Here is a 560780-nt window from a genome sequence, read left to right on the forward strand (position 1 = left end):
TCCTGGAACAGTTCACTAAGACCCCCGGAAAGAGGCAGCCATTAAAATTAAGCTGAGTGAGATGGAAAGTGGGGCTGTAAAAACTGCACCACAGCCACCTGGAAACAGAAAATGTGAGGTTTGTGAGTCCTGGCAGCCTTCATGGGAAGGATCTCTGTACTTTCAGTAAAAAGAAGGGACATGAGCTGGATTCTTTTGATTGAAGTTTTCAATTTAAACCTTAAAGTGAGAGGAGTTTAGAAAAGTATGGCAAGGGTCAACATCTGTCTCCTAATTCTAGAAAGATAAGCTTCAAAACCCTTTGTATTCAATAAAAACAGTGAATGGTAATGGAGTTGGAAAGGAATTTTCAAAACCAATAATGTTAAAATATAATTTTTTGAAAATGTAAAATCATGACTCTTGGGAAAATATAAAATGAGTATAGGTCAAAGATTTTATTTAACTCATTAATTAATAAGGGAACCAGTAAGATCTTCAAACTTATCTTAAGCTTATTTAAGAATCTGAGTATATGCCAGCAATGTAATAAATTGATGGTTTAAATACAAAACTGGTTAATGTCCAAATGGTTCTACAAACCCTTTAGTTATATGATCTACCAGGGAGTAATTATTTGCATCTCTACTGGGCAAAAATTTTCATGGTAACCTTTGCTCCTGAAGAGTTGTAAAATAGATAATCAATAGTAAGTCACAGCCAGCATTGCCCTAAAAGAGCACCCAAAATCAGAGACCTATTTCCAATCACTGGAAAATTTTTCTGGCAGTTTCTGATGAGAATGGAAATTTACATCTAACATGCAGGAAACCAGCAAAGGTAACAAAGTCAGATTTAGACATAAAAATTACATTGATATATCAGTATGAAAACGGGTTAAGCATATGAATTGACAAGCCAAAAAAGAAGAAATAAAAATGACAAATAGACATATGAAAAATGTTTACTCTCACAAGGAGCCTAAGAAATGCTATAAAGCATTTTAAAGCAATAAGGTTTCAAATTCCTATAACCAGTTAATAAAAACAGGCTTAGGGGTGCCTGAATGGCTCAGTTGATTGAGCGTCTGCCTTTGGCTGAGGTCATGATCCCAGGGTCTTGGGATGGAACACCACATCAGGCTCCCTGCTCTGCCTCCCTCTCTCTCTGTCCCTCATGAATAAATAAATAAAATATTTTTTTAAAAAAAGGCTTAGATGGTGATATTTAGTGTTAGCAAGACCGGAGGGAAATAAACACTTTCATAATCAGCATACAGGAGTATAAACTGAGAGTGACACTCCGGTTCATGCTCCAGTCCATAGCGTTCTTGTCTGTTGTGCACTGTACTACACACCCCTATTCAAGAGTAGGAAATATGGCAAAGCTAGAACCCAAGGAAACTCATCTCTGCCCTAGAACCTGCAGCCTGTACTAGGACTACCTTTGTAGTACTCTCGAGTTCTAGTAAGGACAGTGGGCCCCAGAGCACCCATAGTCAGTTTCCAAAAAGAAAAATCCCCCAGCTTTACCACTCTGGGGGAGCCACTGTTGAAAATGATCACAGAGGGGGTAAGATTTACCATGCCATGGAATCAGGAGGCTGGTACTGTTGCTTTGATGCCTTTTATTTTTTGTTCTGTGCTCTTTTGCTTTATTACAACCCCTATCTCCAATTCTGTTCCCCTTCTCTCCTCTTCTCCTCATCCTACTCCTCTCCCATCTCTCTCTCTTTCTGTCTCTCTCTCATATTCACACATGCACACATACACACACATGATAGTCACATTTTCTATCTCTTTACTAGCCAAAAAATAGATCTGGTAAACTCATTCACATGACGTTTCCTGGTCTTTTGTTACTACTTGCAAGGGTGTTTGCATTTCAAAAGAAAATATCTATTTAACCCACATTTCGGCAATGTATAACCCAAATATCTGCTGATAGAATTCCAAACTTTCTTTGAATGGGGAATTAAAAAAAAAATCAGACTGACAGATGAAATAAGTGCTTTGAAGTGGTCAAGTACATGGTATATTTTCAGAAAATATGAGGTGTAGTTGAGGAATGCCAAAAAACTTAATTAATCAAACTTAAATTTTTGTCCTTGGAGTGCCTCATTCCTTAGTTCTGGCAGATAATAATGTTTCCTGATCAAATTGTGGAAAAAAAGTTGTTACCTTTAGCAAAAACCATCCAGTAGGCATAGTACTACTAAAGATACACAGTTAGGTAAAATATGGGTCTTTGAACTTAGAATGCTATGAAATCTTGAAGCGTGGTGAATTTAAAATAATGAGAAGAACATAACAAAGATAACATTTATTAAGTGCTTACTATGCTCTGCATACTGTTCTAAATAATTTATACATATCATCTTATTCCTAGCGTGGACCAAAGAGAAACAACACTGTAAAGTATATGGTATTATTATTCCCATTTACAGAAGAGAAAACTAAAACAAAGTAGCTTAATTTAAGTAACTTGTCCAAGGTCATCACACAGTTGATAAATGAGAACACATTCTATATTAATAGAAATATATCTATAAATTTGTCTATCTATCCTTAGTCCAACAGGTGGAGGGAGGTGTCCCAGACTGGGTGGTGCAAGGAAATCTACAGATTCCCTACACTAATGGTAATAGATAGACTTGTAATTCAAATAGAAGCATTTCTTCTTCAGTTTGTCTTCTCACTCAGATGCTTGGGACAAATATGTTGCCATCACTGTGTTTACTTTTTTTTACTGTTGTCTCTTGGCAACAACTGCAGCTTGGGAGTGAGTACTTCTGGCTAGAGTGACAGTGCCCAAGGTTACCCTTTGCAAGAGCACTCCCAGCAGTTCCTCTGAGCCACCTCTGTACCTGCAGAGCTCCAGTGTAGTTGAAGAGTACAAGTACCACCTGTCTTGCCAGAGGCAGCATCTGAAAAGTGTGATCTAGTGATTGACAAACCTCCCATGAGTATCCCAGCAGAGTCTCCAGCAGTAAACCATGGCCCTCTGACAATTCAGATGACTGTCAGATTGACTGGGAGTGGAGAGAGACACATATTGTTTACTCTTTCAGACTAAAAAAAAAAAAAAAAAAAGAGGTAATTCTGATTCACTGGCAGATAGGGTTTGGAAAGAGAGGACCAGTTATGATGGTCAATGCTTTCTGGTATTCTGTAGTTTAAATGCCTACAATTAGGAATCTCTTTAAATAACACACATGCACACTCAAATACACACACAACCTAGTCACATGGGTTTCCACTGACTCCAAAATCCAGAACCCTTGGAGAATAATTTTCACAAGCTTTGAGCTTTGAATCTTCCTTCTCTCCCAGGATTTAAAAAAAAAAAAAAAAAAAGGTTTTCCAGAGGCAGTTTGCTACAGTTGCTTCAAGAGAATATAGCTGGCTTAGCCTATGAATGTTTTAATTCTTAAATGTTCTGACAATGAAAGGACAAGTAAAAGGAAGAGATAGAGATTTTACAAATATGTTTTTGTGACAATCAAGATAAAAGAAATTGCATTGCTCTCATAGTATTTAAACAAGTGCAAGTTTCATTTTGTGATATTTTTCTTTTGTTTATTTTACCCACCAAACACCAGAGGAGGTGAGAGATAATTAGGATTCCAGAGATTCTTATAGAACAGGAAAAAATATTCCAATATGGAAACTGGAGTGGACTACAGAGATTTTAAGTTCTTTATAAATAATCAAGGAGGAAAAGGAGGATCATCCATCCTGAATGATTTAGACATTCACTTGACTCCATTTTTTTTTCTCCACATGTATTCCAAGGCTTTTCTTCTGTGATTCCAAGTCCCCTATTGCCTGTCTGTTTCTTTCCATGTAGCAAAGCTTTATACCATCCAGGCTTTGTTCTCATTTTCACATCAAAACTGTTACTCAACAAAGCTGAATTATCTCACACTTCACATTGATTAAAGTACTCCTGCCTTTATTTACAATGCATAATTACTTCCCTGAAGTTTCTTTTTTCTGCATTTTCTGTGAAATTGCCAGGAGAAGAAAAAAATCAGCATTGGCTTTCTCTAAGCTTATTATCATATAAATTCACTTCAATTTTAAAAAGTGACCGTAACTCATTTATTTTTCATTTTTTACATTTACACCCACCTTGAAAGAAAAGATCTAGTGTTAACGCAATAAAACTTTAAGGTACTCTAAATAGTCAAGAAATGCAGCTGATGATGGTGGTGAAATTTCTTAAATAGCTTATCAAAATCAGCAAAATCCAAGACAATATCTCTTATCTAACTAACATTAGCATTTAATATCACTTCCCCAAATCAAAATTTTTACATTAAATGCCCTGTTTTCTGGAATTAGAGCACAAAGTATTTCAATTAATTACATGTACTGGCTAAAAGAAATTACCTTATCTACCATATGGGCCACTGATTTTTCAGGAAATTGCTAAGTAACAAAATACTCTTAACACCAAAATTGTACTGAAAAGTCTAATTTTTATTCTTTGTTATGACAAAAGTAATTCAGGAACTTGTAATATCTCAAAGTTATTATTATGAATTTTAGTTACCATCTCTGCTGGCTAGTAGCTGGAGCACCATCTTGTTGGTCAGAAGAGAGTTCTAGACCTGTCTTGGCCAACTAGCAATATGACCATACATCACTCCCTTCTGGCTCTTCACTTCCTGAGATGATTAGAATAGATGATTCCACAGGTCCACTTTAGCTCTAACAGTCTATGCCTATATTATGACATACTGGGTAGTGGTTGTTTAATCTATTTTCAACTAATGGTATGCCATTTTATCTAAGCTTTACTTTAATCCCAAAGATTGTAACACATATAATCTTTTTAAAAAAGGGATCATTAGCAATGATTTAAAAAACACTTAGGTACTTGGAGACCAAAAGGCTTTGCAAATTGCTCTAAATCAATCAATCCACTCTATTTAATTTTGGAGAATGTGATGTCCAGAGATTAAGTGACTTGCCCAGACTTCTTATCAGTTGGAGATGATATAAAAAATTTCTATTGCGTCAAACCCATCAAATTCTCTACCCCCCCAAATATAGCAAGGACAATTAAATATAGAGCCAAGATCAAGAATTGAAACTCTCTAGTGACCAGAAAGGATGATAGAATTCTTTTATTTTCTTAAATCTGAGATATGCTAATTAGCTCAGAGGGAAATATGCAGGGAAACACCCACAGTGGAAGAGAGTCCAGGAGTCTGGTTCAGGGAGGGGTGAAAAGTAAGGACGTTTAGAATCCACTTGGAAGTGTAAGTAGAAAATATATGAGAACTGGAAACCCAGTCTTGAACAGTATGTGGCTATGAGGTTCACAGACTCATAGGGCTAGTTACCCACAACTGAGAAATTACCTTGATAACTGAAGTGAGTCCAAGGAAATCACAGAACCCTCATGGAATAATATAGAGGAGTACTCCCATATCCTCATACACACAGAACTACAACAGAAAGCATTTTGTGTTGAAGATGATGTTAAAGTATAATTACATTTCTCATGATTGATGAACTAGCATTCAGGAGAGATGGAAGACACTACAAGAAGAAAAATCTGCACACTCAGGGCTAGAGATAATGCGACAATCTGAATAAAACTATAAGTGTGTCTAAAATGTTTCCAGATATAAAAGAATGAATGTAACATAAAGTAGAAAGAGGACATTTAAAAAAGAAAAAAAGAGGGATGCCTGGGTGACTCTGGTTGAACATCTGCCTTTGGCTCAGGGCATTGTCCCAGAGTCCTGGGAATGAATACACACCAGGCTCCCCTTAAGGAGCCTACTTCTCCCTCTACCTATGTCTCTGCCTGTCTCTATGTGTCTTTCATGAATAAATAAATAAAATCTTTAAAAAGAAACAAAAAATAAAAGAGAAAAGGTAGATTTGAGAAATACGTAGAATTCTAGAAACAGGAAATATAGCCACTGATATGAAAAGCCAAGTATATGACTTAAAAAAAAAATGACTAGATACAGCTGAAGATAGAATTAGAGAATTAGAAATCAAATCTAATAAAATCATACAGAAAATCATCAAGGAAAGATTGACAGGATGGGAGATAAAAAAGAGAAGTAAGAGGGGCAGCCCGGGTGGCTCAGCAGTTTAGCGCCTGCCTTCAGCCCAAGGCCTGATCCTGGAGACCCAGGATGGAGTCCCACGTTGGGCTCCCTGCATGGAGCCTGCTTCTCCCTCTGCCTGTGTCTCTGCCTCTCTCTCTCTCTCTATCTCTCTCTCTCTTTCTCTGTCTCTCATGAATAAATAAAATCTTAAAAGAGAGAGAGAAGTAAGAGACAAAAAAAGAAAGAATTGAACTTTTATTTTGTTTATTTGAGTTACAAAATGAAAGAAGAAAGAGAATAAAGAGAGAACTTTGGAAAGGATCATGTATATGATTTTCCAGAATTGAAGAAAGGTGTGATTCTGTAGATTGAAGAATCACACTGAGTTTCGAGCAGGATAAAAGTAAATCCAAACCTAGACAGGTTGTATTAACCATATAGGTCATTAAAACCCTTAAAAACTATCAGAGGGAAACAACATGTTACATATAAAGGAATGCTCATCAACAACAGTAGATTTAAATTAAAGTGGAATAAATATCTTTAAAGAGGTAAGGGAGATTAATTCTACTGAGAATTCTATCAGCAACAAAAACATCCTTAAAGACTTCTTTGACTACTCCAGATCCCCGCTAAAAGAATTACAGAAGGATGTACTTTAGCAAAATGAAAAATTAATTAGCAATATTCACACCTCAGATAAATTTAATTGGCTTTATAGTGCCACTGCACAAAGCTTGCAAAATGAAAATTTAATGTGGAAGGAGAGAAAAATTAGAAAGACTAGATCTGCAAGTAAGCAAAGAAACTAGTAAACATGCTGTTAAATCTAAGTATTTGCTGTTGTTGTTGTTTTAAAGTAAAGGTAATGACCAGTAGGTATTGGGTTTAGATCAATTTGGAAATAAAATTCTAGGCAATATTAACATGGAAGAGTTAAGCTATCCTAAAGTCCTTCGATTGTTTAGGAACACATGAAGATATTGGTTAACTTTAATTTAATTATGCATGTTAAAAATGTAAAGCATGAATGTACCAAAATATATGTATCCATTCTACTGTTGCTAGACATTTAGGCTGTGTCTAGTTGGGAGCTGTTATGCATAATGTTTTTGTGAACATTCTTGCACATCTCTGTAGGTGCACATATGATGCTATATGGTGGTGGAAATAATATACAGCAACTCACAGCATAGATTATTCTCACAAGAAAGAATATATACATACTCTATGATACCATCTTTTTAAGAAGTACTAAAATTTAGAAAACGAGTTTATTGTATTGTTGAAAGTCACAATAGTGGGTACCTTTGAGGAGGAAGGGTTAGTGACTGGGAAGGGTACCAGGCAGCTTCTGGGGTACTAGTAATATTCTAGTCCTTGATCTGAATGATCAATGGTATAGCATGTCATTTGGCTGTATTTGTTTTATTATAATTCCAATAGCTGTATAATTATGTCATGTGCATTTTTCCATATGCATGTTAGAGGAACTAAACTAAATAAAATAAGAAATAGTTTATTTCCTAATGTAAAGTTATCACCAGAATGATATAAATTGTATAACTTCAAAACGCATTAGAGGAAGAAGAGTAATTTTTAAAATGTGATTGAACAACACAGGGCAGAGAAGAATAATAAAAAGAATAAAAATAAAATAATAGGACAGCAATAGTTCAAGTAAATCAAGAGTCATAAGAAATGTAAGTGGATTGCACAGCACTAAAAGACAATAGTTATGAAAATGATTTTAAGAAATTAGCTAAATGCTATTTATAAGAGATATAGTTAAGAGGCACAGAATAGATTAAAATAAAGGATGCTGTGAGATGTATATTTGTGTTCTGTTGCTGCTATATAAATTGCCACAAACTTAGTGGCTTAAAGGAAAACAAATGTATTATCTCACAGTTCTATGAGAAGTCCAGCATGGGTTTTATGGAGCTAAAATCAAAGTGTGGAACGTCTGGGTAGCTCAGCGGTTGAGCGCCTGCCTTTGGCTCAGGGCATGATCCTGCATGGAGCCTGCTTCTCCCTCTGCCTATGTCTCTCCCTCTCTCTGTGAATAAATAAATAAAACCTTAAAATAATAATAATAATAATAATAATAATAGTAATAATAATAATAAATAAAATCAAGGTGTGAGCAGGGCTGCATTCCTTTCTGGAGGCCCCTTGCCTTTTCTGGCTTCTAGAGGCTGCCCACATTTCTTGGACCATGACCCTTTATCTCAGTCTTCAAAGATAGCCATACGGGTTGAGTCCGTCTCATATCACATCATTCTGACCTTCTTGCTGTCATTATATCTCTTTCTCTGATTCTCTCCACCTCCCTCGTCTACTCTGCAGCATCGCTGTAATTACATTACCCCGGATAATCTCCTTTTCTAAGGTCATCTACTTAGCAACCCCAGTTCCATCTGCTATTTTAATTTCCTTTTGCCTAATATAACTTCTTCACGGTTCCAGGGATTAGGATGTGGACATTTCTGGGAGATCATTATTCTGCCTACCACAGATAGAGTTGGCAAGTCATCACCAAAGAAAGCTGATGTAGTGATAGTAACATCTTGCAGAATAGTATTTAAGTAAAAATACATTAGTAGGGAGAAGGGAGAAAGTACATACTGATGAAATCTACAAAAAATATGCAATGAGATTGGTCCAATGAGAATTAAAGCCAGAACTTGGACCCAAGTTTTGTGTCTGCTGGCCTAAGATTCCTACTAAAAATCTCTAAGGAATACAGACCAATAGAATCTTCTACTTGCAGCTCACTGTATGAATGCTGGTAAATTTCTTGCCCTAAATGAAAATAATAATTACAACCTAGACCACAGGGCCATTGTAAGAAATACCTCAGGATTGAGGCACATTGCAGCTATCATATAAATGTTAAATAAAAATAATATTTCCTGTATCCTTACTAGGGCTGGGCAAATCCAGATGTATATTGTACTTTTCACATATTTCAAAATATTTTCAAATGTTTTGGTTTGGGTTCAATAAAAACCTCAAGTACATTTTGCCAAGTGCTTTTTCCATTAATTATTCAATCCATTTGTATTTCAAGGGAAATTCAGTCCACATGTTTCTAATTCATTTAGCACTAACTCATCAAAATATTGTTTCTCTCAGTGCTATTTTCTATCCAAAAGGCTTTTCAAGCCTTCTCCTTTTTTTATTTCTTAGAAACAAAAAGATATAATTTGCCAAGGGCAAACTCTCGTCAAGTACGAAAATGTTTACTAAACACTGCAGCTAGAGCTCTTTGAGTTTGAAAGTCTTCTGTCAATGTAGCCTGGTCCATGTTACCTCTCTCAGCTACTCTGTGGCTTCCTTGACTTCCTTTTCACTTTGGCCAGGTTCTTTCCTCCCATTGACCCGCTGCAGATTTCAGGTTTACCATCACCAAAGTCCACAGGCCTGCAGACACTTCCATCCTCTTGCTGAATCCTCTCCCCCTTAATAAATATCTTCTAAGGCTAGAGCCAGTAAAATAATGGATTTGTACCACCTTCCAAAATACCCTCATGGGATCTGTGGCCAGCCTTAAAAATAGATACATTTTAAAAATCTGATCATTTTAAGTGGGTAGTTTGTATGCATGTGATATCTTACCTGTGATTAATGTTGTCTTAACTCAAGAGTGCCTAAAGGGTAAGGAACTTGATAGTATGTTCATTGTGAGTGCTCCAAAAACAGCAAGGGCTGTGCTTAAGAGTGAGTTCCCACATCACTTATGGAGCCTTACTGCCAAAAAGGTTTAACCCGAAGCTAATCATAAGGCAATTGTGGAATATTCTTCAAGACAGTTTCTCTGGACTCTTCAAAAATGTCAAATAAGGGGCGTCTTGGTGCTCAGTTAAGTGTTTACCTTCCGCTCAGGTCATGATCTCAGGGTCGTGGGATCAAGCCCCACATTGGGCTCCTTGCTCACTGGGGAGTCTGCTTCTCCCTCTGCCTGCCACTCCCCCTGCTTGTGCTCTCTCTTTCTCTCTCATGCTCTCTCTCAAATAAATAAATAAAATCATTTTTTAAAATGTCAAATAAAAGCTATCAGGGAACTTTCCTAGATTAAAGGAACTTAAAGATATATGAAGACTAAATGAGATATGCTAATTGGATTCTAGAGTTTAGGAAAATATCTATAATGCCTCTCTGAGACAATAGAGAAATTTGAATATGTTACATTTCTTGGGTATGATAATGATTTGATTATATAGAAGTGTTCATATTCATATATATGTATATATGGAGAGTAAATATAGCAAAATGTTAACACTTGAGACTTTTGCATAAACTCACCCACCTATACATACACCCACACCTACAACTACAAATACACACCAACCTACACATAACCCACACTCACCCACACACAGGAAATATGTAGAAGACTCCTCTCTGCAAATTTGTACAAATCCATCCCAAACCAGCAGTCAGTTTGTCCTTTCATTTTTAGTATAAGCCTTTAGATCTTTGAAGTTGACTATTTCACTGCAATGCCAAGTACAATATGCATAGATGTTAGTTATCAATAATAATATTGTAAATGAGTATTGTTGCTGTATGTACAAATAGGCATTGTAAGAAGGAAATCTCAGTGGCTAATGAACTGATAGGCTTTCAAAAGTCTAAGGACCATCTGAAAATGTGTGTATGTACATTTTTTCTTGGTTAAATGTCTGTAATTTTCATCAGAGGCATGAAGGAAACGTTGAGGTTTTTTTTTTTTTTAATTGCTTTAAGAAGTTTCTAATTGAGTATGTCCCTTATTAAGAGAAACCTCAGACAAACTTCTAATTTGTCATTGCTAATAATGCTGTGGCACTTTATTGCAAGAAATTCACAGTAGCTAGAAGAAGTCCTTCAGTAAAATTGAAGTCTTTTCACCAGCTACACATATTAGTTGTCAACATGTGTAGAGACTGCTGCTTGAGAAGCTCAACACATTGGTAAGATATTTAAATAATCACTTCACAAGCCAGAGAAAGGAAAGAAAGATAGTGGAAAGCTAGTTGCCAAGCATTGGCTGGGCTGGTATATTTTAAAGATTGCAGCATGCAGCCCCCCAGAGTATGAAAGGAGAACTGACTGTGTCTTCTAATTAGAACAGAATTAACCTCAGCAGTGTGACTTGTGTTCTGGAAGGGAATTTGGAACATCACTGGTTTATGGGACACAATTGTACACCAGGTGGTCCTAGTTAGGTGAGAGATTTTATGTAAAAATAATCCTTCTTTGGCTTTATTCAGCACAATAAAACCACTAAGACATTTTCCCATATGAAGTATTTCTACAGGCACATTCAAAATGTTAATCCCTATTTTTATATGCATTTTTCATGACTCCTAAGAAGTTTACCAGGTTGAGAAATTTGCAAAAACTGGTCCCTTGACAAAGTCATAGGATGCTTTTTACCACAACAGGTTTGTTTTGTTTTCATGTGAGCCCAAAGTACTTTCATAACATCCCTCACTATGGACGTCACAAATAGGATCAAATATCATTATCCTAACCTTACCGATGAAGGCAAGGGTCTCACAGTGACTTTTAAAGGCTATCAAATTCTGAGTATTGCACCTTCATTTTGGGGTGATCCAGAATTTTATCCATGCTGAACATGCTGTGTAATATAAAGTTCTATATGAAACCAGCAACGGGCACTTTGATTCTACAAATTCAAAATAATACAGCACATATTATACATAGAGATGTATACATGAATACACCTATAGTACAATACTTGATATTTGGAGCAACCATCTGAGACCCTGAGCATTTCTAAAGTGTCTGTAGAGTTTTCACTGAAAGATAAAAGTCCATGTTCAAGAGAATTTTACTCTTACACAGCCTGGTGTAGTGGAAAGATTTCAGACCTCGATTTGAATTCTAAAGTCATCGTTATTATTTACGTGACCTTGAGAAAATTTATTCAGCCTCTTAGAGCTTTGTTTCCTCCTCTCGTTTTTATGAGGACCAGAACGTCTTTTGAGTGTTCTCATTTGATCAGATTACTTGATTAATACTTAAAAAAATGCTTCAAAGTAGAGTTCACCTACATATCCTGGTCATTTAAAGTATAAATACATACACTCTTCTCTATTTCCAGTGCCAATCATTCCATATGAGTAGATGTGGGTATTTTAGGCATAGCGGAAAGAATGAAACTACAGCTTTTGTCCGTGTCTTATACCACATTAGTAAAAGTGTCAGGAAATAGTACCTATGATTAATGCTGCTGAAATAGGCAGGAAATTATTCAGGTGGATTCAATCAACCCAGCCAAACATATAGGTAGCTTATTAAAATTTAGACAAAAGTCTACAGGCACTTAATACATAATGATGACTCTAGACTTAAATTAAGAGCACTCCCCACCCCCATGGAGCCCAGCACCTACAGCTGACTCCCTAGAAGCAGCCATGCTTCTTATAGCTAGAGTTCTTGACCTGCTTTTCAGCATTTTCCTCTCTGAAGTCAGACACATGACCTTTCTAAGACCCTAACCCAGAGCCCTCTCAGAAACACTGTGCCCTTGAGTTTGCCCTTGAGACTGTCTCTTGCCAAAGCAACAGGCAATGTGAAATTGACATGCTGTTTATTCTCAACTACACCCTCAGACCTGTGGGCTCTGCCACATGGACTGGGATTTTGAAGGAAAGGAGGCACGATATGGATTTAATGCAGCTGGAAGATGACAGTTTTCTAGACAAAGGACCCTGCACCTGGCTCATTGGAGCCGAACTACACCTTGGGTATTTACAGCAGTAGTTCAGATGAGACAAGGTGACATGCTTTCCAAAGTTCACATGTCTTGGTTACTATCACTGCAGCAGGAAACATGGCCTTGTCCCTTCTCACTTTTTAGGATTGCTTCACCTAGGTTAGTTTGGGCAGACAGGGCTCCTGTGCTGGCCAAGTCCAGCCTGAAATTCCCTTTATTACCACAAAGGGGTTCACCACTTCTAAAATCAGCTCAGAAACAGAGCTTAACGTGACAGTAAAAGCTCTGTCTCAAATCCTAGTTCTACTATTTATCAGACATTGGACCTGAATAATAATAAAAATGACTTGTTTATCTAAAGCGCCTCCCATTCAAAGACTATCAGGTATATTTGTGGTATGTAAGTATTTCGAGAACTCCAGATGAACAATTTCAACTAAAAAATTAAACACAAGAATAATAGTAACAATATTAATCAGCACATCTGTTGTAGATTCTGTATAACTGTAAGGGACAGACACAATCTGGTGGCATGGGAAACACAATAGAATTCTAGTTTCAGTTCTTGGATTCAACAGCCAGGTGTTCTCGGGCAAGTTATTAGAATGCCCGAGGTCTCCATTTTTCTCATCTGCAAACTGAGGGAATTAAGACTACATCACCATTTCCCGAAGTGTGTTCCTTGAGGCATTCTATATAGGTCACTTCCTTACCTCCACAAAAATGAATGATCTGATGAAATCCATTCGAAAGCAGTCTCTGCTGCACAAGTTTATCTTGTGAACACATAAAAGGAGTATTTATTGTTTGGTTTTTCAAAACTTCTTTTCCCACAAAATTATTTTCTGAACTAAAGAAGGAAGAAAGTATTCAACCAGCATCATACCTATATGTGCCGAAGGGTGAGGCTTTTTTAAACTGGGTTTATTGTATGGTCACCAGATGTACTGAAAGCCGAAAATGGGCAGTTTTAGCCGACAGCATTAGTTATTTTCTCCTCAGTTAATAACAAGTTCTATTCTCCAAGCTGCCATTTGGCTTCAGAGGTCTTCCTGAGTCATTCACCAATTGTCTCAGTTAAAAATAGGACCGTGTCATGTGGGAGAGATCACCACCAACAGCAAGCATGACCTCATTTAACATCATATGCTTGCCCCAGAAGCTTCTTTCTCCTAGATGTCTTTGAAAAGCCCACCAAGATCTAGATATCAATCTGGGTAGTGCAGATCTGAGTCATTTTGAAGGAAAGCCTGGAAAGAGGCTTTTCAAAAGAAAACAACAACAAATTTCTCCTGACATAAGGCCTGTAGAAGATAGTGGGGAGGAGAAATAGGATTGTCAGGGGAATTTTTGTTGTTGTTCTATTTGTTTCCTATTTGTCTCCTTTTGTTTTTAAAGGAGTTTGTATAACCAAAACAAAATGCCATTATTTCATAAAATAGTGTGGTGGTCTTTGAGGGGTGGAGGAAGGGGGGTTACACTCTGCTGGCATATCTAGATTTTTTTTTCTAAAGATTTTATCCATCTATCCATGAGAGACACAGAGAGAGAGAGAGAGAGAGAGAGAGAGAGAGAGAGGCAGAGACACAGGCAGAGGGAGAGGCAGGCTCCTCAGAGGGAGCCAGATGCAGGACTCTATCCCAGGACCCTGGACCATGCCCTGAGTCCAAGGCAGATGCACAACTGCTGAGACACCTGGGCATCCCTGGCATATCTAGATTCTTGCCTTAATTTTACTATTGGCTCATTGGTGACTGTGATCCAATCGCCTACTTTAGTGTGTTTGTGAATAGGCACATATTTTCATTTTAAAAGTAGAAGAGTACCACAAGCTCAACCTGTAAATTTTAGGAAAAAGAGGAAAGAACCATTCATAATACCACCATCTGAACCCTAGAATTATTTTTACATACATCTCTCCAGTCTGTTATAAATATGTTTATTATTTATATAGTTGTAATTCTAATGTATAACTTTTTTCATTTAATTTATTTCACTTACACTATATTATAAGTGTTTTCCCATAAGGTTACCAAACCTCACATTATTTTTTAATGGCTACCTAAAATTTCACCAATTAATTTACTCACCCATTCCTTTTTTGTAGGACTTGGCAGTTGGCTCAAATTTACAAATGACTCTATGATAAACACCTTAGGACAGTTGTTTTTTTTATATAGAAATATTTTAAATAATTTACCAAATACATTCGTGGGCATGAAATCAGTGAGTCAGATGAAATGAACTATTTAGAGACCTCACTATAAAATATTAAATTTCTCTCCGAATTGGTTAGGTCATTCCATCTCACCACAATGTGAAGAACCTTACTCATTTCTTAACACTTAGGAAATATTTCTACCAACTCAAAAGGATCTTTGTTTTCATTTGCATTTCTTTGATTACTAATAAAATCAAGTCCTGACCCTCTAGCTGAAAACAATGCAGTTCTCTGATAATGCTTGCTTTCCCTTTAACAATATTTTAATAATTGGCAAGTTGGTAGACCCGATGCTCTGACCCTCAGGTCAAAGGCAGGCTTCAAGTTACAGGGCGATCAATCAAGGAAAGCTCTGCACTAGGCTTCCAACCCTACCCCCTGCCAGCCCAGAAGCAGAAATTGTTCTTTTCAGGGATTGCCCTAGCTTCATAGCTAGGCATTCCACAGCCATTCTTTTCCTGTGTGCACTTGTTATAACACTTTAGTTCTTTGAGCTGAATATTCATGAGGCACCTATTTGGGGCCAGAAAATGTGACTCGTAGACTCAAAAAATAAATAAGATACAGGCTCAGCAAGTTTAAATCTAGCACAGTGGTTCTCCAGCCTGACTGATCATAGACTCATCTGCAGAACTTTCAAAAAAGAAGTTTCCTGGGTTTACTTCAGACCTACCAAATCAGAAGCTTTAGGCTTCTGTATTTCTCACAAGCCACTTGAGGTAAGCCAGGCTCAGGAACCAGTGGCCTAGAGTTTGCTTCTTGGTGTTCTCTCAGGAAGACAAAGGAATAATGCAGGAACATAAACAGGGAGTTGTTTATGGACATAGAAGTGAAGGCAGTAAGGGGGAAATTGGCTTAACCCTTAGAGAACTATTGATCTTATCAGAATAAAGAACAAATTGCCACAAAGCCTGCTAACGGTTACCTTCGAAAAAGGCTCTTTCAAACCAAAGGTGATACATCTTATTCTACCGTAGAAGGAGCATACCTTCTGCCTGGATTATTGAAATTACTGTCTTTAATTTCTTCCCTTCCTCTACAATCCAGTCTCCAATCATTAGATTGCTCCCTGAAAAGCAGCGGGTTTCCCCACTGCCAACCAAATGCCACTGTGGAGGTTCTTAGCTCTCCCTATACTAACCACCTTTCCATCTTACAATGACAAAATCAGTTGTGTGAAGTTTTCCTTTTCAAACCCTACATCCCAGCCCGCACACTCTCGGTTCATTCCACACCATTGATAAAGCCATCCTTGCCACCAAGAATTCCTTCTCCCCACATCTAGTCCAGCTCTGCTCACACTTCTCTCCAAAGCCAAATGCCTCTATACCATCTCCCTCTGATTTTACCTACCACTGTTAGCTATCATGTATTAAGTATTCTCTTGTAATGTGCACTCTGTCAAATGCTTTACACATGTGGTTTCACAAACAACCATGAGTTGGGTGTGCCCATTCTTCAGATAATGCAAGTAAAGCTCAGAGAGCTTAAATACAGCATGTGAGCTTACCTAGCTAATAAGGACAGAGCAAACAAAATGAAGTTGTGAATTGTGATCTCACTGATGAAATTTTGCTATGAAATGCACTCATTATGATATGTCTTGTTTATTACACTGATGCAGATATTGTGGATATATTTGCCCTTACAGTATAACATAGCCAAAAGGCAAAGTCTGACACCAGAGTCAGCTTGCGAGTGGTTGTTAGTCTTATCCCTCAACACCAGCACTGTAAAACTTCCTACAGAATTAGTGCTCAAAATGTCATGCATTCAAAGCACCTTAATAATTTTTTAAAAGAGACTTTGGTTATGAGACCACATACATCATGATTAGTAAATAGGAAAATGACTATATAAACCACATGTGACTATTATGTACTATAAAAACTGGAATGAAGTTTAACAAAGTAAATTGCTATTCTCTTTTCCAAATTAAGGAACCATATCTCCTCTTCTGCAGATTCACTGTGCCTCTGAAAGTGCAAGATGATAGAGTCCCAGGGCATTTGAGGGTTGTCTCATTCTCAAAGTGGGCCCTTACCCATTATTCTCCCAAGTATGATGCTTTGAAATGCTTTTAAATTTTGTGTAGTCTGTTTCTGAACCTTAAACCCTAATATACTTTTGTACAAAAATGATTAAGAAGGTCTGTAAAGAGAAAACACAAACAGCTCTCTAAGGCAATGAAAATGACATCAGTACAAGGGTTTCTTTCAAAGAGAATACTGTTGGGGACAACAATGGGTTAATCCCGAGTCCTTCTCCTCCCACCTCTTTTCTCAGCCTCCTAGATACCATACAGCTGTTGAAAAGTATCTGTCAACAAAACTATTACTGTCTTTCCTGGGATCAACACTATGTTCTGGACCCTCAAGGTCAGCAGAGCCTCTTTCACAGCAAGCAGAGGCAACAAGCAGAAAGCCCGCGAGACCAGTGAAACCCCAAGGGACGGTGACAGGTGGAGAGCCTTCCCCAATTGCTGCAAAGTCTAGAGAGAAAGATAAATCCAAGGGTAGAGACTGTCCAACAAAATAAAGACATATTTCCTCACCTAAAATCTCTTTTCTGGAACAGCCTAAGTCCTTCATCTCGCTTTCTCCTTTCTTGCCTCACCTCATGCTTCCATTCATAGGTAGGAAAAATAGTTACTATGAGGAGTGAATGGCTAGATATAATATAATACTAATATTAGCTAGTGGTTAAAAAAACAGTTACTGTATGTCTGACATATAAGGCCTCTCTGTAAATCACTTTTATGAACAAAACAAAAAACAAGGGATCCCTGGGTGGCTCAGCGGTTTAGTGCCTGCCTTTGGCCCAGGGCGCGATCCTGGTGTCCCGGGATTGAGTCCCGCGTCGGGCTCCCTGCATGGAGCCTCCTTCTCTCTCCTTCTGTCTCTCTCTCTCTCTCTCTCATGAATAAATAAATCTTAAAAACAAACAAACAAACAAACAAACAACCTGTGAGCTAGATACTATCATCTTACCATTGAGGAAATCAGAAGAGGTTAAGTAACTCACTCAAAGTCATTGAACTAACAGTGGGATCAGAATTTGAACCAAATTCTTTTTTTTTTTAAGATTTATTTATTCATTAGAGACACAGAGAGAGAGACAGAGACACAGACAGAGGAAGAAGCAGGCTTCCCACAGGGAGCCCAATGTGGGACTCGATCCCAGGACCTTGGGATCACAACCTGAGCTTAAAGGTAGATGCTCAAACACTCATCCACACAGGTGACCCCCTCGAACCAAATTCTAATTCCTAAGTCCATGCATTTAATCAGTCTGCCTTCTGCCTTTCGTTAATTCTATTCCACTGTAGAAAGAGTGTCCTAGAGAGGCTCTGACATAGGCAACCCCAATATCCTTGGGTTTCTTACCTGGAAGATTTCTGTTACCAGTAAGTTGTGGTCAAGAGAGGGCTTTCAAAGTCATAGCATGACTGCTGGTGAGATATAAATTATACAGTCTTTCTGCAAGGCAGTCTCTCAATATTCATCAAAATCCTAGAAAATGTGGCACCTTGACTTCACAATTTATCTGAATAAGATATTCACAGAAATTTAGGTAGATATATCACCAATGCTGTTTAATAATGTCAAAAATTAGGGGAAAAGCCCCTTCTGTGAAAAGCCAGGAAATACATTTGAATCCTATGAATTTACTAATAACAAAGTTATGGAAAAAATAGATTTACATGGAAATTCATCATATAATGAGATTAAAATCATTTTAATGTTATGAATATTACACTGTTAACTGAAATTTAAGAACTGGAAAAAATAGTTTTAAAATATCATATAAATATTCTATTTAAATGTACATATATATATATGATATACTAAGCTAACAACAAAAATCGGGAGTGGTAGAGAAGTTATAACTATAGAATCATAAAATCTCATGGTTGGGAGGGTTTGTGAACTAAAACAAGTGCCAGCCCCAACATCCCTGAAAGATAATACCCAGCATCTATCTGATCTAGGGCTTCTACTATCAGAGGTTTCATTAACACCTCCTCTACCCAGTTTCTTTTTTCTTTTTAGATTTTATTTATTTATTCATGAGACACACACACAGAGAGAGAGAGAGAGAGAAAGAGAGAGAGAGAGAGAGAGAGAGAGAGAGAGAGACATAGAGGGAGAAATGGCTCCATACAGGGAGCCCGATATGGGACTTGATCCCCGGGCTCCAGGATCACGCTCTGAGCAAAAGACAGATGCTCAGCAGCTGAGCCACCCAGGCATCCCATCCTCTGCCCAATTTCAATGATTTTTTGTACAGCATAGGTAGTTTACAAAATTTTCTGTCTACACAGTACAGAATTATGGCAACTTGCTTTAGTAGAAAAGAGGTGGGAGGATAAATTTGCTTTAGAAAAGATTCATTGCTAAGAAGCCATTTTTTTCTATAACTTTCTCTTGAGGGGAAAAATGTTACATAAATCCAACTAAGTAAAGCTTATAAACTTATAATTTGAACTGCTTTTAATCACCAGCACTAACAGCTCCAACATCTATAACCAGCATTGGAATCTGTAACGAGTGTTGATAACTGCCTCCTAAAGTCTTTGTTTATATTAGTGCTACTTCTGGAAAATTCTACCAGTGGAAAGTAGGCTATCCAGGAGAAAAGGAAGGCAAAAATGAGAGACTTACTATAGTGTGTGGAAAACCAAGAGCTGAACTAGCTCCTCAGGGTATGTTTGAATGTTCATGAATTTTTTAACTTGAGATCTTGTCTTCCAGTCTATGCACCACTGAGTTCTATAGCAGAATGCTAGCCAACATCAAGAGGTTTTTCTGAAACTGGACTCATCCATGCGATGAGATAGTTATTTAATTTGGAATAGTAAATCTGCCATAGTGTGTGTGTGTGTGTGTGTGTGTGTGTGTGTGTGTGTGTGTAAAGGCCTAAAGGATGGAATGATACATCTGGGAGAAAAGAAATTGATGTGAGTGTTCAGAAAGAGTTGAAAGAGTTTATGTAAAAGATCAATAACTTGGAGTAACAGCTGAATATCCAGAAGTTCAATCTTGCTGCAGAGAGAAGCTAGCCAGCCAAAGATCAGATCATGAATATTATTTTAGGCCAAGCTCAATGTTTGGGTTTTATGCTCAAGCAAGGAGAATTACTTGGCCAAACCATATAGTATAGTGGTAAAGAGCCTTGATTTTTTTTTTTTTAAGAGCCTTGATTTTAAAATCAGTTCCTGGATTTGAAATCTATCTCTGTCATTACTATCAGCTTGAGCCATGTGAAATTACCAATATTCAACTGCTTTTGACCTTCACAAATGGCAATTTCATATGGTTCAGCCTAAAACAGAATAGAAGAATTGGTTCTCAGCTCTGAAGTATTCCAGTGAAGCCTGCTGAGGTCCCATTCATTACACCAGGGAGCAAGAGATCCCATCAGGAGTCTAGCCAAGAACTGGGCGGGTTTGCTGACTCCCATCAGAAGATGACACCTGCCTTAGCTGGCTGCAAAGGATGGGCCATGCCCAGGGAAGGCACTGATCTTCAGCTTCTACTCGGTGTCCTCAAGCCCACCTCCCCTGTAGGGCCTGGTATGCTTCTCCTTTCCCTGGTTTGGGTTGGAAAATGTGTAACTCCCAGGGCGTGCTGCTTATGTCATCATCCCTCAGCTATCTGACCCTGCTGGAGGAATTCCTGGCAAACAAGGCCCAGTGTACACACAGCCCTCTCTTTTTCTTTCTCTTGCTCATTCGCTCCCTTTCTTTGGCTCAAGAATCTGCCTCCTCTGGTAAGGCAGGGATGAGTTTCTGAATTGTGTTTATTTGTTGGCGCTTTGGTGTGAAAGCACTCCCCGTCAACTGCATATTAATCTTGTCAGCTGTCTGTATCTGTTTTCCTCTACCTCCCTCCCCTGGCCTAATTTATGGCTTTCCTTCCCTTGTTTCCCATTGTCACAGTGACTGGGAGGGCTCTGTTGTCAGGACTCAAGCCTCAGACTGGAGTGAGACCTGTCCTTCTAAGACAAGCTGGAAAGTGATGTAAAATACTGCAATTTGTGTGGCAAGGATAAATTTAGACCAGGCCTTCCCTCATTTCTTGATGTCCTAGCACATGCTACTTGCTATGCTTGGAGCTATTGGAGAATAGAAGAACTAGGGAACTGGTCCCTGTCTTCTGGTGGCAAAGGCACATGGGATGGCAGGCAGACAATGTGCCCAGCATGTGTACTTTAGTTGCTGAGCCACAGATAGTATTAGCACAGACTCTAACTCAGACAAAAAGGGTTTAAATCCCATTTAGGACACTTTCCAATTTTGTGACTATTTGTCCATTTGAAATGAACATATTCATTATCCTCTACACCTCATTTTTCCTCATCTCCAAAATCAGTGAAATAATATCTACTCCACAGAGTAGTTAAGTGAATTAGGTAGGTAGTAGAATGTACCTTTGCGCTTGTTATAGTGTGTGGCAAGTACTAAGCATTCAATTTAGGTGTACATCTTTATGTATTATTATTAAAAAGGAGAAGGTAGAGAAAGAGGAAGGAAAAGAAATTTATGAAATGGTGAACTTGCACATTAGGAAAAAGTTCTTAATAACATTGTTTTTGAAGCTCTGCCAATTAACCTTGAGCCTTATGCTAATATTGGATTTCTTCTATAATTAGACCCATAGCAACAGACTGTGTGTTTGAAATCTTGATAAAACCCAAAGTTGGGCCTCCTCATCCTGACACTGCCCTAGGAATTAGACTAAGTAGGCTCAAACATTTAGCGTGTCCAAATCCTCAGGTGCTGTCTTTGAAGACTGTTTATCCTGAACTGGAATTTCTTGATAATGTTAAGTAGCTAAAATGAGTTGTCATGAGCTAAATCTGATTCCATGCCTGAATCTCTGCTGCTCCTATCATCAAGGTCAAGCCAGGACTATTTTTCTAGTCCTCTCCCATGACAGAGGTCATAGTCACAGCCCTGAATTAGATTCAGCCTAATGGTGCTCTGAGTGCTTTGGTTTTACTGCAGGAAAAAAAAAAAAAGTAGCTTAATGTGTTACCAAATAAAACCTCACCATGCAATCTCTCAGTGGGCCCTAAGCCCCTTCCAGAAAACTGGTGTTCCGTTCCCCCAAGTAGCAATTCCAGCAGAGATTTATGATTCTTCTGTGGAATTTCTCTTTATCTCAGTGTTTATGTGAAATTCTTAAAGGCCATAGGAATTCTGGTATTCCTTGAACTCTGTTACTTCTTAATTTAAAAAGTTGAAAACAAACCCAGTAGACCCTTTGCCGCACTCATGTATGAATTGGACAGATGGAATAAGATAGGCAGCTGAGCTTTGCATAGCATGCCTCCCTCTCAGGCCTTTTATGTGCCATGTCCCTCTTGCTTTTCATACTCTCCACTCCCACCTGACTAATGGCACCTCATCTCTCAAGTTTCAGCTTTAATGTGTTTTGGTCAGGGAAGCCTTCACTGACCAAATCCACACCCTTGAGCACCCCTGCTTTCCCGCATCAGAGCGCTAACCACACTGTGTCTTAGTCCCTTGTGTGTTTCCTTCCCTCTAGGGATAGCAGACACCATGCTTGTCATTTCATTATTTACTGCTGCTCCCTAGAATGGTGCCTGGCTTTCAATGTATATTTATTGGAGAAAAGAAGAGAGAGGAAGAAGGATGCAGTCTTGCTGGATACACAGTGATCTGGCCTAGATAAAAACAAAGTCAATGACTTCTTCAGCTCTGGACCTGGTCAGCTGACACCAAGGACTGGCCTATATGTCAGAGACATGCCTTCTGAGCATGGCCTCCAATGGATATGAAGTGAGGAATTTTTGAAGTTTGTCTGTTGGTTGTATCTGTAGCATTAATCTTAGGTTGCTCCTAACTTAGGAGCATACATAGGAGCTTTTTCTGTCATCCTGAGACTAGAAGTATCATTTTAAATTCTAGCTAAAATTTAAGCCTCAAAAAATTATCATTATTTTTTCAATTCAATTTCCACTTGTGGCTAAGACTTACTTTTGACGAAGACAAGAACCAAGTGATATAATTTTTGGACATTGTTGGAGAGAAACACTTGAGAAATAAGTCAGTGCCAGGAAATAGGTGCAATTAAGAAACACTCAAGGTGCACCAAGGGGGCTTATTGGTTGAGTGTCTGCCTTTGGCTCAGGTCATGGTCCTAGAGTCCTGGGATCGAGCCCCACATTGGGCTCCCTGCTCAGTGGAGAGCCTGTTTCTGCCTCTCTTTATCTCTCTGCCTGCTACTCTGCCACTTGTGACCTCTTTCTCTCTCTCTCTCTGTCAAATAAATAAAATCTTTAAAAAAAAAAACCACACACACACAAACTCTCTCACATGCACACTCATATGCACATACACACAAACAGAGTGGCAAATGAGAAGCTGAAAGGTATCACAGGCAAGACAGAGTGAGACATCTAGTTTCAACCTTACTAATTTTATGCCTCTGGGCCAGTTATTTGATCACACCACATCTCAATTCCATCATCTATAAAATTGGGATAATAAGGCCTATCTGATAGGATTGTTGAGAAGATTAAAAATAATATCTGTAAAGCACCTCACACGTAGTAGGCACTCAATAAAAGACAAGACGGTGATGATATATCTGATACTCAAGGGAGAAGCAGAGAGAACACCACGTTCCCTGGCAAACCAAACCCCTTGCAGCCTAGAGGGAAATCCTGGGCTGTATGAGAGGTCAATGAGAACTCCGGATTCCTGGGACAGTATCATGCAAACACCATGGAGACATCTGATTACTTGACTTAGCATTGATTTATAGACCTTGCAGGCTGTCCAGAACCTGAGGGCAATCTCTAGTCCAGGCATACCTGGCTGGTGTGTTGGTGAAGTTTCTGTGCACAGCGACATTTCAGAAAGCAAATCCTCTCTGAATGCTCCTTATTAAGTAGTAATTCAAACATTCCCAGTTCCAACCAAACACTTAGTTCTGCTCTATTTTTTTTTTAACCTGTGTGTTTAAAACTGGTGGCCTCTCTCATCACGCTTAGCCACGGATACAGCAATAGACCCTCAACTCCAGAGATTGCTGGTCCATCCAAGTCCTTGAGCCATGAAGACAGTCTCTGCCTATTTCTTCCTGTCAGCTGAATTCTCTAGATTCTGTACATAGTTGCACCCTGTTTCTGAGATGTCCCCTCCCAATTTCTGATGCCCTCCAAAAGGGATGTGACAAGTTCAGTTGCTTTTCATCTATCCTGCTTACCTGTCTGTATAAAGATTCACAAAGCTAAAATCAAAGTGCATGTAAAAATTTTTAGTCCTAAATTTTTAATTTAATGTAGGAAGCATCTGGTATCTTTAACATTCTTTTGTGTTTTTTTGTTTTTAATTTTTATGGCAGTATAATATTTTATCCCATGAAGGATCAAAATCTATTCCGTGTTTCTCACTGCTGAATATATAGATTGCCCTCCTTTACCCTCCTCTAATATATTTAACAAAATAATAACTTTAAGCTGGAAAAGGCAAAAGAGGAAAGCACATGAGGACCTCTGTGCTTGAGGAGCCTGTCTTTGGCTTTCACTTGCTCCCAGCTTTCACAGACAATTCCCTGAAACAATGTGTTCCCTGGATGTCCATTCAGAGAAAACAAATATAAGGATTGGAAAGAAAAGACTGTCGTCATGCAGCATTTCTTTCCGCTTGGAGAGTCTGATGAGAAAAGCTAAGGAAGCATCTCTCATTTCAATTTCTAAGCGAAAGCACTAAGACTGTTCACCAATGACAGCAATACTCACCTCAAATTCTAATCAGGTCAGGCTCCTTATACACGTTGCACATGCCATTCCGATCCCTACCTCTCTGTACCTTAGCTTATGCTACTCTTCTCTGTCTGGAATACCTTTCCCTCTACTCTCTACCTATCCATTCTTTAGGTTCCAACCTGCTTTCTATCCAACTCCTTCAATGTGTTTCTACCATTAGACCTCACCGAAATCTTGATTCTTTGAACTCTTATTAAAAGCAAAAAAATATAAATTTTGTATTCAGTTGCCTTGTGCAATCTTCATATAGAATTGTCTTGACTCTCTAGCTAGGTCAAAGCACCTTAAGAAGCTTACCTTAACTCTTTTATAACCTCACAGCTACTGTGGTATGATTTAAGTGGGAATTTGAGGACCAAGTATAAGGTGGGTCTGACGATGTGTGAGACCAAGGATCTGTTAATCCAGGGATGTACAAATGGGAGACCACTTCACAGAAAGTAAGGGGACCAGAGGAAGAGGAGAGATAGGAGCTCTGCAAGCCTCTGCAAGCAGGGGAGACATCAGGGGGTCAGTAAGTGAGCAGACAGGTACTGTTAAAGAGATTTGATAGGAGGTAGCAGGAAACTAAGGAAAATACACCAAGTATTTCCATAGCCATGGCCAATAAGCTCCTATCAGGATGTCAGACCCTAGTCACCTCGAAAATAAGGGCAGCATATGGCGAGGCTATGACTAAATTGAGAAACTTGTAAGAAGTGCCCTGGCTTAATTAAGGGCAGTCATTCAACAGAAGCTTTTACACTAGAGGTTAAGAATCCCTTTTCCTTATTTAATGCTGGAAGAGAAAACTGTTAAACCAAGTTCTAGTACCCTCTTCATTCCCAATCGGAATTTATTCCAAGTGGGGAGCATGGTTTCATCTATCAATAAATCTAAGCAGGAAAACTTATATTTAGAGAATTTTCATGGAAGAGAAGTAGGCAAGCCCATTATTGCTACTCATGAGTTAAGTGTTCAATAAATAATCGCTTCCTGATTAACAAAAAAAATTTTTTTTGGTGTTTTTTGTTCTTTTTTTCTTTTGTAATTTTTATTTTTTTTTTTGTAGTTGTTGTTTACATTATGATAAGGACTATTTCCCTATAGCCTTGAAATCATAACAGGGACAGTTAAGGAGGCAAGACTATAATAGTGGAAAGAATGATAAAAGAAAAATTCTTAGGTAGACCTAAAATCAATGCTCCAATTATCTTCCTGCTGGGACCCTAGATAATCACAGTAAATAAGGAGTTGCATAGACAGGAATATGGCAGACTGGATTTTGAGGTCTCCCAAGATATTCTCACCTTCTGAATAAGGGCCCTAAAATAACGTTGGTGTTAACTTGCTAGATCTGAGACAGTAATGTCAAACTCTTGTCCCCCAGCCCAGTGTTTCTAAGCTGACCATTGATCTCCACAGAGAACAAGAGAACTTTGAAATAAACACAGAGGCGTAAGTACCAAGCAGGAGAGGATTTCTCAAGGAAGACAACCGATTTGGTAAAAACTCAGATAAAGTCTCAAATGTCCTAAGTTTACCTCCCTGTTATAAGAACCGAGGGTCATTTGATGAAGTGAAGAGATCCAAACAATTAAAATAATTAAATAAATAAGCGAAGCAAGCTTGAGTCAGCTGGTGTGATTTGCTGCCACTGGGGAAGTCCAAGTCAAACACTGTACTAGAGTTTGAAAACAACGAGGTCATTTAAAGACCATTCCTTGCATTCCTCTCAGGTCAGAAGAGGATAAAGATCAGAGTATTCGGGGCTGAAGTTTCAGAACATGATGTGATTACGATGGTGTTCACCCAGTCTTGTACAGCTTCTCAGCTGGCTTTGGGCATTATGAAATTCCCTGTCCCAGGCATGTGGAACTTTTGCCACATGGGAGATTGGTGGGGACATCCCCACAGCTTGACCTATTACTCTGTGTTCTCATAAAATCAAGATGAAGTTCAATAGGCCCCTTCCCATCAGCAGAAGGAAAGCCCCAACCTGCAAGGTACTGAGTGGGGCAAAACACAAAGTATGATGTTGGTTTAGAACAGCCTCCTAGCAAACTCCTTCAACAAATTAGGAGTGTTTCTGGACTCAATCTCTCTCTCTGTCAGGAGCAGTAAAGGGAGACAATATAAAAAAAAAAAAATTAAGCCTGCTAATCCTACCCAGAACTACCCAAGACTACTTTGGTCTGGGGACACACATGCTCAGCCCTCAGAGATGCATATGGGTGCATTTTGTTAATCCCCATCACTGCACGTCAGGGATAAGTGATCTATGACTAAAAATAGTGTGAGGACAGCTACCAGCTATGTGGGGCCCAACTGAGGACACAGTGGAAAACTTGACAGCAGCACAGTAGAACCTTCCTGGCCCAAGGCCACTGGCTCAAGGGCAAGAGCCCTGGGTTCATCTGCTGAGGCAGCTTGATTGACAGGCTTACCTCCTAAGAGTGAGTTTCAATGGCTATAATCTAACATTATTGAGCACCCTCTGAGCATAAGGCAAAGTGTTAGGAACAGAGGATACAATGATATAAGACATGGTTCTTCTCTGGAAAAAGCTTATACCTATATGCTGTTTAAGAGGAATATGGGGACACCTGGGTGGCTCAGTGATTGAACATCTGCCTTTGGCTCAGGGCATGATCCCGGGGTCCTGGGATTGAGCCCTGCATTGGACTTACCACAGGGAAACTGCTTCTCCCTTTGCCCATGTTTCTGCCTCTCTTTCTGTGTCTCTCATGAATAAATAAAATCTTAAAGAAGAAGAAGAATATGTAAAGTAAAACAAAACCATATCAGCTTCATTTCACTTCACTTCACTTCACTGACTTCAGTCTGAAACTGTCTCTAGCACCCATGCTAACAGAGAAAGAAACTGAACTGCAAGAGCAGGGCTTCAAACCCTGGTAGGATTCTCTGGGTAGAAGTAAAAAGGAGAGAGGCAGAAAGAGGCCTATGGTCACATTTACTAATTTATTCAAATGCTCAAATAGTATTGAGCATCATTAGTAATGCTTTCTGTATCCTAAGGAAATGCCTTCCACTAAACACTAACTTGAATCTCGGGATTTTTTTCCTTATGTAATTATCACATGCCTATGAAAAGCCAGATACTGTGCAACGAATCTTTTTAAAGATTATTGTGAAAATTTGTTTTAGTGATCTTGCCCAAAGTTTGTTTGACACAGGAATAATTCTGAGGGAAATTGCTAGGTGTTCCTAAGAAAGCCACATGCTATATGCAATTGAGTGGCAGTTGCCAACCATAACACCAGATCTTATTGTGATGCTCCTTATCTGTTTTAGACATGACTTGACATGACCAAGGCATTCATTTCATTTCTTAGCATGTACAGTGTGGGGTTCTCAAATAAGACATTCAAGAGAACTTTCACTTCATTTCTTGGCTTCAGGCCACAGGCCTCATACAGTGCAATAATGGCTTACTTAAACAAGTTCAAACTCAATTAAATGAAAAATGGCACATTTCAGTCAAAATCAAACATCAGGGGTGAACTAGGTATAATAAAGAGTGTGCCTCCATTTTGTGATGTTTGGCTGCTGACAGCTATTAAGTCTCACTCCTAACTTCTCCTCCTGTATCTCACATCTGGGCAAGTAGATCACAAAGCATAGGCGGTTCCTTCTTTGGCATCAGTGGGAGGTACAAGCTAGGTAAGACCATGCCTGAATGAAGGAAATTTCATCTGGGTCCCATCCCACAACCATCTATTGTACCTGTGAGAGCTTACCTATAAAAGCACTTATAACAACTCCTGCCACATGGTAAGTGCTATGAGATCCTAGTCATTACTACTATTGTGATTGCTATCATTGTTGTTGATGGTATTGTCACTAGGACTAAAATAACACTTCCACATATAGAACTGTGGCTTTCACTTCAACCCTGTGACATTCCTGGAAAGGAGTCAGAGTGATTTACCTTCTCAACTTCCAGTTTTCCCTAAAGATGAATCCCTTATATTTGATATGTCTGGTTAGTCATTCTTGTGGACAACAAACTCCTAAGCCTCTTGTAAAACAAGGGCCTAACTCCATGTCAACCCTTTCATGAGGCTATCCTAATCTGCTCATGCAGAGTTCATCACAAGCACTTCTTCCAGTGTGGGCCTATGGCCCTACACCATCAGAGCATTTGCCACACTCTACTGGAGTCTTTGTGTACTTGTCTGTTGTCCCCACAAACCTGTGAGAGTCTTGTGGGCAAGAATTATGCTGACTGATCTCTGTATGTCTTTCCTTTTTTTCACTGTGGAATAAAGAAAAGAAAACAAATAGAAAATTTTTTTATGCATGTTGAAATTGAAAGCTTCAAGACATATGAGATGTATATATGTACCCACACTGATAAGACTATATCCTGATATCTATATCCATATTATCTATACCTGTCTATCATCTATCTATCCTGATGAGAATACTCATTGGGCAGTTGTTAAACCGGCTGGAGTTTTGGGAAGGTCAGGGCTACAGATATATACATTTAAGTGTAATTTGTACATGCTGATATTTGAAATAATAAGATTGGATAAAATAATTGAAGGTGAAATTTTAGAGAAGGGCAAGGAAGAAACCTGAGGACTCTGGACTTTCTAATTCTTGCCTTTCATCTCCATAGATAGAGCCAATTGCTCCTTCCTCTTATTTCAGATAGATTCAGTCCTTCTCTAAGCTCTGGGACTAATTTTGACCTTAGGGAAATTTAAGGAGCTCTGGATCCTCTCTTAACTTTCATTCATCGCTGCAGTTAATCCAAGATATAAACCAAGACTGGGAAGTGGGTCTCTGCCTTGTTCTTCAGGGCCTCATCCTATATGATAATCATCCCACAATCTCAGTTCTAATCTGTCTTGGCCATGAGGTACACATCAGTCACAATAAGTGTGCAGAATTGAGATAAGTAAGAGTAACTAAATGAGACCAGAGTTAGACTGGTGATCCAAAACAAAAGTAAAATCTGAATATGATGCCAAACCTTAATATATGAATCAAAACAAAGTCTTGGGTATGGAGAACAATGGTTAATGTCAGTTCCTGACCTATCACAGAAAGAGCAAAGCACAAATGTAAGAGTACATGGGAGCTCCCAAAGTCAAGAGTCAGCAGAATTTACCAATAGTAGTAAAAACCTGAGGAACCAGGCACTCTTATACCCTACTAGAGGAAGCATATCAACCATCTTGGAGGGTAATTGGGCAATATATTTCAAAAGCACTAAAGATGTATATGCTACTTGATCCTGTTATTCCAGATCCAACCATTTAATCCAAGGAAATAAAGGATCTCTAGCATGGAGATTGAATTTATATGAATGATGACAGAAGATAAGGTGAAGAAAATCCAGCCTCCTCATTAATAAACTTCCAGAATTACATGCACATATAAATTATGACTCTGACACTGAAGTTTTGTTAAAATCTTGGTAAAAAATTATTGGAGTTCTGTAGAAGAAATGTCATCAATCCGTGTGGAGAAATAATCCTTATGTATGGATAAGTGTAGTTGGTTGACCATTATTCCGTCTTTTCTTTCATGTGTCTATTTGATATGGAGGCATAGAAAACTTTGGGGTAAGTATTGACAGCGTTGATAGAAGCAGAAGTCCATAAGGTACAGTTGCTCTTGAATGCCTGGCAAACTAATAGATTGACATTTTAAAAACATCAAACCAAGCCCTGGTTGATCTATGCAATTTGAGCATCAGGTGGGTGAGATAACCAGACCTTAAACTGTGTGTTAGATCTTACCAGTAAATTTGGATCAGCCATCCAACCATTTATTGTTCTATGATTGCCCATAACAGAGGGTTTGTAAAATGTTGCTGTTTAGTAAGCTGGGGTCAATTAAATCATGGTGCAACATAAGCGTAGCGATAGGTTACATTTCCAGTTAAGTAACATCAATGATATGTACTAAAAATTCAGTTCACATGCTGTACTTCTAAAATTTTAAAAAGCACAAAAGAGTCAGGATGATCAGTTTGATGGGCATATTGCCTGACAAAAAGGGAATTTTATAGCTCTGAATAATGTCAAATTATATTTGCCTGTCATCAAAGGTGGTCCCAGAGAAAGGCATACCAGAATGTGTCAGCACCCCATGCATGAAGACTGCCAGCTACCCAGAATAAAGAGAGAGGATGAAAATTTCTCTAAGAATAGTGCTTTACACCTTTTTTGGTATTTCCATCTGGAAAATCTCAAAACATTTGGCTAATTTAATTATATATCTGTAATTATGCTTTGCACTATGTTCCATAGAGAGAAGGAAATGGACATTTATTGAGCACTTACCTCATGCCAAACATTGTAGTAGCTGTTTGACAAGTGTAACAGGATGCTAAAATAGAACTTGATGCTGAGGTATCAAGAAACATCCAATTCCAGTTTATGTCATTGTTCAAAAATTCTCACAGGACTCACTGACTCACCTACATCAAAGATATAAAAGGTTGATGCGTATATATTTGAAGAGATTTTCTTTGGAGAGAGCAGTACTGTGTGTCTCCCACCCTGCCCCTACAAGGGAGAAAGGAATAAGAGTACCAGCTCCTACACGTTAATCCACGGGCAGGGGGTGGTGAGCGGGGGTGCTGGATTTTGAGGAGACCAATATGAGATCTTAATATAAATCCTGTGAACTTTGGAGGACATAATGGTTTGGTGTTTGAGCCACAGCTGAGGAATGTAAATGGACAGAGGCTGAGTGAAACAGAGTAGAGGGCTGGCATAACTTTGGGCATTTCCTGTGGACCAGATGGTTGGGAAGAACCTCCTGGGGGGAAAGAGGTTGTGGGCAACTGAGAAGCTGAAGGTGGACCTCCAATGTATGCTAAAAAATTATGAAAGAAGTTGAATATCAATGCCCGGGACATGAGCTTTAAGTGAGCTATGGGGTAAATGGCTTCTTCAAATGGTTTCATTTGGATAAAGAGAAAAAGAGATAACATTGTAACTGTGGGAGTGATGGTTCTGTTCATGCTCTCGATTGCAGTGATGTTCTCAGGGATATATACCAAAAAATTTAAAAATAAACATTTTAAATATGTGCATCTTATTATGTTAGTTATACCTCAATAAAGCTGATAATGGGGGGAAAAGAATATATTTAAAGGTACATTCAACATCAGTTCCTCTATCACCTTCTTTCCCTACCCTATAATCTCTCCTTCAGATAGCCTTTTCTCTAGGATTGACAGTCCAATATGATCTGTGTTAAGCTCTCTTCTCAACCTTAATATACCCTGGCTCCCTCCAGCTACAGCATCAGTGACACGGCCAGAAACAAATTGAACATTGCTCAGCATGCTGCTCTAAATGCAAAATTTTAAAAAAAATAATCAAATATCTTTACAAAACTTTTCAAGAGCTATTATGAATTACTATATACATTATAAATTGCTTTTTTTTAAGATAAGCAAACCTAGTTAATTAGCAATTCTATGGATTAGCTATTTGGAAAATTGGTTTTCAGACCAATTTGGTAAATTGACATAGAGCTCCCTGCCTGCCATTAATGTCATTCTTTTATCAAGGGAAACTCATTACTAAGAAAGAGTATTGTTTTTATATAATGTACACTAAGAATCTGTGTGTCTCTTCTAGAAGATAGACTATGAATTTACAAAAGGAGAAGGGAGTATATTATTTTATTTGCAACATTCTCACTTAGATATTATGCTTTCTTGATTTTTAAAGTTTCTGTCTTTAAAGTTGTGTCTAGAGAGCCAAACAAAGTACAGGACCTCACGGTTCAATGCAACGATATTAGAGTTTTGGCCAGAGCTAAATGTAAAGACATTGAAATGTCTAAGGAATTATGACCAAAACTGATTGAAAAGATGTAAAGAATGCTGAATTCAAGTACACTTTAAAGAAGTAAACTAGTTGGAAACGGTCTGGGTGGGGTTTTTGGAATTCTATTTATCAAAATCAGGTAATAAATTTTTGAATATGATTACAAAAGAATTACAGAGAAGAATAAATTGAATCGAAGGATACACGATATGAAATCTGTCCCATCTAAGGATATGGACTTGGAGTCTCTGTTGACTTGAGGGCCATAAAGAAGGACCAACAGCCTATCAGATTCTGTGGTAGTATTATCTTGCATGAAGTAGTATAGAGATCCTATGTCCTAGTCTCATTTCTGCCTAAAATGTAACTATCTCTTGATCTCCCATATTTTCATCCAGTCACTTCCAGTCTCCCAAGATGGTAAAACAGTGTCCTGTAGTTTGTTCTTGATCATGTGTGGTAGCATAGAATCATAGATATGTATAGCCTCAGGTCCTATGTTCTTGTCTTGGATCTTTCCCAGATATGAAGCCTCAGCTTGTGTAAGACAGAAAAACTGTTCTTCATCATAGTGAAAGAATTTTCTAATTGCTGGGAATGATTACAGTTTAATGTAGTAATGGTGAAGCAAGTCAACGCATACTAGAATATTTTAAATTACGTTTAGAGATAGTATGATATATGTTTGTTATTTAATATGTCGCTAATGTTCAGGAAAATCTGACATGTTAGTCAAACAAAAATTGAATTACATGATAAAGTAGTAGAACTTTTAATAATAACTGTCCACACTGCTATAGACTGTTTGCAAAAGCAAACACAGGTCTTGTTTAACTTTTGACAGGATGGTAGATTAAAGATGAACTAAGCTATGCTATTGCTTTATCCTTCTGCCAAGAAATTTCTGGGTAACAACAGCTAACAACATAGTGAATCTAATTGAAGAAATAGTTATAGATTGGGAAAATATCACACAATTACCATTGACAATGGAATAATTCACTGAAGCAATTTGGCAATTACAGCATAAGATGTTTTATTCTTACCCTTCAGCAAGGTATTCAGAAAGAAATTACAACACAGTGTAGCATAACAGAATCACAGACTGACCCAAAAAGATAGTGGGCCACTGTTACCAGCCATTTGATTTGATAAGTACCTTGTGATACAAAAAAATATTGAAATAAAATGAAATCCCAGCTAGCGTAAGTTAAAAGTTTCTTCCAAGATCAACAACAACAACAACAAAAACCTGAGTTTGTAATTCGGAATCACAACAGTTGCTTAAACAAAGTAGTTTTCTGGATCCTATTGCAAGGTAGTCAACTGAAGTGCCTTGAAGGTTCAATATTTCATGAATTATGTGGTATAAAGACTTCTATCACTCAACTATCACTATGATTTTGACACTTGTGTGCATGCAAAGAAAGCAGATACAGATGAAAAGCCAGAGGCAATTTAGTTATGTTGAAATTCAATTACACATCTCCACTCCTATATTAATAGATCAAAAGAAAAAAATCCCAAGCAATTGGGAAAATAGTGATTGCAAAAGTATTAGAAATAAAATTATAAATGAGAAGAACAAATTAAGTCTACTGAAAATATTCAGAACATATCTTAAAGCAGTACATAAAATTTCAACTGGAGATTGCTTCAAAAGGCCATCTTAAAAACTTGTGAACAGCAAAGGAAACCATCAACAAAATAAAATACCCCACTTAATGGAAGAAGATATTTACAAATCATATAAGCAATAAAGGATTAATATCCAAAGTATATAAAGAATTCATACAACTCAACAGCAAATCATCATCATCATCATCATCATCCTATTAAAAATTGGGTAGAGGACCTGAACTGACATTTTTCCAAAGAGGACATGTGGATGTCTAACAGCCACATGAAAAGATATTCAACATCATCAGGAAAATGCAAATCAAAACCACAATGCGATATTACCTCACCCCAGTCAGAATAGCTAGTATCAATGAGACAAGAAATAATAAGTGTTGGAAAGACTATGGAGGAAAGGAAACCCTTACACACTGTTATTGAGAATGTAAATTGGTAAGGCACTATGGAAAACAGTATGGAGGGTTCTCAAAATATTAAAAATAGAAATACCAACTTATCTATTAATTCCATTTCTGGGTATTTATCCAAAGAAAACAAAAACATTAATTCAAAAAGATATATGCCTCTCCATATTTATTACAGTATTTTTTACAATAGCCAAGATATGGAAGCAACCTACATGTCCATTGATATGAATGGATAAAGAAGATGTGAGAGATATATATATATATAATGAAATATTACTTAGCCATAAAGAAAAATGAAATGTTTCCATTTGTGACAACATGGATGGTCCTAGAGGGTATCATACTAAGTGAAATAAATCAGACAGAGAAAGACAAATACCACTTATTTGTGATTTCACTTATATGTGAAATCTAAAAAACAAAATGTACACAATAAACAAAACACAAACAAAAAAATATAAATAGACTCAAATACAGAGAATAAACTGCTGGTTGTTATAGAGGAGGAGGGCAGGTGGATGGGCAAGATAGGTGAAAGGGATTAAGAGGCACAAACTTCCAGTTATAAAATCCATAAGTCACTGTATGAAAAGTATACCATGGGGGAATATAGCCAATAATATTGTAATAATGTATGGTGACATATGGTAACTATACTCATGGTGAGCATTGCATAGTGTACAGAACTGTTGATAAACAATGCTGTACACCTGATACTAATATAATAGTGTATGTCAACTATAATGTAAAAAAAAATACAGTATCATAATCATCGGCCAAATCTCCAAATTCAGGAGATAATTAAAAAAGTAAATTTTCATCTTAGTAACACTAAGATAGAAAATCTTTCTAACATGAGTTTGCCAAAAAAAAATTTTGTTTTTCCATTGACCAGAATTAATAGCAGGTACATATATAGTGTCACAAATGAGGCTAATCTAAGAGCTAACATATCCAAGAATGGATTGTTCTTATAATGTCAGACTTTTAAATTTAACTACCAACATTTTTTCTTACCATTTAGAATGTTTATTTATACTTATTAAAATCAGTTTTAGAGAAATTTATATATGATTTTATAACAATCACACCTATGTATACAAAAAAGGAAAATATAAGCAAAATAAATTGTCACTCGTGACTTTGGGTCCAATTCTTTTAAATCACATTTTTGTCCACATTTTTCCAGTGTCATTTCCTGTGCCATCAAAAGTATATATAATGCAGCATTTCTTAAAAGAATGTTTAATGATGCTCTTCAGTTTAGTCAGCGGGAAGTTTCTGACAATTTGGTGTTTGATGCCTTAGTGACAGCCCTGATCCATCCATCATCTTGTTGCTTTGAATTTTCTGTCATCTACTCCAAGGATTTGGAGACCTCTCCGGCTGCCATTCCACTACTTAGAAAGTGAGAGGCAATCCTTTTGCACCTATATTTCTAACAAATATAATGCTCCCTTCATCTTCTTGTGGGTATGAACCAACAATGTTATAAATAATAAGTTCTAAAAATTTTTGAATTTTTTCAATTTATCCTTATCCTAAAAGTCAGTTTTATAATGTCAACGCTGACTTAAGCCTTGATTTTAGCCAGATATTCATTTTAACCCCTGACCAATTGGCAAAATTTGGGGACAGCTCTACCTTTTATGCCTCTTGTTTTCCATCTCAGCATTCATTTTTCCCACTCTCTTCTCATTATTCCTAAAAAACATATCCTTAGGTTGAGGACTTTCTCCTCTCCCATGATTCTCATAAGACTCAGAAGAGGCAATTCCTACCCCTAGCTTCGAGGATATACCTGATAGGTCTGAGAGAAATCTCATCCTCTCATCCTCTTTGACAGTAATGGATTCAGAAATTAACATATTACCTAATTCTAGCCAATAAGATGTGAGGGAGGATTTACTGAAGGTTTGTCATCATACATTATTACAATATTATTGGCTATATTCCATGTGATTTTTTTTCCTTCTGTTTTAAAAGAAAGCCAATGGAAGTCTTTCTCTCTGCTACTAGATGCAAAAAGGAAAGTAGACCCAACTGCTACCAGCCACCATCCCATTGGCATGAAAGAAACTTGACTTAAGATGAAATGAAAGTGGTTGATAAATAAATAGTTCAGCAGAAGAGAATGCCTGAAATTCCGAATGACACCATTCAGCCATTGGGTGAACCAACTCAGAAATCTGCCCTATCATTGCTCTTTCATTCATGTGAGCTAACGTACTTCCTTAAACAATACACATATTAAGATATTTGTGGCTAAACATATTCTGCTTGATATAAACCCATTATTTTTGGTTGGTCAGAATAAAATTTTGAACTGAGTCCCATAAGTCATTCTTATATATTAAAACATTTGAAATTATCAGCAAGACAAATCAAAAATGTATCTAATGCTTTCTCTGGTTTTAGCAAAATGGGATCTAGCAGACATCTGGTTTGCTGGAATCTGCCATCAGTGTTTAATCTTGGTTTCACTAATTAGATGACCTGATTCATAGAGCAAATTAGTCACTCAGTCAGGGTGATAGGCTTGGCCTAAACATGCTTTGAGTTTGAAAAGTTTACTTTATCTTTACCTTGGTGAAACCATTGTTTGCACTATGGTGCAAGTTATTGTGGCTCTGATTCCAGTGATGTCTTTGTGTAGCTTAAATAGTTGTATGAGGTGATGCTGACTTATCTACTTTCAGATCCAAAAACATTATGTCTTTTCTTATAATACATGCAAAATCAGCTTTTTCTTTCTGATTAAATTTGAAGCAAACATATTCTTATGATTGAAAGAATTTGGAGTTCTTTTGTTTCTTTTCCTATGTTTCCTCCCCCCCTCTAGTTTATTTCATAAAGCAAATAGTTACTGATTTTCTGCTGTGTCAAACATTCAGCGGGTGAAGGAAATTCAATATGAATATGACCCATAACCAGCCTTCAAAACTGGTGTCTAGAGGAAAGTCAGACATGCAATGTGGAAGTATAGTGAAGGGGTATAAGCCACATGCTGCAGAGGAGAGAGCAAGTAATTCCCCCTGATTTCATGTGATACCTGAGAGTCCATAAGTCCCTTCATTCCTGCTTTAAGATTTTTTTAAAGATTTTATTTATTCATGAGAGACACAGGGAAAGAAAGAGAGAGAGAGACAGAGACAGAGACACAGGTGAAGACAGCACTAAACCACTGAGCCACCCGGGCTACCCAAGATTTTTTTTTTTTCTGACTGAGGTTTTACTTAAATACTGTCCATCTTCCCACATATCCATTAAACTGAGCTTGATGTCTTTTAAACAGTATCAAAAATAGGGGTACCTGAGTGGCTCAGTCGGTTTAGTGTCCGACTCTTGATCTCAGGACCCTGAGATCTAGGCTGCATTGGACTCTGAGCTGGGCAGGAAACCTGCTTAAGATTCTCTCTCTCCCTTTCCCTTGCCCTACCCCCTCAGCGCTCTCTCTCTCTCTCTCTCTCTCTGTCTCTCTTAGAAAAAAAGAAAAAAAGACTCCAGCAAAAATGACATGAACACTTAAGGATTGTAGTTGCATCCTGAAAAAGAACTGCCTTGCTCCCTTTGGCCTTCTTCCAGAAGGTGGGGGTTGTAGGGGTTTGTAAGACAATAGAAAGTGGTCTGAGAAATGTGAAACTATGAACCCTTTGTATTTCCTGGACCAGTCTCATAGAAATGTCCCTCTCTGCTTTATGGACATGCCCATGTTCTGTCCCTTTTTTCTTACTGAAGATGAAAACTATGAGAAGCCAGTCCATCCTCTCTCTTAACACAGGTAAAACCAGTGTCTGATTTTCTTCTCTGTTTTCAGAGATTCAGCCACTGAAATAACAAAGATACAGCATCCCACTTTCTGCTCTATATAAAAGTGCATGAAGGTAAGTTACTTTTCCTGGTAAAATCTTATTCTGATACTCTTAATGGCATGATGACTCTTATTTTAAAAAGAACCGTATATCTTGTCCCAGTAAATGGCCTGGCCTCCAGAGTCCTTTGAGCTTTAACATTAACTCATTTTTACTAGCTTTTTTAAAAAGAGCTCTGTGGGGATCCCTGGGTAGCGCAGTGGTTTGGCGCCTGCCTTTGGCCCAGGGCGCGATCCTGGAGACCCGGGATCGAATCCCACGTCGGGCGCCCGGTGCATGGAGCCTGCTTCTCCCTCTGCCTATGTTTCTGCCTCTCTCTCTCTCTCTCTCTCTCTCTCTCTGTGTGTGACTATCATAAATAAATAAAAATTAAAAAAAATAAAAATAAAAAAATAAAAAGAGCTCTGTGCTTTGGGATGTTGCTTCACTTTCTATGACATGTACCTGTCCTTAACTGCACTAACATTTTTCTAGCTGCCTTACCCAGGAATGACCAATCTCTCCAATACATGAGCTTTGCTAGCCAGTAGTGTTGGTGCCTATCTCACACAACGGGGTCCTTTCCCTACTCTGAAAAGGTGTGATGGTCTGGTGGTCAGGCATAAGCAAGCATATACTAAGCAAGAAGAAGTGACCATGGGTTGCAAATTGCTCTAGTGGGTATAGAAGACCAGATGAGGCGATCTGGATGCTGGAGAAGGTATCATCGTTTCGGATCTCCCAAGACAAAGATGACCCTCTGAACTGATAAATCATGAATTCCCTAACTACATAGAGGAAGATAGAAGAAAAAAAAAAGAACACAACTAACATTAATGAATTTTGTACTATGTGACAAGCACAGTGTTAGCTATTTTCAGGCATTTATTCATCTCCAAGAGCTCCAATGGCACTAAAATTCCTCCTAGCTAGTGACTGGCAGAGCTGGGAATTAACCCAGAACCATATAAACTTACCTATAAATTGGCCTTCTTAAAGCACTCCTCTCTGTTTATCCTTTCCTTGAACCTCAGGCAGCCATGTTTATCCAGACCCTGCAAGTGTAAAATTGATGACATAATCATGTGATGGTGTCTATGGGACTATTACAGGAGGATTAGGCTATTATCAACAAATCGAGGACTAGTATTGTTTTATCAGCATGAGAGTGTTTTCAATTAATTTGTAATTAAATAAAGGAAGCAATTTACTGGGTCTTGGAGAAGTCAGAGCTGGGGAAGGCTTATCTCATCAGTCTCAGCTGTGCATTCCTCCTGCACCGCCTCATTGTTTAGATCACAGCAGTGATACATGATCTGACCTATAGGAGTAATTCAATAAAACATCAATATTTTCCTTCCTCTTTAACCCATGGTGCTGCGGCGACTGGAGAAATCTGCCTGGAATGGACTCCACCGTCAGCCCATTAAGAACTGTACCTTTGTCCTTACTATTCTCTCAGCTATTCCTGCCAAACAGCTTGACCATGTTAGAAATGACTAAACTAGTTTTCTCTAGATGGGAGACAAGGGGACTTCATGGGTTCAAAAGTATTTTAAATGTCTTCACATCTACATTTTCTGGGTACTATGTTTGACCTCTTTACAACCATGGTCTGATATAATCCCCTCCCAATCATCTTACAAAGTGGCTACTGGTATCTCCATTTTATTAGATGAGTACATTTAGGTTAGTATGTGGCTGAGCCAGGAACAGTACCTAGTTCTACAGCATTTGCAGTGTCTAGAGCTTTTCTGTCAACACTGCTTAGCCCTGACTTATGCAAACTGGCTGGTCTTCCCACATTGCCAGAGGATATTGCACTCATTTCTTTATAAGTTTTCTTTTATTCATGATATCTTTGTTAAGGTTTTTATTTAAATTCCAGTTAGTTAACTTACAGTGTAATATTAGTTTCAGATGTGCAATATAGTGATTTAACAATTCCGTACAATACTCTGTGCTCATCTCAAGTGCCCTCCTTAATCCTCATCACCTATTTCACTCATTCCCCCCACCCCTCTCCCCTCTTATAACCCATCAGTTTGTTCACTATAGTTAAAAGTCATATGGTATTTATCTTTTTCTGACTGACTGACTTTGCTTAGCATCATACTCTCTAACCCCATCTATGTTGTGGCAAATTGGAAGATTTCATTCTTTTTATGGCTGAGTAATATTCCATTGTATATATACATATACATATACAACCACATCTTCCTTATCCATTCATTGGTTCACAGACACTTGGGCTATTTCCATAATTTGACTATTAGATACAGATATAGATAATGCTGCTATAAACATAAAGGTGTATATTTTCTTTTGAATTAACATTTTTTATTATTTGGATGAATACCTAGTAGTGCAATTGCTGGATTGTAGGGCAGTTCTATTTTTAGCTTCTTGAAGAAACTCCCTACTATTTTCCAGAGTGGCTGCACCAGCTTAAATTCCCACCAATAGTGCAAAACAGTTTCCCTTTCTCCACATTCTTGCCAACACTTGTTTCTTGTGTTGATTTTAGCCATTCTGACAGCTGTGAGATGATAACTCATTGTAGTTTTGATTTGCATTTCCCTATAGTAAGTGATGTTGAGAATCTTTTCATGTGCCAGTTGGCTATCTGTATGTCTTCTTTGGAAAAGTGTCTATTCATGTCTTCTGCCCATTTTTTAATTGGATTATTCATTTTGGGGGTGAGTTTTAGAAGTCCTTTATATATTTTGGATACTAACCCTTTATCAGATATGTCATTTGCAAATATCTCCTCCCATCCCAAAGGTTGCCTTTTAGTTTTGCTCATTATTTCCTTTGCTATGCAAAAGCTTTTTATTTTGATGTAGTCCCAATAGTTTATTTTTCCTCATTGCCCTTGCTTCAGGAGATACATCTAGAAAGATAAAAAGAAATAAAAGCTTTTTATTTTGATGTAGTCCCAATAGTTTATTTTTCCTCATTGCCCTTGCTTCAGGAGATACATCTAGAAAGATACATCTAGAAAGATACATCAGCTACAGCTGATGTCAAAGAAGTTATTGCCTGTGTTCTCTTCTAAAATTTTTATGGTTTCAGGATTCACGTTTAGGTCTTTGGTTTTGAATTTATTTTTGTGTATGGTATAAAAAAGTGGTTTTCATTCTTCTGCATGTTACTGTCTAGTTTTCCCAACACCATTTGTTGAAGAGTCTGTCTTTTTCCAATTGGATATTTTTTCTTGCAGATGAAATGATTCTGTATATAGAAAACCCAGAAGACTACCAAAAAAAAAAAAAACTGCTAGAACTGATAAACAAATTCAGTAAAGTCGCAGGATATAAAATCAACATACAGGAATCTATTACATCTCTATACACCAATAATGAAGCAGTAGAAAGAGAAATTAGGGCAACAATCCATTTACAACTGCATCAAAAACAATAAGATTCCTAGGAATAAACCTAATGAAAGAGGTGAAAGAACTGTACTCTGAAAACCATAAAACACTGATGAAAGTAATTGAAGATGACACTAAGAAATGGAAAGACATTCCGTGCTCATGGATTGGAAGAGCAAATATTGATTAAATGTCTATATTACCCAAAGCTATCTACATTTAATGCAATTTCTATCAAAATACCACCAGCATTTCCACAGGGCTAGAACAAACAATCCTAAAATTTGTATCAAACCACAAAAGACCTGAATAACTAAAGCAACCTTGAAAAAGAAAAGTGAAGCTGGAGACATCACAATTTCAGATTTCAAGTCATATTACAAAGCTGTAGTAAATAAAAGCATGGTACTGGCACAAAAATAGACACATAGATCAATCAAATGGAATAGAAAACCCGGAAATAAACCCACAACTATAAGGTCAACTAATAATCTTCAACAAAGCAGGAAAGAATATCCAATGGGAAAAAGACTGCCTCTTTATGGTATCTTAATCATCATCCAAGTATCTGTAGGACTTGGCATAGAGATTTCAGGAAACATATGCTAAATGACAGTAATAATTGTAACAACAGCAACTAGAAAAACAAACACAAACCTGACGGCTTACCCAGTTCCAGGGACCCTTCTCAATGCTTAACTCATTAAAGGCTCATAAAAATGCCATGAGATAGATGCCTATTATTACACTTAAGTTATATGTGAAGAAACATAGTGAATTAATTATTATTTATCATTAAATATTTATCTTTTTATTATTAATTAATTGTTCTTTATCTTTTAAATTCTCATTAATAGTTAAGATTTTTTTTTTATATTGACACTTACAGTTCTGGTACTGCTTTTGATATATGAGTTTTTCCCTACACCAGCTGATTCTCCAATACTGGCAGGATATCCTACAATTCAACTCAATTCTGACACTATGTGCCTGGAGGTAGCGTCAAATTCCACAGGTTAAGGGGTCAGTTCTACAAGACTGCACCCCCAGACTTATCATCTGTGCTTCTGACCTACCAGTTATAAAGTGAAATTTCCAAGAACCCCTCCTTATGTTTGATTACCAGAGCAACTTACAGAACTCAAAGATACATTTTACTCACAAGATTACTGGTTTATTATAAAAGGGATATAACTCAGGAAATGGAAAAGATACATAGAACAAAGTGTAAGGGAAGGGCCGTGGACTTCTGCGCTTTCTCTGGGCATCACTCTCCCAGCAGCTACATATTCACCAATCCAGAAGCTGTCCAAACCCTATCCTTTGCAGTTTTTAGGGATGCTTCATTACAGAAGCATGATTAATGAAATTTATTGGCTCTTGGTGATAGAACTCCATCTCTAGCTCCTCTCCAGTACCCAGAGGGTGGAGGTCCGGGGAGTAGGTGGTGGCAGGGGCGGGGTGTTGGCTCCTGGGGCAACCAGCCCCAATACTTAAGTACTTTCCAAAGGCCGTTTCATTAATGTAACAAAAGACACCTTTATTGCTCTCTTCACAGGAAATTCCAAAAGTTTTAGGAGCTCAATGCCTAGAGAAGGGACAAAGATCAAATATGTATTGCTTATTATAAATCACAATATTACAGCACCCTTGCTTGATCTAATGTCTGGTAGACACATTTACTATGCAAGAAACGCTAAAGATGAGAGACTCTTAACTATAGGAAACAAACTGAGGGTTACTGGAGAGGAGGTGGGTGGGGAGGATGGGGTAATTGGGTGATGGGCATTAAGGAAGCACGTGATGTGATGAGCACTGGATATTATATGAAACTGATGAATTATTGAGCTCCACATTTGAAACTAATGATGTACTATATATTTGCTAATTGAATTTCAAGAAAAAGAAAAAAAGAAAAGAAACACTAAGAGAAAAGTGTGGAAATCCTACACATACAACCAGGGTGAGGTGACTACATTACTCATTACTCTGTTGGCTGACTGCCCTTTGCTTGGGTCTTGTTTAGTTGCATGTGCAGATTTTAATGTCTATATTGATCTCACTCAGCTCTCTTCCAGAGTGCTACATAATTTCACTTGTAAAACAATGAGAAGTTGTCATCTTTGGGTACAGCCTTAGAATAACAATGACTTTCAAGGTAGATGCTGGTGCTTCTTAAGCAGATCTGTGTTTTCTGGTTTCCATGGGTTGCCATCCCCCATGGTAGAGAGGAAATGTTTAAAAACTGTTTTTGCCAAGTTCTATTTCATCATCAATTTTCTTGAGAAACAAATTCAGTTGTAATATTTCACTACACTGGCACTTCCATTTTTTACCTTAACTGATGAGTTTACTACAAAATAAGAAAGTAATGCCAAACAATAAAATAGTTATAGACTTCTGACATACTGTAAATAACAAAACCACTATAACAAAAGAATTCAGACTGTTCTCTCTATTCTATGACAAGACTGTCAGGCCTGTATTTCTTGTGCACATTTCAGGTTCACCACTCAGTCATTTCCCATGTTTCTATTGACCTCACTCAATACGACTTTCTGTCACTTTCTAGTAGTCTTGATATCTGTTAAGTCATGGCAAAGGGCACCACGTTGTATTAACAAACACCTTGCATGCTGTCCTAGGAATAGGGAATGTTAGTTACATTGTACCAAGGAGGCTCAGGGAAAGAGAGTAGGGCATCACTAGTGTCTTTTAGGTTTTATATATATTAAAGTGAGAACTCTGTTTTTTAACTATGTTTCTCACGTACTACTAAATGAGACTAGCCGTGGAAAAATCTAGGAATAAGAAGCAGATGTCTACCAAACTCATACTAGCTTACTTTAATAAAATAACTATCTGTCATTGAAAACAAAAAATCTGGGATCCCTGGGTGGCGCAGCGGTTTGGCGCCTGCCTTTGGCCCAGGGCGCGATCCTGGAGACCTGGGATCGAATCCCACATCGGGCATCCCGGTGCATGGAGCCTGCTTCTCCCTCTGCCTATGTCTCTGCCTCTCTCTCTCTCTCTCTCGCTATCATAAATAAATGAAAATTGAAAAAAAAAATTAAAAAAAAAAAAAAGAAAACAAAAAATCTGAAATAAATACTAACCCAGACAGGATGCCGGAACAACAGGTGTCAACTGGGACTGTTCTGTGCAAACCAGGTGTATAGTCAGATTCCCTTTCAAATCTCTTTCAATCCCAGGACACTTCAATATGATGCTAAATGAGTCAGACAACTGCTAACCTCACTGTAATTTCAAGACCTGATTTCTACAGCAGTTGAGTCCTGAAATGACGAGTCTTCTTCCTCATTTATTGTTAACTTTCATTTGTTCTTTCAATATTTATTAAGCACCTGATAAATAAGAGATTACTGAGCTAATTCCTTGCCTTCAAGGAACTCACAGCACAGTAGGAGAATCAGAGAAGAAAGCCAACAATTAGAGTGCCACTCATTGTTCTGCTCTGTCACCATTTATTAGTAGGTTATTCTCTCTCTCTCTCTCTCTCTCTACACAAACACACACACACACACACACACACACTGGCAGAGTCTTTGTCTGCCTCTTTAATTCTGATGTATGCAGGACCCAGCCTAGTCCCCGGTGTCCATTTAGAATTGAATGAAGTGCTGCATTAGCGGTAAACCTGGGTGACTTGGTATCACAGATGATAGGCATAAATGAGATAGGAGATAGAAGATGGCTACTCAAGTAAGAAACAAATGAACTGAACTCAAAGAGCAAGGAGGGGGATCCCTGGGTAGCACAGCAGTTTAGCGCCTGCCTTTGGCCCAGGGCGTGATCCTGGAGATCCGGGATCAAATCCTATGTCGGGCTCCCGGTGCATGGAGCCTGCTTCTCCCTCTGCCTATGTCTCTGCTTCTCTCTCTCTCTCTCTCACTGTGTGCCTATCATAAAAAAAAAAAAAAAAAAAGAGCAAGGAGGATTCAGCAAGTTGGGAAGGGCAGTAAAGCACCTTCCACACAGGGAGAATGATGTGTGAATGCACAGACAAAAGAAACAGCAGATGCTTGGGGAAGTTATTCTGAATGATGTGGCAACAAGGGGGATGCCTGGCAGGAAATGAGGCTATAGGTGGGGCTGGCTAAAGTTTGGGAATCTGGATTGACCTAAGTCATGAGGAAATCACAGTTACTGTGGAATACCACTCAGATTTAAATTGCTTTTCTGATGATCCGAAGCTCCAGTTACACCCAAGACTCCCTGGTCCTGAAGAACACTGATGTAATTAAGAGAGGAATCCAGAATCAACTTGGCTATTAACTTTTGGGGAAAAAAAGGATCACCCCCTTCTCAAGTTCAATGGTAGCAGACCTATTATTACAGGAGTCCAAAGGCTCATTCATCTCAGCACTGCTGTTACATTTGGGTCAGCAATACGGAAGGGCCTGTTTTCAAGCACTCAGCTTCTATCTATAAAAAAGTGAATAATTGAAGTGATTAACTACTTAAATCAAAAAGTAACAAAAATGGGTCTGAACTCTACATTTCCTTTTACAACATATTCCCTACAAATTGCCTTGACTTTCCAGTTTACTTTGGGATTATCTGTCCCTCCCAAGGAAGAAAGTTCGGCAGGCTGGGAACATCACCAGCTTCATTGGTGATTACAAGCAGTGGGAATTTCTTACAACTTTGTATGAATGAGTATATCAGTGTGGAAGAGATGGGGAGGAGGTAACATAAAGCAGGGACTGAGAACGCCTGTCTTTTTGACAGTAGATTTTGTCCACGCTACTTCTGAAATATTTAGCATTTTTTCCTGATGTTATCTCTTGCTGAGAATATTATGGCAGTTCCCTTGTTAGAATTTCCATCTCTGGTATCTAACCATAGTGAGGGAGTCAATTCCCATAAATTACAATCTCACTATTAATACCACATCTCCCTCATCAGCCTCATCTCCCACTACCTCTGACCCTCTCTCAACTTTCCCCCAGCCAGACTGACCTAATTATTGTTCTCCAAACATACCCTGCACTTAATCACTTCCATATCTTTACTCTTACAGTTCTCTCTGCCTGCAGCGCCCACTTCAGGACATAGTTCAAAGCCCAGTCTTTGAAAGTGTCTCTAATCTTTTAGCTAAGAGGAACTCTTCCCTCTTCTTAACTCCCATTGCAGTTTACCTATGCTTCCTTTTGGTGCTTAACACTTTTCACCTTATGTTAGAGCTATTTTTATACCAGGCTTATTTTGTTGACCTTTCCTTGAAGTCTGTGCCTCACCCATGTTTGTATTCCTTAGACTTCTATCACAATGCCTGACTCATGGTGGGAAGCCAGTGAATGAATGAATGAACCCACAGTGTGTGGGGACCTTCCTCTGACAAAGAGGTGTATAAAGCTGATGGCATTTCTGAGCAGAGACAGTTGAACTACAGTGCCTTTCTCTCTCCCCAGCTGCTGGCTTATGAGGTACTAAAGTCCCCAGCTGCAGACAGCTGTACCAGTTGGGACCAGCTGAGCCTCTAGCTGCATCCACAGAATGAAAACACGCCTACAGGGGAAGACTTGTTTTACTGATGACTAAGTTTGTCTAAGTAGTTGTGTCCCTGGGAAGTCTATCCACATTTCTCAGGCCTCTTTCAGGGTGGGCTTCTGGGCATTAGTACCACTTGTTAGCTACAGTCTGTGTAAGTGCTTTGGTCTTATTTCTTTGTTCCCTCAAAGGGAAGTCCTGCATTTCTAGCCACTTGGATTTTTTGGATTCTCTGCAGATAGTGGCTGGTGTTGTGATGAGCATAGTAGCAACACCTGTTATAGCAAGGACTATTATTTACTTAACCTCTGCCCTCTGTAGGAAGATTACAAAAAGACACATAGCACACATTTTTAAGGTGAAAAAAAAGTAATATAAAGGATGAATAGACATAGAACAATTAAAATGATTAATGATTAATATAGAAAATGATTGATATGGAACATAAAGGCCATAAGACCCTGTATATGTATTACAAGTATACGGCAAATCGGACTCTAAGCTTCCTAGAAACCAGAAAAAAAAAAAAGATAATCACAGTGTCTGTAAGATAAAAACAAACTCCTCTCTTCCTATGCCCTTAGAAATGTTATTCTGTGCATTCCATGGAGAAGCGTCCATGATGCAGTGATACAGGCAACAATGTCATTAAGAACATTGAAACAGGGACACCTGGGTGGCTCAGCGTTTAAGCACCTGCCTTTGGCCAGGGTGTGATACTGGAGTCCCGGGATCGAGTCCCACGTCAGGCTCCCTACATGGAGCCTGCTTTTCCCTCTGCCTGTGTCTCTGCCTCTCTGTGTGTCTCTCATGAATAAATAAAATCTTCAAAAAGAAAAGAAAGGAACATTGAAACACAGTAGCAGAGTCTGGGCCTGACATAAATCTGATGATAGCCAGAATATCCTCATGAAAAAGAGCTGCAAAAGAGACCAGTGGTTTTCTCCTGCTCTTTACAATTTCAATCCAACAAACATCGTTAGAGCTGCTGCTCAGTATCATCCAGGAGCCAGACAACAGCAGAATACACTGAAACCTAGCAAGGCTGTGGTCACTGTCCAACTGATACCAAAAGAGGAGGGAAGCTCAGTCAAAAACTTTATAAATATCATCGAAACCAGAAAGTCAGTGAAATCCAAATGTAAAACTTGAACAGGTGAGGGGCTAGGTCTTAATAATAGTTGATCCTTAAGCTCTTACAGTCAGGGCAGCCATCACTTTGGTTAGTGCTGAGTCCTTTAAAGTTACCCTGGGAACCCAAAACTACCACCTCAACAAAGTACTCTGGCTTTTTCTCCAGACAGAGGTATATTCTTGTCACATAGAGAAAAAGGGGTACCATGTTGGTGTAGTGGAAATAAACTGGCGATGGCTGTTACCCTTTGAGCCATATGTAGTAGTCTCCAAATGGTAGAATCCGGAATAAATTAGGGAAGGCTCTTATTAAAAGAAAATTATTTTATGAATTACCTTCCCACAGAGAAATGACAGTTCTCTTTAATGATTATGAAAGTGGAGACCACCATGTGGGGGGAAAATATCATTATTTGAGTATTTAATATGCGCTAACACCTATATAAAGGGTATATTGCATAATCTAAGAAATGTATAATTCTAGACAGTAAGACTAGAACCATAAGTGGCAAGAAGTAGGTCTGGGAAAGTATAAGGAGTATTTAAAAAAATAATTCAAGCTGCAAAAGGGCTGCTTTAGAAAGAGGGGATATCTGAGCAGAGGCTAGTCAACCATTTGCCAGGAAATTATGTATCAGTAAAAAATAAACCTGGATATAATTTTAAGGGATTCTTTTCAGTGATTCTATGCAAAGTGGGATGCTACTACCCAGTTATCAAAAGGAAATTTGTTTCCATTTGTATTTCCTATTCTTTATTTGGAATGGGCTTGTGCTAATCCAGTCATTCTCCCTTACTCTGACTTTTGAAGCCTGATGGACCCTAAGGCATGAAAACAAAAGCTGGAGTCCAAAGGACAGGACAAAAACAACTGGTCCATGTATAAATAGAATCCATATCTATCAAAGGTAGACAGGCAAAGGCAGTCTCTATGTATAGCAATAAAATCATTATTCTTCAACAAACATTTAGTGAGCTCTTATGTTGCGCATAAGCTGAGAAGAGGAGGGTAATGGTAAACAAAAGAATGGGAGGGTATAAGTGCTATAAACCTCACAGTCCAGCAGAGGTAATGAGTAAACTCAGCCAGAGCCATCGGGGTCATTCAGTTGTGTAGAGTGAGGCTTTGATTTGACACAGGCTTCCTTCCCATGGCTTTCTCAGAAACTCACCTGATGCTCTACACCCAAGTATCTCATTCTTGTTGGCAAAGCCCACCCCCATGTTTGAGGAGAAAGAGGGAACAGAAAACATGGCAGCCTTGGCGTGGCGTTTGTGGTGGGACAGAGTGAAGGAGAATGAGTGGTAAGAAATGAGGTTAGAGAGATGGCTGGGGTCAGACTTCAGGGGCGTTGGAGATAATTATTAAGACTTTCACTATAAGTGAAGTGAAAGCCACTGGAGAGTTTTGAGCAGAGGAGAAATACTAGATTTTATTACCAAAGGATGCCTCTGTGGCATCTGAGGCTACTGTTTTCAGTAGTCATTATAGGAAGATAAAAGAAGGAGCAGGGAGGGTGGTTGAGTGATTTGTGATAACTTAGGTAAGACTCAGAGAGATTTTAGGGTGGCCATGGCCAAAAAAGTGAGAAGGAAGAGCACACAAGATTAGAGCATGGAAATGATCATAACAAGGCTTCAAGAAAATTGATCTGGCAGTAGGGATGAGAGAAGGGAGTGTATTGATAGTAGGAAGAAAATGGAAGTCCTGGGACAGTATTCTTGAAGGTGAGCCATAAACTGCCTGCATTTGAATTATTAGCAGAGCCTGTTAAAATACAGATTCCTGAGCCTCTGACCAAATCTATAGAATTAGAATCTTGCAGGAGCCATTGTGAGGGCCTCACTAGGTTATTCTGAACCCCAAAGTTTTAGGAACCACAAAGGACTGAAGTTCTTAAAAATTGAAAATCAACAATGTCCATAGATGTAAATTTCAATTTCAAAGAGAATAGACAGATGAATAGCAAAGATTTTTTTCCTCTCTGAAATAACATTTAACAGTAGTGTGCTAGAAGCTACAGTTTTTTGTACACACAAAATGTGCTAGACACAGTCCTAAATAATTTATTCGTGTATCATGGAAAAAATATTTTTGACTAGGAAATGTTTTGCTAGTGACAAACCCACCCACTGCCAGCCCCCTATCTGAGACAAGGGAACCCTGGAAGAATTCTTAACTTGATGAGTGGAGCCATGCATATGGAGTTGCTCATCAGAAGCTGAGCAGTTGTGACAAGGACAAGCCTCTATGTAAGAAAAGGATGGAGAGGGGCACCTGGGTGGCTCAGTTGGTTAAGTATCTGACTCTTGGTTTTGGCTCAGATCATGATCTCCAGGTCATGAGACGGAGCCTGCAAGGAACCCCGAATTGAGCCCACATCTGGCTGTGCATTCAACATGGAGTCTGCTTGAGATCCTCTCTCTCTCCCTCTCTTTCTGTCCCTCCTCTCTCAAATAAATAAATAAATAAAAATCTTAAAAAAAAAAAAAAAAAGATGGAGAGAAACCCGAGGAGGGCAGGGCATGTGGTGCCCAGAGGAAAGGAAGATGAAAGGGCTGGTCTTGAGCAGGAGATCTGGAGAGACATGAAAGATAAAGTGGCAAAGGCCCATAAAGAGACTCTTGGGGATGGGCAGAGATGGTGAAATAGGATTTTACAAAGTTTTTTCAAGTAATCTGTGATGTTTACCCTCTTCCAACCACCTCTCCTTTTAAGTCTTTACCTCTACAACCTATCAGATCTGTTATCTGATAGGGATGCAGTGATGTGCTGGATCATGCAGTGAGGGGGGCACAGAGACTGGTCACTTCTGGTTTGCACTGCCATCAACTCATTCAAGCTAACAACAACTTCATGGGCCTTGCCAACTTTGCCACCCAAGGCCATCCTGCTTGCCTCCACTCTCTCTTCTGTGTGAACCCCTGTGGCTTTTATAGAATCTGTGTGGTAATTTTATTTATTGCCTCGGCATTTTCTAGGCAGAAAATCTGGAATTAGAGTGACCTTTCGCCCACAGCAGCTGCTGATTTATCACAGAATCTGTTAGAGTCTTGTCCAGATGTTCCTGACATGAAGTTATTTAATTTGAAATTGGCTCAGCTGGAAAATTAGGTTAAGGGTTTTTATAGTCACAATACAAGGCAGAAACTTTACCCTTCCTTTATAAACCCAAGGTGCTAGTGGTACAAACCACATTTCAAAGAGGTTAAAATTCTGGACCAGGCAATGTTACGTTGTGTCTGGAGAAAGACAAAAGGTGGGAGAAAAATTCAGTTGTTCTTACCAGGGAACTTACCTCTGGGGCCTCAAGAATGGCTGCCAAAAGCTATAAAGAGACTACAGATGTGTGGGAGTCTCAGCAGAGCCCAGGTCAGAAAAGGGGGCAATCTCCTGGCACAAAGAGGGAGCATGTTCTTTTGCTCCTCACCTCTGCCCTAAACACCAAAATCGCTGCTGTTGATTAACTGCCTGCTAGGTCAAACTTTCCATCATTAGGTGGTCCAGGGAACCTGTCAGAGTCCCTGACCTATTTAGAGCTGTGTAAAAGTTTCAAAGCCCTCACCTTGTCCTGGAGCCCTGCCAGGAGAAGGTGGGTGGCAGTTGCTGCTGCTGTGAGAAGCAGTTTGCTGTGTTAGAAGAAAGCATTACTCCAGTTTCTATTCATTGTCAGAAAATCAGGCCTCTGAGGTGAGGATGACTCAGAGGTGAAGCAGAACCCAGGGTAGAAGCCATCTTGACCTGGCCTACCTTGATGGCATACAGCTAGACCCCAGGCAGAATCAGAGGCTAGGGGAGGGAAGCCCTAAGGAAGCACAGCCTTCCTTGAATCTAGTGCTTTAGGAGAAACCAACAACCTGGAACACTTTTGTGGAAGAATCTCAGACCTTATGATGGGAAGGAAGAAGTGGCTAGAGAAGAGAAGTCTTGGCTGAAATTTCAGGACAAGTGGGTGATGAGGGGTAAAGGATGTGACAAATTATTTCAAATACCAGAAGTCAGCCTGACTTGTCCTGTGGGGCCAGGCGGAAGTCAGGGTTCAGCCAATGGAAACCACAGAGATGTAGATTCTTAGGTAAATTTTAAAAAGAATAAGGTTATTCCCTGTCTCCAGGACTGCTTGGATAACCGCTCAACAAATATGCCAAATGGGAATCAGGATGAGGATTTTCCTTAAAAGAACTTCCAAGTCTCTCAAATCTGTAATCCTAGACTCAGGTCTACTCTTAAAATATTTTCTATCTTTTATGTGAAACTGCCTACCAAACTCTAGTTATTTGATAAATTAAGATAATGAAACTATTTTCACTGGAATATTGAGAGAATGTAAAAGGCACCATGTGTTCAGTGTTCAGTACTTCAAATCTTTCAGAATGACAATTAGTGTCTAACTGCAGAATATGTGTTTTTCATTTAATCATATTAAGGGATGAGTTAGGCAAATTATGCAAACTGAATGAATTGGATAGTGTGGATATTTTGAAATATTGACTACAATTCCGCAGCCAAGGAAGATTCAAGTTCCTGATTCTTTTTCCCTTGAATTTTTTGCATCTGGATTCATTTATGCTGGGAATGATACCCACTTCCTAACCCACAATTCTTCATAGTAACAAACCCATCACATCCACCCAAGACAAATGACTGCGCCCCAACCTTGGTCAGACTAGTGAGTTAGAGATTCTTTTCACACAGGGGTTGAATCCACCAGAAACAACCATTCTTTATAGAGTGCATATAGTTGAGCTGTGTCTTTATTAATTGAAGCAGTAGGATGAAAATGTTGACTGTAGGGGGAATCATTCATTATCCAGAAGTATCATCCATACTTGCCAAACATCTGGATTTGGTGGAGAAACATCTGAGTGGTTCAACTGAATTTTTCTTTTTCATTTGGATGTTTTGGTGTCATATAGGCCCAGCCTCAGTCAAGACTTGGAGGAAGAACTTGGCAGAAAACAAAAACAAAAACAAAAACAAAAACAAAAAAACAGACTGACTTAATGCTAACATAACAGTCTAAAAAAAAAATGAAGATTTTTTTTGTTTATCATTGTGATGATGCGAGAAGACACTTGGAAAAAATTTCTTCTAAATAAATCAGTGAATAATGACCAGGCAACAGAAAATAATAACTAAGCTTTTAGACCTCTTACACAACTCAGGCAAATGATTGGTAAATTAGGAAGCCATGAAAATGGTACAATGTAAGATGAGCTATGAATCATTTTGGCAGATATACTTGGAAATGCCGAATGCACCAAGATTAACAGAAAACTAAGCTATGGTGTGGAGCCTGAAAAAGTATATGGAAGAAAACATTTATCTTTTTGAAGGTTAATGAAGACTGGAGAAAAATCCCAGGAATCCAGCTAATAATAAATACCATAAGACCGAATGGGGAAAGAAGGAAAGGGATTTCAAACAGTATTCTTCATTAGAACATGGCTCTTTAGCTATTGGGGGTAGGTAAGCTCTATCTCATTGCAGGCTTCTTAGGGCTCATGAGAAGGAAAAGGGAATAGGATGTGTATAGTGAATATATCTCAGGGCAAATGAGACTTTAAAGTCTTGACAGTTAAATTGTCACGACAGTTGTACAGCTCTGCTCAGAGCAAGGAAATCTATATTAACCCTTTCTTCATTTCTCCCCTTTCCTGGTCTTTTCTACACAGCCTCCAGGTTAATGAGGTTCTTATGTGCCCTCTCCAGTCCTGGTCTGGAAGACGGAACCTTAAGTCTTGGTTTCTTCCATACCCCATCCTTAACTTCTCTGGACCTGTTTCTTCTTCTGTAAAATGGGAGTATTCGGTAATATTAACTTCATGACAGCATCCAACTGCGGGATCTTAAAATCCATAAGAACTAAATAATTATTAGATAAATCAGCAGCATTTGGAATGTTTAAATGCATTCACAAAGTGATGTTCCTTGTTCCTTACTAAGCACTAGGATCTGAGTGCCATCCTTAAGACTAGGCACAGGGCTGTGAGGTAATAGGCAAAGAGACATGGGGAGAAGTGCTAGACACAGCGATCTTTAAAAAAGATTAATGGAGCATGCAAATAGTACCAGGCTAGAAGAAGCAGACTCCAGTGTGGTCAAACAGGGAACACATGAACGATATTAAAAGAATATAGAAGTATGGGTGGAAAAGAATGAAACGGGATTCAACTTGGAAAAATGCAAAGTGATGCATTTGGGAGCAAGTAACCAAAAACATATGGGCTTACAATGTTTTGTGGCAACAGAATTAACTGGAGACATAATCATCATGCCAGTGAATTGAAGATGGATGATCTCTGCACCCCTAAGGGAGTCCACACTTGGAATTCTGAGTTCAAATCTCTCCCTTGGAAAGTAAGAGATGAGAAAGAAAAATGAAGAGGTCAGGAAAGTGCAAAACCAATAATTAGGTAGTTAAAGGTGGTTGATTTGAGGTGAAGTTTTTACAATTTCACAGAATGGGCCAGCTAGTATCAGGCTATCCCAGTTTATCTGTCATGGGATCTGAGACTATTAGAGAAGGCAGTCTTAGAAACCTATCCTTAGAAACCATCCCTCCTCCATTTTGCAAATGAAAAGACTCAAATAGTTCAAAAAAGGGAATAGTTAATTAAAGTGTTGTCTCAATCGATAGAAGTAAATGTGAAACCTCAGGGTCTTTTGGTTATTAAGCCCTTAACTGGGTAATCTAAATTTGGCATCGCTTTTGTGTCTTCTTGTCTTTGAGCAAAATAATTCATTCTGTCTTTGTTCTGGCACCTTTCCCTCAGGTCCCTCTCCCTGGTCTGACTTTCTCTACTGAATACCTACTCCCCATTTATTTTTTTTTAATTTTTATTTATTTATGATAGTCATATCACAGAGAGAGAGAGAGAGAGAGAGAGGCAGAGACATAGGCAGAGGGAGAAGCAGGCTCCATGCACCGGGAGCCCGACGTGGGATTCGATCCCAGGTCTCCAGGATCGCGCCCTGGGCCAAAGGCAGGCGCTAAACTGCTGCGCCACCCAGGGATCCCCCTACTCCCCATTTATATAAGTTTCCACGTGTATAAGTACCCCTTCTTAATCCTACAGGGCAGATCTGAAAGGAAACCACCTCATCCTACAGAAACCTCTCTACTTCAGTCAGAATTATTAGTTTTCCCTCCTGCCTGTTCTCTTGGAAATTTGATTTTTAAACTTTCTCTAGGAGAGTGATCACAATGCATTGCAAGCCTGTGCGCTCAGTTCATGCTTTCATTGCACTATCCCTGAACAAGGTCTCCAACATCTCGTGTCTCCATTGTTTATCATAGGCCTGACATAAACAAATATCTTTTCCGTGAATGTGAAGCGAATGAAATGTTCTGTGTTTTCATCGTACTTCCTACACTTTTGTTCCAAGGCAGAGAGACTGAGGGAAGTAATGTCCTTACACTGTCAGTGTTGGTGTTTAAGAACAGCACCACTGGCTCCCCTCACACACTTTCCCCTGTATCAGCAGAAGTCCTTTCCAGAAATCAAATCTTAGCAACCCACCCAAAATGTAACTATTCTCTGGCCAGCACAACCAATTGGCCAATTTTATCATTTGGCTCTTACTCAGGTACGTTTTGCATAACACTATGTTTAGCAATATATTTCTTCACTAAAGGAAGATTCTGTGGTGAGAGAAATGAGAAATATTTGGTCAAACAAAAGTAACTTGCATTTTTTTACTGTACTGTGTATCATGCATCTCAAAGTTGGGGATCAACAAATTTGATTGCAGAATGCTTTTCTCATGTGGCATCTTTAGAAAGGCATCTTTCATGGAAAATACTTTGAGATACATTGAGCTTCCTAGCAGGTGATCATGCCACATTTTCTTGTAGTAATATGAGTAGCCAGGGCTCACTGTGTGTCACTGTGTGTCACTGTTACAACACTTTATATGTATTAACTCATTTAATTCTCACAACTCTGTAAAATATAATTATTACCCCCACTTTACAGATGAGAAAATTGAGGTATAGAGAGGTTAAGAAATTTGCCCATCATCATACAGCTTATAGATGGCAAAAGCAGATTTCAGCCCCAGACCTTCCAATTCCAGTGTGTCCCACTCATCAAGCTAAAACCCCATTCCCTATAATTGTCGTCCCATGTGGACCTCTGAGTGCTACAAAAAGAGTCTTACTTCTTACAGAATACGAAGCCTTTATTTGAAAACAACTAACATTCTTTCTGAGCACTCTCTTCTCTGAATCTTCCAATTCTTCAACTGCATTTCAATGCACTTCAAATGACAAGGTTTAAAGTTCTTTTACCTTCTTGGTGGTTGGCCTCTGAACCACCTTGGTGTTTCTATGTTCTCATTAAGTTAGGTTTTAGAAGTAATCCAGCCAGCCTGATGTGGTTCAACCAACACTGAAAACAGAAAACTATCACCTCTCTAGAGATACATTGGATTTGGGGAGCTTTATTTGGGATCCCCATACTGTGCCACTGGCCCATGTTTAGCTATATAATAACTAAATCACTACAAAGCATGGGTTTAAGGAATATTTCATGAGACCCTTTTATAAGTGACAGAAACAATAAGCAAAGACTGCCCTCAACTAAAAATGTCCCCACTTAGGCAAATCTGCAGGTGTCACATAAGACATGTCCTACCTGCCATCTCCACAGTTGTGGCCCTTCCTCAACCAGGTGGCGGCTGTTGCCAGCCTTCTTAGGAGGTAATCATGAGGAGGTACCAGGGACAGCCAGGAAGTATGATTTAGTAAGAGAAACTTCTTTTAATGATGTTCCCATTGACTTAGTATTAGCAGCAGTGTGGGAGAGAAGATGAGAGAAAGGAAGAAGTGATTTTGAATTATGAATTAGATTAAACAGATACGTGTGTGCAGCCAAATAGACACTTGAAAACAAAACTCTCACATTCCATTAGAACCACTTAGTGCAGAAGAGCATACCACAAGTACTCTATCACCTGGATACAGTGGTCAGGCCTTCTCTTTAATGGGAATTTCCTCACTTGACAGATGGGGAATGAGTATCTGTTAGCTAACATTTTTCCTCTAATTACTAATTATACCAGAGAAAGGGGCTTTATGGCCAGAGTCCTGGAAATGTGAAATGTGATCAGTAGAGATTTGCAGTAAAGATGGAAGATTGATGTGTGACGTCAGACAGCTGGCTAGGAGGCCCATGGGCCGGGAGGCCAGCAGCTGCTCACAGCGGATTTGAGAGGGTGGGCGGAGGATCCAGGAAAGGGAAGGGTCAGAAAAGGATCTGGGAGAGAAGAGATAAGGAGAATCATGTTAACAATTTCATTTCCCCCTCCTCCTCTTTCTGTCATTTCAGATGAGAACATATTAACCCTCTGAATTTGAGGCTATAGCCAACAGGTGGCAAGGCCCATCCCTGCACAGAAGGCAGCTGCTGGAAGTGAGAAAGAGTGCCAGGAAGAAGAAGCTTCAGGTGCGAATCTGCACAGAGCAATTAACCTTTACCCTGAAATACACCCCACTCCACTCCCACCACGCACAAAGGAGACCACGACCCTGAGGGTCACACACTTAAAACATTCCCTAGAGCAGTGGTGCTAGATGGATCTTCCAGGAGCCAGCTGCTGTGGAATCTGATGACCTCCTGGTTAAGAATAGAGATTCCTGGACTCCACCCCAGGCCTCTAGAATCTGAAGCTAGGGTAGTTCTGCTCCTTAGTCTCTCTCTTTCAATCAAAATCCTGTTGAATTCTCCTCTGCACATAAATTGTTATCTGAAAATATAACATCAATTTATTTATTTCCTGTCTTCCCTACACTACTGTACATTCCAAAGGAATAGGGACTACCTACTCAGAACAGTACCTAGACACAAAATGTGCTTAATAAATATCTGTTGGGTGAATAGGTGGATTGAAGAGAGATAGGGAAGAAAAAAGGAGGCTCAGAATGCTTGTCCTGGTGAATAACTTAGCCACGCTGAGCCCAGTTCCTATGTTCTAGGATCCTCAGGCGGCATGAGTTGGGTGGCAGACAAGAAAGAAGGAGGTTGTTGGGTTAAAAACAACAATGGAAGACTAAGGATCTTATATAAACATTAAGACCTGGATGCACTCACACAAGAAGTCTCATGTAGGGAAACATGTCACCACAGCCAAACGTGTGGATTCCACCAGCACTTTGGCAAAGAGCATGGATCACCTTTTTGCACCCCCTATCTTAGGAAGGTCTTTAATGAATATCCGTCATTATTCTTAAATTGTCCCTAAAACATCAATATGAGGCCAGCATTGAGAAACCCAGAAATTAAGACCCTAACAATCATGACAACATGCTGTAGGTCACAAAACAAAAAGGGGGAGAAAAAGGCTGACACCTGGCCATCCTGCCTTATAAGCCAACTGTTTCTCCCAACCCAGCTGCTTTGTATATTTACTCCGATGCTTATTCTTTAAGCTATGGTGGTCTTTGCAACTGACAAGAAGGAGGATTATATCATTTTGAATAATGCATATTGCATTTAATCTACCTATGACTCTTTTTTCTACTTTTAGACAATAAAGTTGTTAATAGGGATGCGACTATCTATGAAGATTACTGTAGTACTCACAAATGCAGCCTAGTAAATGTAACGCCTATCTTATTACATAATACTTTCTTAGAAATACATACATTAAAATCACTTTTTAAAACCCTCACTCCTGGGGATCCCTGGGTGGCTCAGCGGTTTGGCTCCTGCCTTTGGCCCGGTGCGCGATCCTGGAGTCCCAGGATTGAGTCCTGCATCGGGCTCCCGGCATGGAGCCTGCTTCTCCCTCTGCCTGTGTCTCCCTCTCTCTCTCTCTATCATGAATAAATAAATAAAATCTTTAAAAAAATAAAATAATAAAATAAAATCCCCACTCCCTGGGGCACCTGGGTGGCTCAATGGTTGAACATCTGCCTTTGGCTCAAGGAGTGATCCTGGGGTCCTGAGACTGAGTCCTGCATCAGGTTCCTTGCACGGAGTCTGCCTGTCCTTCTGCCTATGTCTCTGCCTCTCTCTGTGTGTCTCTTATGAATAAATAAATAAAATCTTTAAAAAAGTTAAATAAAATCCTCACTCCCATATGATAAACGTAAGTCTCCTGGTTTGAGAGTGAGAATCTTACACACATTTGAAGTCAGAGGATCACAGGCTATTAGATCTAGCTGTGAAGAATCATAGAATCTAAATTCTGCCCTCAGAATAACTTTGAACACCAAGGGAGGGCCTAGCCGGCATTAGCTGATATTTGTCCTTTTTACTATTGACTAATTAGACATGAAATACCTATAACTCTGAGGCTTTGTGCTGCCTTAGAAATGTCTGCATGTTCTTTTGCCCTCGATCCTCAGGGTAGGCCTGCCTACCTCTGTATACAGAGGTAATGAATGTGTTGGTGTCTATAAGGTCATGAATACTAGAATTCTAGGAGAATCTTATAAGACTGTTTAGAGCTAACTGAGCAGCTGAGCTCATGTCTCTTAGACAGCTGTGTAAGAAAGGCCTCCCACTGAAATAGTGGGACAAGGAGGACCTGACCCTTGCTCCATGGAAGGGGATGCTCACTCCTTGGGCACTGCTCTGGTCTCTCCCACAGCAGCTCTGAGAGCCATCATTGCCACAAGCTGTGCAGTCCCAGCATCACTGTGAGCCAGGATGGGATAAAGAGGGCAGCTGTGAGCGGGTCTTCTCCTCTCATTTGCCAAGGGAAAAAAGATTAACAAGCATTCCCTGGCATGGAGTGGAGAAGCCATCAGAAGTTCTAAGACTAATGTGGCATCATTTTTCTGGTAGGGCTCTAGTGCTTTGGCATTCATGGAGGAGTTGGACTACCAAGTCCACCATGTTTTATATATCTGTTTTCAATATATTTCTGAGAGGTAGGTAAAATGAGAGATTATACCTTTTTAGGGATTGAACAACTAGGTTTTTTTTTTTCTCCTTCTCCACCCAGAGAATTCTTTCTTCCCCCAAATTCAGCTCATTGCTAACTACCTCTAGGACACTTTGTCAAACTTCCTTCATAGTCAACCGGAAGCAGTGAGTATCCTTCCTGTATGTTCCCACAGCACGCTGCACACTCATCTGTAACACTCCTATCTGGTGGGGTTCTAATCATTAGCTTTTAAAGTCTATTTCCTCAGTAGACTGTGCTATTTTCAGAACAGGGGGGCAGGGCAGCCTAGGTGCTCAGCGGTTTAGTGCTGCCTTCAGCCCAGGGCCTGACCCTGGAGACCTGGGATCAAGTCCCACGTCAGGCTTCCTGCATGGAGCCTGCTTCTCCCTCTGCCTGTGTCTCTGTCTCTCTCTGTCTCTCTCTCTCTCTCTCGAATAAATAAATAAAATCTTTAAAAAAAAAAAGAACAGGGGGGCAAGTTTTCTTTATCTCTGTCGATGGTTCCCCTCCCCATCCACCTACCCTCTACCCATTCTAAATCTGATTTCAAAGACTGGCTCATCAAAGATACCAGAAGAACACAAAAGAAAAAATGAAAGGAGGAAACTTAAGTTGCTTACCCGAAGTCACACAATTCAGCATCAGAGTTCTGACATTTAGTGCACCACTCAATTCTAAACTAGGCCGTCATCATGCTTATTTGATTGTCCACAAAGAGTGACATATTTTTAAAAATGATTTTACTACTAAAGAAAGGAAGAACATATAGCCCAGGCCAGATAATTCTTAAGTATGATTAGACGATGGCTTATGGACTCCATCTATGCTTTAAATCAGGATTATTTTCAGGTCTAATGGAAATTACATGGTGGCTTTGGCTTCACAGGGAAGGAACTTCAAGCTAATCAGCCTTGAGAATGCCACCATCTGAGATGCCAAGGCAAAAACAAAGGAATGCAATCGATTAAGTCTCCCTTCAAGAATGTTCCAAGTCTGTAAGGCTGCTGAGATGAGATGGGACTGGAATCCTACCCACAGGCTTAATTGCTCTGCAAGAAGCCACAGCTGTTGTTGCAGGAAAGAGCAGGGTAAAATTCTGTTTTCTTACTTTCAACTTTCTGTTGACCTTGTTTGAGATTGTTTCTGATCTGCCTGGTGTCCATGCCTAGCTCAAGAGATTCTTTATTTAGTGTCCTGTGTCTTGTCTTTGCTTTTCATTATATCCCTAGCACTTAATGTAGTGACTGGTACTTGCTCAGTAAATATCTTTTTGATAAATTAATTAAGCCTCCAAAAGAAGAGCTTTAATAAAAAAAAAAAAAAAAGAAGAGCTTTAATAGGAAATGGTCATTCTCTGGGACACAAGAGAGATGCCCCTTCACTCTTCCAGCCAACATTTCCCTTCGCCCTTTTGCCAGAATACATGAACATGAGGGAAGAAGTAGTGTGAAAAACATTTTTTATCCAGCCTATGACTATGTCTACTCAAATTCTTCCATGCATTTTCCCTGACCAAATCAACTTTTGGGGGAGCCTGTTTTGTTGTGGGTTTTTTGCTTCTATAAGGACAACCAATTCCTGAATAATTAATGACTTGTCACGCATTTACAACCTCTTCTGGCCTTTGAAATAGCTAGAATGACCTATGGACTACCAGAAGAAAAGCATGATTAGACTTTGCCAGAAGTTGGGCCCATGGGGTAAGACCTAGAGAGTTATTGGCTTAAGTGGTGTTAAGCAGTGCCAGTGATTGGAAAATAAAAGGAAATAGAATCCCCTCAGAGAATCAAGAATAGCTAGGCCTTATCCTAAAATAAATAGGTCAAAGAAACATGGGTGGCAACAGCTTAATCCTCAAACCTGTTCTCCCCCTTTTATTTCACTTGTTTCCAAACATTTGTCTCTGCCTTCTTTCTGTAGCCTCAGACTCAAACATGTTTTAAGACTTTATGCAAAGTAGGTTTGTCACTTTCCTTTATCTTTCAAGGAGAAAGGGTGTTTTCATCAATATTAGCTATGAAAAAGCCCAAGGAGTTCTTCCCATGACTATCATCAGTCCTTCTTGTTACTGTCTACCAAATAAAATCCCTTCCAATCCCTTCCCCACTTATTTTTCAAAGTCAAAGCCTTAGGGTTACGTGTGTGTTTTTTTTTTTTTTTTTTTTTTTGACACTTTACTTACTACAGCCAAGGGGTTGCTTTATTCTGGGAATATTTTAGGTTCTTTCCATGTTCTGTGTATTATTTTCCCTTCATTTGTGAACCTTGGATCATTTGAAAGGTACAGTGTCTCAGACTCATTTACACTTAACTCTTAAGTCACTCAATAAGTACAAGTTGATGTCCACCAAGCCATTTTATATATCTTATTAAGAGTGATTGGCCCCAGGCACCTGCGTGGCTCAGTCAGTTAAGTGTCTTCCTTAGGCCTAGGTTATGATCGTATAGTCTTGGGATTGAGTCCTGCCTGCTTCTTCCTCTCCCTCTGCCTGCTGCTCCCCTTGCTTATGCTCTCTCTATATCAAATAAACTTTAAAAATTAAAAAAAAAAGTGATTGGCCCTATTGCCAAGGATATGCATACCTGAATACCAGAAGGTCTGATATTCAAAACACAAAATATCTGAAGGGGTTCCAAACTCTGCAAAATTTCTCCCCTGCTCTACTTACTCTTCCCCTCCCCAACACTTGCAGCAATAACTTAAAATTATGAGGCTGTTTATTTTTGCCACCTACCCCCAAGTTACAATATGGGTGTGATATTTGATCTTTAAAACCACCATTCTGAATCTAGAGCAAAGCCACCACTGTCCATGAGTATCTGCCAGGTGTTCTGAAAAATGCATCTGCTCCTTGCCTAGGGCCAGTTCTTTCACAGTGAGGAGAAAAGTGTTGGTTCCACAAAACAGCCCAGGGAAGTGAAGTTAAAATTGATTGAAGGAAATTACTTCTAAAGCCTTGCTTCTCCACTCCTTTGAAGATAGGAGTAAATTTGCTTTCCTGCATCCAGGTGGTCCTCAGATGTCTTAAGTCAAAAACATAGTAAGAATAAGATTTTCACAACTCTACCCTGACCAGTCTGCAGGGTCTCCATCTCCACGCCACGTGTGTGTGCCACCATCTACCCAGTGGCAATTACAGGACCAAGCAGCAGTGTTGAAGCTCCGTTCCTTTCCCCTGGTTGGAAATAGGCCAAGACTGTGAATGTTAATCACCCAATTCCTGTAAAAGGTACCACGGGGCCTTTAATAAGCACAAATGGCTGGAGTCTCAGTTTTACACTTCATCTGTGAGACTTTGTCAGAGGGAGGTGGCAGTCCTAAATGAATATTTATGCAACGCCTCAAACTAGAAGCAGAAAGAACCTGCAGTTGTTGATCTCAGAGACTAGAAACCTGGTGAAAGACAGGCTTTGAGGAATGGTTTTCCACTGATTCGAGCAGAGCTGGAAAGGCAGTGTGAGGCCAAGGCAGAGTTTTGTTTTGTTTTAACAATGGAATACAGTCAAGTCTAAAAATCAAACATTTCAGGGAGCAACATTTTTTTAAGCTTTTATTTATTCATTGGACAGAGAGGGAGAGCACACAAGTAGGGGGGAGGGGCAGAGGAAGAAGCAAACTCCCTGCTGAGCAGGGAGCTGCATGTGGAGGCTCCCCCCCTCAGGACCCTGAGATCATGACCTGAGCCAAAGACAGAAGCTTAACCAACTGAGCCACTCAGGTGTCCCAAAATATTTGTCTTTACATATCTTCTGTGCCCAATTCTGTACTCTATGTTTTCATGCATGCTGCTGCCACCACAGGATTTGTAGTTTCCATCTGGGCTGCTGGTCTCAGGGATATAGTCTTTCTTTTCCTTCCTCTTCCTGCCTACCCCGAAAACAGTGATGGCAGCACATGTTTAGGTCTTCTATCTTCTTAAATTACTTTATTATGAATGGGAAAATTGAAGAAGCACAAACTCTACAGGTAAACAGACTGAGGATGAGCTCGAATTGTGTCTTGCTTGGTAGTGTTATCTCTAACAAGTAGCTTCAGCTTCCTGAACTCAAATATTGGCATCTATAAAGTGTATCTGAGCCATACATTACATAATTATTAGCGGGATTAATTGGTAAAAAGTTAATGATGGGCTTTATAAAATTATGAAGTTGTATATATTTAGATGTAAGCCATTTATTATTATTATATTATTATAGCTATTTATGATTACTATTTGTTATGTGGAGACTTCTAAGAGAGTGTATTTTTAAGAAATATATTTCTTTTTTTTCCAAGTTTCTGGTGTTATTATGTTCAAGAAAGAGTTAGAGATTATTATAGTTCCTAAATGCTCAGAGGAACCAGATCAAACCATCTATTTGATCCAATAGAGCATTTAGAGGAAGAGATAGAAAATATTTTTGTATTGTTGGTGAAATGATGGAGAATACATTATTTATGCATTATAATAAAAATGCTAAAAGCTTATTATTCACAAGGAAAAGATGACTCCAAATTCTAAATTTTTAAAGTGGCAGAAACCCTATAACAATAGAAGACATGCAACCCTAAGTCTTTTTCATTTTAAATACAACTTTATTAAAGTATAACTGATACACAAAAAACTGTACTAATTTTGTTTTGGTCTTGATTACATTCACCTGTGCCACTTCCTCTTATTACTACTGCCAATTTCTACTTCTTTTTCCACCTTCTTTTAATTGAAGATCTAATAAAAGCAATCATCTGCCTATAAAATATTCCCTATAATCACAGATTCATAGTAAAATAAATTCATAAAGAACTAGAAAGTAGCATAGAAAATTTTGAGCAGCAGGATAAGGCCTAAAAGAAATTACCTGATATATTCCCTTTTCACCATAGACTAAATAAAAGTCTAAATATTTTCAATTGTTTCCTGAATGTCATTAGGCTTAGGCTGATTTCTTTAAGAACATAAGCCTTTAGATTTAAATTCCTTGTCACTGAAGATGGTCTTAAGTAGGAGTTTTCCTCATAAAGAAGGAGCTGTGTCCCCTTTATATTTCAAAATAATATTTTACCAAAGTTGGGAACTATATCAAAGGCTATTTTTCTAAGCAAAAAAATTCTCGACCATCATTAAGGGAAATGAAATTGTGGGAAAATTTTTTGTTTTTTTAAATAAAATCATCTGAAACATACCAAAATTCTTTATGCACATATCCATATTTTTCTTGTCATCCATTCAACAAATACAAATATAAAAAGAGGATGATGAGCTCTGTGAAAACAGAGCAGAGTTGGGGTGGGGGAGGGGAAGGGTGGAGAGGAAAGAAGAGAATTGGAGACACAGAGTACTGGGAAGATCTCTTCTAAGGAGACAACTGAGGAACAAAGACCTCAAAGACATGAGAGAAAGAGCAATGAAGATAATCCCTGAAAGAGCATGAGAGAGAGAGGAAGTGGCACCTGCAAAGGACCTGTGGCAGGAGGGCATGTTGTTGGAATAGAGGAAGTCTGAGCAAAAGGTACAGAGTAGGCAAGAGGAGCATGGAGACAGGGAGGTCAGAGAGGTGTCAGGAGACCAGATCACACCACCCCTTTGTGTTGTGCTAAAAATTTGGGATTTTCTCTGAGTGAAATGGGATACTAGTTAAGGATTTGTGGACATTGAGAGAGACATGAACTGACAAGTTTGAAAAGTATCACTATAGCTGTAGAATTGATTATTTGGGGCAAGGATGGAAGAAGCAAGCTGCTAGAAGGCTATTGCACTAGTCCGGGGACAGGGGTTGATGGCTTGGACCAGAAGGGATGCCATGCAGGTGCCAGGGTATAATTGGATTCTAGTTCTATTGAAGGAAGAGCCATCAGGTATTGCTTTGAAATGGACATGAGATTTGATTGAGAGAGAAGAGATAACCTTGACTCCAAAGTTTACCCTGAGAAACTGGAATAATACTTGTGAAATGAGGAAGAATATAGAAGGAGCAACTTTGGAGGGCAGTTCAAAAGTCAAGGCCTGGATTTTGAGCAAGTCAAGCCCAAAATCTTTATTGACGTGCAAATATAGAAGTTTATAATTCAGGGGAGAATTAGAATTACATCTACAAATTTGGGAATCATCAGCATAGAGATGGCTTTTGAGGCCAAGGCACTATAATGAGATTACCTAAGAGTGAATGTAGTTAGAGAAGTCTAAGGACCAAGCCCTGGAAACTCCACCATTAAAAGAGGTAGCAAAAATTAGGAGAAACAAGCAAAAAAACAAAAACAAAACAAAACAGAAAAGGAGCGACTAGAGAGAAACCAGAGTAATCAAACCAAAAAGAGGAAGCCCACAAGCCAAGAGAAGTCTTTCAAAAGAAACCATATCAGATCTACTGATTAAGATGAGCATTGAGAAAAGCCCACTTTTGTGCGGTCACTGCTGAATTTAGAAAAGGTTGTTTTGATGGAGTGGTAGAGCTGAAAGCCCAACTAGAGTTAATTCAGAAGATGCTGAGAAGAGAATTGATGGAGACAGTGAATAAAGACCATTGTTTTAAGGAAGAGTTTTCCTGCAAAGGGATCAGAGCTGGAAGGCAGTGTGAGGTTAAGGCAGAGTTTTGTGTTGTTTTAACAATGGAATACAATAGGCATATAGCTTGTTTGTATGCTGATGTCAATAGTTCAGTTGAAAGGAAAATTTAATGATATAGGAGAAATATGAAAGATTTGAGGAAAGAATCTCTGTTAGTTTGCTAGGGCTGCCATAACAAAGTGCCCAGATGAGGTGGCTAAAACAACAGAAATTTATTGTGTGTCCTGGAGGATAGAAGTCAGCCTCCAGTCAGGCAAATCAAGGTGTCAGCAGTGCTGTTCCTGCTGGGAGCCTCTCTTCTTGGCTTGTAGATGGCTATCTTCTGCTGCCTTCATGTGATCTTCCCTGTGTGCCTATTTGTGTCCTAATCCTCTCTTCTTATAATCCTCTATCTTGCTGCAGACACCAGTCATACTGGATTAGAGCCCATCCATAGTACATCATTTAATCTTAATCGCATCTTTAAAGACCTTATTTCCAAATACAATCACATTCTGAGGTACTCGGGGTTAGGACTTCAACATATGGATTTTGGAAGGGCAGAGTTCATCCCATAAGAGATGCCCTGGGATAGAAGAGAGAGGATAGGCACAAGTGCATAGGTAGATGGTTTGGGCACATCCATAATAATAGGTCAGAAGGAGGAAAATATGGAAATAGATGCACATAGTTTCCTAGGTTTAGTGTCTTCTTTGTGAAATAAGAAGCCAGTAATAGCCATGAGGGAAGCTTGAGGAGATACTGGAGGTTTCAGTAGAATGGAGAAGAGGTGGCACAGTCATGGGGGAGGGGAGTAGAGTGAATGGTAAAGGGTAATGGACTATATAGACTTGCTGGGCAGCACTGGGGCTCACCTACAGCCGGTGCCCATGCCTTAAATGTGACATCAGCCCATAAGGTCACATGCTTTTTTTCCCAGGTATATCCAGCTTTTGGAGAATGTCATGTTTAATTTTAATTAGAGTCATGATTTTGCTAGGTGAGTATGGTGGAGGGAGAAAGGAACCAGTGAATTGAGTGTGTGTAGAAAGCAGGGATTTTTAACGATGAACCACAGAATCCAAGGCAGTAGGAAAAGCAGAGATAAGAAAAGATGACTGACAGTGAAAATGGAGTATAATAGATTGTAGCTTCTGGTGGAGTTGGGAACTGTTGGAGACAGGAGACTAGCTGGAATGAGTTAAATGTATGGAAAGTGCTAGTCACCAGGAGGAATATTTGAAGTGAGACCTGCAGGAGCTGCAGTTACTGGTATTGACCAAGCTGGGGTAGAACTATAAGAATGAGTGGTTTAGTAAAAGTAGGAAGAGTCAAAGAACAGATTGTTCAAAGCACTAGTTGCCCCAAAGGATTTGAAAATGCTGTGAATTGTTACAGAAGTAATTTTAAAGAGTGTTGCTACTAAAATGATGTTATGAAATATCATTGATGCATGAACTTTCAGCTTAGAAATGGACATAACAGTGGTGCCTGGGTAGCTCAGTTAGTTAAGTGGCCAACTCTCCATCTCATCTCAGGTCATGATACTAGGGTCCTGAGCCCATTTGGGGCTCCTTGCTTAGCAGGGAGTCTGCTTGAAGATTCTCTCTCTCCCTCACCCTAGGTCCCTCCCCCCACTCACCTTCTCTCTCTCTTTCTCTCTCTCTCTCTCAAATAAATAAAGTAAACCTTTTAAAAAAATGAAAGAAATGGGCATAATATTTGAGAAAGTAAGCCTCACTTTGCTCAACCTGGGAATCACTTCTAAATCCCTTGGCTGGGGATCCCTGGGTGGTGCAGCGGTTTAGCGCCTGTCTTTGGCCCAGGGCGCGATCCTGGAGACCCGGAGATCAGGCTCCCGGTGCATGGAACCTGCTTCTCCCTCTGCCTGTGTCTCTGCCTCTCTCTCTCTCTGTGTGTGACTATCATAAATAAATAAAAATTTAAAAAAAAAAGAATAAATCCCTTGGCTGGGGAGACTTTCAAGTCTAGGGGGATCAGCTTCCATCTGAGAAGGGGCAGTCATGAGGTGTACATGTTAAGTATCTTATAATTTATTAAGATGAATTTAAGCTGATCTTCTTCAGCATCTTCCAAGAGAGGTCTCCACTAAGAACTGACCTGCCTATAGACTTCTTGCTATATGCAATAATGAACATCTTTTTTTTCTTTTAAGGTAACATCAACCACGTGTTTCCTGCAGTTGAATTCCTTGAGTGGAACCACCGCAGCAATGTGTGTGTGTGCATGTATGTGTTTGAGTGTATCCATGTGATACATATGACTAGGACTCAAGCAGCCCTGACGGTACTGGGAACTCATAAATGAGAACATACCTTAAGAAGCACTTCTCAGGAAAATAGTGGTAAATGATGAAAATTTAACCTTTGCCTCACTTTAAATTATCAGCACAGCACAGTGTTACTTCCATACAGAGCTGGTTTGGTAGTGATTACCTACCTTTTTGATATTCCACTTGATGTTTTTCTCCTACAACTGGAAACTGAGGAAAACTTCAATTTTCCTCCAACACTAGAACAGGCCTCTTTTAGTGGAGATCCATCCTGCCAGCCTTCCAGGCATCCTACACTTCTCCCTCCAAAAGGGGAGGGATTCGGTGATTTAGATGCTTATTTTGTGTTCTTGGATTTTCTGCTAAAATATAAATTCATTGAAAGCAAAAGAGACTCAGTGTTGTTGAAACTCCCATAGAGAACATTTAACAAATATTTCTGCCATTTAATTCACTTTAAAATGTGGTCTATCAATAGAGAATCATTTCTGATCTTGTCTTCCTAAAGAAAGTGCCAATCTATAGAGCTAAAAATGGACCAAACCTCTGGCCCCTATAGATTCTAGAATCTGCTATTGAAAAACAATAGCTATTAAGCATGAATAAACAAATGAATGCATATGCTTTTTATGCCCTCAAACCCTGGGAAACAGAGTCCTATGACATGATGACTCACTGGTGGTTACTTTGTAGACACAGCTCCTTCCTGCATGTCCCTAAAACTCACTAAAAATTTCTAATAGTGTCAGAGCTGAGACTCACAACTATGAGCCTTGATTATTTAGCCACTGATAAAGCCACCAATAAAGATGGCTCATTTCTGCCCTATACCACGCGTATCCTGAAAGGTGCCATTCAGGTGTCTTTATCAGTAGCTCTTTGTTGGGTGCTGCTGTCTGCCTCAGCAAGGGACAGAAATCCTACCCTCTTCCTCCCAACAATCCCACCCTGTCCCTCATAACAGCTGGTATGGGGCTGCCCCCTGGAGGTCTAAGAAAGCCTATTTCCTTAAAGGCAGGCCAGAGGATCTAACAAGAGGAAGTGCAGATACTGAATCTGAAACAGGTCATCTGACTACCTAATCTAGTCCAGACCCCTCACAAATGAAGATAGGCCTCGACATTGCAATGGAATCAACTTGCACAGATGCAATCATTTTCAGAGACTCTGCCCAGCAATGCCAGGCAGTGGGATCCATAGGAAATTCCTCACCCAGGAACCTAATGCAGTTTGAGATTGGGAAAAAGTGGTTTTATGTTTATCTATCAATATTCAGGTGGTTCAGGCAGATTGAGTCTTAATGGCACTTATTGCACATCTACTACAGACAAGACAATGAGCTTGTTATTGTCCATTAGTCATTCACTTTCTGACCACAATTTCTAACCTATTAATCCCAATATACCTAAATTCTGGAATAAATGATCTGAAGTAGCTTCTCAACTTTCTGGTGCTATGATAATGATTGTGTTTAAAAGTGGTAATCCTCTGACCTCTCTTTAAGCAGGCAAATGCCGGTGTCACCAAGCAACAGTCTATGCTTTTTGTGTCTCTACATAACCAATTTCAATCCATTAGCATTGGTTTCCCTAGACTCTACAAGCTGGAGTCAAACCACGTGTGATCCTCACTGGGCTGGGCACTTGCTGAATATTTAGGAATGAGCGTGTGAGGCTGAGAGAGTAAATGTTGATGCGCATGGACCACCGTGAATTATCTCACTACATTTGAAACTCTGTGCAATTTGGGGGAATTGCATTACAGCCTCCTTCTCTTGATATAGTGAGAAGTCAACTAAATGTATATAAAGAGGTTATTATGATACATTATTAATTAGGGGAAAACATCACAAAGCCATCTGATAATAGTTGAGAAAATAAAATTACATGTCTAAGCCCAGAAAAGCTGGCATGTTGGAATATTAGTGATATTCTCCGGCTGGTAGGATAATGATTGATTTTTATTTTCTCTGAGAAAATCAATTAAGAAAAACAAAAGAAAAAGAAAGTACAACACTTATTGTAATCCTAGGGGGCAGAATCCAGTCTTTCTCAATTGGTGGTTTGAAATCAAAACAAGCATAAAAGTGAGGGAAAAAAAGAGATGCTGGCCTGTAACTGGTGCAACATGAGATTCTTGCTCCCCTACAGAGGAAAAAACATGATTAAGGATTTGTTATCATTTCTAAGTAACAAGAAGTCTCTTGAAGCAGTTTTGAAATAGCTAAAATTCTGTTTTTTAGAATGTAAGTTGCTGGACTCTATTTCATATTGACTAAGCTGAAAGTTGTCCAACCTTCTTTGAATAAAAGATTTAAGGATGAGGGCCATCCTGTTTTCAGAGGGAGATTTCCCTGCTCAGTGGAACTAAGCGGTATTTTTAAAATATCTGGCTGGATCTTAAAAGTCCTTCGTGACAGGTGATAATTGATTACATATTGAATTTTGCCAGAAACTCTAATGTCATTGGCATATAGAGACACAGCATTACCACAGCATGTATGTGCAGAGGACTGGAACACAAATAGAGGGCTTCATAAATTAAATTTAATGTTTCGTGGCTCTTCTTTAAACAAAGTAGGTGTGGAAATTATTTTAAGTTAAAATTTATTTCTGTGCAAAATAAAAACCAGTCTCTGGGTGTCGATGTGGGGCAAGAAAGCAGAAATTTAAGATTATGTATAGAGCTAATTGAACGTTAAAAGAAAGGAAAGATATTTTTAAATCATAAGGAAAAAGTCAAATACTGAAATTTCAAATATTTTCAAATGTGGGCTATGTACAAAATAAGGACAATAATGACAACAATTACACACACACACACACACACACTCACACACCACTGAATGGGAAAGTTGTCAGGGGGTGGCTTTTCATTGGATAAGTGACTTTGTGTATGTCACTTTAAATATCATCTAGTTGTTTCAATTTTATTGAAAGGTCCAGTTCCTTCAATTACTGCTAATATACTTGAAGAGAGAAGTAATTGAAGATAGATGAGGAAACTCAATGATTACGAGGGAAGTCTCATATTTAAGACATTTGCAATTTGTTTACAAGTTTTCAATTTAGGGGCACGTGGGTGGCTCAGTTGGTTAAGGGGCTGCATTCAGCTCGGGTCATGATCTCAGGGTCCTTGGGATGGAGGCCTGCATTGGGCACCCTGCTCAGCAGAGGAGTCTACTTCTCCCTCTCCCTTTCTCCCTCCCCATCGTCTGTGCTCTCTCTCTCGCTCTCTCTCCCCCTCTCAAACAAATAAATAAAATCTTTAAAACTTTTCAATATAGGGTCCTACCCTCTAGAGCAGAAATGATAAACCAGCTGACCATGGATCAGATCAGGCCCAGGCTAGCTTTATTTGGCTTACACAATACATTTTGTTTTACTTTGCATTTGTCTTGCGATGGGCATTGTAGCTGTTTCTACTTTCAGGACTTTTTAAATGCCCTTGAAAGGTCATACACTATATCAACTTATCCACAGGCCAGCTATTGTCATATCCCAGTGAATCCATACACTTATACGGTAACTGTTTGGTTTCTATGTGCATTTTTGTTTTGTTTTATTTTGTTTTAATTTTAATCTGTACCGCAGAGCAGTTTATTCCTTAAACTGCCAGTCTCCATTCATTGGAGGCTGTTCAATGTTTTCAATGGGTCTGGGATCACCATTCTTTCTCACCAGATACAATAAAGGAGAAATTGGGAGCCCAGCACAACTGTAAAGGTAAGCCTATTTTATAAACTTTCCCTTTGTGTACCTACATATATGTGCATGCATATGGGCATGCACGGGTGCATATGCAAACACAGACTCTATGAACAAGTTAAAAATGCATTTCTTAATATAATGATAGTCCCGAAAATCTGGAAAATACTGCTTTAGAGAGTATCTCAGAAGGATTCAGATCTTCCATAAGATTATATTCAAATTACACATGTCATAAACATATCTTTTATTCTGTATATTTGTTCTACAAAGGCAGGTTATAGTCACTTCACAAATACATATTTCCTATCATTGTTTGCACTAAGAATTTTTCAAATTCCTCTGCCTTCAAGGAGCTTAGGGTACATTCTCAAAATGTTTGAAGACCCACAAAACCCTTTCGGTCTCTTCTCTTCCCCAGTCTCAGCTCTCCCCACTTCCTGCTCACCTTCCCCATCAATTCCTTCTTGATCACCTAGACAAAAGGAAAGAATTCCTTCCTGCCTAGGTGACCCATTTAGCAGTTAGTGTATAGTACTGTGTGACATTTCCTCTATTGCTTTAGTAAATGGCACTGTAATGTTGATGAGCACAAAACAATCCTGAGTATTCACAGTTTTTCCCTCTCTTGTCTTCCAAGCAGGATCCCCTGCTGAATTGACCCTTGAGCCTTTATGGTTCAAGCCCAGTCCCAAGCCGAGATGCAGAATTTAAGAAGCAGAGAGAACACTGTAGGTCATGCTATGTAAGAAAGAGTATTGTTATAGCCTGAGATTACAAGCAAAGATCCAGAAAGTGGGAAAAAGAGAATGAGAAAGGGGCCGTTTTTATAGAGAGAAATTTCAGGAAGCTTTCTGAACTTAAAAAATTTTTTATTTTGCTGCTGGTTCAAGAGACATTCAGTAAAAGTTTTTTTTTTTCAGCCTTTACAGAGTCATATTTATGACACTTAGGGACACTACATAGTGCCTTTAGGCACCCAGATTTACTTGGATTACAACTATATTTTTCATACATCCTAGGACTGCGCTTAGCCTTCTCAGTCAGATTGTGACATTTTAAAAAGGTGTTTGGGATGATTTTTTGCTAACTTCATGATCCTCAGCTTTCAGGATTCACACTGAAGGGCTGTTTTTTGTTTTATTTGTTTGTTTGTTTGCTTATGTAATGAGAGAGAAAGAAAATGATCACAGAGGGAGTGGAGGTAGAGAAGCTGAGGGGGTAGGGAGAGGGACAAGGAGACTCTGCAAGTGCAGACTCAATCTTAGGACTCTGAGATCTTGACGGTAGCCCAGTCAGATGCTTCAACCATCCAGGCATCCCTGTTTTTTGTTTTTCCACTAGTTTTCAACCTACCCAAAGTTCAGGATTTGGACCTTGGAAATCTTCAGAAGAAAGACATCACACCTACATACTTGTCACATAACTTGCCTGTGAGGATCTCAGAAAGAATCTATAAGTCATCAATACGATATTAGAGAAATTACTTGTAGCAGTGGGCACTCTACCCTTTTTTGTCTTGTGCTAATGTCAAAGGAAACTAATATATTTGGATTTATTACCAATAAATCTAAAGCCCTGTTATTTTTCTGCCCAATTCTTGACCTCAAACTTAAAGGTCTGTAACTATAACTTACATAACATCAGACAGAATCATTCTGGGAATAAGGCCATTTCACTGCTCCCTGCATTAAAAATGTCATATCACGTGATCATTCTAACTCTGCAGTCCCATAAGCACATTCTTGTGAGTATACATTAGTGTCAGTTTATTACCACATCTAACCTATCAGCTCAGGAACAGTATTCTGTCCACTGTGTGCAGTGCTGTGTGGGAAAATCACAGAGAGATGTTCTTAACTCCACATTTAAGGAAACCATTCTCCAATAAACAGAGCCAAACACTTCATATTTCTGTCTTAAATCCTTCCTCTACTGATTCTTCTTATCAATATGAGCATTAATGATATACACTATCATTTAAATAATATCTCTTACTTCCAGGGTATCCTTTTATATACCTGACACCCCTGGACAATTAATTTTCATTTCTATAAGTTGTTTATATTATGCAGCACTAGGCAGTCACCAAGATAATAATACACATTTCTGGGGATCTCTGGATGGCTCAGCAGTTTAGCGCCTGCCTTCGGACCAGGGTGTGATCCTGGAGTCCTGGGATCAAGCCTCATCAGGTTCCCTGCATGGAGCTTGTTTCTCCCTCTGCCTGTGTCTCTGCTTCTTTCTCTCTCTCATGAATAAATAAATAAAATCTTTAAAAAAAAATAATGCACATTTCTTTGATGTACCTCAATCTGCACATCTGCTTCAGCTCCTCTACCAGATGTTCATATTTATTGATGTTCCTTGCTTAAGTTTTCAAGATACTTCTGCTCTGGGGAAAGACATATTAATACAATAAACTATATTACATAGAATGTCAAAATAGTATGGTCAACAGAATTAAACATAACTATCTCAGTTAACCAAAAGTGATAGGATTCTAGAGTTTTCTTGAATGCACACTTATAATGAACTCTAAAATCCTTTCTTAGTTCATGTTTTAGATCTTAGTATTATTGAAGATAGTACTTCTTTTTTTTGGCACAATGCAAAGTCTTTTTTAAATTGTTTCTTTTCTGCTAATTGTCTAATATAACCAACTCAATCATATCTATCATCATTTAGTAGCTATAACTATATCTGAATCACCTCTAAAATTAATAATTATTATTTTCATAGCAAATAATTCCAATAGTTTATAGGTATCGAGCACTTACTATGTAATAGGCATATGTTGTCTACTTTACAAACATCTCATTGATTCCTCTCAACAACCCCATGAGACAATTGCCATTAAACTCCCATCTTACAGATGAGAAAACTGAAGCTCCATGAGATTGTATTTTTGGTTTGACAGACCAAGAAATCAGGCCTAGAACTGCCTAGCTCTCTCCTAACTTCTGTGTTATCACATCAAATACAATAATTTTATCTACAAATCAGATATATGTCAACAGACACAATCAGAAAATAAACACCTTGGCACACCTCCATGTGGAAACTTGCTTTGGGTTAATTTGTAGAATTTCAGGTAGTGGGAGGCCAGTTGATGGAGATCTGGAGAAGAGCATGGACTGGTTCCCCAGGGCCCATTTCTCAAACTTAAGACATACACCTTTGGGAAAGCAGTGCATCTCCTGTAGCATTAATTTTTCCTCAATGATAAGTAGTTTAAAACAATAAATTTTATTAAAACAATGGATATATTGTGGAACAAATCAAGAAAAAGTTGCTTGAATTTTTATTTATTTTTTTAATAAATTTATTTTTCATTGGTGTTCAATTTGCCAACATATAGAATAACACCCAGTGCTCATCCCGTCAAGCGCCCACCTCAGTGCCTGTCACCAGTCACCCCTACCCCCCGCCCACCTCCTCTTCCACCACCCCTAATTTGTTTACCAGAGTTAGGAGTCTTTCATGTTCTGTCTCCCTTTCTGATATTTCCCACTCATTTTTTCTCCTTTCCCCTTTATTCCCTTTCACTATTTTTTATATTCCCCAAATGAACGAGACCATATAATGTTTGTCATTCTCCGATTGACTTATTTCACTCAGCATAATACCCTCCAGTTCCATCCACATCGAAGCAAATGGCGGGTATTTGTCGTTTCTAATGGCTGAGTAATATTCCATTGTATACATAGACCACAGCTTCTTTATCCATTCATCTTTCGATGGACACTGGGGCTCCTTCCACAGTTTGGCTATTGTGGACATTGCTGCTATAAATATCAGGGTGCAGGTGTCCCGGTGTTTCATTGAAGTTGCTTGAATTTTTAAATTAAAGGTGAGATTTCAAGAAGCTTCCTCTTTCTGGGAGAATTGTTCCAGGTCTCTTGGAAGTCAGGTATTTCCTTTCTCTGCATTCAGGGTGTGTAGGCCTACAGCCATAGGAGCAGGGACGTCCTTGAAAAGTCTGAAGCAGGTTCTGGGGTGCATTTCATTCTAGTGACAGTTTGGAAGGTAGATATGAGGGAAGCAAGACCAGAAGCAGAGGAAAAGTTAGAAAGCCTGAATATAAGGGCAAAACACAAGTAGAGGATAAAAAGCAACACCCTCGGCCTTCCCTCTCTCTCTCTCTCTCTCTCTCTCTCTCTCTCTCTCTCTCCCCCTCTCCCTCTCCCTCTCCCTCTCCGTCTCATACACACACACACATAGCCTGCAAAATGAAGACATAAAAGATTTAAAGGGCACATGTCCAAATATCCATTCACTACCCAACCCTCCAACCCCTCTCCTTCTCTTCACACTAAACCTTGGCCACATCTGTGTGTGCTTGGCCTGGTTTGCTCATTTAACCTGCCTCACACAGCAGAGCCCCTCCAGCAATGACCCTCACTAAACATTTTCACACTCTGGGCAGTTTGCCATGGTCATTTGGTCACAGCCAATTATGTTTCTGGACAAGGCCTGAAGAGGTCTGAGTTGTCTACATAATGGTGCTCTCTATAATCCAATAGGGACACATGTTAGGAGAAAGAGGGTTTCGTGGAGGGAAGGAATGTTTTATTTTTTTCTTTCTTTTATTTTTTTATCCTTTTCAGCTGATGATTGTGACTTCAGGATGTAGCGACTTCCATTGGTGAGAGAGATTTATTACTCACTTCCTGGAGAAAGCAATTTTCTCTCAAGTGTGAACATTTAGATGGGGGCATCCAAAAAAGTCACTATTTTTTTTACTTTTGTAACTTAGAGGGAAAGAGAAATTTAAATCTGCCCAATTTTCCCCTCTCCTCAGGAATGAGCACTGATACGCTCTCCAAAACCACAAGGCAGAGAGGGCCCCTTTGCTCCTTCTTTGCAGTGAGTCCAGAGTCACCAGCTGCACCAAAAAGACTCTGTAACCACAGACTAACACAAGTTCTTCAGTGACTTTGGAAATCCATTGCAGCAAAGGCACAGTGACACAACTGCTCACTATCCCAGCCTCCATCACATCCCAGTGATGACTCCAGAGATGTGTTTTTTTTCTTATAATGGTTTTACTGAAGAGTGGAGGGGGGCTCTCAGTGTCTCCTTGGCCTTCTTTTCTCACTGTACCTTTCCTGCCTGTCAATTTCATCCATTCTCATTGCCCTCCTTATCATTTCCTGGAAGATGCCTGACCAACCCATCCATAGCCACACCCATGTTTTCTCTGCAGAGCACTAACTGATACAGCAGCCACCTAGTAGACCTCTCCCCTCAGAGCTCATCACCTCCTTTCTTGACCCCATTCAATCTAGAGTGTTCCCTATTTCAGTAACCAACACCATTGTCCACTCACCTTCTCAAACCAGAATCCCTGAGCATCTGATTTCTCTCTCTCTTAACACCCAATTTATTCAAGGAGTCATCAGTTCTAGGTTGTTCTGACTCTTCAACACTTCTAGAGTCTGTTTGGTTCACTTCTCTCCATCCCCACTTCTACCACCACCCAACTGATCTGTTGGCCACCAGCCTCTTTCTTTATCTAACTCTCTATCCTCATTGCCACATGGCTGCCTGGGGGAATATTCTAAAAAGCATGTCTAGTCATACATACCACTACCTTTTCAAGAAAAAAATCATCCCTAATGGACACCTGTCAGCCTAAGGAGGAAGTTTAAATACCTTAGTATATGTTACAAGACATTCATGAGCTGGCCCTATTAACTTTTCGATTTTCACATATGTGACCTAACTCTGCCACCAAATCTAGACATACTAAGGCACTTGCAGGTTCCTAAAGTGCTGTCTCTTACCCTTAAGCCTTTGCACCTGCTGATATCTTTCCTAAAACAGTTTTTATTGTCTTTCTTATGGCTAACTTCAAGGATACACTCAGATTACACACTCAGAGTCCGGGACTAGGGTGAGTGCCTGCACACAAGCCAGCACACCCCTGCTTTAACTTTGCCTCTCTTGTGCCATCCTCATTTCAGCCTCACATATACTTAATAACTCTTTCTTCTTGATCTCTGTTGTCTTTCTTCCTCAAAAATGAATTAGGTGCCTATTCCATGTCCTCCATTTGCACCCACTATTCCCCCTCTACTGTAGCATTTATTCTGGTATATTGTAGTGGACTTTTATTTGTTTATCTTTCCTACTAAACAGTAAATTCTTTGAGGGCAGGGACCTTATATTTACTATCCTTGATATAGCGTTTGACATGTAGTAGGCAGTTATTAATGTGTATTGCATAAATGGATATTTGGTGACATATCTGTAGAATTAAAGAAAATTTGACTTGGAAGGGACTCTATAAGTCATCAGGCCAAAACCCTCATTTTACAAATGAAGAAAGTGAGGTCAAGAAAGTCAGGGCAAGACCATTTCTCAGAATGACATAAGCTGGAAAAGCATCCTAGAATCTTACTTTTAGCAGATATCAATTGCCAGTGCAAGGAAACATAAGCAATTCACCAATGATATTTAATATTCAAGCCAAATAATGTAGTATGTCAACCAAAATGACTTTATAACTCCCTATAAAATAAATCAAGTTTTTATGAGATATTTTTCTTAAGTCAGTATATAAGGGCCTCTCCCATCCCATACCACCCACATTTCACAGTTGAAACAACTGAGAAAATGCCAGAAAGGACACATAGAAATGCAACTAGAAAGAAAAGTGTTTACTAATTTGTGATACTATGTAGTTAAGCAAGACTTTTCCTTCAACTTGTGGAGGAGGGGATGGATGACATTTCTAGTCTCTTGGAAAGTTCTCCTCTGTGAAGTTCTTAGAGCTTGTGACTATTTTAAGAAGTGGGGATTGTCATGAGCATGTGGTCAAGGAGAGGAGTTTCTTAGATATGGTGCTTATTTTTGTATATGGAAATACAGGTAATATATTAAAGAATTAAATCCTTCATATTTGGTGCCTTCAGGCAATTATACTAAATATCATTTAATATAATGGTAGGTCACTAGGTTTTTAAATTTAATATCAAACTCCCAGCAAATCAACTTTGAATCTGTTTGCTTCATATTCATGAAGGATAGTGGTGAGAAAGGGGAACGAAATACATGAAACATATTCTTTAAAAAATAAAATAATGGGGGCAGGGAGAAAAGAATGATCTATCTAGCAGAGTGTCTTTCTACCAAATTTTCTCCTCACAGAAAATATGAAAGAATTCAGGGCTGTTAGGGGTTCTTATTTACTAAAGGCCCTCCTTTCCCACTTCCTACTCCCAACCTTGAATCTCTCTGCAAAGACTCGAAAACAGTGGCACAGTGGTAAATGTTTAGCAGCCAGTTTGCCAAGATGGGGGGTGGAAATGACATGATTTGTAACCTTTGCCAATTTCTGCAGTGTGAATATTCCCACCAGAACCAATCACAAGTTACCAAGGCAATGTCACTGAATGCAAAGTGGGCAGAAAGTACACACAATCAGCTCTTCAAAGCAGCTATGAGCCCACTCCAGCAAACCGCTGCTTGAAAGCCTGGGGATGGATCAGCGTAGCTCCTGCCAGAGCAAGTCTTCAGGCTTCCTTGCTTCGAACCCAAATTCCTCAGTATTAGTCATGATTAGGTAGTTTATGCCACATAACAAATTAGCCGTGAAATCTCAGTGGCTTAAAACAGCAAAAGTTTATGCTTCATTCATGCTATATGCCCAGCACAGGTCCATTGTGAGATAGTACTTTGCTTATCAAAATTACTCAGATCTTAGACCGATGGGGGCTTCACCATCTGGAAAGTGCTGGTGGCAGTGAAGGAGAGCCTGGAGATTTGCACATGGGCTTTTCACCATCTCAGCTCACATTTCATTAGTCAGAACTAGTCTCATGGCCCCACCTAAATGCAAGGGATTTGGCAAGTGTGAGGGAGCAGATGGAATGTTTGGTGAGCACCACTGTCTCATCATAGCTGTGATGATTTCAGCAGGCAACCTTGTTTCTGGATGACTCAGGACACTTCACATTCAGTGGATCCTCAGCTTAAGAGGAAATGAAGGACCTGACTGAATGCCTTGGAAAGATCAGAAGGTTAGCAAGAATCCTCAAATGATGATTTTCTTTTTTTTTTTTTAACTGCTAATAAATATTAATGTACCAAACCAGTTGTTCTTTGGCTGGAAAAGAGACTTACAGCTCAGCAAGAGTCCAGGCAGGCTTTGCTCTGGTCCTCTTCCACACTTGAGAGATGTAGCACATTATTATGAATTTGCATGTCTAAACAACAAAGTAGCAATTTGATATTTTTCTGCCTGCATCTAGAGCCCAGAGCCCATTTCTAGGAGCATTGAGCATTTCTAGTAGGAGGCCGCTCCTCAGAGTCCCAGTCTCCTTGACACAGGGAATGTCTAAGACTGGGAGGGATAGGGCTCCCAGAGACTCAGTCCTTAAACCACAGCATTTCACTTCAATTCAACAGGGGTGTATTTTGTACCCAGTGACGACCAGGTGTGGAGGCTTCAGCTAGGGCTCCTAGAGAAGAGAGGGCATTGGATTCATCAAATTCTCCCTCTGCTTCTTGTAACCCGTAGCCCATTAGACATGACATCAGTATAACCACCTCTCTTCTGAAAGCAAACAGCTATGAGCCTAGGGGCCAGGAAAATGCACTTGAGATAGGTACCAGAACAACGTGGTTGCAGTCCTAACTCAAACCCTAACTAGTTACTGGCACTTGGACAGTCTCTTAATCTCTAGTGTCTCTGTTTCCTCATCCCCAAATTGGAGGAGTTGAGCTAGACCTATTGCTTTCACACTCTCTCTGTGAAGCCCTTCAGGTATGGCTTGGCAAGAGCAAAGAGAGGCTAGTGGGTCAGGCCCCAGGGCCCCATCCTAACTGCCATGCAGCGCAGATTTTTATTTATTTATTTTTTTAAGATTGTATTTATTTATTCATGAGAGACACAGAGACAGAGGTAGAGACACAGGCAGAGGGAGAAGCAGGCTCCATGTAGGAAGCCCAATGTGGGACTCGATCCTGAAACTCAGGGATCAGGCCCTGAGCCAAAGGCAGAAGCTCAACGGCTGAGCCATCCAGGCGTCCCTGATTTCTTTTTCTTTTTCTTTTTTTAGAGCAGATATTTGTTTTTATTTTTCAAAGGGCTGTCATTGCTTCATAAGAGTTTCTTAGAGGATGTTTCCGATGCTATTTTTTAAGTTTAAAAGCCACTGGACTAATGAGAGTGCAGGAGAGCCCTGGAGGGAATAGCGTGGCTCTCACTGTGTCCCAGGAAGTGGGGGGGCCTGGGGCTCGGGGGCTCTGTGCTGGGTGCTTCCCCTCCTCGCTGGCAGCTCCGCACCGTGCCCCGGGCCAGGCTGCTGGGGGCCCCGGGCCTGCCCACCTGCTGCAACACGCTCGCACCAAGAAGTCAGCGCAGGATGCTACGCGGAGTCAGGGGCCCTAGGACGTCCCCAAGCAAAGGTGAAAGACCTCAGCCTGCACAGAGAGCTGCGGTTGGGAATATGTCCACAGAATGTTAAATCACACCAGAGCTTTCACCCATCTTCCTCTCGGAGGTCACAACATGCCTCCCCTCTAATGAATTCTTTACATTGGCAGCTCTGGTGTTTTTCCCCCTTTCTCCGCCGCTTCCTCACTTCCGCCTCCCTCGCTCCCAGCGCCTTTGGCTGCGCGGGTCTCCGTGTGGGAACATGTGGAAATACTTTTCCTTGATTTAGGCCTGGAATTTGCTCTACACCTGCGTCAGCCTTCGGTCAGGGCTCAGCAGGCGTTTCGGCGAGGTCGTGCTGCAGAAGGGCGCGGTGCACACACTCGCTCTGGCTCCCTTGCAGGCAGCTGGCACCTCGCCTTCTCCTTGGCATCCCCCCCCCCCCCAGGGTGGTCTTCTTCACAGAGCAGAGGGTTAACTGCCAAAAGCCTGCAGCCTCAAGAGCAGAAGAATAGAGAGAGACTCTGTGTTTGGCAAGCGCTATCCTGACTTAATCTTGCAAAGTTGACGTTGTTTGCTCCGAGGAGTCAAGGACGTGCTCAAGGTCACAGAGCCAGAAAGTGAAAGAATCAAGACTTTAAAGACAAGACCTTATTTCAGGTTCAGCATTCTCCCCAATTACCAAGCCATAGTTCTCTGTTTTTGGAGATATCCACCACATCATAACTATAAACCCAGGTACTGTACTAAGTGTCCTACAGACGTTGTCTCCCAGCAAGGTGGGTGCCAGTTTAGTCAGCTTACAGATGTTATGGAAATGGAGCTCGTAAAGGATTATGTTGCCCAAGATCACTTAGCCAAATTCAGAAGTGATCTGCTGCTTTCTGCCCCAAATCTGTCAGTTACTTTACATAACTTGCGAGGATAAAAAGCTCCTCTGAGCTTTCTGTGCTGTCAGAATAAAAGCAGAATAAAAGCAAATCCTCATCTTAACACACCAGGCCCATCACAATCTGGTTTTGGCCCACCTTTCTTTCTGCTTCCCCACTGAAAGCCATCTTTCCTATCATTTGGAGCTCTTTTTGGCTCCTCAAACTACGGTCTCTACCCTGTGTGCATCATAGGTACTGTCCCCTCTTTGGTTTTCATCTACCTTTAACTTCCTGCTGGTGGCCCCTTTTCTGGGAAGCACTCCACTTCCACATGCCCACTGCCAACCACTTTGTCACCAAACGTTGCGATTCATAGTCCTCTTGCTCTTGCAACATCTTACGACTGTCTAAACTGAAGTACGGACCACACCATGGTGTCACTATCACATTATCTATCGCCTCCACCAGACCCTACCCTCCTTGAAGATACAGAACTCCTTCTATACAACTTTTATTCCCAAAGCTTGCAAAATACCTAAAACAAAATAGAGTTTTAAAAAAAGTTGTTGTAGGAATGAAAACTGGAAAGGAAAGGAGAAGAGGTAAGGAGACGGGAGGAGGGGAGAGAGGGTAACAAGGGGAGATGTTAAGGACTTAGTTCAGATCTTTCTGATTCAAAATAGACAAGACTTCTACCATCCTATACTCAACCCAAGATGCTCCCTATTCTAACAGAGATGCTCATTATCCCTTCTCTTTTTTGCTCAGGCACAAGATCCTAATTCTCTGCTCTGGGTCTCAAGGCAGTCCATCTGTCTCTGCATCAGAGTTCTCCATAAGACATTCTCTCTGTATACTTGTCTGTTTGAATCTTTACAAGTCATGGAGTTCATCTAACAAAAAAAAAAAAAATTGGAGTCTGGTATTACCAAAGGACAATAGCTTACAATGCCCTCTCCGAATAAATGTTTAGGGTTAAACAGGATTTTGAATTAGAACTTTTTGCACTTCAGATTAATTTACTTGCAGGGTATATTTGTACAAAGTCTGTACAATCCTCCTTGTAAAAAAGCAAAACTAGTGTCCTTTTTTTAATAATCTGCCCATTTAAATCATTTTCACTACATATTTTCACACAATTAAATTACAAAATTAAATTAAATTACAAAAGTGTTACATAGTATATATTTATTGTAGGGATTTTATAGGTATAAATATACAAAATGAAGAAAATAAAAGTAACGCATAATCATACCATGCACAATCACTTTTGTTTTGCTATGTATCCTTCCCTTTTATCTATGCATATATAATAATGTTTAAGAATAGCTTAAATATCAGGAAGCCAGGCAGCCTGGGTGGCTCAGGGGTTTAGCACCACCTTCAGCCCAGGGTGTGATCCTGGAGGCCCCGAGATCGAGTCCCACGTCAGGCTCCCTGCATTGGAACCCGCTTCTCCCTCCACCTGTGCCTCTGCCTCTCTCTCTCTCTGTCTCTCTCATGAATAAATAAATAAAATCATGCCTGGGTGGCTCAACAATTGAGCGTCTGCCTTCGGCTTAAGGCATGATCTGGGGGTCGGGGTATCAAGTCCCACATCAGGGTCCCTGGGAGGAACCTGCCTCTCCCTGTGTCTATCTCTCTGCCTCTCTCATGAACAAACAAATAAATAAAATCTTTAAAAAATTAGCTAATCTCTACTCCATAAATGCTGTGAGTTGATGTTGTATGCACTTTGCGAATTGACTGTAACCCTCAGAATAGTCTCATGTTATTGACACAATTACTATCTCCATTTAACATGTGAGTAACCTGAGGTACTGAGGGACGTGGAAACTTGCCCAGGGCCACACACATATTAAGTGGTAGAGCTGACATTTGAACCAAAGCAGCCTAACTTCAGAGAATGTGTTTTTAGCCTCTAAGACATACTGGTTCTCACACACATGTAAACTTGAGATCAGACTGTACAAAACCAACCATGTTAGTAACTTGCTTTTTTATAGTTAAAGTACCTTTAGGAGTTTTCATGTCATCTAATACTCTTCTGAAACATCATTTTGTTTTTTTTTTTTTGAAACAACATTTTGATCAGCACATAATATTTCATCATATTTATGTAATCAATGAAATTGTTGAAATTGATTTCCTGTTGCTAGAAATGTAGATTATCTTCCAGTCTACTATGAAAACACTGTGATGAACAATGTCATAACTACTCTTTTGTCTACAACTTAGAATTGAAATCACTGGGCCGAAAGATAAGACATTTAAACATACCCGCCATCCATACCCTCCAGTGTGGTTCCATGTAAAGGGAACATATCTCAAGTAGTTGATCGTTAGAAATGCTGAGTAGAACAGCCTGCCCTCTGAGCTTGCCTGCCAAGTTCTTCCCTATTCTTGGAGCTGGTCATAAACAAATGGAGAAAAAAATATCCTAAGCCAGGCATGTGCTGTTGTCAAAGATTGTCCAGATACTTCTCCTTGGCCCAGTGCCATTACCTGCCTCTTGGGCACATGCCTCCCTCAGCCTTTCTCCTCTGTCAACGCCACATCAGAATGAGTTATCATTTGCAGTTCAGCAGTTGGTCTCATCAACATGGGGGCCCTTCCCATTTGGTATTCCTACCACAGGAATGACAGCAGGGAAGAGGAGATGCAGAAAGTTCCTGGAGGAGATGTGTGAGGCAGATCCCTAACAGCTAACCTGCCCCAGTAACCGACGTAGCATCTCTATGGAGGATTCTGGAGAGGGATAAGCAAAGCCTCTCCTTAGAAAGTGGTGAACCCCACTTAGGATGAGGAGACCATGTAAAATGCCTCAAATGAGAAAAAAAAAAGGGTAAACAGTGAAGTATGTGTTAAGTGTTTTTTAAGATAGTGAGAGTAGCTGAAAAACCCTTCATAAGCTAATTAAAATGAAGAAGAAAATTTAGAAAATAACACATCTAGAAAGACCTTTAAAAGAGCGCCATAAATATAGATGGGATGGCCAGTGTCTTGTGAGTTTTCTGTTGTTGTAAATTTCAGAGCCTCCCGGTCTGGACACCACACATGAAATGATGAGTAATTCTCTGACACATTCATTCAAGTAAGTTTTATTGAGCCCCTAAAACTTTCTGATATTTACCAAGCACCTTATAGTTTATAAAACTCTGTTTGTATACATGATCACACCTTATCTTCCTTTGAACCCTATGGGGCAATTATTATTAGTACTTAATTATTATTTGTGAGTTACGTGAAGCTAACAAACTTAAACAGCTTACCCAATATTGTAGTGTGATGATTAATTTTATGTCAACATGATTAGGTCATGGGGTGCCCAGATATTTGGTTAAACATTATTTCTGGAAGTGTCTGTGAGAGTGTTTGCAAAAAAAGGTTAGCATTTGAATTGGTACATTGAGTAAGGCAGATTGTATCCTATTGGTTCTGTTTCTCTGGAGAACCCTAACTAATACACATAGCTGTAGGCAGAATTTGAACATGGGCCTCTTGCCTCTGGCACCTACTAAGTGCAAGAACCAGCCAGTAAGGCAGATATGAAATACCAGAGCCCTTAGAGAGAATACATGAAAGTTTAGTGGGGAGGAAACTGCCTTTTCTGTGCTTGGGACCAAGGCCTTCAGCAAACAATAACCAGACTGCAAGCCGAGAATTCTACTAGGTGCCCAAAACTAACCTGGATGTGGTGGAAATAAAAAGAGAGATAAACTACATCTGAGGAACCTTTCCCTAAGCATGTACCCTATTAAGACATATAAAACAATTATGAAAAAAATGAAGTTGTTAGTGTTGGCAAGAATAGTGAATGAAGCTTTCCTAAAGGAGGCAAGGCTTGATCTGAGAAAAATTTACAGAGGAGAAGGGATAATTTAGTGGCTAATCGTTATGAGCAAAGACACGGAAATAATGGTAGCCGTGATGTTGTGGGGGGGAGGAGAAGGAAGGTGGGAAGAGCTATTCAAAGACAAATTTAAATGGAAAATAATGTATGTGTTAAAAAGAAGAGGGCAGGTAGAATGGACCAGATTATAGAGGAAGACTTAGAAAGCAAACAAAATCCATCCTTTTAACAAAGACTAAAAAAAAAGCCTTCTAGGTGCCAAGCTCGAATAATGCATGCTATCTTCTCTTCAAAAGTAAATAACTCCCGGTCCTGGGAACTTGGATTCTATACCATAAGTGATAGTGAGTTATGGAAGGTTTTTGACTAGGGGATGACAAAAGGAAAATTTATCTCCACATTGCTATAATCTCTTAACCAGCAGACAGAGAAGAAGCAAAGAGGCAACAAAAATGTTACAGACCCATCCATTATTAGGATAGTCTGTAGGGCAAGTTAAAAGTGGTATTTTCAAAAAGAATCTGTTTGAATCTGAAAGAGTTCTAGTGTGAGTGACAGGAACTAGCTTTCATGAAAAGAAGCCAATATATACAGAGATAAAAGGGGATAAGGGTGCATAGATAAAAGGGTAAGGGACAGAAAAAGCTAAAAAGGCAGGAAGGACCCCAGCACAAGAGGAAGGCATTGTTTTGTAGAATCTGGACAAGGTAAGACCCCAAGAATGGGGAAATAAGATAGAAACCCAAACATGAAGAGAATAGCACAGAGGCAGACCTCAGACCCAGAAACAAGACAAGAGCTTGATGATTAAAATCAGAATGCAAAATCATGCTAGTTCCAGAAGCATGACTGTCTTCCCTTGATCGGGGTTAAGGCTTGGTGTATGAATGGAGATTAGGCTGACCTACTGGAAAGAAAACCTAACATAATTCAAGACACAGCAGTCAAACTCTGTGCATCTCTGAATTTTTTTTTAATAAAAAAAAGACTTATTTATTTTAGGGAAAGAGTGTGCGCACACAAGTGGAGGTGTGGGTAGAGGGTGAGAATCCCAAGAAGACTCCCCACTGAGCAGGAAGCCAGACACAAGGCTGATCTCTCAACCCATGAGTTCATGACCTGAGCTGAAATCATGAGTCAGTCGCTTTGCCAACTGAGCCACCCAGGTACTCTAATCTCTGATATTTTCTGAAGGGAGCCTCTACAATCTAATTTTATACTGGCTATAACTTTTTATCCTACCTGTCTTTATTTTAATACTCTTAATTACAATTATCCTGGTCCCATCATTGTACTCTTCTCAACCCACCCCAACTGACCAACATATCACGTGCGTGCACACGTACATGCACACACACATACTTTTGTTGTGGTTGAGCCTTTGTACTAATTCTCTTATCTATAATGTTCTCTTTCTTCATCCAAGTCCTTTCTAGCTCTTCTCTGAAATTTCCATGGTTTGGTAGCAGCCCCTAACACTGAATCAGAGCACAGCTCCATCCAGTCCTCTCATTGATTAGCTTCTTTATTGTCATGGCATGGCGAACATTTTATAGGCCTGACTGTCACTCATTTTGGTTACCTTCACTTAGACTTTGTTTCTAAGGGAAATTCATTCAGATTTTCAACTTTGGGAGACTTGAAAAATATCCATCCTTTCCCTTTTCCTGGGCTAATGAATGGAGAGAATTCAATTTCCTAACATTGAGACAACATCAGCAGCAGAAAAATAAGATAAAGACTCCACTTGGAAAGAGAGCTCAGGAGAGGAGGTTTCTAATATGGCAGACAAACCAGAGGCCTTAGTGGTCAGAATAAAATAAAAGAGAAAAAAACTGGGTATTTTATATATGTGAGGTGGTGTTTGTTTATCAGAGACTGTCAGCACAAACAGGTTACAAGGTACTGGTGAAACCTATTTATAAGGCCAATAATAATCATAATAAAAATTAAATCCATAATGGCTATCATTTACTGATTTTATATGTGACAAACACTACGATAATGTTGGTTTTATGGAGGCTTTTTAAACTCTGCTGCTAATGCCATGGAGTACATGATATTTTTCACGGTATTTGTGAGAATAATTACAGAACCAAAAATCAGTAATTTTGTCTAATTTTTGGTTATGGTATCTCTCCACAAACTTACAAAAAAAGTCATTCTCATTGTAACTAACAACCATGATCAGAATTATTTTAATTAGGATTATGGTGACAAAATGCAATACTTGGGAAAGGGATGATGAACTCTTGATTCCAAAGATTAATTTTAAAACAGACTCTTTTATACCAGCATGTCCGACTTGGAAATGCAACTTAGTAAGACAAATCAAATATTTTTTTGTTTAAGGAAGCTTAACAGGAAGTTGAACATAAAAGTCTTCCATGATTCCATACTGTCACTGGATATAAATATGTGTGTGTGTGTGTGTGTGTGTGTGTGGTGAGCGGGGGCGGGGGTTGCAATTATAAAGGGGTTCTGGATCAGCCAAAATCGATTTTCCTTATTGAACCAGAGAATATTCAAACAATTTCCCCAGACATTTCTCCATCTGGTTGCCACAGCTAGCCTTTCTTTTGTGCAAACCTAAACCCCTGTACCTTCCTCCTCTTGTTCCTCATGTTCTTTCCTATTCTGCTCTCTCCCACTTCAAAATGCTCAAGAAATGCAATTCACAGAGTTGTTATACTGCCAGCAGCCCACTCCATCTGTTTCCATCCGCCAAACTCCTCCTTAATATTTCTTAGTGCATTGTTCATTTCCCAAGGGCAACATAGGGCTCCATACACCAGGAAAAAGGAGTAAATCCAGGGTGTGGTTTCATTCAAATCTGCATTTTATATCTATGCTGTTCCCCCAGTAGGTGATTCTGTACAGTTTGTTGCCTATTAACGTGTGACCTTTGACTACAGGATTTCCTATGCACTACATATGTGCTCAGTATCCTTCTCATGTAGTAGATAATGTCTTTGATTGCAACGACACTTATTCCATGCTTGGAAGACTTACTCAGTCTCACTCTCAGAAGATCTTTCTGTTGCATTTTTGGCTTACACTAGTTTTCAAAGTCTTATAGGAGGATTGAATAAGAGACATTACCTTTGAGTCTTGCTGAGAATATTCCTATGATCATAATTTTTTAGGGATTTTACCACCTCACATTCAAATGACCAAGCAGACATGAAAAAAAAAATCATATAGATGTACTAGGAATGAAATTAAACAGAAAAAAAAGAAGGAAATGTTAAACAGCAAGTTAGACAGTTTCAAATGAAAACAACAGAAAAAAATGAAAGACGGTATATATGTGAAGACATTACTGCTGAGAAAATATCCAGAATTTATTAAAGATATTAACTGGCAGATTCAGGAAGCAGAAGGAATCCAACTGGATAAATAAAAAGCAATTCAAAATTAGGTATATCATAGTGGAACTATAGAAAACCAAAGATGAGAGGATCCTGATAAAACCAGAGACAGCATAATGGCTATAAATAAAGAAACAACAAATAAACTTATTGCTGAATTTTCAGCAACCATGGAAGCCAGAAAATTGGAAAATAATTTCTCCAACATTCTGAAAGAAAGCAATTATCAGCTTAGAATTGTATGCCAAATAAAATTATCTTTTAACAATTTAGTAGCATGAACACTTTTTCATACACATGAAATCTAAAGTACTTTATCACCAAAAGATTTTCATTAAAATAAATTAGAAGGGTTGAACTGCACAAAGAAGGGAATAATTGTATAATTATACAAGATGAAAGAAGAAATGACAGGTAAAGAATAATCCAAATTGTAGGCAAATCTAAGCATCTAAGCAAACATTGTCTTTTTGGGGAGAGGACAAAACGGAATGAATTGCTGGCCAACAGTATTGTGTAAATGACAGTGGAAGGAGTTGGTGGAATTTAAAGCAATCCAAAGTTCTTGTCTTTTTTGGGAGGAGACTGATAATTTTATGTGTGTTAACATTTCGAAGGTAATTAAAAGACTGTACATGGAGTGTTAAACTTGTAACTAGTACAGGGTATAAATGAATTACTAAACAAAAACCTTCAACAGTTGTCTGCCTCTGGCTCAGGTCATGATCCTGAGGTCCCAGAATCCAACCCTGTATCAGGATCCTTGCTCAGGGAGGAGTCTGCTTCTCCTTCTGACCACCCCCTCTCTCTTGCTCTCTCTCTTTCACTCTTGCTTTCAAATAAATTAATAAAATATTAAAAATCTTAATAAAAAAAGCCTCAGAGAATTAAAAAAAATAAAATGACAAGAAAGGAGACAAAATCAAGCTAGAAAAGCAGAACAAAGAGAAAGTACAAAATAACATAGTAAAAATAAATTCAGATCAATTGACAGTCATAATAATCAGTAAATAAAAAATAGTAGACTTTAAGGCAAAAATTATTCTTTAGAAGCAACAGAATCACTACACTATGATAGAAAGTTGCATATTACTACTAAGACATAATTCTGAACTTGTATGAATCAAATGACATAGCTCCAACAGATATAGAATAAATTTTGGTAAAACTTCAAGGCTGAGTATAAAAATCTACTTTTAAGAAGAGATTTTAAGGGATCCCTGGGTGGCGCAGCGGTTTGGTGCCTGCCTTTGGCCCAGGGCGCGATCCTGGAGACCCGGGATCGAATCCCACGTCGGGCTCCCGGTGCATGGAGCCTGCTTCTCCCTCTGCCTGTGTCTCTGCCTCTCTCTCTCTCTGTAACTATCATAAATAAATAAAAATTAAAAAAAAAAAATAAAAATATAAAAAAAGAAGAGATTTTAACACCTTCTAAATAATTGATAGATTAACCAGGCAATAAATCAGTAGGAATACCAAAAAAAAAAAAAAAAAAAAGAATAATATGAACTCAATCTTAAATCTTTACATAGGCCACTACTTTCATCAATAATATAAATATTCATTCATTTTAAGTACACATAAACATTTACAAAAATTGGGGCACCTGGGTGGTTCAGTGGTTGAGTGTCTGCCTTTGGCTCAGGTCATGATCCCGGGGTCCTGGGATCAAGTCCCACATTGGGCTCCCTGCAGGGAGACTGCTTCTCCCTCTGCCTATATCTCTGCCTCTCTCTCTGTGACTCTCATGAATAAATAAATAAAATCTTTAAAAATATTTACAAAAATTGGGCACAGATGTGTTCATAAAATGTGTGTCAATAAATTTCAAAGAATAAACATCATTCAGAAGAAATTAATCATAATTCAATAAAGTTTAAATGAATATAAAAGGGATAACTGGAGAAAAAATCCACACGTTTGGTAACATAGTATTACATGTCTAATAACCTGTAGGTCAAAAAAGAAATTACAATGAAAATTAGAAAATATAAAGCAATACCAATAACACAATAGTACTTACCAAAACCTGTGCTATAAAGCTAAACTAGTACTTACAGGAGAATATGAGGTCTTAAATGATTATATTAGCAAAGAAAAAAGGCTAAAATTAATGTACTAAGCATCCAACTTTATAAATTTTAAAATAACAGAATATAATGTAGTAAGTAGAAGGAAATACCAAAGAATAAAAAAACTAAAATAAGAAACAAACATATAATAGAGAGAAATAAAAGCCCAAACTTGTTTTTATTTTTTATTTATTTGTTGTTTGTTTGTTTGTTTTAGAGAGAGAGAAAGAGCAAGCGGAGGGAGGGAGAGGGAGAGAGAATTCCAAGCAGGCTTCATGCTCATCGTGGATCCCCTCATGGGGCTCAATCTCACATCCCTGAGATCATAACCTGAGCTAAATTCAAGAGTCAGACACTTAACTGACTGAGTCACCCAAGCATGCCCAATATTGTTTTTACAAAAGACTAATAAAATTAGCAAATTTCTGGAAAGATTACTCAATAAAAAAGAAAAAAAAGGCACACATGCACAAACTTCAGAATGAAGGGATATAGTTATATACCTTCAATTATAAAAATAATAGGAGAATGCTGTAACAACTTCATACCATTAACTTTAAAACAAAAATGCAAATTGTTTTAGAAAAGTATAACTACTTAAAACGAACTCAAGAATAACTAGGAAATCTAAATAATGTTAAAACCATTAAGGAACATCAATTTGATTAATATCAAATCAGATGTCAAATATTTTTTACAAACAAACAAACAAACAAACAAAAACAGAAAACCTCATTAGGCCCATATAGTTTTGTAGGTGATCTCTTCCAAACAATCTAGGGAATGATAATTCTAATCTTATTCAAACTCTATCAGCAAACAGAAAAAGAAGAAATACTTTCCAATCCATTTGATAGACTAATGTAATTTTGGTATTAAAACAAAACTAGGACAGTATAAAAAAGAAAATTACAAAAAAAAAAAAAAGAAAATTACAAGTGAATTTTTTTTTGTAGACAGAGATCAGTTTAATTCCACTCAAACAATGAGAAGGATCGAGTTGATGGCCTCCAATTCTTGATAGCAGGAGTCAGATGAATAGACCATATTAGGCCACTACTTTCATGATGGGACCTCCTCTATGATGCATCCCATAAAATTCATACATGTCTATAGCAATCATAAGATGCCACTCTGGACAAAACACCTTAGTAATAACCTGATCATCCTTTCTTTAAAATAGTAAAATGGATTTTTATTATTTATTTATTTTATTTTTAATTTTTTTATTTAAATTCAATTTAGTTAATATATAGTGTATTAGCTTCAGGGGTAGAATGTAATGATTCTTCAGTTGCATGTTACATTCAGTGCTCATTACATCAAGCACCCTTCTTAACTCCCATCATCCAGTTACCCCATCCTCTCCCAACCCACCTCCCCTCCAGCAACCCTCAGTTTGTTTCCTATAGTTAAGAGTCTTTTATGGTTTGCTTCCCTCACTATTTTCATCTTATTTTATTTTTCCTTCTCTTCCACTATTTTGTCTATTTTGTTTCTCAAATTCCACATATGAATGAAATCATATATTTTTCTGAGTCTTATTTCGCTTAGCATAATACCCTCTAGTTCCATCCACATCATTGCAAATGGCAAAATTTCATTCTTCTTGATGGCTGAGTAATATTCCATTGTATATATATACTGCAATCTCCTTTATCCATTCATCAGTTGATGGACATCTAGGCTCTTTCCATAGTTTGGCTATTACAGACATCTGTGCTATAAACACTGGGGTCCATGTGCCCCTTTGAATCAGTATTTTTGTAACCTTTGGGCAAATACCTAGTAGCACAATTGCTGGGTGGTAGGTCAGTTCTATTTTTAACTTCTTGAGGAAACCCCATACTGTTTTCCAGAGTGGCTGCACCAGTTTGCATTCCCCCAGAAGTGTAAGAGGCTTCCCCTTTCTCTGCATCCTCACCAACATTTGTTGTTTCCTAAGCTGTTAATTTTAGCCATTCTGACAGGTGTGAGATCTCATTGTGATTTTGATTTGTATTTCCCTGATGCTGAGTGATATTGCACATTTTTTCATACGTTTGTTAGCCATTTATATGTCTAAATGTCTGTTCATGTCTTCTGCCCATTTCTTGACTGGATTTTTTGTTTTTTGTGTTTTGAGTTTAATTTGTTCTTTATATTTTGGATACTAGCCTTTTATTTAATACATCATTTGCAAATATCTTCTCCCAATCTGTAGAATACAAACTCTCCCTCTTCGCAGATGACATGATACTGTACATAGAAAACCCAAAAGACTCCACCCCAAGATTGCTAGAACTCATACAGCAATTTGGCAGTGTGGCAAGATACAAAATCAATGCCCAAAAACAAAAACAAAAACAAAAATCAATGCCCAGAAATAAGTGGCATTTCTATACACTAACAATGAGACTGAAGAAAGAGAAATTAAGGAGTTAATCCCATTTACAATTGCACCCAAAAGCAGAAGATACCTAGGAATCAACCTAACCAAAGAGGTAAAGGATCTATACCCTAAAAACTACAGAACACTTCTGAAAGAACTTGAGGAAGACACAAAGAGATGGAAAAATATTCCATGCTCATGGATTGGCAGAATTAATATTGTGAAAATACTTTTTAGTTTTGTTAATTGTTTCCTTTGCTGTGCAAAAACTTTTTACCCTGATGAAGTCCCAATAGTTCATTTTTGCTTTTGTCTCCCTTGCCTCTAGAGACATCTGGTAAATATCATTCTTTAAGGAACTCTGTAGTCAAAATTAGATGTGAAAGAGGTTAAGAATATGCCACACAAGCAGGAAGTTGTAATACGCTTATCAAGTGTTCCAGTCACTTTTATGCTGGAATGTGTTTTAATGAGAGATTTAAAAAAAAATCCACCAGAGGACAAGGAGTTGAAGGAAGATAAATGAGGGTAGAGAAGGAAATGGATAGTCAATAGAGATAGTGCAGTTCTTAAAGTGGAGAAATAGAGTATCATGGGAAAAAAAAAGATGTCAAAATAGACTATTGTGAGTGTGAGTAGTATCAATCTTCAGTAGTACCAAAACACTAAAGTAAAAATTTAAGTTATTAACTGAATTTTAAGCCACATGAGAGTAGGGAGAGCATTTACCATGTTCTGAGCATAGGTCCTGGCATATAATAGACTCTCAACAAGCATTATTGCATGAATGAATGAGTGAATGAATGCATAGCTATTAAAATATTAGCAGTGTAGAAGTACCCATGTGGTACTAGATTAGAATGACAAACGTTAGTATGAATTTATGTTTACCCAAGTGGATATATAATTATGTGTGTATACGTGTATATTCATGGATTATTTTTCTTTTTTTAATTTTTATTTTTATTTACGATAGTCACACAGAAAGAAAGAGAGGCAGAGACATAGGCAGAGGGAGAAGCAGGCTCCATGCACCGGGAGCCCGACGTGGGATTCCATCCCAGGTCTCCAGGATCGCGCCCTGGGCCAAAGGCAGGCGCTAAACCGCTGCGCCACCCAAGGATCCCCATGGATTATTTCTTAATTCTGCCTAGTGAAAGCACCAAGAAACAAACAACACTCTGGTAGCTACAAGCATTTCCAGCACTTAGATCTGGGTTTTTAATTTCATTCTCCAATAAAAAGAAACAGTGTTCTTTCGAGAAATGGCCGATTCTAGGCCTGGGGCAGAGAATATACAATATGACCCTGGAACATCTGGTAGTGCCAGAGAGTAAAGAAAGCGGGGGGAGGGGGGGGGGAGTGGGCGGGCAAGGGAAGAATATGTCAAGGGGACCCAGGAGTCAACTGAAATAACTCTCTATAGTCAAAACTAGAACAATTAAGCTAAGCACCACCCAATAAATAAAGTAGTATTGGATTATAACTTGAAGGATAAATTAAACATCTGTGAATCCTTACTGATAGAAATAAATGATTGAATAAGTTAATGAGAGAGAGTAAAAGACTTCTGATACAGAAGAATTCCAAATACTTGTGTAGACACTGTTTCCCTCAAGGAGATGGAGCATATCTCTCCATATCTCAAGTGTGGGCTGCACATAGTAGCTTCCTTTCAAAGAATATAGCATCAAAAATGGGTGGTTGAGGGCAGTACTTCATAGTGGAGAACCCCACCAAACACTACCTTAGCCAGGTGTTCAAGGTTAACATGTTCAATAAATCATGTTGATAGCATGTACCCTTGGTATCATGTGATATTATTGTCATAACTGGCACTTAATGTCTATTCTTTCTCCCTAATCCTATAACCCCAGTCTAAGCATGAGAAAAGCATCAGAGAGACCAAAATTGAGGGACGTTCTGAAAATATCTTACTACTTCAAACTGTCCAAGTCTTAAAAAAAAAAAAAAAAAAAAAAAGGAAAGTTTGAGAAATTCATAGTTTAGAGGAACCTAAGGAGATAAAATATCTAAATGAAATACAATATCCTGGATGGAATCTTAGAACAGAAAAGGGACATTAGGTAAAAACTATTAGTCAATAATAGCCTATCAATATTGGTTCATTTGTTGTAACATGCTAATTTAAGATGTTAAAAATAGGGGAAACTGGGTAGAGTAAATTAGGATTCTGGGCATTATCTCTGAAACTTTTCTGTAAATCTAAAACTGCTCTAAACTAAAAACTTTATTCAGGGATCCCTGGGTGGCGCAGCGGTTTGGCGCCTGCCTTTGGCCCAGGGCGCGATCCCGGAGATCCGGGATCGAATCCCACGTCAGGCTCCTGGTGCATGGAGCCTGCTTCTCCCTCTGCCTGTGTCTCTGCCTCTCTCTCTCTCACTGTGTGCCTATCATGAATAAATAAAAATTAAAAAAAAACACTTTATTCAAAATATATCAGCTAACATTTATTGAGGACATAGTATATGGCAACTCGTTTAAGCAGTTATACCTACTAAGTACTTTAATCTTCATGACAACCCTATAATGCAAACATAATTATCCCATTTCATAAAGAAACTGAAGCAAAGAGGGGTTAAGTAATTTGTCCAAGGCTGTCACATAGCCAGCAAGGGCTGGAGCAGGGAATGGGGCCTAGGAGAAAGAATTTTCCCTTCTTAGTATAAGATGACCTCAAGAAGTGCCTCTTAGCACCATGATTTGATTCTCTGATTTTTAATAGGTCTGTTGTGTTGAGGATAGAGTATCTCGCAAGTTAAAAAGCTACTATTGAGGCATTTTTGGGAACTATGGTAACAAATTAATAGGGTTTCAAACTCCTACTAGAGTGAAAGGGGAGGGAGGGAGATTATGGGTATAAATGTGAGTAACTTAAGCTTTATAAAAACAATTTCAATAAAATGAGGAATTTACTTAGTGGGATAAATTGGCAATGGTTATTACCCAAAAGTATAGTAGGGAAAATGGCCACACTCTAAAGGATTAAGACAGCTGGCTTAGGTAGAGTGCATACCATTACATGAAAATAATCATAAAAGTTTTTAAATGTGGATGATTGTCAAATTATATAACTTGGTTGTGAACAAAATTAGAAGCCTAAAGATCATAGTCAGCCAAAGGGGGAAAAAAAATAGCCGTCTTTATAAAGAAGGCACTGCTATGCATAAGAGAAAAAGTGAAGTACAACAATCAAAGCATAACAAAGAATGAGGTTTTGTTTTGTTTAATATAGTAGAGAGCTGAAATCTAAGAAAGAGTCAATGAAGCCATTATTTTGGTAGGCAAACCTAGAAACGGTTGGCTCCTGTAAAGGAAATGGTGGAAGACCTGAATAGATTCATTCAGAAATAGGGTGAAGCAGAGAAAGCAGCCTCTAACATGACCTTCAGAAGCAGTATTTGTTCTGATTGACTTGTGCATTGGCTGAAATTATTTTATGTTTGAATGAGTCTTTTCTTATAATCTTCCTTTTCTTCCTAATGCTGGACTCCCAAGTGTTTTCTTTTTCCTCATATTCTTTCCATATTTCCATTTATGTCAGCCATAAGGCAGAGCCTTCATTGGGTATTTTCTGAGTTATGTGTATTCAGAAAGAGACAGAAATGGAGGGTAGGAACTTTTCCTTAATATTAGCAAGTCCCTCCTCCTTTTTCAGGTTGACATCTTCACAAAACAGAAAGTAGATTTTAATGAGAAGGTTCTCTTCCCATTACATTGCTACCAGAAAGACTCTACATTTCAACGAAATCTCCTCTTAAATTTCTTAAAAACATAGAAGATACCAGCATTGTGAATATCTCTGTATACTCCAAGTAGAAGCCAATGCTTATCAACATCTGGGGGGAAAAGATGTTAAATAAGATACATATAATAAAAGCTGTGTGTTTAATAAATGTGATTTTTCAAAGAATTCACCACATGTTAAACTGTAGGAAACTTAATTTTTTTTTAAATTCACTCTTGAGGCGCCTAGGTGGCTCAGTCAGTTAAGCCATCGACTCTTGATTTCAGCTCAGGTCATGATCCCATAGGTCATGAGACAGAGTCCCATGTCAGGCTCCATACTCAGTGGGCAGTTTGCTTGAGATTTTCTTTCTCCCTCTCCCCCTGCCCTTTCCCCTTCCTTCTCCCCCTCCCCACTCATAAACTCTCTAAAATAAAGAAATCTTTTTTAAAAATTAAAAAATTCGTTCTTAAAGGTCAGTGTAGTCAGTAAGTGTTCTCCAGAGAAACCTAAGCAACAGAATATATAGATATAGATACAGCTATGGACACAGATGGACATATAATATCTTTTCTTTCCAAAAAAATTGTTTCATGGCCTGGCATATGATTTAATGTAGGTTCACATCAACCATAGGTTTGAACCTTGTACACAGTAAAAAGAAAGTTATTATTTAACATAGCACACATTTATAAGTGACAGACATTTGATAAAACATTAAGAAATCAAACATTTAGCTAAGCATTCAGAGAAATGACTTACCATGAGTTATGGATTTTGAAATAGTCCCCAAAGGATTTACAGCAAATCCCTTCACTGAAGACATTTAAAATTAGATTCAAAGAAAAACTTGAGTGAGAGCATACTGGAGTGAAAACTCCCACACTAACAAATATAAAACAGATGAATTTTAGCTTTTTCTATTTCTAATATTCACAACTGTCATTTTTGTGATTCATTAAAAAATAGATTTGGTATTCTAAACTCTTGGCCACAAATAACATAAAATAAAATAAAAATTAAGGCCGCATCACTTAATTACGATTCCCGAGACCTATAGGTTTACAAGACATTCAAGGGCAAAACTGTAAACTTTGTTTATTATACTTTTATCATTCACAGAAACAGAGGGTTCTTAGGGAAGTTCTTCTTTAGAAAATGATCTACTCCTGAGCTCCCCACAATTCACTGGGGATTCTGACCTGCAAGCACTACAGCTGATTTTAATTGCCACGATGATGCATAGAGAGAGATGTGATATCTGGAGTAACTGGCTTCTAAACAATGAGGGGCTTTAAAGATTAAAGTCAACACTTTAAATTGCACTCACAACTGAATAGGAAGCTAATGCTGACCATTGAATGCAGGTGTAATATTCTCCATATGTTTTAAAACTTTATAACTGAAAGAGATCAAGCCCCCTGCATCACAGCAATAAAAACTCAAGGACAGTACATTACAACATTGTATTTTGAAGGTCAGAAGTGCAAAGATCATGATGGTAAAATAAGACAAACCTATTGTGAGAAGTGTTCTTAGATGTAGAATGCCAATCTGAGAAATCAGTGCATACTGTGAGGCCTCCTTAGCCAAAGGCAAGCAGACTTTTGTAGCTAAATGTACCTTGAATACCTAAAATGTTGGCCTAGAAGTGAATTGGTCCATAGCTCCCGTGGTTACCTGACAACTAAGAACACTGGGTGCATGAAATGCTGACTAGAGCCTTTCAGATATGAGAAATAATGCCTAGACTTCATGCCTAGATAAGAGTTCACTGAACACTATTAGAATTGAAGCAAAGAACTTTTAAAAGTAACATTCTGTAATCATAGTATCCTTAAGAAGCAGCGCATCCCTAAAAGTAGACAGTCTTTGGTGAATGAAACAGTATTAAATGCAAAAAATTAAATCAGACAAGCCAGGAGTAACCCTACCATGTGAAAGAAAATCCTCCAAATAGTCCAGTTTTGTTTTAGCCACTGACATATGGGAAAATTTATGTAGTAAAGTATATGCTTATAAAGTTTCAACTTATATATAGTTGGGGAAACAATTTATTATACCAAAGAAGCATAAATGTGTGACAGATGGCAATGCTTTTTTTTTTTTTTTTTTTAATTCTTGGCAGGGTCCCTTTTTTAGCTGAAAGGCTTTCACTTCTTAAAACTATGAACATTGTCATTCACACCTATTTTCTGAAATTAAACAGACCAATTCTATGATGAAACCTCCTATAAATTTGGTTACTGTATAATGTCTTCCCCTTTTGTATCATAAATTATCTAGAGTGCCACTTTCTGTAGCATAGTGAAACAGGCCAAAAGTAGGCAAAAGGCAAGAAGCTTTCATTTCACATTCTCAAAATCTGTTTTTTAAAAAAATCTTCTACATAAAAAAATCTACAAAATCTTGTTAGGACTTTTAACAAAGGAAACTATAAAAAAGGTGATAGCGAAGTACATTATTCCATCCTGAAATCTTTATATTTGACATTTAAAATATTCAATTCCTCCAAATCATTTGCTAGATCATAATTTATGTTCACAGATGTCTTAGTGAAGAGTCATGGTTCGTTTTCTGAAAAATGAGCAAAAATGTCCATAGGCATATGTGACATAAGCAGACTAATTTATTGTATTACTTTCATATGCAAACATCTTCTTTAAAGTAAGAAATTTATGAACTTGATAAAGAAGTGAAAGAATGTACTGTGGGAGCAGGTGGAGAGCAAGGTAAAGAGTGGATACCTCTAGCTGCAGTCTCTGGAAGGGCAAGGATTCGATTTTTTAGCCTCCCACAGTGGCCAGCACTGCATCCTGCCCACTTGAAAGTCACAAGTTTGTTTTCCTAGGCCAGTGGGGGAAGGCTGGCTACTGTTAGGTTTATCTAAAGCTGACTCTCAAATGCAAATTATCAAAAATGTTAGAGTAGTTAAGGTAACTCCAGCTGCTATTGCAAATGCCAACATGTCAGCAGCTTAAGAAAATAAAAGTCTATTTCTTATTCACTTAGTGGTCCCAAGCAATGCATCTGGTGGAGAAAGAGTGGAGTTCAGGGCTAAGGGAGACTCTAGAACCTCTGTGCCACAGCAAACATTCAGAAATGCAAGGCTTTCAGTGTCACCCCAATATCCAAGCCAATTGGGGAAAGAGCATGAATAATGCTTGGGGGATATTTTTAAGGGCGAGGCTTGGATGTGCTGATACATCATTCTGTTCATGTCCCATGGCTAGAACGCAGTAACATGTTCCCATCTAAGGATAAGAAAGGCTGAAAAATGTTGTCTGACTCTCACAGTAGGAGGAAAGAGAATGAAATGTTTGATGAACAGCTAATCAGCTTTTGCCACAATATATGTCACAAAAACTTTATTGCTGCAAAAATTGGGGTTAGACAGCCCTCACTTATAAGACAAAGCTAGTGACACTTTCTCTGCAATTTTAAAGAACACTTAATTTTACTTTTTTTCTCCTTATTCCATCTTTCCTCTTCATTTCACTTTCTTATCTGCAACCTATTTTATTAATCATCCACTAGTGATTTGGCCAAACTGATTATCCATATTGATTTATATTGAAATATGCATATGCATTCAAGAAGAAAGAAAATTATTAACATAGTATGCCATACATAAGCATCTAGTTAACTTTTTTATGAAATCTAACTGGAAGGTCAACAAACTTTTTACTGCTTTTCTAATAAAAATGCAAGACCTTTTTCCCAGATGGTTTAAACCTATGGGAAGAATTATAATCAAAATGTAGAATGATGTAATCAATGATTACTTACATTTTTTTGTCTGTAAGCCATTCATCTTTATATTCAAGCTGCAATCCAAAGACAGTTTTCATCTTATAAAGAAAATTTAAATGACTGACAAAATTTTGGAGAGATTTCTATGATAATGTACCAGTGTCAGCCTAGGTGGTTGCTCTGGAGACCCTCAGGAAAATCTCTTTCTGGCATGTTTCCTCTGGGCTCACTATGCATCAGACAAGAGAAGGCTTCCAGATATGATTTCTGAGTAGGCTGCATGAATGTAGTCCCTCCCAGAAGATAAATATACATATTGCAGCAAGAAGGGAAAAGTTGATATTTTTTGGAAATTTCCTGTGAAAAGACTGTTTCTAGAAATTGTGTGTCCTCTTTAATATCTGTATTAAAGAACTGGGCCGGGCGGAAAAAGTTGCCCTTTGTTGGTTCAAATTATGAATTGGAGTTGAGAAGCAGCAGCATCTTTAAACCTGCCTCTCGCCCCCAGTGAAGTAAGGTAGTAGTGGCTGGATATCACTAGGGCCCTCACATACATTTTATTCCTCAAAGAAAGCAATAAAACCATTGAAACACCTTCCCCTGTAGAAGGTCAGCTGGCAGGTTGTGCTGAATGAAATCAAGCTGCAGGTCATATGGGTCACCTTAGCCATCCCTGGCCCATTGGGATCATTGATGCATCTCACCTCCCAGCAAGTGCAGGGTTCAAGGGAATAGTTAAACATTGCATTTTACAGGTACTAAAAGCAAAGCGTCCTTGGTTGAGTTCTACCCCTGTCTGTCCTTAAATTAGTATTACTATAGTAAAAAAATTAATAAAATTAAGTATAGCACCTCAAAGAGGGGGATCTCTCATTTTGGCAGTCCTAAAACAGTTGCTGAGGAGGTTAATTAAGCACAGTGGATTGGGTACCTGGGCAATCCTGGATTCTAACCCTGGTACTGTCAAGCACACACTGTGGAACTTGAAAAAAGGTGGTTGTAAGAATTAATTGATATAACTATGCGCAGGATATAGCCAGTGATCATGAAACAGGAGCTCTTGTTATTACCATTACTATTATTACTATGATTACTATTTAGGGGACTTTGACCACCTTTAGGTAGTGGTGTGTGTGAAGGGTGGGGAGAAAAAGAAAGACTACTCACCAGTGGAGGACAGTTTGAGGGAACTGGTGCTGATTAGGCAGAGAAGAGACCTAGAAAGACCATAATCTCAACTACAGTTCTCTGAAGGACCTCTTGGAGAAGTGATCAGACTGACCTGTTTAGGAAGTCCCTGGGAAGAGGACCCAAGACCAAAGCAAAGGATGGAGGTCCGGGAGATAAAGTTGGCTTCACATAAAGAAGATTAGAATGGATGAGAAAGTGGCATGGGATGTCTCTGGAGGGAGTCAGCTCACCATTCTAAGTTGCCCAGGATGGGGAAAAAAGAAAAAAATGTGTAGAAATCATGGACGGGATTTCAGGGATTTTGAGTTTTCAGACAATGCGTCGGACCAAATGGGCTCCAAGAAGCAGCAGAGGAGCAAAGCGAGTAAAAGGAAGTAGGCAGACGAGCTCCAGGCCAGCCTGGGCCTGACCTCCCGTACTTGCACGGTTGTTCTGCTGGAAAATCGTAAAATTTAATCAAGGGGTCTGGAAGTCCCGCCTGGGAGTAGCCGCGCGCTGAGAAGCTCGGTTGCTGTGGCGACGGATACGGTTGGCCAGCGGATTCAGAGCAGATTTGGGGGAGGGGAGCCGAAGTCCTTCAGGACCTGGGCGTGGCTCCGGTTACTATGGTAGCGGGGACGCTTAGTCCGGGCCTGAGCCCAGTTTAGACGCCAATGCTCTTCCCGTCCTTTGCATGGCACCCAAGAAAGAGAAAGGCGGGACTTCGAGCAACAGTTCTAAGATATGGGAACCTTCGCTCATCGGTGCACACTTCAATCAGGTGAGCCTGAGCCCTGTAGGTCCTCTCGGACCCTGTCACGGCCAAAGCCCCGCCAGACCCTCCAGGCAACGCCGCCTCCCCTTCCGAGAACCTCTTGCTTCTGCTCTCCCAGGCCTGGTCGCTCCTCCCACTAGAGGGCCCAGGGTCTCATCTGCTGAGAGTGGGCGTTAAGAGGAGGGAGGGGATGCTGGGTGAATCAGTGCGATTTCAAAGGATGGAGAAAGCTGAGTGCTGGGGAACAGAGGTGCTGTCGCTCTGACACCTCAAGATCCTCTTCAGGGAAGTCGCACAGATGCACTCCAAAATCATACTGGAGTTGTCTTATGATCTGTTGGCTTCCTCTTGATCTCTCCTGAAGGACAGAAATCCTGTTTGATTCATCTGTAGCCTGGCCTGTAGTAGAGATTCACTGAATACTATTGGCAAAGAGAGGTGGAGTAGCTAAGATATCAACGTATTTAGTACAAGTGAGCCTTGTGCGGATAGGAAAAGGTGAAATTCTTATGCAGTACCCTGATTCCACGATATCAAAGACTTGATATATTTTGCAGGTTTTGTAAGAGATTGGAGTACTGAGGGATTGGCTGCTAGATTCAGCCACAGGGTGGCAAAAAAGCATCAGGCAGTTTGTAACCAACCTGCCACATGACTTCCAATTGCACAGCATCCCGACCAGGCTAGCTCCCCATCCCATCACACCTACCAACATTTAGTTCATTGGGGAGCCAATAGCTCTTCTCACCTGTTGCTAGGAATCCACTTCTACACTTAGTTGTTTCTAGATCCAAGTTAACATTTGGATGGAGAAAGGTTGCTTCTGAGAATTCCAGCCTGCCATTCCAATGTATGTTAAAAACTAGAAAAAAGATATTTTTCATTTTCTGTATGTGTGGACTTTGCACTAAAGAATCCATACTTAAAGGAAAATATATCCAAAGTCTTTTTTGTCCTTATTTTCTCCTGCATTTTTTTTCTCTAAGAACAGTAATTCCATCTGATATGGAATTCCACCTGGTGAAAAATTTCATGAAAGTAGTTAAGATACTGCTAATGTTGACATGATGTCATGGAATTTGGGGTTATATCTATGACTTTAAGAAAGAAGGATGTCAGCTCAGTAATTCTCAGTGACATTCTCAAATTCTGAAAGTTGTTTTTCAAAATATTCTGTAAAAGCACCCTCTCTTTTGCTTTTATAAGTCAGCACTAGCCAAAATAACTTTTTCTCCATTTTCTTTGAGATTGTGTAGGCCAAGTTTGGGCTTGGAGTGAAACTTTCTGCTTGAATTATAAACTGCTGAACAACAGAATTTGATGGAGGTGCTGACACTGCATTAGCTTTAGTGTTGCAAATATGAAGCTATAATTTTCCTAGTTGAATGGAAAACCTAGAAACACTATTTTTCCTTATGGCTTGAAAACCTGAAATAATATTCAGCTTTCTCGGTTCTGCTCAAACAGTAAAATTTCAATAAATCTTATATATTAAAAGAAAGAATTTGAACTCAAGGTAATAGGTAGTCTTAACTACAAAGGCTGAAACTCTTCAGTTTGTTAAATACATGGTTTTTTAAAGCAGGGGAAGACAACTGTGCTCCACTTCCTCTCCTACTTTTTTTTTCCCCTCAGTTTCATTTCACATCTGCTCCAAGAGAAAAATTCCTGGATTAACCCAGAGGTCCAATGTCCTGAGGCATGCCTTAACCACCAATGTAATAGACTCTGAATTTGGGCTAAAGATGATGAGAGAGGTGTGAATTCCTTATTCACAGGGTTTAGCAAAGTGTTTTGCAGGTAGTGGGTACTCAAAAAATGTTTTGCCTTGGCACCCAAAGTTTCTTTCTGTATAATTGCTACTTATAGAAACATTGTTGCCAGTATGTATAGTTGAGAATGTGTGTTCTGTGTGGTGTGTGTGTGTGTGTGTGTGTGTGTGTGTGTGTGTTAGGGATAAGAGAAAGGGAAATTCAGTCTCCCATAAGCCAGTTTTTAGAATTAACTGATTAAAGAACTCATATCAGTAGTAATTTTGAACTGGTGTTCACATGCAGCTGCATTAGACTTTAAAGAGATCAACAAGTTTATAACTTGGTTTTGACAAATTTACTTTGTAATGGTATTTTGGGCTATCCTTTCCAGCTGAACTAATTGCTCTTTTTTTTTTTTTTTTTAAGATTTTATTTATTGGGATGCCTGGGTGGTTCAGCGGTTAAGTGTCTGCCTTCGGCTCAGGGCGTGATCCTGGAGACCCCTGGATCGAGTCCAGCAACAGGCTCCCTGTATGGTGCCTGCTTTTCCCTCTGCCTGTGTCTCTGCCTCTGTGTGTGTGTCTCTCGTGAATAAATAAATAAAATCTTTTTAAATAAGGATTTATTTATTTATTTATTGAGAACGAGAGAGTTGGGGGGAAGTGGCAGAGGGAGAGAGAGAGAGAGAGAAGAGAATCTCAAGCAGACTCTGCACTAAGTTACACAGTGGGACACAGGGCTCAGTCTCAGGACCCTGAGATCATGACCTGAGCTAAAACCAAGAGTCAGACTCTCAACAGACTGGGCTACCCAGACCCCCGCAGTTGCTAATTTTTCAGTACACTTCAGTTGGTTCTAAAACACAAAAGATAGCAAATAACGCAAGATATTTGTTACTAAGCACTAAATAACTAAATAGAGACTAGAAGTTAGGAAGATGAATGTGGGCTAGGATTGTCAGGAAATTTTTTGTAAAATAATTTGCCATTAGCTAGGCCCTAAAGACTGAGTAGAATTCAAGGAGGTAGAATGAAGGAAGATGATTATTTTAGGTAAGGAGATCAATATACATGACTTAAATAAATCTGGGATGTTTAAATTGAGATAGAGAAGGACACCTGGGTGGCTCAGTTAAGTGTCTGCCTTGGGTTTGGGTCCTGATCTCAGGCTCTCAGGAGCCTGTCTGCTGGGCTCCCTGCTCATCGGGGAGTCTGCTTCTCTTTCTCCCACTCCCTCTGCTTGTGCTTGCTCTCTTGTGAAAGAAAGAAAGAAAGATAGAAAGAAAGAAAGAAAGAAAGAAAGAAAGAAAGAAAGAAAGAAAGAAAGAAAGACGAAGGAAGGAAGGAAGGAAGGAAGGAAGGAAGGAAGGAAGGAAGGAAGGAGAAAGAAAGGAAGAAAGAAAGAAAGAAAGAAAGAAAGAAAGAAAGAAAGAAAGAAAGAAAGAAAGAAAGAAAGAAAAGAAAGAAAGAAAAAGAAAGAAAGAAAGAAAGAAAGAAAGAAAGAAATAAAGAAAGAAAGAAAGAAAGAAAGAAAAGAAAGAAAGAAAGAGAAAGAAAAGAAAGAGAAATGTAGATCAGACTGCTTCTGGTATACATTGCTCCAGAATTAATTCCATCAATCAAATGGTCATTTACTAACTTTGCTATCTATGTGGCAAAACATTTATCTTGTTAATATACATGAACTATCACACCTCAAATTAGATAAAAAGAAAATATTTAGGTACTGGCAATAATTGGCAATAAAATTATAAAAATACAACTTAGTGTGGGCTTGTATGTGACGTAGACATTGTATTTATGATCTCCAGCAGCATTAGGGAGTTAAAGATGCTTTTAAAGATAAAATCTTTCCATGCAACTGTCAAGGCAGCCTCTATTGGCCACAGTGAAAGGAAGAGGTGTTAACCTAAGCATTCGGTGACTGAAGGTGCTATCTGGAGACATTCTGGTCTAAGATATTTTTATTTGTTATTTTTTTTATTGCAATAAAATGTGGTAACATGAAATTTGCCATTTCAACCATTTTTGAATGTGGCATTAAGTACATTCATGTTACTTAACCATCAACCATCACTACCATCTATCTGCAGACCTCTTTCATCTTCCCTGATTGAAACTATACCCTTTAAAGAATTCCCTATACCTTTCTCTCACTGGCTGCTGGCAACCATCATTCCATCTTTTGTCTCTATGAATTTGACTACTTTAGGTATTTTATGTAAATGTAATTATTCAGTACTTGTCTTTTTGTGACAGGCTTATTTCACTTGGCACAATGTCCTCAAGGTTCTTTCATGTTGTAGTATGTATTTAGATTGCCCTGTTTTTAAGTCTGAATAATATTCCATTGTATGTACAGAATACATTTTATCTATCTATGTATCCATTGCCAGGCATTGATTTGCTTCCAATTCTTGGCTATTGTGAATAAGGATGCTATTAATATGTGTGTACAAAACTCTGTTTGAGTCCCTGTCCCTATATTTAATTTTTTCTGAGTATATATCTAGAAGTAGGGCTTGCTGGATAGTATGGTAATTCTATGTTGAAGATTTTTTAAAGATTTTATTTATTTATTCATAAGAGACACAGACAGAGAGAGAGAGGGAGAGACCCAGGCAGAGGGAAAAGCAGACTCCCCGCAAGGAGCCCCATGTGGGATTCGATCCTGGATCCCAGGATCACACCCTGAACCAAAGGCAGATGCTCAACCACTGAGTCCCATATGTTTAAATTTTTGATGAGCTGCCATAACATTTTTCACAGTGACTATACCATTTTATGTTCCTACCATAAATGCACAAGTGTCCCAATTTGTCCACATCTCCACCAATACTTATAAAATTTATATATATATATATATATATACATATATATGTATATCAGAATGTATTTATATTCTGATGTATTCATATATTTATATTTATTAATATATATTAAATTATATTTATATATATTCAGCCATCCTAATGAATGTGAAGTGGTATTTCATTGTAGTTTTAATTTGCATTTCCTTAATGATTAGTGATATCACACATCTTTTTATATACTTTTGGCCAATTGTATATCTTTTCTTAAGACTTTATTTGAGAGAGAGAGCATGTATTCAAGAGTGGGAAGGGGCAGAAGGAGAGAAGCTCAAGCAGACTCCGTGCTGAATGTGGAGCCCCACTGCAGCTCAATCCCAGGACCCTAAGATCATGGTCCGAGTCAAAACCAAGAGTCTAAGGCCCAATGGACTAAGCCACCCAGGTGCCCCAAATTGTGTATCTTCTTTTGCCAATTTTTTTTAAGATTACATTTATTTATTTACTTTTTTGAGAGAGAGCACAAGTGGAGGAAGGAGCAGAGAGAGAAGGAGAAGCAGACCCCCCACTGAATAGGGAAACCAACATGGAGCTCTATCCTAGAACCCCAAGATTATGACCTGAGCTGAAGTCAAGACACTTAACTGACTGAACCACCCAGGTGCTCCCTTTTGCCAATGTTTTTCATGGAGTTGTTGAGTTTTTTTACTATTGAATTATAGGACAATTTATATATTCTGGATACTAAACCATTATGAGATATATGATTTGCAAATATTTTTTTCTTTTCTCTGTATTTCCTCTCAACTCTGTTGACAGTGTCCTTTGATGCACAAAGTTTTTAATTTTGAACATGTTCAATTTATCTAATTTTGCTTTTGCTGCCTGTGCATTTGGTGTCACATCCGAGAAATCACTACCAAATCCAGGGTCACAAAGCTATTTTGCTATGTTTTCCTCTAAGATTTTTATGGTCTTAATCTTGCGTGTAGATGTGTGGTCCATTTTTAGTTAATTTTTGTTGTATATGATGTAAGGTAAGGATCCAACTTAATATTAATATTAATATTAATATTAATCCAACTTAATATTCTTTTTGCATGAAATATCCAGTTTTCCCAGCACCAATTGTTGAAAAGGCTGTCCCTTCATGTGGAGAAAGGGTGCCACAAGGGACAATACAAGTGCAACAAAATTTACTACCATATTGAATGTGGCTTTTTCTTGATTGGGCGTTCACTTGGTTGCCTTCGGTCTTTGGTTTCAGAGCTCCTATAGAGTTATTTTAGTCAGTCTTTAGTTGTTCTTTCATGTTTCCAGGGGGTACAGAGGGCACATAACTGCCTAGTCTCCTATTTTGTTGATGTCACTGTGGTCTAAGAGAATTTGTAATCAATTCTGATTTTTTCATTTATTCCAAGCCTACTATATGTCTGAGAAAGGCTGAGAAAGTAGAGATTAATAGAAGCTTTGTTCATGACAATTTAAGCAAATTTTCCACAATTGTCCAAACAACATAGCCATTACTTATAGGAGCTTACAGACTGCAAAAGTCCTGTCTCGGGATGTCCACTCTCACCACTGCTATTCAACATAGTGCTAGAAGTCTAGCCTCAGCAATCAGACAACAAAAAGGCATTAAAGGCATTCAAATTGGCAAAGAAGAAGTCAAACTCTCCCTCTTCGCAGATGACATGATACTGTACATAGAAAACTCAAAAGACTCCACCCCAAGATTGCTAGAACTCATACAGCAATTCGGCAGTGTGGCAGGATACAAAATCAATGCCCAGAAATCAGTGGCATTTCTATACACTAACAATGAGACTGAAGAAAGAGAAATTAAGGAGTCAATTAAGGAGTCAATCCCATTTACAATTGTACCCAAAAGCATAAGATACCTAAGGATAATCCTAACCAAAGAGGTAAAGGATCTATACCCTAAAAACTCAGAACACTTCTGAAAGATCTTGAGGAAGACACAAAGAGATGGAAAAATACTCCATGCTCAAGGATTGGAAGAATTAATATTGTGAAAATGTCAACGCTACCCAGGGCAATTTACACATTTAATGCAATCCCTATAAAATACCATGGACTTTCTTCAGAGAGTTGGAACAAATCATCTTAAGATTTGTGTGGAATAAGAAAAGACCCGAATAGCCAGGGGAATATTTAAAAAGAAAACCATATCTGGGGGCATCACAATGCCAGATTTCAGGTTGTACTACAAAGCTGTGGTCATCAAGACAGTGTGGTATTGACACAAAAACAGACACATAGATCAATGGAACAGACTAGAGAATCCAGAATTGGACCCTCAACTTTATGGTCAACTAATATTTGGCAAAGCCAGAAAGACTATCCACTGGAAAAAAAACAGTCTCTTCAATAAATGATGCTGGGAAAATTGGGCATCCACATGCAGAAGAATGAAACTAGACCATTCTCTTGCACCATACACAAAGATAAACTCAAAATGGATGAAAGATCTAAATGTGAGACAAGATTCCATCAAAATCCTAGAGGAGAACGCAGGCAACACCCTTTTTGAACTTGGCCACAGCAACTTCTTGCAAGATACATCCATGAAGGCAAGAGAAATAAAAGCAAAAATGAACTATTGGGACTTAATCAAGATAAGAAGCTTCTGGGGGATCCCTGGGTGGCGCAGCGGTTTGGCGCCTGCCTTTGGCCCAGGGCGCGATCCTGGAGACCCGGGATCGAGTCCCACATCGGGCTCCCGGTGCATGGAGCCTGCTTCTCCCTCTGCCTAGGTCTCTGCCTCTCTCTCTCTCTCTCTCTCTCTGGGACTATCATAAATAAATAAAAATTTAAAAAAAAGATAAGAAGCTTCTGCACAGCAAAAGAAACAGTCAACAAAACTAAAAGACAACCTGCAGAATGGGAGAAGATATTTGCACATGACGTATCAGATAAAGGGCTAGTTTCCAAGATCTATAAAGAACTTATTAAACTCAACAGCAAAGAAACAAACAATCCAATCATGAAATGAGCAAAAGATATGAACAGAAATCTCACAGAGAAAGACGTAGACATGGCCAACATGCACATGAGAAAATGCTCCACATCACTTGCCATCAGGGAAATACAAATCAAAACCACAATGAGATACCACCTCACACCAGTGAGAATGGGGAAAATTAACAAAGCAGAAAATCACAAATGTTGGAGAGGATGTGGAGAAAGGGGAACCCTCTTGCACTATTGGTGGGAATGTGAACTGGTGCAGCCACTCTGGAAAACTGTGTGAAGGTTCCTCAAAGAGTTAAAAATAGGCCTTCCCTATGACCCAGCAATTGCACTGCTGGGGATTTACCCCAAAGATGCAGATGCAATGAAACGCCGGGACACCTGCACCCCGATGTTTCTAGCAGCAATGTCCACAATAGCCAAACTGTGGAAGGAACCTCGGTGTCCATCGAAAGATGAATGGATAAAGATGTGGTCTAGATACACAATGGAATATTACTCAACCACTAGAAACGACAAATTTGCTTAGATGTGGAGGGACCTGGAGGGTATTATGCTGAGTGAAATAAGTCAATCCAAAAAGGACAAACTTTATATGGTCTCATTCATTTGGGGAATATAAAAAATAGTGAAAGAGAATAAAGGGGAAAGGAGAGAAAATGAGTGAAAATATCAGTGAAGGTGACAAAACATGAGAGACTCCTAACTCCGGGAAATGAACAGAGTTCATTTGGGTTGGGGTTGGGGTGACTGGGTGATGGGCAGTTAGGGGGGCACTTGGCGGGATGAGCACTGGGTGTTATGCTATATGTTGGCAAATTGAACTCCAATAAAAAAAAAATAAAAAAGGCTTGTCTCTGGGTAATGTCAGATAGCTTCAAAATGACTGAGCTATCTGTATTTCAATTGGAATTTTGTGTTATGGTCAGAACTTTTGTGTCAACACAGGATAAAAGAACTTTACGATGTTTTTGACAGTAAGTGACAGCATGATAACACTATAGAAAATATTCAGAATGCCAGTAAGAATCCTTTTTTTTTTCCCATTAAGATATTATGGACATTTGTCTCAAATGTGTTCTTCACAAAACCAAATGTGTTCTTCACTAGCACAGTGCCAGTGCCCAAAGTTTGCATTGATTTACATATCTCACAGGTAGAGTTTTGGGGATTTTGCTAATTTTGTTAAATCCTTTCATTTTTTCAGATTATCTGAGGATAGTTATTTCTTTTCATTTGTTCCTGGTTTTAGTTCTCATTTTTATGTGTAGCAGAATGGCAGCCATAATTCATGAGGCCATCTTTAGGCATAGCAATTATTCCATTTACATATTGTGACCCACCACAAAAAAAAAAAAAAAAAAAAAAAAAAAAAACCATTAAAAAAAGAGCAAAAGAGTTTATGGCAATCCACATACTCTTTAACCCAGCCAGTTTCGCTCTTCTAATACACTGACTTTAGGTCCCTAATACCCAACTTAAGGGACTAGACACTTATTGTTATTTGCCTTACATTTATCACTAAGATGTTACTTCTTGATTAAGACTTCAGTTCCTCTTTAATATGAATATCTATATGCTTAAAAATGTTTGGGAACACCTACCATCATATATTGAGGTCCTTACTGAGAGTCAGGAGGTCTTGTTTCCAACTTCCATATTTTCATTTTCAGTGTGTGTTTTTATACATTTAAATGTATGATACTTCTCAAGTAAGTAGGGATATTTGCATCAAAGACAAAATTTGATGTTATACATGGTAGTGCCCTTCTTTAGTATGCTCACTCAGAGGTGGAGACTCCCAGGGTATCTGGGCTAACCTGCCCCTTTCACATCACTGACAACCCAAGCATTTCAAGGTCTGGTTCTTAGACATGCAGTGATTTATCCACTCTCACTTTGGCTCTAGGCTTTATCTTATAATTCAGTACTTAGTCACAGAATGCCTTGAATTATGTGCTATCTATTCATGGTTTATAGAGCACAAGTATAATGTGAGCTGCCTCACAGCAAATCACATCTTTCTATTCCTTGTACCTACCTCATAATAACTAGCATGGTTGTAGGCACATGGTATCACACTCAAAGTATATTATTGGAATTAGTTCATTGATTTACTTTGAAATAGGAATAAATCTATACTGTGGAAACCAGGACAGTTAGTAGACAGTGGAGATGTGTTCTAAGAGAAAAGGAAGGGACAGAAAGCATTTACATAAAAAAGCATCACAACAGATACATAACACGATTATGACAGTGCCCAGAAAACAACTATGCAATGATGCTGTTTCACTTCTCAGATATTTCATCTGCCAGCCAGTAGATATTAAATGAAAGTTCTTCGAAACATTTAGTTAGTGGTCTCTCCTTATTGTACTTCAGTTGAGGAATAGTATTTTTCTCTTATTAAATGTAGTTTAGTAACAATAGCTGAGTTGTGCACATTTGAAAAATAGTAATAGAGCTCCCTCCAGTCTTGGGCAAAGTTTATAATTCTTGTTAAAGATTTAACAAGGTGGATAAGGATTCAAGATAGGTATTGCTGAAATATTAATATCCCAGACCTCTTAAACAAAGTTATAAAACATACAGATATTAAGATGATAATAAACTAAGTTAAAGTCTGTTTTTTTGAGAGGAAAATGTTCAATTAAAATGAACTGCTTGAACCATTACAAATATATTTTATCAAAAAGGGAAATACATTTTATTGGGCAGAATCCTTAAACTGTGTTTGAGAGGCAGTGAAGGATTTTTCAACTTTTTTGATCTTAAACAGGGAGCTATTTCTCATGTTAATGTGTATTTAAGACTTACTGGAAATACTCATAATATGAGCTGAAGACTGATGTCTGGCAGCAAGCATATTTCTGAAATTGGGTTGGTTTTTATTACTATATTTTCTGAAATATGCTTTCATTGATATTTACAAAACAAATTGCCAGTTCACACAAAGGTTGTTTTAATAAAAGCCAACAAAAACAACTGAGTTGCTAGGAAGAATGTTAAGAGGGAAATGGACTTTTCATAACCTCACATTATAATTTCTCCTTTTTGGACAAAAATGTATTATTTGAGTGAATTTGGAACCAAAAGGAATTAGCATGTCAAAATATCTACCTAGATGTTATATGTGATCACTTATTGCAAATGAAAAATATTAAATATAAGTAAAATATAAATGTTGCCAATATGAGCTTGGCAACCCTCTAGGAAAATTTTAGTTAAGAAATGGTGCACGTTAACCATGTTTCAGCTTTAGCCTTAGAAACCATCATTGGCTCCCAGATACCCATGGGATAAAATCCAAGATGCTCTGCCTGGCTTTCATGGCCCTGTCTAATTTGGCCTTTCTCTGCCCATCCATCTTTTTCTCTTTCTACTCCAGTTGAATGGTCTCTGTAGTATCCCCAGGCACATAGTGACTATACCCATGCAGGTTCCTGGCCTAAAGACCATCCAGCTCCTTCTCATTAAAATCCTCCTTCATATCTTCCAGAAAGAAGCTCAAGTCACACAGTTCTGTCCCTCACTGACTTTTCTCCTTCTATTAAACTACTCCAGTGATGATTATCTTTACTGCTATCCTACTTTGAGGTGTGGGCCAACAGTTTCAGCATCATCTACTATATCTATGTTCCCTTACAACACTGCAAATTTCTGGAAGGTAGCAAAAGGTTAACATACTTAATTCCTGGTCATAGCACTTACTAAGAGTGATATATAAGTACATAGTGATCTTCAAGAGATACTTTTGAATTAAATACATTGAATGCATTTTACTGTCTCCGCCTCCTGGCCTGTTTTCTCCTTTGAGCTCTAGGATTAATCCCAACCCATTGGTTATAAGAACGTAAATTGAAGAAAATCTCAAAGCCTTAATTTTTGCAACCATAAAACAGGGACAGTGTTCATACCTCCCTTGCAGATATTAGGACGATTGTTGAAAGGATTTAAAGGCATCTAGTGCATAGTATTTCAGGCTTCACATGTCCAAACCCAAACCTCAGGTTTTCCCTTTCAAACCTGCTCTTCATCTTCTCAGTGAGTGGTCTCACCATTCACCTAGTGAATCACTAGGGCCAAAAATCTTGCAGTTATAAGTGTTTTACACCTTTTATGCACCTCATAATTAACTTTTAGTAAATCCTATTGGTTCTACCTTGGAGGTGTATTTAAAATCCATCCTGTTGGTACCACCTCCATTGTTACATCCTAGTCCAAGCCATCATCATCTGCCTAAGCTGCAAGTAGCTCAAGAGCTTCAGAATTTGGTGTCTTTCTCCCATTTTTGCTGACCTAGAGTCTCGTTACCATACAGAGCTAGAGTGGTTCTTTTAATATGTAACACTTAGAGTAAAATTCAGATGTCCTACCATGGCCTTGAAGACACTTATGTGTGCATTCTCTGCCAACTACTTTGACTTCATCTGGAATTTTACTGGCCTTTTTTTGCTGATCTTCAGATCCATCAGAGAGTACATTGTCATCTTTGCTCTTACTGAGCCCTCTGCCCAGAATGACCTTTCCCAAGATAATCACGTGAGTCACTCTTGCTCTCCTTTCAAGATTCTGTTCAAATATTTCCTTTCCTGATCATCCTACTTAAACCACACCATCACATTCCATCCACTTAACCCTGACTCTGTTCCTGACTTTCTACTTTACATATATTTTATTATTCTCTGTTTTCCTCCATGAAGGCAGGGAGTTACCCTGCTGACATATAGAGAGGCTCAAATAGCGTTGCTGAATGGAGGAATAGTAGGGGCTCAATAAGGAGGAGCTCCTAGTAATAATAATATTACTATATTTACTGGAGTAGTATGAAAATCAAATAAAGTATCTGAAAGAACACTATGTAGCCCTAATAATAATTATTATTTTATCATATGATCATATAATAATTATTGTTATTATTCTTTTATATATATTTTCACACGGATGTTACACATATTCAAACTCAATATATTTAAAACTGGAACTATCCTGTTCATTGAAATAAACACTCTAGTAACTCCTCTTCTAATTTTCAACTGGTAACACGTCCTGCTATTGTTACCTATTTCAATTCTTTCTTTCTCACCCCTCATAACTTCCAACACTATTATAATAGTCTTCCAACTTCCTTCTTGCCTCTTCATCCAGGGGTGAAAATTTTAAAAATATGTTGTCACAATTAAATGTAAATCAACATATACATTTTAAAAATTAAAAAATTGGGGATCCTTGGGTGGCTCAGCAGTCTAGCGCCTGCCTTTGGCTCAGGTCGCGATCCTGGAGACTCAGGATCGAGTCCCACCTCAGGCTCCCTGAATGGAGCCTGCTTCTCCCTCTGCCTGTGTCTCTGCCTCTCTCTCTCTCTCTCTCTCTGTGTGTGTGTCTCATGAATAAATAAATAAAATCTTTAAAAAAATAAAATAAAAATTAAAAAATTAAAAATCACTTTTTATTCTCTATAAAAACTAAAGTATATATACCTTATGAAACTCCTTGCCAGATGGTATAATTTTTAATACTTATCAGTCATATAATTTTTCTAATGATTTCAAAATCATTTGTTGGTTTTCAGAAGTGTTGTTTCTGCCTTTGGTTGATGGTTTTCATGTCCTAAAAGTTGCCTTTCTCTAAGTCATAAGGTGACATGAAGAATGTATGCAGGCTCTTCCTGTAACTTTCCTTTTAAATTGGTAGTCATTAGGTAATTTGTAGTTCTCTGTATGTAGAGAATTTCTCTCAATATCAATATTGTACATCATGTTAAAAGTAATCAATTATGCTTTTGCACTTCTTATAAATCTAACTTTTGAACTTTTAATAATTATGTCAAAATTTTTTCTAGTCTTCATAATACTGAGTTTTTATATACTTAATTTCTTTATTATCACTTAAGTCACAAAACCATTTCTTAGAATGTCATATTTAATCAGTTGGCTTAATTTTATTAATTTTTGATCACCCTAAACCTACTTGGTTAGCATACATAATGTGGCTAAAGTTTAGGATTGAATAAATTGGAAGAGGTTAATAATTCATCATACTTTTCATTTTTGTCATAAAATAATAAACCCATTTCTGTACAATTTGTTAGACAGTATAACAGTTTTCCTCTTATAATTATTTAGTTTTGTTTCAAAGTGTATCCTTTATTCATTTGTTTGTATATATCTTCTGCTTCTCTTTTATAGGATGCTTTCTTAATTTTAAATGGGCAACATATTTTCATTTCTCTCTTGTAAAGCTAAAGAAGGTACTGAAATTTCTAGTAGAATATCTCATTAAAGCCAAATGCCTAAAAGCTAATTGCATTTTTCAAATATTTAACAACTCCCACTTCATGATTCACATTAAAATGAACACACAGACCTGGCATGATTTCCTCTCAGTGGCTGCAGCTCTAGTTCTATAGTTTGCCCATTGGAGTCCTAGCATTTCTCTAATATACAATCCTGAACTCTCTTCAGATTGATTATTTATCTCTGGTGTTTGTTTAATACATGGCAATAAATAGAAAATTTATAAAGAAGATACTAATACTGATTTATTTGGTATACATCTTTTGTTGCGGCAGCTGACTATGTTGAATGTATTGAGTTGGGACGAAAACAAAACCTCTAGAACGTTCTTCAAAATTGTTGATTGAAACTCCAGACTTTCTCCATGTTACCTCTCCGGCACTGTTTTCATGTGAATCCTTCTCAGTGAAACCATTTTTCTTAGTACCCACTGAAATAGTTTGAGATAAAACAGATGCTTTTCTATCTTATTCCACCAGATCAACAAAAAATACCCAACCATTTTCGGTTACTTGAATGTTGCATATTAGGTATTATCAAAACATCTTTACATGAAACTTTTAAAGCTCTACCAATAGTGATTAGAATTTTACTAGTTTGATTTCTATTTTTTCTAAAAGGTTGCTTTATCATTTCAGTAGATAAATGCTTTGCCACAGTCAAAACCATGAGGCTACATTGCTGTGATATACCCATACAAATTATTTTTCAAAGTTAAACTAAGTATTTCATGTCTGATAATGTTTAATTATGTTTACATAATAGATGGTGTTAAAAGTTCTGATGATATATTTAAAAATATTTTGTAATTATCTTATTGACACACTTTTATAAAAAACGTTTTTATTTTAAGCACGTTAGTGCATGAGACTGATTTATTGTGTTCTTTAAACTTCATTAATGATTGCAGATTTTCTTTGTTAGAATCATGACCTTTAACAAAACATGATAGACAGTTTAATTTTAAAAACTGTTTCACCTGTTCAACTGTTAACAACACAACCTCTGAGTTCTATTTCCATCCAACATTTATATTACTTGAATAAGTTAATCAGATTTTTATGTTGAAAGAATCAAGTTGTTTTCATTTTAGAAATACAAGCATTTTAATGCTGTAATGGTTTTTGTGCTATATCAGAACATGCCTCAGGTTGTGGCTGATTACTGTTTTCTTCTTTGATCTCATGAAAATCCAGAATATTTACCTATTCATGATACTTAAAAGAAATTTTAGAAACATACCCAGACTTTGAAGTCTCTTCATTGTAGGTTTCCATTTAAAATATTTACCATAAATTTGTGTATAAAAAACTATACACACAGAATTGCATTGTACTATAATCAAAATAAAAGTAAACAGTGGGATGCCTGGGTAGCTCAGTCAATTGAGTGTCCAACTCTTGATCTCAGCTCAGGTCTTGATCTTAGGATCATGAGTTCAAGCGCTGCATTGGACATGGAGCCTACTTAAAAAAAAATTAAAAATTTAAAAAAATTTAAAAATTAAAAATAAAGGTAAAAGCAAAACAAGTTAGAAGCAATAGTTTGATGTTGAGGGTGATGATTAACTGGGATCCTCCAGAAGCCCAGAATGCTTACTAAATACTGCATCCTGGCCTTGCTACCTGCCATGACACAGCCCAGATCCACAGACCCTGCTGCAGAAGTTCCTGGAACTCTCAGAAATAAACGTCTGTTATTTATAAGCCATCAAGTCTGGTATTCCATTATAACAGCCTGAAGAGACTAAGACATACTGTATATTTTATATTTTTCCCCCTCTCTATCCTAGGCTTGTTTTACTCAATCCTTCCACTGAAGCCCCTCCTTCCTCATGACTAGTTTATTTGCCATTCTGTGGATCTTTCCAGCTATTCAATCCTTTTTTAGGTTTTATGCCTAAAACTCAACACAACTTTCCAAGAATCAAGACACTCTGGTTTTGTGCAATGATAGGGTAATGTTTTCTATTTGATTCCTACCTTTTTTTCCACCGATACAATGAGCAAAGGCCTTTCAATAGATCTAAAGTGCATTAGGCTGACGGTAATGGAAAGCATTGCATATCGACATATTTTCTATAACTGATCACCAAAGCCTCTAAACTTGTGATTAATTTACATTTTCCACAAAGCATTCACTTAGACTTCCCGCACTGAATCTCTCATCTGACATATGTCCTTGCTTAGCTCAGAGAGCTTTGTGAAATCCTCCTGCAGTGTTTAATGGCACAGTGTCATTGTCACAACATTTGATAATGAAGATAAGGCAGGGTGGCAGAGGAAGGCCCATTGTCTGGAAATCAGAACATGCTTCTTTGGTGTCATCTTGACCAAGATGTCATAGGTTTTTCTATCTGTACAATAAAGGAATTAAACTAAATGACAAAAAAGAAATCTCCCAGCACTGAATGCCACAATTTTAGACTTCACTCTAATCTGTTTTCCTATCTTGTATAAAAGCAGTTAACTGAGACCTTTCCAAGAATGATCCCTAGAGTTCCCCACTGTTAAAACTGCTTTGTCCAGAGAAGTGCCTGCTTAACCTTACCTTTGTTTTTAAGCTAGTTGTCTAACCATGACAAAACATTTCCTCTACTTCCGTAGTAACTCAATATTTGGGGTATTAAAACTTGTGAAATGCTCTCTAAAATTAAATAAATTCTGTTTCCTGGCCTCCCCTTGTCCTCATCCCCACAACCATTATTCTTTGTGTTGTTCTTATTACATCTTCTGTTAAATATGGTTCTAGTGTGTAGCCCTGGGTGGCATAGGCAATATAATAGTTTCTTAGGTGGCATGTATTGAGTAGAAATGGAGAATGAGCCCTCCAAATTATATAAACACCAATGAAAAAACATATGATCTCTAAAAATGTATATGAACCCCTAAGTGAATATAATATTTGAGTTTTGGTTAAACTAGGTTAAGGTTAGGAATACTGAGTTCAACCACTTCTATCTTCATATCAGATATTTAGGAGACTGAACAAGGATACAAATGGGTCCTTTATTTACACTTTTAATTGTAATTACAAAGCCAAACATTAAAGAATGCCTATCATTTATCTTATCTTTCATATCTTACACATTTAGCACCAACTTAGGAAAATGTTTCTGGAAAAAAATGGTTTATTATTACCATATTTTCAACCCTTGTTATGGAAATAACTATAGATATATTACACTGTATTACTCTTTGGGATGAAGATGACACTTTGCATCAGAAGGGCATATGCTTTCAGTTATGTTGAAAGTTGGGGCATCTGGGTGGCTCAGTCAGTTGGGCGTCTGCCTTTGGCTCAGGTCATGATCTCAGAGTCCTGGGATAGAGACCCATATTGGGCTCCCTGCTGGGCTGGAAGCCTGCTTCTCCCTTTTCTTCTGCCCCTCTCTGTTTTGTGCTCTCTCTCTCAAATAAATACATAAAATATTTTTTTAAGTGTGATGTTAAAAGTAATGATGACCTGTTTTTTTGCTTAGTCCCTCTTGTGTTCTGTAATGAGCAATCTTGTCTAGAGTACAAAAGTTTTGGTCATGTGGAGCAGAATTTCTAGTTATATGAAATCCATATAGGAACTGGACTCTGGCTGTAACCTCATTAGCACACCACCAAAACAGCTGAGGAAAACAGCTCATCCTCCATGCATACACCACAAAGAGTCACTTCACTTATCTGATTGCAGCTTCCCTGAAAGTTTGCTTTCAGCTTCTTTAGGATTTTTCCTTTTGCTTTTTCTGTTTGTTGTCCTCATCACCATCTCTAACTATTCTTATATTATAGAAGCCAGTGCTCCAGCAAAAGTAAAGTTGAAAGTTTCCACTCTACTTTGAATTTAAGCTCCTAAAAAAGTCCTTAAAATCATCCAGCTTAATTTGGTCAATGAAAGTTTTCAAACAAATAAATATGTAGAAACAGAATAGTTGTGCTTGACATATTGTTTTAAATTAATTCAACAGAAAATACTGTACAACCTAGCTTGGATTGAAAAAAGTGGGACTAAAACAAAGTCAAGCTAGACAAGGTGGATGCCCTTCCAGATCTTTTTTATGTCTTTTATAGACTTTCCTTAACAGTCAGTTCTAAACACTGAAAATGTCAGCTATGGAGCAGGAACTTCTTTACATAATATGTCTTCAGCCCAGAAGTAGCTGAGATGTGGGTAGACTATAGGGAGAGTAGGCCATTATTAAGTGGCCAGCCCTTATCTTCCTCAGGTTTGGGAACAGATTTACCCTTTCATTATCTCCTGAAAGTTTTCCCCATTTTCATTCTTCTGTCCTATTTTGCTATTGACATTTTCTTCCTAATTTTCCTTCTTCCATTCATCATGTTTCAGAGAAGGGAGAGTGTGGTCCTTGACACGGAAACATCCCTTCACGGGGGAATTACTTAAAACATTATGCATTTCCAGAATTATGAATCTTGTAACATTGGCCCATCCCAAAATATAACTTTTAAAATGCATTTTAGAGGAAAAAGTAATTTCCTTTTTTTTTTTCTTTAAGAGAGATAGAGGGCAAAGAGAGGGTTTGGCAGAAGGAGAGGAGAGAGAGAATCTTAAGCAGGCTTCATGCCCAGCTCAGAGCCCAACTTGGGGCTCGACCTCACAACCCTGAGATCATGATCTGAGCTGAAAATCAAGAGTCAGATGCTTAACTGACTAACCTACATGCCCTTAAATTTCTTTCTTAAAACTGTTTTTGTTTCTGTCTTTGAAAGATTTTACTTATGTATTTGACAGAGGGAGAGCATGAGCAGGGGGAGGGGCAGAGGGAGAAGCAGACTCCCTGCTGGGCAGGGAGCCCAACTCAGGACTGGATCCCAGGACCCTGAAATCATGACCCAAGCTGAATGAAGGCAGATGCTTAACTGACTGAGCCACCCAGGTGCCTCTATTTTTCCTTTTTTTTTTAAATTCTTATACCTCTCCACTAACATGAAAAATTGAGGGTTGTCTGTCTATATTTATATCTAATGGGCTTTTCTTTATAAATAAATGTTTACCTGACATTCACTAAGTCCTTCTCTTTGAGTAGATTTTTACATTTTGGACATGATTTAAGACTGATTATACCATCTAGTGAATGTGGAGTTTGAATTAAATTCAGTTGAAAATATTTGTTTCTTCCATGTTAAACTACCGTCCTGTGTACTACCTGGAGAAAATAGAAAGAGGAGGGTGGGTGACTGGAAAAAAGAATAATACAGCATTCCTATTACACAGGAGCTTACAGTCTGAGAATATACAGATACCAGTCATTCTAAAAGTGTGATCTCATCAGGGTGCCCAGGTCACTCAGTTGGTTAAGTGACCTACTCTTTTAGCTCAGGCCATGATCTCACGGTCATGAGATCAAGTCCCGCACTGGGCTCTGTGCTGAGCTTGGAGCCTGCTTAAGATTCTCTCTCCCCCCCCCACTCTCTCTCTCTCAAAAAATAAAAATAAATAAATAAAAATGTGATCCCTGGACCAGAAGCCACAACAATAGAAGGCAATTTATAAGAAATGCAGATTCTCAGGCCACCCTAGACTTACTGAATCAGAGCAGAGATTCCTAGTAGAACCCAGTACTTTGTGCCTTACCAATCATGAGCCTGAGCACACTAATGTTTAAGACATACACTATACAGTGACCACAACATATGTAACTATATCATTAGCATAATACTGAATAGTACTGACAGTGAATTTTCATAGGCAGGCAGAGGACATAGAGATCACTGTTGGGCTGGGACAAATGAAGCATTCCCTGGAAGGAAGGTATTCTGTATAAAAGGATCAGGTGAGCAGGGAACTGAGAAAACAAATGGCATATTTGTGATATACAGTTAACTACCAACCAGAGGCTGTATTAGGTTCTTTACACATGCTATCATGGTTAATCCTCATAACAACCCTAAAAATACTATTCCTATTTACATGAGAAAGTTGAAGCTCAAGGATTTACACAGACCAATTTGCCAGAGCTGTGAGAGTTTAAAAAAATAATGGGTGGTATGGTATTAAAAATATGTGAGGAAGGGAATGTGAGGGGCTTTGAGTTCCAGTCCATGGAATCTGGACTGTATCATATCCCACTAGAGTCCATGAATTAGACAATTAAAGTACATCCTGTGAAGGAAGAGTGAAATTATGAATTTGATGTCTTAGGAAAATTAATGGGTTGGAGAAAGAAGCTGAAAGTTGACTAGACCTTGTAGAAGATGTTTTCAATAGTCCAGATTCAAGGTACTTATATATTGAACTGGGAGAAAGCCATAAGAATAAAAAGGAAGGAGTGAATTCAAGAAACTCTGGAAAGAAATTAACTATGGTTGCCTATCCTAGAGGATAATTGGAGAGGAATTGAAATTATGATGACTAGGAGAAATGGAAAGTCTTGGAAACAGACAAATTTATCACAATGAACTTAGATGATTTTTACTGTTTGTGATAGGGAAGATTTTGTTTCATTTGTTTTGGTTTTCAGGATATAGAGAGGAGAAGATCTCAGCTTTTAGATATGCTGATTTTGAGATGATGGTAGAACACTGAAGTAGAAATGTTCATCGGGCAGTCAAAAATAGGCTCACAGCCCATGGATGGCAATATAAATTCAGGGGTTGTAAATAGAGAAGTAATAGTGGATGCCATGGGAGCAGCTAAAATATTCAATAGAGAGTATGTGCCAGGAGAAGGTTAAGGACAGAATTCTGTGGAATATCTAAAAGATCTTCATGTATGAACCAGAAAGAAAAGAAAGAGCCTGATGATCGAAGTTGAAACACCCAAGGAGTAAAGACAGAATGAGGACAGGGTGGAGTCCTGGAAATTAGATCAGAGAGAAGGGTAAATTCTTCCACCTATGGAGACATAGGGAGAATAGGGCAAGACAACCATATTTGGTGATGAGGACATCATTAGTGACCTTCAAAGAATCAATTTCAATAAGGTGTGTGGTGATGGTAATGGTGGTCAGGGAGGGAGTTGGAAATAAGACTACAGGGTTTAAGAATATGGGGCTTATCAGGATATGGGAGCCTCTAGTATAAGTCACATGTTCTGGAGAGTTCAATAATGAAGAAAAGAAGATCAGGTAGGAAATGGTTAGTAGGAAGACTGGAATTAGGTAAAGATAGTAATCTGTGTGTTAAATACCATAGAGAGGAAAGGGGAGGAAGGGATGGAAAACTGGAGAAGGAGAGATGGGAGAATTGAAAGAACAAAATTATAGACAAGGTCAAAGGAAAGCGAGTCATTGGCTCTAGAGCAGCAGAGAAGGGATAAGAATCTTCCTCAGCCCAAGCAAAAGGAGCAAGTTCTTGAGACTTGTGAGGGATGTACTGAGATGAAATATGAACAGGGGAGGAACCAAAGCAAGAAAGTCTTGCTTTTCTGAGGCAGTGGAAGTGAGGCCACTGTGTAGACAGAAAGTAGACAAGCAGGAGACAAAGTCAAAGAATTCTTTCCATTATTTCTTCAAGTGGCATCTGCCCATGAAACTTTTCCTAAGACACAGGGAAAGATGTGGTGTGGTAAAATGCATATCACCTTACATTGTGATTTTCATACATCTGTCTCCCCTACTGGACTGTGGGTCTTTTGAAAGCAGACTTCCTTCTAGTACTTTCTAAAAGGCAGAGAAGCTCAAAGGATAATATAACAAGCACATTTGTACCATGGAAAGTTGTATCATGAAAAATTGACAATTGCTAGTTTGCTACTTCTTTTTTTTTAAGTAAACACTGAAAAAAAAAAACCCTGAAAACTTTGCCCTTATGCCATCCTCTATTCCATTCCTTTCTCTTCCCAGAAACAAATACTATCATGAATTTGATATATATCTTCTCAGCCTACCTATGTGTCCATTTATCTATATACACAAATAATATATAGTGTTATTTACTGTATGGTTACTGAATGTTATGTATGATGACTTTTTTTAATTTCCATATTCTATTTACCGATTCTGCAATTTGTCTTTTTTACTCCACATTGTGTTTTTTTTTTTTTCCACATTGTGTTTTGAAGTCTACCATGTTGAGATATACAGATTCAGTTCATTTCTTTGATTGCTCTTACTCATTTTTGTATCCTCCATTTCTAGGGTAGCATATACAACATAGGTACTCACATAGTAAATGTTAATTATTAGTGAAGAAATGAGGATGAACAATATAATAATTAAAATGAATACATTGTACAATACTTTATAGTTTTGAAATACTTTTATGTATAATCTCTTTTACTATTACCTTTCCCAGGTTGATGTGGTTTAAGGATACTTATTATGCCCCATGCCAATGCGTTCTATTCCTAATGCCCATTTCAATGTTTAGCACTTAGTAACTCCTCAGTAAATATTGGCTGAATGAATGAATGACCCTCTGCTATAAGCATTATATTACTACAATCCAGGTTCTGAGTATCTGAGTGTTTTTCCAAGCCCATGTGGTTGGAATCAGGACTAATAACCTTGGTTTTCTGATACTAAAGCCAGTGCTCTTTTTATTACACCATTGAAAGAGCTATTGTAAGGACTATATTAGGGAATCAATAGGAGAGGAATAATTACAATGAATTACTGCCCTGATGTAACCAATAAATAGACTCCATGTACCTGTGTAATTGGAGAAAATTAATAACCATATCCAGATCGAGGACTTGAAATTTATCATAATCATTAACTTGGAATATTTAGTCACATGGTCCTTACACGAGGTTCATATGGTAAAGGAGATATGTGAATTATGAGGGTGTATAGTGTTGCAGGAATGAAGGAATGAGCAGGAACCAGTTTCACTCAAATAGAATTGCTCTTGCTAAGGTAGCTGGTAACATAATTGCCTTTGACGATAGTACACTGCTCCTCCCTTGACTTCCTTGATGCCTTCCCTCCTGACTCTCCTCCATCTCCTAGGAAACTCTTCCCTAAAACAGTGGTGGTGGTGTGGAGATCTGAAGAAAATCATGAACATTCTAAGAAAAGACTCTCAAGAACTGCCTCAGACAGCCACCCATGCTCTAATCTGCCCTCCCACCTCCCACCAGGACTGATTGATATTGATGAGTCCTTTTTCCCCTTTGTCAGTTTGATGGTCTTACCCCAGCTTTCTTACCATGGCAGCTCTCCACCACCTCTTGCCTTCGTTGAATAACTCCTGATTACTGAGGGGCTGGAAAACTCAGGATTGCTGCACAATGCCAGCTCTGAAAAGCTGCAAATCCTAACTTCCTTGATGGGCCAGTCAGAGCCACCAGTGTCATTAAATAGCTTGACCAACGAAAAGGTGTTTTAAAAGACTTTTTTTGAAACATAAACATTGTTTGCCTTCTTTTCAAACTCCTATCTTAGTCATTTTTGTGTAACCACGGCAGTTTCTTACATCAGTGACATTTAATCACACTAATTTAATAAATGCTTGTTGAGTGGGATTGCTGCTCGTTTCTTGTTGAGCTGAGGCAGAGCACAGATTCCTGAGCATATTTTTGCTCAAAGTGCACCCTCAAAAAAAAAAAGTGCACCCTCATAGCTTTTCTGAGACACTTTCTGGAATTTTCAGATTGATACATCATCCCCTATATGTATGATTGACTTTGGGTATCTTGAAGATCTGCTGTTGCCCCAGAACCATCCTTGGATGCCCCTTCTTTCCCACATCATAATTTGGTTGCTGAAATATTGGCATTTCTTGGATATTTCATTGAACTGGGGGGTAAATAAGGTAGAGTGTTTATAATCAAGACAGTCTTGTATCCTTGTGGTAGTCAGAAATGTCTGTGGAGATTCTGTACTCTATAGAAATTAAACTCCATCGGTGGTGAAAAGCAAACAAACAAAAAAGCCAAACCAACAAACAAAAAACAGAACAAAACAAAACAAAACAAAAAAAACGCAAAGAACAACCACAACAACAACAAAAAGCACACATGCCAAAAAACAAAACAAAATCCATCAGTGGCTGTGTAGTAAACAAATGATAAATGAGGACACTTGAAATAACTGCAAGGAAATGAGCTGTCCAGGACACATAATTAACCAAGCAGCAGCAGCTTTGGGACATGGATGACTCATTAGGAAGAGTATTGGCTATTTGTTTCCTCTGAGTAGTCCCAGTGCCAAAGCTGTACAAAGTTATGGAATATACCACTATGTTCAGTGGATAAAAGACACTTAAAATAGAGAAGTGAAGGTGGGAGGAAAAAAAAAACAAACAAAAAAGGCTACGATAGAGTAATAATGAGTTAATATTGTGTCTTGAAAATATTTCTTAATTTTTAATGTGGGAGATAGTAACTAAACACTGAAAAGACTGGAGGGAGGGACAAGAGGGTCTCATGTCTGAGGATGGAGTTGATGAAAGGTTGTAGCCTTTAATATCTGATGATGAAAAGAGATCTCCTTTCTCTGGGGTGAGTCCCTGATTCCAATTTTACATTTGTGGAGCAATTAGCAGGACTCCTCTTTGCTTTGCTTGGTCTCCTCTGTTAGAAGAATGCCTCTGATATGTAATATTTGTTTGAAAACCCAAAGAAGCTTGTTTCCTTTTGAGGTTTGCCTTACTTTTTATGTTCTGAAGTTCATTTTGGACCAGATTTTGCTCCAAGCAATAAAACTGGTTGGATTGTACTAACATAATGGAGCCGTAATTTTAGCCAACTGTTGGGGGTGGGGAGATAGTTAAGGTGTGTAGTGGTTTCTGTGGTTTCTCTGTGGAGTAGAATTCCCTGCAAAGCTTTTCCATGTGGTGTTTTAATAGCTGTCTTAAAACTCTCTGATGTATGGAGCAAAACCGAATTAGGCTCATGTGCTAGATTGGTGGGATGGGCCAAGGACTCTGAAAAACGAAAGAAAAACAATCAAACAGCCAAGCTTAGAGGCTAAACCATCCAAAGAAGATCTGCAGGACATATCCAAATTTAAAATTGAAAAATTGATCACCTCTTTTAACCCATTTTTGCGGAACTTTCTAAGGGAAAGAATATTTCCCTTACATATATTAATATTTTACCTTTGCACAGTACTTTAAAATTTGCAAAAATTATCCTAGGTGTATTTGTTTATTAGAGCCCTGCAAAAAAAAAAAAAAAAAACTTTGGAAGTTTGTACTATTAGGTCCATTTTTACAAATGAGCAACAGAGTCACAAAGGTAGGCCCAAGGTCATTTGCCTGAGAGATCACAGAGGCAGATTTTAATACTACATCAGAGCTCTGTGTCTTCTGCACCAGAACTTCAATAATTTTAATTAGTGATCACATATATTTATGAAGACGAGGAAAACCAGCCAGATAGCATGTGTATGCACAGTAAAGATGGTTCTAGACCGCTCAGTTCTCATCTGTGATTAGAAGACATTATAGTGTTGTCTATCTATCAAAGGAATATGCTCTTTCTTTAATTCAATGTTCAATGATTCAGAGGCATAATTCCTTCCAAAGTTCTGAGTGTACCTGATAAAATGCCACATACTTAGTTGTCATTCCCATACTAAACGTGTAAAAATTTTCTTTAGTGTGTGGTTTTGGCCGCTAAGTTCAAGAAACATTTATTGAATGCTACTATATGCCAGGCCCATGGGCAAAGTAGGAAGTTGTCTAGGTGGTATGATTCTAGGGGAGCATTTTCCACTGGCCCAGACCACTGCTAATATACCTCCATCAGCAGGGCATCCCTTTGACTTAGTTCAGGAATCACTTGGATTCTTTTTTGAAAATGCAGATAGCATGGAGAGAAAAAGTACGTTAAGACAGTCCCAGTCACTAATGCTGTGGGGTATGTTTGTTTATCTAGTTAACAAATCAAGTATTAAGGACCTGAGCTGAATAGGAGATGATGTGGATAAATCATATTCTATCCAGGAGAAGAGGATGGTGAATTCTAGAAAGCCCAATAAGGGGCCCAGGGGAGCCAGAATATAGCAACAGGCCAAGGAGCCTGCCTTTTCTAGAGAGAGAGCTGCACAAATGCTCTCTATACCAAAAATAAACTTTAATCGCTTTGCTTTTATTTTTAAGAACTAGCCCTGCCTGATATCTGTGTTTTAGGTCTGCATCCATAAAATTAACTGTGGATTAATATCTGCAATTCAAATACCAAGTATGTGATCCTTGTTCTGATTTTTTTTAAGCCAGTGAGCAGGTCTCTATTGCTAATGAGAATTAGTGCAGGTAGCTGTCCCCCACCACCCCCCCCCCCCCAGCCCTCGGTATGGCTACAGCAGAGTCCACGGTCTCCGTAGTCAGATCCATACTTTTCCCCTGACTCCAACCCAGGTCTCTTTCACCGCTGGAGATGGATCGGTGTCTCTGACTGGCCTCTACCAAGCATAAAATGACTTGAAGCTCCCGTCTGCCACACTCTCACATTTTTCCCCCATAGCTCTGAAAACTATACATCTTTAGAATTCTAAACATAGTAAGTATGTTCATAACTTTTGCCCTCTCTTCCAAGGACCTAAATATTTTAGAAATATATCAGTAAGTTTATCATTATCAAAGAGAAAGTCATTCTACAAATTGCCTTTCATTGTCATGGCTTTCATTCAAATTAAGACTTCGTGATAAAACTGTTGATATTCTGCTTGATTTTTTTTCTTGATTCTCTCATATGTTCGCCATACTTGGAGCAGCATGTATGGCATAAACATTTTTGTTCTAACAACCACCAAGAGCAGACCCTGCTACCCCGCCCCCTCAAAATAATATCCATGATGATGGCTATGAGCCTTCCTATGTACTGTGTTCAGAAGGGCTTTCTAGAGATTCTCTCATTCTATCTTCACAACAATCCCACAGGCAGGTACCTACATTATCCTCATTTATACCAGAGGCACAGAGAAGTTAAGTGACTTGCCCAAGGACACATAGAGCCCAGGCTCTTAATCATATGCCACAATGATCTTCTCCAGGGGGTGACCCAAGTATGATGGAGACTTGTTACCTGTGGGTGAAGGGTGAACCCCCCCCCCAGAGTGGTGGTCCCAGTGACCCACATGTCCCGAGATGGCCAGGAGGAAAGGGGAGCCTTGGAGTAAGTGAACCCTGCTCCTCTCACAGTGGCCACTCTGTACTTACCTCGTCACCTACTTTTCATAGAGTCCACTTTGAAGGACAGTGTTTAAGGCTGGGTCACACCCCCAAACAGCATCGGCAAACAATATCACTTCACACAGCATACATGGCAGGACAGGTGTATGGGGCGGGAAATGTGATAGGGGGAGAGAATCTGCTCCACCCTCGGTATTTTCCCAGAGACAGTCTTCTTCACCTTTTCAATCAAAATCATTTCAAAGTCTGTCTTAGACACCCTGGATGGATTGGGGGGAAGTGATGCTCAGCAGGAGGCAAGCGTCAGGTTCAGATTCTGTAGGTTGGGCAGATTCTGGATCTGGATGACCAGTACCATATGTAGCTCCCGTCTTTCCTCCCCCCCTCCCACCCCTAAAATTCTCTCACCATACAGACTCAGAAGAATTTCAAAGACACCTTGAATGAGAAAGGAAGTAAGGAACCGCAGAACTTGCAGCCTGTAGACAGAGGGGAAGAGGGAGCAGGCCATTGAAGTCCCTCTTGTGGGGTGACAGAAGAGAGGAGGAAAGAAAGCAGAGGAGAAATAGTTTATAGTCAGTGCATATTCGTATGTGAGTCTTGGGCTTTTTCCCTCTTCTCTGGAAGAGCTGCTTCCTTCTTGCACCTGGTAGCTCACCTGAGCCACTCCCAGGAAACCTGCCTTAGCAGAGAAGTGGCTACAGAGTCTAACTCCTTTAACCCTTGTCACTAAGCAGAAACCCTGTTGAACTCAAGACAGCCCCTTTTCCTCCCCAAAGACTTCAGGGCTGTGGACTGTATATGATGCTCAGTTTCCTGAGACACTACCTCCTAGGCTCTGTATGATTCTCAGGGTCAAAATGCTCAGTGTCCAAGCATATTCTCTGTTGCTGTAAAATATTGATCAACAGGGGTGCCTGGTTGGCTCAGTTGGTTAAGCATCTGCCTTCCCCCCAGGTCATGCATGCTTCCAGGGTCCTGGGATTGAGCCACACCTCGGGCTCCCTGCTCAGTGGGGAGTCTGCTTCTCCCTCTCCCTCTCCTGCTCTCTCTCTCTCAAATATGTAAATAAAATATCTTAAAAATAAAATAAAATATTAATCAACAGATATTTACAGAAAGAGCCATGCTTTATTTCCCATTTCATTGCTGGGCACCATAAGGTACAAAAGTGATAAAAATTAATTTCTGACCTGAAGAACTTATAATCTAGTTGAGAAAAATGTGACAGCCATAGGAACCAATTCCTAAATAAGGAGCAATTCTAATAGTATGATGACAATGTGTCAAGCTATAGTATTTATAATAAATTATAAGGAATCTGTAATTAGAGTAGAATCTATCATAAGAATTTGTTTAGTAAAGGCAGTCAGAGGAGTTAGATGATGCATATCCTAAGGTGGTTGTGTTGTTCCTGTTTATTAGATAACAAAATGCACCCATTTTTAATCTATATTCCCAGTTTATTTTATAGCTATAACCCCTTTTTAATAAATACCATTATAGCAGCCAGTTCTATGTAATAAAAATATTTCTTCTGCTGGCCAGCAGCCCACACTAACACTCTTTGGCTGATGGAGATCCAAGACTCCTGTTGAAGGGAAAACCTGGTATGAGAAAGACAGTCACAAATCCCTCTCTTTTTGGCAGTCAATCTACTTGACAAGGTCATCCTTTCAGCAGAGTATAGACATAAAGTATAGGTTTGCATATCTGGACAGTGTTAAATAATCCTGCACAGAATTTGAATTTTTTAATGTTGCATTGATTTTACTTGGAGCTTGTCTACATCTTCTCCAAATAAAAGTTGTGACACTGTGGGTTCATCAAGAACATCAGGACCCAATCCGCTCTAGGGAGCAGACCGCGAGTATCTCATTTTAGGTCTTTGAGGACAGCGGGCCCCCTGACACATGCCAGCAAAGGCAGTGGAAGACAGTGTATGTGTCCTGCCATGGCCATTCCTCCCCTACCAGCTGATTACTTGTGCTAATAGAAGGAAACAATCACATTCCTATTGTCCAAAAGCTACTTTTCACTTGTCTTTGAAAGGGTTTTTGTAATTATCTTAGAATATGGAAATGCCTAAGTAAAATCTGGAGTGTTTGCAATAGATGAAAGAAAAGTAGTTATAAACAAACTTACCCTGTGTCTCTGGGACAGTAGGCGTATGGAGACAGCCAGGGTTTCTGCATTTACATGAATACTTTCTTGCTTTGGAAGACTAGTATGTCTGTGTTTGGGTTAAGACGCCCTCCTGCCAAGCTTCAATTAGGTGAGGCTGGTAAAGTAAATAAAAGGTAATGGATTGTGTCCGTACATGACCTCATTCCATCCTTTGAATGACTTTATCTATAACCGCTAGAAAGCGAGACTCAGCAATAACTGTGTCCAGTATAGGCCTCCAGCCAGCAGAGAGCCGACCTCATTTCCTAAGGCAATTGAGGTGCCCCTAGACTAAAACCTGTATCCTTCACCATCAGATACATCCAGTGTAGTTTTTTCTAAAATGATTAATGCTTTCTTTATACTAAGAGTTCGCCAAACTTCTTGAACTGAGTTAAACAAACTCACCCACAGGTAGCAGTACCTCAGGACTCACAAGTGTGATGACTCAAATTCTACACACTGTATGTTCATTTCTCACCTACAGCCAACATTTGTTATCTCTATACTCAGTTTCTCTGGCCGCCTTATCAACCCAAATATAAGGACCATGTTTAATTGCATGTGTTGGGGTGGGATGCATGGTCAAGGGATGTTTTTAATAGTCTTTTTTTTTTTCTTTTTGCCAAATCTGATTCATGTTCCATTTTTTTTCCAAAACAATTTCCTATTTCTAAAACTGCTGCCAGTTAGTGAAAATTTGGAATCTGCAGTTATCCTGAAGCAGTAAGAGAAAGATTCAGAAATGATATTTGCTTTGCTTTGTCCATTTCATGATTCTTCCTAATTAGGCCCCAGGGTAAGGACTTACTCTTCAGAAGTTGAGTATTGCGCATTTCCTGACATCTCGCTGCCCCCTAGTGCAGCACGCTAGTGAGAGCATCCTTCTCTGCAGACATTCTTGATTTGCATTATTACTGTCTGATCAGTCCATTTCATGCTTACCTGGCTTCTGGTAAGGTGATTAGACACTAACCTATGACTCAGACAGAGTCCTTTATGGGTCCCATTTGCCAAGTAGATCTTATTCCAGGAGTAGAATTTTGGGGGGCTAATGAGCACAGATGGGAAACGGAGTCTCAGCTGGACTTTCCAGATCTCTTCCAATGGAGAAACCGGACCCAGAATTTTTAGCGTAGTACCATGAATCAGAGGAATGGATCTTGTGTTAAGGTGCATCCAGAGCATAGTAACCAGAACGCTCAGCTTGGAGAGAGACAAGCTTAGGAAATTTCCTTAACCTCGTTGAGCCTTTGTAAAACTATGATTGATAAAAAAAAAAAAAAAAGCAACCTTAAGGTGTCTTAAGGATTTACCACATAATCCATTTTTAAAGGTTTTATACACTTTCACATGTGATACAAATCTTTATCTGTTATGTTTACTATGAATGAAGTAGCCACTAGGTACAATTTCAGGATTACGGAAAGGCATTCTGACCCCAAAGACTTGTTCTCAAAACTGTTCTAAAATGATCACAAAATTGTAAGCCACATATGTGGTCTCCATGAGTTTCTGCCAAGATGACCTTGAACAAGTTGTTTGACTTCACTGGGCCTCTGCTTTTCCATCTATAAAGTATTAGTAGACCTATTTGAAGGGATTACTCAAGGATTCAGTGAGATAACATATGCCTGGCACATGGCAGATTGCAATAATTATTAGTTCCTTCCTCCTCCTCCCTTATTTTTTTCTGAATCTGAAATAGTCAACACCTGCCTTTGACACCAGATACTAATGGGTAGCTTGTGGACTATAATGTCCTCTTTCTGATTGTCCCCAAATGAGTGGAGAGGCAGCCCTTCCTTGTCACCATTAGCTTTCAATCAAAAAAGAAAAAAAGAAAAAAGAAAGGCGTCCAATGTGGGAAAGGTCGTTCTGTGATAGTGAAATTTTTTTCCAAAAGAATACATTACAAATGTCATATCTACTTTTCAAAATCAGAATATTTAAAAAGCAGATGCTCAGTCTTCCTAAGATGAATTAGCAAACAAACCAAAAAGGTCTTAAACTCAATATAACAGAAGGAAATGCCACACCTACGTGCACACACACACACACACACACACACTCTAGGTAAAATATACATTGTGATGCTTTTATGTGAGGTTTTTGTTTTGAATTGAAAATTGGGCAGATTTTGTTAGGCAGTAAGTTTCCATGCAGAGAAGTGAAAGACATTTAAGGATACTGATTATTTGATGGGAAGGAGGAATTTGCACAAAGATTTTTTTCTCCCACCTATACCCTAGTTCTGTCATCACCCTGACTGTGGTGATGGTCTGGACAGAACCAGAAGAACCACAGAAAATTATGCATTGCATTAAATTTGTGTAAAATCTTTTCATATAATCTTAGACATTGCTTAGGAATCCACCAGCAGGCAGTTTTGCTCTATTTGATCAAATCTCTAGAGCAGAGCTAGAGCGATGTTGGATATTGCCCTGTTCAACTCCTTTATTCTATAAACGGGGAAATGGCTAGGGTAACCTCCTTTATTATTTATTTCTCTTTCTAAACGTCTTTATCATGTTACTTGTCCCATTTCCCCACAAGACTGTTAGTGTGAAAGCACTAGACCTGGTGTGCAGGAGTTTGACTCTCTGAACCACACAAGTCCATTCTTAATCTCCAGGGAACTGCTTCTTCCTAAGAGAAACTGTCATTGTAATTGACAAAGGGATTACTGAATAAGAATATTGTCTTTAGTAACATTTCTTTAAATTATTTGATGCACAATTTCATGTCCAAGTGTAATTTTTTAGCCTATGTCCTGGGAGTGGAAAGGACTCATTCGTGAATTAGCAGTGAGATTCTTATGTTACATGAGGAGGAAAAGATGTGTTGTAGTTCTGTGCTTCACAAAAACTTTAGGGATTACATTTTACCCCATATAAAGGCCCATTTGGCAACTCATTCAATATTACCCAACATTCAAGGCGTATTGATCAAGCTCCTCCTAGGCCTCCAGCACTATTTAGATCTAACCTTAGAATATATCAAGGAAAAAAAACTTAGACTTCTGCTTTCAAGATTATATCTCGATATATGTTTGTAACATGTGAATGCTATTTCTTCCAGTACCAAATTATTCTTGGACAGCATTCTAATGAAAGCATGTCATTTTTAAAAAATCGTCTTCCTGAAAATGAAAGGTCTCGTTTCTCAAGAAAATGGGTTTTTGTCAAGTTGAATGAAATTTGGCACAACATTGCCGCCTTGTGGCTACTAGGATCAGGAATTTACACATAATGGATTGTGTGGTCAACTCTGGTACCGTAAGGTAAAGTTTAAAGGGAAAATTATCTTGTTTTTTGGTTGAAGTCTTTGACACAAAATTACCTATCCAGGAGTATTTAGAATGAACTCTTTCCTGGGTTGCTCAGTGGTTGAGCGTCTGCCTTAGGCTCAGGGTGTGATCCTGGGATCCTGGGATTGAGTCCCACACCAGGAGCCTGCTTCTCCCTCTGCCTCTCTCTCTCTCTCTCTCTCTCTCTGTGTCTCATGAATAAATAAATAAAATCTTATGAGAGAGAGAGAGAGAAAGAGAGAGTAAGAATTTAACTCTTTCAGGTTTTGTTTTTGTTTTTGTTCTAACAGAATGATTGGAAGGGCTCCATCGCTTTTGTAGTTGGAAACCGGATTGAGGACGATCTTCTCATTCAAGCCCTCACCATTGCTGTCCAGGTGCCTCAACGGAAATTCTTCAGCATCGTGTCCTGGCAAGACATTCTCCAGCAGGTACTCCTTGCTTCCCACCTCTAGGCCCTGTGAAGACTTCTGCACTTAAAATAATAGAAAAAAAAACTAATGATAAAATAAATACAACTATCATATCATTGGGCTGTTTGGTAAACTGGCATGGATTATTAAAAAAAAAAAAAAAAAAAACCTTAGCTAGAGCCAACTTGAATTGCTTAATCTGGAAGAATTACTTTGGCCCATTTTTGGCCCTTTCAGCACTCGTTCGTTTAACAGAATTTCTGTGGCCATACCAGGTCCCATGCTAGGCTCTCTGAAGAATTATTTATTTAATAAAAGATTCAATAATAATAAAAGACTAAACTATTCACTGCTCTGAAGAAGTACATAACTACCAAGAAAAATTAAATCTACAGAGAAACCTAGCTGTCAGAGGTCAGAGAGGAATGATTACATTAAAAAAGTCCTGTCAGGTGGCACATACTTGTACAATTACTACCGGCTTACCAAAGTGACTATAAATATTTTGCCTAGTTAGTGACTACCCCTTCCTTGCTAGATTTCCCAACCTTTCAAGCCACCTGGGTACTTGAAAGTTATATATTTCTAAGTATTCTTTAAGTATGTCTTTCTTTTTCATTATAGATGAGTTTAATTTTCTTACAGATCAATGAATCAGATGGACTTTATGGAACTACATCTAGAAAGGCAAAGAAACCTCCAAGCAGTAGTGCTCCCTTATTTTATGAGGTAGGTGAACATCTTTATTGAAGAGATTTTTTATAATTCTTAGAAAATGAGAATTGAAGTAATAATTTTATAGTCACATTTAAAAATGTTTATTATTTTATTTTTTAAAGATTTTATTTATTTGAGAGAAAGAGCGAGAGAGAAAGAGAACATAAGCAGGGGAGTGGCAGAGGGAAAGAGAGAAGCAACTCCCCACTGAGCAGGGAACCCTGCATGAGGCTCGATCCCAGGACCCTGGGATCATGACCTGAGATGAAGGCAGATGCTTAACTGAAGCCACCCAGGTGACCCTAAAAATTTGTTTTAATTCATTCTTTGAAAGCAAATTCTTGATCTTCATTGGAGCTGCCTAATGGTAGGCATTTAAGAAAACTGCCTCCCTTCTTAAAAAAAAAAATCCTCTCTGGGAATAAAATTGTCCTAGACTGTCTACACCATCACTGTATCCAATTAAAGGCTATAAATCAGAATTTTTTTTTTATACAGAAGAGTCGGTTCATACTTTTTCATGGTAATCATTGAATGTGTGATGGTATTAAAGGGAGCTGTATGATTAGTGTATTACAAAGTGTTAGTTTCACCAAAGTAATAATGTAAAAATGCCCCAGAAAGTGTTTCCTGTACAAGACAGAGACACAGCTGTTAGAATTTTACATCAGTCCGTGAGATTTGGACACATTTTTCATCCTACTTTAACTAATATGAAAATAATGATAATTTTTGGGTTAATGGCCCATTCTGTTTCTCTTAGATGCTTAACACAAAAGTCCACCCTGACTGACCATTGGGCTTATGCAAAAACTTAGAACTCATGCTCAGTTCAAGGGGATTGCCTCTCATGCTGCCTTGTTAATATCTAACTTACAGCTCATGCGAAGCTATAAAAATCCAGTGATTAATTAGAATATCACTTAAAATTTGTCAGGCACTGTTTTATGGCTCTTCAGACTAAAAGCATAAAGATTTTTGGATCTTTCTAAGACAAACTTGTTTGCACTTTATTTCAGTGATCTAATAAAGTTTTTATGTGTCTCAGGTCTTGGATGATTTCCTAATGGGCTCTTAAGTATTGCCTGAGTACTATCTGAACAAGTTTCATTGGATTTATTTATGCTTGACAGTAGTGTGGATTTTACAGCATTAACTCTTGCTATGCTACTCACACTGTGACAAGAAAAACCTGATTCTGTGCTTTTGAAGTCAAATAACGTACCTTTTACCTTTTGTTATGATGTTCTCAATGTGTGTGCTGCAGTTGAAACATTATGTGATACCTTAAAATATTGGAAGTTTTCGTCTGAAGTAGCCATAGAAATCCCTGTCCTATTCTCAGGCCTGGGACCAATTAGCCCCCCAAAGGACTCTTTATTCTTCAAAGATGCTCAGTAAGAATCAGAGATGATAACAGGCCAGTTTTGATGTCTAATCTGGACAGACATTTTGACTTGGATGTGGGATAGCACAATGTTACAAATCCAGAGTTCAGTTAGAAAACCATTCCTCTCCAATATGTGCTGTGACTCTGGGTTGTGAATCCTTCACTCAGGGGAGGTCCATTTCACATCTGGCTCTACCACATTCTTCCAGTGGAGCATTTGGGCAATAAGCCTCCCACACCCACTCACATACCCTTTTCTGAATGGTTCCAGAAGAAAAAGGAAGGCAGGATGAGCACCAGGGAGATTGGACCTTGGGTATACCAGACATGCATCAACATCAATTGCTTCAGTAAAAACAGATATAGAACATAAAACAAATTCAGGCTTCTGATCAGCATCAGCCAAGGACCGAATTCACATCTGGAGAAGAGGCTGCATTTCCGATCTTAATCCCTTCACACTTAGGACCTGTTTGGGAATTCTATCACATGGTACCTCATCCCAAATGAATTGAAAAGCTACAGGCAGTGCCTACTGAGAACCCCAAGGTGCTTGCAGGTGACGACCATGAAAGAGGCCTAGAAGCCGAAGGCTTTGGGGACTTGTGAACTTTTAAGCCTCATGAGTCTATTTCTTGAAGTCTTGCAGTCTGTAGCAACTAGGACATTTGCCACAGTGAAACTCCTCAGAAGCCTCTTTAGGAAGTCTTATATTTTCTCTCTCAAAGAGAAAGATTTCTTACATTGAGGAAGAAAGAGTAATCTAAGAAAATTGCTTCTGTTATACGTGAAATTCATGAAATTCTGTATCCTCCACTTTGGAAGGAGAACTCAAGGTAGATATTGTGAAGGCCATACTCTTAACATTTCCTTCTGTTTGTAGGATACTCTCATTGACCTTAAAGTGGAGCCTAGTCGTTCTCACTTTAAACATAGTTCTGACCAGTTTGGCTTTCTGGTTTCTTTGCCTGCAGTCAATTAGAAGCAGCAAATTAAAGTGAAATGTCACCATAGCGCAGTTCATCCATGAGTAGTAAAATAGCGTCAGAACCACATTACATATTTCCAATAACGACTTGAAATGTCTGGGTTGGCAAAGACCACATTCCTAAGTGATTTGCTCAAGCTTTCACTTGGATGGCTTGGTGTTGTGTACACACAGCCTCATTTTGAAATTGTGTAATTTCCCCCTGAAACTTTAGAGTTCATCTAGCCATAGTATTGTATATATGAGAAAGTCTTTATTTATAAACCACAGTTCTTTGAAAATGTGCTTAGATTTGTGCTAATGTAATTCCACAGAGACATAGCTACAGCTCATTTGTTCATTCACCTTCTCTTTTTGGAAACCATGCTCTGCTCTAGCAGGAGCTACTCTAAGGACTCTTATGGGAATGGGAAGAGAATATTCTCCTTTGTGCATAGTCTCAGGGATGTTAGCTATTACTTTATTATATTAGTAGTAGTTGTAATATTTAATAACAAAGATGAAAATGATGATGAGCCCATGCACTGGCCCTACATATGAACATAATTTCCAGCTTGTAATCCTATTTAAGGATGTGGACTTACATGAAAAAGGGGATACAGATATTGTATTATATAGTGACCAGTTTTACCAGATAGTGATATTTTACCAAATACCAAACAATTAACAAGTACATTTTTGTTCAACACTAAAGTATTAAACACTATGTAGACAATGGGTAGGGAGGTTATGAATATTGCAAAGATTCTAACTTTAAGAAGCTTAAGAATTGGTTAGGAGGGAAAGGGGGAAAAATATATCCTAACACACAGTAAATGGTCAACAAATGTTTATTAAAGAAGTGAAGGGGCACCTGGATGACACAGTCAGTTAAGCATCTGCCTTCGGCTCAAGTCATGATACTGTGGTCCTGGGATCAAGCAGGACCTGAAGGCTCCCTGCTCAGTGAGGAGTCTGCTCCTCCCTTTGCCTCTCCCCTCTGCTCCTGCACTCTCTCTTTCACATAAATAAATAAAATCTTCACATAAATCTTTCACATAAAAATAAAATCTTAAAAAAAAAATCTTAAAATCTTTTTTTTCTTTTTTTTTCTTTTTTTTTTTTAAATCTTAAAATCTTAAAAAAGAAGTAATAACACAATGCATTAAAATCCATGAGAGATGAAATGTTATGGGCATTCAAAGGAAAATGAGATTACCAATAAAGTGGGGTGGTGAGTGGGATCTAGAGAAGCCTTGTGGAGAAGACAGCATTGGAAAGGGAAGGAAGGGTGGCTAACTTTGAAGTTTGAAATATATTATTCTAGGAGTGCCTTAGTGGCTCAGTTCATTGGGCATCCAAGCATCCAACTCTTGATTTCAGCTCAGGTCATGATCTCAGGATTGTGGGATTGGGCCCCATGTCAGGCTTTGTGCTGCTGATTTTCTGCCCCTCCCCAACATGTGCTCTCTCTCTCTCTCTGATAAATAAATAAATAAATTAATTAATTAATTAATTAATTCAATTAACCCATATCACAACTCTAAAAGAAAATATAAACATCCCCATTTTATATATAGGGAGAAGGAGGCATAGAGAGGGTAGGAGGTATAGTAATTAGAATATTGAAGAAGTCGGGTTTAGCCATAGAATACATAGCCTCAGGTTGTTCCTCTTCACCACAAACCCAGTACTTTTCCTCTGGGCTCTGAGCTCTCCATCTTTGGAAGGGTAGGTCTTGGCAATCTTGACATTCAAATGTTGGAGAGGGCATTCCAAGAAAAGGGAACAGCTCAGGCAAAGGGATAGGTGTGGGAGAAGAGTGAATATGTACTAAATTTGTAATTACATGGTATAAGATATTCTCAATAGAAAAGGTAAATTCTATACACACTTTAATTACAACTTTAAAATTCTGAAGGAGGATATCTACAAGAAAATATTTCAAGTACTCAACAAAATCCATGCTTTAAGATCCACTCCTGAACTTAAATTTATTTGTTAAATATACACAAGTATTTGGCTGCGTGTGTCTATTTGATGACCCACAGAAAGAATTTGACTTGTTCATTTGCAGGCTTATTCAGTCCTCTCCAAAACCAAAAAGGAAAATATTAAGGATCATTCAAAGTTGATTGAAATGTGCCCCATGAGAGAGTTCTACATGTTCCATACATGCACAGATTCTCCTACCTGTGATTAAATCTGATACTCAGTGTGTGTGCATTATTAAGAGATGTACAAAATTTGGACTTTGACTTCTTGACTTTGATAAATTAGAAAGAAAAAAACTACCAACTGGACAGGGTTTGTTTATTCAGCTTTTCTGAAATCAGGGTCAACAATCTTAAACGTTTTAGACTTCATTCTATGTTTGACTTTGCTTCATGATGGTGATCATCATTTCTTCCTACCCAGAAATGAACATCCATCCATACCTGAGCCGTAGTTTGCCTACCTGTGATTTATTCAGAAAAGATAAATTAGATCACCACAAAAAGCTTTTAAAGACACAAAAGCTTGCTGCAACAAAAAGCATCTATAAGAAACAAAAATTTATATACCCTAGTTGGTGACTCACTTAATTTAAAAATTAATCAATTCTGCACAGCAAACAACTTGGACAATCCAAAAGATTATGTGATACAGTTTAGTTTTATGAATACAAGTAATTATTAATTTTCCTTTGTACTCCTACTCATATCTTTTTAACTAATATATTTTAATTAAAATATTTCTATGGGTTTTTCCATTGGGAAATCATTCTGGGAGATCATTAAATATGGAAAGATTCTTCTGATGTTAGATTCTTCTGATGTTAGATTCTGATTCATTAGAAAGTAATGAATCAAACGCAATTTAAAAAGATATAGGTTGCAAATTTTTTATGTAAAGATCTAATTAGTTTCATCACGTTCTTAAGACATTTTGCTGGAACATTGGATTAGTATCCCCAGAAGTAATCATTTCATTTTGTTGGTTCCCATGCCTCTACATATAGATATGTTCTTCAGCTCCTTCCCAACATGTATTCATAACAACTCACAAGTAAGACCACAGACTTAATTATAATCTAATTACCTCCCTTGTCTACATTTCTAATATGAAATTCATTTCTCTAACTGTGCCTCAAATTAACAGTCTATTCAATGGAATTGTAAGCTCTTATTTGGGGCGGGGGAGGCTTGTCAAAATGAAAAATGGAAAACTCATGCTTCAGAGATAGAAACAAATAATATGTGAAAACATTTAAGAGGTTTGAAGTTATTAAAATGGCAGATCTGCTGGGACCTGAAAGCAGTATGTCATGGAAGAAACGAAGGAAAAGGGAGACAGGAAGTATTCTCTGGCCTTTTCAATCCTGCGTTTTAAAACCAAACAAAAAAATTCAGGAAGAATTGGAAGGTAGCCAACCTAATGCCGTTATTTCATAGAGCTTAGGGACACACCAGGAAATTACAGGCCAGTTAGTTTAACTTCACTTGTAGGGAGAGTATTAAAAACTGCTGCAGGAGATCAAGTAAAAGGATGCTTAGAAAAGCACAGCTTGATTAAGGCAAGCCTGGCCAACGTGGTTTTCGGAAAGGGAAGGTCATGTCTTAGGAACTTGTTGAAATTCTTTGAAGCTATTATGGCCAGTCCAGTCTTCAAAGAATACAGCGAAGCCCAGGGCCTGTGTATCTTTTCCGTTCCTCACCAGTCCTTGAGGGATGCTTGCAGAACACAGCCCACGTCAGGGCTCTGGTGTCCCGAGTTTCGAAACCACTATCAAAATAGCAGAAAATAACCTCTTATGGAACATTTTTAAAGCTGGAACCAATTAATACAACCTGATATTTATAAATGTAAAATAAAAACTTGGAACAAAATTTAGGAATATTGAGCTGTAACAAAGAAGTACTACATTGGGACTATAAAAACAATCTGGGAGTCATTGTGCCAAAATCTGGGCTTTGGAGGCATTTCTCACCCAAAGAAGGGAAAAGGAGGAGAAATCACAGTGCTAGAAATGGTTATAGGATAGAGAGTTATGAAGAGTTGCAACCAAATGAATTTTGTTGAGATGGGAAAAGGAGCAGTCAGATGTGTTAACAACCCCAAGCCTCTCTACAGCCCTCGAGAAGGCCAGAGCAGCCCGCCAGAGAAAGGTTCATCCAGGCTAGTCAGTGAGGGCGTGGAAGGTCAGGCCTCCGTTGCTTTAGGAATGGGTTCCTGGAGGGCAAATATGTTTGCCTCTCGGATTGAAAACCTGGGGTTCTATTTTCAAAGAAAAGCATAACTCAAGCAGAGGCATCGAAAAATATCCAAATCATGTCCCCACCCCCCAGCCCCTTCCCACCGTGGAGGACAGGCAGCTGGCAAAAGCCCATGCATTTCAAGAGGAGGCTAGTAGGCACTGGTGAAGAGTCGAATCAGAAGCTGAGGCCCCTGGGATTCCGCAGCAGGAAACCACACCGTACAAGTGCTGGTGATGGGGGCACTGGGAGGACTTTCGGTCCACAGGAGAACTGCTGGACAAGAATGGAATCTGGTCGAGAATCCCAGGACAGATGTATCAGCAGAGGAGCAGCCACAAGAATGAAGCAAGGTTCAGCTCGTGAAGAGCAACCATCACAGTCTTGGCCCCGGGGTGAATCCTGGAGCTCCTCCAACGCTCAATGCTACACGCCCACTATGACTGGAATCAGCAAGGCCATATCGTCCCATTCCCATATCCAACTAGGACTGTGAATAATCTGCCTTTATGGATGGTAATAATAATAGTAGCTATGATTTATTGACTATTTGGTTTATTGCAAGTCTTATGTGCTTGGTACTTCACATATATTAGCCAACCTAATCTCTGCCTGCCAGGAGATACTTACAAATGATGAAAGTGGAGCCTCAGAGAGGTTAAGTAACTCAAAGACTCAGAAGCCTCCATTCCTTCTGCTTGCATCACACAAAAATTGAGGGTAAATATTTGGGATCTGCAAGTAGTTGTTGTGGTTTAACATTTCTTGAATACCAGCTACTGCTTATAATTAGAATTAAGCCTAAAGCCTCTCAGTAGTTCTGTGATATCTTTATTGTTTTTCCTTCTACTCAAGCAAAGACAATGGTGTGTCTGCACACGAGGAAGGTGCCAAACAGTTTTAATCCTATTTTTGAGCCACCTTGATGAGTGGCTTCTGTCCAAATGTTTGGATCACCTGGAACTTTTAATTCATGCAGTTTAGATGTATATGGTTAAGGTGACTAATTCTTTGGGAGAGTAATGAGGGAAGGATGAACAATGATAGGGAAGTTAATACGTATGTGTTAGAGATGGAGGTGTGAAAAGAAAGAAACCTGTCTAAAATTCTAAGTGAATTAGTGAGCATGAATTTCACCTCCAGAGTGCCTTCTGCTAGCTTGGTGAGACAGACACTTAATGGTTAGATGCACAGGTCCAAACCAGTCTGCCTGGGCTCCTGTTCTCATTCCACTACCTACTAGCCATCTGACCTCAGGCAAGTTCTATAGCTGCTGTACTTGTTTTCTCTCTGTAAAGTCAGTATTGATGGTGGTATCTGCCTCATGAAGCTGTAGCCATGATTGAATGAGATAATAAATAAAAAACACCTGGCATAGTCCCTGTGATACAGTAAATGTTCATTAAAGTTTAGCTATTATCATTGATTATTATTTTTTAAATTTCTGTTTTCAGTCATAGTAAATGTTGGAGTTTTGTACTTTAGGAAGCATGAAAGAACTAGAAACATCTATAAGCAGGGTTTTTTAATTTTTTATTAAAGCAAAAAACATAACATCACGTTTGCCACTTCCATGATTTCTAAGTGTACAGTTTAGTAGTGCTAAATATATTTATGTTGCTATACAACCAGTCTCCACAGCTTTTCAACTTACAGAACTGAAACTTTATATCCAGTAAACAACTGCCCAGTTCCCCTTGACCATAATTATTCTTATTCTTTTTTTTTTCTATGAATTGGACAACTCTAGATACCTCATAGTAATGGAATCATACAGAATTTGTCTTTTTGTGACTGGCTTGTTTCCCTTAATATAATGTCTTCAAAGTCCATGCATATTGTAGGACGTGTCAGAATTTCTTTCCTTTTCAAGCTGAATAATACTCCATGGTATGTATGTATGACATTTTATTTATCCATTCAACCACCGATGGACCTTCGGGTTGCTTCCATCTGTTGGCTTTTGTGAATAATGTTGTTATGAACATTGGTATGCAAATTATAAGCAGGCTTTTCACTAAGTGGAATACAACTAATGAAAGATAATTGTTAGGTGAGTAAGGGGGAAAAAAGCCAAACTCATGGTCAAAGGAAACTAATACGCATTCTTCTTCTTTGTTACATCACATAAGATATAAATATGACCAAACATTCTAGGTAATAAACAACAGTAGCCCCATTTCTCAAATAATAATTATAATAATAATATCTCACATTTAGATAAAAATAAGGATTTTGCAACTACTCCCTCATTATATCTTCACACTTTCATGTCAGCTGAGCCAGAACAGCTGGTAGTATCTCTGTAGTGTAAATGGGAAAATGGAAATCTAAGAACCTCAAATGAATTGTTCCCTGTCACTAGCCAGAGTTAAAATGAGTGTCAGCCCTTCTGACTCCTAGTCCAGGGTTCTACTCTACACCTAACAGAAAACAAACCTCGCTCATTAAGAATTTCTTGATTATTTTTGCATTTCCCACAAGATAATTTTAGACAGTGTATAGATACAAAATTTATATTTTGTTAAGCATATATTTTAATGTGCATTAAAAATAAAAATGAAATACTAACTTGCAATGTCCCCAGAGTCATGGCTGAGGATTGAGCTAAATTATTTTTTTAGGGGCACCTGGGTGGTTCAGTGGTTGAGTGTCTGCCTTTGGCTCGGGTCGTGATCATGGGGTCCCGGGATTGAGTCCCCATCAGGCTCCCCTAGGGAGCCTGCTTCTCCTTCTGCCTATGTCTCTGCCTCTCTCTCTCTGTGTCTCTCATGAATAAATGAATAAAATCTTTTAAAAAATTATTTTTTAACTTGCTTTACATTAAGTTTAGAGAAAAATATTAGTTGCATAGTACAGGTGGTATAGCGCTTTGGCTAAGTCATCAAGGGATGCTCAATGACTAAGGTTTAGGCAATGTTTCATTTTCATGCATCCCACAAATGTTTGAGTGTCTGTTATGTACCAAATCTATGATTGAGTTTATCTTGGTGAATAAAACAGATATAATTCACTGCCCTCGCAGAATTTACATCTGAATAAGGAAGGCAGGCATTATGCAAAGATCAAACAAGCAAACAAATGTATACATAATTATGAATTGGGATAATCACTTTATTATTTTTTTTTAATTTTTATTTATTTATGATAGTCACAGAGAGAGAGAGAGAGAGGCAGAGACATAGGCAGAGGGAGAAGCAGGCTCCATGCACCGGGAGCCTGATGTGGGATTCGATCCCGGGTCTCCAGGATCGCGCCCTGGGCCAAAGGCAGGCGCCAAACCGCTGCGCCACCCAGGGATCCCGGGATAATCACTTTAGATCAGAGAGGATACTTTAGAATGAGTGGAGATGAGCTGGATGACAAAAAGGAGCCAACTGAACAGAGTGGGGGAGAATATTCAGGCAGAGGGAACAGCAGGTACAAAGAACGTGAGGCAGGAAAGGAAAGATGTAGTCCTCTTAGTGGAACAAGAGGCCACCGAGCCAGGAACACAGCAAGGTGGAGAGGAGCACCAAGGGGGAAAGTGACACAATTTAAAGGGGGAAAGTGACACAATTGGAGTTCTTTTTAAAAATATTTTCCTGCTACTAAGTGAAGACAAAATCAGGCTGGGGCAGGAGGCAAACGTGAGAGTGAGGGGACCAGTTAGGAGGCCCTCAGAGAGTCCAGAGGAAGAAGGAGAGTGCAGACACACTGTGCCAATGTGAGGGGTGAGGGGTGATGGAGAAGTAGGCATCAGAAGAGATTCCAAAGTGGCTTGAGACACTGAGCAAAAAAAAAAAAAAAAAATCTTCTGACATAGAGAAAATTGGAGTTTAAATTTGGGGCAAGTTTGAAAGTACAGTTTGGGATGGGTTAACTTTGATATGTACGAGAGACATCTAAGAGGAGATATCAAAGAGGATACCAGGTATTTTGGTCTTTTTCTCTTTTTGTATCCTTACACGCCCAGCTCAGTGCTGGTGCATAGTAAGCATGGAAGAGGTGCTTGCTGTCTAAAAGACCTCGCTTATTAATGAAGGGCCAAGGAGGGTCCCTAGTATAGGCAGCAAAAAGTAAAGCACGGCCCCCTTCAACAATACTGGCTTGGTGGCACTTTGCAGGTACTAGCAGTTTCTGGGCCTTCCATCTTCCCTTGATGGGTTCCACATCCTACATAGTGGTTTCCTAACTGCGGCTGATAACCTCGTGGTTTGCAAAGACATTCGGTTGGCTGCAGCTGTGTCTGTATGTGTGTGATTTGTGATGTAAATTTTTGTTTGCTGTCAATATAGGTCCAAATAAAGTTTGAAAAACTTTTGATTGAGGATCCCCTCAATACATCCCTCTTTCTCCTGAATTTTCCTCTCTCTCAGTCTCTCACGTAACCCTGTGCTAATGGATATGAGATACTCATCCTAGCCATCTCCTTACTCAGCAGACATTGAGTTTCTGTTGTAAGCTGGATAATGGGCATGAGATCAAATTAAACACCATCTCTGACCTCACGAGCTTGTAATTATAGGTAATTTTGTAAACAATATATTTAATACCTTGCAGCAAGTCGAATGAAAGGGTTATATATTTAATCCTTGGTTTCTGTTGAGTCTGCTCTTCATTGAGCCCTGCAGCTGACCTTACTTATTGTTCACAACTTCCAGTCGACAGGGTAATGGTCCCCAGACAGGGTATGTTGGAAAGAGGAGAACAGGAGGGCAGGACACACCAAAACAGTCAAAGATGCAACAAACATACAGAAAGCCTGCTTCCTTAGAGGGAGAAAAAGTATTGCTGGAATTGAAGTATGGTAATAATTTTCATGCTTCGACATGTTTTTAACACGACTTCTATTTCTGAAATTCTAACTCTTTCCTCGATCTTTGGTTGCAGGGAAAGCAGAACTACCAAACTCAAGGTGCAAGAATTGACTATTAGAGAGAAATTCATTTATATTTATTGAAAAGCTACTGTGCGTATTAAATACTCAGTGAATATTAATTTGAATGAATGCATTTCAGATAGATATTTTTACATTAAAAATGCATCCATTCTTCCATTTCACAAACATGATTAGCCAAAAACAACCCTCAAACCTTAAGTAGCAAGATAATGTAAGCTAGCTAAAATATGGCCTCTATATTGCTTTGAGAAATGTCTAAAATACATGTAATTACAAACTTAGTATTTAAAACATTGGAAACCAACACTACAAAAAATCTTACTGAGAAAAAGTGAAATTGATCAATAAACCCCTTCCTTTAAAATTTCATATTTCATATTTCAACTTCATAGTTATTCGGATTATAATGTGCATAACTGTTGGAAATCTACAGAACTCTGGTGGTGAGCAAGGCCAACATAAAGCCCAATATAGTGCCCTGTATTACCCACAAACACTCTCAAACCAATAAGTTTATCACTATCCCAATTAGTCTTTATCAAGAATTTATGTGGAAAAGACAGACTCACTCTGACCTCACTCATTCATCAAGAAATTAATTAGATTATCCTATTTGTCAGAAGGAAGAGCTAATCATTTGAGCTCTGAAATGATTAGCTGAGTGTTATTCTGAAATCTTATAATATTATCCTTTTATTTATCTTTGGAGCTACAGAGAAGCAGAGCAGAGTCTAATAACGTGTGATATTGTCACAGGCCACCGCTGCTGGGTCCTACATCCTTTATGAGGAGCAAGTCTTATATTGCATTCTCAAAAACTCATTTTAGGAATATCATTGAGAAGAAGAAAAGGATAGATCCTATCTGGACTTAATGCAAAGGGCCAATATATTATTTTTTGTAACTAATAAAATTTCAAGGACTGACAGCAAATTTCTGATTTGCTTTTCCCCCAGTAAAATGTCTGCTTTGAATTATACAGAAAGAATTCTTCTTCCTGCCAACTTGTTTCAATTCCCTGTGCAAAACCATCCACAGAACATTGTCGGAGGTTTCCTATAGAAGTTCATTTCATACACACACACACAAGGACACACACACCACACACACAAACACACATTTCTCTCTCTCTCTCTCTCTCTCTCTCTCTCTCTCTCTCTTTAGCAAGCAAAGGAAAATGTATTGCATTGGTAGGGTCTGTGTATGGTGCTTTCCTTTTCTGAAAGCAGAGACAAGTATTAGTCATCAGATGAGGGAAAGAGTTTTTCGGTCTCACCCATGGCCAGCGTCCTGTTTTATGTATGCAGGCCCGCCCTGTGTGTAGGTGGAGTAGGCAATTGCCTTGTGATGTGATTTAAGAGGTGCTGGAAGTCCTGCCTGTCCAAAAATAGCCCCTACAGCCGCCTGTTGAGTTCAGGCACAGTGTCCATAAAACCCTGGTTTAAATGAAATGAAACTGCATTTTCAGAATGTTAACCCGTTATATCCATTACCCCATCTTCGTGCCTTTATTTATCAGAGATAAAAGCTAGACCCTTGTGGGGGAGGGGGGTTGGCCTTTGTACACGGAGAGTAGGGGCAGAAGTCAGCAAAGTCCAACACTTCGGGTAACAGTGCAGTCACCGTCACCAGAAGCAATTTCTGTGTACCCATGAGTGTGTTTGTTGGAACTCAACTTCTTCCACATTCATTCAGTCAGGCAGCTGGCCTTTTTTGAATCAACGTTATATGGAAGATGACATTTTCTCATACTGGCAATGCTCCTCACTGGGACCCTTAAGGGAGATGAGAGTAATAACAAAAATTCACATTTGGAAAATGCCTTTTGGGGTACAAAATACTTTGACACCCAATATCAAATCTGATCCCAACCACAGCCTCATACCTCTTACTAATCTCAGGTGGCAAATGGGGAAGAGTCTCAAGGATGTTAAGTGATCTGTGCCACCGCCAGCAGCTGACAATGGCAGAGCCCAGTGTTTGAAACCAGACGTTCTGACTCCAGAAGGTTCACTTTGTTACCTACAGTCAAGGAGCTGATGGCTAGGTTTAGCCCACTTCGTGATTCACCTAAGCAAAAGAGCAAGCTCCAGGAGTTTTTTCTAGTGATATTACTGAGGAAATGTTTTCCCTCGTCTCCAAGTTTCTACAAGAACTGTGCCAGACTTGGGCTTCTGCAGGCACACATTCGGCTTCAGGAATCTGAGTTAGGTTTTATCACTCACTCACATCGTTCCCCAGGCAACAAGCATCCCCCACTTAGAGTACTGACCACTTTGCACAAAGTTGTAAAATGCAACCGTAAGACGAATTAGATAGGGAAAATAAAAACATGAATAGGTGGAAATTAACTTAGGATTTTCCCTAGAAGCCCCTGGGATTTAAGAATATTTTGAGAATAGATGGAAAGTGGGATAGAATCGGATCAGGCATTATGAAGTGACTGTGAAATCTAGGATTTTGACCCTGGCTCCATAACAGGATACACATGGCCTTATTTCTTTACGGTTTTGTACTAACCCTGGTTCATCCCTTTTTCATCATTACAACACTCAATTCACTTTATCCTCCGTTGGTAAGTGCAAAGTGCATGGAGCTGAATAGAATTATGTAAAGTTTAGACTTAGGTGTTTCCATTTATCAGCCAAATAACCCTGTTCAGATGCCATCTCTTGCATGAAATCTTTGTGGATTCTCCCAGGCAAAATTCGTCTTGCTACATTATATTGCGGTTGTTTGTTTGTATGTGCCTCCCCCTACTTGGTAGTGAACAGCGCGAGCATTAGAAACCATGTGTTATTCATCACTAAAACCCCAGTGCTCTAGGCTAGCAATCCTAAGCTATTGTGATCGCATATCCCATCAGTTTAAAAAAAATTTGAACATGTATCCCGTGTACCTTGTATGTGTATGTATACAGAGAGAGAGACAGACAGAGAGATGTCTAAGAAAACATACATATTACAAACACATTAAACATCCTCAAAAATAAAAATTCAAAAAGAAGAAATCAAAACGAATTTAATCAGGAGTTTGAATATTTTCCCCCCTCTCAACAGATAGTCTTGTACATGGCCACAGGTACATTTGGAGACCAAAGCCCACTGATCTTAGAGCATTGGCAGGACACAATGAAAGTATGTGGAATGGGTACATGAATGAATGAACACAGCCTATTGCACACAATCTCTTTGGCACATGAAGTACTATTCAGAATACCCTTTTCTCAATTAGCAACTTAGCGCCATTTGCTTTCCCAGTCTTTGAGCATTCTGGCTTGGTGAGACAAGGTCTGGTTGGGTGGTAGCCCACAGTCACCCATGGCAGGGTCCCCTTTTACAAGGCACAGCCTGCATAATGTTTGTGAAGGTCTGTGTGATTTGCGTGCTGATTCTTTCATTCAGCACACGCTTTATTGGTTGTTTACCACATACCAATGACAAAGTTTATTCCAGCTTTCGACCTGGAAAACAGATATAAAAATAAGCAATTCTATCATTATATCATAACAAAGAAGTTTTAAAAGGTGCAGTGAGTGCAAGAACAATGCCTAAACCTTCCTAACATTTTGAGGGAAAGGCTTTAGGAAAAAAGCTTGAAAGCTGAATGGGGGCTTTACAAAGTAATGAAGGAATGGAAATTCTAGGCAAAGGAATCGGTTCATTCAAGATCATGCAGACCTAAGATGGCATGACCAAGCAACTATAAATGAAGTGGAAGGAGCAGCCAGGAGTGAGACCAGATAGGTAGGTCTGCATGATCTTGAATGAGCCGATTCCTTTGCCTAGTCTATATAGCAGTAGGGAAGAAGTACTGGAAATAAGAGGTACCTGTAGAATATTCTATCATTCAGAGACGTATGCTTCCTTTTAAAAATGGGAATGATATTATAAATGCTTTATATCTATATATATGTCACATATTATGACATTAGCCTTTTTCTAAATCCATATTCAGTGTCTATATAATAGAAAGCACATCTCAATTCAATAATTCACTTAACCACTCCTCCTTTTGCTAAATTTAGACTGTTTACCAATAGTTATGACCCTGATCGTTTCCTTATGAAAAGTTTCAAGAAATGGAATAACTGAGTCAAAATATATAAATCTTTTTAAAGCTCTTGACACATATTGTCAAAATGCATTCGAGACAATGTGTGCCAATTTACATTCCTTCTAACAGTTCCAATTTAACCACACCCTCTTCCACGCTGTATTTTTTATCTTAGTCAATTTGGTAAGCAGAAGTTGTAAGGTTGAGCATTTAATCACATTTTTATCAGCTATATTTTGTGAGTATGGAATTCATTAAAGTGAAATGATTATGTAATCCCATTTTTTAGATCTCTTCTGATAATGGGAGAGGACCCTCTATTGTCTAAATTCAGAATGGGGGATATTTGCTTTAAGTGATTTCCAAACAGATTTTAGGTGCCGTGAGGGATGAAAGGGAGAAGCCACCACACAAGCCCTGTACACAGGATGCCCCGCAGAAGGGCACCTATGCAAGACTGCTCATAAAGGCATGGGAGGGTCCTCAACAGAAAATGAGACTGAGGGCCTGGGCAGTAAGACCCAGGGAGAATGATCTCAGGTGAGAAGTCTGGGAAGAGTTGATCGAGGAGGTTCTTCGGTGTGAGCCAAACCGATTTCCATCCTCTTCTTGTCTCATGTCCAGTGGTGCTCATGAGATACCTCAAGCCTCAAAATCACCTGGAGAGTTCATTAAAAATATCAATTCCAGATCCAAGCCTTAGTCATGGGGATCAGGGGTGTCTCCAGGCTAGTCCAGGAATATACCTTCTATACTAGCACCCAGGCACTTCTGAACCTGCACTTGGAGAAATGCAGCCTCCCTCGTGACCATATGCTGCCCACAGTGCCAGGAAACAGGCCATCCTCCTCCATGAGGCGCACTCCATCTTAGTCTGGATGCTCTTCGCCATGTACCTAGAACTGGACAATGGCTCCATTTACCCTTACTACTCCTTACCTTCTCCACTGCTCAGTGGTTCATTCATTCTTTCTTTCATTTTGAGCCCTTGTGCCAGCTCTGTTCTGGGAGCTGGAGGGACAGAGGAACATGCCATCAAAAGGCCCTGTCTTTGTAAATACCCAAAGGTCAAAATATCCAAAGAAAAATCTGTTGAGTTTTGCTGAAGTAACCAATCCAAGAAGGGCTAGAAAATGTTCAAGCTTTGCTCATTTCCTTGTTCTTCAAGGCAAGTGGTGCTGTCCGCCTGCCCATAGCTTTGTCTATAGCTTCTGGGCAAATTAGAATACCTTTGGTAAACATAGATGCCTCTAGCACCAGGAGCAGATGATAGTCAAAACTGGAGGGGAAAGGTAGAGAATGTGAACTCTGAGATACACGTTCAAGTATTTTGAAGTTTGTTGTGGATTATCAAGACCTCTAATAAAGCCTGGCGGTCTTTTGCTCTATATGAGCAGTCACTGAAGATAAAATGCCAAGACTCATAAGAAGACCTCTATACATCTGATCATGTCTCTCACCTTCTTAAAACTCTCTGTGTCCCATTACTTTCAGGATAAAACCCAAATTCCTAAAAAACTAAAAGTCCAAATTCCTTTAATATGTCATTCAAGCCCCTGGTGTCCTAACTACTGGTGGCCCCTCCAATGTCCCTCAGTTCCCCCACTCCTGTTCCCCACCCCTCTACCACTTCTGTCCTCCAGTCACCCATACCAAATCCCCAGCCACATTCTAGTTTCCTGAATATGCCTATTTCTGGCCTCAGTCCATTTGCAGGAGATCCCACTTTTCCTCCCATCACCCACCACCTAGCCTCAATCACAGTCACTCCCACTGATCCTTCAAGACTCACTCAGGAGTGACACCTGCAGGTAAACTTTGCTGCCTCTCCCAGTTTGGAGGAGGCGCTGCTACGCCTTGCTCACCTCCATCACTGGGTAGGACACAGGATACCATAAGACAGGCTCTTTGCACACTGTAGCCAGCCTCCCCATTTTGACAGCTCATTATGAGCAGAGGCTGTAGCTTTTGTCTCTAGATCTCTAGTTTGGGGACTGTAGTGGGTGCTCTGTAAAATGTCAGATGAATGAATGACAAAATAGGTCCCTACAATGTGAGCCAAGTTACTTCATGACTGAGAATGGCTCCATCTCAACAGTTGGATGGTGAGAAAAGGGACATCACCAGGATTGCACCCCAGAGCAATCTGTCTCCAGAACAAGTCTCTCTGAGGAAGGTTAAACAGCATTGACAGTGCATCCTCCAGAAGGTCCCAGTTAACTCAGATTTGATCCAGTCTCGGGTAAATCATGACGGTAGGGCATCCAGGTGTTGGTGATATTATCAAGTGTTATAAAACAGTTCACAATGGCCATCTGATTTAATTGGTTTTATGTTTATTATGTTCTGGGCTTTGAATTAAGATCAGTGGGGAAGACATAGATAAAACTGATGCCCTTACAGGAAGGGGGAATAAGAGATAATATAAATAAAGTATGTATTATATTAGATGGTAATAAATGCTCTACAGGAAAAGAAGCACAGAGCATTAGGAGTGTGGGCAGTAGAGAGCAGGTGTCTAATTTAAATATGGTGGTTAAAAAAATTAAAAAATAATAAATAAATAAATAAATAAATATGGTGGTTAGAGAGGGTAAAAGTGAGAAGGAAACATCTGAATAAAACCTGAGGGAGGTGATGGGGTTATGTGAATATCTAAGGAAGATTCTCCCAAGTAGGAGAAATAGTCTGTGCGAGGAGGCTCTGATGCATGTTTGGTGAATACCCTAGAAGACAGTGTACTGGAAAAGAGTGCTAGAAAAGGAAAACAACACGAAGGGATTCAGATCGTGGAGGAATTGGTCTGGAGCTACTGAGAGGATTTGGAGCAAAACCTTCACCAGGCAGTAGGAGTGTGCGGTTCAGAGTCAGAGCCTAAGGAACAGAAATCTTTACGGAGTGCCTAAACTGGTGGTCTGGCTCATAACTCCTTGGTGTTGCATTTCAGACTCTGCTGGAGTTCACTGGAGAAAATACTAGCCAGTTCTAGAAGTTTAGAAGCAGATATCACACTGGTTAGAAGGTGCCACCATTTACCACCGGTGCCCATGGGCAAGTCACTACATCTCAGAGCCCTGTAAATATTTGTTGTTAGGTTACTGGGTCCTGACTCTGAGATTAATAATCATGTCAAATGATACTGACAAAGGGGAGAATCAATACCCTTGCTGTCTCAGATAGACTGACTCAGAATTTGGTGAATATGAGGCTCTGAGAAGACCATCAGTTGATGAGCTGGATGAGGAAAAGCAGACCAAAGGAGAAAGCCAGACTCATGACACCCTAAAACTGTATCAGACAGTCTCAGGATGGCTTGCCTTGAACTTGCTTTTTCAGGGTGACCAACCATCCAGGGGCTTTTAGTTTTAGCTCTGAAAGTATCACACGCTGAGGAACCCCTCTGTTGGCCATCCTCATGTTAGTATATAAATGACCTTTGTCCAAGTTCTTAAACTCCAGGGTATCTAGGAATCTCTAGAATTAAAATTTCAAACTCTCAGGTCCTCACTTCCAGAGGTTGATTTGGTAGTTTTAGGGGTTAGATCCTAGGCCATCTGTATCTTTAATGAGGATCCCAGGGATTCTGAGGCAGGTGGTCTGCAGAGCACACCAGTGAAATACCTGTGGGGAACAATGTGACACCAATCTGCTCATCAAGGACTCTGCCAGTGGCCAGCCAGGATATAACCTATATCCTATATGCCTCCTCTCTAACTAATAAGTCAAGGAAATGAGGAAGGGAAGGGGCAACTGAAAAAGAAGCCCTCTCTGTGGGACAGGTTTGGGATACATTAGAAGCTAGGGGGAAACACCAGCCCTAAAAAACACCATCCGAAATCAGGCTAGAGAAACACTACAACTTTTCCCATAATGGTGGAGGAACAAAGTACACCAGAGGGAAAAAGCAGAGAGTGCTGATACATTGAATACATTCTTCACCCAGCAGGACATTAGCAGAAATCCCACTGCGGGGTATCTTCTGAAATGGGCAACTTAGTGACTCTGTATTAAAAAATAACATTAATATAATTGAGGCAATAACAGAGTTAGCCAGGGACTCTAGTGTGAACCTGATAGCATGTGGGTTCTGTACTCGAGCATGAAAGGCCACAAAAGAAACCAGGTATGAACAGTGGCTCTTAACCTTATGAACGTCCAAATCACGGGAGAGCTGTGGCTTCCGTAGGTCTGAGGTGGTCCTTGTCCCAATAAGTTCCTGGGTGATGCTGATGCTGCTTATCTGGGAAACACACCTTGATTATGTCTGGGGTTTTTTTGTGTGTGTGTTGTTAATGTTGTCGTTTTAAGATCCCTTTAATTTGAAAGTATGAATCTCACCATATGGGTATCAGCTTAGTCACCTTATTTCTACCTTCTAACTTGAGAAAATCAAACCAAAACTGGCTTAAACCAAAGGGAATGTACTGGCTTATATGACTAGAATCTTAGGCAAGCTCAGGGTAAGCACGGTCCATGGCTCCAGCCCCACTTCCTCAGTGCTCTCACCCTTCCTTTATCCGTAATGTGGCTGAGGAAGGGAACCTGTGGCAGCAACCATGTTCTTTACATCTTTTCCCAAAGTTCTGTCATGACAGGCCCAGAATACCACTCCTCACATCCCACTGGCCTGACCTAGATCATGCACTCATCCTGAACCAATCTTGGTTCAGGGGGCAGGGGGCAGGGGCTAGTATCACTTCGAGTGCAAACAGGTCCACCCAAAGAGCTGGGGTTGCTCTGAGGCCCATGAGCCAAATAGGAGAGGGGCAAATGCCTGAAAAAAGTCAGATTCTCCTAGAAGAAAGCAAGGATTATGGGTGGGCCCCCAGTCCCTCCCAGCCCCTCTAGTCTGGGAGGTGAATTGTGGCATCCACACCAAATGGCAAATGATGCATCTAACATTCTGGTGTCTGGGTGCAGGAAGTCCAGGGAGCAGCCATATTCAGACAGCTAGGTGTCAATGCCTAGTAGGGTCTCAGGTGCAGGACTGAGGCAGGATTTTGGGAGAATGACTTAGAATTTAAGGAGGTGGAGGCTGGGAAATGGAGGTGGTTGCCAGCCTGAGTTTCTAAGTTTCTAACATATGAACTCAGGCCCTGGGACAAGACATAGAGCCATAGGGAAGGTAAGTGTCTACCTTTACCCTCTTGGAGTTCTTTTTAGCTGGGCCTGACAAGTAGATTGTCAGTTGTACAGATTAACAGGAGAGAAAGCATCACACACATTGACACAAGTTTTATGTGACAAGGGAGCCTTCATAAGGAAATAAAGACCCTCAGAAAAATGACAAAACCTACAAGCCTATATATTAGATTGGATAAAGAGGCAATGTGGAAAAGCAGGTAAACTCCTGTGGGGAGTTTGAACAAGGCCTGATTGTATAGAATTCTCTGTCTCAACTTCTCATCCTTGATTATGACACAGTTTAATTTCCTCTGGTGTAGGGAGGGCATCTTTCACATGGAAGCTTTTATCTTCTGTTTTCATTAAGGAAAGGGGAGATCAGAAGGCCGTTCTTGCACCTGCTGTTTTTTAAGTGCTCTTAGCTCAAAATAATCCTTATGCCAAAGTGGTATATTTTGGGGTGATGTAATCTGCTCCCCTTCAAAGCCATTAGGACCAAGAATTCTGAATCCCCACAAGGTGTCAGGAAAAAAAAAAAAAGGCAGCTCAGCCATTTACAGTGGAGGAACCAGTTAGAGCTAAACCAGTGTCAAGAGCATTTAAACATAAAGTCTTGGTCTAAGAAGCCCGTCAGGGATGCCTGTGTGGCTCAGTCAGTTAGCATCCAACTCTTGGTTTTGGCTCAGGGTCATGAGATGGAGCCCCATGTCAGGCTCCATGCTTGGTGTGTAGTCTGCTTGAGATTCTCTCTCCTTTTCCCTCTGCCCTTTTCCCAGCTCTCTCTTTCTCTTCCCCTCTCTCTCTCTCTCTCCCTCTAAAATAAATAAAATCCTTAAAAAAGAAAGAAAGAAAGAAAGAAAGAAAGAAAGAAAGAAAGAAAGAAAGAAAGAAAAGAAATCCTCATCCCTCCAGCCAAGATGAGGACTGAGAAGAGCTGAGGGACTAGATGGGAGCCCAGGAGCTCCAGCTAAGGGGTGAAAAGCCCAATAGTAAGGCTGAAGAATATGGTGATGGGGAGTAGGAGTGAAACAATATCATCTGCTTCAAATTCCATCTCTACGACTTACTTGATGTGTGATTACTGTGCCTCACTTTCTTTACAATAAAATGGAGTGATAAGAGTGCCCACCCAGAAGGAAAGGTGAGGATTAAATGAGTTAGAATACCTGATGTGCAGTCCTTAGATTAAAATAAAAAATAGTGCAGCTATTGGAACAACGCTTGCCCTGTATGCAGTGTGTGCTATGTAACCATCTGTGCATTACTCAGACTGGGAACCTACTTACAATCTATTCCTACAGCTTTGTTTTTTTTAAACATTTTTTTAATTTTTATTTATTTATGATAGTCACACAGAGAGAGAGAGAGAGAGGCAGAGACACAGGCAGAGGGAGAAGCAGGCTCCATGCACCAGGAGCCCAACATGGGATTCGATCCTGGGTCTCCAGGATTGCGCCCTGGGCCAAAGGCAGGCGCCAAACCGCTGCGCCACCCAGGGATCCCTCCTACAGCTTTGTAATTGAGGCTAAAATTTTTTAAAAATGATAACTCAGATGTGAGCATCCTCACACTGATTGAGTGAACAAACACACTATATGTCTACATCCCTACATATTCTATGAGGGGATTTAGAAAGATGAGTTAGGTAAGGATAAGGATCTGACCTCTGAGCACCTAGAGGAGACAAGTCCTGGATGCCAATAATTCCTGTACAAGACAGCTAACCCACCGAGGAAAGACAAAAAAACATTGTAGGATTTTTCAGTTGTAGCTTTCATTTCAAGCTGTAGGAACCAAAGATGACTTCAGAGGGGTGGGAGCATTTAAGGACTAGGAAAAGATCCTGATGGACAAAAAAAAAAAAAAAAAAGATTGCCACCATTATGGACCATGTGTTATTAATACACACCTAAAGCTAAGGCATATCTGAACTTTCTATATCATTCTCCCATATTTTATCACATGCAGCTTCATGTGCCTTTAGGTGTTTTGTAAAAATGCAAAAACCAAAACGTTCCTTAATAAAAAGAGGGAAGCTTTGCATTATACTTCTTTGGAAGATTAATCCCAACAAACGTTTCTAAAATAGAGTCCTGTGCTTTTTGACATGTGTGTTATTAGATGTTTGAAATGCACATCTCCTTTGGGACATCCATCACATTTCAAATGCTACATGCCTGTGAAAGCATAGATCTGTTCCACCTTCTGTGTATTTGTTATTGCTGCTCCTGAAACTTCCTTACAGCCCCAAAGAAGTCTTAATCCCTGTCAAATGTTATTATGTTACCGACTTTTATGTAGTCTTGAAAGGAGTTGTTTATTTAGTTTCAGTGACTTCTTGTTACTGCCAAATATTATTTCATTTCAGCACAGATGTAAGGGGTCCAATGACTGGAATTATTTTACAACCCTGACATTGTCGAGAGATGGATACCAGTTTAATTATGGACAGCTGAAAATGATCTGGGAGTCACCTGCTATGGATATTTATCATCATTATGAACTTCTCACCAAGCTGTGGTCTGAGCACCTTCATAACGTTCCATTTGCATTAGACAGGCAGTGTGATCCACACAGAGCCTACCTATTCCGTCACCTTTAAACCTATGTATGGACAGCTTAATATTGCTCGATTATTTTTCTTTTCCTCTGCTCCAAGTGAGAAAATATGTTTCAGGCATTCCCATTCTTTCCCTTTCCTCTCTTTCTGTCTCTCTCCACCACCTCCTCTCCTTGCAACCCTTACCCTTCCAGCTGTTTTTCCAATTATGTCTCATTGGAAATTATTCATTACTTAAAGAATGTGAATTGGGTAGACCAGACATGTAGAGGATCAAGTAATGCAGGGACTGCAATATAGCTGGGCACTCAGCAACAGCAGAAGGAATGGAGGAGGGAGGGGAATGGAGGGAGCAAGAAACAGGGGGCAGTGGGACTGCAGAACGCTCTTCATATGATTCCTCTAGCCCACATTTTAGGAGAAATTAAGAACAGCAACCTTCCTCCTTCTCTCCCGTCTGCCACTACATGCTGGGCCATAACAAATCATGTTGTCACACCTCTCTTTATCTCTACTTTCCCTAAATGGATATTGATTTGTTTTCATCGAAGCAGAGAAAGGATTAAATGAAAAGAGAAGCCAGGTTATCACCAGCTGATAATAAATTTCAGTCACTGTCTGCCCCCTAAATGTGCTTCACCCCATTCTTATTCTTTTTCCCAACCTGGGCATAAAGCCTTCAAAAATTCCTTTTTTTTCCCTGGAGATGAGCATAATCACAGTAAGAGCTGATTTTATTTATTTATTTATTTATTTTGTTTAAGAGCTGATTTATTTTTAAGAGCTGAGGGTTTTCCGTGTGTGTGTTATTTACCATGCTTTGCTGTTTTATGCGTTATTTCATTCAATTCCAGTTGGATTCTATTTCTATAAATCAGTGGTTCTCAACCAAGGACAGTTTTGTTGAACTTAGCGATGTCCGGAGAGACCACTGGTTGTCATGGCTGGGTAGAAGGCAGGGTTACCCGAAAACATCCTGCAAGGCACCAGAAAACCTCCCACGATAAAGACTTATTTGGCTCCAAGTGTCAGTCGTGCCACTATTGAGAAACCCTGCCCTAGATTAAAAAGCTGAGGTTAAAGGGGATTCAGTGACTTGCCCAGGGCCACCCAGTGGTATCTGAGAAGCCCGGAATGCACACACAGCCTGGGCTTTCTCATTATGCTGCACATAAGTTATGATAACTTCAGCAGCTGGTTCCTCAGCCCTTTTAGCACAGGAGCTAAAATTCCCAATAGGATTGTTTCATGTGAGGGCACCTCCAAATAAGTGGGCCTTTTTAGTCACCTGCAAATCCTCTGCTCAATCCTTTCCATCAGAGATGCAGAATCAGGCCCAAGTAAACACTGGAAGTTTTGTAAAACACACACACACACACACACACACACACACACTGCAAACAGGCACACACATGCTCGCTCACACTCTAGGGCAATATTTCCTCTGACGTTTTAATGTGATAAGCAGATATAACAAAAAAGATTAAAGCAGGATGCAGAAGCAAATAATGATGCTCCCCTAAGCAGTAGATTTTGAAGATGGCACCTACAGTAACATGGTCAACTTTGATGAATAAATTATACTTATTTAATCTGAAGTGTTTAATGATAAACACAATACCTTGTGTAACGTAGGATAATTAGATAGAAATGGAAAATAGTCCACAGTATTTCTTTTTAAAGTGCCAATCAAAGTGTTAGTATTTTCCTTTCTTACTGATTCTTTTAATCTCCACTATCTCAGTTTTGACACTGTTTTTAGATACACAGTATCTTAATAATCCTTATCATCCCTACAGCAGCTGTGCACATAAACACACATAATCTTGTGCACACATGCACACAGACACGTGTGTGCACAGACACATGTGTGCTCACACACACACACACACACACACACACACACACAGACTAGTCCCAGTGTCTCATTCCTGGAGCAGTTTCATTTGTCTTTAATTCTACTTCCTGGTAACTAGCTGCCACCTTACTCTTTTTCTGCCCCAACCACGCATTCAGTCACCCTCTCTGATGCTCCTCCAACCCTGATGGGAGGGAGATTTCCAATTTCCCTTCAGATTCTTTCCTCTGTGAGACCCAGTCCTGGAATCTAACAGCAGCTCCAAGCAGTGAAACCCGAGGGCGGGTGCCTGGGAAACCTGTCAAGGCCTCAGTGCTGCTGCCACTCCAGGCCCCCCAGCAGAGCACCAGGAATACAGAAACCACATTTACCTTGCAGCCAGCCTGAGGCACTGCAAGCTTTCCAGTCAGCGGGAACAGCCACTTCCCACCCTAAATTCTAAACAGCCACACCTATTACTTATTGTTTGCAATTATTTCACACTTTCTAGTCCCTTTCATCCTGTAACTAAGGGATAAAATCATAAAATACAACACATTCCCTGGTATGAATGAACTTCATTGAAAGTGCGTTGCCAAGTGAAAGCTTTTCTATTTTAGCAGCAAGAGGGATTTGGAAAGCAGAAGGGCATCAGGTACTTAGAAGGAGGAGGAATACAGTAGAAAAGGGTAATACAAAGAAGGCAGAAGCAAACTAGATCTTTCCCATTTTTGCCCCATGGCAGCCCTAATCATCCTCACCTTACCAGGGCCAGCTTCCGGAGTGGCCAGAAACAAATACCTTAGAGTCAAATACCTGGGAGTCATAGATTTCCATTACCTTTCTACCCTGAGCAGCATGTAAATCTGAGCACACCACTATTATTTACTAAATGTGTTGAAGCATTTGCCTACATGAATAAAATTTGCAAAGATGGTGCCAGATAGGCTATCTTTCCTTTCAGTTGTGGGGTAAAATAAAGGGACAGAATGATGAGATGATTAAAGAAACATAATTTTAAATGAGATACTATTTCCCCCCACCTTTTGCTATCACACAGACCTGTTCTGACCAAAAACAGTAGCCACTAGCTACATGTGGCTATTTAAATTTTAATTTTAATCACCTAAAAAATAAAATAAAAATTCAGTTCCCCAGTCAGACTAGCAATATTCAAATGTTCAATAACCACACATGGCTGGTGGCTACTACACTATACAACGCACAGAATATTTCCATCATCATAGAAAGATCTATCAGCATTGGTCTCAACAAAGATAGAAAGGCTACAGAATACTCAGTATTAATGAGGGGTTGAGGAAACACATCCCTTCACAGAGTGGTGAAGGGAATAAGAATGCTATGAACTTTTCAAATGTCATTTTGGAAGGAGCCATAAATATTTAAAATACACATGCACTTTAATAGAAGCAAAAATCTGAAATTGCCAAAATGTCCGTCATTAGGAAACTGGTAAAATAAATGCCCAAATGTCCATAAAATAGGAGACTATGAATATAATTTAAGAATACATAGGTAAGCAATACATGTCAGCACAGAAAGCTGTCCCAGAACTTTGTATGTAAAAATGCTAGCCATTTGACCATGCAAAAGCGTGATCCTAATTCTATTAAAACATATACGATATATATATGTATGTTTATTTATGTATAGGAAATTACAAAGGATACACAAGGATTTCCTTCTGGAAAGAGAGAGAATGGTGGAGCAGGTTGAGGAAGCATTTTCTTTTCATCGTATATCCTTCTGGTACTGTTTGGACTTTTTACAGTGATGATGAGCAATTGCACATAATCAGTTATATATAAAGGAAATGAGCTACTCGAAACAATGTGACACCAAAGGAATGAAAGAATACATACATACCTACAAGACTTAGATCTCCTCTGTGTCAAAAACCTGTTTGCTCAGTCCTGTGCTAGTTGGACTGAGTCAGGGTAATGGGTTTTGCCTCCTGTTCACCAGGGTCTTCACATATCCAAACCAATCCTAAGTCATTGACTCAAGGATAATAGGTGTAATATGGAGTCATACCCTGAGCATTATTTCTGCTGCTGTAACAAACATCATGGACCCCCAAGGAGGGCCCTGAAACATAAAGGTTTTTTTTTTGTTTTTTTTTTTTTAGGAGAACTGGTGGCCACTTGGACTTTCTGGAGGGATGTCTTCCCTCTGCCTATTCCTCTCCCATCACCCCACCCTCCTCTACCCCTCACAACCACACTTTTCCCTCCCCTCCACTACCTTCTTCTGTGGCCTGCTGCAGGCAGGAGAAATGCACATCCAAAACCTTTACCCTTCCTCAGAACTCACCTGCATAGAGCATGATGACCAAGTTAGGCAATGATTCAAGCTGCTCCATATGCCTCCTTGTAAACTCAACAGGGAACCAGGCAACAGACCTCATGGAGTCGTGTCTGTCATCTATCTATCTACCCATCATCTGTCGCATATGCATGTATGTTTGCATGTGTACCTGTCTACACACTTGGACACATGCATACATTTGGACTCCTTGGGAATCTGTGCAGCAGTCCTGTCGTCCAGGCAGATGCTGTGCTTACTGCTAACATGGGAGGAAGCAGAGAGAGGACGGTGGGAAGAGGGGAAGGGAGGGCACTAGTGTCTGTGGGTGGGCCTGATCCCCAGGCAAGGAAAGAATTTGGCTCATTTGATATATTTTTGTTGGATCAGCTCATTAGTAAATATGACATAAATCTTTGAGCCCAGTCAGTGATAAAGATGGAAATGTTTTTATTTCTTAATATGTTCAGAATCACGAATTTTCTAACAGATAAAGGGCACCTACCCTCAAAATAAGATCTTCACAGTTGGGAAAATGCAGTTGTGTCTTATTTCCTCAGCCACACTCCCAAGCTAAGTTTCCTCTTACACCAGTCTTTTCCAGAACCAAACACCTCTGTTAGGTTGGCCTGGACTTCCCCCCCCAGCCCTGGCAGGCCCCAAGGCCTGGCCTGAATAGGTCCAGGAGACACATACAGGCCTCACCTGTCAACAGTTTTACTCCATTTTAATGAGTCTCATTTGCCCATACTTGTTTTTAAGTTTCTGGCTCATGCCAGGTTCACTGATTTGGTATTTTGGCTTCATGAGTACTCAGGTTTTAACACACTTAGGACTGTTTTTCTGCCTCATTCCAGAAGCTCCAGTTTTTGTCTGATTATTCCCCAACCCCGACCAGTTCATTGTTCCCATTTTCTCTTGTATCCCTTATCGTCCCAATGCCTACCACCCTTGCCAGCCTGTCTCCTCAGACAGGCACATCAGCTAGATACCGGATGAGTAGGCTTTACAATGATGGAAGGTTGAAGGTTTGATTATTATGTTAATTACTTCAGGTGCAGTGAGGGAGGACAGTCTCTCTGGAATGTTCTGTGAAGAGTTGCATCTCCCTTTAAAAAATGCAGCTTTTTCTTCTTCCCTCAAAGACTCATCCTGGAACAAAGGCCCTCTAAGGACTTGTTTTTCATCTAAGACCAAACCACTGACTCTCAAGGGGGTAGAATTGTGAATTATGGAGTGTGAAAAGAAAGACTTTTCGGTAGAAATTAATTTGTAAACATCTTTCTTTCTCTGCGTCTCCTGGGGGTGACCCACACACCATAAACATTTTCAGTCTCAGATTTTGAGTTCAGCAGAGACTTTCACTTTTGTTAATTGTCCCAAGGATTCACACCGTCGTAGTCGTTCCCTTTTGCGGGAAGCACACAGGGAAAATGGCACGTGCAGGAGTCAAGTATCCCTGAGCAGCCCTGGAGAAGGGCAGGCATGCCTGGTTTCTGCCCCTGCCCATGGTGTCACATGCACTGCTGTGCCTTGTTGGCACAGAGCCTGCCTCTGCATGGGCTACCCCAGGGCTGTTCAGGGAGGAGACGGCATCCATCAGGCCCTGCTCAATGCCGCCTTGCCCTGCCACTTCTCTTACTCACTGTGTGTCCGTGCATCAGAAGAACACGGGTACCCAGCAATTCGAGTGACACTTCTCATCACTAACCTCCCCATTTGTAAGATACCACTGTTATGTTGATGCCAGGCCAGATTTCTGTTTTAAAACCCCCTCTGTACAGTTTCAGATAGACCAGAAATAACTTTTATGGCCTGCAAAATACCTTTCTCTCAGGACATTTTGTTGTGTACTTTGAATACATTTTAACACAGTGAGGTAACATTCATAGACTCACAGAGACATGGGATTAGAAAGCAGTTCCAGAGACATCCCATCCATCACCATGACGCCAGGCAGGCTTCACCCAAACCATCCCAGACATAGGTAAACATCCTGTGTTCACAGGTCATCAGAGAAAGAGACTCCATACCACTCTTGGGTAACCTAGTCCAGTGTTGACTTCCCTTCAACGCTGTCATTATATTTGTATTACTGGGAAACGCCCCATACTAGACTGCTGTGACTTTTTTAAAACCCAAATTTGTATATTTTGAACCAGATGTCACAAAACAGCCTGATTGTCAGCACACTGTTTAACTGCTATTGAAAAATGTCATTTCCAACCAAACACGTCTACCCTTGGGGTTGGGCCCAATTGGATAGTTTTCATTTTACAGTAAACGGTGTGACCGGCTGTCCACTTCTCTCCCGAATCTGGTCATCATTAAATGGTGAGGCTCTGCAGGTGTACCCTTAGGCTTTCCTGCTCCCAGAAATCACAGCCATCAGGCCCCTTTCCCTAAATCATGGTAGCAGGAGCAGAGCTGCCATAAAAGGCAGAGCACTCTGTTCCGTGAGGGGTGTTTGCTTAGACACACACACCGCTTTCTGACACTTGGTTTGTTCCTCTGGTCTCAGAAACAGCAGCTCTGAAGGAGCCCTTTCCCCGGCCCTTCCCCTTCTGCGATGCAATAGGGTCTCTGAGAGGTCCCGTTTCATTTTGGCAGAGAATAATCCACAGGGCCTTCCGCAGTGAGAAGCAAAATAGCCATCTCCCCTTCTTTCCGCTATTTCCTTTGGCAAAGGGGAAAGTCATCAGGAACCGGATCGGTCGGGAAAGCCCTGACCAAGGGCCGGTGTGAACCTCAGACAAGACGCAGCTCGAGGAGATGCGGGGCGCGCAGTCATTGTCTGAGGCAGAGTCTCAAATTGACACCATATGCGCCGGGAGGAGTAATTGCTCCAAGGGGGGAGAAAAGCAACATGTCAGAACATTTTAGCAACACCTAATTCATCTCGGGGTTATAAATAAATCGTAATGCCTTGCCTAAAAACAAAAGTCGAAAAATACTTTGACCAGATTACTTTTGTGACAGTGCTTCCGGCAGAGGTGAACTTTATTAGGGAGACAACACAAGTAAAGAGAAACACGTAACAACCTTTTATGGCATATTTTACATGATTTTATTTTTTTGCAGTAAATAAAGTGGTTATAGGGCTCCAAGGAAAAGGGCCCAGATGTTAGAGAGTTGTGTGAAATTTAGGGGAAACAAGCTGTAAAAAGCGCAGTCATAAAACAGGCTGTCAGTGCCACACATCTGGACAATACAGCTGTATGTTCCTAGCGGCTGTCGTCACCCAAAGAAAACTCAATAACCTCATTTCACCCCAATTAGGCTGCATACCAACAGGATCAACATTAAATTGCGAGGGGGTGGTGGGAGGGAAACGTTCCTATGGCGCCTCTGTGTCAAGCAGTTTTTATCTTGCATTTGAATTTGGTCACCAAGAAATAAAAGATCGCTCACCTAGGTATTTCCATTATTATAAAACCCTATTTAATTTATAATGTGGTAATAAGTCAAAGTTTGACAGTTTAGACTATTGCCTACGCCACACAATAGACTTTCTGTAGCACGAAACTGACCCATCAGTCACGCCAAAGGGAGCCTGGCGTATCTTTGCTCTGCCCCTTTGCTGGCAGCCTGAGTCCAGCACCACTGCAGCAAGCACTCGCTGCCTCGCTGGGAAAACAAGTTCCTTCTCAAACAACCCAATTTCTACAAAGTAGAAGATAAATGCTCCTCTCTATGGCAGTGTGGCATTTTCCTCTCTTTGGGGCCAGCAGTGAGGCACCTTTGCAACAAGACAAATATCACAAAACCAAAATACCATTTCATCTTTTCATCACCGCCAGACTGATCCAACAGTCATAAAACGCCACTTTCCCTATTAACTGTGTTTCTTCGTAGGTGATAATGGCAGCAAAGGCAATTATGGACAGCGGAGAGAAATTAACCCTACCACTGATAGGGAAACTCTTGAAATTTCAGCTTCTCCAGATTAAAATCAAGGACCAGCAGCGACGGGAAAATGAAAAGAAGGTACTGTATGGTGGTGGGTCTTCTAAAGAGAACGCGGAGCACTTCCTCCCATCATAAACCTTCCACTAAGTGTTACCTGGCACGCTCAGCAAAAGGCCCACCATAGATCCTTTGGAGGAATTCTGCTTTCTCAAAGGCCGGACCTATTAAAAATAAATTCCCACGTGCAGAAATAGAACAACAGTCAGAGCATGTGCCTGAGGTTTTTTTTCATAGTAGTCTATTTATATGCTAGTAGCAAAGAATGGAATCAAGGAGAGACACAGTCAGGCGAAGTAAATGTAATGTGAAAAAACCTGCAAAGTCAGGCTCTAACTATTTAAAATATTTTATCTGATATTCAGTAGGAGTTGCTATTAAACTAGCAGGCTACATCTGTACCTTCATAATAATCTGAATATTTCAGCAGCAATCCATCACCTCTACTCCCATATCGTACGCCTGATTATTTCTTCACATGTAGACTTTTCATTTGCCGATAGAAATCAATCTGTGTGTCTTCCAAAGATTCATATTTTCATCTGGAAAAAAAAAACAGTGTAAAATACCTTTAGCAGAATGATGCCAGGTTCAAATCCATTTGTTATTATCATCACTCGAAATAAGAGAGGTTTTTCTTATTTTCCCAATCATGCTGAAACGTTTTTGGAAAGCCAAATGCTTCTGTACGTACATATGTAACATGTGTGTGTCTGTGTATGTGTGTGTGTACACATGTATGTATGAAGTGAATTTACGTGTAAGCTGTTTCCTTATGCCCCAAAGTAAAAGAGGCAAAAATCAGTTCGTTGAAGAAGAGAAAAGGGAAAATGTTCCAGTAATATCTTCCTCACCTTCGCACAACCCTCAAATCTAGGTTTCCTTTTGAGTTGGACTCTTGACAGGATAATTGTAGGACAAAATAATAATGCCACCTTATATTTGCAGTAGAGGACTTTATGTTTTTCAAAGAGATTCCCCACGTAGCATCTTATTAGGGTGGCATGTATTGTTCCCGGGAAAATTCTACTCATACGAACACAAATGATGGTCTAGTTTTCCAACTATCGAAGCTCTTTTCATCATATGCCGGAGATTTGTACCTTAAGAAATACTCGGGGACATTAAGACTTGGCAGAAGAAAAATTGGAAAATGTGAAACTAGTATAGAAATATCTTTTCTTGCCTTTTAAAATTCCGATGTCACATGGGAATCTGAATTACAAAAAGTAGACTGTGAGTCCTGTGAAAATCTCTTCTCCTTCTGTTTGCTCTGTGCTTTCCCACTCCACCTACAAATATACATGCCACAGAGTATCAGTTTACTTGTTTGCCACCTATTTTAAGTCAGCGATTGTTTATAATTGGAGTAAGTTTTAGATTTCAGTTCACAAATGTTAAGTTCCAGTACATGGAATATGCTGGCAGCTCAGGAGAAATTTTTAAAGCTAGCGACAATATAAAAATATTTCTGCAGTGATTTTGCTCGGCATTTCTTTGAAATGTGAACTATAATAATACAGGTATGAGATTCTGAAGATATGGAAATAATCCTAGTTTATTTTTTGAAAATTTAAAAGTCCAAAGGAATTGGGGCTTGAATTTTAGGGGTGTGTGTAAGTGTGTGTGTACCCACACATATATATACATGTAATAGATGCCTAAGAGAGCTCTGAGCAATCAGGAGCCAACAATTATATAGTCTGATTCAATGTCTTCCTTAGATTGGGTTCCCAAAACACCAGCCCCAAATCTCTCAGTTGCAGCCATACGAGTAATTGCTAAATAAATTGATGAAAACTGATTGGAAGGGAGTACTCTCCAGAAAACACTCTTGGTAAAGGCAGGATGAAGAGAGTTGTTGGAGGGATGATATAATCTCTGTTCATTTCAACAACACCACCCAACCAGTCAGTTAGAACAATTGAGGTTAATGCTTGTCAGCCGGTGAGTTTGGCAGAAAGTAAAACAAGTACAAAGTATGAAAAACTGACCCGTGCTGTGGATTAGAAAATGTGAAAAAAAGAAAAGAGGACTTGACCCAGTTTCTTCCTCTTTCCTGAACCCAGAATGGGATCCTGAGATTCCTACAAGGGGAGTGACTATCTCTTCAGCTTTTTAACAGCAACCTGACATGTATGGAGATGTTTCCTTTCAAAATGCTAATTATGTTGCTTACAACCTTGCATCCCGAATTGTGTTTTGTACCTCTTATGTTGAATTTTCAGAGTTGTATTTTTTAAAAATGAATGCTTAAAAATTATCCATAGCAGGTAATTACCCAAAATACTGGGCAGAAGATGTGGACAAAATTAACTAATATTTTTAGGTCCCTGTCCTTTACCCCCGGTGAAACAAATAGATCATTATATAAACATACAATCCTGTTTTAATCAACCAAAATTCTTCTTAAAAATAAGTGGTGAAAAAAAAATAAGTGGTGAAAAACAAAAGTAAGTGGTGAATAATATAGTTCCAATTACCAAGTACAGTAAAAATCTCATCATTTTAGATTCCATTGATTTTAATAATCTGTAGCACTTTAGTGTAGTCTATGCTTACCATTTCATTTGTTTTGTCCATGAAGAACGTTTGCTGGCTAATTAACATTATAAAAAATAATATGGGAGAAGATATTTTTTTAGAGGAATAGTTTCGAAGGCTTTAGCACATGAATTTCTGAAAGGCAAATGCCTGCCTCTAATTGCAATTAAATTGAAAAACTTTTAAATCTCTGACCAATTTGGGAACTCCTTATTGGTTACCTCCAAATATATGTATCATGAAGGAAACATATTATATTGCTATAAATATACTTTAGAATTTCAGAAATTCTGAATAACTCTCTGATAAGGTTGATCCCAAATTAAGATTTTGTTATATCTTAAAATCTGAATGAGTGTGTTTTCTTTAGAAATGACTTTTCCTTGCACATATTATCTCAACATTTACTCTGCATTTTTAGTTCTATCATTGTCAATCTGTTGTTAATTATTATTATTTTTTTAGATTTTATGTATTTATTCATGAGATGTCTTAGTATAATGCCAGAGAGTCAATACGGACTATTTATTCTGTCCATGCCCGGAGCCTGATGTGGGACTCGATCCGGGGTCTCCAGGATCACGCCCTGGGCTGAAGGCGGCGCTAAACCGCTGAGCCACCAGGGCTGCCCTGTTGTTAATTATTAACTTAAATATTTATTGAAACAAGTATTTAGAGAAACGACATACCTGGCACACATATTTTCATAATGTTCATTATAATTTTAAAATAAATTATTAGTTTCTATTCTGATCCATTTTTGATGTAATCATTATCTGAATATTACAGCATTGTTCACATTTTTACTTCTGGTTCACTTCAAATTCCGTGTTGATTATAAACATTTATTTAAAACCAAAACACTTTACTGTGTATATATTTAAAATACATTGAGAATTCAGCTAAAAGGAAACAATCATCCAAAAAAGATCAAAAATGGCTATAATACAAAAAAATAACCATTTCAATAATCAGCCAAACTAAATCTAGTCTTCCTGTGCCCCTGAGTACACAGAAAATTTGCATAGGTTTTAGGAAGAGATCCAGATATATTCTCCCTTGCTTTTAATTTGTGAATTCAAATAACCAGTCCATATTTTCTTGGCTATTTTAAGCCTATCTTTTATGTAAAAGCAGAACAGTTCTGTCTCTTTCTGGCTTATATATTTAGTATGTGTTGCTTTATTTTCCAAAGCATTAGAATTGGAGAGAAGGAAATCTGCAGTCAGAACTATGCTGAATCGGTAAACTTTTCTTCAAACAACCCCAAGTTAAAAGCACCTAAATGTGATAAGGCATCATGATGAAGCCACAAACAGCACAGAGCCTGCTCCACAGGAGGGAGGAAGAAAAATTAGGGTAACTTTCACAGACGTTTTACAGCTTACTTCAGTTGAAACCCCAAAATACTGGAAACGAGCCAATGTAATGCCATTTGTGTGTGTGTTTTGTTTTAAAAGAAAGGCCATAGGGACATACCAGGAAATTACAGGCTGGTTAGTTTTGATTCAGTTGTGGTTAAAATCTTCAAAAACTATTTTAAGAAATCAAACAGAGGAAGAGCAGGAACTCAGTTTAGAGGGACCCGTGTGGTTTCAGGAAAGGAATAACTTGCCTCACTAACTAGCTGGAATTCTTTGAAGCTGGATTATCAAAATGAGGATACTACCAACAAAACCATTGGATCTAAAGAGCTACAAAATTCAGCGATTCAGGGTAAATAATAAATGACTCCCTGGCTAACTGATCTGTAGAACAGAAGCATTTTCCTAATTGGGATGCTTTTAGTTAATGAGGATTTTTACGGACTTTAGGAAACAAATGTAAAGAAACACACATATTTAAAATAGAGTGGCATTTTTAAATACAAATAGCTATGGTTACAACAGCTAAGGATAATATTTTTTGCTACCGTATTGACTCTCTGACATTATACTAAGATCTTTACACATGTTAGATCATTTAATCTTTTAAATGACTTTATGAGGTACAGAGTATTTTTCTTGATTTGCAGATGGGGAAACTAAAGGTGTAAAAAGTTAAGTAACTTTCCCAAGGTTATATAGCTACTCAGAGGTGTAGCTGGGAATCAGATCCAAAATTGTCAGACACTAAAGATCATGTTCCTAGCCACTGTACAGACGCTTTCTGAATGTGCCTCAATAATTATGCAGAATGGCACTCTTGGCTCGCAATCAATAGAGTGCTTGCCCAGAGATGTTTCTCTGTAGGAGTCATGGTTGAGCTCAGTAATCTACCATCAGCCATCTGGTCCCCCTAATTACACTGCATACAACATCCTGAGGTAAAGTGTGGGGACAAGTCAAGGAAAGGAACAAAGCTTTCCAAAGAAGAGTCCACAGAGCTAAGCAACCACCAGTTCCCAGGGGAATTCTGGCTTCATTTCTGGTCCTGCCCTCCTGACCAGAAATCACCAGGTCTTTGGGGATATCTCTCTCTTAGAACTAGACTTCCCTGAGATTATTCTGAACATCCTCACCCCTCTCCCTGACCTTCTGGATGTTGAGGTAAAACAACACTGGCTGATGCACTGCTAAAGCCTCTGAATCACATAGAATCCTGCAGGAGACAGACATCAGATAGACATCAGACCCACCTCACCATCACCAACCACAGTCAAGGCCACATTGTGATTCTGTGGATTAGGAATGGCACCTGGAGATGGCAATATGGCACCCCTGGATGTTCTGCAGGGTTCTGAAGATTGCATCATTTGGTCAAGTGAACCCACAATATTCCTAGACTTACGTTTTCTACACAAAAGCAGCTGTCTAGAAGAGCAAGCTCCTAACTCAACCCCATGCATTGTATTTTCTGTTCGGCAGGGAAGCAGGGAGGAGAGCAGAAGGGACAGAATAAATAGAAAATATAGAAAAGGAAAAACAACATGTTCATAATGCCACAATGCTATTATAATTAGTGTTAACATTCTGATATCTTTGCTTCTTTCTGTGAACTTCTTACATAATCCCTGTAAATTAAAATATATCCTGATTTTACTCATTACCTCAGCGTCCACATCTATCATTATTATTGGTTGTAGGATATCTATGACTACCATAATTGTCTTAACCATTCCTCTATTGTTAAACATTCAGTTATTTCCATATTTTTTTACAACAAGCGATGTTGTGATCAACACCTACTATAGAATTCTTTATATTTTGGATCATTTCCTTAGCATTGGTTTATAGAAATGGAGTAATGGGGCCTCAAAATGTTCCTATAACCTGTGTTTTCAAAGTAGGTTCTAGAAGCATTTAGACCCAGTTCTTCATTAACCGCAGCCCCACCCCCACCCCAGTCAAATGAACTTGGAAACCACTGTGTATTATGTATGACTCTTGGAGATTTAACAGCACATTAGCTTATTAAAGATGGAGGAGTTTCACCAAAATAAATCTGTTTAATATTGTTTGATCTGCTGTCTCTCAAACGTTTTTGATGCATGCATTTCTTTCAGCCTATCTATTGTCCTTTTATCATGGGACCAATAGATCACTTGTGACTCAGAGTGATCTCCTGAAAGAGACCTACAGTAGCATTCAGAAGACAGACCTAGTTTCTCACAAGCCACATAATAATGGAGTAACTTGAACATGTTCTCTTATCTAAATCCTTAATAATATGACTGTGGGAATATTATGAAAGAACATATGTGAAATTACAAAGTACTACATAACTAGGTGGATGTGCTGTTATCTTTAAGAATAAGATGAAGTAGAGCTGTTAGCCAACAGTTCCATTGACTTTTACTATTTGCCTCCCTTTTATTGTGATAACAAACACCTGTCAAGATTTTTGAAGGCATTTGAATTTTGACATCAAGAGCCAGTTAGAAAATAAAATACAATCTAAAATATTTTGAAGTGTCCGATAACTAGGCTGCCCTATTAGAGAGAGGGAGAATTTTGTAATTTTCCCTTTGAAAGAGTGAGAATAACAAGACTGAGGATTCTAGGCAAGTGTCACTTGATCCTCAATTAAGTATGTGACATGCTAATACTTCATTTGGTTGTGACTAAAACGAGAGCCCCACATCTGCTATATAGTTTGACTGTGTAAGAAATTTCTTTGCCTATCCACAGCCTTCTCACAGTAGGGGGCATCCAGATGCTTTTTGTATACACCGTATTTTAAAGAAAATGTACTCTGTAACGAACTTGACTCTGCCTTCATATGCTGGGAAACATACCTTCCCCAAACATGGTGGAAAGAGAAGTCTTTTGTATATATCTCTCCTAAATTTTTGTCTTGAATTGGCAAGATCCCTCTAAGTTAAGATGACTATAGAATGGGAACATACATGCTGCACTACCCAGAAGCAAGAAAAGCCAGAAGAAAAGTTGGTGTGAACAACTTTTAGCTTATGATCTAGGAAGGGGTCAACTTTGGTGAGTGCTCTGCTAATCTGGTTCACTCCCGGCAACCTCCCATTTCCAAATCTCAAGACATAGAGCTCATGGGGGGAAGAGCTTATTCAGGATACAAGAGAAGAGAGGGAAGGGAAGAAGACAGGAGGTGATTTTGCTACGATTAGGGCTTGATAGAAAAGGCTGTTTCACTTTTTGGCTAAAGTAGGATTCTAGCGGCCAAGCACTCATCCTTGTCAAGAACCACAGGGACAGAGAGGACTGTCCTGGTCCAGCTCAAGTATGGAGGGTTGGAGGCATGAGGAACAGATGGGATATATTAGAAGTGGTGGACCACAGCTAAGAGTCAGACATGGGAGAGAAAAGAATATGAGGAAGGCAACATGTTCAGAAGTCCACCAGGAACCTCTCTGCCTAGATCTGGTGTCCAGAATAACCTAGGCACTTTGATCAGCTTCTGTTCGGTTCCATTATTCTGTTAGAATAATGAACTTTAGAATATGATGTCTCCACACCAGGAAAGTAGATACTTAGTCGCTCTAACTAGGAAATTCTTTACATAATAATACTTCTTGAAATTCTACCAATTGACGATAACATCACTTGTAAATGAAAACTGCATAACACTGAATTGTGTGGAGAGAACAACAACAATGGTGTTAAAATGGTGAATAAACATAATTTGAAAGAATCCATTAAATATCTCCTTTTCTCATCTTCTCTTGTGGTTTTTGTAAGTTCTCTATATTCTTTCACATTCTTCAATAATAATTATTATTATTACAATCTTTAAAAAGTCATTTAAATGAAGCAGGATTTGTAGGCATTTTTAAGATTAAAGGAAGGAGATAAATAGCAATAATTTCAGTGTCAGTGGAAATGTGTTTAAAAGATGCTTTTCTTCAGTCAACCAAGCTTTGCTAGGGGAATGCAAAAGCAAAAAGAAATAGAGAAGAAGAAGAGGCCGCTTAGCAGGAAGAGTGGGTGAGGGAGGTGAAGCTATGGAGAATCAAAGGACCAGCCAGCAAATAGTATGATTTAGCTGGAAAAGACATAGAAGGAAGGCAGAGACCTGGGAAAGATGGTCGGAAAGACTGAGCCTAGCAGGACCAGAGAAATAAAATGAGTGGAAGTTTTGAGGTCAAACCCGCTTGTGTCTCTACTCTGGCAGAGTGCCTGAGGGCAAATGGAGTGTCCTAATTTACACAATGTGAACAAAACTACCCATTTTGCAGCTTGCATTTTGTGAACAAATTAAAGATGATGATGCCTGGAAAGCACCTGTTGTACCACAGAGCTAAGTCACTGTACTTTATGGCTAATTTTAAATTTTGGTTGTCTTCAGCCTTGCTCTCTCTGGGGTCCCAAGAAACCTTACAGAAGAAGTGTTACCTTCCCCTTATAGAAGAACCCCAACTTTGCCAAAGAGGCTCCAGAGAGATAGGAGCTATGTGGCTCTCCACCTAGGAGAGCCAGCAGGGCTAGAGGGCCCTTATACAGTCGTATCAGGAAGAGGATAAAGAAATTAGTTTTAAACCTCCTTAGTACTCAGCAGTATTTTTTGGAATGATAGAATAAGTGAATGCATGTATGAATATATAAATGTTAATTCTTTTGGGTGAACTTTAGAACAATATAACCTGAAATGGCTTTTCTTTTCAGTCCTAAAGGTCACCCTGAGATTTATTTAAAATCATAGCTGTGGAAGATTTTGGAAGTTTTTGATGGCAAAGTTAAGACTTCTCTGTGGCAAGGCTAGCCATCCACCAAAGAGCTACATGAGAGTGTTCCACTTCAATGGATTTACCATGATCCAAGTGTGGCTGTTTGAGTGCCTGCAAGAGTCTTGCCAGTGCCTCCCAGCTAATTGGACTCAGGGGCACTGATTTGTGCTCTGGTTTCATTTTAAATTAACAATCTCAAAATTTCCAATAAGCTCTCAACACTGGCAAAGAGTTCTACCATATTTCTTCAGTAAGCTTGCCCTCCCACTTTCTGACATGACTCACGTTACCGTCTCTGTTCAGAACCTCTCTTACCTTGTACCTGCCTATATACTCAGCAAGTAACTGTGCCTCATCCTCCCCTTGAAAAAAATTGAAACATTCCCTTAACACCATCAAAACCTCTCTCTTTCTTGAACCCACACCCAGCCACCCCTCACTTCTTGCTCCTCTTATTGAACTGAGAAATGGCCTTTCCTCCTAGCAAAGGAAATTGACACATTCTCTTGATCTTTTTCCATTTTACCTCCTCAAGGACTTCAGTCTCCCCCGTATCTTCAGCATCTCCCTCTCTACTGGGCCATTCCATCAGATGGTGAACACATCTCCTGACTCGACCTCACCCACTGACATCTTGAGAACTCTCATCCAGGGCATCTCATCTCTTCCAGTCAATCACTGTCTATATGTCCCATCTCTGAATTTGTAACTCCAGCTAAATCTCTCTTCTCAGGAGAGAATATGTGTATTTGACTGCCTCCTGACATTTCAGGGCATCTCAAAGTTAACATGGTCCTCTGAATAGTCAGTCTGCTCACCTTACATAAAAGCCATTTCTCACCCCAACTTCTCTAACTCTGTAAAGAGTCACTATTAGTGACTTTTCACTTCTTCTTTTCACTTCTCTTTCACTTCTTTTGCGAACTGTTACTAGAGAGCTTCCTTACTAGTCTTCTTGTTTCTTATCTTGAAAAATCATAGTACTTCTCCACTTAAAACTCCTTTTGGTCTTCTCATTGCATTTTAAATAGCATATAAACTTGTTAGCAGCTCCACCTCCAAAGACTGGCCTGTGCCCTGCCTCCCCCACCTCATCTTGGGCCACTCTCTCACATGGAGTAGAAGAAATGCTTCTTTTCCCTTCTGTGTTACATTCTATTAGCTGAGTGCCAAAGCAACATATCTTTTACTCTCTTTGTCTCTAAGGTAATAGAACAGAATTTTCCAAGTTTGATTTCATGATCTCAGGAATACACAAAGCCCAGATGTTTTTACAATAATTTTTGTTTTGTTGTTCCAATAGTGTGGAGTAAGGAAAAAGCAAATAATATAAGCATATCCTGGATCTTGGCCACCGTATGATCCACTATTACCACATAATTTTAATGAACACAACCTATTTGTATTTATCAACAAATGCATTGAAAGTGTAATCATGAAATAACACACAAAGTTTTCAGCAATTGTTTGGAAAGAAAAAAACTGGTGGGAGAATTGGGTCTTTACATGGTATATGGCAATCTAAATATGCTCTGGAGCAATATGTTAAAAGTTTGCTCTGCCCACTGATATTTTGTGTTGATCTCATCTTTGAATATATCAAATAGCAACCATTGATTATGTCTATACAGTTTTAAGTAGCATTATAATAAAAATAATTTGTTGGTGCTAGGTTCCCCAAAGAATATATTAACCTTTAAAACTTGTTAATATACTAAACTTTGAAAAATTTTATAAAGGAGATTTTAGAGAAAACTATTCTTTCAATTTTTTTTTTAACTTTTTAAAATTAGTTTCAGAGGTAGAATTTAGCGATTCATCAGTTGCATTTAACAGCCAGTACTCATTACATTACATACCCTCCTTCTTGCCCATCACTCAATTATCAGTCCCCACCACCCACCTACCCTCCAGCAACCCTCAGTTTGTTTCCTAGAGTTCAGTGTTTCCTATAGTTTACTTCCCTCACAACTTTCATCTTATTTTATTTTTCCTTCCCTTCCCCATGTTCATTTGTTTTGTTTCTTAAATTCCACGTATGAGTAAAACCATGTATTTGTCTTTTTTCTGACTTATTTCACTTAATATAATACCCTCTAGTTCCATCCACATCATTGCAAATGGCAAGATTTCATTCTTTCTGATGGCTGAGTAATATTACATTGTATATATACCACATCTTTATCCATTCATCTGTCAATGGACATCTGGACTCTTCCCATAGTTTGGCCATGGTTGCTACTGTAAACATTGGGGTGCAGGTGTCCCTTTGAATCACTGTTTATATCCTATGGATAAATATCTCATAGTGTAATTGTGAGGTTGAGGGGCAGCTCTATTTTAAATTTTTTCAGAAATCTCTATGCTGTTTTCCAGAGTGGCAGCATCATATATTTTTTAAACTTTTGCTTTGTTTTGTTTTGAATGAACAACCCAACCTCTCTCTAAGACTGAGACCGAGACTCCCCAGAGTTAGGCTACAAGAAAAAACTAAGTTCCTGGCATCATGAGGTACTCAGAATCCCCCACTCATCCCACCCCAAACAACTGAGGTAGTTTATATAGGCCGTGCTTGACTTTCCTTTAGGATGAATTCTCTTCTAGAAAGCCACTTGTGTAAAAGGTCTCCTAGCACCCATCCCTCAGTCCTCATGCATAGATGTTCCTTATAACAACTTGGGCCCAGCTTGGGATCTCCACTATCCTGGCCTGAAGAATGAATACATGAAAAATAAATGAGTAAACAAGCAATTGAATGAAATGAAGTATTCACCCAACAGCAGAAAAGCTGTTGCTTGTTCACCATATGATTTGGAGAAAAAGTATTCTTTTCTTTCCAGATAATAGAAGATAGATTCAAGGTAGAAAAGGATAAAGGGAAAGCAAAATCTCCCAAGGAGAAGAAGACCTCAAGTGCCAAGATTGCCAAAGGAAAGGGAAAGGATCAGCCTGACACAAACACAACAGTGAAAAAGACCACGCAGTTAAAACGAAGGGGAGAAGAGGATGACACTAAACCTTACATTGGTCAGTGAGATGCTCCTCCTGTGGGTTACCTTTCACTTCCTGCCTTCCAGTCTACAAAGTAACTTGAGAAATCATTTCAATAATGATGCTTAATCTTTCCCAGGCTTTTCACTCTTTATGAAACCAGAAATCACATACTACCCATGATACCCTCATAGAAAAATATTGCTTTTTGCAATTCATTTATGTTTCCAGCAAATATTTACTTAGCTCGTATCTTGCTGTGGGCACATTTTCATAATGCAAATATAGGATGAAATAACAAGCGGATTGTGCCACCAAGTAGCACTACCTTGTTTAGGACATTTTTAAAAGTCAGACATAATTATGAGGCAACCTAGAAAGTGATTATTGTAATGAGTGAATTACGGTGGTGATAAAATCAGACCAGTTAATTTGGGACTCACACAGAGCACACAGCTTCCTGACCTGACCCAACTTCTATCCCTATTAGCTTTCCTTAGAGAAACTAGAATTTCCTTTTATTTTTGATTATTGATGTAAAACTGGTTTGATCTGTGCAGGCTGTGAATGATTCATTGCCACCTACACTTGAACCCAAATGGAGCTTCCTGTTACTATTTGCATCTCATTGAGATGCGAGGGCAGGCATGCCTTCACATTCTTTATCTCTTGGATTCCCCTGACATAGCTCTGCTCTAAATCCACAAGACTTAGAAACCATGATATTATGGATTCCATAGGCAATATCAACACAGATTTGTTTAGTTATAGAAGAAAAAACATTACTTAAAAATTAAAAGTTTGTACGTATTGCATTACTTGTAAATTTAATGGGCTATTGTGGGATTTAACGTTTTCATGTACTATCCAGCATGAATAATAAAGTACAACAATTGTTTTTACCTCTCTGAATCTCACAGTCTGGGAGAAACTCATGCTTTAACATTAATAAAACAATGTAACCAGGACTAAGTAGGTGAAAAAAATTTTAGGAAAGTGTACAATTTATATTTTAAAAATTTAATACAAGAAATATATCATTGCTCCATAACCCATAACCCATACTCAGTATTCACACCTATTGACGTAAATACACAGAATACTTTGGTAGGGGGCACGTCCATATTCGATATTTCCCTCTCCTGTAAACACCTCTACTTATAAAATACCACAAAAAGCTGCAGCTACTCGTAATTCAGGAGTAAAGCCAGATGTTGCTCAAAAGAGATTGAACCAAAAAAAAAAAAAAATTACAGCCTAAGCCTTTTTCTCTTTATAAAAACCCAAGCACACATTTTTCCATGAGCACAGGCCCCGTGTATGTTTGTCCTTCTATTATGACTATATCTCATTTACAAAAGTGATTTAATATTTTGTAAAATGGCCACAGCCTTCTTACTGGAAGGGTAATAATGAAAACCAGTCAACATGACTGCATTCCAGCCAACTGGACTGTTATTGGCGAGCCAGAGGTATTATAAACGCATGCATAATGTATGTAGCCATCGAACTGGCGGAGTGCAACCTGTTCTCTTTTAAAATGACGGCTGTTCTTCTTTATGGTATTTTGACCAGACGATGAGCCAGATGATGGTGCCCAACATTACATTATAGTTGTGGGCTTCCACAATCCTCAGCTATTAGCGATTATGACTGAGCTTGGCATTCCCATAAGCAGCGTGATTAAAATATCTTCAGAGAATTATGAACCTCTGCAGACACACCTGGCAGCAGTTAGCCAACAGCAGGAAGTTCTTCTTCAGCCAGAAGGTATGCAGTCTGCTACACAGCTTACTGAATCTTTCAATATTATCCACTGTCTGTAAAGTACAAATAGAATTTTCTGTCCAAAAAACAGTCATACAATACATTCATTATTAAATCCTTTTAAGACTTTGATTTGCTATTTATTCTGCTTGCACTAGCCAGGTGCTGTAAATTTTGCAAATTAAAATCATATTCTGTTTATATCCTTGTGCAGCCAGAGAGAACTTGGACTGTGGGGCAGAAGACTTGGTTATCTATGTTTCTCGGGAACATTTAACAGATAACTTTTACCTAATGTGTGGGCTGCGCAGATCAACTGTAGATAATGTGTTCTTCCAGATGCTACTATGGTCACCACATGGCCCAAGGAAGGTCATAGCCTTGGAATCTTGCTCTGATTTGCTTCTGGCTTATTATAATAAACCACAGAGGGCACTCTTTAGACCAGGAAGCTGTGGGGTAAAGTCCCATCCACACTATCATTCAGTCATTTGGGGCCACAGGGTCTTCATCTTAAGGGAATTGTGCTGGGATGCCACTGTGGAAAGGGAACTGAAAGCTACTATATATTTTAGGTAATAGGACAGGGATTCGGTGTGAGCCTGTGTGACCTGGAAGTCCCAAGATTTTCTGCCATATGTTGTTGTTTTTATTGTTATTTATTAATAATGTCATTTGCAGCATTTTGTAATCTACACAACCACATCCCAATTTCTAGAACACTGCATTTTAAAAATTTGCTGTTCCAAATTAGAAATTACTACCACTGATGATAATAAAAGCTATCATTTATTAGGACTGAGCTCACTGCTAAGGGTTTTAAGTGCATTAATTTATGTACTTCCCACAACCAGCCTCCGAAGTATGCTTTATTACAGACAATCCCCAACTCACGATGGTTAGACTTAGTTTTTCAACTTTATGATGGTGTGAAAGAGGTACACATGCAAGTAGAAACCGTACTTCAAAGTTCGAATTTTGATTTTTTTTTTTTTTCCTGGACCAGCAACATGCTGTATGATCCTCACTTGTGACCCTGGGTGGTGACAGCTCCCAGTCACCCATGTGATCACAAGGGAAAACTGACAACTTTCTGTACCCACACAGCATTTCTGTCTCTCACTTTTTGTACAGTATTCAATAAATTACATGAGATATGCAACGCTTTATTATAAAATAGGCTTTGTGTTCAATGATTTTGCCCAACTGCAGGCTAAGATGAATGTTCTGAGCACATTTAAGATAGGGTAGGCTAAGGCACAATGCTCAGTAGGCTAGGTGTATTATATGCACTTTCAAATGTTCAATTTACAATGTTTATTGGGATATAACCCCATCCCCATTGTAAGTCGAGCAAGATCTGTTTTTCCATCTTACCAAAAGGACTCGTAGCCTAGAGGCAGCTATTAAGTAAAAGAGTTGAGATTCAAACCCAGCTGCTCCTGACTATCTCAAAGGATAGTTGTAACATTAAAAATAACTTATTATTGAAGCCTGTGAGAACATATTCCATAAGTGCATAATCTCTCTGTAAAAACTATTGAGTAATATAGAAATAAAATCACCAAAAAATACAATTTATAATAGAATCATGAGATCTTAGTAGTAGAACCAATTTAGGTATAGGTGTAAAAACACATAAATATTTTAGGCGAAATTTCGTGTGTAACTCTATGGGAACCTGTCATTATTTTATAGTTAGAGCATAAGTGCCCAGGGAAGCCTGTAGCTAGTTGAATGTGACCAAAGTTAACTGAAGCATCTCATTGATCCCGTCGTTTTTTAGCCATGTAGCAAGAAGAATTGGAATAACAGCATGTCTAACCAGTTACGAAACCAGCACAATGAGATGGTCAAAAAGTGATTTGGCAGAAACACTGCTCCCACAGAGATGCAATCTAAGGGTGATGGAAATATCAAACATATTTAGCTCCTCTAATGTGTGACCTTATCATAATGCTTCTGGGCCTCAAGTGTAAAATGAAGGGGAAGGACAAGCTCATGTTTAACATAAATTTTAAGTAAAATCCCCTGGTTTCATAAGTGTATAATCAAGTTCAAAATCTTCTCAAAATTATATTTCTTTATCTGCCTTTTCTGCTACCGCATAGACATCTTGCAATGTGTATAACTCACTGTGTCCACTTAAAGTGGGAAGAAATTCAACATTCTCATTCTGTTGTATTAAAATGTTGCTATAATTAGACATAGAGGCCGAGAAACTGAAGAAAGAGAATGCCATAAGAGAACTTCAAATTTTCTGGAAGTATCTGGAACCAATCCTGAATAATGAGAAACCTGAAACAAATCTCTTTGATGTTGCTCAACTTGAATACATGGTCAAGGCAGATAACTTTCCTTCCGACTGGGCAGACAGCGAGATGATGGTTAGTACATGAATTTGTGAGAGTGCCTGGTTTGGACATGTGGTAATGTGGTTCCATTTATCATATTCATTTATTCTACAGACTTTAAGCACTGACTATGTACATAGCTTTGTGCTAAACTCCTTTGTCTTCAAGACAGTGATAACACTGAATGCCCAGTGATGGTAATAGCCTGGTTCTTTAGCTTTTAGTGTATGAATTAATGGCAAAGAATAAGAGGGAGATGGAGATGAAGGATGGTAATTCTTTTATTTGGTGGCATGTGGCTTTGATTCATACTTCAACCATGTTCTTGGCAGTAGAGTCTTGATATTAATAATAATTACATGTTAATTGTGAAAATAGTAAATTTTTACAGTTTTTCAAATTACATTGTCTTTATTTTTTTAAATATATCAGCTCAACACATTGTTTTTCTAGGTTCTTAATTGTATTGCCCAAATCGCATTTTTAATATAATATATTTGGCCTGCAAAGTCTATCTAATAGGTGACTTGGCCCCACCCCAACAATTAACAGGCGTTTTCTGAGAGCATTTACTGGTCCTTGCTATTAAGGATCTTACAGAAAGCCATGACCAAAACCATGGAACAGAGGAGCAGTGTCCAAGGTGCTATACACTTACGTGCTCAGTGATGTGAAACACACTCTAAATATCCTATTAACTCAGAAAAAGAAGAAATAGGATGCATTGAAGAGTAATAGCAAATGCTTGATCCACAAGGGTGTTTTTTAAAAGAAGGTTGAGTGACTACTTCTCATGGATGTTGTGGAAGATATCCAGGCATCCCTGTTACACAAAACCTCCCAGGTCTCTTTCTGGTTGACCACCCCCCGCCACCGTTCCAACAAACAGAGGTCCAGGAGTTGGAGCATGAACATTTCTCGCTATGAGAGTCCCTCATTGTATTACCTTGAGGTGGATGCATACATGGTGAAGTAAGTAAAACTCTGAGGAGGGGGAGACCCCGATTTGAACCTTGAAGGATGGACAGGATTTGAATAAGTAACAATATACAGATCAGTTTGAGTTATTAAGACTGTCAACACAAAGAATTAGATGTCACTATGTAGAAACAGAACGCTGAAGCCTGATACCTTGCCAAAAGTACGTATAAATATTAGCCTGGACCTCTACATGGAAAAGAAGCTGAGCATAAAGATGCTGTGGCTGAAGGCAGAGCTTCTTCTAAGCAAAACTGGTTACTCCAATCTCCCTTGGCTTGACCTTTTTGTACCCCCTCATCTAGATACCTTCATCTTTCCTGCTTTGTCTTTCACTCTTCTGCCTCCTAAGCCTGAGCTCAGAAAAGAATGCACCACCCTCTGCTCTTTACTGTTTCATGTCACACCATCTCAAGAATCTTTATACATTTTGGTTCAATAGGGCACAGGAGATAGATCACAGCCATACAATGCCTGAGCCATAATTCAGAGGAATCCATAAAAAGAGTATTCTAAGGCAGCCTCAAACGAGTACCTTTTGCTCTTGCTCTAGCTAGAAATACCAGTTATGGTAGAACGTTCCTGACCTCAGAACTAGAAAATTAACATCGAGGATGTCTAGTTGGTCCATGAAAGTAATGGTCAGGAATGAAAACATTCAGTCATCTAGGGAGCCATTTATGGCTGTGCTGCCTAGCTGGACACACTGATCTCCTATCAATCAATTTGCAAGTATTTGTTGAATATCTTCTTTATGCCAGAGCTGTGGTCTGGGTCCAACTGCAGTATTTTTTTTTAGAGCCCAGGTATGCCTCTATAAGGTATGATTTGTGAGTGAACAACCCAACATTGAGGCTGATGGGGAAAGAGAGCCTTGAAAACAGTTCAGTAATGGAATTGGGTTCAAAAAGAAAGGCCATGGGGCTTAATATTGAAGAACAAGGTTCACATTAAAATTTGGATCACTGGAGAAACATGAAAGTAATAAATCTACTTCTTGTAGAAATCGACTGAATACATCATGTGCATACATGATGTCACATACTCAGCTATATATGTAAGTTGGTAATGGCCTCACATTCAAAGCAGAAGCCAGCCAAAGAATCTTCTTCCTCTCTGGAAGAAGGAAAGCATTAGTACCTTTGTCTGCAAACAAGCAGGCTATATTTCTGCTGAACCAAGGTAACGAAAGCTTTACATCAAATAAATGCCCATCAAGAAGTGCTAACTGCTCATGTAAGACATCTGCAACATCTCAAGTTAAGACCTTGGTTGCTGAAATAATTTTCTGGCTTTTAGCATGTGATTTGCTGTTGGATTTAAAAATGAATAAACTGGTTAAGCTAAGGGATCAGAAGGGGCAGAAGTCCTACCATATTTCTTACAAATACAAACAAAAATGTGTTTCTGTGCCAGAATTTGGGTGAAGACTAGCAAGTTGGAGCTTAACTGAGGAATACTCAGTCATAGAGTAGGCAAGTAAAGCCCAGCCTGGCAGCTATGCCTGGAAGATGGGCAGAGCCTGGCATCTCCCTGGACACCCGCCAGACTGTGATTCACTGTCCCCTACTCCCCCTATTACCCCCCACCCCCACAAGAAGCTATCTTATCCTACTTTCTTCAGATCTAAGATGAGCTCACTTCACCCTTCTTTGCCTTCAGGCAGGCTGACCTAGTGATAACAGTACTTTTCCAGTTCTGGAAATAAAAGCCCAGGTAATTGGGGTATCTGATCTACAATTTTCTTGAGAGAGAACAAAACTTGTGGTGGGTATTAGATAGACAAGCAGAAGACTAACTATTTCATAGCGGTTTTTTCCTCTGAAGGTAGCACAGAAGAGATATTGAAATGACCTATCTAATATATTGTTTTAGAAATTGGGACATCAGAATATATATATAATTTCACATTGCTGAAATTAATGAACAAGGTGTTTTTCACTTAGTTGAAGCATTAGATTCTCACAGTATTAGGCAGCCATATGGCCCTCCAAGGGGAAGAATCTGCATTATGGTGAACAAGATGGACAAGAAGGGTTTAACAAATGAAGACTCACTCACCATGGCTGGAGTTCAGTGGTTTGGGGAGATGCTTGATTTAGTTACTAAGAGAGAAACCATACATCTGATTCCAACAATATAAAACTAATAACTAACTGTCATTAATGCTCTCACATGTAGCTGGAGTTGGGTACTGACATTTTTGAAAATATTGCCTGTTTGATGTATGACACCCTGGATTGGAAGAGACAGCATCAGCACTATTTGGAGAGCATGCAGCTTATCAATATCCCACAAGTGGTTAATGAGAAACCTATCTTGGAAGCCACGTCAATTACTGAGGTAGGCATGTTCTGGAATGTCTTTAGTTGACTAAACAATAAACTGAACAGATTAATTTTCGTATTTGTCAAACACAGGGAGGAAAAATTTCCTAAACACTTGTTGGAAGGAAATACTGCCTGCAGGGATTTAAGCGGTGAGGGTGGGAACAAGGAGAAGGCCCCCCAGACACAGCATTAAAGGGCACCTAGGTGATCAGGGCTTTGTGAAGCTCCCTAACTACTTGCCACATTCAGGGTTGATGATGATAGAAGCCACTTTCAGCCCCTCGCACAATAAATAACACCTAGAACAAAGAGGCCATTGATAAATGAATCACGCTGTCTCTTTAGCACCTACTGTGTGCTAGCCCTGGGCAAGGTGTTGGCAATAACGAACAAGACTCATCCTCTGTCCCCCTCATTGAGGTTAACTTTTAAAGAGGATGGCAGTCATGTTAACAGTGGTTTCAACATAGCATGATGAGTGCTGGGAGAACAGTCAGCTCAGCCTGCAGTAGAAATGCTAACCATGGCACCTAACCTGATCTGGAAAGGAACAGCGAGGGAGAGGGAGGAGTCAGGAAAGCCTCACGCTGCGGGGTAAGTGATGTGGTGAAGGCTACGTATGAATTGCCTACAAGGAAATCCCAGTGGAGGAAGGGACAGAGAATAGGGCCCTTTTTGCCCTATTCTCAATAAAGGGGCAAAGACATGGGGTCAAAGGAAAGAAGTATTAAGGCACAAGCCAGGACTACCGGGTAGGTCTGTGCTCCTAGGTAGTATGTGCAAAATGAAGAACACCACCACGAACACCCACTGGAGCATGGAGACAGATGTCCTTTGGTGCTGACTTAAAGAGTCTGGGTTGTATCCTGAAGGTGATGGAGAAGTTCTGAAGGACTCTAAGAGGGGGAATGGTTTGATTCTGAGTCACCCAGGGACCAGTGCCTCATCTCCCCATGCCTTTCCTGGCTATTGCTAAATGGGCTCTGTTAGGAAAAACTTCTGAAAAGTGTCCATACCCATGAACTTCTTCCCTTCCTCAGATCCTAATATTAGCCAATGATTTTTTGTGGTGTGAACATAACCATACAATCTCAGAATCCCGTCAGACCCCATCATACCTGCATCTGATGAAAGCATCTCTCAGCTGAAATCTCAGTCAAAAATTTCTCTTTTTGAAATTTTTCTACTTATAGGCTCCACAACCTGTTGCTCCAACACTTGGCAAGAAGAAAGCACAGAATGAGGAATCACAAGCCCCAACATCAGGCATGTATGAAACCTGAAGACCAACACCGTAAGCTGGTGCTTTAAGGAATACTGACTATCTTCCATATTGCCTTCAGACATCCCTCCACCTACACATTCTGCTTTTATTAGTGCACAGTGACAGTTTAAATTTATGGATTAAATTTTGATGGAAGAAATGGAGAACACATCTTTTTTTCTTAAAGGTTTTATTTATTTATTTGAGAGAGAGAGAGAGCATGAGTGGGGGGAGGGCAGAGGGAGGGGGAGAAGTAGACTTCCAACTGCAGCCAGGAGCCCGACATGAGGCTTGATCCCAGGACCCAAGATCATGACCTGAGCCGAAGGCAGATGCTCAACGGACTGAGCCATCCAGGAGCCCCTGGAGAATACATCTTAATTGAACAGTGATATATTGCATGTTTTACAGCAGCCTTTGTCTTCACAACTGAAGTAGACATGAGGTATTATAATGACTTGCTGAATCCAATTCCAGAAGAATTCATCTCTGTGCCTCTGATACTGCATTGTATACTGGAACAGGTAGGTGGATACACTCCCAGACTTTTTCCCCAGGTGGGTAACCTTGAGTCGGTCATTTTATCTCTCTTTGCTTTTCGTATTAACTATTTTAAACTACACACATAATACCTGAGTGTATTCTCCTTCACAAAGATTATAGAACACTTCAGATAAAAGTAAAGTTTATTTTGATCATCTGCTTTAGTGCCTTTTCTTTTGCTATGCTCTGGAACAATTTATCTAACCTTCCCTGACGTTTCAGTAGACATATCCTTTCAACTATCTGTGTTTGGTGTCATTTTAATGGACAAGAAAGAGGAGATAGACAGGTGGATAGGTGGTTAATGGTCTTTAACTTCAAAATTTCTTCTATACTTGTAGGTTTAATCAGATTTTTCTCTTTCTGAAGCCAAGTATAGTTAGTTGTTAGTATTTTTTTAAGTAATCATGCCCATTGTATTTGCTTTCAATATCATATAAAGTTCTTTATTCACTTTATATGCATTTTTAAAATTTCCTTGGCATCTCCTTATGCTCCTTTTCTATGACAGATGCTATTTATTTCTCCTCTCTATTTTTAAAGAAATCTTATTTATTTATTTATTTATTTATTTATTTATTTATTTATTTGAGAGAGAGAGAATGAGTAATGGAGAGGGGCAGAGGGAGAGAGGGAGAGAAGCAGACTCCCTGCTGAGCAGGAAGCCCCACATGGGGCTCCATCCCAGGATCTGGAGATCATGACCTGAGCCAAATGCTGACACCTAACTGACTGAGCCACGCAGGTGCCCCTCCCCTCTCTTTTCTTGATCATAGTTGTCAATAGTGTATCTATCGTATCGGTCTTTTCAAAGAATTAGCATTTTCCTTCATTGATCAACTCCTTTCTACTTTTTGTTTAATTAATTTCTTCATTTCTCTTTATTATTTCTTTCTTTCTGATTTCTTTGAGTTTATTCTGCATTTCATTTGAATCAAAAAGTCACTTTATTTTCAGGCTTTTTGCATTTCTTAAGTCTATACATTTCCTTTTGAGTATTTCTTTGGCTGCATCCTGATGTTTTCAATCTATTCAATTCTAAATCTTTTATTTTAATTTCTGTTGTTTATTGTCAATTCCTAATTGTATTGCATTATGGTCAGTAAACATGGTTTGCATGTTAAAAAATGTTTTTAAATTTCCTGAGCTCCCTGTGTGACATGAGGTACGTGGTCAATTCTTGTGAGTCTCCTTAATGTATTTGAAAAGAGTTGTTCTAAATTAACTCATTTAATCCTTATAACAACCTTATGAAGAGAAATTATTTTTGTTCCCCATTTTACAGATAAGGAAACTGAGGCATAGAAAGGTTAAGTAATTTGTCCAAGTAGTAAGTGTCAGAAACTGCTTTTGAACCTAATCAGTCTGAGTAGAAAAAGTATTTTGATGGTGTTGCGTTGTTGTCTTCTTTCTTCTAATGTTGCCGAGAAATCTCATGCCAATCTAATACTTTTTCTTTGTAGATAATCTGTTTTCTCTCTCTGGCAGCTATTAGAGTTTTCTCTTTGTAATTCATAAAACAAGGCTGTGTCCAGGGGCAGCTTTTTTGTTTCATCATTGTCATTAGCAATCTAAAGGATTATAATCTGGTTTCTGATTACATTCTGAATAAAATCAAAATTCCTTACACTGGAAGACCCTAAAAATATGGGTCTGAGCTGATCTGGTCTCATCTTCTGCCTCTCTCTCTCTCTCTCTCTCTTTCTCTCTCTCTCTCTCACACACACACACATACACACACAAACACTCTTACTACTCATCATCTATATAGGCTTTCTAGGTTTTCCTCAACAGCATTGCTAAATTACACTATAGCTTTTTACTCCAATTTCTTTTCCCATAAAGTTTTGCATCCACACGTCTGCCTGGTGAATACTGCTTGTCATTCAATGCCCCATGGAATTGGCATTCCTTAGCCTTACTCTCATCCCACCTGATCCAAAGGAAACAGCTGACAACACAGAGGGCTCTTTTTTTTTTTTTAAGATTTTAATTATTTATTCATGAGACACACACAGAGAGAGGCAGAGACATAAGCAGAGGGAGAAGCAGGCTCCTCGCAGGGAACCTGATAATGGGACCCGATCCCAGGACCCCGGGATCACGCCCTGAGCAGAAGGCAGATGCTCAACTGCTGAGCCACTCAGGCATCCCCAGAGTGCTCTTTATCACTCACTTTGTTTTAGCTTCTTATGAACAACTGCTCTTCTTAAAAAAACTTATTTGTTTTCTGTCTTAACTTCTCTCTCTCACTAGAACATATGCTCCATGTAAGCCGGGACTTAATCTAATCTTGTTTACCGCTGTATGCCCAACACACTATGACCACACCTAACCCACAGTAGATACTGAATTTGTATTTGCTGGATTAAATATATCCTCAAATATTATTTTTTTCTATTGATTTATCCTTTTATTAGATGGATGTTGGAACTTCTGGCTTTCCCTCCATGTCTTTGACATTTTCTATCAGTTTGATCTTTTTTGGGAATTCCAGCATAACTCCCAAATAATTCATTCTTCAGTGGAGTCCAATCTGCTTTTGAAGTTTTTTTTTCTCAAAAATAGATGTATTTAATTTATAAATTCTCCAATCTCTTTTTAGAACTGTCTTCGTCCTTATTGCTGGGAAGTAACACATTCTTTTTTCTCTCTGAATATTTAAATGTTCATTTAAAGTCCTGTTCAGACTCTATCATCTCTTTCATCTCCAGTATACATTTTTATGTCTGTTGACTGCTTTAGTTTTCTAACCAATTAGATAAGCACACTCACAGTTGCTTTTCATTACTCCATAAGGTTTCTGGAAGACCAGTAGTTTTATTACATCAATAAATTTGTAAAAGCTGGAAAGCCCTATAGAGCTTGCAGTATCATCATTTTATTTATCTTTCTTATTTTATTCAATTCAATTCAAAGCAACATTTATTAACCACCTGCTATATTAGGCACCAGCTGACAACCTCAGTTCCTGACACGTAGAAGGCAACCAATAATAGATACATTTTTGATTGAAAAAAAAAGTTTAATAATGGGATGAAAAAATTGAAGTATAAGAGGAATGGGATAGGATTTTCTAAGGCAGGATATTAGAGTTTAACATTTCAGAGGCAGAACAGTTTTGAGTGATCTTTGTGATTAGAATGGGTTTAAGAGATGATCGAATATAGAGAATGGAGATATGAATGGCTCTTTTGAAAGTAAAGAGTTGACAAAAGGTGAAGGATGGGAGACTATTTTGTTATCCATCCAGCGCAGTGGTTTTCAACAGTAGCTGATTTTCCCCCCAGGGGACATTTGGCAATGTCAGGATATTTTTGGTTGTCACAATTGGAGAGGTGATACTGGCATTAAGTGGATAGAGACCGGGAATACTGCCAGTCTCCATTGCATAGAACAGAACTCATGACAAATAACTGTCTAATTCAGAATGTCTTAAGTTCCAAGGTTGAGAAACCCTGTAAAAGGATGTGAAATCACAGAGGATGATTACAAGATTTAAGGTGAAGAGAAAGCAATACATTAGGTGCCTACCTTGATTACATTTCAACTTTATTTACCATATAGAATTGAACAGCCATTTAATCTTTCTAGACCTCAGTTTTCCCATATAAAGGAGACTATTACTCCTTACTGATCTCACCGTCTATCACTCTCTTGAAGAGAAAGAATGAGGACTTGACCTCACCCTAGTTCTTCCCACTCAGCAGCCATCAGCTGGCACCAGTCACTAACTTCACTCACTCTAGCTCTTCCTCCATAAAATTAAGATAATATCTACTCCACAATGTTGCTGTGATGCTTAAATGAGATAATGTATGAGAAGATGCTCCATGGAGTGTTGGGCATATGTAGGCATTCAATAAATACTGAATCCAAAGGTGTGAGTGGTTTCGAGTGCTTTAAGAGAAAGAACAAATCATTAAGGAAAAAATTTCTTATATTGTTATTTTGATGTCCTTCATCGTAAATTTTCCTGTTTACCATTTGTGTTTTATGCTACCTATTCTAATGCATACATTAAAATTACATCTACTTTAATGCCTGGTTATAAACATTTCCTCTTTTATTTTGGTAATCACAGTCACTTTGTGTAATCACTGTATATTATTGCTAGAAACTACCTTGTCTTTACTCAGAACAATGGAAATACGTTATCAGTAGAGAGCTGACCATCAAACTGACTCCTCCCACCTGTTTGTTTGAACAGGTTGTGGCAACTGAAGAAGACCTTGTCCCGCCTAGACTGGTACAGCCGCCCCCCAGAGCAGATGGGTTGGACCACAGAATCGCAGCTCACATTGTGTCCATCCTGCCTTCTCTCTGTCTCACAGAGAGGGAGAAAAAGGTCAGAAGGCATGAGATAGCCAAAGAGCTTGCATGCTTTGAAAAAGTATGGATTCTCTTTTTAAGTCACTTTATTTCAATTTGAACAGAATCTCCATGAAATATTCTTATCTGAAGAAGAAAACGAAAGCAAGGCAGTGCCCAAAGGCCCTCTCCTACTGGACTATCATGATGCACATGCCCACAAGAAGTATGCTCTAAAGGTAATAATAATCAGGTTACCCGAGGAGACGTGATGCAAGAAAGCTTGTTTGTAATTAATTATTCAGTTGGAGAAATTGCGGTTAGATAGTTTTACCAGTGGGATTAAAAGTAATATTCAAAAGAGACACCTGCTTGCCAAGTGAGACCTTAGGAAATACAGGTGCATACGGGAGCAAAGAAAACTTCTCTAATTATATAAGTCCAGGTAACCATTGCACTGAAAGTGAGTACACCACATTTGCATTAAGACCTTCAAGTTATTTGCCTTAAATACCTTACCAATGTGAAAAGCAAGTGGAAGCCAGAGAGGAACCTCAGAAGGGAGAGATGAATATAGGTGAGACTTTGGCAGTTCATCACGGCGAATGAAGAATCCATCGTTTCTGTGCACCAGGAACCTCTGGCAAAGTGAGAACGAGCTTTTTTGACCTTTAGCAAAATACCAACAGTTTGTCTTCCCCAATTACCATTGATTTCCCCTGTTTCCAAATAATGAGAGGGAAGGGTATCAGGTTTTGCCTTCTCCATATGCATAAGGCACCTGACAGCTTATCCAAATGTCTTCTGTCATGTTGCTCTTTTTCATCAGAACCAAAAGAATTTTGACCCAGTTCAAATTGAGCAGGAGATGCAGTCCAAGTTGCCACTGTGGGAATTCCTTAAATTCCCCCTGCCCCCGCCATGGAACAGCACTAAACGTCTAGCTACAATCCATGAGCTCATGCACTTCTGTACAAATGGTGAGTACATTCTCTGTCTTAGCTTAAACTCATTCGTTTATGGTCATATGTGCTTCTTAAGATTACACTCCTATTAGCGAAAATGTTTTGATTATTGAAAGACCTTTCAGAGGCTGAGGTGGGTATTTTGATCCTCTTACCTCGAATAATGTCATTAGCAATGGTATGCTGGCTCTGGTGCATAACATTCTTCAATTTGATGCACTGGCTTTTCTTTCCACCGCGTTTCCACGACAAGAATAATCTGTTTCTTCCTTCCTTCTCCTCACTCCCCACCCCCACATCCACTCCCTGACATCATTGCGGGAGACATGGTGATCCGCATCCCAGGTGAGAGCACAGAGTCGAGAGCCCCTGGCCGTGGGGTGCCCACAGTGTGTTGATTCAAGCTCACCTCCTCCCACAGGAGGAGGGGCCATTTATGTTCTTTGAGCACCGAGGAAAGAGAGGTAATTCTGAGAATCTAAAATCAGCTTCTCCTTGTAGAGTTTACTGGGATTTTTAGATACAGTCATTTCCTTAAAGAACTTTATTTCCAGGGGCGCTTGGGTGGCTCAGTCCATTAAGCGTCTAACTTGGGCTCAGGTCATGATCCCAGGGTCCTGGGATGGAGCTCCCTGCTCAGTGGAGAATCTGCTTCTCCCTCTCCCTCTGCCCCTTCCCCCACTCATGCCCCTTCTTTGTCTCTCTCTCAAATAAATAAATAAATAAATAAATTTAAAAAAAAACTGAATTTCCACTTGAGACAATCAGCAGATACATTCCTACTTATGAGAAGGAATATGAAATTGCATAGACATCTTTATTCAACAAGAAAGTATTTGCCCTAGAAAATAGGAAAACACCTCATTTCATTTTTCACCCTAAGTGAATCATGAAATATTTTCTTCTTGATTTCTTCTTTGATTTTTAAGTAGGCATAATGAAGAAAACAACAAAATCTTTTGAATACTATCGTACCATCACCTCATGGAAAAGCAGGGTAAAGCCTACCGGCCTGGATATGTGGAGACTGTTGTTTACATAACAGCTCTGTGTCTGATGTTCCTGAGAATGTCTGTCCTTTGTCTGCATCCTGCCACACACCACCTCTCCTGCCTGTGGTATGACTCCATGCTCTTCCACTTCGTCCTACACACAGAATGGGATTCTTATTTCTGTTGCTACTGTTGCAGTGTCACATATCCCGCTTACGTGTCTGTCCCAAACCCATGCTCCTCCTCCTCTCTCCTTCTCTCTATCAGCACTTCATACTTAACAGATCCAAAACCAAACTCCTGACTCCCCATACAGTCCTCCGTATGTCAGTAAATGGCAACTGTTTTCTTCCAAAATCTTAGAGTCATCCTGATTCCTCTTGGTTTCTTATGTCCTACAACCAATCCCCCTACATCCTCACTGCCATGCCAGCCTAGTCCATCATCACCTCTCACTTGGATTATTTCAATAGCTTTCCAGTTGGGCCAGAGGCTTTCACCCTTTTATCTCGTCTTTTCTTCATGCAATAATCAGAACCATACTTCCATAAGAGGGATCCATGTACCCTCTTAACTCAGAATTCTTTAGTGGCCACCTTGACACTCAAAGTATGATTTATTCTGTTCTGCCACCCATCTTCTGAGCTCATCACCTGTCAAGCTCTCATCGTTCTACTCCACTCAATCTGCATTGGCCTTGTTGTGATTCCCTGACCCTGTTGGTCAATCCCTTGCCTCAGGATCTTTGCACTTGCTATTTCTCCTGCTTCCATTCCTTTTCCAGATATTCATAGGACTTGCTCTCCCACTTCCTTCACATTTTTGCTTAATTGTTTAGAGGGTTTTTCTCTGACTACCATATATATATATATATATTAGTCTCCCTAACTGCTATAACTTTTTGCCCCTTCATCTGGCTTTATCCTTCTTACCACCTCTGATACGGTATACACTTATCTGTTTACCCTGTTTCCAACCACCAGAATGGATACTCTGTAAAATCAGAAGATCACCGCTTAGTTTACCGCTGTGTTCCCAGCTTTTACTATGTAATCCTTGACAACTAATATGTGCTCAAAAGGTGTTTGCAAAATGAATGAATGAGCAAACTTTCCTTAATTCTGTAGCTTTTACCTGTTCCCTGTCTCTCTTTAGAATTTCCTCATTTTTTTTCTAAAGAATCATCCCTGTGTCCTCATTTCTATTGGAGAAAAACTGGAGTTTACCCCAGAATCATTGCTCTACCACAATCATTTTACTTTCCTCATTGAAATTTCATGATTATTTGATAATATTTATCTCCCACCCCTCTACTCTGAACTTCTAAAGTGTAAGAACCTAATCTTTTCTTTGAATCTCAGGGACCCATAACAAAGCCTAATACACAGAAAACAAAAATGAGTGAGCAAGCAAGTGAGAGAGGGAGTGGGTGAAGGGATGAATAAACGCTGTAAGACAATAAACGCACAAATAAATAGGGCCAATTGAAAGCTGATAACCTATGAAGAGCAATTATGCAAAGTACTATACCAGTTCAAGTGGGTGAAAAGAGGTCTTTTCTGAGCTCTAAGGAGTAGTAATAGATACTGAATATAACAGTGTATGTTAGACACAAGTGAGTAATTTTTTTTTGCTTCAAATTATAACAGTAGCAAAGGTGCTTTTGCTTAAAAATGATAAGTTTAAAACATATTCAACTGATATGGTACCCTGGAGAGTCCATGTAAATTAATATTAATACACCTACTACTGATTAAGGTATGAAGTAATTTGTGAACATTATCTTGATAGATTATATCGTGATTGTGCAGCTTTCTTATTATTAGGTACTTTCTATATTTGTTGCAGAATTGTGGAACCCATGTTTAAAGTCAGGTCAACATCCATCATGATGTAAATCCCTTGTCATTGCAGTGGACAGATCCCCCTGGCCACCTCTCTCTCAGCCCTGTGCCATGTGGTAGTAAGAGCATTCCTAGCAACACAGTTCTTGCTTTCTTACAGAAGTCTTGAGCTGGAATGAAGTAGAACGAGCCTTCAAAGTGTTTACTTTTGAAAGCCTGAAACTCTCTGAGGTTAATGAAGAAGGAAAGCTAATACCTTCTGAGATGATGTATGGAACAGATTCTGAGATGTTCAACATACCGTGGGACAACCCTGCCAGATTTGCTAAACAGATAAGGCAGCAATACATCATGAAAATGAGCACCCAAGAGGCCAAATGCCAAACAGGTACACTACTTGGAGGAAACCAAAGGATTTCTTATTTTATGATTGTTGATTTTTCTAGCATTGTACCTAATGGATTCTCTTTAAACTGACTAGATACTGAAACCAAAGACAGAATTTTATTTGTGGATCACAATTGGTCAACACCTATGCAAGAGAATGAAATCAGTAAAGAACCTTATGATGATCATCAGTCTGATTCTAATAATAGAAAGCATCCTGACCCAAACAGTAAGGAACCCTTAGACCCTGACAACATAGAGCTGTCAGTGCAGAAGACCAGCTTGAAGACTCAGGCCCAGGCTGGGCCTTCAGGTGAGTAAGTGTGTGTGTGTGTGTGTGTGTGTGTGTCGACACTATTATACAATGATTAACTCCAAAAATGATTCAAGAAATATTATCTAAATTTAAATGTCTCCTTATTTCAATTAAAAGACTGTTTAATATCTAAGTTAAAATTAAACTTTGCTCTTGAGTATTATTATTATTGATTTTTAAAATATCCTAAGGCCTGTTAGTCCACTCTTACCTCAGTAAATATAGTGAGGTCCACATAATTAAAACTTTCCTCATTAGCATTTCATAAGGTTATTGTGATTATATGAAAAAGTTATTAAAAATTACCTGCAATTAGATAGTGAACTACCCACTACAGAGTTGAGTACAAAATCATTGCTCAGTGAAGAACAATGATTCCCTTTCTCTCTTCCTTAAAACTCAAATAATGACTCTTACTCTAGAATATACCATCATAAATATTGTTATATTAGGAGATATATATGCATAGGAGACTGTTAGGCTAAATTTATTGAGCTATCTTATGCATAGATGTCATATTAATTACCTAAAATACAGCTGTTCATTTCCTGCTTTCAACCGTCAATGTCTCCCTACTAACTGAACCCAATTCTTTGGTCCGCTGTACATGCTTCTCTAGTAGTACTAAATTTCTTTCCCGTAACTTTCCACTTTTTCCCTTTTGATCACTCATCCTGGCTCTAGCCAAAAAGAATTAGGCTCTATTTCTTTCACACAGCCTGCTGCTTTCAATTGCTGTGTCTGAGTTCTCTTTTTGATTACAACTAGACTTCAGTGACACTTCCATGAAGCTTTGTTAGATGTGTCCATCTTGAAATGGCTCCCTTAGCATTCCCATGGTCATAATTAATCTGTGTTTCCTTTATGGCATTAGTTATCATTTTCTACTACTTATTACAGTTATTCATATGCTTATAGTAAGTTTCCATAGTACTATAGCTTCTTAGAGGTCACAGGTATGCTTATCTTTAAAATATTAACTATATACTGGACCACAAAACAAGTCTCAGCAAATTTTTCACAGGATCAAAATTACAGAATGTATTTTCATACCACAGTAAAATTGTGGTGGACATTAGTTACAAAAACTAATGAGAAAATGCCCCAATTTTTTTAATTCGTTTTTTTAAATTTTTTTATTTTTATTTTTTTTAATTTATCTACGATAGTCACAGAGAGAGAGAGAGAGACAGAGGCAGAGACACAGGCAGAGGGAGAAGCAGGCTCCATGCACCGGGAGCCCGACGTGGGATTCGATCCCAGGACTCCAGGATCATGCCCTGGGCCAAAGGCAGGCGTCAAACCGCTGTGCCACCCAGGGATCCCGCCCAAATTTTTAAAAAGAAAAAATCACAATAGAAATTAGGAAATATTCAAGTTGAATGGCAAGGAAAACACTAAATATCAAAATTTCTATAATGCAACTAAAGCAAGGGATACTCACAAAGAAGCTCACAGCTTTAAATGAATACATTTTAAAAAAGAAAACTAAAAATTAATTAGCTAAACATCAACCTTAAGTTGTTAGTAAAGATGAACAAAATAAGGGTGCCTGAATGGTTCAGTCCGTTAGGCATCTGCCTTCCGCTCATATCATGATCTCTGAGTCCTGAAACAGATCCCTGCATTGGCTCCCTGCTCAGCGGGGAGTTTGCCTTTCCCTCTACCTCTGCCCCTCCCTCCACTTGTGCTCTCTCTCAGTCTCCCTCTCTCTCTCTCTCTCACTTTCTCTCTCTCTCAAATAAATAAATAAAAGCATTAAAAAATAAAGATGAACAAAGTAAATCCAAATAAAATGAAAGGCAGAAAATAAGAGTAAACTATTGACATAGAAAATATAGATGTAATAAGGAAGAACAAATTCTACAAAAGTCTGGTTCTCTGAAGACTTTTAAAATTTGATAATTCTTTTTAATGAAAGTCTGACTATAAAAATGGGTAGCACAAATACCCATATTAGGAATAAAACCATATCAGGAATAAAAATAGAGGATATGAACAACTTTATTCTGCTAAATTTAAAAATGAAATGAGAAAATTACAGGAAAAGTATATCTTACCAACAGTGACTCAAGAAGAAATAGAAACACAAATAGTGTTGCAATCATTTAAATAAATTAAATCAATAATTAAAGATCCTCCTAAATAAGATACGCCAAACTCAAATGATCTTATTTATTAGTGATACCAAACACTCAAAAAAGAAATAATTCTAGTCTTAAAAATTATTTCCAGAAATAAAAATTGAATATCATCCCTACTCATTGTACAAAGTTAGAATAAACCTTATAATAGAACTGTCAAGGATAGTATGACAAAAGAAAATTATTAATCAAACTCATTCATGAACATACATGCAAAAATCCTAAATAAGTAAACTGATCTAGCAATATACAAAATGATAATAATACATTACAAGTTGTTTTTATAACAAGAATATAGGAAAAATATTGTTAAAATCAATATAATTTATCAATACACTAGTGAGAAAAATGATATAATCATCTCAATGGATGGAGAAAAAGCACTTAGAACTTAGCAATTTGTGAAAAAAAATCTTAGCAAACTAGCAATAGAAGGAAAATTTCTCTACCTTTAAGGTTTATTCTTAAATTACTACAACAAACATTATATATCAAGATGAAAAGTTGAAAGATTTCCCTTGACACCAGGAAGCTATCTACTAAACACTTGTATTCAGTATTACATTGGAGATGCTAGCCAACTCAGTAAGGCAAGAAAAAGAGATAAAAGTGTGAGGTTTGAAAAAGAAGAAACAAATGCTATTATTTGTAAATATTGTGTATGTAGAAAACCTGAAATAATCCACAAAAAATCAGGATTAATATAATAGTTTAAAAAGGAAATCATGGTTATAAAAGACACACTTAAGATGTCTGCAGTGCTGGATCTTTTCTTTCTCATTATCCATTACATTAAGCATTTATGTTCTATGAACTCCTCTGTGTGTTTTATAATCTATAATTTTTTAAAGCATTAGAAAAAGAATAAGTCGTCAGTGCCACAAGAGAACAGATGTTAAATCAGTATTGGCCGGTCATCTTGCCGTTTTCACTTATTTAGATCGACGAAGTAGAATTAGGGAAATCTGCTTGCTTATTAGTAAAGCAGGTAAGTGAGGGCAAGGGAGACAGAGGAGGGCGGGAGATAACATTTATGTAATATTGCCCTGCTATATTCCAAGCATGTTAAGACATTTTACACATATTAACTGGTATTTAATATAAACCTCAAGTCTGTGAGTAAGAATTATCCCAATTCTAAAGATGAAGAATTGAAGACTCAGAGGGATTAAGTAACTTGTAGGAAATCAGGATTCCAACAGAGAGCTAACTCCAAACCAATGCTCTCTCCACTGTGTCTTGTGGCTTCCTCAGTTCCAGAAACTCCTTATCTGGTGGTTTGGTCATACAGTTTCTTCATGCTGATACTTAACCTGATTTTGTTATCAAATGAGTTGATTCCTTATTTCTCTATTCTAAGTTCCCCTACCTATTAGCCTAGTTCACAAAAATAATTAAGCCAAATAAGTTCACCTGGATGTTATGGCTTCAGTGCATCCTGTGGGAATGTAAATATAGGACAAAGAAGTCACTTTGTGTTAACATGGATCCAGAATAAACCAGGAGAGATATAAGGCCTGAGGTTTTTTTTCTTTGTGTTTTGTTTTTTTCTTTAGAGCAACTGGTGTATAGTTTTCCTCAGGCAACTTTTGCCACCTGGTGGTCAAACCACATAAATTGGCATTCCAGATCCTGGTGGAAAAGAGATGATTAGAGCCACTCTAAATTGTCAAGGCTAAAAATGCTAGTGTATCCTAGAGGCTGAGCAATCCTGAGAAATAAGCTCCCACAACCTGTAAGGGATCCTATGTGGTCTATGTTGATCTACATCAAGAAACTCTTAGAGTTGGACAGGGGAGGATGGCTGAGCCTTGGGTGTCTCACTGTGTCTGTTATGTCTAAGGGACTCTGTTGTTGTTGATCTTACATCCTCCCCGCCAACTCTGAATCATATTATTAAAGCAGCCATTTGAAATCATTTCAAACAAAGCAGAAATTGTTCACGTATTTCCTGCACAACCATCTTAGCATCAAATTCATATATATATATATATATATATATATATATATATATATATATATATAAATGTTCCTGAATGTGAAGGACCGAATATTTGTGCTTTTCTTAACCAAACACTGGATTTCCATCTGAGACTGTTTTTGAAGTTGACAGGGTCTATTGGATATTTATGAAAAACCTGAGAGTTGATAACCGTGAGGCTATAGGTTTAGATGTGCCCTTTATGCTTGTTGGGTGTTTTTTTAATAAAGTAACTGCTTTGCAGAGGGATCTTGTTATCTCTAAAGTAAAACAGATTAGGAAAGCTGTTTTTCAAAGGGATGAGAAAGCATCCATTTCCAGATGTGTCAAAAAACTACTGAATCACACTGTCAAAGGATTATGTGGTTGAAGGCAGAATCAGAAAGAAAGAAAAAAATGATTTTTACCCTACTATTAAATAAAGAGTTTAGATTGGTTTTAGAATGTCCTTTCCTTTGACAAAATAACTAATGCACAATTTTTTAGAACATATTTTCTGAACTGGAGACTTTTTCTGCTGGATCCTTAGACACAGGAGGGAATATCAAATCTCCCGGAAATCTGGCAGACCACAGAATAGAATAATTTTTATTCCACAGATTTCATATCAGTTGCTTCAAGGACACATGGGACATCATGGTCTATTTAGAGTTATAGTTGGCTTGAGTTTTCTCTTGAGTAGATGTATTTATATAAATACTGAACTGGATTGACTTTATAGTTTTCCTCTAAATCAAAATGGAACATTCACGCCGTCACCTTCACCAGCCCCAGGCAAGATGAAACTAGTAGCGAAAATGCAAGCAGCTATGCTCTCAAAAGAAAGAAAAATATTGGCCTATCCTTGGCAGACACAATTAACTACACCCTCTAGAAATGCATATACGGTTCTCTTTGCCACAGAATGAAGTCGAATCTTATGCTTACCCTAAAATCAGCCTTTGTCTTGAATTTCTTCCACAGTTCCTCTCTCTCTCTCTTTCTCTCTGTCTTCTCTCGCGTGCGCTTGCACTTTACATGCAATTCCAGTTTCGTTATATGATGTAGATTTTCCTCATTCAATCAAAACAAAACATAACGAGCCCTTACCACATGCCTGGTGCTCAGGATACAGTTATGGAAAACAAGGTCGGGTTCTTATACTCCAGGAAGTCACATTGAGATGGAGAGAGACATAAACAAATAAATATCATCAGGCACTAGTAAATGAGCTGATTAAAAATAAAACAGGGTAAAAGGCAGAAAGGCCCTTAAGAAGGTGATGTTTAAGCAATGACAAGAATGAAGTCAGTGTTTGAACCAAGTGATTATCTGAAAACAAAGCACGTCAGAAAGAAAGGCCAATGTAAAAACTTTAAGATACAGCAAGCAAGCTTGTGAGTCTAGAGAAGAACGAGCAAAGGAGAATGGAAGAGTTGTGTTTGGAGAGTGAAGGTGGAACCATTTTATATTTGACTATGTAGGAATTAATTTGCTGCTGCTCTAAGGGAGATAAAAGGCCAGGTTGGCTCAGTTGTTCAGTAGCATCACAAACATAGTACCACAAGATTCATCACCCACTCCGTTTCTTTGGCCAAACTTGGAATATGAGATGCAGTTTATCCATTTCTAAGTGAGAGTTTCAGAATCACAAGAGCTATAGTTTAATCAGTGAGTATTTGCAACCCGTAAAGGCAAAGGTACATTTTTAGAAGTGAGGGAGATAGTCTGACAGCAGAGTATCTGCTATGATTTAGGAATGTATCATAAGGGGGCTGAGTTCTTTTCAAAGGGTTTAGTTATACTAAACCCTAACTCTTCTAGGTAGACAGTGATTTAGAATTATTGACACAAACACCTTTTTGGAGGCATGAAACATGCCTTTCAGGAATTACCTTTTCAGCACAGAAACATAGATCATATGGGCAGCAAAAAGGCGCAGCACTGACAAAGGCAAGAACAAAGCCCAAACAGAACTGGATGTTGGTGTCTTTGATTTACAGAACAGACCAGGAACAATGAGATCAAAGATGAAGGACTCACAAAGGCTGATCCTCTTGAAAAGGTAAGGAATTGTTTTCCTAAAAGTGTAGATACAAGTAAGATGATCTGAAAAAAACTGTGACCCAGAGTGAGAAACACACACACACACACACACACACACACACAAGGAGATGCTCAGCAGCAGGAGGAGGGGGATTGCTCAGACATCCCCACACCAACTCCAACTGGAGAGAAAGGAGTTAATTTCACTAGCGGCTTAAGAAAAACTTCCAAGCTCCATGCTCCTCTCTAGACAGTGTAGTGTGGCTTGGCAACCTCACAAACACCTGCTGACCATACAGCCATGTAGAACTAATGCTGTCTTGAAGTGAGTTCAGAAAACCTGCCTATAATTGCTAACAGGACTCAGAAGAGTATAACCTAACAATAAAAATATTTAGATTATGTTGCCCATAAAAAAAAAACACTCAAAGGCATACTCTTTCTGGCAGCAGTTCTCCTAAAATGTTGCCATATGGATTTATACATATGCAGATTTCCCCAATTAGATGGAGTGCATGCTGGTTAGTTGATGGAGTCCAAGAGGGCTCCATTTGGACTTGAACAAATTAAAGCTGAAATTGCACTCCTATGATTTTTTAGAAACCCAAGAAGATGACTCTGGAAGCCGAATTAGAGGACATAAAGAAAACTCAACAACGCAGTCTAATGGACTGGAGTTTCACTGAACATTTTAAACCGAAAGTTCTGCTTCAGGTATTAATGGACCATGAGTCTCTAGGAGACGGTTGGACAGGTCTGGGGAGTCATGCTATGATTTAGAACAGTTCACTTCTAGGTCACTCTTTCAGATCTCGTTCTGATCAATATTCCCATTTACTTCAGCTATAAAAGGAATTTATTCCCAGATTGAACTATGCATGCCCAGGGAATCTACAAAATAGTTTAAAATATATCTTCTAAGGAGACATTTTTATAAAATCTTCTAAGAAAAAAAGAAAGGCACACAACTGCTGCACGTATTTTCCAAGAACAGAAGTCAGGCATTATAGGAAAACAGCTTTTTCCCCCCCCATATTGCCTATCTGGTCTATAAGTTTTCACTACATTTCAAAGTATTTTCCTTTTTAAAAATATTTTTTTCTTTATTTGAGAGAGCGATCAGGGGGAGGGGCAGCGGGGAGGGAGAGAGAGACTCTCAAGCAGACTCCAACTGAGCATGGAGCGGGAGGACCCTGAGATCGTCACCTGAGCCAAAGCCAAGAGTTGGAGGACTCAACTGACTGAGCCACCCAGGTGACCCTCTAAGTATTTTCTGATGCAGTTAACAGGACAATGGAACTTGCAATAACTAGTATTTACTGAACACTTACCATACGGTAGCAATGACTTGTAAGTATTGTTTGCTCATTTAATCCTTACAACAATCTTATAAAATAGTAATTGTAAATAGTGGGAAATTGAGACAACTTGACCAGTAGTACCTTTTGCCCAAGGGTCACATGGCTGACGAGTGAGAGAAGCAGGATATGAACCCAAGAAACCTGGCCCCAGAACTTGTCCTCTTAACCATTATGTAAAATCACAAGTAACCCTATACTTTCTATGTTTTATGCAAAAACCTATACTAATTTTTGTTTTATCTTTCTAATTTTAACTTTACCAATATGTTTTACATCCACACATTTTTAAAGCCAGAAAATTCTGTACAGAATCTTATGAAAAATAGTAGCTCTCCCCCACTCCATGCCTAAATTCCCAAAGGGAAAAATCCTCAAGTTATTTATTTACCTATTTATGGTGTTACTTAACTCATTAATCTCTAATAACAAGTCACATTTTGTTTAGTTTTAGTTTTGGCTGGGCATCATCATCAATTGATTCCCTCTTTGAGAAATTCCCATGCAACATGTGCACACCCACATACATACACACCCACACAAGTACATACTCACTCACACACACCAACATGCCCACTAGCACTTCTTGCCATCCACTAGCACTGTTAACCATATCATCATTTTTGATTAGATCAATATTCAATATTTATTTCATTTATATATATGTTATTCAGATGAATATGAATATGCTATTCATATTCATGGCTGGACTATGTGAATACTCTGTGATTAGATTTCCTTTCTTGATACTATTTTTGTTTTCCTTGGAGTTTGTTTTCTCATTTTTTTCATTGGTGTAGCTTACTATGCATTTATCGTTACTCATCCGCAAACTCTACCGAAGAGTAAAATCTCCTTTGAATACATTCAAAGCTAATAGGCATTGTATCAGTTTTACCATCTAAGCCAACTCTCTCACATATGCTCTGAACTCCCGCTAGCCCTCCAGGCCTGCTTCGCAGCTGTGGGTCTGGGAGCTTCCTTTATTGGCATCCTGGTCACACCCTTGGCCTCTCTTTCAGAAACCAAATACTCTGGCTTATGAATCCGACGTCATCTTCTTTCTTGGGTTACTTGTAGAGGACTACCTCCTGTAGTTTCTTCCTGACCTAAAATAGATGGCAGGTAAATTTTGGGAGCATTGAACATTTGAAAACATCTTATTTCTACCCTTACATTTGAGTGACAGTTTGGCTTTATATAAAATGCTAAGTTAGAAAACATTTTCCCTGAAAATTTTGAGGCCATTCCTCAGTAGTGGTCCAGCTTCTTGGATTCTTCTTGAGAAAACAAGCAACAAAAAAACAAGCAAACAAAAAATGAAATTCTAATTCCTGATCAGTTGAGTCTGTTTTTTTTTTTCTTCTTCTTCTTCTCTCTGGAAGATTTTAAGATCTTCTCTTTGTTCCAGTGTTCTTGGTTTCCTGTCGATGATGCCTTGATGTCATTCTATTTCCAAGTATCATATTGGCAAGCCCAGTACAATCCAGAAACTCCTGTCTTTATATTCTGGAATTATCTACAGTCATTTTTCTAATAGTCTGCTTCTTTCCATCTTTTCTATTATTTCTCCAGGGGGAAAAATGCGAATCTCTCATCTGAAAGATATAATTTACTTGTCGGGGTTTTGGGACCTGAGTGGTCTGGGGAGAAGGCAGTTAGGCTCCTTGCCATTCATCCTCTAGCTCTGCATCCTTCAATATGGTAACCACTAGGCACATGTAGCTTCTGAGTACTTGAAATGTAGTTGGTCCAAATTGAGATGTTCTGTGAGTTTGACATACTACATATATATACCAAATTTCAAAGACTTAATATGAAAAAAGCAGATATATCTCATTAACAATTTTTATATTGATTACATATTGAAATGATCATATTTTTGACACATTGGGTTAAGTAAAATATATATATTTTTAAATGAATTTTACCTGTTTCTTTTTACTTTTAAAGTGTGGCTACTGGGGGATCCCTGGGTGGCACAGCGGTTTAGCACCTGCCTTTGGCCCAGGGCACGATCCTGGAGACCCGGGATCGAATCCCACATGGGCTTCCGGTGCATGGAGCCTGCTTCTCCCTCTGCCTATGTCTCTGCCTCTCTCTCTCTCTGTGACTATCATAAATAAATAAAAATTTAAAAAAAAAGTGTGGCTACTATACAATTTGGAATTACACGGTGGGTCACCTTATATTTCCTGGACATCCATTTAACTTTTAGGCAATTTCCATTTTTTCTGTAGTACACCTCTCCCTTGGCAGTGCCTAGGATTCCTTTTCTCAGAATCCACTGGGTCATTCCATAAGCTAATAATCCTCCCTTTGTCTGCTAAGGGGGGAGATAGGCAGGCAGCTCCTTGCTTGAGAGCTTCTTCGGGCCCGAACAGCTTCTTAAAAATATTTTAATCTTCCTATTTGCAATACCACTTTCACCCCATTCTCAGAAGTACCTCGTCCTGCCATTTCTTGAGCTTTTCTGCACTTCTTGCACACAAGTACGGTTACTTCTGATCTCTTATTAAATTAATCTTAGAACTTGATTTTCTGTGTCTGCTGTCAGCCACCCCTTGTCCTTCTGCTTTTCAGCTTCTAAATTGTGTTGCCTTTGTCTCCTGTCCTCTGACCTTTATTTCATGATATTAAAACCCAATAATTTCACCATTCTTTTAGTGAGGTGTCGAGAAGTACAAATGTTTAACTTTTCATCTCTAACTGGACATTCATTTCAGGCTTTTTTTTTTTTTTTTGATTTGGCTCTGTCCTCACCACTCCATGAAGCTGCATGATAACCACCCTGCCAAATCTAATGGACAATTATCTTTCTTCATCTCCCTGGACCTTTTAACAGCATCACAGAGTTTATCACTTCACTGTGAAACACTCCTCACTCTAGTTTCCAACATGCCATACTGTATTTCTCCTCAGTGCTCTGTTTGGAATTTTGTTGACTTAATGTTTAAATATTGAAATGCCTGGAGTCTCAGCACTGAACCATCTTCTCTCTATTGTAAACATTCTTGTGATGATTTCATGTATATATACATATATATACATATATATATGATCTTTGCTAATGACTCCTAAAATTTTATCCTCCAAATAATTTCTCTCTCAAGTTCCACACTGGAACACCTAATTCCAAATTCCACTTGAATTTCTGACCTGCATCTCAATTTCATTGTCCCAAATGAGGCTCGTAATTTTCCCATCTACGCATGTTTCTCTACGCATGTTTCTCGTAATTTTCCCATCTACGCATGTTTCTCTACGCATGTTTCTCTCCTCATCCATCTCGGAAGATATCACCTTCAAGCCAGAAGGCTAAGAATCATCCTTCATCTCTGCTTTTCCTGTCTCCTGCGTGTCTGATCCATCATCGAGTTTTGATGCCATCAAAGTTCCTCACCATCTCCAGCCTTGCTACACCAGTCCAGCCACCACCCTGTTGTTGTTCTACCACAGGATCTTCCTAATCATCAACCTACTTCTGCTCCTGTCCAATTTGTTCTATGAATCAGATACTCCATCCAATTTCATCTTCTCAGGATATGTCCCTGAGTCCAGGATGAGCTATAAAAATCTTAATCAGATTTTAAAGGAAAATCTATCTGGTTCACTTTTGTTTTCCTAAATTCTACACAGTACCTGGCACATAGTAGGTGCTTATTTTTTTAAGTGAAGTATAACATACAGTGTTATATTAGTTTCAGGTGTAAAATATAATGATTCAACTATTCTATACATTACTCAGTGCTAATCACAGTAAGCTTACTCTTAATCCCCTTCACCTCTTTCACCCATCCCCTCTGGGCAACCACCAGTTTGTTCTCTGTATTTAAGAATCTGATTTTTTGGGCAGCGCAGGTGGCTCAGCAGTTTAGCGCTGCCTTCGGCCCAGGGCGTGATCCTGGAGACCTGGGATTGAGTCCCATGTTGGGCTCCCTGCATGGAGCCTGCTTCTCCCTCTGCCTGTGTCTCTGCCTCTCTCTCTCTCTGTGTGTCTCTCATGAATAAATAAATAAAATCTTTTTTTTAATCTGATTTTTTGTCTCTTTTTTTCTTTGTTCGTTTGTTTTGCTTCTTAATTCCACATATGAGTGAAATCATATGATATCTGTCTTTCTCTGACTGACTTATTTTACTTAGCATGATACTCCCTAGATTCATCCATGTTGTTACAAATGGCAAGAGTTTTTTTTTATGTCTGAGTAATATTTAGTTGTATATATACACACAATAAGTATATATATTTAATTGTATACATATAGTATACATTATACATTGTGTATATATATTTTTAATTATGTATATATATTATATATGTTATATCATATGCCATATCATATATATGTGCCACATTTTCTTTATCCATTCATCCATGGTTGAATACTTGGGTTGCCACCATATCTTGGCTATTATGAATAACACTGTAATAAGTATGTGTTTATTTTTTTAATTAACTAATTAGTTTATGGTACCAGCAATATTAATAGAGAATAATAGGTAAAAGCCAAGTAGTAAAAAAAAGGTGAAAAAAGATACATGAAAACCTGTCAAGCATTGATTAAGAGCAACTATAGCTCTGAGAAACTTAGTGCTATAAATTCTAGCAGCTAAAGTAAATAGAAAAACAAATTTTGCAGAGCTCTCTAATGGAAAGAAGGATACATGTTCATCGGAAATGAGCATATTTGGTTTGGGGGTTTAAAGTCTTTTTTTTTTAAATAATAAATTTATTTTTTATTGGTGTTCAATTTGCCAACATACAGAATAACACCCAGTGCTCATCCCGTCAAGTGACCCCCTCAGTGCCCATCACCCCTTCACCACCACCACCCCCCCCCCCCCCCCCGCCCTCCTCTCCTTCCACCACCCCGGGGGTTTAAAGTCTTAAAGGAATTTGCCTTTCCATAAAGAAAGGTAATGAATAGTACCCTATGTAACAAAATCAAACAAACAAAATTAATGCAAAAATATTCACTACATGTGTGTTTCTGGTATTACTTCTCAGGGAACAGATGTAATAGTTTAAATGCCACTCCATAAAGACTCTCATACAGGGGAGTAGATTGGGGAAGTAAACACATTATTTTGGTAATACTACCAGTGTAAAATTGGAAGCAAAAGTAAAACAGTTCTTTCCTAACATAATATGCAATTCCATGCTGTCAGATCACCCAAACAGTAGAGAACTGAAAATTCCTACGTAAGATTGATGTTAAAACAAAAACAAAAACAACCCACAGCTATCTAATTTATTGCCCTGTGAACATGTTTCCTTATGTTGATTAGCAGTGAAATGGAAGCAGGATACAAGTGTGCCTGCCCTCTCTACCCCTCTGTTGGTAGCTGCAATTCCAAGTCATGCTGAGGGTGGAATGTTTTGGGAAAGGCCAGGGTTAGAAGGCATGTGGAAACAGTATTATGAGAAAGACTACTCACCTCATTCCTCTATACTACAGCATGGTGTAGTAGAAAGCACTCTTCAGAGTGTGAAATGGTGACACTTAGACTGGCATTAAGCCCTGACCCTGGAACCTATGAACTCTGTTGTTAGGCAAATCTCTCATCCTCTCTCAGCTCCAATTTACACTGAAAAATGAGGATTTTAGTATTTTGAAGTGGGAAAAATAATTGTACCTATTTATCTGGGGATTTTAAAATGAGATGATCTATATGAAGGCATGCAAAATGTTAAATAGCTGCTTGACTTAATTATTATCTCCCAGGCTTAATAAATTAAAAACACTTGAGCAGATGCCTGTATGCCTGGAAACTAGTATCTGTTTTTCTATAAGAGTTGCTGAATTCAGCTCCAAAAAAATCTACCACTTACATTCTCACCAGTGAGACTAACAGTGTGGAAATAAAAAGAGGGTCTCCTGCTAAGCTGAGATATGCCCTAGCAGGAGAGCCTTCTCCTGGGGGGGGGAGGCGGGAACACAATGCAAATATTTTGATTTTAGGTTCTGCAAGAAGCCAGTCAGCAATACAGGTGGATTGATTCTTATTACCATACCCAGGACAACTCTCTACTTTTAGTCTTTCATAATCCAATGAATACACAACGTCTGCATTGTGAACATTGGAACATTGCTCTTCACTCCAACGTTGGATTCAGGTAACCAACTCAGACAGTTTAGTTAATAGCTATCTTAGTTTAGTTAGCTCCTTGGTTACTTAGCTACTTAGCCTAAGCAAGGTAGTTCAAGTCAAAAAAAAAAAAAAAAAAAAAAAAAAAAAAAACCTTCAATTGGCTTATTGAACCCTGCTGTGCTTAAATTAAAGTCCCTACAAATAAATCAAGAATGCAGGAGTAAGAATCATGGGGCTGAGAAAGTGAACACACACACAGACCACAAACACACACATAATTACATAACCTAGGAAGTATAACTAGAAAACAACTCTAAAGAGTTCTGATTAGAATATAATACATCATTGGCTCTCCTGACTCTCAGCTTTGTGTTTGTAGATCTTAGTATTTCTCAGCCTCTAAAATTGTGTGAGCCAATTCTGCATAATAAATATTTTTTTTCTTTCTCTCTCTACACATCTTATTGGTTCTATTTCTCTGGAGAACCCTGACTAATATTCCTTACAAATTTTTATGAGAGTTATACAGCCAAAGAAGCTTGCAGCATGTACTAAGCAATGTGTGATCATACTTATTGGAAAATGCTATAAAATGTAAGCTGATTTTGAAAACATTATCACTAATTATATTTTTGTTACTTAAGAATGCTAGCCAGGATCTCAGAGTTCTGGGATAGAGGCTCATGTCTGGTTGTCTGCTCACCGGGGAGTCTGCTTCTCCCTCTCCCTTTCAAATGAATAAATAAAATCTTAAAAAAAAAAAAAAGAATCCTAAAAACAAAACAAACAAACAAACAACAACAACAAAAAAAAAACCCCTTCAATTTAGTTTATCCAGTTGAACATCTGAGGTGTACCAGGCACTGTAATAAGCATCAAAGCTATACTGCTCTGATGACAGGCATCATTCCTGGATCAGTTAAGTCTAGTGAGGATATTACTACCTTATAGTTGATTTGTTTGGGCTCTAATACAACTACCTCTGAAATATTTCAAGTAGGAACTATAAAACATGACATGCTGCATGCTGATTTGGGATAACTCCACTTAATTTGAAGAAGACTCAAAAGTAGGGCAACTGAGTGACATATCAACACAGCAGCTCAGCAAATAGATGTCTAGGAATCAGTGATTTTTTTTCTTCCAAGCTCCTTCATTATTTCTTCATGATCTTAAAGTTTTGTTCTCTCTTCTCATTAATGATGAGAATACCTCATTATTTTTTTTTCACTGCTGGTTGATGTATAACCAGTATTGATTATTTTATACAGCTTTGTTTTATTTTAAAAGGATACAGAAAGATACAGAGAATGGATGTACAGAATAACTGGGGAAACAGGTCGTATGCTAATCCTTTGCTCAATATACAGAAGCTTACATCATATAGTACATTATTTTGGGAAGGTTAGGAACACTTTACATGGAAAACCATTTAGAGATAGAGCTACTCACCTGCCTAGGGGCTGGATGACCAGGCCCAGTGAGAGATGATAGTGTGAAAGGATGAGGAACAGATTATCTACAACTTCTGCAGTTCTTCTAAGGTTTATCTTCTATTCAGAATTTCTATTTCTTCTTCAATTACTTTTGGTAATTTACATTGTTCTACAACCTCGTGCATGACATTTGGATTTTAGATGTCTATTAGAATAAAATTGAAACATATTTTCATGATGAATGTCCATTCCTGAGAGAGATAAATTAAGGTCTGTCTTTATTATTATAATTTTGGCTATTTCTTCTGTTAGTTTTTCATGTGTACTGTGTCTATATGTGTGTATATTTAAACTTATTTTTGAATCTGTATTTTTAGAAGTATCCTTTTTAACGCATTGTAAGTTTTACCAACATGATAAAACGTCTTGTTCCCTTTAATGCCCTGGACCTTGAATTTCACCAGCTTTGATATTAGTATTTTGGAACAGTATCTTTTATATAAAAATTTACTGATATAACTTTCTCAGTCATTTTTCAGGTTAACTAGGAATTGCACCTACAGTGGTTAAACTTATTAATAAGGAATTCTTTTTCTTCTCTAGTGAGAAATTTGGAATTGAACAGCATCTCAGGGATAGTACAGCTACTCACCAAAGTCATCAAGAATCTGGACTTTTTCTGGCTTCCTAGTCAGCCATCTGCCATTCTTTTATTTTTCTGCATCATTTTGATTTGTGAATCTTAAGCAGGCCCTACACTCAGCACAGAGCCAACTGAGGGGAGGGGTGGAAGAATGGGGGGTAGTAGGCTCAATCTCATTTCCCTGAGATCATGACCTGAGCTGAAATCAAGAGTTAGACACTTAACTGACTGAGCCACCCAGGCGTCCCAAAAACTTTGTATTTTAAAGAATTAATCTGTTCACTTCTATCTTTATCAGTAATGTCTTTGGCCTCATTCTTAACCATTTAATAAGTATATTTCTACTTTAAGATTAATCTCTTTTCTTCCTTTTGTTAGATTGAATTTTTAGTTCATTCTTACTGTGTGATGTTTTTAAAGTTATACATTCTATTTATATCCTTCTAGAAGTTGTCCTTTTAAATCACATATTTAAACATTTTGTATCGTAATTGGGGTTAATGAGTACTAATATCATTTCACAGAAAATGTTAAAATTTTTAACATTTTACTTACTCCCAACCAATCACCTACCTCCCATTTTGAAAGTGTCTAGAAATTTTATTTCCAATTATTAAGTAATATTTTTAATAACAAACAAGTAACACATTTATTTTACATTTAATTACAAATTGTACTGTTTTTTTCCTCAGCCCTTTTATTTATATCCCATGTTGTCTTCTTTCTTGGATTTATTTTTTCAATGCAGCTGGAGTACATTTGTGAGTAATTCTTTCAGAAAGTATCTGTGGTTGGTGAATTCCTGAATCCTTGCATGCTGAAATATTTCTATTTTGTCATCTCATTTGAATACTGATTTGGCTGTGTTCCCTCATCATGAAAAAAATAGCAAGAACTCTAGGTTTTGTTTGAAAGGCAGATTCATGAAAGGTTCCAAACTGGAGAGAGACATGATCTAAAGAATAAAAAGAATCTCTCTAGTGGCTCTGTGGAAAATAGACTACAGCAGGTCCAGGGTAGGGACACGGAGACCAGTTGGGAGGCCACAGTAGCCATCCTAGCAAAGGGTAATGGTGGCTTAGACCAAGAAGATAGCAGTGAAGCAAAGGGGAAGTGATTAGATTTTGAGTATATTTTAAATGTGTTTTAAAAAATCATTTGGATCTCCCAACTGATTGGAAAAGGAGTGGGAGAAAATAAGGATGCCTTCAGGGTCTTTGGGCTGATCAACTAGGAGTATAGACTTGCCAACAACTAAGATACCAAAAGGCCTCACAGGGCAGTTTGGAGAGGAAGATTAATTAGTTTGGGAACAGGTTGAGTCTGAGATGTCCTTTCCCTTCCCAATGAAGATACCGCGTACCCATAACTCATAGACTATAGTTTTCAGTTTATTTCTTTAAAAGGGATCAAGAATGAAAGAAAATTGTGAAACAACCTGCGTATAGAATCCCTCCAGCTTTATTTTTCAAGCCTTAGACCTCACTTTCACACAATTTGACAGTAACTAATCTTGATTGTCAAATCTAAATATTTCAACTTATTTCCTCAGAAACAACTCTCTGGGGACATTCAGATGCTGTAAGTATACATAAGATTTCATTAAAAATAAGTACAATCATCAGACTAAATAGTATGAATGGATTTGGGAACAAACATGACTGACTCACAGTGAGCAAACTACTCGCTGGTGTGAGCATAAGTGCACAAGCAGTATAAGGCACAGTATTTAGGGTGTATTTGCAGGCCAGTAAGTTTTACAGCAAGACTGGAGCATTTCAATTAATCCAGTGAGTCAGTTAGCTGTCATTAATTAAGAGAGTTTCTATTATGCTATAAAATCACTCTAAAAAGGGATTGTATCGTATTACTCTCCAGCTAAGTGTTGAGAGTATCAAACTTTTTAATCCTTGACTGGAGTGGAAACATCTCGTTTTAAAATTGTCTTTAACTATGAACAAAGTTGGGCACTTTTCACATGCTCACTGGGTATTTGTATTTGAAAACTTTGTACAAATTACATCTAGGATCTATCTGAATCTATTACATTTGTTACATGGGCAATTTAGGATCAGTTCATCTTTGAAAAGTTCATTTGCACAGTTGGTATCTTAAGTATTGATTGATTTTAATTAATAGTAACTCAATTGTCATTTGCTCTTTTTCAAACTTTATTTTAGGAATTATTTGGAACTTGTGGCAAAATCCATTCAAGATTGGATCATAAAAGAAGAAGCCATATATCAGGAATCTAAAATGGCTGAGGAAATTAATAGGACAAAGGCTGAGCTGGAATTGAAATCTGCTGGTGGCAAAATCACTTCTCCTGGCAAAATCAATGCTGTTAAAGAATCTAAAAGTAAGTAACTGGATGAACTTGCATGTAAAGTCCAAAGACATCCTCCTATTTGTTAATGTAACCAAGACTGAATACTTCAGTATTAAAAGGGGTTGCCTACAAATTTCTGAGACACTTTGCCTTCTCTAAAAAATAGAAGAGCTGAGTTCCAAATATGATGAGATTGATGATAAGATAATGGAATATTTGTCCTATATTGATGCCACTTTCCACCAGATTTGGAAGATTTGCTCTGTCCTGCAGATCAAATGTGATGTTAGGGGAATGCCAGATGTCTTTATTTTGGTAAGGTAGATAAGTTCAGCTATCTAAGATTTGTTGCCAATATGAGGCAATTCAGAGTCAGCATGTCTCCATTTGAATACTTTTAGATTCGAAAAGTGAAATTAAAACAAGACCTTTCTTAGAAGAGCAAGCAGAGAGTCCCAAGACTACCTGGAGGGTAGGAATCTAAAAATAAAGGAAAATGAATTATTCGGAGCTTGTGACAGGCACTTGACAGGATGTAGGATATTACCTATGTTTATTTTTGTTAATTTCCATGGCTTTGATGCTGTTGGGGAAGGGAAAAAGGGTGAAAAAAAGAGGAAGGATACTTGATAAAGAAGTAAAGCAATGAGATAAGTTCTCTGGAAAATAGAGAAAGCTCACTAGGTTCGTGCAAAGGGGAAGGTTTCCATGTTAATAATATTATTTCTGATAGCAGAAGTTGAGAATGATTTCTCATAAAGAAGCAAAGGTATTTATTTTCCAAAGATTTTGCAACTTCTGTCAATCACCAAAGGAATTAGTGCTTGGCTTAATTCCAAAATAAAAACTAGCCACGTTGGTAATGAATTAGTTACCATCCACTAAAATGGTTATAATAATCAACCTATTAGCTTGGCCTTCATCCTGATGGGGGCACAAAAGGACAGCACTAAAAACCTGGAACGACGGACAAGACTATATAAAAAGGATGTAGGGCCACCCTTTCACAATAACATCTAGGGCCATTACTTGCCTACAACCAGGAAAAATTGTGGGTTGACTGCCTTTTCTCTATTCTGCTTCTGAACAGAATCGAAAGCTTAATTACTATCTAGATGTTTAGGGAAATGCAGAAAATGGTCAGTTTGGGATGGGAATACACTTGGTAGGTATTGCATTCGGTTTGAGAGCTTTTGAGTCAGGATGATTGTAAATCTTCAAAACAGAATGACTACAATGGCAAGAGGAGGGCTTCAATATGAAAGGATAAGTTAGATTTCTTCTGTGTGGTCTTTGAAGGGTTTAAACTAGGATTAATTAGGTTAAAGCTCCAGGCAGAGAGAGGCAACTGCAATACAAGTTTCAAGTTCAAGTTCAAGGCAGCATGAGAATGGAATGCATTACCTCCCCCCATGACAGTGCCTTCCTCATCTCTGGAGGAGCTCACTTCCATGTCAGACAACCACTCTGGAGACAATCAAAGAGTGAGGGGTGAAAGAATGGAGAGTTGGACTTGGTAGCCTTTAAAGTCCCCTTTAATCCAGACCTTTGGTCCTACTATGAAACTTTGTTGTAGAGAGTTACTAAGAAGTTTCATTTTCTCTGGTTATAGGTAACAAAGGAATGAGCAAAACAGAGATAGCAGATCAAGAAAAAGAAAAGGAAAAAGAGAAAGAGAAGATTGCTTTCATTTTAGAAGGCTCTCTCAAGGTAATGCAAGGAAAGACAAAGGGCACTGAGTAATTACACATTCAGATTTATTGTGTGATAGAGAGCTTGTGTAGTGTAACAGAAGTGATCTTTTTTTGCTAAACTTTCAGAAATAATTGAACCTGCAATGACAGGGCAGTCTCTCCACCGAGCTATCTCCTCCTTCAGATGATAAACCTTTAAGGGCCTGCGTGATTCATTTTTATATAACCAAAATCCAAGGCAGTGCCTTGTTTATAATCAGTATACTGTTTCTGCTGCAGGTGTTTGGTTTTTGTTTCCAATTTTTAATTGGAATTTTTAATTACAAAATTAATTATGGTTTATCATAAATCAAAACTACTTTGGCTCTCCCAAGCCCCTGAAAATAAGAAATAATAATAATTTAGCATGATCTATACTCATAAATGCGTGCATACACAAATACAAAGAGGGTCTTCACTTGTTTGGTTTTGATTTAGACTGGTATGCCACATAGCTTTTTTTGCGTAGCACCATATCATAACTATCACTACCATATAATATCTGAGATCTAACTTATTTTCATAGCAATATTATTAGTCCATAATTTGGATATGTGTAAAGTATTAAAGTTTTCTTATTAATAAGTGTCATTTGTGTTTCTATTTATACAGAAATATTTTACTTTTATGTAGTCAAATCAGTCATTTTTGGCCAAAATTTAAAAGGCACAATACCACATTTTGGCAAGGATATGAAGCAAAGTGAATTCTTATGTACTGCTGGTTGAAATTAAGTAGGCACTTCCACTCTGGAAAACTGGACATATCTACAAAAATCAAGCATACAATTTCTTTTTAACCTAACAAGTCCACTCCTAGGTATATACCTAGTAGAAATGTATGCATGTGTGCATCAAGACACATGGACAAAGTTGTTCTTGCAGCATTATCTTTAATTCTCCTAAACTAGAGACAATTCAAATATTCAGCAGTGGAGGGCGCCCGGGTGGTTCAGTGGCTGAGCATCTGCCTTTGGCTCAGGTTGTGATTCCAAGTCCTGGGATTGAGTCCCACATGGGGCTCCCCACAGGGAGCCTGCTTCTCCCTCTGCCTATGTCTCTGTCTCTCTCTGTCTCTCATAAATAAATAAATAAATAAATAAATAAATAAATAAATAAATAAATATCTTTAAAAAATATATTCAACAGTGGAATGCCTAGAATGGTTCAGTCATAGGAAAAACTACAGCTCTGGGAATGAATCACTAGAGCTACACACAGAAATATGGATCAATCTCACAAACATCATGTTGAACACAAGAGAGAGTGAAAAGAATTCATTATGTATGACTTCATTTACATAAAGCTTAAAAGCATGCAAAACGAAGCTGAAGTATTGCAGATTAGCATAATGGCTGCCTTGAGGCAGTAGAGGTGGGAAGTGATTATGAAGAAATTTAAGAAGGGCTTCTAGACTTGGTGGTGGTTACGGGAGTGTTTAATTGGTGGTAATTCATTCTTCTATTCAATTAGGATTTATGCTGTTTGGTATGTATGTTATAGCTTCTCCAAAAAAATTTTTTTTAATCTGTCATTCTTGGGGGCACCGGGTGGCTCAGTGGTTGAGCATCTGACTTTGGCTCAAGACCGTGATCTTCAGGATCGCAAGTCCCACATCAGGGAGCCTGCTTCTCCCTCTGCCTATGTCTCTGCCTCTCTCTGTGTCTCTCCTGAATACATAAATAAAATCTTTTTTTTTAAATTTTTTTATTCATTTATGATAGTCACACACAGAGAGAGAGAGAGAGAGGCAGAGACATAGGCAGAGGGAGAAGCAGGCTCCATGCACCGGGAGCCCGACGCGGGATTCGATCCCGGGTCTCCAGGATCGCGCCCTGGGCCAAAGGCAGGCGTTAAACCACTGCGCCACCCAGGGTTCCCCAAATAAATAAATAAAATCTTAAAAAAAAAATCTGTCATTCTTTTTATGGTTTCAGGGCTTCTATCAGATTAATTTCACCTTGATTATATGTTAATTTTCTTGTACTCTCTTAGAATATTTTCATAGATAAACTTTTTATATTCAGATATCAAATCTATCTGAAATTCATTTTTTATATTGTAATTAAAGGAGTTTTTTCTTTGCATGCATGGACTATTACTTTATTAGTACCACTTAATTAAATGTAACATTAATCACTCCCCTACATATGCAACTAAATTGGAATGTTGACTATATAACATATTAGGTACTTATTTATTTTTATTTCTTATTTTTGTGACTTATTTATTTTATTACTGGAAATTTGTACCTCTTAACCCTCTTCATCCATTCATTTTTGGGGGGTCCATTTTTGAATGCTGTATTCTGTTTCATCGGCCTATTTAATTATTCCTTTGCAAGCACCATACTATTTTAATTACAACAACTTTGTTGTAAGCTTAAATATGGAGTAGGCAAGAGCTGAATTCCACACTCCATTACTATGCAATAAACCTCAAAACAATGTGGCCTAACCTTGGTGAGCCTCCAGGCTTCTGGGTCTTGATGGTAAAAATATTACATGGCAAATCATTAAGTTTATTATTAGTTGCTGCTTAATTTTATTAATTTTTAAAAAATTATTTGGTTTTTCTCCTTTATTTTATTGATAATATTGAATTATGGAGATTTATTTAATAATATGAAAAATCTTTGCATTTCTAAATCAAACTCCTCTTTGATATTTCCTAAAGTTTAGTCCTCATCCCACATAATGGCATATATTATAATATATATATTATATATTATATATTATAGTCTCTGGGGAGAGACTTAAAATACGTATGTCTTCATTCCATCTTTTTTTTTTAAGATTTTATTTATTTATTCATGAGAGACACAGAGAGAGAGAGAGAGGCAGAGACACAGGCAGAGGGAAAAGCAGGCTGCATGCAGGGAGCCTGATGTAGGGCTTGATCCCAGAACTCCAGGATCACACCCTGGGCTGAAGGCAGGCGCTAAATCCCTGAGCCACCCAAGGGTCCCTCTTCATTCCATCTTAATTGCAGCTTTGTGAGTAGAATCTAGAAATTTTAATTTTCAATAAGCTTCTGGAGCCATCTTATGTACATCATAGAATAAGAATTACAGCATTTTTTCATTGTATGTTATTTTAGTAAATAACTGGGTTTGATCTGATAGTATTTTATCTAGAATTTCTGTGTCCATGATAAATGAAATTAGTCTATAGACTTTTGTGTTGCTATTAACAAGCATCAGTATTAAGATTAGTTTGGTTTTTAAAATAAATTAAGGAAGTTTGGCAGAGTTGCTGTATACAAGATTAACATGGAAAAAAAGTCATTGGAGTTCCTATTCAACAGCAATAACTAATTACAAAATGTAATAGAAAAGAAGTACCTCTGTGAGATTTCTGTTCATGTCTTTTGCCCATTTCATGATTGGATTGTTTGTTTCTTTGCTGTTGAGTTTAATAAGTTCTTTATAGATCTTGGAAACTAGCCCTTTATCTGATACGTCATTTGCAAATATCTTCTCCTATTCTGTTTGTTTTTTAGTTTTATTGACTGTTTCTTTTGCTGTGCAGAAGCTTCTTATCTTGATGAAGTCCCAATAGTTCATTTTTGCTTTTGTTTCTCTTGCCTTCGTGGATGTATCTTGCAAGAAGTTACTGTGGCCGAGTTCAAAAAGGATGTTGCCTGTGTTCTTCTCTAGGATTTTGATGGAATCTTGTCTCACATTTAGATCTTTCATCCATTTTGAGTTTATCTTTGTGTATGGTGAAAGAGAGTGGTCTAGTTTCATTCTTCTGCATGTGGATGTCCAATTTTCCCAGCACCATTTATTGAAGAGACTGTCTTTCTTCCAGTGGATAGTCTTTCCTCCTTTGTCAAATATTAGTTGACCATAAAGTTAAGGGTCCACTTCTGGATTCTCTATTCTGTTCCATTGTCTGTTTTTGTGTCAGTACCACACTGTCTTGATGACCACAGCTTTGTAGTACAACCTGAAATCTAGCATTGTGATGCCCCCAGCTATGGTTTTCTTTTTAAATATTCCCCTGGCTATTCAGGTCTTTTCTGATTCCACACAAATCTTAAGGTGATTTGTTCCAACTATCTGAAGAAAGTCCATGGTATTTTATAGGGATTGCATTAAATGTGTAAATTGCCCTGGGTAGCATTGACATTCACAATATTAATTCTTCCTATCCATGAGCATTCCATGTATTCCAATCCAAAATATTCCATGATGGAATATTTTTCCATCTCTTTGAGTCTTCCTCCATTTCTTTCAGAAGTGTTCTGTAGTTTTTAGGGTATAGATCCTTTACCTCTTTGGTTAGGTTGATTCCTAGGTATCTTATGCTTTTGGGTGCAATTGTAAATGGGATTGACTCATTAATTTCTCTTTCTTCAGTCTCATTGTTAGTGTATAGAAATGCCACTGACTTCTAGGCATTGATTTTGTATCCTGCCACACGGCCGAATTGCTGTATGAGTTCTAGCAATCTTGGGGTGGAGTTTTCTGGGTTTTCTATATACAGTATCATGTCATCTGCGAAGAGGGAGAGTTTGACTTCTTCTTTGCCAATTTGCCTTTTATTTCTTTTTGTTGTCTGATTGCTGAGGCTAGGACTTCTAGTACTAAGGTGAATAGTAGTGGTGAGAGTGGACATCCCTGTTGTGTTCCTGATCTTAGGGGAAAGGCTCCCAGTGTTTCCCCATTGAGAATGATATTTGCTGTGGGCTTTTCGTAGATGGCTTTTAAGATGCTGAGGAATGTTCCCTCTCTCCCTACACTCTGAAGAGTTTTGATCAGGAAAGGATGCTGTATTTTGTCAAATGCTTTCTCTGCATCTATTGAGAGGATCATATGGTTCTTGTTTTTTCTCTTGCTGATATGATGAATCACATTGACTGTTTTACGAGTGTTGAACCAGCCTTGCATCCCAGCACCCCCTTTCTTGCAAGAGAAACAAAAGCAAAAATGAGCTATTGGGACTTCATCTCAAGATAAGAAGCTTTTGCACAGTAAAAGAAACAGTCAACAAAACTAAAAGACAACCTACAGAATGGGAGAAGATGTTTGCAAATGACGTATCAGAGAAAGGACTAGTATCCAAGATCTATAAAGAACTTATTAAACTCAACAGCAAAGAAACAAACAATCCAATCATGAAATGGGCAAAAGACATGAACAGAAATCTCACAGAGGAAGACATAGACATGGCCACAAGCACACAAGAAAATGTTCCGCATCGCTTGCCATCAGAGAAATACAAATCAAAACCACAATGAGATACCACCTCACACCAGTGAGAATGTGAAAATTAACAAGGCAGGAAACCACAAATGTTGGAGAGGATGTGAAGAAAAGGGAACCCTCTTACACTGTTGGTGGGAATGTGAACTGGTGCAGCCACTCTGGAAAACTGTGTGGAGGTTCCTCAAAGAGTTAAAAATAGATCTGCCCTATGACCCAGCAATTGCACTGCTGGGATTTACCCCAAAGATACAGATGCAGTGAAACACTGGGACACCTGCACCCCGATGTTTATAGCAGCAATGTCCACAATAGCCGCACTGTGGAAGGAGCCTCGGTGTCCATCGGCAGATGAATGGATAAAGAAGCTGTGGTCTATGTATACAATGGAATATTACTCAGCCATTAGAAATGACAAATACCCACCATTTGCTTCAACGTGGATGGAACTGGAGGGTATTATGCTGAGTGAAATAAGTCAATCGGAGAAGGACAAACATTATATGGTCTCATTCATTAGGGGAATATAAAAAATAGTGAAAGGGAATAAAGGGAAAAGGAGAAAAATGAGTGGGAAATATCAGAAAGGGAGACAGAACATGAGAGACTCCTAATTCTGGGAAATGAACAAGGGATAGTAGAAAGGGAGGTGGGCAGGGGGTGGGGGTGACTGGGTGATGGGCACTGAGGGAGGCACTTGATGGGATGAGCACTGGGTCTTATTCTATATGTTGGCAAATTGAACACCAATAAAAAATAAGTTAAAAAAAAAAAAAAAGAAAAAAAGTACCATTCACAAAAGCAACGCAAACTGTAAGATGCCAAAAAAAAAAAAAAAAAAAGAGACAAGCAAAATCTTTATGGAGAAAATTACAGCATATTATTGAGGCCATTTAACACTTAAATAAGTGAGAAAATATACCATGGTCATGGATGAAAACATTCAATTTAGGAAATGAAATATAAACTCAACATTACTCTTAAAAAAATCCCAATAGAGTTGTCATGAGCCTTGGAAAACTGATTCTAAAATTAATATAGAAAAACAAAGGGATAAGAGCTTTCTTTCAGATAGCATTTGACTGGCAAATTATATCTCTTTATTTTTCACCTGTCTGTGTGTTTATATTTTAAGTATGTCTCTTGTAAACAGGGACTATAAACTAGATTTTTTAAGAGATCATATCTGATTATCTTTCTTTTAGCAGGAAAGTTGAATCCATTTATATTTATTCTGATTAATTATATATTTGGAATTTCTTCAGTTGATGTAGTTTGTACATATTTCTTCAGCTGATGTAGTTTCTATTTTCCTGCCTTTTTTATGATCCTTTTTTCCTCATTTCTTACTTAATTTTATATTGAATTTATTTTTTCTTTTCATTTCCAGTCAGTTAGTGATGGGAACACAAATTTTAACCCTAATTAAGTGGAATCTTATCCTTCCACAAAAAAAAAAAATTCTTTTTTTTATTAGTAGACTGATATTACAAAAGAAATTATACTCAATGATTTGTCAATAAAATATATGCAGAATTTACTTTCCTCACTTGCTACATAAGTACCTACATAATGTCCTTGATTTTGCTTCTTGACCCAAAAAGTCTAAAATATTAACTATCTGGCTCTTGACAGGAGAAGTTTAGAATGTATACATTCTATTTCTACTAGTGGTTATTCTAGAAATTCAATTTGTACACATAATTTAATGAAGTCTAAACTTAATAAAATATCTTTTCTTTCTTCTAGAATAATACAAGGAGTTATTAATATTATTTAAAATCTGCTTCTCCTCTCCCAACTTCTAAGTTTTATCTTGATTTTTCTTGTTCCAACAAATTAAACATTATTATTGTCAGGGCTTTACATAGTCAATGTTATTTAGCTTTAGCCTCACATTATTTGTTTTGTCATGCATTTCTTCTCACATTTTATATTTTGAGAGTGTTTCCTTTAAAACTTCTTGTTAGTAAGGGTTTGTTGTTATTAAACCTCAGTTTTTACTTAGCCAAGAAATGGCTTTATTTTACCCTTATTCTCTAAACATAGTGTTCATTTATAAAATAATCAGTTGATTTTTTTTTTATATATCTTCTTACTTCTCTCAAGGTATTGATCCCATTCCTAGTTGACATGGTAGTTATTAATAAGTTGTTGACCTAATTTGTCACTTCTTTATAGACAGTTTACCTTTTCTCTCCAGCTGCTTTGAAAACACAAAGTGGTGTGCTAGCAAATGTTTAGGAATAGCTCTCTAGGAAAAAAAAATATCATCTATCTATATAAGTTTATTCTTAATTTTACAGATAATGTTGTAGGTAGAGCACCCAACTTACAAACAATAAAACATATACAACTTTTTGTTGCAAATTCCATTTAGCCAGTTGATCCTCATAAAATGCTTTCACTGATTTTTAGTAAGCCCTTGTATCCTTAGCCAACCTATGATATAATCAACAAACAACTGCCATTCCAATATGAATGTTGATTGGTGTTTTCATTGACATGAACAAGTATGACAAAAATGGACAAGGGAATAGGTCTCATTCACCAGCAACATGAGCAACTTCTTTGCTGAATCAGATCATTTTTAAATACTAGAATATTTCCTCAATTTTCTGTACTAGTTATAATGTAACAGCTCCAAACATGACACTTTTAAATTTCATCTGCATTATTAACATTTTCTCTGTCACTTTCATAAGTTTAGATAACCAACTGTTCGTTGGTCCCTGATTTGTAGCATTTGCTGATAAGTGTAGTGTAAATACTGTCATCAAGGTTGTATTTAGGCTCTCAATATGACATCACTGAATACAGAATGAGAAGCAATATATAGTAGCACACCACTATATTGTATTTCTATGATATATACCGTTGATATAAATAATCTCAAGAGCATAGATAATAGGGACATGTAATAAAATAATTAAGAAGATGCTAAGTTATGGGGCACCTGGGTGGCTCAGTGGTTGAGCATCTGCCTTTGGCTCAGGCCATGATCCCAGGGTCCTGGGATCAAGTCCTGCTTGGGGCTTCTAGTGGGGAACCTGCTTCTCTGTCTGCCCATGTTTCCACCTCTCTCTGTGCCTCTCATGAATAAATAAATAAAATCTTTAAAACAAACAAAAAAAGAAGATGCTAAATTTTGAGTATTTGATATCTTTGTTTTTAATATTTTATTTGTGCATTTATATAATTTAATTTCAAATAATGGTTGTGGTTAACAATCAGCTGATAAAATTCTGGAAAATTTAACAGTAAATTCTTTCAAGTCAACATGGGCTAGGTCTAGCACTCCACCGTTTTTGTTTTTGTTTTTTAATTTAAATTCAATTTAATTAACGTATACTGTATTATAGTTTCAGAGGTAGAATTCAGTGTTCATCAGTTGCATACAACACCCAATGCTCATTACTTTCAAATGCCCTCCTTAATGCTTATCATCCATTTACCCCATCCTTCCATCCACCTCCCCTCCTGCAGCCCTCAGTTTGTTCTCTGTAGTTAAGAGTCTTTTATGGTTTGCCTCCCTCTCTCATTTCATCTTATTTTTTATTTTATTTTTCCTTTCCTTCCCCTATGTTCATCAGTTTTCTTTCTTAAATTCCACATATGAGTGAAATCATATAGTATTTGTCTTTCTTTGACTGAGTTATTTTGAAATCAGCACATCACTGTTACTTCTTGCTTTTAACTCATTGACTTTACCAGATGTTAGGATCCATGTCTTTCATCAACTTTGGAAATGGCTTGGCAATTATCTATTCAAATACTGCCTTTTCTGGGGCATCTGGGTGGCTCAGTTGGTTAAGCACCTGCCTTTGGCTCAGCTCATGATCCCAGGGCTCCCTGCTCAGTGGGGAGCCTGCTTCTCCCTCTCCCTCTGCCTGCTGTTCTCCTTGCTTGTGTTCTCTCTCTCTCTGTGTCAAATAAATAAATAAAATCTTTTTTAAAAAATGCTGCCTTTTCTAAAGTTTTATACCATTTCCAAGAGAGCTTTCAAATTCATCTTATTTATTTGTTTTCTTTAAATTCAATTAATTAGCATATAGTGCATTGTTAGTTTCAGAGGTAGAATTTAGTGATTCATCATATGCATATAACACCCAGTGCCCATTACTTCAGGTGCTCTCCATGATGCCCATCACCCAATTACACCATCCTTCCACCCACCTCCCCTCCAGCAACCCTCAGTTTGTTTCCTATAGTTAAGAGTCTCTTATGGTTTGTCTCCCTCTCAGATTTCATCTTTTTTTTCCCTCCTTTCCCCTATTCACCTTCTTATTTTTGATACTTTCTTGTTTCCTATTTATACTTTGGTTACTTCTTTCTCTTTGGGCAAATTAAAGATTAAGCAGATTAAAATACTTATTTTATATCCTCTATTTGATAATTCCAATATCTCCAGTCTTTGCAGAGATGTCTTCATAGTATGTGTCCTCTTCAGATTCTTGCTTTTGGCTTACTTCCTCATGTCTTGTGATTTTAATTTGTGAACTTATATCCACCCATGATGTTTTTAGAATACATTTTTAAGGTGATGTCTATTTGGCCACAAATATATGTTAATATAGGCTTGTGGTTAGTTCTCAGGGGAGACTCCCCCTACCCCTCCTCACCTTTAACACAATGCTAAGGAAGCAAGCTAGCATTCATGGTTTTCCTCTATAAGGAAAGATATTTTTTAGTTCACCCAACAAAGGTGTCATTTTTAAAAATACCTTCTCTATTCAGAGGTCTCTGATCTGATCTCTCAGGTTATTGCTCTAGTCCCTGCAACCCATCAAAACTCCAGTTCTAGGCTGTCAAGAATGGGCAGATAGCCCTCGGAAACTTCTGTCCTCAGGGCTCATGTTTCTTACTGGATTAGTGCTTTCTTGTATCTTTTAATTTGTTGCCAGCTTTGTTACACATTATAATTTTACCTATCATTTTTGAAATACTTTTTGCCAGGAATGTTTCTTTGAACATCTGATCCACCATATTGCTGATTAACCATGTTCAGGACCTAAATTGGGGATTGGACTCATGTAGAAAAGAATAGGAAGCAATTAAGAGAGACCAGCTAAGAGGCTAATGTAATAGTTCAGATAAAGATGAGACCTGAATTAAGGAGAATTGCAACAGAAGGTGAAAGAGGAAGCTGAGTAAAGAAATCTCTAAAAAGCTTTTTGGCAGGGTGTGGTACACAGAAGTTGGGTGAGAGAAGAGAATCAAAGGTAACTCCAAGGTTTCTAGCTCAGTATCTTAAATTGTCAAAGATACTACTTTCAGAAAGCATGTGAAATATTCTCCAAGATGAACCTGAAAGGGATCTAATTTGTTTCAAAATCCTGTTATTTTTTTTTTTTAATGTGTTTACAGGCATGGAAAGAAGAACAAGATCGATTAGCAGAAGAAGAGCGCTTACGGGAAGAAAAAAAAGCAGAAAAGAAAAGTAAGGAAGCTAGTAAAAAGAAAGGAAAGGAAAAGGTAGAGAAAGAAGACAGTAGGGCTTTGAAGAAAAAATCGTTTTTCAAGGAGAAATCTAAAGAAGAACAAATGAGGATTCCAGAAGTAACAGAGGAACCTCTCCTGGAACCAGAACCTGAGATTGTTTATCCGGTAAAATCTGTGTTCTAAAAAGCTTCCTTACTAGTTGTTTTGGGAGAAACAAGCTTCTGCAGAAACACAAGGTTCCCAATCTTCACTGACATGTCAGAAGGCCTTGGAATTTCTTCTAGCATAGATGATTCAGACCCATACTCCACCCTCCAATACCTAGGACCTTCTTTGTAGCCAGTCACCAAGATAGTAATACCCTCAGGCCAGTTTTTCTTGAGTGCCATGAAACTAGGTTACTAAGGGCCAGAAAGTGGAGATTTGACACAAAAGCATTCATTTAGGTTAATGTAAATAAGCAACTGTGAAAGGTCAAAGTGAACACAAAGTTTGGCTCTATTTGTCTCAGATGACAGGTCTTGCAGAGTAGGCATCCACGTATTTTTCTTGTGGGATTTGGTAAAACCTTCCCTTTGCCGGCCTGTCCCTCAAGCAGTCTTATGAGGAGAACCTAATGGGAAAGAGATGGACAGAAATGTAACAGCCTATGTCCATTGTAGCTGCTATGCTAAGTTCATTCTTGAGTGTTAGCATGCATCACAATTACTTGGAGCTCTATTTGCAACACTTAAAAAAAATCTTTACCATATTAAGTGTCAAGAAAAAAAGTATAAAGTGTCAATATTCCTCAATATATCAGTTCACTTTACACAGAAAATTAACAGCCAATGAAAGAGATATTGATGTCTTCTCCCACTGCTTTTCAATAATACAGTGATTTGATTTGCACTAGCTGTAAGGGTGAACAGATTTTAAAATCATGGACCTCCTTTAATTTTGCCCTTGTAACGTCACAGAAGATGCTAAAGATAATATGGACAATGTACTCTGAGTCTACAAAGTGACAGACATTCATTTGGCAGAAATTAAGCTTATAGCAACTTTAATTGGCTCACATTGGTGAATTTATTTTTGTCAATTACAGTTCCACATTCAAAACATTTGGGGAATATAAAAAATAGTGAAAGGGTATAAAGGGGAAAGGAGGAAAAATGAGTGGGAAATATCAGGGAGGGAGACAGAACATGAGAGACTCCTAACTCTGGGAAGTGAACTAGGGGTGGTGGAAGGGGAGGTGGGCGGGGGGGTGGGGGTGACTGGGTGACAGGCACTGAGGTGGGCACTTGACGGGATGAGCACTGGGTGTTATTCTATATGTTGGCAAATTGAACACCAATAAAAATAAATTTATAAAAACAAAACAAAACATGATGTTTTCCCTTCTAGTTTCATGGATACAATATGGGAGATATACCCATCCAAATCTCAGGAACAAATTCTTATCTGTATCCTTCAGATGGAGGGCAGATTGAAGTTGAGAAGACAACATTTGAAAAAGGTACATTTTAAAACCAGCTGGTCAACAGCTTGGAAGATACTAACCCATTTCAGATCATCTTGGGGCCTTGTACCCTTGGGGGTGATAAGGGAGAATGGTAATGTGCCCACTATGGTTCATTATGTGCCATATTTAGCATTTTCAGACCTCACATTCTTCTGTTACAATTGACTGCAGGGCACAGGCCAGCTGAGAGGTTAGCTGGGACACACTGTTATGAACATTCCCGTTCTAAAAATCTTAAAATATTTTTATACAATTGGGAAATATTATAGTAGTCACTACAATGAGCAAATAGTTAACTAGCAATATTAATTACAACACATAGTGTTACTCAGAAACCAAGCACATACTGTGAGTGTAGAGCAAATTTCTGGTTGGGGCTCTAGAGCACAGAGCATAGGGGTCTGCTGTTGAGGTCCGGTTATTTCAGCTACAGAGAAGTTGCCTCTGGATTCAGAAGTCTTTGAGTGGGAGAGGAGTCTAACGGATGCACTAAGGAGGACCCAGTCTGGAAATAACCTCTAAAGAAAATGCACAGTTCTTCCCAACAAGCAGATCTGGGCTCTAGGGAACCTATCAGGGACATCTTGCAGGGCTGATCTTTCCACTGTGTACCTTTTTAAAGATCTCTCAGGTGGATTCGAAAACCTGAGCTTTATTTGATACCTTATTTTCTCTGAGAGCTGTGCAGAGGTCAATGTGGAGGGAATTTGAGCAGGACCCTGTTTAATGTCCACAAAGTTATGCCCCCTGGCAAGGGGCAACACGGGCTTCTCTTACCCCCACACTCTGCCTGACACCAGTCTTACCCCTTCTCACTCCCTATCATTCTCCCCTCCTTGCCTCCCTCTCTCTATCCCTCTCTCCTTCTTTCTTTCTAGTCATTTAATATCTATCAATTGAACAAGGAAGTCATTGCAAAAGTTAGATGCTGTTACCTATGTGAAATCATGGCTCAATTGGAAGCATCATTAGGTAGTCACTGCCATATTGAACAAAATATCACACCAACAATTTTTAGAATAAAAAGGCCTGAATGTTATTCAAATTATTTAAACAAAGGTTAGTGGTGCAACTTACATTAAATGTCACACCATTTTATTATATACTGTTGTTTATTTAAAACATGACAGGGATTGCTATTAATATATAGGTATATATATTTATTTACATTATCATATGTTTTAATATTTGATATTTTGAATATCGTCCTTGGGCACAGGGTACAATTAGTAGTAATTAAAAATGGAACTCAGAATCACATAACTGAGAAAACTACTGGACTTCAGTTTTATAATGCTGTGCCCTATTTTTCATAACCATTCCTTGCTCTTTTGAGATTTGTTTATGCATATGTTTGTCAGTTTCAGGTAGGTCACAGTAAATACAGTATTTTCATCTTAATCCTATCAATTTTGACAGAAGATAGCTCAATCAAGGTTGAAAAGAATAAGCTGGATAAAAAAAAGAAGAAAAAAGCTGAGAAAGGAAACAAAAAAATGAATCAGAACACTAGAAGAGGGAATGTGCCTTTCAAAAAAATCTTATTTGTTGGTACTAACAATAACAACTACTATAGTTAATGTTGATGTGATTCTTTATAAGCTGTAAATCCCTTTCACATCTACTAACTAATGGGATTAATCATCAAGTTGAGTATAGGTGTACATTAGCCTCAGCCAATGTATTTCCTCTTCTATAATTTGATTAGAAAATCTGCAAACATATTCCTGAAAACATGCCATTTATTTCTGGGATTCCACTGTCACTTTATTCCTTTAGGCATCTTTTTGTAAATCAATGATGTTGGTAGGTGTTTCCATTCCCTGACTTATATTCTGTGCCGCATTATTTAGATGTCTTGTCAAGGACCTGAATGGAGTGTCACCATCAGCCCATCCTCTATCCTATGATTTTCCCCAGGGCCAACTTTTATCAAAGTGACAGTGAAAAAGGACAAGCACACTTTTATAATTCATTTGAAAGACCCTAAGAAAATTGTGAAAAAGGAAAAAAAAGAAGAGGATTATTCTTCAGAAGATGTGAAAGAAGAAAGAGAGGAAGAGCAGAATCTTGAAACAGGTAAGCAGCTGCATCTCTGTGTCAGTGGAGGTTAATACTTCATCAATGCGTCAGACCCATCCCTCTGACAGCAACACACATGCGTCTCTTGCACTAAGCATATGTAATTTTTCCAGAAGGTAGGGGAAGTGTTTTGCCATTCTACTTATATACATTTTCCCTAAGGTAACGTGTACCTCCACTGCATACACAGCACATGTATGGTGGGCTGTCTACTTTGATTTGCCCCTCTGGAGGCCCAGCTTTTGATTCCAGTTGTCATACAGAGTTTATGTAGCTGGCTACCTTTGTGTAGCAACATTGAGTTTGCAATGTGCATTCTGGCCTGAATTTTCTTTTACACAATGTGTACCAAGTGCTGTCTCTAGGACTCAGGGCCTCATTAATTGATTTCTACTCAAGTTTTAGCTTTTCTCCAATATTCACTACAAATGCTGAGGTTTCCTTCTGTGCTCAATCACTTAGTCCTTCCCATGGTATCAAATTTCTTAGGCTGTAAAGACAAGAGAAAAATCCTACATTTGGTCTTGATAGTCTCTACTTGCTACTTGCAGGTAGATGTCCATTGATTATACACCATGAAACTAACTGATAACACTACTTAACATCTCCAGGAAACATCCCCTGAGGAAACTAAATGCTTCCTGTCCAATGTGACATGGGTTATACCAGCAAAAGGAGAAGAGTCAGTTAATACTATGTTTTAAACTCAAATTAGTTATAAGACATATAACTAAATCTTACTAATAAATTAATTCAGTTATGGTTAGTATTTTCCAAACTTAAGAACACAATGTTTGACAAGTTTGAACGTACCCAAGAACTTAAAACAGAAATTTTTAAATTACTTTTCTTTGTTCTGCTTGATATAAGAATATTTGTTTTTTTATAAAAAATCAGGAATATAAGAATATTAAATATGATTACATTTGCCCCTAATTCTACCACCAGTAACCGTATTGTATATTGTATATTTCTTACTTTATCACCATGAACATTTTCCTATTCATTAAATATTCTTTGAAAAAAACCTTTTTTTAAAAAAAGATTTTATTTATGTATTCCTGAGAGACACAGAGAGAGAGAGACAGAGACATAGGCAGAGGTGATCCTCTCCTCAAGGGGAGCCTGATGCAGGACTCGATCCCAGGACCCCAGAATCACGACCTGAGCCAACCACTGAGCCACCCAGGTGCCCCCAAAACAAACTTTTCTAATGATTTCATAATAATTCATTGGTATATGCATATATCAATAATTTAATTAATTGTACCTATGTTTTTATTTACATGGTTTCTACTTTGCACTGTTTTGCTTACAATTCTTTTTAATAAAATAGAAATGTCCTTGATTTGAATTTGTCTTTTAGAAGTATCAGATACAGAGGATAAAGTTGTCAGCAAGTTTGGATCTTTTTCTGCCACCTTAGAAAATGGGATCTGCCTCTCAATAAGTTACTATGGACCAAGTGGAATGGCACCAGGTAAAATAAGCATGACAGCAAAGACAAGTGTCTCGTGACCAAGGGCATCTGCTCATTCTCAATCTGCTCTTGTTGATAAACATGTTTTGACTTAATGCCCCTCTTTTCCTGAAAGGTGGGAATATATGTGTAAGTGTGTACATGTATGTGTGTGTTTATATGTATGTACATATATAATCTTTCATACATAGAAAATAACAGTGCTTTGACATTTGAAACAGAATTTGTCATATATATAATTATACATGTAATCACATATACATAAAAATTGTATATGTATATTTCCATTATCCTTGTTAACTAACCCAGGAAAATAAGTCTGTTAGTTGGTGCCCCCCAAAAAAACATGATTTCTCAAGAAATTCTATTGGTTTTCCACATATTTGTATGAATCCTGTGACTTCTCAGTGTGCTTCAAAATTTAACAGTCTTAAAGGAGCCATTCATTGGACATCTTGAAGGATTTCTTTACCCCACATTTAATGAACAAATTCTCTAACTGAAAGCTATTTCCTTACAAATCACAAAATAATATATCATTTAACCAAGAGCCAATTAGGAAATTTCTTGGGTTCCCATGCATTTTACAGAGATCTAAGCACACAGATTAAAAAAAAAAAAAAAGCTTTACAAAATCAAAAGATAATCCCTGTGTTATATAGCCTTAAAACTATGTATAGATTATGGTGATCCAACTGTCTGCCTTACTATGTACCTCCTTTTCTGGAGAAACAATATTCCACTGGATCATCATTATAATCATTTTCTACCTTGTACAAAATATTGTAGTACTCTAGTGAGTTAGAGAGTCTATTAAATTTGTTAGTATTTTTGCTTTATTGGGGATTTTGTCTTTTAATTTTATATTTGGGTTGTTTCCAAGCCAGCACTTGAAGTCATTCTGTGCCTAACAAATTATGTATTAAATCCATTATCACACACAGTCACTAAGAAATTCTATCCCTTCTGACCACAGTTTATCATGATTTCATATTAAAATATTTACATTCTACTTTCTATCAACTATATTGCTGCTGTTTCCTCAGTGATTTCCTTATTCTTGATTTAATCCTTAAGTTATTATGCAATTATTACATTTAAAACAGATGTTCCTAATCTCACATTTATGAATCCTGCATTTGAAAATGTTTATAGTGTGAAAAAAATAGAAAGGCATTCCAATGCTCATGGATTAGAAGAACCACTGTTGTTAAAATGTCTATACTACCTAATGCAATCTACACTTTTAATGAAATCCCTATCAAAATACTATCTGCATTTTTCACACAGCTAGCACAAACAATCCTAAAATATGCATAGAACACAAAAGGCCCCAAATAGCCAAAACAATCTTAAAAAAAAAAAAAAAAAGCAAAGCTGGGGGCATCACAATTCCAGACTTCAAGTTATATTACCAAGCTGTAGGCATCAAAATAGTATGGTACTGGCACAAAAATAGACATATATCATCAATGAAACAAGATAGAAAACCCAGAAATTGACCCACAACTATTCTTAGACAAAGCAGGAAAGACTATCCAATGGGGAAAAGACAGTCTTCCAACAAATGTTGCTGAGAAAATGGACAGCAACATGCAGAAGAATGAAACTCAATCACTTCCTTATACCATACACAAAAATAAATTCAAAATGGGAAATGTTTAAATGTGAAACAGAAAACTATCAAAATCCTGGAGAACACAGGCAGCAACATCTTCAACCTCAGCCACAGCAACTTCTTACTAGACATGTCTCCAGAGGCAAGGGAAACAAAAGCAAAAGTGAACTATTGGGACTCCTTCTGCACAGCAAAGGAAACAATCAACAAAACTAAAAAGCAACCTTTGGAATGAGAGAACATATTTGCAAATGACATATCTGATAAAGGGTTGGTATCCAAAATCTATAAAGAACTTATGAAACTCAACACCCCAAAAACAAATAATCCAGGTAAGAAATGGGCAGACGATATGAACAGACATTTTTCCAAAGAAAACATCCAGATGGCAAACAGACACATGAAAGGATGTTCAACATCACACGTCATTGGGGAAAAACGAGTCAAAACTACAATAAGATGTCACCTCACACCTGTCAGAATGGCTGAAATTAACAACACAGAAAACAACAGATGTTGGCAAGGATGCAGAGATAGAGGAACCCTCTTACAGTGCTGGTGGGAATGCAAACTGGTACAGCCACTGTGGAAAACAGTATGGAGATTCCTCAAAAAGCTAAAAATAGAACTACCCTGATCAAGCAATTGTACTATCAGGTATTTACCCAAAGAATACAAAACTACTAATTCGGAGAGATATACACAACCCTATGCTTATTGCATCATTATTTACAATAGCTAAATTATGGAAGCAGCTTAAGCATCTATCAATAAATGAATGGATAAAGAAGATGTGCTATGTATATTTATGTATATATATTTGATATATACTTATTTTTGATATATATGTTATATATATTTGTAATACATATTTGTTTTAAATGGAATAATTGCATAATATAAAACATAAAAAGAATGAAGTCTCGCCATTTGCAACAACATGGATAGAGCTAAAGAGTATAATGCCAAGTGAAATAAATTAGTTGAAATATCATATGATTTCACTCATATGTGGAACCTAAGAAACAAAACAAAAGATCATATGGCACTAAAGAGAGAGAGGAAGAGAGAGAGGAAAACCAAGAAACAGACTCTTAACTATGGAGAACAAACTGTTACCAGAGAGGAGGTGGGTGGGAGAATGAATTAAATTCGTGATGGGAATTGAGGAGGGCATTTGCTGTGATGAGTACCGGGTGTTGTATGCAAGTGTTGAATCACTAAGTTGTATACCTGAAACTAATATTACACTGTATGTTAACTAGAATTTAAATAAAAACTTGAAAAAAAAACTTCAAAAAAACCACAAATGGTGTTGGGAAAATGACAGCAACATACAAAAGAAAGAAACTGGACCATTTCCTTATACAATATACAGAAATAGATTCAAAATGGATTGAAGACCTAAATGTGAGGCCTGAAACCCTAAGAATCTGAGAGGAGAACACAGGCAGTACCTTCTTTGCTACACACAGGTGTAGCAACTTTTTTCTACATATGTCTCCTGAGGCAAGGAAAACAAAAGCAAAAAAATTAAACTATTGGGACTTCACCAAAATAAAAAACTTCTGCACAGCAAAGGAAACAGTCAACAAAACTAAAATGAAATAGGAGACGATATTTGCAAATGACATACCTGATAAGTATATGAAGAACTTACAAAAGTCAACACTCCAAAACAAATAATCCAATTTAAAATGGTGGAAGACATGAACAGACATTTCTCTGAAGAACACATACAGATGGTCAACAGGCATGTGAAAAGATGCTTATTATCACTTTCCATCAGGTAAATGCAAACCAAAACTATAATGACATATCACTTCATACCTGTCAGAATAGCTAAAATCAACAACACAAGAAACAACAGGTGTTGGCGAGGATGTGGAAAAAAAAGAAACACTCATAAACTGTTGGTGGGAATGCAGACTGGCACAGCCACTGTGGAAAACAGTATGGAGGTTCTTCAAAAAGTTAAAATAGAGCTACCTTATGATCCAGCAATCACACTACTAGGTATTTACCCAAAAGATACAAAAATACAAATTCAAAGGGATACATGCACTTCTATGTTTACAGCAGCATTATTTACAATAGCCAAGATATGGAAGCAGCCCAAGTATCCTTCAATTGATGAATGCATAAAGAAGATCTGGTATATATAAACAGTGAAATATTATTCAGCCATAAAATGAATGAAACAACATGGATGGAACTAGAAAGTATAATGCTAAGTGAAATAAGCCAGAGAAAGACAAATACAATATAATTTCATTTGTATGTGGAATTTGAGAAAGACAACAAATGAGCAAAGGGAGAACGAGGGGAAAGGACAAATCAAGAAACAAACTTTTTTTAAGAAATAGACTCTTAACTATGGAGAAACAAACTTTTTTTTTTTTAAAAGAACTATACTCTTAACTATAGAGTACACACTGATGGTTACTAGATGGGAGGGAGTAAGGGGATGAGTTAAGCAGGTGATGGGGATTAAGTAGTGCACCTGTCATGATGAGCACAGGATGATGTATGGAACTGTTGAATTACTATATTGTATACCTGAAGCTAATATAACAGTGTATGTTAACTAACTGGAATTAAAATAAAACTCTAAAAAAGAAAATGTTTATGGTGTGAATAAAAAAGTAATGTTTTACTTCTTCTATATTATAAAAATATAATTTTTAAAAGATGCACATAATAGTACTATTTAAGAACTTGAGATTCTCTCTCTCCTGCTCCCTCTCCCCCTCCATTCTTTCCTCTCTCTCTCCCTCTTTCTCTCTCAAATAAATAAATAAATAAATATTTTTTAAAAATTCATTGTCTAATGGGAAAGAAAACATAAATAGAGAAATAATTGTAAAAGTGCTAGAAATTACATATAAACAGAGTACTGGGGACAGTTAGAAAGTACTTCAGAAAGTATAACATCTGAAATGGGACTTTAGAGATGAATGGTAACTATCCAGACAAAGTAACAAGGAAAGGTAATTCTAGACAGTAAGAACCATTTGTGTATAAACATACAATTGTGTAAAAGCATGGTGCCTACACAGAAAGGTGAAAAGTTGAATATGGCTGGACTGGTGGAATGTCAGCAGTGTATGCCCAGAAGATCAATGAGTATCAGAGGTGTTTAAGTAAGGGATGGGAGGTGACATGATTGGATTTCATATTAGGAATATAATTTCAGTGATAGTTTGGAAAGTACACTGAAATGATGGTATTGGAGGTCTCATGCCAGTTTGGAAACTGCTGCAGAAAATCAGGTAAGAGAGCAATGAGAATATGAGGTAAGATAGGAATAGATAGGAGGGGTATTTCATTCAAGAGAAATATCTGATGGCTTGGTGACTGGTTGGATTTATGAGATCAGTCCAAAAGAGAAAATGCAAATAATCTCACTAACTTGGAAAATGAGATGCTTGATTGTTAATTAAATGAGATCAAGTACATAGGAGAGTTTCCTTTCCTAGGAGAGGAGAGACTTACTGAGTTTGAAATGGTTCCAGTTCCTCAAGGCGGGGGGGGGGGGTGTCTAAAGGCAATTGGATATATGAATCTGATGCTGGGAAGAAAGGTCATGCCTTGAGATGTAAATTTTGGAGCCATCAGTGTGTAGATGCCAGTTGGAGCCCCAGTAGTGAGTGAGATACTCAGATCTACTATGTATAATAAAGGTACTCAGTCCTGGCTGTGTAGCACAATCATGTGTGATTTTTCACAAATATAAATGCCTGTGCCTCATCCCTAGAGTCTGATTCAATGGGTCAAGATGGGGGCCTGAGTTTTTTAAAAAAATTCAATGAGTAATTATGAACAGCCAGAGTTGAGAACTTCTGTTGTGTAAGCACAAGGGAAAAAGCCCTGGAACCTAATGACATTTAAGGATTCACAGAAGAGGAAGAAGCAGTAAAGGAGACAGAAAAAAATTGCCCAGAGAAGAAAGGGGAGATCCAGGTAGAGTATTATTCTGGAACCCAGAGGCGAATAGAATTCAAGATGCAAGTGACGCTCAGATGATTCTGACATAATTTCTTTAGAGATCAGCTCGCTTTTGAGAATTCTGACACTCCTTTTAGATCCAGAATAAAATCAGTCTTCTACAACTTCTAAAACTTCTTTTTGTCATCTCAACTAGAAAAACCTATTTCTTTTCTGAATTTCCTTATTTGTATCCCTTATTATTTTCCTATTTGATGTATCCTGGTATTAAAGCTATTTGAGTATAAATCTTATTTAGACTATTTTGGCTTCATAAGGTCTTTTATATATTCTTTTGTCATTATTACCCACTGCTTCAAATATTTTGCTTGTAAGAAACTCTCAATAGAGGCACCTGGGTGGCTCAATTGGTTAAGCGGCTGCCTTCAGCTCAGGTCATGATCTCCTGGTCCCTGGGGTCAGGCCCTGCATGGAGCTTCTGCTCAGCAGGGAGTCTGCTTCTCTCTCTCCCTCAGCTTCTCCCCCAGCTTGTGTTCTCTCACTCGCTCGCGCTCTCTCTCTCAAATAAATAAAATCTTTTTAAAAAAAGGAACATCTCAGTAAATATTTCTCAAATAGATAATTGTTGCCCTGTCTTTAGGAGTTCACAATCTAGATGGGAAGGCAAGAACATGTGAAAAGTGACTCAATCAAATATATCCAAGTATTAAGTACCTCAGATTTTTTAAATTCAATTCTGATTTTGAAATCAACTACATTACTCCTGAAGTCTATCCAACTGAAAAATTATATTAGGCAAGGTAAAAATTGTTGCCAACTGGTATAAATGTTTGCATGGCCACATGTTTGTGATGCAAACATTTATATGTTTATTTAACAAAGATAAAATATGAATGTAAAATTTACTTGTTGCCTCCTTTTTTTTTTTTTCTTTATAGAAGATAAGGATCCTACTTTGGAAGCCATGTTGAGTATCCCATCAGCTCTTACTACAACAGTAATTCCTCTTATAGTGACTGTTCCTCAAAGCAAAGTAAAAGGAAAAACAAAAGGTAAAGATAAACCCAAAGAATCTCTTAAAGAAGAGGAACACGCAAAAGAAGAAGAGAAAAAGGTGCATAGACTTGCCATGGATTTCTAAACTCTACTTCAACCTCAATTTTAACTTTTTTCAAATCATGAGTTATGCCAACAGTGTTATTTCAGTACATTTTGTTATTATGCAGATGCATTAACATTCCTTGAAGTTTCCATTTTGAATGAACAAGAAGAGATTTGCACACAGGAGTTGGATCCCTACATTAGGAGACATTTTGTCATACACAAACTGTCTCAGGTCTTTCATTCTAAACTCAGAATGAAGAATTCATTTTTTTTTTCCACTCTAGTTCTTGGGTGTTCTTTGCTTTTGGTTGCTTAGGTTCCTACCATTCTCCAAATACTTTATTTTGTTTCATTAGATAAAGAACAGTTGAAAGAGGAATATCTCTAATTAAATAGTGAGAACACTTCCATTTGGTAGACTTGTGCTTGGTTATTGATGTGTTAAGAACTGAAGGCCAGCCCACTTCTGGTGAAAGAGCATGTCACCCTCAGCTTCTAACCTGCCACCAAATGCACACAGAGGCTTTGACTCCAAATGTGTTTCTAATGCAAGAATACAGATCAAAAGAATACAGACAAGAAGGAAACCACTGATGAAACATTTACTAGGACAGCTGAACAGTTTGTACAATGTACATATACTCAACTTATTAGAAAAAAAAACATGTTAAAAAGTGATCAGGGATCTTGATTTCAGACCTTGGCCCTTTATTATTATTTATTTATTATTTATTTATTTATTTATTTATTTATTATTTATTTATTTATTTTAGACCTTGGCCCTTTAAAAGTTAAGAGAGGGCAAATTGAATTTAAAAAAAATTTTTTTTAAATAAAAGTTGTAGGGTTTGTATGTATGTTACTTGGCCTCTGCATCATATTTATTTAGCTATACTAGATGACTTTTCTCAAGTCAGGACACATGGCTCATATTTAGTAAAAACTCCACAATGTTAAGCAGAATAGGCCCAGATAACTCATTAATTTGACTGAAAGCAATTTGGTAGCAAACCAATCGGTTCTCCCACAATTTTTAAAAAGTGACTATAATGGGAGGGTAGGAGATAATTACTGAGTTTTTGTCTAATGATAGATTTGTCATGGCAGGTTCATGTCTTTGAGCATTATTGTTCATTTTACAGAACTTCATAATTTTTTTCCTCTTAATTTTGCTTTGTGTTTTTAATTGATTTTTAGCTAACTATTCAGATTTTATTATTTGTTGTTAACAAAGGCAGAACAACCTGAATGATCAATAGTAGAAGACTAGTTAAACTACAGATGCAGCAGTGGGGAATCAATTGGAATGATTTTATTGGCTAACAAAAGAGAGCCAACAAGAAAAACAGAAATGATTATCATTAGGGGTTGGATGGAAGTAGCTAAATAACTTTCATTCTAGAGTACAAGTAACCAAAGAAGAGATTCAGGTAGAGTTAACCTAAAATTAACTAGGATTTTTTAAGTAGACACACCCAAACTTCAGTTATTTATAAATAATCTTTTTATGTCTTTTTTAAAAGTTGTTTTTACTTACTATAAAAGTAATGCATGCTTATTAAAGAAAAATAAGGACACATATCCTAACAGCAGAACATCTTTAACACCCAAATTTTAAAAGATACACCAAGTAAGTAGCGGGCATGTTGGTCAGCCGACACACACTTGCAAACAGAGGCATTTTTCAAGGCCACTTCAAGCCCCAATTCCTCCATCATCCTTTCTTAATTATTCTCATTAACTTTGGTACCTTCATTTTTTTTTTTGAGGAGAAATGTGCTAACCATTTGGTACTATAATTTGTTTCACAAGTCTGTGTACCATTCTATGAGCAGAATATAAATTGCACAAAGATAGAGACTCATGCATCTTTATAGGTACTCCATTGCAGGGCTCACTGGTCCTGGGCAAGTCATATCTTAAACTCTCAGCAAGTGCTTGCCTAGTCATAATAAATCAGTAGCTCATTTAGAAAATGACAATTATTCATGTGTTAAATTATTTACAGGAAGAAGTAGAACCAGAACTTGTTTTACAAGAGACACTTAATGTTCCTACCTTCCAAAACCTAAATGTGTCTTGCCCCAGTGGACTCCTTGTGACCTTCATTGGGCAAGAGTCTACAGGTGAGTGTTAGCCAGGATGGGGCAGGGAGGGAGTAGGGCAAATAAAATCATATAGAAAACAGTTAAATCACCATTGAAAGTGTGTGTATTTTTCTACCAGTTAAAAATACTTGTTAATAATGAACAATTGGCTAATAATAACTGGTATTTTTTGAGCATTTACTGTGAGTCCAGCAATAAGTACTTAATATATATGAAAAATACAACTATTGCAAGCTAAATTCTAATAATCCCATTTTATGAAATAGATTGAGGCTTCAGGAAATTCGTTAGCTTGCCCACGGTCACTCAGCTCCTAAGTGGCAGAGGTTAAAGTTCATTCTTGGTCCAGTGATGGCAAAGCCAGTGCTCTTAACAACTGTTGTGGGGTGGGACCCTGTTCTCCTGGCTCTACAAAGGGCCACAAGTAGAATAGTTGGCTGGTCTGATCAAATCAAAGGACACTGAGCAGAAAGTAAGTGGAGGCAAGAGTAGGTCAGGTGGTTGTAGGAAACTAGTCTTGTTTCCAGGTATCAGAATATAATTTTATAAAGTCTGTTATTTCTGTACATGGGCTCTAACTTATTAAGGTCACTAAATAAGTATAAGTAGGACCTCTTTAATTAACCCGATGGAGCATCCACATTAGTGACTGAATTTGCATCTCACTTTATTGGAGGCCCACTGATGCAATAGCATTAGCAGAAGCAACAAAGCAAGCACTGGCCTGGGACTTGAGTTCTGTATATGGCCCTTTCATTACTATCTCTGGACCATGTTTCTTCATCTGATAAGTGTTTTGTTGTATCCGTGGATCCTGACTTTTTTTCACAACCAAATACCCTCTATATTATAATTCCTTTATGGTCACCATACCTGAAAAGTGCATCTATTAAAGAAAAAGGGTTTAGCAATTGAAAACAAATTCAATGTCGTATTAACTTGCCACCCAAATGAAAAGAAATTAAAATGGGAACTAATGCTGCAATTAATGTTGCAGTTGATCTGACTTGTCTCAGTTTTGTTTTTCATTAGTCATTATCTAGGCCATGAACCCTTATTTCCAAAGAAATTTCCAAAGATTGCTAGTGGTCCAGGCTTCCATGATGGATGGGATTGACTGTGTAATGGCCAGTAAGAGTCTTCCACAAAGATGTTATGAGCATACTAAGAGGGATATATCTAGATAAGAACCATAATTGTTTGCTTATTTGCTTGATCCTATTATCAAACCCCATCTTAACACCTGTTTCACCTTTTGTTGTTGTTTTTCATTAATAAAACAACTCTGCGTGGAACACCTAATCTTTTAAATATCTTCCATATATTATGAATAACCCAATTCAAGTCAACATAAATACCAAAGTAGCGATGTTTTCATCAGGGTCAGCCTTGGACAGAGGAAGGGAAAGGCAATAGTACAAGAAGACAACTTTCGTGAGTGACCTTGGACAAGTCTCTTTCCACCTGAATTTCTTCATTTATAAAATTGTGTCATATACTAAACAGAATTGTTACAAGTATTAAATGAGAAAATACTTTCTAATCTGAAGCATACTATTCTAGTGTTAGGTCTGGGGGAAGTTGTTTGTTTCTTGGTAATGGTAGAAGTGGTTGTTTTTGCAACCTGAAAAAATAGTTAAGCATAGAGACCAGTTCAAATCTGAGCCCTGCTACTTACTGACTGTGTGACCTTGGAGAGGCTATAACCCTTCCAAACTTCCATTTCTTTATCTAAAACTCTGGAAAGTGAAAGTGTCTTTCTTAAAGAGTTACTGAGGTGGGCTGAGTAACTCACTACTATCGGGAGGATGGGAACCAGAAATCATAATAAATGCAAAACATTTAAAATATATAACATCTGAGTAAATGGTTATAATTGTATTGTTATTAATTCTTCTGTGACCTAGGGGGTATCATGAGGGGCCCTCATTGTGAAATATATTTCTATTAGCTTGATATAATCCTTGAAATGCCATCATTACATGTTGATAAACCACTTTATAAGTTCAGAAGAGGAAAGTATTCAGTCAGCAAAAACTGAATAGTTACTGTATGCCAGAAATTCTCAATAATAATTTTTTTTTGAAGGAACTTATTAGGTGCTTTTCTCCTTAATAGCCAGCTAAGAGTAGAACCTTGAGCAGAATCTGGATTTGGTTAAAGATGAGGGGATTATGTTAACTTTGAAAGATGATGAATGATTTAGGAAGGGCAAGCCTGAGTAACTTCCCCTGGTGCTCCAGGCAACTAGGGGACACCAGGAGAGCATTGTGCATGCAGGGGCAAGAGCTTACTCAAAGGAGAGAGAATAGGGAACATCTAACAGCAAAACTCTGCTTCCTTCCTACTTCTGTCAGAAATGTCCTGGAATTCATTAGAAGAATGATTTATATGTGGAGAAGGTACCTATTAAGTACTTGTAGATGATATTATTTACTACACTTGACTATAACAAAAGTAGCAAAAAGCCAGTGCTCTGGTCTATCTGTCATGGCATGGAAACTGCCCTATTATTCAGATGTAAACAGAAGAATGAAAAAAATTAAGCAAAAAGATAAAATGCCAGCTACATAGCATTACTCAGTTCACAGTGAGGCTTTCTTCCTTCCTTTGTTTTTTTTATTTAAGATCTGAATGTTATGAATGAGGAACCCATTTGGGACATCATGGTCCGGCAGAGCTACCCCCAGAAGGTGAAGCACTATGAGTTCTACAAGACTGTGATGCCGCCAGTGGAGCAGGAGGCATCAAGAGTTATCACCAGGCAAGGCACTGTTGTCAAATACATGTTGGATGGATCCACACAGGTAAAAGAATTTTAGATAAATAATACTCCTTCCTGCTACAGAGTGAAATACAAACATGCTATGGGTAAAGAGCAATATCATGGTAGGCAGGAGGGACAATTCATTGAAAATGGAGTGACACTTAAGATGACAAACTGAGAAATGTATAGTCTTCTGTGCAACACAGGATACAAACAAACTCATTCTATATATGATCCAAGATTGCAGACTAAACACAGTGTTTACCTACTCTCCCTCTCGAGGCACCTTAGAATAATTTTTAAATACCTTTAAATAATAAATTCATAACAGTACTGGAAAACAACAAAATGCACCATCAATGGATAAGAAGATTAGGAGGATTTCTAGAAATTGCAAATCAGATGAGATAACTGATGGAAAAATAAGAGCAAAGATTAATGTACAAGAGAAAAACTGCTGCAAAATTAACAATCAGAAGTTCTAACACATACATTTCTCAGATGGAACTCTGCACCCAGAAAATCAAGTTAGTGTCCCAGGTAACTCACTACTATCGGGAGGATGGGAACCAGAAATCACAATATCTGGAAGTCATATGCCCAGCTCAATCCCTCCCCAATGATCATAGGGAAATTGCTTCTGTGACCAGAGGAAGTAAAAAGGGATCCTCAAAGAGAACTATGACCACGCACCCAAGAATCATCAACCTTAGAGAAAAAACAACTGCATGAAAATAAATTACAGAATAAAAAAAATTAAAGAAATAGCATCTAAAAATAAGAACAGACAAAAAAACTTGAGAGTAAAAATAATATAAGCAGAGACTTGAGAGGTTAGCAATCTGCAAAAAACAATAAAAAAGTTGCTGTGGAAAAAATATTCTTATATATTAAAAATTACAATTGTGTGTCAAATCACTGAGTTGTACACCCGAAAGTAATATAATGTTGTGTGTCAATATACTTCAATTAAAAATTTTATAGGAGAAAAAAAAACGAGAAGAAAAATGATTGTGAAGGGATCCCTGGGTGGCGCAGCGGTTTGGCGCCTGCCTTTGACCCAGGGCGCGATCCTGGAGACCCGGGATTGAGTCCCACTTCGGGCTCCCGGTGCATGGTGCCTGCTTCTCCCTCTGCCTGTGTCTCTGCCTCTCTCTCTGTGTGTGACTATCATAAATAAATTTTAAAAAATTTATTAAAAAAATGATTGTGAAAAATTAAGACAGGCAAGTAGATTATAAGGGAGAGAAAAGTTAAGAAATGTAGAAAAGGGATCTGAAAAATACAATCTCCAGAAGAAGAAAATAGTGGGAGTGAAGGAGAAAATAATGAAGGAAATGATCTAGGGAATTTTCCCAGAGTTAAAACAACAACAACAACTTTGGATTAAACAGGACAACCAATTGGCAAGCAGGATTGATACTATCTTTAAAAGATCATCTAGATATGTCAGAGTGCAATTTTGGGATGGCAGAGATAGACAATCCCAAACACTTCCTAAAGGAAACCGGTTACCTACTGCAGAATGAGAACTAGAAGAACATTAGGTTTCTCATTAGCAGCCCTGGTGCTGGGTCTTGTCATGGTCATTGGTAGGTATAGATACTGATCTGGATAGATGATACCTGTAGATGGGACACATACTAGAGGTACATGTTGGTAGACACTAAACATTTAAACATATTGTAAAGTTTTATTTTTATTTTTTTAAGATTTTATTTATTTATTCATGAGAGACACAGAGAGAGAGGCAGAGACACAGGCAGAGGGAGAAGCAGGCTCCACGCAGGGAGCCTGACGCAGGACTCGATCCCCGGTCTCCGGGATCAGGCCCTGGGCTGACGGCGCCGCTAAACCGCTGAGTGGCCGCGGCTGTCCTGTGGCAAAGTTTTAAATGTAGTCGTTATAGAAGCTGAAATAGAGCGGCTATTTTTCCAGTTGCATAAAATGGAGAAAATAAAAATAAAACAAATATTTTAAAAAAATGATAAAAACTCAAGTCAATCCAATAAAAGATAAGAAATAAAAAGAAAAGAAACTAAATAGAAGGTAAATGGAAAATATTAAATAATTAAATAATATCATCATCCTGGTTATTAAGGGACTCTAGTCTCTGAGCGCCAAAGCTACCGTCCTGTAATATGCAAACAGCATTTTTCCTTTGGATTAATTTTAATCTATGTCAGTTTGATACGCAGTGTTAAATGTTAACCAGTCTCTGCTGGCTTCTGAAAATACAAGAACTTTTACTTTTCCATCAGATTCTCTTTGCAGATGGTGTTGTGAGCAATAGTCCTGATTCAGGTCCTGTTTGTCCTCCTGTTGAAATGCCACCAAGCCCTCACAGCGGAGACTTGATGGACACAGTTTCTCAGCAGAAGTCAGAAATAGTACCGTCAGAGATTGTCATCCCAAAGAAAGGTGATGACTGAAGTTTCTCAATTTATAATGGATTTAATAAGTCTTCTGATACTTTTCATCTTTTCTATGAATATATTCATATATACTCACATGTACACACATATATACATTTTAATTGGAATCACAGCATTGCACACTGTTTTGTGAACTGCTTTTTTCTTTTAGTAAAAGTGTCCTTATATACTCTTATATGACACTAACTCTAATGCCTGGGCTACTGTTTTAGGGTTAGTTGAGCAGATGAATGATGTCAAGGTTCTAAGTAGGCATCTCTTTAGTTCTCTTGACCTGAGCTGCAAGAGGGCACACCAGCTCTAGGCATGAGGTTCTCATATTGTAACTGTCAAAGCAAAAAGCAAAGAGAGTGAACACGAGAACTTTATTTAAAGTGTCTTCTTATCAAGGAGGAAAATATTTTCAGATTCCACCCCTTTCCCCCACCAGCTGACTTTCCCTTATACATCTTGTTGACTAGACCTGGCGCTAGCTAGGGAACTTAGGGGTCTGATCACTTCTGGATTTTTTTTCAGGAGATAGCACTTCTAGTAGGGGAAAGGGGAAAAAGAAGTTGGGTAACGATTGATTAAGCAATCAGTAGTGCCTGCCATAACCTAAATTATGAAATTGCTCTCCTCAGAGATATTCTCGATTTACACCCCTACTTCCAGGGCAGTAAGAAAATATCTGCTTCCTCATACCTTTGCTAATGTTGGATTTCCTTATTGTTTTAATCTTATTCCATTTGATTTGATAGATAATTAATAATCTTACTATTCTGTTAATTTGCATTTCTTTATTACTTGTGAGATAAAACATTTAGCAGGTTTTTTCCTTTTTGTGAATTTTCTATTCACACATTTTCTCGGTTTACTACTGGAATGTTCATTATTTTCATATTTATTTGTAAGAGATCTTTATAAGTAGGAGATATGTGTTTGTGTACCAGGCACAGTTCTGAATACTTTTAAAGTATTAAATCAGAACATCCCTGTGTGATATATATTTTAATAATTCCACTTTATAGACAAGGAAATTGAGACACAGAGGGGTTAAATAACTTCCTCAAGTTCTCTCAGCTACTAAGAGCTGAGATTGGAGTGTGGGCACCTGTATTGCTAATTTTTCTCAATTTCTCATATGACTTAAGTGATCTGAGACCAAAATGTAATCTTTGTTCATCAGTTTCACACATCCCCCCCCCCCCCCCCCCGCCCCAGTAACCAGTAACCTTATATAGAGGCAAACCGAATTCTCTTTTTGGTTACTCAAAATTTAGTGAAATAGACTTTCCTTTAACAGTAGCAAAAGGTTCTTGGTTGAAGTGAATGAAAGCATCCTCACAACTTTCAAACTTCCCAGCTCCAAAGCTCCCCTCCTTTTTTGATAGGAGAGGACTTGATGTAAGAGTAGCCACTTCTCTTAGGGCCAAGCCAGGTTCCAAAGGGCTCCCACCTCCAGCATGGTGTGCTCCAGATTTCTTTAAAGTCCATCCATTCAAGATGACATATTCACTTTAAAAATAATTTTAAAAATAATAATAATAATAACAGAATCTATGTTTTAAGAGTAATTTTCGGTTTACAGAAAAAAATAAGCAGAATGTACAGAATTCTCCTACACCTTCTCTCTACCTGGCTTAGTTTTCCCTGTTTTAAACACATTTGTTACAACTGATGGACCAATATCAATACTTTATTATTAACTGAAGTCCACAGTTTGCATTAGGGTTCATTCTTCATGTTGCATAGCTCTAAGAGTTTTGACAAATGCAAATGTAGTAAATCTACCACTACAATAATATACACCCCTGTGCTCTATTTATCCATCTTTCCCTTCACTCTCTCCCCAAAATCAGTACCCATGAGCTGACACTCTGTTTTCCCCTCCACTCAAGGCCTTAGAACCACCAATCTACTTTCTGTTACCATGAATTTACATATTCTGGGCATTTCATATAAAGAGAAGCATACAATATAAGGCCTTTTGTGACTGGCTTCTTTTATTTAGCATAATATTTTTAAGGGTCGTCTATGTTACAACTTGTGTTGGCACTCCATTTTTATGGTCGAGTAATATTCTGTTGCATGGATACATCACATTTTGTTTAGCCACTCATCAATTGATGGACTTACGGGTAGTTTCCGCTTTGGGGAAATTGCAAATAAAGTTGACATGAACATTTCTGTACAAGCTTTTGTGTGAACATACATTTTCACTTCTCTTGAGTAAATATACAGGAGTGGAATTGCTAGAATAATAACTCTGTTTCTAATTTTGAGCACCCAGCAAGCTGTTTTCCAAAGCAGCTGCATTATTTTTCATTCTCACCAGTATGGATGAGAATTACTATTTCTTCACATTCTTGCCGACACTGTTATTTTCTGTTCGGAGCCATTCTACTGGGCATAAAGTGGTATCCTATTTTGATTTTGATTTGTATTTTCTTAATGGTTAGTGATGTTGAATACTTTTTCATGTGCCTAGTAGACATTCGTATATCTTCTTTGGAGAAATGTTTATTCAAATCCTTTTCCCCACTGAGGGGGGCACTTGACAGGATGAGCACTGGGTGTTATTCTGTATGTTGGCAAATTGAACACCAATAAAAAATAAATTTATTATAAAAAAAAAAAACAAAAACAACCCCAAATCCTTTCCCCAATTTTTTAATGGATTATTTGTCTTATTCTTATTGAGTTAAAAGTATACGTTGCATATTTTGGATACAAATTCCTGATCAGATACGAATCAGATACATAATTTGCGAATATTTTCTCCCAGTCTTTGGGCTATCTTTCCACATGCCCGATGATGTCTTTTCATGGTGTCCATTTTGTTGAAGTCCAATTTATCTGGTTTTATTTCCCTCTGGTTGTTCATGCTTTTGGTGTTATATCTAAGAAGTCATTGCGTAATCCAAAGTCACAAAGATTTATTCCCGTATTTTCTTCTTAAGAGTCTTAAATTTTTAGCTCTTGCATTTGGGGTTTTTACATCCATTTTTATATAATTTTTTATATGAAATGAGACATATCCAATGGGGGTCCAAAATCATTCTTTCGAGTTTATTAAAAAGACAATTATTTCCCCCATTGACTTGGTTGGCACTCAGTCAAAAATCAATTAACTACAAATGTTAAAGTTTATTTTTAGATTATTATTCCTGCTCCACTGATGTATGTGTTTATCCTATGCCAACATCTCACTGTCCTGGTTACTATAGCTTTGTAAGTTTGAAATTGGGAAGTCTGAGTCATCCACATTTGTCATATTTTTTTAAATATAGTTTTGACTATTCTTGCATTTTTGTATGAATTTTAGGATCAGATTATCAATTTCTGCAAAGGGGCAGCTGGGATTTTTCTTATAGAGATCCCACTGAACATATAGATACATTTTGAGAGTATTGACATCTTAACAATACTGTCTCTCATTCATGAGCTTGGGATACCTTTCTATTTAGGTCTTCTTCAGTTTCATTCAATACTTTTTTGTAGTTTTCAGTGTACAATTATTATTAACAATTGTTTTGTTAAATTCTTCCTAAGTGCTTTATTCTTCTTGATCCTCTTATAAGTGGAATTATTTTCTTTATTTTTGGATTGTTCATTGATGGTGTATACCAATAAAATTGATTTTTTTTTTAATTTTGGCTTTGTATCTTGAAATCTTGCTGAACTTTCTTATTCTAATCTTTTTTGCTTTGCAGTAACTTTGAAACTAAGAACCCAACCCCCAGTGTTTGTTATTGTTGCTATTATTGCTGTTTGTTTAATTTGTTTATTGCTTTCCTGAACTTATTCTTGCAAGTCTCTCTTTTTTGTCATGTATGGCTACTAAAGTCTCTGTTCTGTTAACTTAGTGGTCAGCTAGTGATTAGGCAGGGATTTCCTTACATGCTCAAACCATGGGCTCCCCATTCCAAGGGGATTTGTTTGCTTATTGGGGCATTTCTTCATCACTTTCAGCTTAGACAGTAGCCTTAGCCTCAAGGTCAGCCAGACCTGAGAGATTCGGTGTTTCTTGGGTCTTTCCTGGACATGAGTACAATCCTGCATGTGCATGTGGCCTTCTAGATTCCCAGGAAAATGTCAGTTTTTCAAAGTCCTTACAGTTATCTCATTCTCTAGCTTTTCCTTTTAAGTTTTTTAGGCCAGCCTTTTGTTTGCCCCCAACTATTGCTGCTGCCTGAGACATTCTGAATAATTGCCACTGATAGTTTCAACAAAGGCCCCGGGAAGAGGTTGCTTTCAATGAGTGAATTCTGACTCAGGTCAGAGTGAGGATTTTCAGGGAATTTTCAGAGCTGTCAAACAGTGATGAGTCCCTGGGAATGGGGCTTTTAGGGAGAATTCCAGGACTCTGCTCCCCTCCAGTGGCTGCCACACTGTTGATTTTCACAGCTAGATGATTCCAAGGCTGCTGTTTCGCAAGGCTACTGCAGGGCTGGAGATAGGGGAAGATGGAGGATGAGAACCGGGCAAGTTATGACACCACAAAGCAGTTGTTCTTATTGAGGCTCAGCTGATTGTTGCAATTCTTTGGTTTATTTCTAGAGTTCTGAAAGAGTTGATTTTGATAATTTTTTTCCAGTGTTATTACTGTTCTGATGGCTTTGTAAAGGTCCTTTCTTGCCATTCCAGAAGTGCTTCTCCCATCTCAAAAGAAATACCATTTAGTATATTCATTATTTTTTAGCTCTAAATACTTTCTAATTTCCATAATGACTTCCTTTTTGACCCACAAGGTATTTAAATATGTTTGTAAATTTCCAAAACTATGAAGTGTTTCTAGGGTTTTTTAATAATTGATTTTTAAAAAGATTTTATTTATTTATTCATGAGAGACACACACACAGAGAGAGAAGCAGAGACACAGACAGAGAGAGAAGCAGGCTCCTTCCAGGGAGCCCGACATAGGACTCGTTCCCGCAACTGCAGTATCACGCCCTGAGCTGAAGGCAGACGCTCAACCGCTGAGCCACGCAGGCATTCCTAATAATTGATTTTTAACCAATTTTTTGAAATTTGTTGAAACATGATGTATAGCCTCAAATATGGGCAAGTGTTTAAAAAAGCCTGTGTATGATTCAAAAGGGCATGTATCTTGCAGCTGAGTGTAGTGTCCTCTTTATAACCTTTAGATCAAAACTGTTAGTTGTGTTGCCCAATCTATTTCCAAGTTCAGCAAACTTCTCTGCCAAAGGATAGTAAATATTTTATTTAGACTTTGTGAGCCATATTGTCTCTGTCACAACTACTCACCTCTGCCATTATAACATGAAAATAGCCATAGACAATACATAGTCAAGTGAGCATGATGTATTATGTTTAAATAAAACTTATTTATGGACGCTGAAACTTGAATTTCATATCATTTTCATGTATCAAAAAATTTTATCCTTTTGACTTTTTGATTATGTAAAAATATCAAAAGAAGTATTACTTCACAGACTATAACAATGCAGAGCAAGGCATCTTTGCTCTACAGGTCAAATTTCCCAACCTCTATTGTATAACTTCACAGATGTTTTTAATCTACTATATCAATTTATTCAGCAGAAGTATGTTTAAGTAAGGGTAGAATAGTCTATCCAGTGTTATCTTCCTTATAATTTTAATCTTTATTTCTGAAATTATTATATCTTTTTAATAGTTCTGTAAGATTTTTCTTTATATGCTTTGAAAATGTGATTTTAGATCCTCACATATTTAGATATATAAGTACATTTAACTTTTTTTATCAGTATCCAATGGCTTTTTGTTCTAGGATGGTCTTCTGTCCTAATGGCTACTTTGCTTGTATTACTATAGCTATACTAGCTATTATTTCACCCCTTTGCAATATAACTTTTTCATACTTTATTTTACTTTCTGTGATTTATATTTAAATATGTCTCTTGTGAGCCAACTTACAGGTGAATATTTTAAAAACTCAGCTTGATAATTTTTGTCTTTTATCTTTTAATTTAAATTCAATTAGCCAACATATAGTATATTATTAGTTTCAGATGTAAAGTTCAATAATTCATCAGTTGCATATAAAACCCAGTGCTCATCACATCATGTACCATCCTTTTTAAAAATTTTTTTAAAGATTTTATTTATTCATAAGAGACACAGAGAGAGGCAGAGGGAGAAGCAGGCTCCCTGTGGGGAGCCCGATGCTGAACTCGATCCCAGGACCCCAGGATCATGACCTGAGCCAAAGGCAGATGCTTAACCACTGAGCCACCTGGGCATCCCTATCAGAAAAGTTTTCATTTCTCCAGTTAAAATTTATGTATTTTTAAAGAAAAATAAGTTCTATTATAAATCATTATGTAGACATTACAAATCATTTGAATACTACTGTTTTTGTCATCTTTGATCTATCAAAACCCCTAGTTGTATTACAGTATAACAATTAACAGCCAGCCAACTTGCCTAAGTAATTCAGTTTTTAAACTTTTAGCCTCTGTCTACACAAAATGTGAAACTGGAATAATTATCTGAGTATCACATACCCTCCTTAATCCTCATTACTCAGTTACCCGTTCCCCCCACCCACCTCCCCTTCAGCACTCCTCAGTTTGTTTCCTATAGTTAAGTTCCTCATGGTTTGTCTCCCTCTCTGATTAATTCCTATTTGGTTTTCCCTCCCTTCTCCTATGATCCTCTGCACTATTTCTTATATGCCACATATGAGTGAGATCATATGATAATTGTCTTTCCTGAATTTTTGTGTTTTAATCAGAATTTCTAATCTATCTATTGTATAACAGATACTTTCTTAAAATGTCTTATGTTGTCCCCATCCTTGGATGATAATCTCACTGAATACAGAATTCTGGGTTAATAGGTGTTTTCTCTCCAACATAGTGACAAAAATTCTCTATACTCTCCTTGCTTCCAGTGTTGCTGTTGAAAAGTTGGCTTTCAGTCTAATAGTTGCTATGAAGATAATCTGCCTTGAAAATCTTTTCTTTTTTTATTATAATTTCAATACAATTTAGCTAGGTATAGATTTCTTTTTATTTATCCAAGTGAGAATAAATTGGGATTCTTGAATCATTCATTAGTATCTTTCATTAGTATCTTTCAATAATTACCTCTTAAAATATTGTTTCTGTTCCATTCTTTTTCTCCTTCTCTTATAGATTTACTATTAAGCATATATTAGAAACTTCGGCCTCTCTTTTTATTATTTTTTATTATTATTTCTATTAATTTGACACTGAGAGTCATTCTAAATAATTTCTATAGATCTATCAGTTCTCTTTTAATGCTTTGGAAATAGAAATATGTCCAAATTAAATCTTAGGGCAAAGATAAGGCTTAGCTTCATGCATCTATCTTATTGGGCTCTTCCCATTAATTAAGTCTGCATCCTTGGCCAAGATCCATGCTCTGATGTACATTTCATACTCTGAATCATAAGGAATCTTAGAGTTAACAGTTTTTCACTCTCTTTGTTGGTAATTGGCTTCTGGGTCTGAGTTTACCTCATCATTGAGCTTTGATAACACTAGCAAATCTCATCATTATTTATGGAAATGGAGCAAATCTATTCTGATAGAGGGATTGAGATACTATTCACAGAGTTCCATGAGGGCTTTTCCAGTTCTAGATTCCTTTCCAAATAGATGGTGATGGGGAAGGATTGGAGGAGGGATGCATCAGATTATTATCAATATAGAAGTTGAACTGTACAAATCCTCTCCCCCTAATGAGAAACTAAAGATATATGCCTTATTGGTAAAGTTCTCCAGATCCAGGGCTGAAGAAAGCTATCTCCTAATTATGACTAACCAAATGACAAAATTAGGGGAATGAAGAGTTAGAAATACTGTAAAATGCTAGAGTTCAGTAACTTAAAAGAAGGAATCTGAGGGAGGGAGCCAAAGTAGGCTTTAAAAACTAGTGTAGAGAGCCTCAAATCTGAAATCCAGGAAGCTATAAGCAAGACTCCAAAGTATACAGAAATTGGCCAGAATAGGTATTGTAGATATTGTGCCATATGGACTGAGCTGTGTATGCACGTGTCTATATGGGGAGACATGGTGGGAATCCAGCCAAGGTTCAAGGGCAAAGATTAAGGTATCCATAACCTGATATCTTTTCCCACTTGAGAAATAATATAATTGATGAATACCACCTAGAATTTCTATGCCACGGTGTCTGAGGTAGCTTATGATGTATTAAAACTTCATGAATATGGGGATGACTGGGTGGCTCAGTGGTTGAGCATCTGCCTTCAGCTCAGGGCATGATCCTGGAGACCCGGGATCACGTCCCATGTCGGGCTTCCTGCAGCGAGCCTGCTTCTCCCTCTGCCTGTGTCTCTGCATCTCTCTCTCTCTGTGACTCTCATGAATAAATAAAATCTTAAAAAAAAACTTCGTGAATAATTTATATAATTTATATTATAGTTATGCTGTGTTTGATTTTACTTGAACTTCTGCAGGAAAAAGTCACAAAAATCAGTCATCAATGGCACATAAGAATGAAAGCCATGATCCTCCCCCAGAGACAATTCAAACAGTAACTCCAGTGGAGGTTCATGTAGGCACCTGGTTTACAACCACACCAGAAGGAAAACGGATTGGCACCAAAGGAGTAGAAAGAATAACAGACATGACCCCATTATTATCCTTTAAGACCACAGATCCTGTCAATGGAACGGTATGGCAAAATATTGTATATTGCAAAATTTTATAAATCTTTAGAGTTCTGAAACAACACATAGAAGAGTGCCTGAAATAATTAATTTTCTGTAACTATTTAGTAAATAGTGGGTAGATGGATGAACAGATGGATCCATCTTCCCAAAAACAAAAACACTTTGTGGTTTATTTGACTAGCATAATGTACCATGAAATCTAATTTTTGAAATGAGAAACAGATTGTGAATATCTATACCACATTTAAGATATATAAAATTAATTGTGTCATGTATTTTTTTATGTTGAATGTATTTGTGTGTATGTCTTATCTTCTAGGAGTTGAGGGGCTACACTTTATTTCTACTTCTCTGTGTGCAGCTGAAATGAGTGGTAGAAATTTGCTCATAATCCGTGACTTCAAAGAATGTATGGTATATTTAAGGAGGTGCTCACATTAAATAATTCAATAATTTGTCAACATTACAGAGCAAGAATACAAAAGACTTTATTTGTAGCCTAAGAATAAGTGACAAATGAGTGGTATAGAAAATAATGGTTAGGGGGCACCTGGGTGGCACAGTGAGTTAAGCATCTAACTTTTGGTTTCAGCTCAGGTCATGATCTCAGGGTTATGAGATTGAGCCCCAACATTGGGCTCTGTTCTAGAAAGTAGTCTGCTTGAGATTCTCTCTTTTTCCCTCTCCCTTTGCCCCTCCCCCTATTCTTTCTCTCTCTCTTTTTTCTCTAAGATAGATAGATGATAGATAGATAGATGATAGATAGATAAATAGATAGATAGATAGATAGATAGATAGATAGATAGATAGATAAAAACCTCTTTTTAAAAGAGAAAGAATAGTTTGGCTTATGATGTGGAATCAAAACTCTTGGGATGAACAATAGCACCTTTTAATGTACCAGGCTTTCTGTTAGGGGTTTTGTGTTTTGTGTACATTATCTCATTCAGGTTCTGCACCAATGAATGTTATATTACATGGATGAGGAAATTGGGCCTTAGGAAGTTAGGTAATGTGGGCAGGAGTGTACAACCAGGAAGTGCTGGATCCTGATTAGAAGCTATTGTAGGTGACTGAAAACTGAGCTCTTTCCATCCTCAGTTATTCCTCTAACATCTCACATGGAGCTTTGTGGCACCCTCTGAATGTAAACAACAGGACAGATTGGTGCCTTATATCATGTTTCAGGACTTCCCACCCTTGTTCATAGCCATGTGCTGCTGCTCAAAAGCAAAGTTACTTCACGGTATTGAGAAGAATTATATTACTTAACCAAATGTATTTTCCTTTCTTCTTTGGTGTACTTCTGAAATAATTTTGTAATCTCTTACCTTGTTTGCTAGTTGCATCTTTTGTGAGATTGAAGTACATATCATCAGGAAGGTTTTCTGGTCACTTCAAATAACTGCCTTTCATTCAGCCTCTGATGTAGATTACTTGGCTTAATATTCAAATGTGATTAATATTTCTTAATAACACTCAATTTACCTTATTATTACTTATCACCATTATGGAAGCATGAACCAACATCCAAGAGCTTGGATTCAAGCATTCATTGAACATCAGACACCTAACAGAATAATTAAAACAACAGCAATAACAGTATTTACTGAGCACTCATTTTTTTGCCAAGTCCTGTTCTCATTTTATTCTCACAACAGACTAATGTTGGTTCCATTTTGCAGATGAAGCAAAACAGAAAGGTTAAATAGTTTTCCCAAAGCACACAGCCAAGTAAGACAGTCAGAATGTGGATCCCAAGGTGGCATTCCAGATCCTGTGTGCTTAGCCAATAGGGAAATAAGGGCCAAGAAAACCCATGGTCATATGAAAGAAAATTGAAAATGGACTTTTTTAAAACACCTGATGTGAAGTATCACTAAATAAGAGGCATGGGTAATGCTTTTATGGTGACACAGATCTGGTTTGAACCCCAGCCACAGTCCCTACTGGCTGAATGACTTTCAACAAGCTTCTAATCTGGTTTTCCTTATTTACAAAATGGAGATAATGGTCCTTACCTGAAATAGTTAGGAAGATTAGTGTCAGACCCAACACTATCAGATGTTCAGTAACATTCTTACTACTGTGTTCTTATCCCACCGAGAATAATAATCTTCCCACCATATAGTGATCAGAAAGTATCAGTGTTATGTGATATTATGAAATGTTTGAATAATTCTAAATAATAATATGTAAATGTCTCTCCTGGAAAGAATTAGTATTAATCCTTGCTAACTTGATGACTGACTGTTAATCACTTTACCAACATTATCTCACTTAATCCACATAACATCCCTGAAGAAGATACTAGTGCTGCCTTCATTTTGCGGATGAGACTAGAGCACAGAGAAGTTAAGCCACTTGCCTAAGTCATGGAGCCATCCTTGAAGATAAGATTTGAACTCAGGTGCCTTTACTCCAAGGTTCATGCTCTCAACAGCTATATTCTTTAGCAGTACTTCTCATTATACACATTGTCTGAGAGTTCCAATGATAAGAACCTAAAATGATGAACAGCATGTATTTTTCTCTCTCATAGATAGTGATTTCTGCCTACTATAAAGAGATAAAAAGGCAATTATCACCTGCTTCTATCAGCTCTAGATATTGAGTCAAAACACAGTTAACTTGACCTTTTGTCACATCCATCTGGACTCTTCAGTGAAATACTGTGTTCCTTACAATTAGGATGTACCAAGTTAGAAAATATTCAATAATTGAAATATGTATTACATACTTGCAATACTGTTATTGCCAGTTGGACACCATCTGTGCAAGAAGGGGAAGGAAGCATAAACAGGCAGAGGGAGATGCTGTGCTTTAGCACAGACCCGACAAAGCTTCAGCCAACTGGCAGCAGCTCCGGAGCCAGGATCCCCTGCCCTAGTGTCCCAAGTCTGGTAGCAGGAACCAGACTGGTACACCCCTGCCTTATTCGGTCACTGGATGCAGCTACCCTGAAACTCTGTGGATCAGGCAAAGCATCTCTCTGCAACTGAGGCAGACATGGAAATATCTGAGAGCTGCAGGCTGTTTGTGATGGTCCCTCACCCCCCAGCTGAGGGACAAGTCCTCTCTTAATGAGAGATACAGGCTGTGCATCTCCATATCTGCCACACACACACACACACACACACACACACAACTAGGGGTTTTAGATCTTCACTGATCAACCATTTGGCTACTGTATAGAAGGGCCTGATTGTTCATTCGGATTGAAGTATTTGCAAGACCAAGTAAATTTCCTTTGTGACTCTTGCTCTCTCCTACTTTGGCTCTCCTTGGGATAAAGGCTGAAGTCTTTAATCATAGTTTAAAGCCCTCTCTTTTGGTCCCTCCCGTTCTAGCCTTATTTCCTACCTTTCTCCTCACTGCTTCCTGGGGTCTTTGTGTCCTCAATGCTGCTCCCCTGTACCAACACACCAAATCCAAGACACACCAAATCCAAGTTCTGGCATTGCTTCCTCAGAGAGGAAGCCAGACCACATCAGGACCTTCACTGCAGATGCTGACTGGGTGATACTTCAAAGGGCTCCTTCAGTGACTTTCTTAATGACTGTCTTCCCTCTGGTCTATAACTCCTGGAGGATAGGGACTTCAACTTTAGTCTCATCCATTATTGTATCCCCAGTACCTGTCACAGTTCACAGTGCATGGTCTGCACTCCACGTTGGAGGAGACCTGGGACATACTGGGCTGACCAAGTAACCACCCATCAGCGTCCTGCCTTGGATGATTAACAGCTATTTTCTTTCTCATACCTTCTATCCATCTTCCGCAGTAAGACTCTTCACTGGAATAGAGGAGATTACAGTTTAAAATGGACAATCAAAATAACAGAACATCTAGGCTTTAATCTGCACCTGCATTTGCTCTGCTTTAGGGAAGGAGACAAGGCAGCAAAAGCAGCATGATCAGTGTGGCACCCTCATCCTATGCAGAGGCCCAATAACGACCCACAGGCACAGCCTCCTTTACCCCTCAAGCCCACATGAGGCATGAATAGCAGCTGCAGACAAGAGCCTGTGAGTGTATGGATCGGCTTGACACAGAGAAGCCATGGCCTCTGTTCCCCACCAAGGTTCATGTTCTATTCTGATGACATTAGACCGAGACTGGCATAGCATGCAAGGCAGCTTCAGCAGGCTGTGCTCACTTGAAACCTATAATTTTCAAGGAGGCAGGACTTGGGGTCATTTTCCATGACAGACCTGGGTCAGGGCAGGAATGCTGTTAACTTGTTTCTTACAAATATACAATGGAAGGAGCATCAATTTTCAAGTCAAACGGCCGTAGTCTAACACCAACCCTGGCACTTGGGGAGTGATCTTGAGCAGATTTCTTAACTTCTCCAAGCCTAAATTCTCTCATCTACAAAATGAGGATAGCATTGCCTGCCTTCCAGGATTGTTGTAAAGCTTTGACCAAGTAGAGGAGATAAGACTTTAGCTTAAAAATAGATAACTAAGATTTTGATGGTATTCAATGAGGTATAAAAATAAACACACCTGGGATTAGCCACCTGATCAAATGATCATGCTCTGCCTTTGTATGTTTAGGTTATGACAACTCGAGAAGACAAAGTAGTCATTGTAGAAAAGAAAGATGGCACTCGGATAGTGGATCATGCTGATGGTACCAGAATCACAACCTTTTATCAAGTTTATGAAGATCGTATTACTCCTCCAGATGATCACCAAAAAAGTAAGTTTTATTTTTCAAGCATGTGACAATATTTGTGTATTTAGGATAATATGAGTAGAAACCCTACTGCTTTTTTTTAAACACACACATATATGAAAAATAATTTTTTGAAGAACTCTGTCAACCAAAGAATACACATGTAGTCCAGAGCAGGACCTCTGAGGCCCTTTTGTTATGTTCTTTATCCTCAACGGATGTGGGAGTGGTGAAAGCTCTAGTTGGCTGATGAATATTGTACCTTTTCCCATTTTCACTGCTAAAATCTGTGGTCTGGATTGGTGGCGACTAAAAGTTAATAATCGTGACTCCATTGCCTGAGACATTAGCTCTCAGACCTGTTTCTGTTGGTCCCTATGGAATCTGATTTGCATATAGGTGACCTCAGTTAGGTCTTCCTTCAATTCTGAACATGCTTCTCATCATGAGAAGATGGCATGAGAGAAGAACAAGCTGCAGATGGTAATTGACAAGAACCTGGGCAGAGATAATAAAAGCATAACACCTTTCCTAACCTAAACTTAAACAAGATTTTTAAAGACAGATTACCCCCTAACTCTTTTTTCTTTAATTCCAGAGTTTGTTTATTGCAGTATGCTTCATTGCCAAATTAAGTGCAATAAAATTGGCGAGTTGGAAAAGAACCACCTTCATGCCCCACTGATTAGAGTGAGAATTTAAAAAGCCACTGGAGAGGGCAATTTTAAAATGTCTATAAGTTTAAAATGTGCATATTATATGATGCCCTACTCCACTTCTGGGTATATGTAGAGAGACACTCTTATAACACTCTTACCTATCTGTACAAGGAAACAGGTTCAGAGTGATACTTGCAACATCAAGTGTAATATCAAAATGCTGATAAATAGATGTCCATCAGAATAGAAAAATAAAATGCAATATAATATTCTTCCAGAGGAATACTCTATGTAGCTAAAAGGAATGAAGTATACACACATACAAACATATACCCCACACCTGTATATCAAGATGGATGAAGGTCTCAAAGCAATGTTAAGTAGAAAAAAGTAGGTGTAGAGTGATACATACACTAATACATAATGTATGCATATTTAAATGCCATAAAAGATTATACATTACTTTTGATACATATATTTATAGAACAGATAAAAGAGGACTACAAGAGAAGAGAATAAACCCAGAAATGAGAAAAGTGAACTTCAACTTACCTGTAATTGTTCTCTTATATGCATATTAAAACTGTTGAAACAAATATTCCAAAAAATTAACAAGTATAAATTTTGATTGGTGAGCATATGAATAATTAAATTATATTTCATGCTCTTCTGGGTATCTTCAATTTCTCAAAATAAAAATAGTAGGGAGAACAAGACAGCATACTAAATGAGGTAGGAAGGGTTATTCTGCAAGAATTACTCTGCACTGACAGTGAGTAGACCACACGTCAGCCCTGTGGAGTGAATTCTCAGTACTTGGTCTTGACTTCTGGTCTAAGCGGCCAGAAGACTGGAGCAAACTCAGCAGGTGGGTGTGTTTCCCAATGCATGCATTCCATCGGATCTGCTTACCTTGCATTTGCTTGCAGCTGAACATCCTCAAACTGTCACCAGGCAGGTGAAGTGCATGCGGATAGAAAACTCACACTATGCCACTATCATCACCAACTGCGAGGACAGTAGCTGCTGTGCCACCTTTGGGGATGGGACATCTATTATTGCAAAGCCACAGGGAAAATACAAGGTGGGTCTAGAGGAAAATGAGGAACACCAAAGATAAGTGTCCATTCAACTAAGAAAACCTACTCCTTTGGGGTGGTGAACATTCCTGCCATGTACAGCTGTTGTTCCTCTTGTCTCATGTTCTTAGAACACACTTCTCAGTCTCTTTTTACTTAATCACCTTCTTTTTACAACCCATTGCATAAAAACACTATCCTACTTGTCTTACAATGCTTTGGTATTTTTGGATTAAGATTTTTTTTAAAAGATTTTATTTATTTATTCATTCATGAGGCACAGAGAGAGTGAGAGAGAGAGAGAGAGAGGCAGAGACACAGGCAGAGGGAGAAGCAGGCTCCATGCAGGGAGCCTGATGTGGGACTCAATCTTGGGACTCCAGGAGCACACCCTGGGCCAAAGGCAGGCGCTAAACCACTGAGCTACCCAGGGATCCCCATGGATTAAGATTTTAAACTAGAATGTATTTGTTGGGGATCTTTTATGTGGTAGGTGGCAGGCACTGTTAGAATCATTCATGTGATCTGTCCTGTGCCTACCACACAAGCTTCACCTCCTGCCATCTCTGTCCTTATTCACACTCTCCTACCCTTCCCATATCCAGTCCATCCCCACTCTACCTAGTGTCCCCAGGATGGGAGGGAGTATATGATCTGTGTGGTCCTAGGAAGGCAGCTTGCAAAGCTTTGTTTTTGAAGGCTCAGGGAGAAGCTCTGTTAGGAACTCCTGTACCTTCCTACATTTCCATATTAATCACAACCACCTAGTGTCAGAATGCAGTCCCTTTAGCTTTGGAAGGATTTGCCTCCATCTTTCCACTTACTGGAGAAGAGACAAGTTCCAGGATATCATATACAATGTCACATGATACTGAGAACACAAAACCAGAAAATGACGGACAAAGACCTCAGTGACAAACATTTATTACTGTGAAAGCTGCTGAAGCCAGTTTGTCCATCCCATCCCTTGAAATAATGTTATTTTACTGCCTCTTCTTCCAGTGTAGATTGTTATGGGGCAAGGCAGGTGCTGAGTGAGACATGATTGTGAAATGTAGCAGTTGGCTAAGGGGTGCTATTTTTCTTCTACAATATTTAGAATGTCAATTTTTTTCAGGAGATTGGCAGCATCCATATTCTAGTACCATGTTTGCTACCAGATGTCATGAGAATCCCCTAAAATTCTGTGATGAGGCCTGTTTTTGCCTTGTTTTTATCATAGTCCCAAACTCTAATGGTTACAATTATGAGGGCAAAGGAATTTTAGAACCAATAACACTTGCCACTGGAGAAAGAGACACAAACAGAAAAGAGATCCAATTTAGAGACATCCAGTGTCTGCCACTATTGTGTAGCCACTGTTCCTTCCAGATTTGCCCAATCTTCCAAAACAAAGCGCAAGAAAGGATTGGAAGGTTGATCGCTCCTGGTTGAGAAACACACAGACCTTAGTTTCCAACTGGAAAGAAACCAACAAAACTCCACAAATAAAATTACCAACAACTATTATAGTTTTATAGTTGTATAGCACTGAAAGATGGCATTCAAAAATACCTGTTGCCCATCCCCTATTGGTTGATCATCATTTTCTCACTCACCAGCATGAGGACAATGGGCAGTATGATGAGTAAGGCTGGATTTTAGGATATATATATATATATATATATATATATATATATATATATCTCCTATATATAGGATATATATACACATATATATATCACTAAAAAAGGTTATATATATATATATATAGTGATATATATATCACTAAAAAGGATATATATATATATACACATATATATATATCACTAAAAAGGCTGGATTTTAGGATATATATACACATATATATATCACTAAAAAGGTTAACCAAGACATCAAATAGAAGGCAGGTATAATAGTTGTTATCCTCTATGTCTATAATGTGTCACAAGTAGGTTGAAACCATCCACCTAGCTAGAGGGTTTCAGGAAGATAAAATGACAAATAATGGGTCTATTAATTCCCATGGAAAACCTTCCTGTGTCCCTCATTATAGGAGTCTAAACTAGTTTCCCTAGATCAGGAAACCTATCGTCTTTCTGAGGAAAAAATGTGTGTGTGTGTATGTGTGTGTGTGTGTGTGTGTGTGTGTGTGTTAGAACAAGCTTCTGAAAGAGAGTAGTCAGACTCTTCTATGCCAGTATGATCCAGCCTAAATGGTTCCTTGGGGGAAGATACAGAAATGTAATATGGATTTATAAGAATACTTTGGTAAAAGGACTTTACGAGTCCTTGTCTTTGTTAGTAGTACCATAAACAAACACCTTATAATGGAATGTGGTTATATCCTCTACTCAGTATGTGAAATCAGTTAGAAGAGGCAAATTTTATAGTAGACTTTGAGCAGCGTATATAAAATATGAGAATGTAAAGTCATGGAAATTCTATTTGCTTACTAGCTATCAGGTTAATCAAGAACAATCTCTAGCAGAAAATGTGGTTCATCACTATATTTGACATGTTGAGTCTCTAGGCTTCAGCATAGATGTTTCTCCAAGTTCACTTCCTAGAAAGAAAGGCACATCTTGTTTATCGGGTTTACTTTTGGCATTTCTACATTGGCATTTCTACTTCACTTGTTTTATGGTATGGCAGTGGATATTACAGGACATCTTTTTCTGTCCAGAGCAGCTTTCAGTAAGTTATAGTCAATCTGACAGTTTGGGTCCATTTTGATGAGGACTTTTGGAGGCCAGGAAAGTCACAAATTCAATCATCCACCAGAACCTACTCTAAAATGTGTCTGAAACCACAGAAAAGTCTCAGAATTAGACAAGCTCCAATGCGGTTCTCTGGACCTGAGCAATGGTGCATAGTCAGTATGAGACACTTCCAGAAAAATGGTGTAAAGTCCTCTGAAAATACACTAGTCCATAAAGACAACTAGAAAACTGAAAATATAGTCAAAATCAACTTTTTCAGAACTCTGGAAATCAACCAAAGGATTTCAACAATCAGAAAAAAAGAAAAAAGAAAAAGACTCAATCTCAGGACGTACAGCAAGATTCACAGTGATTTCACTTGCCATATCTCCCTCCCCTCCCCCAACTTCATGGTAGCCTTGAGAATCAACATCTTCACATTCATGATAGCAATGAAAACCAGCATTCCAGCAAACAATGATAGAGGAAGGATAGATTTAGAGCTCTTCAAAAGTCTTATCACAAAATATTGTCATGGTTGACCTATTTGGCAGTTCCCTGGAAACTCCATTGGCAGGGTTATCTTTATTTTATCTGACTCTGAGCTCACTCACTACAGACTTTTCCCCAAACAGAGGTGATTATTTAACATTACAGCTGCCTGAGGTGGCAATGACAAACAAGAGGGTGAACAAAAAATTAAAAGGAACAGCTGGGGAAAAGAATCCTGTATAAGGCTATGAAAAGGTCTGACATATTCCTTGGAATCATCCTCTATTGAGGGCTTTGTTTGCATAGTGGGGTATTTTTTTCAGTGATCTAGCTGGAAGTTTATAACTCTACTTAGCTTTCACTCCCTGCTTATGCAGATTCTTTTGATCAGCAAGAGTGAAAAATTAGGACTTTCAGAGTTCTTTTCTGGTCATGCATACAGTCCTGCACATGAATTTGGCTTTCTAGATTCCAAGGAATATGTGCTTATAGTGTATAAAGATGTAATTTTTATAGTAATAACACAAAGTCAGAGGGAAGAACTGGAGCCAAATAGGAGCAAAGATTTTGTTTAATATTGAAATTAAGTTATTAATTCAATCTAGATGGTTATAAGACATTATTTGTGATATTTAGGCAACTCTAATAACTGAAAAAATATATAGTAAAAGAAACAAGGGAGAGAGCACACAAGAGCCTTTCTCCCTGTTAAGCAAATCATGCCCGTGTGAATGTATGATCTGTGGAGAAACCCCTATGGTTTTACCTGTTAATGCTGTCTGTCTTGTTGGAGAATAAATTTTGGATTTTTTTTCTGTCCCCCTCCAAAAAAAAAAAAAAGAAGAAGAAACAAGGGAACTAAAATTGCACACTAAAAATGTCTATTTAAAACAAAAGAAGACAGTAATGAATGAATAGAGGAGGAAAAGAAGCATAAACCATATAGAGAACAAATAAAAAATTGGAAGATGTAAAACCGACCTTAGTAATTACATTAAATATAAATGGACTAAACAATCCAATAGAAAGCAGATATTGGAAGAATGGATTAAAAAACATGATCCACATATATGCTGTTGACAAGAGATACACTTATATGGTCAAAGACACAAATAGGTTGAAGGGAAAAGGATGAAAATAGATAGACCTGCAATAAGTAATTGGAACTGGAGTAGCTATACTAATTCAGACAAAATAGATTTTACACCAAAATATTACCAGAGACAAAGAAGTTATGTTATAATGATAAAAGGATTACTCCATCAAGAAAACATAACAATTATAAGCATATTAAGCACCTAACAATATGCCCCAAACACATGAGTATTTCCAGGGTTGTGTATTACACAAATGTCCAATTTTTTTTCTCTGAGATCTGCTCTCTCTAACTGAAGGGGATAAATGATGAAAATGGCCAAAAATGAGCATCAGAAGAATCTTCCAATCTACCTGATGCATGATCTCTAGTTCTGAGAAGCAAAAGAAATTTAAAACAATAGGGCTTATGTCTGGAGATGTGTGTGTGTGTGTGTGTGTGTGTGTGTGTATGTATAAAGGTGACCATGTATAACTGAGGCCTTGATGAATGAGATTGGTGAGAGGAGAGGGGAGATGTGTGTATATGAGACTATTGAGTTCTGAGCAATGATAAAAAGGTTTTACTACTGACCTTTACAGCTATAAAGGCTTCTACACTTGATCTGAGCTCAGAATTGAAGGGGGAAAAAAAGTAGTTTTAAATATCAGATAAAGGGCTAGTTTCCAAGATCTATAAAGAACTTATTAAACTCAACACCAAAGAAACAAACAATCCAATCATGAAATGGGCAAAAGACATGAACAGAAATCTCACAGAGGAAGACATAGACATGGCCAACATGCACATGAGAAAATGCTCTGCATCACTTGCCATCAGGGAAATACAAATCAAAACCACAATGAGATACCACCTCACACCAGTGAGAATGGGGAAAATTAACAAGGCAGGAAACAACAAATGTTGGAGAGGATGCGGAGAAAAGGGAACCCTCTTACACTGTTGGTGGGAATGTGAACTGGTGCAGCCACTCTGGAAAACTGTGTGGAGGTTCCTCAAACAGTTAAAAATATACCTGCCCTACGACCCAGCAATTGCACTGTTGGGGATTTACCCCAAAGATACAAATGCAATGAAACGCCGGGACACCTGCAGCCCGATGTTTATAGCAGCAATGGCCACGATAGCCAAACTGTGGAAGGAGCCTTGGTGTCCATCGAAAGATGAATGGATAAAGAAGATGTGGTTTATGTATACAATGGAATATTACTCAGCTATTAGAAATGACAAATTTGCTTCAACGTGGATGGAACTGGAGGGTATTATGCTGAGTGAAGTAAGTCAGTCGGAGAAGGACAAACATTATATGTTCTCATTCATTTGGGGAATATAAATAATAGTGAAAGGGAATATAAGAGAAGGGAGAAGAAATGTGTGGGAAATATCAGAAAGGGAGACAGAACGTAAAGACTGCTAACTCTGGGAAACGAACTAGGGGTGGTAGAAGGGGAGGAGGGCGGGGGGTGGGAGTGAATGGGTGACAGGCACTGGGGGTTATTCTGTATGTTAGTAAATTGAACACCAATAAAAAATAAATTAAAAAAAATAAAATAAATAGTAAAAACTGTCATGGTTAAAAGGAGAAACAGATAATTCAACAATAATATTTGGAGACTTCAGTAGCCCATTTTCAGTAATGGATAGAACAATAAACAATAAAAGTGAGTAATCAAAGACTTAAACAGCAGCATAACACAACAAGACCTACTAGACCTCTATAGAACACTCATCAACAACAAAACACATTATTCTCAAGTACACATGGAACATTTTCCAGGAAAGATTATTTATTATATCACAAAAAATGTCTCTGTAGATTTAAAAGGATCAAAACCATACAAAATATGTTCTACCACCACCATGGAATTAAATTAAAAATCAGTAAACAGATGTTTGGGAAATCCACAAATATGTGAAAATTAACACAGAGAAGAAATCACAAGGAAATTGCTTTGAGATGACTGAAAATAAAATCTGTAATATACCAAAAATTATGGAGCAGTGCAAAATCAGTGCATAAAGGAAAATTTCTAGTTTTATATCGCCTAAATGAGTATATTATAAAATAAGATTTCAAATAAATAATCTAGCTTTCTACCCTAAGAAACTAGTAAACAGAAGGCAAACTAAAACCACTGCAAAAATAAAGAAGTGAATAATAGACCATAATAGAAATAAATAAAAGACAGAATAGAAAATAGAGTCAACAAAACCAGAAGTTGTTTCTTTGAAAATATCAGTAAAATTGACAAACTTTTTTTTTAAGATTTTATTTATGTATTCATGAGAGACACAGAGAGAGAGAGAGAGAGGCAGGCTCCACACATGGGACTCCATCCCAGGTCTCCAGGATCACGCCCTGGGCGGAAGGTGGCGCTAAACCGCTGAGCCACCCAGGGATCCCCAAAATTGACAAACTTTTAGCAAGATAGAGACACAGAGAGAGAAAGGGAAGGAAAGGGGGGAGACTCAAATTACTAGAATTAGGAATGAAAGAACCACATTTTACCAACCTTACAAAAATGAAAATAATTGTAAGGAAATACTATGATTATCAACAGATTAAATACCATAGATGAATAAATTTTCACGAAGATACAAACTTTCAAATCTGAATCAAGAAAAAACAAATTATCAGAATTGACTTATAAGAAGTAGAGATTGAATTGGTAATTTTAAAATGTAGCACACAGAAAAGCCCAGGCTCAGATGGCTTCACTGGTAAATTCTACCAACATTTGTGGAAGAATTAACATTGAATGATTTTCACAAACTCTTCCAATATATAGAAGAGGAGGGAAAACTTTCCAACCAATTCTATTAGGCCATTATTACCCTGATGCCACAACCAGACAAAGTCATCACCAGAAAACCACAGACCAGTATCTCTTATGAAGATAGATAAAAATCCTCAAGAAAATGCTAGCCAACTGTATCCAGCAACATGTAAAAAGGATTATACATGGTCACCAAGTGGGATTTATCCTATGAATTAAAGATTGGTTCAAGATGCAAAAATCAATCAATATAATATACTATATTAATAGAATAAAGGAAAGAAACCTAATGGTTATCTGTATAATTTGACAGGAAAGCATTTGACAGAATTCAACACCCTTTCATGATTAAAAAAAAAAAAAACTGAATATACTAGGAATAGATGGAACTTCAACCTCATAAAGGGCATCTACAAGAAAACCCCAAAAAAACTAAGGAACAAAACAAAAACAAAAAAAGCCTACAGCTCATAAACAGCATTCTTATTGGTAAAAGACCAAAAGCTTTCCCCCTAAGATTGGGCATAGGACATGAATGTTTGCTCTCATCCTTCCAACTCAGCATTGTACTGAAGGGTCTAACCAGGACAATCGTACAATAAAATAAATAATATGCAAATAGATGGGAAAGGAAAAAGTAAAACTATCTCTTTTTTGTACAGACGATATAAGCGTATTTAGAAGATCCTAAGGATGCAATGTAGCAGGAATACATATACACACACATACCCACACACTATTAGAACTAATTAAAAAGTTCAGCAAGGTTACAAGATGTAAAATCAATATACAAAAGTCAGTTGTATTTTTCTACATTAACAATGAGCAATCCAAAATTGAAATTAAGAAAACAATCCATTTAAAGTAGCATCAAAAGGAATAAAATATTTCTCTTCAACAAATGGTGTTGGGAAAACTGGACAGCTACATGCAAAAGAATGAAACACAACTACGTTCTTAGACTATATACAAAAATGAACTAAAAATGTATTAAAGACCTAAATGTGAGACCTGAAACCATAAAAATCCTAGAAGAGGGCACAGGTAGTAATTTCTCTGACATTGGCTATAGAAACATTTTTTAAGACATGTTTTCTGGAGCAAGGGAAACAAAAGCAAAAATAAATTGTTGGGATAACATCAAAATTCTTTCTGTACAGTGAAGGAAACAATCAACAAAAAACTAAAGGAAAATCAACTGAATGGTAGAAGATATTTTCAAATGTATGTCTGATAAAGGATTAGTATCCAAAATATATAAAGAACTTACACAACTCAACACACGCACAAAATAAATAATCCAATTAAAAATGGGCAGAAGACATGAACACTTTTCCAAAGAAGACATACAGATGGCCAATACACACATGAAAAGATGTTCAACATCACTAGTTATTAGGGAAATTCAAATCAAAACTACAATGAGTTATCACCTCACACTTGTCAGAATAGCTAAAATCAATAATATGATAAGTAACAAGTGTTGGCAAGGATGCAGAGAAAATGGGACACTTTATACTGTTGGTGGAAATTCAAACTGGAATAGACACTGTGGAAAGCAGTATGGAGGTTTCTCAAAAAGTTAATCTGGATCTTATGATCCAGAACTGACTTATGATTCAGTAATGGCATTACTGAGTATTTACCCAAAGAATACAACACCCCTGACTTGGAAAGATATATGCATCTCTAAGTTTATTGCAGCATTATTTACAATAGCCAAATTATGGAAGCAGCTCCAGTGTCCATTGATAAATGAGTGAGTAAAGAAGATATGGTATATTTACAATAGAATATTACTCAGCCATAAAAAAGAATGAAATCTTGCCATCTACAACAACATGGATGGATCTAGAGAGTATAATACTAAGTGAAATAAGTCAGTCAGAGAACAGAAAATACCATATGATTTCACCCATGTGTGGAATTTAAGAGACAAATGCAGAAAGGGAAAAAAAAAAAAGAGTGACAAACCAAGAAACAGACTCCTAAACATAGAGAACAAACTGATGATTACTAGAGGAAAGGTGAGTGGGGGATGGGTAATGCAGATTTTAAAAATGAATAAAATACCCAGAAATAAATTTAATAGGTATAAGACTTATGCACTGAAAACAACAGAATATCACTGAAAGAAATTAAAGAAGACCTAATAGACAATATCACATATTAAGTTTATGGAAGACTTAATATTGTTAAAATGGTAGTATTCCCTACATTCTTTATCATCATCCTGGCTGCCCTTTCTGTGCAAAAATTGATAAGCTGATACCGAAAATCTTACGTAAATTCGAAGTACTCCAAATAGCCCAAACAATCTTGAAAAATAACAAACTTAGATGACTCACACTTCCCAATTTCAAAACTTGCTACAAAGCTACAGTAATTAAGACAGTGTGGTATGTGAGATAAAAAAGATAGACATATCGATCAATAGAATAGAACTAAGTGTTCATTTATTATCAACCTGTCGTCAATAAATTTTTTATAAGCATGCCATGCTAATTTAGTGAGGGCAAGAATAATCTTTCAACAAATGGTGAATAAAGTTGAATTTGTACCTCAAACTATACACAGAAATAGCTCAAAAGCAGAAGGACTTAATTGTAAAAGCTCTCAAACAATAAACTTCTTAAAAGAAAACATAGTGCCAATCTTCATGTCCTTGAATCTGGCAATGATTTCTTAGATGACACCAAAAGCAAAACTTTGTTGAACTGAGGAAATTTTGTGCTTTAAAAAAACATCACCCAGAAAGTGAATAGACAACCTACAGAATGGAAGATATTATCTGTAAATCATATATCTGATAACATTCTAGTATTCAGAACATATAAAGAACTACTACAGCTCAACAATGAAGACTAATAACCCATTTTTTAAAAATGAGCAAGTATTTGAATAGACATTTCTCCAAAGTAGTTATATAAATGACAAATAAGTACATGAAAAGATACTCAACATCATTAGTCATTAGGGAATTGCAAATTAAACTACGAGATACCACTTCCCACCCACTAAAATAACTAGAATAAAAAAGACAGAAAATAACAAGTATAGTGATGATGTGGAGAAATTGGAACACTCATACATTGCTGATAGGAAAGTATAATGGTGCAATCATTTTGGAAAACAGTTTGGTAGTTCCTCAAAAAGTTACAAATAGAGTTATCATATAACCCAGCAATTCTACTCCTAGGTAGGTATTTCAGGAAAATTAATATACACATCCACTCAAAAATTTGTATACATATGTTGCTAGCATTGTTAATATTAGCAAGATTATGAAAATAACTTACACATGTCCATCAACTCATAAATAGACAAAATTTGATATATCTATACAATGGAATATTATGGAAAAGAATAAAGTATTCTTTATTAGGAATTTGTTTATCAGTAACCAAGATACATAATATTTTATGTAGTATTGATACATACTACAACATTGATAAATCTTGAAAATATTACACAAAAGGCCTCATATTGCATGCTTTCATCTGTACGAAATCTAGAATATTCAAATCCATAGAGATAGCTGATCACTGGTTGCTACGGGCAGGACTGATGCAGGGTGACTGCTCATGGCATCAGGGTTTCTTTTGGGGATGATGGAAATATTCTGAAATTAGTGATAAATCCACTGAATGTACATTTCATGTTATATGAATTACATCTCAAAAATGAGTCTATCTGAACCAAAGTCATTATATGAAAACTAATACTTAGGGACTATGTCAGCCACCAGAGGAATCGAAACAAATAAAAGCTCATAAAAGCATTTATCCCATAGCTTCTAACTGTTTGAGATACTTTTTGCCCAAAACCGTGAAGGATTCCAAACATTTTTAACAGAGATGAGTGTGTTTACTTCCATTAAAATGCATTTTTATTATCTTAAATATCTGACATAAGAAGGCACAAGGCAATTACTTGGAAAAGATATTAAAGTGAGTAGATAAATTATGTTGGCAAATTGAACACCAATAAAAAATAAATTTATTATTAAAAAAGATAAATTATGATAATACAAAAGGAATTACATCCTTTTAAAAAAATATATTTTATTTATTCATGAAAGACGAGAGAGGCAGAGACATAGACAGAGGGAGAAGTAGGCTCCCTGCAGGAAGCCTGATGTGGAACTCGATCCCTGGACTGGGATCACACCCTGAGCCAAAGGCAGACGCTTAACCACTGAGTCACTCAGGGGTCCCAGAAATTACATCCTAATTATTCAGTTTGCCTCTTTATCAGAGAGCCCCCTTCCCAAAGCTGAAGCCCTCTTTTGGGTAATGTCTTTTTCCTGGAAAAAACAGTTTGTGGCTGAGATCTATGTATAGTTTTTTTCCTCAAAATGATTTTCCAAATCCATCATATTGAACAAGACATTTTAAATATAATTTCTCTCTTTCTGTTACCCTTCCAGGTGTTACCTCCAAACACAGGCTGCCTTCACATCGATAGGGATTGTTCAGCTACATATTGTCATGAAACAAGCAGTGATATATACCACCCTTTCCAAAAACGTGAGCAGCTAAGAGCTAGCAGGTACATCATGAAGCACACATCGGAGGTTATCTGTGAGGTCCTAGATCCCGAGGGAAATACCTTTCAGGTAAAGTGCATACTTAGTGTGGAGAGAGAGGCTGGGGCTTTTTTTTTTTTTTTTTTTAATATTTCACACTTAAAAGGTTCCATGCAGCTTTATACCTTAGCTGCCTGGGGATCAGTTATCTACTTACTGCAGATATACTTTGCATGAGCAGTAATCAATGTCAATATTTTTGCTTCTCAAGCATACTTCCAAGGGAATAGAAAGTCTAACAACTGTTGGGATGGTAGAAATGTTAAAGCCAAAATACAGAATTAGAATGGAAGGAAAGAAGCATTACTAAACATTTGTAAATAATGCCAACAAAAAGAAATATAAGATATAAGAGTGGTCTGTATCCAGGTTAAAGGGAGAACCAGTTTGACTAGGAAGAAAATCTATGGTAAGAAATATAAATCAGTGAGGGTTCTAGAAGGGTTGAAGATGGGAAGGTGGGAGAGGTGCTTAGCTCTTAGATAATAGAGCTTTATCTTCTGTTTCTCGGTTCTTCAGTCCCACAACCATCTTCTTACATCCAGGCCAAAAGCTGGCAAACCATGGCCACCTGTTCATATAGGCCCATGAGCTAAAAATGGCTTTTAGATTTTTAAATGGTTGGAAAAACTCAAAAGGAGAATATTTCATGACACATAAAAGTTATAGGAAATTCAAATGTTAAAGTCATTATATAGTTTTATTGGAACACAGCCATGCTCATTTGTCTGTGGTTGCTTTTGCATATAATAGCAGACTCAAATAATTACAACAGAGACTGTATGGCCTACAAATCCTAAAATATTTACTTTCTGGTCCTTGACAAAAAAAACTGGTTTGTCAACCCCTGCTCTAAGCATTTCTCCTTGTTTTCACTCCTCACCCAACAGCAGAAGTTTGTGTAGTAGGTGGTGAAGTTGTTCTTCAGATTTGGAACCATAGCACAGAGTCCCCAACTTTGGTTTGGTATGCAGACTAGGCCTGATCCTACTTGGTGGGTTTTTTGTTTGTTGGTTGGTTGGTTGGTGCTAAACAAATGAGACTCTTCCCAGCACGAGTTCAGGCTGCTAACAAATTTCAATTTATAGTGAATTGAAATTGAACCTTAAGGCCCTAAACTCCCTAGGTTTCAACACATGGGACATTTAGGCCAAGCATTCTTCTAGGCATTGATGCTTTTCTTGGACATCCCCTTCAGTGGTCTTTCAGCCTAAACCACACTCCTTTCTGGAGAGATCCATGCCATATCTAAATAGTAGTAATAGTTAAAATATTTCTTCTCATGCTGATACCACATCTCACGCTGATACTAAAGATTTAGTCTCACGAATCCTGATTCTGCACTTGCAATCACAGAATATAAACTTCTTTCACACTATCACTTCCTTAATATTTCAAGACAACTATCACATGAGTAGCCTTTCCTCAATGTTTAAATTCCCAGTTCCTTAAATTAATGCTCAGAAGGTAAGATCTGGAGTCCCTAGCCAGTCTTGTTGCTTTCCTGTGAGTATATTCTGGTTTGTCTTCTGGTTTGTATTCACAATCTAGGTGTAGTTTGTAAGTAGACATGTGCTACTGGGTTTTTGCTTTTATTAATGCCAGCTGTACTTAGTGAATATTACCTTGGAAATAAATATCTCTGATTTTCTGAATATACCAAAAGACCACATGCTTTTTCAAACGGGAAATGTAAGCTTTATGACATTTCTTTTCTTTTAGTTGCTTATATACCTTCTCCCTCAGGTTATGGCTGATGGTAGCACATCAACTATGGTACCTGAAAACAATTTAGAAAATGATTTAAATGAAAAACCTGAAGGCTATGATACTTTATCAGCTACTCACCTTTGTAAGAACCATCTGCAAATCTATGGTGAACACGTGCCCAGGTAATATGATAAAAATAATCCCATGACTTTTATTTATTTAAGGATTATTCACTTATTTGAAAGAAAGACAGCACAAACAGTGGGAAGGCAGAGGGAAAAGAAACAGAGTCCCTGCTTAGCAAGGAGCCTGCCATGGGACTCGATCCCAGGACCCTAGGATCATGACCTGAGTTGAAGGCAGATGCTTACCCGACTGAGCCACCCAGGCACCTCTGACTTCTTTTTTAAATTCCAAGTTTAAGGAGCATTTTAATGAAATACTTTAAGTTATTTGATTTTATTGCTTCAAATAGGTTTTTTGTCATTTATGCTGATGGATCAGGAGTGGAACTTCTTCGAGACAGTGACATAGAAGAATACCTATCTTCGGCATATGGAGAATCGGCTACTGTAGTTCTGCAGGAGCCAGTACAGGAACAGCCAGGTAGGAAACCCAGAATGTCTGGAAGTCATTGTGTCCCCTCACCAGCTCCCATTCTCTTTATCTAGTCCACCCTCATGTCATCTCTACTTTTTTCCTTTTGCTCACTTTTCATCTCTACTTGCCACCTGGCCACATCAACATGTTTATACAGTTATTTATGTTCATTCCAAGCTTTATCAGAGCATCAACCTATGTAAACTAAATAGGAGTCCCTCTCTTACCTATAAGCAGATTTAAATCTGTCTTTACATACATTAGGTATATAGCTATGATTCTATTTATGTGTTCCATTCAATTTGGTAGAGAAAAAAAGAAAAATGAGATATTGCTTGTAAGGTTTTTTTTGTTATTTTGAAGGTGTTGCCTTGATAAATTTACTAAGAAAATACATTTGACATGTGAGTTAGAAAGCCATCCTGAAATATAGCATATTATATATAATTATATTCATTGTATATTCATATTATTTTCATCAATTTCAAAGGAATCAATGTGTGGCTTAAGATTAGTGGCACATAATGCATCAAGAAAGAATCATCAGAGGGGCACCTGGCTGGCTCAGTTGGTGGAGGCTGCAACTCTTGATCTTGGGATTCGGAGTTCAAGCCCCATGTTGGGGGTAGAGATTACTTAAAAAAAATTAAATCTTAAAATAAAAAGAATCATTAGTGTATATTATATGTGTATTTAAACATAGATATAAACTTGCATGTCATCTATGTATGAAACCAATGTTTTGTGTCTAGATTCATGTATGTTCCTTTTTTATCTGTTCTCTGGTTGGTAGGATATACTTTAAATTTATTTACAAATATGCCTGCATCTCTGCACACAATATATTTTAGTGCATCAATGCACATGTGCATAATATAGGAAAACTTGCTCTTTGTGAATATAGAGAGTGAGGCACTCTGACTGGTTGTGCGGTGCATGTGTGGAACTATATGAGAATTCATTGCAAATGGCTTTGTTTGTTATTTAACTAGAATCTGCCTGATAACTTACCATATGCCAAACACACTGGCTAGGTATTAGGGATACAGTAGTGAGCTAACACAGCATGGATCCTGCTTTCACAGGGCTTAGAGTTAAATAAGGTCAGTATTGATTATATAGCCACACAATGACCGTGATTATATGATTATGAATTAGGACAAAATCTCTGAATATGAATCTATGGTTCCTTGAGAATCTCATATGAATATGGTTCCTTGAGAACATCTAACAGAGGAACATGTTGTAGTCTGGAAGGCTTCCCTGAAGACACTGGAGCTAAGAACTGGTGGATAAGTAGCAGTTGATTAAACTAGAGGGTGAGCTTTCTTGGGAGAGACAGTACAAAGCAGAGCACAAAAAGCCTTGGAGAACAGGAAGGAAAAGGCTAAAGTAGCCAATGCACAGAAGGAGGAATAGTGCAAATTGAGGCAGGATGAGAAAACACTGAGGACTCAGTTTTATCTTACTATCAGTGGAAGGTCAATGAAGAGTTTAAATCATGGACCAACAATCAGTCACTCTGGCTGCTAGTGGGGTTCATTCGCAGAATAGATCTAGGTATAAAAGCTGGTTGTTGCTATGACCCAGAACAGGATCTCTCAGAGTCAAATGATCCAAGGCAGTTCATCGGGTGAGCTCGAGTGAACTGATAGGACTTGGATGTGGTTTTTGAAGGATGGTAAGGTATCAATAATTCCAGGTGATCTAAATCCAGTCTCTAGGTGTTAAAGTGACTAAAAGCCTCACTTTTCTTGTTAGACCATAAGGTTCTTAAGCATAATCACTGGGTCTCACTTATCAAAAAGTATTTGTTGAGAGGAGTCTGGTTGGCTCAGTTGGTTAAGCATCAGACTGGTGGTTTCTGCTCAGGTTATGATCTCATGGGTCGTGAGATTGAGCCCGCAGTGGGGCTCCATGCTCAGTAGGAAGTCTGCCTGAGATTTTCTCTGCACCTTCCCCCACTTGCACCCTCTCTCTCACTCTCTAAAATAAATAAATAAATCTTTTTAAAAATATGTTTGTTGAATTTAGTGAAAACTTAATGAATTTCTCAGAAACTTTTTGATAGAGAAATGATCCTCTGATAACACTCTTTGAACCAGGTGCCCTGAGCATCACTGTCCTTCGCCCTTTTTATGAAGCATCACCATGGCTAATGAAGAAAGAATTAGATACAATTGTTCCTCCTAATCTCCGGTCAAGGTCATGGGAGACATTTCCCTCCACTGAGGTATAAACTTTTTCTTCTGGAAGGTCACTATGCTTATATATCTGTCTCAGTGGTTTGGAGTTTCAGGTCTTCTCTTATATATTCACATATTTTCATTCTTATGTAAATTGTTAATGGGCTCAGGAGTTTTATATTTGAAACTTTAACATTTGTAGAATTTAGAGAAATACACCTGACTAGCTAAATCTCAGTTTTATTTCTTTTAGCCTATATTGCAGACTCAAGCATCTTCCTATGGTATGAAAATATCCACTCTGATTAACACGTATCCTACCTCTCCTATTGTGGAATTACTGATATCATACAATATAGAAATCTTTCCTTCTCTCATTCCTTATTTGTTAGTTTTAACACACAATTTTAGGTCTTTCACATTCCCTTTCTCCCCTAATTTCCTAATGCACAGACTGAAGTATGTAAGAATAATGTGAAGGATTATAAAGAATTTGCAACTACAATGTTAAAAAGTAAACACTGTAATTATGTCAGATTCGAGAAGCCCTACTTAAAGTTTTTTAAAGAATGGAAGAAAATATCTTGAGCAAGAATCATAAAGTCTTGCATCTTGCAAGATTTGACATTTCATTTTGTAAGCAATTTGTGTAATATGTCCATCATATTGTCAGATGTTAAATTATTAAATCACTGAAGACATTGATAATATGATCAGAGAAACATACTACTGTTAGGTGGGGAGGATAAGGTTTTTGATTTATAATGAATTTTGCTTCCCTACACAATCTGGTATTAGCAAGGGCAAGGTAATGAACACTTAAGATAACTAAGACCTTGGTGCACCTGGGTGGCTCCATTGGTTAAGACTCTACCTTCGGCTCAGGTCATGATCCCAGGGTCCTACTCAGTGAGGAATCTACTTCTCCCTCTCTCTCTGCCCCTCTCTGCCCATGTTCATGCTCTCTCTCTTGCTCTCTCAAAAATAAATAAATAAAATATTTTTAAAAGATGACAAAGACCTCTTAGTTCTATATTTTAATTTGATGGCTATAACCAACATGGTGAATGAAGTTGATCTGAATTCTAGTCCTGAGTTTACCAACTATTAATATGGGATTAGGGACAAGTCACACTGGACCTCTACTTCCTTATCTGAAAAATAAAAAGGCCACACCAAATGGTTCGTTAAGGCTATATCCAAGTTGAAAGTAGTGTTTCATGACCAATAATATGTCAAATCTGAGATTAATGAAGGAAGCTCATTCTCTTCCTCTGCAAATCCTATAGCTCTGACTTTCTATATGCCCAGTAGCAGTGGTCCTGCCCAGGCAAGCCCCTGAGTGGTTATCACTGACCAGGCATCAGATGCTGAATAGCAGTTTACAATGAAGCAATCAGACACACTACAGAACATAGGGCTTCAAAGTACACCACTCCTGAAAATCAATGACAAGGATGACATAAAGATGTGAGGCAGCCCAAGAAACCTTGGAAAGGCTCTAAAGGTGTCTTAATCTACAGTGAGTTCAAAGACCACCCAAATCTATATGATAATTTCTCTCTCTCAATCTCTCTAGGTCAAAATGAACATAAAAACAGAAAGTTAAAGACTCCGCATTCCAAATGTCTTGGGCTACTTGTGGTAATAAGCAATAGTCCTATACATTTGGCGTAAGCTGAGCTACATTTCCATGACAACACATTGCTTACTACTCCCCTAAATGGGACATAACGTAGCAAGATTTTAATATATCCAGATTCCTGAAAGGGACCATAAGTGAAGGGGGGAAACTGAGTAGTGAGAATTTAGAGAGGAAGACAAACCATGAGAGACTGCTAGCTCTGGGAAACAAACAAAAGGTTACAGAAGGGGAGGCAGGTGGGGGGAATGGGTGACTGGGAACTAAGGAGGGCGCTTGATGGGAAGAGCACTGAGTGTTATACTATACATATGTATGTTGGCAAATTAAAATTAAATAAAAATTTAAAAAATAAATAAAATATCCAGATTCCTGATAACACATATAAAGAGGAAAGCTTGCACAGTTCTGTTACCGATTTATCTTATATTTGGGAAACTTTTTGGGAGCAGGGATATTTTTTCTGTTGTATTACTTAACAAATGGTTCCTAACATAGTGCCTACATAAATAAGGGCTCAGAAAAAAAAAAATTAAAGTTAAAACATTCTGATTTTTTTTTTTTTTTTGATGGTTGTCTGCTTTGTTTTGTTAACAGAAAAAAACTCCTGGACCTCCATTTGGCACTCAGATTTGGAAGGGTCTTGACATTGGGTCCAAACAGCTAATAAGTGCCCCAGGCCCTATACTCAAGAGCCCTAACGTTCTACAGATGCGTCAGTTCATCCAGCATGAGGTCTTGAAGGATGAGGTGAAACTAAAGTTGCAGATTTCCCTTAAGGTAATGGAAATTCAGGTAACTTGACCCACAAGGATCAGGAACAGGGCAATTATTCCTCTTGGTTTCCTGAGGAACCTGAAATTATGCAATTCTACCAGTATTTATCGAATGCAATACATGAATGTCAATTTTCCAGAGGATGGGAGATTGAGAGGTAGAAAATACTTAATGGCTCCCATCAGGCATATGAAGTATTGAGGCCCCGAGACATTGAAAAGATAAGTAACTTTTACATGTGATTGCTATATAGAGTCCTCCTTGTTTCTTACTGTGTGGAAAACTGGTTTAGTGACCTCCAGAAAAAGGTAGAGCTGTTTATTAGTCTGATACCTGTCCATGGAAGAAAAGCATTGTTTGGAAGTGGTCTAAGAATTTGTAAATATATAGTCAATTGTATAAGCTATATCTGTAACTATCTCACTGTCTACTTTGCTAACTGCCTCAGAACAGGATCATAGGTGTTTTGTTTATGGTCACATACCCAGCATCTAGCATAGAGCAGGGGACCATTTATTTATGAAAATAGATACTTAGGAATAAAGTAAAGTATATTTCTCTTGGAAGCAAAGATATAGAAGAAGCCTAAACTTACATTCATAGATAGAATCATAAAGACTATCTCTGGAGAGAACTCTAGAAACCATCTAACCCAAGTCTGTACATTTTGTTGATGAGGATCTTGGAGCATAGAGTTAGAAGCTGGGCCTTTCTGGGGTCTTCGTACAGTTCTAATATCTTGTGGCTCTCCAAGCTTTGCCTTTGGACTCTTCAGGTCCTTGCTAATTAATAGAATTAAGAAAAAGGTTTTCCAGATTGCTCGATGGGTAACTGGTTTATTGAGCATTGAGAACTTATATATTCTTACTCTTTTTGTAGTATTTCCAGTTGATGTTGACCATTTTGGTGTCTCTTTCTACCTTATTTCTGTTTTTTATTGATCTGTTTTATTCTGCTGATTTAGGATTATATAAACCATATTCTAAAGAAAGAGGATAAGCTACAGGAAATGACTATTAAAGATTCCAGAACTGAGGAGGAAAGGGGTAATGCTGCAGATCTCCTCAAGCTAGTAATGGTGAGAAAGAAACGTTTCATGTACCAATGTTTTTACTGTTCTTTCAGTACCTCAAGACAAAATATTGCAACTAAAGCTGTTTCTGCCACTTCTATGGAGCATTTTCTCCCTCCTTATAATTTCTTATTTCTGGGAAAATCTGATTCCTCATGTACTGGATTTTCTTAATGCTTTTTAGATTCTTCCTTAAATCGTAAGTAATTCTGAAGGCTCTTAAATAAAAGTTTATATTGTTTTCCTAGAAACTGACATTCATTGAAATGTTGAATGAATTAATGAATGAATGAAATAGGAAGGAGGAAGAAAAAGGAATTTCTACAACTTAAAATTTCTTAAACTTAAACACATTTTTTTAAATGTGTTTAAAAAATTTTGTTGGGCAGCCTGGGTGGCTCAGCAGTTTAGTGCCGCCTTCAGCCCAGAGCATGATGCTGGGGTCCCTGCATCTGGTCCCGCATCGGGCTTCCTGCATGGAGCCTGCTTCTCCCTCTCCCGTGTCTCTGCCTCTCTCTCTCTCTCTCTCTCTGTTCATGTCTCTCATGAATAAATAAATAAAATCTTTTTTAAAATTTTGTTAAGTGAAAGGAATAGCTATAAAAATATCAAATAAATTGTTATTGGCATTAAAAAATTCATTTTATAGTAGTTTCTATAAAAAACCAATTTGAGCACATGAAGAATGCTTTTAAGCAAAGTGAATTTGTATGTAGTATAATCATCCTCATTAAGGAATTCTATCTTTATTTCAGTCATTCCCTAAAATGGAAGAAACTACAAAAAGTCATGTAACTGAAGGTAACTACATTTAATATTTTTCTGCAAAATATTTAAAAATCTTAAATACACTTCTCAGTGATTCCTTCATCTGATAGCAGAGTACCATGTATATATTTCTATTGTCATGTTGGCCATCTTGTATTGTAATGATTTATTTATATATTTTTTCTGCCTAAATTGTGATATCCTCGAAAAGCATGACTACCTCCCATTTATCTCTAACTTTCATTTGCTGAATGAAAAAACAGTTGACATTTGATGTTTATGTTAACCTCAGCTTGTATTTCCAACATAGCTAAGATACGAGAGGGAAACAATCAATCAGCCAACATTCTTTCCCTGACACATACATTCACACATGCACACACACACACACACACACACACTGAGAGAGAACTTTTGAGCAGCTACAGTTATTACCAAAACCTTGCACTGTTTTATACTATATTTTTAAATTTTATATACATTTATATGTATATGTATCTCAAGCAGTCTGAGAAAACATCCTCATTCAAAGCATATTTACTTGAGGAATATACAGCCACAGCAAACTTAGTTATAGGATTTCATAGGTTCACATAGGTTCGTAGGTTTCATAGGTTCATGTAGGTTCACAACAAGCAAGCAGGCAAGAATTTGGTGGTATGGGATTTTCTTTTCCTTTTCTATTTTGGCCATATGACGAAGGTCAGAAACTGGCAGGAATAGGCTTCATTTACCCCACAAATGTGTTTTATGTGTCCCCCACAGTGTTGACTTGCACAGTTACTTCTGTTTATCTCAATTTTCCATCTTTTGAATGTGACATTACCACATAGTGACATTTGGCTGAAGATGATTAACAGCTGCCCCTTTAGAATGACCATAAACCAAAGAATTGATCACAACCTTCAATTGCCACTCTGTTGTCACTCTTTTACCTGGGCAGCCTATTATATTAGAATTGTCAATTTAGCAAATAAAAATAGGGAAGGCCTAGTTAAATTTGAATTCCACGTAAACAACATGTGACCTTTTAGTATAAACATATTCCATGTTAGATTTGGGACATACATATTTGGGACAAAAAAATTGTTGTTCATCTGAAGTTCAAATTTAACTAGATGCCCTATACTTTATTTGTGACCTATACATTGTAGCATTTAAATTTGTGACATGGAACGATCACTGTAGAGGTAAATGTGCAGGTTGCCTAATAATAAAGGACAAACTAAACATATTTTTCAAACATACACACGAAACAAAGTCAAATAGGGTTTCGCATACTTAGAGCTGTCCTTGAAATACTAATAGTGGTAATTTTAAGACAATACTCCACAAAGTATTTCCCAAAACACTAGTCTATGAAATGGTTGCACCAAAAATGAATTTTATGATAAAATAAGTTTGGATAATCCTGCATATTGCCTTATTTTTTAAAGAGCCACAGTGTAAATTAACTAAGTCCTATAGAAACAAAACATACTTAACCTTGTATAAGTCAGTGTTTCCCAAGCTCATATAACCGTAAAACATGGAACCTTTTAAATTGTTTTATCTTTGTTAACATCTCACTGAGGCCATGTTCAGAGGAATAGGCTCAGAATAAATGCCCAAATTAGTAAGCAGCCATTGTATTACGTTCAGATCCTTAGATTCAGATCCTTAGATTTCTTTATCTTTTTTTTTTTTTTTTTTTAGAAAAACAATTTCAACAAAATGGTTGACTTTTTTTTTTTTTTTAATGTTTTGGCTGTGAAAAAAATTCAATTAGGCAAAGTACTAATTCCCCTAATGCTGTGGATAAATGAGAGATCACTACATTTTACATTTTAACAATAAGATGTGTGTTCTCTCATAGGATATTTTCTAAACATGTCCTGATTTACTATTATATTACACCTTAGGCATGGAGATTCTGGTAGATACTTGGTAGACTAAATATAGGCTCATAGAAGCCCTCTGGAGTAATCAGGCACTGGCTGTATGTTATGTCTTCAAAAGTGAGGATAAATAAGTTAAATGTGTCTCTTTTTAAAGTTGCAGCCCACCTAGCCGAATTATTCAAGCAATCTTTGCCTACTGCTCCAGAACATCCACCAAAAACATTTGATAAATATTTCCTTGAAAAGAAATGGAGGTAAGCTGATCCCATAATGTGTTCCAATTAGTGTCAAGCATACAGTGATTGAGGAAATGGAGAAACACAGCATCCTAACTCTGGGTGATGACACCAATGAAGTCTTAGCCTCTCATCTCTGAAACTCCCAACAATTTATCACTCAGTGGAGGTTTTTCTTGTATTGTTTGTAGGCTGAGAGCATTCCCTCATACTTTCCTTTCCTTTCCCCCAGGCACACAGAAAAAACAAAGCACTGGAGAGAAAAGTTGGAACAAAAGAGGTAATTCTATCTTGAAGTATAAGTAAGCATGTAAAAAGGCCCAGTTTTGTGGAGCCTCAGAAATTTAGAGTGGGATAGGTTGAAAGGTCTACCAGCTAGGCTCTCTGCTGTTATTTGAATATCTTCTACATTTTTGCCAAGTGATTACTCAGCTTATGAGTGAGGACATCATTATCCCTAGAGGAAGCACATTTGACCATTACATAGACCATTACTCCTTTTCACAAGCAAGAAAGTCCTCAGGTACTCTCTGTGCTCTGGTAATTCTAATATACTAATAAATATTCTAGATCTTAATGCAGAGCCTAGTCATAAACATTCAAGGTTCTTATAATTCAGATAAGGAATGTGCTCTAAGCAGTAAGTGCTTTGGTTTCCTTTTATTCCTAGCTGAAGGTGTCACCCCAACAGGAGAGGAAGCCAGATATATTTACTAAGTATATGGTAGTACATATGGTACTATTGCACACATTTGCATAGCTCCTCTCCACAATGACTGGAGGAAGGATGAAGATTCTTCTTCATAAAAATGTCTGAGTTGCCTTGTAGAATGTGTTGGAGAAGTAGTGAGGTAGGACCCTACATCTTATGGGCCAACCCTATAGTGAAGGTCAAACTAGAAGGTGTGTATTATCTTGTAGAATATTCTTGAAAGGAGTTCTAAGAGACTGATGACAATGATTGTCTACAGGGAAGGAGATTGAGAGGTTAGAGGATCGCGGAAGTGCAGACTTCCTTCTTATTACATATTTTTAATACTTTCTGAATTATGTGCATATGTTATTCATTCACATTTAAAAATTTTTTTGAAACATTAAAAATTTCAGATTTTAAACTACAGGAAGATAATGGAATGCAACAGAAGTTTTTGAAGAAAGTGAAATTCATACTTAGATTTGTGTTATAGAAAGAGAAGTGTTGGTGGCATGGAAAATGGATCTGGGGAGGAGGGTTAACGAATGAGAAAGTTTCCAGGAAATGGAAGGTGATCACCAATGGAAGATGATTCTGTAGAGGAATCAAAAAGGAGAATGAAAAGAGGAATTTGGATTTATTAACTGGGAGATTTCTTTTGTGAAAACAGTTCTAAGAGTATAGGCAATAGGCCACACAACTGCAATAGTCTGAGGAATGAATCAGGTGAGGCAGTAGAGAGAAGATATTTTAATAGGGAATTAAAGTTGTTTGTTTAAGATGATATTTTGATTCAGCCAGTATTTTCTGACAGGCCAGCTAGTGTAAGAGAAAGAGCACTAGTCTCAGAGCCAGTGGGCCTAAAGTCAGTTCCAGTTTGATTACTTACAGATGAATGATGCCAGCTGATTGTTTTAGTTCAGCAAAATTTACCTCAAGAATTCAGTTTTGCTTATCTGTATAGTGAGGATCACTGGGCCATCTAATATCAGAAGTATCTTTCAACTCTTGAGAGATAGTTACCCAGTCATGCTGGGTGACTAGCATATGCACTTATGAAGCTCATGGGCTTGGAGGTAGGCAACCTGGGTTTTAATTCAGACTTTACATAACTCTTACTAGTTCTGTGATTTAAAGTAAGTTACTACCTGGAAAAGTTAAGTATCGGTCTATCCCATTGACAGATAGAATGGGAATAATAATAGTAACTGATAGGGGCACCTGGGTGGCTCAGTGAGCTAAGCATCTGACCTTACCTCAGCTCAGGTCATGGATCCCAGGGTCCTGGGATCGAGCCCATCATTGGGCTCCCTACTCATCAAGAGGCTTGTTTCTCCCTCTCCTTCCACCTCTGCCTTTTGCTTCCCCTGCTTGTGCTCTCTCTCTCTCTCTTTCTCTCTCTCTCTCTGTTAAATAAATAAAAATAAAATCTTTTAAAAAAAGTAACTCATAGAGTTTGTGTAAGATCAGATGTATAAAGTATCTGGCATATAATAAAGATCTAAAAATGAGAACTATCTCAGGTAAGATTAGGTTTAGCTACATTTAACAGACACCCCCTGCCACATCAGTACCTTTACAAGAAAGAAGCCTACCTTTCCTGGTGTAAAAGAAGTTAGAAGTAGGCAGTTCATGGTAAGCAGCACCACAACATTGTGAGGAACTCAGATTTCTTCTTTTTATCTTTAATCATGCCTAGCACATGATTTTCATCCTCAAGTTTGCCTCATAGTTGCAAAATCACAGCCGCAGCTGCAGCCATTTCACCCATATTTCAGGAAGTAGGAAAAGAGATGAGATAAGGACGAAGGGAAAGCCTCCCTGCTGTGTCAGCCCTCTTTAAAGGTTATCTGGAGTCTTACATAGTGACTTCAGTTTACTTGTCATTGGCCTTCCTACATATAGGAAAGGCTGGGAAGTTTTTAGCTGGTGTATCACCTCCCCAATATAGGGTTCTGATATTGGAAAAACAACTATCAGGGTTATGATTACTTTTATTTTACTGATTATTTTAATCATTGATCACGCTAGTCATAAACCAAATTCCTTAGGTTTGAGTTTTAGCTTTTGTTACCCCTGCTATAAAAAATTATAGAAATCAGTAGAATCAAGCTGGCATTTAAACCTCAGAGAATTGAAAGACAAGCCAAAAAAGGTCAATCATGTGGATTTTAGTCTTTTGGGATCAACTGTTAAAACCAAACTACCACCTGGCATCATTATTTCCATCTTAAAAGAAAGTCTAATTTCTGAAGTAGGAAACGTGACTGATTCTAAGGTGCAGAATAATGGACCAATGCAAACTGACCAAAAAAAAAAAAAAAAAATTGTCAGATTAGTTCATTCTTATCAGTTTTATTGTTGGTGATTTCATTTTCTATGGGATTTAAAGCAAAAACACATGCAAATAACATTTTTAAATATTCTGTGTCTTCTTTTTATTATTATGGAAATATCAACCAGGAAGGAAATTGAAAATACGCAGAATTACCTAAAGGAAATTAGGAACAAAGTCATATCACCCTACTTCAAATCTGAATTGAGCAAGTTATATCAGTCTCAGGTAACTGAATATAATTAACAATGATTGAATATGAGTCTTTATAAAAGTTGATACAATGCATATGTCATTCCTGATGTTTCTTTCTTTCCCACATCAGCCCAACTGACTTTACCTTTCATCAAATCCATGTCCTCACAAGCATATGAAAAGACTAATTTCAAGTCTTGCACCTAAGGAGTTCACTGCCAATGTATTACTACCACTCTACCTCTCTGCCTTGCATTATCACTATTAATTACCCTCTCCCATCTCTTTTAAACCCTTTTTTGGGCCCAATTCTCCCCATTTTTATCCTCTTATAAATTATACTTTGAAGCTTTTATTCCATTAAAATTTCTGCATCCATCTGCAGCTGAAATAGCACTAAATCATTATGAGTTCTTGGAAACCCGTGGAGACAGAGAACCCCTCTTCTACGAATCCTTGAAACTCTCAAGCAACATGAATGCTTTCATGTGTTTAGAGCTCTCTGTATTGCTATGACTTTTCCAGATGCTGTTAGTAATCAAATGCTGCCTAAGAAGAAGTTATAGGAATGTATGACAGAATGACAAAATCTAGAATGGAGTTAAATAGTCTATTGAAAAACCTTTAGTTTGCAAACTTTCTTTTCATAGCATAAAAAAATGTATACGCTTTCATCATGGCTCATCAACTTAACATTCTTGTGGTGATTGCCATCCAGGCTAGTGTAAGTCCAAAGAAGTCTTTTGATTTTTCCTTTCAGTTTAATAATCTGGACACCCTTTCCAAAAACTTGCCTCCTTTTACAAAGACAGAGGAAGATGCAAACAAAACAGGTCTTCCGAATGCATCCGATGAACTTCATCCAGGTAATATGTTCATGTAGCTCTTATTCCTGTTAATGTGCTAAATGCAGAATGCCTAATAAAGGCCTCTTAAAATATAACTAGTTCCTACCATCTTTTGTCTCAATCATAGCTAATGATGTAACCTACTGTGACTTGTATATTACAAAGAAAACCAAGATATAAATACAATTTAGTTTTCATCCTGTATGCTTAAAATTTATCTAAAAACATTTAGAAGACCTGGCTAATTTACAAATCAAGGGAGTAATGAAAGGTTGGTGGAAAATAGGTCAAAAATGCAGGCTCAAGTTATCACCTCACATGATATCACACCTAATTATAAGGAGGAAAATAAGGCATTTGCCAGCTTAACCAAGTGATCAAACTTCTACCAATTGTGACAGCCTAGATCAGATGCCTTCTCATATAATGCAATATGAAGTGCCTAGGACCTATGCAGAATTCTTGCCAAAAATCATTAACCTGAATTTAACCATGAGGAAATAATCAGACAAATTCAGAGTGTAGATATTTTATGACATAACTGTCCTGAACTCTTCAAAAAAAGTCAATGGAATTAAAAGAAAAAAAAATGGGATGATTGTTCTATATTAAAAGAGAATAAGGGCACCTGGGTGGCTCAGTTGGTTAAGTGGCTCTTGTTTTGGCTCAGGTTATGATCTCAGGGTTGTGAGATGGAGCCCACATTGGGCTCCCTGCTCAGTGGGGAGTCTGCTTGAGGATTTCTTTCCTTCTCCTTCTGCCCCTCCCCCAACTCGCTCACTCACTCACTCTCTCTTTCTCTGGATGCTGGATTGAGAAAATAAACACCTATAAAAGAGGGACACCTGGGTGGCTCAGTGGTTGAGCATCTGCTTTAGCTCAGGGCATGATTCCCGTCTGGGAATCGAGTTCCGCACAAGGCTCTCTGGGAGGAGCCTGCTTCTCCCTATGTCTGTGTCTCCACCTCTCTTTCTGTGTGTCTCATGAATAAATAAAATCTTTAAAAAAAAGCTATAAAAGATATTTTGGAGCAACTACACAAGTTTGAATAGAGGACTATATGGTTGAGGACATTGTGGAATATCTTTGAGTTTTCCTGGGTGTGATGATGGTGTTACGGACGTGTAGAAAATGTCTCCATTTCAAGAAATGCATGTTGGAGAATTTAGGGGTGAAACGAAATTTAGTACTTCTTTTTAATAAACTGGGTAGCTAAATGACCTAGATAGAGGAGTTTTCTACTGTACAATACAGTATCAGGGGCCCAGCTGCCTGGAATGAGCATAGCCAGAGAAACTTCTGATTACCACAGAATTTGTAAAGCAAAGAGTAAGGCTCTAACAATGGCTTAGACACAAAATGGGAGAAATCAGAGATGAAGATTGTTGGTGCTGGTGCCCATCTGCTCCCAGGCAGACAATTCTACTCAGTGAAGCTTACTGTCCCCTTGAAAGGGAGCGATGCTGTAAGTTTCTCTACAATCCTCCAGGCAACCACCACTATTCAGCCAGAGCAGCCCACATACAAGTTGAAATGTATTTGCATCCCCAGTCCTTGATATATTTATGTTTCTTAAAGATTTATTTATTTATTTATTTATTTGAGCAAGAGAGAGAGAGAGTAAGAGGAGGGGCAAAGGGAGAGAGAGCGAATCTTGAAGCTGACTCTCCGCTGAGCCCAGTCTGCGCTAGATCCCAGGATCCTGAGATCATGACCTGAGCCAAAATCAAGAGCTGGACGTTCAACCAACTGAGCCACCTGGCACCCCTTGATAGATTTATCTTAAATTTGTTTCGTGTTGTACTTCTTAGATACATTTTAATAAAGACCTACATTGTCATAATAACAAATGGATTTAAGATGGAAATTTTTTAAAAAATCACATCTCAGATACTCTTGCTAGGTAAAAGTAGGCTAAATTACTTGGTCTCTACTTCATAACCCAACCAAGATGATGACTGTGTTATCTTGTAGAACCAGCTAACTTGCAGGGAGTGTGTTCTTGGCCAATGCTGTCCTATTCATTAATGGCAAACATTGCATCATATAATAAAGAATCCCCGCCTCTCAGTGGCCTTTTTCCATTTGATCTTTCTAAAGACAGGGCTGGGAGAGCACATCATTCATTGTAAAGAAGAGTAGAAACATCAGTAGTCCTTGTATCATTGTTCAGAGTATTACTTTATAATATTTCTTTGGGGTTCTCTAGATTGCCAGCAAGATTCAGAACAGGAATCCTTAAGAACAACAGGTCTTCCAAAACTGAAGAATTTTGTGGACATCACGGAGTGTGCTGGCCAGAACCAAACTGAAAATTTATCAAAACCTATCGACGGTATGGTAGTTATTTATTTATTCTTTCTCAAAACTGAAGATTGTGTCTTTTTGGACTAGGAAAGATGGCACTGGGATCTGAATGTATAGTTGTGGTTACAGAAAAAATTCTAAAGGGTCACAGATCCTGGAGCTAAAGAGCTTTGTAAGGCTTCCTAGCACATCAAAATATCTCAAAAAATATTTTGAGAATGACTGTAAGTCCCAGATTGAAAGTAGAAAATGATAAATATATTTTTCTAGATTGCTCTTGTAGTCTATTTCTTTATTTAAATTATTTTATTTATTTTAATTAATTTGTTGCATAATTTGATGTCATCCCTCATGGATCTGAGAGCTTGCCTTGTTTACTAAAGATCAGGAACCCGGTAGCTTTTTTGGAGCAGCCAGTAATTTGGTATTTGGACTCAGATTACCTACCATTTTAGTACTTTTTTGATCTGAAGGTGCTAGAAGAGAAACATAGAATGTAGTCTCTATCTTATGCAGCACATCATTGCACTGAGGTAGCAGAGATTAAAGTATGGAATAATACAAAGTCATTATAGTACAGGGGAATCACATTACACTGATTTCACTAAAACTAATTCCACTTTATGGTTGTCAGAAAAAAGAAAAACAGTAATTTAAATCCTGTAGGTGAATTTGCACTTCTTCACACCTGTGGACATGGTCCCTATTGAAAGTGAGATGGGGGGCACCTGGGTTGCTCAGCGGTTGAGCATCTGCCTTTGGCTCAGGTGCTGATCCCAGAGTCCTAAGATCGAGTCCCACATCAGGCTCCCTGCAAGGAGCCTGCTTCTCCCTCTGCCTGTGTCTCTGCCTCTCTCTCTCTCTGTCCCTCATGAATAAATAAATAAAATCCTTTTAAAAAAAGTAAAGTGAAATGGGAGTCTGCCAATAGATCTTAGTTACCTCTTACAGAAGGAGCATCTTGCCACATTTTGGGGTAACTTGAGGAATTTACCCTACACGTGACTTTTGCCTTCCTGATTTTAAAGTTATCTCTTGTATAAAGTTTATTCATTTAGTGGACAATTTATGCAATGCCTACTATGTGCCAGGCATGTTCTAAGCACAGAAATGCAGCAGTGTAAAGCCTTATAGAGCTATGCATACTATGGGCAGACCTAGATAATAAATAATTAGAATTAGATAAATTCATATTGTTTATCACAGAGTAAAACCATGTATTATGTATAGAGAGTGTCTTGGGGAGAGGGACAGCATATCATCAGGCAGTTAGGAGGCCCCTCTGGGAAAGAACATGTGAGCTTAGAAGGACTAGAAGAAGCCAGCTGTGCAAACACTGGGGGAGAGGGACACAGCAAGTATGAAGACCTTTAGGGGAGAAGCAGAAAAATGGGTATACAGCTGGAAGAAAATGAACAAAGGAAGAAGTAAAGAAAGGTGAAGTCAGAGGGAGCGGCAGAGATAAGACTGTGTGAAGCTGCATAAGGAGCTTGGGATTTTAGTCTATGTGTAGTTTTGATTCAAACACCACTGGAAGGCTGTGAACAGGGTAGGTACATGACTAAGTGTATTTTTAAAAGATTACCCCAGTAGCTGTGTGAATAATAGCTTGTGACAGGGAAAGGGGGAGCAGACGAGTGGAAACAGTGAGGGGGGAGAAAGCCACTGAGGCAGGACATGTGAGCACCTGCAGAGACCTGGTCAAAGCAGTGGAGGCAGGGAAGGTAGGACGCAAATGAACTAGAACAATATGTCCTGGAGGTAGAGGCAATGGGACTCGCTGGTCAACTGGATGTGGGGCAGAGGAACAAGAGAAATCCAGGGCTGTCCCCAGGGTAAGTACTGCGTGACCAGTCTCAAGGCTGAGAATGTGTAGCCATAACAAGTTTCAGGTGGTGCTGATGTTGCTGGTATAGGATCACACTTTGAGAACCATGGCCCAAAGGCAAACTCTGAAGTGTGAAAATCAGGAAGAAGAGGATTCGCCATGTAGGCATGATTGATCATTAACTAAATCTCCATTGCCTCTCCCCTTCCCAGAGGGTGGAGACGGGGCTGGAAGTTCCAAGCTCCTAATCATGGTTGGCTCTTTCTGGTGAATAACCCCCATTTTGAAGCCATCCAGGAGCCTGCCAAGAGTAGCCTCATCAGATCAAAAGACACTGCGATCACCCAGGAAATTCCACCGCATTTAGGAGCTCTGTGTCAGGAAGCTGGGTTAAAGATGAAATATTAGAACAAAAGATGTTCCTAGCACTCTTATCATCTAGGAAATTCCAAAGGTTTTAGGAGTTCCATGCCAGGAACCAGGAATCTATATACTGAGACAGGTATATAAATTTTCTGTTATCTCACTCTAGTAGAAGGTGCATGTTCCTGGTGGAGTCTTGACTCACTTAGGCATACATTACAGCCCTGGCACTTCTTTCAGTTTCTTGGACAAGTTATTTAACTTCAGTTTCCTCATTTATAATGAGAGAGAGAGAGAGAGAAAGAGAGATACTACTATTATTTAGGACTCTTTGATTTGTAACTGAGTGAACTCAAACTTAAATTCACTAAACAGAAAAGTGGCAGGTGGGGCAGGGGAGGGCGGGGGAGAGGGATATGTCTTGGTCTCAGAAGCTCAGAACCACAGAATAGTGGCTATGGTGCTAGCCCAAGGATGACTGATCCAGACACTCTCACCTTTCAGGAGTGTCCTTGTGTCTGATTGCCCCTCTCTCTGGGCATCCTCCCTGCCTCCATCTTGCCCCATCCCTACTTGTCCCCATTTGGTTTTATCCTCTTCTGCAAAGAACAGACTATATCCCTGTGGCAAGGACCATGACAATAGAGGTCCAAGATTTTGATTTTTCCAGATTCATATCCAGGTAGTCAAGCTGAGATTATACCTCTTGTCTTCTGTGGAAATATCCTGGTGAAGAACCTGCATTGGCTCTGCATGGGTCATGTGCCATCCTGATGACTGGGGCCAGAGATATTGTAGCAGTGAAATATATGTGGTAGGAATTTGAGGATGAGGTTGGCAATGGGGAGAGTCCTGAACATACAATAATTATAATTACCATCTCCCTCAGCTGGTAGGATTTTATGAGGATTCAGTAAGATGCTATATTTAAAAACATACCTGTGATGCTTGCCTGCAGATGTTGGACATTTGAATATTAGTTTCTTTGCCTTCCCTGTCTTGGTGGTTTGAATGCATGAAAAGATATTCAAACATGTTGATTTAAAATAATGTTCTTTTTCAACCTCCTGGATATTTGGAGAAATGTATACAACTGCAACTCTATAAACTACCTACTTTTGCTCACTCCTTCACCAAGTTTGGCGATTTGAGGACTTAACTCCCTGGCTTAATTTATCTGTAATTACTAAGCCCCTTTTAAAAAATATTTTATTTATTTATTTGAAAGAGAGAGAGAGAGAGAACACAAGCTGGAGGGAAAGGCAGAGGGAGAGGGAGAAGCATATTCCCCACAGAGCTGGGAGCCTGACAACCCAAGGCTTGATCTCAGGACCCCGAGATCATGACCTGAGTTGAAGGCAGACACTTAACTGATTGAGCCACCCAAGCTCCCCACTAAGCCACTTTTTAGAAGTGTAAATGTAATAGTTGAACCCCCAAAATTAAGATTTCTCTCCCATTGGTTTTAAGAGATCTTTCAGAGTCAGTGTTTATTGTGTTCTACCTTGTTGATTTAATGGAGAGAACCCTGGTCACTCAGCTTCTCAGAATTTGATTTTTCTCATTTACTTAAAAGAGATGATGCTAATGAGACTCTGCCCTGTCTATCTCCTAGGGGTGTTGTGAAAACTGATATTAGATAAAATCTCTTCATAGAATGTAAAGCTGTAACACTAGAATTGATAAAAAGCCTTTATTTCTTTAAATAAGTTATTTAAAAAGGAAAGAAGAAGTTTCCCAAATTGGTTTATGTTCTCATAAACTCTGGTAGGACCTCAGATGTCTTTGAATAAAATCTTCATGTGTCACAATTTAAACCTTCTAACAGACTCAGAATCCTATGAGCCCGTGAAAATTCCAACCCAGTCATTGCTGCAGGATGTCACAGGACAAGCCAGGAAAGAGAAAGTGAGGCTACCACACTACTTGTTGAGTTCCAAGCCCAAGTCTCAACCTCTCACGAAGGTAAAACAGACATGGAAACCAGTGTCCCAGAGCCAGGCAGCATTTTATGTAATCCTGACTCGTTGAAGTTGCTCATTTCCAGCTGCTGGGTACTGCTGTTCACTGTACATGTGAGATCGCATCCCTGTGAAGATGTTCAGGTCACACAGAGATGAGAGCTAAGACTGTGCTTTGCCGGAGTCAGCTCACCCAGGCTCAGGAGGGGAATTTTATGATCCAGCTCTTAAACCATTGGTAGCTTGAAATCAGCCTGCTGGGGGTTTCGCACCATCAGTAGCAAATGCTACTGATCCGCCTTCTTTTCAGAGAGCCAGTTTACCAGCATACTACTGTCTAAGGGGATCATTGGCCACCCTTCTCATGACTCTTAGGATAAAATGCAAACGGCAGCATCATTACAACCCCTGTTTGATTCTCTACTCTCATTTTACCCCATACCCACTTCAGCCTTGTGGGTTTCTCTTGGTTCTCCAGAAGCACCAAGCTCCTTTTTTCTTCAAAACCTCTAAGATTAAGATCCCCTCTCATCTCTGCTGGGGACCCTGCCTTGAGCCTACCAATCTAGTTTAGATAGTCTTTGATACTAGCATGGCACAGTGCTCACTGCCACCACAGAATTTATTGCAATGTCCATGGCTGACTATGTGGTAGGAGCACTTCCAAACTTTGATGTGCACATGGATTACCTGGGGATCTGGTTAGCAGGCAGATTCTGAGTCACTGAGGCCCGAGAACCTGCAGTTCCAACAAGCTCCCAGGCGAGCTCCATGTGGCTGCTCTGGGGAATATCACAGGCACAGGGCAATATTTCTCAGAGTCTGATTTCCAGACCAGCAGCATTGGAAGTGCCTGGAAACTTGTAAATGCACGTCCATGGACCACATCCCAGGTTTACTGACTGAAAAACTCTGGGGGTAGAATCAGTACATTGGGGCTTACCAAGCTTCCCCGGTGATTCTGACAGAAGCTGAAGTTTGCTAATCACTGGTGCCAAGAGCATAAAGTTTAGAATCAGGCAAACTTGACTTTGAACCTTTACTGCACCAGTTATCATTTGAGCAAATGGTGTCTTATAATACTCTGAATTTGAGCTTCTTTATCCTTAAAACAAAGCCTACAATACTTCTTGCAGTGCTGCTCTAGGATTACAGGAGACTTGTTGATGCTCATTTATTCCCACAGCCAAGTGATTATTTTCCTTTGGCAGTTGAGCCTTTTTCTTATCTTGGGAATGTGACATAGAAATCGTTTCCTTTGATTTGACTACTGTTTTCTTCACACAAAGGTGCAGGATTCTGTCGGAGGAAGAGTGAAAACATCCTCTGTTGCATCTGCTGCCATTAATAATGTGAATTCATCCCCTTTTGGTTTCCACCTGCTCCCACCATCGGTGAAGTTTGGCGTGCTTAAAGAGGGACACACCTACGCAACCACTGTAAAGCTCAAGAACGTGGGAGTGGACTTCTGCAGGTGAGGCTGAGGCACCAGATGCCTGTGCACGTCACCTTCTCCTATGCAGGGACTTATCTTTGGCTTACCTCCATCCTTGAATGTTTATTGAACCAAACTTGACTCCTGAATCTTCACAGCATTCATACAATCATTTACTCATGCATTCATTCATTCTTTGCCAGTTCAGTATTTATCAGACTTCAACCATGTGGTGGGTGCTTCTTGGCCCTCCCATGAATTCTTATTTATACTTTGGGAGAAGCGACTCAAGGGCTGATCAACAGTAGCAAAAAGTAAAAGGGAAGTTGTACAAGTGTTACAGTAATTAGTGCACAAAATTCAGAAAGTCTGTTTCTCAAATCCACCACCAACTATAATACCAGCTGACATGTTTGCACTTTCTGACCTAAAAGTGACTTTCATTACATTATTTCTGAATAATTGAGGCAAAAAGGAAAAAAAAAACAACAACCTGAGTTATTAGGGCCATTTTGCCTCTGAAGATCTAACTTGATCATAACTCACAACCTCTCCTCCTAGTTGAAAATACACTATATATGGCATTCAGTGACAAGAAAAAGAGTCCTTTGTTTCTAGATCAATAAAATTATAGAACTTGTAGAGACAGACCTTAGAGATTATTACAGAGGATCAAAGTAACATGTTTTTAGGTCTTGTAGGCTAGAGCAAGGCTGGATCTCAGATCCCCTGTGGGCCTGTTTGTTTGTGGCATGATGCTTTGTCAGCATGGCTGTGGGTCACTGCTTTGTGCGGGAGTTCAGTCCTTCCCACTGGGTCAGTATATTCTATGTCTATACTAGGCAGCTCCTCATTATGAAAGTTCCCATATTCTATTTTGAATTAAACTTCAGTGTAATGTGGGGTTTTTTTTCCCCCACATAAAAAGTGCAATAAATATTTCAGTTGCAGAGTTATGATCAGTGTAAGTGGCAAGTCCTTCCAGTTTGTGATACTGAACTCGAAAATGGACATCAGACAGAACAAAGCTACACATGCATCCAGTTTAAAAGATCAACATCCCGTTTTGGTTGAGGCAACTACCCAGCTTCAGGAATCACGTGTGTTTCCTCAGAAACAATCAGGCCACCAGATCAGACATTATTGAGTTTTTTTTGTTTTGTTTTGTTTTGTTTTGTTTTGTTTTGTTTTGTTTTGTTTTTTTGGTTGCTGCCCACACAATGGGTGGGGAGAAATAGAGAATCAACTTCAAACTAGTGAAACTCATCCACGCAGATCCTATCTACTCAGTATAGAATTTTAGCTTGCAAGATTTCACTCCTCAGCTTGTTAAATTCAGCCACTATAGCACAGGCGGCGAAGTTGATAGTAGAAAGAGCAGGATTAAGGTCAAAAGTGGAGGTAGGCTTTCCCTGTTTCCCTGGCATTTTAATTTGCTCCAGGTCTTTAACCTTCAGGCAGAACCCACAAACCACAGGCAGGGAAAGAGATCAAGAGGCACCACGTGCGAGCTGGGGCTTTCAAGTTCTCCAACGTTTTCTGAGCCTTTTCTGTTTCTCTTCTCCCCAAACATGCAAGCCCCATACCACGACAGAGCAAGACTGGCTCCCATGCTCCACTGCTTTCCAAAAGAGCCTTTATTCTTCAGCTTAATGATCTGGCACTCAGCATTGGTGTTCACGCTGGCGGCCACGCTGCAGTGCACGCACCAGCCAAACATTCACGACCGTCTGCCCGGGCCCAAGCTGCTCGGCAGCATCCAATAACAGAGGGTTGAAACTGGGATTGGAGTCTGTTTGACGCTGATGAAAACTGTTGTTGGAAAGGCGGTTGTGAAATGGCCTCAGATCCCTTTCCCAAGTGACTATTGGGTTCTTCTCCTAATGGTATGGAATCCCCCCTTCCTCCTTTGTAGCAAACATTAACACCTTCCTGATTTTATAACATCCCAGTCTATTCATTGCTTTTTCATTATGGCATAAATTTATTCCCGTCTTTTTGCCTGGTAGATTTAGGGTGAAGCAGCCCCCACCCAGCACAGGACTGAAGGTGACTCACAAACCCGGACCTGTAAGTCCTATGCGCTCTCTGTTGTGTGCGCCCATGTATGTGCATGTCCGTGTGTGCATGTTTCCAGGGAAGTGGGCTAAGTCATTCTATACATTCAGGTTAAATCATGTATAAGTCTCATTTTTTTAGTATCATAAGCAAAAGATTCCTGGTATGAGTACACCATGTGGCTTGACATCTCTGACTGCAGGTAATAGCCATGAGACAAATCCTATGCGTAAATAGTTAAACTTCCAGCTATGGAAACTTTTCTGAAGTTCACTCATTTGTCCCAATACTACAGCCATATACAGTTATATGGAAAAGACGCCTTTTTAAAAATTAAATATGATTTGACATGCACTAGGAGAGCTGATTACCTGAAGGTATCCTGTAATAAATTCTTCTGCTAAATGAAAAGTCCCTTGGAAAAATAAATAGTCTATCCTTTGTATTTTATATAAATTTGGCTTGTTCTTTTGCTATTTGCCAGAGAATTTTAATGACATTCTAAGAAATAGTAATATATTAAAGTCATCAGCTGCTTCATGTCTCCAGAGACCTCCGAAAACACCAATTTTAATGTCAACTTGTTCTAACTTTATTTGATACATTCCCCCCAAATGGGGTATTTAATTTTAAAAAAATCCCTATATTGCCACTTACTTTAAATTATAATTTCAGAAATGTAGTATCAAGTAAACAAAAGTTTACAAATACATAAATACACAAAATATATAAAATAGTATAAAAGATATAATAAAATCACACTTGTGAATCTTAGCATTCGTTCCTTGGTCAGTGCATCATCTTCACATTCCTTCCATTTCATTCAACAAACTCTGAATGCTACTTATAGGGACAGGGTACAAGGGATGTTAAACATGAGTAGACTCTTATGTTGCTCCCAGAGCTGGGCACATAATGGGACTCAAGGTATATAACTAAGTGATTGAATGAAGTGAAGACATCTGGTAGACACATGATTGTTCATCACAGACAGGGACACACATGAACTAATGAGAATACCAGGCAAAGGCATCCACTTCCATAACCAGCACACAGAGTCCACGGAGTCCCAGGATCTTAAAACAGCCACAATTGTACATTGACACAGTAGGGGCAGTTTGATAGGGTGCAAAATCAGTTGGCTTCTTGTGACTGTGCCACCATCAGCTCTGTGAGGTTGTTGGTTAATTAACCCCCTTTACCTTGCTTTCCTCATCTGCAAAAGAAGTTGTATGGACCTGATAATTTCTTAGTCCTTTTCCAGCCCTAAAATCTTATGGTCTATAATATGGTAGTTTGCAGGCTGCAATTTCAAACAGAAATATACTTTGGGGTAAGATCCACCAATTCATGAGTACCTCTCTGTCATATTTCATCATTGTACTGTGTCAAGATTCCAGAAACTTTGCAACATAATGCAAAAACAAAAATTAAAGCAAGCTCTTCTTCCACTGTTGGGAGAAGTTAGCAGATTGTTTTTTTCATTTAAAGTAGGGGTGATGCCAAAAGCCAAAATGACTGTTGGATCAACTTTTGTAGGTACTAAAAACCCAGCATGTATTCTTTGAAGCTCACTCTCTACTGTTAGTATTTTTTATTTTTTTGACAGTAAGTTTTGGCTCTGCAAAAATATAATCTATAGACTTCTCCATATGTAAATCTAACCACTGCTCAGCTTGGTTTTATGCCAACACTGAATGAATATGCCCAGAGCCTGGGTAGACCTGAGTGGTGGCGGGATGCCAGCTGCCTTGTGCAGAGTGGCGTCATCCCAGCCCTGCCCTCATTGTTGGGCTCCAGGGCGAAGGGCCTGATCCTCAGACATGGAGACTTGGATACCCTCCAGTAAGCAGACCTTCACAAGCACATTGTTGAAAAAGTTGAAACATTTTTCAGCTCTATTATTTATAAACTATACTGAAAAAAATATATATTGATATCTATTTGCTTTCCATGTGGTGGTTTCTGATGTATTTTTTCCAGATAATTGTTCTCAAGTCTGCTTTTTAACCTACCTCCTGGAGAGGCAGCTTAGGAATACAAACAGCTCTTTCTTTCCTGGCCAGTGTTCTCTTTAAGGAACAAGGCAAGAAGCCCATTCCTTGCTGTGTTTCTTCTTCATTATATATCGGGTTTCTTCTTAGTTGGTCCAGACCTCTTCCACGTGGCTTTCAGATCTAAGCAGTCTGGCATTTAAGCTCATTCTGTCTCCCTCTACTGGCTTTGTCACATCACAGGTCCTCCATTAGAAACACTATAAACCATTGTATACATAAACCACATCTTCTTTATCCATTCATCTTTCGATGGACACCGTGGAGTATGAACATTTTTTAAAGTTTTTATTATTTACTAATGATTGAATACAGGCTAATTTGATTTAAAAAAAAGAAAGAAAGAAACACTATAAACCAAGGGGCAGGAAAGGGGAAGTTGTGGGGTTCAGGGACTCTCTTAGTTTACATTTGTCTTTATCCACAAGGATATCCATAGAAACCCACCGCTGGGGCACCTGGGTGGCTCAGTGGTTGAGCATCTGTCTTTAGTTCAGGTCGTGATCCCGGGGTCCTGGGATGGGGTCCTGAGATCAAGTCCCATATCGGGCTCCCCGCAGGGAGCCTGCTTCTCCCTCTGCCTATGTCTCTGCCTCTCTCTTTGTGTCTCTCATGAATAAATAATAATAATAACAACAACAATAATAAAGAAATCCACTGCTAACATTCAAGAAACAGCATAATTATGGGCATTGTAAAAGTGGTGGCAGTATCACCACCGGTGGTATACTGGCATTTAGTTTTCTTACACTTCTTCCTAAATAGCACCTGGTTTTCTTCTTCAACAATTTATCTTGGGTCCCATTTGCTCCATGAAATTCTACCTAACTAATCTACAAAGTAACTCCTCTAAATGTCATAACAGTGATCATTCATTAGTGCCATGTTTATATATGAGAAAATACGATTAAAAAGTTTAGCCCAAATTCATGTTAAAACCAAGATTTGAACTCAGATATGTCTGATTCTAAAGCTACATTGTGTCCCGTAGGTGGCAGCTGGTTTGCAAACAGAACTGAAAGTGGAGTTATTTGCCATGGCTGTTGGAGAGGATGGTACCAAGGGATCAACACACATCTCACACAATATTGAGATTATGACTGAGCATGACGTCCTGTTCTTACCTGTGGAAGCAAATATCCTTTAAAGCTCAACTTAAGTAGTCACAAATAGAGCAAAAATTACATTTGAGCAAGGGGAAATGAGAAGTCAAAATGCTATTCCCTAACTTCCTCGCTCCCGTATTCCATAGCTTCATTAATTCTATTTTAAGACCATAGAGCTAAATTTCTTCAGATGAAGACTGTGTCTTCATTCATCTTTGTATGCATCTAGCAAAATGCCTGTTACACAGTACATGTATGGTAACTGAGTTGCATAAATGCCAAGGTTAATGGCTAACTATGGGGTATCAGACAATCAGAACGGTTTTGAAAAGCAAATCTTTGTCATCAAAACAAACTTGTAATCTTGTTAGGGAACAGAAGATACCTTCTTATTATAAAGGATAAATGGATATTCCTACACATACACACCTTCATATCAGTGTGTCTTACATATGGATACCTACAGAGGTCAAGTAAACTATTATATACAAGGTAATGTATGGAATATTTTATCATATATAAAAATGGCCGTTAGATTCTTTCTCAAAAGACTTATAATCTAGAAACAGAAATAAAGTCTTCACACTTGATTCCTATATTATTCTGTACTCCAGTGACATGAAGCATATAGTACTTTGTGTTATGTATCAATTTGGTATTTGAGCTGGGTCTTATAAAATGCGAAAACTTTTGATGAAAGGAAACTTAAGATAGAAGGAATGAACAAATCCACAGCAAGAAGAGAGCTGTTGAGAAGGGTAGGAAGTTCAATTTGTGGAGAACTTAGGGAGTATTAGGAAACATCATGGGGGAGTTGGTTGGAATCAAGTTATGGAAGATTTTGAATCCCTGATCAAACGTTATTATATAAGCAAGAGTGAATCATTGAAGATTTCTAATCCAGTAAATGAAATAATATATTTTTGTAAAAATGAATCCAGTGTTACTCTGCTGGATATGTTGAAGAAGAGCATCTGGATGCAAATAGAAGCAAAGAGCCATTGGAAGGCCACTTCAATAAGCCAAGTGTAAGGACAGGAACTATCATGTCTCAATAGTGAAAGGGACATGGATGGAAAGGCACTTGGCAGGTGGTGGGGGTGCTGTAAAATCTGAGGTGAAACGCTTTGATAGAAGGAAGTAAGAAGACAAGAGTTCAACTCCAAGGTTTTGGGCTCAAGTAATGAATCATGCATATGTAGGACTGGGTCTCAATTGGGGAGTTAGAGCTGGAGATGTAGTAATTTTAAGCATCATCTACACAAAGGTGACAATTGAAAGTATGGGAAAGGAGCAGAGATTTTGGGTCTGCTTAGGGAGTAGGAGGAAGAAGAGGAAGCAGTGGAGACAGAGTAAGCAATTAGAAAACCAAGAAATAGCTCAGAAGCCACAGAAAGAATTTCAAGAAAAACATGGACATAGTTGACAAATGCATAGAGATGTCAAGAATTCAGATTTAAGTGGGATTGCTAGATTTGGCTGAAGGGAATGGATCAGAAGAGAAAGATTTAAAAATATGAATGAGAGGAAGTATTGAAGCAGCAGTGTCCAAAGGAGAGCAAGAGGTTAGTCCAGAACAGAGCTGAAGGGCAAGCAAGCGGGTGAAGATGGTTAAGGATCTAGACATTCTGGGGGTGAAGGGGAGATTTAGGAGAACTTGTGTCAGATGACCTTAATTTCAGTAGAAATGGAGCTGAATTCACTTGTTCACTTATTTCAAAGGTGTCACTAATGTGTGAAGAACTGTTCTAGGCACAGTGAACGAGAAACAAAAATGCCTGCCCTCAATGTAGCTTCTTCCAGTGGGAGAAGAGACAGTACACAAAATAGGTAAAATGTGGACTACAATGGTGCTGATAAGTACAATAGAGAAAAATGAAAAGTAGGAAACACGGTACAGGGAATGTTAAGGAAGATTCCAATTTAAAATGGGGTGATCAGAAAGACCTTACTGTGGATGTGATTTTTTTTTTTTTATATTGATGGCAGGGTTCTTCTGTTAGTAATAGAAGGAACCTAACCAAAGAACCAGTTTTTCCCTCTAGGAATTAAATCAATCTTCATATCCTCTTTACACAGGTGTTTGGATACTGATCCAGAGCACCTGATCCCTGCTGCTGGTTACAGCAATCAAGTCATTTAGCATTTATGCCAGTACTATCTATTTCCTTATTCATAGATTAAAGGCCATCTATCAGTTAGGCACATATAGATGGGGAAGAGAGTTTTATTGAATCTTTTATCTACTTCTAATGTCAATAGTGAGAATTCATTGCCCATTTCCCAAGATCTATCCCTTCCCCACAGAAAAAAGCATGACATCTGGATGCTGATGTGATTTGGGACCTGGTTATGGTGACTGATGGCTCCTCTAGGAAGACTAACCACACAGCAGAGAAGTATACACTGGGTGGACAGGAGAAATTCCAAGAAATCAATATCCACCCTTCATCCCCTAAGCCTGAATCTGTAGAATTCACATTTCATAGAAAAGTATGGAGCTAAAGATGCTAGAGAAGAGGTTCTGATTCTAAAATGTTATCTGAGTTTGTTTACACAAATCATTTGGTCATGACAGTCATAGTCCTTAATGAGTATTTTACCAGTTTTGACAAGCAGCAATTATGATAAGAGACCAAAAGATTTTCCTCAGGGAAAAGAAAATCCCATGGTCCAGAGGACTTCTACGATTTCTTCCTCTACACTTGGAGTCTTCATGTCCCGTAAAATTTCTCCACATTAGGTCCAGTAAGTAACAAATGGGAACTTTAATGTCAGCCATTCAGATGTGAGGCCTTAGACCTCATGTTTGTTCCTCTCTTCCTACAGCCAGAAACCAAGAAGGCACTTAACCTGGTGGGATGGAAATACTTGTTTTAAATAACTATAATAGCTACTTCTTTATATACATTATCAGTATCGAATCCTCATACTACTGATTAGATATTATCTTTCCTACTTTATAAATAAAGAAACTGGGCAGCCCAGGTGGCTCAGCGGTTTAGTGCCGCCTTCAGCCCGGGGTGTGATCCTGGAGACCCGGGATCGAGTCCCATGTCGGGCTCCCTGCATGGAGCCTGCTTCTCCCTCTGCCTGTGTCTCTGCCTCTCTCTCTCTGTCTCTCATGAATGAATAAATAAAATCTTTAAAAAAGAAAGAAAGAAAGAAAGAAAGAAAGAAAGAAAGAAAGAAAGAAAGAAAGAAAGAAAGAAAGAAAGAAAAGAAAGAAACTGAAGCTCAGAGAATCTTAAGTAGATGATGTAAAAATCTAACCTACTTCAATGTGATCCTAAAGTTTGTTCTTAGAAGCACTGTTTTCTTTTTTTTTTTTTTAAATCTTTATTTATTTATGATAGTCACACAGAGAGAGAGACAGAGACAGAGACATAGGCAGAAGGAGAAGCAGGCTCCATGCACCGGGAGCCCGATGTGGGATTCGATCCCGGGTCTCCAGGATCGCGCCCTGGGCCAAAGGCAGGCGCCAAACCGCTGCGCCACCCAGGGATCCCAGAAGCACTGTTTTCAATGTTAAGCTGACCTTTCAAAAAGCAGGAGCACCTACACCAAGACGTCCTTCTGGACTTGAAAATTTACAAATAAGCCTGTGGTTGTCAAACATTTTGGACATAATATTCTTAAAAGTTATTAAGGATCCCAAAGAGCTTTCATTCATGTGGGTCATATCTATCACATTTACCAAATTGGAATTAAAACTGGGAAATTTTTTCAATGTAAAAACCATAATAAAGCCAGTATATTAACATAGATGTTTTAAATGAAAAATATTTTTCAAAACAAAAATGTATTATTCATGGGACATTGTTTTACATTTTTTACAAATTTCTTCAATGTCTGGCTTAATAGAGCATAGTTGGATTCTCACACCTGCTGTCATGATATCAGACATCACATAGCCTCTGGAAAACTCCACTGGACACCCATAGCATCTTGTATTAGTTTCCTAGAGCTGATCTATCAAATCTCTATTAGTTTCTTAGGGCTGCCATAACAAAGTAGCACAAACCAGGTAGCTTAAAATGACAGATATGCTCTTGCAGTTCAGGAGGCCAGAGTTCTAACATCAAGGAGTTGGAGTGGGGGTATTTCTTCTGGAGACTGAGGCAGAATTCATTCTATGCCTCTCTCCTAATGTCTGGTGGTTGCCAGAAGTTCTTGGGTGTTCCTTGGCTTATGGCTACATCACTTTAATCTCTGCCTCTGTCTCAAATAGCATCCTTCCCTGTGTATATATTTCTGTCTCTGTCCTTATAAGAAAGACACTCATTTCATTTAGGGGCTACCATAATCCTGAATGTCATCTTAAGGTCATCTTCACAGTTTCTGATAGACGTGAATTTTGTGGAGACAAACCCAGTGTAATCTGGGTTTGAATATAAAATGGAATGAATATAAAAATATATTCATTCCATCCCAACATTCCCAAAATTCTTCACCCATTCCAGCATTAATTCCAAATCTAAATTCTCATCAACATAGGTTTCAACTCAAAGAGTTTCACGTCTCACCCATATAAATCAAGTATGGGTAAGACTCTGGTATGACCTGCCTTGGTCTCCCTTCCACTGGAAGATGCATCAAACTAGAAAATAAGCCATCAGCTTGCAACACACCATAGTGGAAAAAGCATAGGGAAGGAAGATACTCCCAAAGGAAGAAAGTGGAAGGAATAAAGAATCACTAGTCTAAAGCAAGGGTACGACACAGCAAGGCAAATTTCATGAAATTTCAAGACCTTAGAATAATCATTTATGGCTTGATCAACATGCCGTCTGGGCCCTACAGAGGTTTCACCAGCCCCAACCTTTAGACCTTCAGAAGCCTTGTTGGCCCCATCCTCTCGTCCTCAGCCCAGACATCATTTACCTTCTGGGCAGCCCATCTCCTATTTATAGAATCCCAGAAGTCTGGCAGCCTTCCTTTATCTTGTCCCCTCCCTGTCCCTGTCAGGCCAAACCAGGAGTATTTCTGCTGATGTTACATCCTCAAAAACCTGTCAGTATTCATGCATGTCACAGAGATCCACATCATTAGACATGAGGCTTCTCCATAGATCCTTCCTGGATAACCGCACCTCTATTCCTGGCTTCTGCTGAGATGCCTGTTTGTATCTGTAGTCATAAACCTAATCTCTCCAGCACACACACCCTTGGTGACTGCTCCAGAGTATACTTTTGCATTGTTTTGCAGTATGGATATAACGTCAATTTTCAAACTCATCATGTTTTGATTCCTTTTTGCTCTTTAGTTCCTTCCTCAAATGATTTCTTTCCCCTTACATTTTACTAGAAGCAGCAAGAAACCAGGCCACATCTTCCATATTTTGCTTGGAAACCTCAGCGAAACATTCAGTGCGAGTGTTTACAAGTTCTACTTTAAACCCCAAAGCAGAACACAATTCAGCCAAGTTTTCTGCCACCTTATAACTTTTCCTCCAGTGTCCTCAAATGACATGTTCATTTGAGGTCACTCTAGAAGCACGTTTAATGTGTCTATTTCCATCAACATTTTGTTCATGATGAGGTAGAAGTTCTCTGAGGTGACATGACAGCAGCTTTCTCTGCTGTCCCTATCACTTCCTTCTGAGCCATCCCCAAAGTGGCTTAGAAATCCATGTTTCTACCAAGTCATCTCAAGATAACCTAGACTTTTTAATTTCTCACGTTGCTCACAATTCTCCCAGCCTTTACTCATTACCCAATTCCAAAGCCACTTCCACATTTTTGGGTATTTGCTCCAGTTAACACCCCACTTCCTCATATCAAAATCTACCAGTTTCCTGAGGCTTCCATAACGATCACCACAAACTAGGGGAGGGAGGCTGAAGACAAGATATTCATTTTCTTGCAGTTCAGGAAGCCAAAGATCTGAAAGCTAAGGCGACCGAGGGCTGGGTTCCTTCTGGAGGCTCAAGGAGAATGTGTTCCTGCCTCTGTCCTGGCTTCTGGCACTAGCCTGAGTCCTCAGGGTACCTTGGCTAATAGCTACATCAGGCAAATCCCAATTTCTGCCTCTGTGGTCACACAACCTCCTGTTTCCTCACATTGCATCCTTATATAGCAATAGTCACTGTACTTAGGGCCCACTCTAACCTCGCATCACCTCATCTTAACTAATTACGTTTATAAAGACCCTATTTCTAAAGAAGGTCATGTTCATAGGTATCTGGGTAGACATCAATTTTTGGAGGTCACTCTTCAAATTACTAGATTTTAGTATTGTTTTGAGAATATTTTTGATCTTGCAAACTCCTTGAAAGGGTCTTACCAACTCCCAAGGGTCTTAAAATATACTTTGGGAATCACTGATTTCATGGTTTATGTCAGTTCTATTCCATGGCTTTTGGAAGTTACTCCAAACTGAGGAGTGGTGAAGTCTCCATCACTAGCTAGACAACTCTACTACAGAGCAGCTTTCAAATAATGGTGCATAATTCCTTTGGCACCAATCATAAGTAACTTCATGAATCTTTACGCCTCTGTTCATATTAGCACAGTTAATGTGATTGAAAGATGCCTACTATACTTATTCTTTTATTTTAAAGACAAACATCTAGTGTAAAGATTCTCTATATCGCCTAGAGCTAACAGATAACATTTTAGTCTATTTCTTTCCCATGCCTTCTATGTGTGTGTGTGCGCGCACGCAGGCGCCTGTGTACGAGAATCATTCTGTAGTTTTAGATACTGTGTAGCTCACACAGTAAAAATAGTACCTTATATTGTGTTTATTTTGAGCCAGTAAGCACTTCACATTAACTCTATAAGGTAGATCAATTGGGCCTATTTTATTTTTTAATATTTTATTTATTACTTATTTTATTTTATAGCTACAGACACCTAAAATCTCATAGCTTCTATGGTTCCAGAATCCAGAGGAGCTCAGTTGGATACTCTAGCTCAACTAGGAATGAATGTGCTTTCAGCCCACTGGTAGGATGCAGTTCCTTGCCACGTGGGTCTCTCCTTAGGGAGTCTCACAGCAAGGCAGCTTGGTTTATCGGAACAAGAAGAGCCCAAGAACAGGAGCAAGGCAGAATTCAGTGTTTTATATCTCAAACTTGGAAAAGACATCCCATTACATTTGCTGCATTCTGCTAATCAGAAGCCAGTCACTAGGTCCTGACCATACTCACGGGGGAGAGAGAGCTACACAAGGGCAACTGGCACTAGACCTAACGAGGGCTGGGGCCAGCGACTATTGGACCATGTGTGCTCCACCCTAAAATCACAGGACAGCTGCTTGGAGCCAACATCTCAAAAATAAAGTGACAGGACTGAGAATATAAGGTGGTGTTACTCCTAAGAATCTCAGTCTCATTTCAACACTTAGGGACTTAAATTGTGAGGAAAGGGGGGCAGACTGTGGATAGTGTATGTAGGCCAGATGGCTTCTTCCTGAGTTTGTGGCTGGCCTATAAAGGCTGCACTGAGCAGGCTCATCTATTGTGCTGATAGGTAAGTGGAACCCTAGACACAGTTCTGTGCCCAGTGACAGATACCACTGCCTCCTTGGTCACTGCCCCAGGTCATCTGCCAGACTTAGAGATTTCTTTGGGAGAGCTATGAATTAGGACACTTGAACTAAGAAACAATACCAAGTACATCAAGCAGCTAACTTCCAGCTGGGGAATCTCAAAATGGTTAAGCATATCTTCTTTACATAGAGACATATATAAATATATACAAACTTTGATGTTATATTCCTAATAAACCATTCACAGGGCTTTTCTTTATGGTATCACCAGCTTCTACAGGTAACATTGAATGATCTACGAAAGATATTACTCATTACCTGGTTCATGTACTAAGGATTATATCTAGCCAATGGCTGACTAAGCCAGTAAATGTTGATTTAATGACTAAAGTGGTTTGGCTTAAAATTTACTTTTTCTTTTTTTAAAGGATTTTATTTATTTCAAGAGAGAGAGAGAACACACAAGCAGGGAAGGGCAGAGGGAGAGGGAGAAAGAATCTGAAACAAACTCTGCACTGAGTGCAGAGCCCAATGAGGGGTTTGATCCCACGACCATGAGATCATGACCTGAGCTGAGACCAAAAGTTGGATGCTTAACAAACTGAGCCACCCAGACACCCCTAAAATTTGCTTTTTAACTCACTAGTTAACCTCAAACCTTTAGAGTTAAGGGGTTTCAAGTATTTTGACCAAAAGTTAGAGCTCAGTTACTTCCTGTGCACATCATTTTATGTCATAAGCTTTCCTTCTCTTTGATTTGTGTAACACCTTCCAGACAGAAACAGCTTTAAATCCCCCGCTACTGTTAATCTTAACTGATGGCAAAGCTATGGATTAAATTCGAGTACCCTCCTGACCTTGTTTTGGTTTGGAAACCATCAAAAACATTCATAGGAAATGCTGTGGTTTCCTATTTTCAGATAAATGTCCAAGAGCCACAAACACGGCCTTTGTTCGCTCAGGAATTAGGATTTACTTTTAATAAGTAACTAACTCCTCTCCCTAGTGGCAGGAACGGACACCTAAAGGCTGCTTCTTCGGACTAGAAGCACCTAGAATCCACCATACTATCTTTTATCTTACCTTTTCATAGTTAAGCCTCAGGAACTCTATGCCAAAATAATCTTTACTCATATTCTGCCTAACGAGTACCACCACCACATTCCTGACCTTACACTTCAGTGACTGCCCAGGAACAGTACTAGACTTGTGGCTAGAGACCCTCAGATAATCATACCACAAGAACCGCAGCTCTGAGACTGGCAAGGAAATGGTGGCACCACAACACAGCACCTTAAATGAAATGGACAAGTTCACAGGACACCAAATCCTGAAACTGACTCAAGAAGACAGAGACAGAGAGACAGTGGAGTAGGAGGACCCTAGGCTCATCTTGTCCAACAAATGCAACTAGATAATGATAAGATCATCCTAAATACCCAGAAGTTGACCTTAAGACTGACAAACTCCACAACTAAAAGGAGAGAAGAGGCAGCATCAAAGAAGGCAGGAAGTGTAGAGATGTGTTTTAGGGGAGAAATGGATCATGGTTGCTGTGGAGAGGAGGGAGCCATTGTCATGGAGAGGGACAGCCAGAGAACACACCAGGATAATTATTTTCTGAAAGCCATTGGCTTGGAAAAAAAGAAGTGTTTACTTTCGTGAGTTCTTCCAACCAGTGGGGCTTAAAGCCTGGAGTTTTAAGTCAGTGGGTTTGGCTGGGATAGAGCCTAGAGGGCACTGTGCTACTCTGGAAGAGATGGCAGGCAAACAACCCGAACGCAGACAGCATGGAAACAGCCATCTGAAAAATGCCTGGGACAAAGAGTGGGTGGGGGGAATATTTATTCCTCTCAGAGAGGGTCCCTGAGAGGACACATTCACAGGACATCTCTTGGAACAAAGGGACTGGCTAGCACCATTTCCCACCCCAATCCCTCAGCATAAACACAAAACCATCTGAGGGAAGCAGCTCAGCACTGACACTGGCTGCCTAACTTGCTTACACCAAACTCTACATCCCTGTGCTCTGGCAGGACTGCCCTTCTCAGTCAAGCTTGCTTCAGTTCCAGCATGGTGAGCCACTACTCCAGAAGACCAGCACAAATCCCTGTCCACACCATTATCTCCCTACCAGAGATTTCTGCAGGGCCTCAGTTCTGGTGGAAGTGATATCAGGACTCATTTCACAAGCAGACCAGAGCACACTGAGTTAAAACTCACCACATTCAGGCCAGGGACTAAACACTGCCCACGTAGGCAAGGAGAGCCTGGGCAGCCAATTGGCCTGAAAGACAGAGCAGCCAAAACACAACAGCAGAGTGCAGGTAGCACACACTGGAGACACTCCCTGAAGCGCCAGGCCCCAGGCACTACACAACCTCTTCTTCATAAAGGCCATTAGTTTCAGGGACAGGAAACATACTGGCTTTTCTAACATAGAGAAAAGGGCAGAGACTTAGATGAAATGCCAAGACAAGAGTAATTTATCCCAAATGAAAGAACAAGATAAGGCTACAGCCAGAGATCAACATAATATAGATATAAGTAACATAACTGATGGAGAATTTAAAGCAACAAACATAAGGATATTCACTGGGCTTGAGAAAAGATGACATCAGTGAGATCTTTGCCACAGAGATAAAAGTTAAAAAAGAATCAATGAGAAACAAAGAATACACTAAATGAGATTGGGAACAGGCTTAATGCAATGAAGAACAGGCTGGAAGAAGCAGAGGAATGAATTAGTGGATAAGAAGACAAAATAATGAAGCTGAACTAGAATTATGGAACATGAGCATAGACTTAGGTAACTCAGTGACTCCATCAAACGTACTGACATTCATATCATAGGTATCCCAGAAGAGGACAAGAGAGAAAAGGAGGCAGAAAATTTATTTCCAGAAATAATGGCGGAACACTTCTCTAATCTGGGAAAGGAAACAGACATCCAGATCCAGGAGGCACAGAGAATTCCCATCGAAATCAACAAAAGCAGGCCAACACCCAGACATGTAATTAAATTTGCAAATATATAGTGATAAAGAAGAAAATCTAAAAAACAACAACAAAAAACAAACAAAAAAACAAAAACAAGACAAAAGAAGTCCCTAACTTACAAGGGAAAACCCATAAAGCTAGCTGGAGATTTCTCAACAGAAATTTGGCAAGTAAGAGGGAGTGGCACTATTTATCCAAAGTGCTGAATGGGAAAAATCTGCAGCTAAAAATATTCCATTCAGCAAAGCTATTGCTTATAATAGGAGAAAGAGCTTCCCTGATAAAAATGAAAGGAATTTGTGACCATTAAACCAGCACTGCAAGAAATATTAAAGGGGACTCTGAGTGCAAAGGAGAGACTAAAAGTGACAAAGACAAAAAAGGGATCAGAAAAGATCTCCAGAAATGAGAAAATAAGTAATAAAATGGCAATAAATACATACCTATCAATAATTACTTTGAATGTAAATGGACTAATAATAAACACATCAATCAAAAGATGCGGAGTCAAAACATATTTAAAAAAAAAAAAAGGAAAAAAGACTCCTTTATATGCTGCCTATAAGAAACTCATTTGAGACCTAAAGAGACCTGCAGGGTGAAAGGGAGGGGATGGAGTAATATTTATCACGTGAATGGGTATCAAAAGAAAGCCCAAGTAGCAATGCATCTATCTATTGGACGAACTAGATGAAAGACTATAAAAACAGACAAGGGCACTATATAATCATAAAGGGGACAATGCAACAAGAAGACATAACAATTATAAATATTTATGCCCCCAAGTTGGGAGAACTCAAATATATAACATGATTAATAACAAAAGATTAAAAAAAAAAAAACCTATGGATAATAACACAGAATAGTAGAGAATTTAATACCCACTTATCAGTGGACAGATCATCTAAACAGAAAAACCAACATGGAAACAATGGCTTTGAATGATGCACTGCAGCAGATGGACTTAACAGATATATTCAGAACATTCCATCCTAAAATAGCATAATACACATTCTTTTCAAGATCACATGGAACATTCCCCAGAATAGATCACATAAAATAGGCCTCAACAAATACAAAAAGATTGAGGTCATAACATGTACCTTTTCTGACCACAATGCTATGAAACTACAAGTCAACCACAAGAAAAAATCTGGAAAGACCACAAATACATGGCAGTTAAACAACATGCTACTAAACAAACAATGAATGCATTAACAAAGAAGCCAAAGAAGAAATAAAAGATACATGGAAACAAGTGAAAATGAAAACAAATGGTCCAAAACCTTTGGGATGTAGCCAAAGTGGTCCTAGGAGGGAAGTACAAAGCAGTGCAGGCCACCTCAAGAAGCAAGAAAAATCTCAAATAAACAACCTAACCTTACACCTAAGGAGCTGGAAAAAGAACAACAAATGAAGCCTAAAGAAGGAAAGTAATAAAAATTAGATCAGAAATAAGTGATACAGAAACTAAAAAAGCAATACAACAAATCAAACTAGGAGCTGGTTCTTTGAAAAAAGTAAAAAAAAAAAAAAAAATTGATAAACCTCTAACTAGACATGTCAAGAACAAAAAAGAAAGGACTCAAATAAAATCACAAATGAGAGCAGAAATAACAATTAGAATATTATGAAAATAATTAGAAAATATTATGAGAAACAATTTTAAGACAATATTATGAAAAATTATATGCCAACAAGTTGGACAACCTGGAAGAAATGGATAAATTTCTAGAAAAATATAAACTACCGAAACTGAAACAAGAATAGAAAATGTAAACAGATTGATAACCCAAAAACAAAAGTCCGGGGCTAGATGGCTTCACAGGGGACTTCTACCAAACATTTAAAGAATTAATACCTATTCTTCTCAAGCTGTTCCAAAAAATGGAAGAGGAAGGAAAATTTCCAAATTCATTCTATGAAGTCAGCATTACCCTGATACCAAAACCAGGTAAAAAAAATCCACTAAAAAAGAGAACTATATAGGCGAATATCCCTGATGAACACGGATGCAAAAATTCTCAATAAAATACTAGCAAACCAAATCCAACAGTACATTAAAAGGATCATTTACCATGGTCAAGTGGATTTATTCCTGGGCTGCAAGGGTGCTTCAATATTCACAAATCAATCAACATGATACACCACATTAATAAAAGAAAGGATAAGAACCATATGAGCCTTTCAATAGATGCAAAAAAGGCACTTGACAAAGTACAACATCAATTCATGATAAAAGCCCTTAACAAAGTAAGTTTAGAGGGAACATATTTCAACATAATAAAGACCATATATGAAAAACCCACAGTTAATATCATCCCCAATAGGAAAAACTGAGGGCTTTTCTTCTATAATCAGGAAAAAGACATGGAATGTCCATTCCCACCACTGTTATTCAACATAGTACTGAAGTCCTAGCCACAGCCATCAGACAACAAAAAGAAAGAAAATGCATCCAAATTGGCAAATTTGCAGATGACAGGATACTTGATTAGAAAACCTGAAAGACTCTACTAAAAACCTGCTAGACCTGATAAGCAAATACAGTAGAGTTGCAGTATACAAAACAACATACAGAAATCTGTTACATTTCTATACACCAATAATGAAGCAGCAGGAAGAGAAATCAAGGAATCCATCTCATTTACAATTACATCAAAAACGTAAGATACAATGGAAGAACAAATATTATTAAAGTGTCTATACCATCCAAAGCAATCTACACATTATATGCAATCCCTGTCAAAATACCACCAGCATTTTTCACACAGCTAGAACAAACAATCTTAAAATTTGTGTGAAACTACAAAAGACTCCAAATAGCTAAAGCAATCTTGAAAAAGAAAAGCAAAGCTGGAGGTATCACAGTTCCAGACTTCAAATTATATACAAATCTATAGTCATCAAAACAGTATGTTACTGACACAAAAAATAAACAGATCAATGGAACGGAACAGAAAACCCAGAAATGAACCCACAACTATATGGTCAATTAATCTGTGAGAAAGCAAGAAAGAGTATCTGATAGGAAAAAAGTTTCTTTAACAAATGGTGATGGGAAAACTGGACAGAAACATGCAAAAGAAAGAAACGGGACCACTTTCTTATACCAAACATAAAAATCAATTCAAAATGGACTAAAGACCTAAATGTGAGATAGGAAACCATCAAAATCCTAGAGAACACAGGCAGTAACCTCTTTGACCTTGGCCATAGCAACTTCTTTCTGGCTATGTCTCCTGAGGTAAGGGAGACAAGATCTGTGCTATAGGACATTTATGAAAGAAATTGAAGATGACACTAAGAAATGGAATGAATGTGTATATAGACACACAACACACATATATACGCCATATGTATATACATATATATGTATAGAACATATATGTGCATGTATATACTATGTACACACAGAGAGAAATATTACTCAGCCATAAAAAAGAATGAAATCTTGCATTTGCAATGATGTGGATGGAGCCAGACAGTATTATGGTAAGTGAAATAAGTCAGAAAACAAACGCCATATGATTTAACTTGTATATGAAATTTAAGAAACAAAAGACCAAAGGGATTCAGCTGTAGAGAATAAACTTTTGGTTACACAGTGGGGAGGTGGGTGGGTGGGGTGGTCTAAATAGGTGATGAGGATTAAGGAGTGCGCTTGTGATCAGCACCAGGTGTCATATGGAAGTGTTGAACTGCTGAATGGACATGTGATTCTAATATTACACTGTACATTAACTAGTTGGAATTTAAATAAATCTTAAAAAAAAAAAAAGACATGGAAATCTGAACAGAACTGCATCAAGGTTGTAGTCGTTAACTTACTTAAAAATGTCCCACCAAGAGAAGCCAGGCCCAAAGGAATGTGTCCGTTTCTCCTCCTAAAATATTCCCATTCCTCAAATCCTATGCGTGTATGTATGTATGTATGTATATATGTATGTATGTATATGGTATTAATCACCCAGAAGCCCAACAAAGCATCTCAGCTTGACTATATTTTAATTAGAAACAGCTCTTTAGAGAAGTACAATTTAGCAATTAGCTATTTTTATATACAGATATAACCACCAGTATAGGCTGTTTTAGATAATTTTTATGTCCTTTTCAGCTCTGTAAGTCCATGAGTCTGCATTTAATGGGAGAGGGCAATCAATTCTGCACCTGATAGTCTCTGGAGGAGATAAAACGTAATACAAAAAGTAACACATCAACTAATCTCCTGTTATCACAGAAATAAGAAAAACTTTTGAAATATTCATTTCAGCTCTAGTCAAGCAACTAGTAAAAAATATTCATTGTTCCCTGCTAGAACGGGAACAATTCCTGAAGGGCTCAGCCTTTGAGGGCACAGAAAGATTTTAAACTATTATGCCTTAAGTCCAAAAAATGGAGCCCAGAATCCTGCATTGGGCATTTCCTCAAGCAAAGCTAGGAAATACATCCTGACATCTTCTGCAACACACCAAGCTCTGTTACTTGTTTATTTTCAAGTTGGCCCCAATTCTGCTGCTTAGTTTAGAAGTTCTTTTAAATAAAAAAAAGGGGGGGGGCACATTTCAGTTCTAAGTATATGTTAAAATTAACTTCTCCCTCTTTTTCCTCTTCCTCTTCTTTTCTTCGAAGTGGCTGGTTGCATCAGCAAAAAACATAACTTCACTTTTTGCCTCGCATTCCCTCTTGAGATATTCAAGACCTGCCCTGTTGAAGCCAATAACATCCTGGAGAGGGACAAAAGAAAGATTAAATGACCTCTCTCTTACTTCAGTTCAACACAGCAGCATATGTGAGTCAGGAGAACCGATGTTTCTGGCGCTCTTACTCATCCCTTCCTGTTTAAGGTCTTTCTGGTTTGGTTTAGTTTTCTTCTATTTCTACCAGCTCCAATGAAAATACTTACCTCAAATACATATACTTGTCTGGTCAATATCACCAAAGACAAGGCACAGTTCACTATGCTGCTTCTAAGTCACACACACACACCAGGATTTCCCCCTCATTACTGTACTCCTACAAGTATACCTACCCGGACTTGGCTGACTTTTGAAATAGTTGTTTCCTTTAGCTTTTCAATCACTGGCACAAGCATTTGGTTACTAGTGATCTGCCCGAAGTGAATTCTAATAGAAAAGCAAAGCAGTCATGTGACAAAAGAGGTAGTGGTTCTGGCTCTGCTTACCCCTTCTAGAAAAGCATATATAAAAAAAAAGAAAAGCATATAGACAATATCACAGTAAACAAAACAAAACAGAAAAAGATGCATTTTATCATATGGCAGTATAGAAATGCTTCTGGCAAAAAATAGCTAAAGATATTTCTTTCCTGCTAATCAACTTTATCTGATGTCAATTTTAACAATACTATGGTAAAAATCATAACACATTTAACTTGTGCAAAGCTGGCTCTTTTTGCAGCCAACTCCATGCAGCCACAGACTTACAAAATGGTATTTCATAGAAGGCTCAGAGAGAAATGAACACCTTAAGAAATACTAACTAACTCAACAAAGATTTATTAATATTTCCAGTAAAGCCACTGCAATAAAAGATATAGTCACTGATCAGTAAGACTCTGACCTTGGGTATTAAGATGATGTCCATGAACTCATGCTCCTGAGTACCCTCAAGCTCACCTGTGACCTGCCACAGCTACTTGTATAGCACTCCCCATACAACCCCCTGATAAGCTGGAAGCACTCATGGTGTTTCAGTTAGAATCAGTAACCCTGATTTCAATAGTACATATGCTATAGTGATAAGAAGTTATTAGTAACATTGTTGAGTGTCAATTTAAGGCCTCAGGACTTGCCCAAAATTATAAATCTGGCAACAGAATATATATACATATATATATGTATGTATATATGTATGTATGTATGTATCACTGTTCTTTTGCTACCATCTTGGTGGAATAAAAGGAACAGAGGATGAAGAATCATGAAAATAGATCAAATATCAATTTGTTAAATATACATGTTTGGTTTTTTTGGTTTTTTAACTATTGGGTATTGGCTGATCAATCTGTATTTTGTCTTCAGAACAGCATTTTAGAGTGTTCAGTCTCTTTTTGTTTTCTGCTATAACAGCTGGAGACCGAGGGGCAGAGAGCAAGATAAAAGAGTATATTCTTAAACTCTTGTAAATATGTTCTTTTCAATTACACACTAAGAGGAATTGTTCATATTTAAGAATAATCCCATAAACATATTTTGTTTCTTCTTTCCCTCCGTGTATGCCCTTTCTTTTCCATTTGTTTCTAGAGACCTGAAAAATAAAGGCACTATTCCTTACAACGCTGTTATGAGGACTAAACTAAATCATTTTGCTTCAACAGTTAAAAAGATAACAAATGAGGCAAACTGGCCACTCAGTGATGGCCTCTCAGCAAACAGACAAGGACTAGAGCTACTGCAACCTGGAGACCTGTGTTTACGGAAGTGTCCCTGAGCAATGCTCTATCTTGTTACTTCAGAAGTAGGTCATCACTATTATTGTTTAAGCACAAGACTGATTCTGTAGGATCAGGAATAATTTGTCACACAAGTGAAATCCTGTAACCATCAGTCTGAAACAACAGATTTCTTAACCCCAAAGCATTGATTCTGTCCATCAGTTCAAGTAACACTGGAGTGGTGAAACCAAGTAGACAGTGTTCTTTGGAAAGGATATTACCTGAGCAGAAAGAAGAGGCACCTACACAGAAGTTCGATATCAGAGCCCAGCTGGATGAATTCATTAAGGAGCTTAAGGAGGTCTGGGACATACGAAAAAGGCAGCACAAGCAGAGATTCTTCTAGCTCGCTGAAGAAGACAGTAAACATGACATGAACAAGAAATGTTTATTTAAATAATATGAACTGTTCATCTATATCCTGAATGGTTCCTTCTTTTCTGTTTTGTTTTTTATATTCAGTATTTTCATTTATCTGATGCATTCTGGTCCATGGCATGATAGGAGAATCTGACTTTTTTCCCCCCAGATAACTCATTTCTCCAAAGTCTTTTGTTGAACATTCCACCTTTATATGATACTTCTTTTACCATACATTGAGTCCTTACATATGCGACTCTATTTCAGGGCTTTCAAGTCTATTTCAATGATTGATTCTGACAACAATCCTATAGTATTTTAGTTTTGCTGACTTTAATAGCTTTTTAAACTGGGAGAACAGCTCTCTTTTGCTACTCTTCTAGTTTGTTTTGTTTTACTTCTCTTGAAAAAGTTCTAATATCATTTCATCAACTCCAATTTCAAATCTCAAGAGGATTTCAACTGAGTTACAAACCTATAAACTAGTTAAAAAGAAAGACAAAAAACTTAAATCTTCAGAACATAGACTATTTCCTTCTAGGAATGTACAATACTTCCATTAATTTAAATTTTGTTGTACATTTCTCCCAGGAAGATTCATCATTATCCTCAGATGGCCTGTTCTTATTAAAATGGACATATTTAGATATTAAGAATTACTATGAAAATAATTTTAAAAAAAAAAATAATTTTCAGTAGCTCAAACTCACAAATAAAATCCAAAGGTAAATCACAAATGAGAAACATTATTGCAAAAATACATGACAAAAAATTCTTAAAAACCAGTAAGAAAGTGTTGCCTGGGTGGCTCAGCAGTTGAGCATCTGCCTTTGGCTAAGGGCGTAATCCCGGGATCTGGGATCGAGTCCCACATCGGGCTCCTTGCAGGGAGCCTGCTTCTCCCTCTGCCTAGGTCTCTGCCTCTGTCTCTCTGTGTCTCTCATGAATCTTTAGAATTCTTTAAAAAATTCTTTAAAAAAACAAAAAACAAAAACCAGTAAGAAAGTACGAGAGTACAAGAAAAGGAAAGTAAAAATTCACAGAAAAAAACCCACAAATGACCAACAAATATTAAATTTTTGCTTCATTAATAATAGAAAGAAATTAAAATGACACAATACAACCTTTTGCCTCTAAAACTGGCAAAGAATTTTTTAAAGCCTGGTCAAAATTACTACAAGCTTTCTGAAAAGTAATTCAGCAACAAAACCTTTAAGAACTCATACTCATCAGTTATTGTTCTGCTACAACAAAGATTTCCATGTAAAGGTTTTCGTCGAAGCAGTACTGATAATAGCAAAAAACAAAAGCAAATCCGATAGTAATTATACATATAATGGAATGTTTTGATAGAATTAATTTTTTCTTTTTTAAAATATTTTATTTAATTATTCATGAGAGACACACAGAGAGATGCAGAGACATAGGCAGAGGGAGAAGGAGGCTCTTCACAGGGACCCTGGTGTGGGACTTGATCCCAGGACCCTGGGACTGGAGCCAAAGGCAGATGCTAGACCACTGAGCCACCCAGGCGCCCATGTTTTGATAGAATTCCATGAATGTAGTTTTGAAGAATATTAGTAACTTGAGCAAATGCTCAGGGAATATTCCATGAAAAAAATACACAATATAAAATTATATAGAGAAGATTCCAATTGTGTATGGACACAGAAATAAAGCAAAGGAAATAACACAACCAAAAAAGGTTACCAGTTGGTACTTGTGATTGATGATACAGGATTTCATTACCTACAATATAAAGTAGGACTACCCTTCACTTGTCTCTAAAAGTACCTCCCTTCACACATTAGGAGGAGCCTGCTAGTTCTGCTTCTAAAAGGACATCATAATATACTGTTTTCCACGAAAATATTGAATGGTTAAACCTATAAGGAAAATAAACATCAATTATAACTTCTGCTTATCTCATGGTCAGACAGCCATTCAATAAGTGATATTAGTGGACAAATTATAGTCATTGTACTTTGGGACTCACCTTGACTTGATTCCTTTAAAAATCTCCAACACATAAGCTGAAGGCTATATAAAGGAAGCATGAGAACTTTAGTGGTACTCTAGGTTGATTTCTACTGAAGCTCCCTAATTCCCAACTAAAAACCAAGGATCCCACTCACAGGAGAAACAGCATTCTAAGATGGCAATCCATGCACAGGCTTAGATTGTCACATGTGGGTTCACTTCCCAACTCTGTTACCTTCTGTCTGTAAGTCAGGCCAATTTCCCATCTGTAAAATGAGGCTACATTGACTCACATGATGACCCTGATGAATGATACAGGCAAGTAAAGTACTAAGTCTAGAGATTGCTATGTAAGCATACACTGTCCCATTTCTCTCTCTCTCCTCCTCTGTCTGATTTACATCAACTTTTCCTCTAAGAACCTCAATTTGAAAATTCACTTAGATGAACAGAATTTTCAGAGGGTTCTGGATACTGAACAAAAATAGGCACTAGAAAATAAGAGAATGCCAGTCCAGATAGACCAGAAAGAAGGACTTAGAAGTTACACTAAAACTTCTGAAATGCTCAGTACCCTAGAGGACAGGAGAGGTGTTAATGGCAAAGTACTTCCCAATACATTCAGCCTGAGATCATGCCTCTGCACTTCCTGCTGTGACTCTCTTGTCCCTGAAAAGTACCTCTGAGTAACCAAGGGGGAACCGTTAGACACTACTCACAGAGATATTGCCATAAGCCATCAGGATGGGATTAATGGGAAGAGGAACCTGTCAAGAAATCATTAGATCAAGTCATTAAAAAACAAGGCTCTGACAGTGCTTGTCACAGGCAGGGCAATGACAGTACGGTTTTTAAAAGGGAGACCCTACAAATGGAAAGAGTATAAAAGAGTCATTAGGACTTTTAGTTTCCATTGTGCTTATGAATGAGTTTGGGCAATATATTTCATCTAGAAGCCTGTAATGGTTGTAGTACATCTGAAACCACACCAGGAGTTTCTGCTGCATCTGGTGAGCACTTCATCCTGAGGTTTCTTCTCCCTCACTTTTTATCCAGACCCAACTCCCCTCTTTCCAATCCCTCAACTCCTTCTAATACTTGGAATTAGAAAAAACTCTATTACATTTATGTCATTTCCTGATCTGAGTCAGTAACTCCCACAGTGACAGTGTTCTCAGAAGTTCTATGGATACATGTTTCTCAGAGTGTAGCTCCATGGGCTATCTCACCTCTTTCCCTGCAGCTTTACAAATAGCTTTGTGTTCCTTCCTTTTCGCAGTCTCCTCTCGGTATAGCTCAACAGCCTCCATGATCCTCTCAGCCTACAATGATGGCAACAAAGGAGAGAAGTCATTGCCACATGCCCCAGCATCCTGGAACCCTGCAATTGGAAGGCCTGACTGGAAAAGCACTACCTAGCTTGAACTGGTTTAATAAACGTATGCCAAGAGTGTCAAACAGTAGGTAATGACGTCTCTGGTGTTTGTTTTCTGTTTAATGTACAGAGAGGAGACTAAGCATCTTGGGTTTAGGGGAGGCCATATGGATGCCTCCATGTGGAGGAGGGCTGCTCCTGGGACCCCTGAGGGGTGCTGCTTCCAGGAGATCAAGCTTTCCTTTCTAGAAACCATGTACCGATTCGGCAGGACTGCTGTCTTTGGTTGCAAGGGAGGACCAGAGGTTCTGAGCTCCATCTATGAATTTCAACAACTTTTTGCCACAAAAGGGCTACCTGGTTGGTAAGAAGTTGGGATCCTCCTTAAAAATGTATGTATCTATAGATATAGATACAGAATGTATATTAACTTACTGCTTTGACCGTTTCAATAGTTTTCTTTCCAGTAAAGTAATTGTCACCTTGAGTCTCTCCTGGAACCTGCCAGAAACAGAGATCCTTGACAATACTGTTGACAGGCAATAAAAAACCAATAAAGTAATCCTACATCCAGAAAAGAACAGGCATCACTGTGTTATGATAAAGGTTACATGGTGTTACCAACTATCCATTAATAAAGTATTCAGGTGCCAGACACTATTAAGTATTTTATATTCATTATAAGAATATCCTACTCTCTAAAAGTATAAAGTGAATGCCCAATTTCTAAAATTTTTTAATTTTATTTTTGTTCTAAGATTCTCTGAAGCCTCCTTACAACAAAACAGAACAAAAAATGCCAGAATGACAAATTTGGTCAGTCATTTGTCCCACAAAATCAGGATATACAGTTAAATCAAATAGGACTACACAGATTGTTTCCCACATCAACTGATGGGAAACAACTTTAGCATCTGGCCCCAATTCTAATTCCATTAGAAATTCTTGAAATTAAAGTAAATTCCAATAAGATAATTATAGGGCTCGATCTTGGGGTCCCAAAAGATTTACTTACTACTGGTTGGTCTTCTTTGGCCACACTCTCCTCATATTCTGCTTCCCTTTGCTGTCAAGAGACAGATAAAATTAATTTGGAAGAAAAATCATGGTCTCTATATGAAGTGAAATGAGACAGGGACGAGCTGCTTCTTTCAAAATGCAGTCCCCTCTTGGTATCTATGTCTCTGCGTGGTTGCCGAAACAGTGACAGCGTGTTGGAAACCTCTCCTGGAGTCAGGCCTGACTGAAGGGTGGCCACATTAGATAGAATGCTTAGGCTAGGACAGCAGGTTCAGATACCCACCAGCATGTTTTTTTGTTTGTTTGTTTTTAATTTTGTGTATTCATGAGAAACACAGAGAGAGGCAGAGACACAGGCAGAGAGAGAAGCAGGCTCCCTGCAGGGAGCCCAATGTAGGACTCGATCCCAGGACCTTGGGATCACAACATGAGCCAAAGGCAGACACTCAACCACTGAGCCACCCAGGCATTTCCCCAACAGCATGTTCTATAACCAAGCCTTACCATCTCCCTTTCTTCCTCAAGAATAAGAGGCTCCCTTGTTCTTTCCCAAAGTCTCAGAGATTTGTCATGGGACGATGACACAACATAGTCTCCACTAGGGCTTACAGCCAAGCACCAGATCTCCTGGTGGTGCCCCTGGAGAGAGAGAAGACACAAAAACAAAAAACCCTGAGAAGGAACACCTTATTCCTTGACCGATACCTGCTCTACATTGAGTGGGAGATCAACATTCAGTCTTAAAAGTGGTTCTCAAGTACTGAGCAACCAAAGCAGGAAAGTGGTTACCTCCAGAGTCTGTATGTGTTCAAATTTGTCCGCATCCCACTGCTTAATCTTGTGGTCCTTGCCAGTGGTGAAGAAGAGGTGGGACTTGGGTACAAACTGCAGGTACATCACACTGAAAAGTGAGAAAAGTGATCAAATGTCATGTCATGTCATCAAATGTCATGCTAGTGAAGAGCGTCACACACATTTGTGAAGAGCTAGTTCTAGGATGCCTAATTAAGTTTTACATTTATGACTGCCTAAATATAGACATAGATGCTTGAAGGAAATAATACGTACAGGTGACTCAAAGGTCTGCACCTACCTGTCATCATGTGCAAAGAGAGACTTATGGCAGTCTCCAAAGTCCAAGCCCCAGATTTTCACATTCCTGTCGGCAGAGCCCGTTGCTATTAGTGTCCCATCCTACAGAGGAAGAGGTGAACTGTGACTTTACTTGATTATCAGAAACTCTACAGTTAGATAAAACAAGATAAATCAGAACATTTAGCCCATTTCTCTCAGAAACATTAAAATCAATACCATGCAATTTCACCTCTATCAAGAGCACCTATTTCTCTGCTTTTACCTAAGATTTCCTTAAAAAGCTTGTTGAGTAAAAGCAAGAACTCTGCTGGTTCCAAAGTTTTCATACTGCTACAGGGTAGTGGTGTGCCTTGATGTCGGAATATGTTCTGAATTACAATATTGTAATTGTTTATATACTTCCTTAAATAGGAAGAAGAATCTCGAATCTGTCATAGGATTTAGGGGAAGAGGGGAGGAGGAAGAAAGAAGAGTCTGGGAAAGAACCTACTAAAATGTTTGCAACCCAGCCTTTTATCCTATATTCTCTATTTCTCTTATCCTATGTCAATGCCTCACTCAAATAGTTGTCAGCATAATAAGAACATCAGAAATATCTTGTGCTGTTCATGTACTAATCATAGACGGCGAGAGCATGGAATCCTTTCATATAGACTAGGCACTGTCTTTAAATACGTTATTCCCACTTTTATCCATAACTAGACGTTGCAAAAATATGATTTTGCTATGGCTATAGTACAAAATATTGTAAATGTCCAAATATGAAGCCAAGTTCTATCTTACTCACCAGCATTACCTTCTAGACTTTTAAAAATCTTTTGTATATTCAGGTGCTCTACCAATTATAGCATTTTATTTTTTAAAGATTTTACTAATTTATTTGAGAGAGCAAGAGAAAGAGTGTGTGCGCATGAGCAGGGGAGAGGCAGAGAGACAGACTCCCCACTGAGCAGGGAGCCCAACTTGGGGCTTGATCCCAGGTCCCAGGATCATGATTTGAGCCGAAGGCAGATGCTTAACCAAAGGAGTAACCCAGGCTCCCCCCACCCTCCAATTATATATTTTAGACAACAAGATACTGAGGAATCCACAATAGGGAGTTAGTTCTAAGGATTAATTCAGATATTTGTGAACATATTCTGAAAACCCTAATGTAATTAATATGTATATATTATATACATATTATAATTATAATTAATTGTACTATACATATAGTACAATTACAATATTCGGAAAGTCTTAAAGTAATTAATATATATGTTTTATATACATTATAATTATAATTAATTGTACCATATATTATGATACAATTACAATATACATTGTTTTATGGCTTTTTGGGTAAAGTCAGATATGCAACGGGATGAAAAAATATTCAAAATGAAGATAGCAAGCCAAGAACCAAGAAAGTACTCTAGAAAAGACAACTTGTTACTCAGACACTTTAAATTTTACTTACATAAGAGATGTCCATGCATATAACAGGCAGTTTGTGTCCATAGAGTGAGAGAAAAAACTAAATATAAAAAAATATATATATATAAATAAATGATGTCTGTCTATAAGATACAGGCATTGTTTGTTACATGTGGATCTAAAATATAACTTTACAATCCTAAATGCTGTTCTGGATTGCTTTATATTTATATTTTCAGAGAAGACAAACCACTGTAGGCGGCTTATACCTGTGTCTAGCACACAGACCCTGCGCACACTTGCCAACAACACTGCACTATGGAGGAGCCGGGGATGCCCCAGAAGCCTACTACTTCAGTCAGAACAGGGCACAGGGACGTTCTCTGCATCTTTTAGCTGAAAATACTGGGCAATTGCTTCCCAACAACATTCCCAGGCCTGCTCCAGTCCTTCCGACTCTGGGCATAGGGCCCAGTAATCTATATTTTTAAAAGCAACCCAAATGATCCTGATGTACAGCCAAGAGTGGAATCACTGCCTAGGTGATGTAGCAATGCTCTTAAACTATTGGCTGCAACGGGATTTTGTGTCTACAGATTTTCTGAACTTATGAAATCTAACTTGCTTTAAACAAAATTTATGAACCAAAGGGTTCTTTAAAAGAATTCTAGCTTTCCTAATGCACCTACAATGTTTTGATTCACATAAACTTCAGAAACATAACACTGCTGGGCAGTCAAGGCCACTTTACAGCCTCAACCTATGGTCACTCAGACAGACAAAACTACTTCCAGGCATAATCACTGTACCTTTAAAGTGTCAACATAGAAAATTTTCACAGTACAGTCCAGCAAAGATACAGCTAACAGTTTTTGGTTGGGAGAGTAACGGACACAGAGAACGTCTTCATCTAGTTGTAAGGTTCGGGTTTGCTTCACAGAAAGTCTAGTACAACAGAAAACATCAAGAAAAAAAAATGAGCACTCTACAAAGACAGACAAAAATTCCAAGAACTCCCTGGAACATAAGGGAAATACACATGTCAAAAGCCCATTCAGGGGTTCCCCATTCTCATTCCAAAAAAAGGACACAAATTAAAAAACATCTACTCACCTCTTCTGGGTACTATTTTCATCTTTTACCAATTCAAAATCCCAGAACTTGACAGATTTATCTGCACCACCTGTCACAAAGCCACGCTGAAAATCCAATGATATTGCAATTAAAAAATATTTTACTACAGAAACTCTGGTAAGTTATATATCAAAATTGTACAAAGGACCATTTTTATTTAATGGCATGGGAGAAGAATTAAGAAAAATGTGGTTCCTCCTTAATCCCTTTCATTGCTCTTTTGGGGCTGCTGCCACAGACTTTATTTGAAAATTCCTAGCAGGGGCAAATGGTTACTACTTCTAGTTATACTTTTGTTTACCACCAGGAAGACTCCAAACATTGTATGGTTTTTGTTTTGTTTTGTTTTTTTTAAATGAAATTTTTATTTTTTTAATTTTTATTTATTTATGATAGTCACAGAGAGAGAGAGACAGAGAGAGGCAGAGACATAGGCAGAGGGAGAAGCAGGCTCCATGCACCAGGAGCCCGACGTGGGATTCGATCCCGGGTCTCCAGGATCGCGCCCTGGGCCAAAGGCAGGCGCCAAACTGCTGCGCCACCCAGGGATCCCCATTGTATGGTTTTTTACTCCACCTAAGAAAGCACCAAATAAATTTGCTATTAAGTAATAAAATGGTTTGACAAATATACACAGATTGGATCATCAAGTTAAGTTTATTCAAAGTAACAACTCAGAAGGGTGTAAGTTTATTCCTTCAATGTCCCCTGCTCCAGGGCGACAGGAAATATATATTTTAAAATATACTTTATATATATTCAAATATATATAATAATATATAAATCTATATATTATATATAAATATAACATATATTACATATATAATATAAATATGTATTATATATAAATGTAAATATATATATTCAAATATATTTTAAAATTAAAATATGTTTGAAAGTGTTTTCCAATATCAAGAAAATTACTCCCATTACATTGTAGTATTAAAGTACATGGAATATGGGTCAGAAAACTAGATCTCAAGTGTTCATTTTGCCATTTGAGATTAGTAAGAAGCTTACAATGGTCCTTTAGTGTTGCTGTAATGACAAAGACTATCTAGTTTATAAAAACACTATAAAAATAGCAGTAAGTGACACATGGATGTAAAAATACTTTGCAGAAAGAGAATCCTCTACAAATGCAAGATGTAATTACTATTTAAATCTTAAATGCTGTTCTGTTCTGACCCCCAAATGGCATGACCCACTCTAAATTCCGGATTCCATTTTTTCCAAAAATAGTATCTACTTTCAATGGATGAAAGTTTGCCACTATTGAGAAGATTCAAATGAATGGCCCACAATCTCTTATTTTGTCCAAAAAATATCTCAAAATGTTCTGAGCAATAGCACCATTACTGGAGTTAAGTACACAGTTCTCCAAGATGACTCCTTTCAAGGGAAGCAGCCTGTTACTGACTTGAAAGAGCTGATATATTTGCTATAAACACTAGACTCAAAGTCATAGATGTATGGCCTAGAAGGAGAAAAGTTTACTCCATCCTCTGTATTTTATTGCTCAAGGGAATATTTCCTCTTGGGAAGTAGCACAAACCACTGGTGAAAACTCACGAGGGTAAGCAATCGGACATCTGATGATCAAGAGCAGCTGAAGGAGAATTCATTTGATAATGACAGCTATTCGTACTATGAGGCACATGATATGCCATCATATGGGAAATCTAAAGATTAGAAAAAAAAGTGGGCTTTCTTTAAAGAAACCCTGAAGAAACCTTTATTAGGCAGGAGTAAAACCTGATGTAAGAAATGGGAAAGTACTAAAGTCCAGATCCTGACATCTGATTTAGTTACCTGATCTGGAGAGAGAGACAAGGACCATAAAGCTCCATCATGTGCGTTTATTGTCTCCAGCAAATTTCCTGAGGCCAAGTCATAAAGCTGCAGCTTTCCTGTCTGTGGAAGACAAAATATGAGCACTACTCCAATGAGCACACCCACAACCACCAAGATTCATGCCTACATAGTTCAGGAAAGATTTCATAGCCATGTAGCAGCCATGTGGCAGATGGCTTCAGTGCTCTGTGCTTCCTATGTGAATATATGCCGCTGATGTGTGGAGTTGACTCTGGCAAGGTTGCTCTGTGGCAAAACGACGCAGAACAGTGCAACCTGGCAGTCCTGCACTATTGTCACTTTCACTGGTTCTCCAACTTCAGAAGGGAAATAGCATGGTCAGAGGCAAGTGAGAAGACGACAGCAAATACACCTAAAAACCTTTCAAGTTTAATCAAATTTAAACGGTAACTGGCTTAACCAACTCTTCCCCCATCTAGTTTCCTCCTCTATGATACGCTGACAATAAGAAATAGAAATTTAGGGAAGGCAATGGACTTAAAAAAAAAAAAAAAAAAAAAAAACCAAACCGCAAAAGCTTAGAAAACAATGAGCCATACTGTCTGCTTAGAATTTGGTATATGAAAAACAAAAAATTAAAAAACTAAAAAATATATATATGTATATATAGAAATAAAAATAACATGCCCACGGTGCCCACAAGGCACAAACAGAACAGCAAAGCCTGCTCTCTGATGGGCTTTTGTATAGGGGTGGCAAGAGTGTAGGTGGGAGACTCGAGTCCCAGGGCTGCCTCTTTCCAACCTTATGACTTTTGATGAATTCACCTCCAAGAGCCTGTTTTATCTGTAAAATGGGGTTCACAGCACCACCATCTCTAAGCTGGTGTGAGCATTAAATGAGCTTATGGACATTAACTGCCTCACATAGGGACGGGGCTGGGGTCTGTGGATTGTACTTAAATCATACAGGTAGACTTCGAAAATATTTGCAAAATGCTCTACACACACACAAATAGGGGGACATTTGTTGAAAGAATGAATGAGAAGAGAAACTTAGAGTTTAATGTTTATTCCCTGACACTGATCCTAAAACCTCTCTGGCTTATTTTATATGTTTAGCTGGGCAAAAAAAATACCCATTGTGATACCGAGCTTTACTAATTAAACAATCATGCACATACGGCACAAGTTTAGGGGGATAACGATGACAAATCCTTGCAAAATACTTTTAAGTACTCCACAGACATATTCTATTTTATTTTCATGGCTACTACTCCTACTACCCAGTAGTTCTGCTACCAGCTCTCATTTACTAGTTATTTACTATGAACAGTTTCTGTGCTAAGTGCTTTCCGTTGTGTGAAATAGGTTGTTTACCTAATCTTACAAGAGAAAACCAAGGGGCAAGGCCAAAGTTCTCATGCCTTGTGAGTGGAAATTCTAGAATTCAAACCTAGGTTTATGTAGTGTAAAAGCCATTGTGAAGAAGCACGTGTCATCCTAATATATGGATAAGGAAACACCAGAAGAAATTTCAAGACCTGCTCCAAATTACCCATTCTAGAAGGGGGAGAATCTGAATCCAAATCCGTGTCTGCTTCTTCCTGCACGTTTATCTCCCAATCTGATTAGCAACTGGGAATGAGGATGGGTCAGTCTGTCTTTATTGAATGCTTCTACCTGTCAAGCATGATACTAGGTACTTTGTATATTTTATCATTAGTCCATCTCAAAACATAATTACATATGTGCTCATGAAGAGATACATGAAAAGTCGAGCACCAAAACATGAATGATGGTTATCTCAAGGTCATGACTGTAATTTTCTTCCTCACAATTTGACATAAGGTTTGATTTTTTTAAAAACAAAACAAAACTAAGAAAAACCCCTCAAAAAAAAAAAGGGCAATAAACTACCAACCGTCTCATATTAGCCAGCTCTCATTCATTTCCAATATGCAAAAGAAGGACCCGAGTTCTCAAACAACCTTAAGAATACTGAGAAGAGCCTCCAAATTCCAAGAAAAAGTCTCAGTGTACCTTTGTTCCTATGACCACCTGCCTATCACCAGGTACGAAGAATGAGCACAGTGCATATTCGCAGGTCATTGTGCGGATACACTGCAGTGTGGCCCTGTGAGAAAGAAGGAATAAAGAATTTGCACATTAAGAGAACCTGCTTCTCCATCTTAGAGGTCAGTGCGTTCATTCAACACACACCTAGCCACACAGTTGGGCTCTCAGACACAATTATAGTCAAGAAAGAAAAACTTAAATGGCACTTATTTTCTTTTGTAGGGACTTCCTAATTCTAAGGAACAGAGCTCATGTAAAAGCAGGGCAAAAAAAGCATCTGCTGAGCTCAACAGAGCCCAAGGTGCCACCATAAAGAAGTAATTGAGCCCACAGAATTACAAGTTGAATTAGCCTGTTATTAAATATCTCTACAAGTAAAATTCACTTTCTTAGACTACAAAGATTCATCCCTTCAACAGATTTACATCAAATGCTCATTTCATTCCACATTTAACAAATGGTAGATGCTATTTTAGGTGCTGGAGGTTTAACAGTGTGTTAAATAGAAATGGCCCTGAACCTTGTAAACTCTAACATTCTTCAGGAACAAGGCAAACACAAACTGATCTGACAGGTGATAGCAAGTGCTGCAGAGACACAACTTGGTGGGAGGGCAGAGGCGGTGAAGGAGCAGGACTGCCATTCAGTGACAAGATGGGGAGAATGCCTGTATGTGAGGGGGAAGATGGTTCCAGAGACAAAGACCAGGAGCGCAACCGCCACAACAGGGGCTCGTTCTTGCTGTGTTTAAGAGATGAGAAAAGGCCAATGGGCTCTTGTGCGGCAGAAGGGGAGAGGAGTAAGAGTTGAGGTCTGTGAGTACTATGGCTTCTAGGCAGAGTGAGGTGGAACTGCTGGGAGTGATACCAATTCCATTATGAAGAGCACCCTGGCAGCTGCATGGAGAATGGGCTATGGTGGGGCACACAGCAGAGATCCGTCAGGAAGCTATCACGCCGACCCCAGGGAGAGGCAAGGGCAGATGGGAATTGGTGGTAGCAGCACGGGTGACGACATGCAGTTGGATGCTAGCTAAGTTCTGAAAGTGGAGCTCACAGCATGTGCCAGTGACCTGGACATAGGATATGAGAGAATGGCCAAAAGCATCTGGGGGAGAACAACTGGAAGGAAGTAATTACTTTTGAAGAAGACGGGGATGTCTGCAGGAACACGCGGGGAGAAAATAAGATCGCAAGCACTGTCTGGGGCATATAAAAAATGGAGATGCCCAATTAGACATCCAGGTGGTGATACAAACCAAAGACTTGGGTGTAAGGGTTTGATGTTCACGGAAAGGCTGAGGCCAGAGAAAGAAAGAAATTTATGTGTCATCAGCATAGAGAAAGCTGCAGAAAGTGAGTGTAGACAAAGACAGGGTTTAAAGACTACCCTAAAGTATTCTAATACCTAGAGGTCAGAAAGGTAAGGTCATATAGGAGATTAAGTAAAAAGCTGGGCAGTACTCAGAACCTACTAGAATTTAAGAAGTAAGCAGTCTGTTTGCACATTTTTCTCTAGCCACTTACAGGGACAAGCTTCAGATGTGGAATAAGCTTGTGGGAGTTTTTTGGCATCAAATTTAAAAAGGCAACTTTTCCTATTCTGAACTCCACAGGTCTGCAGTCAAGATATATGCTGAGAGAATTATATGTAGGACCTGAAGAGATTAACAACTAACTGTCCAGAGTACTAACACCTCATTCACAGGGAAGAAAAGACGGCTTGATAAAGTGATGGAGAGCACCATTTCACAAACCTGTTCCATATTTTCACGGAATCTGCCGCAGCCGAAAGGACGGCAATATTGTCGGAGCTGAAAGACAGTGTCCGCACGTCACTGCGGTGTCCCCCAATGGTGATTCTGCTGGTCCTGACAGGCTGAGGGGCAGGCGCAGATGGGTGCAGGGAATACGATTCCACCAAGTTGTTCTGCAACAGGAAGACTGCCTTTAATTCTCCTTGAGGTGAATGAATCAAGTCAAAGGATCTGCATGAGAAAAGAATTCATAAATGTTCCAACCACCATCTTCACTCACAAGGTTAACTTTTTCCAGTAGAGAGGCTTCACAGCGTGTCCTCAATCTATGTGACGTTTGAGCAAGTATAAAGAATTTTACAGGAAGTGCTGAGTATTAAAGTCAAAAAGACCTATGCTCAGATATTGGATCTGACATGTATCTTATTTTTATGTATATAATTTTTATTAAGTGACCTTAAATTGTTTTGGAGCACAGGACATAGATTTTTTCTTTTTAATGGCAGCAGAAAAGAAGACTAAACAAATAGAAACGGTTATTATAATAAAACAAATATGAGATGAGTAAGTGGGCCCATGGTGAGGACAGATATCCCATGATCACTATCTCCTCTAGACTGCTTACAAACAGCATGAAAAAGCCAATACAAGTTTATAGCTTACTATTTCTATAATATTGCTCTCAGGTACTTCAAATTCTATACTTTTACTCACTTGATTTTGGCAGAAGTTTTAATATTAGCCACCCGTTGGATTTCATCTTGCAGAGTCATTTTGACATCAACTTCAAGGTCTTCTTCCTCGCCTTTTGAAGAATTTAATCTAGAGGGGGGAAAAAAAGACAATCATGCTATCACTTTTCTAGAAGCAGCTTTGTTATTACATGAGTCAAGGTATGGCTGCAAGACCCACAACCTGCATGATCCTGGGAGTTACTTCATCACACAGGATTACCATGAGAATTAGATAACGCAGCATGAGTAGAAATGCTTAGGGAACCAGTGTCATAAACTTTTATTCCATTTAATGGGTACCTTCAACAAGTGGATTCTTTTTCTTTTTCTTTTTTTTAAACAAGTGGATTCTGAAGGCAACACCCCATGAAATTTCCTGGGGCAAGTAAGCCTTTGTAATTCAAATTATTCCAACAAAATGTAACCAGTTAACTTTTCTATCTTCAAGACTTTACAGAGGATCCATTAAGCAGCAATTCTCAATCCAACCATGTCAAATAAATCAGAGGTTTCAAAAGATTTGCCAAGTCAGGTGACAACTTATTTGAGTCTTGATAAATTTCGACCACTGTAGAACAGCAGATTTCTGTGGTTACTATAATACCTATTCCAAGGTGATACTGCACCCAAATGTCAGTTTTATAGTCCTTCTCCTCACAGCCCCCAAGCCGAGCATTATGTGACCCAACTTCCTTCTGTATGGGCTGCTGTCACTGAAGACACCTGTTGGCCTGAGAACTAAATCATTTAGAAGCTATTTTTAAAGATTTGTATAGCCTTTCTTATTCTATGTGGCTCTGAGCTCACGACTCAGCATATACTAGTTATGAAGCCATACTAGAGAGCAGAAATTTAAAACACGGCCTATCAGCACTCCATGATGTCTTCTCTAGCTTTGAACAGTGATTACTAACACAGTAATTATTTCCTTAAAGAAGCCATGGTTTTTCTGTCAGTACTGTGTGGCCCACCCAAGATACTTTAATAATAGTAATTATCAAAACAAAACAAAACACACTTTGCTTTCTTTCTAGCTTTCTTCATCTTCTTATCCATTTTCTTCTGAACTTCCGCTTTCGAAAGGACGCAGAACACTTCTAGCACAGAGTCAGTTCCCTAGAAAGGCAAAAGTTGGTGTTGAGTCCAGCCAGGACAGGCAATTTGTAACATAGCTTTTTCTCAGTAAGACCTAAACAATAATGTTCCTTTTTCTTTTTCTTTCAACCTTACTGGTTGTACTACGTCTCCAGGACTGCTGTCTTATGTGTAAAGTGGGAATACCATTTCCTACTCCCAGCATTGCTCTGAAGACCAAAGTGGCAGCCAGGTAATGCTTTTAAACTGCTCAGAAAAGCACACATTTAATGCTTGCTAACAATAAGAACTATAGTAACTATTACTGTGTTATGCTAATAGAAGCTAGGGATTACAGGTCTATACAGCAGCACATACTGAATTGCTAATATGACAGGGGAGGGGGGGGAAATAATCTCTACACTGAATATAAAGCAAGCACCAGTTTCTGAAAGAGCCCCGTGCCTATTGCTGTCTCCTACAACTGGTACTCACGTGGCAAGCTAGAATCCTGCCTGTCCTGTCGACCGCAAGGTTCACAACTCTGTCCCTTCCTTCCCGCATGATGGAGCCGACTTTTCTGCATGTAAGGATACGCTATGGAAGAAGCAAGAGAGAAGACCAAGGTTAAATACAAATCTCTGAAAACATATGATTCTAAAAGAGATGCAGGTGATAAAGATATTCCCTAAAATGGAGATAACTGCCAAATTTTTAAATTAAATAATCTCCAGTTCTCGCTTTTCCCACAACTGAACTCAAATGAAAGTAAAAAAAGGAATTACATCCTCAGGAGTTTCATCTGTCTCTGGGATTCCATCCTCAGGCTCGTGTGTATCCTGTATTTCTGGGGAAGACCCTTTACTTTTCTTGGGTTCTGGTTCTTCTAAGTCTTCCACCTGTTTTATAAAAATGGGAGAATAAAAGCTGAAATAATATGTCGCAGGAAGTGACTCTTTAACCCTAATGACTTACAAACCCGTCCTTATAGCCACGAATAACTTCCATTTAGTGCTCTCTTTGATCAATCCTCTTCGACAGTAGGATACTTAACCAGGGTACATTAAAAACCGACTACGGAATTGCAACCAAAACAATATCCACTATACTGTCTCTGACAACTTCCCAAAATATACAGAGTAAGGTTTAGCAACTGTAATCTAGACGGAGGTGAAAAAATGATGACGGACTCTTCATTAACTTTAAAACTTTCTTAAGTGAAAGAGCTACCTACCATATTTTGGGGGAAAGATGCCAGTCTGACAAGGAGAACTACAAAGGTAATCCAGAAATGAAAAGATAAAGCCTAGCCTACTATGGTAGAATGCACCAGAATAGCTACTGAAGACAACACTACACACCTGCCTCCAGCTAAACCTGGGGTCTATAAACTTTTTTCCACACAAAATCTGTGAGGATCTGAGAAAGTTATAGTCTCAGAACATCTATGTTTACACACACACACACAAATTTTACATAGATTTTTGCCTAAGGGGAAAGGCTCACAGACATCCTGAAGTCCATCCATGGACACCCAAAGGTCCAGGAATACCTTGCTGAGAACTCCACCAACTAAGCCATTAGCATCACCAGAAGGTGTAAGCCTAAAACTATCCTTCTTCAACCTCAGATAAATGAGGGCAACTGAGCTAATAATGAAGAGAAAAATTCTGATTAGAAGTTGGAAGCCATCAGTGTGATAAAATTCCTTCTAGCACTACCGAAGTACTCAATAATCATATCCGATTCTAAATTCAATGAGCCTATGACATTGCTAAAACATGGCATTGCCCATGGCCAAAACAAAACAAAACAAAACAAAAAACAATTACCTCTTGCAGATAAGTTATGTCCCAAGCCCTCAGCTCACTGTCAGAAGACCCAGTGATGAGTCGCTTTTCTTCTGACACCAGGACCAACCCCCACACCTGTAAAGTATAAGAAGATTCAAATAACATGATTTATAAGAGACTCCAGGATATATGTGACATTTCAAAAATCTAAGAATACTACCAGTAGTGAAATCTCTTTGGCATTTGCAAAACCTAATGTTAAGGTAACCCTTTCAAAATACACTAAAAGAAATCTCACTTTTGGAAAGAAAATATGGCCTGTGGTAGAACTGTTGCTTATGAAGTAAACTTGAAGTTTCTCTGTAATTTCCTACCCTTAAATTTAGATAATGGCTGTTCAGCAAAAATCCTAACTAGAATCCACTCAAATGATGATTTTAAGTCTGGTACTTCTTTGCTTTCAGCCATACTTTGCAAACAAAAGGTATTCTATTGATGTCTATTATATAATTTTCAGCCTCAGATATCTAAGAACAATGAAAAGAACAATACTGTTGTGAATCGACAGTCAAGGAATCTCTTTTGCTTTTCCTCGTCATTGACTCCAGTATGTTTTTGAAAGCCTGGTATGAACAAAGCATGGAGGATGCAAAGATATAAAATATTCCCTGATCTCTATTGAAAATACATATATTTGGGAAACTATTATAATGGCGACGACTTGCTGTTTACATGTCACCGGGGCAGGCACTGTTAATACAGTATCATTAAACCTCCATATCATCAAAAAGGTGGATCCATTATTTAAAAATGATGAAACTCATATTCATGAATCAGAAACTTATCCAAGGCCACTTTTTACTAAATGCCATTGCAGCTGTATCTGCTCCGACAGCTGGTGTTTCCTCCACCACCTGTCTTTCAAGACAGTACATGACGATTATCGTGAGTAGTGAAAACAAAGGGCCATGAAAGGCCCAGGGAAGGAAAACATCTTTTCCTTTTGCCTTGCCATTCTTTGGCCCATGACCCTACATGTACCTCAGTTCGGTGGCCAACCATTGTTTTAAAGCAGTGCTGGGTGTCAAGGTCCCACCATTTCACCATGGTATCTTTCCCACTAAAAAAAGAAAAAGGAGAAAAATCTTATTAGGGAAAATCAGTAAATGGGAGGTCAAGGACACATTTGTTGCCTTTAAAAAGATATACCTAGCAACAATGTCTAATATTACTATTCCACCTCACTTTTTAAAAAGAGTCTTAATTTCCATTATTAGGTAGGAGATACAAAGTTTCACCTTTAAGCAGCCCAGAATTCAGTGTCAAGGAATATAGATGCCAACCTGTGGCCCATCAGCACAGAACCCACGCTCCCCCAGTGTCCCACAAAAAGCTCTCACATCTCTTCTGCTACCGGCTCCCATGTATAGCTGGTCTCCACATCCTGAAACTGCCTCCTCTGTGAGGCCTTGACTCCTTCAAATTCATTTCTGTATGCAAATCTGAATTTAAGTTCTGCTGCCTGAACTATTTTCATAGCTTATCTGGTTTCTTTGTCCATTCCTGTGCCTTCATTATATCTAATAAACTATCAGATAATCTCAATTTTTTTAAACTTTCACTAGCTCAAGGTTCTCTATAAAATCGAAATCAGGCTCTTTAGCACCACTTTCAAAACCTCTCATTAGCTGGCTGAGTTTCCCTGCCACTGAGCTCTATTCCTCCTGCCTCAAATGTCTCCTCTCCCTTGTTTCTTCACTAATAGAAATCTAATATAATCCTCCTTGAAGACCAAACTGGGGGAAAAAAAAAAATCCCAAAAAATCCAACTTACAAAGTCTTTCCAATACAATCCTGCCTCACATTATTTCCTTTCTTTTACACAGTTGACCCCTGTACAATGAAGGGGTTCGGGGTCAGACCCCACCCCACCAGCATGGTCAAAAATCCTCATATACTGCTGACTCATTCAAAACCTAACTATTCCCAGACTACTATTGACCAGAAGCCATACCAGTAACATGAACAGTTCATTAACACATATTTTGTATGTAATATTCTCACAACAAAGTAAGTTAAAGAAAATATTAAGAAATCGTGAGAGAAAACACATTTACAGTTCTGTACTGGATTTATTGAAAACAAAACAAAATCAAAGAAATGCATATTAAGCAGACCTGCCCAATTCAACCCTGTTGCTGCTTCTGAGTCATTACTATAGTTCTTCTAGTTAGTGCTGGCAAACCTTAGGATCACAAACCTTCCTGGGTGGCCATTCCTTAGGTTGGATAATTATTATATTAGGTTGAACCATATGAAATTGCTGATATTTGACCTATTATGTTTGACTACATAAATGGAAATTTCAAATGGTTCACCCTAATAGATGTTCAGAAGGCCTACGTATAAGAACATCTGTTCTCAAAAGGCAGGCAAATCAAATACTTGGTATTCACCTCTGCCCACGCCTCCACATTCTGTTCTGCTTTCCTGACTTTGTAGGGATCCAGAAAGCAGATCGCTCATTCTATAAAAGGCATGTTAAAGTTTAAGAAACATGGAAAAGCTAATACCAGAGGATAATAATGATGAACCAGAAAAGGAATTAAAAAATGCTAGAAATAACTCTGGATAGCTTCTATGATACTACTGGGGAGAAGAGGGAAGCAGAGAGGAAAGCAGAAGGCCGAAGAGGAAGAAGCTAGAACATGTGCTTGAGGGTAGTCTGGATGAATGAGGAAGGATCAAGGCAAATTCTATTATTGAAACCCTCTGCAATGCATTTACAAAGTAAAGAATTGGAAATGAAACTGTTATATACCTAGTAAGTAGCAGATTCTTTTCTCTTAGAAACAATGCTTGTGTGACGGCGTCCTTATGCCCCTTAAGACGGTAGAGGCCACTTTCATTGATCACATCCCACACGATAGTATCTGTGTCCTAAAGGATTCAGATAATACAAAGAATTTTCTTTACCACATCAGGCCTTGACAAACAATAGGATGTAATATTTTTATTACTAAGTTGATATATCGTCCTTGTAGAAAATTTAGAAAACATACATAAAAGTTTAGAGGAAATAAACAGCCGTTTAATTCTACCATACAGATCTAACCACCATAGATAATGTTGTTTTATACTACTACAAGCCAACATCTAGATTATTTTCAGAAATAGCATGGGATCATGCTATTCATATCCTTTTATAACGACCTTTTTTCCATTATTTTAAAATACTTCTATTTTTCCATATCCTTCCAGACTATTCTCATTTTCAATGATCACATAATAATCAATCCTACAGATATACCATAATCCATTTAAACATTTTCCTACTTTAGCCATTTAGATAGTTTCCCATTTTCTGCTATTATAAATATGTGGAAATGAACATTCTTGTACATGAATCTTTGTAGAAAACCTCGGATCAGAATACTGTAAAGGGAAATTCTTAGGTTAAAAGGTATTTCTGTTTTTAAAGTTTGCAATTCATCATGACAAGGCGATCAGTTTCACTCTATAGATCCACCAAGGATATGAATGACAAGGCCAGTTTTCCCATCTCCTCAGCTCTGGATATTATTAGTTTCTCAAAAACCGCTGCCAACTTCAAAAGTTACAAATGCTGTCTCAGTATTTATTGGATTTACATTTCTGAATACTGATGAGAAATTCCACCCATACTCTGTGGTGATTACTGGCCACTTGTACCTCTCTTGAAATGCTAAGTCATGTCTTTCGTCTTCCTTTGGATCTTTGTTTGTAACTTATTAAGAGATGAATGATATTAATCCTTTTTATATTGAAAATATTAAATACTTCCTCTTTTTCAATATTCTTTAACTTTTTTCCAGTTTCATTGGGAAACAATTGACATACATGGCTGTATAAGTAATGAGTACATACAGCATGATCTATCTTCTCACACAAAATAAAAAGAAAAAAGACAAAAGGAAAAAAAAACCCTCAATGTGAAAACTCTTTCTAGGACTTACTCTTCTTTTTTCTTGTTTGTTTTTAATTTAAATTCAATTAATTAACAGATAATGTATCATTAGTTTGAGGTAGAATTCAGTGATTCATCCATCCATCTTATATAAAACCCGTGCTCATTACATCATGTGCCTTTCTCTTAGGACTTAATCTTAACAACTTTCCTATTTCTTTTAAATCTACAAATGTTTCAAATGTAAACATTAAATCTATCAATCTTTTCCTTTACAATTTCTTTGTTTGCTGATATGCTTCAAGTCTTTTTCTACCATGGTATCAGATAAATATATACTAACATGTCTTCTAGTTTGCTTAAAATATCTTCAATACAAAAGTCTTTAATCTGTGACTCATTTTGGTAGGTGGCATAAAGCTTTAACTTAGATTATCCCCCTGCATACTTAGCCAACTGTCTCAGTATTGCTTTATAAGTAATTCATCATTTTTATATACACCAGAAATGTCATTTTTAAAATACACTACTTAGGGGTGTCCGAGTGGCTCAGTCGGTTAAGCAGCTGACTTTGGCTCAGGGTCCTGGGAGAGAGCCCCAAATCAGGCTCCCTGCTCAGTGGAGAGCCTGTTTCTCCCTCTGCCTCTACCCTCCTGCTCATTCTCTCTCTCTCTCTCTCTCTCTCTCTCTGTCAAATAAATGAATAAATAAAAATAAAATACACTAATATGAAAGCGGATTTGAGTCTGGGATTCCCATTTGGTTGCAATAATCTACCTAGTTTATATTGATAGTGGATTAGTTTAACACCTTTTTTTTTTTTTTTAACATTATTTATTTGAGAGAGAGTGAGCCAGCAAGCAGTGGGGAAAGGCAGAGGGAAAGGGCAAAGCGGACTCCCTATTGAGCAAGGAGCCTGATGGCAGGCTTCAGTCCCAGGACCCTGGGATCATAATCTGAGCCGAAGGCAGACGCTTAACGGAGACACCCAGGCGCCCCCAGTTTAACACATTTTAAATTATGACTTCATAATGCATCTTAATATTGAAAGAAATCTCTGAAAAAACAAAATGCAGTCCTCTTTTATTATTCTTCTTTCCCAAACTTCTGGTTTTTTTGATTCATTTGTTTTCCATACATACTTTTAAAGAATTTGGTCATATTCTTTAACAACAACAAAACCTTTCTGAGACATTTATTTAAATTGCTGTAACTATACAAATTAAGTAGAAAACACTAGAATCTTTGTCTTCCCATTCAAGAACATGGTTTGTATCTCTGTTCAGGTTTTCTGTTATATTCTTCAGTATAGTTTCCTAATATTTTTCTGTTACCTAATACAATTTACTATTGTAAATGGAATCTTTTATAGTTGTTTAACTGATGACTCTGAGACATAGGAAAGCTACCAATTTTAACAGTAAAGAATGACTTTTGTCTCTCCTTATCCCATCTGTTTTTTTTTTCCTTTGTGTACTACTTTGAGTAGCACTTCTACAATGATGTTATACAATAGTTATCAGGAGCATCCTCATCTTGTTCCTATACTTAATAGGCTTTTATCAGAGAATGTGACAGGAAACAAAATGAACCTCCCAATTGATTCTCATCCTCCTCCCTCCATTTCCACCATCTACACTGTTTTGTACACAAAAGACCGATTGTTTCACCTAACACTTTTATGAACAACCTGCTCCAACACATGCCTTATACTCCCTTACTAGTTTAAAATCTGGGCACCTGATTCAAGGTCTCACCTTGGACCCAGATGCCAGCCTGCCTCCTAGCTGATCATACTTCAGGGAAGTGATGGCTGCTTTGTGTCCATTGAAGGTCACATTTCCTTCCCCACTCAGGAGACTGAAGATTCGGATAGACCCATCCTCATAACCAACAGCTAAGTGCAGTCCATCTGGGGAGGGACACAAGCAAGTGACTTCTTGTTTAAGCCCCTGAAGGATGAGGATCTGAAATCACAATTATAAACAATGTACAGGTAGTTAGCATGTCAGTAAAATTAAGAGTATCAATAATCTCAAATCATTCTTACTACTATTAATAATAATGAAATTCTGCAGTTCATCTCAAGTTCTCTCATATAGGAATTATTATTTGTACAGGGCAATGAAACATTTAAGAAAGGGTAAAATTACTTTCTCCAAAGCTCTACATTAGCATAATTTGTACAAGAATTTCCCAAGTGATGAAGTATCAGGTCCTTATCCTAAGTTAACACCAAATGATTTTCCATAAAGGGTTATAAACACATCCTTGCTTTAATTGAGCCTCATCTTAAAAGAATCCAACCTGTATGACACAAGGGTCCTGCATGGTTTTATCCCCCAGATATATCTGGGGGATAAAACCATGTAGCCTACTTTGTTGAAAAGAAGTATCAAACAAGTATCAACAAGGATCAAGTATCAGAGTATTAACCTCTTGGGAGTCCCAGAGTGAATGGGCAAGATCAAAATGCCTGTTATCTGGTGTGGCAGAAGGGTAGGCTTAGGAAACTCAGTGACACAAAGTATCAAAGCCTACTTTAATAAACTTGGGCCTTCTCTGTGGAAGTAAAAAAGAAAGGAAAAAAAAAAAAAGGTTCAGTCATCATAGCTGAGTATCACTCTTTTTAAATGCCTAATATTTTATAACTGGTTGTGAGGGCCAAATAGAAGAACTTGAAACATAAAGAACTGATAGAAAAAAACAAACACTTCAGGAATAATGATCACAAACAATTACCCATAAATTCTACAAATAGATACCTAGGAGGTAAGCTCCTATTTGGTCATGGTTTTCAGAATTTAGTGCAGAAGAACACAACAGAACCTGATACTTGGCTACTTAGATCCAAAGAGGAAAGCTTTCTTTCAGGGGGACACATTTTAAAAAATCTGGGCATGATAAATCAGACCAGCTCCAGTTCTGCCTCTCTATTTCTCAAATACCTACATATTAGTTACAACCTTTAATATCTGGCTTACCTTCTCTCCTTTCCTTAAGTCCCAGATGAAAACATGTTCACAGGCTGGTACTGCCACATAGCGTCCTTTTTCACCACGAAGTGTCACAAAGACAATATTACCTTTTTGGCTGCCAATAAGGCCAAAGACTGCACTGGCAACGTAGCGTAGGTACTGCTTTGTGAGCCCCATGTCTGATACCACAGGTGAGGCAGCTGTGCACACACACAAAGAAAAGTCAGTTCACTGGGAGCCTTGTTTCTGCGAGGCTAGCAAACACCAACTATTTAATCATGCAAGTAAAGCCTGTAATGTGTGGCTTCTTAACCTTTATTTATTCTGGATAAATCATTGACATAAATACTCGGGACATCTACATTCTTTATTTGCTGTTGACTCAACACATAAGCCTTCACTCCTTGAGTTTTTTTTTTTTTTTTTAAGATGTTATTATTTATTCATGAGAGAGAGACAGGCAGAGACACAGGCAGAGGGCGAAGCAGGCTCCCTGCAGGGAACCCAATGCAGGACTTGAATCCAGGACCCCAGGATTACCACCTGGGGCTAAGGCGGATGCTCTAACCACTGAACCACCCAGGTGCCCCCACTCCTTGAGTTTTAAATTGGTCACCTTGTTGTGCCCACCTCACAAATAACTAACATATGGCCCCAAAGCAGCTAAACAATTCACTTCTGTTCATTCAACCGCCATCAAAGTTTTACACTGAGATTGCCAGATTGAGTCTGAGAATACTTACAGTGAACAATTACTGTAATCCTACTGTCCTTACTAGGCAAGCACTGTTTTAAACACAAGGTACGGTGTTGAGTAAAATAAAATCCCTAACCTCATGAGGGATATACATATTCTTGCACAGTGGTTCTCAAACTCTAGTACGCATCCGAATCACCTGAGCGGAGCTCCCCCACCGTCACGCCCATGTTCTCTCTAAAATATTTTTTAAAAGAATATTGTAAATATAAAAATCCTTCACAATAACCTTACAAAGTAGGTGCTATTCTTACCCCTCATGTTACAGACAAGGAAGCTATGCAAAGATATGTGAAGTAGCTAGCCCAAAGTCATGGACCTAGTTTTTTTTTTTTTTTTTAATTTTTTTTTTAAAATTTATGATAGTCACACACAGAGAGAAAGAGAGAGAGAGAGAGAGGCAGAGACACAGGCAGAGGGAGAAGCAGGCTCCATGCACCGGGAGCCCGACGTGGGATTCGATCCCGGGTCTCCAGGATCACGCCCTGGGCCAAAGGCAGGCGCCAAACCGCTGCGCCACCCGGGGATCCCCATGGACCTAGTTTTAAGCGCCAAAGCCAGGTTCCAATCCAGTCAAATCCCAAAACCTCTTCTTTTAACCACTAAGCTAAACTGCGCTTTGCCTCTGTCCCCTCTTTTGTCAGAAACTTCCGTCTAACTCATGGGTTTTCTGAAGTAGGATTCTTTTTTCTCTTTCCACTGCTTTCTGCTCCCCTGGGCTCCTGTGGGGGGGGTTAGCTGGTCTCCTTCCTTGCCCCGCCACCTTGCTTTCGTCCTACGGTTGCTCTCACCTACAACAACGTGCACTGTCAGGTCGACCTATTTTATTAAGTCGGTGTTACCCTCTGAGGCCCACTTCCTCCGAGGCCAAACCATTCTCGCAGGCTTTTCCGTGGCCTGGATATTTGAACGCCTCGAAGTCCTCGAACACCTCGGCTCCGGTCTTCTGTATTTCACGTGCACGTGAAATTTCATCTCCCCGGCGAGGGGCCAGGGGTCACAACCTAGCCTTCCTCCGCGGCCCACCATCCCAACTTCCTGCCTACGGAGCCCCCCAGACAACTCGCTTCTACGATGCCCTGACGCCGGGGGCAGTTACAGACCTGTCCGACGGCCCTACCCCGAGCCTTCAGTCAGGACACAGTGAGGAGGGCTCCGGGCACGGATCGCGCGGCCTCAGCATCCTCGGGACGGCGGGGGCCGAGCCCGGCGACCGTAGGTTCGCAGTCGCTCGGGGTCCCCTTCACACCCTAGCAGCCCGCCGCAAACGCCCGCGTCTCATCTGCTGCTGGCGCCGCCGAGGCCTCTACCAGGAGCGAGCAACCGCGAGCGGCGAGCAGGCGCCACCGACCGCCGGGCGCACGCAGCACTCACCTCCGCCTGCACGAGGCTCCCGGCCGCCTGGCCCCGCCCACAGGCCCCACCCCTTCCGGCTCCGCTCTGGACCCGCTTCCGCCCGGCATCCCTTGGGCCTCCGAGGAGGAAATGACGTAAGGCCGGAGTCGGGTCGGTGACGGCCGGCCGGTAGCGGAAGCCGGCGTTTGGCGGCTCCGTGCTCCTGCAGCTCGCTGCTCGCTTCTGCCTCCCGGGACTTTGACGCGCCAGGCCGCCGCGCTCCTGGCCAAGGGTGCCCGGGGATGCCGCTCGGCCGCTTTCTACGAGGAGCTTAAGCGGCCCGGCTGCCGCCCGGATGGGACCGCCGGGGTGCTGTGAGAGGCGGGACCGGGGCCGGGAGGGAAGGCGGGGCGGGGCGGGGCGGGGCGGGGGGCGCGGCGGGAGGTGCTCGGACTCGGCCCGGGCTGGGGGTGCGGGTGGAGAGGGTTGGTGCTGTGCGCCCTCCGGAAGGATGAGCCCGCCTCTTCGTCCCCGGCGGCTAATCGGGCTCCTCTGGCCCGCGGCGCTGTCGGGGAGGACCTGTCGGCAAGACGGCACAGGGTAGGCAGGTCTGGGCGGCGGGGACCGTGGCGCCGCGGCCGCTGGGAGGCAGGCTCCAGGCTGCAGGTGGGGCAGGGCGGCAGGGACTGCTGCCGGCTCCAGCCCCAGGGTCGAGTGTGTGTTGCAGTGCACGGGGACCCGAGGTTCCACAGCCCCAGGGCGGCTCGAGTCAGGTCCGAGTAGGGGCTAAGCCCAGGATGCTGAGTCGCCTGCATCCCTGCAGTCCCTGGAGTGACATTGGTCTGGCTTTGTGTTTCCGCTCCCTGGCCACTTGAGGGGGAACTGCCCGCGGCCGACTCCTCCTTGCTTGGTAATTGAGGTCGAGGTGCTCTTGTCACCAGGTACACCCGAGCTTTTTCCCTCCTGCAGCTCTGGTCGGGCTTCTCTTCTTGGGCTGTACAGCAGTGTTCAAACTCGAGTTTCGACGTCTGTAGTTGTGGAAAATTAAAGCTAGCGTAGAGCAAGCAGTACGAAAGAAGTAAGCCCCTGCCTTCGCCTGTTGAACAGGATATCTGCAGCCAACCTAGAATCATCTGATTGTTTTCAGACGTGTTTTGCAATCGTAAGACATGTGCAGCCCCAGCCATTCTTTCACATTCAAGAAAATTGCAGTAGTAGCGAATGGAGGTGATGAGACTAGATAGATGTAGGTGTCTTGAAACAGGATTACTGTGGGTTGGATGAATGAGAAGGGAGGATATTGTGGCAACAGACTATTATTTCAGTAAGTTTCACGGGGAAGGGAGTATTTAGGTGGGTGTGTACGGTTACTATCTCCCGTAGGGGATGTGCATTATATCATTAAAGGGGGCGGGGGGGAATGTGCGCTTCAGTAGAAAACTGCATAATCTAGATTCTATCTAGAAAGCCATTCCAAGAAAATTATTTTACAACTCTGCAGACTATAGATGACTAATGTCAATACTAAGTGATTTTTGTCTACAGACATGCAGATTCTGTCCTCTTAGAGATTCAGTGGAAGTTACCTTCCTGTACATTCATTTTAATATTCCTTATCTATTAATGTGTTCAATTTTGGGATTCCTCTTATGTATCACCTGCAGGCTTCTCTTTTGACTTGAATGTTTAATTCATTTTTACGTTTGAACGAGTCATGATTTTACTTGGATTTTTTTTTAAATGTCATGAAATATTATGGGAAGGAGCAATCACAAATTGAAAAGATAATTTTAATAAGAGTTGGTGTAAGAGCCACTTTGTGCTAAGTAAGATATGCATCATAAAATTCCCAATTCATACAGTATTAAAGAGTATAACCCTAATTTCTAATTTAAGTTTCAAATAGTTCAATATATTAGTACTTATAATTAAGACATAGTAAACTTTTTTAAATATGAAGATGGTACTGTGGACTCACCATTGGAGCCTGTGCTTTGGATATTTTTGAATGACCATGTTAAATTTGACATAGGCCATTGACACCACTTAGAAATATTTTTGTTATACTGTATTTATTGGTGGCCTATCTAACGGCTTCAGTTTGTTTCTCCAACCTAAGTAACTTAAAAAAAAAAAAGTTATTTCCTTTTGCGTAGAATGATTTTTAAATATTATAGTAGATTTGATGTTGGGATGAAGGTATTATACACAAATATCTAATGTGCCCTGAAGTTTTAAATATTGGAATACAAGGCATAAAAAATGCAAGCCTGTAATTAATGCAAACACAGTGAAAGAGAGCTGGTAATTAATGGTCAAAAGCATGGACAGCTCTCTTCATACTTTTATCAAGGTCTGTCTAATCAATGTAAGCATTTTGAAGAACAAGCAAACAGATTTAAAGTTCCTGTTTTTCTCTTTTAAATGATACCATTTTCTTTTTATCCAGACAAAAGCCAGGTTATGCCGAGACATGATCCAGGGTATTTTGCCTGATTCCACTTAGTTCTAAACAATAAAAACCTCTCTAGCCAATCCAGTTATTCATATAAAGCATTATTTAGAGGACTTCTTACACTAAAAGATTGGAAGATTTGTTTAAAAAAAAAAAAAAAGGCACTTAACCTAAACGTTGACAATATTGAGAAAAAAGACGAGCCGCAGGGTAATGAGAATGGTTTATACTCATAATGCATTTGAATTATAAACGATATAGAAAGTGTTCTCTTTGTATTTAGGTCCTCATTCATGAAGATACTAAAGGTAACCCTTAATATAGTATGGCTGAGGAAATAGGTATGATCCCTTCTGAAATCTTATGTTTGTCTCATGTAGAATTTTTTGATTCTGGACATATAGATGTCTTGCCTCAGGAGCCTTTAATACTAGGATTTAGTGTTTGCTTATAAAGCTGTTCAAAGTACAGAACTGATCAACTGATAGTGGAAAGTCTTGCTCCTCTTTACTGTTAACCAAAATTCTGGCTTTAGCTATAGATTACCCTTTCCCCCTCCCTCACCTGAGCACTCTGTGTTCTTCCTATCACTGAGGTTCTCATTCTGAGTCTGGGAACCTTCTCAAATTTATTTGCAACTCCGTGCTTGTGTGGGCTCATCATGTACTCACATTTTGGATGATAAAAAGGTCTTGACCTTTCATATGATTCTCAAAGGAGTCAGTGGCCCTAAGAATGTTAAGAACCACTATACCAAAAAAAAAAAAAAAAAGAACCACTATACCTTAAACATCAGGGATCAGATTTTCCTGCCTAGCTTGGCTTTGCTGTGTTGGAGAAAAGGGAAGATTTAAATCTCTCTCTGGTGAGAAAAATCAATTTCTGCTCAGAGATGGAACTTAAAAGGAATTTTCCCTTTGTCAAATGCCATGACACTTTCTATAATGCCATTAAACTATGAGAGCTCTGAACTGTATTTATTACTCATTTAGTACCCAATATCTAATGGGTCACAGTGACTTTTAAGATCTGGGAAGAAGGTCCAACAAATTATATATATGGACAAGATGTGATTAAAGATATAGGAGAATCACCAGTAGTGTACCATCAAAGAAGGTAATAGAATTTGAAAGAAGGATCAATAATTAATGCAACTAAAAGTTTCTGGATTTGACATTTGTTTAGTCCTTGTTAGACCTTGAAAAAGCAGTTTTAGCATTGTTACCAGAGACGGAAGCAAAACTGGAGTAGGTTGAATGAATGGGAGAAAAGGAAATAGAACTGCAAAACAGATTGTGCCTATAAAGGTGAATGAATGGTGGAACAAGGAGTTTTGTGGGTGTCTGAAGAAGAAATGGGGTAGGAAATTTTTTTGAGAATAGGAGGACCAAGGGGAAGGAGAGGTCAGATATTGTAAAGGGAGAGTTATGACATTTTTTTAGAGGAGAGCTGGCAGTAAAATGCGTAAAAGAAGGCAATTTGGCAGGCTTTAAAGTGTGGCACCTAGATGTGCCCTTACCTCTGTAAAACCCTTCTACTTTTGATCTCAACCATCACTTTCTGGGAAAGACATTCTCTGCTTCTCCAAATCTAAATTAGCCTTCCACCTTGTTCTTTACAGAATACTTCTCACAGATACTATGTATTATTATGATTATCATTTGTGATTATGCATTTGTGAGTCTGTTCCATTAGAGTCTCCACAACTAGCAATACTTGAATAAAGGAACGAATATAGTAGGCAAATAAGCATTTATTACTGGCAATTTGTATGGATCATGAATTCAGTAGCAGCTTAGTTTTGTGGTTCTGGCTCATGAGGGTTTCTCATGAGGTTGCAATCAGGATGTCAGCTGGGCTGAAGTCATTTGAAGCCCAATTAAGTCTGGAAGATCCAGGGTGATTCCTTCACCTGCCTGGGCATTGATACTGGTTGTTGGCAGGAACCCTCAAGTTCTTCCCACGGGGGCCTTTTCATGGGTTGCTTGAGTGTCCCGCATCATGCAAGCTAATTCCTCCAGAGCAAGCACTTCAAGAAAGAGCACAATATCTTTTATGACTCATCCTTGGAAGGCGTATACTGTCATTTCTGCAGCATCCTGTTGGTTACATGGGTCAGCCCTATTCATAATAGGAGGCAGCTATACAGGGGCATAGATATCAGGAAGCAGGTATCATTGAAGGATATCTTGGAGGATGTTTACCACAGGTGCTATGTGGTATAGTATAGAGAGTCACCCAAGAATTATTAAAACAGTTTCCTAATAGGGTTGATGGAGGGCCTAGTCGAAAACATGAATTTGTCTTGGCAGAAGACAGGATAATTACTAATTGTTTTTTTTTTTTTCTAGTAGTATAAGCAGGATTAGGAAAAATAGATGTTGATGGATCTAGGTGTTAGGAATTAACAAATCATTACAAGGGCAGGCATTGAGATAAATAAGTGTATCTTAATTTAGTTATTTGTGTTTGGTCTTGGTGCTCATTAGAGTCTTTGACAGCAAGTGTTTTAGTTTCTGCCACACACGGAGACAAATTTTTATCTCCACAGTGGTGCAGGTGACTTTCACATTGGCTCTGAAAAAGTTGTAACAACTTTTATTGTGCCTTGCCTTGTGCCAAATTATATCATTTAGTCCTCACAATAATTCTAGAAGTATATTATTTTTGAAATAAGGAAAACCCTGGCTTACAGTCAAGGATAACATACTGTTAGGTCCTAGACCTAAACTCAGGCCTGCTGATAACAGAGCCCAGGCTTTCACATAGTACCACCCTGCCTCTCCTTCAGTAGTATAGTTGCATGTGGAAATATTTATCTCAAAAACGCTAAAGAAGCCAGATTAAAACTTGTACATATGTTACAATTTTACCTATCATAGGAAAAGTTAGGAACTCAAAAAAATTTGGTTTTTCCTTTTTTTTTTCTTAAATGTTCTTTAATGCTCTTAGAAAGAAAAGTTATTTTAAAGAAGTGATTTTGTCCTGAAAGTTAACACTAGAGATTGCAAAATGAAAACTAACTTTTAGGTGTAACGGAATTTTTTTATATTATACTTAAGTTTTCGCATGAGTCCTAGTCCTCAAAAATCTGTGAATAATTTTTTAAAGTGTGAATTTCTGCAAAGTGTCATTCTGTTGAGCTTCAGGCAGTTCAGCCATGGAAAATGCATGTAGTCTCTCTTTGTCCTCTATTCAGCTTGTCCAGCTCAGGTTTGAATACAGCAGATCTCGTGGTTGCCTCCAATTTCAAAGGCCAATCAGTTGGCCCAAACACCAACTTCTAAACATTAGTTTCTTTATTTCAAAATAATTTCAAAGGCAGATTTTGTATCAAATAAGAATAATCCTGGGATCCCTGGGTGGCGCAGCGGTTTAGCGCCTGCCTTTGGCCCAGGGCGCGATCCTGGAGACCCGGGATCAAATCCCACGTCAGGCTCCCGGTGCATGGAGCCTGCTTCTCCCTCTGCCTGTGTCTCTGCCTCTCTCTCTCTCTCTCTCTCTCTCTCTCTCTCTCTCTGTGACTATCATAAAAAAAAAAAAGAATAATCCTCTTATACAGGTTTATCATAGTGTAATCTATAAGACCTTTCAGAAATTGTTAAATAGATCATCACATTTCCTACTCCACCGTGCTGGTTCAGGAATTAGCAGATCATGCCTGATCCACGGTTCATTGCACTTAGTTTCTCACATTTCTCAGCAAGAAACACCAAGGAATTAGATGTAAGAAGGCATGTTTGTTCTCCTGGCCTCTAACAACAAACATTAGGATCACACAGGAAAACCTATCAAGAGGTTCACTTGCTACCTTTTGTTCCCAGATTGTTGGTCTGCTTAGTGTTACCAGAGACCTCTACCTTACAAAACCCACTAATTAATTCCCAGTCCTGTTACTCAGCATTTCAGTAGTATTTACCTTAGCTGATCCTCAAGCCCTCCTCAGAATACTTCCATCACTTGGCTTTTAGGTTACCATACTTTCATGGTGTTCTTCCTGTCTTATCAATCCCCTTTATTTCATTTTTTGACTTGTCCTCTTTCCAGCCTGTACGTTTTACCTTAGGACTCAGTCCTCTGATCTCTTTTCTCCATTCATATTGTGTCTGTTGGTAATCCTGTCCAGTTCCTACAGCCTTAAATGACACCCACAGTCTGAGTCTTCCAAATTTATGTCTGTAGCCCAACCTCTCCTCTGAGCTCTAGCCTCATGTAGCTAATTGTGTGTCTTACATCAGTACTTGGCCAAATGAGGGGCATTTCAAAATTTACACGTGTAAAAAACATGAGGAAAAATGACCTTGCCACTCCCACCACACAACCTACTCCAGCCTCCCCCTTCCCTGTAAATAGCATTAGCATCTATATAGTTACTCAAGGAAAAAATCTAAGAGTTACCTTTGATTCTGTTATTTTCCTTTACCCTTCATATTCATTTAGCACATCTTGTTGACTCTAAGACTCTACCTTTCAAAATACATTCCAAATCCAACCATCTCTTGTCACTGTCTCACTTAGATCACTGCAGCCATTTTCTGCTGGTCTCTTGTTTTACTCTCACCCCCACTCGATTTCACTGCAGCTAATCTGATCAAGGGTTATTTATTTATTTATTTATTTATTTATTTATTTTTAATTTTTATTTATTTATGATAGTCACACACAGATAGAGAGAGAGAGGCAGAGACACAGGCAGAGGGAGAAGCAGGCTCCATGCACCGGGAGCCCGACGTGGGATTCGATCCCGGGTCTCCAGGATCGCGCCCTAGGCCGAAGGCAGGCGCCAAACCGCTGTGCCACCCAGGGATCCCTAGGGTTATTTATATTAAGTCATTCCCTCTATCAAGATCCTCTAACAACTTCCCGCCCATATTTATAGTACGACTGAACCTTCTTATCATGGCTTCCACACTGCATCATCTCTCACTCCAGCCTCATCACCTACTACTCATTACCTAGCTTATTCTGTTCTATCCAGAGCAGTCTCCTTGCCCTTCCTAGAATACAGCTCCCTCCAGCTCCTTCCTTCCCTTTGGGTCTTTTCTCTTAGTATGTCCTCTGCCTGAAATATTCTGCAGGGCTTCCCATGCCTATATCCATTTATTTAGCTCTCTACTCAGATACCACCTTTTCTTCTCATCATATTACTGCTTCCATTCTGTTGGATACCTGCTTGCTTGCTTAGTTATCGTTTATCATCTCCTCTCCAGGAAGCATAAGCTCAGTAAGTGTGTGGACTTGCGCTGTCTTACTCACCAGTATATCTCCAGTGCCTAGAACAGTACCTAATACACAATGAATGCTTATAAAGATTTGTTGAATGAATGAATCTACAATTTTGCTGAAACAGCCGTCTGACTTCTTGGTAAATTAAATATCCTTACTTCTCATTGTAATACTTGATACTGTGTGTCTTACTATCACCCTCTTCTAATTTCTCTATTTCTGTACAGCCAACATCCCACCACATTTGTGTCTCATGCCATACCTTATAAATTGTCCAGTTCTGTTAATTCTTGGTATTTTGCCTCTCAAATCCATGCTGCCTTCTCCATCTGCTCTATTAAGTTCAGACTTTTCTTACCTCTTTACTTCTTGATTGCAGGAACCTCCCTGCTTCTCATTTTGTCTTACTCAGTTGTCATTAGGATCTTACCTCCATATTATCAATTTGACTGAACTTTTACTTTTTTTGACTGAACTCTTCAAATTGTGCATATTACTTATTTTTATATCTCTTGCAGCACCTAACACTCCCCCCTTCCCCCAATAGCAAATATTCAGTGACTGTTGACTGAAATGACCTGTGTTTCTGGAAAGCAGAACTGGTGGGCCATGTGATTATTTGAATGGCTATGATTCTCTGAAAAGAATTTATGCTTAAATAATTCCCCTTTCTTCCTGGTTTAGAGAAATTATAGCAATTCTTTGTTGTATATTGGTTTTCATGGAATATTTTAAGCGACTAATCATACAATGTCCTATTAGAGCATTTCACAGTAGAGATTTTTTTTTTTTATCTAATAGAAGTAAAGTAGTATCTGTACTTCTCTATTAAAACAGTTCTTTCTTTTCTTTTAAGCTAAAGTCTCCAGTGAATATTGAATTGCTAAGGAATTTGGGGAAAGAAGCTGAAGTTCCCATTCCATGGATCCCTTGGGTGCACCTTCCCAGTTTGTGGATGTGGATACACTATCAAGCTGGGGCGACTCGTGGGAAGATGAATTAAATACTTCTGATAGTGCAGCTAAGACATTTCAGGAAAACACTATTAGATCACCTTTTCTTTACAATAAGGATATCAATGGGAAAGTGGTTCTTTGGTAATTCTTTGATTAAATTATATCATGTTATAATGTTACAGTAGTACTCATAATTTCTTCTAAATTTTTTCTTGTTTCTTCTAAACTTTTTTTTTTTTTCGGTAAGGCCTAGCATTGTTGAATTATTGTTTTGCTTATACTTAGAGTTTTATTGAGGTATAATTGGCATACAATAAACTCCACATTTTTAAAGTGTTACAGTTGGGTGAATTTTGACTTGTATGTATCCATGAACCTGCTATCTCACTTTGATCACCACAATCAAGATACTTAATATTTTTATCACTCTCAAAAGTATTTTTTTTGTGTCCCTTAGTAATCCTTCTTGCCTCCTACCTCCCCAACTCCACATTCTCAAGCAAATATTGATCTTTCTTCACTATAGATTTGTTTGCATTTCCCAGAGTCAATAAGTGGTTTTTCACATATTCACAAAGTTGTATAACCATCACCACAGTCAATTTTAGAACATTTTCATCACCCCAAAGTCCTATACCCATTAAGAGTCATTCCTCATTTACCCCATCTCACAGCTGTAGCCAACCACTTATCTACTTTCTCTGTGTATAGATTTGTATCTGCTGGACATTTCATGTAAATGAAATCAATTGTGATTTAGTATAACATTTTGAAGGTTCATCCATGTTGTAGTATGAATCAGTACTACATTCCTTTCTATGGCCAAATAATCCGTTGTATGGATATACCTATCACATTTATCAGTTTATCAGTTCACTAACTGATAGACCTTTGGATTATTCCATTTTTAGCTATCATAAATAATGCTGCTGTGGTATACTCTTGAAACCAGCCACTTTTAGCATGTAGAAGCATTCTATTACAGTGAAAGAGAAATACAGAAAAAACAAAGGCATATTATGAGGGTTCTGTGGGTTTCAGGGTTGTAGCATTTGCATTGAAGATTTGTCTCCCTGAGTTCAGAATTGCTTTTCTGCTATTGCTTAAGCTTATGAGCTACCAAAACCAACATTATGAAGGGAGTGAGGATAGAATGTCTTGGAAGAATTACCAGTTAGCTTTCTTATCTACCTCTCTTCCCCACGGTTGTTTTTTGTTTATCATTTCCTCAGGAAAGGAGATGTGGCATTACTGAACTGTACAGCCATTGTGAATACCAGCAATGAAAATCTTACAGATAAGAACCCGGTGTCAGAGAGTATCTTCATGCTTGCGGGGCCTGATTTGAAGGAGGATCTCCAGAAACTTAAGGGTGAGTGAGATTTCTTAGGTATAGTGTTGCTTTTATTTTTGGTATTTGAAGAAGCATGTTTTGCATTTAGTGAGAATACTAAGTAGATGTAGCTGTTTTGTTGTTGTTTAGACTACATAAAAACAGTTTTTGAAAATCCCACATTGTGTTAGAAATGGAACACTGAAACTACTCTCAGTAAAACTCTGTCATGTTCTTGAATTTGAAAATGACAGTCACTGTAGCCACTTAAATCTTTGGTAGTGCTTTCTTGGCCATATATTTTTCTTGCACTAGTAAGCCTTGCAAAACAACTATCCTTTCTCTAAACTGAAACATTTTATCATAATTTGATATTGATAGAGAACTTTTTTACATACCTTGTGGAAAGCAAATGTTGCACTTTGGAAGTTGACTTATCCAAAATGCATTGTAAGAGCAAAATATATTCTTGTTTAATTTTGCACTGCTCCTTTTTTCTTAACCAAAACATTCTTCTGAGAATATTTCATTGGAAATGGGGACAGATAGAGTTCTAGTAGTTCAGAATCTTGTTTATTTTATTTGCATTCATTTTCTTAAATTACCAACTTAGTAAACCAGGTTACTGTTATTTGAGCCCAAATAGAATATTGTGAAATTCAATTATCCCATTTTATAAAAAGTATTTATGAAATACAGCAGTGTTTCTTAAAATGTAAACAAGAAATCTCAGCTATATAAAATCTTGATTTCTTTGACCTCTAACATTTAACCATGAAAACTGGTTTCTAACCTAATAGGGGTATTGGAATTTGAACAGGAATGCATAATAATGCTGACCCCATGAAAGAGAGGATAGAGAGAGAAGAATTATATTATCTGATCAAGAAACTGAACTCTGACTATGATAGCAGAAGGAGGAAAAAAGCCCTTAATTACACTAAAAATGTGATACTATGAAGAACATGTAGAAACTAGAAAATGTTGTAGAGATAATACTGAGAAGTTCTTTGATGAAAGTAATAGAGAAGCTGGTCTGGAAAAATTCCTTATGGCCTGTGTGTATATGTGTGTGTGTGTGTATTCTCACATCTTAGAGCTGGACTTATAGATAAGAAAAAAGGAAGTAATAAAATTTAATACAAGCATACAAATGAAACTTCAGTATTTAACAGTATGTGTTTGAAAGTCTCAGAGCAGGAGTTCATGTTATAACTCTGCTCTTCCCTGTGTAATGTAAAACCAATTACTTCATATCTGGGCCTGAGTTTCCTTCTCTCTAAAGTGGGCATGATAATAGTCCCTACCTTAGTTTCTGACACATAACAAGAGATTAGTGAGTATTTGGGGATGTAAACAGTATCATGAAAATCAAATTTAAAAACGAACATTAAGTGCTAGGCACGTTCTAAGTGTTTAATGTTATTACTGGTGTTAGCTACAGGCCTCAGTTGTTTAATGAGTTGTTGACAACCTGAAGAGAGATTATTTGTGATGCACCGAGGGCTGGATACTTAATCCTGTCCCCTTTTTGCATCTTCAGTAACAACTTCATAAGTGATACAAAGTGTGACTTCCAAAATTTGTAGGTGATAGAAGCTGAGAGGAGTTAATAGGAGATTTTGGATATTAGACCAAAAAATTTTAAATATTCTGAACTGACTGGAAGTATGAGCCAAAAAATGAAAACATTTACAGGGATGAATGCAAAAGTCTTGGAATAAGCTTAAAACCTTAATTATCCAAATTCAGGTTGGGGAAGCCCAGTTTGATATCCCTTATTATACAAGAAATTATTTGCTATCAGTAAAATGTCTTTATCATTTACTCCATTTTTCAGGCAAAAAACTTTAGGGTTAACACTATTCATTATCCCCTGCATAAAGTCTGTCATCAAGCCATAAATAGATCTTGAATCTCTTTATCACCACAACCTCTAGTCTAGCCTATCCTGCCATCATCTCCCCTGTGGACTATAGCCCTGGCTTCCCTTTCAGCTGATCTACCTACATTCATTCTTCTTTACCTAAATATATCTTCCATATACAGTAAGCATTTGCTTTTTAAATTGTAAATCCCTTCTTATTGTTTCTCTGCTTTGAACCACTTAGTGGCCTCCCATTACACAGAAAATGCAGACTCCTTAAACTGGACCCCAAGGACTTGCAAGATTTCAGTTGCTTGCCTCCAGGCTTCTTCCATGTCCCCTTTCCCATCCTTACCATACTTGAATCAAACTGATCTTCTTTAATTGCCTTGTCATTTAGTTCCTTTTCAATTTTGGAAGTACTTTGCTCTTTCTCTTAGTTTTTAACTCTTATTGTTAAGTCTTTGCTTATATCTCTTCCTCAAAGCACTGTTTGATTTACTTTAGTGCCCAGTCTCCTCATGATATATGCCCCTAGCCTGTAGTATTTCTCTTTGGGGCTTTTACCACATTTGTAATTTCATAAACTGTTTACATGATGACAGTGTTTCCATTAAATTTTGCCCTCCATGAGGACCGGGATTGTATGTCTTATTGGTCTTCACCTGTCCTATACCAAGAATGGTGGAAGCATCCTTTAAGTAGTAGATGAATAAAAAAAAAATAAATAAATAAAAATAAAAAAAAAAGTAGTAGATGAATAACTAAAAATTCTCTGGGATTTTGGCTAACTAGACTCAGCGGTGATAACTGGTCTCATTTCTACTGAAAACACTAACAGTATCAGATTATATCACTAGAAATATAACATCATAGAGAAGGGTAACTTGTTATCAGCTTAAAATAGACTCTTATGTCTATAAGATGTTTTATGTAAGCTTCATAGTACCCATTGTATCCAAGAAAAAAACTATAATAGATATATAAAATATAAAGGGATTAAAGCATACCAGTAAGAATAAAGCACAAAGGAAGACAATAAGAGAACAAAGAAAATTAAAAAAAAAAAAAAACCAGGAAGCAGTTAACAAAAAGGCAATAGTAATTCCTTACCTAGCAATAATTACTTTAAGCATAAAAGGACTAAATTCTCCAATCAAAAGACACAGAGTAGTTGATGGATTTAAAAAAAAAAAAATCCAACAATATAGTGTCTACAGGAGATTCACTTTAGCTTTAATGACACACACAAGCTGAAAGTAAAGGGATGGTAAAAGCTATTCTATGCAAATGGAAACCAAAAGAGAACAGGAGTGCCTCTATTTATGCTAGATAAAACAGACTTTCAGTCAAAATTGGTCACAGGAGATAGAGGAGGTCACTTTGTGATAAAGTGGTCAGTTCACCAAAGGGCTGTAACAGTTGTAAATATATACATACCCAATACTGAAGCACCTAAATATTTAAGGCAAATATTAATAGACCTAAATGGAGGAACAGACAGCAATACAGTAATAGTTGGGGACCACAGAATACCACTTTCAACACTGAATAGATCATCTAGACAAAATTAATAAGGAAACAGGGCCTGAATTATATTATAGACCAAATGGACATAATAGACATATATAGACCATTCCATCCAACAGCACCAAATACATTTTTCTCAAGCATGCACAGAACATTCTCCAGGATAGATTGTATATTGGGCCATGTATCAAGCCCTATTACATTTAAGAAGATTGAAATCATATCAAGTATCTTTGACCACAATGGTGTGAAACTAGAAATCAGTAATAGGAGGAAAACCTAAAAATTCATAAGTACATAGAAATTGATACATTCCTGAGCAATCAGTCGGGCAAGAAAAAATCAAAAGGGAAATCAGAAAGTATATCGAAACAAATGAAAATACAACATACCAAAATTTATGGTATATATTAAAAATAGTCCTAGGAGAGAAACCCATAGCAGTAAATTCCCACATATTAGGAGAAAGATCTCAAATAAACATCCTACTTTAAACCTCAGGACTTAGAAAATGAAGAATAGTCTAAGCCCCAAATTAGCAGAGGGGAGGAAATAATAAAGTCTGGAGTGGAAATAAAAGAAATAGAAACTAGAAGGAATTTGGAAAAAAAAATCAATGAAAAAGGAGCTCATTTTGAAAAACAAAATTGACAGATCTTTAGCTAGCTAGACTAACCAAGAAAAAGCACTCAAAATTATAAATGAATGAGGTGATATTATTACAACTGAACCATAGAAATACAAAGGATCGTGGGAGACTGCTATGAACAATTATAAGAGCCAACATATTGGGTAACCTAGAAGAAATGGATAAATTCCTAGAAACCTACAGACTGCCAGGACTAAATCGTGAAGAAACAGAAAATCTAAACAGACCAAAAGGAAGTTGAATCAGTAATCAAAAACTTCCCAACAAAGATAAGCCTAAGACTTGGTGGCTTCCTGGTGAATTCTATCATACATTTAAAAGAATAACAATTTTCCTCAAACTCTTCCCAAAAATTGAAAAGAACACTTCTGAACTCATTTTATGAAACTAGCATTACCCTGATACCAAAGCTAGGTAAAGACACTGCAGGAAAACTACAGTCCTATATTCCTGATGAACATAGATGCAAAAATTTTCAGCAAAATACTAGCAAACCAAATTCAGTAGTACATTAAAAGGATTATACACCATGATCATACACCACATTTTCTTTATTGATTTATCTTTTATTGATTTGATAGATCAAATATATCTATCTGTATATATTTATACACATACACACAGTGGGATATTATTCAGCCATAAGAAGGAAATCTTACCATTTGTGACAACGTGCAGTGTTACATGTTGATTATGCCTCAATAAAACTGGTGACGGTGAGGGGAAGAAGTACAGCATCAGAGTCAAGAATGACTGTCCTTTATTCTCTCGTGGTAGGACCTGTAATATACAGTATTCATCTTAATTTTGTTACTACTTTTCAAGAGTGATGATAAACTGCACTACACCTTAAAGAAAATGATTAGCCTGGTATACACTGTGGAAACCATATTACTTGAAGTTATAGTTTAAAGAGCTAGGGCTGGCATAGAGAAGATTTGAGGGAAACATGATCATTTTTCTCAAATACTTGAAAAAGTTCCATATTGAAGAGAATGAAAGATAATTTTGTTGTGTTCCTAGGATCCTTGGTGGGAAGATACATAAAACTTTCTTTCAGTTCATTTAGAGAGAATTCTCTAGGAAGTGGAGCTTCCTAAAAATAGAAAGGATAGATTAGGCCTATTGTACCTATTGTACTTCCAAAAAAAAAAAAAAAAATAGTGTGTTTGTGTGTATGTATGTTTGTATCTCAGTCTTATATCCAGTCTTGAATTTAGGAATTTTACAAGCCTAAATCTGTGTAGGGTGGTTTGGTAAAGAATGTGAAATTGATGGCATGCCCAGGTGGCTCAGCAGTTGAGTGCCTGCCTTCGGCCCAGAGTGTGATCCTGGAGTCCCGGGATCGAGCCCCACATCAGGCTCCCTGCATGGAGCCTGCTTCTCCTGCTGCCTATGTCTCTGCCTCTCTCTCTCTCTCTCTCTCTCTCTCTCTGTGTGTGTGTGTGTGTCTCATGAATAAATAAAATCTTAAAAAAGAATGTGATATTGATAACGATGTTTAGCTTTAGAGTCAGAAATAGCATCTAACAATAATTCACCTCTCTACTTGTTTCTGGGCAAGTATATGTGTAATTAAGTACTTAAGTAAATCTTAAGTAGCATAAATAATAAGCTTAAGTATCTCATGTGCAAAATGAGGAGAAAAATACTTTCTTCTCCCATCACTGTATATTTTTGCTGCTTAAATGTTCTATCACTTGGTACTTACATGCATAGGTTTGCTAGGATGGGAGTACTCTGTTCTCTTTATGAATAGGACTCTTTGGTATAAGCATTAAGACAATTTTAATGTTTCTTACTGTGAGTTTTGGGATTTAGAGAGAAGTAAGTGAAGTTGAAAAGTACTAACTAATCTTTAATACTCAGATATATTCAGGTTATCATTGCAGCAGTGCTCCATGGCAGAGGATGTAGTCAGGGATAGATGACAAACTTGGACAGAGCTATGACTGGAGTGAACTTGGACTTACTCAGTAAATTTGTATCTGTTTTACAGGAATTAAAAATACTTTCAGGACTGTGTTTTAACTGTTCATAATGATGTCAAGATTTGGGCTTTGGATTAGAAGAAATCTGAGCAAATGGAAGATTGGGAAGCAATGCAGTAGTACTTAGCATAAATCTAGTCTCCACAGAGTTCTGAGTTTTGGTTAACAGTCACTAAAGGAAAGGTAGGACTCCCAAAACCAGAGTATCCTGAACACTTAAAATTCTTTTTGTTTCTGTAGTCTGTCCTCCGAGATCTTTGGAACGGATTGTGCAAACTGCCCTAATACATGTTTGCTTGCTTGCTTTATTTTCTTACATATATCAGTTCTTTTAAATATTTGTTTTCAATTATAGAAGCAATAAATGTAAATTGTAGAAATTATATGCACAGAAGCTACAAAATAAGTGAAAATTTAACATTTCCACCATACAAGGATCACCAGTACTAGTATTGTAGTATATATTTTGTTACCAGAATAAAATAATTATATGTATACAGTCCTTATCTTAAGTAAGATAATTGTACACATACTGTTCTGCAGTCTTTCTTTGGCAAATGAATTATACCTTTTGGCTTCAGAAATGACTTCATCTAATACCCAAACCACATTTTAAATTTCCAGTTGACCCAGAAATGCCCTCTGCGGCTAGTTTGTTCAAACCAGTATCCAATCATGGGTCACACATTACATCTAATTGTTGTAGCTTTTAAATTTTTTTCATCCATCTCTTTTTGGGAACTGACTTGTCGAGTGAACTACCCAAGATATTTTCCAAGATGCCCACCTTCTAGATTTATCTCATTACCTTGAAGTGCCATTTGGTTTGTTGCTTTATCCCTTGTTTGTATCTAATGGAATCAGGTTTAGCTTAAGCATTCCATAGGTGATGTTGTATTGTGTACTTAATGTATCATATTGGAAGATGTATAAAATCTGATTACATTTGGTGATCTTTGTATGGTGGAAATGTTAAATTTTCATTTATTTTGTAGCTTCTGTGCATATAATTTCTACAATTTACATTTATTGCTTCTATAATTGAAAACATATTTAAAAGAACTGATATATGTAAGAAAAATAAAGCAAGCAGGCAAACATGTATATTTGGGCAGTTTGCACAATCCATTCCAAAGATCTCAGAGGACAGACTACAGAAACAAAAAGAATTTTAAGTGTTCAGGATACTCTGGTTTTGGGAGTCCTACCTTTCCTTTAGTAACTGTTAACCAAAACTCAGAACTCTGGAGTTCTGTAAGAGGGCAAAGTAAATGCTTACTTCTTTTAATTACCATTTTTCAAAATAAAGAATTGGTTTAATAACTGCCTCAAATGGTGTCATATGAGGTTTCTCCACCTTTCTCTCTTTAGAGTGTCAGTTTGTGCTCATGGGTTTTCATTGACCAATGTATATGTAATTTTAAAAGTCAAAGAATTTTATGTTGAGATGTACAAAGGAAAGCAACAATTCTCTGCGTTTCCCTTCCCTGCCTTGATTCCTGTCTTCCAGGGGCATGTATACTTTCAAACCTTTAAGTTCCTTGTTTTATTTACCTATTTTCAAATAATATGCTACAACTACTCTATTGATTTTTTTTCACTATCTGTTGACTTCTTATTGTGGAAATTAAAGATTAAACTCTTGTTCATCCACTCCCCTCTTTTACATATACATAAAATTCATTTTCTTCCCCCTTTACCACCTTCCCAAGTTGGTCTGTGCAATTTTTATTAAATCAACCTTCAGTATTGGCATTGTGACTAAATAAATATTACTCACCACTGATTACAAAACTGATTAGTATTCTTTTCATACAGCTATTTTCCCCTAAGTTGATTTGATTACTTTATTTTCTAATTAATTAACTTATTGATTCAGTGTTGGACTTGTAAATATAACTATAAACCTCTCAATAAAGTTAAAAACTTCTGTTTATCTTTCAGCTCTGTTTTTTTTCTTGATAAGTTTCCTCCTATAATTGCCCATCCTCTTTCCTCTCTAGACTGTTCTCTATGCCTTCTGTATGGTTATCATCTTAGGAAATCCTTTTTTCTACTTAGTAGATTGGATCCCTCCATTTTCTAGGTCTCATGCCTTCCTCTTCTATGATGTACTCCTTAATTTTTGAGTAAATCTATCAGGAGATTCTGAGAATGAGAGTGAGGGCAAAATTGCTGAGATCTTCTACCTTCATACTTAGTTGGGAGTTTGGTTGGAAATGAAATTCTAAGTTGGTAATCATTTTCCAGGTTTTTGATGGCATTGCTCCAATTTTTATTATTGCTCTTGAAAAGTCAGATGCTATTCTTATTCTTGATTCTTTGTATGTTACTGTTTTGTTTTTTTTTTCCTCTGGAAACTTTATGATCTCATCTTATTTTGGGTGTTCTCAATTCCATAGTGCCGTGGTATGGTTTGGGTATTCCATGGGATCCTTCGTCTAGAAACTTACCTTTTCAGTTTCGGAAAATTTGTTTTCTTTCATGATTTCCCTCCCTCTGTATTCTCTGTTCTCTCTTTGAAGAAATTCTGTTGGATTTTGCACTTCCTTGTTTAGTCCTCCAATTTTCATGTCTTTTACTTTCCAGCTTTTTATTTTCTGGGAGATTTCCTCAACTTTAGCTTTAACCCATATATTGAACTTTTTGTTCTTGCTATCATGTTTTTCACTTGACTAAGCTATATAAGCATTTTTTTTCCTGTTCTCTGAATATTTCTTACAGTATTCTGATTCTGTTTCAGAGGTGTACTATATCTTTTCCTACCTCTCTGACAGTAGTCATTTTGGTATTGGGAATTGCATTCTCTCTTTTTTAAACATTGTTTTGACCCCCTTTGGTCAGAGGCTTTGCTCACTTTTTGGTGATCCTTGAGTGTCAGTTGAATTTATGAGGGGGGGAACTGAAAAGGTGAAGGGAAGCTTTGTTTTCATGGGCAAGAGTTATTGCTTGGTGAACCTAGAAGCAGATGATGAACAGGAGCCCTGTTGTTTTGTTGGGGAATCTCCCGTAGTTATCACAATTTGTGAGTCCTTTGGTTTGGGCCTTTTAATTTCCTGGAAAGGAATCTTTCTGGGGTATAAGGGTAAATGTCTGTGATTTAAAAGCCAATTAGGAGCAGAGGGCTAGAACTATCACTGTTGAGCGTAACACTTTAACTCAGTCCACTCTCTAGCCATGCCTGGGGTTCTGGAGTCCAGAAACCAGTTCCGCATTTATCACCACAGCAAGTGGTAAAGAAATCATCACCTTGCTGTGCTGGCTGGGGAAAGGGTTGTTGCAGATTTGACTGTTTTTATGCAAACTCCACTCAGCCTCCTCTCTTTAGTCCCACTTTACAGCATAGTTTTTACAAGTACATAGGCCTCCATTTTTTGAGCTTTTCTAGTGTTGAATAATAATAATAATAATAATAATAATAATAATAATAATAATAGGTAATGCCTGTATGTACTTTGCACAGATTAGACCTGTAAAGTAAGTACTAGGAGTATTCCCATTAAATAGGAAATTGAGGCACAGAGAGGCATAGGTAGCACAGCAGGAAAGTGGTAGACTCAAGATTTGAATCAAACTAATCTACCTTGAATCCAGCACTGCCTTTCAGTACAACCAGCTGGCTTCATATTCATGACCCCATTTCTACAAGCACTTAGGTTTCTCTGCTTGCTGAATCAGTTATTTCTAGGCCACTTACTTTTGACTTCCACAGTTTTGATGATAACTATGTGCTTCACATCCTCTCCCCCATTCTCTTTGCCTCTGCTTTTCCTATTTTTAGTTAATTTATTTATTTAAATTCAATTAATTAACATGTAATGTATTTTTGGTTTCAGAGGTCTTTGTTGTCTGTTTTTTGTACCTATTGTATTACTTCATTGTCACTTTGGGAACAGAGATAAATGTTTATGTTCAATCCATATCTGTAATTGAAATTTCTCAAAGTTCTTATTACTTTTCTCTTTTATGCCTTGTTTTGTTGACTTTTTTTTTTTTCCTAACACCTTCATGACTTAGTATGTTCCATTGTTCCCAGGTTGCCGGACAGGTGAAGCAAAATTGACAAAAGGATTTAATCTAGCTGCCCGGTTCATCATTCACACAGTGGGACCTAAATACAAGAGCCGCTATCGCACAGCTGCTGAGAGTTCCCTGTACAGCTGCTACAGAAACGTGCTTCAGCTGGCCAAGTATGGTTTATTCACTTCCTGGGTGCAGCATACCATACATTGTTAAAGGCTCTGGTTTCAGAATGAAACTGAGCCATGGAAGTCAATTTTGAGGGCCTTAAATCATGTAAGAAGACTCTGAAGATAAAATTAATTATCTTCACACACGTAGCAGGATAAAAAGAGTGGATTCAGGTGACTTAATTTAACCTGTTCCCACTTTATTCAGTCTTTATTTGGGCTATATTTCCCTCAAATAGTATCATTATAATATTGATATAATTATTAAAAAGTATAACTGGGATTAACTATTATACAAGATATATTGGGGAGTTAAGGAAAGAAGTTGCTGCATTTTTTAAATTAATTACATATGTATGTATTATGAATGTTGGTGGTTTGTGTTTTCTGTTTGATTGCAGAGAGCAATCAATGTCTTCTGTGGGATTCTGTGTCATCAATTCTGCAAAACGAGGTTATCCTTTAGAGGATGCAACACACATAGCACTTCGTAAGTAACATCAGAGATGCTGTGCATACATTGAGCACTTTGTAAGTAGAATTGGGATGCTGTTCATAGATTGAGTCTTACAAAATTTTTTTATCACTAGTTAAGTAGTTATAGCCAAAGAAGATGTCCTGATGAACAGATCATGGCATCCTGGAGGGAACTTTGTACTGGTAAGTTGCTGAGCTCAAAATACTTGCTCAGGTTGATGTTTTTCTCAACTTGAATAAAGGCTCAGAAACTTGTCTATTAAATTGGGAAATGGCCAAGAAGTATGGCCAACACATTGGGTATTTGAATCGGTATTCAGAATAATCTTAACAGGCTGTAACAATGAAGTCTAAGTAGATTTCATAATATAGTATGTATAAATAGCACTTTGCAGTTGAAATAGCAGCTTTCAATGTGCAATTTGAGTACAAATCCTTGCACTGAAGTTTAAAAAGACGGGGCTCGATCATAATGAGACAGAATGTCATATATGTGATATAAAAATATGTTTAGCTTGAGAGAACCCATGATCTCACTGTATTACATGCAAGTTCAGACCACATCTAGACATTTGTATGTAGTTCTGGGTGTCCTATCTTATGAGACACTGACAAACTGGAGAGCAAACAGTTTGAAACATTAGTGGTACTTTTCCTAAGCTTTTAGCATATATGATGCTCATCTTCAAATATTTGAAGGATTCTCATTGTGAACTTATTCTGTGCTGCCTGTTTAGAACAGTGGCTCTGAACTGTTTTGGGAGCCATCACAAACTACATTGAGCATTTGATGGAAGAAAGCTGTGGACCCTTTCTCTGAAGAATATATATACAGAGGGAATTTGCAGCAATTTCAGGAAGTTGATAAATTCTTGTAAGGATTGTAGATAAGACTTGCAATGGTAGAAGGCAGGTCTTGGGACTATGTCACAAGTGGGACAGTTGGTCCCACTTCAGGTAGTACTCTCTCTAATAGAAAGGTATTTTAAGTGAATTTCTTGTCACTAGGAATGTTCATGCAAAAACTAAATGACCATCTATTGAAGATATTCCTCATTAAGGAGGAAAACTACACCAGATGATCTTTAAAGCCCCTTTCTATCTCTAGAATTTATTTATTTATTTTTTTAATTTATTTATTTATGATAGTCACAGAGAGAGAGAGAGGCAGAGACACAGGCAGAGGGAGAAGCAGGCTCCATGCACCGGGAGCCCGACGTGGGATTCGATCCCAGGTCTCCAGGATCGCGCCCTGAGCCAAAGGCAGGCGCCAAACCGCTGCGCCACCCAGGGATCCCTATCTCTAGAATTTAAAGAGGAGGAGCTAAAAGTCTTACATCCATCAAAAAATTACAAAGATATTCAAATGTTAAGATGATTATGATATATTATTATATATATATATATATAGATGATTATTATAGAATTTAGGGTGAGGGCATAAATAATCTTATTTAATAATTAGCTATTTTTAAGATATAAGATCTTACTGCTCAAGGATTTTATAATAAATTTATATATTTTGTAGTTATGCTTTATAAATATTAGACTGAGCTTCTTGAGCAGAAATCTTTTCATCTTTGCATTTCCAGTGCTTCCATATGCCAAGAATATTTTACATGTGGAACTTGCTTAAGAAATACATATTTTATTTTATTTTATTTTATTTTATTTTATTTTATTTTATTTTATTTTATTTTAAGAAATACATATTTTAAAAGGAGATAAAGAAGTTCCATTTTGTTTCTTCAGTAGCCGTGTGTTTTAGGTGTTCATTTTACCAATAAAGAGGCTCAGAAGTTTATCATGTTCTCATGGTTATGCAGACTCCTGCCTCCCAAGTCTAGTAACCTTTCTGTTATACTAGATAATTTAATTATATGCATAACATTGAGTTAGAACTACTTCAGTGGGAAACTACTGTTACCACTACTCTGCATGTATTCTGAATGGTGCCTTACCAAAACAAAGTTCCTGCCTTTATATAATTCTTTCTGGCAATGCTCTTGGCAGGTCTTGACATTCTCTGATTCCTTCATCCTTACCTCATCACCCCATAACTTGAGCTAAGTCTTTTTTTTATGTCACTATTTCTTATTAATCATACAGGTTAGAATTTAAAGAGGCAGCAACATTTTATAGAAAGGGCTCTAAAAAAGGAGTCAAGAAGACTGGGTTTTTATCTCGATTCTACCAGTCTCACCAACTTTGTGGCCCCAGCTAAATGACTTGATATACTACCATAGAGGTGTCAACTTTGAGCAATAATTGTAATAGGAACAGATGAAGATGGGTCTAAGAGACTGTATGAAGCAATTTCTAAGAATTTGATTAGCACAAAGGAAATGGAAAACTTAAAGATGGACAAGTCAACTTAAATTTTATAAGACCTGTTTGACTTACTACATCTTAAATCTAATAGCAAAACTGTACCATCTCATTAAAAAAGTATGTGCACACAAATAAACATTTGTGGCCTATGCTCACATACTTTCTGAGCATTTGGGAAATCAGTGGCTTATATACTTTTGCAGCATAAATGGGCCAAGAAAAAATTTAATAATTTGTTTCCTACTTATTACACTATTACCAAAACTTATTTCATTTGAAACCTAAGTAATAGGGGATCCCTTGGGTGGTTCAGCAGTTTAGTGCCTGCCTTTGGCCCAGGGCATGGTCCTGGAGTCCTGGGAGCGAGTCCCACATCTGGCTCCCTGCATGGAGCCTGCTTCTCCCTCTGTCTGAGTCTCTGTCTCTGTCTCTCTCTCTCTTTCTCTCTCTCTCTCTGTCTCTCATGAATAAATAAAATCTTAAAAAAAAAAAAAAACCTAAGTAATATCCTCTTGATAGATGTATCAAGACTGTCTTTTTTTTTTTTTTTTTTTTTCTTGGTTCATGTACAGTTCAGTTCTCCATTAGGAGCCTAAAGAAACCTCTGGATTGAAATAATTTTATCAAGTTATTTATTCATTCAGCAAAATTTTGAGTGATTGTGTGCAAGGCCCTGTACTATATAGAAGAGGATACAGTGGTGAGAAAAAAAATGAAGCTGTTTTTCTAGATGAAACTCTGAAAGAAACCATTTGAATTGGCAGTTCGTACTAAAACCTTATAGCTATGATACCACTCTTTCTTTTCTCCTTTTTTCAGAGTTACCTTTCTTCATGAATTCCGTTGAGGGAATTCCGTTTGGTTACTATCAGGCTTTGTATTTTGTTCTCCAGTGGAAATCCTACAGTTGTATGCTGGGAAACCATTATGTGTGAACATTAATTAAAACTTGGTGTCAGGGGATCCCTGGGTGGCGCAGCGGTTTGGCGCCTGCCTTTGGCCCAGGGCGTGATCCTGGAGACCCAGGATCGAATCCCATGTCGGGCTCCCGGTGCATGGGGCCTGCTTCTCCCTCTGCCTGTGTCTCTGCCTCTCTCTCTCTCTGTGACTATCATAAATAAATAAAAAAATTAAAAAAAAAAAAAAGACTAATTTAAAAAAAAAAAAAAAAACTTGGTGTCAGGGCACCTGGATGGTTCAGTCACTTAAGCTTCTGACTCTTGATTTTAGCTCAAGTCATCATCTCTGGGTTGTCAGATGCAGCCGTGATGTGGGCTCTGCACTGAGTCCCTCTCCCTCTGTTCTTCCCCCTACTCATCCTCACGCTCTCTCTCGCTTGCTCTCTCTAAATGAAATCTTCTAAAAAAAACACAAACCGTAGTGTCAAAATAAAGAAAATCCCTTTTTGAAAATTCATTTTTAAAAAATTGTTAAAACAGAATAGAGAAAAAAATGAAAAGTAAATTTGTCATCTAACAGAGGGAGAATTATGAATAGCTTAGCTTGGTCCTTCAACAAATGGATCTGCTCTGTTAGATTCTCCAGATACAGTAGTAAACAAGGCAGGCAATATGTAGATAACTAGACCCATAAAATGTTAATTCAGCTGCTAGTTATTTTTGAATGATTGCTTGCTATATTCTTAAAATGTGCTAGGTTCTGGTAATATTAATGTTAGATATACTTGGCCTTCAGAGAGCTCATGGTCTAGCTATAAAATGCAATGAGAAATTCACAAATGGAGGTCCTTCAGGTTATAGGAGGAGCACAAGGTGGGGTCATGGAGTTCTGTGTACTAGATGGCCTTGGAATGGGTCTTGAAAAATGACTAGGAGTTAACTAATAAAAGGTCATGGTGAATGAATGGTATTCTAGTCAAAGGTAACCATGCAAACAGAGACAGAATAGCATGGACGTTAAATGGAATGTTCTGAGTACAGCAAAGAAGCCAATTTGCCAAAAGCATAAGGTCTGTGGGAGGACTAATGGGAAATAGAACTCTAAAGGATAGGGGTGGAGGGATGGCCAGTTAAGGTCCAAGTGTGGCAAACTGTGCTGGGGACTTAGATCCTAACTTACAAGCAGTGCAGAGCCTCAGAATTATTTAGTAAGGAGGGTGACAAGGGAAGGAAGATAAATCAGGCAACAGTGAATATATAGACCTAGAAAAGAGAGAAACAAGAAAACAAGAGCTTATTGGTAAAGGCTTCATGAGTATTAAGATCCTGAGAACAGCTACAAGAGGAATGGGTGTTAGAAATAGCAATAGAATTTTAAAGGACATGATGCAGAATAAAGGAAGAGGTGAAAGGAATGTTAAAATTTTCAGATTTGAGCTTGGATAAATGATTCGATGTTGCTATCTGGTAAAATAAAGAATATAGGTAAAGGAACAGATTTTGAGGGAGAAGGATGGAGGTCAGTTTCAGACCTGTGGAGTTTGAGGTCTCTGGGTTATCTGGACGGATATACCCAATAGGCAGGAGGGAACTCAGCTCTTCTATTCGGAAAACAGAATATAAAGATTTGAGAATGTCAGTATTTACATTGATGCTAAGCCAGCAAATTGGTGAGCTAAATAGAGACTATATCTGTCTGTCTTTCTATATATATATAACAAGAAAATAATTGTGGATGACAGAACCCTGGAAGACAACATTTTTAAATGGACATATAAACTAAAGCTAGACAATCTTCTAATGAGATAAGGACTGAGAAAAGGCCATTAGGTTTCATTGATAGGAAATTGATAGAGAAGAATCAGAATAACATAGGAATTAAGAAAAAAATAATTCACCTTTGGTCAATGGGATTTTGACAGGGATACAATCCTGAGTAGGTCACTGAAGACTGTAAGTAAATGAATAGTCAGAAAGAAGGAGGCCCTAGGGAATAAAAATAAATTGGATAAAGAAGAATTGTCTGGAATCAGCATCTCCTATGGCCAGGCACTATTTTAGATGCTGGCAATAAAGTAGTAAGTAAAATAAAACTCTTGTGCTGTTGAGGTATTTTTGCTCTAGCAGATGGGGCAGGGAGGGCAGAGAAGATACAAAATAAGCAAGAAACTCCACAATTTTTTTCTATAATATTTGCTCTAGAGGAAAGCAAATCAGAGAAGGATTTTTAAACATGGTGATCTGGACAGGCTTCATTGATAAGGTGTCATTGAGCAGAGACCTGACTGAAATGAAGAGTGATCCATGGTAAAAATAAAACTTTGAAGAGTTTGAATTTTCTTCACACAAGTCATTTCTTATTTATTGAATAAGTTTTTCTATTCTTTTCCTTAGGCACTGTCAGGAGATTCCTAGAGATTCATGGGGAGACCATTGAAAAAGTAGTATTTGCTGTCTCTGAACTTGAAGAGGTATTTTGCTAATGATGTTGCATTGTTTAAATCTTATTTTTACTTATTTATCTTTGTCTCATCATTATCTATTTACTGAATTGCCAGTAGCATATCCTAGGAATCTGTGTATGTTTTTGGCAGTGGGGCTTACCATCCTTTGTTGAAAAGAACTCAAAGTCTAAAAACAAGTCAAAAAGGAGCATTTTGATCATGTTTTTACTGCTGAACCATTTTCTTTTTGTGAAATCTTACAAGGTAGAGTTCTGCTGTGCTCCCTGTATTAGTTCTTAAAACTCCTTGAGGCATCACCTGAAAACAGGTGACAGCCTCACCTGGTGACTAGCATTGATTAAGTTGCGAGGTTTATGTTTTGTTTGTTTTGTTGTGTATAGTTAGGTTTAATGTATTTCAGCTTAACTTAGAGCCATTTTAGAAAACTAGTTTTGTTTTTTTTTTTTAACTTTCATTAAGTTTTATTTAGTTATAGTTCAGCTTGTATTATTTTGCAGTTTTGTGGCCTTGGGCAAGTTATTTAACCCCTCTGTGCTTTGATAAAATAGGAGTATTAATAATACTTACATCACAGGAGTTTAGTGATTAATGAGTTAACACGTGTGAAATATCCACGTATGGTATCAATAACTATATACATGATATATAAATACTTTGGAAATTACAAAAATGGGGACACCTGGGTGGCTGAGCAGTTAAAGTGCCTGACTTCAGCTCAGGACATGATCCTGGAGTCCCAGGATCGATTCCCACATCGGGCTCCCTGAATGGGGCCTGCTTCTCCCTCTGCCTGTGTCTCTGCCTCTCTCTCTCTCTCTGTCTCTCTCTCTCTCTCTCTCTCTCTCCCCCCCCTCATGAATAAATAAATAAAATCTTTAAAAAAAAATTGCAAAAATGAGGCATATTTGCTTGTCTGCTGTCTCTTCTTGTTTTACCTGGTTTACCTGTCCATTCAATGATCCTTTATTCAGTGTCTGGCATCCAGGCTTATCACTAGATTCTGGGAATACACCAGTGAACAGGTCAGGGTCATTGTCCTCAAGGAATCCATTGGCTCTTGGTGAGGGCAGACAATTCAGATAAGTTATGATAATTGTGATAAGTGCATTAATGAAGGTATAGAATGGATAGGAACACATAATTCAACCCTGCACAGGGTTAAGAAATGCTTCCTATGGGAGGTGATAAACATGAAATCATAAAAAATAAGATATTCCAAGGGAGGGGTAAATGACAATATGACATGAGTGGCAGGTTCAGTGACCTGAAATTGCCAGGATGGGGGTCACATTTAACTTTATTGACCACCTAACAATATCCTGACCCTGAACGTAAAAACTGCTTGAGGGCCCTAGACAACATCTAGTTGAGCTTAGAAGTGGTAAGGTTTTTATTTTTGACAGAGGGTGTCTTCGCAGTGTCTAGAGTAGCACTAAAGCTCTGCTGATGCCTGCTTCATTGCTTCATTATTTTTTACAGAATGTCTTGCTTTTCTGACACAGGCTACTTACCAAAAGCTGCTACCTCTGTACTTCCCAAGGTCATTAAAGGAGGAATGTCGATCATTGCCATACCTACCTGCAGATATCGGAAATGCGGAAGGGGAGCCTGTGGTACCTGAGCGACAGATTAGAATTAGTGAAAAACCTGGTGCCCCGGAGGGTGAGTTCTGCTTTTCTTAATTACCCTCTTTTATCAGGGACTGATAAAACACTACCAAGAAGGAGAAAGTTCATTCTACCTTTGGGGAGCTCTCTATGGGTGTGACATTGAGTTCAAGACCAACTTAGATGTTTTTAGAGGCTTATTCTTGTTAAAATTTACTCTTTAAGTTAAAATACATATATTTACACACACACACACAAAACATTAAGTCTGTTAGACAGTAGAGATCCAGAAGTGGATATAACAACTTTTACATCCTCATGAAGTTTATAGTTGTATATGGGACCCTCTTTGAGACAGTAATCAAGTACATAATCATCTAAAATTTTCAGCAGCTTTAACAATATCCTCCAAAAGCGAGACCTAACATTAAATACTAAAACAGGAATGCCATTACCATTTGTTTTGTTTCTCTAGGTTATATACTCATGTAGATTGAAGCAATGGTAGAACATGGTAGGATGGGAGCCCTTCTGAATCTGTACTGTATGACAGCTTATTTTGATCTTCATGCGTACATGGTTAAGGTCGTAACTCCCTTGTGTGGAGACATGCCTCAGAAGCTTCAGAACTGGATGTGAAAATTCAGCAGCTCAGGAATTACTATGAGATTCCTACTGTGAACACTTTTAAACAGGCATCAAAATCTGTAGAAGGTTGTTCATCTCCTTTTTATCACCAGTACATAGCCTTAAATCAAGTGGAGGGAATTGGAAGTGGTGTACCATCAGGAAATATCTGAACGAGGCTTTGCTGGAGGGCTATCCATGTACTTTAGGGTATCCCCAGAGTTATTTGGAAATTTTCATGATTGTGACCACCAATGTAGAATATAGTTTTTCCTAAATGGGTAAATGCATTTTGTATGACAAATGCAATGAGTAATAATTGCAAACCCAATTTGAGATCATAATGCTAAGCAGCAGATTAGGCTAACTCATTGGCCAAAGGGTTCCTTGTGTCTACCATTTTCTAAGAGTGCTTGATTACCTCATAGATGGAAGTCCTAGTATTATTCATAAATATTTTCAATTAGAATGTTCAGTCTGTTAAAATAGATGTAAAATCAGCTTTACCTGATTTGTTCATGGGGTTTTTGTTTTTTGTTTTTCATAAAAGCAGATTTCTCAGCCATTAGCCTGTCACAGATTAAGGAGCAGTGAAGTAGATGTGAGGAAGTCCCAGCTGGATGGCCCACATGGCTGGGCTTCAAGTAGTGGCATTGCTTTGGGAAGCTCCCCATGGTCCAAGGCATTTTTTTTTTCTTTCTTTAAAAAAAAAAAAAAAAAAATTTTTTTGAACAAAGCTAATAAAGCAGTAGGGGAACACACTAAGAGATAGATGACCCATTCCCAAAGTGCTGACTTCTAGCCAAACACAAAATGATCGTCTGGATACATTAGAAAGTTGATTTATTAATTTGTAGTGAAAACCAGAACACTTATGAGTCAGATGATTATATAGGCATGACCAGTGTAGAAAACCAGGATGCTAAATTAGAATTAAAACATATCTTAGTGAACGTGGATCCTATCCTGCAATATTGGGCAAGCAAGCTGCCATTGCGAGTTATCCAACAAAAGGACTCAAGTGTTTGTGTCAGTTTATCATGTGCTCCCTCCTTAAAACAGTTCTGGATAAATGACTCTAAACATTCGTTCTTTGTATTTCTCTTTTCTTTAAACCTATATACAATATGATTCTATCTTTTTGTTTATCATTACCTTTGTTCTTCCTTCTTAAGGTTACACTCAAGTCCCCATGATTTGATTTTGTGTATTCCTAAAACTTCTGTTACACAGGGACAAGTGGTTTCTTGCATTATTTCAGTTCTTCAGATGCCGAAATCTGATTTCAGTTTGAGTTTCAAAAAAATACCCTCAACCCCAGTTTTTTTGATGATGTCATAGTCATCCCTGTTGCAACATTCACAGTCTGTAGCATTTACTGTCAGATTTTATCATACACTCTCTGTTGATAGTATTTTTGTTACAGACAACCAAGAAGAGGAGGCCGAAGGCTTGGGAGTTGACCTCTCTTTCATCGGTTCTCACGCTTTTGCTCGAATGGAAGGAGATATTGACAAGCAAAGAAGACTGATCCTTCAGGGACAGTTATCAGAGGCGGCCTTGCAGAAGCAGCATCAAAGAAAGTAAGGCAATCCCTTTGGACTGATAGACACAGAGGGACATGAGAAATCAGCAAGGAGCCTGCATGGACTAAATGATCTGCATATAACATATTCTCATCTGTTCTTCATGACAATGTAGTGGGAAATATTGTCCCCATTATGTAGATACAGAAATTCAGAGTTAGTTTATCAGTGGTCACAATTAATATGTGGTGAAGCCAGTGTTCAGGTGCATATCTGACTTCAGAGCTCCTACTCTTCCTGCTGTAAGTGTAGTGCCTCTGGGTGAAATTTCATTCTAACGTGGGAATAGGAAAAGGGAAAGGCAGAGTTACGAAGTTTTTACTTTACTATATTGGTAATTAAAGCATAATCTACAGTTTTGTTAAATTTAAAAGTACTTTATTTCTCCCTAATTTATCCCAAGGACCTTATAAAGCCATTCCATTTCTTTTTTTTTTTCTTTTTTTTAGCCATTCCATTTCTTTCAAGTGTTTTCATTTTTTTTATTTAAATTCAATTAATTAACATTGAATTAACATAATGTATTATTAGTTTCGGAGGTAGAGGTTAGTGATTCATCAGTCTTATATAACACCCAGTGCTCATTATATCATGTGCCCTCCTTAATGTCCATCACCCAGTTACCCCATCCCCTGACCCCCATCATCGACCCTCAATTTTTTTCCCTAGGATTAAGAGTCTCTTATGGTTTGTCTCCCTGATTTCATCTTGTTTTATTTTTCCCTGCCTTCCCCTATGATTCTCTGTCTTGTTTTTTAAATTCTACATGAGTGAGATCATATGGTAATTATCTTTCTCTGATTGACCTATTTTGCTCAGCATAATACCCTCCAGTTCATCCATGTGGATGTAAATGGTAAGATTTCATCCTTTCTGATGGCTGAGTAATATTCCATTGTATATATGTCCATACCACATCTTCTTTATCCATTCATCCATCAGTGGACATCTCAGCCCTTTCCATAGTTTAGCTTTTGTGGACATTCCTGCTATAAACACTGGTGTGCAGGTGCTCCCTCAGATCACTACATTTGTATGTTTGGGGTAGATGCCCAATAGTGCAGTTGCTGAGTTGAAGGGTAGCTCTATTTTCAACTTCTTCAGGAACCTCCATACTGCTTTCTGGAGAGGCTGTACAAGCTGGCATTCCCACCAATAGTGCAAGAGAGTTCCCCTTTCTTCATATCATCGCCAACAATTATTGTTTCTTGACTTTTTAATTTTAGCCATTCTGACTGGTGTGAGGTGGTATCTCATTGTGGTTTTGATTTGAATTTCTCTGATGCTGAGTGATAGCAAACATTTTTTTCATGTGTCTGTTGGCCATCTGTATGTCTTCTTTGGAAAAATGTCTGTTCATATCTTCTGCCCAGTTCTTAATTGTATTATTTATTCTTTGGATGTTGAGTTTGGTAAATTTTTTATAGGTCTTGGATACTAGCTCTTTATCTGATAAGACATTTGCAAATATCTTCTCCTGTTTTGTCAGTTGCCTTTTGGTTTTGTCAACAGTTTCCTTTGCTGTGCAAAAGTTCTTCATGAAGTCCCAATAATAGTTCATTTTTGTCTTTGTTTCCTTTGCCTTTGGAGATGTGTCTAACAAGTTGCTGTGGCTGAGGTCACAAAGGTTGCTGCTGTGTTCTCTGGGATTTTGATGGGTTCCTATCTCACATTTGGGTCTTTCATCCATTTTGTGTCTATTTTTGTGTAAGTGTAAGAAAATGGGCCAGTTTCATTCTTCTGCACGTGGCTGTCCATTTTCCCAGCACCATTTATTAAAGAGATTCTCTTTTTTCCATTGGATATTCATTCCTGCTTTGTCGAAGATTAGTTGACCACAGAGTTGAGGGCCCATTTCTGGGTTCTCTTCCATTGATCTATGTGTCTGTTTTTTTACCAGTACCAAAACTGTCTTGATGACTACAGCTTTGTATTATAGCTTGAAGTCCAGAATTGTGATGCTACGAGCTTTGGTTTTCTTTTTCAACATTCCTTTGGCTATTCAGGTTCTCTTCTGGTTCCATACAAATTTTAGGATTATTTGTTCCAGCTCTGTGAAAAAAAAAATTGTTGGTATTTTGGTAGGGATAGCATTGAATGTATAGATTGCTCAAGGTAGTGTAGACATTTTAACAGTATTTGTTCTTCCAACCCATGAGCATGGAACATTTTTCCATTTCTTTGTGTCTTCCTCAATTTCTTTCATGAGTGTTCTATAGTTTTTGGAGTGCAAATCCTTTGCCTCTTTGGTTAGGTTTATTCCTAGGGATCTTATGGTGTTTTCTAAAGCAGTACTGAATAAGTCCTTTTTAAAGCATAAAGGAAAGCAGCTTATGTACTTTTGGGTAAGCTTTTCTAAGGATTAACAGTCCTTGGAAAGCTAGCTGCTTTTCAGAAACTTCTAAAAGAAAGAAAAATTATAAACTCTAAACAGTTCATATCAGCATTACCTTACAGTGTTGGTTGAGAGATTAACATCTCATAGGATTGTTGTAAGCACCTAGTACTTACCAAGCTCTTAAAATCGGACACTGCTGTTTTCCTCGGTACTGAGAAAATTATGGTATATTTCGCCTTTTAGCTTTGTTACTTGCCATCCCTTTTGACTGAAATACCCTCATCCTTTAATTCCTGCCCATTCTCTGGGTTTCAGCTTAAAAGTGATTGCCTCTAGAAAGGTATCTCCCTGGAGATAAGCCAGAATAGACAGAAGAGAAGTCTGGAATAGATGCCTCTTCCTCTTTTTTTTTTTTTTTCTTCATATCCTGTACTTAACCAAAGTATAGCATAGTATTTGTCACAGTATATTGCAATGATGTGTGATTGTTTTAAGTTTCCAACTATAAACTGGAAGTGGACTTAGATGACCTCTGGAGTCCCTTATAGAATTACAATGTTGTATCTGGGTGGATGAGTTTCTGGTTTTCATTTTATTCTGATTTTATTTTTAGAAACAACAGCAAATTTGCCACGAGGGGGCACCAATGAACAGTTTTTCCAAAGGCAGTCACAATCAAATGATAGCTTCAGTGGTTTCTAGACTTAACATGTGTAAGAATCATTTGGCAAACATTTTTCTTTAAATACAGTGAGGGGCCTCTCCCTCACATGACGGGGACTTTGGCATCTGTATATATTTTGAAACTTTTTCACATTGTGATTCATGCACTGCTAGATCTGGTTACCTTTTTTTAGTCAAAGGCAGTGGTTCTTAAACGATTTGGTCTCAGGTCGCCTTTGCACTCTTAAAAATTGTTGAGGACTCCAGAGAGCTTTGGTTTACATGGTTTGTACCTGTTAGTATTTATCATATGAGAAATTATTTATTAGTTTATTTAAAAATAGGCCATCATGGTTTTTTTTTGAAAATTAGAAGAAATGGCGCTGTTTTACCTTTTGAAAAGGTTTAAATGTATGCCTTAATAAAAGACGGCTGGATTCCTATATCAGCATTCAAATTGTTGCAGTAAGTTATCTTGGGTGAAGTATATAAAGAAAATCTAACCTCATTCAGATATATAATTAAAAAGAGGAAGAGTATGTTAATAGCCCTGCCAAATAACTTATGATATTCTTTGATATTATAATACAACCTGGTAAATGGTAATTTCTTGAAGTTTAGTTGTAATATGGAATCTCAAAGCATATCCATGAATTTTTATATTCTGTTATATTAAAATGTGTTGTTCTGTCCTGCTCTTTGAATGAATTTTATAATAGGAATTACAGCATGAATTTATAACATGATGCATTGTCTTTTGGAAAATAATGATTCACTGAATTATTCAGATTTTGAACATATTGATATATTTCATTATACAATATAAAAAAATGTGTTAATATTGCCACTGATCTCATCAGAAAAGTCTTAAGTATTAGGAACTGTAAGCTTCTGATAATGGTTACAAATTTTTCAAAATAATATATATTTTTTAAAGCTCAAGTTTTATCACAGACAAGAAATACCATTGATTTTTCTTGAAATGACAGGATCACTTTATTCATTTTTGAGGACACATCTGCCAAATACTCATGTTGAGTAACCACAGTTTGCCTGCCAGTAGTTATTTGAACAGTGTGCCGTGAAAAAAAGCAGCAAGTTTAGCTTACAAGTCCTACAGTGCCTTTCTTCAAGACAACCTCATACTTTGGTATGCAGAAGTGTTTTATGTGTTCTTCCCATTTTATGATACGTTAATATTAAAAAGATGTGTTCCCAAGGGTTGATTTAATTAATAATTTTTACCTCATCGAAGACATTCTTAAATTAAACTGGCTTTTTTTCTTATTCTTTATTTTTTTTCCTCTGTGAGAATTTTGGCAATGAAGAACACAATGGCTGTTAGTACAATTTGGTGCCTCCACCTTGATTCATTCTAAGGCACCAGTAGTCTACTTAACAGTTGCTTGGTGCAAATGTCAACACAGTGAAAAAGGAAACTGATGTTTCAGTATGATTGTGAAACTGTCAGAAACAGTTTTGACCTTGCAAACCCCCTGAGAAAGTGTCAGACTATGGACCACACTTTAAGAACCACTGGTCTATGGTCTCTCACCAGTACCTTATAGTTGAAAGGAATTTTGGTAATCGTCTGATACAGTTTTCTGAAGTGGAGTACAGTCTCTAGTCATTAGAATCACCAGGGCTGCTTGCTAAAAATGTGTATGCCCCACACCAAATTTCCCACCTCTGTGGAAAGGGCTCAGAAATCTTCCTTCTGAAGTTTCTTAGGTGATTATTTTGTGCTCCAAATTACTGATCTATTCTATCTCCTTTACAGGGGGCAAATGATCCCCTAGACTGGGTACCCAGAGGTACAACTCACTGAGAAAGAGCCTTCAAAGTGGCTATTGTGGCACATCTCCCTTCTCTACTACCTTCTTCAGCCCACTTTTTTTTTTTTCTTTTTCTTTTTTTTCTCTTTTTTTTTCTTTTTTTTTTTTCCTTTTTTTTTTTTTTTTTTCTTCAGCCCACTTACACAAACCAGCATTAGACAAGTTGGCAAAGGACTAGAGATTTTTTTATATTCATATACAAAGAACCTCACTGTTACCCCTTTTCTCAAAGCAGTCAACCTATTCTCTTTTACTTCTTTCTCTTACACATATCCCTCATACCTTTTTCATTTCTCCATGAGTGCTATAGATAATCTGGAAATTTTGAAGTTTGTGTTTGGACTGGAGATTTGTTTGTCTTTGGCTCTTTCTTTAAGGATAACTAGTTCAAGCCATTATTAGAATAAATCTATTCACTCCTTTCTGGAAAGGAGTCCTCAGCAAAGGTTTAGGTTCTAGGAAGGAATATGAATGCAGCATGGAAAGCACTGTCCTTCTTACTGGTCTTATTGATCTTGAGATTCATATTTGTACACAGTTGATGGTTTCCATTCAGTTCAGGAAACATTGGATATTTACTCTGTACAAGATAATATTCTAGATACTGAAATATACAGGGTTAAATAAGGTAGTCCCTCTGTTTTGAAATTCATGAGTGAGCCACATTGCCTTCAGGGGTATGTTCTGAACAATGGTCAGACTTTGTGTACATGTAGTCAACACATAGTTGGCCAACTTACAGGAGAGCACAGCCTGTAGCTCCCAAAGCCTGAACTAAGAAACAGGCTAGGTGCCTCTGTCACATAGTTCTCTTGAGTGATAAGTTATGTCTAAATCAAAAGGTTTTCAGATTTCCCATATAAGTGTCCAGTGCCTGTGATGATTAAAGGTGAAACTTCAGGTGTCTGATAGCTATGCTGCAGAATACTTCAGAATAATAGCAGCTCAGAAGTGTGGTCAAGGAACCAGAGACCCTTTCAGGGAGCCTATGAGACCAAAACTAGTTTTATAATCCTACTCAGACATATTTACCCTTTTCCTTCCCATTCTCAGAGTGTTTGGTGGAGTTTTCCAGAGGCTACTTACTATGTAGCATTGCAGTAGATGAAATGCAGAAACAGATGTGAGAATCCAGCAAAATTTAAAGAGATTTGCAACAATGTTAAAGACACATTTTTTGTCATAAAAAGTTATTGATGTTTATATAGAGTTTTTGTTGTTTTTAGATTTACAAATTATCTTTAATATTTCTGTTTTTATTTCTAATATGGTAGGTATAACTGAGATAAACATAAAAGGGTCCTGAGACCAGAAAATTTGAGAACTGATGACTGCCTGTTTAGGAGTTTATGATATAACCGAGCTATGAGTCATCTATTTGCATACTCTGCCTTGTGCTGAATGTTTAAGATTGCGGGTTGTGGCCTTTTAAAATTTGTTTCTCTTACTTTTTCTAAATAAGGCCTTATTTACACATAATGAATCTGATTTCTGTTAATTATGTTAGTTGATCAGGTTGAGCAAAGGATAATTTTTATCTCTGAGGAAGTAGCTCTTTAGCTAGCAACATCTTTTTGAAAACTTTCAATTCTTCCATCAGTAACAAAACTAAAGGTCCCGTGGATCGGCTATATAGGGTCCGATCATTGCTCTTGTGGCATTGCCTTGCCACACCATCATCTCGGTGTGGTAATTCATCTGAAAAAATTAGGCATGTTGTCTAATTCTTTATATTTCTAGGTCTTCTATCCAACTCTGACATTAATTTGGTTTATCATAAGGAAGAAGTTGGCTTACTTACAAAAATTAGGAAGCAATATTCTTTTTCATAAGCTTTTAAAACTCTTAAAATTATTTTACAGTAACTTTTTCATTAGTGTTCCTTGGTCAGCTTAAGACCCAATTGCCTACAACCCATAAGTCATTTGCCACAATAAAAACTTTATCTCATTCATTATTAAGTATTTATTGAGCCCTTACTAACATACCAAGTGTCATGATGAAAACATAATAAAGTGACATGCAAGACAGATACAATCCCAGCCCTCATGGAGCCTAGGGTCTTGCAGAGGAGAGAAATGGTAAACTAATTATTAAATGAATAATTTATTTTAAATTACAGGATACAGTAAGTATATAACAACGGTCCTAACTAAATCTAGTGTGGGGCAGGTGCCCAGGCCAGGAAAAGCTTGTGTTGATTCTAAAACCCAGGCTATTGGTCATACACAAATAGTTTAGTCATTAGTCTTTTAAGAGTTTTTGAGTAAATTTTCTTCATCATTCAACCTGAGGTTATGCATGTGGATGGTAACTGATTAACTGGAAGAAATTGTTTTGTTAGCTTTGTGAAGACAGCACCCACCCTTAGTTGCTTACAGTCTGTTAAGAGACTGTCTACTCAGTATTTCTGCCTTCAGAGCACTATAGTGGCCACCTTTCCTGCCATTTTTGCCATATTTTGTGTGACTGTTTACCTATAATTGTAGTTTACCCAGTAAGTAATAGAAATCTGTTTATTTGGAGTAACCTTTAAGAAAATAAGAATCTATTTTGAATTGATGTTTTCCTTTTTTATCTTTTGTTTTGATTGTTGGATTGGGATAAAAGATTGCATAGCATTTTTTGAAATAAAATGCAGAAACTACAGCAAAAAATGAGATGCAGTTTATAACAGATAGAATGGAAATTTAAAAATATTTTTTGAATAGATGAGGGAAATAAAGCATTGTTTCTCTATTGGCTGAGGAGATAAAACTAACATTTTTTGCTTTTATTTCCTCCTCCCAAATACTTTTTTAAAAGAAAAGAAAATTGACTAATCAAATCAGATTTACATGATCCATAGTGGAATGGAGGAGACTTTTAATAAGAAAAAAGAAGAAACCAGATGAAGATAGCAGTCCTGAGTTGTGCCCTGGAATTTATCTTAATACTTAGAAACTGGAGCAGCACCACTGTCTCAGCAGTGACAATAAATCTTTTTTAAATCATTAAGCCTTTAAGAATTTCATGCAAGCTATAAACCTCCCCATGAACATGTTCATATGGATGTTGCTTTTGCCAACCAAAATCTATTCTAGGATATCAAGTTGTTAATCATAGATTAAAGTTAAAAAACATTTTAGAGTTGATACTATTTCGGAGTTCACACCATGGACTATGGTCAATTTTAGATAGATTAAGGACTTAATTTTTTTTTTAATTAAAACTCATGGAAGAAGTAAGCTAGTATCTTTTATACCTTGGAGAAAGGACAGGTTTCTTAAAATATAAAAAGCAGTGGCTATAAAAGAAAAAATAGCTTCGACTATATTAAAATTGAGAACTTTGGCAAGTGGGGCAATGAATCTTAAAGAAAGTGAAATCAGATTATAGAATGGGAGTATTCACAGTAAACATAACTGAGAAATGATTGCTATCAAGAATAGACAAAGAATTCCTACAAGTAAGTGAGAAAAGAAGAAATAGCCCTGTAGAAAACAAACAACATGAACAAGCATCTCACAGAAGAGGGAAACACACACAGTAAACGTGAACAGGATCTCGGCATCATTAGTGACCAGAGACCCAATTGGCAAGAATTAAGACATCTGCTAATGCCAGCTGTTGAGGAGGATGTGGGCTCACGGGGTCTCATAATCATTGCTTGTAGAATGGGTACAATACTTTGGAAAAGGGATCTGGTCTTATCTTCTAAAACTAAATATACCTGTAACCTAGCACTTCAACTCCTTTGTATCTACCCAAGAGAAATCATGCACTCCTATACCAGGAAATGTAAAATAAGTTGATCGTAGCACTGTTCACAGGAGCAAAAATCTGGGAACAGTCTAAGTGTTCACCAGTAGGGGAGTGGATGAAAAAAACTATAGTTTTCATATGATACAAATACATTGTATAGTCATCATAGTGAATGAACAACATCACCACCCAATTATATAGATGAATCTTAGCTGTCTAGTCTAGTAAGTCCAACAAGTAAGACCCAAAAGATTACATACACATAGCATTATAAGCTTTTTCCAGAAAGTTGTTTTGGAATATATCAGATGAACCAAAAGGATATAAAAAGGAAAGCAAGAAAATGATGGATGGGTGATTCCAGAGACTGGTTATAGGGGCGGGAGCTAGAATTGAAGGGGAATGACCACATGATTAGATGTAGACTATTGTGAGGGTGCTAGCTTTTATTGGGGACAATAGGTTTCAGAGTGCTTATTACTTCATTAAAAATAACTAATTAGATAGCCAGCTTTTTAAACATTTTGTAGATTTATTTATTTTAGAGAGAGAGAGACAGCAAGTGCCTAAGAGCAGGGAGAGGGGCAGAGGGAGGGAGAGAATCTCAAGCAAACTCCCCACTCAGGGCAGAGCCTGACACAGGACTCGATCTCATGATCCTGAGATCAACTGAGCAGAAATCAAGTCAGATGCTAACTGACTGAGCACCCAGGCTTCCCTAGATAACGTTTTTAAAAGAGAACCACGTGTGTACCAGTGATGAGTATTTTGAACCAAGGTTAATTCTATTTTGTGCACCTAAATTCCAGTTGAAATTTTTTTTCAGAGTTCATTGAACACGTTTTTACTCAGCATCAGGAGTTACCCTAGAGATTGCCTGGACATATAGAGGCAAATAAGACGGATTCCCTATCTTGTGGTGTAACAGTAGAAATGAACACTGGCAATAAGCGGGTGAAGCCATGTACTATACCTCATGGTGCAAAGAAGGGGGAGCAGTTCTACATGTCTGGACCTTGCCTCCACACCCTCTCACTCTGCTCTCCCCACCCTTCCCTGCCAGCCCTCCTCTCAGCATATCGATAGAATATTTAGACCTCTGTTGGATTGCTTGTTTCGTTCTTACTACAGAGTTCATTCTTTATAACATTTGTCCATCTCATATGTTCAACCTCAAACTCTTTGAATCCAAGGACTTTTTATCATTCTCAGATGCCCCCCAAAATATCTTGAATAATACTCATGTTTATTATTTCATTAAAGATTTGAGTCCCTGCTGTGATGCGGGCACTTGCATGTACACAATATATCCTTGAAAAATGAGCTAATGAATACAAGAGTGGAATATAGAAATTAATAGACATTTACTGAATTCCTGTTACATGATTTGTGCTAGGACTTGTGATGCTCATAAGACACTTAAGATAGTCTGTTCAGTCTTATTGTGAAGATGACTTAGAAGACAGAAAACAGTATCATTGGGGATTTAGTTTGAATAACCAAAGAAGTGACTGTGTAAAAATGTGGAACATTATATATAGAAAAGGAGAACTACTATAAAGATAGGTCTTTTCTTGACTTGCAAATTGTGTTTTCAACCAAAATTTAAAGCTATTTTGTCTTTGACTTTTCAATTTACATAGGTGGGCAAGTTTTTTTTGGTTTTGTTTTGGTTTTTTTTGTTTTTTTGGTTTTTTTTAAAGAGAGAGAAGTGGGGAAGGACAGAGGGCGAGGGAGAGAGAATCTTAAGCAGGCTCCATGCCCAGCACATTGGGCTCGATCTCACAACCCTGAGGTCATGATCTGAGCTGAAATCAAGAGTTAGACTTTTAAAAGACTGAGCCACCCAGGCACCCTAAGCTGCCAAATTTAAAAAGGAAAACTATGGAACTAAGTGATACCAAGTGTTTTTTTCACAGGCGGTAACAATTTCTGATACTAGCAAGTGTATCACTTGATTACAATTCAAATATAATAGGCTTCCTATTAAATATCCTTAGCTTTGTGATTGTACTTTGTAGCTGAAACGTATTCTACATAAACACCACTTTGCAGATAAGGAAATGGGTCCATAGAGTGGAACAGCTTTATTTATGCACAGAAAGTGATAGGATTAGAACCAAGTCTCCCGCTTCTGCTTTAGTTTTTCTCATGTTATGGGATGTTGCCCTATGGGACCTAGATGCTTCAAAGTTGCTTTTCATGCATTTCAGTGCCTTGAAAGCTTTTTTTTGTCCTTTGAATTTTAAGAAAATGGTCTGAAATAGAAAAAATACTGACCTTTTCAGAAATCTGGAGATCTGAATACAACTTCAAAATTCAGCTCTAATAACTAAGATTAGCTCAATGTTTTACAGGTCATTTCCCCTCTTTGAGACTTTTAATATCTTCCAATTTTAACGTCCTCTTAGCTAAAGCCGAGCTACATTCCCTAGGATCTGCTATATGGGCTATCATCGCACCTGGTTTGATTAACCAATCATTAAATAAGCCTGGACTTCCTACATAAAATTACCTGGTTCCTTTGTGGTCCCACATGTTCAACGCTTACCAGTTTTTCTTCTGCAGAGTAAACTCCTTGAGGGCACTGACCGTGTCTGTTTACTGCAGGATTCTTAATACCAAATTGTTGAATGAGTGAACATCTCTTTTAAATAACTGCTGTTGCTTTAGGATTTCTCTGTTTGCATGTTTTTTTAGTAAAGGAAGATAATAGTATTTGAAACTGTTAATTTGAGTAATTGGTACCTTTGCTATTTATATGAGTAGTCTTCACTTGATTATAAAGGATTTTTTAAGATCATTTAGTATGAACACCTTCCTTTCTCAGTTTCTCAGTTTCTCGTTTGTGTTTATCATCAATAATACATTAGTAGAGATTCTGCATAATACTATGACCTCCTTAAGTCCTAGCACATTATAATAAAATCTCATTCTTTAGGGAAAGATAGAAACAGATTCCGTTTGTAAATTTAACCTACAATGGGTTATTATAATAATCATGTCCTTTATTTCTATAGTTATAATCGCTGGTTATGTCAAGCAAGATCTGAGGATCTATCTGATATTGCTTCTCTAAAAGCCTTATACCAAACAGGTGAGTAACTTTTCTTTTACTAATTAAGGACCTTCCCTAACACACTGTTAGGAACTTTTTCTCTGATTTTGTATGTTTTATCTGAAAAAAAAATTGTTTTTATACTAATGGGGATAGTTTTGCTCATTATCAAGATCATAAAAATAATATCTCAACCTAGACATTTTCATCTTGCAATTCTACATTGGCCAACTTTATTTCTTCTTTATGTCCTTTTTCTTACCTTTTAACATTTTTTTCTACTTTTAAAAATACCATCCACCTGCTATTCAAAATTCATACCTTATATAAATATATGATATAAATATATATAAATATATATAAATATATGATAGAAAGTTCTCAGATTTCCACTTTTGCCATTAGATTTCTTTTTCAGCTAGTACTTGTTAATTTCCAATTAGTTTTTCCTGGATCACTAATGTTATTAAAAGTTGTAGTGAACTTAAACAAGAAACTATTTATAAAAAGGTCTTTCCCTGCAGCCTTACCTTTGGCTGTCCCTTATTTAAAACCTGTAAGAAGCCTTATCTTAAAAAAGTAAGGCAAGTCATCAAAACCTCATGAAGTTTAAAAAAAAAAAAAAAAGTATTGTTTTCCACAGTGAAAGATAGTGAAAGATAATCTAAAGATGAAATTTTTTTTAAAAAGTAAGTCCTGATTTTCAGTCTTTTATATCTGTGTAGAATATTTTTATGATATTAGAGTCCAATCTTGGAATGAAGATATTAGAGTCCAATCTTGGAATGAAGTCTACTGATCACATTTCCTGTTCACAGGTGTTGATAACTGTGGTCGTACAGTGATGGTGGTAGTTGGAAGAAACATTCCTGTCACGTTAATAGACATGGACAAGGTAAGCCATAAAAAGGCTCTGTTTTACACATAATGTTGATTTTTACAGTTAGTAGGATATGAATTTGGAATCAGGACTTAGAATATGAGATGGGGCATAATTGTGTGAACCTGGGCCGAGGAGCGGCCCTGGCTCTGTATTTTGGCACATACCATTTCAGTAAGTTAGGGATTTGGTTTTATTCTGTAGGAGAAACAAAAATTCTGGAATGCCATAATGTGATCTCCAAAAATGCAGCTGCTCTGTTTCGGGTATGACGCAAGTCGCAAGTTTTGGGTTGGAATCACTCTGGATTATAATTGTACTAACAATCAAATACTGCTTTTCTTGAAAAAAGAAAAATTAACTCTTGAGTATCTATCTGAAGAGAAGTCAGAGATGTAGTATAGCATAAATCCATGATTCCTTCATCTGGAGGCAAAGGACAGAAATAGCTGATTCATAAAAAAAAAAAAATGGTATTAATGGCAAATAAAAATAAGAAAATAATTCTGCTTTTAAAAATGATTAGTGGGCAGCCCGGGTGGCTCAGCAGTTTAGCGCTGCCTTCGACCCAGGGCATGATCCTGGGGACCCGGGATCGAGTCCCTCGTCGGGTCCCTCCATGGGTCCTGCTTCTCTCTCTGCCTGTGTCTCTGCCTCTCTCTCTCTCTCTCTGTGTCTGTCATGAATAAATAAATAAAATCTAAAAATAAAAATTTTAAAAAACTAACATGATTAATAATCCAAAAAAAACAAAAACAAAAGTGAATCAGGATGAGATACCTTTTTTCACCTTCAAAACTTAGCCAGAACTTTTAAATAATAATCATTGTCATCAAAGATGAAATAAAATGATAAAAGTGGTCACATCTGTTCACCCAGGAATTCTATTCCTGAGAATTTGTACTAAGGAAATAATCTGAAGTATGGAAGTAACTACCGACCCTGAAACTGCCCAAGTTGGAATATTTGGTCAAGGGACCATTGAATCTGCAAAATAAATCTGTAAATCTTAGAACACCAGTTTTATTAGAAACTTACTGTAAGAGAGGAGAAACACTAATAAATCATTCCTAACTATAGTAACAAATTATGTACTTAAAAATGTAAAAATCGCATCCATTTTTAAGATAAAACAGAATTGTAATTGCTTCTGGCTAAGCTTTTAGGCTCCTGGTCCTGGTGTTTGGGTACAATATAGAGGCATTGGAGTTGGCATGTTACAACAGGCTCATTTGTAGCACAGAATTGTAACTTAAATTCCCAATATGTAACTACGATGTACCCACCAGTGGAATGTTATATGACCCTTCAAAATTATGGTTTTAAAGGCAAGTACTGTAGAGAAATATTTATAACATAGTATCAGTAGGAGAAAAAGTGATACATTAAATTGCCTATACACTGACCTTAACTTGTTTTAAGCATAAAGATAAAAACTCAAAATGTAAATATTTCAAAATGGATTTCATGGTTTTAGGGAGAATTTGCTTTCTCCTTTTTTTTTTTTTTTGTCATGTGACTATACCTCCTTATAATGAAAAAATTTGAAGTTAAAGATGGGGAACTTAATACTGAAAATGAGTATTTTAATTTTTTAATTGCCCTGGGGTAGAGAATGGATAGAAAGAGGACCAGAAACAATCCAGTAGAAGCAGAAATAATAGTAAAAATACACACACAGAGGAAAAACTCAACTGATGTAAATGATACCATTAGTAAATTTCTACTTGTAGTCATTTGTGTTATCAACAATCAATATGACATTCATTCTTATCATTTTCATAATGTGATTGATACCAATAAAAGCATAAATCTCTGCATTTGATTTTGGTGTGGACTTGCTTGGTGTTCTGGATATTCATGATGTATCATATAACATAATCCTGGTCCGAACCAGCAAACTGGAAAGATAGTGTGTTTTCTTAGTGCCCTCCCCTGTCAGTTCTGATAACAGTTGGATGCTAATCCGTCTCAGGCCACTCATGTTAATGCCAAGGACTCTCCTGAGGAGAATTGGGAAATTGCCTGTTTGATAATAATCTTTCAATTGGTAACTCTTAGCTTCCTCTATGTCGTCATTTATAGCTATACTACTGGGTCACCCTGGCCCTGCCCATATTGTATCTCTGCTTTGTGTTTAATGTTTCTCTTAAATTTCATCCTTCTTGTAATGGAATATTTCTCTACTGTTTCTCTAATGTGACCCAGATCATCATAAATTTTGAGTCTTTCGGAGCGTTAGAAATACTGCCCAGCCCATTACCATCTACTGACTAAACCTGTTCTCATTTTCCTCATTCAGATCAACATTAAAGATGCCAAGAAAAATAGTCCTCAAAGTGAGCCATGAGAGGGAGGCATCACTCATAATATATTTGTGTACTAATTCTTGGTTGCATGAGAGCCATAAGTCTGTATCCCAGTAGCAGGTGCCAAAATTTTCGTTGAGTTCAAGCAGAAACCTCAAGAGAGATCAGAAGTCTACAAATTGTACTTGTAATGATATTGATACTGGTATCGTAGAGAGGGAAAACCAGGCAATTGACCGAAGAACTCTTAAGAATATATGAAGAGTTATTTAAGACTGGATGTTCTTCTCCACCACTTACAAGGCCAAAAGAGATCCTACTGTAGCATTTCTGAGAATTACTTAAAAAAAAAAAAAAAAAGAGAGAGAGAGAGAATTACTAAACACTGGCAGGGTTCATTTTCTTGAAGCTTTTTTTAAAGAGAATTGATACTAATTAGTTAGAGATGTCCATCTGCAGTGCCAAGGGCATGGATTAGACTAATCTTCTGGATTTTGCCTTGCTCTTGGTTCTGTGAAATAGACCACCTTGCAAGATGATCTTACTTTTACTTCTCTTTTTCCTAGGCTCTCTTATATTTTATCCATGTAATGGATCACATTGCTGTGAAGGAATATGTATTAGTATATTTTCACACACTGACCAGCGAATACAATCACCTGGACTCTGACTTCCTGAAGAAACTCTACGATGTTGTTGATGTCAAGTTAGTTATTTTTGCAAATTATGAAGAGGGGAGATAGCTTCTTTCTTTCCTAACATTAATCAATAAGGAAACATTGCTCATATTCTGTGAAAAGATTTCACAGATAACATAGATTTTTATCAAAAATAGATAAGATGTTTTTATGTGGGGAGGCCCTTCTTAACTCTAACATTTTGCATCTAAGTACATTCCTGTGTAAGCTTTTCCCTGCTTTTAAACATCTTGAAAAAGGGTTGGGATCATTACCAATCTTTGTATATAAAGTAACAAAAACAATGCTTTCCGTTAGTAAGGTGTGTTCTATTACTTTTATCAAAATATGTTTATAAATATTATCTCATTTGACCCAGTGACCCATGAGTATGTTAATCTCTGATCCCAGAGATTCTAGTGCAATATATAAAAAATTTCTTAAATATGATTTTACTTTGTTCTACCTGTAGATGGGTCTGTCACGGCTAAGAGTAACAATATCTTATATAAAACAGGTACTTTAAATAATGAAATGTTCTCTGAATCATTTTTTGACATTTTACCTAAAATTCAATAAGTAGAGTTATTTTTAATTTTTTTCCTATATTTCTGTATTCTAGCAAAGAGTTCATTATCCATAACATGACATACTGACCCTTGTTTTTATTTCAAATCAGATACAAGAGGAATTTGAAGGCTGTTTATTTTGTTCATCCAACATTTCGCTCAAAGGTACAGTGTGTTTCTTTTTGGCTAAATCTTGAATTTTAGTGCACTGCATGCCCACATATTAAGCTCTATTTCAAGATCTTGATTCTTACTATCACCCCTGTGACTGCTGATTTCTTTGTTTACCATTCATCTTAAGTGGTACTGAGTTGTGGTCCTAACACTTTGGTCCCATGTTAACTCCAGTGTCATTGTAGGCAATTCATATAAGCCTCTTTGTGCTCTTTGTTCTTTGGGCTTTTCTCATACCCTTGATATAGAATATACTTTCCTTCTTCCACTCATGGCTAACTTCTATTTGCCCTTCAGATCTCTGCTTCAAACAATTGCTTTCCATAAAGAACCTTCCCCGACTAATTCTGCAACTAGTAGGTACTCCTGCATTGTACTCCTGTAATATTTCAGTCTTCTGTTGTTATGTTTTTCATTCTCGTTACTTAATTTTCTACCTTGTGTTAGCCTACAAGACTTGTGGGAGTTAGAATACAGCTAGCTTGCTCTTTTACTCTCCATAATATCCAGTCTTACATCTTGACTTCATCAAGACATATACTCTTTTAGTCCTTCTGAAATACCTTTTTTTTTGTCTTTATTTCCTTATCTATCCAGCCTAAAACTCATGTTCTGTCATTTCAGTCATTGCTGTTAATGCCTAAAATAACCTGTGATCTCTTATTCTTTCATCACCCTTGCCCATCAAAACCTGGTCATGAGATATTTCATAACTCTGCTTTCTTCACTCCCATATCTGGGTTGCTGAGCACAGGTGGAGAAGTCTTAGAGCCATGTGATTTTGGGCTTCTAAGCAGACTTATGGAGCTTTCACTGGTAAGGGGCCTGTATTATTTCACTGGACTGTGTCCCAGCAGGGCTCTCCACTGTCCTCAAGCCCATTCCTACCAGCAGATCCTCATTCCAGATGTTGATCTGGCCTTGTTCTTAACCAAGAAATTTAAAACATCAGTAAAGAGCTGTCTGTTTTCTCCCCCAGACCTACCTGCCATCTGTTCCTATCATTGCTTCCTTTTCTGTCATAAAATTGTGTTTCTTCTTAATGAAGAGCAGCCCCTCTAGCTGTAATCTGGATCTAATAGTAATAATAGCTAATGTTTTCTAAGCACTTAGTATGTTCCAGCTCTTCCCATGGGTTATCTTGCTTATGTCTTAGATCTACAAAGGAGATAGTAGTATTATGCCCATTTTACAGGCAAAGAAATTGATGTTTGAGAGTTTAAATAACTTTTCCAAGGTAAGCAACTATTAAGTAGCAGAGGCTGGGTTTAAATCTAGACATTTTAATTGTAGAGTCTCCACTCATAACAACACAATATATTTCCATCTCCTCAGGACCTTCTCTTTAGCAATTTTTATCTTTCTCCTCCCATTTTTCTGGATCTAAATCATCCACTTTTAAACATACTAAAGCCTTCACTTCTCTCTCTTCCCCCTAACAACTAAAATTTTTAGTATGATCTACAATCTATGTTCATTGTCTTCCATTTTCTGGATACCTTAAATTCTGGTTCAAATCCCACTCTGACAACTAAAGCTACTTGCAGCAAAACCACTGATCATCTTTATCCTACCTGTTTTCCCTGCAGCCTTGATCACAGATGGTCCCTTCTTCCTTGAAACACTTTGTCTTGGCTTCCTTGAAACTTACTTTGCTGAGTTTTCTCCCACTTCTAGCTGCTACCTCTCAGTCCCCTGTGCTGTGCCTTCTCTCTGCTCATCCTTTGAGTATTAATGTTCCCAAGCTCTCATCCTTTTCTTTCATTCTTTCATCACCTTCTTTCATTCCTGTGTCTTCAACAACCCTCAAGATTATATGCAGTTCCCAAACACATGTCAGGAGAGGCAGTGAAGCCAATAGGCCCAAGACTCAGGGAATGAGTTACTAATCCCAACTCTACCAACTACCAGTTTATCATCTCAGGCAAGTTATGGAAGCTCTCTGTGCATTAATTTCATCTTCTGTAAAGTGGTTATAATAATAGTGCCCACCTTGTAGGGTTATTGGAAGGATAAAATTAATATGTGCAAAATGCTTAAAACATTACCTGACCTATAATAAAAACTCAGTAAATGTTCCCATTATCATCATCATCATTCCTGTGCTTAGACATGCATGTTGAGCTGTTGATTAGATCCTTCACTTAGATGTCTTACAGGTACCTGGAGTTCAACATTTTAAAAACAGACTACTTATGTCCTCTTCCCCTACTCAATCTCAAACTTCTGTTTATGTTTCCTATCTTAGTAAATGGGACCACTGCCCTTCAGGTGCCTAAGCCAGGAACCAGGCAAACATATTACATCAGTTCTGTGTGCTTACTGTCATCCCAATCCATGCCTGTGCCATTGGTCCCAGTGCCTCTATTTCAGTTCATCCTGCCTCCAGTGTAGCACTGTTTCTTCAGGCCTGCCTAATGACATTTTCTTAGAGTGGTAATATAAGAAGCCTAAAATTTATACTTTAGGGCCTTTTGAAAAGTTGACCAACCTCAGGTCTAGGCAAAACAAATCAAAACAAAAAAATGCTTTTTTTTTATTATTATTATATCAGTGGGATTTGGAGAAAAAGAGGATTTATTTCAGCATAAAGCCCAGGATATAGTTACTTATTAGATGAGTAGGGGTGAGAGAAATGACTGTGTCATCCATGACTCCTAAGTGTCATCAGATAAAGCAGATCATGGATTGGGATATCAATTTGAGAGTCCCCATCAAGTAAATAGAGCTTTCACTCTTTAAATATGTTAATGAATTAAGTTGCAAAGAGGACAGCTAAAGAGAGAGCCGTGGGATCAAGGAAGGAGATCAAGGAGAAGTAATCTAAAAATCAGCAGAGGAGCCAAGATTGACTAATGCTCTGGGAGCCAGTGGACAAGAAAAGTATCAAAGACAGTAGAAGCAGTCATTATTTTAAAGCACTGTGGAGAAATTAAGTAAGATAAGTAGTAAAAAGTCTTCATTACACTTCATAATTAAGAGATGAATGAAGGCTTCACTGAAAGAATGGTTTTCACTTTGGGATTTCTCGATTTCTCATTGTTTACAAAATTATTGAATTTCTCATCCAAATACTATCTTTTAAATTTGCATGAAATATTTTAAGTAATTTTTTTTAAAGTTACAAATTTCCTTTTGGTCCCTTAGTAAGTGCTAATTATGCTTATGAGAATACTGTTTGGCCAGGCTTTAAAAAAAAAAAAAAGTACAGTGTTGGAACAGTTTGTTAAATGAAGGGCTTTTCCTGTTCTGTTCAGTTAAGTTCTGATTACATGGTCTTATCAGATACTATTATCAGCTTTTCCACTATTTTGTTAAACTCGGTGGGTAGCTGATTTTTTCTTTCTGTAGCACTTAGAGATAGTACGTGACTATTTCCCCACATCTCATCATCCATTTATATTTTGTTCATCTGGTAGCTACTGAAATTTTTTTCTTTAATGGAGATAGACAGAAGGATTAGCTTGGTTTTTAGCATATCTTTACAAGAATGTGTGCTCTCCCCACTTTTATTCAGTATTGTACCAGAAGTTCTAACCGGGGTAAGTAATATGGCAAGAAAAAGATATAAAATGCCTCTAGATATAGAGCGGAGTAAATATACTGTCTTTATTCTCAGATGACTGAACATCTATGTAGGAAACTCTGTAGTATCCTCAGGAAAACTAATAGAATTAATGAGTAAGTTTTTTCAAGATTTCAGGGTTTAAAATAACTATTTAAAAATCAATTGTATATTTTAGCAACAAATAATCCAATTGAAATTTTAAAAGTAATATTATTTATACTAGCATCAAAATATATTGAATACTTAAGGATAAATATGACCAAAGACGTGGAAGACTTGTGCACTGTACAAGACATTCATGAGAGAAATTAAAGGAGACCTAAGTAAAGGAAGACATATTTTGGACTGGAAGACTTAACATTGTGAAATTCTGTGCTTGTTCAATGTGTTGATTCAATGGCAACCAAAATTTCAGCAAGCTTTTTTTGTAGAAATTGACTGATAAAAATCCAAAGAATTTAAATAGTCAGAACTATTTTAAAAGAAAACCAAAGTTGGAAGACCAACACTCCCTGCTTTCAAAGCTTATTCTAAAGCTACAGTACTCAAGACATTGTGAAGTATTGGGATAAAGATAGACATATAGATCAGTGGAGCAGAATAGAAAATCTAGAAATAGTCGCATGTGTATATAGATAATTGGTACTTGAGAAGAGTGCGAAGTCAGAACAGTCTGTTCAATAAATGATACTGGAGCGATTAGATACCCATATACAAAAAAAAAAAAAATGAACTTTGATCCATGTCTTGCATCACATGGAAACTAACTGGAAATTGATCAAAGACCTAACTTGTAAAATGTAAATCTATTAAACTTCTAAAAAGAAAATATAAGAGAGAAAGCTTTGTGACTTTGAATAAAACAGAGATTTCTTAGATACAACACCAAAGCACAATCCGTAAAAGAAATTAGACCTCATCAAAATTAAAAACTTCTGCCTTTTTAAAGATGGTTAAGAAAGTAAAGTAAAAAGACAAGTCACAGCCAGAGAGAAAATCTTTGTAAATAAAGCATTTATCTGATAAAGGATTTCTCTTTAGAATAAATAAAGAAATCTCAAAAATCACTAAGAAGGATACAACTCAATTTAGAAATGGCAGAAGATTTGTGCAAATATTTCCCCAAAGAAAACGTATAATGTCAGATAAGCACATAAAAAGATGTTTAACATAATTAGTCATTAGGAAAGTGCAAATTAAATCAAATGATATACCATTGCACTCCCGTTAGAATGGCTAAAGACTGACCATATCAAATGTTGGTGAGAATGTAGAACTAGTATTCTCATATGCTATAACATTTTATATTTGGATCAGTGATCCGAGTTATAGAAACCTTGGAACACAATTTGCCAGTTTATTTATAGAAGTAAAGGTATACCTACCATGTGACCAGCCATTCCACTCCTAGTATTTATCTGAGACAAATGAAAGTATATCCATACAAAGACTTCTACACAGATGCTTATAGTCCAAAACTGGAAATAACTGGATACCCATCACTGGAAGAATTAATAACCAAACTATGGTATATCCATACCATAGTTTGGGATACAACTCAGTAGTAAAAAAGAATGAACTGTTAATACCTGCAGCAACACAATGAATCTCAAAATAATTATGCTGAGTAAAAGAAGCCAGACAAGTATAACACATTGTTTCATTCATATAAAATTCCAGGGCATACAATCTAATGTGTAATTATAGGAAGTAGAGCAGTGATTACCTCTGAGCAGGGAAAAGGGGTGGGAGGGAGGAATTACAAAGGATACTGAGAACCTTTGGGAGTGATGGCTATGTCCTTTTTCTTGATTATGATATGAAACCATTTTCATGGGTATATATATATATATATATATATATATGTATATATATATATATACCAAAACTTAACAAATTGTATACTTCAGTTATGTGCAATGCATTGTGTATCAATTACATCTTAATTAAAAGACACATTTTTTAAAAACTGCAGTGAGAGACCACTACACTTCCATCAGAATAGCCAAAATTTAAAAGACTGGCAATGCCAGTGTTGCCAGTGACGTGAAGCAGCTGGAATTCTCCTACATCATAAGTAGGAATTGGAAACTGTGCAAGTACTTTGAAAAGAGTTATGAAAATCTCTTATAAACTAAATATATACCTTGTCTGTGGGCCATCAGTGTCACTGCTAAGTATTTACCCAAATGAAATAAAAACATATGTGCCAAAGAAGAATTCTATAAGAATGTTCATAGCAGCTTTGGTCATAGCAGCCAAAGACTAGAAACAGCCCAGGTGCCCATCAATAGGATTATGAATAAGTAAACTCTAGTATATTTTTATGATGGAGTGTTTCTTGGCAATGAAAAAAAACACACTACTGATATACAAAACCACACACAGGAATCTTAAAATTTAAACATTAAGTTGAGGGAAAGAACCCTTACATAAAAATCATGCTGTATGATTCCATTTTTATGAAATTCTAGAGCAGACAAAACTAATCCATGGTAGAAAAAAATCAAAACATTGTTTGCCTCTCTGGAGAGGGCCATAAGAGAAGAGGAGCATGAGGGAGCTTTCTGGGGTAATGAAAATGTTTTATATCTGAGTAGGAGTTCTGTATGTATAGTATGTATTTGCCTAAACAGCAAAAGTACACCAAAAATCTGTATGCTTCATCAAATGTAAATTTTATAGCAAAGAAACTGAACGAACATTGAACTCTAGTTAGAAAGACGAATGTTGTATTTGGGGACAGCTTACTGATAGCTGCAGTTTACTTGGAAATAGAGCAAAAAAGGGCTCTTTCAACAGTTTAGCAGCTGCCTTCAGCCCAGGGCGTGATCCTGGGGACCCGTAATCAAGTCCCTGCATGGAGCCTGCTTCTCCCTCTACCTGTGTCTCTGCCTCTCTCTCTGTCTCTCATGAATAAATACTTAAAAAAAAAAAAAAAAGAAAGAAATATAGCAAAAAAGTAGGAGGGATCAACAGATGGATAAGTGATGGTAGATATGTGATAAGGAGAAATATAGCAAAAAAAAGTAGGAGGGATCAACAGATGGATAAGTGATGGTAGATATGTGATAAGGAAAACATTAATGATTGTCTTAGAGGTGTCTATACTGGTGTTGGTTGTAAAAATTCTTTCAACTTTAGTGAATAGACATTTTTATAACTTTCTTTACTTCTGTTACAAATTCAGATTTATCAGAATAGTGTTTCTTCGTACCAGACTTAGAAAAATACATAGCCACTGTTTGCTAAGATATGACTTTAATTCCTCCTCCACAGTAGAGTCTATAAATAGCTTATCCACCTTACAACATTGATGGAAGCACATTACCAGAAATTTCAGTGTTAGACCCACTAGCTTTGGCTGTCACATACTGGAATTGCTTCAGATAGGAGTCAGTGGCAGGCTGGGCAGAGGCTGAAGAACAGATGTATAAAGTGAAAAGCGTTATGCTACCTCTTCATAATGTTTTGGGGTGGGGGAAATGAGGGAGGATTGAGAGAATAAAACCCATGTATAATGAAATCCACTGTTCTTTCATACTAAGTCAAAAACTCTAAATGGGGTGTTTATAAAGTAACAAGATGAAATCAAGGGATAGTAAAACAATTGAATCACACTGTTCTGATTTCGATACTCCTCAGATCTTTTCCAGGCCACTCCACCCAAAATGGTAATAAATTGACTGCTCATATAAATCAGTATTATTTTTCTTCTTCAAAGTTTACTAATATAAGGCAAACTAACAGAATGTAAACCCACTCTTGATTCTGGCTCTAGTATATTATTTTAGTGCACAGTTGTGTGAACAGTCTTTTCCTAGTTTATATTGTTTTGTGATCCTGTGTTCATGGCTTTGCATTTGTGAATAGTTTGTGAAAAAATTTCCAACACCCACAAAATATCACAGTAGTCTTTTTCAAATTTCAAGTTTTCATCAGTTCATTAAAATAGTAGATACTAAGTAATGCAAGTTTATCTACATAAGTGTATATTCATGACCTACAAATAATTGAGAATTAAAAGTTAAGCTATATAAAACTAAATTTTTTTAAAGTGAAGACAATGCTGAGTGTCAGCATTAAACAGAATATTTCTAACTGGGTTTCGCCGTCTGTCTACTTGAAGTAATTTTCTCTTGCCAATACCTGGAGGATGTGAAGGAGGTAATGGCAGAAATTGGGATGGAGAAATGTGTTTCTCTTTCACAGATTGTACGCCTGAGGTCACTGACTAGTCTCCCCAACCCAGCCTTCTCATTGAGTTTACCACCGCCACCCCATTTTGTATAGTGTAGCATATTCAGGAGTCCTTTCATAGAACTGTACAATTAAGAGGGACCTTAAAGATCATGTAGGTCTAACTTGCTCATTTTATAGATGAAAAAACTGAGGCGCATATTGAAGTACAATGTACTTTTATTGGAGAATGAAGAAATATTAAACCATTCCTAAGCAGTATTAATAATACCCAGTAATAATAATATACCCAGAAAATCTTACTCCTCCACTTGTTAATTCTTCCAGTGCATATGAAGTTCCTTCTTTTGTTGGGCATTAATTACATACTATGAATATAGTATTAAATAAGACATTTCCTGCATTGGGGAGTTTGCAAGTCTATAGAGAATATACATAGATAATATAATACAGAATGCTAATTACACAGTAACATGAGTAAACACACTGTTGGAACATTTAGAAGCTCCTTTCCAGTTTTGGGTGGAGGGTGGTCAAAGAAGGCCTCTGAACTGGGGTGAATTTTGATCTGAGCTCTGAAGAACAATTGCCAGGCACACAAAAGCAGCAAGGAAAAAGGGTTTTGAGGCAGGAGAACAAAGGCACAAAAGTTTGCTCCTTAGGCCTTCATAGCTCTGTATTTTTCTCCCTTTTTCCAGCGAGCAGAAGCTCCTTGTATGTGTAGGTGTTCACATATTTCTGTGGGCCATTCATTGCATTTAGTACATTTTGTCTTAGTTGGTTGTTATTCTTATGCTAATAATCTAGCTCCTCTACTACAGTCCAAGCCCCCTTTAAAGGAATGGCTCTATTCTTGTTATCCTGTAAGACCTATAACTCAGTGCTTAGTACATAGATGACCAGTAGATGTTTAACTCCTTGCACAAATGCTTAATCTCTTAACATAGCCTTCAGATGCTTCTCTGTTGAGACTCTACAATCTTTTTATTTTCTTAAGCTCTTTCTGGAATCTATAAGATGTCTATGACCTCTTCATAGCTCTTACTGGTTATTAACTACTTCTGTGTCTGGTTGTAGAGCTCCTAATCTGGAAGTTTTCACTAATCTAGTTTGCAGAAGTTTCTGTTAATTAGGTATGTAACAGCCTGTGCTTTAAAGAAGCTGATGTCAAAAACTGATTTGGGGTATGTAAGTAAGCGACTGTTTAATTTTACATAAGTTAACTTACCTGGCTGTAGCAAGGCCAAGTGCCTCTTCTCTCCTCCATCACCCCTCTCCAAATAAACTTGGTAAAATGGGAGGGGATACGTTGCAGAGGGAAATGTTAATAATTGAGGCCTTGTGCCAATCATTGGTAGTGTAGCCAAAATAGAATAGTGACTCAGGCTATAAAAATCATTGTAAAATAAGTCCTATCTTTAGTTACTCATTCTTTATCAAATACTTTGAGAATGATGGTTCTGTCTGTATCTCATAAAACTTTAGACTATTACTCTATGATTGTCTGCCAAGTCCTAGGGAGATTATGGAAATGGACATAAGAAACTGAAATACTGAGAAATAGAAATAAGTGTTCAAAATGCAATGTAAATTTCAGGTGTTATAAACTCAATAGAAGAGAGAATCTAGAGCTGTAAGGGAGAAATGATAATGGAAGTGAGTCTCTACCAAGTGCATTTTTGGGATAGGATACTGATAAGTTAGTGCAGTGTTGTCTCTATACTTTCATGCCTTTTCTATAAGGAGGCACGAAGGAAATATGTCATATTAGGGGCATGAAATATGAGAGAGGCTTGGAACACCCCTGGTAAATGTGATAAGTTTGGCATCAGTGGCAGATGCCCAGAGTGTTGTGTATGTATCATATACAGTTACATGCATTTGTCGTACACTATGCCAGTGTGCATGTTTATATACATGCTTCCTTCTGTAAATAAAATGGAGATACCAACAATATTGTCCCTACCTTACAAAACTGTTGTGTAAGCCATTGGTATACATAACTAATTAGATTGGCAATTTAGATAGATGAACAATAATTTGTGAGTTCTAGCTGTTGCCTGGTTTATGTCAGTATTGTTTGCTACTAAGAATTTTTGCTTTTTCGGAAGCCAACAAATTTGCTGACTAGCTTTTATAGATTGCATGTTATAAAGTGAAATGAGCAAAGGTGGCTCCAGACCCACAGGAGATTTGCTTTGCCTGACTAAGAAAGAAACCACATGCCAGGTGTCAACTGAAAAATAAATGTAATGTATCAAATATTGACAAAACTTTATTTTCAGTCTCACTTGAAAAAAAGAGTTTGTGAATTTGGAGATGTTAACCATTTTCAGAGTACCAATGAATCAATTACTCTACCAAATAGTGTAGGGGTTTTGCCCACAGTAAGAAGCATGTATCGCATGACAACATACTACACACATAGGACAGACATCTAACAGAAACAAAAGCTTCATGCAACACTTTGCTCAGCCTTACAATGTTACTCTGCTGTGTTTCCTTTTTTATTGTTTTTACTACTGTTCATAATCCATTAAACTGATTGCTGTATTCACTGATGAACTACAACCCACACTTTAAAAAACATTACTTATTAAAGGCTTTTTCGGACATAGGTTTCAATTTTGAATTATAGTTTCTATCTAGCATAAATCTTCAAAATCATATTTGTATTTGTAACTTTGGCCACTGGCTTAAGTTGTTTTTCTCTTCTATTAATCAGGTATCAACGTGGTTTTTTACCACCTTTTCTGTCTCAGGACTGAAGGACAAAATCCACCATGTGGACAGCCTCCACCAGCTATTCTCTGCCATATCACCAGAACAGATTGACTTTCCTCCTTTTGTCCTTGAATATGATGCCAGGGTAAGAAGTACCAGGAGTCCCCCCTTACCTAGTGTAGTAGCTTAACTATTCTATAGGACACTGCTTGCGAGCACAGCATCCTTTTATTATAAGATGATATTAATGCAATTAGCAGGTTTTAGTAAACTTGATAGTATCACTTAACATTCTTTTCCTACAGTAACTAGGAAAACGCATTGTCCTAATAGAGGACCCCAACAAACTTTTCAATGAGAGATTTTTTTGCTGTTGGTTTGAAGCCAATCCTTGCTTATATTGTCCTTTTTCTACCACTTCTGCCTAATTTTCTTAGGATTGAATAGCTTTTCTGTGTTAGTGATAATGGCAATGACTTAAAGATCTTAGAGTGATTTAGAAGTAGACATTTTAGGAAATAAAATCCACAGCATTTGGTGACTGAGTAAGCCATTAGGGGAGATGAAAGAGGAAGAATGCCTAATATGACTACCAAAGTTTTTTCTGCTGTGGGAAACTTGTTGGATGGTATTGCGACCACAATGTTCTTTGGAGGAAGAACATTGGGGTGAGGGGGTGGAGGAAGTGGAAGAGAAGAGATTGGTGGTGTGTGGTTTGTGACACACTAGGTTTCAGGTACCCCGTGGAGCATTGATTGAGGTGGAGATCCAGTAAGCGGTTGGATATTACCTTGTAAGGAAATATTTTCCTTTGCTGGGAGAAATGAAAAATAGAATCAGAGAAAAGGAATTGAGTATGGAGTTGGTTAATTTATTATCATGTTCAGCTGTGCCTTGCATGTAGTGGAAAAGACAGGGCATGATGTGTCATTGTTGGCTGGTTTCAGTGGGCTTCTATTTTCTAGGTCTTGGGTGACTTAGAATAGTGACATAAGTTTTATAGGAATGCAAGGAACCTTTGAAGGTGATTAGAAGATAATTTTTATCTATCTATATCAAAATGTTACAGAGACCATTTCAGAAAGGCTCCTGGTCAGCATTCTTACAGATACAAGATTTAGTCAAAGAAGAGAGTATACAAATTTGGCAACAGTTCTTCAAAGTTCTAAGACTATTTCCAGAAATAGAGAAAATAGATTGCTCAGCAGTCTTTTGCACAGTGTGAGACTAATATAAAAAGCTCTATTTCATAGCATTAAGAATTAGATTCGCCCTTCTTACTTTATCACAATTTAATGTAGATAATAGAAACCTAAAAACATATGGTTGTAGAATGGAATGGAGAAATCTTAAAGATGGATAGTGAACCATTTCTTTTCAGATGAACTTCAAAATAGAGTTCTCTCTTCAGGCATGTTTCTTAAGCATGGTTTCCATGCATGGTGAGGATATAGGAGTGGTTAGTATAACAGATCTTGATAGGAAACTCTGAAGTACAAAAAAAAAGTTTTCATTAATTTTTTTCAAGTATCCTGAAATGCAACCAATCCTGGGATTTGTTTCTACCTAATTTTTAAAAATCTTTTTAATACCTGGTCAAATTTATAATCAGAAAGTAAATTTTCCTAGATCTTCTCTTATTTTCCTGGCTATGGTCCCAGGATCAATCTTACTCCAGAGCATCTGCTCTGAAAAATTTCAGAGCTTTTAGGGGCACCTGCCAGCACAGTTGATTAAGCGTGGGACTCTTGATTTCCGCTCAGGTCATGATCTCCAGGTTGTGAGATCCAACCCTATGTTGGGCTCCACACTCAGTGTGGAGTCAGCTTGAGATTCTGTCTCCCTCTGTCCCTCTCTCCTTTCCTCCCCTATCCCCTACATTGCTCACCCTGTCTCTAAAAAAAAAAAAAAAAAGTTTTTGATTCCCTTAGTTACTCAAATAACATTTAACCACCTACCATGTTCAAAACCAGTTAGAGTGAATGCTCCATTCATAACAAATAATGTAAATATACCACAAAGCACTGCTATTTTCTTTCTTTCTTTTTTTTTTTTTTTTTTTTTTAAAGATCTTATTTATTTGAGAGAGAGAGAGAGCACAGGCAGGGGAAGAGGGAGAAGCAAACTCCCCACTAAGTAGGGAGCCCAATGTGGGGCTCAGTCCCAGGACCCTGGAATCATGACCTGAGCCAAAAGCAGACCCTTAACTAACTGAGCCACCCAGGTGCCCCAAAGCACTGCTATTTTCATCTCTCATTCTCCATTCCTATTACCTACATTAATGCTAAGCATTTCTGTTTATGGTTTACTAAAACACAATTTGTCAGATACTTTCCTTAAAAATGAGAAATGAATCCTAAGTCCCATAAATGTAATCAGAGGTCCATCTACCATAAAGTTAACTGTCTTCATTTTTATTAAGATGAAGTTAGCCAAATGAAGTCAGAAAATTTGCCCTTACTCTTCTGTTTTGTTCTATCATTCTATATTAAGATTTGGCACACAGTGAGACAACCCAGTCTAACAAAATAAACTGGGCATTAAATTTGAATACATGAGGATTGAAATTCAGGCACTTCTGGTCATTGTGAGGTGAACTTCGGTGAGTTATGCAAGCTGTGTGATCATCAGTTTCTTCTGTAAAAAGAGGATGTTACCTACCTCATAGCATTATGTGAGGATATAAAGGGATAATGAAAGAAAAGTGCTGTTATAAAGTATCAGGCATATAGAATATCCAGCAAGTAATAATGTTATTTAAAAATATTATCCTGATTACCTCTGCTTACTCTACACCAGCTCTGGCTGACTGCAGTGGAGCTGTTCTGAAGGCCGAGCACCTTGTTCAGGGTCAGGCATGTGCTAGACATTGTACATACACGATCTCATTGACTATAAATCCTTTTCTTTCACATTCCCATTTAAATTAAATTATTTAATGTTCTTACCTTTTTTTTCTTCCACAGGAAAATGGGCCTTACTATGCATCTTATCCCCCATCACCAGATTTGTGACCTGCCATCTTTTAGTGCTACTGGTTTCCAAGGACATCACTTTCTCCACAAATTGCTACCTATTGAAGTGAAATTCATTTTTGCTGTTCAGATCCAGAGAGCCTTTTGTCCCCACCTCTCTGGTATTTTTTTATTGACTGTATATTTTCTGGCACATAAGCAATCTGAAAATGGTAGGCCATTCTGAACTGCACGCTTATTTTAAATTTGTATATTTGTATCAAATGAAAATGTTCATTTTTAGAGGGTTGTTAATAGAAATTGGGGAGCAACTTTTAAGTATCTTCAGTTTCCTGAAAGGACACTGGATTTTCCATTAGACAAGCCACCAATGTTGTTCATGCCATCTCTTTAACATTGCACGCTTCCTTTGTGTACTTAAATGTTTCTCAAAATATATAGAACCGATGTATGCTGACCATATGCATTGTTTGCTTCAGATCCTGGCATTATGTTTGATATAGATAATTTAGTTATGATAAAAAAGAATTGTCTGGGATTAAGGATGTGGGAACGTATCTGATCAAAGCATCAAAATCATTAGGAAAATACAGGTCTTAGCGTTTTACTACACCAGTTAAGGTTAAGATTTTGCATTATATGATTTGTTAAGATTGCCACTATTCTAGTCTCAACAGTGGGTGAAAACAAGAAGACTGTATCTTCCACCTTTTTCCTATAATCATGGGTGATTTGGTGTCCTTCTTCTAAAGGATTGCACTCATTAGTACTCTTAAGTGAAAAGCATCTCCTTAGACTCCATTTTCAGTGAGCCTTTAGAGAGTGTGCTGTCTCCCCAGAGTTGTGATTTTGTTGGGCTTTACAGCTCCTCCTTCTCAGGACATTTCTTCGCAGTGTCTCTTGATTTACCTACGTCCAAATGGAGGAAGTGTGTTGCAGTGCACAGAATTCCAGACTGCTGTTACCACTCAGGCTCTATTTGTGCCTTAGCTCGCTCATGAATAAAAATTAGAATTGTGATACCAACCTCACAGAGGTATAGAAGGCTGGCATTTAGAAAGGGCTTTTGGTGTTCTGGATGCAGAATGCTAGGGGAGTTCGTGTAGGTGTCACCTCAGTTGGTTTTTAAAATGATAATAAAAGTACTTCAGGGTACTACCAGGCACTCCTCTTGTCCTTGGCACCTTTTGAGTGACTTTTCTTGTCTTGGGACAAGAGTTGTTACTGAAAAACCCCAACCCTGAGGACCTCCTTCCTACTTTGTCCAGAATTTCTTCTGGCCTACTCCTCTCCCAGTGCTACACTTTTAACAAGAGGCATCTGTTAGCCATTTTAAACATTTCTTCTTGAATTGAGGTCAAACCAGTATCATTTCCATCTGGGTGTCTTCATATTCCTTTTGATTCCTACATCCCCGCCCCCATCTCTCTCACTCCGTCATGTACATTGGCAGTTTAGAGAAGAAAAAGTAGAGCTCTTCTGTTCTAATGTGTTCAGGGTCAGTGCTTCCAAAGATCTTTTTCCTCTGTGCCCATATTAATTCTTCAGTGGATAAAGGAAACATACATCTTTTATGACAGAGAAATCCCCCTCGAGTTGGATTAGCCCCATCCTCTATTTTCCAGTGCAAACAAGAAGGGGCTTTATGTTTCTTTGATAAGCACTCATATCTTTTGCATGAAATGGGCACATTTGCTTTGTGTCAGAAATCAAAGCCACTTATCCTTGTATATGCTTATTTGATAAGGGTTTCCTGTATGTTACTTAGGTCATCAGATCCAGACAGCCAGTCAGATGTCTACTAGTAACCTTCCTCTTAAACAGCACTACTTTATATCCCTTAAGCTTTGAGCTTTAAAAATCTGAAAAATTAGCTTCATCATTTCCAGTCTATTTATTGTTAGATCATATTTGAGGTATCTTTGCACTAAGAGTGGTTATAAAAATATGCCAACTTTTCTTTTTTGTAAGTGGACTATCTCAAATTGGCATCTGGCCTGAATCATTTCCTCTATAGATAATAGAGGCTGCAAGCTACTTTGCCATTTGAAAGGAAGAGAATTGATTTGCACCATTTCTTATAGGCAATAATTTTGAAAGAACGTCCCTTTGCCATATTCATATGAGTATATGAACGTCTAATAACACAAGCAAGGCTTCTATATTATAGTAGGTTCTAGTTCAATTGATGTCCTAGGGTATAAAGGTAGTATGGAACTATATATATACACCAACCACATTTCATAATTTAATGTGACAAAAGATAAGAGCTGCACTTCTCAGTGAAACTAAATTTGGTATGGGACCAAGTTCATGCTTTTATAACTGTCTAAAGTGTTATGTAATATAGTTGTTTGAATGGATTAAGTCCTACCAAAGGAATACAGTGACCTTGAGAGTGAAATGATTATGTAACGTTCGGTATATATCTGCCTTTGTCAAAAGGTTGGGTTGCCTGAAGAACACATGCCATTCTCAGAGACACATTAGAGTATAAAAGGATGACTGGGTGGAGATGAGTACTAGCATCTGATGTTAATTCAAAGCACTACCAAGTACTTAATTAAACTTTGGTCATGCCAAATGCTAGTTGAATTGAGGAAGAAACAACTTACAAAATATTAGGTGAATTCATTAATTCATGCAAGGCATAATAGGATTTTCTTACACAAGTACATTTCTTCAGCATCTATTTGGATCTTCTTAACTCATCTATATCCAATTTTCTTGATAGTGAAAATAGCCTCTTGAAAAAAAATGTCTTCATTAGACTCTTAAGGCTTAGAGACCAAGTAATTCAAGATTTTCTGTAATACACATCTTCTTTCTCATTGGCTGGTGCTCTATTATGTTTATTTTTCCGAAGGGATCCAATTAGTTTGAGACTAAAGAACAGGATTTTTAGAGTATTTTTGATAGGAAAATGGGTATAAATTCTTTTATCAAATATCTGAAATCTGGAAGGATTAATATATCTTGCATTTCTAGAGACGGACAAGTGTAAACAGTTGTTTAGAAAAACATGGCTTGCCTATTTCTACCTGTTTTCTATTTGCTGAGAATATCATTCAGTGAATCCAAACTGTAGGTAATGGTTTCATTTCTTTGCAATACCTAATGGAAAGTGATAAAATGTAGTTTCAGTATTTAAGCTAAAAATGTGTTTCCCGATTGTGTATGTATTAGTTTATATTGATCAGCATGTGAATAGAAATTATTAGAATTTTAGGTAGTAGAAAGAAAAGGATTGTATGGTTCTAAGAACAGTGGATTGATTGTATTAAAGACCCAAAAGACTATAAGATAGGATATACACCTCTAAACTTGGAGTTGACCAGTGAGTTTCAGATTGTTGTCCTCGTAAGTTACGGTAATTGTAATTAACACACACTTGAGTGTTCTACCTATATTGGCACTAATAGCATACCTAATGGTATGATTGACTTTTGGTTCAGGGTTGCCAGAAGCCATGAAGGATTAAAGGAGGACTCTACCTGTGATCTAGGTCATATCAGAAACCCAGAGATTATAAGAATTGCCTATTAGGCCAAACCATATATACATATGCATGTATAAACAAACACATACATATGTGCCTTCCTACATATGTACATGATTATGTGTATAGACACATGGTAATCCACTTTGCATTACATTCTTTGAATGTGGTTTCTATGGCCCATATGTAGAGAACATAGAGCGATAAATAACATAGTTGAAGCTTTGATTCTATCAAAATAGCCCTTAAGCTGATAATATTAAGGTCATTTTCTATATTAGTGGCTTTCTTGGATATTAGTTATTAATTTTGTTTTCTTTGCTTCCAGGAACAGTATCAAATCTTTTTAAGTGAAGTAAGCATTAAATGTATAGGGCCACTGAGTTCAAGGAGAAAAGCAGATATTCTCTAGGTGAATTACACTAACAAAATCATAACTACTGAATGTGACCTAATATTTTTATTGAACAATTAAAATGAATACATTTTGTATGCACGGTTACACTTTTATTTATTTTTTTTTTTTTGCAGTGTTTTGCTAGTGTAAGCACATAGTCATCATAAACTGAGCCAGTACTTTGTCAGACCAGTTCTTGTGGGCCAAAATATTTAAATATGAGCTTAACATACATAACTGATTTTATTTACTATTGGGCACAGGAGACCTAAAATTTTTATTAACATGATTTTAAAATTTGTTTATTTAGAATGTATATATTGCATTTAAAAATGTATTTTGGTCTTTCTGAGTTAGAAGTTAGATACCATTTAAAGAGAATCCCACTCTGTGTAAGTATAGCTTATGATGAAACAGTAGTAAAATAGTAATGTTTATATCGAACCCCGAGGTGGCACATTCTGTTTTATCATTTACACCTACCTTTTCTCTAATCACTGAGACTAAGCTACAGTAGTAGTACAAAATGCAGTAAATTTTACTGTCAGCCTTCTTTATGGGGATCTAGACTAGTGCTTCTCAAACTTTAATGTACATATATTAAATTGGCTGGCAGTATGTTAAAATGCAGATTCTGATATAGTAGTAGCTCTGGGGTAGAGCCTGGGATTCTCAGTTTCTAACAAGCTCAGATGATTTTCAATACTCCTGGTCCCAAGACCACAAATAAAAGAGCCTAGATTATATTCAGCTTCTATATTTTCCTTATTTTGAGGAAAGGAGACATAACTGCCATAATCCCTTCTGTGGGCCAGGCACTCATATTCATTATCTCATTTAATCCTACAAATCCAGGCTCCTGAGTGGCTCAGTGGTTGAACATCTACCTTTGGCTCAGGTTGTGATCCCAGGGGCCTGGGATCAAGTCCTGCATCAGGCTCCCCATGGGAAGCCTGTTTCTCCCTCTGCTGATGTCTCTGCCTCTCTCTCTATGTCTCTCATGAATAAATAAAATTATTTTTAGAAAAAATCCTATGAAGTAGATGGTTAAATGACCTGCTGATGCCCACGCACACAAGCAGGACAGTACTGAGCAGTGTTTCTCAATTTGAATAATGCACATCCCCTTTGACTAAGGAAGGCTCTCTTAGTTCCTGTGTTTTTATTCCATTCTTTATTATGTTAACTAAGTATATGTAAACATAAAGCTACATATAATGCTTTATGCTTATAGCTGTTGCACAAGTATAAAGCCAAAGAAATTTATAAATAGATAAAAGCAAAACTAACGAAATTTAGAAAAAAAATTAGTGAAATATGATGGATGATGACATTTTACCAAAACAAAACGGTCACTTGTACCGTGATTATGGCATGGAACACTGTAGTACAGGTTCTTTTGAGGTCAGCATGCACCTGCCATGCGCTGTGTGCCATGTGGTGACTCAGTTCTCCCACTGTGTTTCTCAGTTCAGACTCTTTCATTTGTTTAGTACATAGTGATGTATGGTCTTCATCTAGCTTGACTGCATCCTTTCCCTATTAAGGGAAACACTTTCTCTGTTCTCTATGTTCTCCATAAGCCTCCCACAGCTAAAGCAGAACCCGACTTCACTGTGCAAGTAAACACAAATGCAAACCTAGGCACTGAAACGTCCTGGCAATATTTGGTTTTAAGGCAGGTATGTCAATAAATAATCAAAATATTATATTAATTATTTCTAAGTTCTCTATCATCATGAGAAATGTCTAATTGTCAGAGAATACCTGTGGATCCCCTACTAAATACACACACACACACATACTCACTCACTTACATTCACTCCTCCCTTCCCACACACACAAGAATTTTTAATGATGGTTAGCTAGCATTGATGCTTTGGTTCTTCACACACTGGGGTTCTGACCTTGAGCAGGTTTCTCAGCCTTTTCTGAACCTCAGGGTTGTCAGGTGTTAAACAGATAATCTTATTGAATAATTAAGAGAAATAACTGCAATAATACTTATAAAGCATGCATATAGTAAGTGTTTATAAAAGGGAGCTACCATTGCTTTGATTAGAAATAATAATAATAATTAACATTTGAGGACTTACTATGTGCCTTCAACTTTGCTAAGTGCTTTATATATGTTGTCTTATATATTGAGTGAGAGAATCAGGATTCAAATCCAAGTCCTACTTCAGAGCTTATACTCATAAAAAATAATATAAAACAGGAATATAAGTTGCTTATTTAAAAAGTTATTTAATTTTAAATTGTATTTTCTCAAAAGTTCTTACCATAAAATTAATGATGCTTCTCTGGAGGTGGGCAGCGGCTAATTTTTTTTTAAACAGTTGTGTAATGTGCTAGGAAATTGACACAAGGTAAATATAATTTTTTTTAAAGGCTGCCATGCTAGGTTGTAGTCCAGTAAAAGGATATTAGAATCATTAGGCTCAACTTGTACATTACTGTGCTCTTGCACATTTATCATCTGTAACTAATGATAACATGAGATCTTCCTGAATCTCAATGCAGCTTTGTTGCAGAAAAAAGAATTTTCCACCCACCACTATTATAATCCTTGATAGTTCTGAAAAATAGTCTGCAAACATCTTAATTTTCACCTGTGAAACCCATTTTTAAAAATTGTTCTGTCCTTTAAAATAGTTTCAAGTAAGTCTTCTATCTTTTCTTAGCTTTCTAAAATAAGTTTTGGAGTTCTGAAAAATGAACAAGCATACCTCTGGCTGGGCTTTGTACTCTTGGCGTTTTTTTTCCCTAACTGGGTGCTAGGAGAAGATAGCAGGAGAGAGTTGTAAGAGGAACTCAGTTATTTATTAACAGAGATAGTATGTATCAAATTCAAATTCTTTCCCTACTTACTAAAACATACTTGCACATATTATTAAGGTAGTGGAGGTACATGAAATGTGAGGCTATCACTGAATTTTGTAAAGTCTGTTTTAAAAAATATTTATAGAAGCCTAATAATAACCTATGTTGTGGAAATGACTGAATTTCTGATCCAGCATCCCTAACCCATCTGTAAGTTCTTTAAGTTCAGGGAATGCATGGCTCTCCATACATGTGGGATATTAGTATAGAAGGTATGTCCTGTGTGATACCTCACTGCCTCATCCCGTAGCACAGCATAAGAAAATTGTCCTGGCTTCACATTACAGATAAATCCTCATTCTACTTGATTTCCTCCACTTAGCAGTCGGTTGCTTGATTTGGGTTGTGAGTCCTACTTCTCTTATTAAATACAAATAAGACCAGTTTATTATGACTTTGGGTGGAATGGCCTTTTTCCTCTTTAAAATCCAAATTTATTTTTCATAGGAGGTATACTAAGCATCTGACTATTCCATTATGTCTTCTAGGTTAGATAATGTCTGACGACATTTTCACTTTGAAATGCTTATTGTAAATTATAACATTGATTTTTTAAAAAACATTGTTTGTAGGTAGGGTGTAATCTATGAATCTATGAATAGGGTGTAAAGTAGGCATTAAAGCTTCCTATAAAGTGGGGCATTGGTTCTCAAACACAGGAGGAGGTAGAGGCTCAGGCAGGTGAAGGCAGGTTGGACTCATAGCCAGATCATGTATGTTGTACGTAGTTTCAGAATGACCTTCTGCCATCTATAGCTATAGCCCTTTGGTTTAACTGTCCACACAGCTGCTTGGCTTTAACGTTCCCTCTTCTGGCCTCTCAAGAAGTTTTTGTGTTTTCTTTTTAATTTATTATTTATCATTTATTTTTTTTATCTAAGTTGCACTTGCTCAGCCAAGTTCTAGGGGAGGACCAGAATTCAGGAGTTAGCTGCAGAGGTTATCAATCAACTTACAATTTTGTAAGTGAAGCCCAGACATGCTGCACACTTGTTTTCTTTGTGCACTTAGTGCAAGACCAGAACTATAAGGTGCTAACATTTCCTTGTTGAATCCATCTTGTTGCTATGGAAAATGCTGTCCTAGATAATTCAGTTTGGAGCCTCACATAACCCCCATGGAAACTGTATAAGAAGTGAGAAAAAGGCAAGAACCCTTCCCCACCCCCCCTTTTTTTTAGTTCACAGTAGTGGAATGGCATAGGGTAAAAACACTCTTGTGTCTAGGATTTTTTGTTTGCTTGGTTTTTTATGTTTTTAATTTATTGTGACATGTACCAAAATCAAATTGTAATATAATACCATCCTATATTATATTCTTTTGGATATAAAAGCTCTCATGACTATGCCTATTTCTATTCTAATTTTGTGGAGTATATCGTTTTTTTGGTATGTTCATCTTTTAATTTTCTCTATTTTTTTTTAGCAGCTTTATTTGAAAAGTAACTGACATATAAAATTCACCCATTTAAAGTGTATAGTTCAGTAGTTCTTAGTATGCTCGGTGTTGTACAACCATCACCACTATCTACTTGTAGAACATTTTCAACACCCTAAAGGGAGGCCCCATACCCATTACCAGTCATCCTCCATTCTCACTCTCCTCCACCCTCCCTCCTGTGTTGTTTGGGCTTGACTGCAGTATGTCCTCCCCCTAAGCCATGTCTCCAGGTTGCACTTATTGGGAGAACAGTGGCTCAACAAATACTTGTTGAATTAATTAATACCCATAAGTCACTAGCCATAGGTAGCAACTGAGGAGTAATTGAAAGGGCCATGGCATAGATGTCAAAACACTATATTCAAATCCTGACTGATGCTTACTTACTAGCAGTGTTGTTCTGGGTATGGAGTCACCTAGCTCTTCTGAGTCTGTTTTCATATCTATAAAGTATTGCTAGCCATAACTACTTCACAGGACAGTTGTGAGAAAGACCTGAGAAAATATAGTCGCAACACTCAGCACAGTGCCTGGCCCACACTAAGAAAGGAATGGCTCTTTGGTCCCGGGTGAGAGAGAAACCCCTGGGTTAGTGACCAGGCAAAAACACCTGTGGTTCAAAGCAGTGGCACCGCCCTTTCCTAGGTAGCTCAATCTTCCCAGTTTCTTCCTCGCAACAGAGAATTCTAGAGTACAACTTGCAACTGCTTATTCTCCCTTAACCTCTCAAGTGCTGCTTCCCCTCTTTCCTAACCAGCATGATAGCTGCTTTCTGTCCCCATGCCGATGTCGATGCTTACATAAGGCCCACCCTTTGTATGGAAGCGAGCACTGTCCATCAGCTCTAAAGAACTGACCATCGAGAATGGATTGCCAACCCCCTTATCCCAACCTCAGCAGCATTTATTGCTCCTTTCCTTCACCATGGGTGCAAAAACCCTCTCCAGGAGAATAAGCTGCCCAATTTAAGCAACTGGCAGCCTGGGATGATTGCAGGGCCTTTCAGGGACAAAGGAATGTATTTAACTATCTTTTTTGTCTCATAGCTGCCACCTTCCCCTGCTTCCAGAGTTGCCTTAGCAGATTGCTACACACGCATCTTAGAAAAACATTTCCTGCACAACACAAATGAAATAACAGCAGCTGTCATTTACAGGATACCAGGCATTGTAAATATCTAATTCTTACAGTAAACTTGCAACCTAGGTATTTTCCCCATTTTACAGAAGGAAAAGAAGGACCTTGGAGAAATAAAGAAACTAGCCACAAGGTAATTTTAGGGAATAGGTTTTGGAAAGGCAGAGAAGATTGGGTGAATCTACCTATATAGAGTGTCTTACTTCCACTATTGGGCTATTCATTATATGGCTTTAGAAGCATAGTCTCAGCCATTTACTAGCTATGTGACCTGGATGTGTTTCCCAACCTCTTTGAATTTCAGCTTTCTCATATGTAAAGAGCACTTATCTCTTAGAGTTATTGTGAAGATCAAATGACTTCATACTCTGAAAGTCTCATAAATATTAGCTTTTGTCTTATTTAAATATTCTAATTGCTGTGATCAAAGTGTCTCACTTTCCAGACTTATCAGATACACTTGGCTCTTTAATTTTTAAATTATGTCACATTCCCAACTCAGAAAATGTATAATGTATTTGGTGTGTCTTTCTTTCAAGAGAGAATGACATTTTAAAGCGAAGGTTGGCAAACTTTTTAGATAAAGGGCCAGATCATAAGTATTTTAGGTTTTTCAGGCCATATGGTCTCTGTCACAACCATTCAGCTCTGCTGCTGTAGCAGGAAAGCAGTCATAGACAATACTTGAGCAAATGGGCATGCCTCTATTCCAATAAGACTATTTATGGAGACTAGAATTTAAAGTTCAAGTGATTTTTCAAGTATAACAGAATACTATTTCTCTTTGTTTTTGGCCAATTAAAACTGTAAAAGCTACACTTAGCTTGAGGGCCATATAAAAACAGGCAGTGGGCCATAGTTTGCCAACCCCTGTTTTAAATAAATAATTCAATGGTTCTTTAAAGCTGATGAATCCAGCAGAGGCCTAAGTAAGGAAAGGAATGTGGAAGAAGAAAATCAAGAGCCAGTCAACCTATCAACTAGCTAGCCCAGATCACAGCTATGTTAATCACTCCCTTGCCTAACACAATCCATGTAATCCCTTTAAGCTTAACTTTTTTATCTATAAAAATGAAGTAGTGATATCTCTCTAACCTTAACTACTTCTTCCTGGTGTTGGGAGCTTGATAATAATTATTTGTTGAATTTATACCTTTGTGCTGGATAGTTGAATCATTTTTGTTCTTACCTTCTTTATTCCTACTTTACAGATGAAGAAATGGAGATTCAGAGAGACAAATAACCTGCTTCAGTTTACAATACCAGTATCTAAGGTGTTTGACTCCCATAAACCCTTCCAACCCTCTCAGTAGAATACAGACTCTGAAAATAGAGACCTCACTGGACTCATTCTGTGCTATATCCCTAGTGCCTAGACTAGTACCTGATATATAATAGTGCATAAATGCTCGTGGAATGAAAGAATGAATGAATGAATGAATGAATGAATGAATGAATGAATTTTTCCATTATGCCAGTGGTTCTTAATCTTTTCATAGGTCAGGGACACCTCTGAGAAACATTGTAAAGGTCTGGATCATTTCTCCAGATAAATCTCAAACTAAGAAACCTTAAGTATTTGACAAACTATTGAAAGAAGATGCTGTTCACATACTCTGAATAATATTATTCTCATAAGCATGGAAACAGGATTTGGAGATTCTTATTTCTTTCTTTTTCCTGAAATCATGATATTAAGGAACCTAAACAAGGCCTAAAATGTTTTCTTCTCTATAGGCACCCATAGCTCCCAGACATACTTCTTAAAACTCTTGATCCCCTTACAAGTCACTTTCTCAAAAATTATTACTTAAAAACGACTTTTATTGAGCCCAAGTGCTTCAACATGAAAAGTGAGAAACCACAGCCTATTAAGACTAATATGTGTTTTTTGTCTTCAGAAATACAGTTGGGAAGGAAATATTCACTCTTTACTGCCTAAAGACCAACCAAATCTGAATCTAGTATGTTACTTAGGACAGGCCTTCTGCTGTTTCTACTTCTTGTCATTTACTTAGGATAGTACGTTCTATACCATGGTCTCCTGTTAAGACCATGAGAGAGAGTTATTAAATATTTAGACATTAAAATCAGACATTACTAATTTTTATTTCCTCCTATAAAGCATCTGTTGTTTACATACCCTCATTCTTTACATCAGGACCTTGAGATCATGACTCACTTTAGGTAAACAGTAAGATTAAGGGTATTTTATCTTCACAGAATGCTATAAAAACAAAGTCTGTTGCTCATGGTGGCTTAAAAAAACATTCAGGTACTGCATTCACTTGCTACTCCCTTTGCACTGTTTATTGCATCCCAACCCCAAAGAAGTTCCATTCTAAAACATGAGTATTCTCTCCTGTTTCTGGTACAAGTCACTGTATTCACACTTTGGCCTTGTTGTGTACCATTTAATTTTTCCCATGGCACTTACTACCAAGGCTCATATTCAACCACACCAATTGTTAAAAGTACTGAAATACTTCCATACGAGAACAGCTGCTATCCTGAGTCTTCCAAATGCACTTTACTATCCCTTCCCCCAGTTTTCCTGGTTCTCCATACAATCTAAAGGGTTAATACTACCTACCCTCCCAGAACCCTACTCCAAGACTACGGCTAACACTTCTGACTGGTCAGTGCCAGTGCCATACCAGTTAAAATACCACATTGTTGACATATTTATATACGTACATATGAACAACCAGGGGTATGAACCTTTCTGTTTCGTTCATTACAGTATTCATTCTCTCCTTGAACAGTCCCTGACATCCAGTAGACTTACATAATTGCTAAAAGAAAAATAAAGTGTGTTTATACTTATGGTGTCAAAGAAGTAAGGTCTGAAGCAGGGGAACCACATGATCAGTCAGGATTTGGGAACTACTTGATGAGTCCTAGGAGCAGGAAAGACATCGGAGTTAAGAGAATCTGTGTATGATACTTTTTTATGGACAGCCAAATGATCTTTCCTTTGGTTAGCCTTGCTTCACAACATTAATTTGCTCTTTCCAGGAAGGTTGAATATAATCGAGGATTGGGTTTCAGGTCCCAAATTGCCTCATTAATGACCAAATAGGAGACCCAGAGTCAGAAACTAATCTTACACTAAGCCCACAAGGCGTGGAAGCCTGTGGGAAGGCTTTTATGTGATGAGGTAATCTTACTCAGGAGTTTTGTGTGCAGTTTCCTGGGATGGTAGAGACACAGTCACCCATAAAACGAGCCTGAAAGCCTAACTAACCAGAGCTGTTCCTGTTTCCTGACTGCTGGGCACGCGCGCGCGCACACACACACACACACACAAAGAAAGAATGGGCACTGTGGATGCTTACTACTAACCAGAGAGCTGCTCAGGTAAAACTCCCCTACACAAACCTGGGCACCATTGTCAGCATGCCCCCATCAGGGTAAGAGACGGACAAGAGACACACGCATTTCACATCACTTCTGCAGAGTCCAAAAAAATTGAGTGCAGTGCATTAAGAATCCCATAACACTTCCTGCCTTTACTTAATATCTACCTGTGAATGTCTCTGAACTTCTGAAGCTATTCCAAGCCAGTGACATGTTATTTTTTATTTTTACTTTGTGAGATATAATCTTCCATTTGTTCCAAATTTGTCTTTTTCAGTGTTCAAGGAGTACCTGCTAAACCTTGCATTTTATAATTTGGTGATTATTTAGTGCCACACTTCTTAATGTCTCCTGTCTTTATGTAATCAGCCCCAGATGAAAGTAGTTCTTCAGTAGGCCCCACATACTTGGGGGAACTGCAAGGCACCCAGGTGCGAACTGTAAACTGCCTCTTGGGTCCATTACTCTCTTCTCCATCACACCAAAGAGGTTCTGTGTTTTCTTAATGATAGCAAGATAATTGAGATGGAACAAGGTGGCGCTCTGCCCTCTCATTTCAGCTCTCATGCTGTAAATAAGTTTCCTGTTTTTGATTCATTCAGTGCCATGTTATTTTGCATTTTTGTCCTTTGTTGATTCCTCTGTTTAAAATGGCTCCCAGTGTAGCACTAAAGTGGTATCTAGTATTCCTAAATGTAAAAAAGGCTGCGATGTTTCTTGCAGAAGAAATAAATGGGCTAGATAAGATTCATTCAGGCATGAGCTGTACAGTGCTATTGGCCATGAGTTCAGTTCTTAGTGTGTCAACCATATAAGAGATCCTTAAACAGGAACGTACAGAAAACAAAGTTATGGGTTGGTTGATGAAAATGTTTTGACTAGAGGTTCAAAGGAACCTCATGTTGTATTTCTCCTTGGAATTAGTGTTCCCAGCAACTTAATAGAACACAACTACCACAAATAGTATGAATAAGAATCAATTGCAGTTGTGAGTAATTGAACATGCACTACTGTGTTTGTCTTACTAAGGTTAATAGATACAAATTTATTGCTTCCTCAGAAAATACTTATTGAGCAGCTACCATGCACTGGGCCATGGGAATACAGCCTTGCACAAGAGTCCTTAACTTCATGTATCTTATAGCCTGGTAGGGGCATGATATTTTAAAATGTTCTGCAAACACACAGAACAACTGTGAGTCTGATGTTAATGACCAATTCTATCACAACAGGGGATGGACAAAATTCTTAACCGGAAGGGACTAGGCAATGTCTGTTTTTTTTTTTTTTTAAGACTTTATTTATTTATTCATAAGAGATACAGAGAGAGGCAGAGACATAGGCAGAGGGAGAAGCAGGCTCCATGCAGGGAGCCCGATGTGGGACTCGATCTGGGGACTCCAGGATCACACCCTGGGCCCAAGGCAGGTGCTAAACCCCTGAGCCACCCAGAGATCCCCAGCAATGTCTGTTTTATCAGTTCTTTCCCACCTGTTCTGTCCATTCTCCTATCTGCACTAAAATGTAATCAGCTCCTCTTCAGTCAGTCCAGGATCCTGGGAGAATCTTGATAGAAAGCAAGTTAATAGGTCCTTTCCTACTCATAAGAGAGGTCTGGAAAAAGCCTAGTCCAAGTGTCGCAAAAAGGTCATGTTTGGGATACTAACTGATTACAGCTGCAGCTGCTCGCATCACTGTAATAAGAATGACCATGGCGCCCTCCTGGGCTGAGCAGAGAAAAGGGCTGGAATCTCATAGTAACAGCTGCTGTGTTTTGTATTTGCGTAACTCATCATGGCTGCCCTATATCTGATATTTGAATATCTGGAAGCACATAGAATCAATGATCCACTTACTGCATGGTGATAAATATATAGACTTTCTACTTAATCAGGGCTAGACTGTGATTCTAAACTCTTTTGCTATGCACTTTACTATTTTCCATATGATTCTAAGAATCTTCCTTGTCCAAAACATCTCGTGTCTCACTTTGCAGTCTTTCTTTGTATACTAACATCTGCCCTTTGAACTTGTTTTGGGACCACATGCTCATCCTCAGAAAGGGAGCCACCAACTCCCCACTTAAATTTGTGATGACTCATTCATTCCCTGCTAACCCCTCTTCCAGCAGAACATCTTCAAGAGGCTAATACATGATTTATAAGCCCTTTTCTCATCTAGATCCTTTCTCATCATGCCGGTTTGTATCATTCATCCTCTTGTGTGACCCAGGATGGTGTGAGACCCCTCCAGTCCGCTAGGGACTGATGACCTCCTTCTTACACAGCAACTAATTTCAGGGGTTGTCACTGTGAGCAGTTACTCTAAGGTCAAGCTTTAAAATGTAGAACCTTCTAAAAAAATGTAGAATCAATGTAGAATCTTCATCAGCTATATTTCTATTGCTGCAGCCATTTCTCTACCTGTTTGCTACTTGGGAAATCCTTACAGTAATCAGATTGACCAATGTTAGCCAATTCTTCAAATAGGGCTTTGGATGCTGCCTGCTACATAATATTTTCTTTGCATTTCTACATTAACCAGAGTAGTTTTATTAACCCTCCAGGTGGGTTTTGTTGAAAGACAAAAACTTCCCATCTAGACCATACACTTGAAGAGGTCATACTTGCAATATTTGTTTTGAACACCATAGTATTCACAGTCCTGACCACAATACTTGCACCAAATATGTTTTTTTTTTTTTTTCACTAATTGGGCTAAGTGCCATCCTGGATTCTCACATTAATTGGAAGCCCTGCCTTTTATAGTTACTTCTGGACATGACATTATAAATATGTACTCATTGACTATATTTTAAAAATAGCCTACTTACTGCTGGGGTAGGGGCAGTAGTTAACTGTTTCACACCCATTTCTATATTTTTTGTTTGTTCTCATTTTTTACTTTATACTGTACTATCATGAAAAGAAATTAGGCATGTATCTATAGAGATATGCATTACAGCTAGGAAGTGGAGAAGGTAGGAAGTAGAGGAGGCAAGAAAATCAGTCTTGCCTTGTTTACATATCTAAAGAGCTAAATGACTTTTGGTATCAAATGAGTTATTTGCAAAAAGATAAAAAAGATGGATTTCTTTGGCAAATGAGAGAGTGCCTGTCCCAATTTAGAAAGACCTGATAGTGTGCGATGTTTTAAGTGTTGAAGATTCTTTTCCTTCTTCTTTTCCTTGTTCATACCACTTAACTTGGTAGAGTGTTGCAGAAAGAACCCAGGCTCTAGGAGTAGAAGGCCTGGATTTGAACCTCAGCTTCTCAGTTTTCTTACCTATCTGGCCTTTATCTCATCTTTATGCTTATCCTTTTTTTAATTTTTTTTTTAATTTGAGAGATAGGGTACATGTACACACATGAGAGTGAGGGCAGGGGCAAATGGGGAGGGAGAAGAAGAGGGAAAGAATCTCAAGCTAACTCCACACTGACTGTGGAGCCCAATGCAGGCTTCCATCTCCCAACCCTAAGATCATGACCTGAAATGAAACCACAAATTGGGGGCTTGACCAACTGAGCCAACAAGGCACCCCTAGACCTTATGCTTCTCTTATACTGTATCACCTCAAAATATAGCTGTGAAGGTAAATCATGAACTACATCCAACTAGAAGTAATATCATCATCACATCCTTTGTAAATCAAGATCAACTCCCCCCTGAGTCTGGATATTGTAAGACTTTGCCAGCATTACAAGTTTTAAGAAAGGCTTCTGCTCACCCAAATGTAATATAATAAATGCAAGGACTTTGCCAAGGCAAATTCCTGAAAAGAACACAGTGCAACAGAAGCAGTTCACAAAGTCCTGTGAGTTTTGGTCAATGATTACATCCTGTTGCAGTGTTAGCAAGAATTGGCAACCAACCTGGAGATAGAGAAAAGAAGTGACGAAAATGTCAAGATTCCTTAAGCAGATATGTCACGGAATGAGTTAGAGTAGACTAGGACATTGTGTTCAGCGATAAAGGCCAGGAGGTTTGGCCATCTCCATACCAAATTATTATGGTCTTATTTGAAGAATCTCACTTTGCTGTAAAGTGTTGAAAACAAACACATTCCAGCAGAGAGTTGTTAGTCCTGACCTTTATTCTGGATAACCTATGGACAAACACCATACTGTACTTTCCTGTCTTACAGTTTTAACACTTTATGGTTTTCAAATAAATATTTAGGACATGTGGTATGACAGTTGCAAGTGAACATTTGAGGAAAAGGAACTTATTTGAATTTGCAGCTATTCCAGAGAGATTACATGGTAATCATGTTCCTGTTTGGTCATGGTTCTTGTGAGATGTGACATTGCAGAGATTTTCCAGAGAGAATCATATTTGAGAGTATGTTGGGCTCAACTGAATTTTGCAGCATGTCTAAGAACATTCCTATTGGCACTCCTGAGTTGGATTTTTAACTCTCTTAGCATCAGGTGTGAGGAAGGCACACCAGAATATAAAATGCATGTTCTCCATGTTTTGCACAGGAAATCTGGCTAACAGAGATCTCCTAAGTCCAGCCCACTACATGGTTCCCAAAGCACTTTCTCCCACGGGTGAGCCTAGAAGCTCTGCACTCATTTCTCAACCTCTTACCAGAGAAACTAATATTCTAACCCAATTATCAGGCTTTGACCTTTGGCACATTTGCCCTGTTGTCCTTATACACATAAGCACACTTGAAAAATGGGCTAGGTAAGAAAAAAAGAAAAGTTGGTATCAATAAATCAGCCAAAGGGAAAAAAGAAAAGGAACCACCAAGAAATTGAAGGAGGCAGATGGAAGTGGATAAAGTGGTGGATGAAGGGAGGAGTTTTCCTGAAGAATGTGCTGTATCAGAGGACTATGACCCCATCAAAGAAAGAATTCTGACAGAACTTCTCTCTTTCTTCCCAGGGGTCTCTGATCACACCAGTGAGTCTGGGAGAAGAAGTGGAGGTATAAGGTCACATTTCTGAGCATCCTAAATTCTGCTTCACAGTCCTTTGAGTATACCGAAACTATGTTCCTGACTTTTGCATTTAAAATCCTCAGTAAGCAATGATGTAACCTCAGAGAGAGCCTGAAATAGTGTGTTGAGGTAAATAACAATAGCCTGTGTTTGTAATCCTTTACCACATGCCAAGCATTATTCTAAAAATATGAACACATTTGGTTCTCCCAACAATCCTGTAAAGCTAGAGCTCTTATTTTCCCCATTCTGCAGGTGAGGAAATTGAGGCACAAAGATAATTAAGTGGCAAGGCTGGGATTTGAACCTGGTATTAAAGTAGCCAGGCCTTCAATTTGCCCATAGTGGTAGGCAGTTACTTTCCTAAGGATACCTGTGAATTGGTGAATTGGAATTCAGACTCTGAGACTCCCCATACAGCTTCTTGAACCCCACAGCTGGTACCAGTGGTGGAGGCTATTGAACACTGCTGAAGTGTTTAATGTTGAGCCTTATACAGAGTAACCAAGAGTGTGCTAACAATTAAATGAGGAGGTATATTTGATCTTAGAACTGAGTACTTTGGTCGTTTACCATTTGTCCTTCCTCTGACAGGACTTGTCTTGGCAACCACCCAAATAACTGCATGTCCCAATATGACATAAGAAATAGGCATTCTCCAATGGTAACTTGGAATAGAATGTTCTTGATATGGAAAGACTAGGTTCCAGAGTTAAATGTACAGTTATAGTTAGAAAAAAAATATATGGTACAACAGTACTTTGGGGTTACTTACTTATTCTCTTTGGACAATTTCTAGATGTGCTTTGACCAAATTAGTCAGATGATTCTCTTTTTATTTTAGCCCCATTCACTCTATTAGAGACTGGAATTAATTGCACAATGTCATGTTGGATATAGGACTCAAGCTGGGCTGCAAAACGTATTGATTTCCATCATCTTTAGTTTTTTTTCAGCATTAGTTTCCATGCTGCATGTAAAGGAACTAGCTTTTCATTCAGACCTCAAGATTCCAATGATAAGGCCCCAAGCCATTTTTACAGCTTCCTCTTTTCCCCACTACTTTACCTCCAAAGAAATTGGGCTAAACCCTACCAGAGTTTCTCCATTTCTGAATTTATGCTCTTCCTCTGAGTATCCTTTAAGACCTGTCATGAACCTCTTACCTTCCAGGAAACCTCCACCAATTTCCCAAAGCTCATTGATCTCCCCCACACTGAACTTGATCCCTATTTTAAGGCTCTTGTTGTTAAACTTCCTTGTAGATGAGTTACTTGTGTTCTTGTCCCATGTCCCATTTCTTCAGGTGGAGTGTGTGGCTTAGCCATCCCTTCACTCCCTGCACAACACCTTTCTTAAACAGCCTAGCTCTGTGCCTTCCCAGGTATGTATGTTGTGAGGTGATATGTCATAGATATCAAATGTTAATCAGGGAAGGAACCTTAGAGTTAACTAGTATCACCTTTTCGTTTTATAGATGAGACAGAGAGATGTACAGAAGCCAGCCACCCAAGGTCACTGGTGAGATGGGAATCTCATCAGGTGACCTGATTCCCTGTAAATTATCACCTTCTAAAACGTGAAGGGGTACATGATGTCAAGGGAGAATATTTTGGCATTGTGAAACTATATGAATTGTTTATATGTTGATGGGAATAATAGAGCAGAGAGGGGAACATTGATGATACAATAATTGCAGGAAGGAAATTGTTGAGTATGTGAGAGGGGATGGGATCCAGTCCAGGACTCAAAAAAATAGACCCATCAGACAGTAGGGGACACTGAGTACATGGCTAGGTTGTAGGTATATTGATAGATATCAAGAGAAAGTGGAAATTTTTTTTCTGAGCTTTCCTGGTTTTTCTTTTGAATAAAAGATAGGGTTTTCAGCTGAAAATGAGGAGGAAGGAAAAGGTGTTGGAGGTGTGAAGTGAGAAGAGATAAAAGTCGTCTAGGGGAGTGGGAAAAGGAGTCAATGACAGAATTACAGCATGATTATGGGCAGCACTAACTACTTGAGGTTTATGGTCAAGCAGTGTTTTCCAGTGGAGATGTTATTGGCCTTTTGAGCAGGCCTGTCACTTGAGCATTTAGTATCCCTGGCACTTACATCCCTCAATGATTGTGATGATCAAGAAATGGTCCCTGTCGCATTTCCAAATACCCCCTAGGGGCTCTGAACTGTTTATAATTGAGAAGAACTGGGATACCAGTCACAAGGGGGTATGCTTTTCTTTGGTCACATTCAGCTCCTCAGGTGCTGGGAGGAAGAAGGAGGAGATCTGAATTTAGGAGTTTTCGGCTGTGACAGACAAGAACAGGCAAGAGTGAAAGGCAGGAGTATTGAGGGTATATGTAATAGAGTGATGATAACAGTAAGATTTTCTAAACAACAAATACCTGCTACTGACTCGAAGCAACTCAGGAGCGCCACATTGGTGGAGGATTTCTGGCTACATTCAGGGACAGTTGAACATGTATCCATTTTCTGGCTATTATGAATAGAGCACTATGAACATGATTATACATATTTTTGGGTGGACATACACATTCATTTCTCTTGAGAACATAGCCAGGATGGACTTGATGGGTCACAGGGCATACGTGCATTTAGCTCTATTAAAAACTACTGCTCATTCATTTAAAAGTTACGTATATAGCTACCTTTGACTCAGCCATTCCATCCAAGTATTTATCCAAGAGAAAATAAGGCATATATCCACACAAAGACTTGTACATTACTATTGATAGCAGCTTTATTTGTAATAACAAAGAATTGGAAATGACACAGATGTTCATCTACAGGTGAATAGGTCAACAAATGGAACTACAGCCATACAATGGAATACTACTCAGCAATAAAAAAGTATCAATAGACACATAAACATGGATGAATTATAAATAATTACTTGAGTAAAAGAAGCTAAATACAAAATACATACTGTATGATTCCATGAATATAAAATCCTAGAAAAGACAAACTAATCTATAGTGATAGAAAGCAGATTAGTGGTTGCCTGCAGATGAAGTGGTGAAGAATAGAGAGAAGGGATGGACTCCAAAAGGCTTGAGGAAACTTCTGGGGGTGGTGGATGTGTTTATGTTCTTGACTATGGTAATTACTTCATGGGTGCATACATATGTCAAATTTATCAAATTATACACATTAAAAATATGCAGTGTATTGTACATGAATTATACCTCAAAGCTAAAAAATTAAAAGCCTACTGAACAGTTTTCCAAAGTGGTTTAACCAATTTAGCCATCAGTAAAGTATGAGAATTCTAGTTTTCTATCACACTTGGTCTTAAACAGTCTTTTTAATTTTGGTGGTAGTGTGTTATTGCATTATGGTTCATTTGCATTTTCCTGATCAAATGACATTGAGCACCTTTTCATATGCATATTGTCATTTGAATATCCTCTTTTGTTAAATGCCTATTTCAAGTGTTTTCCCATTTTCCTGTGGGATTCTTAGTCTTTTTATTTTGATTTGTAGTTTTTTTTATATATTCTGGATGAGGTTCTTATCATGATGGGGGAGAAGAGGTTGTCTTCCAGTGTGTCACTTGCCTTTTCACTCTCTGAATGTTGTCTTTTGATGAATATTTCATAATTTTAATGAAAAATCCAATTTATTAAGTTTTTCTCTTGTTTTAAATGCTTTTTATATCTTGTTTTAAAAATGTTTGCCTCCCTAAAGTTACAGAGATATCTCTTGTATTTCTTTTCTACGACCTTATCGCTTTAATAATCATACATAGGCCTATGTGTTAAAAAATTTTTTTTTGGTATACTGTGAAACAGAGTGTGAAATAAAGGATCAATGAACACTTTTATTCCAGTGGATTTCAGTTGACCCAACACTATTTATTAAAAAGAGCATCCTTTCCTGTGCTGAATTTCAGTGGCATCTTTGTCACAAATTAGGTAGCCATATGAAAACCATTTCTTATACCTTGTTTATAGATTTATTCTGCTGTATGTACAAGCTCTGTATCAACACTATGCTAATCTCATAAAATAAGACCAGAGGGTCCTTTTTCTATGCTCTGAAAAATATGTACCTTGGAAGTATTTGTTTCATGTGTTTAAAATACTTAAATCTGTAAAGCCATCTGTATCAGTCAGTGTCCAATCAAGAAAACAGAAACCACTCACAGTATTTAAAAAGAGAGAAATCAAGATAGAATGAACCCAAAAGCCAACCAAGTAAAATTAGCAATAGTAGAAATAACTGTCACTCCTAATCTGGAGGGAACAAAGGTAGGAAGAGGTGTTACTAGAGTCCAAAGGCTAAAATCATGAATTGGAAGCTGGAATCAGGTTGGTGTAACTAGCTGGAGCTTGAGTTCCAGAAAAGAGGTAACAAGTGGAGGAGACTCCATGAGGGGCAAAGTAGGATAGGACAGATCCTGGCTTCTCTCCTCCCCCTACCTCCAGCCTCCTGTGTGCCTTCCAATTATCTCTCATTACCTGAATCTACCAGAATGCAGATAAGGAATCTGGGAAGAAGAACCTGAAGGGGACATCCTCCGAAAGATAATGCCTAGCAGGGGAAGAGCATGTAGTAGATTGGAGGGCAGAAGACCCAGGACTGGCATGCTACCTGAGCCCAAAAACCTTTTTTAGACTTAATAGTCAGATTTTCTTCTAATTCTTCTAATTTTGGTCATCTAATATTTTCCAGAAAATCATCTATTTCACTAAAGTTTTCACATTGTTAGCATAAAATATTACATTTTACCACTTAAAACATCTTCTATATTTATAATTAATTCCACTTTCTTATTCCTAATTTTGTATATTCTTGAGTTAAATATCTTTCTGCATTTGCAACTATTGCCTAGGGACAGGCAATGTCATTTAACATGTTCCTCTGACCCCAGTATGTCCTTTTAACTGATAAATAGGTCTTAGAAGGCCATGCAATGTAGGATCACCTTGGCAGGAATCCTTCCAGGCAGTGGTGCGTACATCCATCAGGAGGCACATAAACATAAATGATTTTTTTTTTGAATAAGCAGCTGTTGACCACTGACAGAATAGAGGTCGCAAATGATTGTAAATTAATTTTATCATTCTTTCTTTGTTTACCAGCTGGAAGATTTCTATTAAGAAAAACAGTCCCTTATCCCTATTTGGTCACTCTTGGTGATCTTTTGACTTTCACTTTTACCCTTTTACTTTTTCATATTTCAGACTTTTTTTTTTTTAGATTTATTTATTTTAAGAGCACAAGCAGGAAGGACAGAGGGAGAAGAAGAGTGAATCTCAAGCAGACTCTGCACTGAGATCATGACCTGAGCCAAAACCAAAACTCAGATGCTTAACTGACTGCGCTACCCAGGGGCCCCCAGATTTCTGACTTCTTTAATTGGAATAGAGATCTTTAAAGTACAGACCTCACAATTTTCACAGAGACACCCCTATAACTTTTCATTTATTTTTTTTATATATAATAAAATATTCAAAAGTTCAAGAGGGCAGAGAACAGAAAGTAAGCCTTCCTCCTCTGCTCATTCCTCCCTCGAACTCATTCATTTCCCTTCCCAGAGGCAGCCATTGTGATAAATTTCTTCTGATAGGTTCCAGAGACATCAAAATTGTATATATGTTCAAGTGACAAACCAAATGCAGTAAAAGGTTAGTGATGAGTGAATCTGTGTGAAGGGTACAAAGATGTTCTTTGTACCATTTTTTAGAGCTTTTATTGTAAGTTTTAAAGTATAAGTAAAAAGGAATATGTATATTATATAACATATTAATTCTTTTTGTCGTCCCCCTCTCTTTTCTCATTAAACAATGTATCTTGTAGGTCTGTTCACGTCAGTATATAGAGAGATGCCTCATTCTTTTTAAAGATTGCTATTGTTGCATTGTATGGAAATGTACTGTATCATAATTTATTTAAGTAACAATATATAGATGGACATTTAGGTTTTTTTTAAATCCACTGATACTGCCAAGTTGCCACAGTGAATGCCCTTTTACATTGTTGCTCATGTGTGTAAGCGTGCCTAGATAAATTCCTAGGGGTAGAATTGCCACATCAAAGAGTATTCAAGATTCTAATTTTAATAGTAATCACCAAAGTGTCCTCCCTAGGGGATATTCCAGCATATACTTCCCCTGCTTTTTTGAAAGTGCTCTCTTTCGTATACTCAGTAACACAGTGCAATATGGAACTCTATTTCTGATCTGATAGTTGAAAACATTGACTTTCTTTGTAGTTTTAACTTGCACAGCTCTTTTTGTTTAAAAGTTGCCTACTTTTTCTTTTCTGTGGACTATCTGCTTATGTCCTTCACCATCTCTGTTGGGCTACTGTTTTTTTGTTTTTTGTTTTGTTTTGTTTTTTTAGTTGATTTATAGGAGGTCTTTATGTGTTAAGAAAGTTAGCTTCTTGTCTATGATATCATAACATTTCTGAGCTGGAAATAATAACCTTAGAATAATCCAGTTCAGCACTATCATGTTACAAATTTTAAAGCTGACTTAAGGGTATTACATGACTTGTGAATCTGCAGCCCAGATTTTTGACTCCTAGTTTAGAAATGTTTACACTGTGCCATGCCAACCCTAAGACAAAAGGAACCAATACCCACCCTTTCAAAATGGATAAGCATTGGGGTCTTGGGACTTTGTCCCTATCCCTGGCCCCATTATTCCTCACTAATCCTTTAGGGATCGATCTGTCACCACAACTTAGGATACATAGCAAATCGCACTTCCGGATTCATCAGACTTGCCTTCATCAAAGGTCTTATTTGCCCTAAGCAAAATGACTTCTTGACTTTTCCTACAAATTCTCATACTTGAGCCAGTTACTCAATTTGGATTTATTTAGCTTCTGTTAAATGAAGATCTCTGCATCGGGAAAGACAGTTGGATAAAAAGGAAATAGAAGATCCAATCCATGCCTTGGTGAACTATCCACTTGAGGATCCATAGCAAATACATAATTGCTTGCTAATGCTCAAGGCATACATATCAAGTGGTTGATTCAATGGATCTGTATCAATTAGAAAAGGAGTCCTGCAAGTTTTTACTTCAGATCTGGAAGGAAGTCATGTATGTAGATTTAAACAATATCAACTAACACATGTATCACTCTCTAGTCCTCAGAGACCATCACAGACATCATCTCTTTTCATCTAAATGATGGTACTTTCTTTCCCCTTTCATACATGAATAAACTATTGAATAAGAGAGAGACCCAAATGGCTTATTCAGATAGCCTGGAAGGGCCCAGGGCTTCTCTCTCCTGGACTATGATCTGTGCACTACACCACACTGCTTCAGTTTGGCAGAGGAAGGGAAAGAAGCGGAGGGAGGGACTGAGGTGGTGGAATGAGTCACAGATTTGACTTCTTTTAAGAGGCCCTGTGGTATAGTGAGAAGACTATAATTTTGGAGTCAGACTAGATTTGAATCTGTCTTGTTTTTTACAAGTTGTGACCTAGGCAAGTTACTTATGCTCCAAGCCTCCATTTTATCAGCTGCAGAATGGAGTTAATACCTACTCTTTAAGGTTGCCTGACATACAGCAGGTATCTGATAAATGGTAGCAACTTTAGCTGGGAGTGGGCTAGAGTAAAAATGTAGGTAGGTTTCCCCCTGCATGTGTTGTTGATTGACTTGGTTGAAGCAAAGAGAGTGGGAAGCAAAAGACACAAAAAACAAAGACACAAAAAAGTCCTAGGGAAAAGCACTGCAGTCATCCCTCAGACTCTTCTCAGGCTCTGGTCCTCTCAGGGAAGTTTTTGTAAATGTAAGAAAGAACTAATTGAGAAGAGTTGAATTGCACCGTCCGGATGCAATTCTACTTGCATAACACATGAGTCAATGTGTATACAAGTACAATGTAGAGTGTTAAAGTGAGCTCTGGACTCCGTGGTGGAAGAGGGACTTGTCTTGGCCTTTGCCACTTTCCAGCTCTGCATTCTTAAATGAATCCATTGACTTCTTTGCTCCAGGGACACCTGTGAAGCAGGGGTAGTCATCCCTCCATCACAGGATTTCCAAGGATCAAACTAGAAATCCAATTAACACCTATACAATACCCACTAAATAATACCCAATAAATTGGTGAGTTTCTGAGTAAGCAGATTACCCTCCACGATGTGGGTGGCTCTCATTCAGTTGAAGGCCTGCATAGAACAAAAAGGTCAGCCTCCCCCAGGAGGAGGGAATTCTCTAGCAGACTGCCTTCACACTTGATCTGCACCATTGGTTATCCTGGGTCGCCAGCCTGCCAACCCACACTGCAGATTTGGAGGCCCTCCCTCCATAATCATGTGAGCTAATCTCATAAGTCTCTCTCTGTCACTGTCTCTCTGTTTCCTATTGGTTGGTTTCTCTGGAGAACCCTGACTAATATAATTACTATGGATCAGGCGTTGTTCTAGAGCCTGGTGTTACACTTTTGAAGGATACAGGGAACAAATATTCTTGAGGAACAAGACAAGGAAATATCAGGTAGTGATATGAATAAAATGCAAAACAGGGTGTTGAAAGAGATTGGATGGGGCTCCTCTGGCTTGGGTGAATCTGAGTGGAACATTATAGATAGGGGAGTACAAAGGTTCTTAGGAATGAGCTCAGTATGCTTGTGCAGAGGGCAAATCTGTGTGCCTGGAAACAGAACAGTGAAATAAAGAGTGGTAGGAGATGAGGTAGGTAAGGTTGTGAGGTCATATCAGGTAGGCCTAGTATTCACATGGTAAAGGTTTTAGGTTTTGACTAAGTACAGTGGTTTATATTGTGATTTATACACACATACACACATACATACACACACACACATCTTAGGTAAACTCACAATGTACATAAAATTAACCATTCTAAAATGAACATGTTAGTGGCATTTAGTATATTCACAGTGTTTTACAATCACCACCAAAATATATTTTTTAAAAAAATCATTCTGTTTGGCATGTGGAAAATGGATGGTGAGGGAGTAAAGGTACAAAAGAACAAACCTGTTTGGAGGCTGATGTTGAAAAGATGAGAGTGGCTAGAGTGGCAGCAGAAAAGATGGACAGAATGGACAGATCCATGGGGCATACTTTAGGGGAAGAGCTAACAGGCCTTTCTTTAACAGATTCAGTGTGGGTTGTGAGGGGAAAGTGTAATATACATGGAAGCACTTTGTAAACTTTGGCAGACTGTCAAATGTTATCTTCATTATTTTGACTAGGATTTTATGATTATTAAAGAGAAAGAGCCGGTCTAGGTGGTTTCTCATGGTCCCTCAAACTCCTGAGATCCTCTCATGCTATAGAGCTGGGTAAACTGCCTTGGGGTTAAAAAAAAAAAAAAAAGGAAGATTTATTTGAAGACGTTCCTGATCCATGCAGTGCCCAAGTGCTTCCAGAGAACATTTCCAAGGCATTGTCCAACCAAATACTTGGTGAGAACAGGCAAAGCCTGCCTTCTTCCAGCCAGCAAAGCTATGTCATGGCCTGGAGGCGTGCATGGGAACTGGCAGGCCGGGGTTCATCCCAGACACTACATTTTTAAGAAGGAAGTGCCCTGACGCCTGGGCTCTCAGACCTCCAAGATGTCCAGTAAAAACAGACTGGGTGGCGAGGCCTCAGGCCAAAGAAGGGAGAGTGCTTCCAGCAGTGCAGCCCTAGGCAGATGATTCTTGCTGGCATTGAGCATGCCTCAGAAGGTTATAGCACTTTCCCCAGAATCCCAGGGAGCTGGAATCTGAGATCTTGTGCATAAGTGAGGTTTAGCATCTAACCCTGTTAGCATCCCAAACCACATTCAGGTGACAAGATTCTTCAAGAAAGACTCTCTCCAAAAGACAGTTTCTTTCCTCCTTCCCTTCTGCTTTGAGGAGCTTGCCATAAATCCAAATCTATTTGGTTTATGATCTTTGCAGTCTCCTCTGGAAAAAGTGACTTCTTTTTCACATAAGATTTAGCTCTAGATAGTTAGGCCTCAGCTAGACCAGGAATGCTCTTCCCGAAACAGAGAATTTCTCACTAAGAAATAAAGAAGCTGAATTAACTCTTTAAAGTCACCTGAGTAATAATGCCACTACATTATAATTTGTGAATGGTCCCTCTTCCGTCTGAGAGAAGAGGCAGCCTTAGATGCCATTAGAGCTGTAGTTCTCAAAGTGTAGAACCCAGACCAATAGCATTAGCATCTACATCACCTGGGACTTGTGAGAAATGCAGTTTCTCAGACTCCACCTCTGACCTACCAAATGAGAAACTCTGTGGGTGGAGCACAGCAATCTGTTTTCACAAGTCTTTTAAGAGGTTTTGGTGCATACTCAAGTTTGAGAATCATTGCCTTAGAGAAACAGAAATGTAGAACCTAGGAAGTCTGAGTGAAGCAATCAGGTGGTGATCACATGATGGATGAATGAAATGAGGGCCAGAGAGAGAAGGTAACTTGTCCTAGAAGATGTAGAGAACAGATAGCCTTTTGGTCTCTTTTGGATTATCCCTCCTTTCTCATAGGGAAACTCAATTTTCTTTTGAATTGTTGTCCTTTCTTAGAAGTTCTAGTTGCTCACCAGTCCTCATATTTTCAAGTAACTTTTAACGTTTACTCTGCATTTTATATAAATCTGGCCATTTTGTACAGTAAAAGGTATATGACACTAAGTACATAAAATGCTAAAGAGATCTTTGAGCATGGCCTAAGTGGGGTTTCCAGGAAGCAGATTTGGTGCCGAGAATTGCATGCAGAAGTTTACTGGGTGTACTTCCATAGATACACCAAAAGGATTGGTCAGAGGGAAAAACTGATCCTTACTATGGCTGTCACTGTGGCTTTAGACAATCCTTAGACAAACTCCAATTCTGGAGCTAGGTGAGCTTTCAGAATTACTTCTAATGGAAGCAAGGCAGCCTGACCTTTATAGCACTACATGAGCCAGCCTGGCTGTGAGACGCCCTGGGAGGGGACTCAGTCTTGGGCCAGGCAGCTCTCTGCCAAGGTCACTGACTAGTAAGCTATGAGCTATCAGCAGCTGGGAGCTGGGTGCATCAGCCCTGAAGAGAGGATCTGGAGAAAACGGAAGATATTCAAGATTTGGAGAGTGGATGTCAGGATCAGAAGGATTTGCTGGCTGAAAATAAAACCAAAACACCTGAGACTCAAAAAAGAATCAGATCCTAAAAGAAGGTGTGTTGTTGATGAGGCTAGAGAACTTACTATCTTTACTAAATACTCCCAACTCTAGTGAAGAGGATCATGGTATGTGCCAGAGCTTTGCAACATGTGTGCTAGGGAACAAAGACTTGCAGATGTATGGGGGCTTTTACTTTCTTGTAACCTTACAGTGGCAGAACGGGACTCGGCATGACAAGTCCCTCTATCAGTTCACCCAGTATGCCATACAAAGAAGTTGGGAAGCACTAGCTTATAAAGTTATTTGTTCAATATTGCCATATTATGTCTGAGGCAAGTTAGGCATCACAGATGGAGGTGGTCTGTGTGAGCTTACATAAAATCGGTTGGTGCTTCTCATGCCCCATGCTAGACTGGGATCCTTCTGATTCTGAGAACCAGCTCTGTTCATACAGAAACATCTCCAGAGTACAAGTAAGACAGTTCATCCAGGTACTCTAGAATGATTAAATATCCCTTTGGGGCAAAGGATATTGCTTGAAGCTTTTCTCTACTTATGTCCACATTAAAAATATCTGCTTTATGTTTCAACATCCTAAGTAGTATTATCCTCAGGAACTCTCTGAGAAAGACTGGGCACCAGTGAGCCTACCTTATCCCCTCATTGATAAGCCTATATCAGATTTGTCATTCAGACTCTTATTTGGGGACTCAGTTCTCAATAGCTTGCTTACCTATGAGGAATTGATATAACTCATTTCTCAAACCAGCAAACCTAAGGGGCCAACCTCTGGGTCTTAGTGACTTAGTATGGAAATCCTGGGCAAGTCTCTCTCAGCATCATTCAATGAACCATCATTCAAGGAAACATCTCACACAGAAGGGATGGCTGCTGGAGAAGCAATATGTTGTCACAGGACACAATAATTCTGGGGCTGTGCTCTCTGTCTAAAACTGGGCATGATGGGAAGGAGTTTGAGAAGCTTTGATGACAGACATCTGCTCACTGACCCTTGGGCTGGTTCCCTGTGGAGAGATCTCAGTCCTGTAGCACAAATAGGTGTCATGCTCTGCAATCCCTGGTCATTGGGACAGACTAAAGGAGACACTTGAACCATTCTCATCTTCCCATTCTATCACCTTTTTGTAGGGAAGAAACACTAGGTGTTTTCCCTGTGTGGTTGTGAGCTTTGATCCAAACCCTTGGTCATCTTGGTCTCAGAGTTACCCCAGTACTAGATCTCAGGTCAATTTCAAACTGGTTTTGCCTAATCCCTGGGCTATAAGAAATATGGCCCTCTTGATTTTCTTTTCAGGGGAGAGAGAGAAGAGGTAGTAGTGGTCTGAAAATATAGCCCCAGTGCCAAAGGATCCCTGCTCATTGGTAGAGGACCTCCCCACAGCCCATAACACACACACACACACACACACACACACACACACAGCAGGTCCATTCTCTAACACCAGAGAAAGGTGCACCAACTTCCCCGTGGGTGACACCATGGAGGTTTCTCTGGCAGAGCAAGTCTGGTCAGGTGATGGATGTTTCACTTGTACTGTTGGCTTAGGGACCAGAGAAGCAGGAAAGGGAAAGAGCCAGACCTGACAACCAAAATTCAGCCGGAGTGCCTGTCTCCAAGGGAGGCTTTCTGCTGTTCTCTGGGACTGTGCCAGCCAACTTCAGAGAGAGAGAGAGGTGTCGTCTCTGTTTGGAGTTAGCCAGAATCCATTCCCTAGTGCTTTGGAGCAGCCAACTGAACTCTGGCATCTTCTCATTGTGCTTTAACGTGATGCCAATAGGCTCCACCCTAGCTTGGAGATGGTGCAGCCTCTGCCAAAGGCTTTGTCTTTTTTGACCACAGGCCCCAGAGTATCCAGGGGCCTCCAGCTCTCTAGGTCCCACCAAACCCCCAGGCCTCCCTGGCACACTGTCAGAGGGTTGCTGCCACTGCTTTGACGCAGACTTAGTCATAAGCTGTTGCTCTTATCTCTCTGCCTCTGTGTTCTCCTTTTTAAAGACAAGGATAATGACCTCTCTATTTTCTCCATGCCCCTATATGTAGGTGCCCCCATGGCACCTACCACAGAACTGGTTACAAGGTAAGGTCTCAGGAAATGTCTGATAGGTGACAAGGAAATGCATAAAGGAATAAGTGTATTTTTGAAGATTTATGAAAGCCCTGCTACCACTGACCACCTGAGTGAGATTGCTGAGCTAGAGCATCTAATCCTAGGGCAGTAGGTAGGAGATGAACTGGGGGACACTCAGCAGTTGCCCCAGAAGCACTCCCCAAGTCTGGAACAGGAACTCAGTATCTTTCTTTGCCAACGGAGACATCTTAATATCATCCTTGCAAGTCCCAGTCTTGACTAGAATTGGGTATGTAATAAGAGTCATAGTAATATGACAGAAAAAATCTATACAAAGGATAGTATGTAGAACCTTTTTTACTTTAGGGGGTTCTGAGGTTTAAAAACATTTTATTGTCTTTGAGCTGGCCAGGTATACTAGTCAAGGCAAAACTAGCTTTTGTAATAAGCAAACCCTCCAATTCTCCATAGCATCATTAGGGTAGTTTTATTTCTTGCTCCCATCAGTCCCATCAGGGATTCCATAGATAGCCTCCTATGTGATGGTTCATGGATCCATGTTCCTTCCTTGAGGATTAGCTATATCCCCTTGGGTCTTGGAGTCCTTCCTGCCTTAGCTGGCAGACAAGGAGAGAGAATGAAGAGGAGAAATACTGAGTTCTTAGTCACTTTGGCCTGGAAATGACACACATCATTCTGCCTGCCTCCCAGGAATGAAAGTCAGTCTACCTAGTCCACATAGCTCTACCCACATGCCAGGGAGTTAGGAAATGTAGCTCCAGTTGAAGAGCCCTCTTTGAGTCTCCCTCATCCTGAGAGGGGATGCCGATCTCAGAAAGACAGCTAACTGTCCCTGACGCAGCCAAGTAATGATTGGTAGTAGCAAAGTGAAGAAACTGAGGAAGTGGGAGAAAGGACACAGAGCTAACAGAGAAGAGTCTGAAGCTCAAAGAAGAGAGAGGGTAAGGAGGAGAGAGAACAGATTGGAGCAGCAGCTGTGGGGTGTGAGACTTTGGAAAGAGACCTTTAAGAAATCTTGCTGAGTGTTAATGGTGCAGTTGCTCCTTTGTCAGGCTTCACCAAGCCTTCAGTAGCTGGTGAGAGGGCAGAGGCTAATCTCAAGGCCAGACTTGCATGGGTTAAAGGACCAGAAATTGAATGGTGGTGATGGTTGCACAACATTGTGAATATACCAGAAATTGCTGAATTGCCTACAAAAAGGTGAATTAAATGTTCATTTGAATATAGCTCAATAAAGAAATCATATGAGGAAAATATAGTACCTAGCACCTTTTGAAGACTACTTTTGTGCCATCATTTTACATATCTTGATCATCTCTAATTCCTACTTTAACCTGAAAGGTGGGTAGGTATTAATGTCTCTATTTTATAGGTAACCGAGATTCACCGAGGTTAAATGGCTCAACGTCACATAAGTGGTGGAGTCAGAATTCGCACTCTGAGATCTGCCTGGCTGCAAAGTTGGCATTCTCCCCATGGCCCTGTCTGCTTTCAGGAACAATCGCTGTCCTTTATTGAATGCTAGGTACTGAGGTAGGAACTTATATATGATTTGAATTTCCTCAAAAGTCCTGGGAAGTTGGTGATACTCTTCATTCATAGTTGAGGTCACCAGGGCTCCCAATAGTCAATGATTGTCCCAACTTGACTAAAAGTGGCAATGCAAGGTTTAATTTCCTGTCTGATTTCAAAGCCCCTCAAAGCGCTTTTACTTGGGAGTCCATCAGCAATAATCTACTTACAGCAGGCAATACACCTCTCTCTAACTTTTTAACAAATAAAGCTTGCTTTTCCCTAATGGGAAGGTTATTTTGATTTTAGCAGTATGGCTCAGAGTGTAATCTTTGGACAGACCTAATCTGAGATGTGTTTTACAAATTCCTTGCAAGATAGGTAAAGAAATTGAGTGTAACTATTTAGAAGCTTTGACAGTAATTTGACATTGCCATGACATCTAATTGCATAATCAGTGGGCTTATATTTTACCTTTATTTCATTTTTGTAGTAATTCACTTTTATTGTGTTTTACAAAAGATTCAATCTACCACAGATTGAAAATTTTTAAAAATTATCCTGTACCACAGATAGTTGGGGAGGCATTGATCCAAACCAGAAAATTGTAGCAGATGGGCCCAATCTAGCCCACTACCTAATTTTATAAATAAAAAAGTATTGAAACATAAGCACACTCATTCATTCACATATTGTCTATGGCTGTTCTTATGCTACCATGGTAGTACTAAGTATAGATCTTCCTTGACTTATGTGATAGGGTTAGGTTCCCATAAACCCATCATAAGTTATAAATATCAAAAGTCAAAAATGTGTCTCATACACCTAACTGAGCATCATAGCTTAGCTAGCCCACTTTAAATGTGCTCAGAATGTTTTACATTAGCCTACAGTTAGGAAAAATCATCTAACACAAAGCCTATTTTATATTAAAATATTGGATGGCTCATGTAATTTATTGACTACTGAAAGTGAAAAGACAATGACTATGTGGGATAGAATGGCTGTCAGTAATCAGTTATTTACCCTCATGATCACATGGCTGACTAGGAACTGTGACTGCCGAGGATCATGACAGAATATTGTACCATATGCCACTAGCTTCAGAAAAGATCAAAATTAAAAATTTGAAGTATGGTCTTTACTGAATGTATATCAATTTTAAGTTGAACCACTATAAGTCAAGGACTGTCTGTAGTTGTGACAGAGACCGTATGGCCCACAAAGCCAACAATACTTATTACCTGGACCTTTACAGAAAAAGTTGCTGACCCATGGCCTAAACCACTGGTTCTTAGCTGTGACTGCTTATCAGGAACACCTGGGAGAGACATTTGACAAATGAATGGCCCTATTTCCAGATATTCTGACTTAATGGCTTGGGGTGCGGTCTATGCAGGTCATTTTAATTGCAGCAAACTTTCAACTGTAGCTGAGAATAAGAATCACTGTGGATGCCAGAGATCCACCCTGAACCTACCGAGTCAGAATTCTGGAGTATGGGGCCAGTACTTGAGTGGGTATGGCTTGAGTATGTTTTGTTAAGTAAATCCCCCACGGGTTATCTAGATGGTTAGCTGGGATTGCAAACCACTGGTGTAGTCTTGAGAGCAATTATTTCAAAGCTGTAACATGTATCATAATTACATGAGGAAGGTGTAAAGAATACAGATTCCCAGGCCTGCCTCTTGTGAATCTAAATAATACACATGGATGGACCTAGGAAGGTGCTTATTCAGCAAACCCCACAAAGCTTCTGGACCAGGGGCATCCTTGGACACACTTTGAGAAACATTGCTTTAGCAATAAGCATTTGGTTTCTGTCCAGGCTTGCTCAGAATGACTTAGATTCTGTGACTCATTTTTCCCTTTGTGAAATGAAGAGAACAATCCCTTCCTAGCCTTACTTTTCCAGGACTATATGAGTTCTGAACATATAATGTATGCAAAAGCATTCTGTTAAAGTAAAGAAAAATGCATGTCGAGAAGCATACTAACTCTCCCTGAGATATAAATGACTGACAGTGTTTTATATAATATATAAATAACTGTTTTATCTCCAGACAGATGTGCATTTCTTCTGAAGGAATCTCCAGAAGAGAATTCAGGCAGCTAGAATAGGCTCAGAGCGGGAGGTCCGGGGTTTTTATGGTACTTTCGCTACATCCTTTGACTCCTGTCCATGTAACAATAGGAAAGAAAAGAATAAAAAGAAACTCTCAGTAGCCTAAGCCTTCATACTGCTTATTTCAATTAATCCTCATGTCATCTCTCTAAGTTAAATATAGCATGCTTGTTTTAAAGATGAGGGAAATCCCCCCTCAGAGGGGTAAAATGATTTGCCTGAAGTCACTGACAGCCAGAATGTGTCAGGGCAGGAATTTAGGGCCCAGGTCATCAGACTCTAAAGCCCACCTTCTTTAAAAAAAAAAAAAAAAAAAAGATTTTATGTATTTATGCATGAGAAACAGAGAGACGGAGGCTGAGACATAGGCAGAAGGAGAAGCAGGACACCGGGATCACGACCTGACCCAAAGGCAGACGCTCAACCACGGAGCCACCCAGGTGCACCTTCTTAAGCACTCTGCCAGTCTCCCCTTTTATGTAAAAACCTTGACTAGGAGAGGGAAGAGAAGGCTCCTGGAAGGCCACTCAGCCACCAGGATGTTTCCTTCCAGTGCAGTATTTGCTCAGAATGCCTAAATATGGAGCCTCATACCCCCTGCCTCACTCCACCCCAACTTCACATGTAGGCACAGTGTAGACTCTGCATGATGCAAGCATCCTTGGAAGGACTTGCTCGTTGTTACTGAGCTGACATCATTCCATGATCTGACCATATGGGAGCCGTCAACAGCAAATAGTGCAGAATCCTCAGTATTCTGAGAAGCAGAAGCCCAAGAAAGAAGAAATCACTGATTATGTCCTCCCACCCTACAGGGAAGACAGCAATCCTGGGGACTCCATACTTTTAAAGATTAGCTCTCTGACAGTGGAGAGCAGGAGCAGGCCTAAAACAAAGGGGATCTGCCCTGCAGCACTTCTAAACACATCACCTATTTGAGTTCAGTTGAAATCTGTTGTAGTGAGTTTTGTGAAGTGAGAGGTGTCCAAGATCTGAGATGGTAGAAAGAATGACTAACAGGTGTTTCCCCACCAAGACCTCAGACCACCTGAGGGCCCAGCCAGAGGTGCTGGAGGCTTTGTCCAGGAGAAGCTGGAAGAAGTCATCTGTGACCCAGAGCAAGTGTTTTCCAGCCCCAGACCCAGGGAAAGGGAGTTGGTTAAAACAGATATACCCATCCTTCCACCTATTTTACTCTTCCCCATCCCCAGCTTCTCCATGATCCCCTTTTTTGTCCCACCCAGAGTCCCCTTTCTCACCATACATTCTAACTTTTCTTCTCTCCCTGTCCCTCATGCCCTTGAGCAGTCCTTCTTCTGCTCTATTCAGCAGAATGGCCTTGAGAACAACAGCCAGGGCAGGGCTAATGACCTGCTATTGACCTTCTGCCCTCCAGATCATATCCATCCTTAAGCTTCATTCCCCAGAGGAACACAGAACACAGCAGTAACCTGCTGCAATGTGGAAGAACCATTTTGGTAATGACAACTTTTTGTTGATCTAACTCTGCAGTCAGCAAACCATGGCTCCCAGGTCAAATCCAGCCCACCATTTTATAAGTGAAATTTTATTGAAATACAGCCATACTCATATATTCACATGGTGTCTATGGCTACTTTCATGCTAACAGGGCAAAGGTGAGTAGTTAGGAAATGAATGTCATGGTCATGGTCTGCAAAGAGCCTAAAATATTCACTCTCTGGCTATTCACAGAAAAAATTTGTCAGCTTCTGGTCCAGAATATTCTCTGCTGAGTCTGAAGCCTTGTTTGAATAAGTTCCTCAGTTGTTTCTGCTAGGTAGAAATGGTTTCTGGGTGTTTTCTTCAGAAGTTGCTGAGCCTTTGAAAGATATTAGTGAGTCCTATACAACAGTAAGTTGGTAATAAAAGGAGGAACAAACCCCTTGCCCCCATGGAGCAGCATAGTCACCCCCGTAGTGACCAGGGTACTCCTGCTTAGGAGAGGGAGTGGGGTGGGACTCTCCTCTGCTGACAAGCAGGGCAACAGCTCCCTATGACAAAGCCTTTCACTTTCTTCACCACTCCTCTCAGTGAGAGCCTTTCAGTGCCACAGGGACAAGAACAAAAGAAGTAGCAATGGAAGCTGAACAGTTCTCCATTAATACAATTTTGTGCAACTTTTGTCCAAGCGAGACATATTAACTGGCAAACTCCAAGATTCCACAGCTCTTTGATGACCAAGCCTAGTCGGTTCTGATCTTCCACTTGCCTTCTATTCCTTTCTCCTCATGATGAAACTACTTGACCCATGAAATCACCCCCTCCACCCACAGATAATTGGCTGTTTAGTGTTGGGGTCATTTTAATTTTTGGCTAGATAATATTAATAATGATTTTATTACTACTAGTATTCTTCTATATATGGGGCTTACTCTGACAAGAATTATGTGTTTTACATCATGCATGACAACTTGACCGACTCACAATAGCACCAGATCCCACCCATTGCTTTTTCATGTCCAGGCTCCCCACCATCATGACCGTCCCCAGGGTTGTCATGATACTGTTATGTATCTGGCAACAGAACACAGATCGAGTGGGGCTCCTATTGGTCCTGCTCTGGAAACATCTCTGAGACACTGTAGTATTCAGATATCTCAGGGGGCCTCTCCCAATTGCTGTGGTGAGGCCACACCATAACTTAAAACAGGCCTTCATCATCATTGCTCTGGAAGTTGCCTCAGAACTTCTACACACTCTGCATATTTGGTTCTAATAGCATCAGGCTCACCAAGACACCCCTGAACCCACACTCACTTCCCCATCCTTGACCTTGATGGAAACTGTTGATTTTGGGATCCCTGGGAGAAGCCTCACTGCTTTGTTCTGCTGACAGTCCATCCTTAGGACCTCTCTGGTACTCTGCTGAAGCTCCTCAGAATCCCAGGATGCCATTCCTTTATTTGTTTATTCAGAGAACAGTACTGAGCATTTCTGTGTGAACAGAATAGATAAGACACCACCCTGACTTCAGAGAAGACTGGGAGCTAAATGGGAGAAAGACAAAGCTGTGTAACAGTCATAGAGCACCAGGTGCTGTGGGAACTTGGGAGTGATGGTTCAAGAAGACTTTCCAGAGGAGTAACACCAAGGTTTTAAAGGATATGTAGGAGCCTGGCAAAGGGATCTAGGAAGATGGAGTTCTAGGCAAGAAGAGAAACATACACTGACCCATAGGCAAAGGAGAAAGTTAAAAAATTTGAAAAAAAAAAAAAAAGAATATTTCTATCTTCCTTGACTTATGGAGCCTGCAGATATACCCCACATACTTATGGGGCCTGCCCTGCAGATGTAGTGCACAAGGCTCCAGATTCTACAAGAAGCTTAGCATTACAGGTGACAGCTTCCCCACCATGGGAACTCAGACCAGACTCTGGGAAAGCAGATTCCTGGTATTGTATCACCATGGCAAGATTCCTTCCTCCTTCTAATGCTCTTGACATAGGCTGTGTATCCACCTTACCCTGGCAGGGATTGACCCTTCCATCATTTGAGGAATAGTTTTCTATATATTTCTGATGAGTTTTATTATCTTAAGGTAAGGAAACAAGTCTCAAAATGCCTTTTTTGTCCCCTTTCTAGACTCTCCATAACCTCTAAGCCAAATTAGACCACCACCCCATAGTATGGAACTGAAACAAGCCAGATACCACCCCCAACCCCATACCATGTTTGCAACTCTTAGTAATGTTCACTAGGCTCTACTGGGTCCTATGCTATTCTTACACAGTCATGATTAGCAACTGGTTGAAAATTGTAACTTTTATTTGCCTCCATATAGCTTTAACTTAAAAGAGGCATGAAGAAGATTGAGACCCCTCTCCCAGTTCTCAGAAAAAGAAAACATCTAAAACAGTTAATCTGGGGTTTGTGCTTGGCTTTATGGTTTTCATGAGGTTTGTTCAACTGATGCCAGCAACATCTGGAACTGGGAGTGTGTCTGGTCACACTGCAATAAAAGGAGGCTCACTTGGCTGGGCTTCCCTGCAGGAAGAGGCCTAGGAGGCAGAACAGCAGAGAGGGTACAAGGATACTAGAGGCAGTGGGAGTTGGCAGGGGAATGTCGGTTTTGCCTAAGGAGAGACCAGCCATTCTGATTGAGGCAGGGCCCAGCAGGTAGAGAATCACCACCCAAAAGCAGGTACTTTGCACTATTCTGCTCCTTAACCATCCAGTTCCTTTCCTCCTTCGCCTCCCCACTCCTTCATTCACTTCTAGGCTTTTAAAGCTCTTCTGCTCTGAGCCAGGCTGCTAACTCTTGCCTCTAAATCTATTTCCCCAACCTACTCCCATCAAAATATTTCTAACTACCCCTATGTTAAAAAAAGTATAACAATTTTTTTTAAAAAAACAGCATGTAAAAGGACAAATGCAGGAAATGTCAAAGTTTTAAGACAACAGGGCAAGGGTGATTTCTTTTCCTGCCATAAAAATTCCTTTACTGTTACGATAATCATGTTTTGTTCATAAAAGTAATATATTTTTTATTTCTTTCTCTTTCCCTCCAGATTTTTAAGTCCAATCTATTGCCAGTCTTTGATTGAAAAAAAATAGGTTAAGGTTATATGCTAATTGCTTAAAGCTTCCTATACCCAGAAGCAGCTATTATTTTAAGATCAATTCCTGGAGTCAACTGATAGCTAAATGGTGTTTTCCTAATATCCTTACAGTAGCAGAGTTGAGAGTTTTTGCTAAGGAGCAGGTATAGAATCCCTGAACTTTAACCACTGGTAATGATCTTGATGGTCATCTAGCAAAATCTTCCACCCAGTGATGGAACTCTCCCTAAAACACCCAAACTGGTTGATCATTTCTAGTAATGGGAGCTTATTTCTGTAAGAGATAGATATTCAGTCTTTGGATGGTTTTGTTAGAGAGTTACCTCTTTTGTTTTCTGAAAGAAAAATCTCCCTTCCTAAAGGTTTCTTTTACCAAACCAAGTTAGATCATCTGGAGCCTAAATAAGTCTAATCCCACATCATAGTAGGTTAAATATTTCAAAATAGCCATCCCTGAGGAAGGCTTTTCCTCTCTAATCAAAAAATTCTAAAATCCTTAACTCTCTTTGGTGTGACTCGTTCACAGCTAACTTGCCCTCCACAAGATCCTCTCTAGTTAGTCAATGTCCCTCTAAAAGTAGGAGTGCATAATTGGGCCCAAACTCCAGATACATTCTGACCATTTGCAAAATAGAGTGTGGATCTTACAGTTCTTCTAGCAACCCTAACAGGATATTTCCCTTGCTGAGCTTAGAACACATATTTCTTCTAGTCTCTGCCTTTCACCATCCCTTTTTCAGACAAGTGGCTGTCAATTCAGCTCTTCCTCCCAACATGTTTTTCCAAGTACATTTTCAAACTAAACAGAGAGCTTTGTTTTTCATCTATGTCTAGTCTGTCTTGTCCACATCTCCCTCAATCTTAGTTCTGGCACTCAACGTGTTAGCTTTCCCTGCACATTTAGAGTCCACTCAAGAACGGTAAGGTGGCCAGAGACAGAGCTCACTTATACCTCCATTCAGGCTGATAGTGAACAATAGCCTTTGGATTGCTCAATCAGCAACAAATCCATACATTTCTATGACTTTTAATCCATAGCTCACTACCTTGTCAGCAAGAACAGAGGAGTTATTTTATCAAAAGTCTTGCTAAGATCATGTTACACTATGCATATGTCTACCTAATCATGATACAAGTCCAATCACCCAATAATGAAAGGAAATTACACTTGCCAGTAACCATGAAACTCCTGGTAGGCACATGATTCTTTTCTAAATGCTAACATATCCTCTGTTAGAAATTTGTGACAGGAATCAATATTAAGTTGACTGCCATTATTTTTTTTTAAATCTACCTTTCCCAGCTTCTAAAAAATCAGGATATTTATTTAACCAACTTCACTTTACTATCATGTCTCCCATTCACGATTTCCTAAAGAATTTTAACAACCACATCTGCAAATTTCTTTAACATTCTGGGACAGAACTCATCTGACCTGGAAATTTAGCTCATATAAGTTGGCTATATACTTGCTCTATCTAGCCCATCTCAGCCTTTTGTTTCTTTCTTCATTTTTTAAATGCTTCCTCCCCATTGTGCTTAATATAATACTTGCCACATTCAAAAGAGTATCACAAATATGTAAACTACAAACACATAAAATATGTGATTATATAAACCATAGTTATATAATACATACAGTAATGTGTAATATAATGAGCACCTGGAAACCCACAAACCAGTATAAAATCCAGAACTTTCCAGTATCTTAAGACTTCCTATTTACTCTTCCCATTTCATCCTTTTGCCTCCTTCTTCTCCCCACTTAGATAAAGGACTATTCTGAATTAAAAAATATAGTTTTATCATTAATATAAACATGTGTTTAGGCAATATATTATTTATTTTTATTTGACTTTGAGCTTTCTGAAAATAATCTTACACGAATAATGTAATCTTCTGGGACTGCTTTTTCCTCACTCAAATTATATTTAAAGAATTCATCCTCATTTTAATGGAGAACTAAAAAGAGATCTGGCAATGAGCCATAGGATCTTAAGCCCAGAGAAATCATAGAATAGCAGCAAGAGTTCCTCCGGTTATAAGGAAGGACGCAGAAGCAATGGAGAATGGCATTCTATGGAGGGAGCAGAAGGGAAGTAGACAGAAATAGAAATGGCACACCAAGAGGGCTAATAGGCCCTGAACTTGAGAAAGGGTGTGCAAACTCCTGGAATATGAAGGCCCTCAGAATCACACTCTAGTTTCAGTCCCTGTGAGTCTTGGCTAGCTAGGTACTATGGCTGGAATTCCACCTCTTTCACTGATATTGTGGCTGCCTACCACGTAGCCCCAGAACTTCACCCACTCTTATGTTGTGTCAATTCCTTTAAATCAGAAGGGGCTCACTTCAAACTCCATCCTTGAAACAATCCCTTACCCACCAATGAGGCAATTAGTTATAAAAATGAACCAGTGGACACCCGGGTGGCTCAGTTGGTTAAGCATCCAACTCTTGATCTCAGCTCAGGTCTTGATCTCAGAGTCATGAGTTCAAGCCCTACATTGTTCAAGCACAGTGTGGAGGCTACTTAAAAAAAGAAAAAATCATCCACATTGTGACATGTAGCTCTTCATTCATATCCACTGTCATATATAATATTCAATTGTTATAATATTTTATTTATCTATCCTTTTGTAGTAGTTTTAAAAACATGTCTGCAAAATTTTAAACACTCCTATCAAAAGGTAATTATTCCTTTTTGCACAGGGGCTGACATTAGTAACTTGCCTTTGACAAATGCAGGAAAAGTGATGCTGTATGATTTCTGAAGCTAAGTTAAAATTTGTTTATTATGTAATTTTCCCACTTCTCTCTCCCTCTCTTCTTCTCTTCTTTCACCCTTTCACCTTCCCCATTTCTCTTTCTTCCTTTCCCCTCTCTTTTTATCTCCTTCACTCCCTACCTCCTTCTCCCCTATTTGGAACGCAACCATTATGTGACAAGGCAGCAAACTTGTCCTTGGAAAAGTCTCTCTAGTTGTAATGGAGCAGCAGTAAATATAATGTCAGCAGACAGACAGCATCAACCACCAGATATGTGAGTGAGTGCTCCTTCACACAATTTCAGCCGGTCTTCCCCAGGGTAGGCTGACTCTTGGTGGAGAGAGACTAGCTATCCCCTCTAAGCTCTGCTAAAATTGCAGGCTCATGTTGTTGTCATTTTAAGCCACTAAACTTTGAGGTTGTTTGTTACACAGCAAAGGATAACTAAAACAGGACATACAGGTGGTTGTCAGGTTTTTGCTGTTATAAGTAGTGCCGCTCTGAATATTCTTACACTTGTCTCCTAAGTACAAAAGCAAGGATGGGATTGCTAGACCACTGGATAAATAAATGTTCAGCTAATAAGAGTCAAATGATTTTTCAAAATATTTATATCATTCTCCACTCGCACAGTGTGTGGTTTGTTTTTACTGTATTTATTATGTTGTTTTGTTGAAGAGAAAATTTTTAGTTAGTACGTTTCATCTTGTTTAAGATGGTCTTTCTTACCCCAAGATCAGAAAGATGATCTCTAAATTTTATTTTACATTTTAAAAGCTTTGCCTTTGAAATTTTGTTTCATACATCTAGAATTGATTTTATGTGAGGAGTGGGTTAAGGATCCAATTTAACTTTTTTTATATGAATAATCAACTTTCCTAGTACCATTTGTTGAATAGTCCTTTCTCCCCCACTGGTTTGTCACGCCACCTATATCATGTGTCAAAGTTCCATATACATGTAAGCTTATTTCTCTTTTTACATAGTAATCAATTTATCTATGTGTCTATTCCTGTAACTTTATAATAAGTCTTGGTAAATAGTATGGCAAGGATCCTAACATACTCTTCTTTCTCATCCCTAACCTTGTTGAATTCCAAACCAGTTGCAAGTGTGATTGAAACTGCCTGGAATCAATCAATTAGAGATACTTGATATATTTATGATATTGTATCTTTCTATTCATGGACAAAAAAAGCTCTCCATTTACTTGTCTCCTTTTTCCAATAAAAAATTTCTAAATTTCTAGAAACAAATCTTTTGTTAGATTCATTCATTATTTTAGAAATATTTTATTTATGTATTCATGAGAGACACACACAGACAGGCAGAGACATAGGCAGAGGGAGAAGCAGGCTCCATTTAGGGAGCCTGATGTGGGACTCAATCCCAGGACTCCAGGATCACACCTAGGGCCAAAGGCAGATGCTCAACCGCCAAGCCACCCAGGCGTCCCTAGATTCATTCTTAAGTATCTCCTTTTTATTGTTACTACAAATGCTTTCCTTTTTAAAATTGTTTTGTTTCTTGTTGGCATAAAAAAATATGTTTATCTTTTAGCTTGGTCACTTAGCCAGCTGTGTAGCTAACTTCTGTTATCTAATTCTATTGTTTGGGATGTTCAGTGTAGACAAATATATTATCTGGAGAAATCTATTTTGTTTCTCCCCCCCCACCCCACATTTTTATGTTTCTCAGTCCTTTTGTCATCTTATCATGCTGGCTAAAATTTCCAGTGCAATGTTGAATAGAAGTCATAATGGTGGACATCTTTCTAATTTTGAAGGTAATGCTTCTAACATTCCTTTGTAAGAATGATGTGATTTTTTTATGTAAGTTTGTGGTAGTCTTTATCAGAGTAAGAATGTTTCCTCAGGGATGCCTGGGTGGCTCAGTGGTTTAGCACCTGCCTCCAGCCCAGGGCGTGATCCTGGAGTCCTGAAAATGAGTCCCGCATCAGGCTCCCTGCATGGAGCCTGCTTCTCCCTCCGCCTGTGTCTCTGTCTCTGTCTCTCTCTTTCTGTCTCTCATGAATAAATAATAAATAAAATCTTTTTTAAAAAAGAATGTTTACTTTATTAATGTGATTTACTAATATTTTCTATCATGAAATAAGTTTGGAATTGTATAAAATGTCATTTTTTAAGAAAAAGGTTAAGGTATAATTTATATACAATAAAATTCGCCTTTTGGAGGATATGGTTCCATGAATTTTAACAAATACATGCAATCATGTAACCACTACTATAGTCAATATGTAAGATCATTTCTGTCACCCTACAAATTCTTTCATGCCACTTTATAGTCATTCACCTATATTATTTTTTTTAATTGATGGATTTAGTTTGCTAATATTTTATTTAAGATTTTTATGCATAAATTCTTGAGTACTTTTCTTCCTGTTATTTTACTTCTTTTACCATCCTTGACTAGTGTTGGCATTGTGAATATTCTGGCCTCATAAGATTTATTGAATGATGTGGGGAGTGATTTTTCTTTTTCTTCTACTTTATAGAAGAACTTTGATAAGATTGGAATGATCTGTACCTGTCCCTTGAAAATTTGGTAGAATTCACATGTACATCGGTAAGCTATGCTGTGTTATTTTTTGAACAGTTTTAAATACTACTTCAATTATGTTATAAGGATAGGACTATTAAGGCTTTCTGTTTCTTCTAGAGTCAGATTTTTAACTAGGAATTTGTCAATTTTATCCACATTTCAAATTTACTGGCATAAGTTTGATTATAATATTTCCTTTTAATCACTTCCATATTAATGTAATATTAATATTATGTGGCATTAATATTACATTAATGTAACGTAATATTGTTTAATCGTACATTTCTTTTTTCTTCCTTATCAGTGTTGACACAGGTTTAGTAATTTTATTGGCCTTTTCAAATATTTAACTTTTGGCTTTCTGACACTCTCTGGTATATCTTTGTTTCCTATTTCATTGATTTCTACTCTTATCTTCATTTTCCCTTTCCTTTCTTTGTATTTATTCTGTTGTCCTTTTTCAAAAGTCCTAATCTCATTACATTTTAGGCTTCATCCTTTCCAAGATAAACCTTTAAAGGTATAAATTATCCTCCAAATTCCACTTTAAATGCATGCCACAAGTTTTGATATTTATTATATTAATATTATTATTATTATTCAGAGCTAAGCAATTTAATATCCAGTATGATTTATTATTTGACTAATTATTAAGAAGTGTTTTTAAATTTTCAAATATATAAGAATTTTTCATCTCTTTGCTCTTGACTCTTTTTATTAACTCCTAATTGTACCCTTGTCAGAGAATGTAGTCTTTATGTACCAATTTTAAATTTATTGCAGCTTAATACGAATGTTTCTGTGAATGTTGAGAAGAAGGTGATTTTCTGGCCTTAAGAAGCCAAGTTTATATATGGTCTATATATTAGATCAAGTTCATTAATTATATTCAAATCATATATTCTACTATGTTCTTTTGGCATGTATTATTTATAATATTTGAGAGAAATGTGTTAAAATCTACTCTGATGACAGATTTATCAATATCATCTTTAAATTTCATCAATGTTTCAGGGTGCTTGGGTACCAAATTTGGTTAAGCATCTGACTCTTGGTTTCAGCTCAGGAATGATTTCAGGGTCATGACATTGAGCCCCATGACAGGCTCCACACTCAGCATGGAGTCTGCTTGAGTTTCTCCCTCTTTCTCTACCTCTCTCCCACTTTATCTAAAATAAATAAATAAATCTTAAAAATATTTCATCACTGTTTCTTTTATATATTTGCTTTATCTCTTACACCATACTTAAAAATCAACTCAAAAGGAATTAATGACTTAAATGGAAGACCTGATACTGTGAAACTCCTAAAGTTTTGGAAAAGCCCCATGGAAGACACTCCATGATGTTGGTCTTGATGATGATTTTTTAGAACCAACACCAAAAGCACAAGCAAGAAAAACAAAAATAAACAAGCGAAACTAAATCAAACTAGAAAGTTTCTGTACAGAAAACACCCAAAAAAGAATGAAAAGCAACCTGCAGAATGACAGATAATATTAGCAAACCATGTATCCACTCTGTGGAGATATATATATATATATATATATATATATATATATATATATATCTCCAAATGTATGTATAAAGAGTTAATATCCAAAATATATAAGGAACACTTCCAAGTCAATAGCAAAAATCTGATTAACCAAATTACAAAATAGGCAAAGGACCTGAACAGACATTTTGTCCAAAGAAAACATACAAATGGCCAACACCATTAATCATCAGGGAAATGCAAATCAAAACCACAATGAAATGCCAGCTCATATTCATTAGGATGGCTATTATTAAAAAAGTCAAGAGATGGGTGTCTCAGCCAGTTAAGCACCTGCCTTTGGCTTAAGTTATGATCTCCAGGTCCTGAGATTAAGCCCTGCATCAGGCTCAGTAGGGAGTCTGCTTCTTCCTCCCTCCCTCTGCCCCTCCCCACGACTCGTTCTTTCTCTCTCTCTCAAATAAATAAAATATTTTTAAAAAAGAAAGATTATTGTACAAGAGTAATGTATATAAATCAACCAAGCTCAGCATCTTGAATGGGAACATTTATTATTGTTATTATTATTAATGTTATAAATAACATTTCTATAAATTAATTAAGTGTACATTTTCATAAAGACTACAGTTTACAGAGAAAAAAATGTCAAGAGATAACAAATTCTGGCAAGGACGTAGAGAAAAGGGAAACCTTGTACACTGTTGGTGGGAATGTAAATTCACATAGCCATTACGGAAAACAACATGAAGATTCCTTAAAAAATTAAAAATAGAACTGTCATATGATCCAGCAATCCCACTTCTGGGTATACATTAAATGAAAATAAAATTATTATTATCTCAAAGAAATACCTGCTTTCCCATGTCATCACATGACATTATGCTGATTGGACCTAATGAGTGAGAAGTAGTAACTTCTAGATTAATTGGTAAGACATTTGTGTGTCAGAGTGTGGAAAATAAATCTTACTAGAATTTAGGGGCCTTCTACCTCAGTGAAATTTTTGGGGGTCCAGTGATATGTGACATGTTGAAATATCCCTTCTAAAGTAAAGGGTAAGTTGCTATATCTGGCCTCTCCTACAACCAAGAAAGAGGCACAATACTAGTGGGCTTCTTTTGAGGGCAACATATTATTCATTTGAGTGTGTTACTTCAGGCCACTTATCATGTAACCTGAAAAGCTTCTAGTTTTGAATGGGGTCCAGAACCAGAAAATGCTTTACTACTGGTTCAGGCTGCTGTGTAAGCTGCTCAGCCAGTTGGGCCATACGCTCCAGCAAATCCAATGGTACTTGAAATGTCAGTGGCAGATAGGAATGCTGTTTGGAACCTTTGGTAGGCCCTTATAATCTCTTTGGGATTTTGGAGAAAGGCTGTAAGATCCTTCATGAATAACTACTTTTCTTCTGAGATTCAGCTCTTGGCCTGCTACTGGGCCTTAGTAGAGATTGAACCCTTAACCATGAGCCGCCAACTTACTATGTGACCTGAGCTACCCATCATGAACTGATATCTAACTCACCAAGCCATAAAGTTAGGCATGCACAATAAGCCATCATCAAATGGAAGTGATATATACATGATCAGTCCTGATCAGATCCTGAAGGCATAAAGAAGTACATGAAGAAGTGGCTCAAATGCACATTTTACCTACTACTGCTACCCTACCTTTTCCCTCCCAGCCTGTACATATTGCTTCATGAGAAGTTCCCCACAATCAGCTCACAGAGTAAGAGAAGACTTAAGCCTGGTTTGCAGATACTTCTGCACCATGTACAGGCACCACCCAAAAGTGAACAGCTGTAGAACTACAGCTGTAGATGCCCTTCTCTGGGACATCCCTTAAGTACAACGGTGAAGGGAAATCTTCCCAGTGGGCAGAACGTCAAGCAATGTACTTGGTTATTTACTTTGCTCAGAAAGAGAAATGATAAGACATGCAAATATATACTGATTCATGAGCTGTAGAAAATGGTTTGGCTGGTGGTCAGGGTCTTAGAAGTTACATAATGGAAATTTGGCAACATAATTGGGGAAGAGGTATGTGAATAGATCTCTCTGAATGAGCAAAAAACGTGAAGATATTTGTATTCCATGTGAATGCTTACCAAAGGATAGCCTCAGCAGAGGAGGATTTTTTTTTTTTTTTAGATTTTATTTGAGAGAGAGAGACAGAGAGGGAGCAAGAGAAAGCACAAGCAGTTGGAGGAGCAGAGGGAGAGAGAGAGAAGCGGACTCCCTGCTGAGCAGGGAGCCTGATCCGAGGCTCAATCCCGGGAACCTGTGACCATGGCCTGAGCTGAAGGCAGACGCCTAACCGACTGAGCCACTTAGGTGCCCCCAGAGGAGGATTTTAGTAAGTGTATAGAACAATATTTTGTGGTTAGCAGTCAGCCTCTTTCCCCTTCCACCTCTTGTTATTCCCTAGTGTGCTTATGAACAAAATGACTATAGTGGCAGAGATGAACATTTACCTGGGCCAGCAACATGGGTATCCACTCACCAAGGTCAATCTGGCTATGGTCACCCCTGCCTAGTCCACAAGCAGCAGAAACCAACACCAAGCCCTCAGAATGGCATTCTTCCTGGATGATCAGCCAATTACCTGGTGGTAGACTGATTACATTGGATTGCTGCTAACCTGGAAGCTGTAGTGTTTTGTCTTTCTTGAAATATACATTTATTCTGGATACAGGTTTGTTTTCTCTATACATAATGCTTCTGCAAAACGTATCATCCATGAACTTGCAGAATGTCTTATCCACTGTCATGGTATTTCGTACAGTGTTGTTTCTGATCAAGGAACTCACTTCATAATGAAGGAAGTACAGTAATGGGTCCATGTTGATGGAATTTACTGGTCTTCCCATGTTCCTCACTACCATAAAACAACTGCCTTGATAGAACAGTGGAATGGACTTTTGAAGACTCAGTTATGGTGCCAGCATGGTGGCAATACCTTGCAGGGCTGGGGCAAAGTTCTCCAGTAGGCTATACAAACTAAGCACTCAATATTTGGTGCTGTTTCTCAGAGAGCCAGGATTCATGGCTCCAGGAATCAAGGGGTGGAAATGAGGGTGGCACCACTCACTCTTATTCCTAATAATACCAAAATATCTTTCTTCTGTTCCTGCAGCTTTCTGCTCTGCTGGCCCAGAGTTCTTAGTTCCAGAAGGAAGAATGCTTCCACCAGTAGACACAATCATGTTTCCATTGAACTGAAAATTAAGACTGCCACCTGTCCACTTTGGGCTTCTCATGACGTTGAATCAACAGTGTGGGTTGGGATGACTGATCCTGAATACCAAGGGGAAATCGGATGAATATTCCTCAACAGAGATAAGAAACAGTATGTCTATCATGTAGGGAATCCCTTCTGACATCTCTTTATGTTATCATGTATTTAGCAGAATATTGGTATTAAATACTTGACAGAGTTAACTTCCTTAGTCCAGTTCCACACATCTACTATAGGTACCCCATGTGGACTATAGTCTTCTCTGACCATGCAGACAAAATGGGCTCTTGCCTGCCAACCTCATCTGGAGTTATTATTTTTCTTTCTTTTTTTTTTTTAAGATTTATATATTTGAGAGAGAGCGAGAGTGAGAGAGATCACAGAGGGAAAGGAAGAGGGAAAAGCAGACTTGCCTCTGAGCAGGGAGTCCAATGTAGGGCTTGATCCCAGGACCCTGAGATCATGACCTGAGCTGAAGGCAGACACAACCGACTGAGCCACTCAGATGCCCCTTATTCTTTGTTTTTTAAAGACAGTTTTATTGAGGTATGACTGATATACAATAAACTTCACCTACATAATATATGAACTTTGTATGTCATATATATATATACATATATATATATATATGTCTTAAAATGTTTTAATTAAGGTAAAATACACATAACACAAATTTACCATTTTAACCATTTTCAAGTATACCATTGGTAGTATTATGTATATTCACATTGCTATGCAACCAATCTCCAGAACTCTTTTCATCTTCCCAAACTGAAACTCTGTACCCATCAAAGAATAGCTGCCATGTCTTAATCCATCCAAGCTTGCCATACAAAAATACCATAGACTGGGAACGTTGGATTAAACAAAAAACTTATTTCTCACAGTCTTGGAAGGCTCGGAAGTCCAAGCCAATGGATTCAGTGCTTCATGAGAGCCTGCTTTCTGATTTATAGATAGCTATATTGTCATTGTATCTTCACATTGTGGGAGGGGAGAGAGATCTGAGGTCTCTTTTTTAAGGACACTAATCCCATTCATGGGGGCTCCACTCTCATGACCTAATCACCTCCCAAAGCCCCTACCTCTTAATACCATCACATTGGGGGTTAGGATTTCAACAGATAAATTTTGTTGGGATACATTTATTGTAACATTCTGTTACCTCATAACCCCTGGTAACCACTATTCTACTTTTGGCTTCTATGAATTTGACTACTCCAGATACCTCATATAAGTGGAATCATAGACTGTCATTTTTTGATTGGCTTATTTCACTGAGCACCATGTCCTCAAGCTTCATCTTATAATGTGTGTCAGAATTTCCTTCCTTTTTAAGGCTGAATAATATTCCATTGTACATATATAGCACATTTTGCTTATCCATTCACCAGTCTATGAATACTTAAGTTGCTTCCAATTTCTAGAGAGGATTTGAGTTAGCATATGTTTGCCTCAGTCCTTAGTCTAGCCTGCTGTTTGTTGACAGAATATAGCACATATCATCCAACATTCCTTGATACGAATTGACCCAAATATTGTATTGATCTCTTAGTGCTTCCTTACTGTGCCCGTTTGCTAAGTGTCAGGGGTCTGTCAATCCTCCATATTCTTGAATTCTCTTGTGGAGATGAGTCTCACTGTCTTCATGATAGGGCTAGTCTCAGGAAACCTTTCTGAGAATATTATCATCTTAAATCTTGCTGTTCCTCACCAATTTCTTTGAAGTCTGACAAAGCTCAGAACTGCTAGATACTTCTCTGATAGGGCCTTTCTGGCTCAAATTAATCCTCTTTTCCAATGAGAGTTGGCAGGCTGTTATATTTCAGACTTGGAATGTTGTTTCTAGTCAAAGTGATATATGTCTTAGTACATTTCCTTTTAATTAATGGTGACTTGTGATATTTTCATTTCTTTGGATAAATCCTCCCATCAAGAATTGTTATGATTCACTTGGGAAAGCAAACTGAAAATTTATGTTCTCATAAATATTTGAAAAGAAGCCATCTCATACTCCAGGATCGGAAATCACAGGCTTGCCATGTGGATAGTCTATTTGAGGGCTTTCGGTTTTGAAATAAATATATGCCAAGTTCAGCATCAGTGTGAACAGCATTTGCATGCAAGCCACTAGGTGAGACCATGTATGAGCTCATCCCTGCAGAAACCTGCTGGACTGGTGGGCTTTATTAGTGTCACATGATCACCTCAGACAGGCCAAGTTGGTCTTGGATTTTAGTTCTTCACTTCCTTGTGGCTTATGGCACTCTACAAGAATCAAAATTCTATGAGAATACAAGTTTATATAATGCCAAACACAAGAGCACATTTTGTATTTCACTGGTCTAAGTTTAATTTGAGTACCTAGTAATTTTGAATTGCATGACTAAACCAGTTGTCCTGCTGTGAACCTATCCCTTGCAGCCCTGAGTGTGGGTGGAGGGCAAGAGTTTTCTCCTCAAGTAGGGAGGAGACACAGATGTCCTGGAGGAAGCAAGAACTTTTTGCAAATAGAAGGAAACAAAAGGACGAATTGTACAAGTCTCCTCTAGAGGACTCAGCTGAACAGGAAGGTCTGGAAATGCCTAAGCTACCATCACTTTGAGACAAGAGCAAGAAGAACAAAATTTTACTGCAAGTTTCTGAAGGACTTGATTTAGAAACCTTTGAAAAGCTCAGAACTGACTTAATTGGGACCAAGACCTCAACCCGAGAGGGGTTGGCATACAAAGAATGTAGTGAGGTTGCTCTCTCCACCACAGCAGCTGGCTTGGGTGTCACTGGCAAAGCAGTTTCCTTAAGACCTAAAAGTTTGCTACACATATACTATATAACATTTTCCAATATTTTTAGTGTATACCATGGTCTTCCTCACTGCTTAATCATTTTTATTTGTTTGCTTCAAGTTTGTATTTAAATTTCAGCTAGTCAACATACAGGGTAATACTAGTTTCAGGAGTAGAATTCAGTGACTCATCACCTACACACACAGCACCAAGTGCTCATCACAAGTGCCCTCCTCAATACCCATCACCCACCCAATCCATCCCCCCACCCTGGGCCCCCCAGTCTGCACTCTACACCCACTGCTTAGTCATTTGATTTTCACTCTCTCCTCAGAAGAGTCATCTTTTTCCTCTTACAAAAGATCTGTTGATAAACTGGGTCCAGTCTTGCCTGTTTCATTCTTAAGCAAGTGTGTATTAATCTCCCAGGTCCTGATTTGACCAAAACATTAGGAAGTTGAAAGGAAAGCCAGAAGTCTACTTGGATGAGCTGATTTGTAGAGATCAAGGGAGAACACTCCTCCTCTGTGACCCGAGAACTGGTCAAATATAAATCTTATAAACTTATTGTCACCAGAATACCTGGGTGTGACAAACACTTGCAAGAGATTACAGGCCTGATTTTGTAACCAGTAGTGAGAATATATTTAGCGTCCTGATCTGAGACATGGTTCTGGTTGAAAGAAGTCAAGAAATGTAAATACAGGTCTCTGCCCAAGAGGCTCTTTTTCTTAGCTCTGAAGTTCTTGGGTCATTGCCTTGACCCACTAACATTTCTTTATATAGGTTACTTGCTTAAAGTATTAAATAATCAGAACATATTTTTCCACTAATGCTACTCAAAATTTGTAGTAACTGGTGGGCTTTGTTTCTTGCCAATTAGCTTAATTAACTCCACAGGTTTGAATCTGACTCTATGAAACAAAGGCATAATCTATTATACTTCTTAAAAATGGACAATCTTCTACCGTAGACCATTAGCTTGTCTGATATTTTAAACAAGTTTCATGCAGGTTACTCTTTAACAAATTTTAGTTCTTGGTTTATCAATATGAACATTTACAATGGGAGCAAAATCTATTAAAAATGATATGACTGTTTTCAGACAACTATCATTGCCTTGAACACTGCAATTCTAAGTCTTCACATAGCAACCAGAGTTGATTTTTCTAAAGCTCATATAGGATTATGTCAATTCCCTTCTTAAAATCATTCAGTGTTCCCTGCCCCATGCCCTAAGGATAAAGTCCAAACTCCTTAATATGGGGTTTCAAAAGAACAACTGGACTAGCTTAGCCAGATATCCTTTGGCTTACTCAACAAGTTTCAAATGAATTAAACGTTCTTTAGGCCACATGCTCTAAAATGGGAGGTAACATACTTATTTGTTGAGTGGTATCGATCTAAGAGAAGGAAGTTACACACTCCTTGTTACTCTCATTTCTTTTCCCACAGTGCGAGGGCAGAATGCTTTCAAAGTTTGGGCATTCTTTCCCTCTAGATGAACTGGGCTCATAGCAGATTTATACTAATGGCTCCTCCTAGAAGTGAATGAGCTACAGGGTCCCCAAATGTCCATCTCAAGAGAATTAGGGAAGTAGGGTTGAGTCAGGGCATAATCCATATAGGATGTATATTACACCAACCAGCAAAGACCTTGGTCTATGTCCAGGCCACAGACTTGTATCATGTTCCCCCTCTCTGTTTTCAGGCATCCTTCAGTGGGGCTGTGTCTTTTCTGAACTTTCTCCTCTAAGGCTGTACCCTCACAAATGAGCTTTATATATTACTAGCTAATTTCCTGATAAGATCCAGTCAAGCTAGCAGGGGTCTAATTAGGATTGGCTCAAAAATTAGGAACTCAGATTTAGGCATTATAAATATTTGAACTATATAAAATTATTTTTGGTCCATCACATATTTTATACCAAAACTTATTCATCTTCTGGAACTAAACGTGGTCAGAATAAGTTTTATAACATTTCCCCTATTTCACTTAAACTAGTTTGAGTTGGGTTTCTGTCAATCACAACCAGAGTCCTGACAGATTGTGATCATGTAAAGCAACTTTTGGATAGCCTTGACTCAGGCTTTCTGCCACAAGGAATATGTGGATATGTGTTCTCCTTCATACTGGCCTCTGCAGATGCTTGGACCTTTTATCTAACTATTGCCAGAAAATAACAACTATTTTAAAATTAAGATCATTGTTTTGAGCAGATGTTCTCCAAATGTTAATTGGCTCATCTTGTAGAAAGCATGTCATTTATATGACAACAAATAAAAGTGTAATTTAATTAATTACCTAAGCATATGATTTGCTACTATTTCATCCTGATAGCTTCATTGAAAAGCTATGTTGTTCCCAACTAGTCCTTCTATTGGAGTGTTTTTGAAATTTTTCCACATCCGTCTCTGGGCCAAGGCCGTAGGAGCAGATATGGCTATTCCACCCAATTGCTTCTTTAGCTTCTTTATTTGCAGAAATGAACATGACCTTCTAAGGATCAGAATCACTAGGAGGACTTAGCAAACTACAGGTTGCTGGGCTCTCTATACCCGAGATTCTGATTCAGTAGCTCTGGGGTAGGGTCCAAGTTTCCAGGTGATCCGACATTGCTCATTTGGGACCATACTTCACTCACAGAGTATCAACACTAAAGTAGACCCTTAGAGTAGACAGAAAGATGCAATTTGTTTTTTGCTTGGCTCTCCATTAAAGCCCTTATTGGGAGAGGTACTCTACATGGGGAGTGTCAGTGAGCTATGTATGTAGCATATGCACCCTGCTGGATTAGGGGTCCCAAAATTAAGTGCATGCCGGGCCAATGAGATAACCTAAAGGAGTGCAGGGGAGGAGGAGGGAGGGATAGAAGAAGGGGATATGTACACACTGGATGTGTGTGTTTTTTTTTTAAGATTGTATTTATTTATTCATGAGAGACACAGAGACAGAGACATAGGCAGAGGGAGAAGTAGACTCTCTATGGGGAGCCTGATGTGGGACTTGATCCCAGGACCCTAGGATCACAACCTGAGCCAAAGGCAGATGCTCAACCACTGAGCCACCCAGGTGCCCCTACACACTGGATATGTAAATGGCGAGTACTATGTATGGCAAACTGGAGAGGTCATGCCCAACCAAAAAGAACATCTTTCTAGAGTATGATAATTGAGATCACAGACCCTGGAGTAGGCTCCACCACTTGCTAGTCATGTGACAAGTTTAGGCAGTTCCCTAATCTCTCCATGTCCTCATTTTGTTTCCTCATCCACAAAATCTGGATAATAACAGAATCCATCTCATAGGGTCATTAGGAAGAGTAGATAAATTAACATGTATATAATTTAGAAGCCAAAGTAATAAGTACCATCACTACTATGTTATGATAATGGTGAATACTTATATAATGCAGACTTTTACCTGGCATTAGTTGAAACACAGTTGCTTTGATTAATTTTCACAATAACTTGTGAGATAAGCACAGTTACCAGTCTCATCTTGCCGAGAAGTGAACCACAAGGAAGAAGCTGGCCCAAGTTCACAAAGCTAGTGAGTGGTAGCGTTGGACTGCAGACCAACAGGCTATCACCACCACATGCCAGCACAAATCAATCAGCACTCTCCATCTGTAATGAGCAGCCACTGAACTCGGGCCAGCGTGTATCAGGTGGAATGTGGATTCAGCTTTACCTGCCCATTCTATTGTTTTCTCTTTAAAGAACAACTATAAATCTGAATTTTTGTGCATTACTTAGCATGCTCAATTTTTAAAAATCACTATGTAAGTCAAAGAGAACACATGTCTGAGCCACTTTTGGCCACACACGTGAACTCTGCATGGACCCTGGAGGCGAGGAGAGGGTAATGTAGTGGCTGGTTATCCTGCAAAACATGCAGGAGCATCAGCCTTTCTGCATGCTGGGTACTGTGCCCAACTCCCGGAAGGGCAATTTGTTCCTGATGCTTCATAGGGCACCCCTTCCTCTGTCCTGGAGCCTTCTGGCCCTTTTACTTTCTTTACTCTCATGTTTCCTTAGACCAAGACCACAGAAATTCTTCTCATGCCTAGTTACCTGCTGGGTTCAGAAACTGAAACTTGATTCCTCCCTCCTTCTGAATGGACAATTATTTCTAAAGGTGCAAGAGAGGGATGTCAGTACACACTATTGCCATTAAACCCATCATGTATCCCTTCTTAAAAATTCCTTTGATTCTAATCTCTTTGTATGTAAAATAAGCACCCTCCCTACATTTCCAGTTCTTGAAATTTTGAAGTTCTTGATGATGTGGTCACTTCATGCAAGGCATACCTGAAGAGTAGGACTATAAAACCAGATAAATTCATCTTCCAGAGGAAGACCTGTGGCTGTGGCTTGAATTACAGCTCACATATCTGGCCTGTCCAATTGAAAACATGAGATTTAGATATGTGTCATGATGACATAACATTATTTTCCCAAAATAAACAGAGGCTATTTGTTCCAGCTGGATCTTATTAGTGGTTTTCCTATTTTGCTTTTGGTCAGCCCCCAGGCCAGCCTCCCAAGCTGAGCTTCTTGTAAGGCCAAGAAATGGAAGGTGAGAGGTTCTCTCCCGAAAGAGGTATAAAGAGGCAGCCCTGATCTGGAATCAGATCCTGAAGCAAAGTTCTCAGCAGATGCTGCATTAAAAAAGACAAAACAAAACAAAACAAAACAAAACCTTTTTTTCTTTTAAGTTTCTATGGTTAGAAATGTGCAGCTTTCATTTATAAATTTCAGTGTTCTTCAGACATGCAGAATTATTGCCATATTCAGCAGTTGCATTTTAGTCTATGAAATATTTGCATTGCTTCTCTGAGTGCTTAAGGACAGCCGCTGAAGTCCTCCCTGTGGAAGAGCGCTTCCGCATGTTCACAATGGGAAATTTATGATTTTCACTTCACTTAACTCCTCAGAGCCAAATCTCATCATTTGTGTTGAAGACCTTAAAGGCATGCAGTGTTGTGGAAAGAAAGGTTCAGTGGAGCTGAGAGAGGAAGACTGAAAGGGAAACAAGAAGCTGAAGGAAAAAAAAAGAGGCTGAAGGAAAGGTAGAGGGAGACTGCTTTTATGATCTTAGAAAGGGGTAGGAATATACAAGTAATAGCTTTGAAAATTCTGGCTGTTGCTGGATTTTATTTGTATGTAATAGTGGTTCTAGGGACTCTACTGTAGAAAATATAATTATGGGCCATTAATTTTCACAATTTACAATAATGCAATCAAACTTAGCACAAAGGCATGGGCACAAATCCATCAATTATTTAATGCCCTCCTGGTCTGGAATACAGATATATATATATATATATATATATATATATATATATATATATATATATATATACAGGTATATATATATATATATATATTCTCAGTGAGAAATAAAATCTGAATATCTATGTTAGCACAATCTCCCTGCTGTTGGAAAGTCTACATGGAAAGCCAAATTATAATGAGAAAGTGACTTGATGAGCATGGAATCCAAGCCAGAGAGTCAGCCTGAGAATCCCGCTGCATTCATCTCCCCAGGGGACCAAGTGCCGGAAATGCAGTGGGAAAGAGGCAGCTTTTGTCTCCTCTCTCTCCAGACTTTATACTTTCTCTAGAATCCTCTTGGTAACCTTACTTACCTTTGATTGGTAACACCATTAATAGGCAACAATTTTCTTCCACACTGTTGTATCTTCATTAAATTTCCAGACTCTGCTCTGTTTAAATTAGGAAATCACTAGCCCCACAGGGCTTCTGAAGTTATTATTCCATTATAATGTATTAATTTTACTAGTTGACTCTTGTTAGAGGGATATACTTCTTCCCCACTCCTTAAGTCTTCATGCAGAAGGATTTTTTTTTTTAAGATTTTATTTATTTATTCATGAGAGACACACAGAGAGAAGCAGAGACATAGGCAGAGAGAGGTGGGACTCAATCCCAGAACTCAGGGATCACATCCTGAGCCGAAGGCAGACACTCAACCGCTGAGCCACCCAGGCATTCCCATGTAGAAGGATTTCCATCAAGGTAGCACTACTGATGTTCCTTTTAGGAGGTAGAAGTGATTTATTTTATAGATGAGTTTGAGAAATAGTCCTGGATGATTCTGCCTTTTCTAGGACCCCTCTCCAGATCTACAGGCTGGCAAGAAGGATACAGTCCAAGTCTCCTGCTATGCAACAAGGGGCCTGTCCCTCAGGTCCTGGTCCTGGTCCCTTGGGTCAGTGATCAGATGCATGAACCTGTCTAAATCAGAGGAAGAAAGGGGTATAATTATTGGACCCACCTCTGGATACTTTATAGACCCCTATACCAGCCACAAGGAATGTGCCAGCAAGCACACAGTGCCACGTGGATAGATATTTGAGCTCTGTTTGCCTTCTCAATTCCTGTAGCACCAGAGTCACTTATAAGCATTCAGGTTGCATTGAGAATTCTATTGTTGCTTTCTTAAGTTTTGAATTTTTGTTAAACAGTGACAGAGTACTTTGGCCTGAGTAGGGATCAACTTATGTTTGATAAATAACTAACTTCACTATTAATATTTGAATTTTTCCTTTACCTATCTTGTCTCCTTTATGATATCAAGACCTTAAGAAAGGCCCGAGGGCCTTTCAGAATCCTAAAGATGGTTAACTCCCTCTTGACACTTTGATGTTTTTTCTACTCTTTTATCCTTATTCCAGTTGCTGCCTAAGTGCATTTCCTTTAGGCCATCTACTCCTATTCCCATTCAGCTCAGCTCTTCTTCCCACTCCTTCCTCCCGGGCCTCATCCCACCAGAGACTTCCCTTCCATTCCTTTCCATTCCACTCATTTAACATTTCCTTTCCATGAAACCTCTTCTGGGTACTCCTCTAACATCCCTCTGCCCTACTCTGTTTCCCAGCCACCTTCAGGAAGAGACTCCAGAGCTCCCAGAGCAGGGAAATGGAACCGGCATTCTCCTTCCTCTTTTTTGCCCTTTCTAAATCAGTGTTCATTTAAACTTGACTCAAAATCCACTTGAAGCTCATAACACATCTTTTCTTTCTGTTCAGATGCTGCACTTCAAAACCAAGCAGACCATCTGTCACTTAAATATTGTCATATTTGATAATGTTCATTTATTGTTTTTGCTTTGAGTATTTCTTCATGATTACATTTCTTTTTTCTTTTCTTTCTTTTCCTTTCTTTCTTTCTTTCTTTCTTTCTTTCTTTCTTTCTTTCTTTCTTTCTTTCTTCTTCCAACAGAGAATGAGGGGGTGGGGAAGGGAGAAAATTTTAAGCAGACTCACATTGAGCACAGAGCCTGAGGTAGGGCTCAATCTCAGAACTCTGTGATCACAACCTGAGCCCAAACCAGAGTCAGTTGCTCAACCCACTGCACCACTTAAGCACCCCATTTTCATCCTTATTTTTCAACAGGAAGTTGAAAAGAGACAACTTGCCATTATCAGGCCACAAATTCTATCACTATGTTCACCTCATATTATAGCTAGCATTTTGAAAGCATTCTTTTTCCCTCACATCCCACCCAATCTTCAACCAACAACCTGTATCCAACATGGCAGTAAGCAAAGAGAGATGCACAAAGACTGAATTGTTACCTGGCACACTTAGAAACTAAGAACTATTTCTTAGTAACTAAGAAAATACAGCATACACTGAACACTGCATTCTATAAAGTCTTTCCAGTTGCAAGCTATATATGACAGTCTCTAATCAGCCTAAAACTAAAGTGGTAGCTGGAGATCTTTTCTCAGTCTAATTGACCTCACTAGGTGAATTACTAGCAGGCAGTGCAAATTGAACTGGGCACAATAAACATCAAATTCACTTTCCAGTTTAAATTTGAAAGAGGGAAGCTGCAAGCTACCAAGTAGGCAGTGGGGAAAACAAAATATGTACACCTTATGAAAAGTTACTTTATCATAAGGAAAAACAGAACATTGTTCTAAAGGCTTGGAGAAAGATAATTTTTCTCAGGGAAAAAAAGTCCTAGAAGTCCTCCAAAAGACACAAGTGGATGTAGCTTCTATTAAATAGAAGCAAGAAAACCAAAGGAAAAATTGATTTAAATGAAGGAGGAGATTTGAAGAGAATTAATTAAAATAAAGAATTGCTGTAAAAAAAGAAAAGTGCAAGAGCAGAGTTCCACTTGTTGGATAAAGATGCTATTATCACTCCCGCTGTAACTAAAGAAAATGCCAGATAAATGGGGAAAAAAATCTGTAGTCTTATTTAAAGCCGTCTGTGGGTACTTTTTAATTAAAGGCATCTAATGTTGTTGGGGATGCATAGAAGTTCAAATGAATTAAATTCCAGAGAGGAATTAGGCTTTCTTAGGTGAGCAACTGGTAGTTGCTTTCTTCCCTGGAGGCACTGACTCTACTTAGGATAACAGGTAGGCTTAGCAGTGAGGTGCTATGAGTAAAGGACTTGCCTGAGTTAAAAGCAAACTCCCTGAGCTTATGAGAGCTACATGGGCTGGCATGGTAGATTGAAACCTGGAGGAGCCCATATATAGAGCTAGGTCTCCCTACTTAGCAGTTTTTCCCCTCCAGCCTTCTATTGAGTGAACACTGATAAGGACAGGCTGAGAGTGAAAGGACAAGAAAGATATCATAATTTTGTGATACTCCTATTCCAAAGCCCTGACAACCAAAACAACAGGTGAACTGAAATCATCATAAATTAGAACATCAGTAAGATGGAGGAATAGGAGATTTCTACTATCATCCCTTCATAGAAGCATGAATTTAACAACTACTCACAGATGAAAGTACCTTTGTTGGAGTCTAGGAGTCCAGCCAAGAAGTTCCAGTGCACTGTTGGAGCAAATATTCCAAGAATAGACACATCAAAGAAGGTAAAAACAGTTTTTTTTTTTATCTGCATCACCTCTCCCCCAAATTGGCACAGCTCAGTGCTAATAGAGATCCCCTCAGCCTGTAATTTCTGTCACAGGGAAAGTGAGAGCACAGTAAGTGAGCACCTAGATCCATCAACCATGTGGAACCCTGCCCAAGAGGCCCACTTCTTTGTCACCTTACCCAGATTACTAAGGAGGTCAGAATAGCTAAGTGATGTGAAGTGACTGGGAGTACAGAGGAAAGGCCACAAATGCTACAAACCACTCCACAGACAATAAGGATGCCTACCCACAATAATTTTCCAGTAACTGATCCCAAAGAAATGGAGAGCAACAAAATTCCCTGACAAAGAATTCAAAATAATTATTTTAAGGAATCTCTGCAAACTGCAAGAGAACACAGAGAGACAACTCAAAAAAAAAATCAGAAATAAATAACAGGAGCAAAATGAAACGTTCAATAGAAAAGAAATATTTTTTTTTAAAAGATCGAGTTCTAGAGCTAAAGAACATAATGGATGAAATGAAAAATGCAATATATAGCATCATCAACAGACATAATCAAGCAGAAGAAAATATCTTTGAACTGAAGACAGGTGATTTTAAATTATCTAGTCAGAGGAGAAACATGAAAAAAGGATGAAAAAGAATGGAGAAAGCCTAAAGGATTTATGTGACACCAGCAAGAGGGCTAACATTCTCATTATGAGGGTTCCAGAAGGAGAAGAGAGAGAAATAGAAGTGCATTTAAAGAAATAATGGCCAGGTGCCTTGGTGTCTCAGTCGGTTAAGCACCTGCCTTCAGCTCAGGTCATGATCCCAGGGTCCTGGGATTGAGTTCTGTGTTGGGCTCCTTGCTGAGTAGGGAGCATGCTTCTCCCTCTCCCTCTGCCTGCCACTCCTCCTGCTCTCTCTCCCTCAAATAAATAAATAAAATCTTTTATTTATTTTTTTTTAAAAAGAAAGAATTGCTAAAAATTTCCAAACATGGAGAGAGATATGGATATCCAGGTTCATATCCTAGAAGCAACAAAGGTCCCCAACAGATTCAAACTAAAGAAGACTTAGCCTAGACATATTATAGTAAAGAATCGCTGGGAGGGGTCCCCTGGGTGACCTCAGTCAGTTAAGCATCTGACTCTTGCTTTAGGCTCAGGTAATGATTTCATGTATCTTGAGATCCAGCCCCATGTTGGACCCAACACTCAGTGGGAGGTCTGCTTGAAGATTGTCTCCTGCCCTTTCCTCAATTCATGCTCCCTCTCTCTCTTTCTCAAATAAATACATATTAAGAAAAAAAGAATTACTGGGAAACAAAAGTAAAAATGAACTTTTGGGACTTCATCCAGATAAAAACCTTCTGCACATCAGAAATAATCAACAAAACTAAAAGATAAACCATGAAATGGGAAACCATATTTGCAAATGACATATCAGATAAAGGGCTAGTATCCAAAATCTATAAAACTCAACACCCTAAAAAAATAAAAAATCCATTTAAGAAATGGGCCAAAGTCATGAACAGACTTTTCTCCAAAAAAGACATACAAATGGCTAACAGATACATGAAAAAAATGTTCAACATCATTCATTATCAGGGAAACACAAATCAAAACCACAATGAGATATCACCTTACACCTTCAGAATGGCTAAAATTAACAACTCAGGAAGGTGAAGATACAGAGAAAGGGGAACAGTCTTACACTGTGATGGGAATGCAGACTGGTGCAGCCACTCTGGAATATAATATAGAGGTTCCTCAAAAAGTTAAAAATAGAACTATCCTGTGACTCAGCAATTGCACTGCTAGTATTTATCCAAAAGATACAAAAATAGTGATTTGAAGGGACACATGCACCCCAATGTTTATAGCAGGACTATCTACAATAGCCAAAACATGGAAAGAACCTAAACGTCCATCAGATGATGAATGGATAAAGATGTGGTACATATATACAATGGAATATTACTCAGCCATCAAAAGGAATGGAATCTTGTCATTTGCAATGATGTGGAAAGAACTAAAGTATATTATGCTTAGTGAAATAAGACAGTCACAGAAAGACACATACCATTATTATTTCACTTATAGATGGAATTTTAAGAAGCAAAACAAATTAATATAGGGGAAGGGAAGGAAAAATAAAATAGAGAAGGAGGCAAACCATAAGAGACTTTTAAATATACGGCACAGGGATCCCTGGGTGGCGCAGCGGTTTGGCGCCTGCCTTTGGCCCAGGGCGCGATCCTGGAGACCCGGGATCGAGTCCCACGTCGGGCTCCCGGTGCACGGAGCCTGCTTCTCCCTCTGCCTGTGTCTCTGAGCCTCTCTCTCTCTCTCTGTGACTATCATGAATAAATAAATAAAATCTTTAAAAAAAAAAATAAATAAATAAATATACGGCACAAACTGAGGGTTGTTGGAGGGGAGGTGGGTGGGAGGATGGGGTAATTGGGTGATGGGCATTAAGGAGAGCACTTGATGTAATGAGCAGTGGGTGTTATATGCATCTGATGAATCACTAAATTCTACCCCTGAAACTAACACTATAACTATATATGAACTAACTTGAATTTAAATAAAATCTTGAAATTAAAAAAAAAAAGGATTGCTAAAGGGAGTTATTCAAGCAGAAACAAAAGGATACTAATTAATTATATGAAAATACATGGAAACATAAAATTTACTGGTAAAGGTAAGTAAAGTAAAATTCAGAATAATATTGTATTGGTGGTGTGTAAATCATTTATAACTAGGTTAAAACACAAAAGTATTAAAAATAACTGTAACTATGATAATTTGTTAATGAATGCACAATATAAGAAGATATGAATTGTAGTATCAAAAACAAAATGTGGAGAGAAGCAACACTGTAGAATTTTTATATGTAATTCGAGTTGAGTTATAATCAGCTTAAAAAGAATGTTATAAGAATTTTTTTTAAAAAAGAATTTTTATGTAAGCCTCCTCTTAACCACAAAGCAAAAAATCTATAAATACACAAAAGATAAAGAGCAAGGAATTAAAGCATACCACTACAGAAAATGATCAAATCACAAAATAAGAGCATGAGAGTAAGGGAGAAACACAGAAACTGCAAAACACCCAGAAAATAATTAATAGAATAGCAACAAGAAATCCTTATGTATCACTTATTACTTTAACTATTCTTTAAGCATAGATGGATTAAATTCCCCAGTCAAAAGACACAGAACAGTTTAATGGATTAAAAAAAAAGAAACCCACAAGACTAAAATGTGTGCTACCTACAAGAGAGTCACTTCGCTTTTTTTTTTAACTCTTTTAAAATTTCCAATATAGTTAATACACAGTGTTATAATAATTTCAGGTGTACAATATAGTGATTCCATGATTCTATGTATTCCTCGGTGTTCATCATGATAAGTTTACTCTTAATCTGCTTCACCTATTTCACCCATTCTCCAGATTTCAAGATATGCTACAAGGTGTAGTAACCAAAATGGCATTGTATTGGCACAAAAATGACACATAGATCAATAAAACAGAATAGAGAACCAGAAATAAGGCCAGGATTCTATAGTCAATTAATCTTCAACAGAGGAGGCAAGGATATGCAATGAGGAAAGGAAAGGATATGCAAACAGTCTCTTCAACAAATGTTGGGAAAACTGCACAGATACATACAAAAGAATGAAACTGGAGGACAATTGGAAGGCTCAGTCAGTTAAGCAATCAACTCTTAGTTTCAGCTCAGGTCATGATTTCAGGGTTGTGAGAGCAAGCCCTGCATAAGGCTCTGCTCTGGACACTGAGTCTACTTGAAATTCTCTCTCTTTCTCTCTCCCTGCTGGATCGTGTGCACTCTCTCTCACTTTCACTGTAAAATAAATGAATAAAATCTTGAAAAAATAAAAAAAGAATAAAATCGGACCACCTTCTTACACCATACACAAAAAAATAAACTCAAAACAGATTAAGGACTTAAATGTGAGACCATAAAATCCTAAAAGAGAGCACAGACAGTGATTTCTCTGACATTGGCCATAACAACATTTTTGTAAATGTGTCTCATGAGGCAAGGGAAACAAAATCAAAAACAAATTATTGGAAACAATCAACAAAACCAAAAGACAACTTAGCAAGTGGGAAAAGATATTTGCAAATGACATATCTGATAAAGAGTTAGTATACAAAATATATAAAGAACTTATACAAAAAATAAAGAACTTATACAATTCAACACCAAAAAACAAATAATCCAATTAAAAATAGGCAGAAAATATGAACATTTATCCTTAGAAGACATACAAATACCAACAGACACATGAAAAGATGCTCAATATCACAATCAGAGAAATGCAAATCCAAACTACAATGAAATATCACCTCACACTTGTCAGAATTGCTAAAATCAAAATTGTGAAAGTTATGTTAGCTTTAAAGACACACATAGACTGAAAGTGAAGTGATAGAAAAAGATATTCATGCAAATGGAAACCAAAACAGAGCAAAGTTAGGTATACTCATATCAGACTAACTAGGTTTTAACTCAAAAGCTGTAATAAGAGACAGAGGTTATTATATAGTAATAGAGGAGTAAATTCATTAAGAGGATATAATAATTATAAATATATAGGTACACAACATTGGGGCACCTAAATATGTAAAGCAAATACTTAACAGCTCTGAAGAGACAACTGAACAGCAGTACAATAATTCTAGGGGATTTTGATACTCAATTTTCAGCAATTGATGGCTCATTCAGACATAAAATCAATAAAGTAACATTTGACTAAAACTATACATTAGTTCTACCTAACAGACATATACAAAACATTCCATCCAACAGCAGCAGAATACACATTTTTCCCAAGCACACCTATAACATTCTCCAGGATAGATCATTTATTGAGCCAAAAATAAATCTTAACAAATTTAAGAAGCTTGAGACTATATCAAGCATCTTTTCTGACCACAATGGTATGAAACTAGAAACCAATAACAGAAGGAAAAAAGATAAATTCACAAATATGTGAAAAGTAAACAACACATTCCTTAGTAATTAATAGGTTAAAGAAAAATACAAAAAGGAAATTTAAAAAATTATGAGACAAACAAAAGTGGAAATACAATATAACAAAACAAAAGGCATTCAGCAAAAACAGTTCTAAGAAGAAAAGTTATAAATACCTACCTTAAGAAAAAAGAAAAATCTCAAATAAGCAATCTAATATTACATTGTATGTAACTAGAAAAAGAACTAAGCCCAAAATTATCTAAGAAAACAAAACCAAACAAAGAGCAGAGCAGAAATACATGAAATCGAGACTAGAAAATTTTGGAAGAGATCAATGAAACTAAGAGTTGTTTTTTTTGAAAAGATAAACATAATTGGCAAATATTTAGCCAGAGTAAGACAAAAAAGGAAGACTCAAGTAAATAATTCAAAATTGAAAGTGGAACTGTTACAACTCATACAACAGAAATACAAAAAAAATTATAAAATATTACTATGTACAATTATATACCAACAAATTGGATAACTTAGAAGAAACAGATAAATTTACATAAACAAGAATCTATGAATACTGAATCCTAAAGGAAAACACCTGAATAGACTTAAAGAGCAGGGATATTGAATCGACAATTGAAAACCTGCCAACAAAGATAAACCCAAAACCTAATGGCTTCACTGGTGAATTCTACCATATAAAGAATTAGTATCAATTCTTTTCAAATTCTTTCCAAAAACTGAAGATGAAGGAATACTTCCAAAATCATTTTACAAGGCCAGCATTACCCTAATACCAAAGCTACAAGAAAAGGTATAAGCTAATATCCCTGATGAACATAGATGCAAAAATCCTCAACAAAATACTAGAAAATTGAATTCAACAGAACAGTAAAAGCTTTAAACACCTGATCAACTGAGATTTATCCCTGGGATGCAAAGATAATTCAACATATACATATCAATCATTGTGATTTACCACATTAACAGAATGAAGGATAAAAATCAAATAATTACCTCAATAGATATAGAAAGCATTTGACAAAATTAAAAATTCTTTCATGATAAAAACCCTCAACAATTTGCATATAGAAGGAACGGACTTCAGCTTAATAAAGGCCATATGTGAGAAATCCATAGCTATCATCATACTCAATAGTGAAAAGCTGAAATCTCTAAGAATAGGAATAAGGCAAGGATGGCTACTCTTGCAACTTCTATTCAATGTAGTACTAAAAGTCCTTGCCAGACCAATTAGGCAAGAAAAAGAAATAAAAGGCTTCCAAAAGGATATGAGGAAGGAAAATTGTCTTCACAGATGGCGTGATCATATGCCTTTAAATACTTCACAAAAAAACTGTTAGAATTAATGAATTCAGTAAAGCTGCTAGATACAAAATTAACATACAAAAATCATTTGTGCTTCTATACTGACTGTCCAGAAAAAAAATAAAGAAAATAAACCTACTAATAATAGCATCAAAAAGAATAAAATATTTAGGAATAAATATAGCCAAAGAAGTGTAAGATATGAATGTTGAAAACTATAAAATATTAATAACAGGGATTGGAGAAGATAAAAATAGTGAAAAGATAGCCATATTCCTGAATTGGAAGGTTTAGTATTGCCAAAATATCCATACTAAAAAAAAAAAAAAGTCCATACTACCCAAAGTGATCTATAAATTCAATGCAATCCCAATGAAAATTCCAATAACATTTTTCATAGGAATAGAAAAAATCCTAAAATTCATATAGAACACAAAAGACTTTCAATAGCCAAAGCAATTTTAGCAAGAAGAACCAAGCTGGAAGTATCATACTTCCTGATTTCAAATTACAGTAGTTCCCCTTTATCCACAGGAGATATGTTCCAAAACCTCCAGTGGATGCCTGAAACTACAGATAATACTGAATCCTACATATACTGTATTTTTTCCTATACATACATACCTATGATAAAGTTTAATTTATAGATTAGGTACAGTAAGAGATTAACAAAAATAAGTAATAATAAATAGAACAATTTTAGCAATATACTGTAATAAAAGTTATGTGTCATCTCTCTCTCAAAATATCTTATTGTACTGTATCCACTTTTCTTTTTGTGATGATGTGAGGAGATAGAATGCTTATCTGATGAGATGAAGAGAAGTGAATGACATAGGCATTGTGATGCAGAATTAAGCCACTATTCTGATGATATGTCAGGAGGAAGATCTTCTTCTGGACCACAATAACAGAAACCATGGAAAGTGAAACTACAGATAAGGAGGGACTACTGTATGTTACAAAATTATTGTAATAAAAAAGTATGGTACTGGCATAAAAACAGATTCGTAGGCTAGCAGAACAGTATAGAAATCCCAGTAAAAATCTGCATGTATATAGTCAATCTTTAACAAAGGTGCCAGGAATCCACAATGGGGAAAGGATAGGCTTTTCAATAAATGGTGCTGGGAAAATTGATACTCACATGAAAGAAGAAAGAAAAGAAAGAAAGAAAGAAGAAGGAAAGAAAGGAAAGAAAGAAAGGAAGAAAGAAAGAAAGAAAGAAAGAAAGAAAGAAAGAAAGAAAGAAAGAAAGAAAGAAAGAAAGAAAGAAAGAAAGAAAGAAAGAAAGAAAGAAAGAAAGAAAGAAAGAAAGAAAGAAAGAGAAAGAAAGAAAGAAAGAAAGAAAGAAAGAAAGAAAGAAAGAAAGAAAGAAAGAAAAAGAAAAAGAAAGAGAGGAAGGGAGGGAAGGGAAGGGAAGTAAAAGAAGAAAAGAAAAGAAAAGAAAAGAGGAAGAAAAGAGGAAGAAGGAAAGAAGGAAAGAAGAAATTGGATCCTTATCTTATACAATACACAAAAACTAACTCAAACTGTAAACTATAAACCTGAAACTGAAAACATAGGAGAAAAGCTCCATTGTGAGGCCTTGACAATGAGTTTTTAGGATTTGACACCAAAAACACAGGCAATAAAAGCAAAAATGAACAAGTAGGACATCAAAGTAAAACATTTCTATACAGCAAAGGAAACAATTAACAAAATTAAAAGGTAACCTATGGAATGGGAGAAAATATTTGTAAACCATATGTCCCATAAGTGGTTAATATCCAAATTATATAAGGAGCTCAAGTCAATAGCAAAAACAAAAACAAATGATCTGATTGAAAAGTAGCAAAGGATCAAAACAGACATTTTTCCAAAGAAATCATGCAAATGACCAAATGGCATATGAAAAGCTGTTCAACATCACTAATCATCATGGAAATGCAAATCTAAACCACAATAAGTTATCAACTCATACTTGTTAGGATGGCTATTATCAAAAAGTAAAAAAATGGGCAGCCCCGGTGGCGCAGCGGTTTAGCGCCGCCTGCAGCCCAGGGCGTGTTCCTGGAGACCCGGGATCGAGTCCCACGTCGGGCTCTCTGCGTGGAGCCTGCTTCTCCCTCTGCCTGTGTCTCTGCCTCTCTCTCTCTGTGTCTCTATGAATAAATAAATAAAATCTTTAAAAAAAAAAAAGTAAAAAAATAACAAGTGTTGGTGAGGATGTGGAAAAGCAGGAACCTTTATATACTGTTGGTGGGAATACAAATTGGTACAGCCATTATGAAAAACACTATGGAGATTCCTCCAAAAATAAAAAGTGGATTCAGCATTCCCACTTTTGGGTATATATACAAAGAAAATAAAATCACTATCCTGAAGAGATATCTATGTTCTCCTGTTAATTGCAGCATTGCCATCAATGTATGAATGGATAAAGAACATGTGGTATACATACCATAAAATATTGTTCAGTCTTAAAAAAGAAGACAACACATGGATGGACCTAGAGAACATTATACTATGTGAAATAAGCCAGAAACAGAAATACAAATATTGCATGATCTCACTTAGATGTATATACTCTAGGAAAGTCAAGTTTATAGAAACGGAGTATAAAGGGTGATTACTAGGGGATGGAGGGTAAGGAAATAGGGAGATGCTGGTCAAAGGGCACAAACTTTCAGTTATAATAAAGATAAGTTTTAGAAACTTAATAAACACCATGGTGACTATAGTTAATAATAATGTATTATATTATTGTGTACCTGAAATTTGCTGAGAGCGTATATTTTAAATATTCTTCACACGCAGAGACATACATACAAAGGTAACTATGTGAGATGATGGATATGTTAATTGCTTTGTGGTAATTATTTTACAATGTATGTATGTGTATATCAAAATGTTACATTCTACACCTTAAATGTGTACAATTTTTATTTGTCAATTATACCTCAATAAAATTGTTAAGAAAATAAATATATAAAAACAAGAGATAAGCTTAAATGAACTAAAGTGTTAACCTAACCCAACTCAGACTGATTCCTGATTAGATAGAAGAACTAGGTCCTACTCTGAAAGAGAAAAGAGCAAGTCCCTTTTAGGGCAAATATTTTACTCCAGTCTTTACCATTCTCATAAATATAACTTCTGGCATGCAATCAAATGGCAAATAAACAGAAACATGTGAAACATAATCAAGATAATAAAGTTAAATGAAGCAGATTTACAAATAACCTAGATGTTGGAATTATCAAGCAAGGACGTTAAAATTGCTTTCATAAGTATTTTAAAAATATAAAGGAAGAGATATACAAAGTGAATTTTAAAATGATAGATTTCATCAGATAAATAGAAACTCAAAAAGAACCAAATGGAAATTGTAGAACTGAAAAATACAGTATATGGAATGAGGAATTAATTTCCTGTGCTTAATAGTGAACTAGACAAAGCAGAAAGTGGATGTAGTGAACTCAAAAACAAGTCCATGTAAATTATCTAAATTAAAGGAGACAGACAAGAAGTCTGAAGAACAGAGTCTCACATACCAGTTAAATAACACTAAATTATATAAAAATATGTAGTTGAAGCCATAACAAGAGAAGGGGAAGAGAGAGACAGAGATAGAGGGACAGAGACAGAGATAAGGGGGCTGAAGAAATATTTGAAGATAGCTGAGAATTTTCCAAAATTGATGAAACTGCTCACACCCAGGTATGAAAAATTTCAGTGAAACCCCAAGCAGGATAAATAAAAATAAATACAAATGAATATCATGCCAAGAACTACATGGTCAAACTTCTGCAAACCAAAGTTAAAAAGAAAATAATAATAGCAGCCAGAAAATACACAGACACTACTGGTCCAGATGGCTTTACTAGTGAATTCTATCAAATGATCAAGGCAGAAATAATACCAATTCTATGCAAACTTTTCTAGAAAATAAAAGAGGAGAGAATACTTACCAACTCATGTTACAGGGACAGTTTTACTCTGACACAAAACCAGTAAAATATGTTATAAGAAAACTAAATTTCAAAAAAAAAAAAAAAAGAAAACTAAATTTCAATATCCTTCATGAACATAGATGAAAACTTAACAAAATTTTAGCAACAATGTATAAAAATGATGAAATGACTATGTGGGGTTTATCCCATGATTGCAGAGTTGATTTAATAGTTGAAAATCAATCAATGTAATTTACCATATTAACAGACTAAAACAAATCTATGTTTTTATCTCAATAGATGCAGAGGATGCATGTGAAAAAAAATAGCATTGATTTAGGATTAAAATTCTCAGCAAGCTAGAAATAGAAGGGAGCATCCTTGTCCTGATAAGGGTCATCTACAGAAATTTACAGCAATATATTATACTTACTGGGGACAGATTGAATGCTTCTCTCTTGAAATTGGGAAAAAAGTAAGAATGTCTACTCTCACCTCTTCTCTTCAACATTGTAGTGGCAAACCTAGCCAATGCAATAAGAGAAGAAAAAGAGATTTAAAGATATATAAAATTGTCTTTATTTACATGATCATCCATATGCAAAATCCTAAGGAATCTACAAAATAGCTACTACAGCAAATAATTGAGTTTAGCAAGTTTACGGGATACAAAATTAATTTATAAAAGTCAGTTGTATTTCCATACACTATAAATGAAAATCAAAATTAAAATGCCATTTATAATGGCATCAAAAATATAAAATGCTTAGGAATAAATCTGACAGAAGATGTGCATATCTGTGTACTGAAAACTATAAATCATTGTTCAGCAAAGTTAAAGACCTAAACACATGAAGAAATATACCATTTTCATGGATTAGAAGACTCAGTATTATGAAAATGTCAGTTCTTCCCAAATTGATCTGAGTGTCAAAACCACCTGAAACAAAATCCTAGGCAAATTTTCTGTACAAATTAACAAAGTGATTTAAAAATTGATCTAAATGTATCAAACCAACACATTGTACACCTTAAACTTAGACAATATTACATACTAATTACACTGCAATTTAAAAAACAATTAAAATTTGATAAGCAACATTTTTCTTTTCCACATTCCCATCCCTAACTTGGACCATAAATTTTATTGCTTTTATTTTTTTCCTTTCATTTTTGTTCTCACTTCTAGTAGGGAGTCCTATTGCATCTTATTGTCCTTCTTCTCAAGGTAGCCTTGTTCCCCTTCTTTTCCCTAGAACCATAATGGTGGCTTCAAAGAAACATGACTATATATTATTAGAAATGAAAAATATATCAACTTATCAGTTTAAAAATATTTTCCCCATGAAAAACAGTGTTCAGAAACATAGGGCTGCCTTACAACACATTGACCTCTGTTCCTGGAAGCATTCAAGACAGACGGAACTATCTTAATTCAATATTCTTATAGAACATCTACCATGAATCAGACACTGGAATATAGTAGTAAATAAGGTAGATTTGGTCTTTGTTTTCATGAGTCTTAAAACCTAGTCGCATGTCAAGGATACTGGGGATTTCCACATAAAGTAGAAATTTGAACTAGATGACCTGAGAGTTCTCTTCTGGAGATCTATGAATCTATGTTTCTGAGATTAAAAACAAAAATGACAACAAAACAGACCTTTGTCTTCTAACAAGGCAAATGCTTCTCTTGTGCCCTCTCTGGGTTTGACAATGTTAGACTGAGTGCAAAGGAATAAAGAACCCCGACACCTATGAAAGCACCCCTCCAAGCCTAAAACAGAAGAATTTTCCTGGCTTCATCATTAATCAAATTAATCTTGTACATGAAAGCTCTTGTGGACTTCTGCCAGAGGGAAATGCCAAACACATGGTCTCAGTCCATTCTTACCCCTGGGAAAGCTTGGAAGGAACTATGTCAGAAAATACAAATCTATTTCCAGGAAAGCTCACCTTCTGGCATTGCCCCACTCTCCTGGCTCTGGATGCTGCTTCAGGGATTCCCTGTTTCAGGAAAGTGAGGCAAACATTAGCCAATTCAAGCCAGAGTGAGCAGATGGGCTGCCATTCTGGGAACATTCTAGACATTTTCCTTAAAGAACTAACACAGAAACAAGGGACAATTCCGTGAAAACATTGAGTTGTAACTAGACTCATGGCCTAGGCACACTAGGCAAAGAGGCCCCAAGAGTAGACTTGCTAGAGTCAGGGTGGAGGGGACAGTTGGCTTCACCTGTATACACAAATCAATTTAATTATCCTTGCCTCACTGGACATGATCACTGCTCCCTCCCAAAGAAACCCCATAGGTCTGCAAGCTGATGTCTTGTTGCAGCTCTAGTATTTAGGAAAAGGCTTGAAATGTTTCAGAAAAGGACGTGAATGGACATCAAATCATCATCCCATTAACAGTTTTGTCCAAAGTGCTTTTTTGCAGCCTTTATGTCTTTGCTCATGCTTTTTCTTCCTGGGATGTTCTCTGCCTTCTGTTCTGTTGGAGTCCTGCTGTCGTGTGTGTGTGTGTGTGTGTGTGTGTGTGTGTGTGTGTGTGTGTTTTCCCCTTGGATTATCTCTAGTGCTACTTCTTTTGTGAAACTTTTCTGGATTCTTTCAGCTTCAAGTGCTCTCTCTTCTCTCTGCATTCTAAATTCTCTTATAGCAAATATTACACTTTCTATTGCATTTTGTGTATTCTGTGGATGCCTTACCTTTTTAAAAATTAAATTCCAAGTATCTTATGGACAGAGATCATATCTTATTCTTTACATCTAATCCTAAAATAGGTTAGATAGGTTGCATTTCCCCCCAACCATTGTTCATTTGTACATGATGGGGTTAAGAAACGCTGGGGGGAATAAGTAAACAGTCTTTATAGCAATCAGTGGTAAAGGTCAGAACACTCCCATTCCTGCAAAGGGTACATCAAGGTCTCTCTTACAGTTTCTCTAAGGTCAACAATGGCTCTTTGTATCTCAATAATCTAGAAAACTAAATTCCCACTCAGCAATGCCTAATTCACCCTGAATTCAGAAATAAGCAGAATTTCCCAGATCACTGGAGCTTACTTATTTGAATCCAATATTTTAGAAGTGATTTACAAAGCATACTTTTCAACATGCATTTTGAATATCTCTGGAAAAGTCCAAAAGAGATAGGTTATAGTGGTTGTATCGATAGGGGATAACTTGGAGATTAGGAATAGAGGTGGAAGGAAATCTACTTTTCAGTATGTAACATTTTGTCCTTTTTGAATTTTGAATGATGTACATCTATTACCTACCTATTAATTTAACAGTGATGGCATGCTTCCTTACTGCCTTAAATATAGTTACCGAAGCTAATTTAATTTTTCTTTCTGAATAGAGGTCCAGGATCATCATTATCAATATTATTTATTGTCTTGTTCCTAAATAGAATTATTCCAACAAAGGATATTAAAGTTACCCAGAGCTATCTTCCCTTATACTAAATGGCTCCAAAATTTCTAAGCCTCCAGAAGTTTTGGGTTTGGTTTACTTGTTAGATTCTCTATCTCTTCCCTGGCAGGTATCTCTTTTTGTTGTTATTCTAGTGGTTGCTTATGGCAACCACTGTGCCCCTCCCCCTTTCTTATTTGCTCATTTGTTCTGATGTGACTTGGAAATCAAATGATCTCAGATGATAAATAAGATTCAAGCGGAGATGGAAAGAAGAGAATTCCAGGAGGTTGTGGGTTTTTTGTGTGGGTTTTTTTTTTAATGCTATCGCCTATGTGGGTTATGGTTTTACTAAAGTAGATTGGGCTAGATGGCATTCTAATCTAACACCAGGTTTACTCCTCTCTCACTCAAAATCATACAGTGGTGAGCCTTCAGATAGCATATCTTTGTGCTAGGCAGGGCTGATGGTTATCTGGTACCAGAAAAATGATATTGGCAACACCTCTGAAGGCTAGCGATCACCCATATCTTACTGTCCATGAAGGACAAAGGGAAATAATACCTGGGAGCACAGAGGTGATGAAGATTGTTGTCATTCAATACATGGACTTCATGACATCAATTTTGGCTTGTCTGTAGTATTTCTGATTATTTCTAGGTTTTTAGCTTTTATGTGTTTTTTGCTTTTTAAAAATACGTTCTAGACACCTAAGAGACTAGATAAGTGACATCTAGATAAGTAGAGTTATGTTAATATCTACCCCACTCAGATAAAAAAAAGGAAAAAAACTTTAGACAATTAATTGGCAACATAGATGTAAGCAAAAATAGCTCTAAATTCAGGTTAAGCCACACCTTCACTGAAACTCAGATATGTCACCAAGTTGGAGCCCTGAGAGTCACCATTGTGGGTTGATGTAAAAACAATTTGAAAAATCACTGGAAAACTACAAAGAAAGTTGAAAATCAAAGACAGAGAAGGAGAAGAGGCCATAAATATGGTGTAAACGTTCAAAAAGAAAGCTAATTGTGGAAATTACTAGCCAGTAAATTGGATAGTCATAATAATAAAACAGATGTTAACCGTGAAAATCCATCAACATCTGGAAAGGATAAAGTCACAAAGGATTTATGGAAAGAAGTGAGCACAAGAGGCTCTGCAAAGGAGAAAAACAGAGTGAGGCCAGATCCTTAGTAAAGGATTTGGAACTTGGGTAAAGGGTTTTGCTCAGCCTGCTACACCATTTCTACTCTAAGGCCAGTTCAGATTGTTTTGGATGACAATGTGGTCACATGGACTCAGTAACTGGCTGAGAGATAATAAATGAAGGATAATGATATAAATACCCAGAAACAGCTCCAGTGAGAGGAGCAGGGGGCTGAGGGCACTTCCCCAGAGAGCAGGGCCAGATCTGGTTTTATTTAACATCTTTGCTAATGATTTGAAAGCAAGAACAAACAAATGTCAAGAATGTGCAAAGCACATCAACTAGAGACAAGGTACACACACCAACCAGCAAGGAATTTACCTAACAAGACTGAGAGCAATTACCAAAGGGAGCTGGAAATAACCTAGGTCAGAGCAGCCTAGAAAAATGATCTGAAAAAAAGCCAGACACTTTTTGAGGTTGAGTAGAGAAGGATGGTGGTAGGGAGAAGGGGAGTCAGAGAAATAGAGTAGGAAATAAGGGTGGCCAAAAGCAGTCTGAAGGGACAAATAATGTGTGACATTATGTGGGAATGAAGCCCAATAGAACAGAGATCCAGTTTTGAGGTTTATAAATATATGGCTGCAGTTCAACAAATGTGAAATGATAAGTGACCCATTTATTCAGGGTTAGAGGGGAGAGAAGCAGGGGTAGGAGTGTATAGATTGGACTTCAGACATTTGCCCAGAACATGCAACCCATAAGAATGCACATCTCTGCAATCCTGGGTCATATTCCTAGAATGTTTGAAGTCCCATAACCTAACACAGTACATCTAGTAGATGTACCATGGTACATAGTAGATGCTCAGTGACTGTGGGACAATTGCAGGAACCCCTGTGGAATTCTTAGTGTATCTGTTATCACTGAGTGAAAATGGGGTGAGTGTTGCTGCTAAAGACCCTTCCAGCTTTGAGATTTGGGAACTCTGTGATTGGAAGGAAAACACAGAGCCAGGAGTCATCAGATGTTTAAGCAAACAGTGATGACTGTCTCAGATTCTGCTCTGGGTCCTGGCCTGCCCCATCTCTGCCCATAAAAAATGGAATTGTGGCATAGCTACTCCTCTTCCTGGTTCTGTCACTCCTTCTCATGACCCAGGTGAAATGACAGGTCACCTATGACCAAACCTTACTTTCTTGTATTTTGCACCTGCCCCCACAGGGTTCTAGCTCTATTCAAGACTCATATTGGATTCATGAGAGCTCTTTTTGTTTTCCCTGTTTAATTCCAAGTTGGCAGCTCAGAGGAAAAGACCCAAGCCCCTTGTCCTAATATGCAACATTAAATCCCTCTGTACTTCAAAATCCATTGTGTAGGTGTCTTTAAGTCTAAAGACCAGGGCTTTTCAAACTTTAGCGTGCATAAAATATTATGGGAGGGGAAATTATGCATTTCTAACAAACTCTCAAATAATGCCAATGTTGATGCATAGACCACACATTTGAAAAACAAGGCTTCAGAGTAGCAGTGTCCAATAGAGCTTTCTGCAATGATAAAAATGTTCTTTATCTGCACTGTGCAATGCAGTAGTCACTATCCACATGTGACTATTGAATATAGCATGACTCATGAACTCTTAAATTCTATTTCATTTAAAGTAGTTTAAATTTTAAAAGTCACATGTGGCTAGTGGTTACGGTATTGGACAGCATGCTTCTAAAGCATTCAGATGTCTGTAAAATTTTGAGATGCACTGGTCTGTAGAATGCCAGGTCATGCATTTCCTTCTCACAATAAACCATCAGTCATGCAAGGCATCTGGGCTGCATGATACTGCACATTCAGCTAGACCTACAACCAGTTTGACTGGAAATAACATATGAACATATCTATCATCCCAAAAGTCTTGCGCCCTTTGTAATCTTTCCATCTTGCACTATCCTCCTCTCACTCATCAATGGGCAACCATAAACTGCTCTCTGTTACTATATATTAGTTTGTATTTCCCAGAATTTTATATAAATTAAAGCATACACTAAACAATTTTATTTGCTTGACTTCTATTGCTCAGCATAATTATTTTCAGATTTATCCATATTGTTGTGTGTATCAATAGTTAGTACCCCCCCTTTTTTTTTGCTAAGTGATATACCATAATTTGTTTATTCATCCACCTATTAATGACATTCCAATTGTTTCCATTTTTGGCTATGACAAATGGTGCTGCCTTGAACATTTGAATACAAGTCTTTGTGTGGACATGTGCTTTCATTTCTCTTGAGTAAATACCTAAGAGTCAAATGGCTGGATCATATGTGGACATGTATTTAAATCTTTAAGAAACCTACCAAAGTTGTACGATTTTACATTTCAACCAGTAGTATATGAGAATTCCACTTCCTCCACATTCTCATCAATGCATGGTATGGTCAGACTTTTAAATTTTAGCATTTTAATATGGGAGCAATGATATCTCATTGTGGCTTTAATTTGTATCCTGTAATGATTAGTATATTAGTATAATAAGATTAATATATATATTAGTCTTAAGTATATTTTCATGTACTTATTTACCATCTGTATATCTTCTGTGATGAAGTATCTCCTCAATTTTTTCATCCATTTTTCTTATTCTCCTTCCTTCCTTCCTTCCTTCCTTCCTTCCTTCCTTCCTTCCTTCCTTCCTTCCTTCCTTCCTTCCTTCTTCTCTCCTCCATCCTTTCTCCTTCTCCTTCTTTTCTGGTTGTTCTCTTATTATTGAGTTTTGAGAATGTTTCATATCTTCTAGCTCAAGCACTTTCTCAGATGTGAGATTTGCAGATATTCTCTGCCAGTCTGTGGCTTGTCTTTTCGTTCTCTTAAAAGTGCCTTTTGAAGAGAAAATTAAATTTGATGACAATCAATTAATCAATGATTTATTTTTAAAAAATATTATAGCTAAGGAATATTTGCCCAACACAAGATTATAAAGATTTTTTTTTTACTGTTTCCTTCTATACAACTTCTAAAAACCTGATTGATTTAAATTAATATCTATTTGAGGGTTGCCTGGGTGTCTCAGTCACTTGAGCATCTAACTCTCGAATTCAACTCAGATCATGATCTCAGCATCATGAAATCAAGTCCTGTATTGGATTCTGTGCTCAGCCTGGAATCTGCATGTCCATATCCCTCTGCTCCTGCCCCTGATTGTGTGCTCTTTCTCTCTAAAATAAATAAATATAATCTTAAAAAACAAACAAATAAATCAATATATACTTGAGTCAATTTTTGTTTATGGTATAAGGTATGAATCAATGTTCTTCTTTTTTGTTGCTGTTATATAGATGCCAATTGTTCCGACATCAACTATTGAAAAGACTATCCTCTCTCTGCTAAGTTATTTTCTTTATTAGTCGATCGACCATATACATGTTGGGCAGTTTCTGGACTCTCTGTTCTTTCAATTGATTTGTCTATCTTCATACCAATATCATGCTGTCTTGATTACCATAAATTTTATAATAAATCTGAAATTCAGGTAATACTAGTTCTCTAACTTTGCTCTTCTTCCTCAAATTTGTTTTAGCTATTCCAGATCCTTTGCATTTTCAGATGAATTTTAGAACCATCTTGTCAGTTTCTACAAAAAAGCCTACCAAGATTTTGATTAGGCTTACTTTGAATCTGTAGATTAATTGGGGAAAATTGATACCTTAACAATATTGAATCTTCTGATCCATGAGCACAGTATCTGTCTATATTTGTGATATCCTTTAATTTCTCTCAGCAATGATTTGTAGTTTTCAGTGTACAGATCTTGTCAGATTTATCCCTAAATATTTCATATTTCTTTTGTTATATCACAAGTGGTATTTTTAAATTTCTGTTTTGGTTGTTCATTGCTGGTATACAGAAATACAATTGATTTTTTATATTGATATTGCATGTTGCATCCTTGATAAACTCATTGATTAGTTTTAGTAGCTTTTTTGTGGATTTCATCAGATATTCTTCATAGACAATTATGCCATCTGCAAATAAAGACAGTTTTGTACTTCCTCCTTTCCAATTTAAATGTCTTTTATTTCTTTTCATTGCCTTATTGCACTGATTAGAACCTCAAATACAATGTTGAATAGCAGTGATAAAAAGTGTACAATCCTGGTCTTTTTTCTGATCTTAAGAGAAAGCGTTCAGTCTGTCATTATTAAGTGTGATATTAGCTACTGGTTTATCATGTATGTCCTTTATCTTGTTGGGTAAGTTTCCTTCTATTACTAGTTGCTAAGACTTTTTATCACAAACGGTTGTTAGATTTCATCAGGCATTTTTTTCCCTGCATTTACTCAGATAATCATATGGATTTTCTCTTTTAAATCTGTTACTATGATGAGTTATATTGACTGATTGTCAAACATTAAGCCAATCTTGCATTCCTGGGATAAACTCTACTTGGTCATGCTGTATTACTCATTTTATATATTGTTGGATTCATCTTGCCAGAAAAATTATTAAGAATTTTTGTATTTATGTTCCTCTAAGATGTTGGTCTTAGTTTTTTTATAATGTCTTCAGTTTAGGTATCAAGGTAATGCTGGCTTGATAGAATAAATTCGGAAGTATTTCCTTCATTTCAACTTTCTGGAAGAGTTTGAATAGAATTGATATTATTTCTTCCTTAAATGTTTAATAGAATTCCCTCAGTGAAATCTTAGCCTTGAATTTTTTTGGAGGGTAAGATTTTCAACTATGAATTCAATTTCTTCAACAGACATAGGAATATTTGAGTTATCAATTTCTTCTTGAGTAAGCTTTGGAAGTTTGTATCTTTCAAGGAATTTGTTCATCTAAGTTGTCAAATTTCTTAGCCTAAAATTGTTTAAAAGGTTCCCCTATTGTTTTTAAAATATCTGTAGAATCAATAGTGATACATCCTTTCTTATCCTGATATTGGTGATTTGTGTCTTCTCAATTTTCTGATCAGTCTGGTTAGAGTTTTATCACTTTTATTGAGTTGTTTTCTTTTCTTTTTTTTGTATATTTTTTTATTGGAGTTCAATTTGTCAACATATAGCATAACACCCAGTGCTCGTCCCGTCAAGTGCCCCCCTCAGTGCCCATCACCCAGTCACCCCATCCCCCTGCCCATCTCCTTGAGTTGTTTTCTTCTTTAGACTTGGGTTCTAGGGGCAATGACAACTGTTTTATTAAACAAACAAATGGAACACTTTGAATCTGAGTATCAACCACAAAAATTGGCTTGCCTTTATAGTCATGTTTTACCCCTCTCCTTATCAGCCCTGACCCAGTCTCCCACTCTTTTACCAAAAGCAGATTCAGGAATTCACACACGGTTTACACACAGGATTTGCCAGCAGGACTATCATAGAATTTTTTCAGTGATAATCCCCTGTCAAGCCAATTAAATAGCATTGCTCTCTGACGAAGAGGTGGTCAAAAGGAACATATCATCGTTCTGCTCTCATAGGTCAACATCAGCTCTCACTCCTACTTGATGTAAGCCATTGGGAGGAAATGGGGTGTAAGGTACAACAGAAACACTCCCCAGAGCTATAGCCACAGAAAAGAAAGAGTGCCAGGCTCAGGAGTGGATAAATTGAAGAGAAGTCAACATTGTCCATTTTTTATTCCTTTTGTTATCTATTATTTTGTAAGACCATAGGTTATGTAGAAAATATTGAGTAATTCTTACTTTGGAAGGTCAAGAAGAGATGGAAAAAGAATAGAAATAGGTTATGGAACATGATGAACTCTACCCAGTGGGCAATGGAAAGTTCTAATCAAGGTTTTTAATCTGAGGGGTGATGGTATCCAATCTTTGTTTTGTTTTGTTTCAGAAAGTCTTTTCTGGGGGCAGTGTAGAGGATGAGTTGGAAGGGGCCAAGGCTAGAAAAGGAAGACTAGTTAGTTGGCTATTGGGTCAGGTCTGGACCACAGAGGTAGCAGTGGGAAACTCATTAAGCATAGTGTGATGGTGAAGAGGGAAAAAAGAGAAGGTATGCAGGCTGTCCTATTGCTTAGGCCTTTGCTGTCAGACCTGCACAGAACCACACAAATATATGTCACCAAACCCACACTAAGTGTTTCCCCAACTCAACCTCCACTTAGCTGGATCCCCTGAATCCTCACAGTCACACTAAGGTCATCTGTCCCAGGGGCAAGTGTGAGGGAGAGTGAGTTAGGGAGGAAGAGATGGAAGTTCATCTGATTCTGTTAATTAACCTACTCTCACAAATTCTATGAAAACATTTGAGCATGAGAGTGCACCACAGGACCTCTCAAAAGCACCCTTTAAGAGATTTGTGCTAGTGAGGAGTGTTGAAACATAAGCTTCATGAGCATCACGATAAATCTGTTTTGCCTAGATCATTACAATTGCTTCCTAACTGGATTCCCCATTTCCATTCTTTTCTCATTCCAGGCAACCACCCAGCCCATTTCCACATAGCAGCTGATGTTATATTAAAAGATAAACCTGATTATGTCCTTCCTTTATTTAAAATTTCTCAATGGCTTCCCACTGTATTTAGAAGGGAAAAAAAATCCTAATTACTTACCATGGCTTAGAATGCCCTGGCTTAAGGTAATTCTCCAACCTCTTCTCATGCACAGATCCAGAACACAGCTCTTATTTAATGTCTCTAACCTGCTAAGAATTTCTTCTCTTGGGACCCCTGGGTGGCACAGCGGTTTGGCACCTGCCTTTGGCCCAGGGTGTGATCCTGGAGTCCCGGGATCGAATCCCACGTCGGGCTCCCAGTGCATGGAGCCTGCTTCTCCCTCTGCCTGTGTCTCTGCCTCTCTCTCTCTCTCTCTCTCTCTCTCTCTCCCTCTCTGTGTGTGTGTGTGTGTGTGACTATCATAAATAAATAAAAATTAAAAGAAAAGAATTTCTTCTCTTAGGGGTTTTGTCCATGGCACTTTTCTGCCTGTAACACTTTAACCACATATTGTGGACAATGTAGTTATCTCTTCAATATCCTTTGTCCTTTTTCCCAGGGAATGGCTGCCGCCTATGTAAGAGTGGGCTCTGCTCAGGGTCAACGCATCCCTCTTGCTACAAAAGGTCTAAACCAAACATATCCTGGCATTCTTTTGGCCACAGAAGTTAGTTCAAGGATAGTCCAATTAATGCAAAACTCAGGACTTTCATTCTGTATTTGTCAAGAGGAACTTTCTCTTTCCCCCAGATGTGAATATAGAAGCATATGGCCCAGTTGCTGCTCATGGACAACTTGCAACCAGCCTGAGGACAAAACATGGGAGGGAGCAGAGCCAAGACTGTTACCAAGAAATGGACTTGGAGCCTTGATCAAATTGATCCTAAAGGGATAATGCCTTGAGAATTGTCAGTTATGTGAACCAAAAATTTCCCTTTATTGTTTAAGTCAGCTTGGGTTAATTTAATGTGACTAATGATGTTGTTTTGCAAAAATTAAATTATCACTGGCAACATAAATATGTTAATTACTGCTATGGGGTCAGCTTTTCCGCATTTAGCATGCCTCTGTTACTATGCCTGTATTACTTTTTACTTCTCTTTTTTTAATTACTATTCAGAGTAGGCTCTATGATACCTCTGATTTGTGTCTAAACACAGACAAAGATGTGGACACCAAAATCCTATGTGTGCCTGACCATGAGGAGCCATCACAGTGACCTGGAATATGCCTATATTAATTTGTTGAATAATCAACAACAACAACAACAGAAAACACACTTGAATATCCTCATTGAGAAGTCATGTACCCTCAAAAGGACTCCAGCAGGGGTGTCTGGGTGGCTCAGTAAATCAAGTGTTTGCCTTTAGCACAGGTCATGATCCCAAGGCTCCCTGCTCATCCCTATCCCTCCGCTGCTTCCCCTGCTTGTGCTCTCCTGTGCACTCTCTCTCTCTCTCTCTCTCTCAAATAAATAAATAATTTTTTTAAGGATTCCAGTCCTTTTTTTCCAGCTGGAACCATAGAGGGTGCAGGAGAGAAAAAAAAAGAAGGTTCCTGCAGAAAAAGTGAAGGAATTTTGCAGAGTTGAAGATCAGAAGTCTAAGAAAGAAGTTTGCTCAAAAGATGTTTCGAAAGGCAAGGAGGAAGCTTTATCTATGAAAAATCTAAACATTACCACAAGGAATATAGGCAGATGTACAGAACTGAGATTCGAATGGCAAGGATGGCAAGAAAACTTGGCAACTTCTACGTACCCGTGGAACCCAAATTGGGATTTGTCATCAGGATCAGAGGTATGGGCCCACAGGTGTGGGCCCAAAGATTCAAAAGGTGTTGCAGCTTCTTCATCTTCACCAGATCTTCAATGGCACCTTTGTTAAGCTCAACAAAGCTTCAGTTAACATGCTAAGGATTGTGGAACCATGCATACCTGGTGGGTACCCAAACCTGAAGCTGGTGAATGAATTGATCTACAAGTGTGATTATGGCAAGATCGACAAGAAGGGGATTGCTTTGATCAATAACACATTGATTGCTCAATCTCTTGGTAAATACAGCATCATCTACATGGAGGATCTGATTCACGAGATCTATACTGTTGGAAAACGTTTCAAAGAGGCAAACAACTTTTAATGGTCCTTCAAATCATCTTCTCCATTCAGGGGAATGAAGAAATAGACCACCAATTTTGTAGAAGGTGGAGATGTTGGCAACTGGGAAGGCCAGATCAATAGGCTTATTAGAAGGATGAACTAAGATATCTATCATGATTATTTTTGTAATCTGGTCAGTTAATAAATGACTACTTTCAAATGGGGGCTGGAGGGGGGGAGAAAGACTCGAGCAATCTATTGACCTCATATTGAAAACCACTGAAGCACTCAGGATTCAGAGTCAGAGACCTGGATTTGAGTCCTGGCTCCCTGCTTCAAGCCCTGTGACCTTGGACAAATATTTACCTTCTTTGGACCCTCAGTTTCCTGGTCTCCAACAGGGAGGTTAATTCACATGAAAAACTTTTATGAGATATCTGCTGTGAGCCAGGACTATATGCTTTCCTTCCCAACTTAAAAGAGTTGTTTTAGGGATCTAATGAGATTATTTAGGAGGAAGCATTGTACAAAATAAAAGCTTAGTACAGTTGTCAGTTATTTTATTTTCTTGCATTTTCCTCCCTTTGAAACAGACAAGATCCTCTGCACCCTTCAAAATTTGTCTCCAGGGTGTGTCTCACACCTCCACTCTGAATTTTCATGACACCTTCTATAAATCTAATAGGTCCTGTTTACTTGGCTGTCTCTCTTCCCTAGCCAAAAAATTAGTCAGGTTAGGGCTACGGCCTTGCACAGTGCTTGGTACACAGGAGGTAAATAATGTGAATGTTTGTTAGCAGATGGATCTGAGGGCTGTAGATAGGAAAGATAAGGCCTGAGAAGCCAAGACAAACAATTCAGACATCCCTTCCCCACTTCATGATTTTGTCTGTTGGCACCTCCCATTGCTGGCCTCTACCACAACTTCATGTCAGTCCACCTAAAGACAAATCAACAATAACAGCAACAGCAAGCCATGAGTTTGTTCTGAAAACTGTGGCTGAATCAGGGCTTTGCTTTTCCAAGAACCTTTCTGGGAGTGTTTGGGGGAATTTGATGCTGCTTCCATCTTTGGGACCACCAGTCCTGGTCCCAAGGTCCAGTACAGTGACAGGGGTGGCTCCCTGGCTCTTTCCAGAGCCATTGATAGGGTGTGCTCTGGACTGGCTTTATCAACTGAGAGAGAAGGGCTGGAAGACTGTGTTAGCAGCAGCTATGCCAGGGAAGAAGGAAGGATAGGAAATGGAGAAAAGGCTAGATTTTCTGAATCTCATTGTCCTGCTCCCCAAACCAGGGTGGAGTAGGTTGGAGAGAGAGAGTAGCCATTCCACACTTTGTTGAGCCCAGATGGTAGGTCCGTGAGAACCATTTAATTGTCCACAGGGAGAGGACATCTCACTTTGGCAGAAGACATAAGCTAATCAGAAGCAGCCTCCATCTTCTCCTCCCTTTTTCCCTCCCTCTGAGAATTCAGTTTGATGGATACAAGATGAGGTGCCAGGGCTTTGATCCCTGAACATGCTGCCCAGCCTCAAGTACGGGACATTCAGAAACAACTCAAGGAATTTTTTGTTTGGGAGTGGGGAGGCGAGTTCCTCTGTGAGCCCACCTTAGCCAGGGCTCTCCCTTGAACTATAGGCAAGACCAGCTCTTCCTACTCTTAGCCAGAAAACTTTCTTTGTGCTGGAAGACTTCATGCTGGGGATGCTTGGGGAAAAGTAAGAGGGTATAGAGATAGCTCAGGGTTTTGGAGGTAGGGTGCCAATGAAATGACTCTACCATTTCATAGAGTGACACTATCACATGATAGGTGCACGCCCTCAGGAAGGTCAGATAATCCCGGTGAGCCTTACTGTCCTCCTCTACAAAATAAAGACTGAGATACCTACCTGGTAGTAGTGCAGTAATGTACGAAATGCTTCATTCAGGGCTCAACTGAAGCAATTCTTTTCTCTTAGTCTAAAAGGATATGGAGACTAAAGCTTAAGCTCACCCAGGGAGTTCTCTGCCCAGAGTTGTTGTTGTTTAATATACAGATTTTCTTCTTCTACCCCCTTTACTATCTAGTTCCTGTTATTTTTTGACCATGTCAATCATGTAAGTCTTATTATTCTTATGATTTTTGTTGTAAAATTCCATTCTGCTTTAGCTACTGGTATAAAACAAATCAAAATCAAATCTGTTCTTGTGAACCTAGATATACTTCTGTCTTACTAAAAATACTCCTTATGATTTCTATAACAAAAAGGTTTTGATTCTAAACACAGTTTTAAGAATTATGTTTTCAATTTGGAAGTTATTTAAATTTCAAACATTAAATATAGATAGATATATATAGTTGCAAGTATATATATGTAATATATGCAAGCACCACAGGGTATGACCACCCTTACACACGGTGCCATATGAATTTGAATCAGCATAGTTGAGTACATGGCTTTGTCCTGGGATAGATTGAAACCATGGTGAATTCTGTAATCCTAGAAGGGCTTCTGAAACATTTTGCATGTAAATGGTTGACTTGAACAGAGAATCCTATTTGAATGCATCGTTTTTGGACAGCTGACAGGTGTTTTCAGAGCTGACAGGTGTTTTCAGAGACCTCTAGCCAGGTGTCTGGCTATAACTCTCCTTTGCCTGTGGTCATGGAACCATCCATTCCTCAGAAAGGGTATGGTTGAAGAGCCTTCCCTCCTTCTCTCTCTAACGTGGTGACTCCCAATGCCTGAAGTATACAGTCTTTGTCCATCCTCAGAACATCACTAACCACTTTTGCTAAATTGCTGAGAAATAGGTTTGAAGGCTAGACTAGTGGAGGGGGGTGCGGAGGGGAGGCTATACCCTCTTCCACTCCCTCCAGCTCCACGATTTACTCCCATATTCCTTCTCTCTTAAACTGTCCCCACTACACCAATGCCTGGAAGAGGATTTTAAGCACACTCCAGAGGCAGCCACCAAGTTGAGCTCACTCAACTTTCAGGATAAGCCTGCCAGAGCCAGAGGGTGGCGGGGGGTGAACCAGATCACACCTAACTTGGTCCTGGAGTCCCAGAGCTAGGTTCCATTCCAATGCTAGCTCTCACAAACTGTTTTCCCAGAGAAGTCACTTGTCGCTGTTATATGTCCACTATATCCTCAACTCTAAAATCCATGGGAAGACACTTGACGGGATGAGCACTGGGTGTTATTCTGTATGTTGGTAAATTGAACATCAATAAAAATTATTTTATTAATAAATAAATAAATAAAATAAAATAAAATCCATGGGAAGACGGAGATGACTCCTAGTCTGCGTCAAGACTCTCCAGGGAAACGCGGGCTTTGAGCATGGCCACTAGGTGGCAGTACTTGGAAGGACACGGAGCTGGAGCCCCTGACTGACAAGGAGTGCTCTGAAACACTTAGGGCCTCTGAGAGGCCCAGGAGCAGCCTAAGGGAAAAGCTGCAAGATCACTGCAAGATCTGGTCCCCCCTGTATTTATATTGACCAGAATTTGGCCATCTTCTCCTGCTTTTCTCCTGCCTGCACTTGGGGGCTCACCACAAGGATAAGTGTACACCTTTTCTCCTTTTCCTGGCAAACTCATATATTTGATTCAGCTTAAACAGGTCTCCTGTGAAGCTTTCCCTGGAAAATCCTTTCTCCCTCACTTCTCAGACAACATTCATTGTTGTCACCTTTGTCTCCTCACCATCGTCAATCTGCACTTTGATCATGCCACATACCACCCTAGAATGATCATTCTCCTGTCTATCTCCGTTACTGGATCATGAAGTCCTTGAAGGCAGAGACCAGGTTTTCTTCATCTCTGTCTCCCCAATGCCCAGGAAGGGACAGGTATAAAGCCTGCTACTATAGGTTTGTTTTTTTCTGATGAATTAATTCATGAAAAGGTTTGGGAAGACCAAATTAATCCCTTAATTGATGCTTTTGATCTGTTTTTTTGATAATTAAGAAAGCATTATGCCTTTCTTAATTTTGATGTTCAAGCATTACTTCAGTGGGGCTTAAGCTTGGAACTCTTGGTGCAAACAAAACCTATGACAACCCGAATATATAAAACAAATGAAAGTAGAGCTACTTAAATTGAAGCCGGGATGGGAAGGCCTGGAGCCTCTCTTGCCTTCACCCACTTCTGTGGTCAGGGAGCACCTTCTTAGAATCTGAGGGTTCTGTAAACATGGTTTGAAAACCCTACCCTGGGGATCCCTGCGTGACTCAGTGGTTTGACACCTGCCTTCGACCCAGGGCGTGATCCTGGAGTCCCGGGATCAAGTCCCACATCGGGGTCCCTGCATGGAGCCTGCTTCTCCCTCTGCCTGTGTCTCTGCCTCTGTGTGTATGTGTGTGTGTGTGTGTGTGTGTGTGTGTGTGTCTCATGAATAAATAAATAAAATCATTTAAAAAAAAAGAAAGAAAAGAAAACCCTACCCTGATTGTCATGTTCATTTCTTTTCTGTTTATTTCAGTTCACAGAAAAGATGAATGACTGGGAAAAGACTATTTCTTGCAGACAGAATGCATGTTCCTATCATCATACAATCTTTGCACGCACTCAATGGATGTGTAATTAACTGAATTGTGTTGGGTTGAATTAGAATTATACGTGGACTTTGAAACCAAATATTCCCAAAGGTGGACATGGGGAGGTGGCTAAGGAGATGGTTAGCCTGATGGTCACCTCTATCCTGAATTAATTCATTGTGATCTCTGAATCAGAGAAAGCTGAGGTAGTCAAGTGGCCAACAACCCCTACTGCAGACCTGGATAGTTCAATCTGTGATGTAGCTTCAATCTGTCTGAATATTCTACCTCAGTCAATATATAGTAATATGAGTACAAAAAGATCAATAAAGCACTAAGGTAGCACTGGATTCAGCTAGGCTGCTCAAAGGAAAAGCCCTTCCTCTAGCATTCCTGACAGTGGGTGTGCTCTACTAGTGACCGAGAACTCACTCCTTTGAGGGGCAGGATGGTGCCATTGCCAGAGAGGACTCCTTTCCATCCAGTCTCTATCTTCAATCTTTCCCTGTCTGAGGGCTCCTCCCCTCCCCATATAAATGTGCTCAGGTCTCTCAATGTCTTTTTAAAAACTCCCCCCTCAAACTGGCATCTCCTTAAATCTATTGTTTCTTTCACAGCCAAGCCTCCTGAGAGAGCAACCTATGTTCTGTCTCTACTTTCTCACCTCAGCCCACTGCAATCTGACTTATGTCTCCACCACTCCATTGACACTACTCTTGACTGTCTCAAAAACTGCCTTTTTATTGCTAAGTCCAATACTTAGGTACTGTTGGCTTCCTACCTGGAACCTTTGCTTTCTTGATTTTTCATGACAACTCTCTCTCCTGGAATGCTTCTTACTTCTTTGGCTACTTCTTCACTCCCTTCTTGGTTTGTGACTCAGTCCTCTATCTTCTTTTCATCTCACCCCACCTACTCACCCTGGACCACCTCATCTACTCTTTTGTCTTCAATTACCAACATTATACTTTATGTTATCATAAGCATTAGCATCACATCCTTTTCCAATCTCCTTAGCAAAATCATATCATTTCTACCGCCTAAGATTGCTCAAATTCATTCCCTCTTTTCCATTCTATCGCCACTCCCTAGTTTCTTTCTCATCACTTTCAGATTTCTGCTACTGATCTCTGTTTTCAGCTTTGAGTCTATCATTTAGACCATGTCATTTCCTCGATTCAAACTTTTCTGCAATGTCTACTACCTGCATGAAAACACCCAAAATCATTGAAAAAGCCCTTATGCAAGGCTCTCCTTACACAAGGCCCCTTATGACTTGGTTCTCTCTCCACCTCTCCAGCTCCCATCTCCCTTTATGCCATAACTCAAATTTCATTTTATGGAAAAGCTAAATTGTTCCAAGGTTTCACTATGATCTCTTTCAGACATTCATTTCTTCAGAATAGAACCTGCTTCTTACCTGTTCTTCTTACATATGCTTCTGTATATTCTTTGAAAGTAAGGTCAGCTATCACCTCCACTGGGGATTTTCTCTGACCTTTCCCAGTCTGGCGAAATGCCTCTCACAGGTTTTCTAGGTAGCCTGTGCTTACTTCTATCTTAACATTACTTAAATTATATTGGAATTGTGTACTTGATGCCACCTCAGTAAACTGTACTCTATGGGCTTGTGTGTGCCTATGGAACAAAAGGCTTTAAAAGAAATTTCTGCCTTCTCAATATGTAATATAGAACCTGGAAGGTACTAGGTATTCCATAATGCCTAGAATAACTTACTACCTCCAACAACACTCCTACTAGTTTCTTCTTTTTGGGTATAATTTATGGCTGTACAATTCCATTTGAAAGTCATCACTATTTGGAATACTGTCTGGTACTCACAGCCTTCCTGTTCTTTATGATTACAACTTGAGAGACAACATGGCTATTTTCACCCAAATTCCTCCCATTTTTACAATACCAATCCATTCCTCTTTGATGGTGAAAATGAAGTCCAGTTTCTTACTGCCTTTGCTAATACATTCACACTCTACACAACACAAATGCCAGTAAAGTAGGTTAAAAACTTACTAGATGCTCTCCTTTAGAAGAAAGATATCCAGCTAAAAGTTTAGAGCACATATCCCCTAATAATGTCTAATGTCTTAGATTTTGTTTTTTAAATGTATACTATGAATATATTATTGATGTCATCTTCTGGCTAGGCAGTATGTAGTATAGCCCAATAATGTCTCTCTTGTTTCTCTACTTATTATCAAATAAAGTCTTCATCCTTATGTATATATCCTCCTAACACATTGCTACTTTTCAGAGGGCTGTCCTGGAGAGGGACGTTTTTGTACCCACATAATCCTGACATCTCTTTGTCCCCTTCTTCTCCTCCCTCCCCGCCCTTCCTCCTCCTCTTCCTTCTTCTCCTCCTTCTTCTTCTTCATCCATCTATCCAACTATGGATTTATTTTATTAAGGTATAATTGATATTCAATATTACAGTGATTTGACATCTGTATATACTACAAATGATCACCACAATAAGTCTAGTTACCATCTGTCATCTTAGAGTTAACACAATATTATTGACTATATTCCCCATGCTGTATGTTACATCCTCATGACTTATTTATTTTATAACTGTAAGTTTGTACTTCTTGATCTTCTTAACATATTTTGTCCCCACTCCCACCACCCCCACTCCCTTGCCCAGCAACCACCAGTCTGTCCTTTGTATTCACAAGTCTGGGATTTGTTTTATTTGTTTGTTTTGTCTTTCAGATTACACGTACAAGTGAAATCATATGGAATGTGTCTTCCCTTGCTTGGCTTATTTTACCTAGCATAATACCCTCAAGGTCCATCCATGTTGTCACAAATGGAAGATTTCATCCTTTTTTATGAATGAATAATATTTCATTACAATATATTCAGAATAATATATATATATCTCACATCTTTTTCATCCATTCATTCACTGATGGACACTCAGGTTGTTTCCATATCTTGGCTATCGTAAATAATGCTGCAATGAACATAGGGGTGCATATATTTTTTGAATTAGTATTTTTGTTTTCTTCAAACAGATACCCAGTAGTGGAATTCCTAGATCATATGGTAGCTCTAGTTGCAATTTTTTTTTGGGTGGTGGGAAACTCCTACTGTTTTCTGTTATGGTAACATCAGTTTACATTTCCACCAATAGTGTATGAAGGTTCTCTGTTCTCCACATCTTCACTACCAGTTATTTCTTGTATTTTTTTTTTTAATTTTAGCCTTTCTGACAGGCTTTGTGGTTTTGATTTGCATTTCCCTGATTATTCGTGGTGTTGAGCATTGTTTCATGTGTCTGTTGGTCATCTGTATGTATTCTTTAGAAACATGTCTATTCAGAATCTCTGCCAATTTTTTAATCAGATTGGGGTTTTTTGTTATTGAATTGTATGAGTTCTCTATACATTTTGGATATTAACTCCTTATTGGTTATGATTTGCAAACATCTCCCATTCAGTAGGTTGCCTTTTCAATTTGTTGATGCTGCTCTTTGCTGTACTTTTTAGTTTGATGTAGTCTCAATAGTTTATTTTTGCTTTTGTTGCCCTTGCCTTTGGAGTCATATCCAATAAACATAACTAAAACCAATTGTTTTCTTCTAAAAGTGTTACTGTTTTAGGTCTTACATTCAAATCTTTAATCCATTTTGTGTTAATTTTTAAAATATTTATTCATTTATTTTAGAAAGAGAGAGAAATAAAGGGAGAGAGAGAGAGAGAGAGAGAGAGAGAAAGAATGCACAAGTGGGAGGGGCAGGGGGAGATAATCTTCAAGCAGACTCCTCACTGAGCACAAAGTCTGACACGGGGCTCAATTCCACAACCCATGAGATCTGACCTGAGCTAAAACCAAGATTTGGACACTCAGCCAGCTAAGCCACCCAGGCAACCCAAGTTAATTTTTGTGTGATGATATAAGATAGTGATCTAGTTTTACTCCTTTGCATGTGGCTGTCTGGTTTTCCCAACACAATTTACTGATGAGATAAATATTCTTTCCCTCTTATATATTCTTGCCTCCTTTGTCATAAATTAATTGATCCTATATGTGTCTGTTTAATTCTGGGCATTTCTCCATTACTTTGTTTGTCTTTATGCCAACACCATACTACTCTGATTACTCTGATTAGTATAGTTTGAAACCAGGGAGCCTATTACCTCCAATTTTATTTTTCTTTCTCAAGACTGTTTTGGCTATTTAGAGTCTTTTGTGAAGAATTTACAATTATTTGTTCTAGTTCTATGAAAAATGCCATTGGAATTTTGATAGGGATTGCATTGAATCTGCATGTTGCTTTGAGTAATATGAACATTCTAACAGTATTAATTCCTCCAATCCATGAGCAGGGAATATCTTTCCATTTATTTGTGTCTTCTTAAATTTCTTTCACCAGTATCTTATGATTTTCAGTGTATGGGTCTTTCAACTCCTTGGTAAATTTATTCCTAGGTATTTTATTCTTTTATCTGTAATTGTAAATATGATGGTTTTCTTAATTTTTCCTTCTAAAAATTTATTATTAGTGGATAGACAAATGATAGATTTTTGTATATTAACTTTATATCCTGCAACTTTACTGAATTCATTTATTACTTCTAGTCCTTTTTGGTGGAGTCTGCGGGGTTTTCTATATATATAGTCATGTCCAAATAGTGACAGCATTATTTCTTCCTTTCAAATTTTCATGCCTTTTATTTCCTTTTTTTCCCCCCAATTGCTTTGGCTAGGACTTCTAATACTATGTTGAATAAAATTGTGGATAGTAGGCATCCTTTTCTTGTTCTTGATCTTAGAGAATAAGCTTTCAGCCTTTAATCATTGAGTATGATAGCACCTGTATGTTTGTCTTATATGGCTCTTATTCTTTCTACATTCACTTTGTTGAGAGTTTTTTTTTTAATCATAAATTGATGTTACATTTTATCAAATGCTTTTTATGCATTTATTGAAATGATTTTATTATATTAATCCTGTATTTCATTAATGTGGTATATTACATTGAATGATTTGTAAACGTTGAACCATCCTTGCACCCTTCCAATAAATCCTACTTGGCTATGGTGTATGATTCTTCTAATGTACTGTCAAATTAAGTTTGCTAATATTTTGTTGAGAAGTTTTGCATCTATGTTCATCAGAGTATCAGAGTATTGGCCTGTAATTTTCTTTTTTGCGGTGTCCTTGTCTGATTTTGGTATTAGGGTGATGCTTGCCTCATAAAATAAGTTTGGAAGCTTTCCCTCCTCTTCAATTTTTTTGAAAGAGTTTAAAAAGAATAGGTATTAAATCTTTGAATATTTGATAGAATTCATCAGTGAAGCCATTGAGTCCTGGACTTTTATTTGTTGGGAGGTTTTTGATTACTGATTCAATTTTGCTAGGTCTATTTGTATTTTCTAATTCTTCATGGTTCAATATTAGAAAATATTAGAAAATGTAAATTTCTAGAATTTATCCTTTTCTTCTAGGTTGGCCAATTTATTGGTATGCAATTATTCATAGTAATCTCTTATGATCCTTGGATTTCACACAGGGATACCTGTGTTATCAGAAACATAGGGATGTTTAAATTCTTCTCTTTAATTTCTGATTTTATTTATTTGAGCCCTCCTTTCTTTCTTTGTTTGGTTTGTTAATTTTGTTCATGTTTTCAGAGAACCAGTTCTTAGTTTCACTGATATTTTCTATTGTTATTTTAGTCTCTATTTCATTTATTTCCACTCTGATATTATTATTTTCTTCCTTCTAAAATTGGACTTTGTTCTTTTTTTTTCTAGTTCCTTTAGGTATAAGTTGTTTATTTGATATTTCTCTTGTTTTTTTGAGATAGCCTTGTATCTCTATGAACTTCCCTCTTAGAACTGCTTGTGCTGCATCCCATAGATTTTGCTATGTTGTTTTCCTGTTTTCATTGGTTTGTAGGTGACTTCCATTCAGTACTTTCTTATATTTTCTATCTTTTTGTTGAAATTCTTACTCTGTTTACCTGTTCTTTTCCTAAGTTTGGTGAGCATATTTATGACCATTACTTTGAATTCTTTATCAAGTAGATAACTTATATTCATAATTATGTATGTCTTTTTCTAGGATTTTATCTTGTTCTTTTGTTTGGAACATATTTCTCTGTTTCCTCATTTTGCTTGACCATCTGTGTTTGTTTTTATGTATTAGGTGAAAAACTCTCAGTCTTGAAGGAGTGACCTTGTTTAGGTGATGGTCCTTCTCATTCAAACTTGCCCTAGCACTTTATTGTTTGTCAGCACTGTGGGATTGTCTAACTGGCTGATTTATTCTTGATATGCCCTCATTGTTGAGGGTGTGTCAAGACTTGACTGTGATTCAAGGAGAGAAGTCTCATTTGGAAAATAGTGTTAGGCTGATTGGAAGCCAGACCCTTGAGCAGGAGGTCTTAAAGTATGCAAATATATATAGTCCCATGGAGTCGCAGTTATGATCTTTGCTGGCCTCCAGACCAGAAGATCTGGTTCCCCTGGAAATAGGCAAAATTAGGGCTCTGGATGAGTACACAAGTTCCTTTCTGGGAAGTTTTGTCAAGCTGTAGCAAGCACAAGTTGGTGCACTAGGGTGGTATCTTTCTGCTTACATTCTCTGAGTGCCCTTCTTAGCCTCCATATGTGTGGGAAACCTGAAGGCTGTTTCTCAGGTTGAAGGTACAGGATAAGTAAATAGGCCTTTTTCACAGGAAAACTGGGTGTTTCAGTCTGCTGTCTTTGCAGTGCCCTGTGGGTGGTGGACTGCCAAGAACTGTCTTTCCAATTGTTACAGTTCTGTGGAGCTCTGGAACACCAATCCTCTTGTCCACCAGGGCCAGGCAGCCAAGGGTGTCTCCTATGTGAATTGCTCATGCCTCTTGGCTTTGTAAGGCAACTAGAAAGTGTTGGGAGTGGGCATGCTCACTAGCTTCAGAAAGGCAGCAGGAAAATGTTTTTGACTATGTATGCCTGTGGGCTTCAGCAGCGCAGCTGGAGAGTGCCTTGTCTGTGTGGGTACTTCAGCTTTAGGCTGGAAGTGGGAGAATGCCATGACCACTAGTATTTGCCAGCTCTATCTAGGGGGCAGAGGAGTGTTGCAACTGGTCATGTTTCCTGGCCTCAGTGAGTGCCATGACCATTCACCCCCACCCATCCCAGCAATGCAGTGGGAGGGTGTCATCTCCAAGCTTGCTTGTCTGTGCTAGTAGGCTATGTGGAGAGTGCACAACAGCATCTGCTGGTGTCTCCAGATCCAGGGAGCATCTCAACTGTCCCCTGTCCCTACAAATGATGTTCCCAGGTCAGCAAATGAAGCTTCCTCACATATACTCTAGTTGTTTCAAAGCGCTGTTTTTTTATTTAGTCTCAGGGAGCAAGACCACATATGAGGCCTCTAAGAAAGGAATCTTACTTTCCTATAGCTTCTTGCAATCCCTGGATATCACATCCATTAGTTTTCCAAGCCATACATCCTGAGGGCTTGTCTCTTTGATGCATTTCCCAGGGGCCAGGGTGCCTAACAGGGTGCCTTTGCTCCTCTGGAAGAAATGTCTGTTTGGTGAAGTTTGTTTTGCAAGAATGTGTCTCTGCCTTTCCTATACATCTTGATGTGGTTTTTTTACCCTTTGTTGTGGAGACCAGTTCATCTAGTTTTCAGATCTTTTTCAGAGGGAAATTATCCATATGTAGTTATAGATTTGGTGTGTTCCTGGGAGGAAGTGAGTTCAGGGTCTTCATATGCCTCCACCTCCCTTTCCTGCCTTTTCTCTCTCTCTCTCTCTTTTAATTTTCTACATGAAGTAGAGAATTGGTAACTAACAGAAAGACTTTAGAAGTCAACTCCTTCATTTCATTAATGAGAAAATGTAGGCTCTTAGGGATAAAACGACTTGCCTAATAGAAGTAATATTACAACTATATTTATTATGTATTTACTATGCTAAGTACTGTATATATATACATATATATGTATATATGTATACACTGTATATATATATATGTTTACATATATACACACATATATGCATATATATGTATATATATATAACCTTTTTACTTTATTTTACCCTCACAACAATCCTATGGGGGAACTTTTTTTTTAGTTTTGTTTTTTTTTTAAGATTTTATTTATTTATTCATAGACACACACACACACACAGAGGCAGAGGGAGAAGTAGGCTCCATGCAGGGAGCCTGATGTGGGACTCGATCCAGGGTCTCCAGCATCACGCCCCAGGCTGCAGGCAGCACTAAACCACTGCACCACTGGAGCTGCCCTGGGGGAACTATTATAAGTATTCCTAGTGTTCACACATAAGAAAACTGAGGCTTGGGATGAATTACCATGCCCAAAGTCACACAGTTTAGTAAGAAGTAAAGCAGGGTTTCCAACTGAACCACTTCTTTTAACTACCAAGCCCTGCTACCTAATACTACAAAGCTACTTATTTCTGCATTGGTTTAAAATATATTTTATTTTCATTTCTGATCGCACTTAATTTGGCAATAGCTAAAGAATACTGGCTAAAGAGTTAATGGGCTTAAAGGTTTGTAAACAAACACCTGTTTTAGATGTTAAGAATTTTTATGTAGTTCAAATCATCTGTACTGTGAGCATGTATTTTCATATATTGATGTTCTTAGAACAAGACCCATCTGTTTTGGAAGTAAGTGGTCCAGAAGATAGGAAGCATTATTTACAACTAAGTGGAAAATTTCCCCATGGCTATGAAGTTAAATTAAAAAAGGACTGATTAAGGAAAGTAAAGACAGTACTATTAGTCCTTTAGCACAAACTCTCTGTTTGCCCAAGCCAAACAGCTGCCATTTCTGAACAGAAGTCAAACACCTGTTGCTTCAGAAAGGAAAATTTCAGACCTGGCTTTTTCAGAGCTGTTGCTGATAAGGGCTGACCATGAAAAGCTTCCAAAAATTGACATCTGGGCCCAAACATTTATCTTCCTTTCTGCTTATTTTCTTTATCTGTGTGTGTGCTTTAGCTGGAAACATAGATTTTGACTCCAGCCCAGGACTCATTCTCCTCTTCATTTCTGGAAGAAGCATTGGTTTGGGTGTGGCTACTGTAGACAGTAAGCCCTCCTTGGCCTAGTGAGCCTTGGTCTCTAGTGGGAGGAGAGACAAGGGCCGCTCCTCTAGTCCCTCTGCTTGGGGCTCCCAGTCACTTGGATTCTGTGAACCCTCTTCTAATCCCTATTAGGCGGTGATTACTTAGAGAAAAGCCATTTGCATAAACCAGTGAATGTCTAGCTTCAGGCCAAGGTGCGGCTGCTGGGCTGGATCTGTCTTCTCAAAGGGCCATGTTGACCATGTTTTCATGCCTTCTAGGGTAGGGTACTTACCTCTGTCTTGAGAGCAAACCATCTGACTTACAAATCTAAACACTCTCTTGCCTATAGATGGCACCCCATCACCTGTAACCCCACCAACCCCAGTAGATTTTGATTTGAGTCACAAATGACATCAAGATTCTGTATATTTAAACAAACTTCCTAAGTAGAGTTTAGCCTACCATCCCTGCTTACCTGGAACTATGGGGCTTCCCAGGATGTGAGACTTTTGGTGCTAAAACTGGGGAAGCCCTGGGCAAATCAGAATGAGTTGGTCAACCTATTTCTGGCAATTATAACTTATAGCAGTGGTTGGCAAAAATTGGCCCAGAGGCCAACTTGGTCTACTGCCTGTTTTGTAAATAAATTTTTATTGGACTATAGCCATGCTCATTCATTTACATATTATCTATGGCTGCTTTTATGCTATAATAGCAGAATTGAATAGTTATGACAGCGACTATACAACCTACAAAAGGAAAATGTGTATTTTTTGTCCTTTCTAGAGAAAGCATTTGCTTACTCCTGATTTATAGGATTAAATCCAATAGTCCAATCCCCTCATCATGACCTGATTGCCTTCTGCTACATCTCATCTTGACCCTTTCCTTCCCCACTGTGATGTCTCAAGTTATACTAACTATAGCTCCAGAAAAGTGCCACCTGCTTTTCTTTTTACTTATTTCTCTTTTTTCACATACTGCTTCCTCTACTTTGAATGCCCTTCTCCCACTCTGCTTGGCTAATTCCTTTTGGTCTCTTAGGACACAGCTAAGGCAGACCCTTCTCCTGGAAGTCTTCCCTGACTCCCACCAGCCCCAGATTCATATATAGGTGGAACCTTCCGTGCACACTTCAGCTATTGCTGATTTGGTTGTTAGATTCTCCCATTGGGCTCTGAGATTCTTCAGGAAGAACACTGTAGCAAATTTACATATGTACCTTCATCCCTTGGTTTGACTCCTCACATGGAATAAACCCAGTAAATGTTTGTTGAATTATGAATCTACAAAATGGGAATAGGAATTTCCTAGGAAACTTACCTGTACCGATATCTTAGCCAGAAACTTAGATTGTGACTCCTGCCAAGGATTCAACTGTCTTCATTTCTAGAAGACACATTGGTTTGGATGTGGTTGCTCTAGACAGTGAGCTCCCTCTTGACCTGATGAGCCCTGGTTTTGGGAAGGTGGGGAAGAAGACACATAGAGAAGAAAATATTCCCTCCATTGGGGAAATACATGATGGATATTGACCAGCAGAGATGGTTTTTTTGACTATAGTTTTCTGGATCGTACTCAGAGTTGGGTCACAATAAAATCTGAGGGGAAATTTTTTGTTCTGAGAATAACTTTTGTTTTCTTAGAAAACTCAAGGAGAAATATGAGTATCCCATTTTCTCTCCTGTATTTTTTCCATTTTTCCTCAGGCCCGCTTGTCACTAAATATACCAGATGTGATAATTTTTGGAATAAACTGAGTTATAATACATTTTATGGCTCTAAATTAATAAAATGGCTTTAGAGCAGCAACGACATCCAAAAAGTACTTGAAGACACGGTCATTTATCCAAAAAATTTGATTTGTTTTTTCTTTTAAGAGGATGTGATGAGGTTTTTTTTTTTTCTTTCTTTCTTTCCTTCCTTACTTTTTCTTTCTTTCTTTCTTTCTTTCTTTCTTTCTTTCTTTCTTTCTTTTTTCTTTCTTTCTTTCTTTCTTTCTTTCTTCTTTCTTTCTTTCTTTCTTTCTTTCTTTCTTTCTTTCTCTTCTTTCTTTCTTTCTTTCTTTCTTTCTTTCTTTCTTTCTTTCTTTCCTTCCTTCCTTCCTTCCTTCCTTCCTTCCTTTTTTTTTGTCTGTTCCTTTTATATTTCCTGAAACTTTACTTTTCCAGATGAATGATTCTACTTCCAGAATTAAGAACCCCAAGTGCAACTCAACTCAGAGTTCTGGGTCTCCATTTGCCATGACCTTCCAGGAGAAACCAAGGAGACTCCTTGAGGTGCTGCTCTGTCAGTGAACAGAGAGAAGCCTGGAAGGCTATAGGACCAGCCTTGAAGCATGGGCCACTGGGAGCTACTATCACATAGATCAATTGGTAGCATTAAAGGGAGAGAGTCTAGCATGAGATGGGTTTATAGACCTTGACCTCACTCTCCTCTGAGGAGTGGATTTGGCAAGAGTAGGCAATTGGTTAATGTTCAGGCTGCTGACTTTACCCTTTGGACCTTTTGTTCCCACAGTTTTTGTGTGACAGGCCTTCTCTCCCTTTCCATATGGCACAAACCTGTGATGAAAAGGAAGCCAGAATGTGGGAAGATCATGGCTCTAGAGTTCTGGCCTGATCATATCCCAAATGTCAGATCCAGGGCAGATTATTTTTACCTTCTCAACCCCTGATCTTTCTTCTATGAAATAGATGTAATAATTTGCACATTAGAAAGTTAAAATGTAAATGAGAGCACATTTAAAAGTTTTAAAAGTTCCTGGTACACATCATATGTCTTAACACAGTCCTGGGTGGAGGATGTACAATTCTAAGCAGATGTGTAGGTCCATCAAAGAGGTCAAGGATGCTGTACTCAGTCTGACACCTCCTTTTTCTCAGAGACTCTTCAAAATCTAGAACTCAATTTCTGGTCTTGTGGCTCTTGTGGCTCAACTGGAAGCCAGGAGTTAAGCAGACTCCGAGGACCACTGGGCAGCTTTGGCTCTAGGCTAGGTTGAAGGGTTGTTCTTTAGGGCCTTCTCCTCAGTCATTTTAGCCGGGGTATCTCATCTGCTCCCAAAACTTCCAATGTGTTCTATTATCTATTTAAGCCTTTCCAAATCAGATATCCAATTTGTCCTCTCTTCTAAGTCAGAGACAGATAGATTCTATTTTCTGGAAAGCTCCACTATACCATAGGTACATGGATACCACAAACTCATGTCCAAAGCTTAAATCATGTTCTTCCTCCCTTACATTGACTCCTCATATGCTCCCAATACAACTCAATGATATCATCCTCTGCCCTCTTAATGAAGCCAGAAATTGTGGAGTCATCCTAAGCCTTCTCCCTGTCTGGTCCCTTTACATATCTAATCAGCCACCAGAATCATTTATTTAATCATTAATTCAACAAATATTTATTGAATGCTTGCTATGTATAAAGTACACTGTGTTCAGGATAAAAAATAGTGAACAAAATAAGCATGACTGTCATCATCTATGTAGAAACAAACATTACACAAACATACAAATGAATTCATACTTACAAATTCTGATAAGCATTATGCAAGAAAAGCATAGTGTGTTTAGGGAGTATAATGAGAGGACCAAATTTAGATTGGGAGATCGAGGAATGTGTACTAGTCAGAAATTTTTCAATTACAAATTATAGAAACCCAATTTGAACTAGTTTAAGCAAAAAGGAGGAATTGCTTGAAAAGATATTAGGGTAGCTCATAGAAGCAAGGAAGAATTGACAATCAAGGTTTGGAGAAGGCGTCAAGGGTGGATAATGGATCCAGATCTGAACTCTGTCTTCGTTCTTCTTCATTCTCTGAGTTTGGCCTCATTCTCTTCTACTCCAGAAAAGCTTTCTCCACACATCAGAGAACAAGATTCACAACCAAGTAACTCTTTGACCCAAAGGCAAGAGAGCCTTCCTTACCACTTCTAGATAAGAGAATCTGAGGAGAGGACCTATATTGACCCAAAGGAATGGGATAATATGAAGTTGGTCCAGCCAGGGTTATGCCTACCCCTGTCGCCATTGCCTAAAGAAGGAAGGGTAAGGTGAGGGGTGGTCATCAGAAGACTTCTCTGAGAAAGTGGTGATTAAAGTGATGTGAAACCTCCAAGATAAATAATATTTAACCAGGTAATAAGGGAGGAAAGAACATTCTAAACAAAGGAAACATTCATCTATGTAGCAAATATTTATCAACTATTTACATATACCTGGACCTGGGTATAAAATTGAGAACAAGAAAGACACAGTCCTTGCTTTCCTGGAGTTTATAAGTACAAAGATCTTAGGCATGAAAAACTGGGCCTCTCAGAGGACTACAAGAGTCCAAGTGGCTAGAGGACAGTGAGTAAGGAGAGATCAATGAAAGGTCAAAAAGGAGTAACATGATCTGGTTTATATTTCTAAAATATCAGTTTAACAGCTTTGTCAAAGGGATTGTAAGGGAACAAAAGTTTAAGGACACCAGTTGGAAGACTACTGCTGTAAGTCAGGCAAGAAAGTATGTTAGCTGAGACTGAAATGACATGGGGAACAAAATGAATGTGAGATATATCTATGAGTTAGAATAAATAATACCTGCTAACAGATTTGGTGTGGGTAGAGGGCAGATAATAAAAGAGAAAGAGGAGATAAGATGATTTCCCCATTTCTCTTTTTCTGTTTTGAGTGACTGAGTAGCTAAAGGCGCCATATACTGAGATGGGGAGCCTGTTACATTAAAGTAGGGAAAATAATAAGTTTAGTTTTAAACAAGTTAAGTTTGAGATGCCTATGTGACATCTAAGCATAATATCAAGTTGTCGTGTGTGTGTATCAAACAGATGGCAAATGAAATGGATGACCTCAATTAAGAAGAGTGTAGAATGAAAGAAGACCACTCAAGATGAGCCATGGAGAACTCTAACATTTAGAGTAAATATAGATGTGAAGAAAAGAATACCTGAGAAGAAGTGGTTGGAGACTCTAGAAGGAGAGTGTGGTACTGTGGAGCCCAAAAAAGAGAATGTTTCAAGAATTGGGGTGATGAAGGGCACCTGGGTGGCTCAGTTGGTTAAGCATCTGCCTTTAGCTTAGGTCATGATCCCAAGGTCCTAGGATGGAGCCCCAAGTCAGGTTCCCCGTCTCAGTGGGGAGGTTGCTTCTCCTCTCCCCCGCCCCTCTCTCTCTGCCTCTCCTCTGCTTGGGCACATGTGCATTCTCTCTCTCTCTCTCTCTTTCTCTCAAATAAGTAAATAAAATATTTTAAACAAAAGGATAGAGGTGACCAATGATGTCAATGCAACTGAGGACAAGCAAACTAACATTTAAAAATATCTTTTAGGGGCCCCTGGGTGGCTCAGTGGTTGACCTTCTGCCTGAGGGTCCTGATTCCAGGGTCCTGGAATTAAGTCCCACATTGGGCTCCCTGTGAGGAGCCTACTTCTCCCTCTGCCCATGTCTCTGCCTCTCTCTGTGTGTCTCTCATAAATAAATAAATAAAATCTTTTAAAAAATAAACAAATGAATAAAAATATATTTTAAATGCATCAATGTAGGGGTCATTGGTGGCCTTAGCAAGAGCAGTTTCAGGGAAGTGAGGTGTGGAGCTCAGAGAGAATGAATGGGACACTTTAAAATCAGGAATAAGACAAAGATGTCTGTCATATTATTTCAGTTCACTACTGTATTGAAGTTCATAATCAGTGAAACAATACAAGAAGAATAAATAGAAGGTGTAAGGATTTTATTTTATTTTTTAAAAAGATTTTATTTTATTTTTTAAGATTTTATTTATTATGAGAGACACAGAGAGAGAGAGAGAGGTAGAGACACAGGCAGAGGGAGAAGCAGCCTCCATGCAGGGAGCCTGATGTGAGACTTGATCCCGGGTCTCCAGGATCACCCTCGGGGCTGAAGGCGGTGCTAAACCGCTGGGCCACTGGGGCTGCCCAAGAAGGTGAAGAATTTTAAAGAAAGAAACAAATTAGTCATTTTTTGGGGGTGACGTGATTGTCTATACAGACAATTGAAAATTATTAATTACTTGAAGGAAGAAAATTTAGCAAGATAGCTGGATATAAAATCATTATACAAAAGTGTATTATATTTTTTATACCCAACCCAAATAGAAATAATAATTTCTTGAAGTTAATATCTATAATGGCAACAACAGCCCCAAACAGAAGATATCCAAACATATGTAAGATCTTTGTGGGAAAAAAATCTAAAAGACAATAAAGAAGAACTAAATAAGTGTATAGATATTTCATGTTAATGATGAAAAACTCAATGTCAGAAAGAAGTCAGTTTCCCTAAGGGATATTTGTTCTACCTTAAAAGGAAATTAAAAATAAAATAAAATGGACACAGATGCAAGTATATATGTAGATCTGGTGATAGACAATAGAGATCCCATGTGATCACGATCATCTTCATTTTTACAGGCTGTTCCCACTGTTTAGATTCCCCTTCTACCTTATATATTTAACAAATGTCTACTCATCCTTCAGACTCTAGGCAGACCTGATCACCTCTACTTTCCTCAAACAGAATCATTCATTATCGCTTATAGGCTGCTTCTGAATCTTCCGGTTGCTTCAATTCTTGCTTGGGGCACAGTACATTCTAATTATGTGTTTAAATGTCTACCTGGAGCTAGACTTGCAGCAGCAGAGCTCATGTCTTAGGGAATGATCAGTGGTAAGGTCAGCTATGAACCTTCTGAAAGGCCCTAGTAAGTTCTCAATAAATACTTTTGGATAATAGAGTGCTCAGAGTTAGCCGAAGACCACAGGGAAGATCCTCAGTAGATCATTTACTCCCTCCATCCTGATCTGTTCTTCCCCTTCCATCCTGATCTGGTCTCTGGGAGACTTGAAATAGCCTGAGAAGCTAAGGGTCTGGATGTCAGGAACCCAGGCATAAAAGCATTCCCAGGGTTAGAAGTTACGGAATATCCTACTACAAAGTGCTTCACTGCCTTCTTTGTACCAAAGAGACTGTGCAGAGAACGACCATCTTCTTCCCCAAAGTTCCTCTGGCCCTCACAGTGGAGTCCTTGAAAGGACTGACCAATGCACTGTTCACAAACTGTTAACTCTGTAAAGGAGAGGTTGGGGCTGGTGGAGAACTTAGAGCCAGAATTCCAGGAATGGCTGTCAGGTTAGCACAAATCAGAAATGCAGGAGAGACATCTCCAAGGTAGCAGCATTAAGCAATGATGGAATATGATGTACTTGACAAAAATTTAATTTCCAGCTAAGTTTTCAGCAAATCCATGTATTTTATCAAGGCAGAGGCACCTGTCTACCTTCTAGTGTTTTTGCAGTATAAATTCTGAATTTATATAATGGCCTTGACTTCCACATTTGAGGGTAACTTATAAACTTCGTGAGGACAGGATGTGATTTATAAAAATATGCATTTATACAGAGATTTGCACATAATAGGATCCACTAAGGACAAATTGATGGATGAATGAATGAAGCAGAAGATACATATAAGGTTTTAAAAGCTTATGCTTAAGTAAACAGGGAGAGGGTTCTCCTAGGCATTTTTAATAGCATTTTCTGCTATCTCTTTCTTAAATGTATACTGAAAATCTAAATGTATTGTGGGCATTTTGCTTAAAAATGACCCTAATGAGGATCTCTCTGCACTGGTTTCCAAGAGTTGGGACTCAACTGATGATGAGATACTGAGCAGAACTGCTCTCCAGAGGGATAACAAGATCTGTGTTTATACAGCAAATATTCCCGGAGCATCTCCATGTGCCAGATTATTGTTCAAGGCATTGGAAGTGAGCCACAGATAAGTCTTTAAGGGAACTACAATGTGGTTATGGAAATAAACACACACAAAGATAAAACCAGAATAAAATTGAAGAGAAACTGGAAATGCTGAGTGGGAGCTGAGTGTGTAACTGCCAGCCTTGGGTTTCCAGGATGGCCCCTATATTTGGAAATATTGAAGAAGGGTCTCACTGCAGGGAAAGGAAAAAAGCAAATGGAGACCATGGTTTTGTTTTACTTTGTTGGTGGTTTTTGCTACGTTTTTATCAGATATATGGACGTGGCTACAGATACTAAGGAGGTTCACACTGAAAGGGACAGCAGTGTACCTCCCGCTTCTGTTGACTCTTAGTAGGAATAGCCACTTCTAACTTTTTCAGCTGTTCATTCTGGCTCTGTAATCTGCTTCTACCACTATTTCTTAATTTATGAATTCAGAATGGTGTCCATTGATTTTCTGCTTTCCTAGGTGAAGATTTAAGTCTCTAGTTCTACTTCTGCCTATCTAGATGCTCCAATATGGTTGTCGGTATTTTGAATTCCTCAAATCTTAAATTCCTTCAAATATGCATGTCTTCATTTCTTTACCATTGACTGTAGACAGCATTTTTCAATTCACTATGGTTATGGACCACTTAGTGTTGCCCCCAAATTCATATACTGATGCCCTAAACCCCAGTGTGGCTGTTTTTTGGAGACAGGGCCTTTAAGGAGATAATCAAGTTTAAATGAGGTTATACTGGTGGCCCCAATCCAGGATTGCTCCTGTCCTTATAAGAAGAGGAAGACATGCCAGGAGTGCACATGCCCAGCAAAAGATGACCATTGGTTGGGCCTGAAGAGGACTCACCAGAAACCAAACCTTCTAACACCTTGATTTTGGAATTCCAGCCTCTAGAACTGTGAGAAATAAGTTTATGTTGCTTAATCCACATTGTGGTATTTTTTTTTATGGCAGCCCATGCAGACGAATATACTTACTTTACTAGATTGGGAACATTTATTTGCCTTACAATAGTCATATTTTTGTTTTCCATAACTTCTTTTTTGTGTCTTGATGGTTCTTTTTTCATTTCATCTTGATCTTGCCTGTAATATGTTCTTAAATGAGGATAATTATTATTCTAATACCAATTAGAACTTTAAAATGTTTGTTCTTCTCTCCAGCTATTTTCTCTGAAAAGCCTGTTTTCTATTTTTCACATCTCTCTACCCTACTAGAAGACTTCCACAAATGTCTGGAGACCTTAACCCTATGCAGGAAAAATTGCTACATTATGTCTAAAAAACAATGCACAACAAGTACTTAATTGCTAAAAAAAAAAAAATACTAACCATCATCTGCACTTTCAGCAAGTCACAATCACTGATCACAGATCAGGATAACAAATAGAATAATAATGAAAAAGCTTGAAATATTGCAAGAGTTACCAAAATGTGACACAGACACAACGTGCGCAGATACTACTTGGAGAAAGGGCTCCAGTAGACTCGCTCAACACAGAGTTGCCAAAGACCTTCACTCCAAGTGCAAAAAAGCAAAGCACAGTAACATGAGGGATGCTTGTATACAAGGAACTCTAAAACTCTAATGAGAAACCATCAATTGAATTGTATTTTAGGGGGCAAAGATTTGAACAGATACTTCATCAAAGAAAGACATATGGATGGCAACTGAGCACATGATAAGATACTCAACATCCGTAGTCATGAGAGAAAAGCAAATTAAAGCCAAAGTGAGATACTGAGAATGTCTACAATGAAAAGTCTGACCAATAGTATGTACTGGCATGGACACGGGGAGTTGGAACCCTCATACACTGCTAGTGGGAATGGGAAATGGTAGTTTCCCGTTTGGAAGTTTATTAAGGAGGTAAATATAACCTACCATATGATTCAGCCATTCCGTTCCTAGGTATTTGCCCAGAAGAAAGTCCATACAAACACTTATACCTGAATGTTCACAGCAGCTTTCTTTGTAATAACCTGAAATAACCCCAAAGGGGAAACAAATTTGATATATTCCTAAAATATAATACTCTTCAACAATAAAAAGGAATAAACTATTGATATATTCAACAACATGGATAAATCTTTAAATAATTATGGTGAGTGAAAGAAGCCAGACAGAAAAAGATATTTACTATGTGATTCCACTCAGAGAAAATTCTAGAAATGCAGAATAATCTCTGCTGACATAAAGCAGATCAGTGTTTTGGGGGCATGGGAGTGGTTGGGTCAGAGCAAGGGAGGGAAGGATTGCCAAGAGGCACAAGGACATTTGTTCTTTAGATCTGTTCATTATGTTGATTCTGGTGATAGTTTCATGGGTGTGCATGTTTTAGAACTCATCAAATACGTGTATCTTATTGTTTATTATACCATAACAAACTATTAAAATAGAGTATATAAAATATATCTAAAATATATACCATACATATAATGGTGCATATTATAAATATTGTAATATATTAATTATATAGCATTTATGTTTTTAAATGCAGGAAACAAAGAAGAGAACAAAAAACCTCCTGACAAACCCCTAGCTTCTGTTGACCAACTTTTTTTTTTTAAAAGATTTTTTTATTCATGAGAGAGGCAGAGACACAGGCAGAGGGGAAAACATGCTCCCTGAAGGGAGCCCAAGGCGGGACTAGATCTCAGGACCCTGGGATCCCGTCCTGAGCCAAAGGTATGTGCTCAACCCCTGAGCCACCCAGGTGTCCCAGCACTGACTTTTATAAAGAAGAATGCCATAAATGTGAAGTTGGATCACTTCAACAGCACAAAATGAAAAGTGAAAATGGAATGCTGGTGCTCACACTTTCCCCTCCCTCTTGCAATCTCTCCACAAAGGAACTCAGTGTGAACCAACTCTAGTGTTGGGCTATGGGATGATTTTTAATGCCTCTACTTATGGCTAAAAATTTTATCAAGTGAAAACAAGTCGAACACCCTTGGAGAGATCCCAGCTATCCAAACCTTGTCCAGACTCAAATGTTCTAAATGATTCAATAAAACTATTGCCTATTAGACTTAGAAGGAAAGATTATTATAGCTGCTACATTAATTTTAAGTCAAATTTAGACAGAATAGGGATGCCTGGGTGGTTCAGCGGTCTAGTGCCTGCCTTTGGCCCAGGGTGTGATCCTGGGGTCCCAGGATTGAGTCCCACACTGGGCCCCTGCATGGAGCCTGCTTCTTCCTCTGCCTGTGTCTCTGCCTCTCTCTCTCTCTCTCTCTCTCTCTGTGTCTCTCATGAATAAATAAAATCTAAAAAAAAATTACATAGAATATACTGCTTCTTTAAATGTCATCTGTAAATAATTGTTATAGGATGGCAAGCATTCCAGCCCCTCTGCACTGAATGAATACAGAACATTTGCACCCATTTTATAGATCTCAAAGCAGGATTTTATTATCTTATATAAAGAAATATGGAATTTTGTTTTTTTGTCTTTATTTTTTAATAATAAATTTATTTTTTATTGGTGTTCGATTTGCCAACATACAGAATAACACCCAGTGCTCATCCCGTCAAGTGCCCCCCTCAGTGTCCGTCACCCATTCACCCCCACCCCCCGCCCTCCTCCCCTTCCACCACCCCTAGTTCGTTTCCCAGAGTTAGGAGTCTTCATGTTCTGTCTCCCTTTCTGATATTTCCCACACATTTCTTCTCCCTTCCCTTATATTCCCTTTCACTATTATTTATGTTCCCCAAATGAATGAGAACATACAATGTTTGTCCTTCTCCGATTGACTTATTTCACTCAGCGTAATACCCTCCAGTTCCATCCACGTTGAAGCAGAAATATGGAATTTTGGAGGTCAGTTACTGTAATCGGAGAGGTTTAGGCTGAAAGCAGGATGGGACATTGGGAGAAGCAGCCTGGAGCCAAGGTGAAGTAAGGAAGGCCAGTGTACCCTAGACATGGTGGTCATCCTCAGAGAGAGAGGCAGGGAAGTCCAGAGAATGCCCAGTGAGAGCCCATGCCTCTGCTTGCTCCAGCAGTGGCTCACTCGGGGGCAAAGGTCTGGGACTAGGGTGGGGGCACCTGGGTGGCTCAGTCAGTTAAGCATCTGCCTTCAGCTCAGGTCATGATGCCGGGGTCCTGGGATCGAGTCCCTCATTGGGCTCAGTGTGGAGTCTGCTTCTCCTTTTGCCTCTGCCTGCTGCTTCCCCTGCTTGTGCTCTCTCTCTTTGTGTCAAATAAATGATTAAAATCTTTTTAAAAACCACACACGCACACACATACAAAAGAACCCCAGGGTGGAGGAAAGGAGGCCTGCTCCATTTTACTGATTGTCTTCTATGTGCTGGACATGAAGGGATAGAGGCTCAGAGGGAATTGATCACCTCAGGTTCACATGATTTCAATGTATGGGACTTGCTCGGAGGTGCCGGCTGGGCTGTGGCTGGCTGCAGCTGGGGAGAAGCAGCGAGATAAGGGGTCCAGTGCTCACAGCAGGTGCCACTGGGTCTTCTGGCCCACCGGATGTAGGCATGGGACATGGAATGGTGACAGAGACCAGACAGTGAACCTGGGTGCTGTCGGGCCTGGCCTAGGGGATTTATCTGGGGGAAGCTGGATGAGGAACTAGGGCAAGTAGGGTCTGGCAAGCAGAGATGAATGGGACTTGTCCATCCCATGATGGAGCTGGGACCCTGGGACCACTATGTGGCACACACCCCCTAAAGCACACACCAAATGAACAGAGGAGAGCCACATATAGAGAAGCTTGTCGATGGAGACCTGCTTGCACAACCAATGGCTGGTCTCCGCAATAATGTTTTTATTGCCCTTCTCAATGATTTTTTTATTGTGCTGTTTTTGGCAAGCTTGTGGGGTTTTGTTGTTGTTTGGTTTATGTTTTCTTGTGGAAAACCTGAGCAGCTTTGCCATAGGTCAGTGGCTTTCAAGAATACTTTGGGCCCCAGGACAAGTCCTGCCTTTCCCTGCCCCTGGACCTGCTGTCGGGCGGGCCCACAGAGGCTTGCTTTCTGCAACACTCTGAGACCTCAGCATTAAGCTGAGCTTTTCCTGCTCCCAGACAATAGGACATCTTCTCAGTTCAAGGCCATGGAGAAGCAGCAGAATCTTTTTCTCAGTCCAGACCATGCCAGGTTTGATGGATGGTCCCTCACTCACCTTTATAGTTCTTCTCCAATTCTGCAGCCTCTCTCCCTGCCTCCACTTACCTCACCCTTGTTCAGCACCTGGGTGACCTCTCTGTCCCTAGCCCTTGAATTCAAGGCCTTTCAGGAATGGATGGCACCCTCCAAGGAGACTGATGAGAGAGAGACCAGGGCCACAGGCAATGATACCCAGGGACTAGCAGTGGGAAGTGCTGTTACCACCCATAGGCCTGTAGGGGCAGAAAGAGGGCAGGGTGTTATCCGGGCCTGAGAGCACTGGAGCTGTGGCCACAGGGCCAGCTCACAGGACCTGTGGCTGTAGAGAGAAACGTGGCATTGCCAGAATCGCGGCAAAGCCAGTAGGGAATGGCAGCATTGAAACCTCTATGCTCTCCTTCTCTCCCATCTACTGCTGCTGCCTCCAACTGGCTGACCCCAAAGGGAAGTTAGAAGGCTGAGGAGACCAGGAACTGCAGCCTATTGAGGTCAGCCTCCTGGGACCCAGAGCCGGGCCCCAGGATGGATCCAGAGGGGGTGATGAGTGAAAAGGAACCCACATCAGCAATCTTCACATCAGCTCTGTAAGGTGGAGGCAGCAGGCACCATTATACCCATTTCCTAGATGAGAAAAGCCCAAGCCCAGAAACAAGTTCACAGGACCATGCAGAGGGGCCAGGTCTACATGCCAAGTGTCTGACGCTCTTTGATTCTCTGTCATCCAGACTTGAGATGCCTACCTAAATGCTCTGCTCAGCCCTTGAGTCCACACAGCAGCCCGCTTGGCTCCCCCACTCTGCCAGTCATTTCTCACACCCTAACTGAGCACATGCCAGGACCAGTCTCTGGGCTTCAAGCCAGTATCATGTGGCTTAGGACTGTATGATGCCTTATCTTGTGGCCTCAGGACTCTTGTCACCTTCTTCCCAGTTCCTCGTCTCCACTTTCAGCTACTGACCTGGCTTCAGTTTTGAACAAATGAAAAGTCTCTAGGGGGCTCAGTCCATAAAGCATCTGCCTTCGGCTGTAGTCATCATTCTGGAGTCCTGAGATCAAGCACCAGGTCAGGGGTGGGATGGGAGGGTTGGGCGGGGGGGAGGGGGAGCCCCTGCTCAGCGGTGAGTCTGCTTCTCCTTCCCCCGCTCCTGTGTGCTCTCTCTCAAATGAATAAATGAAATTTTTTTAAAAAATGGAAGCCTCTAAAACAAACTCTGTCCTTCCTTCACCACCAAGTTTCCAATATTCTTGTGTCAGCCTTCCTCCTACTCCTCTCCAAACTGAAGATATGTCTCTTCTGCTATCTGCCTGTCTCACCATTTAGGCCAAGGTATGATGTTTGATAAGTTAGATGTATTATTATTATTAAAGATTTAATTAATTTATTTATTTGAGAGAGAGAGAGAGAGTGAAAGAGATTGTGAATGAGGGCGGGGGCTGAAATGGAGGAAGAAGCTGACTCCCCGCTGAGCAGGGAGCCCAACACAAGGCTGGATCCCAGGACTCCAAGATCACAACCTGAGCTAAAGGCAAACACCTAACTGACTGAGCCACCCAGGTGCCCCAGGTTAGGTGTATTAAATGCATTTTCTACTTAAGATATTTTCAATTTACGGTGAGTTTTAATTTCATCTAGATTTTCAAATTTATTAGCATAGAGTTTTCATAACATACCTATGTTAACGAGCTTGGGCTACTATAATAAAATAGCATGTTTAAGCTTGGATGGCTCAGACAACAGGCATTTATTTTCTTAGAGTTGTGGAGTCTAGAAAATCCAGGATCAAGGTTCTAGCTATATTGTGATTTGTCTTTGTTTTAGATTTTAATCCAAGTGATGCTATTTAGTTTCAGACACATAGGTGTTTAAAGCTGAAATCCTTTTGTCATTAATTCCTAATTTTCTTTCATTTATGAGAGAGTGCTGAATGGTTCCAATTCTTTTGGCTTATTGAGGCTTCTTTAATGATTTAGTGAAGGGACAATTCTGTAAATACTCCATGCTTTCTCAAAACTAACGTACATACTAAAAAAATAATATATGAATGTATTTATTATATTTCAGATCTTCTGTATCTTTGTGCCTTTTACAATTCTACTCTGTTCTACTAGTTTCGGAGAAAGATGGGTTAAAAATCTCCAGCTATAATTTTTGGTTAATCTATTTCTCCCTGCAGTTCTGATAGTTGATGCTTTTTGTATTCTCAGGGTATATTTTTAGGTGAGTCATACTCACCACATACCCGATACCCCTCCGACTGAACCACACTTGCCCAGTGTGTCCACATGGTATATCTACATAACCCTCCCTTCCGGAGGCTGCGGAAACTCCTTACCAAGGCCTTCCAGGGCTGTGCCATCTGGTTTCTCCTTTTGTCTCCAGCCTCCTCTCCTGACACTCACATCCTCATCTCCTCCACTGCAGCCGCACAGACACTCCAACAGCTCCTGGAAATTCCAAGGTCCCCCCAACCCCAGCCCCAGCACTTGAATTGTTTATGCCCTGCAAGCTCCTGTCCAGGCTCACAGCTGAGCTGACTCCACTTGCCCTCCAGAATTCAGCTTAAATATCACCTCTTTGGTGAGGCTTTCTAGGATCGACCATTCTCTATTACAGGATCTAAGTGTTCTTTTTTTTATCTTTTTAAATTTATTAATTAATTTCAGTTTTCTTCATTGTATTGAGCACATATAACAATTCTTGATTTTATCTGTTTCACTTTGGATTATCTATTTCTACCACAGAATATGAGCTCCTTAGGAGCACACATTTTCTTTTTTTTTTTATACATTTATTTTTTATTGGTGTTCAATTTGCCAACATATAGAATAACACCAGTGCTCATCCCATCAAGTGAGGGGCACACATTTTCATCTATTTTGTCTGCTGCTGTGTCCCCAGTGCCGAGAACAATGCTGGGCACATAGCAGGCATACAACAAAAATTGCCTAGTAATGGGATGAATGGTCAAATAAATGAATGAAGGTTAAAGATCACTAAAACTGGCCATGCTGGGAACATTGCTGGGTGCCATCTGTAAGTTTCACCCTTTTCGACCTTCACAGTAACCCCAGGAGAATTAAGGAAACTTCTACAGCACAGTTAACAAGAAGTCAAATGTGTTGGAGCACAGAGTTGCCCTTGGCAGAAGCCTCTGTGTCCTTGACCCTACATCTGCAAGATGGGGTGGAGCCTCCTGCTGCATCACTGCAGCAAAAGGGTGCTCGGCTGGGGTGCCTAGAGGGCTCAGATGGTTAAGCATCTGCCTTTGGCTCAGGTCATGATCCCGGAGTCCTGGAATCAAGCTCTGCATCAGGCTCCCTGCTTGGAGGGGGGCCTGCTTTATCTTCTGCCTCTGTCCCTGCCCCAGCCTCTGCTTGTGCTCTTTCTCTCTCGATCACTCTCTTTCTCTCAAATAAATAAATAAAATCTAAAAAAGGGCGGAGGGATGCTTGGCCTTGACAAGAAGAGGAGGGAAGAGCTAATAAACATAGCGCTGTGCGGGGCTCCACACGGTAGGTTGCAAAGGCCTCCAGCAGGCAAAGTGGGTTTAGTGGAAGAGCAGAGCTAGGATTTGTGGACACTGGGCACCCCTTTTGCCTTCATAGTCCTCCAACCTTCCAGCAGGTGGGGGTGGGGGCTCACAACTTCAGTGCAGGTTAGAGGTCAGAGAGCAGAGTTCAAGAGCACAGAAGATATAGGTTTGAATTCTGGGTTCCTTGTTCTCAGGTGGGTCCCTACTCACTTATAGCCTCTGGCAAGTTCCTTTCTCTCTCTAAGCTTATGGTTTTAAAAAATATTTTATTTATTTATTCATGAGAGACATACAGAGAGAGGCAGAGACATAGGCAGAGGGAGAAGCAGGCTCCCCACCGGGAGCCCGATGTGGAACTTGATCCCAGGACCCCAGGATCATGCCCTGAGCCAAAGGCAGATGCTCAACCACTGAGCCACCCAGGTGCCCCTAAGCTTATGTTCTTAACTATAAAACAGGGATAATTGTATCTGCCCAACCTAAATCCCAGGGTTTTGTGGGTCCCAAAGAGGGGAACGTGTGTGAACAAAACCAAAATGGTGCCAGATTGTAGTAGATTCTCAAAATGTATTAGTTTCAGGCATTCGGTTTAAGAGGTGCTACAAAGATTTTAGATACTTTGGAGAAAATATTAGCTCGATTATGGAGCTTTGGGGATTTTTATGGATTCAGGGCCATCTGCTTCCTTCTCACTGGCCATGGATTTGGTTCTGCTTCACTCTGCTGAGTAAGGACCTCTTTGAGTGATTATCATGTTTGAAAGATTTTTTATTTAATGAAGTGTATGCTGAACTGGGATTTAGCTGTTAATGGTTCCAATTTTTTTCCAATTGCTGTAAGAATTTTATAAGCTGTTTTATACTCATAATAATATCCCCTCTCTACTTCGATAAGAGCAGCCCAGTATCTGATTCAAGCCTTCTGTTCATCTAGGTCCTGGTAAAGAGGAAGGGAGGGAGAGAGAATATGATTGAGTGTCTGTGAAACTCCTAAGTCAAATTCCATTCAATTCAGGTTGATTCCAAGCAAATTCTTAGGTTCTGCTGAAGACAAGGGAGACACAAAACTGTTTGTGCTGTTTCTCTGAGTGAATGCAGTTAGAAGGTAGTTTGCTTTTGTGTTTGGGAGCGCGTTAAGGTTATTACTAATATAGGCAGGTCCCTGAAGCCTTAGCACTTGTTGTATAGACAGCTCTTAGGTAAGAACGGAGGCTGCAACATCCAGTGGCACTTCCAATGCCCTAGGCACTCCTGAACCACTTGTTATAGTTCTCCTCGTGTGGTCACTTGGCCAGTCAACAAACATTCATTAAGATCGCCAAGTCCCACTCCAGAGGCAGTGTGGGGCCATGTGTGAGAATGTGGGCTGCAGAGCCAGGTGGTTGGGGGCTTAAGTCTGGCTGGGCAGCTGTGAGACCTTGGATAAGTGGCTCTTCAGCAGCCAACTGGAGATAATTCCCTTTTTATCTCAGTTCCACAGATAGTTGTGCTTCTCCCCTGACACTTGAACTCTCTACCTTATGGAGACTCAGAATCTTGAAAATGATTGTGATTTCTTTCTTCCTAAGGGTCACAGAAAAGCTCAGAGCTAGCCCTGCATGTGGCTTCTTCTCTCTGGTACACAGAATTTTGAGGCAAGCGTTTGTTACCAGTTTCGGTCTCTCACGTGCTTTCTCCCGGCCTTGCCTGACTTTTCTCACAGATGTTTAATTTGTGGCCTCCCTCTGATCTGTGTGCCCTGCCTTGTCGGAGGAAACTTGCCATGTCTAGCAGGATAGCTCCTCCACGACTGTGTCGCCTTGGCAAGTTGTTCTGTTTCCTCATCTGACAGAGCTGCCACAAGGACCAAAAGGTTCCAAGCGAATATGTAAGGGGTTTAGATTCGTACCCAAGATATAGTAAATGTTCATGAATTCTGTTAGTGCAACAACATCACCACAGCGTAATGGGGCTTGTGTTCTAGAACATTTTTTTTTTAATGTAAAGTTGTGCGGGGGCCATGCATCTGAGGAGAGAACAGGGGACTGAGATGCAGTCTGCACTCCACTCTCCAAAAGTAGGCTAGAGCTGCACCCACTGGGAGAAAGGGCTGCCTTTTAAAAATAGCTCCCCTCTCCTTCCTTATGAATTGAACATTCATGAAACATGAGGACTCACAAAATTGAGCAACATCTTCTATTTGGAAGAAGTTTAACCTGGTAGAAAAAGAAGTTTCATCAAAAGAAGTTCAGCCTGGTATCAACTGGTATTCAAATGGGCAGTGTCTTCCCACCGTGCATCACCCAGAGGTCCCAACCTCACTAGCCCTTGACAACACAGTGAGGTTCCATTTCCTTTCATAATCAAGTTAGAAGAACTCGGAGCCTCCACCTGCCAAACTGGAGAAGTTTGGTTACACATATACACACACACCTGTGCCCCTTAGTCCAAGCTCAGTCCTCCTCTTTGCTCACCCGCTGCCATCTACTGGAAGATGCTCAACCATGGGGGAGAGGTCTGACCTCAGGCCCACTGAACTCGGAACCATCCAGGCCTCAGCTGCCTCTGACCTGCAGGTGTGTCTGAGGGTGCCCCAAAGTCTTGGCCAGCCTCCAGAGCTTGGGGCAGATTAGGTTCCCACTCCGGCTGTCCTCAGAGCTCATCTTGTTGTTCCCACAGCCACCTACATAGGCTATGCCATTTTGTCCAGTTGTGGGGTTCCTCAAGGAGTGGGAGTCCCTAGCTACAATGATGATGCACAGCAGAAACACTGCTCTGGCCCTAACAGGAAGCCCTTAATGGTGTAGCTCCTTTAGTTCACACATTTCTTTCCTATCCTCCAAGATCCCCGAGGGGGGCCAGGGTCAAAACGTGAGCCTGTTTCCACTCCCCACTATGTCTAGAATTAGACTCTCCTTCCTCAGCCCTGTTTCTTCCCATCTCCTTCCTTTGTAGTCTTTCCTTGTGGGGTGCTCCCTGCCCCCGGCCCTGCTCATTGCTTTTCCTATGATCTGCTCAGCTACTAGCTACCTAAATCATGGCACACACTGTAGTTATTTCTGAAAGTCCAGGTAAACAGGCTGTAGCACCAAGACCTTTTCTCCCAGGGCCCTTGCAAATTCCTGGATAAATACATGAGTCTCCAATTGTGACAGCAGCCAAAACCCAATGCCAAAAGGTAGGCGGGCCTCCCACCTCCTGCATCTATCTCATCTGTAGGCTGCCCACCACGCAGTGGGGGGTCCTTGCCCACATATTCCCAGGAATTCACCACTCACTCACACAACCACAATCATCCTTTCTGTGACGACACTCTCTGCAGGATCTTGCAAGACCCCCAGTATGATCACCTTCCAGTTCTACGCTGAGCAATCTTATCAACTTCTTAGGGACAGAACTGCAAGCAGGTTACTTCTGGAGCCCCACTCCCCACCGGGATGGATACTGCCTGGGAATCTGATGCTCCTTGCAGCAGGGGACATGAACAGAAGACTGGACCCAGAAACCCCAGCAGGAAATCAAGACCAGGGGCCAATTCTCACTCAGGAAGTAAAAAATGGATGCAGAAATGGGCTCCCAAGGTGGGGTTGTCAGATTTTAGTGACTAAAAATGCAGGATGCCCAGGTCCATTTGAATTTCGGATAAACAAATACTTTGCCGCAGAAGTCTGAACATCCCGTGTTTTCTCTGGCAACCCTCTCCGAGGCCCTGCAAGCCACTGTCAAGCCCACTTAGCACAAAAGCCACAGAATCAGAATCGCCCCAGCCTGCTGGCATTTATTTCAGGGCCCGGGCGTCTGAGAGGTGGTCACAGGTCACACGTGGCTTCCGCATTGGCCCTGCGGGTGTAAACCACCTGACTGGGAGGTAAACCAGAGTCAACAGCCCCAGGGCTGCAGGAGCCAAGGATGGTTTCCAGGGAGAGATGAGAGGAGAGGATGCGGGCTCCTGCTTTTACGAGGAGGGCCCTGCCCAGTGTGCCTGCCTCCTTGGCTTTCGGGCCTCCCCTGTGTTTTACTTGGAGGAAAGAGTTGGGAAGCTCTGCCCCGAGGCACACAGACTCTAAAGGAATGGGAAGCTTTCCTCCCTCAGACCAGCACTTGATGGAGTGGTTTCATTCCTTTAAGCTCCCAATGTGTTTGTTCCCCCAGTGAGAGGAAAAGGAGGTGCAAGCTGGAGAGGAGGAGGCCAGACCAGGAGTCCAGGAGGCGGCTGTCCAAACAGGCCTTGGCTGCAGCCGCCTGGCGGGCAGCTCACTCGCAGCCGTGACCCAGAGCAGCCTCCCTGAGTCCTCCACTGAGCTCTGCGGGATTTCAGAGCTTCCAGACCTGAATGATCTGGAAAGGAATGGTAAGAAAAATGCCGTGTGCTCCAAGGCTTACAAAGCATTTTTCTAGACCTTCTCTCATGAGGCCCTTGCATTGACCGCATGGGGTAGGGAGGTCAGAGACACAACTTCCCAGGAATTACCAGGCTGGTGAAGAACAGAGCCGGGACTCAGGCTTGGGTGTCCAGAGATCGTCCCGAGATGGGCAGATGCCCTGTTGCTCCTTGCAGATGGCTGGCACAGCTGCAAACGAACCCTGAGCATGGTGGGCAGCCATCTGGCTCATTCAGGGACCGGCGGTTTCCCAGGACATGGGACTTGCTGCGTACCACCGAGACAGCCCTGGGCCATCTGGGATGGTTGGTCACCCTACTGGGGAGCCCCCAGGGGCTCCACCCTGCATCCCCTCACACCTCCTCTGGAGGGAGGCCACTTAAGCAAGTCTTAGCCCAGGATGAGCAGGAGTTAGAAAGAAGGTGGCAAAAGAGCTGAGAAGGAGGGATTTGAGGGCCATGCAGTCTTACTCCTGTGTCTTTGCCCAAGCTCATCCTTCCACCTGGAGCCCCAGATTCACCCACCATTTCTCTTCCATCCCTCATTCACCTAATACTTAAACACCCTTCAGATCTCCTGCTAGGGTCCGGGATGCCGCCTCCTCCAGGAGCACCACTGACACTCCTAAGACTGGGTTAGGTGCTCTGTGCATTCCCAATGTGCAATTATTTCACCACAAAATACGTGTTGAATTTGCTTGTTTACTTGCCTATCTCCTCCCTGGAAAGCAACTCTGTGAAGGCAGGGGTTGCATCCTTGGGTTACAATGGTGCTGAAAACAAGCCCAGAACCTGCATACACGGACCCTATAAGTCCACTGGGTGAGACAGTTGTCAATTAAATCATCATCACACGAGCAAAAGCACAATTATAGCTACGTTGGCAACCATTTGCTTTGAGTTCATCTAAGTACCATGCAGGAGTAGTGCCCACATTAGGGGAGCTTGTAATAGGGAAACCAGGGAAGCAGGAGTGTCAGAGAAGCTTCCTCTGAGGAGGTGACCATGGAATAGAGATCCTGAGACCAGGAAGGGGTCCACAGACCTCTAGGCAGAAGGAGCAGCCTGTTCCCTCATTCTAGGAGGCAAGACAGCACTTCAACACCAGAGGTTCTCTACAGGGGTGAACTTGAACCCCAGGGGACATCTGGCCACATCTGGAAATATTTTCTTATCACAACTTAGGTTGAGGGTTACTACAGGCATCTAGTTGGTAGAAATCAGAAATGTCGTTAATACTGTACGAGGCACAGGACATTCCCCACGATGAAGAATGACCTCGATCAAATTGCCAATGGTGCCCCTGTCGGTAGAGCAAAGAGCAAAGGCAAGTGTGCTAAGTGTGGAGGCTGGAAGCCCTGAAAAACTTGTCCATGTGGTGACATGATCAGACTAATGTTCTAGAAAGATTCATTTAGCTGCATAATGTGGAGAATAGAATAGAGCAGAAGGGAAGCGGAAAGACCAAAGGTGGTCAATTATCGTGGTCCAGTTGACAGAGGACAGCAGCTTGGACCAGGACTTTGGTGATAAAGAGGGAGAGCACGGGATGGATTCCCCAACCACTGTGCAGGTAATATGACCAGGAGCTGAGTGCAGATCGGAGGAGAAGCGGGGATCAAACCTGATCCCTGTTTTTCTGGCTTGAAGACCTGCACACGTTGTGATAAGGGCTCTTCTCCATGTTCTACGCGCATCCGCTCATCCAGTGCCCACAGCTCTGAGGAAACTGAGGCATCAGGAGTAGAGTAGCACACTCACCTAAGGGGCTGGGCCAGCACCCACATGCAGGCGGAGTGACTCCTGAGCTCTCAGTCACCGCCCTGGGTGCCTCTCTGAATAACGGTGCTATCCACTCACTGGGGATCGCGGGTGGGGAGCTGGGCTTGGCCAAGGCACACGAACTCATGTTTGGGCGTGCTGAGTTTGAGGTCAAGGTAGAGAGCTGCAGGTGTGATCTGAAGCCCAGAGGAGAAGTGTACCTCACTTATCCCCATAGCCCGGTCCCCTGCCAGCCACAGCACAGGGGACTCGGGAGCAGCTAGTGAATTGGGCCAGAGGCTTCATGAATTGGTTAAAAAATAACCTTCAGGGGCTCCTGGGTGGCTCAGGGGTTGAGCATCTGACTTCGGCTCAGGGAGTGATCCTGGGGTCCTGAGATTGAGTCCAGCATCCTATGTCTCCCTCTGCCTGTGTCTCTGCCTCCCTCTCTGTCTTTCATAAGTAAGTAAAATCTCTAAAAAATAATAAAAAATAACATTCATTGAGCCATGCCATTTTCAAGGCACTGTGCCCGATACTCAGCATTTGGAGACACCTGAGACACAGACCTTGCCCCGGGGGGATTCACAGTCCCCAGAAAAAAACACAAGACCTCAGAGGAACTGAATTTGGCCCAGCCCCCACCTTACGCTCAGCCTTCTCTCTCCTACCTGACCTGAGGGTCCTAGGGGGCAAAATCAAGTGTCTGAGCAAACTCTTTGGGCTTCCAGAGTCTGGGAAGCCAGAATTCAGTTGTCAGGATGACTCTGCCCAATAAGCAAAAAAACAATAAATGAAAACAGAAAGCAAACCTGGGTATCTGTGTGTGTGTGTGTGTGTGTGCGCGCGCGTGTGTGCACAGGCCATGCCCCATACCCGCTATACCTTCCTCGACCTCCGGGGATGGCTCCTGTCCCACAGACTCATAAATCCTGTCACTGCCTCCTTTCTGCTCTGGGAGGAATGAACTAAAGAGCTCAGCCTGAGACTCAGAAAAGCAGCTCTTTAAAACCTCTGCCTAATTTTCTGTGGCCACCGGTAGTTGGGTTCTCAGCCACTCTTTGCTACACAGGCGGGCCAGGGGGCTCAGACGTGGCCTGCGACAGTGAGACAGATTAGTCTGTTTGTGGGTGGGGTTCACCCCAAGTGGGCTGTTTTCTTGTTTGATGAAAATAAGTCCCTCAGTCCCAGCTCCATAATTTGCAGGGTCCCCGTGCAAAATGAAAACGCGGACTCGTCCCAAAATTCTTAAGAATTTCAGAATGTCACAGCAGAACATCAAACCAAGCGAGGCGGCTCTTGCGAACTCACGCGGAGGGCCCCATGTACACCCTGAAGCACCTCCAGAGCCTTGGGTGGTGGTGCAGGGAGGACGGGCGGAGCAGACCGAGGGGTGCTGTCCCCAACATCTTCCTTCTGCTGCTGCCCATGTGGGGGGAACAGCCAATTACGGAGGTGAGCCAGATCCCAGGAGGAGAAGGCCAACCCTATGGCAAAGTCAGCAGTGGCCTTGGCAGAAGGATCAACTTCCAGGGGATGACGCAAGAGCAGAACCCTCTTTTTCTGCAGCAGAGAAAAAGAGGTGGCTACTGGAGAGGGTGAGTCAGGTCCTTCTCCACTTCCCCAGCTTCTGACATCACATTCCAGCCAGGAGCACCTGTCCACCTTCCTCCCCTGTGCTGCAAGCTGACTGTTTGGACCTCCTTATCCCAAAGGGTTGCCTTGTCCGTTCTTCCTTCTTTATTTAATTAAGCAAATATTTCTTGAGTGCCTACTCTCTGCCTGGCCTGCATGATGCCCTGGTGATAACAGTGGTGTGAACCGATGTAGCCACACTGGTTAAAGTCTCGAAAGACATCTCTACCAGCAGGCAAATAGCTGCTACCCTAAGGGGTTTCCATTTATTCCCTCCCCCATTGCCTGCCACACCAGGCCCTACCCCATATCCCCAGGATGTCCCAGAGATCCAGTCACAAAAGGCCCTGCCCTTGAACTATTGAGCAACATTGGCTCTGGCTGGCTGGTATGGAAAGGCTGGCAAAGAGTAAGACAACTCCTTGAGGGTTCAGGAAAGAAAGACCTTTTGCAGAATGTGGCGTCAGAGCAGAGGCCTCCTGAGTGAGCTTAAGGAATGACATGTAAAGATCCCAGGAAAGCAGAAGGAACAGTAGTAGATGCAAAGGCCTTGTGATGCGACGACGTGCCAGGTTCAAGGACATGAGGGGGCCCAGTTTGACAAGAGCCAGGAGGTAAGGTGGACAGGAAGCCAGGCAGCGTGTCCTGAGAGCCCGACACATCGTAATCTGAAAGTTGGGTTTCATTCTCTGTGAAGGGAAATGAGTGGAGGATTCTGAGCAGAAGAGTGACAGGAGCTGATTTACATTTTTACCAAGGCTTTATTTTTGTAGAGCAGGTTTAGATTGACACCAAAATTGAGAGGAAGATACCAAGATTTCCCATACCCCTCATCCATATACCTGCAAAGTCTCCCTCATTAACCACATCATCCCTCAGAGGGCGCAGCTGTAACCAAGGATGAACCTACATTGACATTTATTCCCCCCGAGACCATGGTTTACTGTAGGGCTCACTCTTGCTATTGCTCATTCTAGGAGTTTGAGCAAATGTATAATGACACATATCCATCAACCTAGGGTCACACAGAGCATTTTCACTGCCGTAAAACTCCTCTGTGCTCTGCTTATTCATCACCCTACCTCCCGCCACTGATTTTTCTATTGTCTCCATAGTTTTGCCTTTTCCTGAATGGTATACAGTTGGAATCCTACAGCTCGGCTGCTTTCACTTAATAATATGCATTTAAGATTCCTCCATGTCTCTTCACGGCTTGATAATTCATGTCTTTTCAGAGCTGAGTATTTCCTTGTCTGGATGTGCCCCAGTTTATTTTTCCATTCACCTACAGAAAGACGTCATTACGGCTTCAGGTTCAGGCAATCATGAGTATAGCCGCTGCAAACATCATGTGCAGGTTTTTGTCTGGTTATAAGTTTTCAACTCCTTTGGGTGAAAGCCAAAGAGTGCTATTGCTAGATCATATGGTGAGGGCGTGTTTCGTTTTATAAGAAACTACACAACCGTCTTCCAAAGTAGCTATGCCAATTTGCATTCCTACCAGCAAGGACTGAATTCCCACAGGAACCAACGTTCCTGTTGGTTGTGCCACATCCTTGCCAGCATTTGCTGTTGTCCGTGTTCTGGATTTTGGCCGTTCTAATATGTATGTTGTGGTGTCTCATTATTGCTTTAATTTGCATTTCCCTGGTGATATCTGATATGAAACATATTTTCATATGCTTTTTTGCCATTTGCTCATGTTTGGTGAGTGTTAAGGTTTTTGGCCCATTTTTAATCGGATTATTTTCTTGTTGTTGAGTTTGAAGAGCTTTTTGTATATTTTGGAGAGCAGCCTTTTATCAGATGTATCCTTTGCAAATATCTTCTCCCAGTCTGTGCTTGTCTAATTCTTTGGACATTATCTTTCATGGATCAGAAGTCCTTAATTTTACTCTAGCATATCAATTATTTCTTTCACAGATAATGTTCTTTGCATGGAATCTAAAAAGACATCATCATACCTGAGCTCTGCTAGGCTTCCTCCTAGGTTATTTTCTGGGAGTTTTTAAGATTTGCATTGTGCATTGAGGTCTAGGATCCATTTTGACTTAGTTTTTGGGAAAGGTCTAGGGCCTGTGTCTAGATTCACTTTTTGCATGTGAATATCCATTTGTTGCAGAGACTACCTTTGCTCCACTGTATTGCCTTTGTTCCTTTGTCCTAATTTACATTTTAACAGATCACTCTGGCTGCCAGGAGTGGAAGGAGAAAGGCCAGTTAGGAGGACTGTACCCTGTCCAGTGATGAGTTCCTGATCCTGCTGAAGATACACTCTGGAGCTACAGAAGGAGGGACGGTGTATGATGATTTGGTTCTTGGCTCCAGGTCTCCCAGGCTGAGACAGCTGTACTGAGGAGACAGTTGTTGCATGAGTTCTAAGCTCACTATAAGGAGGAGGCAGGGACATGGAAAGTGTATGGGCTTAGAAGCTTGCAATATCAGAGATGCCAAACTTCCAGTCCGTGCCTCAGCATGGTTGTGTGCAATCCAGCTGGGTGACTTGGGAAACATTACTAAGCTTCTCTGAGTCTCTATTGAAAGTCTCCTGTGAAAATTGCCTAATATTAATACCTGCATAGCATTTACTATGTGCCAGGCACTGTTGTGAGTGTTTTCTGGAATTCACTCAGTCTTCCCTATAACCCTACAAGAAGTGCAATTGTCATTTCTATTTTATGGAGAAGGAAACTGAGGCACCAGGATGTTAAGTGATTGTCTCAAAGCCTTGCTCTTGGCGTGTGGAGGAGCTGGCACTTGAATCCAGGGATTTGGCACCAGACTCCTTGTTGGTAATCATCCCTCCCTGCTGCCTACTTTGCAGAACCACTGTGAGGATTAGATAAAACAATGCATCTAAGTCATCCAGCACAATCCTCAACATATTAAGGCTGAAGACACTTGTCTGATGCTTTACAGACTAAAAGAGGCAGATAATAGTGAGAAAAAACATGGAAGCCCAGCATCAGCGTGCATCAGAGAAGGTGTGCACACGAAGGTTGATGCAGCGTGTTTGGTCTAGAAACATCCTAACTGTCCATCATTTGAGAGTAGTCTAATGAACTCTGGTGTATGTGTCCAATGGTGTACAATACCACAGTGAAAGAGAATGAACTGGAACACAGATCCCGTAGGGGGTAGGAGGAGGTGAGAGGGGAGATGCCAAGTTAGAGATGAATATATACAGTGTGATTCTTGCTATAAAAAGCTTAAAACATAAGAAAGTCTATACATCGTTTATGAGTATATATATTATATATATACTCATTATATATATAATGTATAAGAAGTACTACATAGATGGGAGGAGACACACAGTATTCAAATGAGTGGGTAGCCCTGGAGATGGGCAGAAAGGGATGAGGAGGGAAGATGGAAACTTCTACTTTAGTAGAAGGTTTATTTTATTTTATTAAAAAAAAAAGATTCAAGGCAAAGATGGCAAATCTTAACACCTGTTAACACTGAGTGAGGGCATAGTGTTTCAATTTTGTAATAACAGCTAATATTTGTTGGCCACTTGCTATGTGCTAGAACTATTGTCGGAGCTTTATAGGCATTGACTTGATCCTTTAAAACAATCCTATGAGGTTGTTCCGATACAATCCATATTGTTGCAGCTAAGGGAACTGAAGCACAGAAAGGTTAAACAACTTGCTCAAGATGATACCGTCATCAGGTGGTAGAGCCGGATGGGGCTCGTGTGCAGGCAGATGAGCTACAAAATTTACGCTGTTTGGGGCACCTCCTGGGTGGTTCAGTTGGTTGAGCACCTGACTTTTGATTTTGACTCAGGTCATGATCTCAGGGTCGTGAGATCCAGCCTCGAGTTGGGCTCCACGCTGAGCATGGAGCCTACTTAAGACTCTTTCTCCGTCTCCCTCTGCCTCTCCCCCCACCCCTACCTGTGCACTTTCTCTCTCTCTTAAAACAAAAAACAAAACAAAACAAAACAAAACAACCAAAACAGCCCGTTACACTGGAATGCCCTTTGCAGGCCACGAAGGCTGACACTCACATGTGCCAACTGCGTGCCAGGCTCTGCTCCAGGACATCAGAAATGCTAATGCATTTTATCTTCCCAGCAGCCTCACAAGGGTGTGTGACCGTCCCCGTGTCCCAGGAGGCAGCAGAGCTGCAGGACGGTGAGGCAGCCTGCCCCACATCACACAGGATGGGAGGCAGTCCTGGGGCTGACCCCGGGTCGTCCCTTAGCAGCTTGTCTCTTAACAGTCACACAAAACCAGCACTTGAGCTTCCATTACATTATTCTCAGTATTTTGAAGTGTGTGCGAAATACTTCATACTTTGAATATTTTTGATTGGAATTAAAAATAAATAAAAAATGGAAAGGAGTTCATCCCTAGTGTTGAATTCTATAGAGGGAATGAAGACAAGGGTGTGAGCTGGAGGATGACGGGGGTTGGAGGCTCTTCCCATTTGCCGTATTGGGGGCGGGCGGTGGTCAGTGGTCCTCACCCCTGTCCCCATTATTCCTGAATCTGTCTCCAGCACCGCTCCTCCACCTAGGGGTGTAATCCACTGCTTCTGTCTGTCCAGACCCCCTCATCCCCGCCATAGACTGCTCACAGCCTTTGAAGGGGAATCTTTTTTGTGGGTTTTAAAAAATTTTATTTATTTATTTATTTATTTATTTATTTATTTATTTATTTATATTGAAGTTCGATTTGCCAACATATAGTATGACACCCAGTGCTCATCCCATCAAGGGGAATCACTTTTGAATTCTCCTTTTTGCCCTCAGGGGCAGAGCCTATTACATAGCTGAGGTCAAATCATGACATTGGAATAATAGTGATGCCCAAGAAAAGCAGCCACCTCCCCCCGCCCCCCGCAACACACACACTCCCAGGAGCTGACAGCTGGGGGTCCTCACTAAGGAGAGATGAGGCGCCTGCTCCTGTCTGACTGTCACTTACATGCAAGAGTCAAGACATGGGACAAGGGAGCAAGGGAGGAAGGGGACACATACCAACTCGGGAAGGCTCCAGGGAAGCAGGTGCTTGGTGGGCCAGGTGCCAATGGGACAAGACCAGAGCTGCCGGAGGGCAGCTTGGGGGTCACAGGACAAGGTGATAGAACTTGCCCCGTGAGGCAGTTGTCGTACCACTGAGTGAGCCTCCTCAACCTGAACAGGACTACAGTGGCCACACAGAACCAGTTAAAAAACAAGAAACGAAGTGTGTGGCTTTCGCTTTACGGCCCTCCAAGAGGACGTTCCCCCATCAGAAACTGACATCTGGCTCCTTTTCATGGATGGATTTTTTTTTTTAAAAGAAATTCATAGATGCAAAGTGTTTTCCTTTCAGTTTCCCAACTCAAGTCATTTAGTGATAAATCAGCTCTCAAAACAGTACACCCACTTGGTTTGGGGCAGCAAAGTACAATGTGAAATCAGTCCTCAGATTGAGAAACTGATTAGCTCTCCTGAGAATGCAGACTGTTTGGCTCTTTGAGCCTGAAACTTCATTCACCAGCTTGTGTTCGAACATGAGTTGTTAACCATTGCCTTTATTTTTATTATTATTATTATTATTTTACCATTGCCTTTACCTCAAAGTTTGCTTTCTTATCAGAGTTGAACTCTTCGCACCCCCTTCTTATTTTTTTTTAAGATTTTATTTATTTATTCATGAGAGACACACAGAGAGAAGCAGAGACACAGGTAGAGGGAGAAGCAGGCTCCCCATGAGGAGCCCAATGAGGGTCTTGATCCTAGGACCCCGGAATCACACCCTGAGCCGAAGGCAGATGCTCAACCACTGAGCCACCCAAGTGCCCCTTCCCAATTCCTTCTATGTGTCCTGTGATGCAAGGTGACTAAAGAAGATACCAGAGGGAAAGGCAAAGATGAGGAAGCCAGACAGAGGAGAATGAGTCCCTTCTCGCAGCCTCGACTCTCAGAAGTGCACTGAGAGAGTGTGTGTGAGTGTATCACGTCATTCTGTGGATGTCTAGACAGCCTTCTCACTGCTTCCTGAGATACCCAAGATTCCTCACAGTATTTTCAGACTTCGGATGAGTTTACTGATTACATGGCTATCTGACAGTTAAAAAAAAAAAAAAGTCAACCACAGTCACACACCAAGGCTTTGGTAACTGCCAGCCGAGGCAGGAATTCTGGCCTCTAGAGGTGTGGAGGTGGAGGCTCATAATCCTCCCTCCTCACCATGGCATTCATCCCCAGAGAAACCCAGCACACTACTGCGACCAGGCCTTTTGGGCTCCTCTCATGGTCCAGGATATCCCTCAGGAAAGGGAGCTCTTTTTTAGGTTCTTTGTAGAACTTCACATTCACTAATTAATTAAGAAAAGAAAAGAAAAGAAAAGAAAAGAAAAGAAAAGAAAGAAAGAAAGAGGAAGAAAGAAAGAAAAGAAAGAGAAAGAAAGAAAGAAAGAAAGAAAAAAAGAAAGAAAGAAAGAAGAAAGAAAGAAAGAAAGAAAGAAAGAAAGAAAGAAAGAAAGAAAGAAAGAAAAACGTTGGAATATCTTTAAGAACTAGTCTTCCCTTCAAGCTTCTAGACGAAAACAAACCTCCCAGTTATCTTGGGTTCCTCTCTCCCTCACCTCCCACAGCCCGCGGGCTGCCAAGCACTGTCTGCCCTGCCTTCCCACCCGGCTTACATCCGTCCCGCCCCTTCGCTCCTGCTGCTGCTTCCCTACTTAGCCTCCTCGCTGGCCTCCCTGTCTGGTTTCCTGTCTGTCCTCCTCCACAGAGTGTCCGCGTTACTGGTACACATGTCTGGATCCAGGGCCTGGGGCCCCCGAGCGGCTCGGTAAACTGTCAGCCTCTGAGTCCCTGATTTTTCCACCATTTATTCAGAATTCTTAAGGCATCCTTGAATTCTACTTTGGAAGGCTGGAGGGTTTTTTTTTTTCCCTCAATTTTTAAAATTTGAATATAGCTGACGCACAATGTAATGTTAGTTTTGAGCATACAGCATAGTGATCCGACTCCTGAGTTCTGAACTTGCTCCTCCAGGCCCTCCTTAAGCTGACCAGCCTGCCCGTGGTTACCACACCTCAGGGAGCTTCTATTCTGGCCATGCTTCTGGTCCTCCCCTGCTTCTTGTCTTTGTTTGTGCCATGCTCCCTACTTGTAATGTCCTTGCCCCAAGTCCTGACTATTCTGCGAGACCTATGCCCAGTGGCACCTCTTTCTTGAAGCTATGCCTGACTCTGTGCCTCTGGACAACCCCCCCTCTCCATCCTCTGCACTCACCAGTTTTCTGTTCTCTCATGTGGAACCTACTGTCAGTTCGGGGCATGTCGTCTTAGGCTGTGCATATTTGGGGAGCAACATCTGTGTCTCCGATGCAAGATCATATGTGAAGTGAGCATCAGGGTGACTGAATAGCAGTATTTAGTAAATGCTAGAGTCTCCCCTTTTTCGACAAGCTTTTCGTAAGTTGAGCTCCTCAAAATCTCTACAGTACAACTCCTTTTCTTGAGAAGCCCAAGGGACTTCACAGCATCTTCTCTCTGCTTATTTCAGGGAAGATGCCATGATCAAGCAGAACACATCACACCAGAGTCTGAGTCCTGGTTTATAGGACCTTATAGGACCTTGGTGATCTCAGAAAATTTGTGTGATTCCTCATTTTTTTCATCCTTAGCATAGATTTCTTATCCACTATATTAAAACTATAAATACTGAGCTTGTGTCACAGAGAGACCTCCAAATAAAAAGATTCAAATAGGAGAGAAGTTTACTGTGTTCTCATGTAATGACCTCTAGGTAGGGAGGTGGTTGAGGTAGAAGACTGCTCCCCCAGGCCAGCCAGGAACTCAGGTTCCTTTGGTCTCACTGCTTTAATATTGGCCAGGTGAACTAAAGTTTATTTGCCAGCCCTACAACCACATCTACTTCCAGTTCCCGGGAAGGGAACAGAGAGGAAACATCTCCCCCAGTATGGACTTCATCCCAAAGCTGCACATACTACTTATATTCAAATCCTACCAACTAGCACAGAGTCTCTCAGCCATGCCCACCTGCAAGGGAACCTGGGAAATGTTTGTCAACCCTGAGCATCTGATTCTTCCACTGTCCTATGCAAGAACACCAAGGAAGTCACATGCCCTGCTAAAATTCCAGGTGGGGAAGGGTCTGTTACTAAAAGAACTCAGCAAGAATGGGTGAAGGCAGACAAGTACTCCTCTCTGCCACACCGACCTAATAAAATTGTTGCAAAGATTACTTGAAAAGATTGTGAAAGCGCCCAACATGATGCACAGCAAAACACCATCCATCCCTTCCAACTGATCTCAGCATTCCCATTTGCCTCGCAGTATCCCACATACTAAACTCTCACTAGATGTTTGACCAATGAATGCTTCAATGGAGTTCATTTTGAAGGCCCCCCATCTCTAGCTAGGTAACCCCATTTTTGTAATTTGCTTGTTGATTGTTGTGTAGAAGCTTGCTGCTAAAATAGTTTACTGTGGATAAAGAGTCCTCTTTATTTCCAAATGAGGAGAACTAACATTATTAAGGACCTGTGGGTTGGTTGCTAGGCATCATTTCTGTGGATCCCTGCGCTTCTCCAGAGCAGAGCCCAAGAAGTGATCCAGCCCCTCACATTCTTCGGTTTGAACACTCATGTTTGGACTATTTCCAACGACATCAGGATGGAGAAGTGGATGGGCAGAGTGGGGTCTGCTCTTCTAGAAGTCCCAGGAGAAGCTGAGCAGGACTGGGGAGTCCTCTAGCTGGAAATTACAGGATCCTGTGAATCCCGGGAGAAAATCACATGAAGAGAGGTATGCAATGGATGGGGAGTGGGCTGCTCTCCAACAGGATTTCCTGGGTTCTCTCCCCGACACTAAACACAGAATAGCCTCGAATCAGCTGCCCTTGGTTTGAGCCTATGGCAAGAGCTATAGTGGTGCAGCCTGTTGCCTTAGCGAGCGGAGTCTTAGACTTCTTTGCAGGTAAGTTCTTATGCGATGACTCGGCAAAGCACTTAAAATGTCCAGGAATTGTCATTTAAAGCAATCCCCAGAGCTCTGGGAAACTGAGCAAATTGACCTAAATAGAAGAATGCTTTGGGATGGCTAGAGGGAACCCACTATTTCTTCTCTGGGCAAGTAGTCCAGAGGGTGCAAACCCATCTTGATGAAAACCCTGAGAACCCAGGTCAGCCTCCCCAGTGGGCAAGAGTCAGGTGCACCAGCCACTTCCCTTTCTCTCTTCTTCTGTAGTATCTCTTCTCTTGGAACAACTTCCCACTCCCTCCTCTTTGATTCCTGCCAAGTTGGTATATTAACCTCTTCTCTTGAAACCTCAGTTCATATACTAAAATATTTTCTGTAATCAGATTGTACTAACCAAACTTTTTTTTTTATTATTTATGATAGTCACAGAGAGAGAGAGAGGCAGAGACACAGGCAGAGGGAGAAGCAGGCTCCATGCACCGGGAGCCTGATGTGGGACTCGATCCCGGGTCTCCAGGATTGTGCCCTGGGCCAAAGGCAGGCGCTAAACCGCTGCGCCACCCAGGGATCCCCTAACCAAACTTTTCAATCTTCTCTTTGGTAGCTTGTTTTCTTCCAGTCTAATAACAAGATTCCTGGAAAGAAAATGCTTTATATTCCTAATTGTGTGTGTATGTGTGTGTGTGTGTGTGTGTGTGCATGTCATTGTGTCCATGGATATGTGTGTGTGCATGAACATATCTGTGTTTAAAGATTTCCCCAAACATTTACTCAAATAACATTTTGGGGTACCTCCTATGCTCAGCATTGCTTCAGGTACAAAGACCCAGTAGTGAATAAAACAGATTAAGTACCCCCCCCTTAAAGACTGGAGCAGACCACAACAAATAAATATTGCATAGTGTGTAGGAGTCTGTATATATGCTATGGACACATGTGGACGCACACACACATACACACACACACAGCAGTTGGCAAATGGTGATCACCACCAAGTAAGGTGCCCAATAAAAGTAATGAGAGGGATGCCTGGGTGGCTCAGTAGTTGAGCATCTGCCTTTGGCTCGGGTCATGATCCCGGGGTCCTGGGACCAAGTCCCACATCTGGCTCCTCACAGGAAGCCTGCTTCTCCCTCTGCCTGTGTCTCTGCCTCTCTCTGTGTGTCTCTCATGAATAAAATAAATAAAATCTTTAAAATAATGAGAACTAATATTTATTGAGTACTTATTATGTCAGGTGCTCTTTTAATTCTTAACAACCCTATAAGATATAAATGATTATTGCCTCTGCTTAGACAGAAACTGAGGCGGAGAATGGACACAGCTAGAAAGTGGTCGTGTGACATCAAGCCAAGAAAACAGCTCCAGAGCCTAAGCTTCTTGGTACTTCCTCTTGAAAATGGGCTGCCTTTGTAAAAATGCATGCTGTGACCTACTCTAAATCTTCCAGTACTATTTGCAGTAGAACAAGTTTCAAGGAAAAGTCTGGGGGAAAAAGAAACTTAGAGCTGGTTTAGTAACACAGCCATGAGACTGTTTTGACTGCCTGCAACGTGATTTTGCTCTTCCAGTTTTGCTTTTCTCTGACAGCAAGGAAGAGGCCAAAAAAAGAAAGCCCTTCGCCAGAAAAATCTTAATTTTAAGCTTTTCTTGTTTAGAAAAAGAAAGAAAGAAAGAAAGAAAGAAAGAAAGAAAGAAAGAAAGAAAGAAAGAAAGAAAACCAAGGCTAAGTAATCTCAACACATTTTTCCACGCAGAAGCCCTGAGAGATAATGTACGTCTGAATGATTCCCCAAAGGGCGAAGGCAAGAGGTGAAGAGAGGGATAAGAAAGAATCCTTCTCCAGGGAGATTTGATTACTGGGTCCCCCAACCTCACTCCTTGAGACCACCTAGGTTAAATATAAGTTTCCTCTAAGGTTTTGAGAATCAAGATGTCAAAAAATTCCAAAGGACCTTAGTTGGAAGGTTTAGCCTAAAAATGATTCAAGGTAAATGATTTTTTACCAACAGCGTAGTTTAGTTACTGTTTATTTAGTGCCTATTACGTGTAAGGCAGCTTTTTAGATTTCTTACAGACATTGCCTCAAATAGAATCAGAAATACGCAGGGGTGCCTGGGTGGCTCAGTTGGTTAAGTGTCCGACTCTTGATTTCGACTCTGGTCATGATCTCAGAGTTGTGAGATAGAGCCCCACACTGGGTTCCATGCTGGGAGTGGAGGCTGCTTGAGATTCTCTCTTTCCCTCTTCCTGTGCCCCATCCCTCCTAAAAAAAAAATTAGAACTATGTCATCTGCTTGAGCCTGAGAGAAAACAAGCAACTGATTAAGCATTTGATTATGATTATTAATGGTGAGTAAAAAATGAACCAAACTCTATCTACATAATTACTTGCACATTGTTCTAAATGGAATATCAATTTTAGGCATAGTCATTGCCATACTATTAAGTTAATGTGTTTTTTTAAATAGCAAAAGACACACCTAGACAGCAAAATTTGCTATATTATATTACCTCTGAGTGTATTGGGATAACTAACCTATGGAAGAGAACAGCAAACTCCATCCCAATTGCTTATGGCAATTGACATCATGAAAATACAATTCATTGCATATTTAGTGCGTGAGAAGGCAACAGCCTTGATTCTGAAGATATAAAAAACCTGTAGGGCATGCATTATGTCCTTGCAGGTCTTGATGTGTGGTTTGGGACAGGCAGCTTCCATGCAGCAATGTACAGAGCAAGGCACAGTATCTGAGCGTGGAGTCAACTGAGCAATATAGATGATAGGAGCTCACCTTCAGAGAAGGGAGGGCTTTTGGAAGCTAGGCATGCCACGAAAGGCTCAAAGTCACACAAAATCACACTTTTCTTTGGATTTCTCTTCTCTGGATCTTAGAATCATCTCATTTTCTTCTGTCTCTTAACCAAATCACCGTCTTCTTAACCAGAGATCGATTGGTCTTGGAGTCTTGTTTTTAGCTAATGACATCTTTTCATCAGCCAGCACTGTTGAATGGGCCTTAGTGTGTACAGAGACTGGGACCCCAGGCAGAACAAGGGTTAATGAGGAAGCTGAAGATATGCACCGCCACCATCTCTAAAACCGAAGTGGAGTCTTCTTATCTCACGAGAACCGCCCTTCTCTGAGTATAGCCCCTGATAACAAGGCATATCACCCAGTCTCCACCCTCCACAGGCCTTGTCTGGACCTCACAATTCTGCCTCTGACATAGTCAGACACCAACTCTGAGCTCAGCTAATTTCTAATTCTCTCCGAGACATGCTGAACTTCAGTTTGCTCCTGCACACTAATAACAGGATTCCAGAGAAGGGCCATGAATGCCTGCCGCTGAGGCCTTCAGCGTGCCCTGGTTTCTACCCTCCCTGCTGCTGAGCTGTTTATTCAACATTTATCCTCTATGCATGCTCCAGAATTCTTCTGATAAATGTGTTCCTCCCTTTATTTTTGCTGAAATCCACTAGAGTCAGTATCCGAGGTTTTCAAATAATAAGATTAAATAATTCATAAATTGATTCTAGAGAGTATGTTGCAAATTCCGGACCTTCAAGGAAAATGTAATAGATCATTGTGTTGGCATGGGAGTGAAGGCAATAGTACTTTTTATTCAAAGATGGGAAATTAGCAACCTTGGTAGAAAGTGACAATATGTTTCTTGTGGTCACCTGGAAGGGACTTCACCAGTGCTAGGGTTTGAGAGGACCCAGTAGTTGCCACCATAAAGCAGTTTAAAAGAGATGAGAAAGGTTGAGACCACAGAGTCAGGTGGTTGCCTCTGAGTTCATTGGGATAACCTATATAAGAGAACAGTAACTCCATCCCAGAAGCCTTCCCTATAGGCATCAATTCAAAGTTAGTCCTAATATGATCCCAGTAGCTACTGGCCTGAGATAACTTAAAGCAACAAGTTCAAAAATTGGTATTTCAGGCTAATTGAATTAGACCTGCACTTGCATTTATGAACTTACTAGGTTTCATATGTGTGTACAGCATGGTCAGGAAAGAGTGGAGCTCTGGCAAGGGAAGTCAGGATCTATGGGAGAAGCTAGAGGAAGTGGAGACCCTAAGCCTTCAAGCCTCTTGAAACATTCCTCACTGTACCCCACTGCCACCAACCAGAGGAAATTAGCCATCCACCTTGCTGGGTTCCACCACTCAATAATGTCCACTCTGTGGCCAGCATCTGAACTCAACACAGCCTGGAGGGTGTTATGCAAGATCATTATAGAGAAGAAAGAAGTCATACACAGGGAATATCATTAAGATGGGAGAAATCGTGTTAGCATAGACTTTGAGGATGGGGTGTGTTGTTAGTGGTTTTGTTTGCTAAGTAATCCATAGCCTGATGGATATCAGATGGCATCTCAGCATGACTACGGGAGGAATGGAGATCACTCTGCAATCTAGACTTACAGAACAATGGCTCCATGATACCACTTTGGATGCAGTAGCTGTTATGATTTGGAATTAGAGCCGATTTCATTTGGGGTTGTATATGGGCACGTCAGTCATGCTGGGCAGGAGCATCTTGGACATGTGGGATCAAGTGTATGGTGTGTGTGTGTGTGTGTGTGTGTGTGTTTATGCTAAGCAACTGAGAAGGGGAACATAATAGACACCACATGGAGCAGCTGCCTAAGCCACAGCAGTGCCCCCTTCTCTTAGCACAGCCCTTGAAATGCAGGGTGGGCCTGTGAAGTCTGTCTATTTTATGACATGAACTTCCTCCCACCACCTCCACGACCACCACCACCACAATAACTGGGTGCAGTGTAACACCAACTGCAGGACCAGGGGGACAGTCTACCCTGGGTTCAGGCAATAAGGAAGCCTGTAGAGAATTTAAAAACAATAACAAAACCAATAGAAGTCAATCTGCTTTTTATTATCACCATGTGTCGGCAATCCTAAGCAATGTCAGTGATAAAGTCCTACTTCCTGAAAAAAATCTTTTGTTGGTCTAAGTCCTAAATTATTGCTTACTATTGAGTTTTAATAATGTGTATGTAAGCTTCAAATTAGCACCTTTTCATTTCTTATCCTTTATAACTTGCATTCTGCATGGGAGTTAACTGGAGAACTCCCAGTTACACAGCCGCGCCCCAACACACACGGACTCAGCCACACACGGTCGAGTAAATTCCTAATGATTTGAGTTCATTCAAGCTCACCCTGTAAGCCTATTCCTGCATCTAAATGGTAAATTCAAAATAAGCAATAATGGGATAGTGCTTACAAAAATGAAGAAACAGAACTCAAATTACTTTCATCTTGTCATTTTATGAATGTCAGGAGAAATGACAGGAGATGCTGGTTTACACTGACCAAAGGAATCAAAAGAGCAGTGAACAGTACCTTGTCCATTATCACCAAGAGCTGGACATTTGATCTAAAAGTAATGGGTCAAATAACATCATGTGGGTTACTGTTCAATCATTAGCTCTGATTTTTATACAAAAGAAATTCCAAAGTCTTAACTAAAAATAATCAAGACGTATAATGACTTTTCTGTTTTACTAGAAGATTTTCAACCATGTCAACATTCAACAGCTACTAGTATCAATAACTAAGACATAAAGACATGAATGGTATTGCAATTCCTAGAATTTATTGTGAAATAGGATTTTTGTGAATGCTAAATTTATCCTTATGTTTAAAATTGTTCCTATTTATTTACATATTACTTCATATAGAAGAAAACCCTTTATTTTTTTTAAGGATTTTGTTTATTTATTTGAGAGAGAGAGAGAGCATGAGGGGTAGGGAACAGAGGGAGGAAGAGAAGAGCAGGGAGCTCAATGCGGGGCTCGATCCCAGGACCCCAGGATCACAGCCTGAGCCAAAGGCAGCTACTTAACCAACCAAGCCACTCAAGCACCGTAGAAGAAAACCCTTTAAATTAAAATTAATAAAAGTATTATTCAGTCAACCATAGCAAAGATAGGTGGATAAGTCTTATTATATCACTTAAGGAACATGAATATGCAGAGATTAATTTTGACCAAATTATTTATAAATTTGCAAAAGTTACAACTTAAAAACCAAAAACTGAAATTATATTATTCATTACTGTGACAGACCAATATGCAAGTGTAAATCTATTTTCCTTTTTTTCCGAAAGTCACATTAATGTAAAAATGAGTTATTTCACGACTTTTTTTCCTTCATTATACTGCAATAGTTATTTTATTTTGTACCTTACTTTTTCATTTACTTTTTGTTAGTATGACTGTATATACAGAGTTCAATTGTAAACTATTTCACTGCTCTTCTTCTCTCACACTGTCATTATTATTATTATCCATATTTCATGATTGTTACTGAGAAAAACTTTGTTGGGGGGAGATGTTAAAAAATGAATGTCTCTAGCTGGTTGACCCAGGGCACATAACTGAACCAAACTGGGGCTCAGCCAATTGTCCAAGCACTGAGAACGATGGGCCTGAGGGACATAGGGGTCTAGAGACTTCAAGTTGGGTTATGGGTGAGTTGGGTTATGGGTGACTCCATGGCATCCAAGTGCTTGAGCTACCTCTGAGAAGCCCTCCAGCTGCCCTGCTTCTGCCCTTCCCACAGCCTCCTTGGATCGTGAGAGATCCTAGAATCATTCCAGAAAACATCCCCTGCACCTGTAGAACCAGGATCCATGTCTACTACACAAGGATAGGCCTAACATCAGGGAGAAAGGTAAAAATGGAAAAGACACTCAGTCAAAATGTCTGTGATGGGAGCACCTCCCCAGCTCCCCTGCTCACTCTACAGGAATAACTGTCAGGGACACCTCTCATGATATCATAGTGGGTGGATGGGTGAGGATAGCAGTGACTTGATGTGGTGTCTGGGGAGGAGATGGCCTGTTTGTGAGAAAGCACCATGCCCCCCTTCACCCTCAGGAAGCCCTCACCCCTGCCCTACCTCCAGCCATCCAGGTGTGTGGCTTGTACGCCACTAAAAGGTGACAGCAACATCCACACCCTGGGGTGGCCACTGACACTACATGTTTAAAGTCTCCGGGATTACACACTAGATACGAGTCATAGATGTCCATAGAGTATTCTGCCCAACGAGCTCTTAGCCCTCCAGGCAAGCCCCCAGACAGCGTCCTGATTCTGATCCAGCCCCCCGGCCACAGCCTGCTGACCCAGGGATGGGCCCTGACTCCAGCCAAACCAATGAACTTCTTTCCTGGGAATTTTTAACTCAGGATCAAGAAAGTTGAGGTCAGACCCCCTCCTGTGAGGGCAGCTACTGCCAGTTATGTTTCCAGAAAGCCAGAGATAAACAGATGCAATGAGATTGGCAGAGGTAAATAGGCAAAGGAATAATAGTGAGTCAGGTGGCATCTGAGTCTCGTATTCTAGCCACTTCCATGCCCCCCTCCTGGTTTGGTTGTTTCAGGCTTGTTAGGGTTCTGGTAGGAATGAATTCCTCTTTTTGCTGAGACAAGGTTCTGACTATTTGCAACCAGAATTATCCAGGGTATGTGAAGCTTGTATGTCCTAGATTCTTGTTTTGCAAACAAGGGCAACGTTGAGAAGTCAGAAAGCGTGAGCAGCCCTCACACACATCTATCTATCTGTCAGCTGTGACTTGTGCTTCCCATATCTGGCAGCTGCACACTCGGCCACTGGAGACTGTGCTGTGTCTTGTTTCACTATATGCCTGAACTCGGGATGGGGGGGAGGCAAGACAGAGGTGAGTGGAGCACCATGAGGATGGCCTGCGGATAGCTGTGGCCAGCTGCAGCTCCCGTACTGGGTTTCATCTGGAGACTGGGGTTCAGGTGACCAGCCCCGCAGGTTCAAGAATCCCATATGTTGCTCCCTGCTGGACTTCCCCTTCCTATCCTCCTGTGTCCTGGGGCTTACACTTTCCAGAGAGGAAATCTTTCTCTATCTTGACCTCATAAGGAAGAAGACGGGTCTCCAGGAAGGAGGGAAGGAACAAAGTGCAGGCACTTTTTCACAGGCTGTCTTGTGGGATCCTGATCTTAACCGCATGGGGCAGGTATTATTATCCTCCTTTGGCACGAGAGCCTGACCAGAGTGCTATCCCTCCTACTTCTCTTGTGTCTGCAAATAACGTGCACCTTGGCACGTTGGTGCACCTCCCCCACCCCGCCCCCCTGTTTTTGGCCTTGTTTTCTATACAAGGAGCATCTCAGATGGAAAGCCAGCTACTGCTGGTTCCTGAGCACAAGATGCCCGGGGAAGTCTCTATTTTCATACCAAACCTGGTTTCCTGGTGGGCACACAAATTGTTGCCTACTAAAATAGCAACTCTGGCAAAAATGTCTCCAATCTGCTTAGATGTGCATCAAATTAAGAGCTAGCCTTGCAGTTCAACCAACTGACCGTTTCTAATGAGCTGGAAACAAAACTCCCTTTAAAGCCATCAGCCGTTGGCCCAGAATTATCAGCACAGCTAGAAACATGGGGCCCTAAGGCAGAGCTTCCTCCTATGCGTGGCTCATTTCAGTCCTACCGCTCTCCACCATTATTCCTTCCTATCTCCCAGGCCCTGCAGCCCAGCACCACTGCCTTTATGCCCGCACATGTGCATTTGTTAGAGTGATAGATAGCATCCAACAGGCCCAGGCCCGGGGACATGGCCCCTGCCCTCCGGGAGCCCACCCTCGAGAAGAAGTGGGTACAACTCTCTCTGTTTCTATCCATGCTCTCCTCCCACCTCACTTTGCTTTTACCCAATCAAGATCAGAGCCACAGGACCAGTTTCCATGGCCACTAGCAACGTAAGTTGATAGCAACGTCACAAAATCAAATGCCTCTGGGGACCAGGCAGATAATAATAAAAATATTTGGCATTTTATCAAACGTGACAGGCTGCCTCTAAGCCTTCATGCTTGCTGTTCCATCAGCCTGCATACTTTTCCCTCCAGAGCTCCACGTGGCTTACTCTTAGAGTCTTTTCTGGAAGGTCACCCTCCCAGGGAGGCCTTCCTGACTATCCTGTTATTGCAACTCAGGACTCTCCACCACTCTTCCCTGTTTCACCTTCCCCTGCCGCATTTAACACCACTTTTCCTTCAGAATCTACTTTTGTGTTTATTATCTGTCTCACCGTGTCCCCCTATGGGGCAGAGATGAGTCTGTTTTGTTCTCTGATGGTATCCCTGGTCCCTAATACGCCTTGGCCCATGGTAGGTACCCAACAAATAAATCCATCACATAGCCAATGCCAGGCACTGTAGGAAACATTAAAGCCTCATTTAACCCCTCTCTGCAAACCTCTGAGATAGGGACCCTTTATGATGCTGGTGACAACGAGGATGCGCATTTTACCAGTGAAGAAGCTGGAGTACGAAGAAATTAAGTGACATAGCCAGGTAGGGGCGGACCCAGAGTTCAGGCCTGGGCAGTCCAGCCATACCCTCCGTGCTCCTAACACACCACACTCTCTATAACATGACAGGCACTGGTGGGAACTATGACAACTGGGAAATTCTAACCTCGCCTGAAAGCACTCCTTTCCTTTTTTTTTTAAATCCTATTCTGGGAAACAAACAAACAAGAAAACAATCCACAAGTGCTTTTCACTTGGCTGCAGGCCCTTCAGTGAGAAGGTCCATGCTCAGGGAGGGTTCAGGGAGAGTTGTCTGAGCAGTCACCTTCTTGTGGCCTGGCTGGACCTTCCCGGATTGCTGATCTCAAGGGCCACCCAAATGACAGGGAGGCTTTTGATTGCCACAGGTTTAGTCTCCTGGGACAACAGCAGCTTCACAGAGGAAGAACAAGCCACAAAGCCATGACCACGTGCGTTGTCTTGGCACTGCCATGCAGTAAGGTAGCTCCCTCCACGTCCTCCTGACCATTTAAAAATAGTCTCTGTAGCAGTTGAGCAGTATATGGTTAAGATAGCAACACACCCCAGCGTGCTTGAGACCGCAGCCATCTCATGCCATGGTGTCGAGTTCAGGGGATCCATGGATTAAAATGACAGAAAAAACCTTCAGAAATGCCTTCACACAATAATACTCACAAGCCACAAGTATTTGTTGACTACCATAGACCACATGAGTATCATGACCCAGTTGGTGGGAAAGATAAAGGAAGATTTTTCCTCCTTTGCGAGGCAGCTCGGATTCAAGTAATAACTGGCCCAGTCTCTCTTTGTGAATACAAATGGCTGGATGTTGCCCATCTCTTAGCACTCACTCAGCAAATGTGGGTTGAGCACCTAGTCGTGCCAGCAATGAGAAGTGGATTGGCTCAGATGGGCATGAGACAGGTGTATCTCCAACAGTGAGATAAGCAATGTATCAGATGGGCAGGCTGAAGGCTGTGAGAATGCAGAAGAGGCACCACACCCTGTCTGGGACGTTTATTGGCAGGAGAAAGAAGCAAATCAGAACCATGTTGGGTGGGTTTTTGCTGGAGGAAAAGATCGCTCGAGGGGATGCCAGGTGGGCAGGCAGGGCAGGTGGCTCTTCGAAGGCCAGAGGACTAGGAATTGTCACAGTGTGCGGGAGGGATGGGCTCCCAGGGAGCAGCCTAGAGCCCAAAAACACTTGAGCTGAATCTTGTTCCAACCACTTGGGTTGAGGTAGAAGGAGTCCCAACAGGGCAAACTCAAAGCTCCCTCCACCTTTGATGTCACATCACTCCACGGAACAGAACTTGCCTTTGGCAAACTTTGTGTCTCACTGAGCCTCTGGAAGTGGACGCCTGCAGCTTCCCTATGCATAGTAGTTAAGGTCTTGCTTGGTCCCTAAAGTCAGACATACCTCGGTTCCGATTCCTGCCCTGTCACTCACTGCCTGTGCAGACCTCACACAATTTATTGACTTTTCCAGGACTTTATCTCCTTGTCAGTAAAATGGTGTGGTGTCTAACTCCAAGAAGTACTGGCAGGATTACATGAGAACAGGAAAGTCTAAAACTATACATATTGTATCAGTGCAGAGTAGTCCAGAGGATTTTCCATTAAGAAAAGATATGGAGGGAGGCCTGGGTGGCTCAGCGGTTTAGTGCCGCCTTCAGCTCAGGGAGTGATCCTGGAGTCCCAGGATCGAGTCCCACATAGGGGTCCCGGCATAGAGCCTGCTTCTCCCTCTGCCTGTGACTCTGCCCCCCTCTCTCTGTGTGCCTCTCATGAATAAATTAATAAAATCTTTAAAAGAAGAGATATGGAAAAGTGCTTTCCAACCAAAAAGATCAATGCCAATTTGTTATTACAGCCTCTGTTACAGATAAGCATCCTGAGAGAGAGTTTTTGGGGATTTTTGGCTTTTGGTTTTTGGTTTTTTTTATCCAAGGCTGCACCTCCAGAGCCCAGGACTGTGCCTGGCTGTTAGCAGGCATTCAGTAATATTTGCAGCACAGATGAGTGAATGCCTGCCCAGAAGGAGGCATACAGGTGAGAACTCAGGGGCAGAAGTAAGCTCCTTCCTCTGGCTATAGGATGGAAGCTGCTACCCCCTCCCCCTGCAAGCCTGCCAGCTCAGAGGATGCAAGCGTAGCCCTGGCTGCCTCTCTGGAGCTTGGTCTCAACCCCCAGAGCCCTATCGAGCCTGGCTTCAGTCTGGGTGGCACAGGTACATCCCTGTTCCATCCAAGCTGGTCCCAGTCACCATCCCGAAGCAGGGGTTATTTTGGATCTGAGGGTGTCAGGAGCATAAAAGGATCAGTCTTGGAAATTGTGGCTGAGACAGGGGCAGAGAGTGCTGGCTTCTAGCCCCATGTCCCAACTGGAGCCTGAAATAGTTGTGAGGCTAAAGACAACCTCAGAATAGCTTTTGGCTTTACTGCAATTTCAGGCTAGAGCACAGCACATGCCCAAGAGGGGCCAAATAGGCAGCTCGTGGCGTGGGAAAGTCCTTCCGGGGGAGAGAAACGAAAATCATGATACAAAATCCAGGCTAGTCCTTGTTTGGGGAGGAGTGACAGCATGTTCAGCAACTCCACTGGTACAGCCGGTGACCAGTGTGGTGAGGACACAGAGCCACCAGTGTGGCCATAGCTTGGGGGTGCTTTGCCTTGGAGAGCTCTAGAGCTGGAGCTTCTGAGCATCCAGGAAGGTGCTTTCAGAAGTATTCAACTCACCAGGAGTGCCCTGCCTCGCGCTTCATAGAGACTTTATCCTATTTTCTCATCACAGATCTAAGCAAAAGGCACTACACTTCCCATTTTGCAGGTGAGCTGAGGCTCGCAGGTATTAAGAAATCTGGCTTAAGGAGTAAGCGGTAGAATCGGGATATGAACTCTGGTCCGTGTGATTCCAAAGTACATTGTGGCTGGAGCTGTACAGGTGGATTCTGTACAGTAGGAGCTGTACAGTAGGATTCTTTTTTTTCTTTTTTTTTCTTTTTTTAAATATTTTTTTAATTTATTTTTTATTGGTGTTCAATTTACTAACATACAGAATAACCCCCAGTGCCCGTCACCCATTCACTCCCACCCCCCGCCCTCCTCCCCTTCTACCACCCCTAGTTCGTTTCCCAGAGTTAGCAGTCTTTACGTTCTGTCTCCCTTTCTGATATTTCCCACACATTTCTTCTCTTTTCCCTTATATTCCCTTTCACTATTATTTATATTCCCCAAATGAATGAGAACATATAATGTTTGTCCTTTTCCGACTGACTTACTTCACTCAGCATAATACCCTCCAGTTCCATCCACGCTGAAGCAAATGGTGGGGATTTGTCGTTTCTAATGGCTGAGTAATATTCCATTGTATACATAGACCACAACTTCTTTATCCATTCATCTTTCGATGGACACCGAGGCTCCTTCCACAGTTTGGCTATTGTGGACATTGCTGCTAGAAACATTGGGGTGCAGGTGTCCCGGCGTTTCACTGCATCTGTATCTTTGGGGTAAATCCCCAGCAGTGCAATTGCTGGGTCGTAGGGCAGATCTATGTTTAACTCTTTGAGGAACCTCCACACAGTTTTCCAGGATGGCTGCACCAGTTCACATTCCCACGAACAGTGTAAGAGGGTTCCCTTTTCTCTGCATCCTCTCCAACATTTGTTGTTTCCTGCCTTGTTAATTTTCTACAGTAGGATTCTGACCACTTAAAAGGGGACAGAGTGGTAAAGAGCACAGGGTTCCAGCTCTCAGATATTTGAGGAGCCTTCTCCAGAAGCCCTCTTGGAATGCCTGTGACACCCCCAGGGCCCGTGTCCGTGCTTTAATAGGGACAGAGACGGGGCTGGAGAATTCGGAGCCTACTGGTGTACGCATGCCCTTCCTTGCATCTCTGGGAGGTGGGAGGTGGGAGGTTCGGGGAGCTGGGGTCCCGAAAGGAGAGCCAAGGAAGCCAGGAGGCCATGTGCCCCTCTGCAGGGCTCACACCTCTTGTTACTCCTGTGCCATGTTTCAACACTAATCACGGCACCGTCAAGAGTGACCATGGGAGGCAACAGAAGAGAAAAAACTCAGACTGAACCACGACCTCGGTTATCCTGGCCGCCATTCGATAGGAGAGCTTTTGTTCAAGTCCCTCAACCTGCTGACATCTGCTGGGTCACTGCTGCTGTCCTCTGTCCCCTTACTCCTCTGGGGCAGAGACCCTGCCCCTCTGGCACCATGCTGGGAATGTGTGGTGAAGGAGAGCACCACGAGGGGGCAGTGTGGAGCAGAACCCCATCTGTCCTCTCATCAGCAACTGCCTCCTGTCTCAAAGCTGTAACTTCAGCTACGGACCCAGCAGCCACCAGTGGACACCTTCCAGGCGGTCCACGAGCTTGATGGGGAGAATCTTCCCCTTAGCTGTGTTCATTGCTATGGTAGGTTAAAGTACGAGTACAACCCAAATTATCTGCCACCACCTTCTTCTTCTTTTTTTTTTTAGATTTTATTTATTTATTCACGAGAGACACACAGAGAGAGGCAGAGACACAGGCCGAGGGACAAGCAGCCTCCCTATGAGGGGCCTGATGCGGGACTCGATTCCAGGACCCCAGGATCACAACCTGAGCCAAAGGCAGGTGCTCAACCACTGAGCCACCCAGGCGTCCCACTGCCACCACCTTCTAACTAAGGACCCCACACTTCAAGGCCACCCTTGACATTTGGCAATAAGGGGCAACACTTTCATTGGTATAAACAAATGAATGAAGGACAGAGGCCAATGCAATATGGCACTGATGTGCTTGTTCTGCAGGAAGGCCATGCGATACCAGTGCGTGGAGCTTTTGCAGTTATTCTAACAGAGCCGACTGGTGCACAGCACATGGCAGGCCAGATGCAGAAGAGCCTGGGCCGCCGGCGGCATTTCACCAGCAACGAGCATCCTTCAACCAAACTACCTCCTCCATTATGTTGGACTTTTAAAACTTTACTTGCTGTGTCCTTTTTATGTTGTTTAATCTGCATATTTACTTTAGGTTTAGGCCTGTATGATTTAGCAGTTTATACCTAGTTTTATATGGGCACATATTTAAGTAACATAAAAAGATCATTTAAGTCAACACTGGTAGACCGTGAAAATCTTTTTCCTGTGACTTCCATTACGAACGTAAAATTCATGCTGCATGAGGCATTCACAGCACTGAGAGTCAGGGAAGGTGGAGTAGGAAAGCTGGAATGTGCAGGACAAGGATATAGCTTCCTTGGAAGTGGAAGGAATGGGTTCCATTCTGGGTTTGGCCACTTCGTTTCTCTGGGGTCTTGGCTTCTTTGACATGTTGGCTCCTACTTCTAAAGTTCCAGCTGCTCAGTGAGCTTTTTGTCATCCAGCAGCCCCTTAGCTGTTCCCCCAAACTGATGGGCCAGGGGTTGCTGGCATGGGGTGGGGAGGGCAGCAAGGTGAGCCAATGGGAAATGGCCTCGGGCTGTACAGACCTGCTTGACTTATTTGACTGTTGGCCCCCAGCACCATCTCCCAAGGAAGCCAGCAGTCACTTTGCAGTGAGTACATTTGCAAGGGTCTGGGGGCAATTGAGCACCATTCCATGATGGGACCTTACTGGAAAGAGCCCACACTAACTTGGACTATCTTTCCCCATTAGCATACCCAGCGCCCATAGGGTCGGTCAGATGTTCTGGATTCCATGGACCTGGGATTAGGAACGGGAGAGCTGGCTTCTTTTCAGGGGTGGGAATAAAGCCAATGCCAATTTCAGAATTAGCCAATTCTAAAATCTCAGGGCCTTGTCTCTGTAGGACAAGGTTCCCTCCACTGCAGGTTTAGATGGGATGGTCTTCCCCTTTGTCCAGCTCAGGTTTAGCATCAACATCAGTAACAATCACTGTTTAGAAATAGGTCTCTAAAGCTCATAAAAGCAGCTCACATGTATTATCTGGTTTGGTTATCAGACTACAGAACTTGGAAAGAAAGAACCCAAGACACTGAAGTTACTGACTATGTCTTAAAGTGCAGTTATAAGGTACACACTGGAGACCGGAATCCAGATGTTCAGACCTAGGGCCCTGTTTTTGTTTTTGTTTTTGTTTTACCACAAGTGCTGTTTTCACTTGCACAGTGTACAGGGAAATTGTGCAACTGTCCCTGCCTTTGGGACACGTACAATCCCAGATGTTTGGGTATCAACCTCCCAACATAACTGTCAGGGCCGGGGACACATCTTAGAGTCACCCAGAACACTCATACATAGGTGCCTGCTCTGATTTTGAGCCAAGAGAATAAAGTTGGAGTGCTCTGGGCACAAAGATTCCCTGTCCCATGGAAATATCCTTCTCTTGGGGCACCTGGGTGGCTCAGTGGTTGAGCATCTGCCTTCAGCTCAAGGTATGATCCTGGGGTCCTGGGATAGAGTCCTGCATCAGAAGCCCGCTTCTCCCTCTGCCTATGTCTCTGCCTCTCTCTGTGTGTCTCTCATGAATAAATAAGTAATCTTTTAAAAAAAATCCTTCTCCTGCTCATCACTGACCAAGTTCCTTGGACAGAGGATAAGCATCATCATTCTACTAGAGAGAGTTTCTCTGGGGGGGGGGGGGGTTGCAGGCTGGGAGGGGCGGTTAGGAGGCATTAAGCATAAGACAGTGGGGGACGGGATGAGAAAAGGGAGAAAGGCGGTGCTCTTACTAAAGAGGAAGGGAGGGCAGAGTCACATCCACAGTCCCGCAAACCACCTCCTCTTTCCAGGGCTCCTCGTGGCACAGTTTGGGCACAGTTTGAGAATCACGTGACAGGATCGCTTGCCAGCCGGACTCCTGGGAGACAGAGATGAATAGCATCGAGGCCCTCCCTGCCATCACTGAGCTCTCAGATCGTTTCAACCCAGGGTGACGCAGGCCGTGACAGAGGGTGCCTGGGTGCTGCAGGAGCAGAGGAGCACATTCTGCCCCAGCTGGGGACAGGGGGCCTGGGGGGCAGAGGAAGCTTTGCAAGAAGGAATAGTGCTGGGGTAATTTTTAGAACACTTCTGTAAAACAAAAGTGAAGGATGTTTAAATAAAAAAGAAAATCTATTGGTGTTTAAAGATCCATGAAGTCACTGCCAAAGCAGTCTGCGTCTCTGGAGGGCAAGAAGTCATGTCACACGCAGACAGGCAGGGCAGTGCTGGTGCTGTGCCTGGCTTCCTCCCAACCAGCCCTGAGTGTGTGCTTGTCATGGGAGTCCAGGCACCTCTGAGCACCCCAAGACTGAGCAGCTGCCAGCATGGCCCTCAGGAAGCCCACCAATATGCTAAGTGTCCATGTAGAGAAGGGACAGCAAAATAGCCCTGAGCCACCCGAGACCAAGGCCCACTCCGGTGCTGATCCTTGATCCTTCCCCAATGAGATTCCACATCTTTCAGACTTCATCCTCTCCCCTCTTTCTCTCTCACTCCTCTTCTCTCAGCCTTCCTGGATCTCTATGCTTCTCTTTCTGTCTCCCTCCATCTCCAGAATTCCTCCAAAGTCTAGAATACGTAATGACATGGAGAAGCATCGCAGTATATTGTGAAGCAAGAACACCCCGCTCCCAAAACTACCAACAAGAAAAGGCAGCTTACGAAAGAGTATGTCCCATATGATTCCATATTTTTTTGCAAAATGAGATCACTGGGAGGGGACAACTTTTTTCTGCCTCAGTTCAGAAAGAAGAAGAAGAAGAAGAAGAAGAAGAAGAAGAAGAAGAAGGGAAGGAAGAAGGAGAAGAGGAAGAAGGAGAAGAGGAAGAAGAAGAAGAAGAAGAAGAAGAAGAAGAAGAAGAAGAAGAAGAAGAAGAAGAAGAAGAAGAAGAAAAAGAAGAAGAAGAAGAAAAGAAGAAGAAGAAGAAGAAGAAGAAGAAGAAGAAGAAGAAGAAGAAAAGAAGAAAAGAAGAAGAAGAAGAAGAAGAAGAAGAACAGGAGGAGGAGGAGGAGAAGAAGAAGAAGAAGAAGAAGAAGAAGAAGAAGAAGAAGAAGAAGAAGAAGAAGAAGAAAAAGAAGAAGAAGAAGAAGAAAAGAAGAAGAAGAAGAGGAGGAGGAGGAGGAGGAGGAGGAGGAGGAGGAGGAGGGGAAGAAGAAGAAGAAGAAGAAGAAGAAGAAGAAGAAGAAGAAGAAGAAGAAGAAGAAGAACAGGAGGAGGAGGAGGGGGAAAGGGGAGGAGAAGGAGGAAGAGGAGGAGAAAAAACAATGAGCAGCTAATAGAGGCCAAACTCTGAGTATTTGGGGGATGAAGCTCATTCAGGTAGGAACATGAACAACCCAGCATATTTGGTGCGATTCAGCTTGCACCCAAGTCCTGCTTCTCCCTGGGTCAGGCTCAGGTGGAGGTGGAGAGGGCCAGCGGAGGTACCTTCATCCATCTCCCTCCTTGGGAAGAAACACTAAGTCAACCCTTTATTACCTGGTGGATGGCAGCAGGTGCCAGATGCCTGGTCCAGCAAGACAAGTGCCAAGGAGAGCATCCACAGGCTCGGAGTCTCTGTGAAGTCAGGAGAGTGAGTGGCGAGCTCCCTTCCACCTCCGGCATCTGGCTTTAGAGTTCCATGGCAAGCTTCCTGCCTCCATCCACAGGCTCTTGAGGGATTCACTAATGGGCTCAGAGGAGGAGCAGTACATGTAGACTTAAAGACGCAGTTTTCTGGGATGATGACCCACTCGCAGGTTTTGTGGGATTACGGAGTGGAGTCCAAAGCCTTCAAATTAGTAAGAATCACCGTTTCCAAAGTTGAAGGAACTGGGATGTTTTGTCTGAAGAAGGGCTCTCATATAGGAACGAAGGTGACTGCTGCCTGCCTTCCCAGGAAGGAACTGGAACCCATGGTGACATTTCAGGAAGGCCAATTTCAGCTCCCTGTAAGGATCAAAAATGTGAGTGATGTGAAAACCCGACAGACCGTCACCCCAAAAAGGGAGCTTCACATCACTGAAGTATCCAGCCAGGGGACCATCTGTGGTGCTGGGGCACAAGATAGACCAGTAGTCTCCTGGGACTGGTCCAGCTCTAAACTGGATGGAGGGAAGGAAGGCCGTGGCTTTGGATGCCCTCTCAGGTAGAAAAGTGGGGAAACATATTACACTGTACGTTAACTAACTGGAATGTAACTAAAAACTTCAAAAAAAAAAAAAAAAAGAAAGAAAGAAAGAAAAAGAAAAGTGGGGGAACAGAAGCAGTTGAGTTGTGCCTTTGGGTTGTAGGAAGAGAGTTGGGTGTCGGGGCTGTCTGAGCTAATCCCATATAGGCCTTTCTCACGTCTCCGGACAGGAGAGGACGTCTTCAGCAGAGCTGTAGGGCCTCAGAGCACCGCCTTCAAGAGCTTGGCGGGGGCTGCCCAGTCCAGACTTTCGCCCGCTGCCCCCCGCCGGGCTGGACCCCCTCCCGGGGACCACAGAACCTCTCTGTGTTTGTCCTCTGGTAAGCAGTGTTTCTCAACTGGCACTTGCCACCTCGGGTCATGTCGACAGCTGGCGTATAGTCAATGATTACTGACGCAGCTTATGTATCTTGACTGAGGATTGGAACACATATTTTCTGTTTAGTTAATATTCACTGCAGACGTCTTTACTCCACAGGCATTTGGTTCTTACGGCCTGTGGCGGAAAGGAGGGGAATGTGACATGGAAAGCACGCAGACAGTTCTCAACCCGTCCGAATCAAACAAGAAAGAGACATAGGACTTCAAAGGGAAGGTGCACAGCCGTGGTGGCCTTTAATGTCTTAACAAAAAAAAAGAGGAAAAAAGAGGAAAGAAAATAGAGGAGAGCCGTTGTGGTTGCAACAATGGTCTTGGAGCAGCCTAATCAGAGTTATCGTCAAACTATCACCCTTGTTTCTTAGGGGCAAACATTACCTCTTATCCTGGTTTTCCTTATTTGTGGAGTTGGCACACCCTCGCTGGCCACCTGGAGGTAGCCGGCAGATTTCCAACAGGTGGAAGCCCTGCAGGCAGAGCGGAGCGCACCCCAGCCACTCGGCTCCGCTCTGCGCTCCTCAAGGGCAGCTGGGATGCCCTTCCCACCTGGGGACTTCCATGTGGGTCCGATGTTCAAGGCCTCCTACTAGGGAACTGGAACCCGGCTAAAAGGAGCTGTGTGGTGTGGAAAAGAGGGGGCTCCCGGGGTGGGTGCAAATGCCAGCTGACAGCCCAGGCCCATCCTCAGAAGGTGAAGGAGGGAGGGAGACTTGTCTCCCAACTAGATGCAGCCGTGGGTGCTTGCTCCAGCGCCAAGAGGGGCAGGCTCTTCGTTTCTCTTTCTTTCTTCCTTTTTGATTAAAAAAAAATTGGGTTTAAGTTTTTTCTTTGAACAATCTTATTTATTATCACTTTAAAATATATCGAAATGTAGTTGGAAGCCCTTCTGAAAAGTGTGTCTGAGAGTGCTGCAGGCTGGCCCCAGAGATGTGGGCTTGAAGAGGGAGGAGCCCAGGAGGGAGGTGGAGGCAGAGAGGAAGTGTCTTCTTCCTCTTCTTGCCTTGGCAGGATCGTATAGCCTCACAAAAATCTCCGTTCCCTTGAAAGACTGCCGCCGCTGAAGGGGAACCCCAACCTTGGTCATGGCACTGACCGGCCTCCATCCATTGCAGACCTCCTGATCAGGGGGTGCTTCAGCTTCTTTGGCTCTTAATAACCCTGGGGTGAGGGGGTGGGCAGGCACCACCCTTCCCCTGGTTCTGGTGCTGAGCGTCAGGGCTGTCAGTCACCGGCTCAAGGTCACACTGCTCATAAAACGGCACATCCAGAGTCTGAAATTGGACCTTCTAACTCCAAAGTCTAATCTCTTCCTAAAATTCATGCTGCCTTGCCCACATGCTCCCGAAGTCCAGTGTGCACCCTCTGCTTGTGAAGGAGGTCACTGTTTGCAAACTGCTTTGTAAGTCCTAGTGTCCTTTTATGAGACGTGTCGTGGATGTATCTGTACACCAAATGACCTCGTGAAGCTCAGAGAGGTGAAATAACTAGGCCAGAGTCACATAGCAAAGTGGGGGTTTGATTCAAATGTGTTCGTGTGCTCTCAAGAATCCTGAAGAGTGTTCTCAGGGTGGGGGAAAGGATTTAACCAGCTTCGGCCTTGTCTTGCTTTATGTGGCTCCGCTCTTTGGGGGAGAAGCATGTAATTACTAGAAGGCCAAAAGGAAAGCAAAGCAAGAGTGACACCTGGGAGGCTGTGAAAGGATCCCCCATGGTGAGGAGGGTCCTGACAACTCACCATCTGTCTACTCCTGGGTGCTCCAGAAGGCATAGAAGTGATTGTCCAAGGGCCCCTGGGGGGCTCATTGGTTGAGCATCTGCCTTTGGCCCAGGTTGTGATCCCAGGGTCCTGGGATCGAGTCCCACATCGGGCTCCCTGCATGGAGCCTGCTTCTCCCTCTGCCTGTGTCTCTGCCTCTCTCTCTGGGTCTCTCACGAATAAATAAATAAGATCTTTAAAAAGAAAGAAAGAAATGATTATCCAGCCCAGTGGAGGATCCTAAGGGAAAATCTTGAAAAATACTTTCACCTTTTTAAAGGATAACACAAGCCTATCAGACCACTCAGCTTTATAAAGAAAGTGGGTAAGCAGCTACTTTTATTATTATGTTCTAAAGTGGGAACCAAAAAGCCTTAATAAAGTAAAAGGGATTCCCTACAGGAACTCCAAAGGGAGGGACTCATGACACCACGTCCATGACACGATGTCTGTGGTGCAACAGAAGCAGTGCTGGATTCAAAGTCCAGATGTGCAGGCTGTGTGATCCTGGGCAAGTCACTTAACCTCTCTGAGCTCCAAAGTCCTCCACCAGAGACTGCGTTCTCTTCAGGGAATGACAGTGATGAGCATATGACACGTTCCAGAGGGAAGGGTAGCGAGTTCCACCCCCAGCCACCTCGAACACATTGTTCACACCATTATCACACCCCTCATGCACATTGTAGTAGAATTTGCTGCTTACTTCACTGAGTCTCCTGGTCAAGCCCACCCACCCCCTGCCACATTGTGGGGCTCCGTGACTGTCTTTTGAATGAAGGAAGCAATGAATGAACTGACAAACCTGAAAAGCCCCATGCAGACAGTGGCATTATTATTATGTTTTAAACACAGAGCTACACGTAAATCATGATGCAAAGAAACTCTTTTTTGCAACCTTCTGCTCACAGCCAGAAAACTAATATCATGGAATATTCAGGAGGTGACCAGAAATGACACAATGCATTTCACACCCTTTGCCCTTAGTGAGGTTTAAAGCGTTTCCACAATGCCCATGTCACTGGGTCATCCAGACACGCCAGACAGATCCCGAGAGTGTGGGCGGCTTCCTAGCTCACAGATGGGGAGACTGAGGCCTGGGAGGCAGAAATGCTCAGCTCCAGGCCCTCTGGCAGCCCGGTCAGCAAGCCACAACGAGAGCTCAGAGGGGCCTGATGGCACACCCAGAGCCCCGTCGCCCCTGCCGTGCTCCTGCTGGGGCACAAGGCAGTGAGCAGGGTCCCCGAAAGCCCTGGATTGCTGTGGAGCCTACATTTGGCTCCCAAATCAGGGCGGCGGGGAGGGGGGAATGATGCAGATGATCCAGTAGCAGGAAGAATTCAGATTAATTCAGGAAACACTTACTGAGCCTCTATCAGGTGCCAGGAGCTGGGTTTTTAAGGTAAAATATGAGGGGTTCTTAATTTCTTGCTTGGACCAGACCACGTTCACTGGACACCCCATATTCCAATGTTTGTGTACACCTTCCCTTTCGGCAACGGGATCTGAGCAGTGCTTCCCTCCAGCCCGCACACCATCCGGCCTGGTGCTCTTTCTGTCCCGGGGGTTTCTTGCTCTGCTCTCCAGACCTCACGCTTGAAGAGCCACTCTTCCCCCCCGGGGACAGTCCCAACTGTCCCTCCTCCTCTTCTGCTTTGGCAGCGCTGTCCAGGGCTTTTGCCTGCCCCCCCAGGGATGGGGGAGGAGGACAACTGTGGAAGAGATGGTCATAACCCCGTGACCCTGGGGACAGAGCCAGACCCTGCCCGTCCCTGCTGCCTGTCAGCTGCCCAGGAGTGTGACAGGAAGGCTCCCCCTTGACCCCAGCTGCTCTGTGCCCTCGGGAGGCTGTGGCCCAGAGCCAAGAGGCAGCCAGGCACCCTGTGCATCCGTGTGCTCCGGGCAAAGACAATTTCCTAGGGAAGGCTGGGAAACAGAGCCAAACAGGCCCTGTGTCCAGACAGAAGAAAACAGAAAATGCCAGGAGGGGAACCTGGCTCAGGGGCAGGGTGGAGCAAGAGGAAGTGCCTGGAAACTGCTCTTCTCCACCTGGCTGCTCTGAGTCTACACATGGTCGGAGGCTAGAAGGAAGGCCCAGCTGGGAGGGGCCTCTGCAACCATCCAGTCCACCCCCTTAGGGCTAGGTGGGGAACCCGAGGCCCAGAGAGGGCAGGGAACTGTCCAACGCCACACAGCCGGGTAGAGACGAGGCTCGACTGGGACACCCTGAACCAGTGCGCTGAAGCATGTGATAGGGCCTGCTGCCCACGTGTCCGGAGGTCACCATCGTCACCTCCCTACAGTGCCCTCGGGGGTCACTTGACTCTCTGTCCCTGATGAAAAGCAGTATTTCTGATGATGTTCTAGAAGTTTAAACCCAGCTGGTCCTGATCCCAAAATGCATCCAAACCTAGTGTTTGGCTGCTATTAGGAGGTTTCTACGTGCAATTCCACATCCAGAGCAACTACTGAGTCCTGTTTGACCTGGGAAGCACACAGGCAGGAATGTGATCAACTTCTGACAGTCCCAGGAACACACTCTGGTCAGGGAGCCCCAAGGTGCACCCAGGACATGCAAGGCACTACGTGACCAGGCAGCTTGCATGGGACGCAGCGCCACACTGAGGACCCTGATGAAGGCTGTTCACATCAGCTGTTTGGGGGCCTTACTCTGAACATCGATTTCAAGCCCCTCCCC

At 38.9% G+C, this 560780-nt stretch overlaps 3 protein-coding genes, 4 long non-coding RNA genes and 2 other non-coding genes across 22 annotated transcripts; 5 read left to right on the forward strand and 4 right to left on the reverse strand.

Moving 5' to 3' along the window:
- Nucleotides 1–76411: 76411 nt before the first annotated feature.
- Nucleotides 76412–104108, reverse strand: LOC140601081 (uncharacterized). Its single transcript, XR_012004130.1, has 3 exons — nucleotides 103663–104108; nucleotides 91631–91798; nucleotides 76412–76966 (listed from the first exon to the last, which is right to left on the reverse strand). It is a non-coding gene; the product is annotated as an uncharacterized lncRNA (long non-coding RNA).
- A 3-nt stretch (nucleotides 104109–104111) lies between these two features.
- On the forward strand, nucleotides 104112–323812 carry SPAG17 (sperm associated antigen 17). 4 transcript variants are annotated; one of them, XM_072769595.1, is made up of 50 exons: nucleotides 104112–104331; nucleotides 116349–116424; nucleotides 136976–137116; nucleotides 137744–137827; nucleotides 169047–169178; nucleotides 180660–180846; nucleotides 182386–182580; nucleotides 184783–184964; nucleotides 188091–188252; nucleotides 189433–189505; nucleotides 189915–190027; nucleotides 194257–194394; nucleotides 194483–194596; nucleotides 195187–195337; nucleotides 198319–198546; nucleotides 198640–198858; nucleotides 204969–205030; nucleotides 205612–205725; nucleotides 212333–212487; nucleotides 216722–216900; nucleotides 218483–218580; nucleotides 229179–229418; nucleotides 230643–230754; nucleotides 232681–232839; nucleotides 234209–234322; nucleotides 240827–241002; nucleotides 243001–243118; nucleotides 245729–245907; nucleotides 248129–248288; nucleotides 256734–256951; nucleotides 261512–261656; nucleotides 263221–263375; nucleotides 274846–275034; nucleotides 276751–276896; nucleotides 277190–277320; nucleotides 279420–279547; nucleotides 281740–281922; nucleotides 282884–282997; nucleotides 283747–283792; nucleotides 285794–285893; nucleotides 286108–286155; nucleotides 289033–289132; nucleotides 289860–289965; nucleotides 292157–292282; nucleotides 296274–296410; nucleotides 297696–297880; nucleotides 299851–299911; nucleotides 302945–303089; nucleotides 305663–305807; nucleotides 319819–323812. In XM_072769595.1, the coding sequence occupies exons 1-49, from the start codon at nucleotides 104225–104227 to the stop codon at nucleotides 305800–305802; spliced, it is 6771 nt and encodes a 2256-aa protein (XP_072625696.1). In that variant the 5' UTR covers nucleotides 104112–104224; the 3' UTR covers nucleotides 305803–305807; nucleotides 319819–323812. The 4 variants fall into 4 exon arrangements, with proteins under 4 accessions (XP_072625696.1, XP_072625695.1, XP_072625699.1 ...); XM_072769594.1 differs by having other exon boundaries at nucleotides 104113–104331; nucleotides 323629–323812; XM_072769598.1 differs by lacking the exon at nucleotides 169047–169178 and having other exon boundaries at nucleotides 104113–104331; nucleotides 323629–323812.
- LOC140601995 (small nucleolar RNA U2-19) lies at nucleotides 267940–268018 on the forward strand. Its single transcript, XR_012005049.1, has one exon. It is a non-coding gene; the product is annotated as a small nucleolar RNA U2-19 (small nucleolar RNA).
- Nucleotides 268183–268252, forward strand: LOC140601994 (small nucleolar RNA U2-30). Its single transcript, XR_012005048.1, has one exon. It is a non-coding gene; the product is annotated as a small nucleolar RNA U2-30 (small nucleolar RNA).
- WDR3 (WD repeat domain 3) lies at nucleotides 317545–346798 on the reverse strand. 2 transcript variants are annotated; one of them, XM_072769600.1, is made up of 27 exons: nucleotides 346695–346798; nucleotides 344570–344763; nucleotides 343343–343552; nucleotides 340461–340579; nucleotides 338681–338759; nucleotides 337679–337774; nucleotides 336632–336745; nucleotides 336342–336443; nucleotides 335791–335888; nucleotides 334753–334860; nucleotides 334039–334269; nucleotides 332247–332340; nucleotides 330202–330303; nucleotides 328369–328454; nucleotides 328065–328200; nucleotides 327299–327355; nucleotides 325838–325938; nucleotides 325534–325645; nucleotides 325249–325383; nucleotides 324740–324790; nucleotides 324160–324225; nucleotides 323579–323671; nucleotides 323069–323116; nucleotides 322366–322409; nucleotides 320231–320359; nucleotides 318586–318679; nucleotides 317545–318280 (listed from the first exon to the last, which is right to left on the reverse strand). In XM_072769600.1, the coding sequence occupies exons 2-27, from the start codon at nucleotides 344738–344740 to the stop codon at nucleotides 318125–318127; spliced, it is 2832 nt and encodes a 943-aa protein (XP_072625701.1). In that variant the 5' UTR covers nucleotides 344741–344763; nucleotides 346695–346798; the 3' UTR covers nucleotides 317545–318124. The 2 variants fall into 2 exon arrangements, with proteins under 2 accessions (XP_072625701.1, XP_072625700.1); XM_072769599.1 differs by having other exon boundaries at nucleotides 346424–346738.
- Nucleotides 331293–337674, forward strand: LOC140601079 (uncharacterized). Its single transcript, XR_012004126.1, has 2 exons — nucleotides 331293–332401; nucleotides 333898–337674. It is a non-coding gene; the product is annotated as an uncharacterized lncRNA (long non-coding RNA).
- A 1-nt stretch (nucleotide 346799) lies between the features above and the next one.
- Nucleotides 346800–428061, forward strand: GDAP2 (ganglioside induced differentiation associated protein 2). Of its 7 annotated transcripts, XR_012004125.1 has the most exons (17): nucleotides 346801–347029; nucleotides 355193–355433; nucleotides 356525–356664; nucleotides 366699–366852; nucleotides 367254–367342; nucleotides 372954–373030; nucleotides 374527–374686; nucleotides 376685–376841; nucleotides 388445–388521; nucleotides 389301–389377; nucleotides 392238–392377; nucleotides 393028–393082; nucleotides 403585–403728; nucleotides 406550–406770; nucleotides 424168–424351; nucleotides 425529–425606; nucleotides 425700–428061. XR_012004125.1 is itself a non-coding variant. In XM_072769601.1 (14 exons), the coding sequence occupies exons 2-14, from the start codon at nucleotides 355258–355260 to the stop codon at nucleotides 406595–406597; spliced, it is 1494 nt and encodes a 497-aa protein (XP_072625702.1). In that variant the 5' UTR covers nucleotides 346801–347029; nucleotides 355193–355257; the 3' UTR covers nucleotides 406598–407015. The 7 variants fall into 7 exon arrangements, 3 of the variants coding, with proteins under 3 accessions (XP_072625704.1, XP_072625702.1, XP_072625703.1); XR_012004124.1 differs by having other exon boundaries at nucleotides 424168–425606; XR_012004123.1 differs by having other exon boundaries at nucleotides 425529–428061.
- Nucleotides 428062–464382: 36321 nt separating this feature from the next.
- LOC140601080 (uncharacterized) lies at nucleotides 464383–481219 on the reverse strand. Of its 3 annotated transcripts, none has more exons than XR_012004128.1 (5): nucleotides 481081–481219; nucleotides 479590–479640; nucleotides 478067–478157; nucleotides 467289–467330; nucleotides 464383–464766 (listed from the first exon to the last, which is right to left on the reverse strand). It is a non-coding gene; the product is annotated as an uncharacterized lncRNA (long non-coding RNA). The 3 variants fall into 3 exon arrangements; XR_012004127.1 differs by having other exon boundaries at nucleotides 467277–467330; XR_012004129.1 differs by lacking the exon at nucleotides 467289–467330.
- A 58292-nt stretch (nucleotides 481220–539511) lies between these two features.
- LOC140601082 (uncharacterized) lies at nucleotides 539512–556316 on the reverse strand. 2 transcript variants are annotated; one of them, XR_012004131.1, is made up of 4 exons: nucleotides 556110–556316; nucleotides 555261–555710; nucleotides 553531–553658; nucleotides 539512–539763 (listed from the first exon to the last, which is right to left on the reverse strand). It is a non-coding gene; the product is annotated as an uncharacterized lncRNA (long non-coding RNA). The 2 variants fall into 2 exon arrangements; XR_012004132.1 differs by lacking the exon at nucleotides 553531–553658 and having other exon boundaries at nucleotides 556110–556311.
- Between the last annotated feature and the right edge of the window lie 4464 nt (nucleotides 556317–560780).

This window comes from Canis lupus, chromosome 12 (genome assembly GCF_048164855.1).
Source record: "Canis lupus baileyi chromosome 12, mCanLup2.hap1, whole genome shotgun sequence".
NCBI lineage: Eukaryota > Metazoa > Chordata > Mammalia > Carnivora > Canidae > Canis > Canis lupus.

What these genes read in the sequence shown, in the direction of transcription:
- WDR3 (XM_072769600.1), bottom strand. Translation starts at nt 344,740, where the DNA reads ATGGGGCTCACAAAGCAGTACCTACGCTACGTTGCCAGTGCAGTCTTT. An exon ending in AAAGCTAGAAAGAAAGCAAA is followed by an intron (nt 334,861 to 335,790) that starts GTGTGTTTTGTT and finishes TCCCCCCTCTAG; the next exon opens with ATTAAATTCTTCAAAAGGCG. An exon ending in CAAAAGTCAGCCAAGTCCGG is followed by an intron (nt 318,281 to 318,585) that starts GTAGGTATACTT and finishes GTCCCTCTCCAG; the next exon opens with GATGTTATTGGCTTCAACAG.
- GDAP2 (XM_072769601.1), top strand. Translation starts at nt 355,258, where the DNA reads ATGGATCCCTTGGGTGCACCTTCCCAGTTTGTGGATGTGGATACACTA. An exon ending in AACGTGCTTCAGCTGGCCAA is followed by an intron (nt 366,853 to 367,253) that starts GTATGGTTTATT and finishes GTTTGATTGCAG; the next exon opens with AGAGCAATCAATGTCTTCTG. An exon ending in TACGATGTTGTTGATGTCAA is followed by an intron (nt 392,378 to 393,027) that starts GTTAGTTATTTT and finishes ATTTCAAATCAG; the next exon opens with ATACAAGAGGAATTTGAAGG.
- SPAG17 (XM_072769595.1), top strand. Translation starts at nt 104,225, where the DNA reads ATGCTCTTCCCGTCCTTTGCATGGCACCCAAGAAAGAGAAAGGCGGGA. An exon ending in TGACACTAAACCTTACATTG is followed by an intron (nt 180,847 to 182,385) that starts GTCAGTGAGATG and finishes TATTTTGACCAG; the next exon opens with ACGATGAGCCAGATGATGGT. An exon ending in AGTCTCAACCTCTCACGAAG is followed by an intron (nt 296,411 to 297,695) that starts GTAAAACAGACA and finishes CTTCACACAAAG; the next exon opens with GTGCAGGATTCTGTCGGAGG.